Source organism: Natator depressus, chromosome 5, assembly GCF_965152275.1.
Source record: "Natator depressus isolate rNatDep1 chromosome 5, rNatDep2.hap1, whole genome shotgun sequence".
Lineage (NCBI taxonomy): Eukaryota > Metazoa > Chordata > Testudines > Cheloniidae > Natator > Natator depressus.
The window spans coordinates 67,607,754-68,146,729 of NC_134238.1; the positions used below are offsets into that span (position 1 = coordinate 67,607,754).

The following is a 538,976-nucleotide window of genomic DNA, read 5'->3' on the forward strand; positions in this document are numbered from 1 at the left end:
GAATTGGCATTCCACAGCATGAGCCTGCCCCATTGCAACCAGGATGGCCAAATTGCCGGGGCCCGTGCTTTGAGAGAAGTCTGTGTCCACGTTCTCATCACTCTCGTCACTGTGCTGCCATCGCCTCCTCGTCTGCTTTTGCAGGTTCTGGTTCTGCATATACTGCATGATAATGCGTGAGGTGTTTACAATGCTCATAACTGCCACGGTGATCTGAGCAGGCTCCATACTTGCTGTGGTATGGCGTCTGCAGGAGAGCAGAGTTGCAGGGGAAGCGGTGGTTGGATGACCGGTTTTGCAGACCTACTGCACCGTCTGCTGCCAGGACACAATAGCTGAGCGGGCTGCACGCTTGCCATGGTATGGTGAGACAATAGCAGCTGAGCAGAGCTGCAGCAGAAGTGGCCCTGCGAGATCACCAGGAGAGCAGGAGAGCAGAGTGGCAGCAGAAGCGGTGGATGACGACGGTCATACAGAGGACCTGCAAGGTGGATTCATAGCATCAGGAGAGCAGGAGAGCAGAGTGGCAGCGGAAGCGGTCGTTCGATGACAATGGTTTGCAGTCCTACTGCACCGTCTGCTGAAAGCAGTATGACGCCCGCACGGAAAAAAGGCGCAAAATGATTGTCTGCCGTTGCTTTCACGGAGGGAGGGGCAACTGACGACGTACCCAAAACCACCCGCAACAATATTTTTGCCCCATCAGGCATTGGGAGCTTAACCCAGAATTCCAGTGGGCAACGGAGCCTGCGGGAACTGTGGGATAGCTTACCCACAGTGCAACGTTCCGAAAGTCGATGCTAGCCGTGGTACTCTGGATGCACTCCGCCGACTTAATGCGCTTAGTGGGGACACACACAATCGACTGTATAAAATTGCTTTCTAAAAAATTGACTTCTATAAATTCGACCTAATTTCATAGTGTAGTATAGGGTCCTAAAACTGCCAATCAAAGAAAAAGTACTTCTTCTGACACCACTCACATCTTGAAAAATAGCTGGTAAAAACCTGGAGTATAACAACACTGGTCAGGAGAGCACTTTTCTAAAGAACAGTAGATGTAAAACTAAATCCAAAAAAATAAATAAAGTGCAACTATCAGCCAGAAATATAGCTAGAGGTCAAAGAAAACCAGCAGGAATTTAGTGCAGACATCAGGGTTATAAGAAACGAATTAGGAGGTAAAAAATTTCCAATGAAGTACAGAAATCAAGCAAGGGAAGAAAAAGTTCCAGACAGGGGTCCAAAACAATAGGGGATACAATAAGCATGAAGTGACAGATGCTTGGCAGAATAAACCAACTGAGATAGCTTTGTGGTATGCTGTTAGAATGAGAAGGCACTCACCATCAGTCTACACAGATGAACTGACGCATAATGTAACAGGATGTTCAGACATCAGTGAAGCTGGTGCTGTCTATATCATTCTCTGATCTTTCTTAGTTTTGCTAGGAATTTCTTTGTTGGTCTTAAAGGCATTTCTGTTGAATCAAAATAAAATATCCTGTCACTACTCTACAGCAATATCCACTCTGGATAGGCGGCCCAAATTAAGAAATCCAAGGAGTGAACAGACCCAGCCTAATAGAAATAAAACATGTTACTCTTCAAGTGCCTCAGCATAGTCTTCAGACAGAAATGAGGTTCTGGGGTGCACTCTTTAGAATGAGACATAAACCAATCCCCTTGTAAATGTCAAATCCATTGTCCGGCTATACTGGAAAGTGGACAGGAAAAACTGGAAAAAGAAAAGGAGTACTTGTGGCACCTTAGAGACTAACAAATTTATTAGAGCATAAGCTTTCGTGAGCTACAGCTCAAAATCTAGATGCGTTTAATTAGACCACAACTTTTATATTACTGTCTGGGAATACCCAGCAGATAAAAGTGTACAGTGCAGGTAACTCTATGATCATTTCAATATCTACCTGGAGGGCTTCCATCAGGCCCTCCTGTGGCGGTTCAATGACAAGACAGAACACAGCTTTTAGCAAGCAAGCAGGCTGGTCTCTGCTAACGGGCTTCTGCCTGTCAGCTTTCCACCTTCCCCTTTATTCTCTCTCTCTCCCCCCGCGCATTACATTCTCCAACAGATAAAAGGAATACACTGGCTTTGTTTAACATTCTTATTTACCAATTTCTATCTACCGCATTCCTTGCTCTCGGGCCTTGAGCCCAGTCCTGGGAGGCTTCCCATGGTTCATATCATCTTGGCGAGATTCCAAGGTTGATGCCCTTGAAAGGAGCTGTGTGTGCACTACTCCTACACAACACTCCGGGTGTGCCCTGAATGTTGCCAAGCGCATAAACCTTTATGAATCCTACACCCTCCTGCTTTTTTTTCATCCTGGTCCCCAGCCAACCCCCTGCTGGGATCTTACCGTCTCCCCAATCCTTGAATGAGGGTTAGGTAGGTTATAAAGGAGGAGGGGTGGCTCCCTGCCGTGCCAGTCATAGGAACCCTGAATCCCACCCTGTTTCCGCTACTTTAACAAACACCTCCTTCAAATCCTTTACCAAACCATTTGTCTGATCACTGTATCCCTTCCCTGGAGTACCTACACTGAACATCTGTCACAAGGAGGTGCCAGCAATTAGCTAGGCGGCCACTCCCCTGCATACCCAGCCAGGTTCCCAGGCGTCTCCTAATGTTCCCTTTAATATCAGCCAAAAAAGTGTCAGCCACCATGTCTGAGAGGTGAACCCCATCTTCCCTGAATAATTCTCGTGTCCCATATGCTATATCAGGATACAAACTTACTGAGCCCCATATGACCCCCATGAATTTGGCCACCTCCCTATTCACATACCTCTTAGCCTGTCAACCCAAGGGGACCTTCACAGTTCCCCACCACACCCTGTGTTGCAGCATGTCCAACCATACAATTTTTACTCCTGGAAAAAGTTCCAAGAGCTCCCCCAGGTCCCTCTTCACTCTAAGCATTGAGGCTACTCCTTTACACACTCCCAAATCATTTCCCCCAAGGTGCACCACAATTATATGTGGTTCCCACTTATGAGCCCCCACAACATACAGAAGGGGCATCATCTGATCACATAACATGCCCCTCCTTCCATGCCAGCTCAGGATTGCTTAATCAGTGAGCCCCAGCTGCGAACCCTCAGACAACATGGAAGCCCACCTGTGCACCCAGTACAATAATGTGCCCACAGATCCATACCACTGCCTGCCTGGCCCATCTTCCCACATCTGGAATGAAAACACAACGGAAAATGAACATTGATTCCCCACCTGGGGTCTCACATAGGTTCCTTATGATTCCGAATGCCAACACCCAATTGCCTGAATTGGCCTAGCCCCCAAACCCAGCTGTGTCACTGCTGTTGCTGCCCTAATCCTGAATGAGTGGGAACCAAATTCATAGCCTGGGAGCCCCAGACTCACCAGTCCCCATCTCAACACTGTAATGAACTGGTATGTTGTGAGGCAATTCCTGTCACCATGCACAAAAAGGAGATCATCACTCTTCGGTCTTATCGCCATGTATGCCCTCAAAGCCTCCACAGGGCAGCCCCCAGGGTTGCTTCCCTCCCAAAGGACTACTGATTCACCCCAGCCTCCTTGATCCTTCTTTGACTTCTGCAAGTTCCTTTGACTTCCACTTGCCCCTCCCAGTGTATATCCTCTGGTTCCAAAGCCCTTCCAGAAGAATCTGAGTGAAAGATGTCTTCTCCTGCCTAGCTTGCATATATCTACTCTCCCCCCTCTTAGCAGTCACCTGGGGGGAATGAGTCAGTGTCCTCATGCTGATCCGCTCGGCAGCCGCAACAACATCCATGCCTCTGCCCTGAGAGAGGTATACCCCTGTCCCCCAGACATACAGACAATGCCCTCCCCCCACCCCGCCTAAGATACAGCACGGTCATTCTGTTTGAGAAGTGGCTGCACACAGGTGTGGGTGAAGTATTTCCTAAGCATAGACCTCAATCCTGCAATCATAACACAAGCAGCACTTCCAAAGTCTGATCACAATTTCTGTTGAGACATTTAGTGCCTCTCTGGTAGCAAGGAGCAGACTTACATTTGCCTTAACCAGCTATCTGAAGTGCTACGCCACCTCTTCTCTGCACCCACCGCCCCGATACTCCTGCAACCGAGGGCAATGTAGCCAGGAAAAGGGGACGAGAGTGTTGCCGCAGACCAGCAATCACTAACTGCTGCAATAGCCCTGCAGGGGTCACTACAAGTGGCTGAAGTTAGAGTGGCTATAAGGGACTCTAAAAATGCTTTAGGACTAGACCAGAACTTGGAAGCCTGAGGATCAATGAGCAGTAAGAGTGATCTTTGCAGCTGCCCCTCAAAAGTTGCACTTGGTTGCATGTGGCTGGCTCCAAAGATCTAGACCCTGTTATTTTCAGCATGAACCTGGACTGTAAGATCAGGTCCACAGTTTGTAAGGCACTTTTGGATTCTTGGGGCTGGACAGTACTATACAAATACAATAAATTTTATTATTAGACACTGCATTCTCAAAAACTTTCCAGAAGTCATTCAATGCTTTATGCCACCTTAATCAGAGATTTATGCCAAAATTCACAGGAGCTTGTAAAGCATGGTAAAAGATTAAACACACAGTGGGAATGTGAGACTCTGAAGTACTAAAGTAAGAAGATGATTCTGAGCTAAATTTCATCTTCTGTCTCTTTTTTCAGGAAAACTGTAGGACTGTTTTATGTGAAAAATAAAAGAATGATTACTAATTAAATCAGCATAAGAAATTAAGGAAGTGAACAGTCAGGTTTTGATAGAAACCTGGAGCTGGTGACCATTTGACACTTTTATAGCCTTTCTGACAATTAAATCTGTACTCACACTGAAATTCCTAGGCTGCAGTTAGGCTACACACGTATGCTTCTGATTATTTTTAGTCATGATCATAAGATATGACATTTCAGTGATAGCAGCCCACAGATCTCTTTCAGGGGCTGCAAAGTATTAAGAAAAAAGCAACCAAAAACCCTGAAAGGCTTGGGGAGGGGCGGGAGAATCAGAGGTCTTTGGGAAGACATTAAAAGAGTTCTGCAACTGAGACTGTACTTTGCAACTTTATCACTGGTGAGCTTCAACATCTATTATATAATTAAAATAATTTAAGCCAAGTAAATGATAAGACTCAAGATAAAAGCAATGAAGGATTTGTTTCCAGGTCTGATGATAACTATGTCCCTTATAAACCATCAAGTGAATTTTAGATTTATGGATGATGTGACTCTGCAGCTTGTACTAAAATTATACTGGATTCCCTATAGTGCCATCCTGTGACAGCTGGCCACATGCTAATATGAGACTGAGCTACTAATTATGCATACAGCCTATGAAGATGAATGTGGGAAACAATTTTGAGAGAGCTGTATTGTTTTTAAAAAACTGAACAATGAGAAAATGGAAAAAACACAATTATTATAAGCTAAATTTCAAGAAGTTCTGCCCAAGGGCTGCCCAAGGTCCCCCTCTGATGATCAGTTGACAAGAGCAAATAGGACAAATACCCAGTTTTGTCAAAAAAGTTGTGACGGCTGGGACAGGGCCTAAAAAAAGGGACAGTCCCGACCAAAGCAGGACGTATGGTCACCCTACTCTGAAAGGCACTGTGGAGACTGAGGCATCAAACTGCCACATTTGGTGCCCAAGCACAATATTTAGATCCTCAAGATGCCTGGTTTGTTGCTGCCTAACCCTCGAGGTGCCTAAACTTTTTAGACATCTAACGTTCCAATGGTAAAGTCCCCCAGGTGGCTAAATTTTTGCTCATGGCCATGCCCAGAGCCATGTCAATCCTGACACAACTAAGCATCTCTGTGCCTCAACTCATACTGTGTGAGTCACAAACGAGGCATCCCTACCTCTACAGCAGACGTGTTCAGAGACTGCCTTAGAGCACAGCTATCACTTCCCTCCGTCCCTACTATAAAACACAGCCAAAGAAGAAGATGGCGGTGCTGTTCTTTTCTTCACATATCCATTAGTCCAGGGCTGCGGCAAAGGCAAGTTCAAAATCCTCACTCTGTCTGACTCAGAATAATTCAAAACTGGGTTTTCTACATTTCACATGAGTGCCATAACTACTGGGCTATAGAGATAATCTTTTTCCTTTTTCTTTTTTTTTTTTTGGTACTAAAAGTATATTAAACCAAGCTGATCATCTTTAAAAGGAGAGATTGAGAGCTACCCTCCCCAGAATACCTAATAGCCCAGTGGTTAGGACTGTCACAGGGGTTTTGTGGGACCTGAATTCAAGTTTCTGTTCCACTTCAACCAGAATGGAGAGTTGAAGCCACTTCTCCCATATCCTGGATTAGTGCTCTGACTTCTGGATAGAGGACAGCAGCTCCCCTCAGCTTTTCTTGAAAAATTACTGACCTGGTCTTTAGGTGCCTAACTCTGGGAAAGGGTTCAAGGCTGTGAATCCTTAGTGGAGCGAGACACCTCCCTCTGGCCTGGAGTTAGGTGCCTAACTCCCTCTGAGTGATGAGACTTAGTCCCCATCTCTTTCCTCAGCATTTTCTATTGATTAGCTTAAGCAGCTCACCACTCAGAATGCTGGCATCTGTGAATCCCTGTTCTAGATGCTTAACTCTCTCCAGGCATTCTATAGGGAGCCTGCGTGCCTCAGAGCTGGGAATTCGACTTTGTGGCATGGCCCCTAAAAGTTAGGTTGACCATTGCAGCACCTAAGTCACCCTGTGATGTACTGGATAATATTGGTTTTGTTTATGTGAGACTCGGGATCTGTGCCTGCAGTGACCTCGCATAAGCTATCTACTAAGTTGTTTTAAAATGGAGATGTTTAGCAGCTCTTGTCTTCTACACTGTGGCTAATTGTTGCAGTCAATAATAAGGGCTGTAAATTGTATGGGAGTTTAGACAACATTAGGAGAGGCGAGAGTTGAACTGTTGAATTGTAACTAATGACTGCAACTGGCACCTCCATAGCATGTATTTTTCTACCTTTCTATACAGATTAGAATTATTAGTTCTTTAAAAAAAAATGATGATCCCCACAACAATCTCACCTCTCTGTACTTCTTCGGAAGTTCCCTACCCTGTGAAACCTGTCCCATGTACATTGGGCACCACAGGACCCTCAAAATTATTCCTCTTTCCCTGCTCCTGTCCAGGGGCCAGGGAAGGGTCCCTGAAAGTGACAGCTACAGGAGAGCAGAAAGTCCATTGATCAGTTATGGAGCACATATGCTGATGTCATTACAGTCTGGAGCTGTGAAGAATACACTGTGGTCTACCTATTACCTACATTGGCCCTCCCCAACAGTCAGTCTCTTCCCAAAGCCCACATAGCAGCTTGGAGTTTGGAACTGCTGATATCATGAGGCTTTTGAGGATATAACTATGTCATACCCTGGGGCCAGATGCCCCAAAGTCCTGACTCTCTGGGAGTGGACTGAGTTGGCTACTTCTTCCTGGTTTGTGGAGATTAAGGGAGCTTGGTATCTCCTTCCCACTCTTCTCTGGTGCTGATGGTAGCAGCTGGTGGATTCTGGGGTCAATCTCTCTGGAAAATTTTGCCTAGGGGCTCCAGTTCACATGTTGCTTCCTGAAGGAAAGTGGGATGACAGTGTTGCTAGGTATATAGTATATATTCCACACCCATCCTCACCAGTTCACATTTAGCCAGCATGGCCTGGAGAAGCAATTCTTCAAAGTAATTTATGCCTGGGGATAGGAATCAACAGTAGGTGTTAGGAATCAGGAACGTGTGTCTGCAGCATAGCTTCTGATAGGGAAAAGCTTATCAGGTTGTTCTGAGGAAATCTCCAGGCACCTTTAACAGAAAATGTGTAGTTTTAAATAGCACAGCATAGACTGGAAAACACTCAGAAAGCAGCACCAGTCAGATCATGATGTTGTCATGGCAACACATATTGAAATTCAAAATACTAACTACAAAAGGAGGGAGAGGGGAGGGAGGATAAAACATTCGTAGAAAAATATAGCAAGCAATCATGTAACTCTATATGCAGTGAGTGTAAAAGAATTTAAAATTTTACACTTTGGGGATCAACAGGTTTGCAATGTAAATCGTTAAAATGTTATTCATCAACTAATACTGTCATCGAGGTTCCCATTATCTTGAATCCTGGTTACTGCAACATCCTTTTCTCTGGACATAACAAATGCCCTGCTAATATTTATTCAGAATGCTGCTTCAAAGATCATTTTCCTACCCATTGCCTTGACAATGTCACCCTTCTTTTTCAATCCTCGCATGGGCTCCCTCTTCTCTATCGTATCAAACATAAGCCACTTGTCTTCACTTTCAAGGCCCTTTATGACCTATCTCTGCCCTACCTATCATTTCTCATTCAGTATTTAAAAGTTGATTCCCACCTCGAATCTGCCCTTGATTCCAGCCTCTACTGCCCACTTGTTTAATTTTCAAACAAGCACCTTTGTACTTCCTCCCATGCTGCCCTTCATGTTTGGGAGAGGCTCCCAATAAACATCCGCAGAGCTACCATGCTATCCTCCTTCAAAACCCTCCTTAAAATTCTACTCTGCTGTGAGACCTACCAAAAAACTTGGAAACAGTTAGACAGCTACTGTGTTGAGACCACTGCCTGTCATTCTGTTGCCTTATTGTTTCCCATCTGTCTGCATCCATCAGTTGTCCCTTGTCTTATACTTAGCTTGTAAGGTCTTTGAGGAAGGATCTGTCTTTTTGTTAAACACCTATCACAGTGGGGTCCTGATCAATGACTGGGATTTCTATGCCCTATGATGATAAAAACAAAGAATAAAATAAAAAAATAAAAATAAAATAAACAAACTTGCATTTGTATAGCATCTTCCATCCGAGGATCTGAAAGGCATTTGTGAATGCCCTCGGCCCAGATCCTAGAAAGGTATTTAGGCACTTACTCCCATAGATACCAGAGGATCCAGGCATTACTCCTTGTAATGTTCATCGTGGAAAGTACTGTTGTCCCTTTCGACCTGAGTGGCTAGTCAAAGTTTGGGCCCTGTGGGTGCTCCAGCTGGGTATTGATGGAATCAGGCATTTCTTGGATGCAGCTTTCTTTATTCACAAAGAATGTACAAAGTCTTGTGTCTCTGAACGCAGAAGGAAACAGCTTCTTATGCTCACAGCACCAAGAATGCTATTTTCAGCCTCCATCCCGACCCAAATGTCATCCGCACCAGCTTTCTTCTAGGGGAAGCAATCAACCCTGGTGTAATTTAGGCTGCTCATTTAAGCACTTGCTCTCTTGTCTGTTCTCAATTTCTTTTTGTTCTGCTTTCCCACTCACTTACATCTGCCTAAAATGATCCCCAGCTCCTGGATGTGTTCACACACTTCCTTTTTCTTAGGAGGAGCTTATGCTTACCATTATGTTAATTGAAGGGTGAGTTCACACCTATCAGTGTCAATACCATAAAAAAGTTTCACCCAGCTTATAACAGTATTGTTATCCCAGTTTTACATATGATAAAACTGAAGTACACAGAAAATGGCCTACTCAAGGTCAGACTGATAGGAAGTCTGTGGCAGAGTGGGGAAGAGAACTCCTGACTCCCAGTTCTGTTTCTTACCCACAAGTTCATCATTCCACTACATGTTAACATATGTTTATTATTCACTATGTAAAAGAAATTGAAGAGCACAAGTCCCTTACAGAGCAATAACAGTCCTCCATTCCTGGTGTCAGGGTTCCCTCCCCACTCTGAACTCTAGGGTACAGACATGGGGACCTGCATGAAAGACCCACTAAGATTATTTCTACCAGCTTAGGTTAAAACTTCCCCAAGGCACAAATTCTTTGCCCTTGGAAGGTACGCTGCCACCACCAAGTGATTTAACAAAGAATCAGGGAAAGGACCACTTGGAGTTCCTATTCCCCCAAAATATCCCCCCTAAACCCTTATACCCCCTTTCCTAGGGAGGCTTGAGAATAATATCCTAACCAATTGGTTACAAAGTGATCACAGACCCAAACCCCTGGGTCTTAGGACAATAGAGAAATCAGTCAGGTTCTTAAAAGAAGGATTTTATTTAAAAAAAAAAAGATAAAAATCACTTCTATAAAATCAGGATGAAAAATAACTTTACAGGGTAACAACAGATTCAAAAACACAGAGGATTGCCCTCTGGGCCAAACTCTGAAGTTACAAAAAGAAAACCAGGAATACACCTTCCTTTCAGCACAGAGAAAATCACAAGCCAAAACAAAAATAAGCTTACGCATTCCCTTGCTAGTACTTACTAATTCTAATGGAGTTGGATTGCTTGCTTCCTTGATCTGTGTCTGGCAAGCACACAGAACAGACAGACCAAAACCTTCCCCCCCCCCGCCCCCAGATTTGAAAGTATCTTGTCCCCTTATTGGTCCTTTTGGTCAGGTGCCAACCAGGTTACCTGAGCTTCTTAACCCTTTACAGGTAAAAGGATTTTGTGCCTCTGGCCAGGAGGGATTTTACAGTACTGTATACAGGAAGGTTGTTACCCTTCCCTTTATATTTATGACACCTGGTATAAAAGTTCAAGTGCTTTTTTCACTAGTTTGTGGTTTTTTTAACTCCTTTGCCATATTTCTCCTATCTTGTAGTAGTAGCAAATCGAAGAAGGGGTGGACGGAAGAGAGTGAAACCGTGGATGTGCACCACTGGCAATTGCAAATCTTTCCAAGAATATACAGTACATTATTGATACATACTTTCATGCATGGCTCAGCAAAGACCTGTAGCAAATCTAAGTGAACTAGAAGAGTTTATATCACTTGACTGGCTGAGTAGTCCAAGGAATGCAATTTCTGCTCAAAAGTCTGAGAGCTGACTACTTCAGGATATTTATTAATGAGCTTATTATTTTTTATCCCTCACAGAAATCTGCCTCTGCAATTTCTTACTCTTAATGTCCCTCTCTAATAACTTTCCCATATTATTGCTCTGTGCATAATAGCATTTTTAGTATATCCAAGAGATTTATTTTTTATTTTTTGGAATTTACAATTACTTGAATTTTGTTTTAGCTGCTTAGAGGAGCAATAATGAGGTACTCTCCCTCTTACATTTATACTCCCCTTCTAGGCATGTAATTTCATTTAAAATTTGATATTGTTCTCTGTGCTGTTCTTTCTAATAATGGAACACAAAGTAGTGATCTGTCCCCTAAGTACAACTTTAAGGTTTCTCAGCACAAGGATTAGCACTGTGCAGCACACACTCCAAATTTCATTTGGGAATTTAAGACTATCTATAAGAAAGCAGAAGAAACTAGACAAAGGTGGAGAAGAAGGATTCAAAATTAAGAGAAAGCATTGAAATATAGGTCTGGTAGTGAACTTGAAGGGATAGCAGACAGAAGAGCAAAAAGGAAAGAATTCTGGATAGCTGGAGCTTAATCGAACAGGACTAGAAAAGCTGTTATGAAAGGAGAAAATCACATGGGATTTCCAGGGCCATAGGGACAGTCAAATAGAGTGTGAAAGAAAGGTTGGAACGTATTTGATGGGTAAGAAACTGGCAAAGGATATAGCAGATGATGTTATAGAGGTTGGTTGTCTTGAGACAAAGTGATTTCTGTTTTTACCTCCTCTTATTGCATAAACATTAGCAAGGCTTGAAATAGAGCATGCTGTAGCGGCAGTCTCAAATTAACTAATTAAACATCTTTAATGGAAAAAATGTTTGGCTTTTAAGATTAAACTGTTTCAACTTCTCCCACAAAACTGGAGGGAGAAATACTACCCTAACCTTGAAACAGCTTCTAAATAATCAAGGTCAGCTAGATTATCTAAACCATGGACTTGATCCTACAAAGCCTACCTTACTCATATTTGTCCTTCCTATTCATTTGAGCAATTTCTCTTGGGTAAGGACTATTTATGCAAGCAAGCTTCCACAGTAAGGTCTAACCTGGTCTACACTTGCAGTTAAGCCATGACCTGCAATGTGTCAGTTGCTTCTTAAGACAATTTAACCCTTTGTTTATTCAGCATTTTTGCAATTAAATTAAGACTTCTCAAATTCAATGTAGCTGAAAAAAAGTCCAACCTAAAAAAATGGCATCTTAACAAACATCTCCTCTTACAATTAGAAAAATAGCTATTGGTTATTTTCTTTCCATTGCATACATATTTGGTTTTATGCAAGCTAGTTACTAATTTTAAGTCACAGTCTTGCAATAAACTCTACATGGAGAACTGTACAGGATTCATTGCAGTATCAGGCCCTAATTACTATTTTTGAAATTAAAAAAGAATTGTTGGCACTACAAATTATTTTCATCTAAAAGAGAGGGTATCTGAAATCCAAGATAAGGGTCTAGGCTCAGATTTTCAAAGTTTAGGCATTGCTTCACTCAGTGCTGCAAGGCCTAAGTGACTTAGACAGCTAGGTCCTATTTTCAAAAGTGAATTAGGCACATAGGATGCCAACTTCCATTGACTTTCAATGAGACTTAGGCCCTGGGTATTTCTAGATTGCAATGTAAACCAAGAGTCTATGGGACTCAAGCCTGCAGCCTCAGTGTTTGTAAGCCCAGATGTGGGCATCCACACTGAATATTTATCTGAGGTTTAGAATTTCTTAACACAGGTCTCACACCTGTGCTCAGGCATCTACACTGCATGATGCAAACCCAAGTAAACCCAAGTCACTGTAGCCCTTTGTTCATGAGGCACTATGGGAAAACTTGACTGTCTTCCTCAGCACCTAACAGGAAGTTGTTGCAGCCTGCCACAACATCCAGCTGAGCCATCTTTTGGGTCTGTATGCTGCCAGCAACATGGAAGAGTCACCATTTGAAGAATTTGTCCTGTGTGGACTTTCACTCCTGTTTCAGGAAACAGGCAGCGCACCCATGAGATACTGGTGGACATTTTGGAAGCCTTTTCTGACCTATCGAAGGTACCTGTCATATATGGAGAACAAACAGACATGGCGGACTTGAACTGGCTGCTGCTGCTGCTTACGACTCTCAATGTAACCACTGATGACCTCCACATAGACTGGTACTTCTGGAGCAAGGCCACAGGCACAGACTGGTGGAATCACATAGTCATGCAGACCTGGAATAACCAGCAGTGGGTCAAGAACTTTAGCATAAAGAAACCTACAGTTCTCAAGGGGTAGGGAAATCAACTGTTGCTATAACAATCTTAACAAAGCTGTAACTACTCCTATCCGAGCATCAGCCTTGCTTCCTGTTGCAACCTGCACACTTTTCCTGCGTGTCCTTTTAAACTATTCCTCCACTGAGAGCATGCCCTGCACCTGCTGAGGGGTGGGGTTTCCCTAGACCAGTTTTGCTCTATTGCTTGCCTTGGTTCAGCATAAGGTCGGTAGACCCCCATCTCAATGCCCTGTTAAAATGAGAACACTGTAGCTGAAATTCAGAATTGTGGAAATGTTGGTCTCTACCCAGTATTAAAGTCTGAGTGTAGGCTTCCATTTCTATTCCCATCTAACTTCTGATGGCTATTGTGATGGTTCTCAGGATACCCAGAACTGTGAGTCACCTTGTTACTCCCTGCCTTCAGTGAGAGGGGAGTCTTTCTTGTGGTAGTTGGGTGTCAGCTTATGACAGACTGCTAGGACCTAGCACTCTGATCACTAAGATATTAGTTAGCTGTTTCCTCCCTGGAGTGGGTTCAGTTGTGGGGAAAGGTTTTCATTCACTTTATTAGGCAGCAGACTGAAAAGCTAATGAGAGTAATCAATCTGTCAGCTTGGAACTGCTAAAAACAGGAAGAAAGTGCAAGGAGGAAGGCTGGCAGGGGTCGGTGATACAGGATCTCAGAATTGCAAGAACTTGTCCTCTTCCTTCTTATACCTCTGAAGGAATTCTGCGCCACTGCATAAGTGCAGAAACCAGGTTCCCCTCCCAAATTTTTTCCACCCATAAAATAATAGATTCTGCCGGGGCGGTACTACAATTATACCTTTTGCCCACCAGGGGCTGCTGTGGTGCCAGAAGATAGAGAGCAGCTGGCTCACTGCCATGGAAAGGGAGTGGGGAGAGGCTGCCTTCCTCAAGTATCAGAGGGGTAGCTGTGTTAGTCTGTATCCACAAAAACAACAAGGAGTCCGGTGGCACCTTAAAGACTAACGGATTTATTTTGGTATAAGCTTTCATGGGTAAAAAACCACTTCTTCAGATGCATGGAGTGAAAATTACAGATACAAACATAAATATACTGGCATATGAAGAGAAGGGAGTTACCTTACAAATGGAGAAAAAGTGATGACAAGGCCAATTCAGTCGGGGTGGATGTGGTCCACTCCCAATAATTGATAAGGAGGTGTTAATACCAAGAGAGGGAAAATTTCTTTTGTAGTGAGCCAGCCACACCTACTTCCTATTCAAGCCCAAATTGACGGTGTTAAGTTTGCAAATGAATTGTAGCTCTGCAGTTTCTCTTTGAAGTCTGTTTTTGAAGGTTTTTTTTGTTGAAGGATGACTATTTTTAAATCTATTGAGTGTCCAGGGAGATTGAAGTATTCTCCTACTGGCTTTTGTATGTTACCATTCCTGATGTTTGATTTGTGTTCATTTATTCTTTTACATAGAGACTGTCTGGTTTGGCCAATGTACATGGCGGAGGGGCACTGCTGGCACATGATGGCATATATCACATTAGTAGATGTACGGGTGAATGAACCTCTGATGGTGTGGCTGATGTGGTTTGGTCCTATGATGGTATCGCTAGAGTAGATATGGGGACAGAGTAGGCAATGGTGTTTGTTACAGGGATTGGTTCCTGGGTTAGTGTTTCTGTGGTATGGTGTGTAGTTGCTGGTGAGTATTTGCTTCAGGTTGGGAGCCTGTCTGTAAGCGAGGACTGGCCTCCTTCCCAAGGTCTGTGAGAGTGAGGGATCAGTCTCCAGGATAGGTTGTAGATCACTGATGATATGCTGAAGAGGTTTTAGCTGGGGGCTGTACGTGATGGTCAGTGGTGTTCTGTTATTTTCTTTGTTGGGCCTGTCCTGTAGTTGGTGACTTCTGGGTACCCATCTCGCTCTGTCTATCTGTTTCCTCATTTCCCAGGTGAGTACTGTAGTTTTAAGAATGCTTGATAGAGGTCTTGTACATGTTTGTCTCTGTTTGAGGGACTGGAGCAAATGCGGTTGTATCTTAGATCTTGGCTGCAGACAATGGATCGTGTGATGTATCCTGGATGGAAGCTGGAGGCATGTAGATAAGTATAGCTGTCAGTAGGTTTCCGGTATGGGGTGGTGTTTATGTGACCATCACTAATTTTCACTTTAATGTCCAGGAAGTGGATCTCTTGTGTGGACTGGTCCAGGCTGAGGTTGATGGTGGGGTGGAAATTGTTGAAATCCAGGTGGAATTCTTCAAGGGCCTCCTTCTCGTGTGTCCATATGATGAAGATGTCATTAATGTAGTGCAAGTAGAGGAGGGGTGTTAGGGGACGAGAGCTGAGGAAGTGTTGTTCTAAGTCAGCCATAAAAATGTTGGCAAACTGGGGGGCCATGCTGGGTACCCATAGCAGTGTTGCTGACTTGAAGGTATAAGTTGTCCCCAGATCTGAAATGGTTGTGGGTGAGGACAAATTTACAAAGCTCAGCCACCAGGTGTGCCATGGCCTCATCAGGGATACTGTTCCTGACAGCTTGTAGTCCATCCTCGTGTGGGATATTGGTGTAAAGAGCTTCTACATTCATGGTGGATAGGATGGTGCTTTCAGGAAGATCACCAATGCATTGTTGTTTCCTCAGGAAGTTGGTGGTGTCCCGAAGATAGTTAGGAGTGCTGGTAGCGTAGCATCTGAGGAGAGAGTCCAAATAGCCTGATGATCCTGCTGTAAGAGTGCCAATGCCTGAGATGATGGGGCATCCAGGATTTCCAGGTTTATGGCTCTTGGATAGCAGATAGAATACCCCTAGTCAGGGCTCTAGGGGTGTGTCTATGGAGATTTGTTCCCGTGCTTTAGCAGAGAGTTTCTTGAGCAGATGTTGTAGTTTCTTTTGGTACTCCTCAGTGGGATTGGAGGATAGTGGCCTGTAGAATGTGGTGTTGGAGAGTTGCCTGGCAGCCTCCTCTTCATAATCCGACCTGTTCATGATGACTACAGCACCTCCTTTGTCAGCCCCTTTGATTATAATGTCAGAGTTGTTTTTGAGGCTGTGGATGGTGTTGCGTTCTGTACAGCTGAGGATATGGTGCAAGTGATGCTGTTTGTTCACAATTTCAGCCTGTGCACATCTGCGGAAGCCCTCTATGTAGAAGTCCAGTCTGTCATTTTGACTGTCAGGAGGAGTCCAGGCAGAATTCTTCTTCTTGTAATGTTGGTAGGAGGGTTCCTGTAGGTCAGTGCTCGGTTCAGTGGTGTGGAAAATATTCCTTGAGTAGGAGACGGCGAAAGTAGGCTTCCAGATCACCGCAGAACTGTATCACGTGTGTGGGGTGGGCTGGGGCAGAAAGAGAGTCTCCGAGATAGGACAGTGTCTTCTGCTGGCTAAGTGTGTGGTTGGATAGATTAACAATATTGTTGGATGAGTTAAGGGTACCACTCTTGTAGCCCCTGTGACATTAGGAGTTTAGATAGTTTAATGTCCTTTTTCCTCTGTAGAGAAGTCAAGTGTGCATTGTAAATGGCTTGTCTTGTTTTTGTAAAGTCCAGCCATGTGGAATTTTGTGTGGAAGGTTGGTTTTGTATGAGTCTCCAGTTTTGAGAGCTCATTCTCTTAGAGCACCCTGCCCTTGGGACCAGGTGAGAAGGTATGGGATATAGGGCTGGCAGACAGTGTGGGGCACACAGGGCTTCTGGGAGGTCACAAACTAGGGTTTCAGAATGGTTAGTTTGGGGAACAGACTGGGGCAGGTGCACAGGAGCTAGTGGGATGACAGGGGCTGAATGGGAGTGTGGGTGCAGGGCCACATGGGGACAAATGGGAGGGTAAGTGGGAGTACAGGGTCACGTGTGGATGGAGGGATGGAGTGCAGGGCCACATGGTGACAGGGGAGTGCAGGGACACATGGGAATAGAGGCAGATGTGCCTGACTGAATGGGAGATGCTAGGGGTCAGTCAGGCCTGGGGGAGACTCCCCAATTCCCTAACAATCCATCCCCCCAACCTGTTCGATATTTCTCCCATCCACACCCAACAACCCTCCAGGTAGACTCCCAGGCTCCTTCCCAGCAATTACTTCTCTCTCCCTGAGCTCCTCTGTTACCCCTGACTACTCCAAGCCTTTGCACTGCTTTTAAGGGGTGCGGGAAATATGTTTGTGTATTGTAGTTTCAATGAATTATTACTCAAAGTTCTATATTAATATGCCTAGTAAGGAATCTATTTGTCAAAAAACACTTCCTGAATCTTTTTTGTTGTCTGTATTGTTACAGACATACTAGTTGACAGAAATTTTAAAATAAATTACCAAAATAATTGAAACTGGCATGATTATATTGTGTTATTCTGACAAATAAAATATGCAAATTTTTAAAATATTGTGCACAGAATTTTTAACTTTTTGGTGCAGAATTCCCTCCAGGAGTACTTCTGGGAGAATGGACCAAAGGGGAAGTTTACTTCTAATTTGTATGTTGCTGCACAAGGCTGTACTGGTGAACCGGTAGAGGAGACCCAATCAATAACACACTGGTGCTTATAAACTTGGAACTGTCCAGCCTGTTTGCAGTGGTCCAAAAGGACAGAGAAGGGCACCTGTGACAAAACTCCTGGCACCAACAGCCTTTCAGCCACTCACGCTCTCTTCTCTGGGCTATGCCAGCCCTAACTTCACCCTTGAATTGTTCCCTGTGGTATCAAGCCCCTGAAACTGACTATTCATAGAAATTCCAGATCCTCTACATCCAAAGGTGGAGTGTACCCCAGTTTTACCTGAAACTACCTGTAAACCACACAGCACTTATGATAAAACAGAAGTAGGTTTATTTAAGAAAGAATAAAGATTTAAATAGAAAGAAGAAAGAGTGCTGGAAGCAAATGTTTACAATACAAAATAAAATAATCAAATGTGAACCTGTGGCTATACTTAAGCAGTAGTTACCTATTGTATCTAATACAGATTTTCCTCACCACCCCACCTGCCCCAAGTTCAGTATTTTCTCAATAACAAGGATCCCAAATTTTCATGAAAGTACCCTTGCTCCTCAAGTGGTTTCCTCAGTGAATGAATAGTGCCTTTTCCTACACTTTGTTATACTGAAAACAGTATTTTGTTTCCATTCACAGCCAGGGCAAAACTCAGTCTATTGTAATGTTCCTTTTTTACCTCTAAGAGGTTTTGATTGTTTGGTGATGCCTCTGATGATTTTCCACTAAGGCCTTGGCTACAGTTGTGAGTTACAGCGCAATAAAGGAGCCCTGGGCGCACTAGCTCACTGCCTGTCCACACTGGTAAGGCACGTAGGGCGCTCTGACTCCATGGCTACAGCACTGCTGGTACTCCACCTTGGCGAGTGGAATAACGTTTGCTGTGCCCCCGCTGGAGCGCTGCGGCACCAGTGTGGACGCCCTGGTCCTATAGTGCACTCTGATTGGCCTCCAGAAGTGTCCCACAATGCCTGTGCTAGCCACTATGGTCATCACTTTGAACTCTACCGCCCTGCCCTCAGGTGACCAACCATCAGACCCGCCCTTTAAATTCTCTGGGAATTTTGAAAAATCTCTTCCTGTTTGCTCAGCCAGGCGTGGAGTGCTTTCAGCGAATCTTTCCAGGTGACCATGCCTCCACGCACCAGGCAAGTCCCAGTATGGAGCAATGGCGAGTTGCTGGACCTCATCAGTGTTTGGGGGGAGGAAGCTGTCCAGTCCCAGCTGTGCTCCAGCCATAGGAATTACGATACCTTCAGGCAGATATCAAGGGACATGATGGAAAGGGGCCATGACTGGGATGCAGTGCAGTGCAGGATTAAAGTGAAGGAGCTGCAGAATGCCTACCACAAAGCCCGCGAGGCAAACCGCTGCTCTGGTGCTGCCCCCGCAACCTGCCGTTTCTACAAAGAGCTGGATGCGATACTTGGGGGCAACCCCACCTCCACTCCGGGGACCACCATGGACACTTCAGAGCCCAGTGCAACAAGGCAGGAGGAGGAGGAGCAAAGCGGGAGCGAGGGTGCTGAGGCGGAGGAAGACACCCCGGAATCCCTAGATGCATACAGCCAGGAGGAAGGTAGCCAGTTGCGGGGGCCGGTGCTTGGGGAAGGACAAACACGAAAGGAGATTCCTGGTAAGCGGCTTTTATTTTGGGAAGGAAGTTATTCGGTGCGGACTTTTGGGGCGAGGAGGGTTAGGGCTGCATGCATGCCTGGATGCGGAATAGGGCGTTGATGTGCTCTCTCACATTGCAGTAATCGGCCTCAGCGATCTCTTCAAAGGTCTCATCCAGAACTTGGGCAATGCGCTTGTGCAGGTTTCTCGGGAGAGCCACTGTGGTCCTTGTCCCAGTCAGGCTAACTTGTCCATGCCACTCTGCTATGGGGGGTGGGGGGACCATTGCTGCACACAGGCAAGCTGCATATGGGCCAGGGCGGAAGCCGCATTGTAGTAGAAGACCCTCCCTTGCTTCCCAGGTCACCCTCAGCAGCGAGATATCTTCCAGGATGAACTCCTGTGGAAAATGTGGGGACAGTGTTCAGTATAGGGGCCCCCTGCCGCTGTTGGCTCTCCCCAAGGCACAGAAACCCAGAGGACAGTACAGCTGTGAAACAATCAGTCACGCTTGACCCTGTGCTTACTCACCATTTTGGGGCTCCCGTGGGTTATGTGCGCTCACTTTGGGACGGGCAAATTATGCTATTGTGTAGACTGTGCTTGCCCTTAAGTATGGGGGAATCATTGCTCTGTCTGGTGTGAACAATGCTGCCTCTGTTAAGTGTTGAATTTTGCCTTTACAGATGCAAGCTTGAAATCTCAGCCGTCCATGTTATCACCGGCTGAAAGACTCCAAAGAATCAGAAAGAGGCCACGTAGAAGCAAGGAAGACATGTTGCATGAAGTAATGCAGCATTCAAGTAATGAAAATCAAAAAGTGCAGGAGTGGCAGGAGAGTGAAAGGAGGGTCCGCCAGCAGAATGCGGATCGCCGGCACCAAAGCACGGAGCAGCTGCTAAGCATCATGGAGTGCCAAGCAGACTTGATACAGGCGCTGGTAGCAATGGAGGCCGAGCACTACCACGCACCCCCCCCCCCCCCGCAGCCCTTGTCCCAAAACTCTTTCCCTTGTGCCCCCATGTCACCTCCAAACCACTTTCCCCAACATCCGGCTTCTTACCACCACCAGCTGCCTCCAACACCTGTAGCTTCACCACCCAGCCCTGAAAACTACGATCCTTACTCACTGCATTCAACCCCCATCACCATGCAGTATAGCCATCCTGAAGTGCAGCACTCAGTGCATAGTACTCCACATAGGACATATGCAAATCTGTGATGGTACCGTTCTCCACCCCCTTGCCCTTTCTGTTTCCCAAGCAATTGTGTCTCTTTTCAATAAATGAATTTTCTTTTCAATTTTTTGGCTTTGAAAACATTCTTTATTATTGCACAAAGTAAAAGATACCTTAGCCCAGGAAAGAAACAGGCACTGCAAGTCAGCGTAGCAAACACAGATTCCTACTAACATTGGAACCACTGCACTTCACTCCCGTGCAGGGCACCAGACATTACTGGTGGCTTTCAGCCTCAAATTGCACCAAGGCATCCCTAATCCTTGCAGCCCCGTGCTGGGCCCCTCTAATAGCCCTGCTCTCTGGCTGTTCAAATTCAGCCTCCAGGTGTTGAACTTCCAAGTTCCATGCCTGAGTGAATCTTTCACCCTTCTCTTCACAAATGTTATGGAGGGCACAGCATGCGGATATAACTGTGGGGATCCTGTCATCGGCCAGGTCCAGCTTCCCATACAGAGAGCACCAGTGGCCCTTTAAATGGCCAAAAGCAAATTCCACAGTCATTCTGCCCCGGTTCAGCCTGTTGTTGAACCGCTCCTTGTTGCTGTCAAGGCTCCCTGTGTAGGGTTTCATGAGCCATGGCATTAAAGGGTAAGCAGGGTCTCCAAGGATCACAATGGGCATTTCGACTTCCCCTATGGTGATCTTTATAGATGTCAGTGACACACATTTTTTTTCATATTCAGCATACGGTGATTTTCATATTTTGGTGACTTTTTGGGGGGCGGGGGAGAAGTTTGATGAATTTTTATTCTTATGGACTTGACTCATAGAGTGTAGGAAGACAACAGGCCAGTTTCATTATCTTGGAAAATGATCTCCTCCTTGTTTGCTACAGATCTTTGAGTCTGGCCATTGTACTAGTACAGTGTGTATACTGCTTTCTCTGGTACACTTTTGCAATAAAATCATTATAATGCACTAGTTCAGTTAAAAATAGTTAGGAAGATCCTGTTCTACACTTTGGAGTGTAAGATACTTGCAGCTGAACTCAATAACTTGTCAGGTCCAGCTGCTAGATATAAAAGGAGATGGAAGTAAGCAAGATGTGGGAGAGCCAGCAATGGGTGAATGTTGTGCCCATTGGTGGACTCCAGAAAGGGAGAGGTTGTTTTTATACATTTACATATTAAAAAAAAATTGGTAGCAGGAAGGATGTTTATCTGAACTTGTGTATGCCTTTTTAAAAGGAAAGCCTTTTTTTGTTGAACTATTATATCTCACACAGGGGAGAACTTAAAGCTTCTTTGGGTGGTTTGTTTTGGCTTCTCACACCATGTTGCTGTGAGATGTCTTTTATAGGTCGCAACATAAACAGAATTTACATTCTCCACTGGTATATAGCCACTTTGACAATCAGCATTCTACCAGAGGTTCCTTTTTTTTTTTCAGGATAGAATGTGAAAAATAATGTATCAGTTGAAACTATAAATGGAATAGAGATAACCAGAATGTTATTTTGGCAGGGTACTTGGAAGAACATCCTATCTCTTGTGAAAAGTGCTTAATATTGTTAATCATCACAGGTGGTCAGGAGTTCAGTTTAATGCTTCATCATATAATTTTAGTAGTGTGGAAATTCTATCCTAAACAGTAGAGAGTAAGTGGTAGAATCCACTTTCCTTCTAAATACCCATAATAGTACTACTAGCACTCTTTGCACTAATGATGTATTATATAGACAGCATGATTGTATTGTTATATTGCCAATAGTCACATTCACTAGAATCTAATGATGTGTACATGACTTCAGCTAGGTTAGCATAACAATTAATTTGTAGTAAGCTAACTGAACCTGGTGAAAAGTATAGTATGTCAGATTTACCCATTTTATAGTAATAACATGAAAAAGTCAGAAAAAATGGTTTTCTGTAAGGCATCTACTGCTCTTTAATTAGCATAATACAACATACATGGAATTAAACAGTTTATTAGTCTGCCTTTTAAGTGCAATATGGAAATGGAAAGTGCAGCTTCAGGGCAGAAAATTTTTGTCAGTAACTCTAAGTGCAGTAAATGAGTGTGCAGTAAGATCTACTTATTAAAGAATCCGTTCTCAGTCCTTCTGGGGAATTTACAGCAATGTATTACATTCATTATCTGCCTACTTTTGTAGGTGAAGCTGCAGTGTATTTCAGAGTCCAGGTGAGAGAAGGACATTATAGTGAGAGAAGGGAAGCTCGGAGAAGTTAGCCTAAGATGAACTTGAAGAAAAGATGAATGTGCAAGCCTCTCCTTCACCATCTTTGCACACCCCTGCACTTCCCTCCAAGAGAGTGTAGAGTAACTGTGGCCTGTCACTCTGACTCTCCCATCACGAATGAGAGTTCTAGTCATCTCAGCTGTGAGTAGGACACAAGAACCATTTCCTGTAAAAGTAAAAATCAAGACTTTTCCTCTTATAAACCTGTAGTGTCGACCCAGCATAGCAGTATAATTATGTTACTCAGGGGTGTGAAAAATCCATACCCCTGAGGGTATGTCTTCACTACCATCGGATTGGCAGGCAGTGATCGATCCAGTGGGGATTGATTTATCACGTCTAGTCTAGACGCGATAAATCCACCCCCGAGCGCTCTCCCGTCGACTCCTGTACTCCAGCGCTGCGAGAGGTGCAGGCAGAGTCAACAGGGGAGTGGCAGCAGTCGACTCACCGCGGTGGAGACACCATGTTAAGTTGTTCTAAGTACATCGACTTCAGCTATGTTATTCACATAGCTGAAGTCGCATAACTTAGATCGAGCCCCCTCCCCCCGGTGTAGACCAGGGCTGAGTCACATAGTTATACCAGCCTAACCCCCAGTGTAGCCAGTGCTATGTTGGTGAGAGAGCTTCTCCCTTTGACATCGTTACCGCCTCTTGAGGCAGTGGACTAACCACCAATGGCAGAAACTCTTCTGTCAGCATAGGAGCATCTTCACTTAAGTGGCAGTGGTGCAGCTGCTCCAGTGCAACATTTTAAGTGTAGACCTACCCTTACTTTTGGTTACAGTATGCAGTGGAGACTATCTTCTGTGCATGAGATATCCTGGCATTCCTTGCGCAGCATGCTTTGTTCTGTGGCTTACTCTCACAACTCTATCTCCAGTCTATTTCTCTTTGTCCCAAGCTGTTGGGTGTTTTTCTTTAAATGCAGGCTCCCTGAGGTAAAGGATTCACATCCCAGTTCACCTGAGTGGCAGTGAAAGTTTTTAACGCTTTACATTATTCCTGAATGCACAGGAAAGGAACAACCCTGACAAGGCAAATAAACCGAACTCCCCATTCAGTTACCTCCAAAATATTGATTTTTGGGCAGGCCTGAGTCACATCTTGAAAGGCCTGGAGCTAGGGTGACCAGATATCCTGATTTTTTGGGAACAGTCCTGATATCTGGGGCTTTGCTTTATATGGGCACTTATTACTCTCCACCCCCTCTCCAGTTTTCACACTTGGTATCTGGTCACCCTACCTCGGGCAGCTACTGACTGCATTACCTAGCTCCTGCTGGGGAACTAGGCAGGTGAGTCCTAGTTTCAGGCCACCCAGCAGAAGCAGGAGGAGGAGGACCCCCACCTCTGCGGGATTAGAACCCGGATGACTGTCCCCCACCAACCCCTAGACCAACGCCGTCGCCAACCTTCAGAACGCACCGCATACAACGGCCGGCGCAGACAGAGGCCACGCCCTCCTCACGTCTTCCAGTGTTCCGCCCACTAGACTCCTCTGCCAATCGCCTTGCTTCCTGTGGAGCAGGGGCGGGAACGGCAGGTCATTCCTTTCTACGGAATTGGTTGCTGGACCAAGAGTGTCACAAGGGGGCGGGGTTCATGTGGATTGGCTGTCGAGTGGCGAGAGGTCCGCGCTGATTCGTTGGCGGCGCTCACGGGACGCTGGCGGGGCTGTGACGTCGCGCTGTGGTAGAGGGGCTCGGCTTGTCAGGTAGGAAGGTGCCGCGCGCGGCGCGGTTCGGCGGCCCCGAATCCCGGCAGCGGGGCTTGGGTGGGACAGCGAGGTGGGAAGGGGACCGGAGGGGTGGCCTCTGTTCCCGCCTGGGCCTCGTCTGCGGGGCTGTTGCGGGACAGGATGGGGGGCGGCTAGGCCCAGCTCGCTGAGTTACCTGCAGCCGGGCAGGGGCGGCGGCAGCCGGGTCCCCTGGCCCGTGGGGCGCCTGCGAGCACCCGGTGCCGCTTGTCAGCCCGTGTCCAGCGAGCGACGCCCGACCCGGCTTCTCCCGAAGCGAGGGTCGGTGTGTGCCCCGCCCTTTCCAGCCTCGTCAGTGTCGCCCCCACTCCTGGCCTGAGCGGCGGCGGGAGAACGCGGGGTGCGGGCGTCGCTGCGCGCTGGCCGGGGGTCTGCGCACGAGGGTGAGGCGTTGCTGGGTGTCAGCCCGTGGGGGGTGCTTGTGTATTTGTTTCAGCCTTCCTCCTCTGCCAAGGTGCTTCACTCCACAGCTGCTCCTTCGCCCCCTTTAGTGCACGGCCCCCTTCCCCTCCCCTTTCTGCTTAGCGAAACGCGCCCCCCCAGTTGTGGAGCTCATGTGCCATTAATTGTACCCTTGCTTTGTTCGCGCTGCTGGTGTGCTACAACCCTAGTTGTTCAGACTGTAGGCTCTTGGGAGCAGGGACTGGGTACTGCTGCTTGTGCAGTGCCCAGCACAATGGGACTCCATTCTAGATTGGATCTTGGGCACTATTTTAATAAACAGTAGTAATAGGCCTAGGGTTCTGAGTGGGGACGGGGATAGGGTGCGGGGATGAGCCTGAGAAAGTTCTTTGCAAAGGAAAAGGGAAAAGTTGAAGCCTGCTGATTTTTGACCCCAGGCTCCTAACTGTTACAATCAAAATAGAGAACAAATCTAGCTGCTCCTAACACTAAAAATTCTGGACCTTGATGAATTCCTGTGGATGAACACTGCAAAAACCCACGTGCAGCTTACTCTTGATAATTGTCTTCAAACCCAAATTTTCATCACAAACCTGCATGAAGTGTTTTAGATGTTGTCAGTCTGAGGTTATGTTAAAATAAAATAAATGGCACTGTAGTGAAAGCAAAGGCAGAGAAATTATGTCCATGTAAAATAGATTCAAACAATAGCTACTGACAAAGTTGGGCAGATGCATTTTGTTTAGATTAGAATGAAATTTGTTTCAAACTAAAAAACAGTGAATATTTTCAAACAGAATATTCGTGGAACCTTATTAAGAAACAAAGATGTGTTCTCCAGAAGATTAGATTTATTATTGGCATAGCACAGTCAAGGTACATGGTGCTTTTAAATAATAAGTGAAAGGTCCCTGCCTTGAGCAGTTTAGAATTAAAGCATGTGATAAACAAGGAGAGAGGTATGGGGAGGCTGAGTTGCAATAGTGAATGATCACGGAGTAAACATATAGTAACACATGCATCTGGTAAATTCCTCCTTTTTGTTCTCTGTGTAATCAACTTGAATATATTGTCTACAATGAATTTATGGGTGGAGGTTATTGCTGGAAGGCTAACATGAAAGAAGTGACCTTTGAGGAGATCTTTGGACTAGAAGAGCAAGTTTGTGTGGTTGTATAGGGTCAGCAACAGTACTTTCAGAGGTCATCTCTTAAACATTAGATTAATTTAAAAAAACCCCCAATACCTTTGCTTGATCTAAATTAAATATGTATATAGTATATACAAAATAGCAAATTAAGGATTATTAGATTACAAGATTTTAGGTAATTTATGTACAAAATTATTTTCTGTTTCTTGTATTAGAAGTCACTGTTTCAAAAACTCTGATCTCATAGATTCAATCCTACGTCTCTTTTATTTGTATTATGATAGTGCCTGGAGATTGCAGTCAGGATTGAGGATCCTATTATGAAAAGATGCTGGACAAGTTTGGGTACTCAAGGTTCCTGTCATGAAGAATTTACAGCCTAATAAAACAGGAAGTAAAAAGTGGGTGTAACAATTAGTTGAAGAGAAGGGGGAGGCAGGATGTGCGTTAAATACGGGAAGGAGGATTTAGGTCCGTGGTTCTCAAGCTCTCCCATATGAAGACCCTATGTTAGAATAAGAAATTCTCTTTCCCACAAATTTCAGGACCCATGATCCCATTTAGAAAAGGGAGGTAGTTGTAACTCCCTAAAACAAGGACGGGGAAGGAAGGAAATGTAGGTGGAAGGCAATGACAGCCCCTGTGTTGAGGAATGCTATGATTTACTTGTTCCAATGCAAATTCTGTCCTTGATTTGCTTATATATAGCTTCTCCTGCTGGAGTATCACATGTTAATTTGAATATTGGACATTGGTTCAGTGCTGTGAGTGTACAACTCTTTCCCTCAAGCCTCGACTCTGATCGTTTTGTTTCTCATCTATTTATGGTGATATATACGGCAAGGTCCAAGCTTAAAGTGGTGTGATCTTTTACTCTATACTGCTGACTTAATGTTAATGTCATAGAATAAATTAATTTTAATGAGAGATTAGAAAGAAGAAAAGTGATAAAAAAGTGAGCATTCTGTGAGAGATGTAGAAAGTACAGTGTAGGTAAGGGTGGAATTTTTAGAAGCTCAGACTTTATGCAAAAGGAAAGAGAGAGCTAACTTACTAAACTGGACCAGAAGTGGATAATATAGCGCCCACTGAATTCATACAAACTTTGAAATGTATGCCTGTACTTTTCACGGACTTCTTTAATTTAGCATATTATTTTGTAGCATGAGGAGGAACGGTGTCTTGCTAGTGGGAGGTAGGTTGACACAGGATTCTTGCCTTGGGCAAGTATAGATTGATCCTGTTTTCCCCCTGTGCTGAATCTCATGTTACTCTCCACATTGCCGTTTCCTCTTGCTGTCAGTCGCTCACCTCGTGTTTGAACTGGGAACCAACAGGGTGAAGTAAGGTATGTTTCCCAGTCATGCTGGGGGCACGGAAAAACTGGCGTAAAGCCCAGACAGAGCTACTTCATGCAGGGAGGTAGCCTAGTTGCATGAGGTCATCTGTTTACAGGGAGGAGTCTGTTAGCGTGTGGGAAGTGGGCTTAGAGAAGGGAAAGGGGTTCCTTTTATTGACAGGTAGGTGGGAGAAGGAGAGAGTTTATGTAATGTACTTCCCTCTGGAGAAAATATTTGTTGTTCTTCCTACTAAATATTAAATTTTACTTTAAAGCCTCTGTTTTTATTACTGAACACTAAACACTAACTTAATTATAAACTGTTCTGATGTACTTATTTAGGAGTTGTATACAAACTACATTGTACTCACAGTTTTCTTAAAAATGGAGGAGAGAATTAAGACACATAAAACAAAGTGTTCACCGTCTCAAATCACAATAGAAAGCTCTCTGTTCTACAAAAATGTGCATATGGAATACATTTTTAAACAGCGAGAGGACTTAAAATAATTTATATTTAAATTAACATAGTATAGTTTTTATACTAGATTTTTATTATTACAGTTGCTCTTGCAAATGATTTTGTTTTTAAAGACTAAATATTCATGAAAATTAAAAAATTTTGTTTTTAAATTTGGTTCGGAGATTTCTTTGAGGTGAATATTAATATCCATGCAACATTAGCCTCAAAGTATAAACTTGTTAGTAAAGGCTTACAAAAATTAACTATAACACTTTATTTTGGCTCAAGATAAATTCCTTTTTTAAACATATTTCCATACTGGAGCTACAGCACACAATTTATAGAAAGGATTTTGAACAAGAGAGCTTTTAGGACCATCATCACTATTCTAATTTGCTGTCAGCATAACACTTAAGCTTAAAAGAATGAAGTGGAAAAACTAGGCTCTTTGATATCTTGTGTTGTCCTCTCCTGCAGGGCATTTCCTTTCTATCAGACCAAATATAAGAAGGCAGAGCAGCTGGTTTGGTTTAAGAGTTTTGTGCCAGTTTAGAAACTCTCATTCAGATGGGCTGCCTGCCTGTAGTCAACCACTCGACTTGGAGGCAAGAGGGAGCTTTCAACCCCTTTGTGTTTTTCTCATTCTCTGTGTGTGCTGTTTTGCTGCTTGTTCTGTCTCCATTTCTAAATTAGTTCCTAAGGATTGCTCTAGATCAGTGGTTCTCAAACTTGTACTCCTGACCCCTTTCACATAGCAAGCCTCTGAGTGCGACCCCCTTATAAATTAAAAACACTTTAACACCATTATAAATGCTGGAGGCAAAATGGGGTTTGGGGTGGAGGCTGACAGCTTGTGACCCCCCCGTGTAATAACCTTGCAACCCCCTGAGAGGTCCCGACCCTCAGTTTGAGAACGCTTGCTCTAGATTGCACCATTTGCCAATAGCCAAAGAGCGGTTATAGTCGATTTTGAACACCAGGGCACAAGAAAATCCTGGCCATGCCCCTTAGGCAAGCTCTAGGGATGGTTGTGGTAGTAGGACCTACTATGCTATGAGTGGATTTCCTGTCCCTGGGATGAGCCACCTGTGGTCACTTGCAGTGGCTTCATTGCTGCTTCGTGCTCGCGATGCTCCCCTAATGCAATGTGAAATCAGCTCCAGTTACTGGAGTACTGATTACAAACTAAAAGATTTTTCTTATACTTAGGTCTTCAGTTTGTTACATAGTGTAATAAATTTTCCTTTGACAATTCTACTGCTGAGTAAATAATTTTAATAATCTATAAGCAGTTAGAAATGTATCTATATCTTGAAGTCCAAAAATATTATATAAAACATTGGTTTTTTACAACTGTCCTGCCTCTGATTAATTCTAAGGGAGACTTCATACAAGCAAGATGCATAACTATGTGATTTTTCAATATATATTCAAGAAAAACATTTAAAAAGTTGCTTAAAGTCTGACATAGAGGAAGAAAAGGAGTACTTGTGGCACCTTAGAGACTAACCAATTTATTTGAGCATAAGCTTTCGTGAGCTACAGCTCACTTCATCGGATGCATCCGATGAAGTGAGCTGTAGCTCACGAAAGCTTATGCTCAAATAAATTGGTTAGTCTCTAAGGTGCCACAAGTACTCCTTTTCTTTTTGCGAATACAGACTAACACGGCTGTTACTCTGAAACCTGACATAGAGGAGTGAAAGTAGAAATATTTTCAGAGATAAACATTCGCCTCCCCCTGCTTAATTTGATTATGATTAGAAATGGAATTGAATATGGTATTTGTTAATCAACAGATCTGATACTCCTATGTGCTGTCATATTTAATACATTTTAATTCAGTTGGATTTTTCTGGATTGCACATCGTTGGAATTATTAATTATTTTGTCATTGCAGGACCAAATTCTGTTCTTGGATGTTTATAGAGATATTGGGCTCTGTAATCTTTATTTCTATGATGCCTGATCTAGAAAGATCCCAGTTTATAGCTGACTATTTGTGGAACTGACAGTTATGAGAAAAAAAGTTTTTAAAAAAAGCTCTTGATGAATTAGTGAATCTTGAAGTTAGAGACTAGATCTGGAATCCCACTGCCATTTCTACTGAAGCACTTTTCAGAAGTGAATTGCATTTTGAAAATCTTCCCATATTTGGAAGTTTTACCATTGACTTCACTGGCTAATGGAAGCCGAGTTAGGCCAGTGCAGAGTGCTCATTTAAATTATTGCACCCTTTCTTTCTTGTCTTTGGAAGTTTTCTTTTAAAGGTATGAAAATAGGATATTTCTATGGTGCGGGATAATAATTCTTACATGGCATAAAAAACTAATTCTAAAAATATTTTCCTATATGGTCCTTGCAGTAATGAGTATTTTGCATGTTGGTCTAATCTAGTGATACTCAAGACCTCAGTGCTTCAGGAGCCAGATTAGCAATCAGCATTACCTAAAGGAGTCATAGTAGTGTGAATTCATTGTTTCATTTACTCTTTTTCTTTATATATAGTTATTCTCACAGCAAAATGACTGACCAAGTATTCTACAATTGGCTGATAACATAGGAAAAGCATCCTGATTAGTTAATATTTTAGATTGGTTAATTAAATCGCACAATGTTTGACTATTATGTGCTGCAAAGAACTGCGGGAGATGCATTAAAGAGCTGCTTGCGGCTCTTGAGCCTCAGTCTTAAGTATTACTGGTCTAATCTCACTGTCATATATGAATGTTGTTCAGTATATATCAAACCACTTAATGTTCAGCATTATTTTAATATCTAAATTGCTTACCTACACTCTTAAAATCATATGCCCCCTCTGTTCGCTGGCTCTCCCTTCCCTGCACTCTCTTCACCTACTCCAAATTCCTGCTTGCTTTGTGCAAGTTAACTTTTCCTGTTTGTCTTGGGCAAGTAGACTTTCTCAAGCCTAGGTGGTAGGATTTCCTTTTCCTGATGTCACAATTACTTTTCAGGATAGAGTGAAATTCAGATTATATTCTCTCCTGTGCCTTTCTGGCTTGAATGTATTGTGAGGGCAAGCTGGTTTAGGCTGTTTATCATCTTGATTTATAAACAATACTTCATTGGATAATCCAGAACAAGTGTGATTTATTTACAGACCATGACAAAGAAGCAAAGCATGTATATGCAGTTTCATACAAGATAAACCTACATTAAAAGAATGGTAAGGTTTCACTGTGAAGCACTCTTCAGAAAATGAAAGCTGTCTGTAGCTTTGACTCTGCCCCCTTTTTCTTGAGTATTATGTGTTTTACTTTATATCCACATACTTTGTTTTATAACCATAGGACAATCTGTTTCAGTCAGATTGTTTGACAGGGAATGAGGCAAGCCTGCATAGTGAATTGATCTGTGGCCTCACTTAATGCAGTTGTATGCTCAGTGAAGCTGGTAGCTGTAACAGCCTCTCTTCAATCATTGTAAAAACCATATGGTGTATATAATGAATGTAATAGGTCTCTTGGAATAGGATGAATGGTGTTATGGATCACCCCAAAGAAGCTCAGTGTTCTGTTTTTGCCTAATCTGCAGACTTAGTTTCTCTGTGCCTTAGCTTTATATAAGTGAAATGGGGATAATGCAAATTCCCACTCTCAGCAGGATATCAGAAAAATTCAGGTGAGGTTACAATTACAGAAATCTCTAATGAAAGAGTTAAAACAAGCAACCCCCCCAAACTCTATTTGATCCAGTGTTGGAATGGTAAATGATGTATATGGCGGTTCACAGAGCATGGAGAAAAATACTGAACAGCAGTCTTGTTCACTGCGCATTATTAAACTTCTGTACTGATGAGGCAGGGGTCCTATAGAAAAAAGTCTTAAGTTATCATACCATATATCTTGATTGTACATAAGGAGATATATGTAAGGTTGCACTGTCAACCTTAAGTTTCTAACATCATGACATTTGAATGGCTTGCTGTAAAATCTCAACTTTTAAAATGTTTTGTAATTTTCTATATTTTTAAAATGGAAAAATGGTGAAACATAGAATTTCCACCATGTTCAATTATAGTTGCTCGACAGTGGGAGAAAGCTATATATGATCCAGTAAAAGTGTAATTAGTGAGGTTGTAACTCACTCCTGAGAATGAACCTACTATATATATTTCATCTGAAAGATAAAAAACAAATAGTTAAATCAAGCAGTAATAAGTTACTAGGACCAAATGATATTCACCCAAGAATTTTGAAGGAATTCATATATGAAGTTGCAGAACTACTAACTGGTATGTAATCCATCACTTTCATCAGCCTCTGTACCAGATGACTGGAGGATAGCTAATGTAATGCTGACTTTTTAAAAAGGCTGCAGAGGCAATTCTGGCAGATATGATAGAGGTGTATAAAATCTTGAATGGTGTGGAGAAAGTGAATAAGGAAGTGTTGTTTACCCCTTCACATAACACAAGAACCAAGGGATCAGCCGCTATTGGAAGACAGGATACTGGGTGAGATAGTCTGACCCAATATGGCCATTCTTATGTTTTTAACTTAAAACTAATGATAAAAATGACATTTTTCTATGCTTCAGCATACGTGTCTAGGCTTGTACCGTTGCTAACCTGGACATTCAAACAGTTATTCAAACTAAGTATTCTGCAGGATGCTTCTTACCTCACTTACATTTTGTATTTGCTGTATGCTATGCAGGTCTCCACTTCCTTTTCCAGGACTCCTTTGTCACACTGAAGGCAGAATCCAACCATTCTAATTTCTAACTGCTTTCTAATAGTTGAACCTGTCACTAACCAGCTTATGCAAATAAAGGTGCATCAGACCTATTTTTCACTGTATGCCAGGAAATTCTTCATAGTTGCCATGGGAATGTCTTAGGGTTATGGTGATCAGCTTTACATTACACAGGAGGTCATCATAGATGGCCATAATATTCCTTTCTGGCCTTGAAATTTTTAATCTAATCACGAAAAACTTAATTTTTTGTGGGGTAATTTTTGTGTTCACAAAACTGGGGGACTACTGTACTGGCTTGATCCGTATAGAATTGTACCTCAGTTTCTTCATGTACCATCTTTGCTAATCCTTTCTGGGGTGAAAAGAAATGCTAGTGCCAAATTTTGTGGTTATTTTCTTTGTGGAGGGGCAGGAGGGGGAGGAGAATATATCATGATGTATAGCAGAGGGATTCTACCTTGCATTATTTAATATACCAAAAAGCTATGTAAAAAGAACATAAAGGTTGGCCTTAATTTGGCTCCATGTGCTTATGCATAATGATAGTATGTGATCCTGTAATTAAATACTATTTTTTGCTTAGGGCCTCTGCTTCAGTCTATACATAGGATGGACGGTGCTTGCTTAGTGAGTAGAAATTCAATATTTTGTTCTCATTATTAAAAAGTGGTATATGCCTTTTTTCCTACAAACTGTTCAAACCCTTGTCTGGATACAGAACAGTTAATTTTCTTATGGGCTTTTCCATGATTTTCATTGCTATACTATCTGATTGCTTAAAAACATTTATTTTAACAACACACCAGTGAAGAGAGGGTAGTATCCACATTTTACTGATGGGGAACTGAGGCAAGGATACATTAAGATAAAAATATGCACCATTTTTGGATTTCCATTTTGAGATGCCCAAGACTAGAATTCTCAGAATACTTAGCATTATATAGCACTTCATATGTGAGTGTTCAGCTCATTTGCAAATCAGACGCCAGAGGGAACACACAACTAGTGACCACCTGTGAAAAGTTCGGTGTAAATGACTTACCCAACATCATATAGGAATTCTATTGCAGAGGCGTAGAATCAACTTCTCCAGGGTAACATTCAACTGTCTCATTCACTACACACCCTGTAACTTCTGAAACAAATGAGCAGGGCCCTACCAAATTCATAGCCACGAAAAACACATCACGGACTGTGAAATTTGGTCTTTTGTGTGTTTTTACCCTATACTATACAGATTTCACCAAGATGACCAACATTTCTCAAATTGGGGGTCCTGACCCAGACAGGAGTTGCAGGGAGTTGTGGGTTATTTTAGGGGGGTTGCGGTATTGCCACTCTTTCTCTCTGGCTGAGCGGCTGGAGAGCGGTGGCTGTTGGCCGGGTGGCCAGCTCTGAAGGCAGTGCCCCACCAGCAGCAGTGCAGAAGTAATGGTGACGATACCATACCATGCCACCCTTACTCCTGCACTGCTGCTGATGGTGGCTCTGCCTTCAGAACTGGGCTCCTGGCCAGCAGCCACTGCTCTCCAGCTGCCCAGCTCTGGAGGCAGCGCTGCTACCATCAGCAGCGCAGAAGTAAGGGTAGTAGTACTGCAACACCCCCTACAATTTGTGACCTACCTCCCCCATCCCCCCAACTCCTTTCTGGGTCAGGACCCTTACAATTACAACACTGTGAAATTTCAGATTTAAATAGCTGAAATCATGAAATTTACAATTTTAAAAATTCTGTGACCGTGAAATTGACCAAAATGGACCATGAATTTAGTAGGGCCCATATACAGAGTCAGAAATGACTAGTCAAATTAAAAGGACAGTTATTTTTAAAAAAAATTCTCTCAACTTTGACAATGAAAGCAAATATAAATAAAAAGTAAATTGGATTTAATAATGCTAAACTTGTTTAAGTAATTTTTTCATTAATGAGACACTGGCAGTATTTTAAGATTGAATAAAAATGTTTCCATTAGAGCAACCTCTACATAAAGTCTCCCTTGTCCTGCGTCTTGTGGAGGGTGAAATATTAAAGTCTGATTAGGAACACTGACCATTGCATATGGGAAGGGTCTTTCCTCGAGAAGGATGTGAAGCCACGAAAAGGAAAGTAACCAGGTATCATTGGTGTCCAGCCTATGTAACCCGTACAAGCAAATGCAAATTTAAAGACCCCAGGAGATACCTCTCCTTTGAAGATAAGCAGGAATTCTTACTCTGTTCTTCACTTGATCTAGAAAAGGATTCCAAGACAAGGGCAAAAGATTAAACAACTGATCTTTAATATTTAAATTCAGGAGATTAAGGATTCCGCATTAATTTTTTGTAAGGGTGATGCTAAGATGGGTTCACTGATTAAAGATATTGTTAGTGGCATTCTTCCTCAGAAGTCCTAATGAACAGGAAAGTAGAAAGGTCCCTGAAGAGGGACTTTATAGCATCAGGGGATGATGCAGGTTCCCAGTTCAGTGGGTGCACTCTGCCACTGCCTATTCCTACATGTACTGCCCAATGGCACCAACCACTTGCAGCAGCACCCTTTGCCTCATTACTGCAACCATAATCCCAGGCTGGTGGGAAGGGGAGGATGCTTGAGAGAGAATTTACGCTGCAGCAGTGGCTTCTGTCCCACGAGGCTGAGCCTGGCTCCCTGTTCGTGTATTGTGGCCTGGCACATAGGATCACAGTGCCACTCAGATTACGAAGTTTTAAAGTTTATTAGTAAATTGTATTTTATTAGTAAATTGAATTAAATCCAAGGCAAATGGAATAATATCATATCTAGTGTACAGGGTAGGCAACACCCAAGGTAGGTAGGTTAAACCTTTGTAGTTCTAGTCTTAGTAAATTGGAGATGATAGTTCAAGCATTCTGTGTCTGTCTTTCTATTATGGGCTCTGCCTTTTCCCCAAAGTCCCTTTGCCTGAAGTTCTAACTGTCAGTGAGACTATATTCTAATCCTCTCGTCTAAGGGTCTGTCATTTATACTCTCAGTTCTTTTGAAGTCTATGTATGAACACTAGTACCTAGTAACTGCTAATCTGGCATAGATAATACAACTGACTTTGAAGCCAATATACCTTCCTCACTATATGTCCCAATTTTATTTAGTAATAAAGATGATTCGGGTTTCATGAGCAAAGGTTTTTTCATCTCCTTTTATTTAAGAGACATATATCAAAGTAATTCCAGGAATTTTTTAAATGCCACTTGATTATGATGACATCTAGATGGTATAGTGTAGGCCTGTTTTCATAATGAAGAATAAATAGGCAGGGGATGGGGTGTGTCAGAGAGGGTCCATGTCTGTGAAATTGCTGCCTTCTGCACAGGGATGGGGTGTGAGGAGTCAGAGAGGGCCCAGTCTGGTAGCTCCAGGGTATTTCTACCTGGTATTAAACTGTAATTTTGCGTTAGTTGATGAACACTTAAAGCGGCTATGGAATCATAGAATATCAGGGTTGGAAGGGACCTCAGGAGGTCATCTAGTCCAACCCCCTGCTCAAAGCAGGACCGATCCCCAATTAAATCATCCCAGCCAGGGCTTTGTCAAGCTTGACCTTAAAAACTTCTAAGGAAGGAGATTCTACCGCCTCCCTAGGTAACACATTCCAGTGTTTCACAACCCTCCTAGTGAAAAAGTTTTTCCTAATATCCAACCTAAATCTCCCCCACTGCAACTTGAGACCATTACTCCTTGTTCTTTCATCTACCACTGAGAACAGTCTAGAGCCATCCTCTTTGGAACCCCCTTTCAGGTAGTTGAAAGCAGCTATCAAATCCCCCCTCATTCTTCTCTTCCGTAGACTAAACATCCCCAGTTCCCTCAACCTCTCCTCATAAGTCATGTGTTCCAGTCCCCTAATCATTTTTGTTGTCCTCTGTTGGACTCTTTCCAATTTTTCCACATCCTTCTTGTAGTGTGGGGCCCAAAACTGGACACAGTACTCCAGATGAGGCCTCACCAATGTCGAATAGAGGGGAACAATCACGTCCCTCGATCTGCTGGCAATGCCCCTACTTATACATCCGAAAATGCCATTGGCCTTCTTGGCAACAAGGGCACACTGTTGACTCATATCCAGCTTCTCTTCCACTGTAAACCCTAAGTTCTTTTCTGCAGAACTGCTGCCGAGCCATTCGGTCCCTAGTCTGTAGCAGTGCATTGGATTCTTCCGTCCTAAGTGCAGGACTCTGCGCTTGTCCTTGTTGAACCTCATCAGATTTCTTTTGGCCCAATCCTCCAATTTGTCTAGGTCCCTCTGTATCCTATCCCTCCCCTCCAGCTTATCTACCTCTCCTCCCAGTTTAGTGTCATCTGCAAACTTGCTGAGGGTGCAATCCACGCCATCCTCCAGATCATTAATGAAGATATTGAACAAAACCGGCCCGAGGACCGACCCTTGGGGCACTCCACTTGATACCGGCTGGCAATTAGACATGGAGCCATTGATCACGACCTGTTGAGCCCGACAATCTAGCCAGCTTTCTGTCCACCTTATAGTGCATTCATCCAGCCCATACTTCTTTAACTTGCTGGCAAGAATACTGTGGGAGACCGTGTCAAAAGCTTTGCTAAAGTCAAGTAACAACACGTCCTCTGCTTTCCCTTCATCCACAGAGCCAGTTATCTCGTCATAGAAGGCAATTAGATTAGTCAGGTATGAGTTGCCTTTGGTGAATCCATGCTGACTGTTCCTGATCACTTTCCTCTCCTCTAAGTGGTTCAGAATTGATTCCTTGAGGACCTGCTCCATGATTTTTCCAGGGACTGAGGTGAGGCTGACTGGCCTGTAGTTCCCAGGATCCTTCTCCTTCCCTTTTTTAAAGATGGGCACTACATTAGCTTTTTCCAGTCATCTGGAACCTCCCCCGATCGCCATGAGTTTTCAAAAATAATGGCCAATGGCTCTGCAATCACATCTGCCAACTCCCTTAGCACTCTCGGATGCAGCGCATCCGGCCCCATGGACTTGTGCTCGTCCAGCTAGTCCCGAACCACTTCTTTCTTCACAGAGGACTAGTCACCTCCTCCCCATGCTGTGCTGCCCAGTGTAGCAGTCTGGGAGCTGACCTTATTCGTGAAGACAGAGGCAAAAAAAGCATTGAGTACATTAGCTTTTTCCACATCCTCTGTCACTAGGTTCCCTCGCTCATTCAGTAAGGGGCCCACATTTTCCTTGACTTTCTTCTTGTTGCTAACATACCTGAAGAAACCCTTCTTGTTACTCTTAACATCTCTGGCTAGCTGCAACTCCAGGTGTGATTTGGCCTTCCTGATTTCACTCCTGCATGCCCAAGCAATATATTTATACTCATCCCTGGTCATTTGTCCAATCTTCCACTTCTTGTAAGCTTCTTTTTTGTATTTAAGATCAGCAAGGATTTCACTGTTAAGGCAAGCTGGTCGCCTGCCATATTTACTATTCTTTCTACACATCGGGATGGTTTGTCCCTGTAACTTCAGTAAGGATTCTTTAAAATACAGCCAGCACTCCTGAACTCCTTCCCCCCTCATGTTATTCTCCCAGGGGATCCTGCCCATCAGTTGCCTGAGAGAGTCAAAGTCTGCTTTTCTGAAGTCCAGGGTCTGTATTCCGCTGCTCTCCTTCCTTCCCTGTGTCAGGATCCTGAACTCGACCATCTCATGGTCACTGCCTCCCAGGTTCCCATCTACTTTTGCTTCCCCTACTAATTCTTCCCGGTTTGTGAGCAGCAGGTCAAGAAGAGCTCTGCCCCTAGTTGGTTCCTCCAGCACTTGCACCAGGAAATTGTCCCCTACACTTTCCAAAAACTTCCTGGATTGTCTGTGCACTGCTGTTTTGCTCTCCCAGCAGATATCAGGGTGATTGAAGTCTCCCATAAGAACCAGAGCCTGCAATCTAGTAACTTCCGTGAGTTGCCGGAAGAAAGCCTCGTCCACCTCATCCCCTGATCCGGTGGTCTATAGCAGACTCCCACCATGACATCACCCTTGTTGCTCACGCTTCTAAACTTAATCCAGAGACTCTCAGGTTTTTCTGCAGTTTCATACTTGAGCTCTGAGCAGTCATACTGCTCTCTTACATACAATGCAACTCCCCCGCCTTTTCTGTCCTGCCTGTCCTTCCTGAACAGTTTATATCCATCCATGACAGTACTCCAGTCATGTGAGTTATCCCGCCAAGTCTCTGTTATTCCAATCACATCATAATTCCTTGACTGTGCCAGGACTTCCAGTTCTCCCTGCTTGTTTCCCAGGCTTCTTGCATTTGTGTATAGGCACTTGAGATAATTTGCTGTTTGTCCTGCTGTCTTAGTATGAGGCAGGAGCCCTCCCCTTTCGAGTTCTCCTGCTCGTGCTTCCTCCCAGTATCCCACTTCCCCACTTACGTCAGGGCTTTGGTCTCCTTCCCCCAGTGAACCTAGTTTAAAGGCCTCCTCACTAGGTTAGCCAGCCTGCTTGCGAAGATGCTCTTCCCTCTCTTCGTTAGGTGGAGCCTGTCTCTGCTTAGCACTCCTCCTTCTTGGAACACCATCCCATCGTCAAAGAATCCAAAGCCTTCTCTCCAGCACCAGCTTCATAGCCATTCGTTGACTTCTACGATTCAACAGTCTCTACCCAGGCCTTTTCCTTCCACGGGGAGGATGGACGAAAACACCACTTGCGCCTCAAACGCCTTTATCCTTCTTCTCAGAGCCACATATTTGACAGTTTGACTGTATTCAAACAAGCAATCAAGCACATGGTGAAACTGTCAATCTGTCCCCACAGCAGACACTCAGATACTCACCAACACAGCCTCCCTAATGCAGCCCTTAGCTCTCAGAGAGATCCCTGGCAAACTCCCTCTGTTAGCCTCTCTGTTGTTTGCTGCTCAGCTGGTTCGCACCTGACTGGCTTTCTATAACAGTCAGGGCCACTCAAGGCTCACCTGTAACAAAGCACTCCCAATTCACACTTTTCAAACAACCAATCAAGCACACGGACAAACTGTCCCCACAACAGACACTCAGATACTCACCCACACAGAATCTCTAATGCAGCCCTAATGCATGGTCAAGCACACGGTCAAACATACAGCTATGTTAAGGCCCCTTCTTACATCTTGTGCACCAATCACCTCCTAGCATTACAAGCACTGAAATCCTGAGCATAGCAACAAATATTAGTGGCTTTCAGCTTCAAATTGCTGCCTCAAAGCATCCCCGATCCTTATGGCCCCACGCTGAGCCCCGCTAATAGCCCTGGTCTCCGGCTGTTCAGACTCAGCCTCCAGGCGCTGAGCGTCTGTGGTCCAGCCATGAGTGAACCTTTCACCCTTCCCTTCACAAATATTATGGAGCACACAGCAGCTATAAGCGTAGGAATATTGTCATCGGCCATGTCTAGCTTCCCATACAGGCATCGCCAGCGGACTTTTAAACATCTGAATGCACACTCCACAGTCATTCTGCACTTGCTCAGCCTATTGTTGAACCGCTCCTTGCTGCTGTCAAGTTGCCCTGTGTTTGGCTTCATGAGCCACGGCATTAAGGGGTAGGCAGGGTCTCCCATGATCACAGTGGGCATTTCGACTTCCCCCATGGTGATCTTCTGGTCTGGGAAGAAAGTCCCTGCTTGCAGCTTCTTGAACAGGCGAGTGTTCCTGAAAGATCCGTGCATCATGCACCTTTCTGGACCAGCCTGTGTTAATGTCTGTGAAACGCCCACGGTGATCCACAAGCACCTGGAGAACCATTGAGAAATACTCCTTGTAATTAATGTACTCTGTGGCTAGGTGGTCTGGTGCCAGAATTGGAATGTGTGCGCCATTTGTCGCCCCTCCGCAATTAGGGAAGCCCATTTGTGCAAAGTCATCCACAATCTCATGCATGTTGCTCAGAGTCATGGTGTTTCGGAGCAGGATGTGATTAATGGTCCTGCACACTTGCTTCAACACGACTCCAACGGTCGACTTTCCCACTCCGAACTCGTTAGCAACTGATCAGGAGCAGTCTGGAGTAGCCAGCTTCCACAGTGCAATCGCCACGCCCTTCTCCAGCGCTTCTTCACAGCTCTCATTCTTGTGTCCTTGTGCCGCAGGGCTGGTGCAAGCTCATCACATGGTCCCATGAATGTGGCTTTTCTCATGCGCAAGTTCTGCAGCCACTGCTCGTCATTCCAGACGTGCGTCATGATGTGATCCCACCACTCAGTGATTGTTTCCCAAGCCCAAAAGTGGCATTCCACTGTGGCCTGCACCTCTGTGAATGCCACAAGAAATCTCCTGTTGTAGCTACTACGCGTGGTGAGATCAGTGTCGCACTCCTCTTGCCTTTGTTGTTTAAGGAATAACTCCACTGCCACTCGTGATGCGCTGGTCAGTGCAAACAGCATTCTTGTCAACAGCTTGGGATCCATTCCTGCAGCCAGAAAGAGGCAGGGCAGGGCGCGTAGTAAACGAACAGTTGAAAGATGGTGCCAAATGTGGATGGAAGCACAGGGGTTGCTGGGATGCGAAACAATGCATCACAGGCATTGGGACAGGACCTAGGATGCCTTGCAATGCCTTCCGCCTTCCCACAAGTCTTTGGAGCAGAAGAGAAAAAGGTGCTCTGTGGGATAGCAACCCATAGTGCACCGTTCCGAATAGCACTGCAACTGTGAACATGCTATTGCGCAAGCAGCTGTCAGTGTGAACACACAACAGTGGTTTTCCTTCGGCATTCTCTGAGTGGCGCTGTAACTGCCTGCGCTGTAACTTTGCCAGTGTAGATGTGCCCTGAGTGCAACACCCACCGCTTATAAATTAAAAACACCTTTTTATATATTTAACAGCATTATAAATGCTGGAGGCAAAGTGGGGTTTGGGGTGGAGGCTGACAGCTCGTGACCCCCCCATGCAATAATCTCGCGACCCCCAGCTTGAGAACCCCTGTTTTAAAGTGCACGGACAAGTTGCCAGAAGAGGGGAAACAAGTTTCGGACTGTGGTGGCTGTGGGAAAGGTGGTGGTCAGGACCTAATTTTAGGCCACATTAGGTGTTGTGGATTATGCTGCCAGAGCGGTGACTTTCTTCCCTAAGCCTCGTGCTCACAAGGATGAAGAGAGACTCCATATATTAGATGTTAGGAAGGTGTTAACATTTTACTTGGACAGGACTAAACTATTTAGACCCTCTTTGCAGTTTGTTCTTAGCAATTGCAGACAAAATTAAGGGCCTTTCCAGTTTCTTTTCAAAGAATCTTATTGTGGATTTCCTCCTGTATACATTTGTGTTATGGCATGCCTAATATAACTACACTGAATAGGATGCTAGCATGGTCAATCAGATTGCAGGTAGCCTCTACAGCCTTTCTAGCCCATGTGACTATTCTGGACATTTGTGGAACCACAATTTGATCTTCAGTACATATGCCATCTCCCAACAGTCTAGAGATGATGCCAGTTTTGGACATCTAGTCCTTCAATCGTTATTCAGATAGACTCCGATCAAACTGCTTGTGAGACCCCTGCAGTGGAATGGACATGTGCTACACGCACATGTCCATTCCATGACCCTCCTTCCCTTCTATATTGGAGTCTATCCAGTAAGAAGGAACTGAGTAGAGGAGGGGCGGCTCTGCTCTTTATACCATTGTACAGCAGCATGAGGCAGCAGCACTGTGGGGCCCTGATCTTTGGTGCTTCTGTAATGCAAATATTGGATGACGGTAATTAATGGCTAAACTAGAACTAGCAATGGGAAATGCACTCAGGCTGGGATTGCCAAGGAGACTTGGGAGCTGGGTGCATAAGAACCTTAGGCTCCTTTGAAAATCCTAGTCAAGATTTATCTTTGTTTTGGTATAATTGTGATATTATGCAACACTTAAAGTATGTAATATATATTTGACACACGCCATTTGAATATGTCTGTCCCATGCAGTTTGTAAACACACTCAAAATTATACAAATCTATATACATAATTTTTTGTCAATTACTGTGGTGTGTGTATGCTAAATAAATGGTCTGTCTTTAGTAGAGTGGCAAATTCTAAGACCCTATGTAGGAATGCAGGGCTCTTCTGCTGAATGCTAAAATTCTGTTCAGGGTAATTTCTGGAGATTCATGTTGGTGAATTGGCTTATCAGGAAATGAAGGAGGTGGAATGCTCTCTCTTAGCAGAGGGCATTAGGAGAGAGGAGGTTATGGAGGGAAACTCCAATCTTGAGAAGGAAATTTAGCCTTAAGTGTTTGTGTTACAGTGTATGAGTTACTGTAAAGCCAAAGTAGCACGGAAGTGTGTATATATACATCCTGTGTATATTGTTGAGGATGGGGTAAGGAGTTGCTCTTTGCACACTTCTATTGTAAATTAATGAAGGTAAATGCCCCCCAAAAATGTAAATAAGCTTCTCTACTTCCAGTAAATTCAGACAGTCTAGCTATTTTAACCATTCTGTGATATATATATATATATATATAAAAAAAAAAGCAAAACTGTTTTCTTCACTTGGAGTTCTGTATAGAAACCGGTGGCAGAATATGGCTCCTGGTCATTACAGAAATCTTTGCTCCTTCTGTTTCCTCCAAGCCCTTTATCAGTTGAAGACATGAAACAATCTGAAAATGTAAAGGATCTGGTTGAAGTTTAAATTATTGTAAAGGACTAAAAGAGTGCAGTAAAATAGATGAAAAAATAAATGTCTGTTTTTACACAGAGTTCCTTGGGAATTTAAAGAACATTTAAAAAAAAAAAAGAGAGGAGAGGTGGAAAAAAGGAACAGTCAGAAGATTTGAACACTGGACCAGAGGATTAAGGATATCTCTGTAGAACATCAACACTTAAAAAGGTATGTGAACTTTTACCTTCTGCTAGTAAGCCTGAGCTGAAAGTCAGCTGGTCACTTTACCCTTAGTCATCGTAAAATTTGTCATCTCATAATTTTCCACCATTCCAGTTTATGGTTGTCAAGGTTCCTTCCCCACTCTGAACTCTAGGGTACAGATGTGGGGATCTGCATGAAAACCACCTAAGCTTACTTTTACCAGCTTAGGTTAAAAATTCCCCAAGGTACAAACTATTTATTTTACCCTTTGCCCTTGGACTTCCACTACCAGCACCAAACATATATCTGGGTTTATTTATTAGGAAAGCGTTGTTGGGAAATGTCTTTCCCTCCAAAATCCTCCCAACCCTTGCACCCCGCTTGCACAGTTGACCACAGACTCAAACCCTTGGATCTTAAGAACAATGAAAAAGCATTCAGTTTCTGAAAAGAAGGATTTTAATAGAAGAAAAAGTAAAAAAAGAATCACCTCTGTAAAGTCAAGATGGTAAGTACCTTACAGGGTAATTAGATTCAAACCATAGAGAATCCCTCTAGGCAAAACCTTAAGTTACAAAAAGACACACAGACAGGAATATCCATTCTATTCAGCACAGCTTAATTTCTCAGCCATTTAAAGAAATCATAATCTAACACATATCTAGCTAGTTTACTTACTAAATTCTAAGACTCCATTCCTATTCCGTCCCCGGCAAAAGCATCACACAGACAGACTCTTTGTTTTTCCCTCCCCCCAGCTTTTGGAAGTATCTTGTCTCCTCATTGGTCGTTTTGGTCAGGTGCCAGCGAGGTTATCCTAGCTTCTTAACCCTTTACAGGTAAGAGGATTTTTCCTCTGGCCAGGAGGGATTTTAAAGGTGTTTACCCTTCCCTTTATGTTTATGACAATGGTACAATGTAGTACTTTTCTAAAAAGAAACATATGGGATTCTTTTTTGTCCATCTCCCAAGTGGAAGGAATTTCTTGTTTTATTTTGTTTTTAGAATGTTTGTATTACAGTGGCTCCTAGAGGGCCTAGGGTGACCAGGTGTTCGGTTTTTGACTGGAACACCTGGTCGAAAAGGGACCCTGCTGGCTCTGCTCAGCACTACTGAGTGGGCCATTGAAAGTCCGGTTGGTGGTGCTGCGGTACTAAGGCAGGCTAGTCCCTACCTGTCCTGGCTGGTACACCGCTGCGCTCCGGAAACGGCCAGCAGGTCTGGCTCCAAGGCGGGCGGGGCACGGGGCTCTGCATTCTGTCCCTGTCCTGAGCACTGGCTCCATACTCCCGGCCAATGGGAACTGGGTGGGGCGGTGCCTGCGGGCAAGAGCGGAGTGTGGAGCCTCCTGGCCTCATTGCTTAGGAGCTGGACCTGCTGGTTGCGTCTGGGGTGCGTGCAGCCAGGACAGGCAGGGAGCCTACCTTAACCTTGCTGTGCTGCTGACTGGGAACCTGAGGTAAGCCTACCACAACCCTCCCCCCCCCACCTGGAACCCCCTCCTACACTCCAAACCCCTCATTCCTGATCCCACCCCAGAGCCCGTACACCTTCCTGCACCCCAACCCTCTGCCTCAACCTGCAGCCCCCTCCCGCACTCTTCATCCCTCAGCCCCACCCCCCCAGCCTGGACCGCCTCCTACACTCCAAACTCCTCATTCCCAGAGCCAGCACCCAAAACCCTCCCACGCTCCTACCCCCACCCAGTGAAAGTGAGTGAGGGTGGGAGACAGTGAGCCACTAAGGGAGGGGGAATGTAGTGAGCGGGGGGTCTGAGTCTCAGGGAAGGGGCGGGGCTAGGGTGTTTTGGTTTTGTGCGACTAGAAAGTTGGCAACCCTTAGAGGGCCCTGAACAGGATCGTGGTCCCTTTGTGATAGGCGCTGCCCAAATATATAATGTGAAATGGTCCCTGCCCAGAGGAGCTTACTCTTTTAAGATTACAAGTGACATAGGAAAGCTAAGGAAGAAAGGGCACAGTCAAAAATTAAGCAAATGTTTGTTATTTACAGTTGGAATTTTTTTCTTTATAATGCAGATAATGCTTTGAATAGGTGGTTATTGTGGAAAAGCAGAGTCAGAGGAGTGTATCCTACATTCCAGCAGTTTCATGATCATTCTAAAGTGTTGTGGGAGTGAAGTTCATAGTTGTGGGCCAGATAGTGAGAAAAGTCTGTCTCCCTCCCTTACTAGTTTCATGTTTTCGATCATCAGTTACATTGTTTTAGTGGAAAAACAACAAGGAGTCCGGTGGCACCTTAAAGACTAACAGATTTATTTTGGTATAAGCTTTTGTGGGTAAAAAACCCACTTCTTCAAATGTGTGGAGTGAAAATTACAGATACAGGCATAAATATATATTGGCACATGAAGATACGGGAGTTACCTTACAAGTGGAGAACCAGTGTTGAAGGCCAATTGATTCCGGGTGGATGTGGTCCACTCCAGTAATTGATTAGGAGGTGTCAATACCAAGAGAGGGAAAATTTCTTTTGTAGTGAGCCAGCCACACCTACTTCCTATTCAAGCCCAAATTGATGGTGTTAAGTTTGCAAATGAATTGTAGCTCTGCAGTTTCTCTTTGAAGCCTGTTTTTGAAGTTTTTTTTGTTTAAGAATGGCTATTTTTAAATCTGTTGAGTGTCCAGGGAGATTGAAATATTCTCCTACTGGCTTTTGTATGTTACCATTCCTGATGTTTGATTTGTGTTGATTTACCCTTTTACGTAGAGACTGTCTGGTTTGGCCAATGTACATGGCAGAGGGGCATTGCTGGCTCATGATGGCATATATCACATTAGTAGATGTATGGGTGAATGAGCCTCTGATGGTGTGGTTGGGTCCTGTGATGGTGTCGCTAGAGTAGATATGGGGACAGAAAAGGTAACAAGGTTTGTTACAGGGATTGGTTCCTGGGTTAGTGTTTCTGTTGTGTGGTGTGTAGTTGCTGGTGAGTATTTGCTTCAGGTTGGAGGACTGTCTGTTAGCAAGGATTGGCTTGCTTCCCAAGGCCTGTGAGAGTGGGAAATTGTTTTCCAGGATAGGTTGTAGATCGTTGATGATGCGCTGAAGAGGTTTTAGCTGGGGGCTGTACGTGATGGCCAGTGGTGTTCTGTTATTTTCTTTGTTGGGCCTGTTCTGTAGTTGGTGACTTCTGGGTACCCGTCTTGCTCTGTCAATCTGTTTCCTCATTTCCCAGGTGGGTATTGTGGTTTTAAGAATGCTTGATAGAGATCTTGTAGGTGTTTGTCTCTGTCTGAGGGATTGGAGCAAATGTGGTTGTATCTTAGGGCTTGGCTGTAGACAATGGATCGTGTGATGTGTCCTGGATGGAAGCTGGAGGCATGTAGGTAAGTATAGTGGTCAGTAGATTTTGCCTCAAGTAAATTGTATAGCTCCTGTGGATGGTTGTGAGGATCAGTACCAAAGCCTTGAACTTGAAGCCTAAAGTGCTATCATTTGTATGTGGTGTTGCTGTAAATACTGGGATGTTGTCATGGACATCTCAATGGACAGCTGCAGTCATAAAGCTAACAAGCTATTTTAGTATGCATAAGGAATGGATTGGAGAATAATTATACAAATCAATGATGTGGCCCCATCTTGAATATTTCATGCAATACTGGTTGTCTGATCTCAGAAAGGATATTTTAGAACTGGAGTGGGTTCAGAAAAGAGCTATGAGTATGATCAAGGGCATGGAAAAACTCTTGTATGAAAAGAGCTTGAAAAAATCAGGATTGTGTATTTTAGAAAGGAGATGAATAAGAAGGGACTTGATAAAAGTATATAAATAATGAATAGCATAGAGAAGGTAGATTGGGCTTTTCTGTTCTTTTTCCCTCTCCCACCCCAAACCTAAGAACAAGGGGACTGTAATTGGGTCAGCCATCCTGGTTGGGTATGTCCATGGTCTTTAAGCCAGTCCAGCCCTGGTATGGGGCCGCATTCCCAGGGCTTCCTCCCTGGAAACGCTATCTTCCTGTGGTCCTCCCCGGGCTCAGTTCCTGCAGACAGCCAGGAGCTCCCATAATGCTCCACGCCAGCAGACTGTCCTTGGCTCCTTCCTAGCAGCCAGCCATGAACCCAGGGTGGATAAAAATCAATGATTTAAAAAAAAAAAATCGGATTTTTTTATTTAAATTGGATTTTTTTAATAAAATGCTTTTTGAGGAAAAAACCCATCTAAAGATAGTTTTAATTAAGCTACATTATAGCTCAAAGATATCTCATCGTGGAATAGGGAATATAAATTCTAATTTTATAGTATGAGACAATATATTCATGTAATGTTTAAGAAAAGTTTTGTAAATGAGTTCCAATAGTTCATGGATTAGGGACCTAATCTTATGGAATTCCAGGGGCTTCTGTATAGATTATTTAGGTTAATCTTTCTGTCTACCCAATGGGACTCAGTGCTCAATCTAGAAGATACCATCAGAGATGCTTAGTTTTGCTGTTCTCAAGCTGTGGGTTTGTGTCTCCAGAGACAACATGCTTGTTAACAGCAAATAAATACATAAATAGTATATAGAGGTGAGAAATAAGAAACTCTGTTGTCCCTCTGCAAATTTGTGTACACAGAGTCAATCTCTTACCTCTCTCTAAAAGTGCAACGTTTCAAAAAGTTCAATGAATACAAGATTGTTTGGGCCAGAATAGATCTGGGCAAGGAGAAGAAGTCTGGAGAAAAATGTGAGAGGGAGGGACAGGCAGTAGAAACAAAAGTGAAACTGTTTGAGCAGCATATTCCAGAAGTCTTGAGGTCTTTCTGAGTGTGTACCCTTCATTGATTTGAGATCTACCATACTATTCTCTCACTAGAAGGGAAAACCTATAATGGCAGCAGGCCGTAGATGAGATCCAGTTTGGGTCTCCTCTATCTCTGAGTTGTGAAGAATATGTATTAAGGTTATAACAACCAACAAGAATGCACTTTTATGTAGAAATCCATGATTAAATTGAGTCTTCCTGACTTGTGATTTAAATCTCATGATTTAAATCAATTTGATTTAAATCAAATCCACCCTGCATGAGCCTCTCACTCCCCCGGTCCCTGCCAGCAGACTTATCTGTCCGTGGCCCTCCTGCTCTTCCAGGCAGCCAGGCCTGCAGTCCTTTCTTCTCCAGCTCCAGGCTGCAACTAACTGCTGCTCTGTTCTGCAGCTCCTTTTTATAGGGTTCTCCTGGCCCCTGATCGACCGTTCCAGCAGCCCCTCTGGTTGCTTCCTCACAACCGCCTCTCCACTGCTCCTTTCCTGGGATGGGTGTGGCAGAACCCTGAGGCCTCCAGCAGGAGGGCCTTGAATATCACAGCGATATTCAGTGCAATTAAAAGGTGGGAAGTTCAAAACTGAGAATAGGATATACTTTTCACCCAATGTGGGATTAAAGTGTGGAACTCATTGCCATGGTAAATAATTGGGGCTAAGAATTTATCAAAATTCATGAATGGATCTGATATCTAGATAGATATAGGGAATATTCAGAGTTGTTATAACAATGATGACAAACTTTGGAAGGGATATTAAACCTCTTGCTTTAGGTCTGAAGACCATGTCTATTAGAGGATTAGGATGAGACCTATGAGGATGGGCTCAGATTATCCCATATCTTCTTACTGTGGGTTTCTTTCACCTTTCTCTAAAGCATCTGGCATTGGCCACTGTCAGAGACAGAATATCATATTAGATAGCTATTGATATACTGGATCTGAACCAGGGCCCATGTTTCTGTCTTTCACACCACGATTATGGTTCTCTGTGTCTGGAAACTTCTAAATCAGATTTGGGCACTACCAGAATATGTATAACAACCATAAAATGGGTGTGCATCCATTAGAGCTTTCTTAAGGCTGGTGGTCTCATCTCTGGGTACAGTACATAGCAATATTTAGGCTTTGAGGTCCTGAATCATGACCAAATTTGAATGTGACTGGATGGGGTGGAATTTCCAAGTTAGACATTAATGGAAGAGAATATTCCTGTGTCCATTTGTCTTTATTGTCCATTCTTAATCGGATTGTATGTAGCGTAATGCCATCTTTGCCATTTCTCTTTTTTCTCCCAAGGTCAGACAGTTTTTTGTCATCACTTTTTGAGGCAAAGTCTTTTATGATTTCTGATAACCTGAGGACAAATTTTTGTTGAATTTTTTCATATTCTACAATTTGGAATAGAGAGTACCTTCCGGTCTCAATCTTCCCTCTGTTACATTGGCCATAGAGTCATTCCTTTCTGGATTTACACTGTGCTTTGTGCCTCTCAATTTCTACCTCTAGTTTATTGTCGCTGGTTCTGCATTTGGTGGGAATATGCGTTTAGTTTTGCAACGTTTCACTGTTGTGTGCTACTCTGCTACCATGATAATTCTCCTCGAGCTTGTTGCTGTGTTTTTTTTTTTTTTTAATTTGTTCTTCCCAATAACTTGTATATTAGTGTTTTAGGTGCTGGTCTAGCACTTGAGCATTTTTTGCTTTTGGGTAGCATTCTTTGCTCCAGTGGTCAGGAGGTTAGAGTTGTTGAGCCCTGGGACCAGAGATCTATATGAGTGGATCAGGCTTTCATTTTGATCTAATTTTTGATTCTCTAGTGCTTTGGAGTAGAGTAGAGTTTTCTGCCCTGGTTGATATGAAACCAGAAATTGAATATTCTTTTCTTTGTTTGTTAGGAGGGGAACTCTGCTCTGCCTTTATTGCAGTGTTGCTGCTGGGGTTCCTGTGCACGTAAGTGTGTGCGTTGGGAGTCAGTTAAGGTTGGATCTCAGACTTCACTCCCATAAAGTAGAATGGATTGGTTTGAACTGTCATGGTTGTGTGACGGTATTGGTTCCTTTTTGGTGTTAAAGGCCCACCACAATGCTTTTTCTTGAAATGCTTTTATGAAAGCCAGTGTCATGTTATTTTATGCGTTTATTACGAGCCTCAGGTATTTGTTCAGTCTTCATTTTACTCTGTTTTGGTTGTTTTGGGTCTCTTTCTGAAATCAAGGTTTGTCTTTACAAGGTTGATCAATAGGGCACATATATTTTAGAAAGTTTCCATAGGCGACAGTATGACCAGATCATCAGCATACTTTAGGTATTCTTACATATTATCTCAAAGCATTGTTCTATAATTTATTTATTTTTACAAATGTAATGTTAACTACTGATATCCTTATTTTGTTTTTGTTTGTTTATTTTGAAGGAAATAGTTATTTTGCTTATTCTCTGTTTCACAAACTCTGGTATTCCGTATGTTTCTCAAGTCATTGATGTTAGTGAGTTTTTATTAAACAAAGTTCAGGGGCATTGAATGAAGCATTAGAAATGAGGTAATCATTTGTGGCACCCTGAGCAGGGGAATACCAAACGTGAAGAAAAAATTTTTTTGTATATAACTACCCCTAGTATTGTCTCCTTGAACGCTGTGTTACTGTAATGCTCTTTATTTGGGGCTACGCCTTACCACCATCCAGGAACTTCAGCTTTTGCAGAATGTGGCGATTCATTTGTTTCACAGCTCTTCTCACATCATACTACTGCTCCATGATCTGTACTTGCTCCAGTTTGTTTTCCTGTGCAATAAAATGTATGGGTTTTAACCTGTAAAGTCCTACATGGTTTAGGACATGGGTATCCTCATTGACTGACTGCATCTGGGCCCTTGCAATACTTCAGCAGTTAATAGTAAGCACTTCAGCTGATCCTAACAGCCCCTTAATTTAATTGGGAGGGGTCTGGAGGCAGGGCTGTCTGAATTAAGAATCTTCCACTTTGGAACCTGTTTTCCCTGTTAGGCTTTCAGAATGGAATTTGATGACTTCTGAAAAAGTAATTGATATTTCTTCATCTTTTTCTGGAATGGAAGGCTCAGGATGATCTAAAACAGAGACCAGAGTCCAAAATATATATATGTGTGTGTGTATGTATGTATATGTATATGTATATTTTAATTCATATGCTTGTGCCCAGACCTCTGCATGATGGGGGCAGGGGTTGTATTTTTGAACAATTCAAACTAGTAATGCTTTAGCAAGGAGACTTCTGTCCTACTCCACCCTACTCTGATCAGGCTTTTGGCCTACTCATTTGCAAACTTTTAGGTCTCCATTAGGAGGCTCAGCAGAAGCCGGCTGACCTACCATGACAGCAAGAACTTTTTTGGAAAAAGGCAGAGTTCTGCTAGAAAAAAATACAAAGAAGAATGTAGAACAGCTTTCAGCCTGAACTTCAACATCCAGCCTCATCTTTTGTGATTGTGGTAGAGAAAAGATACTCCAGCTAAGAGCCTAGCCTGCATAAGTAGATATAGGTTTAAAGGGTACTCAGAATAAAAAATGGAGCTATCAGTCTTCCTAATAACTAGATGGCTAAAGGTTTTCATTCCCTTCCATACATGTTAATAAAACTCCTGGGTTTTTAAAAGGTTAGAGGATTCATACTTCTCAACCTTTCTGTGTAAAAATATGAAAATGAAGATGATTATGAATAGGCTTGGAAGGATTAAATTTTTATCATTAAATGTCAAAAAACATTAATTTCACCATACATGCACAAACTAATTAAAAACTGCTTCCATTAATAATCAAAATTTATAGATCGGCAAAGTAGAAGTCCTCCTTAATAAATTATTAGATTTAAGGATATTTTTGATGTGATGTTGAGAATTTGTGTTTTTAACCGTTATAAAGCTTTAACTTTTTGAATCTGTGGTAAATATCATTAAATAATTGTTTGACCCCTCCAATACTTTACTAAAACTGTGAAAATTTGCCAGTAAGTTTAGAAATGTGCTTAAAAATAAAAATTGAATTCTGCCAAGCCTAATTATGAATATTATTTTAAAGACTCTACCATTAGATGGACATGTCATTAGTGTTGCTGCCTGTGGCATAGTCCCTCACCATCAACAATATTCTTAGCTAAAATTTGCCAGATAGACCTGGTGACTTATGTCCTTAACTTCTCCAACCTGGAGGGCTCATACCTGACATGACAGCTTCATAGAAGAAATGAATATAAATTTTAAAAATGGTTTGTTGTGCCTTTTGGTGATGACTGACAGGAATGTCAAATTTCAAATCCCCATAGCTTCCATTTAAGTCTTTCACACTGAGAACATGGAAATTGTCAGTCTGTTACCCTGTTGCAGGTGTCTGTCTTTATATGTGATATAAGGGTAATATGGTTAGTAATTATAGGCCATGGAGGTACCAATGTTTGTAGTTAATGGTTTTCTGACATGTTGCATTTTAAGTCCCTGTTTTCAGTTGCTCATAATTTTTTCCAGACTTAAATGATTTGGGCTGAAATTTCCCATGCTGTGTGTCTCCCTGAGGCTGATGATTTGTGTGTGTGTGGAAACTTTTGGCTAAAACAGTTCAGCTGTTACTGAGAATGAAGTTATGGAGAAATACGTTGTTTTGCCTACGTTAAAACAATTGTTAGAACTGTTTCACTGTGAAACACTAGCTTCTCTATGCTTTGACATAAAATTTGGCTGGGAGGTTGCTCTGATCTCAGGAAAGTGCCTTTTGCTGTCCCTGTGATAATTTGCCCAGATTTGGCCGAGTTATAAGCCTTTGACAAATGTTAGTCCACATGTGCTCAGCAGAGTTTTGCTAGGGTTTTGGTGACTAAATTCTCTGAGGATTTCGTCTATACTGAGCATGATCAATTTCTCCCTCCCCAATAGTTCCTGTGTGCTGACAGAATTGCACATGTGCAATGACTACGCCTGCTTCAGCCCAGGGTTGTAGAGGCTGAGCTGGACTTGTCTTGAAATTGCACCTCCTGACTTCTGGACCACCCTGGTGCTGAGCATATGAAGGAAGAGCAGGGAGACTTGTGCTCATGGAGGAGAAGGAGGAAGCTGCTTGATTAGAATGTAGAGAAGTGAACAACTGGGGAAGAGATGCAAGACAGGATGGGGCGATGGGCAAGAGTTCAGGGGGGAAGGAATAGAAGTTGGGGGGGCAGGGGCAAGAGTAGAGGGAGCAGGAAGATAGGAGCAGGGGGGTGGAAGAAGGGCAGGATCCAGGGAAATGGAGAGGATAGGAGCCAGGGGTTGGGGGACTTGATAGGAGTATGTGGGTGAGTGGGAGATGACAAGGCCAGGAACTGGCCAAGATTGTAATGGGGGGGCGGGGGAAATGGGGAGGCTTGAGGGGGTAGCAGGAGGGGTGGTAAGGAAAAGAGCAGGCGAGAAGGATTGGAGGAGAGGGAGGATAGAAGCAGGTGGGAGATGGGACAGAGCCGAGGAGGTTAGCAGCAGCAGAGAGAGATGTGCAAGAACTGGAGAGAGGCTCAAAACCTCTGAAAACCCAATGGCAAAGTGTGTGTCCCATCCCTCTCTCTAGTGGCAGGTCTACATAAAGGAGAACAACCTTCTACTGTTACCTGTTACTCAGCTCAAGCAGCAGAGGACTATTCTATTGTTCTAAAGAGCCCAATGCTGCTGATGACTCAAGTCGGGGTCAGTGTGATTCCTCACAATGAAATTTTTGCTTTTTGAGTTTGCTTTTTAAAAAGCTTGGGAAATAAAATCCTTAAAAGCTATGGTAAAAGTATTATGCTAAGGTTGCAAAGTCAAGCAGTCCACCTTAACGCTGGCAGTTCTTAACTTTTATTTGTGTTGTGAATGAGGCCCGGAATTGCAGGAAGGATATTGTTCAAGTACTTGCACGTGTCCATTCCAGTGTAGGTGTGTGCATGCCCCGAGCACTGTTGCTGAAATTTTTTCCCTTAGTGGTATCTGTCAGGTCGGTTCAGGCAGGCAGCGTACTGGGCAATTCGTGATACTGTCCGCTGCAGAGGCATTTGTGGCTGCTAGAAACCTGCTCACACTGCCTCAGAGATCCAGGACTCGATAGCGCTGGTTTCAATGAGCATCAGAGAACCCTCCCCCAGGTTTTGCGTGACGTGATCACACTCTAGGGGAAAACCCCCTTTGATAGCCTGGCCTTGGGTTTTTCCTCGGCACCAGTCACCAGCACTGAGAGGGTTGGCACTGCCATGGTCTCCTTGCTGCAGCTCGTTTTCCTCATTGGAGTCCTACTCTCCACGCTGTTGTGACCGCACAAGCTATTTCCCTCCCTATTCTGCTGGGACATCTGGTGCTATGGTGCTGCTGAGCACTCTGTCTATGGGACCATGGGGACCAGCAACCATGCAATGGCCTTTCTGGAACCCATGGGGGTTTCCCCTGGGCCAGGGCACCATCTCGAGGCGTTCATACTTGATGGACTCTGAAAGTAGAGTGCCTCCGGTACTGTGCTGTGAGATGCCAGACCCAGACTCCGGTGCGGAGCCTAGTGCCGAACCTCAAGGGCAGGTTTCACAGGTCTCAGTGGAGATAGAATGAAGGGGCAGAGGCCTCGCAACCGGCTTTAGCTTTCTCCTCCTCCTCCTCTTCTCCAGATGAGGCACTGGTGGCTACCAGTGTATCACCATCCTAAAATGACCACAAGGCTCACCAGGACTTATTAAAGTGTATGGCCTCGAACTTGGGTATCCAAGGCTAGGTGGTCAAAGAGGTGACTCACGGCCTATTAGTCACCTTGTCAGCGGCGGGTCCCTCAAGAGTGGCTCTCTCTCTTAACAAGGTGATCGTGGACCCAGTTAAGGTGCTCTTGCGGACGTTTGGTTCCCTCCTGCCTACAGCTAAACGGACGGAGCGAAAATATTTCATGCCAGCTAAATGGTATGAATTTCTGTTCTCACACCCTCTTTCACGCAGTCTTCTAAGGGTGGCAACCACCAGTGAGAAGGACTGTGAGCGTCAAGCAGGGCTCACACGCAAGGCGAAGGACCCCAAGAAGCGGGACTTGTTGGGTGGAAAGCCTACTTGACGGGTGGGCTGGAGCTCTGAATAGTGAATCAACGAGATCTAAAGAGATTAAAATTCTGCATGGTCTTCTTGGTTTCCATCATTCCTTTGCCAGATCCGGGGGATTGGTGTGCTGCACTCGACCTAAAAGAAGCATACTTCCACATATAGATTTTCCAAAGCACAGAAGGTTACTAAGAGTTGTCGTGAACCAGACTCATTACCAATTGGAAGTTCTGCCATTCGGGCTGTCAACCGCCCCATAGGTCTTCACCAAATGTCTGGCAGTAGTAGCAGCCTTCCTCAGGAGAAAGGTAGTTCACATTTTCCCATATCTCGACGACTGGTTAATCAAGGGCCGGTCCAGAACTCATGTGGAATCCGACATCCATTTCATCCAGTCGACCTTCCAGGTGTTGGGCCTATTAATAAACAACCAGAAGTCTACCCATAGCCCTGTACAAAGGATATAGTTCATAGGGGTGGTTTTGGATTCCCGTACAGGCAAAGACCCTTCTTCTGGAGGATCGTTTTCGCTCAATCTCGAGTCTGATAAGCTCCCTTCAGGCACATCTGACCATGACAGTCCGAATATGCATGAGCCTTCTGGGTCACATGGCATTATGCACATATGTGGTGCAACTGCGAGAGTACGTCTCAGATCTTCCCAGGCCTGGTTGGCTGCTGTATATTCACCCTCGCAACATCATCTGGACATGATACTTATGTTCCCCTCAACTCACTGACTTGGTGGTTGAATCAAGGCATAATCTGCGTGGGTGACCTGTTGTCTCAAGACGAGCTCTCAATCCATATCAATATCTGAGAACTCAGGGCAGTCTGCTTGGCCTGCTAAGGCATTTTTAATCCACATTACAGACAAGGCAGTCTCAGTTCTCATGGACAATATAATCGCCATTTACTACATCAACAGGCAGGGAGAAGCACATTCTTCCCCCTGTGCCAGGAGGCAGTCTGACTGTGGGAGTTCTGCATTACACACTTCATCTACCTAGAGGCATCTTATGTGCCAGGTACACAGAACCAACTTGTGGATTGCCTCAGCAGATCCTTTTCCACTCACCACAAATGGTCCCTTTGACTGGACATGGCAAGGGACATCATCTTCCAGAAGTGGGGGACTCCCCTTATAGACCAGTTTGCTACCCAGAACAACAGGAAATGCCATCAGTTTTGCTCTCTGCAGGGCCACAGACTGGGGTCTCTTATGGATTCCTTACCTGTTGGCCTGGATAACTCACCTCTATTATTGCCTTTCCCCAATTCTATTAATTCACAAGGTTCTGTCAAAGATCAAGCAGGAAGATCATCCTTATAACCCTGGCTTCGCCCAGACAGCACTGGTTCACCACCCTCTGAAGCTTTCCAGTGGAGCCCCCAATCCGTCTCCCCCTGCACCCTGATCTGATCACCCAGGACCATGGTCAGCTGCTCCACCCAAACTTCAGTTCTCTTCATTTGTCGGGCTGGAAGCTTCATGGCTGAATCCTGAAGAGCAAGCTTGCTCGGAGCAGGTTCGTAGAATCCTATTAGGCAGTAGAAAAGCCTACACCAAGGCAATTTACCTGGTAGAGGGAAATGATTCTCTACCTGGTCTTCCCAACTCGGAGTACCACCTACACAGTCCTCATTGCAATTTATTTTGTAGAACCCTCTGCTTTTGAAACAACAAGGTCTGGCCCTTTTCTTCAGTTAAGGTCCACCTGGTGGCCATTTCAACCATCTGCCCTAAGGTTGACAATAGATTGGTCTTTTCGTATGAAATGGTAATTGGTTTTCTCAAAGGCCTGGAGAGGATGTTCCCTCAGATAAAGGAACCGAACCCTCCTTGGGACCTAAACCTCATCCTGGCAAAGCTGACAGGCCCACCCTTCAAGCTGCTAGCAACATGCTTTGGCCAGGAGGGTTTCGGAGATCCAAGTCCCAGGGTGGATTTGATTTAAATCAAATTGATTTAAATCACTAGTCAGGAAGACTCGATTTAATCATGGATTTCTACATAAAAGTACATTCTTGTTGGTGGTTATAACCTTAATAGAACCTTTAATATTCTTCACAACTCAGAGATAGATGTAGATTTCATTTTTAGAAGGTACACACTATACATTTTTAAAGTGATCTATTTTGAAAACTTTTCAGATTAGTTTTACAGCTGTATCAGAAAATGAATGATTGTTTGGTTATTTCATTTACCAAAGGTAGTTGAAGCAGATATGTATGAAGTCATTGGGAGGTGAACTATCTCCAATTCAACAGATTAATCATTAATATTTGGAGGATTTTCTTGCCATGCTGTATTAGGAGGAGAACATCACCAGACAGACATTTTAAATTGTTTTATTTAACTAAAACAACAACGTTATGTATTCTGGATTTTTTTCTTAAACAGCAAACATATAATATTGTAACAAAACAAGCATATGATTTTTTTAATTTAAACCTTCAAGTTTTTTAAAATAAGGTTTGTTTTTGTTAAAATTGTTTTTAATTAAAATAGTTAAATAAAATATTAAAAAAACAAAAACAAAATCCCACAAAAATTAAATTGACTATGTCAGCCAGGTCAATATGAGAAATTTAAAATATTGGCTGCTGCAGCTAACTCAGTCATCTTCACCTTCATTTTCCTGTTTGTTCATAATCTGGAAAGAAAAACAAACTTTCCTATTTTTTCAGGTCCCAAACGATTTCTCAATTTGGAATGAATCAGTCCAAAGGAAGAAAATATTCTTTCTGCACTGGCAGAAGAAGCTACGGCTGATAAAAGTGAGATGATCACTTCAACAGTCTCTGAATCCAAGTGCTTAAGTGACTTCCATCAGTTCACTTGTGTGAATTTCTTTAAAACATCATCAACAAACGAATATTTCTTCAATCATTCACCCTTAGCTCTGAAGTTTATTGTAGTTGGCATTATGGAGGGATGATTGCTGGATGTCCATGTCATAGCCACCTCCTCTTCTTCAGCATTTAAGGTTTCACCCTGGTACCAGGTATTGAGAATATTTGCAAGAAAATGAGTTGGAGATAGTGCTTGTCCCATTGGTTTTTTTTAATGCTTGTAATTTAACTCTGTCATTGCATATTTCTCTTTTTAAGATCTCACTCAGTTCCTTTCAAATTTCAACAGCGTCAACAATAAAACACCTATTTTCCCCCTGCATTTTGTTCAAGGCTTCAGGGTAGTCAGCATGTGGTCAACTTTTCTCTTTAAGCCCAATGTTGAGAACTTTGGCTGTGACAGTGCCATCTGATTTTTCACGATTTTGTTCACAAACTGTTCTCAGATTAGGCCAGTTCTTGATATGTGCTCAAAACAGTCCACTACTGAGTTCCATCGCATGTCTTGTGGGAGAGTTAGCTTGGTTCCTTCCAATTTTTTTCAGAGCAGCTGCTGCAAAGTGTTTGTTATGGAAATATTTTGCAATTTCAACAACATTAACCTTTGTTTCTGGATCACTGAAGTCTTTGGCTAGGAGGTGCATCAAATGAACACTGCAACTGTATGTTGTGAGCTTGGGACTCTCAACTCTCTCCTAAATTTCTTCTCATCTTGGATACATTTGCAGCATTGTCTGTGACCAAGCTGCGTACTAGGGGTTTGAATTTTTTTTCCACAGTTTGTTATAGCTTTTACTGCTGCTACTTATAAGTGTTCTCTTGTGTGTGCATTTCCTGATGTATCAATTCCTTCTGTAAGGAAGATACTTCCTTCTTCTGTTGTCACACAAGCACATACAAAAGGATTATGTGGACATTGCTCCACCTATCAAGACTCAGGTTAACAATTTCACCCTCTAGACCTTTTGCACACTGCTCAATTTCTCTTTCATATACTTTATCCAACCATTTGCTTGCAACATCTGCTCTTTTGGGTGGACTGTATCCTGATCTTAATGACTGAACCATGTTAATGAAGTGTAAGTTCTCAATCATACGGAAAGGAGAGTTTGTTGCATAAACAAACCGGACAATTTTTTCATCAATTACCTCTTTTTGTAATTTGCTGGTTGTTATCACAAACTTATCTATGCTTGTTTCTGGATGATGGAGACTTTTTTTTTTCTTTTTGCTACAGGTGATATACTGTGGCTGCGTGCCATACATGATGTGACTGAAACACTATCATTGGCAGATAACTCTGAAACGATAGAAAATTATGGTGATCTTGAAGGTGAATAGTCTTCAGAAACCTGTACGTTGAGGATGGATTCTCCTAAACAAAATAAGTCAATGCAGTTATTTAATTTTTATTAGCATACTGCTCATTATTACTTATTGCATTCACTGACACTCAGTACTACTTCAAAGGTGAAATTGTAAAAGGAAGATCTGCCTATTACAGCTATTTATTTTTTTGTCACAACTGCATCTAAAATGATAGTACTATAGAGTAAAAACTATATGTTTTTCTCAAATATGAGAATTCAAGAATAGTCCAGTAGGAAGACCAGCAGTCCTTAAGAAAGAAGTATGAAATAAAAAAATTTACCAACCTGAAGATCCTGCATGTTCAGACTTGTTCCTTTCATCATCTTCAACGCAGCTTCCTCCTGAGAAGAAACACTTCTCTTGATGTTATTTCATTCAGGAAACCAGGCCTTGCATTTCTTAGTTGCACTGTTTGCATTTTGCACGCATGCCTGTCTTACCCACAGGTAGAGGAACTTCTTTAAAATATTCCAAAATTGGGAATCTCTTAGGCCTGCTGCCATTATAGGTTTTCCCTTCTAGTGAGAGAATCGTTTGGTATATCTCAAATCAATGAAGGGTACACTCAGAAAGACCTCAAGATTTCTGGAATAGGCTGCTAAAAAAGTTTCACTTTTGTTTCTACTGCCTGTCCCTCCCTTCTCACATTTATCTCCAGACTTCTTCTCCTTGTCCAGATCTATTCCAGCACAATCAATCTTCTATTCATTGAACTTTTTGAAACTTTGCACTTAGAGAGAGAGGTAGGGGATTGACTCTGTGTACACAAATTTGCAGAGGGACAATACGGTTGAGGTCTGTTATTTCTCATCTCTATATATTATATTATATTATATTTATATTTATATTATTTAAAAACATTTTTGCTGTTAACAAACATGTTATCTGTGGAGCCACAAATCCACAGCTTGAGAACTGCAAAACTAAGCATCTCTGATGGTATCTTCTAGATTGAGCACTGAGTCCCATTGGGTAGATAGAAAGATTAAGCTAAATAATCTATACAGAAGCCCCTGGAACTCCATAAGATTGGGTCCCTAATCCATGAACTGCTGGAACTCATTTCCAAAACTTTTATTAAATGTTACATGAATATTGTCTCATATTATAGAATTAAAATGTATAATCCCCATTCAACAGTGAGATATCTTTGAGCTATAATGTATCTTAATTAAAACTACCTTTAGATAGGTTTTTTCCTCAAAAAGCATTTTATCAAAAAATCCAATTTAAATAAAGAAAAAATCCATTTTTTAAAAAAATCATTGATTTTTATCCACCTTGACTAATTCTTTATTCTGTGCATAGTTCAATGGGGTGCAGTAAATAATGAATGGGGCAACACATAAATTGATTAGGATAAAAGAAATATTGAGTTCTTACCCATCCGGTGAGCACCATCCCTTCTGAATGAGCAAGGAATCCTGTGGGGAAAAAATAGTATGTGATCATATAATCAAATCAGTGGTGTCAGAACATTGGTGGTTCGGGGGGTGCAGGGAGCTGTGGCCCTCCAACTTTTTGCCGTGGCGAATCTAGCCCTCTTCCCATCTTCCCCCTGAGGAAGCTGGTGGAGCCAGGCCAGGGATCCTGGGCAGTTGTGGAAGCTGTGTGGACGCTCCACCTGCCGGCAGTGCTGGGGGGGGCCCAAGAGCAGCCCCTGGCCTGTGTCCCTGTCCAGGGCAGGTGGAGGATCTGTGCTGTGGCTCTCCATAGCTTCCCACATGCCTCTTACCATGGCCAGGCTGCAGCTCCAAAGCCCCGCCCCCCTGGCCGGAGTAAGAGCTGCACGGACAACAGTGGGGAGCCTGGGTCCCTCCCACCTGCTTGGGTGGGGGGTGGGCTCCCTGGCCTTGCTCTGGCTTGGCTGGGGGCATAGCCTCTGGAGGAAGAAGGGGTGTGGGGGCAGGCCTTGGGGGGAGGAGGAGGGGAATTGGGGGAAGGTGTGGGGTAGGGGCATGGCCTTACAGGGAAGAGGAGGGGCCTCAGGGGGAAGGGGTGAGGCAGGACCCTGTTGGGAAGAGGAGGGGTGGGGCCTTATGGGGCCAGGCCCTGGACCCCCCACTTTTGGGAAGGCTCTGCTGCCACTGAATCTAAGACTGTATCATAATGCATATTCACAAAGGGGCTGAATTAAGGTTGCACTGGTGGCATTTCTGAACTTTTGAGCACTTGATTTTGAAACCTTATTAGTCTTTACATTGTGTTTGGGGGTTTATAGATGGATGTTAGCCTTCTGGAAACTGATTCCCAAAGTGTTAACACCTGACAATTGACTAATTATTAGGAATTTTGTGGATTATCAGGAGCACTGTACTGTGAAGAAAGGAGGCTCTGTGGTTACTAGGAGTCAGGCAGGATAATCTGGGATTTTTGTCTTGTAATATGTCTGTTTCCATTGATCTTTGTCTCAACTATTTAATCAAACCAGTCTATTTAGTTTGGGAATTTAATATATCTTGTGTACTTGTATGGACCTCTTGCCATATTATCGAAGAACTTCACAATTTTTAATATATTTATCTTCACAAACATTCGTGTGAGATAGGGAAGAACTGTTACGGTAGTACTTTATGCAGATGGAGAAGACTGCATAAGAGAGACTGAGCAGTTTGCTCAAATTCATACAGGAAGTCTGTGGTGGAATAGCGAATTGAATCTGGATCTCCCAAGTCCTAGGTTAGTGCTTTAACCCCAGGACCGCCTTTCCCCTCTGCTAGCTGTTTTCTAAGTGGTTACTGTGCAAGACAGAGCTGAGTCTTGCTGTTGAAAATTGTGGTTGACTGACTATATTAGTTCAGAGATGAGTGGTTAAATTAAAATAGTTGCTTCTTGCTTTAAATTTCAATATGTGTCATAATTTTGTGATCATTACATTTTATAGGTTCCTCTTTCAATATATTTTTCATTAATTTTCTGTCTGCAGATGTGGTGACTAGAAGAACCTCTATTGTTGCCCATAGCGCATATAAGTGCCTTATAAAGATGGGGTTTGGAAGTGACCTGAAGTATTCTCATGATGCTTTGTTAAAATTGCAAGATTGGGAGTTACGACTACTGGAAACTGTGAAGAAATTTATGGCCATGCGAGTAAAAAGTGACAAAGAATATGCATCCACGTTACAGAATCTTTGTAATCAAGTTGATAAAGAGAGTACTTCCCAAATGGATTATATTAGCAATGTATCCAAGGTAAGAGAACATTATTTAGAAATTGAAATTGGGGAGTCATTGTTTTAATTATATAGAAAAGGTAGTTGGCTGTTAACTCCTTTTTTCTTAGTTATAAAGTAAACTTAAAAGATGAACTTGAAAAGTGTGTCATTGTCCTGTGGTATTTTTGTCCCTTCGTGGGTGGATTGCTTAAGCCACTCTGAGCCTTGTGTTACATCTACTTTTTTCTCCCACCTTTCCAATTTTCCTTCTGGGTTAGACCAGCTATAATTCTACGTGAACCATGTGCCCACTGGACTCCACTAATGCAGCTTCTTGAGAGTTAGTTTTAGTAAAGAGTTTGAAGTGAGGTGCGGCAGTTCCTGGGCGGAGTGTGTATCATGCAAACTCTCCTTTTGGACTGAAAAAGGTGGACCAAGCTAGAATCCCTAATTTTGAGCTCTGGTATTGTAGTCCCTGGGCTGACCCACCTATTCTTATGTTTAGGGGTTTTGTGATTATAGTGTGTTGTAGTAAGATTTTTTTTTTTTAAAGAGTTAAACAGAAACTATTGTTTTTACAATGTACAGGTTGTGATAAAATAGAAAAAAGCCAGGAAATTCAGAGCTAAGGCTGACATTCTGACCATTATTCACACCATGGTGTGTAGTTGTAAAAACAAAGCATTAATTAAGACCAAAGTTTCTCAGACTTCTTCTCATAATTGTAATATTGTTAAATACAGTATTTTGTATACAGTTTAAAATGAAAATAAAACTTTTATGAAAGGTTAAAAACCATACATTATGTACTGAATAGATACAAAACAGGTACAGCAGCGGCAGTGGCAAAGCAAGCGTCCCCATTTCACCTGTTAGTAAGCCTTAGGCCTGACTTACGACTGCTTTGGTAGTGAGAGGTCTATTCTCTGTCTTAATGGCTTCTTCAGTTCTTGGCCTCGCTGCTGAAAATGCTGGACTGGAGCAACTCACTTATTTCACAGTGGGCACCAAATCACTTTTAATCTGAATTGGACTGGAACAAGTGACCAGGAGGCTTCTTATCCTTTATCTATCCTTGAATCACACATGATAGAAAAAGAGTGGGTAAACCTCCCCTCTTTCGAGGCACTAATGGAAACAACTGACACCCCCCCCCCCCCCAAAAAAAAAAAAAAATTCATGACACCTTAACTTATGAGTAAGGCTATGTTTTAGTCACTGGTGTTTTTAATAAAAGTCATGGACCAGGTCAGAGGCAGTAAACAAAAATTTTCCATGACTTTTACTATATATCCATGAGTAAAACTTGGCGGAGGGGGAGGCGGCTCGGGAGGGCGGCCCAGGGGGCCCTGCAGGTGCTGTGGGGGATGGCCCAGGGCTGCTGCGGGTGCTGGGGAGTGGGGAGACATGGCCTGGGGGGGGGCACTGCAGGTGCTGGGGTGAGGAGGTTGGTGGGATTGGGGCAGGCTCCCTACCAGACTCTTGGAAAGCGGCAACCCCAGCTCCTAGCTCCACATGCCTCTGCTATGCCCCGAGCCCCGAGTTTGTGCTTCCACTTCTCTGCTGTTGGAAAAATTAATGGTGTTTACACAGTGGCTTCAATGTAAATAGGAAGCTAGAAATTATAGCAAATTGATAAGGGAAGCAAAAAGGGAAGGAGAAAAATCTGTGGCCATCAGAGTTAAGGACAGAAAGAAGGCGTTTTTCCGAGTACGTTAGGAACAAAAGAAATTATAAAAATGATATTGGTCCATTACTAGATGGAAATGATAGACTTGTCAATAATACAGAAAAGGCAGAAGTGTACAGTAAATATTTCTGCTCTGTTTGGCAAAAAGCCGGACTGCTATCATATGATACTGCTACATATGAAATACTTTCCATTCCAACAGAAACTGAGGGGGTTGATGCAGCTGCTACAATTAGACATCCTTGGGCAGAGAGCCAAGATTATAGAGGGGTGTGGTTACACAACTCCCTGTCCATTGAACAGCAGCTACAAAAGCAAGACTTTTTTTTTTTTAAATCAGCATGTCTGGATAACTTGCATCTGAGAGTTTTAAAGAGCTGGCCAAGAAGCTCTCAGGACTGGTTAATATTAATATTAAGTCTAGGGAAGTTCCAGAAAACTGGAACAAATCAAATGTTATGCCATATTTTAAAAGGGTGAATGGGACAACCTGGGTAGTTATAGGCCTGTTAGCTTGACACTGATCCTGGGCAAAATAATGGAATGGTTCATATAGGATTTGATCAATAAAGAATTAAGGGAGAGTAACATAGGTAAAGCCAATCAACACATGTTTGTGGAAAATGGATCCTATCAAATTAGCTTGATAGCCTATTTTGTTGAGATTACAAGTTTGGGTGATAAAGGAAGTGTTAATGTAATAAGTTTTTGTAAGATATTTGACTTGGGACTGCATGGGACATTTTGATTAAGAAACTAGAACAATGCAAATTCAACATGGCACACATTAAATGTATAAAAACTGGCTAATTCATATGTCTCAATGTAAGTGTTAATGGGATTCACCACTGAGCAGGTGTTTCTAGTGGGATTCCACAGGGATTGGTTGTTGGCCCTATACTAAAGATTTTTATCAATGACCTGGAAGAAAATATAAAACTGTTACTGATAAAGTTGCAGAGGATATAAACATTGAGGAAGTGGTGAATAATGAAGAGGTCAGGTCACTGATTCATAGTGATCTGGATTGCTTAATAAACTGGGTGCAGGCAAATAATATGCAATTTAGTATGAAAGTCAATACATCTAGGAACAAAAAATGTAGGCCATATTTGGAAGAGGGGAGATTTTGTCTTGGGAAGCAGTGACTCTGATGAGGGGGTTAAGGTGGATTATCAGCTGAACATGAACTACCTGTGTAACAGTGAGGCCAAAGGGCTAATGTGATCTTTGGTTGTATAAACAGGAGAATCCTGAGTAGGAGTAAGGAAATTATATTATCTGTGTATTAGGCACTGGTGTGACTGCTACAGGAATGCTGTGTCCAATTCTGATGCCCACAGTTCAAGGATAAGTTGATAAGTTGGAGGGGGTTCAGAGAAGAGTCAGGAGAACGATTAAAGAATTAGAAAACATGTAATCATCTTTGAGTGCTTGCTCCTGTCGATTCCATGTTAGATCTGTGCACACCCCTGTGCACGGCTGCTGGAGATTTTTCCCTTAGTGGTATCCATAGGGCTGGCTCTGGTGCCCTCTGGAGTTGTGTGCTAATGTGCTGGTATATGGAGTGCTGCTGGCCCTGAGCCCTCTGTTCTTTCTTACCACCTGTGATGGTCACTTTCTACGGATACCACTAGGGGAAAAATGTCCAGCAGCCGTGCATGTGGACGTGCCCAGACCTAACATGGAATGGACGTGAGCAGCGCATCTTGAACAACATTTATGAAAGGTAGGTAACAGTTTGGTTTATATAGTTGAAAACTCAAGGAGCTCTGTCTGTTTAGTTTAACAAAGAAAGAGTTAAGGTGTGGCTTGATTATAGTCTATAACTATTTACTTGGGGAACAGAAGTTTGATACTAGAGGGCTCTTCAATCTAGCAGACAAAGGTATAACAAGATTCAGTGGTTGGAAGGTGAAGTTAGACAAGTTTAGATTAGAAATAAGGCACAAATTTTTAATAGTGAGGTTAATTACCGAGGGTTGTGGTGGATTTCCCATCACAGGAAGTTTTTAAATGAATATTGGAGTTGGTTCAGGCAAGTCCTATGGCCTGTGTTATACAGGACATCAGATAAAACGATTAAAATGTTCACTTCTGGCGATATAGTCTATAAACAATATGATTTCCCTCCCGAAAGAATTCTCTTTTCATTATAGTGTCCCCATCCTTTTTTCCATTCAGCCACTTCGTCAGTGTATTTTGAACATTTCTTTTACTTCAGTTATTGTAAACGTCAGTTACTATTTATTACAATATTTGTCATTTCTGTTTCTTATTTGCTCTAATTTTGTCTAAGAGAATGATTTTCAGTTTAAACACCATGGGAGTCTGATATTTTTATCTTGTTTTTTACACAGTATACTTCACACTAGAACTCAATATTTCCCACCAAATAAGTGTATTTTTTTTATACCATAGAATCCCAAATATTATGGTATAAAATACTGTGCATGTTTAGTACTGGAGTGATTGCTATACCTAAAATGCTGGCATTTCTGAGGGGGTGAAATGCAGTTGCTATTCTGTGCTAGCAATGCCATACAACAGTTTTTTAGACAACAAAGTTGAGAATAGCATATTCTTTTCTCTCTTGGATAAGAAAAAATAACTTTTCTTATATGATTGTAAGTAGTCAGTTACTTAATTTTATTTTTCAGCTTTTAGATCCCATTGTTTAAGTACAATGTAATAGGACTATTTCAGGACCTTGATGAGCGAATTCCAGAGAACACTTAAGTACTGTAAGAAATGCTATGGATAATTTAATAGGTTTGGGGTCTTCCATTTAGGTTTCTGTTAAACTCAGTCTAGTCTGGTGTTAAGGGGGCATGCACAGATGGAAGTGCCTTTTTTCAGATGAGATGTAAAAAGGAGAACACAGTCAATTGTGGTAATGAAAAAAACATGGTACAAACATTGGTACAAAAAAACCCCACATTTTATTAGACCAAGGCATTGATCTGAGTGTCCTGGCCGTATTCTGACACTGATAACTATATATTGTATCCATCTAAATTCTGTAATTTCAACTGGAACATGGTAATTCATAGCAGTGCTGAAGTACAAAAATTCTACTATCGTGAAGTTGAATGCCCAGTGAACCCCATTCTATTCTCTTTAGCAGAACTGGACGAGGTTCCATGGGCTATCAAATACTTTTATTCAAGTTAAATGCTAGTTTGAGGCTCATGTCAACAGCTTATGTACATTAGTGTAGCTCCAGTGAAGTTAATGGAGCAATGTCAGTTTTCTCCAGCTGAGGTTCTGGCCCTGCGTGTAACATCATTTACTCTACTAAAAATTACCACGGCTATGGCCAAGAGAATTAGTAATGTAATTGAGATGGATTTAAATAAAAGGAAAAATCTGCCAGGACAGTGGACACACATACAGGAAAGGGAAGAAGAAAGGACATTGGGAGCATGTCTGTCAAAGTAAAGGAATTTGGGTGATCACTCAAGTGAGGGTTAATGGTTTTCATGACAGACCCAGACTTTGGCGTGATGCTGAAATGTGACTATGATACATCATTAATACATCTCTAACTCCCTTTCGTGGGTGGGTAAAAGACATGGTTACTATATTTAAAGTGTGCATTCAGGCAAATGTTCAAAAACATTCTTTCTAAAACCCCTTTAAATGATGATGTATTTTTCCAACAGTTTCTTTGGATCGTGCAATAGCAGATAAGTTCTTTTCTCCCTTTTCCTTCTTCCAGTCTTGGCTGCTTATGGTACAGCAGACAGAGCAACTTAGCAGGATAATGAAGACACATGCAGAAGATCTTAACTCTGGGCCACTACATAGACTTACAATGATGATCAAAGACAAGCAACAAGTAAAGAAGAGTTACATAGGTGTTCATCAGCAAATTGAGGCAGAGATGTTCAAGGTACCTTATTAAACATGATTTTTTAAAAAATTTACTAAATTACTAAAGCTTTCTAAAGTAGTATATAGAATTATTTCATATAAATATTCACATGAATACTGCAGATGCCACCATTCCTCTTTATCTTGCAGTACAAATAAATACAAATTTATTATAATTGGATTGCATTTTCCTCTTGTTTAACCCAGTTCCTCCATGTTTTCTGCAAGTTATTAGCTGAAAAGACAGAGGTGGGAAACTGTCCTGCAAGTGAGTTCGGTTAGGCTAACCGCTCTGGAAATTTTCTCCTTCCAGTAGAGCGTGACTGTGTGAATCCCTTCTCCTGTCTCCTCTAGGCATTCCTGGGGTCAGGGCTTGAAAAATCCACTAATCTAAGGCAAGTAAAAGCTTTTCTTGATGAGTGCTGTAAGTTTCTGAGGAATCTAAGCTTGTGTTTAAAAAAAATTCTCCCTTTCAGCAGCCATAGTGGGTTTTGAGGTGGACTTCAAATGTATCTGATACCTAGGATCCTGAGGCTGATATGAATAATGGAGCCCCTAAACAAGTATGGCAACAAGTTTTCAATGAGCAATAATCATCCCTTGGATTAACTTCATTGGATACAATATTACTACTGAAATTTAAGGGGACAGCTTCCTATTAGGAATCCCAGCAACCTCTGCTTTCCCAGAAGCTGGTGGGAGATTGACATGTGACATGGGTGTTGTCGTCATTATTCTGGGGTTAATAGGCTGAAAAGTCAAACTATTGGGTGCCTGTTAAAACTTCCAAGTCCTATGTGTGGGCCTATGAATGGATGTGCTTTTGGGTGTATCACATATTCTGGGGTGGTGGGAAAGATTGATGGAATAAGTTGGGAAGAAAAAGTACAAAATATGGAGCAAGAGAGAATGAGTGAGTGAAGGGACAAGGGGAAGGGAAAAAAGGAGAGACAAAATCTAGGATGGGTAGAAAACAATTTAGAGAAAGGGAAAAAATGGAGGAGGTGGTAGTGGAAGAACACTGTAGATAACTCTGTACTATACCATGTTCTGCTAGAGGACAGAAAAAAAGATAACATTTATATGATAATATTGTGATGGGTTGCCCCCCTTCAAGATGCCACCTGGACCTGATGTGCTGAGATACAACTGAACCCGCCTGTTCTGTCATTATGGGCCCCCTTTAGCCTGTCTTGCTGAGCCAGGCTCCTAGGCCTCCTCTAGCACACACACAGGCAAGGCCAACCCACTGCGGGAAGACTCAGCTTAAGGGACTTGCCCCAGCACTCAGGTGCCCACCTCACTTGGAGTGCAGACCCAAAGGTCTAGTGAAATCCATTCCCTCCCTCAATGAGGAAGATATGCACAACTTCTTGCCCCGCACACCCCCGTTAGAGGTTACAGAAACTGGGTTTAATAATAAAACAAATGTTATTAACTATAAAAGGCAGATTTTAAGTTGTTAAAGGGGTAGCAAACAGAACAAAGCAGATTACTGAGCAAATAAAACAAAACACGCAAACTAAGCTTGATTCACTAAAGAAACAGGTTACAAAATGTAATTTCTCACCCCAAATGTTGAATTTAGGCAGGATTCAGAGTTTCTGTAGCTCAGAGTTCCAGTTATTTTTCTTACAGACTGGACCCCTGTCTCAGTCTGGACTTACCCCTGCCTTTCCCTTCAGGTTGGTTTTTTTGTCCTTTTCAAGTACTTTCAGCAGTCTTTCTTCTTGGGTAGGCAATGAAGGAGAGTCTGGAATGCCTTCCCTCCCAGCCTTAAATAGAATTTACATGAGGTGGGAAGCGTTTTGTTTCCCAAACTTGACCTCCCCCTCCTGTGAGTGGAAAATTACTAGAAGTCCAAGATAATGTTTAGTACCATATGGCAGGACCACCTGACCGAGTAGTGTCACAGCTAGTGACACTAGTCCCTGGAGGACTCTCAGGAAGGAGAGAGATTAGTATCTTCACAGTTTTGTTGTTTCTTCCGAATGGGCCATCAGGGCTGTGATGGCCAGTTGTCTGGTGGGTGTCTTCCAAGTACGCACAGCTATAATAGTTAAATAATCAATATTCCTAACTTTAGATAAGGAAGTGATACATACATACAAATCGGATAATTGCGTTCAGTAAATCATAACGTTTCCAAAGAGATCTTACATGAGCCATCTTGCATAAAGTATATCTCAGTTATGTCCTATTCATATCATATTTTCATAAAATATGGAGTGTAACATCACCCTTATATTTGACAAGAAAAATTCTGCTGATCAGCCAACCCTAGTAACATACATACATGTATTTTTAATTTTTTTTGACAGTAAATTACAATTAACTACAGTGCATGATGAGCCTTACGAGGCCTACTTTTTAGCTGAAGCAGATCATGGTTTTGGAGCAAGGTCACACAGGTATTTTTTACCCTGGCCAGTAGACTGTTGTCTTCTAGGTGTTGAGTTTTTCAAGCCCTTCCTGAGGTCCTCTAGACAAGTATATGGATTGATTTCTGATGAGATACTGTGTATTCTTATAGTCCTACCTGCTGTTGTCTGTCCAGTGGTTTTGTGCCTTTGGAGCACTTACTGAATGGCTCATTGAGCTACTTACTTGTCCACATAAGACCTCTTCCGTAGTACACAGAAGAATTTCTGCCTTGTTAGATAGAATAACAAAATACCCATAGCCCCCTAGGACACTATCCAATATTTAACAAGATTATCAGCTGTGCTGATTGGAGTCCATAGGACACACTGGATAACATCTTGCCCTAGAGGAGTAATTAAAGCAAAATAAAAACGTGGTCATTTCGTATTCCAGAGAATCCTTGTCTGAGGTATTCCTTGATACATCCCTAAGGACTTACTTGAAAACAAAAATCATGCTTTCTTCACATGTCGGTGGTGAAGACTCTACCTTGAGGTTTATTTCAATCCCACTGCAAATTTCAGATATTCTTCTTTCTGTACAAATTGGAGAAAAAGAGGGGTGTATGATGTTACTAAGACAAAAATATCAGATACGCATCACAGCCCTGGATGCTAGTAGGTACCCACTTTAGGGATTGTTTACACCAGTGGTTCTCAAAGCCAGTCCACCACTTGTTCAGGGAAACCCCCTGGCGCACCGGACCGGTTTGTTTACCTGCCGCGTCCGCAGGTTCGGCTGATCGCGGCTCCCACTGGCCGCAGTTCGCTGCTCCAGGCCCATGGGGGCTGCGGGAAGCGGCGTGGGCCAAGGGATGTGCTGACCGCCCTTCCCACGGCCTCCATTGGCCTGGAGCCGTGATCGGCCGAACCTGTGGACGTGGCAGGTAAACAAACGGGTCTGGCGTGCCGGGGCTTTTCCCGAAAAAGTGGCGGACCGGCTTTGAGAACCACTGGTCTATACAATACCGTAATCCACACCAGCAGGAGTGTTAATTCTGATGCACACGAGCAGGTTGTGCAGTAACTGGCATTGATTAATATACTATTGTTTGAAATATGACTACATTGACGTGTACTAGGGAATGTTTGTGTGCACCAGCAGGGTCCACACAAGACACTTGGTGTGCGACACTCTGGTCTGCATTAGAACGTACACCCCTCTGGTGTGGACTAAGGCACCATGTAGATAAACCAAAGATAATTTTGACTACTTCAGTCCTCTTAGATTTATCTAGATAGGGAGTTTCTGGCTTTGTTTTCATCACTGACAGAAGAGCATATTGAGACAGGTGAGTCAGATCCATTTCACAGTTAAATATAAAGATTTCTCCTAACTAATCTCATTTCCCTGTGTTTGTTCTCCACTCTTCTGTAAAAGGACCAGTTTGTAATTGTGCTCAGCACCTAATCATGGGATGAGTAACATCAGTACCCGAGGCATTTAAGAGTCCAATTCCATTTATTTACTTTGGTTTCACTGATTTACCATCCTTTCAGAACTTCAAAATGAAGTCTGTTTGATTCATTCTTCTAGCCAGTACCGCGGGATATTTATCTGCAGAAACCAATTGCTTCATAGCTCCAACTATATTTCAGTTTCTTCCTTGGAAACCTTTAGGTCTAGTCCAGGGGCGGACAAACTTTTTGGACTGAGGGCCACATCGGGTTTCGGAAATTGTACGGAGGGCTGGTTAGGGGAGGCTGTGCCCCCGCCCCCTATCTGCCCCTGCTTTCTTCTCGCCCCCTGATGCCCCGCCCCCCAGGACTCCTGCCCCATCCAACCCCCCCGTCCCCTGACCACCCCCGGAACCCCTGCCCCTGACTGCCCCCACTGCCCCATTAAACCCCCCTCCTTCCTGACTGCCCCCCCCCGGACCCCTGTCCCCATTCAACCCCCCTCATTTCCCACCCTCTCACTGCCGCGACCCCATCCACACCCCCACCCCCTGACCTCCACACCGAACTCTCCTGCCCTCTATCCAACCCCCCCTGCTCCCTGCCCTCTTAATGCGCAGCACAGAGCACCGGTGGTTGGCAGTGCTATAGCTGCGCTGCCTGGAGCATTGCACCGGTGTAGTGTAGTAAATTGCTCTCCGTAACTGCCAACAGTAGCACATTCCTATGCGGAGCAGTTTAATACACTACACTGGCAGCATGGTGTGCTGAGGCTGTGGGGGAGGGGGAACAGCGGGGGAAGGGCCGGGAGCTAGCCTCCCAGGCCAGGAGCTCAGGGGCCGGGCAGGAGGGTCCTGCGGGCTGGATGTGGCCCGTGGGCCGTACTTTGCCCATCTTTGGTCTAGTCTGTCAAAAAGTCCTTTCCTGTCCAATGTCTATTGGACTATTTTAACAACACATGGAAATCTGACTGTTTAGGTGTGTGCATGCATGCATGCATACTTGTGGGAGCAGGATAACATAAGAAATGGTCCTGCTCTGACTTAAACTGCCTCATAACTGGTCTAGACTAGAGCTAAGAATTGAAAGAAGTGCCTTGGTTGCTTTTTGTGGAGTTCTGACAGGTAACCAATTGCTAGTTTTGTAAAACAATTCAGTAGCTGAGGCTTATGTGACCTAGCAAAAGAGAATCATGAACCCCACTTGTCCCAGTCTTCACATTCCTCATACTGGAGAAAAAATGTATTGGCCTAAGAGCAGTCCATTTTGCAGAAAAGCTAAGTGTTCTCTCAGGTTGACTGAGCACAAGTGATCTCTCCTAGTCCATGAATGTTTGAGGTCACTCTGTCAAAGAATCTCTTTTCCCTCTCTTGTCAAGGACAGCTCTTCAGGATTTGCTTTTGATACCAGAGCCCACTGGGTTGTCAGATGTCTTCTCAGTCCCATGCTCCAGTGGTCTTTTGTACTTGCTGCTCACTTCCTTTCCTCCACAATGTGCTAAAGATTAGAACTGTAAAAGGCAATGCTATTCTTGTAGCTCCTTTGCCAAAAATGTCCTGGTTCACGGAGCTGGTCCAGTTGTCTATGGAAAGAATGGTTCTCTGACCCACATTCTCAATCTCTTTGTAGGAACCAGTTGCTCCTCTAGACCTCATAGTTGTTGGCCTGACTCACAAGAGATTAACTCTTCTATCCAAAGGCACCTTTAGTGGCTTTTGAGAGATTTTTAAAATCCAGAAGCTCTTTTGTCACTTTTCTGTTTTAGGCTTTGGAAGAAATTCTTTTCGTGTAACAAGGAATCAGATAAGCGTAAACAGTAGCTAATTAAAATCCTGATTTTTTTTTTCTAGCAAGATTTTATTGGGATCTTTGGGCATTATCACAGTAATAATAAGTTAGATGTCCTGATGTGCTCCACCACACATTTGTGATGACAGCAGGTCCCCCTTACATACCAGACTTTTTTTTCTTTTAATGATAGCATATGACAATATATTCAAGAGCATCTCTGAAATAATGAAAAAAGCATGCATCCTTGATATCTTAGAAATTAAATCCTGTAATTATTTTTTCCTAATGTTAAGAAGCCTTTAACTCCTAAAGGTAAGTGTTTTAATAACTTTCCTATTTCTGCTTTATTCATAGGTTACAAAGTCAGAACTGGAGAAATTAAAATCTAATTACAGACAATTAATAAAAGAAGTTAACTCTGCCAAAGAGAAGTATAAAGAAGCTGTGGCTAAAGGTATTTTACTACTGACTAATAAATAGTGGTCATTTTAGCTCTTTTTATTATTGCCTTTAATAATTACTATTGCCTGAAAATAGTTATAATAAAACAAAGTGACATTTCTGTTTCAAGCAGGTCAGTTGATGAAATATCACAAAGCTGAAATAAGACAGATTAATTGTAATAATATATATTTACACATTTCTTGATAGTACAGTTTTCTAAAGAATTCATGGGGTATGTGATGGCCCTTTCTTTTAAACTTTCATCAGGTTTATTCAGATCATAAAATAGATAAAACAGGTTGGCTGTAGTGGTGCTGTAGTAGCAAATGCCATTGATAATGTGGAGTTCCAACTGTGATCTCACTACATCTTATTATGCTCTAAATACTGGTGATAGCAACTGTAGCAGGGAAAACTCAGACTCTGAGGGACTTAACTTGGCTCTTGACATTTAAATAGAAGAGAAACTGATCATAAACTATTCTATTTAAGTATGTATTTGTAGTTTTAGACTGGGATTTTCAAAGGTGTCTGAGGGAGCTAAGTATCCAAACTACTTTGAAATTGAATAGGAAGGTGAATGCCTACATTCCTCAGAGTCCTTTGGAAGTCCCTATCTTAAAGCCTGTGTGTACATTTAATTGTTTGAGATCTTAAATATTTTTCTCTGTATGTTTCTAAACATTTTTAACCTTTGAAATAAATCAGATTCAATTAATACTGGAGTGTGAATATAACATGCTCTAACCCAACCTTTTACTTTTTCTTCATATTCAGTATTTATTTTACGTTAGCACCTATAATCTTAATCAAGGATCAGAGCCCCATTGTGCTCGGCACTGCACTGATAACTAACAAAGAAAACAGTTCCTGCCTCAGGAAACTTACTCAGGAAAATTCTGTATTTCAGACAATAAACAACAGGTGGATGCAACAGATAATTGAGGTAGGAGTGAGTTGGGAGGCTTAGGTAACAATTACACATAGTTGGGCTTCTCTGTACTTAATGATCTTCAGATTTATTTTAAAAAAATAAATAAAATATCTGTCATTACTTTTCAGAGTAACAGCCGTGTTAGTGTGTATTCGCAAAAACAAAAGGAGTACTTGTGGCACCTTAGAGACTAACCAATTTATTTGAGCATAAGCTTTCGTGAGCCACAGCTCACTTCATCGGATGCATACTGTGGAAAGTGTAGAAGATCTTTTTATACACACAGAAAGCATGAAAAAATACTTCCTCCCACCCCACTCTCCTGCTGGTAATAGCTTATCTAAAGTGATCACTCTCCTTACAATGTGTATGATAATCAAGTTGGGCCATTTCCAGCACAAATCCAGGTTTTCTCACCCCCCCCGCCCCCCCCACACAAACCCACTCTCCTGCTGGTAATAGCTTATCTAAAGTGACCACTCTGCTTACAATGTGATGATGATCAAGGTGGGCCATTTCCAGCACAAATCCAGGGTTTAACAAGAACATCTGGGGGCAGGGGGGAGGGGTAGGAAAAAACAAGGGGAAATAGGTTACCTTGCATAATGACTTAGCCACTCCCAGTATCTATTCAAGCCTAAGTAAATTGTATCCAATTTGCAAATGAATTTCAATTCAACAGTCTCTCGCTGGAGTCTGGATTTGAAGTTTTTTTGTTGTAATATCACAACTTTCATGTCTGTAATCGCGTGACCAGAGAGATTGAAGTGTTCTCCAACTGGTTTATGAATGTTATAATTCTGGACATCTGATTTGTGTCCATTTATTCTTTTACGTAGAGACTGTCCAGTTTGACCAATGTACATGGCAGAGGGGCATTGCTGGCACATGATGGCATATATCACATTGGTGGATGTGCAGGTGAACGAGCCTCTGATAGTGTGGCTGGTGTTATTAGGCCCTGTGATGGTGTCCCCTGAATAGATATGTGGGCACAGTTGGCAACGGGCTTTGTTGCAAGGATAGGTTCCTGGGTTAGTGGTTCTGTTGTGTGTGGTATGTGGTTGCTGGTGGGTGTTCGCTTCAGGTTGGGGAGCTGTCTGTAGGCAAGGACTGGCCTGTCTCCCATGATTTGTGAGAGTGTTGGGTCATCCTTCAGGATAGGTTGTAGATCCTTAATAATGCGTTGGAGGAGTTTTAGTTGGGGGCTGAAGGTGACAGCTAGTGGCGTTCTGTTATTTTCTTTGTTAGGCCTGTCCTGTAGTAGATGACTTCTGGGAACTCTTCTGGCTCTATCAATCTGTTTCTTTACTTCCGCAGGTGGGTACTGTAGTTGTAAGAATGCTTGATAGAGATCTTGTAGGTGTTTGTCTCTGTCTGAGGGGTTGGAGCAAATGCGGTTGTTTCGCAGAGCTTGGCTGTAGACGATGGATTGTGTGGTGTGGTCAGGGTGAAAGCTGGAGGCATGTAGGTAGGAATTGTTGGTTTCCGGTATAGGGTGGTGTCAGTTGGTTTCCAGTATAGGGTGGTGTTTATGTGACCATCGTTTATTAGCACTGTAGTGTTGAGGAAGTGGATCTCTTGTGTGGACTGGACCAGGCTGAGGTTGAGGGTGGGATGGAAATTGTTGAAATCATGGTGGAATTCCTGAAGGGCTTCTTTTCCATGGGTCCAGATGATGAAGATGTCATCAATATAGCGCAAGTAGAGTAGGGGCGTTAGGGGACGAGAGCTGAGGAAGCGTTGTTCTAACGCATTATTAAGGATCTACAACCTATCCTGAAGGATGACGCAACACCATCACAGGGCCTAATAACATCAGCCACACTATCAGAGGCTCGTTCACCTGCACATCCACCAATGTGATATATGCCATCATGTGCCAGCAATGCCCCTCTGCCATGTACATTGGTCAAACTGGACAGTCTCTACGTAAAAGAATAAATGGACACAAATCAGATGTCCAGAATTATAACATTCATAAACCAGTCGGAGAACACTTCAATCTCTCTGGTCACGCGATTACAGACATGAAAGTTGTGATATTACAACAAAAAAACTTCAAATCCAGACTCCAGCGAGAAACTGTTGAATTGGAATTCATTTGCAAATTGGATATGATTAACTTAGGTTACCTTGCATAATGACTTAGCCACTCCCAGTCTCTATTCAAGCCTCTTTCCCCTTGTTTTTTCCTAACCCTCCCCTCCCCCCCAGACGTTCTTGTTAAACCCTGGATTTGTGCTGGAAATGGCCCACCTTGATTATCATACACATTGTAAGGAGAGTGATCACTTTAGATAAGCTATTACCAGCAGGAGAGTGGGGTGGGAGGAGGCATTTTTTCATGCTTTGTGTGTAAATAAAAAGATCTTCTGTGGAAGGTGTAGTATGCATCCGATGAAGTGAGCTGTAGCTCACGAAAGCTTATGCTCAAATAAATTGGTTAGTCTCTAAGGCGCCACAAGTACTCCTTTTGTTTTTGTCATTACTTTATCATTCCATCTGGTTTCCAAAGTTATATACAAGTTTCTGTGATAGTTCCTAAGAAAGTACAGGCATTACTGGCTATTTAGGAAATGGAAAAGGTTTTGTAATATCAGTATGCTCTAGCTTTTATTCCTTTCTCTTCTGCTCACTGGGGATCTGATTCTGCATTTCTTGTGAATCCAAAATTCCCATTCAAGTCCATTAGAATTTTGGGGTCAGAAGTAATTAGGATTGAGGCTCTTGTGTTACTGATCTTCTGAGTATTTGAAATTAGCATTTCCCACAACCTCTGAGTGCTACAAACGAAAATAAAATTATTTTTGTTTGGACTGATTTACCTGTCCTACCACTGTTTGCCTCACCCCCAGCTTCATTTTGTATGTTCCTGTAGCACATTTTTATTCAATTAATACAATCTTCGCACACCAGTTTAATGTGTGACAGCATTTCTAAACTTTGGGTTATGACCCTGAATAGGGGTCATAAGGTTCTCTATAAGTGATACAGCATGCAATTTATCAAGGTTTTTAAAAAGGAAATTTTCTAATGTTACAACAAAATTAGTACCCAATTAAAATAGATGTAATTCTTGTGCCCTGGTAGACAAACATGCTCTAATTGTGTAGTGTCTAGTGAGAAAGCGGGGGGAGAACTCCATCAAGGGGATAATTTACCCAGACTAAGGCTTTGTGTACACTAGGACTTCTGTCAGTCAGAGGTGTGAAAAAACACCGCCCGACCGATAAAAGTTTCACCAACAGAAGCACTGGTGTGGACAGTGCGATGTTGACAGGAGACGCTCGCCTGTTGACATAGCTGCCACTGCTCATGAGGGGTGGTTTATTATGCCGGCGGGAGAGCTCCCTCCAGCTGGCATAGAGCGACTACATGGGAGACTTACAGCAGCGCAACTGCAGAGGTATAGCTGTACCGATGTAAGATCTGTACTATGTAGTGTAGACACAGCCTAAGAATTTAAATATGTAAACCCCAGAATGGCTCTACTGAGTTGCAGCACTCTAGTTTCTGTCACCCTTAACATAAAGAAAGCCATGTCTTCGTTTCTTCATGTTTATTTTGTAAGTAGCAGAAAGTACCAATCACCTCATAACGAGAGTAACCCATATTAAAAACAATTACTCACGATGTGTGTGTGTGAGAGAGACTGACTGACCAAAGAAGAACTTGGGCTGCCATGCAGAAGCTTGGCACCATGAATGTAGCCAATTTAGGAAGGTGTAGATTTGCTGAACTTGGCCCAATGTTGTGAAATTTTGTGTTCTAAATAAATATTAGCCCAGGAGTGTGAAATAGAATGAGGGGGAATAATTTGCAATCATTATTTCATTATTCCAAGTACTAGTGGAAGTACCCTTCCTAAAACTAGGCATTATAAGACTACTGAAATTACCATGAAGCCAAAGTCTGAGGTCAAACATGAGATGCTCTAAGAATCCATGGAAAACTAACTCTGAAATCAGATAAAGCACAATTCATTTCATAATAGATTGTGTATTCTCAATAGATAAACACTCTTCTCTCCAAATTGTGTATTTCCCTAATCAGTCAAATGTGCATGATTGGAATATTGGTATAGAAGCATACAGCTTGCTCAGGAAGGACAGGCATGGGAAAAAAGGGAGGAGGTGTTGACTTGTATATTAAAAATGTATACACTTGGACTGAGGTTAAGATAAAAATAAGAGACAGACTTGTTGAAAGTCTCTGGGTAAGGATAAAAGGGGTAAAAAACCAAGGGTGATGTCATGGTAGGGGTCTATTATAGACCACCAAAGCAGGAAGAAGAGGTGGATGAGGCTTTTTTTAAACAACTAACAAAATCATCCAAATCACAGGACTTGGTGGTGATGGGGGACTTCAACTGTCCAGACAAGTGTTGGGAAAATAACACAGCGGGGCACAGATTATCCAACAAGTTCTTGGAATGTATTTGAGACAACTTTTTATTTCAGAAGGTGGAGAAAGCTACTAGGGGAGAGGCTGTTCTAGATTTGATTTTGACAAATAGGGAAGAACTGGTTGAAAATTTGAAAGTGGAAGGCAACTTGGGTGAAAGTGACCATGAAATGGTCGAGTTCATGATTCTAAGGAATGCTAGGAGGGAGAACAGCATAATAAAGACAGTGGATTTCAAGAAGTCAGACTTTAGCAAATGCAGGGATTTGGTAGGTAAAATCCCATGGGAAGCAAGTCTAAGGGGAAAAACAATTGAAGACAGTTGGCAGTTTTTCAAAGAGACATTAAGGGCACAATATCAAACTATCGCACTGTGTAGGAAAGATAGGAAGTATGGTAAGTGACCACCTTGGCTTAACCAGGAGATCTTCAGTGATCTAAAACTCGGAAAAAAAAAAAAAAGTACTACAAAAAGTGGAAACTTGTTCAAATGACAAAGGATGAATATAAACAAACACAAGTATGTAGGGACAAAATTAGAAAAGCCAAGGCACAAAACAAGATCAGACTAGCTAGGGACATAAAAGCAGTGGTGAGCTGGAGCCAGTTCGCACCGGTTTGCTGGAGCCGGTTGTTAAATTTAGAAGCCCTTTTAGAATCACGGGACAACTGGTTCTAAAAGGGCTTCTAAATTTAACAACCGGCCAAAAGTGGTGCCTTAGGTGCTGACTCCATGGGTGCTCCGGGGCTGGAGCACCCAGGGGGAAAATTTGGTGGGTGCAGAGCACCCACCGGCAGCGTCCCGGCCCGCACCGAGCCCCAGCTCACCTCCGCTCTGCCTCCGCCTCCTCCCCTGAACACGCCACCCTGCTCTGCTTCATCCACCCTCCCACCCCCCCCTCGGTTTCCTGTGAATCAGCTGTTTGTGCGGGAAGCCTGGGAGGGCTGAGAAGCAGGAGGCGGCTTTGGACTAAGGCCCAGGGAGGTGGAGCGGAGGTGAGCTGGGGCGGGGGGGCACGAGGAGGGCCGCCTGCGCCGCAGTAGGTAACCCGGGGGGCCATGCAGGGGAACCACTCCCTGCCCCAGCTCACCTCCACCTCCCTGGGGCTGAGTGCGAAGCCGCCGCTTGCTTCTCAGGCTTCCCGTGTGAACAGCTGATTCGCGGGAAGCCGGAGGGCGGAGAAGCAGAGCGGGGTGGCGCATTCAGGGGAGCCAGGTGGAGCAGAGGTGAGGTGAGGTGAGCTGGGGCCGGGCGGGGAGCTGCCAGTGGGGGCTCTGCACCCACCAAATTTTCCCCGTGGGTGCTCCAGCCCTGGAGCACGCACGGAGTTGGTGCCTAAGGCGCCACTTTTGATGTGATCAGTGGGGGGAGCGGCTGCTCTCCCCCACAGCTATGCTACCCTGCCCCTAGGAGCCAGAGGGACTTGCCGGATGCTTCCTGGGAGCTGCCCCAGGTAAGCACCGCCGGGACTCCCCACCTCGTCCCCCGGCAGGTGCCTCTGGCTCTTGGGGTGGGGTGGGCACGAGACCCTCCTGCCCCATTCTGGGGGCAGTTAGGGGACAGGGGTGGATGGGGAAGGAGTCTTGGGGGGGGGTGTCAAGGAAACAAAGGGGGTTGGATGGGGCAGGAGTCCCCAGGGGCGGGGGGTGGTCCATGACCCCCTCGGGGGATGAGGAGAGAACCGGTTGTTAAGATTTTGGCAGCTCATCACTGCATAAAAGGAAAGAAAAAAACATTCTACGAGTACATCAGAAGCAAGAGGAAGACCAAGGACAGAGTAGGCCTGTTACTCAATGAGGGGGGAAAGACAATAACAGAAAATGTGGAAACGGCAGAGGTGCTTAATGACTTGTTTGTTTCAGTTTTCACCAAGAAGGTTGATGGCGACTGGACATCTAACATAGTGAATGCCAGTGAAAATGAGATAGGATCAGAGTTTAAAATTGGGAAAGAACAAGTCAAAAATTACTTAGACAAGTTAGATGTCTTCAAATCACCAAGGCCCTGATGAAATGCATCCTAGAATGCTCAAGGAGCTGACTGAGGAGATACCTTAGCCATTAGCAATTATCCTTGAAAAGTCATGGAAGATGGGAGACATTTCAAAAGACTGGAAAAGGGGAAATATAGTGCCCATCTATAAAAAGGGAAATAAGGACAGACCAGTCAGCTTAACTTCTGTACCCGGAAAGATAATGGAGCAAATAATCAAGCAATCAATTTTGCAAACACGTAGAAGATAATAAGATGATAAATAACAGTCAGCATGGAATTGTCAAGAATAAATCGTGTCAAACCAAACTAATAGCTTTCTTTGACAGGGTAGCAAGCCTCATAGATAAGGGGGAAACGATAGATGTGGTATATCTTGACTTTAGTAATGCTTTTGATACTGTTTCACATAACCTTCTCGTAAAAAGGAAATACAACCTAGTGGAGCTACTACAAGGTAGGTGAATAATTGGCTGGAAAATCATTCCCAGAGAGTTATCAGTGGTTCACAGTCATGCTGGAAGGGCATAACGAATGGAGTCGCACAGGGATCAGTTCTGGGTCCAGTTCTGTTCAATATCTTCATCAATAATTTGGCTAATGGCATAGAGAATACACTTATAAAGTTATATACCAAGCTGGGAGGGTTTGCAAGTGTTTTGGAGGACAGGATTAAAATTCAACTGGATCTGGACAAACTGGAGAAATGTCCTGAAGTAAACAGGATGAAATTCAATAAGGACAAATGCAAAGTACTCCACTTAGGAAGGAACAATCAGTTGCACACATACAAAATGGGAAATGACTGCCTAGGTAGGAGTACTATGGAAAGGGACCTGGGGGTCATAGTGGATCACAAGCTAAATGAGTCAACCGTGTAACGCTGTTGCAAAAAAAGCTAAACATCATTCTGGGACGTATTAGCAGAAGCATTGTAAGCAAGACACAAGAAGTAATTTTTCTGCTCTACTCTGCACTGATTAGGTCTCAGCTGGAGTATTTTGTCCAGTTCTGGGTGCCACTTTTCAGGAGAAATGTGGACAAATTGGAGAAAGTCCAGAGAAGAGCAACAAAAATGATTAAAGGTCTAGAAAACATGACCTACGAGGGAAGATTGAAAAAATGGGGTTTGTTTAGTCTGGAAAAGAGAAGACTGAGAGGGGACATAAGTTTTCAAGTACATAAAAGGTTGTTACAAGGAAGAGGGAGATAAATTGTTCTTCTTAACTTCTGAGGATAGGACAAGAAGCAATGGGCTTAAATTGCAGCAAGGGTGGTTTAGACTGGACATTAGGAAAAACGTCCTAACTGTCAGAGTGGTTAAGCACTGGAATAAGTTGCTTAGGGCGGTTGTAGAATCTCCATCATTGGGGATTTTTAAGATCAGGTTGGACAAACACCTGTCAGAGATGGTCTAGATAATACTTAGTCCTGCCTTGAGTGCAGGGGACTGGACTAGATGACCTCTTGACGTCCCTTCCAATTCTATGATTCTAGGCCTCAGCCCATTGTTTGTGTCAGTGGCTCTTCTGAACTTTTTATGGTCCGGGACATGCCTATGATTATATAGAGAAGTTTCCATTTGCTAGAAATTAAAATCTGTTGGCACACTTGTATATCACATTATTTACTTAATACCAAGAAAGCTGCAAGCATCTCAACATTTCTACAATGGATGTTTGAGTGTTCTTAATTCTTGAGATATTCAGAATTCTAAAAACCTAGACAGTCTGCATTTGATTCATATTTGCTTGTAGAAAGTTATTGGGCATGAATCTTTTTGCATAGTTATTAATGGCTCCATTTAATTTTTTTCATTTACTTCCATAATATCACTTAATAAAAACTTGTGTTTAAAAAAAAAAGCATTATGGGGAGGACTTATGTCCAGAAAGATTGCTGGGTTCAGCAAAGTGGGTACAGTATGTTTTTCTTTTAGAAATGTTGAAGAAATACTCTAGTACTTCCTATAGAAAAACTAAAGCTGATACTGGAATTTAATAAACAAAAGAAGGTGGTTTCTTCTTTCTCTTTATTTTATAAGTGCTGCAACCCCCTTTTAAAAACTTGGGTGGAGGGGGCCAGGAGAACAAGGAGTGAAAATGCACAAGTCCTGCTGCCCTGCACACAGACAGCAACAGGATAGTAAAAAAATGAGGAGAAGGGGAATGTTTGGCACATAACTGTCCCTCAGTTGTTTTCAACCCCTCCATATTATTTCCTGTTTATCTTCAAAATATTTTGCAGTTGTATTAATTATTAAGCATGTTTTCATGTTTCAGGTATCATTAACTATGCAATATGTATAAACAGATACAGATTATATAAATATTTTTTGAAGTACTATTATAATGTATCTTTTAAAATGCACAACTGAGTTATAATAGTTCAGTTTTTTTATATTGGGGCTTAATAAGCTAGTATTAAGTGTACAAGTTCTAACTTTATATTTTTGCTTTGCTTGAAGATTAAAGTCTTCAGGTTTGAAACACCTAGAATAGCTGGGATAAGGAGTTAGAATTTAAACTCAGTCCCTCATTTTTCTAATATAGATAAATTGAGTTCTGTTGCATTTACTGTGTGCAGTTCTGTTAGATGATTTTAAAAAACTGATGCTTGCAATATGGGAATGTTAAAGATCCCACAACACACTTCTTTAGGGGGGAGGTTTTTGTCTTAGGATCCTTAGTGAAAGTTTCACTTCCTCACACTGTGTAATGTTGGCAGGCATGGAATCTATGGTTTACAAATATGTTTGATGTTGTTGACTATATTGATGCAATGCACCTGGGCTTCTCTTTAGGAGCGACATTCTGATTAAAGTATTAGCATAGTAAAATATCAATATACTATTGTGACCGGGTGCTGGGATGGAATGCCACACTTAAGGCAGACTGCAAGAAACAGGGCAGACAATCCCCCCAAACTGGTGGTTTATTCTGTAATTAGAGTCACCAAGCTAATAACAAAAGAGCTTCTGTAGTACCACACTGGTTAACAAGAAGCCAGACACAGTCCCCTTTAAGCATTCCAGCCATGGCTCCTATTCAGGCAAACGGGTGTAATACAGTGAGGGGTTATTGAAAACCTAATTCACCCATATGTGAGGTTCGTATTAATCCCTAAAGATCAGACACTTAACTTCAGATCAATATGTTCTCAGATCTTACCTTAATACCATGCTGTCAGCCAATCCTTAATAAACTGAAGATTTATTAATTAAATAAAAGTTACTGAATGGTTAAAAGATTATATACATTACAGATGCTTGTAAGGTCCTTATATCAGATTTGTAGCAGTGATGAACGAGTCTGCTGGCTTGCAAAAGTCTCTCTGGAATCATCCTCAAAGGTTAGAATTCAAATGCAGCATGGATGTAAAGTCTGTTACCTGAAAAATGCGTGAAAAGACTATTCCAAAAAACTGCTTGGAAGATCTCAGTTCCAGGGCTTAAACTTTTCCTGTTTCAAGTTAAGAAGACTAGAGATGAAAGGATCAGTCCTGAGGTTTCTCTTTAGAGCTGAAGCAGGGTTTTCAAGTGCTCTGAGCACAGCAGGTGACTCTTCTTTGTTGAGCACACGACCCACATCTTTGATGCATCCGATGAAGTGAGCTATAGCTCATGAAAGCTGATGCTCTGATAAATTTGTTAGTCTCTAAGGTGCCACAAGTACTCCTTTTCTTTTTACGGATACAGACTAACACGGCTGCTACTCTGAAACCACATCTTTGAAGTTAACATTAAATTTCCTATGCATACACAGGTAATCTAGTTACTCATTTGCATAAGGTAATTAGCCGGTCCTTCATTATAACAGAGACAGATAAACTGAAGACAGTATATTAATTTCCTGCAGTGTCTCACATCTTTGATCCAAAGGTTAACTGAACAAAGTTGTCTGTGAAGGCAATTAAGGCATGGAAAGGATTTAGCATCCAAAAGCTAATTTGGTTACACTGGTAAACTTCTAATAGGATTCAGAGTAACAACCGTGTTAGTCTGTATTCGTAAAAAGAAAAAAGAAAAGGAGTACTTGTGGCACCTTAGAGACTAACCAGTTTATTTGAGCATGAGCTTTTGTGAGCTACAGCTCACTTCATCGGATGCATAGCATATTGTGGAAACTGCAGAAGACATTATATACACACACAGAGACCATGAAACAAAACTTCCTCCCACCCCACTGTCTTGGGGGGGGGGGGAAGGGTGAGAAAACCTGGATTTGTGCTGGAAATGGTCCTCCTTGATGATCACTTTAGATAAGCTGTTACGAGCAGGACAGTGGGGTGGGAGGAAGTTTTGTTTCATGGTCTCTGTGTGTATATAATGTCTTCTGCAGTTTCCACAATATGCTATGCATCCGATGAAGTGAGCTGTAGCTCACGAAAGCTCATGCTCAAATAAACTGGTTAGTCTCTAAGGTGCCACAAGTACTCCTTTTCTTTTTTCTTTTTTCTAATAGGATATATATGTAAACACAGGCAGATATATTTAGCCTTTACCCTAGATTTCTGTTACTACAAATGAATGGGTTAATGATTGCTGGTCTAGTACATCTTTGAAATTCACATACAAGTGAATTGTCTTGTTAAAATCGTAATGCCTCTTGTTAAGTTGTTATGGGTCATATGCAGTTTGGCTGGTCTGCCCGTGTCACAACCATATAAAAACTAATTGATGCATCTCAAAATGTAATATTTAATGGGGAATCATCATCAATTTGGTGTGTTTCCATCTGTGTCCTGCAGGAATTGGTTCTTGTCCCAACACTAGTTAATATTTTCTTCAGTTACCTTGAAAATAGTATAAAATCATTGATTATAACGTTTACAGATTTCTTGATAAAAATTGGTGGAGTGGTAAATAGTGCAACAAAAGGTCACTTAGAGAGAGCATCTGGATTGCCTGGTAAACTGTTCACAAACACATATCAGTTTAGATAAAGCCAAATAAAACGTATTTCTAGGAATTAAGATGGTAAGCCATACATATAAGATGGGGAATTGCATTCTGGAAAGCTGTGGCCTAAGGAGTTTGAAGTGATGGTGAATAACCAGATGACCACGAGCGCCCCATGCAGCGCTGTTGCGAGAAGGGTTAATGCAGTCCTTGAATATATAAAAAAGGGCATGTTGAATAAGAATAGGGAGGGATATGATCTCTGTATTGCACACAAAATAGCTGTTAAAAAAACATTATTAAGGTTGCAAAGTTGAGACCTCAAGTTTGGAAATGCCAGAATTAAAGTTACCCGCAAAACCTTAGGTAAGCCCCCTTGTGCTGTTTACATTATGACACAGTCTTTATTTCTATTCTTCTTGTTCTTCTTATTTATTTGTGTGAGTAGAGTGACTGGGAGTTATAGTCATGGATCAGGACCCGATCATACAAGGGACTGATATTTTTCCGCAGACCCCTGCCTCATTCAGGATATAGGGTTGACTGTGCTCACTTAAAGAGCAGCTGTTCTATATTTTGTTTTGTCTCCACTGTTCAATGTGTGGCATACAATATTTACTGCATGCTATTCAAAATGTGCTCTGAAGGCAGAATTATTAATTTCCTTATGACCTTTTCTGTGGCGCTTATCTCTACACTATCTGGGTGCTCCAGAAACAATCAATTTTCCTAACATTCCTGTGAGGTTTCGGGGTGTGTGTGTGTGTATAATCACCATTTGATAGATAGGGAACTGAGGCATAGAGACATTAAGTAAAAAGTTTCCACTAATTCTGGATGCCAGTTTTGAGATACCTAGGACCTTAGAAGTCTGAGAGACAGCAGTCTCTTTTATGACATAACCCCGATCTATATCCAGTGTTGGTCCATCCTGTGTATTAAATGAGGCAGGGGTCCTACGAAAAAATAGTTTATGTAATTAGAGACTGTTATAATAATGCGTGCACACAAGGGGGCTGAATTAAAGTTGCCTGTACATCAGGGGTGGGCAAACTACGGTCCAGGAGCCGCATCAGGCCCCTCAGATGTTTTAATCCAGCCCTCGATCTCCTGCTGGGGAGCATGTGGTCTGGGGCTTGCTCCACTCCAGCCAGGGAGCGGGGTCAGGGGCTTGCCCTGCTCCGTGCATGGCGTGGCTCCACGCCGCTCCCGGAAGCAGTGGCATGTCCCTCTTCTGGCTCCTACATGTAGGGGCAGCCAGGGAACTCTGCACACTGCCTCTGCCCCAAGAGCCACCCCCACAGCTTCCATTGGCCGGGAACTGCGGCCAATGGGAGCTGCAGGGGCGGCACCTGCAGACGGGGCAGTGTGCGGAGCCGCCTTGCCGCACCTCCGCATAGGAGCTGGAGGGTGGCCATGCCGCTGCTTCCAGGAGATGCTTGAGGTAAGTGCTGCCTGGAGCCTGCACCCCGATCCCCTCCTGTGCCCCAACCCACTGCCCCAGACCTGATCACCCTCCTGCACGCAAAACCCTTCATCCCCAGCCCAACCCCAGAGCACGCACTCCCAACTGGAGCCCTCACACCCCCTCCTTGCATCCTAATCCTCTGCTCGGAGCCCCATCCCGCACCCTGAACTCCTCATTTCTGGCCGCATGCCAGAGCCCACACCCCCCAGCCGGAGCCCTCACCCCCTCCCATACTCCAATTTTGTGAGCGTTCATGGCCTGCCATACAATTTCCATACCCAGATGTGGCCCTTGGACCAAAAAATTTGCCCACCCCGCTGTATATTCTAGTATTTCTGGGATTTTTTAGCTACTTGACTTTGCAACTTTACAAATGTTCTTTTTACATAGGGGACTGTGTGGGTGTGTAAAATTTCCTGAGTTTAAAAAAAGCAAACACTAAAAACAAGTGTTTAATAACATCATTTAATAACATATTGTCATGATTATGGCCCTCCCAATTTCACAGTCCATTTTGGTCAATTTCACCATCATAGGAATTTAAAAATAATAAATTTCATGATTTCAGGTATTTAAATATGAAATTCCATGGTTTTGTAATTGTAGGGGTCCTGACCCAAAAAGGAGTTGGGATTGGGGTGGGGGGGTCACAAGGCTATTGTAGGGGGGGAGTTCTGGTACTGCGACCCTTACTTCTGTGCTGCTGCTGGTGGTGATGCTGTCTTCGGAGCTGGGCAGCTGGAGAGTGGCGGCTGCTGGCCAGGAGCCCAGCTCTGAGGGCAGAGCCGCTGCCGGCAGCACCATAGAAGTAAGAATGGCATGGTATGGTCTTGCCACCCTTACTTCTGTGCTACTCCTGCAGAGCTGGGCCCTCAGTATGCAGCAGCCGCTCTCTGGCTGCCCAATTCTGAAGGCAGCAGAGCAGAAGGTAAGACAGATTTTTGTTACCAATCTGTCTGAGGCGTCAGGTGATCAGGCTGAGGCCACAGGATCATTACGGGAGGAGATGAAGGAGCACACCAAGGGTCTAAGTTTTAAAGCTTTATTAATAAAATAAAATAACAGCGGTGAGTGCTGGGAACGCTCCCTCGTCATTCAGAGAAAGGAAGAACGTGTTAGTGCCCCAGCCCTAACCCACTTTCATACTCACATGCATGACCTGAGGCTGGCCAAGCCTGGGTGTAATGTCAGAAGAAGAGGGAGAAGGGTGCACAAGAGTTCTGTCTTGTGCACAAGCTGTCCAGGGTCTGCTGTTGATCTCCAACTTGCTTCGGCTCTCAGGAGGGTTTTAATTTTAGTACCCCTTAATAAAAGGGTTTCTGGATTCTTTTGGGGGCGTTTCATGCAGGGACCTCTGTTCCCTGTGCTCTTTGTACTGGTCCAAACCGGCTTTCTGTGGCCTCCTCGGCTTTCCCAAAACACACTGGCTCCAGGGATGCGAGACTTTGTTTCCCCCCTTGCAGGCCTTTGCCATCTCACTAGTTTTTGCAATCTCTGCAGTCCTGCTCAGCTTAGTTCTCCTTTCTCATGGCTGACTGGGGTTGGGTAAGATATGAACGCAGCCGCAGACTTCTTGTCGAGCGCTTTGACCTTGGATTGGGGCCAGTATCTTATCTTTAGACTGAGCTAGCCGAAGCGTCAAGTTACCCCGTTTTCTGCTCTCTTCCTCCCCCTTCGGCCTCTCGCAACCTGCAAAGGAATCTTCCACTCCACACTCACACCTTTAACCCTTCCCAAAATGCCTTGCGATGCTTGCAACAGCATTAGCAACATACAATGCTGATCTGCCTCCCCAGGAGACACCCTGAGGGAGGGGGCCATTGGGTTTTGACAGTAGTATTGCCACCCTTCCTTCTGCACTGCTGCTGGCGGGGCGCTGCCTTCAAAGCTGGGTGCTTGGCCAACAGTCCTGGCTCTCCTGCTGGCCAGTTCGGAAGGCAGTACAAAAGTAAGGGGTGGCAATACTGCAATCCCCCTAAAATAAGCTTGTGACACCCCCTGCCCCTGCAACTCCCTTTTGGGTCAGGACCCCCAATTTGAGAAATGCTGGTCTCCCCCTTGAAATCTGTATAGTATAGGGTAAAAGTACACAAAAGATCAAATTTCATGAAGGGTAACCAGATTTCAGGGTCTGATGTGTTTTTCATGGCTGTGAATTTGGTAGGGCCTTCATCATGATTCACAGCAGGGTTGGATCCTTTAGATACACTGCGTAGATCTCTGGCCCTTGCTCTAAGGGAGTAACTGGTAGCAGAGGGGGTTGTCACCCTCCATGTGGACCATCAGTAGATGGGGCCGAGACAGACACTTCACCAGGTGCTTTCAGAGATATTTGCTGACAGCAGACAAACGGTGAGATTCAAGGCTCTGAAAGATATTGTGCTGTAGTGGGCATAGACTCTTAGGTCCTTTCCCCGCCCCAAGCTTGACTTCTTATATCCCATTCCTTTTTCCCCTTTACCCTGTCCCAGTCCTGTCTGTTCCCACCCGTGCCTCGTTGTTTCAGTCTCATCTTCTTTCTTCACTCAGTTCCACTCTCCAGTTATCAGGCTTCTCATACCAGTTTAAGTCTCCTTGACCAACTAGTCCCAACTTCTTCCCTCTGCCTCCCATCTCCTTCTTCCACAATGCCAGCCTGCCCTTTCCCAGCCCTGGGGCTTCACCTGTTGTCCGCCCTGAATTTGAATCTGACAGCTTCCTCTTCTACACTCCCTGGGTGCCAGCATGGAGGTCATTGAGGGCACAGTTCCAGTGCCTGGCCTGGCCCCAGCTGGGAGCAGCCATTATAGGGAAAGTCTGGCTTCACCCTTGGAACTGGAGCATACTCCGTTCTGTTGGAATGGTGCATGTGCAGTCTGGTCTTCGCTATGAGCTGTGAGAGGCGTGAGCATGCTCAGTGAGGATGGAATCTTTGGAAATCTTAGTAGCTAACATTTAAGACGTCTCTACTGAGCATGTGCCAGCTGCAGCTTGTTAAAAAGGTTTATAACTTAGCTAAATTTAGGCAGAATTTCATAGCAACAGCAAAAGATACAACCTTGATAAAAAGTCCTCCTCCTGCCAAATTTTAAGTTCCTCCCTCAAAGCATAGGGGTGCTAGGGCTGTTCAAAGTAAAGGTCTCAATTTTTTTTAAAATGGGCAAAACAACATATATTTACCTAGCTTTATTCTTTAAAACAGCTGAACTGTTTTGGCTGAAATTTTAAAAAAGCAGCCTTGGTTAGGCACCTGACATGGAAAATTTCAGTCCAAATAGTTAGTTTGGTAAACTTATAAGAACTGAAATAGGATCTTATAATTGGAAGGGTCAGGTATCTAGTACTAGGTGGTGCTATCAGCCCTGAATCTAATACTAGACTGGTAAGATGACTTGTGGAATATGGTGTCCAATTCTGATGTCCCCTCTTCAAAAAGGGTGTTGATAAAGTGGAGAGAAGTAGGAGAAGAGTTGCAGGAATAACTTGAGGGCTGGAAAATGTCTTACATGTAGAGACCCAAGAAGCTCAGTCTGTTTTGTTTATCACAGGGAAAATTAAGTGGTGATTTGATCACTGTCTAGAATTACCTGTATGAGGAGGGTCAACAGCTGATAGAGGGATTTCTAATCTAGAAGGCAAAGGCATTATAAAATCAGTGAAGTTATAGCTTAACAAAGTTAAACCAGAAATAAGGTGCAACTTCTTAAGAGTAAAAGGTAATGAACTATAGCAAGTTGTTGATTCTCCCTCAGTTAAACAATTGAAATCAAGACCGGATGTCTTGCTAAAAGAGATGCTTTAGTTTCGACTAAATCTTATTGGGTTCCATGCAAGAATTACTTGGTGAAAGGCTTATGTTATGTAGGAGTGCAACCTAGATGATCATATTGGTCCATTCTGGCTTTAAAATGTATCACTTGAGAGTAAGGGTCAACACTGGTCTATTCCTTTGCCGGATTGGGGCCATAGTTTATGATGATTCCTGGGATATTTTGGATGAAATGTAAAGTATATGATGCTATTAGACTGTCTTCTAGAATTGAAAACCAACAACTGTGTCAGCAGGAAAGAGGTGTTAGACAAAAATCCCCCAAAATTGTTTTGCTATGATTTACTGAGGAAAACTGTGTAAACTTTCCCTGCCACTCTGCAGCAGCAGTCGGTCAACTAATACTTTTCCTAGAACTGTACACTAGCCTGCTGTGCTGACATTGTTGCTGCTGAGTAGCAGAGTAAATAAAATGAGACATGTTGGCTTATGCTGTTTTATAGAAACACATCAAAATTAGGGCTGTCAAGCGATTAAAAAAATCGTGATTAATCATGAGATTAAACAATAATAGGATACCATATATTTAAATGTTTTCTACGTTTTCAAATATATTGATTGCAATTACAACACATAATACAAAGTATACAGTACTCACTTTATATTTTTGATTACAAGTATTTTCACTGTAATAAAACAAAAGAAATAGCATTTTTCAATTCACCTAATACAAGTACTGTAATGCAATCAATTTATCATGAAAGTTGAACTTACAAATATAGAATTACGTACAAAAAAACTGCATTAAAAATAAAACAATGTAAAATTTTAGTCTGCAAGTCCACTCAGTCCTATTTCTTGTTCAGCCAATCGCTCAGACAAACAAGTTTGTTTACATTTAAAGGAGATGATGCTGCCTGCTTCTTGTTTATAAAGTCACCTGAAAGTGAGAGCAGGCATTCTCATGGCACTGTTGTAGCCGGCATCACAAGATATTTCCATGCCAGATACACTAAAGATTCATATGTCCTTTTATGTTTCACCACTGTGCCAAGGGACATGTCCATGCTGATGATGGGTTCTGCTCGATAACAATCCAAAGCAGTACAGACTGACGTATGTTCATTTTCATTATCTGAGTCAGATGCCACCAGCAGAAGGTTGATTTTCTTTTGTCGTGGTTCGAGTTCTGTAGTTTCCTCATTGGAGTGTTGCTCTTTAAAGACTTCTGAAAGCATGTTCCTCACCTTGTCCCTCTCAGATTTTGAATGGCATTTCGGATTCTTAAACCTTGGGTCGAGTGCTGTAGCTATCTTTAGAAATCTCACATTGGTACTTGCTTTGCGTTTTGTTAAATCTTCAGTGCAAGTGTTCTTAAAAGGAACAACATGTGCTGGGTCATCATCCAAGGCTGCTATGAACATGAAATATGTGGCAGAATGCAGGTAAAACAGAGCATGGGGCATACAATTCTCCCCCAAGGAGTTCAGTCACAAATTTAATTAACACATTTTTTTTTTGACGAGCTTCATCGGCATGGAAGAATGTCCCGTGGAATGGTGGCCGAAGCATAAAGGGGCATACGAATGTTTAGCATATCTGGTACTTAAAAACCTTGTAATGCCGGCTACAAAAGTGCCATGCAAATGCCTGTTATCACTATCTGGTGACATTGTATATAGGAAGAGGGCAGTGTTATCTCCTGTAAATGTACACAAACTTGTTTGTCTTAGCTGTTGGCTGAGCAAGAAGTAGGACTGAGTGGAATTGTAGTCTCTCAAGTTTTACATTGTTTTGTTTTTGAGTGCAGTTATGTAACAAAAAAAAATCTACATTTTAAGTTGCACTTTCACGACAAAGCGATTGCACTACAATACTTGTATGATGTGAATTGAAAAATAGTATTTCTTTTATCATTTTTACAGTGCAAATATTTGTAATAAAAATATACACTTTGGTTTCAGTTACAACACAGAATAGAATATATATGAAAATGTAGAAAAACATCCAAAATATTTAATAAATTTCAGTTGGTATTCTATTGTTTAACAGTGCGATTAAAACTGCGATTAATCGCGATTTTTTAAAATTCACGATTAATTTTTTTGAGTTAATCGTGTGAGTTAACTGTGATTAATCGACAGCCCTAATCAAAATTAAATGTTTGTCAAGAAGCGGATAAATTTGGCAGGAAAAATGGGTTTATTTTCAAAGCTTCTATATTAGAGAAAAAAAATTTGAAAGAGTTGTTGACATTAAGAATGTTACCTTTGAATTTGAATTTTTTTTTATTGCATGGGTAACTTGATCTGCTTCCACTGAATTTTGCCATTTCCTCAAATTTTACTGTTGCTGTTGCATTGAAATTCAATTGAGCTTAATAATATGCTTTCAGTGGTTTCTGACGGTTTTGTCTTTCCTCTTATTACGATATACTACTTTTAAAAAGCAGCCAAATAGGTGTGTGGTGAATATTAAAGGACAGAAATAATATATTTACACCTCCAAGCATCTTTTTCAGATTTAGATTTTTTTCAATCTATACGTTTAAACTATACGTTTAAAGTTAGTCTGCAAAACATGCTTCGAAACATTATCTTGTTTTAATGCAGGTTTTTATGTTATCTAGCAGTTAAAATATGAAATATTTGTTTTTATTTGAGTTAGCTGTAACTTTTTTTTTTTTTTTTTGAAAGAGCATGTTTTGTGGTAGACTCTTGTATTGGTAATTTCTGCATAAAGTCAATGTTTGACTACCTAAGAACATATTTTTGTGACTGAACGGAAACCAGAAAAAACCTGTACTGTATAGGCAGAAAATGCATTCATTCTGAAATCTGTATCTTACTCTGTTGGTTCAAATCTGTGGAGTCATTGGAACATAAAGATTGTTGTAGGAGATGTCTCCAGACCAGTTGCTGTGCTCTGGTAATGACCATTATATGATGACTCAGAGGAAAGTGAAAATATCCATAATGCACCTAGTGAATTGTGTAATGCTTTACAGATTGGAAAAGTCCTTTCCTAGACCCTGAGGTTGATGAAATCTAATACTTCAGGACATAAACTTAGTACCTAGATGTCTTAAATTTTGTGGCTCCATATCATAGCGACCACAGAAACATAAGGTATGTCTTTGTTAAGAAGGAAACTATCGCAGAAAAATTAATTAAATTAAATGATTGTCCTGGTTGTCCTTGGAAGGGCTTAGTGTGTCCACGTAGCAGTGTTACTCTCAATCGTTGGTTTGGTGCATCCACATGCAGCACCTCTTATAACCATGGTTCTGGGACTCCTGAAGGACTCATAACATAATTCCCTGAACTGGTGCTGGAAGCCAGGTCTTTTAGGTTGGTTTTAAACATGAGGCCCTGCATTATGGGATGGAATTAGGAGGACTGGGTAAATGGGCATAGCTTCTCTGTCTTTGGCTTCGCATCCATATTGTGAAGATGGTGCTGTAGACTTCACTAGGTTAGCTGCAGCTCAGCTGAACAGCTCATCCCAAGCACTGTAACCAGTGGATACTACCAGTGCTTATTGTATTACAGTTCTTCAGTATGGACCCAAGTTATTGTACAGGCATTACAAACTCAAGGTGTTTCAGCCTTTGGTTTGTTGCCTTTTTGACTTAAGTAGAGAGAGACCTAGAAATCACAGGCAATTAGATATGGAAAAGGTTATCTACGCCCCCATATCAATTCATTTTTGAAGTGCATTTTCTAACCTGTTTTAAAAAAAAAAAATCCCAGTAATCTGGCTTCCACCATACCCCTTGAAAATGTACACTTTATTAGCTTTCAAGATATTAGCCAGTTGTTCAGATCCAGCCCCAAAGTGTCCTAATGACCAGCTGTGGCATGGAAATCCAGTGGCAGAAGGAAATGCCTCAAATATATAACCCTTTAATCATAAAAAGAAAAGGAGTACTTGTAGCACCTTAGAGACTAACAAATTTATTTGAGCATAAGCTTTCGTGAGCTACTGCTCACTTCATCGGATGCCTTCAGTGGAAAATACAGTGGGGAGATTTATATACACAGAGAACATGAAACAATGGGTGTTACCATACACACTGTAACCAGAGTGATCACTTAAGGTGATTTATTACCAGCAGGAGAGTGGGGTGGGGGGGGAACCTTTTGTAGTGATAATCAAGGTGGGCCATTTCCAGCAGTTGACAAGAACGTCTGAGGAACAGTGGGGGGTGGTGGAGAGAAATAAACACGGGGAAATAGTTTTACTTTGTGTAATGACCCATCTACTCCCAGTCTCTATTCAAGCCTAAGTTAATTGTATCCAGTTTGCAGATTAATTCCAATTCAGCAGTCTCTCATTGGAGTCTGTTTTTGTAGTTTTTTTTGTTGAAGAATTGCAACTTTTAGATTGACACAGCCAGGAGAGTACCCAGAAGTCACCTACTACAGGACAGGCCCAACAACGAAAATAACAGAACGCCACTAGCCCTCACCTTCAGCCCCCAACTAAAACCTCTCCAACGCATCGTCAAGGATCTACAACCTATCCTGAGGGACGACCCATCACTCTCACAGATCTTGGGAGACAGGCCAGTCCTTGCTTACAGACAGACCCCAACCTGAAGCAAATACTCACCAGCAACCACACAACAGAACCACTAACCCAGGAACCTATCCTTGCAACAAAGCCCGTTGCCAGCTGTGTCCACATATCTATTCAAGGGACACCATCATAGGGCCTAATCACATCAGCCACACTGTCAGAGGCTCATTCACCTGCACATCTACCAATGTGATATATGCCATCATGTGCCAGCAATGCCCCTCTGCCATGTACATTGGCCAAACTGGACAGTGTCTACGTAAAAGAATAAATGGACACAAATCAGACATCAAGAATTATAACATTCAAAAACCAGTTGGAGAACACTTCAATCTCTCTGGTCACTTGATTACAGACCTAAAGGTTGCAATATTACAACAAAAAGACTTCAAAAACAGACTCCAACGAGAGACTGCTGAATTGGAATTAATTTGCAACCTGGATACAATTAACTTAGGCTTGAATAGAGACGGGGAGTGGATGGGTCATTACACAAAGTAAAACTATTTCCCCATGTTTATTTCCACCCACCCCACTGTTCTTCAGATGTTCTTGTCAACTGCTGGAAATGGCCCACCTTGATTATCACTACAAAAGGTTTTGTCCCCCCCCCGCTCTCCTGCTGGTAATAGCTCTCCTTAAGTGATCACTCTGGTTACAGTGTGTATGGTAACACCCATTGTTTCATGTTCTCTATGTATATAAATCTCCCCACTGTATTTTCCATTGAATGCATCCGATGAAGTGAGCTATAGGTCACAAAAGCTTGTGCTCAAATAAATTTGTTAGTCTCTAAGGTGCCGCAAGTACTCCTTTTCTTTTTGCGAATACAGACTAACACAGCTGCTACTCTGAAACCTTTAATCATATAATCCGTTGTTCTTGGGATGAAGCAACCAAAATTAGACCTATTACACTAGATAATAAAGTACCATTGTTTTATATAAAGATTTCTTACATACATTACATATATAAATAGTTTCAATATTGTTTCTCTGCCTTTTTAATGTACCAGGGCATTGCTTATTTTAACTGCTGATACACACTGGGAAGACAGTCAGATCCTGTAAGTTCCGAACCTCGGAAATTTGAGGCATTTCAGTTACTTTTGTCTTATTATCACTATTGTCTGTTGCAGTCATGAAGATATAGTAAATATTCTTACATAGAACTTGAGGAAAACTTTTTATCATGTTTGTTTGGCAGGAACAGTGTAAAAAAAAAATTCTGTGGGGAACGATTAAATATGCATTTAATGGTTGGCTTGTTTTCTGATTTCTTGTGTGAGAGATTTATAGGTAAGGAGGGAATAAACTCACTCCCTCTTTATACTTTACTTGCTGTTTTTTTTTTTTTTGTTGGCCTTGTGAAAGTGATGTCAATTAAACTGCGGTGCTCTTGCATTTTTTTATTTTATATCTAACTGCAGAATCTTGATGATGGAGGCTGATCAGTAACTTCCACAGAGTTCACCCCTTGTCACCAACTTTTATAAGGTTTACTGTTCTAGTTCAGTTAAGATTGTTTGGATGTGAATTGCTTTGTATATCAGTAAAAAGTATTTTTTTTTAAAGTCTCTTGAGTTCTGTCCTTGTGGAAGCCCAGTGAAGCTGAACTCAACTTGGGAACCAAATGTGTTTAAAACACAGTGCCTCCTTGGGTCATGTACTAGCATTTTCTCAGGAGAAAATATGAATTGTCAAAGAGATAAATTATATAGTATCACTTAGATGTGCATAACACTTTACAAAAGACTTAGTTTAAACAGATTCCTATGCCAAGGAGCTTCTAGGTTAAATTGAATGGCTGTAGTACAATTACAAAATGAGGCACAGGGTTGACTATGACTTTGTTCTCAACCAATGGTGGAAAGCTAGGTGAAATAAGTGAATTATGAAGAGAAATTTGAAAATGGAGATAAAGGATTTTAGGCACTTGGGAATCAGGAGATTTCTCTCAAAGGTGGGAAGCAGTGTGGAAAAACATAGCATATGAGAAGGAACAATCTTTTCTCAAGAGACTACTGTTAGTTATAGAGGACCCTCTTCAGGTTTTGGGATTCATGTTCCCTTGAATAAGTCTAACTTAACATGCTTAGGATAATATTAAACAAAACAGCCTAAAATTAGGTTTCTTGTACCATATTTAGGCTCTTAATTAGCTGTCCTGGTTTTCAAAAGCATTTAGTCATCAAATCTCTTTGATGTCAGAAGGAACTTTTGCTTCCCACCAGTACTTTTAAAAAGACCTCTTAGAAATGAAACAGCCATTTTTTATCGGATTTTAATCATGACTCCACATTGGAAATGCAAATGAAAGAGCAGCAGAATGCCCAATAATGTGGGCAACTCCAAGAAGTCTTTTTGAAATTATATCCCTTCAACTACTACTGCGCTTTAATGCATATTTTTTAAAAAATCATATTTTTCTTCCCAAATATTTTTGACACAAACTTTTGATTTTATTTGAAACTAACGAGAGAAAGCCATACACTTTTGCACTAAGGTTAAAAGAACACCAAATGAGAAATTGCATTTTTTCCTGACTTTTTGTATTTGAAATAGTTTAAGATTACCCCTTAAGATCAATATCTGCTTTTCAAAGAACTCTTGTCAGTCCATGCCAACAATGTGATTACAATATACTCTTTGGTCTTGTGTATTAAACAGTGTGAGTCTCTTCACTGGTATAGCATTAATACCTTGTTGTTAGCTTATTTTGTTGAGGTCACCCTAATATTTTTTCAGATTACCCGTATCATGACACTTAAATCATCAGTTGCTGGCTCCCATTACCAAACCTAATACGGAGAAGCATTGCATAATATTTTCAGTTTATTCTAGAAATTATTTCTTTTAGCTGCTGCTGCCAATAATTTATTTTTGGGACCCAAGATATCTTAATAATTTTGAGTTAGAGTGTAGTGACTCTATGGAATATGCAAGGGCTAAAAAAAAAATGTAATACATGATACGTATACAGTTATTCACACAGAAATAAAGTAGTGTTTTGTAAACGTTAGGCTATAAAAAGAACGAATTGCCAGGATATTAGAGAGACAAAGGGCTTGTCTACACTGGCAAGTTTTGTTGATGAAACTAATGTTGACAAGGAAAAATCAACAACAGGAAAGTTGCCAAAGTTTGTCTACATTTGCTCCCTCTGTTGACAGGTCATGTCCACATTCAGGGCACCTTTGTTGACAGTGAGAGCAATGCACTGTGACCATCTGTTGCTAGGTGTTGTGGGAATGCGGAAATGGAGTGCGGCGCATCCTGGGATGTGCAAAATGTACCATCATGCACCGCTTTGTCTCACCCCTTCAAAGGTTTCTGGCTTCCTTTTGCGCCATTTTTCCAACTGTCAGTCTTTTGTAGTGCACGCCAGCATCTGCAGCGAGAGAAGATGGATCCTGCACTTCTCTCCTATGCGCTGTTAGCTGTCATGAGAACATCGCGCATGGCAGCACAGTTACTCACAGAGTTAATCGCAAAGTTAGCAGAGGATGAATTGTAGGCACCTGTGTGATATTGATGGCAGCAGCTTATCAGTGCTTTGTGCATTCACAGAGCAGCTGCATAAGGCAGACCGTCACTTCTGGGCTAGGGGAACAAGCACTGATTGGTGGGATTGCATTGTCATGCAGGTGTGGGATGATGACCAATGGGTACAAAACTTTAGGATGTGTAAAGCAACCTTCATGGAGCTATGTGCTAAGCTATCTTCCGAACTGCGGTGCAAGGACACCAGATTGAGAGCTGCCCTTTCTGTAGAGAAGCGAGTTGCAATCACTGTGTGGAAACTGGTGAATCTAGACTGCTACCGGTCAGTTGCAAATCAGTTTGCAGTAGGGAAGTCCACTGTTGCGGCAGGGCAGTAAATCGCATTCTGCTGCATAGGACCATGTCTCTGGGAAATGTGCATGAAATAGTGGATGACTTTGCAGAGATGGATTTCCCTAACTGTGGTGGGGCGATTGATGGCACACACATTCCAATTTTAGCGCCAGACCATCTTGCCTCTGAATCCATCAATAGGAAGGGATACTTCTCCACAGTGTTGCAGATGCTTGTGGATTACTGAGGACGTTTCACGGACATCCGTGCAGGCTGGTCTGTAAAGGTGCATGACGCACGTATCTTCAGGAATTGTGGCCTGTACAGAAAGTTGCAGGCGGGGACTTTCTTTCCAGACCACAAGTTCACAGTGGGGGATGTGGAAATGCCCATAGTAATCCTGGGAGACCCAGCTTACCCCTTACAGCCCTGGCTCATGAAACTTTACACAGGGCACCTGGACAGCAGCAAGGAGCGTTTTAACAACAGGCTGAGCAGGTGTTGCATGGTGGTCGAGTGTACCTTTGGCCGTTTGAAAGCTCACTGGAGGTGTCTCAGTGGCTAGACCTTACCGAGAATAATATTCCCGTGGTCATAGCTGTGTGCTGCACTTTGCATAATCTGTGTGAATCTAAGGATGAAACGTTTGCTCAGGTGTAGAGCACTGAGGCAGAGCACTTGGTTGCACAGTTTGAACAGCCAGATGCTAGGGCTGTCAGAGGAGCCCAGAGGGCTGCTATTAACATCAGAGAGGCTTTGAGGAACTATTTTGACAATGGGGGCAGTAACACATCTGCTTTGGAGTTGCTTCCCTGGTGCATCCATGTACAGTTTTGGGGCCCAATGCTTTAGAAGCCTGTTGCCAGAATGAATTGATTGCTATATGCTTTTGTAGAACACAGAATAAAAACGCTGTACCATTAATACCGTAGCCTTTATTTGTTGTTAAAAATGGTAAAACCTCACAACTGTGTGTAGCTCCAAGCTGTGAGAGGGGGTGGAGTGATGGGGAAACTCAGGAGTGCTGTGAAGTGAAAAGGAATGTGTGGGCATGGAGGGGGGTGGGGTTGGCAAAGAATTGTGCATCTGCATGTGCTGCAGTGGAGGTCGACCACGGATCTGCTCAGTCTGCAGCGGTATCAAAGACTTGAGCATCTCTATCTGATCCTCCATAACTTTTATCATCTGCTCTGTCGCTTGCCTAGCAAAGCAGCATTTTCTTTTCTGTCCTGCCTTTTGGCTTCCCAGCACTCTTTGCGTTTCCTGGTCTGTCTTTCATTGCGCTGCAGCACCTCCCAGAACATGTCGTCTTTGCTGCGCCTAAGGTTTTTTGTTATCTGCCAAAGCCAGTCTGCGTGGGGGTGTGGCGTGTTCTTAAAGGTCTGTACTGAACAGAAGAGGGATTGTTACATTCCAGTGAATGATTGAAACGTTTTAGTAAAAAAGGCATTTTGGTAGTAGAAATCACTTTCTTTCTCAGACTCTAGGGAGGCGCACAGCTTCACGAGCACCCTAATCATTGTGAGTGTCAGGAATGGGGGGAAGACAGTTGTGCTTACGGACAAAAGGTCACGGCTTGCAGGGCAGTTGTGCAGGGAAGTCATTCTAAAATTATCCCACACTTTTTCACAGGCGGCCAACCTGCTGGCTGACATTTCGCTGCTGCGGGTGACCAGAGAAACCAGGGCACAGATGCTGAATGCTTGCAGCTTTCACCCTGGTCTATATACAGCTCAACTATGTGCCGCTTAGATCCCAGCTCCAGTGATTGCTAAATGGCATGGTACGGTTTCCTACAATGGGGGAACTAACAAGGTTGCAATCCCTTGGAACCTGCGGCAGAGGATTAACAATTACCTCTTTAAAACTTTCCAGAGTCTTTCTCTGGAGGATTCCCTGCAGGTCTCGATATCTATTGACACCCTGCTTGGCCATGCAGATTAGCTACACAGGACAATGTCCAGCTCACAGAAAACACTACCTGCCTCCCATGTTTCAATTTCCTACACAAGCCACAGCAACTTACCCTGCGTCACATCTGCTTTCTGCTCCCTGTTGAGCACTTCTGGAGTGGAGAAAAGTTCCTGGCTGTCTGCCCCACTGGGTGACACTGCTGTGAGAACCACATCCTCTTGTAGCTCGACTTGTTCATCCAGAATTTCAGCCTGCGGGTTACCCCCTCTTTCTGCTGCCTGCGAAGTATCCACGGGGCTATTGGCGATGGAGGTGGGGTCACCACCGAGGATAGCATTCAGCTACTTATAGAAGCGGCAGGTCTTAGGTGCAGCATTGGAGCGATGGTTCACCTCCCACACCTTATGGTACGCCTGCCTCAGCTCCTTTATCTTCACTCTGCACTGCTGCGTGTCCCGATCATAGCCCTTTTCACACAAGCCTCGAGAAATTTGCCCATACGTGTCCCAATTCCTGCGGGTCACTCGTAGCTGCGACTGAACAGACTCCTTTCCCGATATACTGATCAGATCCAACAACTCAGTGGTGGTCCAAGTGGGAGCGCGTTTCGTGCGACAGCCAGCCATGCTCATCTGGGAAGCCAGCAAGCAGGAAATGAGATTTAAAATTCCTTGGGCTTGCAAGGGGGAGGAGCGGGTTGGCTGCAGGGCAGCGGAGTTCAAACTGCTGACCAGAGCAGCAGCATGGGAATTGTGGGTTACTTTCTGCAGGCCAGTAAAATTGGAAAAAAAACCCTGTGGTGTCTACACTGCATGTTTGTCGACAATAAAGGGAGGGGAAAAGACAAAAGTCTCTCACGGGGTGGAAGTTTTTTGTTGCCAAAACTAGGCATTTTTTTGAAAAAGTCACATTTCAGTGTGTACGTTACCACCGCTTTGTCGCCAAAAACTGGCTTTTGGCGAAAAAACTAGCCAGTGCAGACAAGCCCGAAGTGTGTGAAGTAATCTTTTATTGGAACAACTTCAGTTGGTGAGCGAGACTAGCTTTCGTGTTTACCTAGAGCTCTTCTTCAGGTTTGGGAAACATATTCAATGTTACAGCTAAATCCAGTGTGGAGCAGATAGTTTAGCATGAGTTGTTAACACATTTCAAGGGACCATTCAAGGTGAAGAGGCCCATTAACACCCTTCCAGTCATAGGGAGGAAAGGAAGGGGTGGGGGAGGCAGCTGGTAGGGGTTGTTAGTGGGTTAGAGATTGTTGTAATAAGCCATAAATTTAGTGTGTCTCTCTCTCTCTCCAATTTATGATTTTTAGTGTCCAGCAAAGTTATGAATTGAAGCTCCCAGGCTTGTCTTTTGAAAGTGTTGTGCAGGTTTCCTTTGGAGATGAGGACTGATAGATCAAATATGGATTGATCACAATGCAGGCTTGGGATGACAATCAGTGGCTGCAGAACTCTCAGATCCAGAAGGTCACTTTCTTGCATCTGTGCACTGAGCATCGTCCAGTCTCTCAGCTCAGGCACAGGAGCTGACTTTCCAAAGTGCTGGGGGGTTCTTGATCACCGGCTCTGCCCCAGGCTCCACCCCACTCACTCCTTCCCCCAAGGCCTCACCCTGCCTCTTCCTGCCCCTGCTCCACCCTTGCCCCATCTCTTCCTGCCCAGTTCTGCCTCCTCCCTCGAGTGTACCACGTCCTAGCTCCTCCGATCTCCACTCCCAGTCTCCTGCATGCCGCTGCACGATTGTGGTGGGCAGGAGGTGCGGGGAGGGAGGAGGAGGTGCTGATTCGTGGGGCCCGCTGGGAGGCGCTAGGGGAGCTCATAGGGGGGCTGCTGGTGGGTGCTCAGTACCTACTGTTTTTTCCCTGTGGCTGCTCCAGCCCCAGAGCACCTACGGAGTCAGTGCCTATGAGTTCAGGGACAGTAATGTGAGAGCTGCATTGACAGTGGAGAAGCAAGTGGCAATAACACTGTGGAAACTTGCAATGCCAAATTGCTACTAGTCATTAGGAAATCTATTTGGAGTTGGAAAATCCACTGTAAGTGCTGTTGTCATACAAGTGTATGGGAGTCATTAATCGTCTCCTGCATCTCTTGCAACATGCAGGACGTATTAGATGGATTTGCAGCAATGGGATTTCTGAACTGTGATGGATTGATAGACTGCACATATATCCCTATTTTGGCACCAAACCACCTTGCCACAGAGTACAGCAACAGAAAGGGCTACTTTTCTATCGTGATGCAAGCATTGGTGCATCATTGACATGAGTGTGGGCTGGTCAGGGAAGATGCATGACTCTCGCATCTTTAAGAATACAGGACTTTTCAGAAAGCTACCAGCAGGGACTTTGTCAACTGTTGGATTACCGTTGGGAATGTTGAAATGCCAGTAGTGATCCTGGAGGGCCCAGCCTGCTGTTGCTACCTTAGTGCATGAAGCCATACACTGGCCACTTCGACAGCACTCAAGAGAGATTCAGCTACTGGCTCAGAAGATGTAGAATGCCAGTTGAATGTGCTTCAGGTCGATTGGAGGGATGCTGGGGTTGTTTACTCACAAGATTTGACCTCAGTGAGAAAAATATTCTAGTGGTTATAACTGTCTGCTGTGTCCTGCATAATATTTGGGAAGCAAAGGGAGAAAAGTGTCTGTTGGGGTGATGGTGGAGCAGCTGTCTGCTGAGTTTGAACAGCCAGTCATGAGGGCAATTAAAACCGCTCAACGCGGAGATATACAATGCATGGAGTCTTGGACATACTGCTTTAACAGTGAGCCATGGTAATGTGTTTTTTGTTGTAAAGTGCTCTACCTGGCCCTGCTGTTCTTTGGGGCCTGGTAGGAGTTATGTGGTGCTTGATGTACATGTCTGAATATAAAACTGTCAGTGCACCTATTTAATTTTGTTTGAGAGTGGTCCTATGAGTTGTGTGACACTGTGCATTAATAGGTAATTGGTTGCTTTCAGAACTGCTAAGCACTTGGCAGAATATGTTGTGAATTAATAAAGATGAATTATGTTCCAAATTATAGCATTTTATTTTGTAAAAATATTCAGTGCCAAAATAATTGTGCAATTTTACAACAAATACATTAATACAACTGATGAAGGGGAAAGTACATTGATATCCATTTCAGCTACACATACACTGACCTTTGAAAGCCATAGTTGATATATGTGAAGCTATGATTGTCTTTAATATCCCCTGGGGTGCAGTAGTAGGGTAATGCCGTGGCCCGATGCCATAGGGAATGTTAAGGGTGTGTGTGGAGAAGTCCGGATATGGAGTTCTCAGTGGGCTGCAGAGGGAGCCTGGTGAACCTGTAGACCCACAAGAGTCTGCAGTGTCTGCATTTGCTGCCTGAGAAACCCCATTATGTCCTGGTGCATCTCCCTCTCTGTCCTGGGCCTTTCTCCTCTCCAGTCTTTCCTTCTCTAGGCTGTCTGCAATGTTTAAATAGTTTTGATTTAAATCTATCCATCCTCTCAAGAGTATATTGCAGAGTAGTTGGATTGGAGATTTTGTGTAAGTGCCGCATTAATGGTAAAGTTTTATCTGTTCATTGTTGCATGATACTGCATACACATGATATACATTTTGTTAAAGAGAAAAAGTTTCTGTAACTGAAAGCTTAATTGGACCTGAACTTTGTAACAACAAAGTTTGTTGAAAATAGAAGTGACGGTTTCATAACATTTTAATTAGCTGCGGAAATGGTATAAGTGACAGAACTTGTCTGTTCTTCTAAAGGTTTTCTGTAGCATCCATCACCATATTATGTAAGTACTTGTCACTTTTTGATTTGTATATTTAACTTTATGTAACAAATATCACACTGCAGAGTGTAGGACTGAATTCCTTGCCCCATTGATGTCAATGGGAGTTTTGTCAACGACTTACATGAATTCAGGATTTTGCCATATGAACCAAATAGTTCAAATCTGGAGAAGTGCTGTACATGTGAATTCTTTTCTTGGCAGTGGTAGGTGCAGGTACTTAGCACCTCTCCAAATTTGAGCTTTAACTTCTTCAGCTTTCGATGAAGTATAAAAAGTTATAGGAAACAAAAGAGAAACAGGAGAATCTGAGTCACTTTCTTGCATATTAACCTACACTTGCTGATATGGTATGTCTGCAAATACAGAACTAGAACAAAATTTTTCACAGTTTATTTTCTGAGACTCAGGTTCTCTGAACTGTTTGCTTTTTGACTTAACGTAAAACTCAAGTGTACGTTTTGAAAGTGAGCTGAATATGTTAATGGTTGTAAAGAAATTTAATTCAGTTTCTCTGCTGTTTTATTCAGAGTAAATATTAGGCTCTAGAAGGCATAGGACCGCAGAATGTATAGGTGTAAGGACTGGAATGATGCTGAGACCATTTGCCATCTTTAATGTTTGAAATAATATACTTTTTAAAAATAGTGGACTACCATGTTGTACAGTATGCGGTTTATGCCATATGTAATAAACACTTGAAAAGTTCATAATGAAAACTGAAATAATTGACTTCCTAGAATAGTTTAACAAGCACTCCAGATTCTCATGCAAATGTCAAACTTGCATAATTGAATTTTGCCAGCTTTATTATAATGTTTATAGCACAACATATTGTATATGCAGTTTATTACTATAAACATTAAACAGATTTGTCAACAAGTGATGGCAATAGAACTATAATTAGATCTGTTTATGAAATTAATTATACAGATAAAGAGAACTTGGATGTTTTCCTCACTGCTAATTGACAAGTTGATCAACTGTGCATGTTGCTTCATTGAATTCTATTGGTAAAAGAAATTCAATCTAGATATAGTGTTTTAGTTAAGTTATTCATATTAATAGTGAGTCCAAAAGCTGTTAGTTAAAAGTTGAGGGCGCATACTAATAGTGTGATTTATTCTGAAATGAGTTGTGATGTGTCATAGAGGCATAATTTATGGAAAACAATTACCTATCTGAGTTAGAGATGAAAGGAATAAATTTGTCCTTTGTAGTAGTGTTTGAGGGTGTTTTAGTACTAAAGGTCTCTGCAGCAATGTGGTTGTGATGATTAACACAAATATGTTCCACTGTGTGCATTTGGTCGTCATGGTGCATTGGGTGGATAGCTGCGCATATATATAATATATATAATTTGCATATAGCAAAATATTGGTAGTGTGGCAGTTCTGTATATGGAAACTATCAAAAGAATGTTAGGTATTTTGATTTCTATGTTGTTTTGCGAAGGTGTTCTCCTTTTCCAAGAGATGTACAATGAATATAACAGTTACAAAAATTAAAAACAAATGCCTTCTGGTTTTATGTTGCCAGCGGAATACAGTCATTCTCTGGTTGAAGCATAAGAGTATGTCTATGCTATGGAGGCTTTACTGGCATAGGTAGGCTGCCATAGCTATGCTGGCATAATCCCATAGCGCAGATGCAGCCTATATTGACCCAAGATATTTTTCCATTGGTTTTGGAACACTGCCTCCCTGTGTAATGATACCTATGTTGACAGATTTCAGAGTAACAGCCGTACACTTTCCACAGTATGCGTCCGATGAAGTGAGCTGTAGCTCACAAAAGCTTATGCTCAAATAAATTGGTTAGTCTCTAAGGTGCCACAAGTACTCCTTTTCTTTTTATGTTGACAGAAGCATTCTTTCATCGATAAACCTGCCTCTACACTGGGGGTTAGTTCAAAATAGATAAGAAGCTCAGGGCTGTGGGATTTTTAGTACCCCGACTGACATAGTTATGCCGACCTAATGTAAGTGCCAAGGTGCTGCTGCTACTTCCGACAGACACAGCATCTAATGATTGTGACCCTGAGAAAAGTGCTACAGAGGTATTCAGTTAAGAATGTGGACTCTGCAGAGTAGGAGTTCTATGCAAAGTGTAACTCGAACAATTTAATTTTTGGAGAGTTTAGCAATTCATTTGATCCTGATGTAGAAGGTGAAGTAGTTAGCAAAGGTGTCTAAGATAAAGAGTTGACTAGTGAGGGTGTAGAGATGTACATGATTTCTGTTTGGTACACAGAATGCAAAGGGTTCATCTCGATCACTTTATAGCCTGAGAACTCTGTTCCTTCTACATGGAAAAAATAGGTAAGTAATTGAAAAATTGGTTTTATTACCTGAAAACAAATGATCTTTTAAAACAATTGTGCACAATTGCTGTCTTTGCGAAGCTGGAAAATGTGTTTCCACAGTCTGAATTTTTCTGCTTGGAGGCAAAGGGTTTTATTGATAGCTTTAGCACAAGCTTTGTTTACCTGTAAGATAGCGATTTAAAAAAAATGCATTATAATGGTCATGACCATTGAACTTTAAGTGGCAAAATAATTTTCAGAAACTGTTTAAAAATATTACAACCTCAAACTGCTAGAAATGCAAATGTTGTTTTGTGGGTTTTTTTTAAGTACTTTGAATTATGCAACCATAGTAGTTGACTCTTAGAGAGAGATTAATTATCATTTACTTAAGTATTGATAGTATGCGTGCCTCTGTACAAGACACTACTATTATAAAGAGAGTGTCACAAATATCAAAACACTTGCTGCCTTGGAGAGGTTATATTCTAAAGCTCTGATCTTGTAATAAACACTGTATGGGTGAAGCTCTCTGCTTTCATGGAGCTTATTGCAGCATCTTGGCCTGAAAGAAAGACACACAAGACGAAACACTGGAGATGCACAGGAAAGTGCCCACTATAGTTAGTTTAAAGGGTCTTTAGGGGAGATTTGAATAAAGAATTCAGATCTGTAAACCAGAGTCTTTGGTTAGATCATTTTCAGTTGGATTTTTCTAGTGTGGAGGAAAGTTAATCTCCAGCTTCAAAAGAAGATAATGTGGAGGAAAAGTGATTTGGGAGACTTTGTAGGTATTGAATATTGTGGTAGGAAGTGGTGAAGCAGATTGAACATTGTGTGCATAGATTTGTCGTGTTCGTATATTTTTGTTGTATGCCATCAAATTATTGTAATTTTTCCCACATATTAGAAGGCAGCAGCTGCTAAGTTTTCATATACTCTTGTTAGGCTATACCTTTGAAAAGCAATCAGCCAAATCTTGCAGTTCTTAATCAAGACTTATTCACACAAAAGCCCACTAAAGTCATTTTGAGTTTTTGCCATATTTGATCATCAGTAAGAAGAGCAGAATTTGGCCCAATGCAAGAGTTAAAAGAATTCTCAGGGTTAGTCTTTTTTTAACTATCTGCCTAAAGTTTTAGTGGTGCAAAAAGGGGTGAATTTGTCATTGATCTAAAATGCAATTGTGAATACTTAATTTCTGGTATTATTAACAAGCAGTGATCTTACAGTGTGCTGTACATGTGTTAGTATGAATTTTCCCTTTTTCTTTTCCTTCAGGAAAGGAGACTGAAAAAGCCAAAGATCGTTATGATAAAGCCACTATGAAACTTCACATGCTGCATAATCAGTATGTGTTGGCACTGAAGGGAGCACAGTTACATCAGCACCAGTACTATGACACTACGCTTCCTCTGTTACTTGATTCATTACAGAAGATGCAAGAAGAAATGGTTAAAGCACTGTGAGATAATCTTTTCCTTTTTGCTTTTGCTTTGTAATATGATGTCAATTTTTTTTAATATCCCATTTAATTTTTATTTTAGTCCTGTTAGAAAATAATAAACCAATGTTATTTATTACCAAATGGAATGGCCAAAAAAGTCGTTATTTGTTCTGGTGGCAGTTTTCTATAGAAAGTCCATTCAAATAAATGGGACTTCATGTTTTTCAGGCTTAAGGGACTATGTGGACATGTCAAAGACAGGGCATTTCCCCCTATAAACTTTTAAAATTATTAGTTGGTTTGAGTAAATTCTCAATCTTCATTTTTAAAACTTTGAAATGAATCATTTAATTTAAACTCATATTTGCTAATCCTGCAGATGACCCTAATTTTGTTTTGTGATTTCTCCCTTTTCATCTTAGTCACAGACAGCAGTGTCAATTGCTGAGCACAGTGATTTGATGTCTATGTACTGTTTCTATCTACTTCATCGCTGCCCAGATTTCTCTCGATCTCATCTGGGATCACATGAAGTAGGAGTGGTTCTTTAATGCAGTCAGTTTACATCTGCTCAAATGAGCAGTAGAAAGGCAAAATATACCCCAGATGTTAGGCCTCACTCATTTCAACTTATGTGAGACAGTCTTGCTCAACCTCCATGGACTCTGAGCAATGAGAAAGTGACATGTCTGGTTCCCTAGGGACTTCCGCTCCAGTTTTCAGAAAGAGGCTTGACCTGCAGGACGCCAGATTCTGATGAGAATCTTTTCTCTAGCCCTTATGCCTCCTGGTATGCCCCTAGGTTCCTGGGATGCAATAGACTTGGTCTGGACGCACTGGTTAGTGTAACAAGTAGTATATAAATTCCTTTAAATGTAAAATTCCCCCCAAAACCTTTTCCGATTGACTTCTTTGATCCTGGCCTGGAAGCCATTCTCACTAGTGCTTATAGTATGTTTGTTTTGTTTGGCAAAAACAAAAAACCAACTAACAGCTGGTGGGGTGAGTCACAAGGACAAGTTTGAGGAATTTGGTGTTGGGGTTAGCGAGGAGAGCAGCTAATAGAATAGCAAAAGAAGGAAGAAGCCACCTGAAAAAAGTACCTATTCTCAAGGACCATGGAGAGGACACTGTGGGATCCTTTAATTCTTGACAAGTTCTGAGCTTAAACTGCTTGCACGAAACAACTTGCTCCTTGATCATCATCTTTCCTATTCCTTGCTAATGTCTGACTAGAAAGAGAGGAATAGGTGAGGGCACATTGCTGCTTCCTTAACTTGGTACAATAGAATTCTGTGATCTCTGTAGGAAAGGAGGCAGGAAAAATCCAATTCTTGTCAGTGGTACCAGCCTGGGGTCATTTGGGGTATGTCTACACTGCAGTTAGATACCAGTGGCTGGCCCATGCCAGCTGACTTGGGCTCTTGGGATGTGAGTTAAGGGGCTGTTTAACTGTGGTGTACACACAGGCTCAGACTGGAGCCCAGGCTCTAGGACTCTGCAAAGTAGGAGGGTCCCAGGGCTCAGGCTGCAGGCCAGGCTCAGAAGTCTACATTGCAGTTAAACAGCCCTGCAGCCTGAGGCCTGTGAGCCTGAGTCAGCTGACATGGGCCAGCTGCCGGTGTCTAATTGCAGTGGGGGCATACCCGCTCCTTTCTCTCCCTGAGTCTTGTGGGAAGGTTAGCCATCTGACCCAAATTAGCTAGCTACTTTTTGAGTTGTACTTCTCCATCAGCTGCTGGGAGTTTCTTCCACCTGGCTGCTCAGGATTGATCTACAGAGACCATGGAGAAATCGTTTTCTTAGTTATCCTAGTGTCTCAGATGCCTTCTGTTGTGACTCTCTCTGTCATCAGTTTTTGCACTCAATCAGGTAATGGAGGCAAGTGCTGAGAGACAACACATACCATGTACATTTCAAGTTTTAAAAAAATCCCTGATTGGGGTTCTTACTTTAGAGACCTGATAATTGAAAAGTTCAGTAGTGGGTAAAATATGTACTTACCCCAATTGAGATAGTATTGGGAAAAGTTAATCTAAAAATGACACTGCAGGGTTTCATGTTGATTCTATCAGTAACTCCATATCAAATGTGGGATTTTCAGAAGCACTGAGTATTGGCCTACCTCTGCTCCCATTGAGAATAAGACCAACATTGAGTGCTTTTGAAAATCCCTCCCAAAGTGTGCATAATTTACGTGTACACAAGTTGGATTTTCTAATTGCCAGCCCTGCAGACACAATCTCTATAGAGTTTTTGAGAATCAGGCCGAGTTCTTAACTTAATCATCACCAGTAATAGTGTGTTTGGGCCACTTTAGGCCCTTAGTTACACCAGTGCGTAGTCCCAGTCTCATCAGTGGAGGTCCATAGCTGTAAATGATTGTAATTTAATATTGTTGTTTGCAGGGTTGTTTTAGTTGGGTTGGTCCCATGATATTAGAGAGACAAGATCATTTATTGGTCAACTTCATTTGGTGGAAGAGAAGCTTTCAAGACCTGAAGAAGAGTTCTGTGTAAGCTTGAAAGCTTTGTGTCTCTCCCCAACAGAAGTTGGACCGATAAAAGATATTACCTCACCCACTTCATCTCTGCAATTTTAATAAATAGTTCTGTTGATGCACAAGTTGGAATAGAATCCAACATTTTCTCTCATCTGCAGGACCAACAAGAGTATAAAGCAGTAAAAATGTAGTTTTGTCACTAAGTGGACCTGGATATCTGAATACACACAGGATCAGCTCTCTTAAGTAAAAAGGTGCCATTTATAAATAATCACCTTATTAGTAGAATACTCATTGTAAAGTGGTTGTTCACTGGAACACTGCTACTATTGGATAATATTGAATCTAAGATAGAACCAAAGCTGATGTTTCAGGGAATTTCAGGCTAGGATCTGGGTGGTTTTAGTGTGGGGGAGATGGGACACCTTCATGAGGTGTGGTTGAATAATCCTGGTTTTATGGACTGGTAGCCCTGTAGTGAATTGGTAAGATGTAGTATAGCTCCAACTTGATAACAGAACGGAAGAAAATGCCTAGAACTGAAGGGAAGAAAATTTGTATCACAGAAACTAGTATAGAAAATAGGCAATTAACCCATTCTACAAATATTTTTTTAAGACGTATAAATATTTGCTTTCCTGAATGCCCACTTCTTTTTACATTAATTTCAAATCATGTACCTTGTATTTTAAAATTTTTTCGAATATGTTCCAATGTTAGATTGAGCTTTAATTTTTTTTCTTGCCTCCACTGTTTACTCAAATAGCGAGGAAATCCAAGCAAGCAACATTTTTGGGGTTCATTAAGCATCTACTTGAAAAATGATTACAAGGAAAATAGATTAATGTTCCTTCTACTCTAATGTGCACTCTACTCTGGTTGGTCAATAGTGATCAATATTAAAAATTTTTTTTGTCTTCTTTCAGAACTCAGTGAGATAGCTGAAGTTAATATTGAAAGTGTAAAAAGGTAAAATAGAAAATGGCTAAGGAATGCCAAAAATTAAATATTCCTGCTGTTGGGTTTTTTGGTTTGGTACATATAAGAACAGCCATATTGGGTCAGACCAAAGGTCCATCTAGCCCAGTATCCAATCTTCCGACAGTGGCCAATGCCAGGTGCCCCATGGGAATGAACAGAACAGATAATCATCAAGTGATCCATTCCCTGTCACTCATTCTCAGCTTCTGGCTATTGATGGACCTATCTTCCATGAACTTATCTAGTTCTTTTTTGAACCCTGTTATTGTCTTGGCCTTCACAACATCCTCTGGCAAAGAGTTCCACAGCTTGACTGTGCGCTGTGTGGAGAAATACTTCCTTTTGTTTGTTTTAAACCTGCTGCCTATTAATTTCATTTGGTGACCCCCTAGTTCATGTGTTATGAGAAGAAGTAAATAACACTTCCTTATTTACTGTTGTATATATGTTGAAATGTGACATGAGCATACGTGTGCTTCTTCTGGTGGGCTAGTAATAAAATAAAAAGTACAAGAACCCTGCGTTGAGTATTCAGAGAGCAGATTATTTGATTAGTTAAAATGATAGAGAGCAAAAGGTCCCATGGGTCACATGCACACTGGCCTGTAATATGGAGACTAACTGTACACTAATTTGTTATCTTAGATTAAAGTAGCTCATTCTTTATTAAACTAATGAGTCAGTGTTGCAGCTCTACATTTTGATGTTAAAATTATCAGTGGAGGGTTCAGATGAAGTACTGCTTCAATTGTTCCTTGGTAGTGATATATGGTGTCAGGAGTAACTAATGGTGCTGCCTGTGTTAGTGGTTCCTTAAATTGTCTGTTACCTGTTTGGAGGCACGGCGGTGGTGGTAGGGAATATGCACCCAGAGCCCTCCCTCTCACAGAATCCCTTTGATGGAGGGACCATAATTTGGTTCTTTATTTTTTCCAATAATGTACAATCTGATTCCTCTCTCTCACATTGGTCAAACTGGACAGTCTCTACATGGAAGAATAAATGGACACAAATCAGATGTCAAGAATTAGAACATTCAAAAACCAGTCGGAGAACACTTCAGTCTCTCTGGTCGCTTGATTACAGACCTAAAAGTGGCAATTCTTCAACAAAAAAACTTCAAAAACAGACTCTGAGAGACTGCTGAATTGGAATTAATTTGCAAACTGGACGCCATTACATTAGGCTTGAATAAAGAAGGGGAGTGGATCTGTCATTACAGAAAGTAAAATTATTTCCTAATGTTTATCCCCCCCCCCCCCCCCCCCCCCCCCGTTCCTCATAACTGCTTGTCAACTGCTGGAAATAGCCCACCCTGATTATCACTACAAAAAGTTTTCTTTTTTTTTCCCCTCTCCTGCTGGTAATAGCTCACCTTACCTGATCACTCTTGTTAAAGTGTGTATGGTAATACCCATTGTTTCATGTTCTCTGTGTATATAAAATCTCCTCACTGTATTTTCCACTGCATGCATCCGATGAAGTGAGCTGTAGCTCACGAAAGCTTATGCTCAGATAAATTTGTTAGTCTCTAAGGTGGCACAAGTACTCCTTTTCTCTCTCTCTTTAGCCAGCTGGAACAGCCATTTGTAGGAACAACTAATTGCAAGGCATTCAACTCTGTTCGTTATCATAGTTTAATTTTACATCTGTTACTACAGAGATGTAACTTAAAAATGTAGTAGCAGAACAGAATAAGAATATTAAGAATATACAGAGTTTTGAAATATTAGTGAAATTGTTGTATGAAGAATGAAAACTAGGAACAAGAACAAAAAAGTTTACCCCTTTTTGTTGAGTTCAGGGTTAAAATTCTTAAAACTAAGTGCTTTAGTGTATTAAAGACTGCCAAGTATTATGAAGATTTACACTAAAGGTCTAGAAAAAATAAGAAATTATCTGAATTTGTTTGTTCTTTTAGTTTGTAAATTAAGATTTTCTGAAATATATATTCATGAAAACATGTTGAACATTAGGTATGCTTTTGGAATTATTTTGGAGGACTTCTATGGCCTGTGTTACACAGGGGGTTAGACTAGATGATCATAATGGTCCCTTCGGGCCTTTGAATCTATGAATTATTGTATTTTTTCCCACAGAAAAGGAATCCTTGATGAATACAGTCAGATCACCAGTCTTGTAACAGAAGAGATAGTGAATGTCCATAAAGAGATCCAGACTTCTGTTGAACAGATAGACCCTAACTCAGAGTACAATAGCTTCATAGAAGCTCACAGGTATAAGCTTTCCATTCTAGTCCTTTTATTCATTTTTACCTTGCAAGAAGAAATCATAATCTGTGTTAGGCCTTAATACTGAAAAATGGTATATGCTTAGTTTGTTTTCAGTTGGGTTCCTTTAAATTGTTACTTGACTGTAATGCTTCATCCTTATTTGTAAGATTGTCTGACCTGTGTATCTCCATCTATGTAAACTGTCCAAGGACTTCGTTAAATAATAAACAAGTCTTAAACTCAGCAATAAGTTTTTTAAAAAAGAAAATACTAAACTCTGATAATTACTGATAAAGATATGTAGGCAGATACAATTGTGGGAGCTAGAAATTCTGAGTCACAGCATTAGCTATGTGCTATGTAATTTCAAGCAAAGTTTGTTTTAAGAATAGGTTTTATTTGTTCTTTTTGGATCTGATCTTGCACATTTGTCACTCGGATAAGTAGTCCCAGTGAGTTCTTGGAATTATATGCATGCATTTTTATTTTATCTGAGTTACTAATATATAGATTAATATTCATATTATTAGTTAGTCCTAAACTTGCAACTGGATCAGTTATTATGTATCCATACACCCATATGGTGGTCCATTAAAAGCCTTAGTTATGTAATGACCTTAATCCAAGGAAATGTCTTCCATTTTGTGTTTTGTTGTGTTTTTTAAAACTGCACTCTTATTTTGAAGGAAAGCTATCATGTTGCCTATCTTCAATCTGCTTTTGTTTTCAGTATGATTAAAATATGCTTTTTATTGACATCATTTTGGAAAGGAACAAATAGCTTCTGAGCTACACTTAGTGTCTGTGTGTGTGTATACTGTGTAATATAAATCTTAAATTATTTTGTATACTTAACAGGTCACCAGAGAATGTAGAACAAGAAATAGTGTTTGATACATCTTTACTGGAAGAAAACGAAAATCTTCAAGCTAATGAGATAATGTGGAATAACTTAACAGCAGAAAGCTTGCAAGGAATGTAAGTATGTCTCAAAAAATGTGGCATCCTTTTTGACTGTATAATAAGATTCCAGAAATGACACTGTGTCACTATGAAGCCTAGAATGTCTGTGTCATTGTGAAGTGATGGAAACAGCTACAAGCATGGCTGAGAGTTTTTTGTTCAAAATATCACCAGATTGCATCATCACTGGGTTTTGCAGTCTGTTACTGTCCAGTTTTTAACTTAACTATTTTGACTTTATGAATTACACCTATGCGGTATACAGCTACAGTAAGGCATGTATCTATACTATCCCAAGAGTCCTAAACCATTGTAATATCAGAGGTAACTCAACCAATTACTCTGCAGCTAATTTGCATACAACAATTTCATCGGTTGTATGAGGGAGAATGGATTATTTGGCTCAGATGCCACACTGGAGCAGCTCATATAATTCTCCCAGCACAATAACACCTACGCACACCACCATTATTTCTACACATTAACCCCAAACACACATAGCCCATCACTGCAGCACACAAACTCATTTGCCACCCTCCCAAATTAACACGAATTTTCCAGGATATTTCCTCCAGACACAAATCAACACAAGCAGCACACACAATAACCCATAACATCACTGTGAAGCCTAAAATGTCCGTTAAGTTACTGTGAAGCGATGGAGACAGCTACAAGCATGACTTGAGAGCTCTTTTTATTTGGATTATAATCAGGTTAAATCTTCATCTAGAAGATACTAAAGTGATAAGTAATAGCATGGATTTGTCAAGAACAAATCATGTCAAACTAACCTAGCAGCTTTCTTTGACAGAGTAACAAGCCTTGTGGATAAGGGGGAAGCGGCAGATGTGGCATAGCTTGACTTTAGTAAGGCTTTTGATACTGTTTTATGTGACCTCCATAAACAAACTAGGAAATGCAACCTAGATGGAGCTACTGTAAGGTGGATGCACACTGGTTGGAAAACCGTTGCAGGAGAGTATTCATCAATGGTTCACAGTCAAGCTGGAAGGGCATATCAAGTGCGGTCCTGCAGGAATCAGTCCTGGGTCCAGTTCTGTTCAATATCTTCATCGATGATATAGATAATGGTATAGAGTGTGTATGCTTGTAAAGTTTGTGGATGATACCAAGCTGGAGGCGTTGAAAGTGCTTTGGAGGATAGAATTAAATTTCAAAATGATCTGGACAGAGTGGAGAAATGGTCTCAAGTAAATCGGATGAAATTCAATAAGGACAAATGCAAACTACTCCACTTAGGAAAGAACAATCAGTTGCACACATGCAAAATGGGAAATGAGTACCTAGGAAGAAGTCCTGCAAAAAGGGATCTGGGCTCAGAGTGAATCACAAGCTAAATATGAGTCAACAGTGTAACACTGTTGCAAAAAAAGCAATCATCATTCTTCGATGTATTAGAAGGAGTGTTATAAGGAGTGCTCCGCAGGTGGAGCACCCTGCTCTGGGACATCTTTGTGGTCAGAGAGAACTGCGAACTTCCCTTTTATTGTTCCAGGGGGGTTGTGTGGGCAGAATCCTGTGGCAGTGGCCTTCTCCTCCACTGGACTGGCAATTTCTGCTATGCCTTACCACCCATTCCCCTGCTCCCACAAGTTCTGCTCAAGGTTTGCTGGTAATGAGTAGCAGTCAGACTGATAGCCCCATTTGGCCTCGTCAGTATTGGTTCACAGACCTCCTCCGCCTCTCTGCTCATCTCCCGCTCTGCCTCCGTGCACACCCGGATCTCCTTTCACAGATGTATGGATGACTCCGGCACCCCAACTCGTGCCCGTTCTGCCTCACGGGTTGGTGTTTGGGTGGATCTCATGAGTACACAGGTCATGCTCCACCCCAGTGCCTGTCCTCGTGCACAGCAGGAGGCTGTCCTCCAGGGCCTGCTATCAAGTGAAATGGAAACGGTTCACCATCTGGGCTCACTGCCACCATTACCCGCTAGACTTCATATCCATCTCTCTCCTCCTTGACTACCTTCTCCAACTCAAGCTGTTGGGCCTTGCCCACAGTTCCATTTGGATTCACCTGAAGGCGCACAGTACCTTCCTTCCTCCCTCCGGTAGACAGTTCCACTGTGTTCAGTTATCCAACTGCTGTTTGTTTCCTCAAAGGTCTACTCAATGCCTTTTCACCACTGTGCAAGCCATCCCCTTCCTGGGACCTTAATGTCACTCTGCCCTGATCAAGCCTCATGATGTGCTGTCTTTCCTACCTCTCAATGAAGGTGATCTTCTTAGTCACCATCACGTCGGTGTGACATGTTAGCGAGTTGGCAGCCATGATGGCCGATCTCTCCTCCCCCTTGGTCAACACACACCCCAGCTTCCATAAGGACAAGGTCTCCTTATGCCTGGACCCCAAATTCATCCCTAAGATGGTGTTCACATTCCGCATCAACTAGTACATCCACCTTCTATCTTCTATCCCAAATCCCATGCCTCCAGCAGAGGTAAAAACATTGAACACTCTTGACGTCGGCCGTGCAGTGGCCTTCTACATCCACTCATGCCTTCTGCATTTTACCCAGGGTCTTCATTGCTGTTGCAAAGGACAAGCCCTCTCCTTGCAGCTTATCTCCAAATGGATCTCCGAATGCTATACTCTCCCAGATACATCAACCTCCTGGAGTCACAGCTCACTCCATGCAGGCACAAGCCTTTACAAAGGCCTACCTTGCATACGTGCCATGGCAGGATGTTGCCAAGCAGCCATGTTGAGCTCCGTCCACACTTTTACCTCTTGCTACTCCATTGCCCCAGCAGTAGCAGGGGATGCGGCCATTGGCTGTGCCATGCTGCACACTATCACTTCCTGTGAGGCTTTGCACCCACCTCCATGTTGATGATTGCTCACTACTCACCAACATTTGGAATCCATATTGGGACCATCACTCAAAGAAGAAAAGGAGGTTACTTACCTGTAATTAGAGGTTCTTTGAGATGTGTGGTCCCTGTTTAGATTCCAGTACCGGCTCTCCATCCCCTCTACTATGGACTATGCTGCTTAGTGGCAAGGGAACTAGAGTAGTGTCAACCCACATGGCCTCTTAAACCTTAGCTGTGGATGTGAGGGCGACGCACGTGTTGGTCAACAGACATTGTTGTGCAACTTGTTTAGCTCTGGATCATGGCATTCATGTGCACTCACATTTGGAATCCAAATGGGGACCATATATCTCTAAGAACCTCCAGTTACAGGTAAGTAACTTCCTCTTTATCAGTATCTTTCCTAATGGAAATAGGCTTTCATAAAATTAGAGCTGTATTTGGAATAGAGGCAGACAGATTTTCACACACAAAAATTCTGGGAAACAGTTAAAATAATGAAGCCAACTGAACCATCCCAGTGTAAGAGCCTCTTTTGACATCTGCCAAAAAAAAAAAAAAAAAGCAAGTTGATTCACTTGTTAATACTTCCCGGAGAGTCAACTGTTCTACCACTCTTATCTATGTTCTAACTCATAAATTTTATTGGTAAAGACATTATCCTTTAAATATCAAGATTAAGTTATCCTAGCATCACCACGTGGCACTCCACTACTTGCATGCTGGTAGAGAATATAGTTTTCTATTTTATAGCAGATTGCTGGACTGATTCCAGTTATTTATGGACGAACTTCAGACTTAGACCCTTAAGAGTTAGTGCCCAGTTCTGCAACTCTTGCTTACATGAATAGGATGTCGTCATTTAATTAGATTACTATCTGTTGGGTTCTTTGAAATATTCTTTTTATTCCATGACAGGATATATTCCTTTGACTTCAGTTAATGGACAGTATGACTAAAAACATTATCTATCTTGTGAAAGCTTAGAGATATTTGTACTTGGTAGGATCAATATACAAAAAGTGGAAACCATCTGTGGGTTGTAGTCTAGTGAGAATCTGGAAAAGTGTAGGCACAGGAAGATGTGTCAAAAAGGTTTGACGCATCACATTTTTCAGAACAGTGAGAGACCTGAAAGGAATAGATTGTACTATTGGGTTGGTACAGGCCAAAGCCTGGAGAGGTTATGGAAGAGCCTGGGAAGAAGCTTAGAGCTGTTGTAATAAGGTATAATCACACAGAATGAGGTGAACCTCTGGAGAATTTAGGATGACCTTTATGCAGGGTTTTGAAGATTTAAACCCTGATTTTGACCTCATATTCCACAAGGAGCCAATGAAGAGAGCAGTGGGGTGATGTGCTCTTGGCACCCTGTGTTACTGAGCAACTGGATACTTGTTTTATTGGTGGCGGGGGTAGGGGGTGAGTGGAGTCATACCTAGGTACAGAGAACTACAGCAATCAAGCCAGCAGGTCATTACTTCATGGATCATTGTTGAAGTCTGGATGTGATATGAGGAGTGAAGTGTTCTTTCTAGTCATAGCTAGAAAAGATTATTTTTCACAGCTCTATCTATTTGGGTGTCTAGAAGCAGTGAGAAGTCCAGATTAAGATTGATTCTGAGGACTGTCTTGACAATCTGCAGGTGATGCTGTGGAGGCAATGAGCTTTTAAAGTGCTTCATTTTCCCTCAGAAGCATCACTTTCCAGTTGAAAAGTCTCGTTTTAGCTTTTCAACTGGATACTGATTTCAGCCAAGCCATGGGATAACTGAGAAATGGTGCTATTTGCATCTGATGTGATGGTGATGTAGAGCGGGCGTCTTCCATTTGTTGCTGACAATTCAGTTTGTATTGTTTCAGTCTCATCAAGTGGTTACATATACAGTGTTGAACAAGGAGGAGAGGACGGCTCTATATGGGACTCCATGGGTTGAGAGTTCTGGAGGAGGAGCCCATGTGACTCTCCAGTTTGAGAGAAATGACTTGGAATGATCCTGCTACATTTCCAAGGCATTCCAGGATTCCATGGTCAGCAATATCAAATGCTGCAGAGAAGTGTAACTGTATAAATATGAATGTCTGGCCTTTGCCCTGGCTCAAGATTATCTCGTGCCATCTTTGTTCAGTGACATGGCCTGAAGCCTGACTGAGAAATGTTGACGATATTGGCGGTATCTTTAGCCAAAGCTAAATACATCTGAAATGCCATAGCCAAAACCTTTCTTGCTCGCTGCTGTGACCAGTCACTTTCCTATTTAAGGACCTCTACTGCCTCCCCATAGTCCCGTGCATTAAGTTCAAACTTCTTGTCCTTGGCTAAAAGGCCTTCAACACTCAGCACCTGCCTGCATCTCTGACCGCTGGTCTCTTTTCTTGTTTAAGCCACCCACGCCGTCTGCTCCATCATCAGTGTCAGCCTGGACACCCACTTTGTCTGCTTTCACAGATACTTTCTTCCATGCTGCTGTACTTAGAAAAGTACTAAAATCTATTTGGTAAGCCACCACCATTGCCCTTGGACGTCTCCATAGGAATACTCTCAATGAATTCATTGTGGGCTTGGATGTGCCTCAGCCTACACACCTCCTCCTGTAGCTCTCATCTGCTTCCTGAGGGATTCCACCAGCAGACACCTTTCACACTGGATGGTCCCCCCAGCCTGGGTTTCTGAGAGGGGAAATGCAGGCCACAGTCTCTGCAGATCCACACCAAGTTCCACACCAAATGTGGAAAAATGCAGACCACAGTCTGCAAATCCACACGAAGAGGCATCCATGGTCGGGTTATAAACTTTTTGGGTTGGGGATTCTTACCTAGTTGACTGTTCAGCAAGAATTCAAGCACGCTTATGAACATAGCGCAATTAAATTAGGGTAATCTACTCTTCTTCTGATGCGTGTGTGTGTGATTGTTGCTGATGGCAATGGGAAATATGCACATCTATATTGAGGGAATAGACTGCTTAAGTGAAAATCAGTGCTTTTTGCAATGTACATTTACAATTTGTTATGCATGAGTCCATGATAAAAGCAGAGTTGGTTGTGTTCTTATATTTGTCCTAATTGTTGTGAATTTAACAATTAAACAAAATGTTTAAGAAATAGAAGACAGCAAATATAGAATAGCATGTGATGTGATGTAATTCTTTTAAATCTCACTTTTGTTTGCCACCTTTCCCCAAAAAAGTATCTGTGGGCTAGATTGTGACATTTAGCCTCAAGTCTCCAGTATGAGCTCGTATGAAGCTGCACTGTCCCAGGGAAGCTGTGGGGAGTTCTTCTTTTTCTTGGTGTACAGATGAAGAGTGTGTTCTCTATCATCCTGAAGGATGGTACAGCATACTCCCATAGCCTGATTGTGGAAAGGATCAAAGCTATGCCACTACTTTTCTTCTTGTCGCCTTTGGTGGTACATGAAGGGAGTATTTTCTTTGCTCTTCAGATACATTTTTCTCCAGAGGCCAGGGATTGCAAGAGTCTTTTATTCTTGCACAGGCTGTCCAAGGGAAAGGTTCTTTGTGTCCCTCATCCCCTGTGCACCCGCACTGTGCTGACGGCAGTGTGTCCCTTTATCAGGAAACGTACTATAAGTTGATTATCTATCGTAAGATTTGTGTCTGTAATGAATTATTTCTGTAATTATTCCCAACATAGTGATGATTTGTAGTAATTCAGACTGCCAGATTCTGAAAGAGGGTATATGGAAAAAAAAAAATCAGTCGCCAGCTGCTATAGCTCTGGGTGAGCTCCTCCTGTTGGAGAAGGTTATGGATATTATTGTTTATGCAGGATACCACCAAATATTAATTTAGCTATAATTCTTTTATTAAATTCAAAGGTCAAATGGTATTTATACAGTTGCTTCAAATGTGCCTTAGATGCGTAAGCAGTCATCACGTCCTCATAAAATACAGTTATAAACAATGATCAGGTGCTTATCAAAGGACTAGGCCCAGGAGTGCTCAGACCCACGATGGTTGTCTCCAGCTTGCACAGACAGAACCCTTTACGAGCTCACTTTTTTTTATAGACTTTAACAAACAAGTGATGTCAGAGCCAATTGTTCACTTGAGCTAAGAACCAGTTTTGAGCAGTTTGGAAATGACCCCTTTCCTGGCTTTGAGTAGACAAGATTTTATGATTTGGCCCCTTTCTTCAAGTTGACACTGGTATGTTAAATGTCACGATAAGTGTATTACATCACAAAATAATTTTTCTTTGTCAGAATCAGTTTTGATAATTCAGGGCTTCTCTTCTCTTACCAGCTATAATTTTGAGCTTATCACTTTTACAACTTTTCTTGCTCGTTACATTTTTTATTTAAGCCTTCCCTTGACTGCTAAAATCCCTTTATTTGATTTAAACCGAATACATATTTTCCTACATTATGTTATTGGGTTAAGTTTAGTTAAACCGTTATCTCCATTATAAAATACATTGTTTGGAAAATTGGATCAGTTTTATGTTTAAAAATAGCGTAAAGCTAAGTAAATAATCCAATAAAGAATCATAGTATACACATAGTGGTCTCTGTCAGCATTTACCAGTGGTTCTCCTCTAAGTACAAAGAGAAACTTTGGTATTTGCTGATAAGTGTTGATGGTTTAATGGAAGCTACTGCATTAACATATGCAAACAAAATAGAAAACTGTGATGAAATGTTATATTTAGAAGATAGTGGGATGAATTAAAAGAGCAAATAATATATGACTGGTAGAGAATGGCTGTTAAGCTAGTAAAAGGGTGAGTGGGAATATGAATCAGTACCCATATGAGTGAAACAAATCTTCCAATAGCTATTTTGTACAAATATGTATTCATATTTATTAATATTTGAGACTGCTAAATCAGTGATCAAGAAAAATTCCCAAGTAGCTCTTCCAGATAGATCATTAAGATAATTTGTAAGCCCAGCATATGGAAGGTTTCATAATTGTTTGATATGTCCAGGTTCAATGTAAAGATGAATAATTTGGAAATGTATTATTATGAAAGCTAGTTATGATTAAATTGACTGATGAGTTAGTAATAGTCTTTTTCTGAACTACTTTTGTCCAGAAGACAGATGTGGGTCCATGGTGAAATATCCTGTGACAAAAATTGTAACCAGGGTGATAGTCTGAGATACCAGCTCTAGCCAGTCCTAAATGGTGTCCAAACTTCAGATGGTTATTTAGAACAAAAAGGAAGATTAAAACAACTAACTTATCTTCTCTTGCTCAAAGATAAGTCCAAACTTTCTCACAGAGTTCAGAAGTATTGGGAAGAGCTACATCAATTTCCTATTCCAACTTGGTGCTCTAATTTTAAGTCAGAATTTTTTAAATTAGAGAGACAAGGTGGGTGAAGTAATATGGTTTATTGGACCAACTTCTGTTGGTGAGAGAGACAAGCTATGAAGCCACACGGAACTTCAAGTCCTGAAGAAGAGCTCTATGGCTCAAAAGTTTTTCTCTCTTACCAACAGACGGTCTAGTAGAAGATATCATCTCACCCATCTTGTCTTTCTAATATCCTGGGACTGACATAGCTACCACTACACTGTATACGCTTTTTTTTTTAAATTGTAGGGCACATTAAAATGTTAATGCTGTCTGAAAGTAATTATATGCTTTAGAGACGAATGATGATATTAATTTGGATTTAAATTTCTATATGTTAATAGTCGATAGTTAAATACAGTGCCTAATCTGTATAAAATGAGTTAGGTCAATGAATTTTTGAAAGTTGTGAAAGAAATATTTACAGTCACATGTAGGGTCAGCAAATAAACATTCTTAATCAAGGTTTTAAAGTGAAAGGATTTGTAATTAATATTAAATTTGAGATTAATATATAATGAGGAATTTGTACAGGTAATTATGTGTATGTTAATTGAAGTGTTGCAAGCTTAAATCTGGGATTGAAAAATAGACAATGAGTTTACATAGGAGATGAATCATTAATATATATCACAGGATCAAATGCAGATTAATCTTATTTTAGTGTGTATGGAATACAATTCCCTGATAGCTAAAGCCTGCTTGATTTGACTCATTTGACTCTTCTTCCAATTGAAAAAGTGTGGGCAGTAGTAGACCATTAGGAGAAAAGCTCCAGAACAGTAAATCCAATCCTTTTTGTTAACTGTGTTATGTCACTGTTGTCTGGAATATCTATATTAATGAATTAATAACTGGATGAATGCTGGGAAGGAATTGATTCTTTTATTATATTACTGTGTATGTTCTTGGCCTAGCAAGTGCTTCAAGTTTTTAAAAAAATTAAAATGCGTAAGAAGCATTTTAAGTGCTACTACATCAAAGAATGAAGCCTTTATCTGCTGAGTAAGTAGTGATCAATTACACACAAGTGGGAGGCTCATTCGGACAGTCACCACACAGACGTCTCCAATACCAGACAAATACACATCTTCAGCTTCCCTTTGTTTAGAATAACTATTTATAACTTTTGTTGTTTTTTCTTATGAATATGCATTAGTTTCTGTTTCATATCAGTTCTCCACCCTTGTTGGTACAAGTTTTGTGCTAACTCAAACCAATTTTTTCTAGCTTTATGGATGCTTTATCTTTTTGTTTTCCTCACAAATGTGATTACTCCTCATTTTCTTACACATGGGTGGTTCTACTTAAGTTTTAAGCTGTTAAAAATTATCCAAACAGACTCTTAAAAATCACAGCAGACTTTTATCAGGCCTAAAATGTGCCTTCGCTCCCAACAGTGCGCACCCACATCTAGAGTGTACCCATATAATAAGGTACATTCACAAAATAAGCAATTTAATAAACATATTACCAAGAAAGGGAAAGTCAAACTAGAAACTATTTTAAGGATTACTGCTTCTATTTTCAGCTTTTTTTTAGATATACAAAGCAACACATACACATGTGCACAAACAGTTTGTATTGTATGTATGTAGTAAATGCATATTTTTGATTTGTACAACTGATTTGTATTCTAGGTTGAAAACAGTAGTAGAAGAATTGATTCAGACACAGCAGACGCTTTTGAACAAAGAGGAGCTTTTGTTGGAACTAGAAAAGAAAATAGAAGAATCTTCTAAGACCTGTGAAAAAAAATCAGAGTAAGTGTGGCAAAGATATTGGAAGGTGAAAATTTTAAAGAAAAAAGTTGTTTGTATTGTAATATGCAGTTCTTCTTTGAGTGATTTGCACATGTCTGTTCCACTTCAAGTTTGTGCGTTCCCAGTGCCCCAGAGCTGGGGATTTTTTCCCGTAGTGGTATTCGTCAGGGTGGCGCATTTGCTTTCAGCACACTCATCCTGTGGATTGATGATATAAAGGGTGGAGCTGTCATGACCCTGCCTCTCTCCCCCCATTCCTTCTTATTAGCTGTGATCTGTAGTTGGAGCATGTCAACTTGTTTATCCAAGTTTCCCCACACTATCATTGGTTTTCAGTCTATTTGTATATGGTTTAGTAGTATATGTGTTTGGGGGGCAGGGGAAGGCATTCTTGTTGTTTAGTGGCACTCATTTTTGTACTTAGTCTAGGTTTTCTTCATTTTTTTTTCTTGGTTTTCCAACAGAGACACTCTTAGTGCAAATGTTTATGCTCAGTAGTGGGGGATGCCTTTTACCTCAGGCTTTAAGTCTTGTGCCAGTTGCAAGAATCTCTTCTGGTGAGTGACCCTTGCTCCAAATGTCTGGGTGAGGTCCACATTCAAGACCGTGGCCAGATCTATAGAGATTTAAAGTGTTGTATAAAGAACAGGGACGTGAGATTCCACATTCTTATGGAGGCTGTCTTGCATCAGAGCCTTTGTGCTTAGTGCGATGCTGAGTGCTTCCATTTCAACAAGGAGTCTCTCTCCAGACATTGCTGTTTCCACCCCAGAGAAGACTGTTGGAAGGAAAGCACCTATATTTTTCTCTGGTACTGAGGAGAAAGCACAAGAGATCTGGTGAGCACTGTTCCTCTAAGATGGATAGATGCAGTCCTGAGAGGAGATTAAGATCCCTGGCGTTATCTACCAGCAGAACAGTGGATAATGTGGATAGGTGACTGTGCCCAGTACCAGCCTCTGCCTCACCCTTGTCAGAATTATTCAATCTGGCAGTGGCTTCCGGGCTGTTGAGGCTGACTTTTACTGCCCTCAGTGCAGGAACAAAATAGATCAAGAAGGTCTTGCGGTGCTAACAAATCCTGAGGCTTATGCAACAGAAAGAGACTTGGTCTGTCTCAAGATGCTGGATTTTCCATTTAGGTAGGAGGTAAATCTACTGTTACAGGTCCTTCTCCAGGCTCTGGCATGCTCATTACCAGCAGAAGAGTCCCAAGTTACTTCAAGGCAGGGGCAGCAGATCACAGTACCATTGATGGTCAAGTTCTTGAAACGCCTAACTCTTTCTCATACTGTCCAATCCAGGAGTAAACCTAATATGTTGTCCCTGGTACTGGCATCATCCAGCAGATGTTCTCAGTCTCAGGCACCAAGAGGCGTGGCACCAGATCCTCCAGATTCTCTTTAAGTCTAAGGTTAGCTTTTGTGCACCATTTTCCTGGGATGGAAGGGCCATTGCTGTCATCAGGAGAATTCCCATCCAAGCACCTGTCTGATTTTTGGAAGTTGTTCCAGAGACTGAGACATAGGGAGCGGTTATGGCTGGTGTCCTGTGCCACACTGCTAGCTCTGGGGCATACCTGCTACTTCATGGTCCTCCCCAGTTCCTTGTCCTGTAGTCACCTAGCAGATAGTAAGCTAGATCCCCTGAAGCTATTCAGGCTTCTGTCTCTGATACTGATATTGGTAGTGAGTAAGAAACACAGGCTCATCTATAAACTCTGGTACCGGTAGCCTCGCCATTACAGGAAGTTCAAACTTAAACCTTTTGAATTAATCCTCCTTGTCACTGGATAAGATTATGGTATCTGGGGATTCCTCTTCTTTCTTTGACAGCTTCACAGGATATCATGAAATGTAAGAGAGACGCTAGATCTTTTGATATTCAAGATGAGGTAGTTCAGGAATGCTCCCACAGACTGGTTGACATACTCAGTTCTGTGGGGCCTTTCAGAATTCCACCCATTAATGAGGCCATTCTGTATCTTACAAAGTCCTTCTGGCAGACACTGGCTTCTCTGCCCCAAACGCACACGAGAACCAAGTGTATGTCTGTACTGTAATTAGACATGGATGACTGGCCTGTGCCGCTCGGGCTTGCAAGGCTGTTTAGTTGTACTATTGACTTCCAGGCTCAGGCTGCAGCCTGAGCTTTAGGACCCTCCCACCTTGAAGTTTCCTAGAGCCTAGGCTCCAGCCCGAACCTAAATGTCTACACCACAATTAAACAGCCCCTTAGCCTGAGCTCTGTGAACCTGAGTCAGATAGCACAGCCCAGCCATGGGTTTTTAACTGCAGTGTCATGTCCCTTCTCAATGATATGAGCATTTTTACAGGCACCTCCCCCAGGTTCCTTAGTGGTATCAGAGTTGAGTTTCTACTGCCCCAAAGGGCCAAAAAGAAAAGAAGCTAGTCCTTCTTGGTAGAAAGGCTTATTCAATATCTGGTCTTCAATATCATATCTCCATTCACCGATCCTTATTGGCTAGATACGATTTCTCACACTGGAACAGCATGCTGAAGTTCTCGGACAAGTTGCCAGAGGAGACTAGGTGTGACTTTCAGGTCATGGTAGAGGAATCTAGTGGCTCGAAATTCACTGCAGGCAACCTTGGATGGCAGCTATAGAGTCATGGTGTCTGTCCTAGGCACAGATGTTCCTGGCTGCAGTCATCTCGTCTCTCATCAGAAGTTCACCAAACAAGCCAGGACCTTCCCTTTGAATGTCATACCCCCTTCTCTCAAAAGACTGATGTGGTGGTGTTACATAGTTTCAAGGGTTCCTGGGCCATACTGAAAGCTGTGGGTATTTACACACCTCTTCCTAAAAGAGAGTAATTCTGACCTCAGTCTCTGCATAAGTATCCCTATCAGTTCAGAAAACTGGGGCAAGACACTCAGGAGAAGACCATCAGCTGCTCGTCCTAAAGCAGATTTCTCAAGTCAGGGTGTGGCCTCTGGGCAGACTATTTGACAGCTTTGTTGAAGACACGGGTACTTGCTCACCATGTTATAGTTTCTCCCATCCCTATTTTTTTCAATAGGTTATCCCACTTCCTACAAACTTGAGCCCTCATTGCCACTGCTCAATGGGTTCTAAGCCCCATAGAACTGGAATACATCCTGCAGTTTATTTCTGTTCTTCCTTCCCACTTCCCTCCCTTGTCCTTCTTCAGGGACCATTTTCTCTTCAAGATGTACAGTCTCTTTTACCAGTGGGAGCCATAGAGGAGGTAGCCTCCTCTCCCTTGAGGGAAGGGTTCTATTCTCTCCATTTTCTGATTCCAAAGGGAAAAGGAGGTCTCAGGCCCATTTTGGACTTGTGAGATTTAAATAAATACATAGTTAAAAAAAATATTTTGTGGTCACCCTGGCTGCCATTATTCTCTCTCTAGCCCCCACTGGTACACTTTCCTTGACTTGAGTAATACAAATTTTCACATGACTATCCATCAGAGTCACAGAAAGTTCCGAAGATCTGTGTTCCACAATACTCGGGTGTTTGTTGTTTTTTTCCCTCCAGTTCAGAGAACAGCATTTATAGTGGTGATCCTCGACTCTACATTGGCCAGAATATTCTTGCCACAAGCCAGGTTCTAGATAATACTATATATTTGTGTGTCGCTTAAAAGCCCCTCTGCCCACAATAGTAAGAAGCTGTTTAAGACTTTTGGGGCAGATGGCTTCCTGCATGTACATGAACCAGCATGCCAGACTTCACCTCAGAATGTTGCAGGGCTGGACGAAGTCAGTTTATTCCTCATCTCATCATCTGTTGGACATGCTGATTCGCATACCTACAGAAGTCGTAACCTCACTAGATTGGTGGAAGGATCCTACCATCATGTGTATGGGAGTTCCCCTTTCCTCTCCTTTGTCCACAACTATAGTTATGGATGCTTCATATCTTGGTTGAGAGGCTCACTTAGGGAGCCTGCATACCCAAGGTCTGTGGATGGATGAAGATCTCACCCTACACATAAATGTACAAGAGTTTGCAGGCAATTTGCTTGGAGTGTCAGGTGTTCATCCTTCATATCAAGGAGGCTACCTTACAAATCCTCACAGACGATATTGCGGCGATGTTCTGCGTGAACAGACAGGGAGATGCCAGATCTGATCATCTCTGTCAAGAAGTGATACATCTGTAGGACTTTTGTATCAGCAGTGCAGTATATCTCATAGTCTCCCAACTTCCTGGTGTTCAGAATAGCTTGGCAGATTTTCTAAGCTGAACATTCAGGAAAGACCACAAATGGTCTTTCAAACCAGAGGTTGAGAGATTCATCCTTCAGTCTTAGAGGGTCCCAGAGATATACCTGTTCATTATTTGATTGAACAGAAAATGCAACTTGTTTTGTTGTAGGGCGTGGCACGGTCTGGGCTCCTTAACGAATTCTTTCCTTCTCTCATGGAAAGCAAAGGTGCTATATGTCTATTCTTCTATTCCTGTGCCCCACAAAGTGTTATGCAAGCTCAAGCAGGACTGAACTCTCATGATCCTCATAAAGCCAGCCTAGCGTTGTCAGTATTGGTTCTTCAGTCTGTTAAATTTCTATCAAGTTGAATATCACAACCTCAGGAACCTGACCTATCACAGAACCACAGTTGGAAGATGCATCCCAACCCATGCACCCTTCGTCATAAGGTGTGGACGCTCAATGGTTAACATCTCAAGAGGCTGAGTGTTCTGTGGATGTGCAAAACATTCTTATAAACAGCAGGAAGTTGTCCACTAAATATGCTTACCTGATGAAGTGGAAGAGTTCGTCCAACTGGTCTCAGTAGAAGTTTATTTTTCTGGTCCTGTCTTCTATCCAGCATATCCTGGATTATTTGCTTCACTGGAAACATCAAGACCTCTCTGTAAATTCTGTCAGCGTTTACCTGGCAGCTATCTCCATATTCCACCCACCAATCTGTGGTAGATACATGTTTTTTAATCCTAAAACCATTAAATTATTTCAGGTGTGGACAGGCTGTACCCTTATATAGGAGATCCCATTCCCCCATGGGACTTGAATTTGGTACTGTCGATGGGACAGGATCCCCAGGGCGCAGCCTGGGACTGCTCTGCCCCCTTAACTCTCCAGCCTGGGCTGTCTCTCACAATACTTTGCTCGTGACAAGCAGCAAACTGCTCCAGGTGCTGTGATCACTCAGCACAACTATATGTGGAGCCCCACACCCAGCTGGTTTGCATGAATGCTTTCAGAGCCACTCATGAATCACACAGAGAAAGGCACCAGCCAAATCCCTCCAGCTCCCAGCCTTGTACCTCAGGAATATACCGTCTTGCTCTGTTCAGGATGAGCAGTGCATATTTATTAATTGGTTCATCACTTCATCAATGGAAAGTGGATATACACCAGCCTTTGCAAACCTGAACAGATTTACCACACACTTCAGGCAGACTCACTGGTAAAGATAAACAGTTAAACAAATCTGTTGACTACAAAAGATAGATTTTAAGTATTTATAAGTGATTAGCAAAATAAAATAAAATATAAGCACGCAGTCTAAAGTCTCAACCCTATTAGACTGGGCAACATCTAGATTAAGCAGTTTTTCTCACCCCACTGGATATTGCAGTTCATAGTACACAGGTTTCACCCTTGGGCCAGTCTCCTGTTGGAGTCTTCAGTCTTTTTCTGAGTGTGTCTGTTGCTTGCAGCACAGGTGGGGACAGGAGAAAAGGCTAAGCATGGAACCTCTGAGTTCTGTTTTATACCCTCAGCCCCACGTGCTTGGAGAACACAAGTCCAGGCATGTCCCCAGGCAAGGTTGAGTAATTTCCCTGGTGTGGCCTTATGCAGGTGAGTCATTGAATTGTAGTTTCCTTGCTGAACAGTGGCTGTTGATGGGTTGTTTGACACCTGCCCGGGCATTGGTTATTTTCCTTGGCATTGTCTCTGGGGAGCTAGTATCTGGGAGCTTCCCAAACCCACAGCATATTTTAGTGACGCCATACAACACAATTCTCATAACTTCATATGCATTCATGATATACATATTTTGATAAAACAGTGACTTTCAGTAGATCATAATCTTTCCCCCTGATACCTCACGTGGCCTGTTTTTATATGCAATATCTCAATTATATATAAATGGGGAATATGGAGGTTACAGAATGCTCCCACAAAGTATAGAGTGTCACAATCTACACTCATGGGTCCATGTTTGAAGGTGATGGCCACCACTTCCTTGTTACATCTGTCTGTAAAGATAGCCTTTTTGGTGGCCATTACGTCTGTGACGTGGGTGACCCAGTTATATGCTCTGGCTGTTGATCCTCTATGCGTTATAAAAAAAATCACAGTTTTTGTGTGTGTTGCTGAATGGAGTCATCAGCTTACATTACAGTGGTTACAGGATGGCAGTGGATGAGAAGCTGGATATGAGTCAGCAGTGTGCCCTTGTTGCCAAGAAGGGTAACAGCATATTAGGCTGCATTAGTAGGAACATTGCCAGCAGATCGAAGTGATTATTCCCCTCTATTTGGCACTGGTGAGGCCACATCTGGAGTATTGCATCCAGGTTTGTGCCCCCCACTACAGAAAGGATGTGGACAAATTGGAGAGAGTCCAGCGGAGGGCAACGAAAATGATCAGGGGACTGGAGCATATGACTTATGAGGAGAGGCTGAGGGAATTGGGCTTGTTTAGTCTGCAGAAGAGAAGAGTGAGGTTGGATTTGATAGCAGCCTTCAACTACCTGAAGGGGGGTTCCAAGGAGGATGGAGCTTGACTGTTCTCAGTGGTGGCAGATGACAGAACAAGGAGCAATGGTCTCAAGTTGCAGTGGGGAAGGTCTAGGTTGGATATTAGGAAACAGTATTTCACTAGGAGGGTGGTGAAGCACTGGAATGGGTTAACTTAGGGAGGTGATGGAATCTCCATCCCTAGCGGTTTTTAAGGCCTTGATTGACAAAGCCCTGACTGGGATGATTTAGTTGGTGTTGGTCCTGCTTTGAGGAGGGGATTGGACTAGATGACCTCCTGAGGTTTCTTCCAACCCTAATCTTCTATGATTCTATGATCAACCTTTTTCCAGCTCTGATTATCGAGCTTCTAGCCTCTATCTTGAAACTGAAGTTATAAGAACTGATAAATAGAATTGGGGTTGCACTTAGTTCCTCTTACCCCCCACCCCATTGTTTCCACCCTCAGTCAAGATTTAGTTGACCCCATGACAGGTGGATACTATTACTTTCCAATAACAGTGAACTGGTGCATAATAGCTTAAATAATATTATCTTAATGAATAAAACAATGAACACATAAGTTAGTATGAGCTCTGAGAGGGCTGAAGGCAGTCATCTTCTTAATGCATTAAATACTATTGAAAAAATACCAAAAGCTTTAGAAGTTTGCCTTTTCCGTTATTTTTCACTATGCTAATTAGATAATTTCCAGTTAGCTAAATTCCACACAATTAGCTAATGAGATTCTTGCACTTCTAGTGAACCTGGGTGAATCCTTCTTACTATTTTTTATTTTAATCACAGGCTCTTAACAGAATGTCTGAAGAGTTAAAATAGTGTTATTTTATCTACACGGCTTTAAATTCAGTGTTTTCACCTCTTTTCTTATAATATGTGTTTTTTTTATTATTTATTAATTACATACTAAATACTGTAGAAACATAGATTAAAATCTCTATCCAAGGATCTTAAAATCTTAAATACAAAACCAAAACAACCCTCCCTCAGGATTTTCCATCTCCCATGTGCATTCGTCTGTGTGTCACCCGAGCCCAGCTCACACAAAATGAAGGCGTTTCAGAAAAAGGGATAATAAAATCTTTGGTACTTGCCTAAATTTAGAATGCACATTCTAGGATTTCCCTAATTGAGTATGCCTTTTTTTCCTCTGTATGCTGCTCAAGACTAGAAATACTGTACTTGATTTGGTGAATTTTAAAGGATGAAAAAAGAACAGGCATTTCCTCAATTCCATTTTACTAATGGAAAAGTTTAAAGAAAACTGTTTTTACTAACTGTGTAGTTCCTTTGAGAAAGAAGGGGAGGCGACAACATATAAGCTTGCTGCACTTTGTTTTTATTCTCCTCCTGGTTTTGAAAGCTTTCTGATATTTGACTTGTTCGTGCATTGAAGGACTTAGAACAGTTAACATAAGTGAGATCTCTTCCTGTTTTTCAAAGAAGCGGTAACTTGGGTATCCTCCAGTTGAGATAAGTGGGTGGGAAAGGTAGAAAAGGGAAACCAAATTACCAATTACAAAAATGTTTTCCCCAATATTGTTTTGATAAGAAAAACTCATTTTAAAATAATCAGTCTTTAATTTGTGCTTCTCCTTTTTCTCTTCAGCATTGTGCTCTTGTTGAGCCAGAAGCAAGCACTGGAGGAACTCAAGCAAACAGTTCAGCAATTAAGATGCACTGAGGCAAAATTGTCAGCCCAGAAAGAACTTCTAGAACAAAAAGTTCAGGAGAATGATGGGAAAGAGCCACCTCCAGTAGTAAATTATGAAGAAGATGACAGATCAGTCACTTCTATGGTAAGTCCCGTACTTATACTGAACCATGCAGCCACTCATGCTGTTGAATTGCTCATCTTTGGGGTCAGAGGCCTGACTGCTTAGCAAAGAACATCGTATAGTTGCAGGCAGCCAACTGAGAGGGAGTCATAGTACCATCTAGAGGGACCAGCCAACTCTATTGATTGGCTGGGTCTTTCTCCATCTGTGAACTTTTCAGGGGATGGTGAAAACTACCTTTGCCTCATATTCAGAGAATGTATTCAGGGGAGAGGGTGGACTGTCTTTCCACTTAACAGCAGGTAGGGGACTGTAAATGCAATTGCTTGTCCTATTCAATTACTGCCCATAAAATCATTCTGGAGCAGAGATGTAGCAAAGTGTATCACTGTTTTAGGGAGTTCCCATTAGTCAGTAATGAAGAACTGCAAATATCTGTAAACCTATAATGTGATTTTTTGAGAATAATTTAATAAATCGTTGTAAGTTGTCTTTTGTTGGGCTACTTGTGGCACCTTAGAGGCTAACCAATTTATTTGAGCATGAGCTTTCGTGAGCTACAGTTCACTTCATCGGATGCATACTGTGGAAAGTGTAGAAGATCTTTTTATATACACTCAAAGCATGAAAAAATACTTCCTCCCACCCCACTCTCCTGCTGGTAATAGCTTATCTAAAGTGAGTATTTGCTTCAGGTTGGGGGGCTGTCTGTAGGCAAGGACTGGCCTGTCTCCCAAGATTTGTGAGAGTGTTGGGTCATCCTTCAGGATAGGTTGTAGATCCTTAATAATGCGTTGGAGAGGTTTTAGTTGGGGGTGAAGGTGACGGCTAGTACCCACCTGCGGAAGTGAAGAAATAGATTGATAGAGCCAGAAGAGTTCCCAGAAGTCTCCTACTACAGGACAGGCCTAACAAGGAAAATAACAGAATGCCACTAGCCGTCACCTTCAGCCCCCAACTAAAACCCCAGCAACCACATACCACGCAACAGAACCACTAACCCAGGAACCTATCCTTGCAACAAAGCCCGGTGCCAACTGTGCCCACATATCTATTCAGGGGACACCATCACAGGGCCTAGTAACATCAGCCACACTATCAGAGGCTCGTTCACCTGCACATCCACCAATGTGATATATGCCATCATGTGCCAGCAATGCCCCTCTGCCATGTACATTGGTCAAACTGGACAGTCTCTACGTAAAAGAATAAATGGACACAAATCAGATGTCGAGAATTATAACATTCATAAACCAGTTGGAGAACACTTCAATCTCTCTGGTCACGCAATTACAGACATGAAAGTTGTGATATTGCAACAAAAAAACTTCAAATCCAGACTCCAGCGAGAAACTGTTGAATTGGAATTCATTTGCAAATTGGATACAATTTACTTAGGCTTGAATAGAGACTGGGAGTGGCTAAGTCATTATGCAAGGTAACCTATTTCCCCTTGTTTTTTCCTAACCCCCCCACCCCCCCCTGACGTTCTTGTTAAACCCTGGATTTGTGCTGGAAATGGCCCACCTTGATTATCATACACATTGTAAGGAGAGTGATCACTTTAGATAAGCTATTACCAGCAGGAGAGTGGGGTGGGAGGAGGTATTTTTTCATGCTTTGAGTGTATATAAAAAGATCTTCTACACTTTCCACAGTATGCATCCGATGAAGTGAGCTGTAGCTCACGAAAGCTTATGCTCAAATAAATTGGTTAGTCTCTAAGGTGCCACAAGTACTCCTTTTCTTTTTGCGAATACAGACTAACACGGCTGTTACTCTGAAACCTGTCATTTTGTTGGGCTGTTGGTCAAAATAATAGACTGCTCCAGTAGTGTATTCTTGAGCATTGCTTGCTTCATATGCTGGAAGAGGGTAATTACAGCAGTTAGACAAGCAGGAGTACTTACAGACCTCTATGCTGAAGAGATTCTGTTTATGTTGGGGAGGCAAGTAATGTTAGCCTTTCCTTGTCAGCTACCTGTAAAGGCAGGAAGATGTGGTAAGCTAACTAACTGCTTCAATAATGTGGGAGGAGAGAGATTTGCATGCCAAACCATGTAAGAAAATGGCAACAAGCCAGGATGTTTCTAGATTTCTTTGGCACGAAAGGGTGTGCGCATGTGAGAAAATACGGTTAAATGTTCTAGCTTCATTATGAAACTAGTGAGTTGGCTTGGATTTTGGAGTTTGTAGAAACCCTACCCTCAGTGACCTTTGGACAAACTTTATCATTTGGTTTATGTTCATGAAACCCAAGAGGATTTTAGGCAGATGTACATAAAACTGTCTGCTCCAAATCTTAATGTTAAAATTAAAAACTCTCATCAAAAATGATTGGTTTTAGGTAAGATGTTCATTAAATTACAACTTAGTTCTCAGTTTTTAGACTTCCCCACCCTTTATATTATAGTTTATTGTGTTGGCAAAGCTGAAATTTCCTATTTTGTCTCAGGCTAATCAACAAAAATATTAGAAATCATAACTACATGAATTTTTTTTAAAGTCAGTGTCCTGTGTTCCTTCTATATGGTGCAGGTCTGCTTTTGTGCTGCCACTTTCAAAATACTCTCTGTATCTGTATCTGTCATGACTGAGTGCTGAGATCTGACATGTGGGTCAGCACTCTGATCAACATAACCTCAATTAGTGTCCCCCAACCCCCGATAATGGCTGATTGAGTCATTAGCTAATCAGAAGGAGAGTGTGGGGAGTAAGAAACTAATTAGCCCTCAGCTCACCATCCTGATAAAAAAGCCTTAAGGAAATGTTTCAGAGAGAGAAGAGGACAGGGCTAGCTGAGCCTGGAATGAAGGAGCTCCCTAGAGAGAGGGAGACTGCCTTTCCTCCTAGGGCCCTAGTCAATGCAGGCTGAAAGAAGTAGAGGTTAAAACTATGGTGTTGCACTGTACTACTGTTAGTGGACAGGTTTTAGAATAAAATACAGCCTGCATGCAAGATGAAAGTGGGTCTGAGCAGTTTCTGGGGCATCAGAGGTGAGGGACACAGTGTGACTCTGTCTCACACTCTAATTTTGTACATGCTTATATGAGCGCGCACACTGCGCTTCACTTTTCTTCTTGGCTGCACACGCACCATTATAGCAATTTGAATATTAGCCACAAGCAGACAAGATACTTAAAAATTGGGTTATGGCTTCGGACCTCATAGAAAGTCTGAAATAAACCATCCAACTTTTTTTAAATGATCAGATGACGTACGTGTGTGTGTGTGTGTTTATATATCTGGAACCACTTGGACTGTTAGCAGGAACTTGGCATAATTGGAAGGTTTAGGGCTAGTCTACACTAGAAGTGCTATGGTAGCTCAGTGTTGTAGCACATCCGGTGGAGATGCTCTAGGCCAACTGGAGAGAGCTCTCCCGTCGCCATAATAACTCCATCTCCATGAGAGGTGGTAGTTATGTCAGCGGGAGAAGCTCTACCACTGACATAGTGCTGTCTTCACCGGTGCTTAGGTGTAATTTCTGTCGCTCAGAGGTATGGATTATTCACACCTCTGAGCAATGTAAATTATATGAAAGTAAGTGGTAGTGTAGACAAGTCCTTAGTTTCTAGGCTTTCTAATGATCCCACACAGAAGCCCCACTTCACCCACTAAATGACTGCAGATATGAAGAAATAGAAATTACACTAGCTAATGTTTTTGAACAGAATTAATTTCAGTAAAATATCCAAAATAAAATGCTATTGTAAACACTATTAAGTTTGTGTTATATGTGGGCTTTGGAAGAACTAACTTCAGAAGTCAAGGTTGGAAGAGATTTTCTTAATGTTCTAACCAGGCAGTGATACTAAAGTATTTATAAAAACTGGTGCTGTGTAGCCAGTCCGAGGCTTCAGAAGACTTTTTTTCTGTATTTTGAACTATTTTTTCCCTCATCCCCTTCTCTCCCTCCTAGCCTGTGCAAATCTCTGTGTCTTTTTCTAGCCACGCAACGTGGATTCTCATCCAAATACTTGATTACATTTTTTGTAATGAACATTCTTCTTTGAGTGCTTACTCATGTCGGTTCCATTCTAGGTGTGTGCATGCCCATGTGCACAGTTGTCATAGGTTTTTGCCTTTGTGGTATCCGTAGGATCGGCTCTGGCACCCTCTGGAGTGCCGTGGTCATGTGTTGGCATATCAGGCACCACCGCCCTACACCCTCTCAGTTCCTTCTTACCACCTGTTATGGTTGGTCGGTGCGCCTTCCCCTTGCCTAGCAAGTGGATAGCGGTTCTTCCTGTACTTCGTTTCTCAGTGCCCTGTAAATAGTTTGTTTACAGTTACTTAATAAGTAGTTGTTAAGTAGTGTAGTTAGGGAGTTAGTCCCAGCGGGGACTTTGTACATGAGCGCTGCCAGTACATGAGCGTGTCTTAAAAATAGCTAAAGCCTTCTGCCAAATTCCGTCCTCCATCCCTCCCACCTCCAGAAAGGCCGAAAAGAAGTATTTTGTCCTGGCCAAGGGGTTTGAATACTTATATACCCATCCGCCCCCAGGTTCGCTGGTTGTCTGCGGCCAACGAGAAGGACAGGCAGAGGCAAACCAGTTCTACCCCAAAGAATAAAGAAGTCAGAAGACTGAACCTTTTGGGGAGGAAGATTTATTCAACGGCCAGCCTTGAATACAGGGTGGCAAACCACCAGGTGGTAGCGGGGAGATATAACTTTAATCTGCGTGACTCCCTCAGGAAACTTAAAGATTCTCTGCTCCCGGATTTGTCCCGAGAGTTTGTAGCTCTAGTAGAGGAGGGCACGACAGCAGCCAGATGTTCCTTCCAGGTGGCCTGGGAAGCAGTTGACTCGGCGGCCAAGGTGGTCGCATTGACCATGATTGAGGCGCAATTCATGACTTCAAACGTGGGCCTGTCCTAGGAGATGCAGTCCTCCATTCAGGACCTCCCATCTGATGGGAATGAACTCTTTGTAGAACAGACGAATGCGAGGCTGTATGGGCTTAAAGCCCCACTGGCCACCCTCTGTTTGCTGGGCATGCATATTCCACAGTTGGCGAGGAAACAATTCAGGTTTCCCCCACCTCCCAGGCCTTGGCCATCTTAGCAGGGCTCCGCTAGGAGAAGGGACAGAAACACAAGTTTCAGTCGTCGCTGTCCGTCCACCTCCTGCTCACTAGCTCAGCCTGGCCCTGCAGAACACCTGGGGGGCCAGAAGTGCTTGTTTTGATGGTGCACTCAAGAGCAACACCCCAATTAATATGGATCCACCTTACCCCTTTCTTGACTGTTTACGTCTCTTCCATCCGGCCTGGTTGCAAGTCACATCAGACTGCTGGATTTAGGAATAATAAATCTGGGCTACACCCTGCAATTCTTGGCTATGCCCTCCCTCCCATTCCTGTTCCCCGTCCCTCTTCAGGGACCCTTCTCATGAGCAACTCCTCATTCAGGAGGTCGAAAACCTTCTGCAGCTGGGGATGGTGGAGGAGGTCCCTTGGGAAATGAGGTGGAAAAGGGTTCTATTCCTGCTACTTTCTAATCCTGAAAGCAAAAGGGGGCCTAAGACCCATTCTGGACCTGCAGCAACTCAACAAATACACCGGACCCTCGCTAGAATGGGGGATTTGGGATCCATGCCAAGTACCGCGGTATAGCAGGGACCGCATTAAAATGAAATTACTGTATATGTAAATGTCACATCCATAAAGTATAGAAAACCTTAGAAAATAAACTCCTACTTGAAGGAAACAATAAACGAGAAAAAAGTGTTGCTTTATTAGAGATTTAAAGTAGACGTTACAATAAGCTAGTCTAGTTTTTCTTAAAAAAGTCGGTGAGTTGCTTTTGCTTCTTGCTGCTGTGCTGCTTCCGCTTAGCAAACTGCAAAAGACTGCGTAGCTGCATAATTTTTATAGGCTCAACGTCTTGCGTCTCAAACCATCTCAAAGTAGTCTCTAAGCTGGCTATGGTCTCAGATGACGTCCACTTCATCTTCCTCCTCTTCTTCCACGGCGAAGACCAATTCTTCAGCTTCTGGAACGTTGTTTGGTTCTACTGCCTGAAATATTTGGTCATCTGTTAAACTTTCAGCAATGGGACAATATTCTTCTGCTTCATTGTTGCCTCTTACCCAGGACTGGATATTTTGTGGCAGAACAGTAACACGGAGCCTGGACAGTTGCTGGCACAGCTCCTCCATCTACTCCATGTCTGTTCTTCCAACTTCCTCCTCTGTAAATCCCTCGAAGTTGAATTCCTCGTCAGACTGTGATCTGCTTTCTTCATTTTCTTCTAGGAGCGGGTGGCCAAACGACTCTCTGTCCCACCATCCAACAGCGGTTTATCATTTCAGCGCGTAATAAATTCCAGGAATCGCCACCAATGTAAAAAGTTTTTTTTTTATAGTCAGCTTCTTCAGAAAATCGGTGACAGACAACTCGCTTTCTGTCATTTGTCCATTTGTTCCATCGATAGTGCTGCTTAAAAATGGCGATAACACTTTGATCAAGCGGCTGGATTTTGCAAGTTGTGTTTTTAGGTTAGTATTCAACCCATATTTTACCATCACGGGTTCTGAGTCTTTCGGCCGGAGGATGCGCTGGACATTTGTCTAGCAAAAGAACAGCCTTTTCTTCTAAGCGTTTTGCCCGCAAATGCTGTCGCACAGAAGGGACAAATGTGGTGAAGAACCGTTGTTCAAAAATCTCCCGTCATCCAGCAATTTTTGGAGTTCTTGTATGAAAACGGCAGGCAATTCACATTTAAAGCACCGAGGCATGTGAGACTTCCCAGTGCACAATGGTTTTAATTTATGCTTGCCTGTTGCATTCACACAAAACAATAAAGTAAAGTGATCTTTTGCCTGTTTATATCCTCCTTTCTTACGTTCATCTGTTCTGACAGTCAGGGTTTTACCGGGCAACATTTTATTATAATTTCCTGTTTCGTCTGCATTGTAAACCTGTTCCTCTGAGTAACCCTCTGCCTGTAAAATTTCCCTCAGCTTTCGCAGGGTACAATTGCACGTCATGGTTGTCAGCAGAGCGTTTTTCTCCCGAAACTGCAATCTGAGAGATTCCGTGTCTTTTCTGAAATTGCCATAGCCAACCTGAACTCGCCTTAAAATATCTGAATTCGCCATTAAGTTCCTGGTCGAATTTTTCTGCTTGCATGGCTATAAGCGGACCACAGATTGGAATGCCTTTCTGCTGTTCTTGCACAAACTACATGTACACCACAGAATTAAGATCTGCATCATTTGCTAAACAGGCTCGTTTTCTTTGAAGGCCATGCTTTTCATCCAGGTTATGAATGTAAGTTCCGAGCTTGTCAGCATTCTTTAGCCATCCACGAAAGGTGGACTCATTAATGCCAATATCGTGGCTAATCTTTGCCTGGGTTTCGCCATTTCTAAGTCATTCAGTAGTGTCCATTTTCTCCTGGACCGAGTAAGCTTTCCTTTTGCCCGACATTTTTGACATCTTTCTAAAGATCAATACTATACCTATAAATTTTTATTACATTACATTTGCATGGTGTTCTAGGCCTACAGCAATTGTCTTAGGGCTTGTCTACACTACTAGATCGGGGTCGATCTAAGATACGCAACTTCAGCTACGTGAACAGCTGATATTTTCCTGTGGACTGTGCTTTCGCTCCTCATGCTGATGGAGTACTAGAGTTGACAGGAGAGCGCTAAGCGATTGTTTTATTGCATCTATACTAAAAAAAAAAAAAAATTGTACTGTACAATACTTAAATTTGGGATCCACGGCCGCGACCACGTTATATCCGAATTAGCGTTATATAGACGTGCGTTCTAGCGAGGGTCCGGTGTATCTCAAGAAGTTGAAGTTACTCATGGTCTCCCTGGATCTGGGAGACTGGTATGCTGCTCTCAAACTCAAGGATGCTTATTTTCATATTTCTATCTTTCACAGACACAGACGGTTCCTCAGTTTTGTGGTGGGCTAGCACCACTTGCAATTTATGGTGCTACCCTTTGGTCTCTCGTTGGCCCCGCGGGTATTCACAAAATGCATGGCCTTGGGAGCTGCTTATCTGAGACATTGAGGGGTCCAGGTCTATCCTTATCTCAATGATTGGCTCATCAAGGGCAGATCGTGGGATCTAGTGCAGAGGAATCTCGATTTGGTGCACTCCACCTGTCTCAACCTGGGCCTCTTTTAGTAAACAAAAAGAAATCAACCCTTATACCAGTGCAATAAATAGAATTCCTAGGGGCTGTCCTCTACTACAGGTTGTCCTGTACTGAGCCTTCCTTTTGAAGACCTATTTTCAAGCCATGTCAGACTCTTACAGGGCCACCCGCTCATTACCGCCTGCACCTGCCTGAGGTTATTAGGTCACATGGCAGCTTGCACTTATGTGGTCCGTCGTGCCTGGCTTCATTTCCAGCCTCTGCAAGCGTGGCTGGCATCGCTCTACATCCCCACGAGGCATGATCTTGACCTGGTAGTCAGAGTACCAGACTCCATCTGGTCGTCACTTTAATGGTGGTTGAACCCCAGTTCACTGTTGGAGGGAGTTCCCTTTGTGGCCCTGTCCCCATCGCTTACCCTGGTTTCTGATGCCTCGGACCTGGGCTAGGAAGCCCATCTGGGTGACTTCAGCACACAAGGCTGCTGGGTCATGGGACGATCGCTCCCTCCACGTAAATGTCAGGGAGCTCAAAGCTGTTCGCATGGTCTGCCTGGCTTTCCAGTCCCACCTGGAGGGCAGGGTGGTACAAGTCCAGGTGGACAACACTCTCGCAGTGTTTTATCTGAACAAGCAAGGCGGGGCCAGGTTGTCAGCCCTTTGCCAGAAAGCTCTCTGGTTCTGGGTCTTCTGTGTGCAGCATGCCATTCATCTTGTGGCCACACACCTTCCACGGACCAGGAATGTACTAGCAGATCGCCTCAGCAGTACCTTCTCATCTTGCCACGAATGGTCATCTTGCCAAGGTGGTCAGAGTGATCCTCCAAAGGTGGGGAATTACCCAAGTGGACTCATTCGTGACCCGTTAGAAAAGGAAATGACACCTGTTCTGTTCAATTCGGGGGCTTGACAGAGGCTCCCTGTCAGACGCCTTCTTAGTCCCGTTGGGGCTCTGATGTATGCCTTCCCACCAGTGCCATTAATCCACAGCATCCTCATAAAGATCAAACAGGATAGGGCAAAGGTAATCCTGATAGCCCTGGTTTGGCCTCGCCAACATTTGTGGACCTCTTGGTGGTGGCCGCACTGCAGCTGCCTCTCTGGATGGATCTGCTGTCCCAGAACCACGGCGGTCTCCTGCACCTGGCAGCGCTGCACCTTACCGCTTGGCTGCTGCTTGGTTAAATGCAGATGAGGAGGAGTGCTTGGCCTGTGTCCAACAGGTCCTGTTGGACAGTAGGAAGCCCCTCTATTAGGGCCACCTACCTGGCCAAATGGAGACAGTTCACATGCTGGGTCTTGGACCAGGGTATTAGGCCTGAACAGGCCTCACTGCAGTCAATCCTGGACTACCTTCTGCATCTCCGGCTCCAGGGCTTGTCCCTTTTTATCAGTTAAGGTCCACTTGGGTGCTATATCAGTCTTTCACCCTGCATTCCAGGGTAGGTCGGTCTTCGCTCATGACATGACAGTCCCTCCTTGGGACCTGAATCTAGTGCTGGCACGGCTCATGGTGGCCCCCTTCAAGCCATGGGCTTCCTGTTACCTGCTTCTGCTCTCCTGGAAGGTGTCCTTCCTGGTGGCGATAAAATCTGCCCGTAGGGTCTCTGAGATTAGGGCACTTACCTCGGAGCCACCTTATACAGAGTTTTTCAAGGACAAGGTCCAGGTATGACTGCACCCAGCCTTCCTGCCCAAGGTTGTTTCACATGAGCCAGGACATATACTTGCCTGTCTTCTTCGCAAACTCTCATCAGTCTGAGGAGGAGCTTAGATTGCGCTCTCTGGATGTCAGGAGAGTGCTAGCCTTTTACATTGGAAGGACCAAGTCATTCAGTAAGTCAGCATAGCTATTCGTCCCGTTGGCGGACAGAATAAAAGATCAACTGGTGTCCATCCAGAGGATTTTATCATGGATTGCCGCCCTATATCTGGTTTTTCTATGAGCAGGTGTGTCAAGGTTCCTTCCCCACTCTGAACTCTCGGGTACAGATGTGGGGACCTGCATGAAAAACCTCCTAAGCTTATCTTTACCAGCTTAGGTCAAAACTTCCCCAAGGTACAAAATATTCCACCCTTTGTCCTTGGATTGGCTGCTACCACCACCAAACAAATACTGGTTACTGGGGAAGAGCTGTTTGGAAACATCTTTCCCCCCAGAATACTTCCCAAAACCTTGCACCCCACTTCCTGGACAAGGTTTGGTAAAAAGCCTCACCAATTTGCATAGGTGACCACAGACCCAAACCCTTGGATCTGAGAACAATGAAAAAGCATTGTTTTCTTACAAGAAGACTTTTAATAGAAATAGAAGTAAATAGAAGTAAAGAAATCACCTCTGTAAAATCAGGATGGTAGATACCTTACAGGGTAATTAGATTCAAAACATAGAGAACCCCTCTAGGCAAAACCTTAAGTTACAAAAAAGATACACAGACAGAAATAGTTATTCTATTCAGCACAATTCTTTTCTCAGCCGTTTAAAGAAATCATAATCTAACACATACCTAGCTAGATTGCTTACTAAAAGTTCTAAGACTCCATTCCTGGTCTATCCCCGGCAGAAACAGCATATAGACAGACAGAGACCCTTTGTTTCTCTCCCTCCTCCCAGCTTTTGATAGTATCTTGTCTCCTCATTGGTCATTTTGGTCAGGTGCCAGCGAGGTTACCTTTAGCTTCTTAACCCTTCACAGGTGAGAGGAGCTTTTCCTCTGGCCAGGAGGGATTTTAAAGGGGTTTACCCTTCCCTTTATATTTATGACAAGGTGAAATTGTCTTCACCTGCGATTGTAACTGCCCACTCCTCGGCAGCCTTCCTGGCCCACGTTCCAATTCAAGATGTCTGTAGAGCCGCTACCTGGTCATCTGTTCACATGTTCATGTCTCAGCAAGCATGAGATGACATTGGCTTCGGTAGAGTAGTGCTGCACGCCGCCCAACTGTGAACTCCGAGCCCACCTCCGTGGATGCTGCTTGTGAGACACCTAGAGTGGAATCGACGTGAGCAAGCACTCGAAGAAGAAAAATGGTTACCTACCTTTCATAACTGTTGTTCTTTGAGATGTTGCTCATGTCCATTCCATTACCCACCCTCCTACCCCTCTGTCGGAGTTGCTGGCAAGAAGGAAGTGAGAGGGCCTAGGGCTGGCGGTGGCTGATATACCACTGCGTGAGCGCAGCACTCCAGAGGGTGTCACAGCCGACCCTACAGAGGCTGCTAAGTCAAAAATCTCTGACAACTGTGCATATGGGCGCGCGCACACCTAGAATGGAACATGGACATGTTCTTGAAGAACAGTTATGAAGGGTAGGTAACTGGGTTTTTTTCCGTTTGTAATCAATTAAATAGATTATTTGAATAATAAGCTACATTCTACTGAGTAACCTTCAGTAATCAGCCTTGGTTTCTTTAGCTGAGATGGTGAAGTATGGTAAAAGGCATAGATCTGAAATTAGCATAAAAATATTGAAATCACTACAGCATATCACATCATTGAAGAACAAGTTTAAAATAATTGACTTTAATCTCAGCTCTTTCTCTTTGAAACATCTATTCACAAACACCCATTCCTTTGCAATGTGTTTGCTAAACTTTTACATGCTCTTTACATTTCAAATAAACTCTTTACATTCTACCAGAGAATCCACAGTGTAATTTACATGTGCATAAGTAAAATAAGATAACTTGTCTCCCAATAAAGAAAAAATCCCACTCCACCAAATATTGGAAAATCATATAGAGTTAAGAATGATGATTATATTTGATTGGTATGGGTATGTTATCAGTGTCCCATCTGTAATAAGTTCTCCACTTAACCAGTTTCTTGTGTGCCTCTCTTTCCCCAAATGTATGCAGCTGCAAAACAGAACAATAAGGCCATATCGTTATGCATAATGTTTGTTTGCCAAGGGTATTGGCACTTATATTTGCTTTTATGGATTGGGTTTTGCACACGTAGGAAGATGGATGTGAATTTTTTTTAATATTGAGCTTCAAAATTTCTTTCAGTCTTCCAAGTATGGCAGCAGCACAGGAAAATGACATACGACATAACGAGTTGTTTTCTTTATTCTGAGTACCAACTCCCCTCCCTTCTTCCTCTCCATTCCCCCTTTATAGCCTGCCAGTTGTTGTCTCTTCCTTCTATTACTATTATTTATTATTTACACAGCACCAAAGATGTAAGTGATGTTTTACAAATGAACAGATGTGTGTCTGTCCTAAGAGGCTTACATGTAAATTAGATACAACATAACAAAGAAATGAGGGAGGGGAGAATGGGAAGGACCAAAATACCAACAGTGTTCCGAAAGGAGTATCTCTTGATCTTTCAAATGGTCTTGTTAGTTCTTTCATATAATGTAACACAGGTAAATTAGAGGATGAAGTCTATTAAGGAATCAGTGGAAGTGAGTGATGGAAGACTGGACTGGAGAGTGACACCACTGTCCCCTCCCTCCAGTTTCCAAAGCTTAGTTACCAATCGGAATGGCGGGGAAGTTGTTAAAATGTCCTCATATATGCTTTGAATGTCTGGGAGTAAATACTCCATGCATGTGTGTTGATTGTATGGTACAGAATGTTGACTATCTCTGAATGTTTTTGAATCAAAAGTAAAGAAATGTTCCTTTTTGTCTTTTTGCTGAAACAAGAACACAGTGACAGTTAATGGTAACCTTTTGTTATGACTCCATTTTGATGACTTCCTATTCAAAAACAAGAATTAGAGTTTAAAGTTTTGCATACATCACTTCTGTGTAATAAAAATACAAATTAATTTTTCTTCAAAGATATCCCACAGTTCCCGCAGTCTCCATTTGAATTCTGGGTAGAAATCCCAGTGCCTGATGGGGCTAAAACATTGTCGCGGGTGGTTCTGGGTACATATCATCAGGTCCCGTTCCTTCCCTCCCTCCCTCCGTGAAAGCAAGGGCAGACAATTGTTTTGTGCCTTTTTTCTTGAGTTACCTGTGCAGACACCATATCATGGCAAGCATGGAGCCCCCTCAGCTAACCATCACCGTATGTCTCCTGGGTGCTGGCAGACGTGGTGTTGCATTGCTACACGGCAGCAGTTTATTGCCTTTTGGCAGCAGACAGTGCAGTATGACTGGTAGCCATCGGCGACGTAGTCCTGGGTGCTCTTTTAACCGGGCACCTGGGCAAACATGGGAGTGACTCAGCCAGGTCATTTCCCTTGTTTTGTCTCATGGCGATTGAGTCCTACCGGCAGTGCACTGTCTTTTAATCTGCAGCTAGCAGAAGATGATGGCCATACTGCACCGTCTTCTGCTGAGCACCCAGGAGATGACGATGGCTTGCGGTCGTACTGCACAGTCTGCTGCCAGCAAGATGTATAAAGATAGATGAAGTGGCTCAAAACAAGAAATAGACCAGATTTGTTTTGTATTCATTTTCTCCTCCCTCCCTCCCTCTGTGAAATCAATAGCCTGCTAAACCCAGTTTTGAGTTCTATCCTTGAGGGGGCCATTCAGTTTCTCGCAAAGCCACCCCCTTTGTTGATTTTAAGCCAACCCTGTAAGCCATATCGTCAATCGCCCCTCCCTCCGTCAGGGCAAAGGCAGACAATCGTTCCACACCTTTTTTCTGTGCAGACGCCATACCACATCGAGCAAGGAGCCCGCTCAGATCACTTTGGCAATTAGGAGCACATTAAACACCACACGCATTATCCAGCAGTATATGCAGCACCAGAACGTGGCAAAGCGAAACCAGGCGAGTAGGCGACGTCAGCGAGGTGACGAGAGTGATGAGGACATGGACACAGACTTCTCTCAAAGCACGAGCCCTGGCAATGTGGGCATCATGGTGCTAATGGGACAGGCTCATGCAGTGGAACACCGATTCTGGGCCCAGGAAACAAGCACAGACTGGTGGGACCGCATAGTGTTGCAGGTCTGGGATGATTCCCAGTGGCTGCGACACTTACGCTTGCATAAGGGCACTTACATGGAACTTTGTGATGCTTTCCCCTGCTCTGAGGAGCAAGAATACCAAGATGAGAGCAGCCCTCACAGTTGAGAAGCGAGTGGCAATAGCCCTGTGGAAGCTTGCAACGCCAGACAGCTACCGGTCAATTGGGAATCAATTTGGAGTGGACAAATCTACTGTGGGGGTTGCTGTGATGCAAGTAGCCAATGCAATCAAAGATCTGCTGATATCAAGGGTAGTGACTCTGGGAAATGTGCAGGTCATAGTGGATGGCTTTGCTGCAGTGGGATTCCCTAACTGTGGTGGGACCATAGACGGAACCCATATCCCTATCTTGGCACCAGAGCACCAAGCCGGTGAGTACATAAACTGCAAGGGGTACTTTTCAATAGTGCTGTAAGCACTGGTGGATCACAAGGGACGTTTCACCAACATCAACGTGGGATGGCCGGGAAAGGTACATGACACTCGCATCTTCAGGAACTCTGGTCTGTTTCAAAAGCTGCAGGAAGGGACTTTATTCCCAGACCAGAAAATAACTGTTGGGGATGTTGAAATGCCTATAGTTATCCTTGGGGACCCAGCCTACCCCTTAATGCCATGGCTCATGAAGCCGTACACAGGCAGCCTGGACAGTAGTCAGGAGCTGTTCAACTACAGGCTGAGCAAGTGCAGAATGGTGGTAGAATGTGCATTTGGATGTTTAAAAGTGCGCTGCCGCAGTTTACTGACTCGGTTAGACCTCAGCGAAACCAATATTCCCATTGTTATTACTGCTTGCTGTGCGCTCCACAATATCTGTGAGAGTAAGGGGGAGACGTTTATGGCGGGGTGGGAGGTTGAGGCAAATCGCCTGGCTGCTGGTTACGCGCAGCCAGACACCAGGGCAGTTAGAAGAGCACAGGAGGGTACGGTGCGCATCAGAGAAGCTTTGAAAACCAGTTTCACGACTGGCCAGGCTATGGTGTGAAAGTTCTGTTTGTTTCTCCTTGATGAAACCTCCCGCCCCTTGGTTCACTCTACTTCTCTGTAAGCTAACCACCCTCCTCTCCTCCCTTCGATCACCGCTTGCAGAGGCAATAAAGTCATTGTTGCTTCACATTCATGCATTCTTTATTAATTCATCACACAAATAGGGGGATAACTACCAAGGTAGTCCAGGAGGGGTGGTGGAGGAGAGAAGCACCAGGAGGGGTAGTGGAGGAGGGAAGGACAAGGCCACACAGCACTTTAAAAGTTTAAAACTTTAAAACTTATTGAATGCCAGCCTTTTGTTGCTTGGGCAATCCTCTGGGGTGGAGAGGCCCCCCCCACTGCGTTCTTGGGCGTCTGGGTGAGGAGGCTATGGAACTTGGGGAGGAGGGCGGTTGGTTACACAGGGGCTGTAGCGGCGGTCTATGCTCCTGCTGCCTTTCCTGCAGCTCATCCATACGCTGGAGCATATTAGTTTGATCCTTCAGCAGCCTCAGCATTGAATCCTGCTTCCTCTCATCATGCTGCTGTCACCTTTCAGCTTCAGCGCTCTCTTCAGCCCGCCACTTACTTTCTTCAGCCCGCCACCTCTCCTCCCGGTCATTTTGTGCTTTCCTGCACTCTGACATTGTCTGCCTCCACGCATTCGTCTGTGCTCTGTCAGTGTGGGAGGACAGCACGAGCTCAGGGAACATTTCATCATGAGTGCATTTTTTTCGCCTTCTAATCTTTGGTAGCCTCTGGGAAGGAGAAGATCCTGTGATCCTTGAAACACATGCAGCTGGTGGAGAAAAAAAAGGGACAGTGGTATTTAAAAAGACGCATTTTATAGAACAATGGGTACACTCTTTCACGGTAAACCTTGCTGTTAACATTACATACATAGCACATATGCTTTCGTTCCAAGGTTGCATTTTGCCTCCCCCCACCGCGTGGCTAGCCCCTCAACCCTCCCTCCTCCCCGTGGCTAACAGCGGGGAACATTTCTGTTCAGCCACAGGCAAACAGCCCAGCAGGAATGGGCACCTCTGAATGTCCCCTTAAGAAAGGCACTCTATTTCAACCAGGTGACCATGAATGATATCCCTCTCCTGAGGATAACACAGAGAGATAAAAAACGGATGTTGTTTGAACGCTAGCAAACATACACTGCAATGCTTTGTTCTACAGTGATTCCCGAGTTCGTGCTACTGGCCTGGAGTGGTAAAGTGTCCTACCATGGTGGATGGAATAAGGCTGCCCTCCCCAGAAACCTTTTGCAAAGGCTTTGGGAGTGTATCCAGGAGAGCTGCGAATGCCAGGGCAAATTAATCATTAAACATGCTTGCTTTTAAACCATGTATAGTATTTTAAAAGGTACGCTCACCAGAGGTCCCTTCTCCGCCTGGCGGGTCCGGGAGGCAGCCTTGGGTAGGTTCGGGGGGTACTGGCTCCAGGTCCGGGTGAGAAACAGTTCCTGGCTGTCGTGAAAACCGGTTTCTCCACTTGCTTGCTGTGAGCTATCTACAATCTCATCATCATCATCTTCCTCGTCCCCAAAACCTGCTTCCATGTTGCCTCCATCTCCATTGAAGGAGTCAAACAACACAGCTGGGGTAGTGGTGGCTGAACCCCCTAAAATGGCATGTAGCTCATCACAGAAGCGGCATGTTTTGGGCTCTGACCCAGAGCGGCCATTCGCCTCTCTGGTTTTCTGGTCGGCTTGCCTCAGCTCCTTCAGTTTCACGCGGCACTGCTTCGGGTCCCTGTTATGGCCTGTGTCCTTCATGCCCTGGGAGATTTTGACAAATGTTTTGGCATTTCGAAAACTGGAACGTAGTTCTGATAGCACGGATTCCTCTCCCCATACAGCGCTCAGATTCTGTACCTCCCGTTCGGTCCATGCTGGAGCTCTTTTGCAATTTTGGGACTCCATCATGGTCACCTCTGTTGATGAGCTCTGCATGGTCACCTCTGCTGATGAGCTCTGCATGGTCACCTGCAGCTTGCCACGCTGGCCAAACAGGAAATTGAAATTAAAAAGTTTGCGGGCCTTTTCTTTTCTACCTGGCCAGTGCATCTGAGTTGAGAGTGCTGTCCAGAGCGGTCACAATGGAGCACTCTGGGATAGCTCCCGGAGGCCAATACCGTCTAATTGCGTACACAGTACCCCAAATTCGAGCCGGCAAGGCCGATTTCGGCACTAATCCCCTTGTCGGGGGTATAGTAAGGAAATCGATTTAAGAGCCCTTTAAGTTGGAAAAAAAGGGCTTCATCGTGTGGACGGGTGCAGGGTTAAATCGATTTAACGCTGCTAAATTCGATCTCAACTCCTAGTGTAGACCAGGGCTCAGCCACAGAGACCATGAAAATAGGCTTTAAGTTGGAAACTAAAATGGAATTCATGCTCCTTCCCTCAAGCTGTGGGGCGGGAATAGGGGTTCAATAAACTTTTTTCATAGCTGCAATTCTGTTTTCAACTCTGGAGTCGCAACTGCTGCCTGATGTACCCCAAACATGTTCTTTTTGAGTGCAGATCAAATAGCTAGGCCTCGATCTGTTTTCCAAGGTGCTGTCTGTCTTGGAGTCAGCAAAGAGCTCCTTTTCCTTAGCGCTCAGAGGGAGTGGAAGGTATTGTGCAGCCTTCTTCCCTCCTCCTCATGGATCTGCAAAGCTTAGATGGTATAAAAGGCATTGGGTGAGACCTCATCACAGGAGGGAAATTTACCGGCTCTGATTAGAAAGTTTGAAGAACTTGTAATACGAAAAATTTTAAGTGGAGTTTAATTTTTATTTTTATATCGTATTTGGTGGCTCTCTGGTTTAAAGATGCAATTTTTTCATAAACTGCCAACACTGTTAAAAATCAATTCAGTATTAGCAAAACTGCCAAAATGGACATTGGTAAAAACATTTCAGTCTGTTCTGATCTAATGTAATCCAAACCACTTCAGATATCCTGTGCATTGAGACTATAATGCTTAGTCAATCTAAAGGAGGAGGAAAGAGATTAGACAAAGTATTTATTTAGATAAATGGACAGTCTGTCATAATAATTAATAGGATTTCTATGATAAAACTTCTTAAATTATGCAGATGATGAGTAATCAGTAATGGACTTTTATCTCTTAGCTGTAGCTCTGCCAGTCATCTTTAAATTACTTGACATATCTATTGTGTTAATCATTCAGGAAGATCATTATTTCTTCACTTATAGACCCATTTACGTCTGTTGTCTTCATCTTAGAACAGGTCAGCCCAAATGTTTTCAATTTAGCTATTTATTCAACTTGAAAAATTCATTATAAGGACTTGTTTTACTAGTTGCCTTCTTAAGGACATCATTTTTAATCACCTTGCATTGTAAGTGTGTGTCTTTGCATATAGATAGTAAACTTTAATACGTTTACCCACATGCTTTTTTGTCCTTGCTCTTTGAACTTCAGCACAACATGATACACAAACAACTTTATTTCTTACTAAAATTGCATGATTGGTTTTATCTGAAGTACCTGCTTGGAAGCTCGCTATATAACACAATCCTTAATCAAAGGAATAGGTCAAAAGCTTTTAGTTTTGTGGTTTCTGCCATCATCATGTTAAAGGTGGGGGGAAAAAGAGTTCTGTAAGACATTGTTAAAAGGTGCCTGGTATTTTGTGTAGTGTGGTCTGAGAGACTTTTCAAGGAATGGATTATGTTAGCTATACATGTTCCTGTAGGTTTATAAAATTTGCCCATATTCCTTTCTTGTGCCTTTACTGACTGTCAGAAGGTCTCTGAATATTTCTTTGTTTCATCATATCAAATATTCCCACTTTCTGATGTTGTGAGCTGTTTTGGCTTATTACTTATAAAGTATTTGTTGTCTGTTAGTCTCCAATGCAAGTGTTTTATGGGAAAAGGAAATTGCTAGATAACTTTTTCACGTTCACACATGGTTGCATGGCTAAATGAAATTTGAGTAGTCTTACTTAAATCCATTTTTGCCCTCCTCTGAGTGTAATGGGATTACAGAATTTTAGCTTTACATGTAGAAAAGTAATTATATTTTATAGTTTTAGAAATTAGTTCCCAGGATGTAAATTTAAAATGAAATAATGAAGCAATGTTTTGAATTTGAAGCATTTTCCAGCATTACAATTTCGAACCTCTGTTCTTAGAACAACTGTACAATTGTGCAATAGTGTATTCTTTTACAATCAGAAGACTCATAGTGGGCTTCCATTAAAGTGCAGTAACATCAAAATCACAGGAAAATAATAATTTAGAAAATAGAAATAAGTGAAATACTATTTTTTTTTAAAATTGCCTAATACCATAATATATTTGTCAAAATTCAATGGATGGTATATAGATAGTTATGTGATCTTTTAAAAAAATAAAATGTAAAAGGAAATTGTAGTAATCAATAGGCAGATCTGAGCTTTAAGTGTATAGGTTACCAGTTTATTAAAAAGCAGCCATTCATTGCTCATATTATGTCATAATATAAACAAAGCTTTATATATGTTGTGATAGGCTTTGTTTAATGTTAGGAACTAGGGATCTCTGCAAACACTGCTAGGCCTAACAACAGGAGCAGCCTTGAAGCCAGCCCATGCAATATCAGGACCAAAGACAAACCATTTTTCAGCACAGACTACTTTTTGCTCTAATTGGTTTTAAAATAAATTACCTAAGGAGAATCTGGAAGCTAAACTCGACAGTACACAATTTTCCTTTTATTTAAGGAATAATGAAATCTCCATTTAGATTTCAACTTAATAGAAACAGTCATGTAAAATATTTTTTAGTTCTTTGAATATTAATATGAAAAAATATATTAAGTGCAACAAGATTTTAAAAGCATTTTTTAAATTGTGTTGTTTTAAGAATGTAACCTTTTAAAAACAAAACAGAACACATCAGGGCAATATGCTGTGGTAAGATGACTGCGCTTCTTTAGGTCCACTTCAGAACATACTCAGATTGTTTGGTTATCTGAGCATGGCCACGTGGCTGTAGGAGTTTTATCTTGCATACTGCAGGATTACACTGGAGGTACTGATAAACTGAATATTGGTGTAGAAAATCTTTTAGTTTCACCTTCCGGCAAGTTTTTCAAATATAAGTGCCAGAAAAATAATACTCATCATCACCATATGCTTTTAGAACAAAGATTGCTAATCATAAAGTACGGATATGTATGGAAAAGACAGAATATTTTCATTTTGTATCATCCAAACTCACCTGAGTCATTCTTTGCTGTGTATATACAGAGTGAAAATCACCTATAGTAAAGAGGACTAGCATGAGGTCCTTCTCTACCATGTAAGCCCTGCATAAGAACTGTGCAACCGGACTAGATCCAGGGAGATGTTACTCTGTAAATGTTACATAAGGGATCTGTGATGCCGCCTGCATATATCAGGATCTTAAGGTGCTGATAAGAGTAAACCAGGGGAAGGGTTGCAAGGTCTGTGGTTTTATGGATCTAAAGATTCCAGGACCACATACAAATGCCACAGAGGGGCTGACATTGGAATAGCAGCTGTGGTATGAAAGCCAGAGGAAAAGCTACATAACTGCCATTTTACTAGCTCCTGGTTCTGTGCATAGATTTAACTCCTACATTTCATCCAGAATAGGGTTCCATTACTTGAGTTGTACCACAGTGGTATAACAGAGAATAAATGTTCAAATGAGATCCCTTACACTTGACAATTTGTCACCTTTGTTATTATAGTAGAAATTACTGAAGAAACTTAGTACCAGTTGTTGACATATTTACAAAACAACTTTAAAAGTATCAATCTTTGGCGAAGACTGACTGCTTTCACAATTCGTTTTAATATTTGACATTCCCTTTTAACATATTCAGAATTAAATTTGCATAAACAGGTTGAGTAAGAAACGAGACTAACTGCAAAAACAGTTCGTCAGGTAAATCAAATATTTATGGCTAGTGGTTCATCATGGTAAATTTATGCAAAAAATGGTACACAGTGGTCGTGGGTGGAATCCTACATTGAGGTTGGGAAAATACAGATAGTCACGTTTTAATTAAAATATACTTTAGTTTGATTTTTGAAAGCATAAAATGTTTGTGATAATTTTAAAAACAATTTACAAACATTTAAAATATTCTTCTGGCTGCTGACATTTTAGCTCTGGAATCCCATCCCAGGTCCCTGGCATCCATTACCCTATTGTCTGCATAATAGTGTGACTTACAGACATTGATGAGCTGCCAAAATCTTAACGGGTTCCCTCTTCACCCCACGAGGGGGTCGTTGCCCACCCCCGCACCCCAGGACCCCTACCCCACCACCCCCCTCCCCTGTCCCCTGACTGCCCCCAGAACCGGGCAGGAGGGTCTCATGGGCCACCGTAGTGGGTGCCCACCCCACCCCTAAGAGCCAGAGGTACCTGCGGGGGGGTGAGGTGGGGAGTCCCAGAGGTGCTTACCTGGGGCAGCTCCCAGGAAGCATCCGGCAGGTCCCTCTGGCTCCTAGGGGCGGGGGAGCGTAGCTGGGGGGGGAGTGGCCACTCCCCCACTGATCACATCAAAAGTGGTGCCTTAGGCGCCGACTCCCTGGGTGCTCCGGGGCCGGAGCACCCACGGGGAAAATTTGGTGGGTGCAGAGCCCCCACCGGCAGCTCCCCGCCCACACCCGGCCCAGCCCCAGCTCACCTCACCTTCGCTCTGCCTCCTCCCCTGAACGCACCACCCCGCTCTGCTTCTCCGCCCCCTCCCCTGGCTTCCCGCGAATCAGCTGTTCAGCGGGAAGCCGGGGAGGGCTGAGAAGCAGGCGGTGGCTTCCTGCTCAGGCTGAGGGTGGCGGAGATGAGCTGGGGTGGGGAGCGGTTCCCCTGCGTGCCCCCCCCCCCATGTTACCTGCTGTGGCACGGGCGGCCCTCCTCGCCCGCCCCGCCCCAGCTCACCTCCGCCTCCCTGGGCCTGAGCGGGAAGCCGCGGCCTGCTTCTCAGCCTGCCCCAGCTTCCTGTGCGAACAGCTGCTTCGCGGGAAGCCTGGGGGGGGCGGAGAAGCAGAACAGGGCGGCGCGTTCAGGGGAGGAGGCGGAGGCGAGCTGGGGTGGGGCGGGGAGCTGCCGGTGGGTGCTCTGCACCCACCAAATTTTCCCCATGGGTGATCCAGGGCTCCTAAGGCGCCACTTTTGGCCGGTTAAATTTAGAAGCCCTTTTAGAACCGGTTGTCCCTTGCGAAACAACTGGTTCTAAGAGGGCTTCTAAATTTAACAACTGGTTCTAGTGAACCGGTGCGAACTGGCTCCAGCTCACCACTGCTTACAGCTTTCACTTGAGTCAGTGTTCTTAGCTTCCCATGCAGTCCAGGTTTTAACTTGGCAGATTCTAGTTCAATTGATTGAACTATCATATTGCCCTAGCCACAATCAAAAATTCCCAAAGTCAGGTATATGTCTTTTAAAATGCACTGAAATAATGAGATCAGTGACTCCTTCGATAAATATGACTCCTTAAGTATGTATTTTTCTTTAATACATGCCATTACAGGAGAGGATCACCAGTGTTTTAAGTGCCTCTTTTTCCAGTATTGCTTCATGCTGTAGAATTTTCACGTTCAAAGAGATACACAGGGAAACTGTCAGCTTCTGGGATGTTCCATTACAGCAGTAACAACAATTCTGAGGGTGGAGAGTAAAATAACTATTTCTTGTTGCTTGTTGAGAAAAATGAAAGTATTTTGGTGCTTTGTAATATATTATCCAAGGGTTCCCTTGTTTCTCTGTCTCTGGGATTAAATAACCACTAACTTTGTTGGTTCATGGTATCTGTTTATCGACCTAACAGTGCATGAGAGCACTTACCAGAGAGAGGCAGGGGAGCCCTTATAAATACATAATATAAATGACTGTGTTCCTGTAACATTTCTTTCCAGTAATTCAGGGTTCTAGAGTAAACTTTCCTGCCAGAGGGGGAACAGAAAGAAACTGTGGATCAGGTTGGTGTGGCTTTGGTGCCTTCTCTATCTTGTTTTCATCTCAGCAGTGGAAGCAGAGTTATAGAAACTGCATATGTTAATTTGCAGATTTGGGAATTATAACTACTGTTCTGTTGGCGGCTTTCCCAGACAGATAAAGTTCATCTAATTGGTTTGGGACTACTTTTCCAGTTTACCAGCAGAGGTGTATGTTTTTGGTTCACTGTCAAAACCACCATGGAGCAAAAGTGCTCCAAATGTCAGTTACTTCCACCAAGCATGGAGAATGAACTCTGCACTTCTTGTAATAAGAGCGAGTATGCTCTGGCCTCCGTCTCTACTTCTTCTAAATCCTCCTTGCCTACTGGACATACATCAGAGGAAAGAAGGTCCTCAAATGAAAAGGTAAGAGAGAGAAGCCCAATAATACCCTGCCCCAGCTGGATGTCAAGCCACTGGGCTAGAATTCACAAATTATAATAAATCATATCAGTCTTTTTGTGCCTCTTCCAGTGAGGAAAATGCCTGGCAGTTTCTGAAATACCTACAGGATTCTTCCAATAGAACCAAGGTCAAAGGCTTTAAACTTCCTAAAGCCAGCATACTTTTTTAGAAAAATCCCTATAGTGTTCCAGTCCTGCTCAAGGAAAGGGGAAATGAGCAATAAGGAGGATTTAAATGACAAGGTACTGAGACCAGGGAATATTATTAGAAATAAAAAGAGTAGTTATTTGCCTGAAACTGGAGAAAGTACAAGCTCTTTCAAGTGCTGAGAGGTGACCAGATGAGAGTAGGTTTCAGAGCTCTTGAAAGTATTTCTAGTGCAGTAATAGTGTATAAGTAGTGAGTGAATCTAAAGACACTTGAAGAGCTTTTCAAGTTCCCAAAGGAAAAAGCCATTGTTTATCTAGTGAATGCTGCTGTCTTAGGAATTGGCTGCAAAACAATCATTCCAGTAAAAAGGTCCTTGAGAACCATTTGAACAGAAAACATATGTTGCCTTCAAACAAATATTTAAGTGTTTGGTCAGGGGAAGAAAAAGTCGTGATACTTTCTAAACAATCATCACTTGCTATGCTGAACTCTTACAATTTTTGTCACAGTAATAGGCTTCAGGTCAAATGAATTTCTTGCAACCATCAGGGTAAAAGTCCTTCATAATGGTGGCAGTCTCATGTCTATGGTTTTTGAAGCAGCCTGTTTAAAAATCAACCCTGTTTAAAAGTAATAAAATGAGTTTACAGCCTATGATTTTGCCATAGATCCTTCGTATGACACAGGAAGAGGTCAAGAAGGATGTTGTATGTCAGATTTTAAAACTTTTGGAAGCGCATGTAAATAAATTTCTTCAATTAATCAAAACTCTCATTTCTGGCCTAGTCTGGTGGCCTAGGCAGTGTTTTCTGCCTTGTTCTGCCATTCAGGAGACCTGAGTTTGATTTCTCTTAGACCCCATCCCTCCAGTGAGTGAGAAATGGGGAATGGCAATCTAACCCACATCTCCCATATTTCAAAGCACTGCACTAGTTTATCAAGCCATTTTAAATATTTTTACCCATTACAGTCTCATTGGTTGGATTTATTATTTCTTTTCATTGTAAATATACGTGAAGCAGTATTTTTCCTCAGGATTTTAGGAAAAAGTGGAAATAAAATGTCAGTGGATCAAAGATAGAATACTATTTCATTCAGAGATCTAGGGGAAGAATCTTCCTTGAGATTTAAAAAAATGTTCTTCCCCTTTGTTCCAAAGCATTTTAAAATAGTTAATAGAAAAAACAAGTTGCTTTATTGTTAAAATAATGGGTGATCAAAATACACATTTTGTTTAGTCTCATTTAAATATTGTTACATAATTTTGTAGCTGAAAGTGTTCCACCGACTATAGGTCCTGTCCTTTCTGATCTTCTTCCATCTTACTTATTTCTTCTTTTTTTGTATTTTCTTTCATTTTTTGGCCACCCTTTCTTTAAAAAAGTGCTCACCTATCCTGCTTGCCTCCTTTAAAATACCAGTTCTCCCAGGAGAATCAAAGATGTAATAATTTTTTATGCTAAAGGAATGATTGAAACAACAAGTAGTACAGAGAGAGAAGAGAGAGAGTTTGAAGTTTTGTTCTGATCAGTCCCGGTCTTTGCAGAGTAGCAGGTAACAGGCATTGGGACACCCCTCTATCATTTCCTATTTCCATAAAAATCTCTGGCATTCACCAGGTGCAAGAACCTGCCGCCCTTGGAGGCGGCATCCTCAAATTTCATCACAAATGATCCATCTCTGTTTATGACCATTACATACATCACTGAAGCTGTACACGTCTTGTTTGATCAAATCCTTCTTGATGCTCTACCAAGACTTTTCTATAGAATCCCCTTTCAATGAAAAGCTCATTCTTCAATTATTTGCCTGCGTGGATCCCACACTTGGTGCACATGCACCCCTTATACATAAGATCAGATTCAGACATTTTGAGCTTCCTGTCAAATGTCTTTCTCAACCCTTGTCACCAGGACTGATGTATGCCTTCCTGCCAATCCCCATGATACCAAGGTCCTGAGAAAGCTGATGCAAAATGTAGAATTGATGATTATGATAGACCCAGGATGGTCTGCACAGTTCTTGTAATTAGATATGGTGACCATCTCACCACAGCCCTGTATCGCCTTACCTGCTTTGTCTGACATAGTCTCACAGAAAAAAGGTCATCTCCTGCTCCTTTTCCTATCATCATTACATCAGACAGTCTGGGTACTAACTGGCTAACATCCACTGAAGGAAACTGTTGAACTGAAGTTCAGAACATTCTGTTCTAAAGCAGGAAAGACTGACTTATAAACCTAAGTGAAAAGTATTCTATTTTGGCATTTCAGCACCAGCTGTCTACTTGGACAACATCCCTTTCAGTGCTATTGGACTACTTACTAACCCAGGAATGATAGACCAGTCGTCTTAACTTTGATACCTGGAAAGATGATGGAACAAATAATGAGTCTGTAAACACTTAGAAGAAAACAAGATAATAAGTAATTGTCAACATGGATTTGTCTAGGACAAATGATGTCAAACCAACCTTATATCCTTCTTTGACAGGGTAAAAAACCTTGTGGATGGCGGGAGGCAGTAGATATGACTTATCTTAACTTTTGTAGGGCTTTGGATACTGTCTCACATGACGTTCTCATAAACTGGAGAAATATAGCCTAGATGAACCTACTATGAGAGAGGTGTGCAGCTAGTTGGAAAAGTGTACTCAGAGACTAAGTTCCCTGTAAGCCGCGTGGCAGCACGGCCATGCAGCAGCCTATTTAGTGCTGTGGAAGCACTTAGGGAAGCCGCCTGGGGACCTGCCGGGGGAGGGGCATCCTTACCCTGGCCTCAATTCACCCTGTGCCCTGGACCCAGCCGGGGGTGGATCGGGCCCAGGCTGGCCCCAGGTACGGCTGGCGCGGTGCTGCGCGGCCTGACTGCGGAGCAGCCCAGACCCAGCCATAGACAGGGCACTGGACCAGACCCGGGGCGGCCCAGGTGGCCTTCCTGTGCCCTAGACCTGCTGGGGCTGGGGGAGGGGCGGCTATTCTGCAGCCCCAGCCCCAGTGCTCCTGCGGCAGGGACAGGTGCCTCTTCCCCTTCCCTCCCCAGCCGAGGTGCTGCTGCCGGGAGAGAGTGCTCTGGGGAGTCCTCTCTCCCCCACTGTAGCCCCAGAGCACCTGCCTGCACCCCAAACCCCTCATCCCTGGCCCCACCCCAGAGTCTGCACCCCCAGCCAGAGCCTGCACCCAACCCTCTGCCCCAACCCTGAGCCCTTCCTCCCTGGCCCCACCCCAGAACCTGCACCCCCAGCCAGAGCCCTCACCCTCTGCCCCAGCCCCGAGAGCCCCTCATCCCCAGCCCCACCCCAGAGCCCGCACCACCAGCTGGAGCCCTCACATCCCTGCACCCCTGCCCCAGCCCTGAGCCCCCTCCCACAAGAATTCCTCGGCCCCACCCCCACCACATAAATTTTGTTGTGTACCAATATGAAGTTGATGTGTCATACATCACCTTCATATTGGTGCACCTAACAAAATTTATTCTGCACGTGGGTGGGGAAAATTAGAGGGAACACTGCTCAGAGTGTAATTATGAATGGTTCACAGTCAAGCTCGAAGGGCACATCCGGTGAGGTCCCACAGGGATCTACCTTGGGCCTTGTACAGGGTTTCTTTTTCAGTTGTATACATCACACTATAATTATACCTGTATGTAGCAGTGAAATATGGACAGATAGCTAAGGATATGTAAGAAGAGTACAAAGTATCAGTGATGAGAAGGGTTGGGATACGCGGCAGCTTATAGATCTGGGAGTATGCAAAAAGAAAAGTTTGGGAATCTCTGCACTAGAGCTCAGGCAGCCTCATCTGCCGGTTTGAAGAATGTCCCTGTTTCTGAAATTTGTAAGACAGCTATGTGAAGTTTGGTCCATACTTATACAACCTTTAGTGGAGGTTTCTAGATCAAATGCCTGTTTTGGTAGGACTATCCTACAGCCCCTGTTTAATTAGGACTCCTAGTACCCACTGCTGAGCAAACATCTAGCTGTTTGTCAGTCACTGGGATTGGGACCCATGTGGAAAAATACTCAAAGGAGGAAGAACAATTACTTACCTTACTGTAAACTGTTCTTCTTTGAGAAGATTGTCCACATGGATCCCATTTTCTGCTCTCCTTCTACATTACTGTGAAGGCCTACTCCTCTGGGATTCTGTATTGGTTACAGAACTGAGGGAAAGTTGAACCTAAGTTGTCTTTTATGCCCTCCAGTTGGGGGTGGGGGGGCAGCTTAAGTCTTGTAGGCGCAGGTTCAGCTCCTACAGATGCTGTTGGGTAAAAGAATCCAATTTCACTTGCATAGGGTGCATGTGCACCCAGAGTGGGATCCATGTGTACAAAACATCTAGAAGATTAGGTTAAGTAACCATTTTTATCTGAAGTCCTAACAAATATAGAGTTAGAAACCATCTGTGTAACACCAGCAAAATAAAGAGATACATGTTTGTATTCCATCATCTTTCTACTTCCCAAAAAAACAGGAAAATTCAAACAGTCTTGGTTCTGAAGAAAATGAAATCTCTCCCTAGAAAAGTCTCTTTATTGGATAAAAATATTTGCTGTATCCCTGGTGATCCAGCCCAAGGAATTAATCTTCATGGGTTTAAACAAATCACACCAGCATACTGATTAAAAAAAAAATTCCAGAGATTCATCAACGTTATTCAACACCTTATCAGCATTTTGAGTATTCACAGAATATACTGGTGGTGGTATGAGTGAGATTATTATTGGATGGAGTCTACATACAGCCATATTTGAGTGACCTCACTTAAACTGTATCTAGCGTGAAGCCCAGTTTCTCGGTACTGTTTCCACTGAAAGATAGCAATATTAGTAACTCTTCTTTCACTAGCATCTCATCCAGCATTCCAAACTACAGCCTTTTTCCCCCTCAAAATGAAGGCTACTTTCAATAGGTTTTTGTCTTGTTACTACAAGCAGGGTAGAAGACCACCTTTAAAGCCTGCTGTCAAGTCTGAGTGTGAGTCAGAAAGACCATTCTAGAAAAGGTTTCAGAAGTGACCAGACAAAGCCTTGGAAGGAACATACATTTTATTTGAGAAGCAGTCATTGGGACAATCTAAGAAAAATAACAAAATATGTCACTAGTATGATACATGGTGACCTGAAGTTTCTGAAAATGACAGGTACTCTATTCCGAAGAGAAAAATCCAGAGTATCAGACCCTAGAAATAAAATTTTATTCTTTAAGCTCTTATAAAAGTGGTGTTTAGAACAGTTTCTTTCTTTCTTTCAACTAATGATCAAAAGTCTTTTCTTTTTTGCTTTATTTTCAAAGTGGTGTTTGAGCATTTATCTGTTGGTTTTTTTAAGTGAATAACTTTCCAATTCATAGGGACTGGATTATTCTGTTTATTAGATACAAGTTCATTCTGAAAATGAATACAAAATTTTGTTGGAAGCAAGACATTGTTTTGCCTTTATTTTTCCAAAGCCCTGAATCCCAGAAGGCAAGGGATTTTCACTGTGTGGTTGCCAGAAGGTAGATTTGTATAATTTAGAAAGACTGTTCGGTAGGGAGCAGCCAAGAAAAAATTGGCTGCCTCAAAATCTAGCATTGCCAGATAGCAACTTTTAATAAAGGACTTTGCAAAAATAAAGATATTTTTCCAGGAAATATGATGGTTCACTTAGTGGGAGTATAGGCCCATGATGTTACCATCAAGGACAAAGTGTGGATCAAAGAGCTATGCGATTCGGAGCTCAGTCCACACACTTAGCAGGCAACTACCAGCTACACTTAAACCTCTTAGCCAAGATTTAATTCAGAGGAAGTGTACTGCATCCAGTAGTCAAGTGGTGCCAACTCTACTAATCAGTCAAGAATGATTGTGAATGTTTTTCAGTACCCTGAAATTTGTGTTAAAAAAAAAAAAAATCTAAACATGGAGTAGTCCACAATAATATGAAACAAAGTGGTGAAAAAAGTCATGAATTTTTGCCAAAAAGGTCATCAGTTTCACCCACTATATTTGTCTATTTTGTATTTTCTGTTCTTCCTGTACACCTGTAAAGATACCTTATTTGTAGGGACCAATAATGAGCAGAAACTTGTTAGTTGATACTCTAGTAAATGTTAGCAAAGCAAATAAAATTGTAAGTCAGTGCTCAAGTAGTTGCCGTGTAGGTTAGTTAAGAGCCACAGGGAGAAAAATTGAATGAGCTTGGTGCTGTTGAGGTGTGATTATTGTTGCACAGGTTGTCGGCATTGGCATCAAATGAGAGAAACCTTTGGGACTACTGTACGGATCAGGTTGTTACAGTTAGGAGGAGAAATTGGTGTGTGTCAGATATTTTCTTTGAAGTAATTTTGTTTATGTACAATGAATGTCCAAAGTTTAGTTCCCTGAACACAGGACGAATCAAACAATGGAGACAGTATCCTTGCTCACAGATTCAAGCCCCTTTTAGCCAGCAACCCAACCGTAAGCCCCTCTCTCTGGGCTTCTCCCAGGGCTATACATTGTGCTTCCAGGCTGTGTCTGCTTGGCTTTCTCTTTCCCCCCTTTTCCCCCACCTCTTCTCTGCTGTGTTTTCTATCTACTTCTGTCTCTCCCGCGTGCACATAGACGGAACCAGTTCCACCAATCAAAGCTGCAGCCCTTGCATTTGAAGCCAGTTGGACCACATATTTCAGCTTCTACCCAAGTTTTTCCATGAACTAGTGTTTTGTGTGCTGCTGCTATTGTTTCAGCCATTGCTATACATTTAATCTGAATGAAAGGTGGCTGTTACACCCTACCTATAAAAAAAGATTTAACCCAACCCACAGCAATATTGTTATTCCTTAGGTCAAATATGAAGTAAAATAGACAGTTTTAGCAGAAGTTCTATGCTCCCTTCAGTTATGAAGGTAATATTAAATTTAGTTCAAAAGCACACTAAACCCTTGCCCTTCTCTTATAAATAGTATTTACCAGCAATAGCAAATTGTGCTAAAGTGAACAAGGAAGCTTCCACAATAGTGAGATGGAATTGCCGTGCTTTAGTAGTGTGGCAAATGGCCAAGGCTTTTGTGGTGCGTCCTGTGCTTTTCGTTGGTGTGGTGGGTTAGTGTCTCATCCTTGCCCCTATTTTTGGGCCCTGCTAGTGCCCTGAAGGGGAAGAGCAGGGGAGCGGGAAAGGGTCCGTGATCCACCCTGTACTTCGGTCTCAGCCCCTTCAGCTTCACAGACTTCTTACTTTCTTTCCCCTTGGGCAGGGTTTCTCTCTCTGTCTTCTGTACTGGAGGAGTCCCTCTGTTCTGCTTGGGCAGGGTATCCCTTCCCCGATACTCTGATTCTCTGGTCAACACCACTACGCCTCCAAACTCCTTCCTCTCTCTTGTCTGACTGAAGCAGGAGTTTTTATTAAGTTTCAGATGGGGCCTTAATTGGCTCCAGGTGCTCTTATTAACCTGTAGTAACCTCTCAGTCCACAGGGAATAAGGCTCTGATCATCCTGGGGCTTATACCTCCCATCGATCACTCTCCTGCTGCCCTCTGGCCCTACTGTATCACAGTATAGCACTTAGGTTCAATACTGTCATCAGTGGCACTATGAAAGAATCCTATTATTGCTGCATAATGCCATTTTATTCAGTATATTTTATCGTGTTAGATATATCACAAACTTGGTAGCTTCCCAATCTCAGGAAATCCATGTGAAGCCAATCACTCTGTGGCAGAGTGCTACCCAGAGCACAACCCCTCATGGCATGGCTTTGCCGGCATCTTACCATCAGTTTCCTCCTGGATCTTCCAATAATATATTCACAGTCCAAATACTTAAAGCACCTCTGGCTTCTTTCCAGACTCTATAGTCCAGGGCAGGATCTAGAGTTTACTCTCCCCATAGAACGTCTCCTTGTCCATAGCTAGCTTCCTTTCTTTCATCTAGTGACTGCAAAGCTCCCCCCTGCAGCCCGCTTGTGCTCTCAACTTCCTGGCTTTATACAAGCCCAGCCTGCCCCTGCCCCTGCCCAGCAGTTCTTTATCTTCCGTTAGACTTTATCTTTCGCTGGCTCTCCTCCAATTGCTGCCTATAAGATTAATTGGTCATTTTTAACCTGTTCATGCCTTGTGAGGGAAGGACACCTCATCACATTTCCTGCTTGCAGCTTACCCTTTGTTTAAGGGGTGTGGTACTACATGTAATCTTACAGTTTGAGCCAAGTGGAAAAGCTATAATGTGCACAGTTTAAAAAGGATATAGAAAAACTGGAGAGGGTGCAGAAGAGAACCACAAAAATGATTAGAGGAGAAAATACCTTACAACATGAGCTTTAAAGAGCTCAATATGTTGTGCTTATCAAAAAGAAGATTGAGAGGCGACTTGTTTAGTGCATAAGCATCTCCATGAGGCGATATACTAGATATTAAAGGGCTCTCTAGTCTAGCAGAGAAAGGTATACCAAGAACAAATAGTTGGAAGCTGAAGCCAGACAAATTCAGATTAGAAATAAGGTGCAGTTTTTCAATAAGGTATTTAACCATTTCAAAAAACTCTCAAGGGAACTGGTGGATTCTCTGTCTCTTGATGTCTACTGGATGCCTTCTGGCTAGGTATATCTTCCTGAAAACACGAGTTATGCTTTAGTTAAACAGATGTTATTCAGCTCCTGAGAGGGATAGCAAGTACCATCTAGTCTGCCCTGCACGGATGGTCCCATCTGGTCTTAAACGATGAATCTACAGAAAAATAGAAGTAAAGTCATGCTAACAGTCTCCATACTAACTCCCTTCAAGATTATACCTTTGCTGTTTAAAATGTGGTAAAATACATCACTAAGGCTTGGTCTACATTGCAGTGCTAGGTTGCCATAAGGCAGCTTATGTCGATCTATGTCAGCGTCTACATTACAAACTTGCTCCGATGAATGTAAGTGCCCTACTACACCCATGAGAGGCGTAGGGCTTATGTTGGTGTAGTTAGGGTGACTCAGTGTCTGTGTAGACACTGTGTACATTGTCTGTTGGCTGTTTTGTCAATCTAATGGTTCTAGCAAGAAAGCCAGCTCCCGGCTCCCCAGCTGGGCTACTACTGGGTTTCTGCTCCAAGCCAGGCTGACACCCAGGCTCCCAGCTTGGGCTGTCGCCTGGGCTCCCTGCTCCCCACTGGGAGCCCTGTTTCTCATCCCCAGGGTCCTGGTTCCCTGACGGGAGCATGGCAGCCGACTGGACTCCAGGCTTGGATCTCCCTGCCGAAGATGAGAAGCCCTGAGCAGCTGCCTCCCCCCACTCCTGGCTGAGCGCAGGGAGGCAAGAAGCCTGGAGGATAGCTGGGCTCCCGACAGGGAGCTGTGCGGAGCTCCTGGTAAGGATGCGCACCACCGACAGAAGGAGGGTAATGTGGACATCAGCCGTTGCAGTAATTACTGCAGTGGCTATAAATTGACCTAACGTAGGTCGACTTCAGATTGCAGTGTAGACATGTCCTAAGAGTGATATTACAGTTATCATGACAAGAACCAGCCACAGCATTATGAGGTGCACCTTTTTCTGCAGTAGTGCAGTCTCTCTTGCTGACTTGTGTATGACACTGCAGCCTTTAGACAACTTGCATGATACACCTGTATATTTAAAAAAAAAAAAAGATAATTAGAACACTTTCTCAATCTGACATGATTTATACTGTGTTGTTTCCCAGGTGACTACTAGCTTATTCTCTATTTGTTGGCACTCTTTTCCCATCCGTAAGTACCAACCAAGGAGGTGCACAATGCAGCACACAGGTGTATATGCGCAGTTATTGAGAGCACAGTTGTGAATTATGAAGCTGCAGTTTCTTTGCTTTCCTAGTAGGTACTGGAAGGACCATTCTGATGTCACCAGGCAAAAGTTGTGGATTGGTTGTGTGTAAAACTATGCCTCATAATGGGGCCATGGATGACCAGCTCACCAGAGAGGGTGAAGGTCTCTTCTTCATGCTTCAGCTCTCCTCTGGTGGAGCCACATGGTTTTACTGGTGTTTAGATATCAAGGACTAGCCCTCTTGAGGGTAGAAAAAGACTTGGCTCCTGTGATGCTTGTAAACTCCACAGAAAGGAGGTTTGGTTAATGTAGGACTACAAGCTGCATACAGTGGGATTTGTGGCATTGTGTGTCCTTACTTTCATACATTCTGGTTTCCAATCTTGGAACTCAATCTGTCCTGTAAGTTTGCCTTTTATGCCACCCTTAGTATTCCCCAATCTTCTCTGCTTTGGTGTCTGCATGTCTTTTATCCTGGGGGGACACTGTCTGCTTCGCTTGATTCCTTCTTAGAGTGAGCCTTCTGTCTCTGCCTATTTTTGATGTCTGTTCATGCCCTTTTTTATTGTCATCAGTTGGGTCCTTGTGCGAGTGCCACTGAAACTCCTTCAGCTTGTAGCTCCTCTGATCAGCAGTCTGTATGAGTTACTTACCGTACTGCTTACTTTTAAGGAGAACAATATGATGGAGGGGACTTTTGCTTATCTGAGTACTTACGCAATCTGCCAGGACTTGTTGATTCCCTCAGGATAAAATGGTGAACAGTCTCTAACTTCCCTGCTTAGTGATTTATTTACATACTGCCAAGATCACTTTACCTGATGGAGCTATGTTAGTTTTAAGCAGTGTTTGTACATCTTAAATGTTTCTATTGCTAATCCCATGTCTAATGCTGATGCTGCCAAATTTATACAAATAAAAATTGGAGGGCAGCTTGTTTTGCAGTTTTTAGTATTTGTACTTTTAGATGATTTACCAGTACCATTATGTGGTAGCATTGTGACCCAAGTCAGCCTGTCTTTCCCACATTCATTTGTTTTATACAAAGTTTTTCTCTAGCACTATCCCAGATGAACCAGAAATAATAATTTGGGTATAATAAATATAGCAGGATGGAAGGGTTTGTCTCTTGACCCACCCAGGTATAGCCAGTGTTGAAATTCTGCAGGGAGATGCTGACAGATTCATTTTGACTCACTGTGCAAGTACAGCTTGTTAACTTTACCTTGGATAGAGGGGAGATGAGTTTTCTCTCTGGCCAGAGGGAACTTGGGTCTAGCAAAGGTGAAACTCTACATAACTCCATGAACAGATACATGTGGAGAGAAATCTTAGGCTGACACTTTTTATTTGACTTATATGTAAAGCCAAGCCCAATATGGGATGCAAGTAGAACTAAATTTAGGTATGTAGATTCTGTTCAAAGCAAGGTGGAAACCACCTATGTGCAGTATGCCTACATACATGATCATTTTTTTACTGCATGTTAATTGCATATGTTTGGAAAGATTTGCTATTTAGACAAGTATTTAATTTGCAATAGTATATAATTATTGAATTTCTGTTCCCCAAATATTTGCTCTAAAATACTTTTTTAAAATCTAATCATACAGATTCAGGAATAGTGGAATTTTTGTTAACTGTCGATTTAAGTAATTACAGACAGGCATCCCACACAGGTTCCTCGTTTAAGTCTGGCTCAGATCTCTTGTTAAGGGAATTGCATGTTGCAGCTTTCATGAAATTACCATATCTTACATTAATGCACACATTGATTTTGCTAATAAACTGACAGACTTGTTAAAACCAGATGGAAGTGTAAAATTCTAACTTGTACTGTCTGTTTAAAATCCATTTGGCTATTTCCATTTATCTACTTAGATTGTATATCTCTGTCTCAGTTTCTGAAAGTGCCACTTTATCCTTTAATATGGTTAATGTGAAAGCTACACTGTTTAAGACCATATTTTCTTCCCTGTCTTATTAAAGCTGATCAAGGTTAATTCCATCAGTCTTCTGTTTTACTGTGATAAAGAATTTGCAGTATCTTTCAACGTGCATTTTGAAGCGGGGTACAGTTACCAGTTATCCATATAGAATAATTTTAAATAACCTTGTTGCTTTTGAAAGTTGAGGTGCTAAAATCTCAGGTCACACAGTCGTATTCTAAGTAGCTTGGAGGCATAGAGATTGCAAAAGTATCAAAATGATTTATTTTTAAAAAAAGTTTTAGAGCATACTTGTTTCACTGCTTATATGACAAAAATTTCACTACTGGTATTCTACTGTATATTGAATGTGTTGGTGGTTTAATGATACCTGTAAATAGTTTTCTAAAAAAAAATTAACTGAATCATGTTATTTTACGACACTTATGTCTTAAAAGGCACTTATATCACACGTTATTAAAAAACCCCATGCATTTGTAAAACCTCATTATCGCATTATTTGTGAGCCCCTGAAAAACTGTTGCAATGGTACAGTTATTATTACAAATCAGTATTCATATAATAATGAATATATCAGTTCCACAGCAGTCACTAGCCCATATAAGGACCATGCATGGTTGCAGTCTTTATACTCAGGAGTACAGGGAGTACATCCTTACTCCTCCACAGATGCATGGTGCCCAAAAGAGGTGGAGGGGGTACCTACCCTGCTTTCCACACCAACCTGCAGAGGGAACAGGCTGCATTCTATTAATGAACGGCAGCAGATACACTCGCCTTACGTGTTATAGAGTACAGAGACACATGCCTTCCTGAGGCAGAATCGCTTCTAGTGCTATCCCTAGAGCACTGCTCCTTATTCTGCGCTGTGCTTTAAAGCAGTGTTTCCCAAACTTGGGACGCCGCTTGTTCAGGGAAAGCCCCTGGCGGGCCGGGCCAGTTTGTTTACCTCTTGCGTCCGCAGGTTCGGCCTATCGCGGTTTCCACTGGCCACAGTTCGCTGCTCCAGGCCAATGGGGCTGTGGAAAGCAGCTGCTGGTACGTCCCTCGGCCCATGTCGAGGCATCTAACCCCCCTGAATAACTGAGAGGAACAAGAGGATGGAGTGGAGGAGGAAGTCATCACCAGACAAGATGTGGATGGCCTCTCCACCATCATTGGCAGATGACTTTAAGCTTTTTCAGGAGAGGCCCAGCTGATGGCAAGGCACTGCAGATACCACTACAGGAGTTGACGGAGTCACACCACAAACTAGTGGACATTTTACATTCTTCTATCTCATCCAGAGTAGCCCTCCCTTTTAACAAGGCCCTCTTGGACCCTGCCAAACTCATATGGCAGACTCCTGCATCGGTCCACCAACATGCAAACAGGCCAACAGGAATTATTGTATGCCAGCAAAAGAGACAGAATTTCTCTTTTCCCATCCACCTCCCAATTCTATCATTGTGGACACGGTGAACTCAAGAGGCTGCCAACAACATCTCAAATCCACCCCCTATGACTGGGGCTGGAAGTGCTTAGATCTTTTTGGGACCAAAACATATTCATCAGCTACTCTTCAGTTTCCTATTGCGAACTGTCATGCCTTAATGGTAAAATAAGATTGCTTAAACTACTCAAAACTCTATTCCTTTATTGAGCAATTCCCAGATTTGCACAAGGAACAATTTAAAACCATCATTAATGAAGGCCAACTGGTGGCAAAGACATCACTCCAGTCCGTACTCGATGCAGCTGGCATGGCAGCATATTCCATCTCTACTGCCGTAGTGATGAGAGGAGCACCTTGGCTGCACTTAGCTGGTTTTCCCAAAGAGGTGTAAACTACTGTGGAGGACCGTCTTTTTGAAGGCACAACACTGTTCATGGAGAAAACAGACACTTTCTTCCACGCTTTCAAACACTCCAGGGCTCGTCTTCAATCGCTCGGAATCTACATGCCTGGGCAGAAGAGAAAATATAGTCTTCAGCATTCATTCATACCCCATTCGTCACAGTATTCATCTCAAAGATTGTATGAGCCCCAGAGAAAGCAGTCCAGGTTCCCCAAACAAACCACCGGGCTCTCAACATACGTTGGCTCTCAACAACCATTCACCTCAAAATGACAGTTTTGATAGGTTGGTTGAGATGCCTGCAGACCACTCTCCTCAATGCTGTCTGATGCTGGAAAACCTCTCTCATCCCTATGGAGGCTATCTCACCCATTCCGCAACACTTGGGAATGAGTAACCTCCGACCCCTCCCCCTCGCCCCGTGCCCTTCTCGTCCCTCTTCAGGTACCCTTCTCACGAGAGCTTTCTATGACAAGAGGTAGACCATCTCCTCAGCATAGGAGCCATAGAGCCAGTGTCCATACATCTAAGAAGCAAAGCCTTTTACTCTCGCTACTATCTGATGCCCAAGAAAAAGGGACATTGGAGACCCATGCTAGACCTCGGAGTGCTCAACAAATTTGTCAAGGGTCAGAAGTTCGGTATGGTCACATTGGCGATGATTATCCCAGCGTTAGAAAGGGAGACTGGTTCTTATGCCCTCAACCTTCAAGATGCTTACTTCCACTTTTTGCTCATACTGAGTCACCAATGATACCTCAGATTCACACTAAGCCAAGACCACTATCAGTGCAGAGTACTCCCTCTAAGGTCCTGTTGGTGATGGTGGCCCACTTACAGTCCCAGGACATTATGATTTACCTTTACCTGGACGATTGCCTCCTCAGGGCATGTTTCTTTGCCGAAGCCCAGCGAGTTACCCAGACAACTTTGGATCTACTCAAGAATCTGGGCTTGCAAATCAATGCACAAATATTGCCATTAATACCAGTACAGAGACTAGAATATATAGGAGCAGACCTGAACTCTGTCTAAGCGAGAGTGCTCCTCCCACATCACATATTCCTCAGTCTCCATTCTTATGGAGACAGTGCAGTCCAGCCCCCAAATATCAGCCAGACATTGCCTTCAGCTTCTGGGGCACCAGCTGTGACACATCTGCGATACCTCATGTCAGACTTCACATGAGATGCCTCCAATCATGGTTCAGTTTGATTTACAGACCGAACAAAGCCAAACTGCTATTGATGCCCACCAAAATCAAACAATCCTTGAATTGGTGGAAAGACCCAGCAAACATCTGGATGGAAATCCCTATTGCTCAACCTCTCCCATCACTGCTCCTTACCACTGACACATCCCTTAGAGGATGTGGCACATATCTCAATGATCTCACAGTACAGGGCAAATAGTTTCCATCCAAGACATATCTTCAGATCAATCTACTTGAACTCAGAGCAGTCAGGAACATGTGTGCTCACTTCCTGGCGATGATCAGAGGTACACACAAAAGGTCATGACAAACAGTATAGCCTGCATGTATTACATAAACCATCAAGGTGGTGTCAGGTTGCCCTCCCTTTGTATGGAAGCGCTAAAGCTATGAAACAGGTGCATTTCCCACAATGTTACAATTTCAGTGGACAGTCTCAGCTGCAGATTCTCACACGACCACAAATGGGGGAGAGACTCAGTGGTACGCTGCAACGTATTCCAGTGATGGGGGACACCCATAATAGACTTGTTCACTATTTACCAGAACAAGAAATGTCCACGGTAGTGCTCCAGAGCGGGCATCAGCCAGCATCCCTTGGGAGAGACTCCTCCTCCTCTCATGGAATAAGAGCTTTCTTTATGCCTTTTCCCCCATTCCCTCTGTTGCTGAAAGTCCTGTTGAAAGTAAAAAAAGAAAAAGCGAACATGATACTGATCGCTCTCACCTGGCCCACACAGATGTGGTAGCCTTATCTGTCACAACTGGCGCTACGTCCCCTGATGACTCCTTCCAATCACTCCTTACCTCCTCTCGCAGAACGAGAGATACACTTTCCATCTCAACCTGTGGATACAACAGCTCAAAGCCTGGCTCCTTCATAGTTCCAGCACACAGAAACATCATGCTCTGAAGAGGTACAGGAAGTGTTATTACACAGTAGGAAAGTGATTACCCCGTCGTACTTACTTACACAAGTGGAACAAGTTCTGGATCTTGGTGCCAATCCAAAAGGGTCACCCCAGATACAGCCACTCTACCCATAGTCCTAGACTATCTATTGAATCTCAACAAATCAGGACTCATTGGGAATCCTTAAGAAAGGGTTAGATGATAACACAGAAAATATCATGTTGCCTCTATATAAATCCATGGTATGCCCACATTTTGAATACTCTGTGGAGATGATGTCACCCCATCTCAAAAAAGATCTATTGGAATTGGAAAAGATTCGGAAAAGGGCAACAAAAATGATTAGGGGTATGGAATGGCTTCCATATGAGGAGAGATTAATAAGACTGAGACTTTTCAGCTTGGAAAAGAGACGACTAAGTGGGGGTATAGATAGAGGTCTATAAAATTACGGCTGGTGTGGAGAAAGTAAATAAGGAAGTGTTGTTTACTCCTTCTAACACAAGTGTGCTCACTTCCTGGCGATGATCAGGGTACACACAAAAGGTCGTGACGGACCTAGGGGTCACCAAATGAAATTAATAGGCAGCAGGTTTAAAACCAACAAAAGGAAGAATTTCATCACACAATGCACAGTCAAGCTGTGGAACTCTTTGCCAGAAGATGTTGTAAAGGCCAAGACTATAACAGCGTTCAAAAAAGAACTAGAAAGTTCATGGAGGATAGGTCCATGAATGGCTATTAGCTAGGCTGGGCAGGGATGGTATCTCTAGCCTCTGTTTGCCAGAAACTGGGAATGGGCAATGGAATGGCTCCCTTGATTATCTGTTCTGTTCATTCCCTCTGGGTCACCTGGCATCGGTCACTGTCGGAAGACAGGATACTGGACTAGATGGACCTTTGGTCTGACCCAGTATGGCCATTCTTATGGGACACTCTATTAGCTTGTTAAAAGCACACTTAACAGCAATAATGACCTTCCACCAGCAGGTAGCAGGGTACTTTTCCCAACAAACTATAAAGAGGTTCCTTAAAGGCATAGCAAACCTCTTTTCCCAATCCAAGCTTCCTACCCCACAGTAAGACCTCAGTCTAGTGTTTAAAAGGACTGACTAGACAGCCCTTTGAACCCATGGCCACTTGTTCTTTAATTCACCTTTCCATGAAGACAGCATTCCTGAAATTCACCGTTACCTCCGCAAGAAGGACAGGGGAGATAGCAGCCCTGATGGCACATTCCCTGTTAACAGTATTCTTCCCTGACAAAGTCACGCTTAAATGACATCCAAAGTTCACTTCACGGTGACTTCTGCATTTCACGTGAACCAACTCAATCACCTTCCAACCTTTTATCCTAAGCCTCACCAGGATAATAGGGAAGCCATCCTTCATATGCTTGATGTAAGGAGAGCCGTGGCCTTTTATTTGGACAGAACAAGAGTTTTTAGAATATCTCCGAGACACTTCCTCTTCATCACAGACAGGTCCAAAGGCACAGCAATTTCAGCTCAAAGACTCTCTAAATGGGTCTTGAACAGTTTCAAACTCTGTTACCAGATTCACAATTTAGCACCTCCATCTGCAGTCCACACACATTCTACGGGATTAGTTTCCTCATCCTTCGCCTTCTCCAAGAGTATGCCTATATTAGAAAACTGCAAAGCAGCTACCTGGGCATTGGCACATACCTTTGCAGAACACTATGCCATCCTCGGGGACTCTGCTGCAGATGCTAGATTCAGCGCCACGGTACCATCATCCATAATAGACTCAACTCCGAAGCCCCAGCCTCTAGTGAGGGATACTGCTCAGGAGTCACCTACAGTAGAGCCCCATAGGGATGCTACTAGAAGAAGTTACTCACCTTGAGCAATAACGATGGTTCTTCAAGATGTGTGTCCCTATGGGTGCTCCATGGCTCACCCTTCCTCCTTCTACTTCCAAGTTCTCATCATAACTCTGCAGTAGAGAAGGAACTTAGGAGGGTTTGCTTACACAGCGTTGGTTAGCCTTGTGGCAGAGCACGAGAAGGGGGCTAATGCATGCGTGGGACAAACGGACGCTGCTACCAAAATTCTTAGATCAGCAGCGCAGGGATGCAAACACATTTACAGTGGCACACCCATGGAGGAACACGTCTCAAAGAACCATCGTTACTGCACAAGGTAACTACTTCTTCCAGAGTATAAAGATATATAGTAGAATGCATAGACTTGCACTATAACCATTTATAGCGGTTAAGATCAGTTGGGAGTCACTTGCTGATCGAGGTTGGGGATTTAACTCATGAATTCCTTAGCTTTTGAATTCATTATACTTGCTGGTCTGCCAGGACTTGAGTGTAGCAAACTTCAGAGCTTGGCGCAAGACATCTTAGTTTGGTTTAGTTTTTGTCTTTTTTTTTTTTTTCCTTCTGACAAAATGACATCATAGTTGCTGATATTTTTGGAAATTGTACTGTGCTTCTGTAATGTTGCACACTATGGTCAGTTTTATATAATTTATGATTTTGCATTTTATTACTAGAAGGTTCTACAGACACTGTTAATAATAATAAATTAAACAGTCTGAGAGTAGCATAAACAGTACAGTCTGGATACAGTAAAGCATTTGAGGAGTTTAGGGGTCAACTTTTATTTTTATTTGATTTTTAAGAAGTTAAATGAGGCTAGATTCTTCAGCTTTCACTGACATTCCATAGTACATACTCACACAAACAGTCCTACTGAATTTAATAGGATGACTCAAGTATGTGTTCATTAATATAGGGGTTGTAGAAATATTCGCTCCTAGTTAGGTGCCCACCTCACGATCTGAGGTAAGACTGCTGTGCTGTGATTAGGAAATCAAGTGCAGTGTGTCAAAGGGGTGGTAAATGGAAGCCATGTTCTACTGTAGATTCATTTTGATTATCTATTGTTCTAAAGAGATGGAGCCAAATAAAAAGGAGCATTCTCAGAATATCACTAAGATGATATGGTATTTATGTATGGCAAGTAACCCATTTCTTACTATACATTACCAGGAATTTCATTACTAGTTTTGTACACTTTGGCAAAGGAAAAATTACAAAGTCAACATATATATATCTATCTCATCTAAAAAATATTCCCCCAAAATGAAGGCTTCAGTACTTAAAATGACAACTGTGCCAGTGGGTTTGATTGTAACTGTGGGACCTTACATGCGTGTTGTTGCATCTCTCTACTGTCCCAGTCTGGTCTGTTCTTGTAAAAAAAATTTACAATAAGTCTGTTGTAACTTGTACACTGCTGGTTATACTTCCACTTTCAGTACTGGAGAGGAATATATAAATAAGAGATTTTCACTGAAATTAGAAATGTTTTCATAATTCTTTTATAATTCATTTTAGTTTTGTAAAATCTTCTTTTTAAACAACCTCCCCGCTAAAATAAAAATAATGCAAAGAAACCTTCTGGTCTTAGGTATTTAACAGAAGAACATACGAATGGCCCTACTGGGTCAGACCAAAGGTCCATCTAGCCCAGTATCCTGTCTTCCGACAGTGGCCAGTGCCAGGTGCCTCAGAGGGAATGAACAGAACAGGTAATCAAGTGATCCATCCCCTGTTGCTCATTCCCAGCTTCTGGCAAACAGAGACTAGGGACACCATTCCTGCCCATCCTGGCTAATAGCCATTGATGGACCTATCCTCCATTCATTAATCTAGTTCTTTTTTGAACCCTGTTATGGTCTTGGCCTTTACAACATCCTCTGGCAAAGAGTTCCACAGGTTGAGTGTGCATTGTGTGAAGAAATACTTCCTTTTATTTGTTTTAAACCTGCTGGCTATTAATTTCATTTGGTGACCTCTAGTTCTTGTGTTATGACAAATAGTAAACAACATTTCCTTATCTAATTTCTCTACACCAGTCATGATTTTATAGACCTCAGTCCTATCTCCCCGAGCTGTCTCTTTTCCAAGCTGAAAAGTTTCAGTCTTATTAATCTCTCCTCATATGGAAGCCATTCCATACCCCTAATCATTTTTGTTTCCCTTTTCTGAACCTTTTCCGATTCCAATATATCTTTTTTGAGATGGGGTGACAACATCTGCACAGAGTATTCAAGATGTGGGCGTACCATAGATTTATATAGAGGCAACGTGATATTTTCTGTGTTATTATCTATCCATTTCTTAATGATTCCCAATATTCTGTTTGCTTTTTTGACTGCCGCTGCACATGGAGTGGATATTTTTTCAGAGAACTATCCACAATGACTCCAAGATCTCTTTCTTGAGTGGTAACAACTAATTTAGACCCCATCATTTTATATGTATAGTTGGGATTATGCTTTCCAATGTGCATTACTTTGCATTTATCAACATTAAATTTCATCTGCCATTTTCTTGCCCAGTCACCCAGTTTTGAGAGATCTTTTTGTAGCTCTTCACAGTCTGCCTGAGACTTAACTATCTTTAGTAATTTTGTATCATCTGCCAATTTTGCCACCTCGCTGTTTACCCCCTTTTCTAGATCATTTATGAATATGTTGAATAGGACTGGTCTCAGAACAGACCCTTGGGGACACCACTATTCACCTCTATCCATTCTGGAAACTGACCATTATACCTGCCCTTGGTTTCCTGTCTTTTAGCCAGTTACCAATCCATGAGAGCATCTTCCCTTTTATCTCGTGGCAGCTTACTTTGGTTAAGAGCCTTTGGTGAGGGACCTCGTCAAAGGCTTTCTGAAAATCTAAGTACACTGTATCCACTGGATCCCCTTGGTCCACATGCTTGTTGACCCCCTCAAAGAAATCTAGTAGATTGGTGAGGCATGATTTACCTTTACTAAAACCATGTTGACTCTTTCTTAACAAATTATGTTAATCTATATATCTGACAATATTGTTCTTTATTATAGTTTCAACCAGTTTGCCCAATACTGAAGTCAGGCTTGCAGGCCTGTAATTACCAGGATCACCTCTGGAGCCCTATTTAAAAATTGGCGTCACATTAGCTATCCTCCAGTCATCTGGTACAGAAGCTGATTTAAATGATAGGTTACAGACTACAGTTAATAGTTCTGCAATTTCACATTTGAGTTCCTTCAGAACTCTTGGGTGAATACCATCGGGTCCTGTTGACTTATTACTGTTTAATTTATCAATTTGTTCCAAAACCTCCTGTAGTGATACCTCAATCTGGGACAGTTTCTCAGAACTGTCACCTAAAAAGAATGGCTCAGGTTTGGGAATCTCCCTCACATCCTCAGCTGTGAAGACAGATGCAAAGAATTCATTTAGTTTCTCCGCAATGGCCTTATCGTCCTTGAGTGCTCCTTTTGCACCGCGATCATCCAGTGGCCCCACTGGTTGTTGAGCCTCTATTATGATGTCTTTAAAAAGTTTCCACGCAGCTTGCAGAGATTTCACTTTTGGCAATTAACCTTTAATTTCTGTTTAACTAACCTTCTCATTTTTGTGTAATTCCCCTTTCTGAAATTAAATGCTACAGCGATCTTTTAGGTATTCTGGGACCACATCGTTGAGTGATTTGAATATAAGGCGTGAGACCTTAAATTTGATGTAGTGCTGTGTGGGAAGTCAGAGTAGTGAGAACATAAGAACAACCTCTTGCATTTTCTTTTTGAATTCATCCGTTTCGCTTGCTTTCTCCACTACTTTAAATTCAAGTAGCAGGGTAGATGTTCCGGCTCAGGCTGGAACCATGCTTTAAGACCCACCCCCCTAGATGGGTTTCACAGCCCAGGCTCCAGCCCAAGTGGAAACATTTACACTGCTATTTTTAGCTTCATAGTGCTAGCCTGAGTCAGTTTACTTTGGCTCTGAGACTCTGCGACACTCTGTATCTCACAGGAGTGCACTGGAACCCCCAGATTCACTACTGTGATATGATTATAATATGTTTGTGTGAGACAACCCAGGCTAGAGAGTTAAAGAAGCACAGTGAGTTCCAGGCTGTATCCGGGGATCCCATCAAAGACTCGCTACTGCAGGGTTGGGGTTTTTAAAGGTTTTTTTCTGGTTTGTCTTTTGCAATATAGACCGACCTTAAGTATATATATTTTCAGTATTCTATTTAAATGATTAAAAAAAATTTTTTTAAATTAAATAAGATTTTTTATGTGTTTAGTTCTTTCTTTCCAATTTTTAGTTTTAAGTTGCTAAACTGGATGCTTTATAACTTGTCTCTTTATTTTCTTAATTGCTAATAGAATTTGTTTTTTACATAGAGATTGATCTAAAAAGAAATTCCATACTTAAAATGTTCACCTGGGCTGAAAAAGACAAGTCTGGGGCCTCATTAGTGTCTTTACTGTGATGACATTACAAACTCAAGATAAAAGTGGTATGCAAACAGCTTGTGTTATATTTGTAACCAAAACCACCTTTCAACATATTAAGCTTTGACACACTGACAGCTTGAAATGCTTTCAGCGATAGAGATGTCATCAGAGTTGGCAGTCTGAAGTCAGCGGGACTTGTTCTACTAAGTTATTTAGGTGTTTTTGAATATCCCACTCTTAGATGCCAAAATAAGGGCTTATTTAGGCACCTAAGAGTGGGATATTCAAAAACACCTAAATATTTTGTGTTTTGCCTATAGTAGTTTCATAAAATTCAGGTAAATTCAGTGGCATTTAAGAAAATATCATTAATAATTTAAAGTGTATCATTGTAAATTTTAATCTGAATTTGCAGTAGCACAAATTTCAAATTAGTTTTACAAAGCCTCAACCTGATTTAAATCAGTTCTTTAGATTGCATTGATTTAAATTGCTTCTACCCTCATTGGAAACACCCCTTTGCGTGCGTGTGTGTGTCTGGAGGCAGGAGGGACGATGGGAGCAAGTGACATTGAGTTGACTATGCCAGGTTTATGTCAAGCAGGGATTTCTTAGTGAATTCCAAGGTGAATCCCCAGTACCCCACTTAAGGCAGCTTTCTGGCTGCTTTATGCTTCCTGAGTACTGTAAAGCAGCAGAAGGAGGCCAAGGATGTTGGCCAGGGTGTCTTCGTTTAGTTAAGAGGTGATAGCTCACAAATACCCTCTCCCTTTGAGAAGTTTTCCAATAAAATCAGAGAAGATCAGACTTGACATTATCTAGTCTCAGGTAATGCTCATTTAATTTAAAAAAAACCTACCCTTGAATTTTTTATATATATTATATATAATAAGAAACAAAACAAGGCAAAACACAATTTAAAAAAAATCTTTGGCAGATCACCTTTAAAAGTTGCTATTACCGCCTTAAATCTAAAAAGATCAAACAAATTTAGGGGGGTTGGTCTCAAATTTTTGATAATTTCAAAGTCAAAGGTGACATTTGGCTGACAATGCTCTTAATTTGAAAAAATTTCCTTTGATAGTCTAACTAAAATGTTGTAATTTTCTATACAATTGTTATGGTGATGGGCACTAGAAAAAAAGTCACTGAAGGGTTAAACTCTGAAATCTTTCTCATTTTTGTTTTATTCAGACAGAACTTTTGCTAAAGTGTGTGGGAGTTTGCCTGAATATAACAACTGCAAAAGATCTTCAGGATTTAGCTCCAGATAAATGACATTATAATCCCTTGTTTGATGAAGGAGGTAGCTTTTTTTTCCTAGCACCCCCACTCCACAGGCCAAAGAGTTACAGGAGAGCTACTTCATAGCCACAACTACAGCTTTGGCTCTGCTAGCACGTTATCACTTGTGCACACCTAGATGTTCGCGTGGGAAGCCGGGGCGGGCTGAGAAGTAGGCAGCGGTTTCACACTCAGGCCCAGGGAGGCGGAGGTGAGCTGGGGCGGGGGGGCGCGAGGAGGGCCGCCCGCGCCGCAGCAGGTAACCTGGGGTGGGGGGCACACAGGGGAACTGCTCCCCACCCCAGATCACCTCCGCCACCCTTGGTCTGAGTGGGAAGCCACCGCCTCCTTCTCAGCCCTCCCTGGCTTCCCACCGAACAGCTGATTCGCGGGAGGCGGGGGTGGGGGACACGGAGAAGCAGAGCAGGGCAGTGCGTTCAGGGGCGGAGCGGAGGTGAGGTGAGCTGGGGCCGGGTGCGGGCGGGGTGCTGCCGGTGAGTGCTCTGCACCCACCAAATTTTCCCTGTGGGTGCTCCAGCGCCTAAGGCACCACTTTTGACATGATCAATGGGGGGGCGGCCATTCCCCCTGCTCCCCCCCTAGCTACACTACCCAGCCCCTAAGAGCCAGAGGGACCTGCTGGATGCTTCCTGGGAACTGCCCCAGGTTAGCACCGCTGGGACTCCCCACCTCAGTCCTCGACAGGTCCCTCTGGCTCTTAGGGTGGGGTGGACACCCACTACAGTGGCCCACGAGACCCTCCTGCCCGGTTGTGGGGGCAGACAGGGGAGGGGGGTTGATGGGGCAGGAGTCCGGGGGGGGGGGTGTGGTGTCAAGGAACGCGGCAGGTTGGATGGGGCAGGAGTGTCGGGGGGCGGGGGTGGGCAACGACCCTCTCGTAGGGTGAGGAGGGAACCTGTTAAGATTTTGACAGCTCATCACTGACCATACCTCTAGCCTATGGGGTGTGTTTATCTTGGTATTTTTGTTAAGAATGACAGTTTATTGATTACTGAGGGGTTACGTTCTTGGCCTATGCTGGTATGGAAGACTGTATTTCTTTGAAGCTTTGTTTTTAGTTTTCATTTTATTTTCTCCTACTTTCATTTCTCCAAGCTGTTGCCTGGGAATACAAAAGAATTCATCAATCAAATGCAATTTTTTTCTTTCAAATTTTGTCATCATATCTCACTATCAAACAGAGCAAACAGAGCTGGATGTTGATGATCTTCCCAGTTCTTCCCAGTTCAAACAAATAGTTAGTGCTCGAATAGCTGTTGGCTTCATGTATGGGGTAAAACTCGTGCATATGGTGTTGGTTCAAAATGAAGCTGTGAACAAGAAACCATTTTTAAAAAAGGAAGCACAAAAAGAAGTCAATCAAATCCTCCAGATCCCCTTCTTCCTCCAGCTTTATCACTAGGAAGGAGAGCCTACAGAATCTGACCACATAGAGCAATCAGAAAAATAACAATTTTTTTCTATCCTGGACCAGTTTGAGAAAGTGTGCGGGAGAGTCACAGCCATGACTGAGAACCAGTGTGAAAAAGAAGAAGATAAAAAACAAAACAAAGAAAACACATAAAGGCTCTATACTCACAACAGCAAAATACAGAAAAGGGTACAATAAAATGCAGAAGCATATCTTTGTACATCTCACTAGCCCAGAGAGCCACAAACTGCTAGAAGAATGTGCAGGATCCTCCGGGGAAGAGAGACCATAACTTTTATGTTCTCTTCTCAGGCCTTTTCCTTGCTTTTCCTCTCCTCTTTGTGTCTTCAGGCAGGAGAGAGGCATAAGGAAAGTAAAAGTGAGAGAGCTGAGGCGAAACTTCCATGCTTTTGAGATGAGGAAGCAAAGAAAACTGGAGGGAGGAGTCTGGCTGAGGTTTATACAATCGGAAACCGTGTCAGAACTCCATGTTTTCTATGGAGGCACCATAACACTGTCAGTTCCTTAATCCACCTTTGTGGAAGATTGTCCCTGGGGCAGAAAGCTCCAGTAGCATAAACTTGCAGGAGTTGAGAGCAGTGAGGCTAATGCTACTTTAATTAGAAATTTATCTCTAAAACAAGCACCTCTTAGGTTAGTTGGAAAACCACAATATCTTACATTACGAGGAGGGAAAAAGTCTTATCGAAATAAAGGTATGGAGTTCCTATTCTGCACAGACCTTCCTCTAGCAAACTTTAATCCAATGTACATTATTAAGAATTTCTGCAGTTCTGAAAGTAGGTTTCAGGCGGATGGAAAAGTCACAGCACAGCCTCAAAACCTTGTTTCCAGTTTAGACTATATCAGAAATCTGAAGAAGTCAACATATTGACTTATATTGAAAGGAATGGATGGAAAGTTTGGCTGGAAAGGCAGGCAACAGGCTCGCTGGTGATGCTAGTGTGTGCAGGTGGCTTGCACGCTGCCAGACAGGAGACACGCACTGTGGTGTGGAAGGGACTCCTGTCTGGGAGTGTGCGAGCTGCTTTCACACACTAGCCTCACCAGGGACAGCCACCGGTGAGCCTTGTGCCTGCCCAGTGGACAAGGCTGGGGGTCGCACAGTCACTCCGGAGGAGCTGCCTGGGCTGGGCGCTGGCTCCTGTGAGCAGTGGCCCGACATGCTGCTGCTTTCACCACCGCTGTTCCTGGTAGAGCCCTGCAGCTCCGGAATATCTGTTAAATTTTGTATCCGTGCAGAGGTCTACTGATCTAGTCTGATTTACTATATAACAGAGGCCATAGAACTTGCCCAAAATAATTCCTAGAGCAAAAACATCCGATCGTGATCTAAAAATGGTCTGTGATGGAGAGTGAATCCTGACCCTTGGTGAATTGTTCCAATGGTTGATTATCTTCACCGTTAAAGATATACACCTTATTAGCAGTCTAAACTTGTATAGCTTCAAGTTCCAGTCATTGGATCATGTTATAATTTTTCCTGCTTGATTGAATAGTCCATTATTAAATATTTGTTGCACATGTAGATACATGCAAACTGTAATCAAGTCATCCCTTAATCTTCTCTTTGTTAAACTCAGTAGATTGATCTCTTTGAATCCATCACTATAAAGCATGTTTTCTTATCCTTTATTCATTCTTGTAGCTCTTCTCTGAACCCTCTCCAGTTTATCAAATGTGAACAAATTATCTGTTTTAAGTTTACATTTTGATATCTGTCTTTTCTAATAGGAGTTTCATACTCTGAAATGCATTGTTTCTTTGTGTTTGTTATGTAGGTTCTATGGTGATGTCAGGTTCTGAAGTCCAGATGGCATAGTCACTGACTGCTGTGCATTAGGCAGAGATCCTCTGCTCCCATTTTGACTTTTACGTGTCATCATCTGTTTGCACTGAATCTGGTGTATTTAATACCCCTATGGAAATAAGATCAGCCTCATTCGGGTCCCCTGGCAAAAAGAGTTTAGAACAAAGAGAAAGCCATTAGTGAAAGATAGAACCTTACTTGTAGCTTAATGTTGCCAGGGCTTTTCTAGTTGTTGTCTTTAGAAAATCTGCTGTAAGTGTAGAATTAAGGCTTTATTTGAATTTATTTGTGGGAAACTTATCAGAATGTACACATTGTTCTCTGCAGTTTTTTCCCCTCTGTGATATGAGAAGCAGTCATTTAGCTACTGCTAATCCCCATGACTCGTTTATCAGAAGAAGACCCTTTATCGTGTCATTACCTAAGGTGCTTGAAATGAGCTGATCATTCCGAGCCCTGGTAAGCATGGAAGCAAAATTAGGTACTGTGTCCATGGTAATGCAGTGAGCATTTTTTTAAAGAAGCCATTTAATCCATTGGTATAGAATTGACCTGCCAGGGACTCAGGGCAGCCTGTTGTATTATCAGATTGTAACTTAAAATGACGTGCAGTATTGTGTATACTTGAGACTGGTAAAAGGAATGAAATGTTTTATTTGTGAGTAACTGGGAACATGGTGAACAACTGTTAGTTACATTGTTTTATAAGTTCCCCATCTGCCTCATGATTATTCTCATGATTATTTAACTTTCACCTCTTCTTTTTGGTGATATTCTGCTTTTATGCAGCTATAATGCAAACTGTGGACACGTCGCAGAATGTTGTTAAAAGAATAACTGTTTATTTTAACTAGCAAATAGAATAGGCATTGCTTACTGGCTGAATTACAGTAGTACCTTAGTTTCCATGGTGGGTATACACTGTAGATAATATTTACATATTGGTAAGGATAAAACTCTGTCATGGAGGTCATGGATTTGGTGACTTTCCAGGACCTCCATGACTGTGTCTGGGACAGGGCTGGAGCAGCTCAGCCCCAGGGCTACTGGAGCAGCTGCCCCCGGAATAGCTGACTGTCGGCCAGTCCCAGGGCTGACTGAACAGTGGCCAGGCGGGTGGCCACGGGAACAGCTGACAGGCAGTCAGCCCTGGGGCCACCGGGGGGCAGCGACCGGAACAGCTTTCTTGGTGGTGAGTCCTGGGGCAGCTGGAACAGAACTGGCAGCAGTTCCTAACCTGCCAGAGTACCAGCTGGGGTTGGGTCATCCCCCTGTGCCTGGAGCAGCTGTGGTCAGCCTTTTCTGCACAAGCAGTGGTGGTGCTGGAGCTGCTTCAAACCCCAGCAACACTATTTGTTTGGCCTCCTCCTCCCCAGGGTATTTTTAGTAAAAGTCATAGATAGGTCATGGGCGTCCGTGAATTTTTGTTGATTGACTGCAACCTGTTCCTGACTTTTACTAAAAATACCCATGACAGAATCTTAGCCTTACTTATCGGTTTTACATTTTGTTGACCATTTAGAAAACTCTTTCAGCAAAAGCTGAAGTTGCATAACTGTTTGTGTTTGTTCAGTTATTTCAATTTTTAACTTCTACAGTTCCAAATCTCTGAGACAATTTCAAAAAACCCTAATAGACCTGTTACTTCAAGATCCAATACATTGGTATAATACAATTTAATTAAAATTCCTCCAAAGAATCCTCACCAGAGTCCCACGTATTCTTCTACCAGCCCAACCTATCATCCCTGTTTAAGGGGTCAGGGAGAAAAGATGGACCATGACAAATTTGGGGGTATTACTGACATCGTGTGGGGATGCTAAGCAGTGCTGAAATTAGGGTTGCCTCACACTTTTGTTTATAAGCCTCTTTTATTAGTTGGTTGTAACTTTGCCAAATTTTAATGGTTTGGGCTGAAATTTTCCATGTTTGCTTTCTGTCTTAAATTAAATTATTTGAGAAGAATTCAGCAATAGCCAAATGATTCATATTGCTTAGATGGAAGAGCAAACTGCCTCCGGGATAGAAACTTGGTTCAGTGACTTGGCTGACCTAGCAGCTAAAGAGAAGGGTAATGTTTAAGGGAAGAGGAACTTCAGACAAATTTGAAAAGATTTGATCTAAGTTTGTGGAAACCTTTGATTAATTCCTGACTGACAGAAACTGAGGTGTGGCTCTATTTCCTTTCTCTTTCTTTTTTCCACTCTTTCCCTTGCCTTTACTTTTTTGTTGTTTTGTCCTTTTGGTTCTCCCTGTTTTTGGGGAAGAACCAAAAAATTCAATATAATAAGAAAGAAAAGATTAATCAGACCAGCTTAGTTATTTCCCAGAGTGTAGATAAGGAAAAATCTTTGAAGCACTGTAGTGCCTCTGCTCTGTGGTGCAAGAATTTGAAATTTGACAATAGTTCTGGGAATCGAGAAGCGCTTTTGCGGGCCTCTTGAAAGTCCACTCAGATTTAGCCAGGTTTTAAACATCTAAACTTTTCTATTAGCATGTAATCTGTTAAAACTTTTTATTGGCTTGGTGAATAGTCCATCTGCACTGAGTATTCTCCTTGGCCCAACAGAGATTGAGCTCCAAACAGAACAAGTGCAGTTGCCATTCTGGCTTATGGAAGGAGCCAAGGACGGACCATGAATTCTAGTCCCAGCTCTTGCACTGACGAGAATTCAGATTTTTGTGCACTTTAAATTATTGCTTATTGAGCAAGGCCTAAACTTCGGAGGCAATCAGTATCACTCCATCCATTTAACAGACAGGGTAACTGAAAGTCTGCACAAGAATCCGAAGCCAGTCCTCTAACATGTCAGACATAAGTGGCATCCACAACTGCGCAGCCCTTCATAATAAATGTGCAAAATCTGTGTACTTGGTTGCTCTTTCTGTAACTACTAGACCCCTATCAACACCAGAATCAGTAACAGAACGCAAGGGTCCTGACTCCTAATTATAGTTGCTGAGTGGCTAGGGCTAAGTTGTACAGGGGGCTCAGACCTCTACCCCCCATCAAATTTATCTACCTGCTAGCTCAGCAGTTGCTGAGCTGCCCCCATTCCTTGGTGCGCACACTTGCCTTTGCATGCAAAGCCAAAGCCTTGGCATGTGCCACATGCTGTGGTGAGCTCTTTGAGCCTCTTCCTAGTGGCAAGAGGCCAGAGTGGGATGCTGGGCCCAGGGAAGCACCAAGGGACAGAATGGAGCCACCACTGCCTGGGCTCACTCTCCAACCCTCAGACCCAGCACTGTGGGGCAGGATGGAGCCAGAGTGAGTGTGGGGCTGGGCAGGTTCACCCTCCAACCTCACTGGCCCAGACCCAGAGGACAGGAGCAGAGCCGCTGCTGCTTGAAATGAGTGCAGAGCTGGGCAGACTTATTCTTCAAATCCTGGACAGGAGCTGCCACTGCTCGGGGTCTGTGTGGGGACAGGCAGGCTCAGTCTGCAACCTCTGTGAGACAGGAGCCATTGCTATCCGGGGTTAATGTGGGACTGTCTTGCTCTCCAAACCCTCCCTCCCTCGGATCTCCCCTCCACGCTGGGCCGGGATAGAGCCGGACCCAGCCCCTCCAAACGATATTTTTACCTTCCGCCTATGATCTTGATGTTTCACTGTTGTCGAGCAAATAGTTGTGTATGCTGCCAGTAAAGTGTGCATCACATCCCTCTCTAGTGATTGGTTGATAGAGACAATAATAGCCTACTTCTGCTCATAGGTGTAGTTTCACTTCTATATTTGGGGAGGTCATGGAACTTACTATTATTAATAAGTAGTATAGGCCTAACTTCTGGATTTACTGATTGTTAGTGATACTTAAATTACAGTGTAGTTAATGAGTGAGTTAGGGGTGGAGATGGCGCTCCCTCCCCGAGCCTCGCTGTGTCGGGCTGGCCCAAGCCACCTGGCACCTGTTCTTCTGCACCCCCCTCGGTGGGCACACCCCACAGTTTGAAAATATCTGATAAACAGTTTTGGGGGGTACAATGCCCTTCTATGCCCCCCTCCCCAAATCTCCATCCATGCTTCTGCTATCATTTACTCCTTTAGCTCAAGTGATGGAGCTCTGTGTTGAGATTTAAAGTTCCTAGATTCAGACTCTGATGAGGTGCTGATTAGTATGGTTCTATATGATGGAATTTCTTTTTTTTCAGTTTTCTTTTAAAAGACTTGGGTTTTTTGTATGATGTTTCCTACCTTAAAAAAATATTAAAATTGAAAAGTCAAGCACTCAGAAGTTAGGAAATGCCAGCTTAAAACAGTCCATGTTACCTTAATTGGGTCCCCTTCTGCATATGCATTATCATAAGGTCTTTAGTTACATTACAGCATATTACTTGTTCTACAGCAGGGGGTACACAGAGGTCTTCCAGGGTGTGCAACAACTCATTTAGATATTTGCTTTGTTTTACAACGGGCTACATAAAAAAACTAAAATTTCATACAGACAATGACTTGTTTATACTGCTCTATATATTATGAAATGTAAGTACAATATTTATATTCCAGTTGATTTATTTTATAATTATATGGTAAAAATGAGAGTCAGCAATTTTTCAGCAATAGTGTGCTGTGACACTTGTGTTTTTATGTCTGATTTTGTAAGCAAGTAATTTTTAAGTGAGGTGAAACTTGAGGTACGCAAGACAAATAAGACTCCTGAAAGGGGTACAGTAGTCTGGAAAGGTTGAGAGCCACTTTTCTACAGGACTCATACTTCATTCAGTGTACTGGATGGACACACTCCACCCATTTCCCACATCCCTCTCCCGCATTTGTCTCACTTTTTCTTCCCATTTTTGGTGTATATTCCACACCTTTGTTCTGTGTGCATCTCAGGCTGCACTCAGTGGTATACAGAGCAGGAAAGGTTAATAAAGGAAGGACAGTGGAGGTAAAAATTGAGTGAGATACATACAAAAAAGCTACTTGCAGAGTTTGGTGTTCTACTCTTTTTTTTAAAAAATTGTCCCATTAAAAATTACGTACTCTAGGGCAGCTAAAGAAATAGGTGAGACCTGACTGTACTATTACAGAATTTCAGATCTGTTACATGGTTGACAGTAATTTTATTTTTAAATAATTACTCAAAACTTCTGTATTTAATATTATAAAATGTGGGCTAGATCCTCAGCTGACGTAAATTGGCATAACTCTGAAGTTTGTGTAGCTATGCTAGTTTATATCTGTTTATATTTAACCAAAACAGAAAAAGTACATCAGATTATATATACTCAGAAATTGGTGTTGTATAGTTTATTTTTGTTGCTGATATTCTTTTTTTCCCCCCCAACCTAGGATAAGAAGGATAAGGTGTCCAGGTTTGATACTATTCGTCACTCCATAGCTGGAATGATACGATCTCCAAAATCCATGCTGGGCTCTTCATCAGTAAGTAGTATTGACAATGGGGTGTTACATTGTCCCGCTTTTTGCAACCCAGATAGGATTTTTTTTTAACACTACAACACACTTCAACCTACATGGAAAATATTATATTAAAATAGCATTAAAAATCCTAAATTCTGACTGGTCAGTAGACATGATAATCCCATGAAATAACAGTATGAGTCAGAACTACTTTTATTTAGTGCACTCTTACAAAAGATGTATCAAATGTCTCTTCCATTGCTCCGGGGTCATTGTCACACCGGAAAAAGTTCATTTTTGTAAAGCATTAATTTATTGACTGATTGACGGTCTGGTGCATTGTGGTATTCCCTGGTGAACCTGGTGGTATTGTGCATTCCTTATATGCCGCCTCAATGCATTTGCACCCCTTACTAAAAACAGTTATTAGGGATATTGATACATGAAGGAGCTCTTTGACTTATGTATTGATTTTTGAGGCACTCTTTGGGACATCTGGTGTTCTAGTGCCTGATCCAAAGTCCATTTAAGTCAATGGGTGTCTTTGCATTTATTTAAATAGGCTTTGGAGCAGGCCCCTAAGCAACAAAGGAAGTTTTTTGAGGCGTGGATGCATTAAGACAGTTTAAAAAATAAAAATAAGAGGACGGAAAGAAAAACAAGTTGTGTGATGCTTGCTGATCTATTTTGAAGCATACGCTAAAAAACTTAGAGAAAATGCTGAATTGCATACATTTCACTTACATGTCTAACTTTATTTTAAAAACATTTCCCTTCCAAAACTTAGCTGAGCGAAGAGCAAGTTATTGCTCCAAAAACTCAAATAAGGTCCAAATAAAGCTCACTAGAACTTAGAAAAAAATTCATCTTCGGGGTGAGGTCCGTCACCTGAAGTTTCAGCCCAAAAGGAAACTTCTTACGAAACAGGGGTGTGGTATGAATGGGCCTTCTCAATAGTCAGTATTGTATCGTTACCAAGCAACCATGAAAGGTGTAGTTAAGCTAAAAATAATTGAAATAGATGTGGGGGAGAGGTGACAAAATGTCTATATGTATTTGAAGAGTATAAATTGTAATAAAGAGGAGGAATTATTTAGGGTGGTCCAAACAAGGCTATAAATAGCAGTAATGGGATGAAATTAAGAAAGGGAATTTTTAGGTTCAATAGTGGAAAAAACTTCTTGAAAGTGAGGGCTAGTCTACGCTAGAAGCACTATAGCAGCACAGCTGCGCTGCTGTAGTGCATCTGGTGAAGATGCTTTGTGCTGGCGGGACACAGCTTTTCTGCCACCATAGCATTGTCCACACCGGGGCTTAGGTCAATGTAAATTACGTCGCTCACGGGGGTGGCTTATTCATACCCTGGGTGACATAAATTATACCAACATAATCTGTCATGTAGACAAGCCTTTAGATATATTAGCTTGTGGGATAATTTCCCCAGGAAAATGGTGGAAGTTGCATTGCTTGACACATCTAAAGCTGTACTGGATCAGCACTACACTTAAAGGGAACAGATCTTTACCAGAAAGAGATGAAGCATCTACATTATATGATTAATCATGTTATTAAGATATAAAGCTGTTGTAATTGGCATAACAATACAATATATTTCATATGTTCATAATTACAGTAAGATACTCTGGAGCATGTGTATTGCCCTCCAGCCTTTGTATAGTTATGCCACTGCCTTTGCCTCGTTCGTATCAGTATTATTCAATACAACTTTATTTTTTTATGGCATGTTCCATAAAAAGTGTATCCCAAACCATTTTAGAGAATGAAATAATAAATAAAAAGGGCGAAAGAGAAACTAAGATTGTAAATGCATTTTTGAAGTGAAATTGAGAGTGAAACCGGTCTCCATTGAAGTTAATGGCAAAACTTCTATTGGTTTCAGTGGAGTCAGGATTTTACCAAGAGCCTATGGACTTGATTCTGATCTTTATCACTGTAAATCAGGAGTAACGACGCTTATGTCAGTTGAATTATGTTGGTGTAAGTGAGATCAGAATCAGGCCCATTGAAGCAGGGAGGTACAGGAAGTCAGTTCCAAATGGCTGGAGCTGCAGAGAAGGCTCTTGTTCCAATTAGTGACAATATTGTGTGAATGGACAGAGAAGAGGATGATGCTTGGTGAGTGAGTGAGTAGGGAGAGGAGTAGAGAAGGGCAGATCTATGAAGAAACTTTTTTAACAGCATTCCAGAGAAGGACAGTATCCTAGTGTAGGTTCTGTGTCTCATTACACAAGTGACCTACTAAATTAGAACATATCATCCTTTCAGCTGCGCTCTTTAAGTATTTTTGTCATGTGTTGTGGTGAGTTAAAGATTTGTTGCAACCTTTTAGTAATGGTTACCATATACATGCATGGGTACAATTTCCTTTTTGATTTTGTAGCTAACTGCCACAATAACTAGTTATTGGCCATTAATCTTTTTCTTGCTGCCCTGTATGTGGCACTGCTTCTTGATGTGAAGATTAACTGTTAGAACATTGGCATTTCAAACTCCATGTGCATTTTTCCCAGTATTCCAGGTATATTACGAATCAGTCAAGTATATTAAGGTGTATAATATGCCAGATGTGTTATACAACAATATAACATAATTTTTTTAAACTAAAAGCCGTACAAATATTTTTAAATCATAGCATGTAGAAGTAAAATTGGAAGAACAATGGTGTTGATTTCATTATAGAACACATCATTTTAACTGCTTGCTTTCCGAGTATATACTTTCATTGTTTTGACAAGCTATAAGCAAAAATAAATAAATAGACATACCTTGGTTTAAATGCAGTATTATCATAACAGTAAATGTCCACAGTTAGTGAGAGGGAAATATAGTTACTGTCATGCATAACCAAAGAAAACCTTTTATTTTTTTTTAGTGCCCTCCGGAGAAAGTAGCAGAGAAACCTTGTACTTCCTCAAACACCCAGGAGTTTAGTAAAGCTCAGGTTAATTATCATGCATTTGTTAGTATTTAGCTATCTTACCGTTTTCAAGGTCTTTATCCATGGGATTTGCCTAATCTCTGATAGGAGGGGATACAGGTGATTAAAAAGTCAGTGTCTTATTTACTACTCTACTCTGAAGCCTTAAGGGATGCTTGGCTGAGCTTTTATCTCAGAACATTTGGGAACTGCTAGTAGTGCTGCTACCAACAGAGAAAAGAAATGATACCGTTCAGAATGAGACGCTGAGTGATGGTATTGCAAAGAGGCCAGAAAGCTGCTCTAAGTAGGCAACTGAGGATTCTTTCAGTATGGGGTAATTCTTGGCTTGTGTAGAGAAGGTGTATAAGCCCTTTGCAACTCTTTCCTATTTCTCCTGGCACAGCAGTATAGCAAGTATTTTGGGCCTTGGTCAGATTGTTCTGTATTCCAGAAAACTCAGTCAGTGTAATAGCCTCTTGGAGTTAGGATATGTCTACACTGCAGTTGGGAGATGTAATTCCTAGCATAGGTAGACAGACTCATGCTAGCATTGCTCAAATTAGTGCATTAAAATATCAGCGAGGATGTTGCACGCCAACTTGAACAGAGCTAGCATGTGTCGGTCTATCCACACTGGGAATCACACCTCCTGGATGCAGTGTAGACATACTCTTTCAATCCTAATGTACCTTAGAGAGCTTGAAGACTTCTCCAAACTGTGGTGAAGATACGAATGCTGGAATAGCCCCAGAATAGAGGAGCCACAAACAACTTACTGGATGCAGCTGAGGTTTCAACTGTAGATCTGCTGCCAGAATCTAATGTAGAGATTCTCATAGTTTTTCGTTGCACGGGCTGCTGTCTGCTGGATAGCTCCCCTGCCATTTACTGTCATACAGATCACTTCCCCTACCCATTTGTAAGCACATAACTGTGACAACAGCAATAGTTCCTTCAGTATTAGAAAAGCATTTAATGTATTTTTCTTAGTTGTTTTTAAAGGAATTTAGCAGCTGGAAGAAAGGAGGGTCACCATTGTGTGACCAGACAACTCTCTTATGTAACCAAAGCCAGAATTTTGCAGCTTTTCTCATGTAGTGCTCTAGTACCTTTGGGAGATGGATAAGAAAAGGACAAGGGAAGGATAGAGATGGAGTATAGGGGCAGAGTGTAGAGAGCGTGAAAGGAAAACAGAGAGAAAAGCTCAAAGCCCAATGAGGTAGGAAGAGTAAGACAGAGAAGAGATAGAGACTCAAGAAAACCCCAAAATCCCAACAGAGTTAATGGCTTTTGTCAGACTAAAACCAAGTCAGGTATCCATAAGTGTAAAGAGCAGTAATATAAAGTTTAATGATCTGAGGTAGGAAAACAAAAATTAGTAGATAAACGCTTGCTTCTCACATTTTGATGCCATGTGTCACTGGTAGGACACTGTCCTATTTGGACCAGTATGTGAATGAACTGTACCTTGAAATAGGCTCTGCTGCTCCTCAGATTCAATGCACTCTTTTTTTCCCCTGAGAAATTTTGTACTTTTTGCAGATATCTGACAGTTGTGATGATAGTAATGGTGTTTCCTGGTTCCTTACTTTTTTTTTTTTTTTTTTTTTTTTTTTTTAAATGAACTTGGTAATAACGTTTATACAATGGGTGGTTGTCCTTACCAAATTCAGCCATTTCGGGTTATAAAATATTTTTAAATTTTGTTTCCATCACTGTTATCTTTTTGTGGTTTATATACTTTTGCTTTAATATGTAGTGTTTTGTAAAATGCTGTAGCTTCCTTGCATTTATGGTTCCCTTGCCCTGAAGTAGCTATTGGTTTCATATACCGTATTGCCCTGCAAAAGAACTAGCAAATTACATTTGAATGTGTCTAATGGCAGTGTAAGAATTACGCTGTTTCGGTTATGGAAAGTGCTAGAGGGAAAATTCTAAAAGGATCAACCTAAATTTATTTCTGTGTTTCTACTAATCCAAGAGTATGCCCTTCCTTTTCTCTGGGGGAGAATTAAAATATCTTCCTGATTAAAAAAATATATATATATATATAAAAATTCTCATTGCTTAAAGACTACAGAATAAAGCAATACAACAAGTTTCAGCTAATTATATGTCAGAAAATAGAACAAATATTCATTATTAAGTAATAGAGTATCATTGAGGTATTTGTGTGGGTGGCGGGTTGCTGTGTTTATAAGAGCACACATTTATCAACCATCTTAATGTGGTGTTACACTGAAAGTCTGGGGGTAAGGTTTTGTTTTGTTTCAGAGACAACTTGTTGCTCAGTCTCTTCACAGATAATGGGGTTGGGAAATCTTCATTTTAAAAAAATGCCGAGTCAGAAACCTTTTGCTCTACATTTCAATAAGAGCAGCTGCTTGAGAGCCAATTAATGAGAGCTGTTAAAGTAAAACTTATTTCAACTTCATATTAAGTTCAGATGAAAGTGGAAGGGAGGGGAGGATCCACAAGGGAGGAAGGGGAGATTGGTTGACATATAAGGGGAGAGTGAAGGGGAATCTGAGGGAACCCCCCCAAAGGCCCAAGATAAGGTATGGTGAACCACAGAAATCCCTGAAGGGAAGAAAGGAGAGAGCGAGAGAAAGAGAGAATAATAAATAGAAATAAATATTTCAAATACCATTTAATTTTATGGTGATTGTTAATTTGGTTAGTAAAAGAAACTTAAAAATAAAACCTTCCCATTTAAATATTTGAATTCCTCCATTAGATAGAGAGAGGGAGAGAAAAACTATATATGTCAGTGTCAGATAGAGACATCTTCATCCCTAAAAATAAAATAAAATCTGAGTCCTAGAATATAAGTATCTTGCAGTCTCTAATTTGTATTATCAAGCAATTGAATGTTTCTTGAAGTCTTACTTTACAGTAAACATTGTTTAAGAAAAACATATGGGAATTGTAAAACAGTGAAAAGGAAATTACCTTATTTAAAAGGGCAATATTTTGTGTTTAAACTGTTCATATTAAATCCTGCAAAATTTTCTTCTAACTCTAAAGTGGTAGTAGAAATTTAGTGTTGTAGTGATTAGAGTGATAAATTCATTTGCAATGAATGTCAAAATGATAATACATCTTTCTTAGATACTCTTTCTTGGCTGTAACCATATTCCCCTAAATAGCAATTTTGAAGTGCATATGATCATATATCCTGTTTATTTAAAACATAGTACTTTAATTAATTTATACAATAAAATTATTAAGAGTGGGGGGGTTTGTTCATGCAGAAGTTATATAATTTATATAACATAAAAAGCACCATCATTTATTGATTTAGATTTCATTTAGTTTCTGTGAAGAAATACTTAATTGATAATTCATGCTTCAGCTAAAATGACCACAGAATGAATACTAAAACATTATGTGAAATTTGAGAGAAACACCCGACAAAGCCTTCAAACCCGACAAACACCCGACAAAAATTTAAACAGTTTTTCCAAATGTTATCTAAGTACAATGCAAGTTCTTAGAAAGAAAAAGAAAAGAAAAAAAAACGCTTAACCTGTTCCCATTTTCTTTCCCCTAAATCTTCTCTATGTCAAAAAAGTACTCTTAGGCTATTTTATGCTGGGGACTGGTAATGATACAGTCATGGACATTGATTCAGACATGATGCAAGTTGGAAGTGAGAAACTGTTACCATCTGAAGACTTGCTTGTTTGTGTTCTATAAACTAAGCTGTGTGGCTTAGTCTGTTTGTTTCCTTCTTAGTGAACTAGTGTCCACATTACAGAGTCCATCACAAATGGCACCTTTTATTGCACATTTCAGCAGGAAGGCCATGAAGTGATTATGTATCGAAACCTCTCGATCTAATACCACTCGAAGTTCTCTCCAGAGTAGCACTGAAGTAATGTGCATAAGATTTTGCTGCCGTGACAGTATTCTGCAGCTTTTCTGTGAACATTCAGTGCTGTCTCACTCTTTTGGGCAGTCAATCCCAGCATCTTTCACAAAAGCTGAACTAATTTAACCTTTTATACGAATTTTTTTCTTAGTAATTTGAAAAGTTTATTTTATATGTAGGTAATTTCAAAGGAGAATAACTTTGGTGTTATTGAATTTTAATAATGATGGAGAAATTTGATCTTGGGTTTTAACTGGTTTTGAATGGAAATATTAAAAATAAGGACGAAAATATGATATCCTGGGAGATATTTCTGTATTTTTCTTTGTTTGCTAATGGGTCCTTTACAAAAGAATTGGGTGACGAATTCACTCTCTATTCACTAAAGGCTAGATTGTGTCACCCTTACTCATGTGGTAAGTGTTACAACCTGGCTACCTTCCCCTCTCTACAATCTCCAGTCTCTTGTGAATGGACCTAATTGCTGGGTCCCACATCCTTCTAAACTATTTGGGTAGAATCTAGCAATTGTTTCTAGCTCTGGGTCTATAGGATATATTTCCAGAGCTCAGACCTTCTGGGGTTCTGTATCTGCAGCCGCCCTAGATCCCAAGATTAGTTTCTGAGCCTTTCAAGCCTTCCCAGTCGCTTACACACACTTCCCTAGAACTCCACCTAGGTTGTGGGCATTCTGGATTTCTAGTTTAACCCTTTTTGGGACATGTCAGGAAGGCAAGGGAACACGTGCGTAGCAAAGAACTTTATTTCTTAGCTGCAGAAATTTTACTTTAAAATTGCACATCTTTGAAAACAACAAAAATTCCTAAGAATGCACCCTTCCCATGTCTGATCGTGCCCCTTCTGTGAGTTTGTTGTTTGTCAGCATTTCAGGCTGATAGAGTCCCTCCTGCCCACCCTCTGTCTCCAGCAAGATCTCTTTACATGTGGGGATAGTTGGCATCCTGCACAGAGCAGTACCCCCTCTTAAGTGGAGGTGCTCGCTCCTTGCCATATGCTCCACTGGGTTGATCTAGGCCCCTTCCCCAGTCCTGCATGTCCTGCCTGTAGCCCTGTGTGTAGAAAAATCATTGTTCCATGCTCATGGGCCAGTAGTTGAGACTTTCAGACTTGATAGGTCTAGATGGCTCTCCATGATGGTCTTTCAACAAGGTGTCAGACACCTTTCCTGGGCAGGGCTTTCCTTGGCAAGTTTAGACATATGTTCCACACACAAAACAAAATGGAGTTCCTAATTTAAAACGAACAGTCCACCTTGTAATAGCAAGCACTTGCATGATTTAATTGGGACTGCTCGTGTAAGTGCTCACCAACATGGAGTTGCACAGTTTTGCCCTAACAAATAGGTCTGACCTGATTATTGAAAACTAGACTTTATTGTAAAACCAACAACAACCTATTCTAGCACATACTAAATAAATAAATACATAAATTACAAAGATAAATTTTTAAAAAGCTCAAGTCATACTCCAGTTGCAACCTATAAAAAATAATTCTTGTGTGTCTTACCTCAGAATTCCTGATTAAATTCACAAGTACAATGGGGCGAGGCCTCAGTGTTCAATTGCAATACAAATACTAAATAACTACCGGCTCTTCACCTGGCTGATGACGATGCTATCAAATGGCTGGTCACGCTGCACATATGCTGAGAGACTGCTGGAAAAACTTGGTTCCTAATGCTGCTACTTGGTTACAGGCTTTTGTGGGGGGTAATTCAAAATCTGTGAACCTAGAGCTCAGTCAATGCAAGTGCTTTTGAAAATTCCACCCATAATGTCTCATAAATTCCTAACCCCTTTCTCATTGAGTAAGGAAATATTTCATTTCAAAGCTTAACACCATATCAAGAAAGTTTGAGAGTGAGAAAGATAATTCAGCCAAGAAAGAGGTTTTTTTAAAAGTAAAAATGAAATTGTCTTGATAGTACTATTGATATTCCTTTTGTCTGTATTTTCAGAAATCTGTACTGAGCTTTCATATATACATATGCCTCTATTTTTAAAAAAGCATAGTTAAAAAAAGTGTTCAGTTACTTTGATTCTGAGAATAGATGTATCACTTCAATTGTCTAATGGAAATAGACAATTGAAGAGAAGCGTGAAAGTGTTTGTCAGAGTCTATCATGGATTTCATGAAAAGACAAAACATAGAAAATGGGTTACAGTATGCTAACTTCTTTTCCTTTATATTTTTTTAAAGTTCTTTGATGTAATATCAACCAGCGAGAAACCATTGGCAGAGCAAGATTGGTATCATGGTGCAATTCCAAGAATAGAAGCCCAGGAGCTGTTAAAGCAGCAAGGAGACTTCTTGGTGCGAGAGAGCCACGGGAAACCTGGTGAATATGTCCTTTCTGTGTTTTCAGATGGACAACGGAGACACTTTATCATACAATATGCTGATGTACGTCTCTGATGTAGTACTGAATGTTTATTTCATGTCAGGCAGCTTGTATTTAACTGAAGAATTATTTTAGATAAGTAGTTCAGAATAAAAGGCATTCATTACTATGGATAAAACTATGAGAATTACTGTGAAGTAGGTTTTTAGTCTTCTCATATAGAAAGGCCAGTATGAAATCTGTTAAAAAAAAAAAATGGTAATCTCTGATTTCCCGTGTTGAGTTAAATGCTGAAATTTTAAAAAACAATGTTAGTCAAATATTTTTAAGAATAAAACAAAGATATGAGGTTATTCCATGGTTTTTATTCTTTGTTAGAAAGCAGAAAATTACTTCTATAAATGTTTAAATTTCTGAAGTTACTAATTATTTAAATGTATTATATATGTACAATTTATCTTTTTTTATTCCCCCACTCCTTTTTTTATAGTTGGTGCTTGATAGTGCTATGATAGCTCAGGTTCCAAATCAATTTCAATGTAACCCCCTCTTTTCACATGGTCATAATTTTCTGAAACATTCACTCTTGGGGCTGAAATTTTCCATAGTTGATCTCTGCTCTAAGACGAATTTTTTGTACAGTTTATGGAAATTGTCTTAGCTATTTTTGAGTTTGAAAAGGGAAAAATAAACAAAAACAGGCTAACAAACCATAAGAGAAGGTTAAATAAACTCCAGGATCACAGTAGCCTCCCCGTGGATGGGAAAGTTTACATAGCAAAAGATTTTACCAGCAGGAGAGTGAGTTTGTGGGGGGGGGGGGGGGGGCGCGGAGGGTGAGAAAACCTGGATTTGTGCTGGAAATGGCCCAACTTGATTATCATACACATTGTAAGGAGAGTGATCACTTTAGATAAGCTATTACCAGCAGGAGAGTGGGATGGGAGGAGGTATTGTTTCATGGTCTCTGTGTATATAATGTCTTCTGCAGTTTCCACAGTATGCATCCGATGAAGTGAGCTGTAGCTCACGAAAGCTTATGCTCAAATAAATTGGTTAGTCTCTAAGGTGCCGCAAGTACTCCTTTTCTTTTTGCAAATACAGACTAACACGGCTGTTACTCTGAAACATAGCAAAAGATTTGTTCGGTCTCCTATGTGCTGCTGTGAATTGAGATCCGTGCTGCCTAGGAGCTGCACACACCCTACATAGACACAGGAATCCTGTTCTCTTTAGCTGAGCAGAACCACAAAAGTTCTGTAGGAGGGAGCTGTTGGGGAGGAAAGGACAAGATTTCTTCCATTTTTCTTATATCAATATTATTTATTGAAAAAATGGCGAATTTGAGCAGTTTGTCATAAAAATCAGTTTAGCTAATGCATTTCTTTTCTTTCTTTTGAATTTTTTTTTTACCTGTTGCACTCCCCAATTTGTTAAGTTATGTCTATTTTAATGGGCTCAATAATTTCATTAGACCCATCTAAAGGTAGGAGAGATTGTGGAAGATCACTTACTAGGAAGGTGTCGTTTTGGTTATTGTTAATATATCTATACAAGGAGTTTTCCAGTAGGAGGAAATCTGGTCACAAACGTTAATTCTACTTTACCATAATTTGATATAGCCAGTGATATTCTGGAGTGTGTTTTCAAGTCCTAAATAAGAAAATAAATGCTTTAAAACTGAGCATACCTCTATATAAAGAAGGTGTGCTCAATCCCAAAGGTGCTGAGCACCCTGGCCCTGACCCATCAGTATTAAGCATGTGCTAAACCCTTTGCTCTAGGGTTGCTTTATAGTTTCTTGAGATCTCAGATGATACTCCACTAGGACTTAAAAGTGATGTAATTTAGGGATTGTCTACACTCAAAACACTGCAGTAAAGACACTATCTCCTATTGACCTAATTTACCTCCCTGAGAGGTCGTAGCTAGGTTGACAGGAGACTTCTCTCTTTGACCTAGCACTGTCTACACCGGGGGTTAGGTCGGATTAACTGTGTTGCTCAGGGATTAGGGTTGATAACCCTCCAGGATTGCTCTGAAGTCTCCAGGAATTAAAGATTAATCTTTAATTAAAAATTATATAATTGATGAAAGCTCCAGGAATATGTCCAACCAAAATTGGCAACGGTATCAGGGATGTGGATTTTTTGCACACATGAGCAGCGTAGTTATACTGACCTAATTTAACAGTGTAGACTAGGCCTTAAAGAATCTGTGGGTATGTCTACACTACCCGCTGGATCGGCGGGCAGCGATCGATCCAGCAGGGGTCGATTTATCATGTCTAGTTTAGACACAATAAATCAACCCCCGAGCACTCTCCCGTCGACTCCTGTACTCACCACCACGAGAGGCTCAGGCAGAGTCGACTGGGGAGCAGCAGCAGTCGACTCACCGTAGTGAAGACACCACGGTGAGTAGGTCTAAGTACGTTGACTTCAGCTACGTTATTCATGTAGCTGAAGATGCGTAACTTAGATCTATCTCTGCCCCCCCTTAGTGTAGACCAGGGCTGAGCAGGACTCTGGAACCAGTAGACTGAGAGAGAGAAATATGAATTTGTATTCTTGTGTGCACATGCAGTTTATAAGTTACGTGTAATAAATATTGCTCTGATCATAGTAAATAGTTTGAAATTAGCATTTATCCACCAGTCAAAAATCATCTGACCCCTTATACATAAATAATAATACACCTAGATCTTGTAGTGTTTTTCACCAGTAGATCTTAAAGCACTTTACAAAGAAGGTAAGTAAATAGAGCTTTCCCAAGAAGTACAGAAAAGAAACTTACTTGATTTTGCACCAAAGGGGAGGAACTAGGTGCAGATAGTTAGCACTAGGGAGGGCTGCACAACATGCACTATAGGATTCAAGCTTTCCCCTAGAGTTCAATGATAGTTTGAAATATATTAAGCTGCATAACACACACTTTCAAATGTGCACCTTACAGCAATGAGAGTGTGGGCTGGTCAGCTGTTGAAACAATCAAGGAATGTAGAAAGTTAATGTAGCAGGCAATTTTTGGGCAAATAAGATATTTTGTATTGAGTGACTATTCCTCAGCGTTCATTGCACAGTGCCAAACTTTCCATGTTCCAGGACTTCTGTTTTTGTCTTTTCTTATAGCATGTTACGTTCATAAGCCTGGAATAAGATGATACCACCTGAGATTAATTTGGGCCTTTGGGAATAGGACAGAAATCTTGTTTTGTTTTGTTCTGAAATCCCAGTTGTAGCTTCCGCTAAACTATTAACTGACCCTATATAAACAGAGACTGTGGCAACAATGACTCAGAAACCTTCATATGATCCACAGAAAGTCAGTGGACCTCATCTAATTCTTCATTTTGGGATAATGCTGTAATAAGAGGTCAGCCATATACTTGCACTAAATAATTTTCATATTTCCTCGCAGATCTTTCCAGTTTAACACTATTTTGCTTTAGAAATAATTCATACAGCAAAGTGAAAGTTAATACAATGACAATCACTTATATGTACTCTGAAAAGTATTTGAAAATAAATATTTTTAACTGGTATTTTTGAGCCTTCTTGCAGTAACCGCAAATATTATAGCTGCAATATGAAACCTTTACATAAGACGCTATAAGCCAGATGCTATCTTGCATTAAAATAAGTTCTATATCAAAATAACTTATTTTTAGTATTCATAATACAGTTATTTCAGCTAGATGGCTAGTAGTTTATCATGATTTCTGTTATACTCTGGGGTGAAACCTTGGCCCCTTTGACTTCAGCAGGGTTAGGATTTCATCCCAGGGCTACAACCAAGTGGTGTTTGAGATGCTAAATTTAGTTAAAATCTTTTAGTTTTAAATGTTTCACAGCCAGTCTCTGTGGGCTTGGGGAAAGTCATGAGACGTTTTCTCAAACTGTAATCTCTAAATTTAGACCAAGGATGAGTTGACCTTTTTCTCATGTCAGTAAATTTGTATCTACTAGTGTTGGCCTTTATGTGGAACATACAGTAAATTGTAACCAGTGAATTTATTGTACGAATTTAGGTAAATGTCACGTTATAGAATATGATAGATTGGAAAAAAAAATGTCGTCTTTTAACCAAAAGTTAAAACAATTACTCTCATAATTTTGTTCTGTACTGGAGTTAAGCTGATCATTGTTGTAAAGATGGAGATTTGGTTTCAAGACTTTCACTCCCAAGGCTGTGACCAAAAATTGGCTTGTTTATGGATTGGGTTGACTCTGTTTCAGGATCTCCTGGTTTTTGTTTCATTGACAATTTTGGCTTAGTGTTGGTCTCAGAAGAAGCTATCCACACTCTTCTATTGGAAGAAAGAGTGCTACTAAGTCCTCCATCTAATAAGGCGTGGGTATTAGAGAATAGAAAAGTATAATGGCTACTGGGAAAATCCAGAGAAGTTTTTATTGACTGAGTTTTGCATCAGAGCTGGACTTGGTAAAAGATAGTTACATAACAAAACCATCCAAAAATATGCTGTTGAAAGTCTTGCAATGATATATAGCAGGGTAGTTATATTTTAGCTGCCAACTCCACCAGATTCCTTTACAAAGAATTATTTAACCGTTGCATGCACGCACATAAAATTTCCTGGCTTTTACCAGTTTTATAGATGTAGAGAATACTGCACAGCATCTCTCACTTTCATGTTCTCTCCCCACTACTCCAAACTTCAATACTTAATACCACACAAATATAGAGATACATTGCCTGAAGAAATTTCAGCAACTTACAAAACAGTGGAAGCAACACAAATGAGAAAAATATTTTCCCTTGCATCAATATCACAATCCTGTCATTTTCACTTTTTCGGTGTCACTTTTTCTAGGACTCGTGTATTGTTCCAGTGCCAGTTTTCTTGATGTTTCCTGTCAAAAGGGCATGTGATCACTTGTTACATATATATTCATATGTCTGGTTTCACAAATAGGATACAAATGAGCATGGCACAAACTGTTTTTTTTATTTTGCTTCTCTTTGGTAACATGCATTTAAAATGATAGATTAAAAAAAAATAAGCACAAGACATTTTCAAAACTACATGGATTTTCCTAGTTTTGTGTGCACAATCCCCAGAGATCTAAGTTATTTCCTATTTATTTATTCTTGGATAAGACTATCTCCTTGCATTTTCACTCCAGTTTCACCTGCCATCCCTTACTGGAATAGTTGTTTCTGTGTGGTATTGTTTCTCAGTGGAAGGGCCTGGGGTATGTCTCTTCAGGGACAGCTGTCAGATTTGATTCTTAGACTCCCCAGTTGCGACTACACATGAATAAAAGCATGAGGCTGAAACCTCCATCCCATTGTGTAACCAACATCAGGATTGTCTCATAATATTGACAAGCCTGGTCTCCGTTGATGTGAATTTTCCTCTGAATCCAAGCCTCTAGAATAGTAGTGCAGTGTACAGCTGTTGTGACAGTGGTCCAGCTGTTTAAATAGCCTGTTTGATTTGACCAATGTTTTGAAATTTTGAACTGGTCAGATGCAGCGGTTGACTAATCAGTTTTGTCAGGTAGTCTGTGAAAAACAAATAAGAATTGCTCATTTGTTTTTAACTAAAACTGAACTTTTAAGAAATGAGTGTACATTTTTTATAAATTTAAATATTTCCTGAAGAAAACAACGTTGAATATAGGGTCCAAAATATACATATTTTTTAAAGTATGGAAAACAGAGAATGTATTGCAGTTAATTACAGAGGCCATTTATCCTCCTCAGTGGATATTATGCTCTTAGAATAACCTGTTAATATAGGAGCACCTCTTTTGGCTAATGGGTGCCAACTTCTTATAAAAATTAATATTTTATGCCGAAAACTTTCAGACTTTGGTGTCTGAGTTTAAATTCTTAAATCCATTTAAGCAATTAAGTTATTGTAAGCACTTTGGGGCAGGGCCAGTTTTTGTTACATATTTTTACAGTGCAGTTTTTGTTACATGTTTTCACAGTGGTCCATGAATGGGTCTCCTAGGAGCTACTGCAATACAAATAATAATAAATAATAATAAAAAAACAGTTCTAATGCTCAAAAGTGCTGATGACTAAATTTCTGATAAAGAAATTGATGGATCTGGGAATATACCTCCTAGTTGTAATGAATGTTGCCTGTTCCATGATATTTGCATAAAGGAAGTTCAAGTTCCTTTCCATTAAGTCTTGGTGAAAAATTCCTTCCTGAGTCCAAATTTGGTCATCAGTTTAACCCTGTGAATATGAATAAGAATTACTATTATTAAGCATCTAAATCCATTGCTGTCATTCAATGTTAATCAATTTTCAAATTATTCTCAATTATTTGTATTACTGTAGCGCTTAGGAGCCCTAGTAATGGACCAGGACCCCAATGTGGCAGGCACTGTACCAACAGAATTAAAAATGGTTCCTGCCCCAAAGAGCTTACAACCTCTGTATAAAATAGGAGAAAACACACAGTTACAAATAGAAAGATTGGCAGGAGTAACAAAGAAACAATGCAACAATATTGGTCAGCATACGAGGCAGTGATTTCTGCATACCAGCAGCCTAACTGTTGTCAGTTTATCCGTAAGCATCACAGGAAATGAGTTTTCAGGAGGGATTTGAAGGAAAATAGTGGCTGTTTAGCACTTACCAAGTGTGAGGGTGGCATAGGAAAAAGCATGAAGGTGCTTGCTTGAAAATTTAGAAATGGGCAACAGAGGTGGACATCATGGGATGACCAGCATCAACATTTTGACAGTGAATGAGAGATGATACGTAGGGGGCGGGTACACCATGAAGGGCCTTGAAAATAAAGACAAGCAGCTTATGTTTGATGAGCGGCAGGGAGCAGTGCACAGATACAAAGAGAATGTTCATATGTTCAAACTGGCCTGTTATCTTTCCTTGCCTAAAAAATGATAATACCTTGGCAGGCAGTCATTGTAGTTCCCAAAAAGTCATTTTCCATAAGAGCCCTAGTATACTGAGTGCACTTGCAAAATATTATAAATTAAAAACAATTCTTTAGCAGTATTATTTAATTTTCTTTGCCCTGAACCTGAATCTCAATTTAGATCACTTTTACTATTCCAGTCCTTGGCTTTACTTGTACTAAATGTTTGTGGCCACATTGTTTATGGCAATGTTTGTGCTGTAGAAGGTGCTGAGTACGGAATAAACGAAGATAAACATGCATTTATATGGGCACAAATAGCCTAACCCATATACTAGTCACTGAAATCCTGTACAGAATTCAGGACTGTAAGAGGCTGAACTGAGCAGTACAGGTTTTTTCCCAAAGAATTTTCTAAATCTTTTGTCACTGCCCTTCCAGCCACTAGTGTACCTGTGTCACTTGCATTCTTTCTCCGCACCTACAGATACAATGCTTCCTGATGTTCTGTGATAGGAAGTACAGCTTGTGAAAGAGTTTACACAGTTCCTGCATGATGGCAAGAGAGTTACAGTAGCCACAGCAGGAACTTTTTTAATATTTAAGATGAAAAAGAGAGAGAGACAGATAAGAAAAAAAGAGAGGGATGGAAGTGCAGGGAGGCAAAAATGCCTTTCATCTCACTCAGCATTTCTGAAGTATGGAGATGCCTGGGTTTTTATCCTAAGTACTATTGAAGATTGCTGGTCACACATTATTTATTTATTTATTTATTTAAGACCCACCAAAATTTTTATTCTGTGTGTGCCAGTGAATCATTCGTCACTTTTATCACACGTTGCCTGGGACTACATTACATGGTGAATTAAGATTTGGCCCCTGTTCCTCAAGCTTCGTTTCTGCGCCACAGAGCTGAAATTTACCCTGTGTTTACTAGATTTTCAAAGATATTTTTTGCAGTACATCCTTATTTTACATGTTTAGGTGTGGTCTTAAAATAAATGGTTTTTGTTCTTTAAGTTGGTAATATTTTATTGCATATCCTTTTCATATTTAGTATGTCTCAAAGTCACTGTTACTGTGCCATCTGTTGAATCACAAGGACTTCCTTCTTTCTAGTTTTAATTTAAGAGTTGAGATCTGTTTATTTTATTATGATACACTAATTGAATGAATAGATATTTTTTCTAGTTATTGTGACCCACATCATGGTCCCATTGAAGTCGCTGGAAGTTTTTGGATTGACTTGGGTGAGACCAAGATTTAATCCTATGAAATTAAACTTTTCTGTTTCCAGTTATTCGTGGCTAATTGTTGCTAATTGCATCTTTTGCATTTCCTCATTGGAGCTGTTCTGAAACTGAATTTTTTTCCCCCCTTACAGAATCAGTACCGATTTGAAGGAACTGGGTTTCCAACTATTCCTCAGCTTATAGACCATCATTACACAACAAAACAAGTAATTACTAAGAAATCAGGTGTAGTTCTGCTGAATCCTGTTGTTAAGGTATGCATATATCCTATGTATTTTGTTAAGTAGAAGATTTTGCTGCATTTCATTTAACCTTTTAAACCATGATTTTTGCAATTACGAATGAAATGTTAAGCAGTTTGTAGGTTAATCAGAACTATCTCATTCAGTTAGTGCTTCAAGATAGCAGACTCCTCTGTTCCTCTTAAGTGATTACTCCAGCTTCCGAAACACTTAACTAATAACTCATTATTGCTCATTACTCTGCAGCTTCCTGAGCTGTTTACAGTCTTTTTGTTTGAGCACTGAAGATTGATCCCAATTAACACACTCTCCTCACTCTCAAGGGTCTGCATCACAAGTACCCACATACCATCCTTCTGGAAGGATGTCATTCTGAGTCTGACAAAGCTTTCTTATACTTCATTCTTCTCTTTCCTCTTTTTTTTTTTTTTTTGACCTTCCAGGTAGAATCTGTTCCTGGCTCAGTAACCCATAGACCAGGGATTGGCAACCTTTGGCATGCGGCCCGCCAGGGTAAGCCCCCTGGCTGGCCGGGCCGGTTTGTTTACCTGCTGCGTCCTCAGGTTCGGCCGATAGGGCTCCCGCTGGCTGCGGTTCACTGCTCCAGGCCAATGGGTGCTGCGGGAAGCGGCGGCCAACACATCCCTTGGCCCACGCTGCTTCCCACAGCCCCCATTGGCCTGGAGCAGTGAACCATGGTCAGTGGGAGCCGTGATTGGCAGAACCTGCAGACGCTGCGGGTAAACAAACTGGCCCGGCCCGCCAGGCGGCTTACCCCCGGGCTGCGTGTCAAAGGTTGCTGATCCCTGCCATAGACCATGACATTGGTTTCCTTCTCCATGAAGCTGTGTTGCATATAAAAGTGTTCGGAAGGAAAAGAGCATTCTTTTAAACAATAGTATCTTTACAAAGTTTGGGAGAACTGTTGGAAGAAGAACAGGCTGACCCAGAGGCAGATTTGAGTAGATGGGCTTCTTTATTTCGGTACTTGTTCCCCTGGACCCAATTGTCCAGTAAGCACTGGATTAGTTACATCATACTCTTTTTATCTACATTAGTATGTAAATTTCTACATTTATTACAACATCCCCAAAACCCTTATGGAGTAATATGAACGTCCATACATCTGGCGTCATGAACAGGATCCCAGGGGAGAATCGTGCCTGATCACCACGTCTCACCATGGATTCGATGAGTAAGTTGAATGGGCCCTTTACTGCAACCCCGGTTAAGGAGTTTATTAATAAATTGGTAGGGAAATGGGGGGTCCTTATGCGGCCAGTCAGGATTGGCTAGCCATCCAGGGGTGGGTGGAAGCTGCCCTAGCGTCCAAATGCTCCCAGATTAAGAAAAAGGTTGTTTGGTTGCCGGCTGTGTGTGAGGGTCTGTCAGGTTTATGGGAGGAGGATAAGGATCTTAAAAGCAAAGTGGAAACTCTACAGCAGATTGCTGAAGAGCAGCGCATGGTAAATCATCACAGTGTGCTAGCAGTCAGAATGGCTGAGAGTTGCATGGATGATCTTAATCATCTTAAGTCTGAGAAACTGGCCCTGAAGGGACAAGTAGATGCCTTAAAGTAGAATTCTTTTCCCCCGGCCCCTATTTACCCCACCCTCCACCGTTTCTGCCCCTCCTGCACCCTCCGCCCCTCCTGCCTATGAAGATCCCAATTCCTCAATAAAATCCATCTACCCTGTCATGACACGAACTATGGTCAGGATGGCAAAGGAGGACCAGGCTGCAAAAGACGAGGTGACAGAACTCCTGCGCCGGTCCGGTATTCAAGTACCACCCCAGGCTCTAAATGCGGGGGACGGTGGCCCCACTGTCCGGCAAGAGGTTACCATCACCTCCATGTCGGAAGGAGACAGGGAGAGCCTATACCGAGAATTGGGCCCCCCGCCCCGAGAATGGAATGCTTTCCTGCAATGGCTAGAGCGAATAGAAAGCCAGCTGTACCAGTATTCTGGTAGTGATTTGGTTTTAGCCTGGGAGATGCTGTTGGGCCCCTTGGCAGCGGCTGTGGGCCTCCAGGGTAAGGATTGTTGAACGATTGTCCTGGACACAGCCCGGATTCTTTTCGGGGTGTATTCCCTAACAGCGGGCTTGGTTAAGTTAAACCCTATACCGGGGAACACCTGCACGCTGCCATCTCCCGCATCTAGGTCTGGGTTCAGGTATTTGGGGACCTTGAAGACAAATGGTTATTACCCCCTGGGGCTGGTCGGGGAGCAGCCCTTCTCGATGCTTGGCTGCAGTGCCTGAGCCCCCGACTCCACAATTGGCTGGAGTTGCAGGCAAGACCCTTCCAGGCAGCCATCCTGCCTGCATTAGTGGAAAGGGCCTCTCCATACGCACGGCAGAATATGGCCTGAGAAACCCTTACATCTCAAAATGGACCCACGGGTAAGGATACCTCTGCCCAGATCCGGCGCTTGGAGGAGGGCCTTGATGCCCTCCTCAGGGAGCGTGGGCCAAAGCCCCAAAGGTCCCAGCCCGGTCGCCCAACTTCCTCAGGCTCTAAGCCCAGCCCTGTAGCAAGGAAAGGAGACTGGCCCTGCTCCGTTTGCCACGCCAATAATTTTGCCCAGAGGGAGACATGCTTTAAATGCAGGCATGCATGGGCCCCGCGGTGGTGGCCATTGACTAGGGGAGCCCTCAGGCCAGTCCGCAGAGCTGGTCTCTCTCTGTGGACCAGTTCAGCTGCCCGGTAATCCGGGGGCAGCTGAATGGTGGGCCTGAAGGGACCTACCTTTTTGATTCTGGATCAAGCTTAAATCTGGCACACGGTCCTGCCCGGGAACGGGGCCAGCAAATATTGTCTGGAGACGCCACGGGAGGCCAAAATTGGGGAATTGAACAGGACGGGATACTCTGGCTGTCCGAGGCAGAGCCTTTTGATTCCGCTCCCTGGGGGGTTGGCCCCAATGTCCATCTCAATATCATAGGGGTACCCAGTTTAAAGCATGTGGTCATTGATCTGTGTAACCACCAACTGTGGTCCATTCCTAATGGGAATGGTCAGGTGATCCCCCTCGGGTTGGTAAGCAGTGTAGCAAAAGGGCCAAAACCGGGAATCATTCACTTGGGTTGGGAGGACCTGCCGGGATGGGAAATGGACAGTCTGGATGCTGGGCAGCTCTAAACTTTAGTGAGTATAGACGGGGGAGCTCCTCCAGCAGTTAAGCAGTACCCCATTCCTCAAGCGGCTATTCAGGATCTCTCCATTACAATGGGGATCCTAGAGCAGCGGGGGCTTATTGAACCCGCCATCTCCTGCGCTAATGCCCCCGTATGGCCTGTACGTAAACCAGATGAGTCCTGGAGGCTAACCATTGATTACTGGGAACTAAACCGAGTCACTCCGCTCCTCACACCACTAGTGGCATGCCTGCCCGAAATGATTGCCCGAATTCAATCAGGGGATCAGTGGTTTTCTGTGCTAGATGTGTCCAATGGATTCTGGTCCATTCCTCTGGCCCAGGACAGCCGCGGAAGACTGCCTTCACTTGGCAGGGGTCTCAATTCCAATGGCGGGTTCTGCCCCAAGAGTACAGTAATGCCCCCACCCTGTTTCACCAGGAGCTCAAGTGGATTCTGGATGCATTGGGGCCCATAAGCCAGTGATGTATTCAGTATGTGGATGACATTCTCATCCGGGGATGGGAAAGGAGGAGGTGGCTGCAGCTATCTGAGAAGTAGTTAGGGGTCTTGGGGAAGCAGTACTGAAGCTGAATGGAAGAAAAGTTCAGCTGGTCCTACCCTCAGTAACCTTCCTAGGGGCAACCATTGAATCGGGTAGGCGGTCTGTTGATTCGAGTCGGGCAGCCATAATAGCCCAGCTGCACAGGCAAGTTTGGGGTCATGGCCCCTTTCTCCCTTCCCTGCAAACTGCTGATGCAAGGAGTTCATGACTGCAATTGTAGCAAAGAGGTGTATCTTCAAAGTAAAACTTATCGGTAGAATATGCTAATGAGGTAAATAGTAATCGGGCGGGGATAATTATATTCAATAGAGGGTTATTAATATTCATTGTATGGGCGTCCATATTACTCCATAAGGGTTTTGGGGGTGTTGTAATAAATGTAGAAATTTACGTACCAATGTAGATAAAAAGAGTATGATGTAACTAATCCAGTGCTTACTGGACAATTGGGTCCAGGGGAACAAGTACTGTAATAAGGAAGCCCATCTACTCAAATCTGCCTCTGGGTCAGCCTGTTCTTCCAACAGAACTGTTTTAATGGTAATTATTCCTGTTTATAACTTGAAGACACTGATGCACATTGAAAACCAGATCTAAGTATTTCTTCCTTTCTCCAGTCTTAAATGCAACATTATTTCAATCAAAATTTGAAATTGAACTTCACCTTATAGTCAAGAAACCATTGTTGAATAGAAGGAAACAAGAAAACTCATAAAGCACTATACATACAAGAAAAGGTCTACATAGTCATAGAATCATAGACGTGTAGACTGGAGGAGACCTCAAGATATCATCTGGTCCAGTCTCCTGCACTCACGGCAGGACTATATAATAACTAGACCATTCCTGACAGGTGTTTGTCTAACTTGTTCTTAAAAACCTTCCATGATGGAGATTCTTCAACCTCCCTAGCGAATTTATTCCAGTGCCTAACTATCCTGACAGTCAGGAAAAATTTCCTGAATGTCTAACCTAAACCTTCCTTGTTTCAGTTTAAGTTCCTTGCTTATTGTCGTGTCCTCGGAGGTTAACGAGAACAATTTTTCACCCTCCTCCTTGTAACAACCTTTTATGTACTTGAAAACTGTTATGTCCCCTTTCAGTCTTTTCCAGACTAACTAAACCCAGTTTTTTTCAATCTTTCCTCATAGGTCATGTTTTCTAAACCTTTAATCATTTTTGTTGCTCCCCTCTGGACTTTCTCCAATTGGTCTACCTCTTGCCTGGAATGTGGCACCCAGAAGAGGGGACAAATACTCCAGCTGAGACCTTATCAGCTAAGCACAATCTGAGAGAGCTAACAATCTCCATATTTCCTTCAGTAGCTAGTCTTTCATATCCACACATCAACCAGCCCTGTATAATTAAGAACTAAATCTTTCCATTTCAACTCTTAACGTAGTTCTGAAGTAGCCAATTGTGCTTAGTCAGAAAAATAATCCGTTTCAGAAATTTGGAAAGCACCTTTGTCATTTTACAAAACGTATAGAAATCATAACAATGTATAATTCAGGATCACTTTCCTAAACCATAATCTCAGATCTTTTGCCATACCAGTTGTAAGAAAGTAAAGCATTTTTCTGTTTTTGCTCGCAACAAGAATTTATTTTTTATATTTGCCTGTGTGCGCTGAAAAAATTTGAAGGGATGGATTAAATTTTGTGTTGGGAGCCTTTCTTTCTGTCACAACTTGCAGTCTTAAATGCATATTGCTACTCATTCCTGTTCTAGATGAATACACTCTTGATTTCTCTTATGAAGATTCAGTGGTTTAGGCATTTGTGAATTTATATGGCAGACTTAGGTCAAGTCATAATTAAAAGACAGGTCTTCTAGAGAAATTGAGGATTTTTGGTGAGGATTTTTATCAAGCCTTCCCCAGGAAGGGGGGTGTAGGGCTTGGGGGGATTTTGGGGGGAAAGACATTTCCAAGTGGGCTCTTTCCCTGTTATATTTGTTAGATGCTTGGTGGTGGCAGCAATAAAGTCCAGGGCCAAAGTTAAAATAGTTTGTACCTTGGGGAAGTTTTAACCTAAGCTGGTAAAAATAAGCTTCGGGGGTTTTTCATGCAGGTCCTCACATCTGTACCCTAGAGTTCAGAGTGGGGAAGGAACCTTAGAGAAAGTTATAGTTCAAGACAAAGACACATGTATGATTATAATTTTACCTTCTTTTATAACTGCTCAGTAGAATGGATCAAAATTATTGAAAACATATTAACGCTTGACCTCAGTTGCACTGTCTAGTTTAGATGTGAAGTCATGTGTCTGTTCTATTTAACTCCTAAGTAATTTCAACATTTATTGAAGTTGCTATGTAAATGGCGGTTCGTTCTGTTCTTGCTGACGTACTTGTTTACCCTGTTTCAGAGAGTGCTTTAAATTTAGAAATTAATGTTTTAGAAGCGACTGGTGCAAGTAGGAAGAAAACAATACAAAATGTTCTAGGGAACTGTTCATAGTGTTTGCAGAATTGAAGACTATTGTAATGTACATAAAATCTAAATATTACATGACAAAGCTTATTATTTCATTTTAGAAGTTTAAGTAAATGTGTTCAGACTGACCTGCTTGGTTTAAAGGGATATTGTTAAGACTGAAGAGCCCAAAATTATATCTTTTTTTCTTCAATCTGTTTGCGAGATCATTGTTGTAATTCTTTATCTATTTGTTTCAGATATTTAATGCTCTGTATAGTTTCTGTATTTTCTGGTTTTGTATTGTACTCATCATTGTAGTATCTACGCACTTTTGAATTGGAAAAGAGCTATGACAGCTGTTCCACTTTGTGAGCAATCCTACAATAAAAAGCTCTACTGTTGTTTGTGAGTACACACTGAAGAATAATTAAAATTCTTCTTTGAGATTATAAAGGTTTGTGCAGTCCCCAGTCATCTCAGTTCCTCCTTTTGTGTGGCTAGCTGTGGGCATAGGCAACTTCCTTCTGTTCCTGGAGTCTTGGTTTGTTTTCTTGTAGTAGTAGTATATTTTAGTAGTATTAGTAAATGTTCTAGTTCTTACTAGTAATTGCATATTGTTTAAAAAGTTGTTGTCTAGTTTCTGTGCTGTTGTACAGTTGCATTCCCAAATCAGCTCCTGCATGTTCTCGGTTCATCATATCTGGTCTGAATCCCACAGACCAGTGTGCAGTGAAACAATTTAAGCAGTATATCTCATACCCCTTAGCCTTCCTGGAGATGGATGCACTTACACATTGTCTGGTGTGCCTTGGTGACGGCCATTATTCAGTCGTTTTTCCTTGTGTTTAATTTATTATGCCTCAGACACCAAAAGACAAGCACGCTTGACTGCAGTCTCTCCTAATATCAGAATGACTGAAAGCTAGGCCCTTAGATCTGTCCTCAAGTCAAGGGCCTACTCCTGTGAAGGGATAAAGTTGGCTGTTTTCAAACTCTGAGCTTCCTAACATGAGAGAGCAGAAACTTTTGGTGCAGGGTCTGTTACCATCATTCAGTGCAAAGTCAGTGGAACACTCTGTCCTGTATTTCCAGTGTCAAAAAAGATGACTTTGTTGCTTGCATCTGTTGCTACCAAGGCAATTTTGGTGGCAGGGATTTTCATGGTGCTAGTTTCTGTCTCAGAGACCTACTGACCTATTCTTGGAGGACTTGGTTTTTGATTACTCGGTGGTCACAAAGGCAGTCCCAGGTCCCTTGTACCTATCAGGTCTCTTGTGATGAAAATGTGACTTCCTTTGTTCTGATTTGCTTCCATCTAGTACATGGTGTCAGTTCCTCTTTGGTTCTTAAACTGTCCATCTTCCTTTGCTGTTGGATAGCATTCATAATTACTTATCCAAGGTAGATAGGCATGAGGCACAGGATGATATCAACCAGTCTTTTGCTACTGTTAAGGAAAGTACAGTATCTTCTGCTGATGTCCTTAATATCTGCATTGGTGTAGCTTCTTGATGATTGTAGATGGTTTCAGAAGTTGCTAGTTCAAATAGTGGAGTTTTTAGAACTGAAGAGTGCCATTGTCAAGGTTCCTCCCCCACTCTGAACTCTAGGGTACAGATGTGGGGACCTGCATGAAAACCTCCTAAAACCTCCTAAGCTTACTTTTACCAGCTTAGGTTAAAACTTCCCCAAGGTACAAATTAAATTTATCCTTTGTCCTTGGAATATCCACTGCCACCACCAAACTCTAACTGGGTTTACTGGGAAACGTAGTTTGGACACGTCTTTCCCCCCAAAATCCTCCCAACCCTTGCACCCCACTTCCTGGGAAAGGTTTGGTAAAAATCCTCACCAATTTGCATAGGTGACCACAGACTCAAACCGTTGGATCTGAGTACAATGAAAAAGCATTCAGTTTTCTTACAAGAAGACTTTTAATAGAAATAGAAGTAAATAGAAGTAAAGAAATCGCTTCTGTAAAATCAGGATGGTAGATACCTTACAGGGTAATTAGATTCAAAACATAGAGAATCCCTCTAGGCAAAACCTTAAGTTACAAAAAAGACACACAGACAGAAATAGTCATTCTATTCAGCACAGTTCTTTTCTCAGCCATTTAAAGAAATCAATAATCTAACACATACCTAGCTAGATTACTTACTAAAAGTTCTAAGGCTTCATTCCTGGTCTATCCCCGGCAAAGACAAAATATAGACAGACACACATACCCTTTGTTTCTCTCCCTCCTCCCAGCTTTTGAAAGTATCTTGTCTCCTCATTGGTCATTTTGGTCAGGTGCCAGCGAGGTTACCTTTAGCTTCTTAACCCTTTACAGGTGAGAGGATTTTTCCTCTGGCCAGGAGGGATTTTAAAGGGGTTTACCCTTCCCTTTATATTTATGACAGCCATAGTTCAGGAAAGACTTATTGTCTCTTTCTGTTTTGGAGACCCAGGAGAAGGGGAAGATAACCTTATTCATCAGTGGAGCTTGTTGCATTCAAAGAAAGATGTGGCTAATCTAAGCATCAGTATCTGCTGGCACCAAGAAGGCAGAGGATGGTAGCTTCAGCAAAGATTTCATTATTTCTTCAGATACCTGACTCCTGGTTTTTCCAATAATTAATGAGGTTCAAGAGAAGTCTTGAAGGGTTTTGGTATTGATCGCTTTACTCCATCCAGCAATATCAGACTGGCTAACTAAATATATCCTTGTTTCTTCATTGATAAGAGCCACTACCTATGCAAATTCTTGCCTTCTGGCCTTTTTGTAGCACTCAGATTATTCCCCAGATGTTTACTAGTCGTGATTGCAGATCACGCGCACACATACACTGTATGTAATATCTGTGTGTGTGTTATAAAAAACTAATTGAAGAAAGGGAAAGTTGGTAATAATGAATGTAAATCAGAAGTTAGGAATTGTGGAATGTTGATAAGGGAAGCAAGTTACACCAGAGACATCTATGGCTGATAGAGTTAAAAGCAATAAGAAGGAGTTCTAAAAATATATTAAGAACACAAAGAATCTTGACAATGGTATTGGTCCATTAGTAGAGGAACATGGTAGAATTATCAGTAATAATGCCGAAAAGGCAGGGGTGTTCAGTAAATATTTCTCTACTGGTATTTGGGGAAAAACAGATTATATAATCTCATCATATGGTGTTGACGACACTCTTTCCATTCACTGATATCTCTGGAGGATGTTTAAAAAGAAACTACAAAAGTTAGACATTTTTAAATCAGCAGGTTTGGATAACTTGCATCTAAGAGTTTTAGAAGAGCTGGATGAGGAGCTTGGAGGACTGTTAATGTAAATTTTCAATAATTCTTGTAACACTTGGGAAATTCTAGGAGACTGAAAGAAAGCTAATGTTGTGCCAGTTTTTAAAAAGGGACCTCAGGATGTGCCAGGCAAGATAACGGAGCAGCTGATAAGAGATCTGATTAATGAAGAATTAAAGTAGGGTAGCGTAATTAATGCAAATCAACATGGGTTTATGGAAAATAGATCCTGTCAAACGAATTTGATATCTTATTTTAAATGAAATTATAAATTTGGGTGATAAACATTATAATATTGACATAGTATACTTCTGTAAGGTGTTTGACTTGGTACCGCTGGACATTTTGATTAAAAAATCTAGAAAGATATAAAATTAACATGGCACACATTAAATGTATTAACAACTGGCTGCCTGATAGGTTTCGAAATATAATTGTAAATAAGGAATTGTTATCAAGTGGGTGTGTTTCCAGTGGGGTCCTGCAAGGATTGGTTTTTGGCTATTTTACATTTTTATCATTGACCTGGAAGAAAACAGTCATTACTCATAAAGTTTGCAGATGACACACAAATTGGGGAAGTGGTAAATAATGAAGAGGACAGGTCACTGATTCAGCACAATCTAGATTGTGTAGTAAATTGGGTACAAGCCAACAATATGTGTTTTCATGTGGCTAAGTGTAAATGTATACATCGAGGAACAAACTCTGTAGGCTGTATTAGAGGATGGAGGACTCTGTCATGGAAAGCAATGACTCTGAAAATGATTTAGGGGTCATAGTGAATAATCAGTTGAACATTAGCTCCCAATGGGACATTGTGGCCAAAAGAGCTAATGTGATCCTGGGATGCGTAAACAGTAATCTCAATTGTGAGGAGAGGTTATTTTACTGTTGCGTTTGGCACTGGTGCTACTGGAATACCGTGTCCAGTTCTGATGCCACAGTTGAAGAAGGATGTTACTATCTATCAGCAAATTACACTCCAAACATAGATGACATTAGAGCACTTCTGAATACTCATACAAAAGTTAGCAGTTCTCTCATAATTCCATAATCGAGGGGACATGAAGTACTGTTTACCAATAGTAGTCCAATAACGGGCCCTTTTCTGAGATTTAGCAATTAATTGTCAATGGAACTTTTTACGAAACCAAACTGTATATAAAATTTTTAGAGCTGCAAGTCATCAGACGGGCTATAAAAGTTTATTCTGTTTTTAATGGTGGGTTGTGTCCTGGCAGACAATACAACTTTAATGCTTTAAACAATAAGAAAATATTAAAATATTTTTAAAATTTTGAAGACAGTCTGAAGTGACTAGGAACTTTGCAGTTTTTTCATAGACATTTCTTAAACATCTTTCAGTTTACAAAAAATGCAGTATTATACCAGCTGATGTTGATATCAGTTCACAGAGGGTTTATAATCTTGCCACAACACACCCTTTTCTGACACAGCTGCGTAGCCACTGCTGGAAAAAGATGATTGTCAAGTCACCTGGTGTTACTGAGGAGCTTGAGTACCAATCTGAGGGCAGACTGTTAAGAACTAGGACACAAACCCCAAATTGGCTATGAGTTCTAGACTTCAATTTCACCAACCAATTACCAAGTATAAACTCCTTAGGCACTATAACAGCCTTAATATGAAGTCACAGACGGCCCCCTGTGATATTCTGATCAGTCTCGCCACCCAGGTGGACCTACCTTAGCGATGGATGATCCTTCCATCCAAGAATCACAGCAATATTCAGGTTACTCCCAGTCCCAAAGGACCAGTCACTTGTTCCAGGTCAGTTGCACCTTAGATCTCACACCAAAGACAGTGTTCATAGCCTATCCTGTAATAAACTATATACAAATTTATTAAATAGGAAAAAGAAATGAGAGAGTTAGTTACAAGGTTAAAGCAGGTAAACATAGATACATAAATGAGTTCCAATCTTAAGTTTAAAAGAGTAATCAAAGCTTCTGTAATAAGCAAGCTCTCTGTCCTTAGGGCTAAGCAGCTGGGAATCTCTTGCTTATGCAAGAGAGTCCAAGCAGCATAGAAATCCAGTTCCTTCTTTTTAGAGGTTTTTTAATCCCCTCCTTCCATGTGCTCTGACCTGCAAGCTCAGCTGATGCGAAGAATCCACTTGCATGACTCCTCTCCATGGGGTGAGCGGGTAGAGGGGGTATTGTTCTCTTTAACATCCCACAATAGTCTATCTAGTGTAAAAGGGCCTTCCCTGTTGGGCAGGACATAACGCTTTTGGTTGCAGGTGGACACTTCACAGTAGTTAGTCTCTCTCTTGTGTGGTGACTTTTATAGTTACAGAAGCTTACAATGCCATTACCCTCTGATCCCACTGAGGGTTACCAAAAGAAACTACAGCATTTGCTCAAGAAACTCCCTGAAAAAGCACAAGAACAAATCTGCACACACACACCCCTGGAACCCCGACCTGGGGTATTCTATCTGCTACCCAAGATCCATAAACCTGGAAATCCTGGATGCCCCATCATCTCAGGCATTGGTACCCTGACAGCAGGATTGTCTGGCTATGTAGACTCCTTCCTCAGGCCCCACGCTACCAGCACTCCCAGCTATCTTCGAGACACCCCTGACTTCCTGAGGAAACTACAATCCATCGGTGATCTTCCTGAAAACACCATCCTGGCCACAATGGATGTAGAAGCCCTCTACACCAACATTCCACACAAAGATGGACTACAAGCCATCAGGAACAGTATCCCTGATAATGTCACGGCAAACCTGGTGGCTGAACTTTGTGACTTTGTCCTTACCCATAACTATTTCACATTTGGGGACAATGTACACCTTCAAATCAGTGGCACTGCTATGGGTACCCGCATGGCCCCACAGTATGCCAACATTTTTATGGCTGACTTAGAACAACGCTGCCTCAGCTCTCGTCTCCTAACGCCCCTACTCTACTTGCGCTATATTGATGACATCTTCATCATCTGGACCCATGGAAAAGAAGCCCCTGAGGAATTCCACCATGATTTCAACAATTTCCATCCCACCCTCAACCTCAGCCTGGTCCAGTCCACACAAGAGATCCACTTCCTGGACACTATGGTGCTAATAAACAATGGTCACAAAAACACCACCCTATATCGGAAACCTACTGACCACTATTCCTACCTACATGCCTCCAGCTTTCACCCTGACCACGCCACACAATCCATTGTCTACAGCCAAGCTCTACGATACAACCGCATTTGTTCCAACCCCTCAGACAGAGACAAACACCTACAAGATCTCTATCAAGCATTCTTACAACTACAATACCTACCTGCTGAAGTGAAGAAACAGATTGTCAGAACCAGAAGAGTTCCCAGAAGTCACCTACTACAGGACAGGCCCAACAAAGAAAATAACAGAACGCCACTAGCCATCACCTTCAGCCCCCAACTAAAACCTCTCCAACGCATCATCAAGGATCTACAACCTATCCTGAAGGATGACCCATCACTCTCACAAATCTTGGGAGACAGGCCAGTCCTTGCCTACAGACAGCCCCCCAACCTGAAGCAAATACTCACCAGCAACCACACTCGACACCACAGAACCACTAACCCAGGAACCTATCCTTGCAACAAAGCCCGTTGCCAACTGTATCCACATATCTATTCAGGGGACACCATCACAGGGCCTAATCACATCAGCCACACTATCAGAGGCTCGTTCACCTGCACATCTACCAATGTGATATATGCCATCATGTGCCAGCAATGCCCCTCTGCCATGTACATTGGCCAAACTGGACAGTCTCTACGTAAAAGAATAAATGGACACAAATCAGACGTCAAGAATTATGACATTCATAAACCAGTCGGAGAACACTTCAATCTCTCTGGTCACTCAATCTCTGACCTAAAAGTCGCAATATTACAACAAAAGGACTTCGAAAACAGAGTCCAACGAGAGACTGCTGAATTGGAATTAATTTGCAAACTGGATACAATTAACTCAGGCTTGAATAGAGACTGGGAGTGGATGAGTCATTACACAAAGTAAAACTATTTCCCCATGTTTATTCCGCCCACCCCACCGCCACCGCCGCCGTTCCTCAGACATTCTTGTTAACTGCTGGAAATGGCCCACCTTGATTATCACTACAAAAGGTTTTCTCCCCCCCCCCCCCCCGCCCCGGTTCTCCTGCTGGTAGTAGCGCATCTTAAGTGATCACTCTCCTTACAGTGTGTATGATAACACCCATTTTTTCATGTTCTGTGTGTATATAAATCTCCTCACTGTATTTTCCACTGAATGCATCCGATGAAGTGAGCTGTAGCTCACGAAAGCTTACGCTCAGATAAATTGGTTAGTCTCTAAGGTGCCACAAGTACTCCTTTTCTTTTTGCGAATACAGACTAACACGGCTGCTACTCTAATACCAATGTTGAAATTTTACCTTAAAGTGAGATTAATGCATGTAGCAACTTACAAGAAGTCAATCAAGTCTAAACACATTCTTGTAATTCTAATACCTGTTCTAACAATACTAACACAAGTGAGCCAGACTGATTTCAGTTGAGTATTTGTCAGTATTCATTTGAGGCATGGGGACTTTGGCATGAGCTGGTACCTGGTCTGCCAGTGTCACAATGATAAATAGCTCCTCTGGTGCACTGTTGATGTAGAAGGCATATGCTATATATATTGTGGTTCATTGATGTGTATGATTGCAAGAATTTAGAAAGTGGTTTCTTAGCCACCAAGAGTTACAAAAACTTTGTGAAACTAGGCAACCTTTAATACATTTTTTAAAGTACTTCCAGTTCAGCATGTCCAGACAGGAAGACAATACTGTAGTAAATGTTGAACAAAACTGTTAATGAGTATACAGAGTATTTTAATACGTTAAAATAATAATTGCAGATATATTGGCTCTACATAACTTCCCCACCCTCCCCTCCGATTCTAATCAAAACTTAGTTGCAGGATCAAAATCAATTATGAAAAAAAGAATTGTAAAGCTTCAGAATTAGTAATTAGAATAGTAGTCACTTTTCTTTGTGTGCTCTCCTTTTTCCTTTAATAATTTTGGAGCTATGACCCGGGTTTCATACCATTACGGGATAGTGAAGAAGCTTCAAGCATGCTTATTTTAGGAAACAGCACGAGTACTCGGACACGAACTATTGGATGGTGTACTCTGCATTGTGCAACCTCTGCAAAGTACATTTGATCATTTCCTTAAAATTCATTTGACATCTTGACAGGATTCCTCTCCAGTCTTTCCCTTAGAGCAGTGAAGCAATCTTAGACATTTATGTAATCTTTAATCTTATTATGTAAATTGCTGTCCATGTAATAACCCATTTAGAAAGTGAAAGTTGAATACCAGAGAAAGCATAACAAAAGAAAATCATGCTATAATATTTTGTTCTTACTATTTTTTTTCACAAGTGTTTATCCTCCTTTGCCATATTAGCTAACTTAGTGTTCACCTTCTGTTACATTGTCCTTGGAGGGAGCAATTTTATTTGTGCCACAAAAGACCTGCCCCACATCCAGTTTTATGTAGACTAACTACATGCTCGGAATTATAATGACATAGAAATAATAGAATATAAATTAGAAAGACCAAAGGTATTAAAAAGATATCTGTGAGTGATTTTTTTGAAATGGAAAAGCTCCTCATTTATATTTATTTCTGATGTTTTGAGAAAACTGCACTTTATGTTCTTCAATTTATTATTGGTGCAGCAACTGGAGTATGTAAAAGGCCTCAGAGTAACCTCAGAGAATACATATCCAAGGGCTTAAATAATGAAAAGGCCTTTTTAACCACACAGTGTATTTTAACTTTCTAAAATCTTTGATCTCATATTCATGAGTTTTTGAAGTTTGCTGAGAGAGATTTATGTAGACTAATAATAATAGATCTGTGTGAAGATGTGGATGTTCTCCAGGTGTGGTGTGTAGAGAATAATACCACCAAGGAAATCAGAAATAAAAAATAAGCTATTTGCTCCCTAGAAAACAGAGTTTGAGTTCAGTGGTCACGACTGCAGTTAACTATACTTTTTTTTGTAAACTGAATTAAATTATGTATTTGCTATTGATGGTTACTACTGAAAAATTTTATAAAGGTAATATTGATGGTAATATATTAGCCTGTTTGGTATTGACTGACAAAACTTCACAGTGGCATTGAAAACTTTCTGAGCTTGTGGAAATTGCCATAGAAATGTAAAGAATACTGATGCTAAAATACTTTTGGATGTCAAAGAAAACTTTAGAAACAGCATGCGGCCATCTTGCAGTAACAATCAGGATGTTAATGAATAAGGCTCTGATCCTGCAATTGGTGTTGGGGTTCAATATGGGGTCAGTGGTCCACCATCTTGCAAGGAGCCAATTGCAAGATAGAAGCCTAAGTTAGTAATAAATATGAATAAACTAATACAAGAATATTAGTGATTTAAGCATGTGAAAATAAAATAAGATTAAGTAATAAGACAATGAAGATAAAAGTAAAAGAAAATGAGAAGTTGAGAGATGTGAATCAGATTTGCCTTGTGACATTGTCTCTATAGGGCCCACTTGTTGGAGATGTGTGCCTAGTCTTGCAGCCTCTGAGTGTTTTTTGAACAGTTGTTGATGGGGGCCAAGTGCATACCTTTGAGTTCAGCATTCTAAGACTGAGGGCATAAGTAGCCAGCCTACTCAAAGCGTTTTTCGGTTCTTCTCTTTCTGCCTGGTAGTTGTGTCACAGAAACAGTTCTCTACCTTATTGTGTTCTAACAGCAGAATTAACGTTTTGTAAATAGTTATTACTTTACATAGCAGATAACATACACTTAACGTTTAGTACATTTTTGTTAGTTTCCACTGGGTATTTTTGAAAATTGAAAAGGGACGGAAATGAAAACAATAAGAAATGGATGGTTAGCAGAGTTAAGGATAGTAAGAAGTTTTTAAAAGTATATTTGGAACAAAAAAGAAACAAACAAGGGTATTGGTACAGTGGTAGAATTATCAATACTAATGCAGAAAAGTCTTCAGTAAATATTTCTGTTCTGTATTTGGGGGGAAAAAACCAGATGATGTGGTCATATCCTATGATGATGATACTTTTTCCATTCCACTAGGACCTCAGAAGGAGGTTAAACAGCAGCTAGTAAAGTTGGATTTGGACATGCTGATTTTAAAATGTCTAAGAGTTTTAAAAGAGCTAGCTGAGGAGGTTACAGGACCCTTAATGTTGATTTTTCAATAATTGTTGGTATACTGAGGAAGTTTCAGAAGACAGGAAGAAAGCTAATCTTCCAATATGTTAAAAGGCTAAACAGGATGACTGGAGCCATAGGTATGTTAGCCTGATATTCAGATACCAGGCAAGATAATGGAGTGCCTGAGAGGGGACTTGATTAATAAAGAATTATAGGAGGTTAATATAATTAATGCTAGTCAACATGGGTTTATGGGAAATAGATCTGATCAAACAAACATGATATCTTTTTCGATGAGATTAAAAGTTTGGTTAATAAAGGCAAATAAATGTTGACGTAATATATTTTGACTTATTTTAGGTATTTGACTTGGTACCTCGAGTAGGAGTAGAGAGATTATTTTATCTCATTGTTTGGCACATGTGCTACTGGAATTCTGTGTGCATTTATGGTGTCCACAAGTCAAGAAGGACGGTGATAAATTTGAGAGGGTTCAGAGAAGAGCCACAAGAATAATGAGAGGATTAGAAAACATGCCTTATAGTGAAAACTCCAGGAGCTCATTCAGTTTAGCTTAACAAAGAGAAGGTGAAGAGGTGACTTGATTTCAGTTTCTAAGTACCTACATGGAGAAAAAATATTTGATAATGGGCTCTTCAATCTAGCAGACAAAAGTATAGAAAGATCCAGTGGACGGAAGTTGAATCTAGACAAATTCAGACTGGAACTAAGATAGTCTTTTCTTTTTAAAAATCATTCAGGGAAGTTAACCATTGGAACAATTGACCGAGGGTCATGGTGGATACTCCATTACTGGCAATTTTAAAATTGAGATTAGATTTCTAAAAAATATGCTCTACAATTATTTTGGGGAAGTTGTATGACCTGTTATGTAGGAGGTCAGATTAGATGAGCACAATTATTCTTTCTGACCTGGGAATTTATGAATCTCTTTTCTCTGCTTTTAGTTTACCTGGGTCTTGGCAGATCCTTTTTAAAAACAAATAAATAAAAACCCATTGATGTGTACAAGATGTCCTTTTCCCACACAAAATTCTCTGATTCTCTCAAAACATAATAAATACCTGTTATGTGAATGCATATGGATTTTAAAATTTACCTCTTATCTCCTTTAAGGGAATTATTTGCCCACTGGAGAGTGGGGAATTTTAATACCTAAGATATTATTTTAATGGAAAGGACGAACATATATTATCTACTCATGAGCTTAATAAAAGTCTCTTAAGTCGGTCTTTTGCCATCTAATTTGTTGTTCCATGCAGTGTCGTTTGCCAGTAGAGCAGGGTTTTATCTGCCATAAATGTGACTGTATGGTTTTTGTAAAAATCTGATACCAGTATAGGATGGGCATATTATCAACATGTTCACCAGTTTAATCCTGGACTCTGAATATAAATCCGTGACTATTGGTCTTTGATGCCTTAGTTTATTACCAGACCCTGACTACCTTGGTGGTGGGGGGAAGAGGATGTTTGACTCCCAAATTATCTTTAAGGGCCCCCCTCATTGTCAGAAAGGCCAAAATATGTACACAATTCATCCTTTATAAAAATTACAAATCACAGCAAAATAGTGACACAGTAGCCAAATGTTACTTTCTTAAAAACTCTTAAAATCCACAATTTTCCAGGGGTTTGACTAACCCCTGTATTCCTGGAAGGTGTTTTTTTGCAATAGCCATATCCAGGAGCCCTAAACTATCCACATTTCCCCCACTTCCACAATAATGGGATCCTATAACCAGCCCTGTTTATTATATTAGTAGTAGAGATGGATCTGAGCTACAGTGTTTACTTTTGTATCCTAACTTTCTCATAATTCAGGGTTGTTCAGATCCAGGGGTTCAGTTCAGCCTTATAACATTGATCAACTCCAGTGATTTCTGCAGGTTATGAGAGAAGTGCCCTGAAGATAATGGCAGCCTGTAGCTTTAATTCTTTGTGTTTTTATGTGGGAATGAGAAACTGCAGGTGCCCTTTGTCCGTGCCCAGTTTATTTTTGTGAAATTGATTCAGACGTTGATGGCGGCTGCCTTTTTTAAAAATCTGAGGAGACTTCTCTGAGCCTTTGGAAATGGTTTGTAATATCAGAGAACACTTAAAATGTTACAATATCTTAACAATAAGCAGCAAGAAATGTATTATATCCAGTTATTTTTTGGCAAGTTATGGTTGTAACTCTTGGTGTGACCTTTTCATTAGAAACCTGTTGTCCTCTCTTCACATATACCTTTCCATATCAGATTTATGATAAAAATGGTTAAGAGAAGATATCATTCTTAGAGGATTTCAGAGTCTGCTTCCGTCCAAGTGTGGAACAAGAAGCATATTTTAACACATATTAGATGTGTTTTGACTGAGCTCTTTTTCAAAGGCAATCTGAGAGGAGGGAAAGTGAGCAAAGTATGCTCAGCTTTTTGCAAGGGAACGACATACCACCAAGCAACCTTAACTCTGAGTTATAGTTTTTTGCCATTGAGCTTCCTAGGTTGTTGTTTTTTTGTTTGTTTGTTTGTTTTTTAACAGGAACAGATTTGTTGTTGTTAAGGGTCATTTATGCAGTTGTACATATAAAATTGCGCAGTTAACCTACTGAGCCAGCTTCCCCCCCGCCCCCCTGCACATCAGCTGCATCCCACCAGCCATACTTTGGTATTCCTCAGCCATGCCTCTGACACCTGGCCCTTCCCCACTACTGTACCCTGGTCTCCTCCTCCAAACTGGCTCCTCCCTACTACAGTAGCCAGGCTTCCCCACCACAAGCATATTTCCCTGAAGTCTTCATTCCCTGGTATACAAATGTTTTAGTGCTATTACTTCCCCCCTCCTATAATCCAACTCGCATGCAATGCCTGGAGCTAAGGACAACTATTGCTTGGCCTACGCTACATACTTACTTCGGTATAACTACATCACTCAGGTGTGAAAAATCCGCACCCCCGAGTGACGTAGTTAGACCAACTATAACCTCTCATGTAGACAGTGCCATGTCAGTGGGAGAGCTTCTCCCGCCGACATAGCTATCACATCTTGCAGAGGTGGAGTTAAGCTGACGGAAGAGCTCTCTTCTGTCAACTTAGAGCATGTTCACGAGGCGCACAGCAGTGGCACAGCTGCATCAATGCAGCTGCAATGATGTAAATTTGTAGTGTAGACCTTCCCTATGTTACAGTGGAATAATGTTCCTGGTCATGTTTCACAATGAGTGAAGTGGAGTTTTGGCAGGGTTGGCAAAAGAAATTAGACAGGTTTCTGTTCAAAATACTGACAGTTGTACGTTTGAAAAAAAAAAAAAAGAGGCTCTCATCCTTATCTAATAGATGTATCCTATCGCTGAGAAACTCTGAGGTGTCAGAGCTTGTATCCTGTGCCATAGAGTACATATTTTTTTCAGTCAGCCACAAGCCCTCCAATTAATAATATTCCAGCACTTATTGGTAGCCTTAATGCAATATTGGGGCCCACTGGCAGAGCTGTGGGGTACCAGAGGGGCTGGCTCGCAGTGGCAGAAAGGAGGGTGTAGGAAGGTTGGAGTTCAGGATGGTTGGGATGAACTGGCAGAGCTCAGGGTGCAGGAGACTTGGGGTGCACTGGCAGAGCTTGGGCTGCTATGGCTCCCTCATCTGATCACCAACCTCTCCCGTCTTCCCTACGATCCGTCCCATCTATCTCACATCCAGGAAAGCATCCCTAATTAAAACAACACTTAACATGTGCATAAATTCCATTGAAGTCAAAGGAAGTTAAGCATGTGCTAAACGTTAAGGGCATGCTTTGGTGCTTTCTGGAGTTGGGGCTTTGAGGGCTTATTCCAGAAGCCTGGAAGAATCATCATGTCATAAACCAGGTTGATGATGATGATAATTTAGTGTGACATGTATAATAGTACAGTAATTGTATGCACAACTTGAGCTTTTTTTACATGCAAATTGACATTTAGCACCATTTGCATACATATATTTGCATGGACTTTGAATTTCAGAAGTATTTATGAAAATTGTTTAATTGTCAGACTTTTAGAACTACCCTGGAACTTAGTGATTTTTTTGGTCTAGACTGTTTGGTGACCATATTTAGATATTTAAGAGGTAAGGCCAGTACTGGTATTGTGTATGGATATGTGTTGTTTCCCGTTTTGCATATAAACGTTCCCTTTCAGAACTTCTTTGTTCTAGAAATTAAAGTATTGAGTTTATTTTTAAGCATTGATTGCTGAATACCAGGTAAATATGTTACTATTGCCCTTTTGAGCCACCTGTAGTTAGTTATTCTATAAAGGAGGTTGTTTATAAAGTTGATTAACAGTATATTTGTTAAATATAACAGCAAATAAGTTGTTAAATTTTTAGGTTTACAGATAAATTCTGTATTTATAGCTCAGACTGAAATTGATGAGTTGATGATGTTTTTGAAATAATATTTTCTCATTCATTAATCATAGGAATAAGTTATAACAGCAGACAAAACTCTCAGCATAGTATCATTACATTTTGGGAAGGGTCTTTACCTTTGACAATAGAATGAAAGGCAGGAATTAGAGTTACAAATATATATACACAGAGGCAGCAAAGAAAATGAACCTCTGATTATTATGTTATGACTCAAGTGTTATGACTCAAATAAACACCTCGCTTAATTGAAAAGGATGCTTTGTGGCATTAAGATAATGACAAAGAAGAGGATAGCTGAGATGAATATTACCACCAAAGGAGCTTTTTACTACTTCTGAATGTCACATACAAGAATCACAAGCTTTTGGTTTTTCATTGTTCAGTGACTGAAAAATGCCAGTTTCAGGGTCTGTCCTGATACTAGTTAAAGTAGCACCCACTAGCTTGCTTATTATGTAAGATAAGTTGTTCATTTTTGCTGTAAACCCTGCTTTGGAGGTTGTAAGATTTTGAAGTTGAATCTTTTCTTCAAGGTGGCACGCTTTGGGGGTGAAGGGATGGATATCAATTTGTTTTATATTGAGAACTGAAATTTTTATTGCTCTTAAGGTTCTATTACCTAATCAGCATATGTATGTACATAGTGTACTGTTCTCATGACACTATTTGGGGTTATGTGCAGTACATGACTAAGAAAAATATCCTTTAGGCCAAATCTTACAATTACGACCTCTGTGTCAGGAACCTTTGGTAACTTTTTACTGATAGGCTGATTTTCTGTTGCCCACCCTTGAGCCCTACCAAAAAAAAAGTAAAGAGAAGAAGAAAAGATCGTTCTGAATATTAATACCTAGTTCGGGAATGGGGTCCATAGCTTTGTGCCAACTGAGTGACAGAAATTATCTAAAAAGAAAAGGAGTACTTGTGGCACCTTAGAGACGAACCAATTTATTTGAGCATAAGCTTTCGTGAGCTACAGCTCACTTCATCAGATGTATCCAATGAAATGAGCTGTAGCTCACAAAAGCTTATGCTCAAATAAATTGGTTAGTCTCTAAGGTGCCACAAGTACTTCGTTTCTTTTTGCGAATACAGACTAACGCAGCTGTTACTCTGAAACCAGGAATTATCTAGAGAAGGCAATATTTTGCTGAATGCCTTCTCACAGGTGAGTGCAGAGTGAAGGAGGTTGTCGTCTTCCAAACTACAGGCCGCTTGGAACTTCACAAGGGGCTAGCTTAAGTAGGAGCTTCTGACCAATAGCCCCAAAATGCAGCTGTTACAGAAATCTGAGTGGGAGGTATCAAACTGAACAGACTCCATCCTCATCCTCCAACCACAAGTGGTAATTTTATTGAGTTAACTCCAATAACTGCCCTAACTTCAAAATGACTCTGCTAACTAATGGAAGGCTGGTAGGTGTTTTCTTGCCTAGCGCAAGTGTCTCCTAAACTTGCACAGAGCCACTACAGTATCAATGGGAGTTTATTAAAAGTTAGGGCTGCATTATCCCACTGTATGGAAAAAGTTCTAAAGGGAACATTTGTCCCATATATAAATTACTATACATAGTTTAAAAAAAAGGGAAATAAATACTAAAATAATCCATTAAAATAATATTTTAGGTTTAATTTAAAGGCATATATTCAAGTATTTTAGATTCAAAATGCCTTAAAGTTGTAGTAGTCTCATGATAAAAAAAACTTTTGATTTCTAATTACAAACGTTTAACTGCAAAAATATAATTTTAAGTTACTGTTTTAAGGGTCCCATAAAAGTTTTGTGCTCCTAGTAATGGTTCAGGAGTAGCACTTAGCTAAAAGTACTACTATATTCATGCCAATAACAGTGATGACAGTCCATAAGGTGTTATACAAAGGTTGAAACTGCTGAAAAGTCAAGTTAATTAGAATTCCATTCTAAATAAAATTTTAAAAAATCAATCCTGGCTAAATAAGGGAAAAACCTATTAGGGCAGGAGCGAAGAGAGAGATTTATTTTTAGGTTTATTAAATTTGTGTGTGTCTTGCAAACAATGGAAAAGTAAGTATTAAAAAGAAAAGCAGAGGAGAAAATGCAAACCTTCACAGTCCTTTAAAACTAATAAAACCAAGACAAATGGAAGTGTAAGCATGCATTCCATCCTTAACTGAGCTTGTTGTGTTTCAGTCTTAAGTCAAATATATATTAGCTAATTAATAAATATATTTGTGCTTGATCATTAATTTATATGTATTGGGTAAAGATGTCCGTTTATTCAGAAACAACGTGGTTCATTGAGGAATAGTCTCAGCTTTAATTCTCAGTAGTCTGACCTTTGTTTGTAAGAAACTGAATATAATTTTAACACTACATGTTTTAAAATTGAATTTTTGAATAACTGATCTTTACTGTAGGTTAAGTCTTCCTGTTCATTTTTCAGTGGTTGAATTGGAAATTAATTACTCTGAATGTGCAGTAAAGTTTAATATTATTTTTGCATCTTTACAGTAAAGCTGTAAATTGGCAGCCATTCTAATGCCTTATGCTCTGCAGATAGGAGGAGGAGTGCCAAGCCTCTGAAATTACGATATAGCGCCAGGCATCTTTGACGTTTCCTGATGTGGATTACAATAAATTTTAAAAATATATCTGTTTTGCATTTATACTATACATTTTAATATTACCATTAAATCAAAGGGACAATATAGGTAAACTGACAAAACAAGAGAATTCAGAGTTAAGACACTTAGGGCTAGATCCACAAAGAGGACTTAGGCTCAAAGTTACAATGCCTAACTTTTGGCACCCTCCTACTTAGTGGAATCCTCAGCCCCAAGTTAGGCACCCAGGCTCCCTATAAAATGCTTAGGGGAAGATAGTACCTAAGAATGGGATTCACAAAATCCAGCATGCTGAGGACGGAGCCACCTAAACTAGCCAATAGGAAATGCTGAGGAGAGGGGTGTGGCGTAAGCCCCACACTCAAAGAATGTTTGGCTCCTAACTCTGGGCTGGAGAGAGGTGCCTATCTTCACTTGGGATTCACTGTGGTGAGCCTTCTCCTGAAATTACGTGCCTAAATCAGGCCTGATCCAGTAAGTGTGCTGAGAGGTCTCCTTAGAGCATGTATATCAGATTGGGCCCCCCACAAACCACAGCTGGAGAAGCAGGGAGTAAGAAGTGGTGGTAATAACTTTATTGAAAAATTACTGACGTATACATGATCACTGCCTGAAACCCTTACACAAAAGTGTTGCTGATTTGAAGAGTAGTCTTTGTCTGAGCAAGGACTTCAGGATTTGGCCCATAGTATGGAGAAGCAGAAATCCATTATAAGTGTGTCATAATTAAAGTTAAAGGGTATTACTGCATTGTTTGTCACACAAAGGCTTTTTGAACATTGTAAGGGATACCATGACTGAGGCAATCAAAATAATGCAGTTTATCATAATCATTTATTCGACAAACAAAATAAAAACAATCAATGAAGCACAGAATGTGTATTTATTTTAGTTACAGGTTTCAGAGTGGTAGCCATGTTAGTCTGTATCAGCAAAAACAATGAGGAGTCCTTGTGGCACTTTAGAGACTAACAGATTTATTTGGGCATGGAAGCATATGTCCAAATAAATTTGTTAGGCTCTAAGGTGCCACAAGGACTCCTCGTTGATTTTAGTTACAGTAACTTTTGTGTCACTACTGGAGAGCTTTTAAATTTCACTAAATGTAATGAGTGATAAGAACTTCCTCAAGAGGGCACACTTCTCTGGGCAAATTGAAACGGGAAGTAAATTACACCAAAAGTAACGTGGATAGTTTTACTGTATCATAGATCAGACAGTTCATAAGTGATCAATATGATGAATTTATTTTGAATCAGTAATTTCACTAAAGTGCTTTTGTTCAGTCTGTTTTCTGAAATTTGCTTCTAATTCCACAAATGTGCAAAAGCACACAAAATGTTCCTTTAAAGACTGGGTGAAGATTAACTGTTTTACCTTTGGGTCAGAGAATCTTTCTAAGTTTCACATTAGCTTTCATAAAATAAAGAGAAAATATTATGAGCTAAAATACAGTAATTAATAAACCTATTATGTAAGTATATGTAGATGTAAGAAACTTAATGTTAATAGATGTTTCCCTTACATTTAGAAATATTTCACACACTACTTATTCATTACAGAACTGGAGAATTAACCTAAATTAGTTTGTGGAGCTACTTCAGGATGTGAATTTGGCCCAGTATTTTTAAGTTTTCTTTAATATTTGGTGGTGGTTCTACCGATTTTATCAGAACAGAATATCTGACAAAGCCATTTCATGGGAAAAGAAACTATTTATGCTCTGTAATTTTGCTGTCTGGGAAAGTAACATTTTACTAAAAATAAGAAGACATTGCACACATTTAAAATAATGTTTCACAGCATGCATTCTAATAACTCATCATTTTCCTTGTTATTCCTTTGCTAACTTAGGGTACAGCATTTAAAATATTGAATACCCTTAGAAAGTCTCAAATAGCCCAATAGGATGTTCATCTTAGTTCTTGATGACATAGCACGGCCAAAGTATGGCAAATACTTAACTCTCTATCCTTCTGAGTTGCAACCTTAGACAATGAGAGACTAATGTATCGTCAGAAACATTTTCATTTTATCTAGTTTCTTTGTGAATGTGTCTGTAACCCTTGCCTTCTTGGTGTGGTGCTTTGTCTTCCTCTAGTGGCACCGAGACCATTTGGTGATTGATGAGTTTGCTACAGCCTTGGCTAAGAGTTATGTGGCTTTTAGCTCATGAAGTAGAAGCTCATGATTAAGCTTCAGAAGTCCCAAGTTCGATCTTGCCCGCCAATGACCGGAGACTTTCAACATTACATTTGCTGTGTGTTTGACTTTAACCCATCTTTACATGCAGTGCTCAAGAACTCTGGTATTTTTACACACCTAGAAGAAATCTGTTATTTAACATTTCTACACAAACTGCATATTGAGTACACCTCTACCCTGATATAACGCAGTCCTTGGGAGCCAAAAAAACTGACTGCGTTATAGGTGAAACTGCGTTATATCGAACTTGCTTTGGCCTCGAGCATTTCCGTTATTAATAGTCACTTTCCGCCACCTGACTGACCCCCCCAGAATCCCCGACCCATCTATCCTCCGCTCCCTGTCCCCTGACTGCCCAACCCCTATCCACACCCCCGCCCCCTGACAGGCCCCCCGGGACTCCCACGCCCTATCCGACCCCCCCGTCCCCTGACTGCCCTGCCCCCAGAACCTCCGAACCATCCAGCCCCCCCAACCGCCCCCCCGAGATCCTTTGCCCCTTATCCAACCCCTTGGCCCCGGCCCGGCACCCTTAACACGCCGCTTAGAGCAGTGTGTCGGAGCCAGACATGCTGACGCACTGATCCGCTGGAGCGCACAGCCCTGCCCCACCCCAAAGTGCCACTTTACTGCGTTATATCCAAATCCGTGTTATATCAGGTCGTGTTATATTGGGGTAGAGGTGTATTTAATTTACAAGGAATTGGTAAAGGCGGAGAGTTTGCCAACTTAAAGTATTTCACTATTAAATGTACTTAAATCCCCGCAAGAGGGGAAAAAATCTAAAAGGCTATGCCAGAACAGAAGGCACATAAAGGTCTTGAATTTTCATTTCAGATTCCCACATGGAGAAGTTAAAATAAGGTCCATGCAAAAAATTATTTAAAACAACATCTGATTTGATGGCTGCTCAGTGTAATATTACTGGAGAAAATTCTACATTTTTGCCTATGCTGTCAGAATGATTTTTCTCTCATATTTATCCTTAAAATTTCTCATAACACGATCTTTTTTGAATTGAGCAAATGGCTCCATGTTTTTTCTTTTAGACTTTAATAGTCTTTTTGGAGTTAATTTTTCTTGTGAATTATAGGAATTAGAGTTGTTAGCCCATCTGAGCTTGCTGGTCAGGCTGTTGTCTCTCAGCATGCATTGCTTGCAATTGCCTCAATATTGTATTACATGTTTAATAGTGCCATTCGTGCAAAAGGGTGCTGGAGCCATTCATAGCCTACATATGCACATCATTGAAATCCAGCCTCCTCTGGAGTGCGATAGTGAGCTGGCATATGGTATACTGCCAAATAGTGGGCACATGGAAAATGTTTGCCCCAGATCTTGGGGCAACTCCATCTTTTATAAGAAGTTCCATGGGCTTTTTAATGTGTGAAAAGCTGGTAGGACCTTAATCTGAAAGGTTAGCTCTTTTGTGCCACCCAAATAGTATTTTTGGCTTTATTTATGTAAGAAGGTCACAAAATGTGTCATTTCAATTTTATGCAGTTAGAGTGTTTTGAAATTAGGAGATAATCTTGGAAAGATTGCAGGCTGGGTAAAGGAGTGTGCACAAGGTGAATATAAATAAGTATGTGGAGTTTGTCAACAGAATGAATTACATCCAACAAAAAACATCTTGATAATTTGAGGCTGAAGCTAGGGTAACATAATTTTTGGCTGCATAATTTAATCGTGCATACTACTAGAAGAATCTTTTGGGTATTTTAAAAAAAAATCCCTACGCAGTCCCTCAATACTTCATTGAGTAGTCAAACCCAGTAATACACGAACACTCATTTAATGTACAAAATTTAAATATACATGTTAAAGAAAAAATCTAAGCATACTTCAGTGATATAAGTAAAAATGTTATTTCTTGTCAAATAACCTGATCGAACTTTTACTCTTCTCTGATTTTTAAGGAATAGTAGACACTTAAATGTAAAATCATACCTATTAATCCTATTTTCCCTATGTCATCCTCTTCATGTAGCTTCTCCTTGCTTTGCACTTGCATGAGAACAGGAGCCTTTCAGGTGGGAAAACTAATGAAGAACAAATAGTCTAGTACAAAAGGACAATGGGGTATTGAAGGCTTTGCTTACACAAACACGCACTCTCACTCACTCTGCTGTTGACTCAGTCCTCACCCCTTCCTTCCTATACTAAAAATAAGAATCTCACATTTCATTCTGGCTGTTCTCTGACCAAGAACCCTGAAAAGAAACCCCTTCTAGAGTTTCTGCTAACAGGCTCACCATAAGCAAACACCCATTGCTAGCTAGCATCACTAGTAGCATGATATGGAATTCCTCCTTCGCTCTTATCGCTGTACTTCAGCAAGAATATGGGCTGGTCAGGCAGCATGTCTGACCTGCTGAGGCTTCTCATTGCTTTAGGAATGAAGTAAGAAAATACAAGGTTTTGTAAGATATTGCTAAAATTAAATTTGATGAAATTCATATAATCCAAGAAAAGTTCAGGAAAACAGGTGACCTCTTTGTGGCTGGGGATGGAAAGAGTGCAGTAAACCTGTACAGTTGGTCTGTGGTCATTACTATAGTTAATATATTGTAGTAGCAGTTATAAGCCTCTGTGTATCCCTGCAGTAGGGTTTGCGGCCAGTGTACCATATGAGTTTGATTCAGAAAAAAGGTTGAGGTTCACAGCCCATGTTACAGAATAATAATTGGAAAGAAATAGCCTGACTGTCTCTAGCAAAATACATAACCTGCACTCTGGTTCCCATATGTATTACTGGGTTTACTAAGATATTCTGTATTGGCTTGATGTTGATGATAATGCAGAACTGTTTCTACAACCGTTTCTACTGCTCATGAATCTTTATTTTGTAAGCACTTTTAAGATGAAGTCAGACTTTTTTTTAAAACTGTTCTCGTAAAGCACATTCATTTTCATGAAAAATCTTTTCCACTAGCTACCTTTATTTCTGTACTTCATCAGAAGGACCTCAGACACAGTTTGATTCATGAAAATCATATGCACGTTATAGATATACCACTGTAGGTGGCTTCAAAAAGTAGTTTCCCTAACAAGATCATTTCTCATTTCCACAGCAGCAGACTGAATCAAAAGGTACACATTTTTTATTCACCTTCATTTCTTTCTCTGCTTCAGCAAATTTTGACAAATGATATTTGAATGCCCACTTTTGATGAAAAATGGTGTGCAGTGATTATTTTGATATTTATTAAAAAAAATCACCTGTTATTGTCCCCAGTACTGAAAATGGAAAAATTATGGAAAAATTTCTCTTTGCTTGCAGTAGTTTACACTATTGCTACTTTCCATTTTGTGTGTGGTGGGAGAAGTGTATCTCTCAAAAGTATTTCTCTGAAGTAATTTTTGCATTATTATATGAAGAAAAAAAACTAGGCATAATATATTAAACATAATTATAAAATTGTCATGTATTTAAACATACCCATGATGATGTGGAGAGACATCACCTGACACCCAGTTCAGAGGGGGTTAACTCCAGCTTCACTTTCCTCTTCTATTGCACAGGTGCTCTAAGGGAAGGGCAGTAAGAAGGGTTGCTGAAGAAAGACGGGTAAATGCCTGTGGATTAGGTTAGATTAATAAATTCTTGTGTACCTCGTGACACATGAGGTAACTCAGTATTTCCACTGGCCATCTCTCTAGTGCCACATTTCTTATTCCATTAGAGTCTGTTTCCATGGCAGAGACATCTTTCTCAGTGCTTTTTCATATGTCATTTGTTGTCGTCCTCATTTCTGTCTTCCACCACATGGTCTCAAGGCAAGGGGTTGTCTAGGAACATTTTTTTTGATGTTCATACATGTGCAAATCACTTCATCTGTCGTTCTTGCTTCCTTGTCTCTACGGTCTGTTGGCAACACACATCAGCACTAGTTACTTTATCCCTCCAGTGGACACTGGATATACTACACAAGCATCTCAGATGGAACACTTTGTTTCCTGTTATGGTCTTCTAGCATTTGCCAGGTTTCAGCAGTATATAACAATGTGGGTATCACAATGGCATTGTTTAACTTTATCTTTGTTCTTGTGTGTGAATCTCCTTATTTTTCCCAATATTTACCTGTCTCAAAAAAGCTCCATTTTATTTCCCAGTTCTTTTTCTCATCTCCTTATGCCTGCGGGAAGACACACCCAGGTCCTGAGGACCCAATTCTGGGTTGGGTAATTTTCCTGTTATGTTTGTTTTTGCCTAGGGTAATTTGGTTTGCATTTTGCTGATTCTTTGTGCTTGTCCACTGAAAAGTCCTACTGACTTCTGTTTTACTTCTGCTGAATCAACTCACAAGCTTACAATCTGATATGTGGACACTATTAACAAGGCTGTCTAGAGCTAGATGTGAGGTGGTCCCAACCTGCACAGTGTGGATCTGAATCAAAGCTCTTCTTTGAGTGCTTGCTCACGTCCATCCCACATTTGGTACGCACACGCCTCAGGCACAGTTGCCAGAGGTTTTTACCTCAGTGGTATCCGTTGGGCTGGCTCTAGTGCCCCTTGATGTCACATACTCATGCACAGGTATAAGGGGCCCAGCCTGCCCTGCACCCTCTCTGTTCCTTCTTACCGCACATAACAGTTGCTGGAACAACTTCTTTTGTTTCAGCAAGGCGTTCAATAGGCGGTTCTGTTATTTCCTCTTTTCTTTCTCAAGTTCAGTTATTTCAGTTTATTCTCTAGTATTAGTTTATATAGTAGTAGTGTATACAGTTAAACACTCCCCACATTTAGCTTAAAGGGGCGTTCTCCACCCCCGGGGCTAGGCATGCCCCAGTCTCCGGGATTCAAACCCTGTACCTCTTGCAGCAAGCCTGTGCCAGTGAGCAACCCACACTCCAGCTCTCTGAAGTGTCTGGGGAAGCTCACATGTGAGGGAGTTGCCAGATCTGCCTGAGATCAAGCCTTATGCCAAAAAAGGATGGGGAGGATAGACTAATGGCCATACTTATGGAAGCTTCACTCAGATGGGCATCTGAGCCAAGCCGGTTGGACTTGGCACTGAGTATCTTGGCTTCTGTGTGGGGTGCTCCTCCAGCAGCACGGGTTTGTCAGCACCATTCCCTTTCACTGGTACCAAGAAAGAAACACAAGAAATACTGGTCTGAGAGGGGAAGTTCCCCCAAACTGAGGAAGGACCAGGGGAGTGCAGGGGAGCGTGACCTGAGTCAGGCTACTCCTTCACCCCTGTTCCGCAAGTGGCACTGTCAGTCCCACCCTGCATGCAGGTGCTGGTGAGTCGGGTGCAGGACCAGCCACTGACACCAGGAGGACATGGTGGTGCCAGTGGCCAGGGAAGTACAGCGGGGCAACTTTTGGCACCAGCAAGGTCATTGAGTAGACAGGAGCATTGTTACCCTGAGCTCCTATCTAGCACTGGGTTCTCTGGTACTAACCAGAGGGGAAACTGACTCTGCTAATGGTGTTGAAAACTTCTCCACTCTGGCACTGATTCCTCAACCTTCGGCACCAGCCAGCAGACGTGAGGAGTACTGCACCCCATGGTCTCCCCAAGTTTTTAAAGTTGGAGGTGGAGTCTGGCACCCAGTCAAGAGGCCATTACCAGTACCTGACATACATTCTACTGGATCTTGGTGCGGAGTTCCCCTCCGCTCCCCCCAGGCACCTGACCCAGAGGACAGTGGCCTATGCAGGTCCAGTGGCCATTTTGGAATCTGTGGACCTTTTCCCTGGTACCAGGATTCCCTTCCAGCCATTTGTACTCAGTGGTATCCAAGAGAAGGGCTCCTCCGCCACACCATCCGGCACCCAACCCAGACTCTGGTACTGAGTCCAGTACCAACAGTCAGGACTTAGGCCCGTGCAATGTGGTCGGTGCAGAGGAAGAGGATGACGGTCCCCTGCCAGTGCAGGCGTCCTCCTCCTTCCCAGACAAAGCTGTGTCAGGATCAAGTGGCTCAGCCCCACAGGACTACTTTAGAGGTCGCCAGGAGCTATTGAAAAGGGTGGATTCTAACCTGGGGCTAGCCATGGAGGTGCTTAAAAAGTCTTTACACAGTCTAATCAACATCTTGGCCACAGCAGCCCCATCAAAGGTGGCCCTATTCCTCAACAAGGCCATTATAGGTCTAGTCGGGTCCTTTTGGTAGACCCCCATCCTCTCTGACCTCTGCCTCAAAAAGAGCAGAGAAGTACTATGTTCCTGCCAAGGTGTATGAACACCTATATTCCCACCTCCCTCCCAGGTCCCCGTTGGTCACAGCAGCTAATGAAAGAGGCAGGCAAGGGGGCTGCAAGGTGTGGTGACTCCCCCCCACCCCCAAGCCAAAGGACTCGAAGAAGATGGATCTGTTTGGTAGACAGATTTATTCTGCTGGTGGGTTGCAGCTCTGCATCTCCATCCAGCAGGTCGTGCTTGGGAGGTATGACTATAATGTCTTGGATTCCATGGCAAAATGTTAGGATTAATTGCCCCAGAAGTCCAGGCAAGAGTTCTCTGCTCTGATGGAGAAAGGGAAGACCATAGCCAGGGCCTCCCTCTAGGTGGCCCTAGATGCAGTGGACATGGTGGCCAGAACAACGACATCATCATTGGTCGTGAGAAGGTGCACCTGGCTCCAATCCTTGGGGCTGCCACTGAAGGTTCAGCAACCCATCCAACATCTTCCATTCAAGGGAACCTCCCTCTTTGAGCAGATGTATATAGAACTCCATGGCCTGAAAGATTCCTAGGGCTACCCTCAGATACCTGGGCCTCTACTCCTCAGCTCCTTTGAGGAAGCATTTCAGACCTCAGCGACTACTCCGCTTCTCGACTCCACCACCTCACCAAGACCTGTTTAAAATATGGAACGGGTTATAAGCGCAGGCAGCTGCCCCCTTACACTTCAGCCTTGCTCCTGGGCTTGCACAGATATCCAGGAGGCCCCAAGCAGAACTTTTGGAGGGGTGCCTGAAGACATTATATCAGTTCACATACCAGATCCTGCCCCCCCTTTTGTTTTTAGACCATCTCTCCTACTTCAACTCGGCATGATCCCTCGTCACCTAGGACTTTTGGGTGCTAAGTACGGTGTAGGAAGGTTACACCCTTCATTTTTCTTCGTCCACTCCTTTGCACCTTCCATCCCTGTCCCTCTTCAGGGACCCTTCTTACAAGCAACTTCTAGTCCTGGAGGTGCAAGCCTTCCTGAAGTTAGAAGCTGTGGAGGAGGTGCCTCAGAATTTGAGAGGGAAGGGATTTTACTACCGCTGTTTCCTAATCCCAAAGGCCACAGGGAGTCTTTGTCATATCCTAGACATGCATCACCTCAACAGTTATCTCAAGAATATGAGGTTCCACATGGTTTCCCTGGCTTCTGTTATTCCCTCCCTTGATCCTAGGGACTGGTAGACCGCCCTCGACTTGAAAGACATCTATTTTCACATCTCTATCTTCCAAGGCCACAGAAGATTCCTCAGATGCATTGTAAACAAGATCCACTACCAGTTCACGGTTCTCCCTTTTGGCCTGTTGGCAGCCCCTTGGATTTTCGCAAAATGGATGGCAGTGGTGGTGGCCTTTCTCAGAAGGCAAGGCATTCAAATCTACCCTTACCTCAATGACTGGCTGATCAAGGGCTACTCCGAGGCCCTCGGCCTATTGGTCTAACCTGGTCCAGTCTACCTTCTGTGCCCTGGGCCTACTGATAAATGAGCAAAAGTCAATGCTTGTCCCTGTCCAGAGGATAAAGTTTATTGGTGCAGTGCTTGATTCTACCAAGGCCAGAGCCTTCTGCCAGAGGTTTGCTTCCAGACAACATCAGCTCTGATATCCAAGGTCAAGACCCACCCCATCACGACAGTCCATTTTTGCCTCAAACTTTTAGGTCACAGTTCCCACCTCAGTCCTTGCCTCCCTTGACTGGTGGAGGGATCCCCAATCAGTGGGTACAGGTGTTCCCTTTGTTGTCCCCCAACCATCAGAATCCCTAAATTTGGATATGTCCGATCTAGGCTGGGGGGGCTCACTTTGAGCACCTCAGGACTCAAGACCTGTGGTCCCAAGAAGAGCTCTCATTGCACATAAACATCAGAGAGCTCAGAGCAGTCTGCTTAGCGTGCCAGGTGTTGCTACCTGAGATCATGGGCAAAGTTGTACAAGTGCTCATGGACAACATGACAGCCATGGTTTACACCAATAGACAGGGAGGACCGTGCTTGTCAAGAGGCCATTCGCCTGTGGGACTTGTTCATGAAACACTCCATCCACCTCGAAGCTTCCCACCTTCTGGGAACCCAGAACACTCTGTCAGATCACCTCAATTCCTTTTCTCATCACGAGTGGGTCCTTCATCCCCAAAGAACCAGATCCATCTTCCAGAGTTGGCGGTTTTGCCATGTAGACCTGTTCGCAACCAAGCAGAACAGGAAATGTCAGCAGTTGTGCTTGCTGCGTGGTCACAACCCAGGCTCTCTGATTTCTTCCCCTCCCCGGACAAAGCTCCTGTTCTGTGCCTTTCCCCCCATTCCTCTGGTACATGAAGTCCTCCCGAAAGTCATAGAATCATAGAATATCAGGGTTGGAAGGGACCCCAGAAGGTCATCTAGTCCAACTCCCTGCTCGAAGCAGGACCAATTCCCAGTTAAATCATCCCAGCCAGGGCTTTGTCAAGCCTGACCTTAAAAACCTCTAAGGAAGGAGATTCTACCACCTCCCGAGGTAACGCATTCCAGTGTTTCACCACCCTCTTAGTGAAAAAGTTTTTCCTAATATCCAATCTAAACCTCCCCCATTGCAACTTGAGACCATTACTCCTCGTTCTGTCATCTGCTACCATTGAGAACAGTCTAGAGCCATCCTCTTTGGAACCCCCTTTCAGGTAGTTGAAAGCAGCTATCAAATCCCCCCTCATTCTTCTCTTCCGCAGACTAAACAATCCCAGCTCCCTCAGCCTCTCTTCATAAGTCATGTGCTTTAGACCCCTAATCATTTTTGTTGCCCTTCGCTGGACTCTCTCCAATTTATCCACATCCTTCTTGTAGTGTGGGGCCCAAAACTGGACACAGTACTCCAGATGAGGCCTCACCAGTGTCGAATAGAGGGGAACGATCACATCCCTCGATCTGCTCGCTATGCCCCTACTTATACATCCCAAAATGCCATTGGCCTTCTTGGCAACAAGGGCACACTGTTGACTCATATCCAGCTTCTTGTCCACTGTCACCCCTAGGTCCTTTTCCGCAGAACTGCTGCCTAGCCATTCGGTCCCTAGTCTGTAGCGGTGCATTGGATTCTTCCATCCTAAGTGCAGGACCCTGCACTTATCCTTATTGAACCTCATCAGATTTCTTTTGGCCCAATCCTCCAATTTGTCTAGGTCCTTCTGTATCCTATCCCTCCCCTCCAGCGTATCTACCACTCCTCCCAGTTTAGTATCATCTGCAAATTTGCTGAGAGTGCAATCCACACCATCCTCCAGATCATTTATGAAGATATTGAACAAAACCGGCCCCAGGACCGACCCCTGGGGCACTCCACTTGACACCGGCTGCCAACTAGACATGGAGCCATTGATCACTACCCGTTGAGCCCGACAATCTAGCCAGCTTTCTACCCACCTTATAGTGCATTCATCTAGCCCATACTTCCTTAACTTGCTGACAAGAATACTGTGGGAGACCGTGTCAAAAGCTTTGCTAAAGTCAAGAAACAATACATCCACTGCTTTCCCTTCATCCACAGAACCAGTAATCTCATCATAAAAGGCGATTAGATTAGTCAGGCATGACCTTCCCTTGGTGAATCCATGCTGACTGTTCCTGATCACTTTCCTCTCATGTAAGTGCTTCAGGATTGATTCTTTGAGGACCTGCTCCATGATTTTTCCAGGGACTGAGGTGAGGCTGACTGGCCTGTAGTTCCCAGGATCCTCCTTCTTCCCTTTTTTAAAGATTGGCACTACATTAGCCTTTTTCCAGTCATCCGGGACTTCCCCCGTTCGCCACGAGTTTTCAAAGATAATGGCCAAGGGCTCTGCAATCACAGCCGCCAATTCCTTCAGCACTCTCGGATGTAACTCAAATGAGACAAAGCAAATGTTATTCTTATAGCCCCAGCTTGGTCGCGCCAACACTGGTTCGGCACACTACTGGATATGTCAGTGATGCTGCTGCCACTCCCAGACCTGAACTCGCAAGATCACGGCAGTTTGCTCGAACCTCAAGGTCCTCCACCTGACTGCATGGAAGCCCAATAGTTGAATCTGGTGGAGCTGGTCTGTTCAGAACAAGTCCGCCAGGTTACAGATAAATTGTAATGGATCTGTAATGGTTTACAGATTGTTGTAATAAGCCACACGTTCGGTATCTGTGATCCATCCATGATTTTTAGTGTGTAGCATAGTAATGAATTTAAGCTCCCAGGGTTGTCTTTTCAAAATGTTGTGCTGCAAATTCCCCATAGACCAGGACACAGCAACTCAAAGCAGCACTAGATTCTGCTGGAACAACAAATGCAAAATCTGAAAACATATCTCCACTGTTACTGTGATCAATACCCCCCACAACACACCTTTCAAGATCCATGGATCCTACACATGGTTATCACAGCATGTGCTATGTACCTCATCAGGTGCACTAAATGCCCCAGTAACAAACCAGACAATCACTACACTATTGAATGAATTCACAGAGGAAAATAAGGCAAAAACACCCTATCATCTGTGGGTGAATCCTTTTTGCAAAGCAGTCGCTCCATATCTGACCTGTCAGTCCCCATTCTCAAAGTAAACCTGCACAAAACTTTCAAAAGATGAGCTTAAATTCATTACTATGTTACATACTAAAAATCATGAACTGAACAGAGACACTGAGTTTGTGGCTTATTACAACAATAAGCTGTAACCATTAGCCTCCTCTTTTTGTCCTAGAACTGCAGAGGTGTTAAGGGCTCACTCTACCTTGAATGGTCCCTTACAATATATGCTAACTACTTATGCTAAACAACCCTGTGCAGATAACATGAGCACCGTTATGCTTTGTTAATAAAAGCAAATACGTATAAGGAATTCTCTACCTCAGACTTGAACTTTAGTATTTGGTAAAGAGTTGAAAGTAAAAATAATCAAATGTCAGACTCCTAGATAAGAGATTGTATGTCTGAACCTCGTCATACATATGCAATTCCAGCAACTGCAATCTCTAACTCTCCAGAATGGATTGATTCATAATTCCCTGTAGCTCAATCAAGAAAGAACATAGACTGTGATGTTCCAGTTCCCAAGAGTTTCCTCTGTTCCCTTTTCAGTCTGTCTATGTCTAAAATCTTCCCAGTTCTGAATCCCACAACTTTTCTCAGGAAATAAAAAGATAGCAGGCGCAGCTGGTTATTTGCTGAATAATCCTCTTTCTCAGTTCATGGTGAATTTTTCACCCTCAAATTACACAGAAAATTCTACTTCAGTTATGCTTAAACTTTCAAACAGAGCGATCTAAGGAACTAAAACGAAATGTTTTGTAGGTCAGCATAATATAAAATTATTTTCTGATTTTAATTACTGTAAAGCCATTTCAGAATGTACATCTTCACCAAGACGAAGTAGAATTCTGTACAGCCATCTAGGATGAGATGCAGAAATTTTTCACAAGGCTGAAACAATAAATTTTGTTTCAAATGTTTCATTAGTTTAAACTAGAATATATACTTAAAGCGAAATAAGATAGAGCAGAAATCTGTTTATGTGGAAATCCTATATTTTACATGTATTGGAAACTAGTAAAGTTCCCAAAACCACCAGCTTTCAGTTTTACTTTGTGTTAGTAAAACATGGAGTAGAAAATGCTGAATAGCAGTACCCTACAGAGAAGGGCTGAATTACTTGACAAGGTGTCAGCCAAATGAGTTTGATAAAGCAGAAGAGGAAAACTGAACATTTGTGTGACTCAGTTTAGGCTCCCTTCATATACTACTTGAAGTGTAATGTCTTGGTGGCTGTGGTTGCCTGTGGAGATAAAGAATGTGTAGCATATGATTGAACTGCTGGGTTATTTAAGTAGGCTTGTTGAAAATCATCCTTGTGCTTGCTTTAGATCTGTGGTTTGAATATATGGGAATGATATATCAATTGATGAACAGCAGTTAAGTCCCAGGGTCAGTTCCTCTACCTGACTTTGTGCCCTTTGTATGCATGTAATCCAAAAAGTAAAAATATAAATCTGAATGGATACGAAGTAAAGAAGCTTAGAGAAGGATTTATTGCAAGGTTGCTAAGCAAAGGGTCACCTTAGCCCACTTTTCTTTTTCTGGGGAATGGTATTGGACATAATGATCTCAGAGTTGTGACCTTCTCACCAGTTTTGATTACGGTATGATTAGATACGAGAACATAGTGAATTTATTCTGTTTGATTTAGGAGCAATCCTGATGAAATGAGACTTTTTATTACTCTCGTAGAATGAAGGGCATTATATTATCTATCCATCATTAAGTTAAGGCTTTTTTCATAACTATGCTGTTATTCACCTTTAATTTGTTACCTTTGTATGTGGAGTACACTTAAATTATATATTGATTAGAGATACTTATTTTATATTCTGTTCATAACCAAAAATGTGCGTGCACACGCACACACAAAATTATGCAGCTCATGATCAGATACAAGAAAAGACAAATGACGTTTCGATTCCAGATTTATTTTATGCTAATGTACATCCTTTCCTTGGTGTATATAATTAATATATTTAATTGTTGGCAGGTGTGCAGGAATATTGTTTGAATAAAGATCTGACTGATCACATGCTCCATTCAAATTGCAGTGAGTTGAATATTAGTGAGGGTATATTCTTTCAGTGGAAGCATAAGTGGACTCTCCTGTGCCATTGTTCACCTTGAAATACTAATCACTTTGTAGTATGCTGTGTCAAGGTGATGATTTGTACCAAACCGCTTCAGGGTGAACTTTTGTTTTCCTTTGAGCGGCTATGCATGTTCCCACTGATGGGTATTGCATTGCCTAGTTGTGCCTAACTGTAGAACCTTCTCCAAGCAGTGTCCGTTACAGCATTTGTGTGTCCCCTCCTTTCCCTTTCCTCAGCGTCTCCTGCTGGATGTTCTGAGGGTGAGGCTGTATAAGGTTCCGTAGAGCGCTCTACCACCTCAATTCCTTCCAACCGCATGCCAAAGATGGAAGTGAACCACTCTGGTCTGTTCGGATATATTCCTAGTATCTTGTTAATTGTTTAGTTTAGTGATAAGTATAGGAAGTTATGGTAGTAGCTCAATTCCAGGTTATGGTGGAACTGAAGAAAAATAAGAAGCCAGGATTCAAGAGACGTGCTGCGTACCCAGCTGTCTTGCTAGCGGCCAAAGACAACATTAGGTGCCTAAAGTGCTCGGGAGAAGGCCACTCTTCCTCTGGGCATTCCATCTGCCAGACTTTCATGCCCAGAGCTCGCAAGGCAAGGCAAAATATGCTACAGATGCGTCTTCTTAAGGAGGCCCTAGAACAGGGGTCGGCAAAGGTGGCAAGCGAGCTGATTGACAGTGGCACTCAGCTGCCGGCCTGGGATTCCGTCCACAGGCCTCGCTCAGCCCGCTGCCGGCCTGGATGGATGGAACCTTGGGCCGGCAGCGGGCTGAGCAGGACCAGCAACCGGGACCCTGGCTGAGCAGGGGCCGGTGGCCGGAACCTCAGCCCGGCAGCGGAGTGCCACTGTAAATCTGGCTGCCAGTCTGGGGTTCCGTCCGCTGGCCCCTGCCAGCCAGGGTCCTGGCCGCTGGCTCCGCTCAGCCCGCTGCCAGTCTGGGGTTCTGGCTGCCAGCCTCTGTAAATGTAAAATGTATTAGTGGCACGCAAAACCTTAAATTACAGTGAATAAATGAAGACTTGGCACACCACTTCTGAAAGTTTGCTGACTCCTGCCCTAGAGGCTAAACTCTCCAGATCCATGCATTTGTCAGATCCAAGGTGTAAGAAGCCAATTTGGGCTCCTGTACTGACTTCAGCAAGTCAAGGCTGCTTAAAGATTCCAGAAAATTGGAACCCTTATCGGGTCTTGCTCTGGATCCTGCTGCTCAAAGCAGTTAGATCTTTGAAGGTACTGCTGATGGATTAGGGCCTATTACGGAAACAAGAGCCATGTTGTCTGCTTTGGCTGTGTCAGTTCCAAACAAGAATAAGGCAAGGGGAAAATGGCCACTGTTACCAGTGCCAGATCCCAAATGTCAGATTTGTCATATCTGTCTGATTCTGACAGAGTCTCTACAGCTCCAAAACCAAGACTTGTTCGGGTGCTACCTTCGATAATCCGGGGGTAGATTTTGAGTATTTCACTGGGTCCTCAGCTGTCCAAGTCTTTGGCTCTGGCCTGGACCCCTTCTGGAGGTTCATCTTTGGATTTGAAGAGGGCTCTTACTTTGGTGGCTGATGTGCACCATTCGGGTTCTAAGCATTTCTTGGGTCTGAGTGAGGAAACAGAGGGTCTTGTGCAATGCTTTGCTGGTTCCAAGGTCTGCATCACCTTCACCTGAAAACAGAGAAGAGCAGAGGAGATTATTAGCCTTTCTCCTGATCTGTCTATACCTTCTCCTCCCAAGAGTTGTACAGAGTTTCCACAAAGAGCTTTCTCTGCGTTTGTTTCTTTCTACCCTCTAGGTTTGTTGCTGTTTCTGGTGCAGTCCATCACCAAGGCCAGATCCGTATCTAGAGGAGGACAGAGGAAGGATAGAGAGACCGGTTTCCACCCGTGCCTCCTTTTAGTGGTCCTCTGAGTTTGTTCCTGAATCCCAGGAACTGGAGAGACTGGTCTTACTGGGAGCCTCCACAGGAATTTTTCAGTTGCCCTCCTTATGAGCGGAAAGGTGATGTTTCATTTTTAAAGGATCTGGTGGTGGAGAAATCCTTGGATCTAGTTCCACCAGATATATTTGCATCTCAGGCAGTAGTACCTGATACTTGGTCTGAAGATGATGATGAGGAGATAGCTCTTCTTTTTGTACAAGAGCATGATGACACAGACTACAATCCTAATATGTCATCAGATTAGCATGTGGGCATGACTTCTGCCTCTTTCGCCTTGTGAGGATGCTCTGTAGTTTTGTGACCTGATGGATCACATGGCATCCATATTGAATTGATCTTCCATAGGAGTAGTGGAAACCTTCCATCTGGTGTTTGCTATCCTTGGGGTGATCGCTAAGAATCAGAAGTTGTTACCAATTCTCGATGGTTTCCTGCAGCCTGCTAAGACTCTTTGGTCCACTCCTGCATATTTCCAAGAAGGCAGACAAATTATATCAAATATCTCAAAGGGGTTTTCATATTTTCTCACACAGCCTGTACCTAATTTGCTGGTGGTGGCTGCTGCCAGTAGCAGGTTGAGGTCTGGGCAGGCAATTCCACTTTTGCTGATAGAGAAGGAAACAAGATTGATTCCCTAGAGAGAAGGGTGTTCTTTTCAACCTCTCTTCATATCAGGGTGGCAAATTATCAATCAGTTCTGGCCTGCTATCTGTTCCACTTGTGGAAAAAGATGGCATTGTTTATGTAGTATTCGCCAGATGACAAAAGGCGATTGACAAATGCAATCCTAATGGAGAGTCACAATGTGGCCAACTGCTCTCAGACTCTTTTGCCAGTGTTGGCTCCTGCCGTTTTTCTGAGAAGACATGGTTGGCTTTGCTCTTCTTCTCTGTATCTGTATACTAGACTGAAGGTGGAAGATATCTCATTTGGGGGGGATGGTCTTTTAAATGAAAAGACTGATGAGATAGATGGCTGGCTCTAGGGCTTCCTTTTTCTAGGAAGAGACCTTATACTTCTTTCTGTTATCAGATATATTATCTGCAGTCTTCCTTGGCTTATTTTTCATCAAATCAAAGATGTCAACAGCAGCATCAGCAGGCTACACCTTTTCAGAGCTGATACAAGAAGAGATCTGTAAAATTGTGGCCTGAAGCTAATCAAGCTGAACCCTCCATCATATTTGTCCAACATTAAGCCTTAGATTTGATGTGAAGATCAAGAGTTGAGAAGCAATCGGTGAGGATCCTTTCTTTCCTTTTTTTTTTTTTCTTCAAGAAAGGCTAGCCTGTTTCATCAGCAAGCGGGGGTTTATTTCCCTGGACCAATGGGTCCTAGAAATTATAGAGAAGGGCGTTGCCATTCAGTTTGTGCAACTACCCCCTTTCAATTCCCCCTACCCTTTCCTTTTCAGGGAACCTTCTCACAAGGCAATTCTACTTTCAGAAGTGTAGAAATTTCTTCTGATAGGGGCTATTGAGGAGGTTTCAGGACACCTGCGGGGTGACATCTTAAGATGTCAGACTCGGAAAGTAATTTTCTTTCTAGGTTTCATGGCAGCTACTTCTTATGTGAATCTATTTGAATGTCTCAGAATGAGGCCAGTGTAATACTGGATAGCTCATGTCTATAGGTCAAATCTGGACAATCTTCAAATATGAGCATGCCTTGAGACATTCGGAACTTACTGACATGGTGGTCAGTAAAAGAAAATGTTCTCAGGAGTATCTAGTACCCTCACCAATGGTAAAGGGGGATTGAAACTTCAGATGCATGAAACAATGTTGGTGGGAAGGGCACATCTGAGTCATCTTACGGTTTGAGGTCACTGGGCTTCTCAAGGGAGAGTCTTGCACATCAATTTGCTGGTGTTAAGTCATTCATCTGGCCTTCAAGTCATTTCTCCTCAAACACAGGATGGTTGTTCAAGTAGTAATGGACCATACATGTGCTATGTATTACGTCAACAAAGAGGGGTGTTTATGCCACTCAGTTATGTGCAGAAGTGATCAGATTATTAGACTAGTGCATTCTCCATGATATGCACCCTGTGGCCCTACGTGTAGCAGGAGAGAGCAATGTGATCGCAGATAGTCTCTACAGGGACACTTCTCAAATGCACAAATGGTCCCTGAAGGATCAGTCGATTGAGAGCCTCTTTTCCAGCTGGTGTCAACCAGATGTGGACTTGTTCACTACAAAGCTCATCAGAAAGCGTCTTATCTTCTGTTCAAGAGCACGACATCAGTCCATCTCAGATGCTTTCATTCTGCACTGGGGAAGGGGACTTCTGTATGTTTGTTTCCCCCCACCCTTCCCATTGACCCAGAAAGTGACAAGGAAGATGTGTCAGGACAGGGCAAAGATAATTTTGATTGGCCATGTCAGCAGTGGTTTATGGATCTGCTCCTGCTGTCCAGCAGGGTCTTTATACATATTCCTTTGTCTCTGGATCTTGTGCCTAAGTAATAGGGCAGGATTCTTTATCCGAATCTGCAGTCCCTTCACCTGACAGCTTGGGTGATTGGACTCTGACTCTGTCTATTCTTGAATAATCATGTTCTTCATGGTGCAGAATGTACTGCTTAATACTAGAATGCTGTCTCCTAAGAAGTGTTGTTATTGGAAATGGTCCAGGTCTGTGGCTTGGATGCGGGGAAAATCTGATTCTCCTGTCTCTGCTTCCATAATTTGTAGTTTGGATTATTTAATGCACTTAAAAACTGAGGGGTTCTCTAACTCATCTTTGAAAGTTTATTTGACAGCTATCGTGGCTTATCGTGTTTTGGTTGATGGTAGATCGAGTTTGTGAGGAGGTTATGTTATATGTATCCCCCTTTGAGAAATCCTGTTTTTTCTAGGGATCTTAATTTGATTTTATGTATGTGATGGGATGGATCACAGAAACCCCCTTGGGAATGCCACCTGATGTGCCTACACTACCTCCGAGCCTGTTTTCCCTGCCAGCTTGGGACTTCAGAACCTTGCCTTGTTTGAGCCAGACACGCTTGCCTGCTGCAAACACAGATCCAAGTCTGAACCACGTCCCCCACAGGCTGCAGGCTTAACTGAAAACAGCTTAAGAAGTGTTCCTGTCTCCAGCACTCAGATACCCAACTCCCAATGGGGTCCCAACCCCAAATAAATCCGTTTTACCCTGTATAAAGCTTATACAGGGCAAACCCATACATTGTTCTCCCTCTATAACACTGATAGAGAGATATGCACAGCTGTTTTCCACCCCAGGTATTATACATACTCTGGGTTAATTAATAAGTAAAAAAGTGATTTTATTAAATACAAAAAGTAGGATTTAAGTGGTTCCAAGTAATAACAGACAGAAGAAAATGAATTGCCAAGCAAAATAAAATAAAACACAAAAGTCTATGCCTAATACAGTAGGAAACTAAATACAGGTAAATCTGACCCCCAGAGATGTTCCAATAAGCTGCTTTGACAGACTAGCCTCCTCCTAGTCTGGGTCCAGCAATCACTTTCACCCATGTAGTTACTGTCCTTTGTTCCAGTTTCTTTCAGGCATCTCCTTGGGGTGGAAAGGCTATCTCTTGAGCCAGCTGAAGACGAATATGGAGAGGTTTTCCCAGGGGCATATATAGTCTCTCTTTTGTTGGTGGAAACCCCTCTCTCCCCCTGTGTAGAATCCAGCTACAAAATGGAGTTTTGGAGTCACATGGGCAAGTCACATGTCCACGCATGACTCTGTTTTCTACAGGATGTTCCCAGGAAAGCTCAGATGTGGATTGGCATCTGTCAAGATCCGTTGTTAGCCAAGTACTCCCAATTACTTGAATAACCCCTTCACACTACGTTGACCAAATCTGCCTTAGGTGCTTTCTACAGCAAACACTTTAAACACAAGCATAGAGCCAACGATCATAACTTCAGACATAAAAATGATACATGCATACGAACAGGATGAATACATGCAGAAGAACGTAACCTTTGCAAACATATGTTACATGGCATATCTAGCATAAAACATATTCCAGTTATGTCCTATTTACACTCATAAGCATATTTCTATAAAGCATTATGGGGTGCAGTGTCACAATGTACACTTGTGAAACCACCCTTTGAAACCTTGGTTGAGTGTTCTTTGTATTTTTAATCTCTTAAAACAGCCTTCATTATTGCCATTATGTCAGCCAGAAGGGTGAGTGAATTACTTCCCATTTACGTCTTTTCATAAAGACAGGGTCTGTGGGTTTGCAGTGGAAGGAAATTAGGTGGTAGAGGGCTCTCCGCCCCTTTATATAGTCTCACCCTCAGAACATTTGGAAGTGCTGAGGGAAGTGGTAGGAGGGGGCACATGAATACTGTAATGGACACTTCTTGGAAAAAGGAAAGGAGTACTTGTGGCACCTTAGAGACTAACAAATTTATTTGAGCATAAGCTTTCGTGAGCTACAGCTCACTTCATCGGATGCATGCAGTGAAAAATACAGTGGGCAGATTTTATATACACAGAGAACATGAAACAATGGGTGTTACCATACACACTGTAACAAGAGTGATCAGGTAAGGTGAGCTATTACCAGCAGGAGAGAAGAAAAACCTTTTGTAGTGATAATCAAGGTGGGCCATTTCCAGCAGTTGACAAGAATGTGTGAGGAACTGTGTGGGGGGGGGGGGTGAGGGGTCGGATGGGGTGTGGAGGGGGAATAAACATGGGAAAATAGATTGACAGAGCCAGAAGAGTACCCAGAAGTTACCTACTACAGGACAGGCCCAACAAAGAAAATAACAGAACGCCACTAGCCATCACCTTCAGCCCCCAACTAAAACCTCTCCAGCGCATCATCAAGGATCTACAACCTATCCTGAAGGACAACCCATCACTCTCACAGATCTTGGGAGACAGGCCAGTCCTTGCTTACAGACAGCCCCCCAACCTGAAGCAAATACTCACCAGCAACCACACAACAAAAACAATAACCCAGGAACCTATCCTTGCAACAAAGCCCGTTGCCAACTGTGTCCACATATCTATTCAGCGGACACCACCATAGGGCCTAATCACATCAGCCACGCAATCAGGGGCTCGTTCACCTGCACATCTACTAATGTGATATATGTCATCATGTGCCAGCAATGCCCCTCTGCCATGTACATTGGTCAAACCGGACAGTCTCTACATAAAAGAATAAATGGACCCAAATCAGACGTCAAGAATTATAACATTCAAAAACTGGTAGGAGAACACTTCAGTCTCTCTGGCCACTCAGTAAAAGATTTAAGGGTGGCAATTTTGCAACAGAAAAGCTTCAAAAACAGACTCCAACGAGAAACTGCTGAGCTTGAATTAATATGCAAACTAGATACCATTAACTTGGGTTTGAGTAGAGACTGGGAGTGGCTCGGTCATTACACATATTGAATCTATTTCCTTAAGTTACGTATCCTCACACCTTCTTGTCAACCATCTAAATGGGCTCTCCTGTTTATCACTACAAAAGTTTTTTTCTCCTGCTGATAATAGCTCATCTTAACTAATTAGCCTCACACAGTTTGTATGGTAACTTCCAACTTATCTGTATGTATATATCTATCTTACTATATGTTCCATTCTATGCATCTGATGAAGTGGGCTGTAGCCCACGAAAGCTTATGCTCCAATAAATTTGTTAGTCTCTAAGGTGCCACAAGTACTCCAGCTTCATTTTCAAAATTCAGCATTTAAATAGTTGCTTTTAGTACATTACATTGAAAAACTAAACTTCAAGTTTTGTCCTGCCAGTGTTACAGTAAATATGTCTCTTCCTGTTAGTTGCTGACACACCATCTGTTGCTAGAACTTCCAGTTTGCCGTAAGTAGCGAGGCAAGTATAAATTTTTGATGGTGGCCCTGAGAATTTGGAATGATGAACTCCCAGTGGAAGTCCGTTTTAATAATTAGTGATCATTCTTCAAAAAAGCACTGAGTACAGTTTGTTTAGTGGGTGCTATGGTGTCTTCCCCAGAGCAGTTAATTATTCCTAGTGAGTTTTGGGCATCCAGGCAAAAATTTCTTCCTCAGCCACTGACCTTGACCAATGGTATATTGTAAAGTGATCACCTGCAGTTTAAGTGACTCAGTAATTTACTCTGGCCCAATCCTGTCATCAGCCAAACACTCTTCACCCCATTAGTTTCAGTCGGGAGAGCAAGACACGCAGCATAGCCCTTGAAGGACCAGGCTGTATGCCTCTTGAGACAAAAGGGAAGTTCTTTTCCCACATTCTTAGTGGACAGTTCTTCACCTTGGGTGCAGTAATAATTAGGCAAAACAGAGTGAGGTAAAGATGAAGGCCAAGATTTAAAAAAAAAAAATGGGTGTTTAAACTTAAAGCTCCTAAGTAAATACTTATGTTTTGAAGATCAGGCAACTTATGTTACAAAATATGGATTTAGGAGCCTAAATTTGGGTATTTATTTTTGAAAATCTTGGCTTGAGCTTTTGCACTGTGATTTATGAACACACATGGGTGCATTCAGCATCTTATAAAATCAGTGTACTTCAACAGTATGTACAAGGATAGTGATATATTTTAGAAAGTATGCAGTGACAAAGCCAGAAGCAGACTTGTCATCTTTAACACACTGTGTTTTGTCTATGTATTATAGAAATGTCCATTCAAGTATGTGTGTATTGTGGAGTAATACCAAATGACTAAGTTAAATGAGTCACTCCAAATTTCCTTGGGATCAGAGTCATAATACCAGAATGTGCTAGAATCCTAATGTATACGTAATAACAAAAATAAGGTGCTACATCTGAGGTGCGCTATAATCCCTGGATGGCTACTCTGAGGTGGGGAGAGGGTGAGTGGAGTAGCTGCAGTTGCTGGTGGGAAGAGGAGAAAAAGAGCAGTTTTGAGGAGGTCCCTGCCAGGACCAGAGAGAATAGCTGTTATATCCTCTTAAGCCCCACCTGCCTTCTTTTAGTTCTCTGGAGCATCCAGTCGCAGGCACAACATGTGTGAGGAGATTATATCGCCACTTTTCTGCTTAGTTTCCTCATTCGTGTTCCTGTGGAAGCATGCAGGGGGAACAGAGCCTTCAGCTAGCTCAGGGATGGGCAAACTTTTTGGCCCGAGGGCCACATCGGGATGCGAAACTGTGTGGAGGGCTGGGTAGGGAAGGGTGTGCCTCCCCAAAGAGTCTGGCCTCTGCCCCCTCACTGCCCCTCTCAGAACCTCTGACCCATCCAAACCCTGCCCCCCCCCCGCTCCTTGTCCCCTGACCGCCCCCTCCAGGGACCCCACACCCCAAACCGTACCCCCCTGCTCCCTGTCCCCTGACTGCCCCCCCAGACCCCTATCCACACTCCTGCCCCTCATCCAACTGCCCCCCCGGGACCTCCTGCCCCTTATCCAACTCCCTGCCCCCTTACCATGCAGATCAGAGCAGAAGGAGCTCTCAGCCCAGCTGGAACCAGCCGCGCTGCCGGCGTGGCTGTGGGGGAGGGGAGACAGTGGGGGAGGGGCCGGGGGCTAGCCTCCCCGGCCAGGAGCTTAAGGGCCAGGCAGGACAGTCCCATGGGCTGTAGTTTGCCCACCTCTGAGCTAGCTACTCCCTCCAGCATGGATCCATTTAAGTGCTGGTAGGTTGAAAAAGAGAGAGAAGAAAAAAAATGTGATGACAAGAGAGAGAAAAAAACGGTAAATAGTGGAAACCTCCAGCAGGGCACCTGGTCTTGTGGTACATGGGTGGGGGCCCTTACTACCCAGTCCATTTTAACGTGTAATGGGAAGGAATGGTCGAAGAAAAAAAAGTTGTTTACTTAAATGAAAGGAAGATGGAGAGTAAAAGCCAGCAGCACTATAGTAAATTAACTATGAAAAACAGGGCAGACAAAGTGGATTTTCAGGAAATATTTGAAGGAGGAAAGGCAAAACCCTTGTGGTACAAAAAGAGAGATATTGTTCCAAGAATAGGTTGCAAGCTGTACCATACCTTCACCATATATTATGTAATATTAATATATGAACTTCCCTGATCTCCCATGCCCTTTTCAACACTAAAGAAAAGAAAAAATCTGCCTTGCTTAGTACATCACTTTTATTTCTCTGCTCACCTCCATGTTTCACATCCCGATGGGAAAAAACAGTGTTGAGAGAGAATTCCATGACCTCTGGACTAGAATTTTCAAGAGTTCAGGAATAGCCACTTATACTGTAATAGCTCAGGATTTCATTTCTGTTTATAGTCAAGCACTTTTAAATAAACAAAGGACTGTGTAATATAAAGATTGATAGGGAATGACCCTCTCCCAGCCCCTAAAATAGGTTTGAATTAATAAATTCCTTTTTGACTAACTTTTGAATCTTGGTTAAAAAAAAAATCCCTTTATCCTAGCACTGAGTGCTTGGATATATAGAGGAAAATTAAAATGGAGATGACAAGAATAGCTGTCAGCCAGGGGGAATCTACTCAGGACTTTAGGTCATTTTGTTTGTCTGTGGCTCACTGAGTCATGTTGCCATATATCTGTGACAGTGGAGAAGGAGCGATCTAGGACAATTCAAAATGCCCGAACTAGCATGATGTCTGGCTACTACCAGAGGGGTAATTTTCTCTTTGAATAAGAAGTTGTCAGGGTCAATTTGGGGGCTGGATTAGTGTCCTGTTGTTATAGTGTACTATAATTATGTAGTAGTTTAAAAACAAAAAACCTGTAAAACAGTTATGACTTACCAGGTGAGAAGGAATGAAATTGATTCCAAAGATAAATCTCTCCGAAGCCTTGTATTTGTGAATATGTAATTAGTTATTTTTGAAGCTCTTTGTACTTAAAAGGTAGCCCTTTGAAATGAGGAAAAGAAATTACTGTACCACCAAGCACAGCAGACCTGCTTTAAAGAATCAGAACAGTTAACATTTTCTGTGGAAGGAAAAACTAGACAAACACAGTTTATGTACCCAAAGGGAATGAAATGTGTATCTGCTGATAAAAACAAATCCTTCATAAATAGACATAATCTTATTCAAGACGACTTGGATTAATTTATAGACCATTTAAACAAGTGTTCAATTACTGACTGCTTGTGAAACCAATTCTAACAAAGCAAGACAATCTGCATATACTTATCAATAAAGAAATTTTTTCTAAAGCAGCCATGAGAACTTCACTGACAAAGCTGATCAAATTCTGAATAGTCCTTTGTCTCTGAAAAATCTGCTAGTACTGAGATTTTGAATGGAACATATGTGTTAAACTCGTATATAATAAAGCAGGCTGACTGAAAGCTTGCATTAAAAGGAAAAATACAGGTAGTGATTAATGCACTAATATTAATAGTGGTAATACATCGTCTGACAGATCATTTGATTGCAGCGTATAGTGCCATTTTGTTTAATTATTCCTCTGAATGATTGTACATCAGATTTCTTCTTCATAGACAAGCCTTTGAAATGTTGTCGTCTTGTCAATATTTTCAAAGTGTCATTCATTGAAGGATTAAATCTTGGGAAAGTAATAGGTAAAAATCTCTTAACTTCGGTTTTAGTTTTTGTTGTTTTGGGTTTTTTTTTTTGCCTCTTGCAATATTTTATTTTTAATTCAGAAGCTCATTAAGTTAAATACTTTAAAATTTTCTTTTCCAAGAAGCCATCGTATTTTCCTTTTTGCCTTAGATTTACTGGGTGAGTAAAGCAAGGCCTTACTCTGAACTCGATGTTCTAGACTTCAGTGGACAGAAGGCTATTTATTTTGGTGAAAATAAAAAAAACAGAAAGGGACATAAGGGGGACACATGTAGCCACTTCCATCTGGTTAACAGACCCAGCAGCTTCAGCTAGATCTGTAATTGTCTGTAGATGGAGCAGTCAGTCCACAGCATCCATTAACCCCTTCCAGCACAATAACAATTCCCTCTCAGCTCTGTCCATTCTCCTGATAGTGTTTAAAATGTTGACACCCTGAATGACTTATCTCCCAGACAGAAAGAAAGGAAATAATAATGGTGGAGGGGAATGGGAGGGAACAGAAAGCCCCTGGCATTGGTGGGAGGGGAATTGGGAGACCCTGGTGTTCTGGGAGGGGGAAATGAGGGGCACACACAGACCCTGACATGGGAGTAGAGAATGGAGGACAATGATATGGGGGGCATGGGGAACACATACATCCCCTGGCACGTAGTAGAGAGAGGTATGGGGAGGGGGTACCTAGAGCTCCTGTCATGTTGAGCTATGGGGTTATGAGGGGGACAGAGAGAGCTCCTGGCATGATGGGAGAATGGGAGACAATGTTAGGGGGATGAAGACATGGGATGGTGGAGGAAAAGGGGAGAATGGGGGGGCATTCAGAGGTGGATGGGAGGATGGCAGATGGGGAGCTTGTGGGGGTGAATGGAGTAACTGAAGAAGTCCCTAGTGTGTGCAATGCACGCAGCCTATAGAAGCAACCAAGTGTGTGGCCCTGTAGTATTACATATAACAAAATAATTCTAGAAACCAGTTTTTTCTTTTTCCTACAATTTCTTTAGAGCTAGTTTCCTGGGGACTAAATCATGGCCATCCTTATGTGACAAAACAGTGGGGAAAGAGGGAATAAGCAACCCCTCTAATTACATAGTGAAGCATATTCCTCTCTCTTCCCTTCTCCCCTACCCCAACCCCACCCCCCCACCAAAGGGAATTGCAACTCTTCTGCTCAGGAGAGCTCAGGACCTGCTAGTGAGTTGCTTCCCACAGGAGCAGCCTGCCAAAAGGAGCACAAAATAAATGGAACCAAGACTCCACCCTGCCCTTTATGTGTTTGACGACAGAGCTCACTGGCTACATGGGGTTGTGGGGCATATGCTGCATTGTGTCTCTGGGTCACATTCTGACGTTTATGTGGCTATGGTATTCCCACTGAAGAGAGAGAAAATATTTGATGATAAAATAATTTCATGTATAAAAATCGGCAGCTGTCTTTACCTGAAATGGTCTGGAAGGTCATGGGTCAGATCTAGTTCTGAGACTCATCTGAAAACGTGGCTTGAGCCTGTGCGTATTGGATAGAGACCATTAACATTACACAATAACAAGAAGTGGGATATGTTGCTATTCTCTAGCGTTGATTGAGGTATTTCTGAGCACCTATGCATGAAAAATGTAATTATTAATACAAAATGCCAGAACAAAATATGAATTCCAAGGGAAAACTTCTGAGGTTTTGGCCCAATAAGCCTATAGTGTGTTAGTTAAAAACAAATTTTGAGCGTCGTATCTGTGATGAAACTGCTGACTTATGTAGAAGTTAATGGAATTCATAATATATAGGAATATTTTAGAAAGGCTTTTTCTTCAAAGAATGGAAAAAATCACATGGCTTGTGTATTAGTATGGTGGTTACACAGAGATAAAAAAAATCTCCAAAATGTAATTGAAATAACAAAGTAAATGAGTATCTTCAGCGTATCAGTAGGGTTCTGTAATTGGTCTGCATGAAATACATTTGAGTAGGGCAGTGTATTTAAACTGTGGGAGATGAAGTTTATAATATTGCGACAAAGTCAGGCCGGACAGCTGCAAGAGGGTTCTGGAAGGCCAATATGTCAGCCCTAGCATATTAAAGACCCTTTTTCCTGCAAGTTGAGAAGGGGTTACCTGAGGTCAATTAGGGATACCTGAATCCAATTAAGGGATGCCTGAAACCTTTTAAAACCCCTCTTCTGGTGAGAGAAAAGTGGGGGAGCGAGAGAGACAAGCTGCTGCCAAGCTAGTGACAGCAGGGAAATAAGCTTCTCCAGGGTGAGAAGCTGTGCTCCTTCCCATAAGGGAAACAGCCAAACCTAAATGTCTGCTAGGGAAAGGACTAACACCCCGGGACAAACAACAGGACAACACCTTGCCTCTGCGAGGCAGCAGGGAAAGGTATCCCCCTTTCTTCTTGTGTTTGTGTGACTGTTTCCTTTTTGATGGAGGATCACCCCTGAGACCTACCCTGAAAAAACAACCGAAGGAGCACAGAAGGGGGAAGGCAAACACTGCCCAGAGTGAGACTGATTTACCCCAGGCCCGCCACCGCCAGAGGGGAAGTGCTAAGTCTGGCAAGACGAAGGAGGTGCCTTGCCGCAATATCTTGTAAAGATCATTGTTTCATAAGCGTCGACTTTTATCATTTAGAATTTAAGATTAAAGCTCTGTAGTATTTTGACTAATGCTTGAGTGCCAGTCAAATGCACAAATTTTAGCCAGATTATTTTATTGCATAGTAAGACAATCATGGATAGCTATTCTGTAGATTTGAATAAATACAAAACAAACACTAGCTTCTAATCCTGTAATCAGAGGCACAAGTCCTATAGGGGAAACTAGGTTTTTATATTACCAACAGAACACTTTTTGAGAACATTTTCTTTTGTAGGTGCTGAGATTGGTCCATAAGATAGTTAAGATATTTATGTTTTAGAGAAATGCATGTTCATGAAAGCAAAAGACTGATATTACTGGCTACAGCCATTGACAGTATGAGCACAGTGCAATTGTGTGCGTGCCATGGCTCTGTCAATGTAATTAATATAAATTTTCAGACAAATCATCATTTGTCCTAAAATTCTTGAAATGTTCAGGATTCACAAACATTTTCATGATTTTCAGCAGCTGCCCAGATATTTGCAAACAATGACTAATGACCTCATGAATAATTGTGAACTCTGCTATTATTTATGGCAAAAATATTTATTGATGTATTTGATCAGCTCTGATACTTGGACATTTTATTCTGTTTAATAGTCCTAGTTATTTTATTTTATTTTTAACTTCAAACAAAAATAAATACTGTAAATATGCATTTGGGCCCAGTCCTGTGAAGAACTGAATGTCTCCTGCCAGGTGTCTTGATGCCACAGCTCCCCGTTATTTCTTTAGGAGTTGTGGGCACTTATCACCTCTCTGAGTGGATCCCTTGATAAAGACATATATAAAAAAAGCCTTCAAAAATGACATTAAAGGAACATTATTTAGGTTGCACAGTCAAATAACTGAAAGTTAGGAAATGCCAGATATAAGGGTCTCTGTGCAACTTTAATTCTGCCTCACTGTGCATTCATCCTGCACTCTGAATAAGGCAGGGGCTCTCTGGGAAAAAATAGGATGTGATAATGTAATTAAAGACTGTATCTTAATGCATAAGTGTAAGCGGGCAGAATTAAAGTTGCACAGGCATTTCCTTTACTGTGTAACCTAAATTACACTCTTTCAAATGCATATTTTGTAATTTCCATTTTTTAAAGAAAAAGATAAAATCAAATTCTGTTACTTACAACTGCAATAACTCTCTCCCCTCATCATGCATCACCAGCAACATAGACCTCTACCACTTGAACTACAGACTAGTTACATTAACTGGCAGCAGGAGAAGGCTTTTATCCCAATGCAGTGGGTAATAGATTGGTGGGTCCAGAGTGTGGCTGAGGGAAGCCTGGCCCAGCCCTCTTCCCCTCCATGGGAGTTGGGGAAACTCCAATCCTATGTATTGCCCCAAAATGGGGGATGGGCCATTGAGGCTATTTGCTAGGGGCAGGGATGGCTGAGGGAATGTTATGTTCAGTTATTATTTGGTCATGTTAGCAAAATCTTCCTGAAGAATGCAAGTGAGAAAGGAGAAATGGCAATTTTTATGTATGAACTAAACCTGAATAGACTATCCTGGAGCAAAGCAACGGAACTTCTTTTGCCCCAGGTCTTTCCCCATGCTGAATTTCAAAAAAATAGTGTAAGTGTTATAGCTTTGTAAAAGAGGGTTGCAAAAATCCTGTATAATGGAAAGTGTTAGTCTGCCTAAATACATGAGTCACAACCAGCTCTCCCTGTAAAACTGGATTCTGGGAGAAATCACCTGCCTTCATATGTGATTTAAGCATTCTAATAGCCCACACTGAGTTTTCTGAGTGCAATTTTCTCTAAAATTTTATTTTTGAGATAACAGATATATCTGTCTGCATTTTTACTATAGCATAATCTCTACTCGGTCTTTTATTTCAACTAAAGAATTCATCCATTACCCTTATGTGGAAGCATAGTCAGCATATTGAGTGGAGTATTTCCTGTTTGCTGTAACTGAAAAATATATTTACTTGCTGTATCTGTTATATATATTCATATTTTTATAAACTTTTTAAATAGAGACTAGTTTTTGAGGCCAATGACATATTGCTTGAAGGGTGGTGAAATTATCAAGACTGAAATGATGTCCGAGGCTAAAATGTTCTTTTACAATCAGATAAAATTATATCACCTTTCAGATAAAGTTAATATATTTTTTCTAGCCATTTGTTTATTTAATAAGTGATGTAAATCTTTCTTCGGGTGCATTTTTTTTAAACAGGACATGTAAGCAGTGTAGGCTGCTTTGTTTTTTTGAAAGCCCACCATGTCTTTCAATGTATACTGATGTTTCCTGATTTTGTTTCTTTAAATCTTTATTTTTTTTTCCTAAGAAACTCTTCATGATATAAAGGGTCACATGATGCAATTTTAGCCAAGAAGAACCTAATCAAGCATACTATAGGAACTGGAATAAATGTTTGCATTTTTTAAGCAGACCATTAAAATCAGTAAATCATTTATTTACAACTTCGCTATGAACTGTTAGGCATTTAATGATTTATAAGAGAGTGTGTTGTGTGACAGACTCTTCCTATAATATCATTTGTTTTTCATTAGCTTCTCAACATTTATACACAATTGTCTTTGTAGTATACTGTATGTGATTGCTGCAGCAACAAATTATTTGGTGTATTCTAGCAATTGCTGACATGAACATCTTAGAGTGGGAGGGAAGGGATAGACGTGTGTTTTTGTAAAACTTCGATATCACGTCTCATTATTTGCCAAAGTAGTTGTATATGTAAGTCAAAAAAATTTTGTTTTGTTATTTTAGTATGGGAAGTTCCAAATTTAGCACAATAACGTCTTTCAGTTTAAGACTTAATTTATTTCCTTTTCATAAAGGATGGCTGCATGAAATGAACTTCAGTAGTACACAGTTTTGAAGTTGTGATAGCACAAAAGATCTTCAAAGCAAAAATAAAGTTTGCACAAACATTTCCCCTTGAATGTCTTTATCAGATGGATCATACCTAGATTACTTTTTTCTTTACCTGTCAAATTATCTAATGCCAAAATTTAAGAGCAGCAGCAATATTATCACGTCTGCAGGGTCTGTTTATCAGTTTGAAACAGGCAGAGATTTGTACCAAAGGTTTTTTCCATCTGTCCAAGCACAGAAAATTAATAAATGAGTGGGATACTTTTTAATTTGAGCTGCACTGTCTCCTATACAATCTTCTTGCTTAGGACAACCAGTTCTTCTGGGCTCCAAGGCTTCTGTTGTAACCACTGGACCACACAGAGCCTCTGGAGTAAAACTAGATGGTTGAAGGAAGTGGCAGTGAGATACAAAATATTTCTCTTCCCTGTAGGAAGACAGTAGTCACCAAGAATGCACTTGTATCCTGTAATTAACACTAATAAAGCACAATTAGCGCTGGTTCTTTCTGCACACAGGACCTCTCCTCCTATCTGTCCCCTCTGCCAAAGGTGTAGAAGTTTGCTGCTTTGATGTTCCCAGTTAGCTTGAGGAGCTAAAGTACACAAATTTGTTCACGAATTTAAGTGTGCTTTATGGTAATCAATCAGGGGCTAAACAAGGGGGGGGAAAACATGATGTACTCTTCAAAGCTCTACCCACAACCTTCAGCTAGTCTTTTTCAACACAGCACATCATGTACATGGGAAACGAGCAGAGAATGGTTAAACAGGACAAGTTGTTGTTTTTTCTTTAAATCCTTCTAGCAGTGTGTGTCTTGCTGAGATTAGCAGATTTGCAGTGCAAGATAAATTTTGACCTACAATTTTAGGCATAAATGCATTACATAACATCTATGGATTTTTGCCTTATAAAGTAATGCAGTAGTTCTCAAGTTGTGATCCATGTATGTACTGTGGTCCACAGATGAAACATTTTAAGAACCAAACACAAGGATACTGGAGGGGAGCTAGTCCGCAAGGACATCTCTACCTTTTAAGAAGTGGTTGCACAATAAAATGATGGGAACAAAGGGGGGAATTTTGGACCAGTCAGCCTAACTTGGATATCTGGAAAATACTGGAACAAATTATTAAGCAATCAGTTTGTCAGCACCTAGAGGGTAAGAGTTATTAAGAAGAGCCAGCATGGATTTGTCAAGAACAAATTATGCCAAACCAACCTAATTTCCTTCTTTAACAGGGTTACTGGCCAAGTGGATAGTGGGGAAGCTGTAGACGTGATATATCTTGATTTTTAGTAAGTCTTTTGATACAGTCCCCCATGACATTCTCAGGACAGGATTGGAATTTAAAATGACCGTGGCAAATTGAAGAATTGATCTGAAATCAACAAGATGAAATTCAGTAAAGACAAGTGCAAAGCATTACTCTTGGGAAGAAAAAAATCAAATGCCCATTTACAAAATGGAGAATAACTGGCTAAGCAGTAGTATTGAAAATGATCTAGGGGCTATTGTAGATCACAAATTGAGAGTCATCAATTTGATGCAGTTGCGAAAAAGCTAATATTCTGGGGTATATTAACAGGAGTGCCATATGTAAGGCTGTGTCTACGTTTACGGCAACATGTAGGGTTCACGTAACAACATGTGGCAGTGAAAGGCAGGCTGCATCCATGCTGGAGTGTGTAGCTATACGCGGCAGTGAAAGGCTTTGGCACAAGGCACACAGCAGGGAAAGGCTTTGGCTGTTCCTTTTCCTGCTGCCTCCTCCTCGTCAGAGCCTTTTCCCCACTGCCTCTTTCCTGCCAGAGCCTTTTTTTGCTGCCAGAGCATTTCTCAGCAGTAGGGACAGGCTCCGGCAGTGAAATATTAAACTGCTTAAAATATCAGTATAGATGTGGGTGGCACTTTTGGGGTATATAGAGAGCTGTGTAGGGTATATAATCTACAGTTCTGACATGTCTGTACATTGCTTGCCTAAGCAGTGCCTCATCATACATACTGCTATGCATACCTATGCTAGCTGGGCATGCAGTGTCTGTACTCTACTCGCTATTGGAAGTGTAGATGTACCCTAAGACACAGGAGGTAATTGTCCCATTCTATTGAGGTCTCAGCTGGAGTATTGTGTCCCGGTTTTGGGTACCATGTTTCAAGGAAGATGTGGACAGGGGAGAGCACCAAAAATGATAAAAGGTTTAGAAACCCTGACCTATGAGGAAAGGTTTTAAAAAAAAAAAAAAAAAAGTGGGCATGTTTAGTCTTGAGAAAAGAAGACTAACGGGGGACCTTATAAGTCTTCAAATACATTGAGGGCTGTTACAGAGAGGTCAGTAATCAGTTGTTCTGCATGTCCATTGAAGGTAGGACAAGAAGTAATGTGCTTAATCTGCAGTCAGAGAAGTTTAGGTTCAATACTAGGAAAACCTTTCTAACTTTAAGGGTAGTTAAGATATGAAATAGACTTCTAAGGGAGGTTGTGAAATTCCCATCATTGTAGGTTTTTAAGCACAGGTTAGACAAACACCGGTCAGGGATGGTCAAGGTATACTTGGTCCTGCCTTCGTGGAGGGTGGGGAGACTAGACTGATCTCCCAAGGTCCCTTCTAGCCCGACCTTTCTCTGATTCTCTGATGGGGGTCCCCAAATGATGTCCCAATCACTGATCAATACAGAAGAGATTTTACTATCTGATTAGAACAAATCTGATAATTCCTTAGGAATCAGATCGGTCCAAAAGAATCTAAAACTGAATATTTTTCACATACTCCATCACCTTAAAACAAACAAACAAACCTCAGCTGCAAAATTAAAAGAGAGAAATGAAAACAGACAGAATATGTTCAGGATGATCTTAAATGTTGTCAAGCACATGAAGCAAACCGACAAAAGCAAAGCACTCTGTTAGGTACAAGAAAATAGTAAAACAGTCTGTGTTGTAACATACAGATGAAAGTGTTAAAATGTCTTCTCTTTTCTTAGTTTGTGTCTCAGCCATAAAAATTATTTTAATATCTTTTTGCCTTTAACAGACTGCAAAATAGTGGTTGTATTTGCTCTGCTACAGGCTCCTACCTTCGCGGCCCCCCCCCCCCCCCCGCACTTATGGAAGCAAAGGGGACAGTACAGTCAAAAGAAAGGGTGGGAAAGTCTGCAGCAGATTGAGAAATAATATTTTTAACTATACCCCTCAATCCATTTGATAAAAGAAAAGCTTCCTATTTTTCTCTCTGTCCAGATGAGAAAATGTAGAGGTTCAGATTTAAAAATATATCTAATTTAAGAAAAGTGAAAAAAAGTATTCACTTTGAAATGCTAAATAAGTTTATTAAATTGATTGTAAATTGTAATACAACCAGTATACATTTTTTGAATTTAGCAAAATCAGATCAGGTTTTGTATTTTGGCTGGGAGTAAACTTGTTTTAAAAAAAAAAAAAAAAAACTTCTTAGAAAGCAGAACTTGTTCTCAATTAATCCATGACCAACTAAAGGTGAATTTACAATTCATTGAAGCTCTTAATTTTAGGTTAACCTTGGTGGCACAAAGGAGCCTTTAAATCAACACTAAATATCAGAAAAAAGAGAATCTGAAAGAATTTAAATCAATTCAGTTTAATTCTGGTCAGTTATTGATGTTGCTGTCACCTCTAGATTAGACTGTTCTACATGGATTACACAGTATGACCATTATAAAACTGAAGTTAATGCTCAGTGCAGCCACTTGATTATTAAGGAGTGCAATACAAAAAATTAGCACATTATACCACTAATCTGTAGTCTGCACTGGTTGTCAATATTTTTGCAACCCTGAAGATTTTGAGATTTGCTTACCTGAAAGACCACCTTACTTTCTCTGTTGCAGCTATGATTAGTGCTGCTGCTCAAACTTGACCTCTCTATTTGAGGGAGGAAATAGGTAAGGGGGTCCTTGACTTTGGAATTTGCTTTCAGTTGGTGCATTAAGGCTAGATTTGCTATTTTACCAGGCATGCTACAAAACCCACCTTTTACTCTGAGATTCAGGGAGAAAATGGATTGATGGGATGGCAACAGACTGGTTTAGATTTGGGTTTGTTTCATTAGTAATGGACAGATCCGTGGTGTAAATGTGATGACGATAAATTTTCATATAAGATATTGTTGTTGATGGTATTTGCATGGTGGCTAGAGTATCATATGCTGGAAGAATCTAAAGAAATAAACAGAAATAAATAATTCCTCTACGTGACCATGCCTATTAGTATTAAAATACAGCTCTGGAAATGTTTCAACAAAACATGTTTGTACCAATCCAAATGTGTCCCAGTGCGGTCAGCAGCTTTTGCAGCCATTTAATGCATATGCTGTTTTGTAATAGAATGTTTGCATGACTGGTCTTCAGTACTGTACTGACACTATAATTGATGATTGGTTTTTTTATTATACTACGGGATATTACTTGAGAAATATGTGAAACTGCACACAGTAGGTTTAATAAATGCTAACACATGGCCAGTTCATCTGTAGAAAAACTGGTTCTTTTTACAACGTACTGGAAGGGAAACCATTTTGTTGGATCAAGTCAGAATTAGATTTATTGGGGGGTTTTTTTGTATTGCGAAAGGAAGTCTCCTTATCTCCTTACTTTGACTAAAGTCATTTTTAAAATCAGCAATAGTAGATATCAGATCCTGAGTTTTATGAAAATAGTGCCTGTTGTGCTCTATTTACATGTATAGTATCATGCTGAAGGCTTAATTTTCTGATAGAAATTTGCTATAATGTAGATTTTAATATTCTATTGTGCAGCAACATTTCTTAAATCTGTTTTATAGCCTCTTGAGGTTATAATGTCTTGGCATGCTGTTGATTGAATGGTCTGAATGAAATATTCCTTTAGGTCTATTTCTACTAGCTCAAATACGTCTTATGGGAAATATACTATTGCGTGGACTAAGCAACTGGTTTTTTCCTTGCTGTAGGATAAGAAATGGGTTCTCAATCATGAAGATGTCACACTGGGAGAATTACTGGGCAAAGTAAGTAATCAACAGAACTAAATGAAAAAAAAAAATCCTTAGCCTATGAGTTCCAAGTATATATTGACTGTGAAGTCTATAGTTTCTTATTTTTTGAGTTCTTATTTTTCTAGTAAACAAAATTTCTTTAGTAATTCATATAGTTTAATGCATTGCAAATAGCACTGAATTTCAGCATACATAAAAGTATACCACGTTTACAAGTAAATGTTCTCTGTCTTTTGTTGATTGGTATAAGTGTTTTAAGAGCAGCTTGCATATTTCATATAGTTACATATACATACTGATTTTAACAATCTAATTTTATGTGTTGTAAAAATACAAGCAATGAGGAATGTTTCTGCAAAGTAGTAAAGGTGCTTACATAAATTAGTGAGCTGATAAAAATAAGATGGTTTATGTGGACTGAACTGACTTTGTATGACCTGCTCAGTGTTAGGCAAGTAAAATAGTCATGTAGGTAACATCACAACAATCGCTGCATTAGTCAAAATAATACTTAGCACTTACATAGCAGTTTACATCGTCAAAGTCTTTTACAAACATAAACTTTTAGAACACTTCTATAAATTTGGTAAGTAACTAGCCCTATGGCCCACTTTACATTTGGTGAAACTGATGCCAAACCCCATGGTGAGTTAGTACAAGTACTGAAATTAATGTTCAAGAATTCCTAGCTCTCAAACTCGTGTTTAATCCACTATACTAGGCTGCCTCTAATGCTCTAGACTATGCCACAAAACCTGAAAAATGCTTTAAATCAAAAGAAACATATAAAGACAGTCGGCTTAGCATAAAATGTGTATGTTTCTTATACTGTAAGAATTGATGAACCGTTCAAACAACAGGAGGGGAAAATTCTGTCAAAGCATTCTGCTGCACAGGATAAAATCTCTTTGACAGATTAAGGAAACAAAAACACAAACTGCCACTAGATAAACAGAGAATTATGTCCACTAAAAATGCCACACAATTATAATGCCAGTTCTACTGAAGAAAATGGAAAAGCAGCATGCTGGAAAAGAGACACATTTCTGGCATCAATCAAGGCCTTCTCACAAAAATAAACATTAATTACCCCTAGGTGAGCAAGACAGACACAATGAGTCATTGAATAAAAGTAATACATTTCAATATTAAGTAAAAGAAGTTATTTGCATGGTAAAATAAGTTATGATTATATCAAGATATGGTTGACAGAAAAATTTACAGAACATCCTATAACTGAAGAATTACTTCTTGTGAAAGAAAATTGCCTCAATTGTGCATGTATGTTGCTGTTATGTAAAAACTGATTCAGGAGTAATGACAAGCAGAAAAGGCAGAAACGTTCAATAAGTATTTCATTTCTATATTTGGAAAGGAGTAGGATGATGTACTCATATCACATGAAGATGGTGAACTACTTTCCAGTCAATTACTAATTAAGAAGGATGTGAAACAGTACCTAGTAGGGATAAATCAGCAGGCCCAGTTAACTTACACCCAAGAATTGTAAAAGAGTTGGCATAAAATGTCCTTGATCCCCTGATGTTGTTTTTTAATAAATCTTGGAATACTGAGGAAATTCCAGAAGAATGGAAAAAGACTAATTCATGCCAATATTCAAAAAGGTCAAGCTGAATGACACAGCTAATTATAGGCCAGTTAGCCTACCATCAGTCCTAGGCAAAATAACATGAAAGCTGATACAGGATTCAATCAATAAAGAATTAAAGGGCTGGATTATACTTAATGCTAATTAACATGGTTTTATGGAAGAATAGGTCTTGTCAAACAAACGTGATTTTTTTAATATGATTTCATGTTTGATTGATAAAGCTTACGCAGATGTAATGTACTTAGACTTTTATAAGGCATTTGACTCAGTACCACATGACATTCTCATTTAAAAATGAGTACTAGACAATATCAATACATCATATGTTAAATGCATTAAGAATTGGCTAACTAGCAGATCTCAAAAAATCAGCTGTCGGTGGGAAATTGTTGAATGCAAGTGTTTCTAATGGGGTTCTGCAGGTATCTGGTCTGGGCCCAGTGTTTAACATTTTTATCAAGTAATTATAAAATCATTGCTGATAAAATTTGCAGATGACACAAAGATTAGAGAAATGGTAAATAATGAGGACTGGGCAGTAATACAAAGCGATTTGGATCGCTTGATAAGATGGGCCCATTCAAACAAAATGTATTTTAATACAGTTAACTGTGAGGTCATGCATCTAGGAACAAAATTCAGGCCACTCCTACGGAACGGGGGGCTGTATCCTGTAAAGTAGTGACTTTAAAAAGGATTTAGGGATCATAGCACACAAATGCTGGAACATGAACTTCCAGAGTGATGCTGTGGCAAAAAAGGCTAATGCAATCCTTGGATGTATAAACAGGGGAGTAGTAAGTAGGAGTAGGGAGGTGACTTCCCCCCATATTCAGCATTAGTGAGACCACTACTGAAATATTGCCTCCTTTTCTGATGTCCACATTTTTAAAAGGATGTTCAACATATGGAGGTCCTGAAAAAAGCCACAAAAATTATGTGTGCAGGAAACAATGTCTACACCAATGCTTAGTTTGGGGGGAAGCTAGGGTGTAACTCTATTTTGCACTAGCCTGCTGCGCGCTTTGAAATAGGAATGGATGTAGAAGCCCCCTACACCAACATTCCACACAAAGATGGACTACAAGCCGTCAAGAACACTATCCCCGATCATGTCATGGCTAACCTGGTGGCTGAACTTTGTGACTTTGTCCTCATCCATAACTATTTTACATTTGGGGACAATGTATACCTTCAAATCAGCGGCACTGCTATGGGTACCCGAATGGCCCCACAGTATGCCAACATTTTTATGGCTGACTTAGAACAACGCTTCCTCAGCTCTCGTCCCCTAACGCCCCTACTCTACTTGCGCTATATTGATGACATCTTCATCATCTGGACCCATGGAAAAGAAGCCCTTGAGGAATTCCACCATGATTTCAACAATTTCCATCCCACCATCAACCTAAGCCTGGTCCAGTCCACACACGAGATCCACTTCCTGGACACTACAGTGCTAATAAGTGATGGTCACATAAACACCACCCTATACCAGAAACCTACTGACCGCTATTCCTAGCTACATGCCTCCAGCTTTCACCCTGACCACACCACACGATCCATTGTCTACAGCCAAGCTCTGCGATACAACCGCATTTGCTCCAACCCCTCAGGCAGAGACAAACACCTACAAGATCTCTATCAAGCATTCTTACAACTACAATACCCACCTGCGGAAGTGAAGAAACAGATTGATAGAGCCAGAAGAGTTCCCAGAAGTCACCTACTACAGGACAGGCCTAACAAAGAAAATAACAGAACGCCACTAGCCGTCACCTTCAGCCCCCAACTAAAACCCCTCCAACGCATTATTAAGGATCTACAACCTATCCTGAAGGATGACCCAACACTCTCACAAATCTTGGGAGACAGGCCAGTCCTTGCCTACAGACAGCCCCCCAACCTGACGCAAATACTCACCAGCAACCACATACCACACAACAGAACCACTAATCCAGGAACCTATCCTTGCAACAAAGCCCGTTGCCAACTGTGCCCACATATCTATTCAGGAGACACCATCACAGGGCCTAATAACATCAGCCACACTATCAGAGGCTCGTTCACCTGCACATCCACCAATGTGATATATGCCATCATGTGCCAGCAATGCCCCTCTGCCATGTACATTGGTCAAACTGGACAGTCTCTACGTAAAAGAATAAATGGACACAAATCAGATGTCAAGAATGATAACATTCATAAACCAGTCGGAGAACACTTCAATCTCTCTGGTCACGCGATTACAGACATGAAAGTTGCGATATTACAACAAAAAAACTTCAAATCCAGACTCCAGCGAGAGACTGCTGAATTGGAATTCATTTGCAAATTGGATACAATTAACTTAGGCTTGAATAGAGACTGGGAGTGGCTAAGTCATTATGCAAGGTAACCTATTTCCCCTTGTTTTTTCCTACCCCCCCCTGCCCCCCTCAGACGTTCTTGTTAAACCCTGGATTTGTGCTGGAAATGGCCCACCTTGATTATCATACACATTGTAAGGAGAGTGATCACTTTAGATAAGCTATTACCAGCAGGAGAGTGGGGTGGGGGGAGGTATTTTTTCATGCTTTGTGTGTATAAAAAGATCTTCTACACTTTCCACAGTATGCATCCGATGAAGTGAGCTGTAGCTCACGAAAGCTTATGCTCAAATAAATTGGTTAGTGTCTAAGGTGCCACAAGTACTCCTTTTCTTTTTGCGAATACAGACTAACACGGCTGTTACTCTGAAACGAGTAGATTAAAGCATACTAGGGAAATTTTACTGCATGGCAGCAGAGTCCACATGGACACTTGACGCTCAACAGGTTAGTGTAGGATAGATGTACACCCCAGCTTGCCACGAACTAAGTGTTCGTGTGGACAAGCCCTTAAAGAACTCAATCTGTTTAGTTTATCAAAATGAAGTTCAAGAAGTGATTTGAGTATGGTTATAAGTCGCTTCATGGGGAGAAAATACTGGGTAATAAGGGCTCAAATTTTTAATAGTGAGGGTGATTAGACATTGAAACAAACTACCATGGAAAGTGGTGGATTCTCCTTCTCTTGAAGTCTTCAGATCAGGACTGGAGGCCTTCCTGGAAGGTATGTTTTCGTCAAACACAAATTATTGGGCTCAATACAGAAATATCTGGATGAGATTCCATGGTATGTGTTATACATAGGTCCCTATCAAATGCACGGCCATGAAAAACGCCATGGACCATGAAATCTGGTCTTTTGTGTGCTTTTACCCTATACTATACAGCTTTCATGGGGGAGACCAGCATTTCTCAAATTAGGGGTCCTGACCCAAATGAGAGTTGCAGGGTGGGGGGTTTGCAAGGTTATTTTAGGGGGCTCACAGTATTGCCACCCTTACTTCTGCACTGCCTTCAGAGCTGGGTGGCCAGAGAACGGTGGCAGTTGGCTGGGTGCCCAGCTCTGAAGGCAGCAAACCAGCAGTAGCGCAGAAGTAAGGGTGGCAATACCATACCATAGCATGCCACCCTTACTTCTGTGCTGCTGCCTTCAGAGCTGGGCGGCCAAACAGTGGTGACTGCTTACTGAGGGCCCAGCTCTGCAGGCAGCAGTGCAGAAGTAAGAGTGGCAATCCCATACCATGCCATACTTACTTCTGAGCTGCTGCTAGCGGCGGCTCTGCCTTCAGAGCTGAGCTTCAAGCCAGCAACCAAGGCTCTCCAGCTGCCCAGCTCTGAAGGAAGCGCTGCTGCAAGCCGCAGTGCAGAAGTAAGGGTAGCAGTACCGCAACAACCCCCACAATAACCTCGTGACACACCCCGACAACACCTTTTTGGGTTAGGACACCTACAGTTACAATACCATGAAATTTCAGATGTAAATAGCTGAACTTTTAAAATCCTATGACCGTGAAATTGACCAAAATGGACCATGAATTTGGTAGGCCCCTACTTATATAGGAGGTCAGAGTAAAAGATTTAATAGTCCCTTTTGCCTTAAAATCTATGAATCTGAAAATATATCTTGCCTTGGCAAGGCACTTTAAAAATGTGCTGTGATTACTCCAAATTAAAAGAGGGAGGAAGATGCTGATTGCTACACTATTCAGACTTTTCTGTTTCCAGCTGCATGGAGCAGTACTAGCAGTACCTCAGAAGACACCAGCCAAGTCATATAGATAACTCACATTCCATCCCACCACCTCTAGCTGTATTAAAATTTCTAAATAGTGGTCACCAGGTTGAAGAACAGATTGAGAATAAATGGGTGAGCAGTGTCTGCCCCAGAATGAATGGAGATTGCTTATATTAACTTACCTGCGGTCTCCCTTCACAAGGAATAAAATAAAATTAACCAGGATAGAGTACAATGAACTATCATTATGCTCCATTTTCTTTTTCAAAACATAGGAGCATCTGCAGCCCTTGCTGAGTGAGAGTAATACTGTGGTTCAAAGATGTCCTATCTGAAGTTTGGATTTCCAAGTATAAGCTACTTACTAATGGCTGAGAGGAGAAAAGAATCCCTGTTTAAAGAACTAGAAAGTTCAACCATATAATAAACACAGCTTTATAAAACTGTGAAATTACAAAGTGTATTGTCAAGTAGTTTAGGTTTGAAATATATCTACATTACCTTGACCCGTGTATATTTAATTTTGTTAATAGTCATCTTTGCAGTGCCAGGTAATTAAAAAAAAAATTGCTGCAGTTTGTGTTTGTTCCATAAAAGCAATGCTGTGTGTAGCCTACGTTCTGTGAGAGCCACTATCTATGCAAGAAGGGTTACAAAGAATCAATTTTTCTTAATCTCCTAGAAGAAAAATATATGTTGAATAGCCACAGCTCTGTTTCTAGTTTTGCCTCTTTATTTAAATTAGCAATCCTGATGGGAGCTGTGAATACAAACTTGAAGGGAAATTAAAAATGAATTTCAAACTTCAGAGGGAACGTTATGAATAATAATAAAAAAAAAGTACTTAACTTAAAATATCTAAATAAATGACTTAAGAGCATTTTCTGTCAAAAATTTCCTAAAACACCATCATTTAAGCAAAGAAGGAGCTGCAAAGTGATTTTAGTAATGTTTTATGGTTAAAAGCACCCGGTTTCTGTGAATGCTCCACAGTTTTCCCAGCATGGGCACCCCTTGGAACTTCTCATTGCTATTATTAATGGCATAAGAGAATTTTAGAATACTTAATAAGCCATAGTCTACCCTCATTTTGCATGTAGAACCACCACTGATACAATTGGGATTTCTGCACAAAGATCTAGGGTAGAAGACAGTCCAAAAGGAAGACTTCTGACTGTAGAAAACTATAATATATATTTTTAATTGAGCTAGTTCTCTGACATGAGGTTTTCATAATGTTCCATACCATTTTGCAAGCCTTTTTTTTTTTTTAAGAGTTTGCTCCCAGCCCATCAGCTTCTCTTGCTTCCTCCTGCAGTGAAGTTGCTATGAAAAATTGTTGTTTCTTGAATCTGTTCTCTTCTCCCAAATTTTCTCCAGTGTGAAAGACTTTCTTTAAATGTTTTTATGGACCAGCTTAATAGTCTTATGGTGATGAGATCAATATTTACTATCTCATTCCCTGGGCTGACACTACTAGGAAGCACTGTACAAGTAGCAGGCTTGGCTCATAGAGAACTTTGTGTCTCTGCATGCTTTTTTTTTTTTTTTTCCCGGCAGTAATGTAGTGGTGGTACTAACCGACTTGAAAGGGATTTCCAGCTAGCACTTTCTTGCCCAAAGAAGATCACCATGACATTGGGCTTGTCTAAACTAGGGTTATAGGTGTACTTTATGTAGGGAACTCTGGTTCACCTCAGCTAACATGTTCAAATACAATTAGGGTTTTAAAAAGATTGAAAATGTTTTCACCCACAAGTTTTAGAAATATACCTTTTATCTTAGTTTAGACAAATTAACAGAGGCTTGAGATAGTAGAGGAAGTAATAATTCTACAGTTCAGTTTTATGAAGTGAATATTATATAAGTACAGACTTAAATATTTTTAAAAAATTGTTTTATATCTTGGTGTTTTTCATGTAAGATGATTTTTCAAAGTTGTGTTTATAAGTAGGGATTTAGAATAGAAGTACCTTGTAACTATAACAGCATTGCTATCATCCACCTGAGTTTTATCTCTTTCTCCTTACCGTTTGTATCTCTCCCCCCCCCCCTTTTTTTTGCGTTTCACATTAGTATGTGTGCTAATGTACAGCTATGTGTGGTGATTATTTTAAAAAAAACCTTATTTACTCAGAAAAACAAGGAAACCACTTCCTGCAAATTCTGGCTATGCTTACTGAAGTCACAAAACTCCAAACAGAGGCACACATAAGGAAAGAGATCTGTGTAGAGATAAACCAGGGATAGCTTTAAGATTTAGCCATATCTGTTCTTACGGGGGGGGGGGGAGAAAAAAAGAAAACCAACAAGCACAGACAAAGGAAATATGCCCTTCAGTTTTGTGCTCCTGTGCATGGTCTGCTCCTTTGCATGAGTATAATCTTTCCTAGTTTCTTAAGCCTAAGTAGTGAAAAGGCAGAAACTGAGATCACCCTTGGGCCTGCGATAGTTTCTTTTGATTTGCTGCGCCTTCAGTCTTGAACTAATTAGTTCCCATATCTCAATCATAGTTATTGTTTAGATAATCAGCAACTTTATGGTAAGCTTAAATTACTTTTTAGTTGTCTTCATTCTACTCTCCTGCCTAATTATTCCATATTATCCTGCTGTAAAGGCCAATTTAAAAAATATGTCTTTCACTGAAAAGCTCTTGCTTGGCATCTCAGAAATCTGAATATAGAACAAGTTACTTTTTAAATCCACTTATTGGCAAAATGTGGGGCCTCAAACCTCACCTTTGTGTAGAGCGTAAAAATTTGAAAATGGGAGAGGAAAACCTTCCTGTATATGGAGAGCCTTTGGCCTCCCTGCCCAATTTATATGTAGATAGTAATAGGTTTCAGAGTGGTAGCCGTGTTAGTCTGTATCAGCAAAAACAGCGAGGAGTTCTTGTGGCTCCTTAGAGACTAACAAATTTATTTGGGCATAAGCTTTCATGGGCTAAAACCCACTTCATCAGATGCATGGAGTGAAAAATACGGTAAGAAGAATATACATTCTAGCACATGAAAAGATGGGAGTTGCCTTACCAAGTGGGGGGCCAGTGCTAACGAGCCAATTCAATTAATTCACTTCCACCTTAATTGAATTGGCCTGTTAGCACTGGCCCCCCACTTGGTAAGGCAACTCCCATCTTTTCATGTGCTAGAATATATATTCTGCTTACTGTATTTTTCACTCCATGCATCTGATGAAGTGGGTTTTAGCCCACGAAAGCTTATACCCAAATAAATTTGTTAGTCTCTTAGGAGCCACAAGGACTCCTCGTTGTGCACAGTAATGTAACAATAGTTGATTATACTGTAATCAGTACAGTTGCCTATGTCATGCCCCATCAAAGATCATATCAGATAACAAAAATTCTGCATCTCAAAATAGGGAATAAACAATTCTCCATTTTCTTATCTGGAGATGTGGAGTTAATATCGAAGAGAAGGAAGAAAGTAATATTTTCAGTGTGTAACCCAGATTTTAGAAGTTAATGAAGTTCCACTGACTAAAAAAAGGATTTGAAGACAAACTTATTTTGTTTGTTCAGAAAATATTTTAAAGTTACAGTAGAATATCTTGTCAGATTCTGTATGTTAGATATGATCAAATATAAAAATGGATTATGAACTGAATGATGTTAGAGTAAGAGCAAGAAAATAAAACAATTTTCCTTTGAAGTTAGTGTGATTTTATAAGAGCATCTTTAAAACATAGATCCTAATGAAAATTCTTTAACATAAGGTATCTGTTTCTTATTTTTCTGAAGACTTAAAGATCATGTGTTTACTCAGCACAATGAATATATGTATTTGCAATTTCAGGGTAATTTTGGTGAAGTATATAAGGGAACATTAAAGGATAAAACTCCTGTTGCTGTAAAAACTTGTAAAGAAGATCTTCCTCAGGAACTGAAAATAAAATTTTTATCAGAGGCCAGGTGAGTTCTCTACATGTAATTAGATATATGCTTACCTTGAATTTTTTTTAATTGAAATTTTAATTTTGAAAATTAAAGATTTCGGGTATCTTTAGTGACCCGTCCAGCAATCATAAATAAGCCCTGAAACTAACATTGCCACCCAGTTAAGAGTTTTTTTTCCCAAAGTTCTGACCTTATCATAGACTCAAGCAAGATTTTAGAGTAGTAGTGGTAGTCATAAAATATGTAGATGTTGACCTCATTAACTAATCTTTTTTGGGAAGGAACAGGCCTTCTGGAAGAACTGGGCTGTGCCAGACAGGCAAATGATATTCCTGATAATGGGGAAAAATGAGGTTGAAATAGCAATTATATTATAAAACATTGGTGAAAAGCCTGCTAAGCCCAAGTGTGTGAGCTGATACATGAGAACACAAGTACATGGCCTTTAAATTCTCAGGGTAAGGGAGTGTACCACAATATTGTAAAATGTTTTAAGTTATCTTGCTGTCCTCACTCTAGAGTTTAACATAGTTTCATTGTTAGATAAATAACTGAGTTTTACGGAGATAGAAAGGTAGAAAACATTAGCTATATACAAATGACTTACTGGATATCTGAACTATATAATTCCTTGAAAATGGCTTTAATTTCATGCTAATAGCCTGGCTGGCTACCAAGGAATTGCTTCACTTGCTAAGCAGCCTCCAACTCAAGAAATAATTTTATATTGAAATTAAAATGAAATACATTATTCCTTACTGAGATGGCATTCAAGCATACTAAAGCTTTCCATTTTCTTTTACAAGAGGTGGTTCAAGTTAATTAGTAGGCAGCAAACTTTCAGAAGCTATGATGTCTCTCTAGAATTCTCACCAGCCCTCCTTTTCATTTATAAATCATGGCATATTCTTCTGTCTGTAAATATTCTCATCATAGCCTTACTTGAGCAGATGCAAGTTTTATTGTTTTAGCTTCCTAAATTGGAATCGTTATCCTTAATTTTTTGTTTTCAGTTTAAATTATTTTTACTGTATTTAATGCTCAGGAAAATGAGTTGGTGTTTGAGCTGTGCAAACAGATGCTTTGCAAGGTTTTTGACTGAACTCTCCCAGCACTGCCCAGTTCTGATCTTTTAGTTAAATTCTGGGCCTCATGAGGTATGACTGCCTTGTCATGTCAAATTATATAGTTGTTTTATGATGTGTACAAATGGTGGGATAACTATGAGAATACTTAAGTAGATCTTGACTTGTAAACTAGTTAATGTATTCACTAGTTTTTAATTTTCTCATCAGAGTGGTATGATTGTAATTCCACAGAGTGGTACGTTTGATGCATTGAAAGCAACTTGTTTTTATTTTGGATAATATAACAAGGAAAATTTTGCTTTAAAATAATGTTAGAGGTTTAAGATACTTTCTGCTGATATTTATTTTAATTAACTTGCATAATGAAATATACTAACGTAATCAAACCTTTTTGCACCCTATGCAGAATACTCAAGCAATATGACCATCCCAATATTGTCAAGCTAATAGGAGTTTGCACTCAAAGGCAGCCTATTTATATAGTTATGGAACTTATTCCAGGTAAATTTCTTTTTTGCGTTTTTATAACATATAGCCCTTAGTTTCTTATGTCTTAATTGCCTTTATTAGCGTTATCGTGATCTATCCCAACAGTTCTACATTTATAAACTTTTTAGAGAGCTTGGTTTATGCTAGCCATGATGCTGTGCAGGTCTGCTGTGAGTTTCTCTATAACCAACCCAAACATCACAAGCTGTTAGAAAATACCACTACACATTTGTTTAGTGCAGGAATAGTCTTAATTTTCCTCACTGCAGTGTAGAACAAAATACCCATTTTTTCCATGTGTTGCCTATGTTATTGATGTCTTTGCTATTGATGAGTTAACTGAGTTTAAATTTAGACATTCAACTTCTGTAACATCTTTGGTACAGATGAGTAATGATCTATAATATGCCCTATCCACTGAAGTTTCTTTTGTGTTTTATGTATATCTCTTCCATTAAAAAGTATGAAAATAGGTTATTTAGGAAAATCGTATTCTTTCTTTTTCTGATAGCATTGTACCACTTTTGGACTGCTGTGTTTGTATTTTGCCAGCTGATGGAGACAGTTTCCAACTGTTAGGATAACAGCAGCTGCTAGGCACTTTATTCCCACTTTGAATCTGTCTGTAGCAAGAAAAGCTGTGTTCTTGGTAACCACTGGTGTTCCTTACTATGCAGCACAGTTAATACAGGTGATGAGTTTAAAAAAAAAATGACTTCAAAATTGTATTCTGGGATGTAACAAGAACCATTCCATTCACAAAGAAATAGCCTATATTTTCATTGAAGGTTTGGGTATAGTTTATTGTTTATAATACTTGAGTATTAACAGAAGCACAGATGCAACAGTGAAATCTTAGTCCCATTATGATTTACTGTCTCAATGAGATTTTGTTGTATATGTGACTGACTTTTATTGTTTATGAAAATGGGAGATTAATAGCATTGTCTTGAGCCAGGCTTATTCTGGCCATGCTTTGTGAAGGCTTCCACAGACATCTCTGCCAATGTTCTTATATCCTGGCCTGAGACACTTTTGCCATTTTGGTCCAGGATTCACAGGGCCCAGGACAAGATGAAAAAGCAGGCCTCTGGTAGAGTGGTATGTGGGGAAATCAGTGAATGAGATTTTAAATCTTTCACCTGTCACCATTTCTACCTTCACACCCACCTAAAAGTTGTTTTTTTCCCCCCTCCTGGCTTCAGATCTGCAAGAAACTTCCTAACTCTGGTCCTGGTGTGCTTTGTTGTGCTCTGGGTATTCTTGCTACCTTCCATGCTTGCATAATTGTAGTGATGCGATGACTCACCAGTGCTGGTCGTCCTGGGAAATAGCTCTTTCCAACTCCAGAGCGCCCTCTACTGGCCGGTGTCTTGTCTCCCTCAGACCCCGTGTCCCTCCCAGACCCCAGTGCCACTTTACCTCAGGGTTCTGCCCCCAGCAGTACCCCTTACTCTGCGTTTTCCCTCCCAGGGGAACCCCCAACCCTCTATCCCCACCTTGCCTCAGTGGTTACTGCCAGTCATCATCTAGCCCCCGCTCACTGGGGCAGACTGCAGTCTGCCATGGCTGCTCATCGTTGGCAAGGAGGTTGGATAAACTGCCTCTGCCTATTCCCAGGCTGCACCTCTGTAGCCCCAGTACCTTTGTAGGCCCCCACCAAGGCCTGCAGCCTGGGGTTTACCAGGCTGGAGCTCCCCAGCTCCCTTTGTCCTTTTCCCCAGCACTGCTCTGCTTCATGTACCTTGCCCCCAGGCAGCTAGCCCTTCCCGCCCCCAGGCGAAAGTGAGAATCTTACAGCTCCTGGCCCTCAGCCCTCTTACAGGGCCAGCTGTGGCCCGATTGGGGCATGGCCCCAGTTGTGGCTGCTTCCCCCTATCAGTCTAGCTTTTCCCAGCTGCAGCCCTCTCCAGGGCTGCTTTTACTATTGGCTCCCCCAGGCAGCCCTCTCCCAGGGCTGTTTTAACCCCTTCAGGGCCGGAGCGGGGTGACCACCCCGCTACAATGCCTCAGTAGCCTTTGTAGTATTTACAATCCTTCACACCTCGTACCAAGTCTTCTCGAGAGTTAAAAATGGCCAGCACACCAGGAACAGGACCAACCCAACTAGAGAAGTTAGGAATTCTGGTGCTGGTGAATGGGGCAGACGGAGAAAGGGCTGGGTACTAGCTTTATATTAGAGGAGTGATGGCTGTGTGCAGAATATTACCACTACTGGTTTTCACCTCCCTGATGGCAAATTTGGATGCGACTACCTAAAATAAGTTTCACTTGTGATCAGACCTAGAACTTGAACTTGGATCTTCATAGGTGAAATACTAGTGCTTTCACTCTCTGCATCACCTGGCCCAGTTTTCTCAGTGTGTGTTTGTTTATCTCTCTTTATATTTTCTCTCTACAAATAAAATAACAAATGCAGATAGTGGTCACTTTGGATAGGCTATTACCAGCAGGAGAGTGAGCTTGTGTATGTGGTTTTTGGAGGGGGGTGAGGGGGTGAGAGAACCTGAATTTGTGCAGGAAATGGCCCACCTTGATTATCATACACATTGTGAAGAGAATGGTCACTTTGGATGGGCTATTACCAGCAGGAGAGTGAGTTTGTGTGTGTGTGGGGGGGCGCGGGCGGAGGGTGAGAAAACCTGGATTTGTGCTGGAAATGGCCCAACTTGATGATCACTTTAGATAAGCTATTACCAGCAGGAGAGTGGGGTGGGAGGAGGTATTGTTTCATGCTTTGTGTGTAAATAAAAAGATCTTCTACACTTTCCACAGTATGCATCCGATGAAGTGAGCTGTAGCTCACGAAAGCTTATGCTCAAATAAATTGGTTAGTCTCTAAGGTGCCACAAGTACTCCTTTTCTTTTTAGGATGGACGTGTGTCTGGTTTTCGACCGGAAAGTCTGGTCAGAAAGGGGACTTGACAGTATCCGGTTACTGCAGGTGGGGGAGTCAGGGAGGTGCCTGGTCATTACCTATGCCAGCCCCTACTCAGTTGGGGCCACCTCCTACCTGTGTTGGGCAGCAGCAGATCCCAGCTCTGAAGGCAAGTCCCTTCTGGGCAGAGGGAAGAGGAGGGGAAAAGCAGAGAATGACAGAACGATGGAGGGGGGAAGAGGAGCAAATAGAGCGCGGGGCCTTGGTGGGTGGGGAGAGGCAGGAGCAGGGCCTTGGGAAGGGGTGGGTCAGGGGTCGGACCTTGTGGGAAGAGGCAGGCAGGAGCAGTCCCCGGCACTCCTGCTGGAGTGTCTGTTTTTTAAATATTACAAAGTTGGCAATCCTAGTGAGTACACTTGAGGATCTTTAAACTAAATAATCCTGCAACTCAATTTAAAAAAATTAGTTCAAAACAGAAAATTTAATTGTATAAAATTGTATCACACTGTGAAAAGCAGAACTGTAGAAGACTCTGGTTTATAGGGCTACATTGTAGTCTCTCCAGGGAATGTAACAGAAACATTTGGCTACATACTGTGGTGGGATTTCACCCATTACGTTTGCTCATTTTTTTGCATATAGTTTGCCCTTTGCTATAGAATGTTCTGATTCCTTATTTGTGAAGTATATTTTTGTTCCCTTGTATACCTCCTATGTGTGGGATATGTGCTGTTTATTCTCTTTTGAGATTGCTGTGATTTGGGTTTCAGTGCTAGTCTCTAAGGTGCCACAAGTACTCCTTTTTTTAGTGCTTTATTTGTGGCTCTTTCTAGTTGCAATTGCAGAGTCAGATCATTTTCATGACTGTCCTGTATTTTGGAAACTGGAAAAGGAAAGATATCTCAGGATAAAGTAGCTAATGTGAGGACTCAAAAGAAGGGTGGCAGACTCACAGTTAAACAAGCATACAATCACTGTTGGCCACAGGAAACAACCCAGATGTTGCTATACACATAGCCAAAGAATATAACATATTTGAACACAAACATCTTTAAGTGAAAACCTTTCTTACAGAGCATAAGAAATGACACTCCTCCCACAGAAATGAACACCGTGATAGGAAAATTCAAAAAAGCCTATAGAGCAATGATATATTCCACAGAATAAATAAATAAAAGAACACACTTCAGAAATACAGCCAGGAGAGAGTGAGTGAGTGAAGGTCACAAAAAGAGCCATGCATGGTAATGAGAGCAAACCGTCACCTAATTTCAACATTTTCTTCTGCCAGTTAATGCAACCAGTCATCTCAAGCCAGCAGTCTTCAACCCACAGCATAAACCTATAATAGCTTATTAAACTGACTTTATTAATTTATTCCTGGCTATTGCATTACATAGAAGTGAAGGTCTCTGAACTAAAAGCCAAATTTAGGGTTTTTTTCCACAAAATATATCATTTCTGTTTGCTTAGGGACCCACGATTGAAAAACAAACAATTATGTAATTGCGCTCTCTTGCGCTCTCTCTCTATCTCGGACCCCTCTCTGTTAGCTAGGTTGGACAAATCTCCTGCTCTGTGGCTTGAAAGTCTCACAGGTGCAGGTTCCTCTCCTTTTTCTCCCAGTGGTAGAACAGATGACTTCTGAGAGGGGAATACACCGCTGTAGTCTCCCCTTTAACCAGTTCCTTATCCACCTTTCAATTTTCATACTGATCCCCATCTTTTCCAATTTAGCTAATAATTCTCCATGTGGAACCGTATCAAATGCCTTACTGAAATCGAGGTAAATTAGATCTACTGTGTTCCCTTTGTCTAAAAAATCTGTTATCTTCTAAAAGAAGGAGATCAGGTTGGTTTGACACAATCTACCTTTTGTAAAGCCATGTTGTATTTTGTCCCAATTACCATTAACCTCAAAGTCCTTAACTACTTTCTCCTTCAAATTTTTTTCCAAGATCTTGCATACTACAGATGTCAAACTAACAGGCCTGTAGTTACCCGGATCGCTTTTTTTTAACCTTTCTTAAAAATAGGAACTCCAGTCATACGGTACAACCCCTGAGTTTACATATTGATTAAAAGTTCTTGCTAACGGGCTTGCAAGTTCATGTGCCAGTTCCTTTAATATTCTTGGATGAAGATTATCCAGGCCCCCCGATTTAGTCCCATTAAGCTGTTTGAGTTTGGCTTCTACCTCGGACGTGGTAATATCTACCTCCATATCCTCATTCCCATTTGTCATCCCACCATTATCCCTAAGCTCCCCATTAGCCTCGTTAAAGACTGAGACAAAGTATTTGTTTAGATATTGGGCCATGCCTAGATTATCCTTTAACCTCCACTCCATCCTCAGTGTTAAGCGGTCCCACTTCTTCCTTTTGTTTTCTTCTTATTTATATGGCTATAGAACCTTTTACTATTGTTTTTAATTCCCTTTGCAAGGTCCAACTCTACATGGCTTTTGGCCTTTCTCACTTTATCCCTACATGTTCTGACCTCAATAAGGTAGCTTTCCTTGCTAATCCCTCCCATCTTCCACTCCTTGTAGGCTTTCTGCTTTTTCTTAATCACCTCTCCGAGATGCTTGCTCATCCAGCTTGGTCTACAACTCCTGCCTATGAATTTTTTCCCCTTTCTTGGGATGCAGGCTTCCGATAGTTTCTGCAACTTTGACGTGAAATAATTCCAGGCCTCCTCCACCTTTAGATTCACAAGTTTTTCAATCCAATCCACTTCTCTAACTAATTTCCTTAATTTTTTTAAGTTAGCCTTTTTGAAATCAAAAACCCTATTCACAGATCTATTTTTGTTTTATCCTTCCATTTAGTTTGAACTGAATTAGCTCATGGTCGCTCGAACCAAGGTTGTCCCCTACAATCATTTCTTCTATGAGGTCCTCACTGCTCACCAAAACCAAATCTAAAATGGCATCCTCTCTTGTTGGTTCAGCAACTACTTGGTGAAGGAATCCATCAGATATCGTATCCAGGAAAATCTGAGCCCTATTATTATTACTAGCACTTGTCCTCCAGTCTATATCTGGATGGTCACACAATTCCCATTAGTATTTACTTGTTTAAAAACATTAAAGAGGTCTCTATCCATATCCACATCGGATCCTGGTGGTCTATAGCACACCCCAAGCACTATCCCAGGGCAGGCTCTAGTAGCTTTCTTCCCCAATGTGATTTTTGCACAGACAGACTCTGTCTTATCCATTCCATCACTTCTTATTTCTTTACAGTCTACCTCATCATTGATATACAATGCTACTCCACCACCTTTGCCTTTATTTCTGTCTTTCTTAAACAGCACATACCCTTCAATACCCATAGTCTAGTTATGACTACTATTCCACCATGTTTCTGTTATCCCTATAATATCTGGTTTCACTTCCTGCACCAGTAGCTCTAGTTCCTCCATTTTATTACCTAGGCTCTTCGCATTAGTGTACAAACATCTTAATTTTTGCCATTTGGCTTCACTCACATTCTTTACTCAATTGGGCACAGACATTCTATCGCCAGTATTACTTATTAGATTGGTATGTACACTACCCTTATGTCCATTCTCCTACCCACGGCAATATCCTTTCTTACTTCGTTTTCTTCCCTTTCAAAGAGAATAACTGGCGTGGAGATTACCTGGACATCTCCCCCAAATTCCTAGTTTAAAGCTCTCTTGATCACTTGTGCCAGCCTCCATCCTAGAAGTCTATTTCCCTCCTTACTCAGGTGAAGTCCATCCTGAGAGAACAGTCCCCTGTCCATGAATGGTTCCCAGTGGCCATACATCCCAAAGCCCTCCTTATAGCACCACTGCCTGAACCATCTGTTGAGCATCATAATCTTGTCATGCCTTTGTTGCCCTTCTCTAGGAACAGGCAGAATCCCACTGAAGATCACCTGAGCCTCGATTTCTTTTAGCATCTTCCTCAGCCTGGCATAGTCTCCCTTGATATGTTCCAGCGAGAATCTAGCCGTATCATTTGTTCCCACATGCAAGATAATCAATGGATTCTTTCCCGCTCCTGTTAGGATCCTCTTCAGCCTCAGGTCCACATCCCGTATCTTATTATTTATGTTTCTAATTCTGTTCCTCCCATTGCAAGGGTAGGCGGTAAATATTCCTTCCCATATTCACCAAACTACCCTGGCTTATTGGGAATAAAGGGGGTGGCACAGCTGCTCCTGTCCAGTCTTCCCCCACTCTCTCCCTTTGGGGGGCAGATGGTGTGTTCCTCCCCAAAACTGCCGTGTTTTACTATTATCATTTCCAGGGACAGGAGCCATGGTTCCCTGGTTTCTGAAGATTACTGCTCTTTGAAATAGCTGCTGTTCCTTCTGCTCCTCCCTTCTCCCGAGAAGATGATGGGGGATTTCTATCTGAAAACAGACAGAGAAGTGAGAGAGGGAATAGGGGGGTGGTTAAAATATTGAGAATAAGATTAAATTTGGCTACTTGTTCACCCTGTAAATTTTTATGATCAAAGCATTTGTGAGCATAACGGAGTTTAAGTAGTTCTGTTCTCTGAAAACAGTGAGAGAGAGAAATAAAAAAGATATGTATATAGAGGATTCTTACACCATGAAAAGCAGATTTGACATGAGGAATCAAAACATCTAGAAGATATAAAGTGCTACAAAGACCAGAAAAAAATGTTAACAAGAAAAACATTTGAAAATAACATTCTATGTAAAATATCCTCTGCCCATCTGCAGTTTTTATACTTTTAATTTTGTAGTTGTTTGAAAGCTTGGCAATTGCAAGAGAAACATCTTTTAACTTTTTTTATTTTACGTTTACAAATTGATTTAGATAGCTGTTGGATAACTCACTGCAAGATCTTCATCTAGTTACAGTAGCATCTGTCTTTTGTATTTACCTAGATGATTAAAGCATTATTTTCTAGAATCCAAATTGTAGTTTAATTTAGAAATGGGATCATTTTACTCTAACATGTCAAGGTTTTAAAAATAACTACACCCTTTCATTATGTTTTTAAAAGCAACAATACACCCCTATGTTTGCAAACACAGCTTTCTGTCTTAATTTAAAAAGGCTAATATTATAGTCACTTTCTAAGAAGGGTTGTGTTCTGTTGCTTTCCAGTCAAACCAGACATCTTCCATAATGAAGAAGCAGCAGTAATTAGGTCTTTGAATAAAAAAGAGGGATTTTTGCCAACTGGTTCATATTTCATATATTAGCCATGCCACAGATAACATGTATAAATGTCTCAATAAAATAACATTGGTATCATTACTAAAAAGGACTCTCCAGAGTATCTTTTAGAAAGCATACTTTTCTGGCTGTATGTAACATACTTAGTAATTTATTTATATTTTATTCCAAAATAATTTAGATTTGCTATTATTACCCATTAATAAACCAGTTTTACTTCTAAATCAAGATCAACGCTATATCCTTCAGATTTATTGAAGAGGCTATCTAGTTATTTGTAAAAAAGATCTGAATGTACAGTCTATTCAACAATTTAAAATGAGAATAAAATATCTAGGAAGTTTTTAAAAACTCAGCAGTTTGAAACACATTGCTAAGATAACCATTCAAGTCCTTTTTCTATAATCTGTTGACCATATGCATTTTTTGTTGGAGATAAGTGACTAGGGTTTTATGGAAAATGGAAATACTCTTATTTGAGGTACTTGTTCGTGCTAATTGACTGCTGTGAAAGAGAGATTTAGTGAAGGAGAAGGTTTAAAATGTTTTGTGACTGCATAATGCCTAATTTGCCAACAGCCTTGAAAATATTATTAAAAAGATTTAATTTTATCCTGTCCTGCTCAGATAATATGAACTCACTGAAATCATAAATGTGGAGTAGAACTGGACAAATGGTACAAGGAAATAATTTGGTGGAGAAATGCCCCACAAATTCTTGCAAGGACTTGGCTTTATGGGCCTAAATCAACATTTCCTGACTCTTGTGTAATAATAATTACTGCAGAGAAGGTTTTTTGCATGTGATTTCTTTAAGAAGATAAGATGCCGAGTTGAGAATAAAAATACAAAACAATTTGAAAAAGGATTGTGTTTCAGGATTTCTCAAACTCTCTTGCATTTTGAACCATTGGTTAAAATGAAGATCTTCTCATTGACTATTTTCCTTTCCTACCTACTAGTCCCAACTCCCTATTTCTCCTATAATACCATAGGTTTTGGTTACTTGTAAATATATAAACAATATAAGAACAGCCATCTTGGGTCAGACAAATGGTCCATCTAGCCCAATATCCTATCTTCCGTTAGTGGTCAATGCCAGATGCTTCAGAGGAAATGAACAGAACAGGGCAATTATCAAGTGATCCCATCCCCCTCTCGTCCACACTCAGCTTCTGGCTGTCAGAGGCTAGGGACACCTGGAGCATGGGGTTGCATCCCTGACCATCTTGGCTAATAACTATTGATGGACCTATCCTCAATGAACTTACCTAGTTCTTTTTTGAACCCAGTTGTAGTTTTGGCCTTCACAACATCCCCTGGCAATGAGTTCCACCAATTGACTGTGAAGAAGTACTTGGTATTGTTTGTTTTAAACTGGCTGCCTCTTAATTTCATTGGGCAATCCCTGATTCCTGTTATGCGAAGGAGTGAATAACATTTCTTAATAACTTCCTCCACACTATTCATAATTTTATAGACATCTATCATATTCCTCCCTTAGTTGTCTCTTTTCCAAGCTGAAAAGTCCCAATCTTTTTAATCTGTCCTCATATGGAAGCTGTTCCATACCTTTAATAATTTTTTTGCCCTTCTTGGTACCTTTTCCAATTCTAATAAATCTTTATCGAGGTGGGGCAACCAGAACTGCACACAGGATTCAAGGTGTGGGCATACCATGGATTTATATAGTAGCATTACAATATTTTCTGTCTTCTTATCTAATCCTTTCCTAATAGTTCCTAACATTCTGTTATGTTTTTTTTAACTGCTGCTGCACATTGATCGGATGTTTTCAGAGAACTATCCACAATGAGTCCAAGATCTTTGTTGAGTGGAAACAGCTAATTGAGATCCCATCATTTTGTATGTATAGTTGGGATTATATTTTCCAATGTGCATTACTTTGCATTTGTCAGCATTGAATTTTATCTGCCATTTTGTTGCCCAGTCACGCAGTTGCTTGAGATCCCTTTGTAACACTTCACAGTGTGCTTTGGACTAAACAATTTTGTGTAATTTGGTATTGTCTTCAAATTTTGCCACCTCTCTGTTTACCCCATTTTCCAGATCATTTATGAATATGTTGAACAACACTGGTCCCAGTACATATCCCTGGGGGACACCAATATTTACCGTTCTCCATTGTGAAAACTGCCCATTTATTTATACTCTTTGTTTTCTGTCTTTTAACCAGTTACGGGTGCATGAGAGGATCTACCCATAACTGCTTACTTTTCATAAGAGCCTTTGGTGAGGGACCTTGTGAAAGGCTTTTTGAAAGTCAAGGTACACTCTAACCACTGGATCAGCCTGGAACACATTTGGTGACTCCCTCAAAGAATTCTAATAGATTGTTTAGGCTTACCCAGGCTGTAATTGCCAGGATTGCCTCTGGAGCGTTTTTAAAAAACTGGTGTCACATTAGCTATCCTCCAGTCATCTGGTACAGAAGCTGATTTAAGTGATAGGGTGCATAGCACTGTTAGTAGTTTTGCGGTATCATATTTGAGTTCCTTCTGAACTCTTGGGTGAATACCATCTGGTCCTGGTGACTTTTTACTGTTTAATTTATCAGTTTGTTCCAAAATCTCTTCTATTGGCACTTCAGTTTGGGACAGTTTATCACATTTTTCACCTAAAAAGAATGGCTCAAGAATCTTCCTCACTTCCTCTGAGGTGAAGAAGATGCAAGAATGCATCTGATGCAAAGAACTCATTTAGCTTCTCTGCAATGGCCTTATCTTCCTTGAGTGCTCCTTTAGCACCTCAGTCATGCAGTGGCCCCACTGATTGAATGTTGGCAGGCTTCCTGCTTCTGATGTACTTTAAAAAAAATTGCTGTTAGTTTTTGTAAAGCTCCATGACTACACTGCAAATTCAAAGCCCTGCATAGCAAGAAAGGGATGGAAGGAAAAAGAAAAAAAAATTATAAAAGGAGAAAGGTGAGGACGAGGAAGGGAAAGGAAAGGAACAATAACATGACATTAGTTTGAGTATAAAATCTGGTACTTTGTATGTTGTTTCTTCTCTCTCTCTTCTTTTTGTTTCAAATGAATGGAAATAAAAGCTTTGTAAACTTTTAATTAGAAATCTTTTGGGGTGAAATGTATTTTCAAGCATACCTTTTCTCTTTAAGGGTATAGATCTACATTGTAGTGACTAGCTTTAACCTGACCGTGCAGGGGACTCAGGACAAATTGTGACACTTAGCTCTGTCTACACAACAAACTTATGTTAGTATAACTACATGGCTCAGGGATGTGAAAAATAAACACCCCCGAGCCATGCAGTTATACCGACTGAACACCCAATTTAGACAGTGCTATGTTGACAGGAGAGCTTCTCCCATTGACATAGCTACCACTTCTCAGGGAGGTGGAGTATCTAAGCCAACAGGAGAGGCTCTTCAGTTGGCATAGGTAGCGTCTTCACTAAGCGCTACAATGTTTCCGCTGCAGCATTGTGAGTGTAGACTATCCCTGAGTCTCATTGCCTTCTGATGCTTTTTCTGGGACAATGCAGCTGTAATGCCACTCCTTACTCAGGGATAAGTGAAAAAAGCACAGTCTAGCCTTTCTTTTCTGTTGTTGTTAAATGTACTAGTTTCGTGTAACTCTTTTTATGAATTTCAAACTAATTCATTGACCCGGTTGGTTTTTGCTGTTAATGTATAGTTTTTTAACCACTATATTCATGCCAATGTACTTTTTCATTACTGTATTATATCAAAGCTTATATTTCTGATTTCATCCATCAAAATATTTCTGAACCAACATTTGGGAGCAATGGATATTTTAAAGTGATACTTCATAAGGCAGCAGGCTGTTGTGTGATTGCTGTGTTTCATTTGGTGCCTAATATCCAAAAACAAATGAGGATGGAATAGTTTAAGATTTACCACTTACCAAGACAATGAAAGCATATTAATTGTTTGAAAGTAGAGTTGCTTCCATTAATTTGTACATTACAAAAGTTTATTACCTGTTGGCATATTGCACAGACACTGTACTGGCATTTTTCTTATTGTCTTTTGGATAGACCATTACATTCCAATAATCCTTATTCTTCTCTAGAGGCTGAAGTAAAAGGCTTAACTAACAAAGCATTAATCCTGGAAAGGGTTATTAGACATAAAGCAGAATTTATTACAACCATTACAGAATCATTCCTGTATCTTCCATAGTTTAAAAAGAGATGAAATAAGAATTTCCTCCTCTCATGAGCAAATGAGTACTTATATGAATCCTAAACAAAGCAATCTTCATCTTTGTATGGCTGATGTAAATGTAGAGCAACAACTAATCATGTTATATTTAGATGATTAAGCCACATAATTGCAACAGGATTAGCTGCGTGTATTGGTGTGATGCCTCCTTCATATTTGTGAAACGGGCATTGAGTTGTTATATGTTCTATGGTCTGTTCTGGGCGACCATAGTCACACACAGGAGAGTCTTTAATTCTCCATTTGTGCAGCAAGTATCCACATCTGCTATGGTTTGTGCAGATACGGTTTAGGGTTGCCCATAAGCTTCATGGGAGATCGAAGCCAGGGATCTTCTGCGTCGGGTCTTTCATGATGTTTCATGTCTTGTGAACTCCCTTTGGCTTTCCAAGCTTCATCAGGGTTGAAGTTGCATTGTTGAAGGCTGAATGTGTGGGCTGTGAGCCACTACAGGGTTTGCATTCCTAGGCCATTGGTGTATTTTTCACGTATGTTTAACCAGTCTAGTGGTACACCAGCTTCAAGTGATGCACATAATCTAACTTATGGCTAATAGAATAGGACAAAAGATTTGGGGCACTAATAATTGTTTATTTTGAAACACAGATGACTTCTTTTTGTATCACTGTACAATGAGAAGTTTCTCGTCATAGAGAATTACTTTTGTGTGTCTTTTCCATAGCTAAAACTGTTCCTGGTCTTGCTTTCATGTTAATTGGTGTAGGGTACAGCCAATAACCCTCTGCCAGAGAATCCTTGGATTTTGCCAAAGACTTTTGTCATAGGCACTCAGGTACTATGGTAATGGGGGCTATAAAAGTAACCTAGAAAGGTTGGTGATGGAAATGGACACATTAAAACAGGTAGTGGAGAGAGTTGACAAAAACCACCCTTCAGTTTTTACTATAAAGGTGTTTTTCATTTGGAAACTAGCATTTTTACCTTAGCAGTGAAAGTTGGTGAAAGTTCCCTTGGCCTTTGTTTCAGAGCAGGTGCTTAAAGTTTCATCTTAGATGTAGGGGAAAAGTTAATATTCAGTGAATCAGTTTGTGATGGTGGTCTTCCTTCTTCTGAAAAACAAAAGGAGATACAAATTAAGGCCAAAACTTTCAAAATGAGACTTCTAAATGTAGGCCCCTAAATGTTTCCGAATTTCCAAAGGTGCTGAGTAATTGCAGCTCTTTATGACTTCTGTGGCATGTGTGAATACTCAGCATCTATGGAAATCAGGATGCTTTTATTTAGGTACTTAAGTATAGATTTAGGACCTTACTTTAGACACCTAGGGTTGAAAAGCTCTTGTGTAAGTGACCAACTATATCCTATATTGCCCTGTCCTATTAACATCAGGATGAAAATAGGACCCAAAAAGTTTTAAGAAAATCAATAATGTATTATGTTAAAATGAGAGAAACAGAACAGAGAGGTTTAGAAGAAGATATGAGTCCATGGATAAAATATTGGGAGTAATGTAGACCTAGCACTGCTTTTGCATGTCACAATAAAGGCTCAATCTTGTGTGGCCAAAGCCATGCCCTACAGTTATTCAGTATCAAAGAAAGAAGTGAACTTTTCTTACTTTGTGTTTTCTTAAACTGTGTTTAACTGTTTTTAATCTTCAATTATTTTGTTTAAATTCCTGAGAAATTTAGATTGTTCTTCTTAACCTCTGAGGATAGGACCAGAAGGAATGGACTTAAATTTCAACTAGGGAGGTTTAGGTTGGACATTAGGGAAAAACCTCCTGTCAGGGTGGTTAAGCACTGGAATAAATTGTCTAAGGAGGTTGTGGAATCTCCATCATTGGAGATTTTTAAGAGCAGGTTAGACAAACACCTGTCGAGGATGGTCTAGATAATACTTAGTCCTGCCATGAGTGCAGGGGACTGAACTAGATGACCTCTCAAGGTCTCTTCCAGTCCTATAATTCTATGATTCTCTCTCTCTCAATGAGCAGTAAGAACAGAGATTTCAGCACTTCTACAAAACAACTCACAAAACATATTTAAATAAGCTGTGTTATTTTAGAAGTTTTTCTCAGAAAAATATAAGTGACTGCAATTTCCCTAGAAATCCAAACAAAGTGTACTGCACTAGAGGACAAACCATAATACAACTGGCAATAGTGCTGAACGAAATATTTATATATTTAAAATACTTCATCTGGTCTTCCAGTTATGTTAGCTCATTAAATTTAAAGTAGTTTCTCTTCATGGGTACTTATACCATGAAAGAATAAATAACTTCTTTTTTTACTACAAACTGAGAGGCTGTTAAATGCTTTGTTTCTTTATTCTGTTTGGTAGGGTTGAGAAGATTTTCTTATTTCACACTTGGTAGAAGGCACAATTTTTTTTTAAGGTGTGTATTTGTTCCCTTTGGGAAGGAAGATCATTCCTTCCATTATATGATTTTCGTAGCATCAGTTCTATGTCTTTATCAAGTAGTCACAAGTAAATGTATTCACAGTTTTCATACAGCAAACTTCAGAAATTTTTGAATGATTTATTAGAAAAAGAGTACATGAATGGAGTGGTGATATCTAGCAAATATATAAAATTGGACAAGAAATATGGAAAGTGCCAAAGAATTCTCCAAGTAAGTGTATCATTCATTTCAAAGGAAAGGGGGGGCATAATCATCTCCTCCCTAAGAAAACCTCAAGAAAGAAAATGTCTGTATGGAACCCTCTGGAAGCTTTCCCAAAAATCGTTTCTAGGGGGAAGAGAGGGAAGGCAGATGTTCCCCCTGCAAGAACCAGATGTTCACTGTGCTGAAAATTATAAACAAGTATGTCTCCATTCCCAGGCTAATGCTGCTTTCATGAAGTTTGGCTAACTTTTGCTTTAGTTCAGCATATGATCATGCTTTAGTCCCTAATGTCCAACCTAAACCTCCCTTGTTGCAATTTAAGCCCATTCCTTCTTGTCCTATCCTCAGAGGTTAAGAACAACAATTTTTCTCCCTCCCCCTTGTAACAACCTTTTATGAACTTGAAAACTGTTATCATGTCCGCTCTCAGTCTTCTCTTTTCCAGACTAAACAAACCCAATTTTTTTCAATTTTCCCTCATAGGTCATATTTTCTAGACCTTTAACCATTTTTGTCCCTTTTCTCTGGACTTTCTCCAATTTGTCCAAATCTTTCCTGAAATGTGGTGCCCACAACTGGACACACTACTCCAGTTGAGGCCTAATCAGCGCAGAGTAGAGCGGAAAAATTACTTTTCATGTCTTGCTTACAACACTCCTGCTAATACATCCCAGAATGATGATTACTTTTTTTGCAACAGCGTTACATTGTTGACTCATAATTAGCTTGTGGTCCACTATGAGTCCCAGATCTCCTTCCGCAGTACTCCTTCCTAGGCAGTCATTTCCCATTTTGTATGTGTGCAACTGATGGTTCCTTCCTAAGCGGAGTAATTTACATTTGTCCGTATTGAATTTCATCCTGTTTACTTTAGACCATTTCTCCAGTTTATTCAGATCATTTTGAATTATAATTCTATCCTCCAAAGCACTTAATCATAGAATCACAGAATATCAGGGTTGGAAGGGACCCCAGAAGGTCATCTAGTCCAACCCCCTGCTCGAAGCAGGACCAATTCCCAGTTAAATCATCCCAGCCAGGGCTTTGTCAACTACCTTTCAGGTAGTTGAAAGCAGCTATCAAATCCCCCCTCATTCTTCTCTTCTGCAGACTAAACAATCCCAGCTCCCTCAGCCTCTCCTCATAAGTCATGTGCTCTAGACCCCTAATCATTTTTGTTGCCCTTCGCTGGACTCTCTCCAATTTATCCATATCCTTCTTGTAGTGTGGGGCCCAAAACTGGACACAGTACTCCAGATGAGGCCTCACCAGTGTCGAATAGAGGGGAACGATCACGTCCCTCGATCCACTTGTAACCCGTCCCGGCTTGGTATGGTCCGCAAACTTTATAAGTGTACTCTGTATGCGATTATCTAAATCATTGATGAAGATATTGAACCAAACCAAACCCAGAACTGATCCCTGTGGAATCCCACTCATTATGCCCTTCCAGCATGACTGTAAACCACTCTTAACTACTCTCTGGGAATGGTTTTCCAACCAGTTATGCACCCACCTTATAGTAGTTCCATCTAGGTTGCATTTCCCTAGTTTGCTTATGAGAAGGTCATGTGAGACAGTATCAAAGTCAAGATATACCACATCTACCGCTTCCTCCCTATCCACAAGGCTTGTTACCCTGTCAAAGAAAGCTATCTTGTTGGTTTGACACGATTTGTTCTTGACAAATCCATGAGGTAATATCTTTTATTGGACCAACTTTTGTTGGTGGAAGGGACAAGCTTTTGAGCTTCACAGAGTTCTTCCTTCGTCCTGAGGAAAGTAACAAGAGCGTGTGAGCTAAATACATGGTGGGGGAGCTATTTAAGCATAAGAGTCCTCGTTCTCAAAGGAAATCTGCACAATACCTTCAAAAGATGAGCCTGGGAACTTTAATTCATAACTCTGCTGGACACTAAAAACCATGTACTTAACACAGACACTGGTTTTTTTTGGCTCATTAAAACAATTTGCAACACACCCGCCTGCCTGCTAACCCCTATTGCCCACTTCATTTTAAGTGGTTTCTTACAGCATGTCTGCAGCCCTTTTGTTAACAATCTGTCCCACCCTGTATTTAGTTCAGATGCTTGGGTTACTTTCTCCAGACCTGAGGAAGAGCTCTGTGAAGATTGAAAGCTTGTCCCTTCCATCAACAGAAGTTGGTCTAATAAAACGTATAACATCACCTACTGTGTGTCTCATATCTTGGGACCAACATAGCTACAGCACTACCGACAACAATGGAAGAGATCAGATTTTACCCCTCACTGTTCATTTTTTTTTAAAAAAGACCAACTACAGATATAAAGAGACTATAAGGGTTTATTTTAAAAATTAGGAATCTAAGGCACATCAGAATTTTTAAAGGCTGTTTTCTGGGGCTAGGCTAAAAATTCAAGACTTCTGTTTCTTTAAGCAGTAGCTATTGGATTCTCCATTTCTAGCTCCACCTCTTTGGTGATATGCCTTCTTTTAAAAGTCCTAATGATCGGTAATTCTGGAACAGCTGTAAGGAAAATCAGAAACTGAGCAGAACACAGTTTTTCAGTTAGTATAGGTTTGTCAAATTTCCACACTGTTCAAAACTTCAAGACCAGAAGCCTCCCAATCTGTCAAAACTTGTCATCATTATCAAATCTCTGGTATTCACATAAGATGGCCTTAAATTATTTTCTCAAATAAGTAACCCTGTACAGTATACTCCCGATTATCTGAATAGCATGGGGGACATGGATTTTATTTGGATTGTCAGGAGTTCAAATAATTGAGAAGGCAGGAGCCATTTAGCAGCAGGGTATGCTCCCCCAAGTTGGGGTTTCCCCCTCTTTCTCCTCTCAGTCCTGGCTAGGGACTGTAGCTACACCAGGACTGCAGTGTTCCTTCTTTCACCTGCAGTGGGCAGGTGTTACCAGCCCTGTGGCAGTGCAAGAAACCTTCTGCAGCTCTGCTGCCATGGCTCCACTCGTTTCAATGACAGCTGGGCTGCAGAGGGATCCCTGCACTGCCAGGAGCCATTCAGCAGCAGGGTGGCCTCCCCAGCAGCGGCTGCTCTTCCTCCTTGCAGTCCTGGCCAGGGGTCTCTGCTCTATTGTCCAAAGCGTCACAGTATCCGTATCCTTTCCTTATCTCCCAGAGTAAGATACATGAGGTACATGCTGCAAAGGACATGTATATCATGCTGGGCGACAAGGAAAGAACTTGGAGAATAGGGTTTCAGATTAATTGGCGTATACTGTATATCAAAATATTTACAGTAAGTTTTTTTGACCTGATAGACTGAGCAGTGTCTGATAAGCAGTTAGCTATCCTTCAGTATCAAGAAAATCTTGACTGATTCTTTTTCTGACATTTTCAAATCCAGAAATGCCATGGGGCCAAAGAAGATGATACAATAATTTTTTTATACAGCACCATTCATTCAGGATATCACATAGTATTTTACAAAGTCAGCTGTATCCTAAAGAGAAAAATAAATTCATGTGAGTTGTAAACAGGAAAAGTAAACTCATAGGGTGAGATTTCCTGACAGATAGCCCAAGTCAAAGAGAAACCCCCAGTTGTGTTGAGAAGAAGCCTAGCGGAGCTAAGTGGATGATTGAGTGAGGAGGCTATATAGTTAGAGATGTGCTGGGGAGTGAGGCCATGAAAAATGTGGGCAAGCATATGACATTTTGAATTAGGATTTCAGTGGGACTGTGCCCATGCTGAATGCTGTTTTGAGTTTAAGAAAAAGGTGTTTAGGGCTCCAGCAAACTTCTGTTAAACATTATGGGTATGTCTGACAGCAGACTCAGGCTCATGGGGCTTGGGCTGCAGGGTTGTAAAATTTTGATGTAGACCTTTGGGCTCGGACTGGAGCTGGGGATCTGGAATCTCCCCCTCCCCCCTTGCGGGGGCTGAGTGTATATGCCACAGTTTTAAAGTCCCATTTTACAGCCCGATAACCTGAACCCCGCAAGCCCCAGTCAGTTGACACAGGCCAGCTGTAGGTGTTCAGTTGCAGTGTAGGCGGACCCGTATTGTTCACAATATGTTTAACAAAAAGGTATATGAAAAATACTTGTAATATTGCTTTCTGTATAAGAACATAAGAATGGCCATACTGGGTCCGATCAAAGGTCCATTCAGCCCAGTGGACAATGCCAGGTGCCCCAGAGGGAGTGAATCTAACAGGTAATGATCAAGTGATCTCTCTCCTGCCATACATCTCAACCCTCTGACAAACAGAGGCTAGGGACACCATTCCTTACCCATCCTGGCTAATAGCCATTAATGGACTTAACCTCCATGAATTTATCCAGTTCTCTTTTAAACCCTGTTCTAGTCCTAGCCTTCACAACCTCCTCAGGCAAGGAGTTCCACAGGTTGACTGTGCGCTGTGTGAAGAAGAAGAACTTCCTTTTATTTGTTTTAAACCTGCTGCCCTTTAACTTCATTTGGTGGCCCCTAGTTCTTATATTATGGGAACAAGTAAATAACTTTTCCTTATTCACTTTCTCCACACCACTCTTGATTTTATATACCTCTATCATATCCCCCCTTAGTCTCCTCTTTTCCAAGCTGAAAAGTCCTAACTTCTTTAATCTCTCCTCATATGGGACCCATTCCAAACCCCTAATCATTTTAGTTGCCCTTTTCTAATACTAGTGTATCATTTTTGAGATGGGGGGCCACATCTGTACGCAGTATTCAAGATGTGGATGTACCATGGATTTATATAAGGGCAATAAGATTTTCTCGGTCTTATTCTCTATCCCTTTTTTAATGATTCCTAACATCCTGTTTGCTTTTTTGACTGCCGCTGCACATTGCGTGGACGTCTTCAGAGAATTATCCACGATGACTCCAAAATCTTTCTCCTGATTAGTTGTAGCTAAATTAGCCCCCATCATATTGTATGTATAGTTGGGGTTATTTTTTCCAATGTGCATTACTTTATCCACCTTAAATTTCATTTGCCATTTTGTTGCCCAATCACTTAGTTTTGTGAGATCTTTTTGAAGTTCTTCACAGTCTGCTTTGGTCTTAACTATCTTGAGCAGTTTAGTATCGTCTGCAAACTTTGCCACCTCACTGTTTACCCCTTTCTCCAGATCATTTATGAATAAGTTGAATAGGATTGGTATTAGGACTGACCCTTGGAGAACATCACTAGTTACCCATCTGCATTCTGAAAATTTACCATTTATTCCTACCCTTTGTTCCCTGTCTTTTAACCAGTTCTCAGTCCATGAAAGGATCTTCCCTCTTATCCCATGACAACTTATATCTAAACAGTAGATATAAATAAAAATGTCTGTGTGATATGTCATATTGATTCAGTGATAGAGCTGAATTTTCAAACATGTGCTATGCTCACCTTTCCAAAGAACACAGCTGCATTGCTTGCTGAATATATAATTGAAAATAGAAGAAGATATTGCAAGGGATAGGTACAATTATTTTATAGCTTGTCTTGTATTTACTTTCACCAGATATGGAAAGATGTGCTGACTGTCTTCACTTGCCAGCCTGGAAGGAGCATTGCTTTAGATTGGCACATTTACCCTTACACTTAAGTTCATAATGGCACATTCTTTAGATGCTCTCTTTCAGATGCTGCAGCATTCAGATCTGCCACAGATCACATGTTTCTTCTGCATTCATTGGTCTTGGTTCACTGGCATACACTAGGCTGGTGACAATGTTATATCAAACATAGGACTATTCTTAAGCATGGCGGCAGGTTAGAGTGGTTAGGTGAGTGGTACATATTGTGTAATACTGCATGTCACTAGTATCGTGCCATATGATCTGTGAAAAGGGTGGATTTCACAGACGTGATGTAAATGTGAGGTATGGGTAGGTCTCAGTGTATAATACAATTATACTGCTATATAAATAGCCATATAACTTAATTCGTTGCTAAGAAGCCATATAGGTCCACAGCAGTGTTTATTTTATTCCCATTTTCCACCTTTACTTGTCCATTCACTGTTCTGTTTTCTTTGTGTTTCTTTTCTGCCATCGGTTTCCTGTGCGTCATCCCAAGCTGTTGCCTTTAAAAGTACAGAGGGGAAGGCAATGGTAGGGAGTTCCTTTTGAGATTCGGAACAGCAAACAACAGGAACAGGAACGAGTGCAACCTGCTCAATCTGGTCTTCCTTCACAAATAGTTGGCAAAAATGGCGAAGGTAGCTTCCATTTAAAATGCCTGAGAAGTGCAGGAGTGGAGCTCACCTCCTGCAAGGCTTGTAAGACATGTAGCACAGGAAGAGGACTGCCATCTGGGGTTCCTAGACTCATTAGGAGTGAAGTCCTGTAACAGACCTTGAGCCTTATTTTCCTAGGTTTTAAGCATTTTGGTCTGGAACTGTTTGTTCATACGTGTTGGTAGAGCATCTAGCACAATCAGGCCCCATCCTATTGTTTTCTGTTTTATATACTAAAAGTGCTGTACAGAGAAACTGCAGTATAGTGTAAACATAAGAATTGGAGAAATAACATGTAAAAAGAAAAATTACTTTTAAAAAGACTCACTAGTATAACTATTCTTCAGGAGAGAATACCCCTAAGTAGGCGCTCTGTTGATAAAGGCCCAGAGTATGTCTAGATGCTGCACAAGTTACCAATAATAATAAATCAAATTTAGCATTGGTAGTTGGTGCCCAGAATAACTAGTGGGACTACAGTTAGCAGTTTTTCATAGGAGAATCATACTTTCTAAGTGACAAACTGGGACATGGGGGTCAGCGAGGGTTACAGGGAAGTATTATGTTGTGGGATAAGGGAGGTTGGTGCAGAAGTGGGAAGAAAAGGGGGCATGTCCCATTTCCCACCCCCTTCTTTTAGAATGAAGAACTGGGACATTTTACAGTAGAAAGCGGGGAGGGGAACAACAGTATCTCACTGACACCTCTTGCCTTTTCTAGTCTCAACCTTTGCCCCTCCAGTCTTAGCTCTACTCCACACACACAGACCATCAATTTATCCAAACTCTCATGACTAATTGACTTCATTGTCAAGTTTCTGGTGGGAACTGGTACCAGTATTAGGCTGTCGTTGTTCATGTGCACCAGTCACTAGAGGGGGGAATAAGGCACTTTGCCAATGGGTAGCTAACAGCAGAGGAACGTAGAGACTCAAGACTTCTGGATTCTATTACAGTTTCTGTAGGGGAATGTGCTTTAACGGTTATAGACCATTCTGCTTCTGTCCGTGTGTATCAGGAACTGTGGGCTTGAGTTCCCTCAGCTGGTGCCTGGGACTAGCTGGCTCAGTCTTCAGCCTGGTTAATGAGCCCTGCTGGGCTGTGGCAGAATCTCCTGACTGGCTGGCTTGCCCAGTTGGCTGCAAGGCTCCGACAGGTCTGCATTTATGCTTAGCAGCAGCGGCAGATCACTGGCTGCTCAAAGCTTATGCCAGCATCTGTGATCTCCGGCCTTGCTCCAGTCCTGTTCTGGCTTTGTTCCTGTCCTGCTCCAGTCTGTTCCAGTTCTGTTCCCTTGGCCAGCTTCTGAATCCGGCTCTGACCCTTGGCTCTGACTCCCAGTTCCTGTTCATGGCTCTAAACTAGGTGGAGCTCTGGCTTTAATCACTATTTCAGAGGGCCCATATGCTGGTCCCTGACACTCTGCTGCTATCCAAACCTCCCCCCATCCCCTTCTCCTTACATCTATCACTTCCCATCCCAGCTCCTCCCTCCTCCTATACTCCCTTTCTGCGATCCAACCACCTCCCAACCCAGGTCCTGCTTCCTTCCCTGTCTGCTCCTATACAGTCCGCTACAAGCGGGGCGCACATCCCCAGCTCTTGCTTCCCTTCTCCTCTGCTCCTGTCCAACCTTCATCACACCTTTGGCTCCTTTCCTTCTTCCCCCTCTGTTCTTGTGCAACATTTCAATTCCTGTCTCTCACATGCTCTGCTTCTGTTCAACCTCCAGCGCTCACCCCTTCTGCAAGCTACCCCTCTCTGCTTCTAACCCACTCCCCACCCATTGCTTCTGTTCACATAAAGCTCTCCCTTTTCAGCTCCTTCCAGCTCCTGCCCATCCTCCTCTTCTGCTCCTCCACAATCACTGGTGCCTGCCACATCACTCTTTATTCCTTACCTTTCTGCAGTCCACTGTGGCTGTGCCCTCCTCCTCCTCTGTGCTGCCTAGATGCCAGCAGTGGAGACACAGAGAGAACTGGAGCGAGTGTTTCCCTTCTCTTAGTCCTGGTATCACAGAGGCCCGCAGCAGCAGTCGTGAACAGCAATTGCATGGAAAGTCCTGTTCAGCCCCTATAGCTAAAGCATGCTTAGTGTAGATGGAATTTTCGTATAGTTAAGCTGCCAAATTCTAAATTGACTACTGAGCATATGTCAGGTGAGATTTTTCCGATGCATGTAAATTGGGCAGATTTAGGCAGTTTTTCACAAGGACAGCAAAAGGACATAATTACCAGAGTGACTTCCCCTGCTAGATGTCATGTTCCTGCTCCAAAGAATGAAGGTGCTAGAGGTTCCTATAAAATTTTTTAAATATTTCTTTTAATATGGGCAAAACAATGTATTTTTCCTTGTTCTAAATGCTATTTAGTATTTTTATCAGCAGTTTAGACAATGATATAAAATCTTTGCTGATAAAGTTTCAGATGACACAAAGATTGGTGGGGTAGTAAATAATGAGGAGGGAAGATTATTGTTACAGAAGAATCTGAATCATTTTGTTAAATGTTCACAGTCAAACAGAATGTGCTTTAATACAGCCAAATACAAAGTAATGCATCTGGGAACCAAGAATGCAGGTTATACTTGCAGGATGGGAGACGAACTCAGAGCAGGATTTATGGATCATTATCTAATTGACTAAGCATGAGTTCTCAGTGCATTGCTGTGGCAAAAAGGGCTAATGCAATCCTTAGATGTATAAAAAGGGAAATATCAGGGAGAGATAGAAGTGATCTTACCTCTGTACACAGCATTGGTTAAACCACTGTTAGAATACTGGGTTCAGTTCTGGTATCCACGCTACAATAAAGAGGTGGAAATACTAAAAAAGTTTCAAAGGAAGCTATAAAAATGACCCAGGGCCTGGAAAACAAGTCTTATGATGTGAAGCTTACAGAACTTATCAAAGACAAGGTTGAGAGGTGACCTGATCATTGTGTGTAGGTACTTACACATTAAAAAAATATCTGAGAGTGGGGGGATTTTCAATTTTGCTGATTGGATATTGTTGAAGTTGAAGTTTGACAAATTCAAACTTGAAGTAAGATGCAGTTTCCTAGTTATGAGCATAATTAAACATTGGAACAGTTTACTGGGAGAGGTGGTGAACTCACTATTGCTTTGAGTCCTCAACACAAATTAGATATCTTTGTAGATCTTTAAAGTTTTAAAAGCTTGGTCAGCTTCTGAGAGAAATTCCATAGTCTTGTGTATGCACGGGGTCAGACTGGATGGTTGTGGTGGCTTCTTCTGGTCTTGGAATCTGAGAGTCTAGGGGTATGTCTACACATCAGTGTAAGCCTAGGGTTAGGGGACTGAAGGCAGTGAACCTGTTTCAGGGAACCTAAGTGGGCTTGAGCTTCTACGCTGCATTTAAACCCTAGGTTAAGGATTTTCTGACTCGTGCGTGAACTTAGGGCTCTGGTATCCACACTGCAGTGCACAGACCCAGGTCAAAGTAACCCTGTCCCCAAGTGCATAGCACAGAGATTAGCATTCCCCCCTGGGGATCCCTTGAGCACACTGCACTGCAAGCCTTGGGGATGCACTTCTCTTTGCTGCTGGCATCAGCCAGGCTGGAGTTGTGTGTGTTTTTCCTCTGAAACCTACATTTTATGTCAAACTTCAAACCAGACAATAAATAAAAAAACAACCAAACACCTTCATTGAACATCCCCATTTTAAAAATTATGAATTGCAAAGTTTCATTCTAAAAATTTGACAGCCCTGGAGACTGATGTCCTAATTGTCCTGCCAACGTGATTCAGCCTAGAGGTGGAGAGCCCAATTCTCTGATTAGATGGTAGTTTAGTATAAAGCCTTCTCAAACTACAGTCATTTTACTGAGACAACTACCAGTGGAACTAATTATGTAGTTTATGTACTCATGTGCTCTTGGGCACCCGAGTCCCATCAGTAGCACCATCACAGTTAGGAAACAGGGTAGGCAGTGGAGTTTTTCCCACAGTGCATCACATTTGTAGTGTCAACACTTCGGGGGCACTCTGGGATAGGTTTACTTTGACATTTGTCTGTGCACTGCAGTGTTGATGCCAGAGTCCTAGGTTCAAGCCTGGGTCAAATAATCCTTAACCTAGGGTAAGAATGCAATGTAGACGCTCAAGCCCCGGGTTCCCTGACATGGGTCAGCTGACTTGAGTCCCACTGACCCTAGGCTTACGTTGGTGTGTAGACAACCAGTAGGATACATCTGGAGACTTCAGTCATCTGAGTCAAGCTGGGGCCGTGTGCACACAGGAAAGCAACAAGGCTCAGACCCTAGATCCTAGCTTAACACATACTTGGATCCTCCAGCCCTGCAGGGACCTGGGATCCTATGTTTGAGCCCTAGGTTAATGCAGTTGGTGTGTGGATGTAAGGGGGATTAGTCAAGCCCAGTCTTACCCTGCTGTGTAGATGTACCGTATGAGTCCCGTTATTTACATCTTCCTCCATTGGACATGAGGAGAATGGGATTTCACTCTCATGTCCTCAACATGTTCATAACGCAACTCTGTGTTAAGACAACTACCATAATCAAATCTCATGCTTCAGGGCTTCCGTCAGTTGCCTACAGGAAAATTATTTTCCCCCTGGTGCACAATTCCCCCGAAGCACAGATATATTCACAGTAGGTCAGGGGCACCTTCCTCTGAAGCACAAGAGAGATTGGCCACTGCTGAAAAATGGGACACCGAACAAGGTGGACCAGCGCTCTGCGGTGATACAGAGAATCCTCTTTCTAGATACCTGGCTGGTGTGTCTTGCTCACATACTCAGGTTCCTACTGCACATCAGGTTTGGAGTTTGGTAGGAATTTCCCCCCAGGGCAGATTAGCAGGAACTCTGAAGGTTTCCCACCTTGTTTTATAGCATGGGGCATGGATCACCTGTTAGGGTCATCTGGACATATCTCACCTAATCAGTTCCTTGTAATTCCAGGGGCATCAGGCAGGGATGGCAACTCATTCTCTCCTATATTCTGCCTGTGGCACACAGTTTAGTCTTCTGAGGACCGAAATGCTTTAATCTAACTAAAGTCATTGTGCTTAAGATAGGGGTATCTGGATGAAATGTAATGGCCCTTGATATACAGAAAGCCAGATTGGATGATCTCATGATCCCTTCTGGCATTAAATGTTATGAAATTATGAATTAATTGAAAGTATTAATTTAAAGCACATTTGTTGAAGTGCATTAAACCCCTGTGTGGATGCTTCCATTCAAAAGTAAAGTGGTTTTAATTTGCTTTAGCTAAGGCTACTTTACTTTTAGCGGGATCATCCACACGGGTTTAATGCGTTTTAACAAATGCACTTTAAATTCACACCTTCAATTAATTCAGCTTAACTATCCTCAGTGTCCCTGTGTAGATATGCCCTCAGAAGGCTCACAAGGACTGGGAATCCAAACTTTGTTAGTTTTTCATGGAACAGACAGAGCACCTCAAATTGACTTCACATCAGAGTTAGCCCCGACCCTTCTTCCTTGCTTAATGCCAAGTCAGAGTCCAGATCATAAAATGTATCCAATCCAAAAGGACAAAAAGAGCCCACTACTTAGTGATTTAATACCATATGTCACCTCTTCTGATCCAGAAGAGAAGGAAAAGGTCACAGTTTCTTTAGTCCTGAAGACAAGACTGATTCCAAATGTCTGAGAGAGTATGGAAGGGAGACACAATTAGTACTGAGAGGCTCCTGTGTGTCTGTCGAATGTGGATCTGTTCAGACAAAGATCAAAGAAAAGGTTACCTGTAGCTGGAGTGTTTTGAGATGATTTCCTGCACAAATCCACACTACCCATCCGGCACTTCCGCTTCTTCATAGTCTGTGTCTTGGACTTGGAGGTACTGGAAAAATTGAGGGGTGAGACAGGTTCATCACCTCTCATAAAACCTTGAGTCAGAATATTCACTACCACTGATTGGGCAGGCAGACAGACTCCACATCAGCTCCTCCGAGCCTGGCTCTGCAGGCAGCAGGTGAGCCCCAGGGATGGGAGAGCGGAGGATAGAGGGGGGGCAGAGTCGGGGCCTCAGAAGAAGAGCTGGGACAGGGGGTGGGGTTTTGGGGAAGGGGCGGGGCTGGGGTGTTCGGTTTTCAGGGATTACAAAGTTGGCAACCCTACATACTATCTGTTTTTGTTTTGTAGAATTGACTTACAACCATTTCTAAACAAGAATGGTATTTCTGACTTTTAACAAGTGTTCACCATTTAAAGAGCCATGTTCATCATCATTTAGACAAAATGAGTGAAAGGTTGATAAGATGAAGTTGTATTTGGATAATCTCCTGCTTTCTTATCCTAAATCGCTTGCAGTGTATCAGCCTTAAAACACTCTAGTTCTTCGAGTGATGGCTCATGTATATTCCACAATAGGTGTGCTCGCCACGTGCATTGGTGCCGGAAGTTTTTCCCCTAGCAGTATCCATAGGGGGAGTGCCTCAGCGACCCTTGGAGTGGCGCCTCCATGGCGTGGTATAAGGGGAGCTGCGTGCTCCCACCACCCTCAGTTCCTTCTTGCCCCAGTGAAGGTGCATCAGAACTACTCTGCTCCAGCTTTGCTGTAGCTCGTCCCCAGAACTTTTTGTTCGTCCAGTGTTAGTACCTGTAGTTAGTTAGCTGTTCAGTTAGTTAGAGTGCCCGGGCTGGGACATGCCCCACACCCCGGGTTTTAAGTCGCGACACTGGTAGGCGATCTATGCCAAGGAGTGACCCGCACGCAGACTGTTCACACTGTTTGGGAGAAACCCATATCAGTGATCGTTGCAAGATTTGCAAGTCGTTTAAACTTGAACTGAGAGATTAGGCTCTGGGCTATTCTGATGGAGTCGGCGCTGACCCCGACTCTGGTGCACCGCTCCGAGTTCGCACCGGGCACCACGGCATCAGTATGTGGCAACCGTCTGGCGTCTTCGACCAGTGGGCACCGATCCCCGTCTACGGGGCACAAGAAGGCAAAGAAAACGCCTTCTTCACAGTGGCACCGAGGGAATCCAGGGGCAGAGACTAGACCCGTGTTGGGCAGTCCTCGATCCCCTCCGGCCTCTAGACCTCTGACTCACGTAGAGCGGAGTAGCCCGGCTGCTTCGGAAACGCTGGAGGCCCTGCAGGCAGCCCGGGATGTCAAGTCCATGCCAGTACCAGGAGTGCCGCTGATGTCGGCACCAGGCTCCAGGTGCAAGCCACTGCTGGGTTCTCCGCAGTCACTCCCAGCTCAGCACCGGTCTCAGTCCAGAGAACATTCCCGATGCCGTTCGCCACCCAGCGACAGTTCAGGGCATAGTCCACGTAGATCGCCCTCAACTCCCACCAGACTGTCTGGTTGGGTGCCGTCTGACCGACACTCTCGGCACTGCTCCGCGTCACGGAGTGAGTACCGATGGAACCAAGGCAGACGTTGCCAGAGGTCCTCGTCTCATAGGGATTGCCACGGCCAGTCATGGCATGGACGTCAACGCCGTTCCCGCTCGGAATCCTGCTCCAAGGCTCCGCCAAGGCATCGCCTCCACAGCCCAGTCGATCGCTGGCACCTTGCAGTCGTGGGTCCGCCCGTCGGAGCCAATCACGTAGCAGCAGCTACAGACGGTACCGGTCCTCCGCATCAAGTTTGCGGTCCCATGGGCGATGTAGCTCCCAGCACCGCCATTCCTCCCAGTCCCGAGACAGCGGCAGGTTATTCGTCAGCCCGGTCTCCACTTGTAGTCACCCTTCCATGGGACAGGCCAGCCAGGCCGAACAACCAGGGCTTGTCGGTGACGCAGCCAGTGCAGTGGCCCCAGGCCCCATGGCCTGCCCAATGGTACCAGTGGGCACTGTGGCCCTGACTCAGCCCCCGGTGGGGGCCCGGCCGGTAGCCAGAGCCTCAGAGGCACCGTCGGCCTCCCTCCCCAGACCGCCGAGGAGGGGGTCGGTGGGAAATACGTCCTCTGCACCGTGCCCTGAGTCTGACCAAGTGGTGCATCCTCCAGTGCCGGCGGACACCCAGAGCACCGTGCCGGCCTCCTCGCCCTCCCTGGATGAGGCAATAATGGCCCACCCCCCTCCGTCCCGCAGGAGGACTTTAGGGCCCATCAAAAACTTTTTAAAAGGGAGGCATCAAGCTTCCACCTCCAGGTAGAGGAGTTGGAGGAACTCTTGGACTCCCTGTTCAACATGCTGTCCTCTTTGGCACCGGGTAGGGTAGCTTTGCCCTTCCATGAAGGGGTGGCAAACACAGGTCACTGGCCCCCATCTCTAAGAAGGCGGAATGCAAGTACTTTGTACCTGCCAAGGGGCACGAGTACCTCTACACCCACCCGGCGGTTAAGTCATCAACCACGGGGAGCAGCAGGGCCAACCAGCCCCTACCTGAAAAATAAAGGTTCGTGGAGGCTGAACTCTTTTGGGAGAAGGCTTTATTCTCCCTTGAGTTTTCAGTTACGGGTGGCAAACGACCAGGCGCTACTGGGCAGGTATGAATTCAATTTGTGGGGTTCCCTGCCCAAGTTTGAGGATTCCCTCCAGGAGCGCGATAAGAAAGAGTTCAGGACTGGTGGAGGAGGGTACAGCGGCTGCCAGAGCATCCCTGCAAGCGGCTTCGGATGCAGCTGACACGGCAGCATAGTCCATGGCCTCGGCAGTGTCCATTAGAAGGGCGTCGTGGCTCCTGCTGTCCGGGCTCTCCAGTGGAGCGCAGGCTGCCATGCAGGATCTCCCGTTTGACGGCAAAGCTCTGTTTGTGGAGCAAACTGACACAAAGCTGCATGGCGTGAAGGACCCCCGCATGACCCTGCAGACTCTGGGTCTCTATGTCCCGGCTCTGGCCAAATCTAAGTTTAGGCTTCAGCAGGCTCCCGCTCAGGCCACCCAGCCAAAGTAGGAAGTCGCTTATAACAAGTCGAGGATCTATAAAAGGCGCCCTCAGAGGCAGTTGTGGCCTGCCCTGCAACCTGGGTCCTCCAAGGGCGGGAAAAAGGCGGTTTTGACGGGACGCTCAGGGGCACCCTGGCAGTTCTCTCCAGGGATTCCACCCCCCCCCCCCATGAAGCTCCCTTCTACAATTGGTTGTATACTTTCCTCCCAGAGTGGTCACGGCTGAAAGGCCAAAGGAGGACTCAGGCCCATCCTGGACCTGTGGGATCTAAACCAGTTCATGGTGAGGCTCAAGTTCTGCATGGTCTCACTGGCCTCCATCATCCTCTCCCTGGACCCTGGGGACTGGTACGCTGCCCTCGATCTGCGGGACGCATACTTCCACATTCACATTTCTGAGGGGCACAGACAATTCCTCCGTTTCCTGGTGGGCAGAATCACTATCCGTTAACAGCCCGCCTGTTTGGCCTATCCACTGCCCCCAGGGTATTTCCAAAATGTATATCGGTGGTAGCGGCCTACCTCAGGCGCCAGGGGGTCCAGATCTTTCCGTATCTGGATGACTGGATGGTCAGGGGCAGCTCCTGGTCGCAGGTGAGGGATCACGTGACGCTTCTACTGTCCACGTACCCTGCCCTGGACCTGTTGGTAAAGGACACCAAGCCCACGTTAATCCCGGTCCAATGCATAAAGTTTATTGGGGCGGTCCTGGACAACTCATCGACCACTGCCTACCTCCCACCGGACAGGTTCGAGACCCTACAAGGGCTCATTGACACAGTCACAAGGTTCTTGGTGACTACTGCCAGAGTGTGCCTCCAGCTCTTCTGTCACATGTCGGCGTCCACGTACGTGGTCTGCCATGCCAGACTCCGAATGGAGCCCCTCCAGCTCTGGCTGGCCTCGGAGTTCTCCCAAGCCAGGGACAGGACGGACAAGGTCCTCACCGTGCCTGACTCGGTGATCGCCACACTGCAGTGGTGGTCCACCCCAAGCAACATGCTCCAAAGGGTCCCATTCTGGGACAGGACCCCGTTGCTGGAGCTGGTGTCCGATGCATCAGACCTGGGTTGGGGGGCCCATGTGGGGAACATTCAGACTGAAGGTCTGTGGTCAGTACAGGATCTGTCCCTACACATAAACGTCAAGGAACTCATGGACAACATGGCCTCGATGTTCTATATCAACAGGCAAGGCTGTTGCTGTCCCCGGTTCTGCTCCAGGGGGGAACTGGGACGGGGCGCTATCGCCGATGCCTTCCACCTGTCCGGTCAGGCCAGTTTTCTCTATCCCTTCCCCCCGGTTCCCACTGATCAGCAGGGTCCTGGAAAAAATAAAGACGGACAAGGCACGGGTCCTCCTGATTGCCCTAGCGTGCCCAGGCTACATTGGTACGGGATCCTCACGGGCCTGGCGGTTGCTCTCCCAGGACCGGGGCTGCCTCCTCTACCCAACCTAGCAGCTCTTTACCTCATGGCATGGCTGCTCAGTAGTTAGCTAGAGGGAAAAGCACATGCTCAGAAAGGGTCCAGCGCATCCTCATGAAAAGCAGATGGCACTCCACGCCGCACCTACTTGCAAAGTGGTCCCGGTTCTCCAGATGGGCAGCTGAATGGGGTGTCTCCACTGTGGCCGCCCTGATCCCTCTTATCCTGGACTACCTTCTCCACCTTAGAGCCCAGGGCCTGGCGCCCTCGTCAGTCAAGGGGCACCTGGCGGCCATATCAGCCTTCCATCCGCTGGTGCAGGGGCACATGGTATTCCCCCATGCTATGACTGGCCGGTTCCCCTGGACCATTTTTCCTGGATGCTAGGCCCCGGTCCCGCAGTGGGACCTGAACCTGGTGTTGTCCCGTCTCAAGGGGCCCCTGTTTGAGCGACTAGCCATGTGTTCCTGGTCTCACCTCTCGTGGAAGGTGGCCTTCTTGGTCGCTATCATGTTGGCCAGGCGGGTCTCAGAGCTCAGGGCCCTGACCTCCGAGCCCCCGTGCACAGTTTTTCATAAGGACAAAGTTTGGCTCTGCCCACACCCTGCATTCCTCCCTAATAGGTGGTCTCCACCTATCACATGGGTCAGGACATTTTCCTGCCGGTCCTCTGCCCCAAGCCTCATGTGTCCAGTGAGAAACGCCACCTCCACACACTCGACGTGCGAAGGGCTTTGGCTTTCTACCTCGAGCGGACTAAGCCATTCAGGAAGTCCCCGCAATTGTTTGTCGCCCCAGCTGAGCACATGAGGAGTCGGTCAATCTCCACTCAGCGTCTCTCCAACTGGATCACTTCTTGCATCCGCACCTGTTATGATCTGGTGGGTGTTCCCCCGCCACCGATTGTGAAGGCGCACTCAACTCGGGCGCAGGCCTCGTCGGCTGCCTTCCTGGACCACGTCCCCATCCAGGATATTTGTAGGGCTGCCACGTGGTCTTCGGTTCACACGTTCACCTCGCACTACGCGATAGTCTCCCAAATCAGGGATGACGCCGGATTCGGCAGGGTTGTCCTCCGTCCTGAGAACTTGTGAACTCCTACCCACCTCCAACAGATGTAGCTTGGAATCACCTATTGTAGAATACACATGCGCACTCACTCGAAGAAAAGACAGTTACCTTTCCCGTAACTGGTATTCTTCGAGATGTGTTGCTCATGTCTGTTCCACATCCCGCCTTCCTTCCCCTCTGTCGGAGTTGTCTGGCAAGAAGGAACTGAGGGTGGGGGGAGTGCGCAGCTCCCCTTACACCGCGCCATGAAGGCGCCACTCCAGGGATTGCTGGGGCGCTCCCTCTACGGGTACTGCTAGGGGAAAAGCTTCCGGCACCAGTGCATGTGGCGAGCACTCACACCTATTGTGGAATAGACATGAGCAACACATCTTGAAGAATGCCAGTTATGGAAAAGGTAACTGTCTTTTACAATCATTTATTCTTTGCTGTCCTTAACAAGGTAAAATAATCTCAGTAAACTGGATGTTTCAGTAGCGATACTGTTTATTTTAATAGGAATATGTATATGAGAAACCTGAGCTATTTTTTTCCAGTTAACACTGTTGCTTTTTATTTTCTTATATTTATGCACACATAATCTCACTGGATAGTGTATTGCATTACAGCCTGCTATAAAACTAGCCAATAAATCAATACTAGAGAAATGAAAGAGCATACAACTTCGATGAAAGCAATCTCTTGAGCACCTCTAAAATTATGCCTTTGGATATTGGACAGATAGATACTTTTAAATATCTTAGAAATTTCATTTTCCTAGCATTATAATAAACACATTTTAAGCACCTTAAACATGCATTTAAATAATTCACAGTTAAAATATGTATTTATTCTTCTGATAACAAATACAGGACTGATGGTAGGCAAAAAAGGTAATATGATTAGGGTTCCATTAGGCAATCAAAAGACTTGGGGCCACTAAAACCTCTAAAATTGTTAGGCTTTCCATGAAAATTAACGAGTAATTTTTTAGTATTTGACAGTCTTTAGAAATTGTTTAAAGAATATTGGACCAGGGAATGCCTCAAACTCTGGTACCTATTTCAAAGACAATGACTGAAGTATACTAGTGCTAGCTTTTACAAGTTTTTTTACTTTTTCTAAGAAATATAGTTTATATATTTAACATCTCCCACACATGGTATGTTTCCCTTCATATTTTCCTAATGTCGGGGTACCAGTTTTGTTGGTTTTTGAGTAATTCCAAGGATGCTTAGAACATATGGATAGGAGCCCCCTTTTTAGGTCCCATTAAAGTTAAGTACCTGCTTAAATGCTTTGCTGAATGAAGGCCTTAACAATGTTTATTAATCCAAATAAATATTCTCCTCTATTTTGGCACTTGTTATCTAAGGAGACTGGACAATTTTGCAGACTTAAAGCTGGGGGTGTTTTACCTTCAGAACTTTGTAAATGTACGCAAAATGCTGCTGGAACTAAATAAATCTGCAGAGCAGTGGCAGACAAGACCATCTTCTACCATTTGACAGAAGAAAGACAGAATCCCTTGTTTCATACATCAATAATAGCTTCTTTGCGGTAGACTAAATAGCTGAATTTCTTTCAGCATGTCCCAGATATGAGTATAATATTGCATTTAGTAAAACTGAACAGCTTTACCATATTTAACTGTTGCTTTCTACTTTTTCAGTTTCTTTCCATAGTTGTTGTTGTCATTTTGGAAAACCACAACTTCCTTCCACTTGCATCAATAGATCAAACATGTAGTTTCATAGCCACACAGTATTATTTCCATCTTTTCAAGTAAGTCATCCCCCAGAAGTGCTGACATATGGTGCTGTGAGTACTCCATTACCACCTCCATATGTATATGAGAGAGAGAGCACATGTATCCCAGTGAAATATATAAAAGGCTATTTTTGGATTATGCCAAGTACAGCAGGTTGACATAATGGAGCGCCATGCTAGTTGTACCGCAAGTTGGCATCTATTTGTTCATATTGTGCAGCCCAGTCTAGGCCTATTCATTGACACTAAGGTCAGAAGGGACCATTATGTTCAACTAGTCCGACCTCCTGCACAATGCAGGCCACAGAATCTCATCCACCTACTCCTGCGAAAAATCTCTCACCTATGTCTGAGCTATTGAAGTCCTCAAATCGTGGTTTAAAGACTTCAAGGAGCAGAGAATCCTCCAGCAAGAAACCCATGCCCCATGCTACAGAGGAAATGTTTATGTTTATGTTTATGTTTGTTTCTGTAAATGTAAACCAAGCAGTTGATTTCTGCTTGATGATAACACTATAATGGTCCAATTATTTCTGTAGTGCTTATAGCTGTTGGAGGAGAACTCATTTTTCTAGTTGTGTTGTGTCCCATTAACTGAAATTACATCTAGCCATGTAGAATGCAAACCATGGAATTCCATGTATGAAAGATGGCATTATTTTCTTATCAAGTTATTTAGTTTTATTTCAGTTGTTCCATAGAGTACTTTCATATTCCGTCTAAATAGACTATTTAATTTTTACCAACAACTGTTATCTTGTAGATGATATTTTCAAATAAGTCCTAAATAAAGTTGTTAATATATTGATATTAAAACTTGTTTTAAGAGGTAAGTAACAAAATCACACAGCTAGAGTTCTAAACTGAAAAGACTGCAATGAAATCCTCTTAGCTCAGCTTTGATTATATTCACATGGACCGTTTCTTGTGAAGATGGATAGCTAGAACATTTGCCACAGTGAATTGTAAAAATCTGAATTTACTAGTAGAATAATCCTCTGTCTGTTAAAGGATAGACAGTTAAGCTTGTATTCATGTCACAGTGATGAAAATAGTCAGGATTTAATATGAAATGACATGCAGTATTTTGTACAGAATGCTTTAGGGATGTAAATGCCTTTGTTTTATTTTCTATGCAGCAGATATATGCAATCAGAGTTGAGCAGAATAAGTAACAAACATTTTCTATAGTCCTGATTCCAAAATTTTATCTTAGGGGGAAAAACTCCTGAAATTTGTTTTTCCTGTTATGACTTTTCGGTATTAATATAGCTTTCATAAAATTTTGTTTTAATAATAGCCATAACATGTGCTGTATACTTTTTAAAGGAATACTGCTTCCTTTTTGTTCAAACAACTTAAAGTTTTTATAGTTCATAAGTAATTCATGCCAAGCACTGAAAATATGTTAGTCTTTCTAAGCCTCCAATTGAGGATGTTACTCTTGCTGAACAGTAGCAAAATGTGTGAAAGTTGCAGCATGAGAGACTAATGTAAGAGACTGTAAACAAGTATCCATCCTTTTTAACGATGAACTAATGAAAATGGTGATTTTCATCTGACTGCTTAAATTTACGAGGAAAAACATGTTTTTTTTTAAATCATTCAATCTCAGTTTAATACCAACCACCTATTGTTATTGTAAAGGTGTTGAAAGAGATATAAAGCCAATATATTGTACATTCAGAACCAACATTTACAGAGTGCCAAAAACATTCAGTTCATATAGGAAACTGTGTATCATTATATTTTTTCTAGTGACGATGTAAGCAAAAGTTAAAACAAGGATTATTGAATTGTATAATTTCAGCCATGTGGTACTTAGCTCATGTGCAGATTTCCAGGGATTTGTGGACTGGCATATGTCCTGTGGAAGGTTGACACATTTTCTTCTTGAAGAATATGAAAATTCTTTTAATCTGATAGTTAGATGAGGAACAAGAAATGTTAACAAAATTCCACTAAAATGATTATCTTTGTTATGCTAGAAGAGTAATTGTAAACCAGAAAAAGGAAATGAAGTAAACACTACTGAAAATTCCTTGTTCATATTAAAATGGATCACGCTCCACCTTTAACTGAGCAAAACATTAAAACCCTCAGAATTAAATCACATGGCTTTAATCAGTATTGCAAGTACTTCCTTTCCAACTCAGATGGATTCTTCCCAACCTGCACTGGGATGGTACCATCAGTATTGCTATTGGTCAGCGCTGGAGTAGGCAGAGTGTTTTGTTTAAAAAAAAAAAAAAAAGAATCTTCCACTTTGAGTCGATCATTTATTCTTTCCTTTTAAATTACTGACATTTCTATCTTGTTTAACATCAAATAAGAATACTAATATTCTTAATTTGTCCTATTTGATTTAAAATAAGAATACTGAGATAAGACGATACAGATCTACTCAGGATAGAAGAAAATCTGATTGACCTTTTCCCATGAGAAGATTTCCCACATTAGGGCTTACTCGTAGTGTCAGTGATATCACCAGGCCTTTGAATGCCAGGATATCTCTTTGCAAGCAGGAACTGTGTAGCATTAACAGAACAGAAACTTTGAAAAACTGAAACTGAAGACAAAAACAGCTTAATCATCACAAAAATGCGCATGAATTGTACTCTAAGACAAGATGGTGGGGCTGCCTCTATGGGCTCTTGCTGAGTGTTCCTGTTTTGATATTTAGTTCTTCTTCAAGTGCTTGTTCATGTCGATTCCATTCTAGGTGTGCGTGTGCCCACGTGCACTGTTGTTGGAGATTTTTGCCTTAGCGGTATCCATAGGGTTCTCTGTGTCACCCCCTTGAGTGCCACGCTCATGCATCGGTATATCAGGCACTGCTGGCCCTATGCCCTCTCATTTCCTTCTTACTGCCCATGGTGGTTAGTCGGAGCGCCTTTCTTTGCATAGCAAGGACTAGCGGTTTAATCTTTTCTGACTTTGAGCCTTAGGCCTTGTAAATAGTTTGTTTATAGTAGTTAGTGTTAAGTAGTTGTTAAGTGTAGTTAGAAGTTAGAGTCCCATCGAAGACTTTGCCCCAGGCGGGGTATGCCCCGGTCTCTGGGGTTTCAGCCCTGCATGGACTGTAACAGGCCTATGCCTGTCAGTGACCCCCACAGCAGCTATCTCAAGTGCTTGGGGGAATCACATGTGAAGGACAAGTGTCGTATCTAAAAACTTTTGACCCAGGACCCAGAAAGAGCATGCCGGAACCACATGGATGTGCCTCCCCAGTTGGGGCCCTTAGGATCCACCACCGACTCCTGGGAGTGGTAGGGAACAAAGGCTTGTGGCAGGATCAACACCTTCCCAGGCTCTCCCGGCACCTATAGAGCAGAGGCCTCTATCAGCACCACTGGCACTGCGTGTGCCACAGAAAGCAGCAAAGGCTCCCTACGACGGCAAACCAGCCACCAAGACCTCCCAGAGGGCAGTTGAGTGCAACTGATCTCCTGAGCCAAGGCAGCAGTCTCCGAGTCCACGCCGCAGATCTCCGACTTCTCAGCCCAGATCCTCAGGGGCACGCCCTAGATCACCAGCACCGTGTTCACGGTCTCTGCCCTCTTGACATGGGTCACCTAGGGGTAGGTGCTGGTCTCTGTATTACCGGCACCATTCACCCTCCTGCCAATTGTCGTCTCAGTCACCCACTCCATGGGCATGATCTCCGTCGTGGTACCGGTGGTCCTGGCCCTGACACCAGTCCTCCTATTCGAAGTGCCAGTCTCCAGCGGTGACAGTCAGCTGACAAATGCAGGCATCGATGACTCCACCATGGTCACCAGAAGGGGATTTCTCCAGCACGGAAGAGCAATTTAGCCCCTCACCCAGGCATCCCCAGTGCAATTGGACACCGGAGGCTGCATCGACTTCTATGATACCACCTTGGCAGCACAGCCAGTGGCCAGCATAGTGGCCCTATTGGAGTGCGTAGGGTGTGCCTATGATGCTGATGCCCCCTTCGCATCACTCGTCAGCCACCGCCTCGGAGCAACAGTTGGCGGCACTGGTCTCAGTGCGGGAAATGCATTCGGAGGCCAGGGTAGAGGAATCGGTGCCCACGGGGGTGATACCCTGGGGCCTCCTCTGTACAGTCATCATCCTCATCCCCAGAAAAGGTGGTGGTGTGACTCTCGAAGGCTAGCCTGCCAGATGATTTTAAAGAGCACCTGGCCCTGCTTCGACAGGTGGCCAAGAACTTGGGCCTAGAGGTGGAGGAGATGGCTGAGCAGGCGGACATCTTGTTCAGTGTGCTCTTGGCCTCTACCCCTGCCCTTGTTGCACTGCCAGAGCATGGTGGGGTCCTGAAATTTGCCACGGTCCTCTGGCAAGCCCCGTTGGTCATCCCTTCCATGTCCAAAAGGGTTGAAAAGAAGTACTTTGTCCCAGCCAAATGGGTTGGGTACATATATACCCACCCACCTCCTGACTCGCTGGTCGTCTCTGCGGCCAATGAAAAGGACAAGCAGGGGCACACCAGTTCAGCCCCCAAAAATAAAGAGGCCAAAAGATTCGACCTTTTCTGGAGGAAAATTTATTCTACAGTCAGTCTGCAATTCCAGGTGGCGAATCACCAGGCTCTCTTGGGCAGGTACAATTTCAGCTTATGGGACTCTCTCCATAAGTTCAAGGAGTCCCTCCCCAAGATTTGGCTGAGGAATTCGGCACCATGGTGGAGGAGGGTACCGCAGCAGCAAGGTGCTCCCTTCAAATAGCATGGGGCACGGCTGACTCGGTTGCTTGGGTGGTCACGTTGGTGGTGGTCATGAGGCATGGTTCCTGGCTTCAGACCACTGGCCTGTCCCAAGTAATGCAGACCTCAATCCAGGACCTCCAGTTTGATGGGAATGGACTCTTTGCAGAGCAGATGGATGGGATTCTGCGTGGTTTGAAGGCCACTTAAGCCACCTTTCACTAGCTCGGTATGAATAGGCTGCAGTTTGCAAGGAAGCAGGTCCGCCCCACCACCACCACCACTACCAAGGCCTTGGCAGCCTCAATAGGGGTCTGCAAAGGGATAGAGACATGAGCTTTAGTCATCGCCGCCCTTTCTTGTCCCACTCACCCACGCAGCCCGGTCTGGCAAAGCATCCAGGAGGCCAGAAGTGCTCGTTTGAGGGTGTGCTCGAGAGAGATGCCCCAGTCATCTCCCCTGATCCACCTGGTTCTTTCCTTAACCGTCTCCATTCCTACCATTCAACCTGGTTCCTACCATTCAGTTCGGACCACTTGGTGCTAGAGATAGTATTTTGAGGCTATACCCTGCAATTCTTGGCTGCCCCTTCCTCGCACCTCCCCTCTTTCCCATCCCTCTTCAGGGACCCTTTTCATGAGCAACTCCTTGTTCAGGAGATTGAGAACCTACTGCAGCTGGGGGCATTGGAGGAGTTCCCTCAGGACATGGAGGGAAAGGGGACCTACTACCACTAGTTCCTAATCCCGAAAGCAAAAAGGAGCCTAAGGCCTATTCTAGACCTGCAACACCTCAAGTCATTCATGAAGTTGAAGTTTCGCATGGTCTCCTTGGCCTCTGTCATCCTCTCTCTGGATCCGGGAGACTGGTATGCCACCCTTGACCTAGAGGACGTTTATTTCCATATTTCAAGATCACAGATGTTTTCTCCGTTTCATACTGGGCAGGTGCCATTTTCAGTTCACGGCGCTGCCCTTTGGCCTCTCATCGGCCCCAAGCGTCTTCACAAAATGTATGGAGACATCGAGGGGTCCAGGTCTTCCTGTATCTTGACAATTGGCTCATGAAGGGCAGATCTCTGGAACAAATGCGCCTTGATCTGGTGTGCTTCACCTGCCGTGACCTGGGCCTGTTGATAAATGACAAAAAATTCAACCTGAAGGCCTGTGCAACAAGTAAAGTCGGAGTGGTTCTTAACTGCACGTGGGCCAGACCCTTCCTCCCAGACGCGTGCTTGCAGGCCATGTTGGACCTGATCTCCCATGTGAAAAACCACCCACTCACCACGGCTCGCATCTGCCTCTGGTTGTTGGGCCACATGGTTGCATGTACGTACGTCATCAGTCATGCCCAGCTCCATCTCAGGCTTCTGCAAGCGTGGCTGGCATGCGTTTACATTCCCAACAGACATGACCTAGACTGGGTAGTCAGGGTGCCGGATCGCATCCGGTTCTCTCTGGATTGGTGGTTGGACCCTAGGTCGGTACTGGAGGACGTTGCCTTCATGGCCCTGTCCCCGTCTCTGACCCTGGTCTCCGATGCTTCGGACCTCGGCTGGGGAGCACACCTGGGTGAGCTCAGCACGCAGGGCTTCTGGTTGCGGGGCAATCTGGCCCTCCATTTGATTGTCAGGGAGCTCAGAGTGGTTCGCCTGGACCGCCAGACTTTCTTGACGCACCTGAAGGGCAAGGTGGTGCAGGTCCTGATGGACAATACTGCCGCGATATATTACATCAACAGGTAGGGCGGAGTCAGGTTGTTGGTCCTTTGCCAAGAAGCTCTCCGCCTTTGGGACTTTTATGTGCGCCATGCCATTCATCTGGTAGCCGCGCACCTGCCCGGGACCAGGAACGTATTAGTAGATCACTTCAGCAGGACCTTCTCATCTCACCACGAGTGGTCACTCCATCCACAGTCAGTCAGTGCAATCTTCCAGAGATGGGGGACTCCCCAGGTGGACCTGTTCACGTCCAGGCAAAACAAGAAGTGCCACATGTTCTGTTCGATCTGGGGGATGGACAGGGGCTCCTTGTTAGCTGCGTTTCTCCTCCCATGGTCAGGGGATCTGATGTATGCCTTCCCGCCAGTGCTGTTGATTCATACAGTTCTCATGAAGGTCAAAAGGACAGGGCAAAGGTTATTCAATAGGTAAGTAGAAAAGATTTACGTGCTGGGCCTCGGAATGGTGCATCCGGGCCGAGCAGGCCTCGCTACAGGAGATCCTGGATTATCTTCTGCACCTCAAACTCCAGGGATACGTCTGACAATTTTGTCCCTGTCATTGATCAGGGTCCACATGGTCGCTATTTCGGCTTTCCACCCTCCGTTCCGAAGCAAGTCAGTCTTCACTCACGACATGATGGCCCATTTTTGGAAGGTCTGGATCATCTCTACCTGCAAATCCGGGATCCCGTCCCTCCCTGGGACTGAATCTTGTGCTGTTGAGGCTCATGGGGCCTTCCTTCGAGCCTCTGGCTTCTTGCTCTTTTCTGCTCCTCTCTTGGAAGGTTTCGTTCCTGGTTACAATAACGTTGTCCCACAGGGTGTCTGAGATCAGGGCACTTACTTCAGAACTGCCCTATTTGGCATTCTATAAGGATAAAGTCCAGCTGTGACCACATCTGGTGTTTCTGTCCAAGGTAGTTTCCCAGTTTCATACTTGCCAGGACATATACTTACCTGTCTTCTTTCCAAAGCCTCATACATCAGATGAGGAATGCAGGCTACATGCCCTGGATGTCAGGAGGGTGCTGACCTCCTATATAGATAGCACAAAGCTGTTCCGTAAGTTGATGTAGTTGTTCATGGCGGTGGCAGACAGAATGAAATATCACCCAGTGTCTGCTCAAAGGATTTTGTCCTGGATCACTGCCTGCATCCACTACTGCTATGAGCTGGCAAAAGTGCCTCTGCCAGCAATCGTGATGACACACTCTACTAGGGCACAAGCATCATCAGTGGCCTTACTGGCACGGGTACCAGTCTAAGAGATCTGTAGGGCCGCTAGCTGGTCATCTGTCCACATGGTCTCGTCTCATTATGCACTTACCAACAAGCTCAAGACAACACTGCAATCTGCACGACCACGAACTCCGAGCCCACCTAGAATGGAATCGACATGAGCAAGCACTCAAAGAAGAAAAAACAGTTACATACCTTTTCATAACTGTTGTTCTTTGAGATGTGTTGCTCATGTCCATTGCATTCCCCACCCTCCTGCCCCTCTAATTGACTTGCAGGAGGGCAAGAAGGAACTGAGAGGGTGTAGGGCCGGCAGCACCTGATATACTGACACAAGAGCACGGCACTCAAGGGGGCACCACAGCTGACCCTAAGGATACCGCTAAGGCAAAAATCTCCGATGACCGCGCACATGGGTGCGCGCACACCTAAAATGGAATGGACATGAGCAACACATCTCGAAGAACAACAGTTACGAAAAGGTAGGTAACTACTTTTTTTAAATGTTGGGTTTAAATGGTGTTTGTAGTTGTCCCAGCTATAGTGCTGGTTGAGTCACTTTCTTAATTCTAATCCAGTGAGAATGGTTGAGTTCTTCTTCGAGTGATGTCCCAGTGGGTGCTCCACTCCAGGAGCTAGTGCATCACTGCGCCTTTTCTCAGCGAGTTTTAATAGCAGTGCCCATACAGGTTGCACATATGCAGTGCCTGCCTCATGGCACCGTTGGCGCTTCATCTAGCCTACCCGTACAACCCGGATCCCTCAGTTCCTTCTCAACTGTCCCCGGCCTGAGATGGAGCTCCCAGCAGTCCCATTAAAAGCATTAATTTTGCTGCTGTGAGATAGTTAAGATAGCTTAGCCCTGGTCTACAGTATGAGTTTAGGTTATATTTAGCAGTGTTAGATCGATTTAACCCTGCACCCATCCACACGACAAAGCCATTTTTGTCGTCTTAAAAATCTTTTTCTGTACTCCTCCCCAACGAGGGGACTAGCGCTGAAATCGACATCGCCGGGTCGAATTTGGGGTTGTATGGATGCGATTCAACAGTATCGGCCTCTGGGAGCTATCCCAGAGTGCTCCATTGTGACAACTCTAGACAGCACTTTCAACTCCGATGCACTAGCCAGGTACACAGAAAAAGCACCGGGAACTTTTGAATTTCATTTCTTCTTTGGCCAGTGTGGTGAGGTCATCAGCAGAGGTGATCATACAGAGCTCATCAGCACAGGTGACCATGCAGTCCCAGAATCGCAAAAGAGCTCCAGCATGGACCAAACAGGAGGTACCAGATCTGATTGTTGTATGGGGAGATGAATCCATGCTATCAGAGCTCCATTCCAAAAGACGAAATGCCAAAATATTTGAAAAAATCTCCAAGGGCATGAAGGACAGAGGCTATAACAGGGACCCGCAGCAGTGCCGCATGAAACTTAAGGAGCTCAGGCAAGCCTACCAAAAATCCAAAGAGGCAAATGGCTGCTCCGGGTCAGACCCCCAGACATGCTGCTTCTATGATGAGCTGCATGCAATTCTAGGTGGTGCCCGTACCACTACCCCATCCTGTACGTGGACTCCTGCAAGGGGGGAGTCTCACGCAACAGGGATGAGGGTTTTGGGGACGAGCAAGATGAGGAGGAGGAGGAGGATGAAACCATTCTCCCCGACGGCCAGGAACTGTTTATCACCCTGGAGCCAGTACCTTCCCAACCCTCCCAAGGCGGGCTCCCGGAACTTGAAGGCAGAGAAGGCACCTCTGGTGAGTGTACCTTTGTAAATATAATACATGGTTTAAAAGCAAGTGTGTTTAATGATTAATTTGCCTTGAAGACCTGGAATGCATTCATGGCCAGTACAGCTACTGGAAAAGTCTGTTAAGTGTCTGGGGATGGAGCGGAAATCCTCCAGGGACATTATTAAGGGGACATTCCGAAGTGGCCATTCCTGCTGGGCTGTTTGCCTGTGGCTGAAAAGAAATCATCCCCGCTTTTAACCATGCGGTGGGGTCGTGGGAGGGCGGGGGCGTTCACGCTGAGCTGTTCACATGTGGCTGGCAGGGATCTTCCCTGATACTAGTCACACAGCGGGAGGAGGGGTGAAGCGATCATCCCAGAGAATTGTGGGGGGTTGAGTTGTGTGAAACCATTCCCACATGTTATAAAGGTTGAAGAACCCGAAAGACTGTGGCTTACCATGGCTTCCTGCAAGCCGAATTCTGTTGCCCGGCCCTGCGTGTGTGATCTCTCACACCAAACCGGCAGGCCCTCAGTATAAGAGGCAAAATGTGACCTTGTACCGAAAGCACATGTGCTATGTAATGTTAACAGCTTGGTTCACTGCGAAAGAGTCTACCCGTTCTCTAAAATGTCTTTTTAAATACTACTCTCCCTTTTTTTTCCTCCCGCAGCTGCAAATGTTTCAACGTTCCCCATATCATCTCCGTCCCAGAGGCTAGCGCAGATAAGAAGGTGAAAAAAATGCACTCGTGATAAAATGTTCTCTGAGCTCATGCAGTCCTCCCACACTGAAAGACCTCAGCAGAATGCATAGAGGCAAACAATGGCAGAGTCCAAAGCAGAAAATGAACACAAGGACAGGAGGCACGAGCAAGATGTGAGGTTGCGGGAGCAAGAGGAGAGGTGGTGGCAGCATGATGAGAGGAGGCAGGATGCAATGCTGAGGTTACTGGGGGATCAAACTGATATGTTCCGGCATCTGGTGGAGCTGCAGGCAGCAGGAGTGCAGACCGCCGCTGCAGCCCCTGTGTAACCACCCACCCTCCTCCCCAAGTTCCATAGCTTCCTCACCCAGATGCCCAAGAATGCGGGGGGGGGGGAAATCCGGGCACCCAACCACTCCACCCCAGAGGACTGCCCAAGCAACAGAAGGCAGCAATAAGTTTTGAAGTGCAGTGTGGCCTTGTCCTTCCCTCTTCCCCTCATCCACCACCCCACCCGGTGCTTCCCTCCTCCCCCACCCATCCTGGGCTACCTTGGCAGTTATCCCCCTATTTGTGTGATGAATTAATAAAGAATGCATGATTCTGAAACAACAATGACTTTATTGCCTCTGCAAGCGGTGATTGAAGGGGGGAGGGCGATTGGCTTACAGAGAAGTAGAGTGAACCAAGGGGGCGGATTTTCAGCAAGGAGAAACAAGCAGAACTGTCACACCGTAGCCTGGCCAGTCATGAAACTGTTTTTCAAAGCTTCTCTGATGTGCAGCGCACCTTGCTGTGCTCTTCTAATCGCCCTGGTGTCTGGCTACGCATAATCAGCGGCCAGGCAATTTGCCTCAACCTCCCACCCCGCCATAAACGTCTCCCCCTTATTCTCACAGATATTGTGGAGCAGACAGCAAGCAGCAATAAGAATGGGAATATTGGTTTCACTGAGGTCTAACCGAGTCAGTAAACTACCCCAGCGTGCTTTTAAATATCCAAAAGCACGTTCTACCACCATTCTGCACTTGCTCAGCCTATAGTTGAACAGCTCCTTACTACTGTCCAGGGTGCCTGTGTATGGCTTCCATGAGCCATGGCATTAAGGTGTTGAGCTTCAGGGCAGGGGAAAACAAGTCACAAAGTTCCATGAAAGTGCCTTTATGCATGTGAAAGTTTTGCAGCCACTGGGAATCATTCGAGACCCGCAACACTGTGCAGTCCCACCAGTCTGTGCTTGTTTCCCGGGCCCAGAATTGGCATTCCATGGCATGAGCCTGCCCCATTGCCACCAGGATGTCCAAATTGCCAGGGCCCGTACTTTGAGAGAAGTCTGTGTCCATGTCCTCGTCACCGCACTGCCGTCGCCTCCTCGCCTGCTTTTGCAGGTTCTGGTTCTGCACATACTGCAGGATAATGCGCGAAGTGTTTACAATGCTCATAACTGCCGTGGTTATCTGAGTGGGCTCCATGCTTGCCAAGGTATGGCGTCTGCAGGAGAGCAGAGTTGCAGCAAAAGCGGTGGAGGACAGCGATTAGCATCGTGCACATTTCCCGAGGAAGAACACATGTACCTGGGAGCCCATGACAGACAACATAGAGAAATTTGCTATTGAGACATTAGCAGCAGAGCAGAGTTGCAATGGAAGCGGTGGATGATGACGGTTAGCAGTACTACTGCACCATCTGCTGAAAGCAGTATGGCATCCGCACGGAAAAAAGGCGCAAAACGATTGTCTGCCGTTGCTTTCACGGAGGGAGGGGCGACTGACGACATGTACCCAAAACCACCGCAACAATGTTTTTGCCCCATTAGGCATTGGGAGCTTAACCCAGAATTCCAATGGGCGGCGGAGACTGCGGGAACTGTGGGATAGCTATCCACAGTGCACCGCTCCATAATGCGATGCTAGCCACAGTAGTGAGGATGCACTCCGGCGAGTTAATGCGCTTAGTGTGGACATACGGAATTGACTGTATAAAATTGATTTCTAAAAATTGACTTCTATAATATCGACCAAATTTTGTAGTGTAGACATACCCTTAGATACTAACATACTTTTCCAAAATAATAAATAAATAAATACATTATTTCCTCTCTTTTAGTACACTCAGGATTAGATATAAACCTAAAAAGAATGCCTGGTTCACCAGGATTTAAACGATTCACAATGTACAGAGAAGCAGTGCTGGTGTCAGATGGACACAATTTTTCCATTGCCTAGGGGAAGCACACGTTCCTCAGAAATGTGCCCATTGTAACCAACTGAAAGCCAAGGCACACAGAGATAGAGACCTGAGACTGAAACTTATTTTGATGGAAAAATCGTTAAAACCAACATCCAACCAAGGGCAGGAAACCTCTTCCTGGCACAGATCGCCAGTCTCTTCTCCACCAAGATGCCCAAAGTCCCAAAAATCTGCGAGGAAACATGTCCTCTTCGCCTCATAGAGAGCAGACTACCAGAAAATGGTCTCTGATCAAATGGCTCTCATCGGTGCTGATCACAATGCAGCTCAGTACTTACGACACTCCAAGAACCTCCAGCACTGCCCATGCGTTGGCTGCTGCCAGAATGTGGTGTTCCAGTGCGGAGTTGAGTTGCTCTAAACCTCCCTCCTCCACCACAGCACCATAGACAGTGCTGGAGGAGACAGCACGGACAGCTGCTCCGCCAACTGTGCCGCTGCCTAATATTGCTAGTGCAATGACGCTAACACAGACTGCACCAGCATTGGCTCTGCGTGCTGCACCCTCGATACAATCAGCACCGCACTCTTCGGAACTGAAGTTCATGGCACCACACCGCTTTCTGCGCCAGAAGGACCCGTTGGTCTCAACTCCAGAGTCCCCACCTTTGGGCACCAATGGCTCACTGATGCCAGCGGTACCGAAGCAACCATTATCTCTGATAGCCCCCACTCTTAAGTGGTGAGGACGGCGAGGTTGAAGGGGTGTTCTCCCCTCACCATTTCTCTCCGATCAGAACACCTGTGGCAATTTGACCACTACAATCAAGGGCTACATGTGCGCACGACATGACACTATGTCATGGACCTCCAGGGGTGAGACCACCCATGCCCTTCCCTGGGCACTGGCCATATTGGGATCCATGCGGATCTTACAGAAGACACTAAGCAGACTCCCCAGCCCTTGTAGGTAAGACTCTAGATACCCATTTCCACCCTCAAAGACTGTAACTACTGAGACAGGAGAAGAACCCATGGCAGAACAGGAAGAGGGCATTGCTCTTGGTAACTCGCCAAACAACATTAATTCATTCTCCTCACTAGATAAGGCAGTAATGCCCCCACCCTAAACCACCGCTGATAACTTCAACCACTTCCGGGACTTATTCAGAAGGGTGACTGATAAGCTCAAAATTCCTCTGAAAAAAGTATTAGAAACTCAACATGAATTACTGGACATCTTAGAGACATCTTCCTCACCCAAGATAGCATTGCCAATTAATAGGGTGATAATGGAACCCGCTAAAACGGTATGGCAAACTCCAGCCCCACCATATCTCGTACCTGCAAAAGAGCAGACAAAAAATACTACTTTCCCTTTAAAGGGACCCCTCTCACAAACATCTGCTTCGACAAGAGGTAGATCACTTCCTCTGACTAGGGGCAGTGGAAGCAGGTCCCATTCAACATAGGGGGAGGTGTTTCTATTTTTTAAAACAGAATAAAAAGGGGGGTGGCAACCAATCTTGTATCTCAGACAACTGAAAAAGTTCATGAGAAAACAAAGGTTCAAAATGGTCACATTAACAACAATAATACCAACACTGGAACAGGGGGACTGGTTTTCAGCCCTTGACCTGCAGGACACTTATTTTCATATTACAATACATCCTGCCCACAGGTGGTTCCTGAGATTTACCTAAGGCAAAGACCACTATGAATACAAGGTTCTACCTCTTGGCCTATCAATGCACCTCGAGTTTTTTCAAAAATTCTCATGGTAGTAGTGGCGCACCTGAGAAAACAAGAGATAATATTCTCTTACCTGGACAACTGTCTTCTGAAGTCACACACTCGATTAGACACCTTCCAGGCTACCCAACTGACAATAGACTTCTTTCAGAGTCTGGGTCTACAAATAACAAAAAACAGTCAACAGTAGAACCAGTTCAACAACTAGAATTCATCAGGGCCTACCTTGACTCAGTGATAGCAAAAGCATCACAACCACAAAACAGATTCGACACAATAAATGCTCTCATATCACAGTAAGGAACAGCCCACAGATTATAGCCCGCCCATGTCTCCAACTTCTGGGCCACATGGCAGCATGCACATTTGTGGTGAAACATGCACGTTTACATATGCGCTGCCTGCAGGGATGGCTAGGAACTGTCTACATACCAAACATGGATTAAACAGACAATTAACGATTCCACCCAAAGTCAAGAAATCCCTAACATGGTGGACTCAACCACACAACATGTGCTTGGGGATCCCATTCATACAGGATCCTCCATCACTGATTATCACAATGGATGCCTCCCTCATAGGGTGGGGAGCACACATGCAACACCGCACAGTTCAGGGGCTACAGTCCTAGTCAAGACAAGACTACACATAAATCTGCTAGAACTCCGTGCTGTCCGCAATGCCTGCCTCCACTTTGTACTGTTCATAAGGAATCAGAACATAAGGGTAATGACCGACAACATTGCTTACATCTTCTACATAAACAGGCCAGGGGAGGCCCCGATCACACTCACTGTGCACTGAGGCTCTGAGACTCTGGAACTGGTGCATCCAATACAATATTCACATCTCTGCCTCTCACCTATCTGATATCAGAAAACCTTGCCAGATGAGCTCAGGCAATTTCCGTACGATCGTGAGTGGGGGATGAACGATGAGCACATATTCCAAAAATAGAGTCACCCGGAGATAGACCTATTCGCGACGGCCCAGAACAGCAAATGCCCAAGATTCTTCTCGAGAGCAGGTCTGGGAACACAATCAATGGGGGATGCATTTCTAACCAGATAGGACACATCTCTCCTGTACGCATTCCCACCCATGCCATTACTATACAGAGTAATACAGAAAATAAGGACCGACAAAACAAGGGTCATCCTAATAACCCCCACATGGCCAAGAAAAGTGTGGTATCCATCCATAACACACATTTCAGCATGTGCTCCAATCACTCTCCCACCTCGGATGGACCTGTTAACACAATGCGAGGCTCAGGTTCATCATCCGAAGATAGAGATGCTACATCTGAAAGCATGGCTCCTCTATGATTCTTTAATGATGAACTAGGTTGCTCAGAACAGGTCAAACAAGTGCTGCTCCACAGTAGAAAATATACTACGTGTGAGACCGACCTACAAAAATGAAAGAGATTTACCGAATGTTGCACCACTAAGCAAATCACTGTGGTATCGGCACCCCATGCCACTTATATTAGATTACATTCTTGAATTAAAACATTCCGTCCTGTGTCTCAGTTCAACAAAAGTATGGCTTGTGGCTGTTGATGGCTTTCACCAACAAATTAACGACACCACAGTATTTGCTCACCCAATCACTAAAAGATTTCTCAAGGGCATTCAAACCATCTTTCCAGAAGTAAGACTTCCCACACAACCATGGGACCTAAACTTGGTCTTAATGGGTCTCACCTGAAAACTGTTTGAACCCCTGGCGACCTGTTCCCTACTACACCTATCCATGAAGGTTGCATTTCTAAAAGCAACCACATCAGCTTGACACGTGGGAGAAGTAGGGGCTCTCATGGCAGACTCCCCATACACAATCTTTTTTAAAGATGAAGTTACATAAAGGACCCATCCTAAATTCCTCCCCAAGATACCCTCGTCCTTCCATATTAATCAACCAATACATCTTCCACCATTGTTTCCCAAACCACATGAGAACGCACTTGAAGCTACAATGCACACCCTAGACGTTAGACGAGCATTAGCATTCTATTTGGAGAGAGCCAAACCATTTAGAGCTTCACCGAAACTATTCATATCCATCACAGAATGGTCCAAAGGTGCTGCCATATCTACACAGAGGCTCTCCAAATGGGATCTGGATGTATTCACCTATGCTAAAGGGCATACAATCTCCAGTAGGCATCAGAACACACTCTACCAGATCAATATCATCGTCAGTAGCAGTTCTAAACCATGTCCCCCTCATAGACATATGTAAAGCTTCCACCTCGGCCTCTGAACACACCTTTGCTAAACATTATGCAGTCACATAAGCCCGTTGCCAACTGTGCCCACATATCTATTCAGGGGACACCATCACAGGGCCTAATAACATCAGCCACACTATCAAAGGCTCGTTCACCTGCACATCCACCAATGTGATATATGCCATCATGTGTCAGCAATGCCCCTCTGCCATGTACATTGGTCAAACTGGACAGTCTCTACGTAAAAGAATAAATGGACAGAAATCAGATGTCAAGAATTATAACATTCATAAACCAGTCGGAGAACACTTCAATCTCTCTGGTCACTTGATTTCTGATCTCAAAGTGACTATCCTTCAACAAAAAAACTTCGAAAACAGACTCCAAGGAGAGACTGCTGAATTGGAATTAATTTGCAAATTGGATACAATTAACTTAGGCTTGAATAGAGACTGGGAATGGTTGAGTCATTATAAAAAGTAATCTATTTCTCCTTGTTTATATCCCCCCCCCCCCCTGTTTCTCAGACGTTCTTGTTAAACCCTGGATTTGTGCTGGAAATGGCCCACCTTGATTATCATACACATTGTAAGGAGAGTGATCACTTTAGATAAGCTATTACCAGCAGGAGAGTAGGGTTGGGGGGGGGGAACCTTTTGTAGTGATAAACACCCATTTTTTCTTGGTTTGTGTGTATAAAAACATCTTCAGTATGCATCCAATGAAGTGAGCTGTAGCTCATGAAAGCTTATGCTCAAATAAATTGGTTAGTCTCTAAGGTGCCACAAGTACTCCTTTTCTTTTTGCGAATACAGACTAACACGGCTGTTACTCTGAAACCTGACATAAGGCCTAGAGGCAGATACACGGCTGGGCCGAGATTTGTTATCTTCGCTCAAAACCTACTGACTCTGAAATCCCTCCCACTCTACAGTCACCTGGAGTGGAGCACCTACAGGGACATCATTTGAAGAAGAGAAGGTTACTCACCTTGTGCAGTACCTGGCGTTCTTTGAAATGTGTGTCCCTTTGAGTGCTCCATTACCCACCCTACTCCCCTCTACTTCGGAGTTCAAATGGTAGATTCTGCGGTAGAGAAGGAACTGAGGGGTACATGTTGCGCACATACTAGATGAAGCGCCAACGGCGCGTCAAAGCAGGCACCACACATGCGTGACCCGGATGGGCACTGCTACTAAAATTCTCCAAGCAAAGGCACAGGGATGCCCCAACACCTGGAGTGGAGTACCCACAGGGGGGCACATCTCGAAGAACCTCACTTACTGCACAAAGTGAGTAACCTTCTCTTCAGCATATTGTGTTTCAGAGCACCTTGCTGGGGTTGAAAGACCGACTTTAGAAATTTGCTTTTACTTGGTGCCAGAGAAACTGTTCATAAAGAGGTCTTGTTGACTGTGCAGAATACATTCAATTTTGGAATCTGATTTTTTTAAAATATCTCCAAGTTTCTTCCTTGTAAATACCTCCAAAAATTCTAGTTGCTAATGCAATGATGACCTTGACAATGCTGATTAAAATATTTAATAGCTGTAAAGTAAACAGTATTTTGAGGTAGTTTCCTAAAAAAAGATTCTAAGGAATCTAAAGTTGTGGCTTATTAATGGGGAAATTCTGCAGAACACTGTAGCTTATATTTTTAGACATGTCATCTGCCAATGTGGAAAGAGAAGTGTTCTGGCCTTGATTTATAATTCCCAAGTGTGTGTACAGTTTTGGCTAGCTTTTCTTTTTCTTCAGATGAATATCTTATTATTATTATTTACTTTTGACATCTAATTATCTTTAGTAGCTTGTTACAGGAGGTAGCAGAGTTTTGTTCCATATCAATTGTGGAGAACAATAACTCACTTGTATGGGTAATTTTTGTATTCGTTTTGATCTATACAGATCTTTTCATGTATTATTCGCCCCCTCCCCTTTTTTTTTAATCTTTCAACTCTTGTTCACATTTATATTTGAGCTTGTTCATAATTAGAAACATATTTGACGCTCACTTATGTCTCTCCCACTGCTAATTTTGACTGTTCAGTTTTGAAATCTTTGTGATTTGTGCAGGTCCCCCCCCATCCCCCCGCCTTGTTCTTTTCATCCTTTCTGCTGCAGTGAAGTTTAGTCCCTGCTGTTTATTAGACCCAGCAGGATTGGGGGTTAAAATAGCAGATACTGCGTTGTCCACTTCAGATAGATGATGTTTCTTAACAAGGCTCTTAGAGCAATCATATACAAGGAGTTCCCATTAAAAGCTAATCTGAGCTAGAAAATTTATTTTGAGCAGTATAAGAGAAGACTCTGATTGTGGCACACTCCATATTTTATCCTGAGTTAATTTTTCATGGAAGGAATATGCCAATTGCTTTGTTGGAGTTCCCAGAAGAGATTTTGAATCCTTGTGATATGCAGTGCTAACTCAATTATTGAATTCTTGCTTTCTTGAGCTTCATCCTATTTTAGTAATACAAATAACACATATGATTATTGTTTCCTATTGAATAGTTTCCTCTTTAGACTCTTGTACTTTGGTCACCTTCTCCGACCTGCATAGACGTTTCTCTTCTATGTCTGTTCTTTTGTCATTTTCTCCTATATATATTTAATTCTTGGCCTGCATGGGTCATTTGTTGGTGCATACTGGACTTTTGTTGTTTGTTTTTACCAAAACTGTGAACTAAACTGCTTTGGTTGTTTTCTTGTTCCTTTTCAAGTAGTGGACATTTTTTCAAACATGGATAAGTGCCCAACTACACCCACAATGATTTTGTTGATTATAATCCAATTTCTAATTTAGTTTTCTCAAAGGGGCTGGAGAAAAAAGTTGCACTGCCAAAATATAGTAGCATTTTATTATTACTTTTATCTTTGTACAGTATCCAAAAGTGTTCACGACGCTTTACAGAATAAAAGCCACAGTACCTACCAGAAGGGTTTGCAATCTAATTTTAGAGATGCCTCATTAGAGAGACAACCAAAAGGGGGGACAATAAGGGAAAGGGAGGATGAAGATTACAATAATGAGGTAATTATTAGCATTGAAATGTCAACTGTGACCAGAGTCTGCAACTATCATCTTCTCACTTTATATTTTTCTCACATTTCACACTTACTATACTACTTTTAAATCTTTGTGCAGCTAGCTTCTATAAGCAATTTCAGTTAGAGTTTCATCAGTTTGTTCGGAAAGTTCCACTGGAGTGGTTTATATCCTGTTTTTCTAAACATATTTAATTTAATTAATATGTTCTATTGAATCAATTTTTGGATAGTATTGAGATTCTCTAAGTGCTCCAATTTAGCTTGTTTAATATTTACATTTTGGCTGACTCAGTTTTTAGGTTTATTGTATCTTAGTGCAGTTAAGTGAAATATTTGGATCTTTTCAGAGACTGAACATCAGCTGATGGCTTTCACCTGTGAATTTATAAATGTCAACGAATTCCCCCCAGATTAAACACTGATCGAACTGAAATTCCCAAAATGATTGCTACATGTTATACCATCTATAATTTTGCATCTTGATGGGTCCCCCATATGTGTGTGTTTCTTCAGACTCTTGAATTGTGGGGTAACCATGTTGGAACACAATAAAAACGTCATTAAATATTATTTTCATCATTTTAGGACTGTTACTGGAGTATGCCCGTTTCTCTCCAAAGTTTATTTGGCAACATTAATTCCTTTTTCAAGAACAGCAAAGCTCAAACTTGTGCCATGGTTTTCTGGACTTTTTTAAACTGACCAGATGTTTTCAGCTTATTGAGATTTCAGCAGTTAGGGCCTTCCCTGGGACCAAGTCAATCCAGAACACTACTCTTGTCATAGAGACCATATGCAGGCTTCCTGTAGTGTCCTTGGTTGATTTTAAACTCATGGCAATTACTTTAGGGGGCTTTGTGTGGACAGACCCTTTATATTTTGGACTTGCTAACCTCCTCCTATGTGCCTTCATCTTCAGTGTGGTGCCTCAAGCAGAAGCTTCTTTCTTTCCCATATTCAATTCCAGTTAATTCATTTGTGGCCAGGGCTTTGTCGTCTTGTACTTCCTTCAATAAATAGTTGGGAATTCTGAATCTCTCTATTATTCTAAATCTTCTAGACTGAAGACATCTTTTCATTCTGGTATTTGTTTAATATTTTTAGAGTTATTTGGTATTTTTGTCTCCATTATAAAGTGCCTTGAGTCACTATGTGTGAACAGTGCTATAAATATTTTTACTCTATTGTATCAGTAATTTAAAGAAACTCATGGTGTCCATAAATACTATCATTAAATTATTCAAAAAAATTAAAATATTTCCTTACACCGATAATTAGTGTTCCATATGTAAACAAAATGTTTTATTGTTAAATACAAACATAGTAGTTCTTATTCTTACTACTTTTTCTTGAAGATGATTTACAAGCCTATGCTATGACTAGAAAGATGCTATTACAGTATCGGAAGGAGGAAAGGCCACCTTTACTGATGGAATGGTTATCAGACTGCTCTCTGTCAGCACCTGCTTTCCATCAACCAGAAAATAGTAGATGAAATATAGATAAACCTGGCATCCATTTAATTCTCTTCATTTTAAAATGTCTAATAATATTTGATCTCTAGCTCTAGGTCATTAGGATTTAGTTTTGTTAGGATTTTAGTTTAGTTTTTAGTTAGGATTGAGACAGCAGCTCTTTTTTATTTATAGAATTATAAAGAAAGTTATTTGTTGTATACTTTTTCTGTGAATTTGTTACATCCTGCTTTATTTGACAGGTCCTGATTTCAAGACAAAGAATGACAAAAGTTAGACCTTGTCTACACTACAGGTTACTTCGGTATAATTTACATTGCTCAGGGGTGTGAATAATCAACGCCCCGAGCAATGTAAGTTACACTGACCTAAGCGCTGGTGTAGACAGTGCTACGTCGGCGGTATAGCTTCTCCCATGGACATAGCTATCACCTGTCATGGAGGCAGGAGTTATGAAGCTGATGGGAGAATTCTTTCGCATCAGCTTAGAGTGTGTCTACCGCAAGTGCTACTGCGACGCACTCACACCACTGTACGTTCTGTGGTGTAGACAGAGCCTTATAGATGGAAAAGACCTACTTGGCCATACATGTACTAGTGCATTATCCAGTTTAACTTTAAGTGTGCCCAAATGATGGGGCTTCTTCCACTTTACTTGGGAGATTATTTTATAATCTAATAGAATTCACTGGCAGGATGTTTTTTGCAAATATTCAGCACACATTTTTCATTCTTAGTTTCATCCCATATTTCCTATTTGTAGTGCACCCTCTTGAATGATTCTTGTGTTTTGACTCCTATTCCATAGAGTTGATCATACCCTTAGTCTTCAGTCAGTACTTAGCCAAGCTTTAGCTATTCTCGTTTTTTTCATCTTTCATTAGAACTTAAAATGCAGTATCCAGAACTTTGCAAAGATAGATCCTTAGAATATGTCTACACTGCAATAAAACACCCATGGCTGGCCCAGATCAGCTGACTTGTGCTTCCAGGGGTCAGGCTGCAGGGCTGCTGAGACTTGGGCTGGATCCCTGGCTCTGGATCCCTTCTTTCTTGCAGGGTTCCTGAGCCTGGATGTCTACACTGCACTTTTATAGCCTGGCAGTCCAACTTCTGCAAGCCTAGGCCCCTGCCATGGTAGGCCATAGGTGTTTTATTGCAGTGTGCACCTACACTTAGGGGCCATGGGTCAGATGAGCATAGTTTAGCAAAACTCCATTGCTGCTCTAAACTAGTGGTTCTCAACCTTTTTTCATTTGATGACACCGGAAAAATTAAGAATGCTGGTGTGGAGCCCTTTGGAAATTTCAAATGGAGGTCCAGACCCCTTTAGAAATCTATTGTGTGTGTGTGTGTGTGTGTGTGTGTATGTATATATATATAGTTGAAATCTGTTCAGACAGTTTTCATTCCAAGTCTTGTACACAATCCATGGACTGCTCCAGGGGTCTGCAGACCACAGGTGGAGAACCACTGGTCCAAACTGCACCATACCAACCCTTGGTCAGCCCTGGAATGGAGAACCACAATCTGCTGTGGTTCTCCCCTTCTCCCCCAGTTGTGCCCAGCCAGTACTGCATGCACTTGAGCATTGAGCTTGTAACCTTTATGCAGATATAATGCATGTAGTTATATATCCTGTAAAACAGAACTGATTTTACATCAGCATTTTATTCCAGCATATGACGACTAGTGCTGTTGATTAATTGCAGATAACTCTCACGATTAACTCAAAAAAATTAATCACAATTAATTGCCGTTTTAATCGCACTGTTAAACAATAAAATACCAATTGAAATGTATTAAATATTTTTGGATGTTTTTCTACATTTTCAAATATATTGATTTCAATTACAACACACAATACAAAGTATACAGTGCTGACTTTATATTATTATTTTTTATTACAAATGTTTGCACTGTAAAAATGATAAAAGAAATAGTAGTTTTCAATTCACCTCATACAAGTACTGTAGTGTAATCTCTATATCAACTTACAAATTTAGATTTTTTTTTGTTACATAACTGCACTCAGAAACAAAACAATGTGAAACTTTAGAGCCTACAAGTCCACTCAGTCCTACTTCTTGTTCAGCCAATCACTAAGACAAACAAGTTTGTTTACATTTACCGGAGATAATGCTGCCAACTTCTTATTTGCAATGTCACTTGAAAGTGAGAACAGGCGTTCGCATGGCACTTTTGTAGCTGGCATTGCAAGGTATTGACGTGCCAGATATGCTAAACATTCATGTGCCCCTTCATGCTTCAGCCACAGTTCCAAAGAATGTGCTTCCATGCTGATGACGCTTGTTAAAAAAATGTGTTGATTAAATTTATGACTCAACTCCTTGGGGGACAATTGTATGTCTCCTGCTCTGTTTTACCCGCATTCTGCCATATATTTCATGTTATAGAAGTCTCAGATGATGGTCCAATACATGTTGTTCGTTTTAAGAATACTTACACTACAGATTTGACAAAACGCAAAGAAGGTACCTATGTGAGATTTCTAAAGATAGCTACAGCACTCAAACCCAGGTTTAAGAATCTGAAGTGCCTTCCAAAATCTGAGAGGGATGAGGTGTGGAGCATGGTTTCAGAAGTCCTAAAACAGCAACGCTCCAATGCAGAAACTACAGAACCTGACCACGAAAAAGAAAATCAACTCTCTGCTGGTGGCATCTGACTCAGATGATGAAAATGAACATGCGTCAGTCCGCACTGCTTTGGATCATTATTGAGCAGAACCCTTTATCAGCATGGACAAATGTCCTCTGGAGTGGTGGTTGAAGCATGAAGAGACACATGAATCTTTAGTGCATCTGGCACGTAAATATCTTGCGTCACCGGCTACAACAGTGCCATGTGAATGCCTGTACTTACTTTCAGGTGATGTAAACAAGAAGTGGGCAGCATTAACTCCTGCAAATGTAAATAAACTTGTTTGTCTTAGCAGTTGGCTGAACAAGTAGGACTGAGTGGACTTGTAGGTTCTAAAGTTTTACATTGTTTTGTTTTTGAGTGCAGTTATGTAATTAAAAAAAATGTACATTTGTAAATTGCACTTTCATGATAGAGAGATTGCACTACAGTAATTGTATCAGGTAAATTGAAAACTACTATTTTGTTTTTTACAGTGCAAGTATTTGTAATAAAAAATAAATATAAAGTGAGCATGGCACAGTTTGCATTCTGTGTTGTAAATGATATCAATATATTTGAAAATGTAGAAAACATCCAAAAATATTTAAATAAATGGTATTCTATTGTTGTTTAGGAGCGTGATTAATTATGCAATTAATTTTTTATTTGTGCAATTAATCATGATTAATTTTTTAATCAATTGACAGCCCTAATGATGACATATATACATATGTACACACCTAAGTGAAATGTGTGTATCTGTATATCTATTATGTACATTCCTTTAAAAAGCCCTCATTTTTTTCCTGAGAACTGTTAAATAATAAAGGATACATAAAAGATGATAAAATATTATTCACCTTCTCTTGTCACATTTGCCTGACACAAAAAAGTTAATCAGAAATCATATTAAAGGAAAGCATATTTGTTTCCAAAATATTTGCGGTGCCCCATGGATAATCAAAGGGGGTAAAGCAGCAGAGTTTTAGCTGTAGGTTAAGCTTCCTGGAAGCTTTCATTAAGGAACCAACTCAGTAAGCCATCACCTCTAGAGTTTTTGTATCAAAAGGAGCACAAATTCTTGGTAAAGTGGGTAAAAAAGTGCAGGAGTTGACAATTAAGATGCTAATTCCTTTAACAAACACTCCAGCTTAATATTTGAGAGCCATAGAGCTAGAAGGAGAAAATGTCTGCTGTTAATAAAACCCCTCTCTAACAACCCCTCAGTTTATCTCTTATAATGTGAAATATAAATAGATATTTCCTTCTAAGAAAATCCCTGCTGAAACTTTTAACATATGGTAATGCCTCTTTTCAGTGCCAAGAAAGTATATGAAAACTGTCATGGGGCATTAGTTGAGAGAGGATCACCAGATTCAGTTCAGTACACAGTAAAATGGAATGAAGGCTAGAGAAATGGCTCTCTATATAATAACATGTAAACCTTTAGACTTGAAAAAGCTATACTATGACTTCTGGCACTGCCTGCTGCAATGAGGCATATTTTATACTTGAATTCAAGTTTCTAACCATCAGCATGTAGCAGTGCATGGCTTCCCGTAATCTTTCTCCCTTGTTTACTTTTGCCCTAATCACAATCGCAGAGACATTACTTAACTGTTATAAATCTGCAAATATAGACTCGTCATCTATTGCAATATCCAGTTTTAAATAGACCATTGCGGCTGAAAGATGTGATTAAAGCGACTTTTTATCACAACCTATTATCCATAGATTCTTTACTCCATAAGTCATAGTTATGCAAATATATATTGAATATACATAGAGAAATATGATGTACAGTGTGGTAAAAATATGGACTTGATTAATTTTTTTCATTCTTTGTACAGCTTTCACCTGGAAGCACTTAGAGCAATATTCAGGGCAGCTTAAGGAGGCCACATACTGATGGGAATGTATTCTTTCCATTTTCTTTTTTATCTTAGCCTCAAACAAATTGGTTGACAAGCATGGCTGATAGTATAATACTTTTTGTTCAGTCAAGCGTCACTAATAAGAGAGAAATGTGAGCATCATTGCTGTCATCTCATTGTCCATCTGTTTATTTCTCTAGGAGGCGATTTCCTCTCCTTTTTAAGAAAGAAGAAGGATGAGCTAAAAACCAAACAGTTAGTGAAATTTTCATTAGATGCTGCTGCTGGTATGGCGTATCTCGAATCTAAAAACTGTATACACAGGTAAGGAAGATATTTATTTTCCATACTACAGTTTTGGCCACTTTAATGGCTAGATAATAGAGTAAACGTGTAGTGCTTAATATAAACTGGATGGATCTTTAAACTGTAAAACGGGCTACATTTTTTTAAAAGATCTGATTCTGTGTCTGTGTTTTGAATTCAATTATTAGTAACTCTGGTTCCAAGCTATTCTGTTGTACAACCATTAAGACAGGAAAGACAAGTTAAACATGCAATGAATGTCTCACTGAGAGAGAATTTGAGTCAGGAAGAACATGGTTGATATGGCAGGAAAGGATTATGGCACAATTAAAGAAACTAATTAACCAGCTAGAGTCATGTCTGAAGCTAAGAGAAACATGCATGGCCAGAAGAAACATGTTAATATGCTGACATTTCCCATTTTAGGGAAACTCATTGATATATAAAATCATGGAGATGGGCTAACAGCAGAAGTTGTATACAGCAGAAGTTCTGTGCATCAGAACAGTATTAATTGTTCACTCATGCCAACTTTCCAAACAGTCCCTAATACACTTTCTAGTAACATATTTGCCATTTTTCCCAACTCAGTCCCACTGTGGAGCTTTCTGTATTTCAATGGAATTTAGAGAGTTTACCCCCATATTTGTGTTCCCAAATATCCCAATGTGTAGCTTTTTAATATGGCATATATGAATCACTATGAGGGTGGAAGATGACAGGAACATAATGGTAATTCCTTTATGGAGAAAAGATTTTGTTTACAATGTTGATATGGCTCAAACTACAGTTTAAAAAAAAAGTTTTTAACTAAGATTTGGGCTGCTTGACCTATTTTAATGGTCTAATTTCATACCTAGTACAACTCCACTGAAGTCAGATTTTTAGAGACCTGAATGATATTTCCCTTACTTACTTCAGGTATGAATTTGTCCCACTATCAGATAGGTCAAGTTAAATGTTTATCTTATTCTGGATTAGAGGAATGTTTTATAAATTCTAAAAAATGTAGTTAGAAAAAAATCCACCATATACTTCACAAAATTCTGTAAGCGTTATTAATGTTGACATTATTAATGTAGATGTCCCCATATTTTGTGCTTTACTTTATATCCACTTGAGGAATTACTATTAGCTATCAAACTCTGTGCCCAAAATTGTACTAACATTATCAATGATGCACAGATGAATTAACAAAACACTAATGATAGCTTGTGCTACATAAGAAACAGAGAAACAAAAAAAAAAGTCTAAATGTAAAGTATCCAACACTGCAAATCTTAGGGAGGTATTACAAACAATATGGGAAAACAACAGGATTCAAAACCCAGCATTCTAACGCATTAGAATGCATCCAAGTGTGGTATTTTCATTTCAGAAAATATAACCAAAATTTAAATCAAAGCAAAATCATAAAAATGAAGTGCTTTTAAATGTCCTTATAAATTTGTATCCTTTAATTTTGTTCCTGGGCCTACTCACTGTTAGCTGAAAAGTGCCTGCTCAGATCTTCAAGATTTCCAGAAAATAAAAAAGGGGAAAAATAAATAACTAAATGGTATTTTGTAGCTTTGTAAGCAACTTGTGTTCTCTAATGCTGGTTATTGAAAAAAGAGCAAAGCAATTTTTCATTACATAAAAACATGACAGCTGCAAAATGCAAACAAATAATTGCAGAAAGAAATGGTTTACTTTTGGAGACGTGCCCCGTCGTTTTCTTCAAACTCTGGTGAAAGATTTCCTGGATCGTTCAGCTTAATTGGAACCATTGCTGTTTGCTGTACATCCGGGGGTTGCCTTTTGTTATCTGTGAAGGGGAGACTGGGCTTTTTCAGATGCAATCATATACCATTGTATTTTGAGGGATACAATTTCATTTACAGTGAATTTTTAAAACCTGTATACTCATTCAATTGTTCTTATATTACTTGCTTAGTATTTCTTCTTACTTGGTGCCACTCTACATGTTATCTCCCAAATCAGACTAATTTTGTGGCCAGGTGGTCTTAGGGTTGATCTTCTAGTGGTTTTAATTAGATGATTTGCAGTAGCATTTGTTTAATTTTTGTAATTGTTAATTATCTTTTTCTTGAACCCGTATTTTTGGGAAGCTTTTTGAAAAGTATATATATGGGTACAGAATGGCTCACGGTCTACATTGTATAGAGAGAGAGGGCGATATGAGGGATATAAAGTTTTGATTGTCACGAGTTTGGGATGCCTGTATTAATCAACAGTGGCAAAGCAGAGCTATGAGTTATGCAGGTCTTCTCAAACAAGGGTGATAAAAACTTTGTGATACATTGCATCATCTCACATTTTGTTAATGCCAGAGATTAGTGAAATTTTGTTCGCTTTGTACTATTTTTAGTTTCCCTTTGCTTTTGTCACATTAGTTACTATGGAAACAATGATTTATTAGTGTGGGTGGAGCTTTGCGGCATCCATATGTTTAAAATAGTCAATTTAGACAGTAGTTAGAAATGGTTTGTGAAATACAGAAATCTGTGCTGGATCACACACAGTATGTGGTATCTATGCATGGGGAGGGTGGATGTGTGAATTTCCTATTTCATAATTGGTCATTCTTTAACTTCAGAATTCCCACATTATTTGATTGACAAAAACAGAATGGTTTATTAAAAGGACATAGTGTCTATATTCTTTTCCTGTAAACACACGGTGAAGAAAATAACTACAGTTTTATAATTTAATCAAGCAATTAAATTAGCTATTCAACACTACTGGTATGAAATATGGAGGACAGTAAACTTTATATCAAAAAGCTATATATTTCAGCTTTCATAATATTTGAGTAGTACTTTATTATACTATGTTCTGAGCTCTTAGCAAAATATCTGACTAGATGGTGGCACATAATGTGAATGTATTAGGGTCTGTGAGTTGATGGTGCTGAATTTGGCAGGTAATCAGAGGATGAAAAATTGTGGATCAGGGCCTCAAATATATATATATTTAGTGGTTTCAGTGTACATTTTTAGGTATTATATAGCTGCTTTTTTTCTCCGTGTTAGCATAGCTCAGGAACTAGTATGGCCTGAAAGACAGATTATCAGATTTGTATATATGTTTACTAAAGACTAAATTTGTGTCATTTAGTCACAATCTGAAGCAAGGGGGATGGTGAAGAACCCAAACTGTTCCAGTGGGGGGCTCTGGAGAGATTCAACTTCATTGAGCCACTGTATCTCCCTGTACTCCTTAGTTGAACTGTGGTGGCAGTGGAGTAATTTACAGCATCTTTTTGTGAGGCACATCATAACCTGAATGCATGTATGTGCATACACACCTATGCCATGCAGCCTGCCAGCTTTGTTAGCTGGTGTGTATGTGTGGCAGAGCCATGGCTCCATCTACTCCCCTCCTGGTTAAAGCCCCTGTGATTCCAGTCCTTGTGTTTCTCCGAACACCAAGGATGCATGCGTGCCCTTATGTGGGCTGTACAAAGAATACGGGAGATCTTGTACCTTCCTACTGTCCTGCGTTACCGGATAAGACAAGGACATAGTTTCGTGTTAGGTAAGTTGATTGCTGAGAAATGTTTTATTGTAATGGCGAAACTAAATTAATTGTATGATCAGGCATTGGCCTTATGAAAAATAACAAGAATTTGAGAAAATACATGGGATTGAAAATTGATCTTCTAGGTTAAAAAAAAAGGGGGGGGGGAACTAGCTATAGATAAAAATGGATCTGACAGCAGAATATCTTCTATTTTGTTTAAAATATACTGCAGAAAGGCTTTATTATTACTGCTTTCGTCAAAAAATAAAAATAACATATAATTCGGAACAGTTTCTATTCTGTGGATTGCAACAAAAAAGGAAAATATTCTGCTCCCATAGCCTGCTTATTCTGCTCCCATACCCTGCTCTTTCTGCGGTGCTATTTTTCTCTGTGTATTATGCTAAAGATCTTCTCAAGGCCCTAGCATATTTTTTCAGTTACTGTATTTATTTTGCTATTCTTTTGAGACTGTGTGTTTGAGTTTTTATTATGAAATTGAAGATTGCTCAGCATCTGAGTCTACACTACCATTAACATACTACGTTGGAGTAATTATACCAGTGGTGGGCAACCCGCAGGCCGCATGCAGCCCATCAGGGTAATCTGATTGCGGACCGCAAGATATTTTGCTGATGTTGACCATCTGGAGGCACTGCCCCCTGCAGCTCCCAGTGGCCGCGGTTTGCGGTCAACATGAGCAAAACGTCTCGCAGCCCACAATCAGATTACTCTGATAGGCTGCAGGTTGCCCACCACTGAACTATACTGTCTGTTCCCGGAATTTAGCCGGTTAGGAGCTTATATTTAAAAGTTATTTATCTTGTTGTATGAAACTCACTGATTGATTCATATGTTTGCACGGTCATTTAACAGTTTGGTTAGTGCAATAGCAGCCCAGCCATTGTTTTACGTTTTCCTGTTGTGCTCCTGTGTTTCGTAGTGAGTGTGTGTGTGTGTAGATTAAGTAGGCTAGGATTAGAATGCTTAATGCATATGAGTGATAGTTTAATTCATGTGCTGAGCTCATCTAAATTCCAAAGATTTGAAGTTTTCTGATCTTGAACCAGAAGACAGACCAGAAGTCAGTGGGCTGAAATAAAACATTTTTTGCATGAAGAGGTGGTTTGTTTTTTTTACAGCAGTTGCACAAATACAGCAGTACACAGTTGTTATATCTCTGTTTAATTAACTTGAGCGTGAAAAGTTGTTTCTTGCTTTTCATTTTTTATTTCATGCTATTGTTTAGATTTTACCATTTTATCTGTTAATTAAAAATACAAGATTAGCATAGAGATGTGGATCATCTCAGTTGGCTGGATAAGCATTTATGACTGACTTTTCTCTTCCAATATTTGATTGCATTTATTGAATACATTTAGCTGTAATTTTATTTTTAGCTTCCAAACCAATCTTGTTTGAATACCTGGTTCAGAGACGATGCCTACAGTATATATATTTTTTGTGTACTTTTCCTTCCTCCACCCCCCATTTTTTCCTAATTGAGAGTAACAGAAATCATGATTAGGAGAACTTAGATAAATTTAATTTCATATTAAGACTGATTTAAACTAATATCTTTTGGATTTCTTTCATCTTTTTCATTAATAGCATAGTATGATCATTTGTCATTGGGACACTCTGAACTTGAAAATCACATTTTCATCTGAAATTTTGTGCCAACAATAGTTACAATACCTAAGATTACAACACCAAATTTTTTCTTTTTTCAATTTGTCTATTTTGTTCATGTGGCAGCACTTAGTGCAGAATCAGTTTCGGTGTTTTTCCTGATAAGTAAGTTGGCTTCACCATTGCTGGAAGACCTTTACAAATAGCAACAGAGGAGAAGAAACTATTTTTTAAAAAAAATTCAGGAAGTGCTATATGTAGAGTGGTTTATCAGAAGCTGGCATTTTAAAAATCAGTCCATTTTAAAAAGATTGATGCCCGTTTCTTTTCAAAATCATTAACTATAAACCATGAACTATACATCTGCAATATATATAGGCTTGACAGAATTAGATTTATATTTTTTTATAATTTCAACAGATGTCAATATTTATTTATAAGTTTTTTTTCCCCCTATGTATGTTTGTTTAAATTTTCACAGTTGTGGGAAATTATCGGAAGGGTCAGGCAATGGGGTGGAGTCAGACAATTATTTAATGAGATTCAGTGAGGTGCTGAGATTCAAAAACTTAAAGCTTTATTAAGTTACAACTGTATTGTCAACTTCACATGTCAAAATATGCAAAGTAAATATATTGAAAACAATCTTACATTCTCAAGCAACATTTTTCTTACTTTGCCTATCTGTAAATTTGGATTATCATCAGTGCAAATATTTTTTTCATTGGTTTATGTATGTAAAGTGAAATCGACATTTGCCAATAAGAAACTAATCTTTTTGGGCCCTACACTACAAGAAGGATGTGGAAAAATTGGAAAGTGTCCAGCGGAGAGCAACAAAAATGATTAGGGGACTGGAACACATGACTTATGAGGAGAGGTTGAGGGAACTGGGATTATTTAGTGTGCGGAAGAGAAAAATGAGGGGGGATTTGATAGCTGCTTTCAACTACCTGGAAGGGGGTTCCAAAGAGGATGGAGCTCAGCTGTTCTCAGTGGTAGCAGATGACAGAACAAGGAGTAATGGTCTCAAGTTGCAGTGGGGTAGGTTTAGGTTGGATATTAGGAAAAACTTTTTCACTGGAATGGGTTACCTAGGGAGGTGGTGGAATCTCCTTGCTTAGAGGTTTTTAAGGCCCAGCTTGACAAAGCCTTGGCTGGGATGATTTAGTTGGGGATTGGTCCTGCTTTGAGCAGGGGGTTGGACTAGATGACCTCCTGAGGTCCCTTCCAACCCTGATATCCTATGATTCTATGATTCTAAATATGTAGCTTACACTTAGTGCCAAATTCAAGCCACCTCTTTTCCATATACGTGCAGTATGAGAGAAAAGGTATGGCCAAGAACAAATGAAGTAATGTTCCTTATTCCAGCCTCCCCGAAAACAATCAAGTAAATATTCTGGAAGTCTTCCATAAACAGACCTAGAGCACATGCCTTCAAGGGTTAGGTCAAAATGCTTCCTGTTCTAGCTATTCTGAGTGTTAATCAGATTACTCCTGCTTCAGAATGGGGGGCTCTCCTTAACTTCATCCAAGTCCAAATACAGTACATTTTAATTCTATTTTTGCAGCTTGTACAATCACCAAAGTTTGACAGTGACTGAGTTAGGCCCATAGGATGAAATCCTGTTCCAACAGAAGTCAGTAGCAAAACTCCTGTTGATTTCAAAGTGGCCAGAATTTTGCCTAGAGCAGGGGTGAGCAAACGTTTTGGCCCGAGGGCCACATCTGGGTATGGAAATTGTATGGCGGGCCATGAATGCTCACAAAATTGGGGGTTGAGGCAAGGGCTCTGGCTGGGGGTGCAGGCTCTGGGGTGGGGCCAGAAATGGGGAGTTCAGGGTGTGGGAGGAGGCTCCGGACTGGGGAAGGGGGTTGGGGTACGGGGTGGGGGGTGAGGGCTCCGGCTGCGGGTGTGGGCTCTGGAGTGGGGCTGGCGATGAGGGGTTAGGGGTGCAGGAGGGTGCTCCGGGCTGGGACTGAGGGGTTCAGAGGGCGGGAGGGGGATCAGGGCTGGAGCAGCCAGGTGGAGCGCAGGAGGGAGTCAGGGGTGCAGGCTCTGGGTGGCGCTTACCTCAAGGAGCTCCCCAAAGCAGCAGCATGTCGCTCCTCCAGCTCCTACACGGAGGCACGACCAGGCCGCTCTGCACACTGCCTTGTCCACAGGCGCCACCCCGCAGCTCCCATTGGACACAGTTCCTGGCCAATGGGAGCTGCGGGGGCAGCACTTGGGGCAGGAGCAGTGTGCAGAGCCCCCTGGCTGTCCCTACTTGTGGGAGCCAGAGTGGGGATATGCCGCTGCTTCCAGGAGTTGGGTGGAATGGGGCAAGCCCCTGACCCTACTCCCTGGCGGGAGCTCGAGGGCCAGATTAAAATGTCTGGAGAACCGGATGCGGCCACCAAGCCGTAGTTTGCCCACCCCTGCCCTAGAGTCTTTAAAATTACATAACTGAAATAAATATGCACCACATACATTTGTTTTGCATAAATTACATAGAAAAATGCAGATTATCCCTTTACTGTGTAATGTACATGACATAGGCAGCTATCAAGAAAGTGTACATCAGTAGCCTTGTCTAACAAATAGACAAGTTGAACAAGAATAAGGGAAAGGTAGTTGAAATGACAAGCTGGCTTACGACCAAAATACATTTGCAAAACAATCAGAGGCACTAGTTACAGTAGCCCCTGAAAGGTGGAACTTGCTGAACAAATATCTGAATGACACTAATGGATTTTGAATATTTTGACATACCTAAAATGTTTTACAACTTCTTTTTACTTGTGGTATCTATGGAAAGAAAATTGTTCTCTTCTTAGAATACATTTGACATGTAGTATGCTCTACATACAGTGCACTTTACCATATTGGGTCAGAGAAGGTCATACATGACTGTATAATTTAATATTTTAATATAGTTTATGTGTGGTGTACATTTTTTTAAAGTTTGTAAAGGTTCATTCATTAATATTTCTGTCAACTGGATAGACCCACTAAATTTTGTTTTGCAATCAAGAATTCTTCATGAAGTGTTACTCTATCATAATTCTACTAAGAGTAACCTTGGAACAATGTTATTACCTTATGTCTGAAAGCTTTGGATTGTTTAATGAGTCAAATGTTCTGACTGAAAAACACTCTGAAGTGACTTATAATTAAGGTGTCATATCTATGTAGACTATTTGGTTGAAAATATCTGGGTGTTTACCTTTAAACCAGTCTTCATTTGGATAAAATTAAATGATGAGGTTTGATCAGCTATGGTCACTAAGCTATTTGCTGTTCTTCATTACAGCACAGTAGATGTTTGCCCCAATGTTCTGTTAATTTTAAAAAAAAAAATTCCATTTTCATATGTTAAAAGAAATCTAATAAAGGAAATATAACCAGACAATTTTTTCTTCCTCTTTATTAGAGTATCTGTAAATTCTGTTCAGTTGATTTTGCTTGTTTCTTACATACATTCTTCATGTTTAGTTTTTGTTTTATATGCTGCTCTCTGTTTTTTAGCATTCTTGACTATAAGGATTACAAAAATTCTGAAGAAAATCTCAGGAGGCTTTATTTCCATTTTAAAATAAAAGAAAGCCTTATGCCCTCTGTCATTTGGAATGAATATCAATCTTAAGGTCTCAATTGTATTTTTACTATTTCAACTAGAGATGTATTAAGTGCATTAAGTTTTATATGTCTTTAGAAAAGTGTGTTTGTACTTTATTGTACAATCATTGCTGTTGCTAACCATCTTCTTACAATTGGTTTAAAATTGTTCAGGTAAAATTAAATGAGTTTGCATAATACCATTTTTGTGGCCTCCTGCTTCATGAATAGAGAACACTTTTAATTATTTACTACTGACACAAATAGTTTTGTAGTGTTGGTGATTAATAATGCTGTTTGATCATGCATGAGCAAACAAGATTTTTTCCTTTAGAGAGTTGGTGTCAGCAACAGAACTGAAACAGTGCAGAAAAGGAATCAATTGTCATACATTTGAATTTTGTTTTCCTTTTAGATGAAGTGTCTGCTCTAAAATAAAGGAGTATGTTTCAAAATATCATCAGCTCTGTTACAGAAATAGTAAAATCTTATCACTAAAAGCTTGATGAGAGAACTGCTATTTTGTATTGGACTGTTCTTCAATTGGTTAGTATTTCTTTGTTAAAAAAAAAATCCTTCAAGCATTGTCATGTTCTTAAGATTGCCTCTTTAAGTACAGTGTTGAACCTGATTTCCACATTGCAGTACAATGTGGAAATGACCAGATCTTGCAAGAGTGTAGTGGAGAAGATGGCTGAAGGAACCCGTTTTCCCTCACCTGTGTGCATTGGGCAGGCAGGATCTTTCTGCGTACCCTCCCAAAGTGAAAAGAGGTAGAGCAGTTATTAGTCCCGCCAATCACACTCAGCAGTCCAGGAATCGTTGGTGCTGAGAGGGAATATATGTGGCTCCTTTGTAAATGGTGTAGCAGTTGCTTTTATTGTTATGCTACCGCAGTGCACCTGGAGGTATTCAGCCTGCTTGTGTTTTCCAAAGGCAGAATGTCTCCAGACACAGCTTGCTGATGCAGTGCCTTTCCGAATATGTCCCTAATGTGGCAGTGGCTAGAAAAGCCGCATTCTGGCACTCAGAGTGTATTTCAAGAAGAACTAGACTATGTAGGTGTGGCACCACCTCACAGTGCTCCAAGGTATTATTTAATTGTTAGTTTTCAGTCTGTCACTTGTGTTTTGCAGGGTGGTATTACCAAGCAAAAAAATGACTAACAGTGGTGCGGTTTTCAGAGTGCTGTCATGTTCTCAGGGTCACAGACAGGTGAATGCTATCTTGTTTCATTCCATTTGTCATGTAACTGTGGTTATTTGTTACATTGACATTGGAGTATGGCAAACCATGCTTCAAGCTTTATAAAAATTGCTGTACCTATCTAGAAAAGATAAATATTTAACATGTGGTTAAAAATAACTTTGGTGGTAAACTTTTGTTTTTTAGAGAACTGCTCAATAAGCCAAACATTTCATTTAGTGTCTCCCCCCATCCCCTTTCTCCTTGCTATGTCTTTTATCTATGTAAGTAATATGTGATGGAGTTTTTCTTCTGTTTATACAGTTCCAGTGTATTTAGTTCCTCCTCATTTAAGATACTGAGCTGGGTAGTTCTTGATCATTTAATGAATATTTAATCCCTTGGTGTAAAAGTTTCCCCCTCCCTTAATTCTTTCTTGAATATACGGACTTCATTTCTTATATAAATTGCATGAACAGACAAAACTGCTATTATCTTATCTGCCATTTGAGGCATTTATAAACCCTTTGGCAGCACAAAACCATAAAGCAGATCTGTGGCTGAATAAAACATGGTTGGTACATAAATATCTTACGAACATTTTCCCTGCTTCATACATTATGTAGTGACATGAATCTTTGAAATGCATCATGATCTCTGAAATACATGCACTGCTTATAAAATTAAAAGAAAGTGCTATTTTTACTAAATGTTTCCAGATTCTAGTACTAAGCTACATTGTTATAATTAAGTTTTGGGTGAATTTAGTTTAAGTGAACAGAGATTCATAATCACAGACTGAAGCCACTGCTTATGCATTGTGTGAGTTTTCCCATATAATTCAATTTGTGAATTTCTGTCTTGACCATTGCAGTTTTTTAACAATAAATTACATTATGTAGCACTTTTTGTCTTGAAGGAACCCATAGCACTTTACAAACGATGAAATTTATATAAAATACAGGAAATCACTTCACTTTTACTGAAATGTAGGTCTTTCTGTAATGGAACATGTAGTTATTGTGCATCAACAACAAAATGCAACAATTTTAGATTGGGCCATAAAGAACAACTCCTCCATTTGAAATGGGGGAACTTTAACCTTTCCTAAGCATAGTAAGTAGTCACTTCTTGTTATATAGTCAAACAGCCAATGAGGGCAAAATCTGTTTAACCAAACTCAGTTTTATTTTCAACTCTAAGCGATATGGTCTTCAGAAATTAAAGCAAAGTTTGCAAAGTAATCCATGCTTACTTGATGAGTTTTTATTTCATTTTCTCTCTCTCCCATCTATTTATCCTTTGCTTACCAATGTAGCATCTGAGCACCTTCCATAATTATATAAATCTAAAACTGTAGTCTAAACAAAGGTTCTCAAACATAGTGTTTGTTATTCAGTAGTTCACCTTTCACTGTTGCTATTGAGCCATTACTCCAGCAAGACGATGCTGTGGTGCTTGAGGTACCATATTTCAGAAGATATGTAAAACTGATGTCTGGGCCATTTGTGATTATTAAATGACATGTAGCACTTCCTGTACGAGAGTGTTAACCCAAGTTCTTAAAACATTTCTGGAATTTTCTGCTTAATTGAATTTTTTTTGAAGTTCAATAGCAGTTGAATATGGTATTCTTCACTTTGTGTCCTAAATGCTTGGTATGGGGTTGGGAGGAAATTTTCCCTGGAGAGCAGATATCCCATAATTTCCTTCTGCAGGGTTTCTTCCTCTAAAGCATCTGGAACTAACCAGTGTCTGAGATGGTATATTGGATCAGATGAACCATTGATCTGATCCAGTATGGCACTTCCCAAGTTCCTGTTCCTTTGGATGAAAGATGCTTTATAAATGTGAGAGCATTTTCATTTTCTGCTATTCTTTTTATTATGTCTGTTTCTATTTCTTTACAGTATTTGAAAAATTTCCTGTGTATTCTTATAAAACAACTCTGTTTATCAGAAAAATTTAGTTTGTCACCAGTTAAGCTGGTGTGATGCTTCCCAGGGGTACCCAGGGTTGTGAGGCACCTCGCTACCACCTGCCCTTAGCATGAGGAAGCCTTGTCTGTACCTGCTGTAGGTCAGTTCCCCAACACAAGCACTGCCTTTCCAGGCCTCTGCAAGCTTCGCTCTCTCTTTATGGGTTAACTCCAACCGCAAACTTCTCCAAATATTTCCTTGGAGTGCCCAGCCCCTGATCCACTGGGCCCTCACAGAATTCCTAGATTCTCTATTTCCAAAGGAAGAGTACAACACAGTTTATCAGTTACACCGTAGAGTATAAAGCTCTGAATCATGATGACCAAAGTTCAAGGGCAGTATTCAGTTCCGTAAGACAGAATTTCTGGGGGTTTTGTTTAAAAAAAACAACTAAGAAATTACATGTTTGTGTACATTGAAAGAACTAGAAAGGTAAGAAATGCCAGAATTAAATTTGTCTGTGTCTGCCTCTGCTGCACAGGTCCTATATGATGCTGGGCAAGATGCTTAAAACAGTTTTCACAGTTGGCCACTAGTGGTGTGTTTTTTATTTTCTGGATGCCCAACGTTAGATGTCCGGGGCAAGATTTGCAGAAATGCTGACCACGCTCATCTGCAACTGACATCAACTGGAGCTGTGCTTTGACTATATAAAGAGCTATAAGAATGGAATGTACTCTGAAAAATCAAGCTGGGCACCCAAAATTAGTGGACACATTTGGCAATTTTGGCCTTATTATCTCTGTGCCTTAGTTCACCACTTGTAAAATGGGACAGTAATACCACCTAAACTCTCAGATATTGTGAAGGTAAATTGTTTAATGTTTGTGAAGCACTCAGTTATATACTGAGACCCCATGAGGAAATTAATACTTCTTTATTCAGTGCGGGGGTTGAATGGTGTGTGTTAAATAGGGACAGGAGGCACATACTGAGAATAGAGGATAAAAAGAAATATTGAAAAACTACCCATTCTCTGAATGAGGCAGGAGTCCTGTGGAAAACTGGTATCTGATCATGTAGTTAAAGATTGAATCATAATCGATATGCCCAAAGGGGCTGAATTAAGGTTGTGTGAATGGAATGTTAATTCTAGCATTTTCTAACTTTTGAGAGATTGACTCTGCAACATTAATGTTCCTTTATCGTATTTTTTGAATGTCTTTACAAATATAATGCTAAAAGTGTGTTAGACACTTTATGAACAAGTAGGAAGACAAGATCGCTTCACCATTAAATTTACAATATTGGAGAAAATTTCAATTCGCTTTTACTTCTGGAAGTAGTCTATGGACTAAGGTTGGGACTCATGGTAGATGCGATTTTATAAGCTTAATGCATGCTGGAATGTTACAAATGAAAAAAGGGAGAACAAATCTTGATTTTTATAGTCCATGAAGTCAGGGAATTAACAAAATCCCTTTTAACTATTCCCCCACAACCAGATACACACACCCCTCAAAAAAGGGGGTGGGGGTTTTTTTTGTTTGTTTTTCTTTTTTTGCTGAGGAAGCAAAATTAAAGCATGGAAGATATTGGAATTACTTTAAATTGAAGTTGCAGAAACTATTTGGCGCCTGCATCTCAAGCAAGGGGAAAATCGTAGGGAAGGGTTGCAGACAAAACTGACTCAAACAAGTTATTAAGGGAAAGCAGAAAGCCTACAAAGCATGAAAGAAAGGATGGATCAGGAATGCAAGCTACTTCTTCAAGGTCAAAAAGTGTACGGAAAAAATGAGAATTGCCAAAAGCCAAGCTGACCTGGACCTTTCAGAGGAAGTTAAAATCAATAGTAAAAGGTTCTTTACCTATATAAATAAAAATAAAGCAAAGAAAGAAGTGGGACCACTATGCACGGAGGATGATGTGGAGATTGCATGTAATCTCAGTATGGCCCAACACCTAAATGAATACTTTGCCTCAGTTTTTAATAAGTATAATGAGGAAGTTGGGGGCAGCAGCAGAATGGCTAATGGTAACGAGAATATTGAAGTAGAAATAATCACATCTGAGGTGGAAGCCAAACTCAAGCAGCTTAAGAAGGCCAAATCACGGGGGCAGGCTAATATCCATCCAAAACTATGGAAGAAACTGGCACATAAAATTTCAAGCCCAATAGCAAGGATTTTTAATGAATCCATAAACTTATGGACCTATGACTGGAGAATTGCAAATGCAGTACTTATATTTAAGAAAGGGAAAAGGAAAGTGATCTGGGAAACTACAGGCCCATTAATTTGACATCAGTTGTATGCAAGGACTTAGAACAAATTTTTGAAAGAAGGAATAATTAAAGACATAGGAGTGTTTGACCACTTAAACATATGACTTGGCATTGGTTAGGAAGATGATTTTGCTAGAACAGTATGGGGATGCATTTCCCAGGAAATTTCTGTGTGCCCATCTCAAGAAACGTATTCTGATGCAGAAGATAACTTTTTGATCTGCAGAAAAACAAGAAAAGCTTAGTAGATATAAAATATGTGAACAGTTGAACTGACTAAATATTTATTTCAGTTCACTTACTAAATTATGTTGAAGTTTTGCCTTGTATGAAGAGAACAGTTTTGCTTTATGTAAAGACAACTGTCAAGGTTCCTCCCCCACTCTGAACTCTAGGGTACAGATGTGGGGACCTGCATGAAAAACCTCCTAAGCTTATCTTTACCAGCTTAGGTCAAAACTTCCCCAAGGTACAAAATATTCCACCCTTTTGTCCTTGGATTGGCCGCTACCACCACCAAACAAATACTGGTTACTGGGGAAAAGCTGTTTGGACACGTCTTTCCCCCCAAAATACTTCCCAAAACCTTGCACCCCACTTCCTGGACAAGGTTTGGTAAAAAGCCTCACCAATTTGCATAGGTGACCACAGACCCAAACCCTTGGATCTGAGAACAATGAAAAAGTATTCAGTTTTCTTACAAAAAGACTTTTAATAGAAATAGAAGTAAATAGAAATAATAAAAAAAAAAATCCCCCCTGTAAAATCAGGATGGTAAATACCTTACAGGGTAATTAGATTCAAAACATAGAGAACCCCTCTAGGCAAAAACCTTAAGTTACAAAAAAGATACACAGACAGAAATAGTTATTCTATTCAGCACAATTCTTTTCTCAGCCATTTAAAGAAATCATAATCTAACACGTACCTAGCTAGATTACTAACTAAAAGTTCTAAGGCTTCATTCCTGGTCTATCCCCGCAAAGACAAAATATAGACAGACCCACATACCCTTTGTTTCTCTCCCTCCTACCAGCTTTTGAAAGTATCTTGTCTCCTCATTGGTCATTTTGGTCAGGTGCCAGCGAGGTTACCTTTAGCTTCTTAACCCTTTACAGGTGAGAGGAGATTTCCTCTGGCCAGGAGGGATTTTAAAGGGGTTTACCCTTCCCTTTATATTTATGACAACAACAAATGGGCATTACACGTTCTACACGCATGCTGATGTCCTTGTTTGTCGGCTGCCACTATATTTCAAGATAATTGTTATTGATATAGTATGACTACTTACACATAGAAAAAAAACTGCATTGCATTTTACCTTTTGGATGATACTTTCTGTGAGTGAAGACACGCACAGAGTTTGGGTAAAGACAAATGACGCACCTGAGCATAATATTATTTTCCATTTCTCTTCCTTGTTAAAATATATTCCTCTGTTAAAGAAGCAGACTAAATTAAAATGAATAATAAGAAGTACATCGATATATGATCATGTTTTTGAAAAGGTCGTAGTGCAGAAGGTGGATGGAATCCCTAGGTTTGTGATAAAAGATTTACTTGCTTTGCAACATGATAAATGTCAGGGCTCATAGAAGAGAGTCTAATGTGAGACAGTTTGTCCAGGCTTTCTGATTTCAAACTGATCTTTTCTATAAACTTTATCTTCAATTTAAGACACGTAACTTGGCACTGTCTTGATTTCTTCCCAAAGAAAGTACATTAATCCCATACAATCTAACTGAAGCAACTCCAAATCTTTTCCTTTCAGGATAAAATTGTAATAAAGGTGGAAAGCACATTGTGACCAACACCATCTCCTGCTTGGTTCTTCTTTCTCATTATGTTCACTCAATACAGCCTAATGGCAATACAACACAACTCTAGAAACAAATCATGTCTCCAGGTCCCTTGACTGAAACGGAGTAGAGTGGTCTGGCCCCTTTAGTGCAGGGGCAGACAAACTACTGCCTGCGGGCCAGGTCCGGCCCATCAGGGCTTTCAATACAGCCCGCGGGATTGCCAGCCCCATGGCACAGCGGGGCTAAGGCAGGCTTCTGGCCCTGCGCTGCTCCTGGAAGCGGCCAGCACCACGTCCCTGCGGCCCCTGGGGGAGAAGGGGCAGAGGGCTCTGTGTGCTGCTCTTACCTGCCGGAACTGCCCTCCGCAGCTCCCATTGGCTGGGAATGGGGAACTGCAGCCAATGGGAGCTTCAGGGGTGGTACCTGCAGATGCGGGCAGCATGTGGTGGAGCCGCCTGTTCCACCCCACCCCCAGGAGCCACTGCCAGACATACTGGCCACTTCTGGGAGCAGCGCAGGACCAGCACAGGCAGGGAGCCTGCCTTAGCCCTGCTGCGCACTGCTGCCACCCTGAGCCCCTCCTGCACCCCGCACCCCAAACCCCTGCCCTGAGTCCCCTCCTGCACTCCGCACCTCCTCCTGCACCCCTGCCCCAGCCCTACATACAATTGTATGGCCCTTCATACAATTTTCCCAGCCAGATGTGGCCCTTGGGCCAAAAAGTTTGCCCACCCCTGCTTTAGTGTGTCACCTTTGAGAATTTAGTTTTCCGTTCTCCTTGTGTACATCTGTGTGAAATTTCCCGTACAACAATAATCTTAACAAAGACTTATTTAAAACAGAGGAGTTGAATGAAAAAAAAAGAAATTGTTTGCCTAACATATTTAAATTTAATCCTCTCATAAGGTAAAGAAGATAAGGCATTTTCAGTAAAAAAAAGAAAAGTAAAAAGCTTACATCTCTTGAAATCAGTCCTCCCTCACTGATCTTTCTGGTTAATTTGTTGTCATTGCTTGCTGTATAGATAGCATCTCCCTCTCTCCTATCACTAGGACCCATTTTTCAAGTTTCTCGTGTAGATCAGCTTGTATGTCCAGACATACCCATTCTGGCCATCTATGCATCTTTCAGTTGTGAGTGTCCATTAATATATCAGGGTGAGATTTCATTAACATTTACACAAAGGAGTTTTCATTTAGGAGTATCATTGGATAGGAAGGCCACTTGACCATTGACTCCTAATTACCTCTTGGGGTTTTCCCTCAGACTTCCTGTCATCAGCAGCATGTCAAAAGTCTGATATTTTTTATTTTTAAACTAAGTATGGTGATTCAGCGTTCTTTTCTATAGGAGCTAATTCTGCCCCTCTGGCTGAATGCAGCTGTTCTCCAACTGTGTTGAACAGACAGAGCTTGGATGTGACCATTTTTTAAAATTTCTTTTATCAATTTGTCACTATAAAAAGAAATTCTTGACAGATGTTGGATCTGATCTCTCGTTTCAAATAAATAGATCATGAAAACACGTTTGTGTAACTGTGTGCTCTATTTTTACAGGGGCTGTTTAGTAATATGTGCAGTACTCTACCAGTTACAATAATCAGAAAACGATAAATTTATTACCTGCTTACTAACCCACTTTTCTTAACTTGAGCCCAATTGCTAATATATTAATCATTCAAGTTGATTATATTTCTGCTTATTAGTACAAAAGATCTGATAATAGTAGAAAATGAATTCCTGGACTTGTCTTCTAAAGCACATTGAAAACAACTGAAAAATACATGATTGTCCACTAAACACCAACATTTACTTTTTCTTTCTTTGAAGGAAATGTAACCCCTTCTTTTTCTGGAACAGTGCTTCCCCAGTCTCCCAGAATAATCTGAATCCCTTGTAGTGTTACTCCCACAACCCATGAAGGACATTCAGAAAGTTTGAGTGGTTCACGCGTATGTGTGCCACCCTCAGGGCAAACACCTCAAACTGGTTATATGTTCCATAAATAGATTTCACCAACCCAGTATCAAACATGAACTCCTGAAGCACTATAACAGTCTTACCCCGGCACCACAGACAGTCCCATGGGGCATTCCAGTCTATCTTGCCACCCAGACAAGCTGGATTATTGATAGTTGGTTGCTTTACACCAAAGATCACAAAAGGTTCAGGTTGCTTCCCAGTCCCAAGAGACCAGTTACTTACCCCACCTCAATACGTACCGCCAGTCTCACACCAAAGACAAAGCTTGTAGCACATCCTATAGTAAACTAAGTAAGGATTTATTAACTAGGAAAAAGAAATGAGAGCGGTTGACAGGTTAAAGAAGGCAAACGTATACTCAAATGTTACAATCTATAGTTCAAAAAAGTTGTAGTAATGTGTCAGCACTGAATGTCTTTTAGGGCTAACCCATGTTGACCCTGGGGATCTCTGCTTCTGTTTCGTAGCTCCAGCCCTCTCAGCCCTCTCCAAAGAGCAAAAAAACATGAAAAATTTTCTTGTCAGCTACCTTTATTTCCTTTTCCCACAACTCAAGCTGATGGGATGAGCCCTTTTGCACATAGCCTCTTCATGGTTGTGAAAGGGCAATTAACAAAGTCTTTGTATTGTGGTGTCTCTCAGTGGCCCATTTAGTTTTGTTAGCCTTCTTGATGAGCAAGAGACAATCCCTCTTGGCAGGTTCACAGTTCCAGAGCCATCATTTTTTACAGTTGTAAAGCAAAAACTTAATTATTACTTTATAGCATGTGCTAAAGCTTCTATGTGAGATTAATGCATGCAGCAACTTACAAGCATTTCCTCAAATCTAAACACTAAACCCATTAATGTAATTTCAGTACTCATCTTAACCATACTAACACATAGTTGAAACAGACTGGTTTCCAGCAATGGATTTGTCAGTGCTTGGCAGAGGCCTAAAGACTTGGCAAGAGCTGGTACCTGGTTTGCCAGCGTCACAGCCATGTACATTGAAAATAACTGAGAAATATATGGTTGTCAACTAAACACACAAATTTATTTTTTTTTCTTCAACAGAAATTAAACTACCTCTTTTCCTGGGGCAGTGTTTCTCCAATCTCCCAAAACAATATGAATTCCTTTTAGTGTTACCCCCACAACATAGGAGGGCATTCAGAAAGTTTCTAGCATGAGAAAGGAAAACATATAATTTGCATTCAATTATTTATTTTTCAATATATCCCCTTAGACATCAATGGACTTGATCCCGTGCAGGTGTAGCTTACAATCACATCATTATCATATTTGAACCACTTCTCATTAAGGTCTTCCTTCAACTTGGGGAACAGGTAGAAGTCTAAGGGAGCAGAATCTGATGAATAGGATGGATGAGGAAGTAGTTGAAAGCCATATATTTGTGGCTGTGATCATTACAACCTATGATGTGTTGGGTAGTGCATTGTCCCAGAGAAGCAAACCGTTTCCCGGGAATGCCAAGTTGCACGGTCTTTTGATCAGGGCTCAGCATTCTGGCTACCCAACACCTACATCTACCTACATCTGCCTGTCCTACAGCATCCCCATCAGTACTGCCCCACAGCCTCACCTCTGCTCCTGCATCTGTAGGGGTTCTTCACTTCTCTCTCCCAGGCCTGGGTGGGGGGCAGCTGCAGTGGAATCCCCTTCTTCCCCTTCTCAAGCCTGGGGAGGAAGCCCCAGGGGTTCTTAACCCACCTCCCTCTTCCCGGGCCTTTTGCAGGGATGGAAATGGAGGAAGGAGGTGCAGAGAGCAGGTCGACCCAAAGGGGAAGGAGGGTGTGGAGCTGCCCTGAGCTGCTGGACTCTTTCTGCTCCCTCCTCCTCTCCACCCCTCCTGAGAAAATGGTGTTGCCTGTTCCCTCTTTCCATCCCCTAGCCAAAAAGTCCTTTTGACTCCTAAGGGGTGGGAGGAGAGCTGTGCCTGCTTCCTGCCCGCATGGCAGGCCTGATTGTCTGCTATTCTTTGGGATGTGGGCACACAGGGAAGCCAACTAGTCAAAGGGGGGCGTTCCTCATGCAGGGCTGGAGCTTCTTGCATTATCATGAGACTGGCTGCAACCCTAGCCACAATGTCATCACTTGCAAACAAATTCAAGGAGTAGGTAACACTGAGATCCTGTCTGTGTAGAAGACCACAGCTGAGTCTGTGAATTAGCAAGTCATTTACATTGTCATTTAGTCAAATGTCAGAGGGTGAAGTTGGCCTTTCTATCGAAGGAGAGCGAAGAATTGTTTCCCTATTATTGACTGGTATCCAGACTTCCCCCACTAGCCTCTGTTGGTTCTTCCATACGATCAATCTTTTTACTCTTTTTAACAGAACCTTTATCTGTCATCAGTGAATCTGAATATCATTATTAATACTATTTGTTATTGTTGTTAATATTCCTTCCCTTCCTCACTCTGTCATCTATCCTTCCCCTAGAAACTTTGTCCATTTTTTTGCTTGTGACCTCCAGTTTTCTTTCTAAACATCAGTTTAGTTGTATTTTTTCCTTTTAACCTCCTCCTACTGTACCTTATTAGTTCATGAGTTTTTCTGCTCTTCTTATTTATGTATTTAAAATATTTATTATTTTTCATTTGCTAATGAGTAAACCTTAGTTTGAGTTACTTTAAAGATGAATGGACAAATCACTTGACAATATGCTGTAGGGAATAATCTTACTTTGGCAGAGAAATGGTCTATATTGAATGGGTATTTCAGTACATTATTTTTATCTTCTTGTGTAATTTATGGTCCTGTGCATTTCAGTTAAATGTTGGTTTAAAAGGGAAACCTGAACCTAATTATCCTGCATGCCACGGAATTTCCATTATAGTCATTTTGAAGTTTTGGAATAATTTAGAATCTTGATATCTTTGTTATTCAATATCTCTGAAAAAATAACTGTCTAGGAGGAAAGAAAGCCACCTCTCCAAGTTAAAATAAAGGTCCCGTGCAGTGCAGAGATGTTCTTATGGTTACAAAGAAGTGCAAAACTAAGCCAGACAAGGTTGCCTGCCTGTTTATTGGAAACAAAGAAAACAACTGAAGAACTTGTGCAGTTCAGCAATTTGCAGCTCTGTGCATTCCTTTGTCCCTGACTTGCTGAATGTTACTGTAGAGAATCATAGAAAACGAAGCAGGTAAAAGTCTTTCAGATTCACTATATGAAAATGCAGGATCTTTCCGTACAATACATATATAATAATAATGCAGTGCTCAATTATTTTTAAATTTCTCAAACAGTAGGACTTCCAACACTTTATGTGGGAGATTATTCTACAGCGTAATGGATCTCGCTATCAGGAAGATTTTAATTTTATTTAATTCTTTCTACTGATAACCTCCAGAAAATCATTCCTGTCCTCCTTTGGTGTTGATATCTTTCAGATATTTGTATATTGCTGTCAGACCCTGACTTAGCTGTCCCTTAGCCAAAATATACGTGTTTATCTTATTTTAAATATTTCCTCCTGTCAGCCCCTGCAGACCCTTATTTATTTCTTTTGCTCAGCTTTTACTTTGTCTGCATTTTTCTAGCACCAATATGACTGGAACCAAGTATAATGTTCCAGATATGGTTACGCCAGATCTCATAATAAGCCGTTTCACCTCCCTGTTGTATTACACGATGTTTCTGCATATGCAACCCATATTGCTCTGGCATTTTTGTTATTGTATCATGTTATGGCAGGTGTCATCAAGTGATGCTGTTACATAGTCTTCCAGATTATTTGCTTACATGACAAGACAAAGTTTCAACTTGGGAAGACATGCTGTGTGGTGTTGGTTTTGGTTATGCAAAGTTCTATGTAGAGGCAGCTTCTGGAGAGAGCTGTAATGAGTTTCAGGAAAACATTCTTTTTGCCTTGGTCTCTGACTGGAGTTAGTTCATGAGGCAGAGTTGCTTTCTGGGAACTGGACATTGGTGTTGATTGGTGATTACTGAAAGAAGGAATTGCTACCTTGAAGCTTTGATGACCAGGCTCTGCTCCAGGATTGGTGGACCATAGAATTGAAGAAATGTAGGGCTGGATGGGACCTCAAGAGTTCAAGTCCAGTCCCCTGCACTGAGGCAAGACCAAGTAAACCTAGACCATCCTTGACACGTGTTTTTCTAACCTGTCCTTAACCTCCAATCATGATGATTCCACACCCTCCCTTGGCAGCCAATCCTAGAATTTAGCTACCCTTAGAGTTAGAGAGTTTTTCCTAATACCTAAGATAAAGCTCAAGTGCTGCAGATTAAGCTCATTACTTCTTTCCTATTCTCAGTGGATATGGAGAACAATTAATCACTGTCCTCCTTATAACAGCTCTTAACAGTCAGGTTCCCCCTCAGTCGTCTTTTATCAGTGCTAAACATGCCTTTTTTTTTAAAATCTTTCCTCATAGGTCAGGTTTTCTAAACCTTTTATCATTTTTTTGTTTTCCTCTGGAATCTCTCCAATTTATATCTTTCCTCAAGTTTGGCACCCAGAATTGGACATACTACCCCTGCTGATGCCTCACCAGTGCAGAGTAGAGAGAGACAATTTTCTCCTGTGTCTTAGATATGAAGCTCCTGTTAATACGTCCCAGAATGATGGTAGTTGTTTTTGCAACTTTATCACATTGTTGACTCATATTCAATTTGAGATCCACCCTGTAAAGGATTGTGGCTTGTTTTATAGCCCCCTCTTCCAACTGGACACAGGATTGCTCTTGCTAAGCCAGCTGCCTCCCTGGGGGAATTCTGCAATTTCCATCCAGATAAGTTGTTATGGTTTCTTTTCTTTTATTTCAAGTCTTCTCAACAAAACAAGATCAAAACCTCCCCAGTCTCTCACTCACCCCTATAAGATTCCTAACCCAAAAGTTTGACCCTTGCCTCAGACTCTTTGTGATAATAGGACTTCCCACAGTTGCTCTTCTGTCCATTTTGTTTCTAGGAGCAGTTCTTACCAGCTTAGGTTAAAAGCTGCCACCACCAAAGTGTCTAACAATAACAACAGGGGAAGTGCTCACTTGGAAACATCTCTCCCCTCCCCTCCCACCAAAATATCCCCCCGAGCCCTACACCCTCTTTCCTGGGGAAGGCTTGATAAAAATCCTCACCAATTTGCATAGGTGAACACAGACCCAAACCCTTGGATCTTAAGAACAATGAAAAAGCAATCAGGTTCTTAAAAGAAGGATTTTAATTAAAGAAAAAGTAAAAGAATCACTTCTGTAAAATCAGGATGGTAAATACCTTACAGGGTAATCAGATTCAAAACATAGAGAATCCCTCGAGGCAAAACCTTAAGTTACAAAAAGACGCAAAGACAGGAATATACATCCCATTCAGCACAACTTATTTTATCAGCCATTTAAACAAAACAGAATCTAATGCATTTCTAACTAGATTGCTTACTAACTCTTTACAGGTTTCAGAGTAGCAGCCGTGTTAGTCTGTATTCGCAAAAAGAAAAGGAGTACTTGTGGCACCTTAGAGACTGACCAGTTTATTTGAGCATAAGCTTTCGTGAGCTACAGCTCACTTCATTGGATGCAGGAGTTCTGATCTGCATTCCTGCTCTGGTCCCGGCAAAAGCATCACACAGAGAGAGAGAACCTTTGTTTCTCTTCCGCCTCCGCGCCCCCCCCCCCGCTTTGAAAGTATCTTGTCTCCTCATTGGTCATTTTGGTCAGGGGCTAGCGAGGTTATCTTAGCTTCTTAACCCTTTTCAGGTGAAAGGGTTTTTCTTCTGGCCAGGAGGGATTTAAAGGTGTTTACCCTTCCCTTTATATTTATGACAGTCTCTCTCCCTTCCACTGACTGTCAATATTTCTGTTTAGTTTCATCCAGATCAAATAATTTGAATTTTTCAAAGTTGATTCTCATTTAGTTATTTTTTGACCTAGTATCTCTAGCCCTCATAGTATTTCGCTGTCTTCATTACTTTTGAGCACCCTCTGAATGCTATTTACTTCCTCTCCCAGATAATTAATGAAGTTGTTAAATAATGCCAAACCTAAGAGCAAGCTCTGCAATATTCCATTAGATACCTTCAGTCCCACAGGAGTCTAGGGATTAGGGGGGTTATTATTTATAGATGACCTTTTCAGCCTGTCCTGAAGGGTCTTTATTCATGTTCTCAACTGCATTAACTTCTTTAACAGCCATATACAAATAGCTAAGAATTTTATTATGGGCAGTACTACTTGCCCTGCCTATAATACATTAAGGTTGCCCAACACTTCTCATTATAAGATCCTATTTCAGTAGCTTTTAACTTTGCCAAACATTAACCATTTGGGATAGAAATTTACATGCAGGGCCTCTATCTCAGGCTGAATTTTTTTGAAAATGTTCAGCCAAAACAGTTCAGCCATATCCCAGAATAAGGTTAAGAAAAAATACGTTGTTTTGCCCATGTTAAATTCTGGTGACCATTTTCTGAACAGCTCTAGCACCCCCATGCTTTGGAGCAGGCACTTGAAATTTGACAGGAAGCTTTGTTTCAGAGAATGCCATTCCTGTAAAAATCTGCCCAAATTTAGCCAAGTTAAAAGCCTTTGAAAAATCAGTTTGCACATGCTTAGTTGAGACTCCTTCAGTTTTAGCAGGTAAAATCTCAGAAGATTCCATGTTCCCTGAGCATACTTCATACACTGACAGCTCCTTATGTTGACCAGATTGTTCATGTGCTGTCCCACCAGAGTGACTGAGCATGCCCAAGGCTACAGGGGTAAAGCCTTGCTTTCTCTGTAATGGCTGCTCCCAGCTGCTCTAGTGTGGGGCATAGAATATCAGGGTTGGAAGGGACCTCAGGAGGTCATCTAGTCCAACCCCCTGCTCAAAGCAGGACCAATCCCCAACTAAATCATCCCAGCCAAGGCTTTGTCAAGCTGGACCTTAAAAACCTCTAAGGAAGGAGATTCCACCACCTCCCTAGGTAACCCATTACAGTGCTTCACCACTCTCCTAGTGAAAAAGCTTTTCCTAATATCCAACCTAAACCTCCCCCACTGCAATTTGAGACCATTACTCCTCGTTCTGTCATCTGCTACCACTGAGAACAGCCTAGATGCATCCTCTTTGGAATCCCCTTTCAGGTAGTTGAAAGCAGCTATCAAATCCCCCCTCATTCTTCTCTTCCACAAACTAAATAATCCCAGTTCCCTCAGCCTCTCCTCATAAGTCATGTGCTCCAGTCCCCTAATCATTTTTGTTACCCTCCGCTGGACTCTTTCCAATTTTTCCACATCCTTCTTGTAGTGTGGGGCCCAAAACTGGACACAGTACTCCAGATGAGGCCTCACCAGTGTCGAATAGAGGGGGAACGATCACATCCCTCGATCTGCTGGCAACGCTCCTATTTATACAACCCAAAATGCCGTTAGCCTTCTTGGCAACAAGGGCACACTGTTGACTCATATCTAGCTTCTCGTCCCCTGTAACCCCTAGGTCCTTTTCTGCAGAACTGCTGCCTACCCGCTCGGGCCCTAGTCTATAGCAGTGCATTGGATTCTTCCATCCTAAGTGCAGGACTCTGCACTTGTCCTTGTTGAACCTCATAAGATTTCTTTTGGCCCAATCCTCTAATTTGTCTAGGTCCCTCTGTATCCTATCCGTACCCTCCAGAGTATCTACCACTCCTCCCTGTTTAGTGTCATGTGCAAACTTGCTGAGTGTGCAATTCATGCCATCCTCCAGACCATTAATGAAGATATTGAACAAAACCGGCCCCAGGACCGACCCTTTGGGCACTCTGCTTGATACCAGCTGCCAGCTAGACATGGAGCCATTGATCACTACCCGTTGAGCCTGATGATCTAGCCATCTTTCTATCCATCTTATAGTCCATTCATCCAGCCCATACTTCTTTAACTTGCTGGCAAGAATACTGTGGGAGACCGTATCAAAAGCTTTGCTAAAGGCAAGGAATAACACGTCCATTGCTTTCCCCTCATTCACCGAGCCAGTTATCTTGTCATAGAAGGCAATTAGATTAGTCAGGCATGACTTGCCCTTGGTGAATCCATGCTGACTGTTCCTGATTAGTTTCCTCTCCTTGAAGTGCTTCAAAATCGATTCCTTGAGGACCTGTTCCATGATTTTTCGAGGGACTGAGGTGAGGCTGACTGGCCTGTAGTTCCCTGGATCATCCTCCTTCCCTTTTTAAAAGATGGGCACGACATTAGCCTTTTTCCAGTCGTCCGGGACCTCCCCCGATCACCATGAGTTTTCAAAGATAATGGCCAATGACTCTGCAATCACATCTGCAGCTCCTTTAGCACCCTTGGATGCAGTGCATCCAACCCCATGGACTTGTGTTCATCCAGCTTTTCTAAATAGTCCTGAACTATAGTGCCTCTCTCTCTCCTGTTCTCTGAATGATCAGCTTGCTGGCACCTGAGCAGCATGGAGAAGGAGCAATCTGATTAAAATGCAGAGGGGACAGGAAGGAAATGGATTGTGACAAGGCGACTGTGAGACTGGAACTGAAGGCAGGGGAGAGAAACTGGTACTCAGGCTAGTTAGACAATCACATTGGGTCTGGGACCTCAGAGGTGGGTAGAGAGGAAACTGGGACTAAGAACCAGGGCAGTGGAGGGCAAGAGTGGGAGAGCAAGGAGACGAAGAGCTGTGGGAGGAATGATCTGGGAGTGGTTGGGCAAGGAGGCTGGGAGCCAGTCGGAGGGGAGTATGAAACTAGTTGGGTGAAGAGACTAGGACTTGAGGCTGGTGGGGGAAACCTGGGGTGGGGGAACTCAGAGCCAGATGGCCTGTTGTCTTTGGGTGGGAGAGGGGAACTGGGGTTGACTGTACAAGGAAACTGAGACTAGGAACCATTATGGGAGGGAATGGGGTGTGTGGTTGCCAGGCGTCCAGTTTTTGACCGGAATGCCCGGAAAAGGGACCTTGGCAGCTCCGGTCAGCACCGCTGCCCGGGCCGTTAAAAGTCCAGTCAGCGGGGCTAAGGCAGGCTTCCTGCCTGCCCTGGCTCTGCGCAGCTCCCCAGAGGAGGCTGGCATGTCCATGCAGCCTCTAGGCACTGGGGCGATCAGAGAGGCTCTGTGTGCTGCCCCCAGTACTGGCTCTGCAGCTCCCGTTGGCTGGTAACTGTGGTCAACGGGGGCCTTCGGGCGTGGGTAGCATCGCGAACCTTCTACTTGCACAAAACCAAACGTCCTTGCCCCGCCCCTGCCCCGCCTTTCCTCTGAGGCCCTGCCCCTCCTTTTCTTTGAGGTGCTGTCTCGCTCACTCCATCCCCCCTCCCTCTGTCACTCTCACTCTCCACCCTCGCTCATTGGCTCATTTTCCTTGGGCTGGCTCCGGGGGTTGGAATGCGGGAGAGGGTGAAGGTGAGGGCTGTGAGTGCGGTCTCTGGGATGGGGCCAGAAATGAGGGGTTCAGAGTGTGGTGGGGGCTTTGGGCTGGGGCAGGTGGTTGGGCTGGGGGAGGGGGGGTAAGGACTCCGGCGGGGGGTGCATGCTCTGGGGTGGGGCCAGGGATGAGGGATTTGGGGTGCAAGAGGGGGCTCTGGTCTGGGGCTGAGGGGTTTAGGGTGTGGGACGGGGCTCCAGGATGGGGCAGGAGTTTGGGGTACATGAGGAGTGAGGGCTCCAGCTGGGGGTGTGGGTTCTGGGCTGGGGCCAGGGATGAGGGATTTGGGGTGCAGGAGAGGGCGTGGGAGGTGAGGGCTCCGGCAGGGGAGGTGGGGGCTCAGGTGGGGCTGTGGATGAGGGGTACAGGAAGTGCTTCGGGCTGGGATCAAGGGATTCAGAGGGTGTGAAGGGGATCAGGGCTGGGGCAAGCGGGTTGGGTATCAAGGGTGCAGGCTCTGGGCAGAGCTTACCTCAAGCAGCTCCCGGAAGCAGTGGCATGTCCCCCCTCCAGTTCCTATGCAGAGGGGCAGCCAGCCGGCTCTGTGCACCCTAACCCCCCCCGGCCCAGCCCGGAGTCCACTCCCACACCCTGAACCCCTCATTTCTGGCCCCAACCCAGAGCCCGCACCCCAGCTGGAACCCTCACTCTCACCCCCTCCCACACCCCAACCCCCTGCCCCAGTGAACGTGAATGAGGGTGGGAGAGTGCAAGCGACAGAGGGAGGGGGTGGGGATTCAGAAGGGGTGGGGCAGGGCCTCTGGGAGGGGGCAGGGCAAGGGTGTTCGGTTTTGTTCAGTTAGAAAGCTGGCAACCCGAGGGGCAGCAGGTGAGAGGAAATATTTGATAAGGGGCTGGGGTATGAAGGAGAAGTGGGATTAGCTAGGCAACATTGCAAGGACCTGGAAAAAAGGTGCAAGGAAGATGGAGATTTGATGAGGCGTCTGGTGAAGAGAGATTAGGGTTGCAAGCCAATGGGGTGGAATAGCAGAGACAGATGGGACAACAAGCCATTAGACGGGAACTCAGATTGGTTGGCAAGGGGACTAGACTGGACTGGATATGGTGGGTACAAAACACTGGGGTGCGGGGAGTGGGACTTGGACAGCAAGCCCAGAGGGAGAGTTTAGGACTGGCTGGGCGTGGAGACTGTGTCTGGGTAGGCAAGGAAAATGGAACTGAGACAAGGAGCCAGGGGTGGGAAAGGGACAGGACTTGTGACAGGAACAGTTTGGAGAGGATGGGGCAGTAAGTGTCAAGTTTGGGGGAAATGAGCAGAAGAGTCCCTGCGAACTCCCCAGCTCCAGGAGCCAAAGAGGTGCTTCCATCCTCCAGAGCTGGTGGGGGGGGAAGCAGAGCCTCCAGTGCTATGATTTTCTATCCTATGGAACTAGGGGTAGGTGGGGAGACAGAGCCCCAGTACTGTATCTTTCTGTCCCTCAGAGTTCGGGGGAGAGGCAGGTAGTCAGAGCTCCGCCTCTCCATCTCCCAGAGCTGGCAGGGATGCAGCAAAATCTGCCAGTATTTTGACAACATTGTTCTTGAAATTCTGATAGATTTGGTGAAGTGTATCACTTCACTGAATTCACATTTTCCAAACTTAAGTTTTCTTCAAAAATTTCTAGTCATCTCTAATTATGATAGTCTTTAATTTCATCATTACTTACTATTTTTTCCACAGGACTCCTGCCTCATTCAGCACACAGGATGAATCAGGGTTGTGTAGTAAAGAACACTGTCTCCTTTGTTGCAGAAGTTGCAAGGTGTGCAGTGCATGAGACAGGAGACAGCAGAAAGAGAAAGGATGATCTCATGGTTAAGACAGTTGAACCAAGGGCAACTTTAATTTTGGCATTTCCTAAATTTCAATTGCTTGATTTTGCAACCTTAAAAATGTTCTTTTAACATAGTTATTTATTAGCAATAGACTATTGCCTTGAGTTTGAGGTGTGGAGGTACATTGGGAAAGTGGTCAATCAGTTTAGATCAGTTGTTTAGATCTATGACTCCATCAGTCTCTGCAATTCAATGTACTTTGGCCTTGCTAGTATTGAATGGAAAGTCATTACCATCTGACAGCAGTTTGGTGGCTAATATAAAATTAATATCTAGTTTTAGCCTGCTGTGGTCTCAGTTTCTTGTGGACAGATGTCCACATCACAAAAGCCACCATCAGACATGTCTTTAATTAGTACCCTTGTTAGCAGTTCAGAAGGAAAACCAAGGATTGAATAGGCACTGGATAAACTAACCTCTGCTCCATCCAGTAGTGGGATGAGGAGCAGTGGAGGAAAGTATTCACCTTCTGCATCCCATGTTAATGAATTGATGGTATCGATTTCCACAGCTCTGTATATCAGCTTTCATAAACACTGTCATTATTTCTTTTAAGAGGAAAAGGAAAAAAAGAGTAGTGTGAATTTTGAGCATCTTGATATGATCAAACTGATTGTTAAAATTTTTTGTGTAAATAAATATCTTTTAATATTTTTGGCTTGCTGCAAAAGAAGAGAAATTAGGATCCAGTGGTCCCATCACTTTTTTGTTATATGTACAAAAAGCTTATAGAGCAGAAGCATGTCGTCTTGTAATTTCACATTGTTTTCATTATTGTGAAAACCACCCTTCTATATTAGAAAACACGTTCTCTGCTGTTTTTTATTCTCTACTGTGTCAAAATTTGTATGGTGAATGTATTTTATAAGATTAATCATAATGACAAATTAGAGAAAATGAGGTATGAGTTACAGAAACAGCGTTACAATGGGTACTGCACTAAAGAATTGGTTTTGCACTTCCATATGCTGCTGTGACAACTGGGTCATAGAAGAATATCTGAAACACTTATTGTGTTCCTGGACTGAACTTGAATGTTAAGTCTGTTTTTTGGTTTACTAAATCTTTAGTTAAAAATGAAAACAAACTTTTTTTCAGAGAAAAAAATCATAACAGTAATAAGTTATTGAAAATAGAGCTGTCGATTAATCGCAGTTAACTCACGTGATTAACTCAGAAAAATTAATCATGATTAAAAAAAGTAATCGTGATTAATCGCACTGTTAAACAATGAAATACCAATTGAAATTTATTAAATATTTTGGATGTTCTTCTACTTTTTCAAATATATTGATTTCAATTACAACACAGAATACAATACAAAGTGTACAGTGCTCATTTTATCTTATTTTTATTACAAATATTTGCACTATAAAAATGATAAACAAAATAAATAGTATTTTTCAGTTCACCTCATATGAGTACTGTAGTGCAATCTCTTTATCTACAAATGTAGATATTTTCTGTTACATAACTGCATTCATAAACAAAACAATGTAAAACTTCAGAGCCTACAAGTCCATTCAGTCCTACTTCTTGTTCAGCCGATTGCTAAGACTATCATAGAATCATAGAATATCAGGGTTGGAAGGGACCTCAGAAGGTCATCTAGTCCAACCCCCTGCTCAAAGCAGGACCGATCCCCAATTAAATCATCCCAGCCAGAGCTTTGTTAAGCCTGACCTTAAAAACTTCTAAGGAAGGAGATTCCACCACCTCCCTAGGTAACGCATTCCAGTGTTTCACCACCCTCCTAGTGAAAAAGTTTTTCCTAATATCCAACCTAAAACTCCCTCACTGCAAGTTGAGACCATTACTCCTTGTTCTGTCATCTGCTACCACTGAGAACAGTCTAGAGCCATCCTCTTTGGAACCACCTCTCAGGTAGTTGAAAGCAGCTATCAAATCCCCCCTCATTCTTCTCTTCCACAAACTAAATAATCCCAGTTCCCTCAGCCTCTCCTCATAAGTCATGTGTTCCAGTCCCCTAATCATTTTTGTTGCCCTCTGCTGGACTCTTTCCAATTTTTCCACATCCTCCTTGTAGTGTGGGGCCCAAAACTGGACACACTACTCCAGATGAGGCCTCACCAGTGTCGAATAGAGGGGAACGATCACGTCCCTCGATCTGCTGGCAATGCCCCTACTTATACATCCCAAAATGCCATTGGCCTTCTTGGCAACAAGGGCACACTGTTGACTCATATCCAGCTTCTCGTCCACTATAACCCCTAGGTCCTTTTCTGCAAAATTGCTGCCTAGCCATTCGGTTCCTAGTCTGTAGCGGTGCATTGGATTCTTCCATCCTAAGTGCAGGACTCTGCACTTGTCCTTGTTGAACCTCATCAGATTTCTTTTGGCCCAATCCTCCAATTTGTCTAGGTCCCTCTGTATCCTATCCCTACCCTCCAGCGTATCTACCTCTCCTCCCAGTTTAGTGTCATCTGCAAACTTGCTGAGGGTGCAATCAACACCATCCTCCAGATCATTTATGAAGATATTGAACAAAACCGGCCCCAGGACCGACCCTTTGGGCACTCCACTTGACACCGGCTGGCAATTTGACATGGAGCCATTGATCACTACCCTTTGAGTCCGACAATCTAGCCAGCTTTCTATCCACCTTATAGTCCAAACAAGTTTGTTTACATTTACAGGAGATACTGCTGCCTGATTCTTATTTACGACGTCACCTGAAAGTGAGAACAGGCATTCGCATGACACTTTTGTAGCTGGCGTTGCAAGGTATTTATGTGCCAGATATGCTCAACATTCATATGCCCCTTCATGCTACCATTCCAGAGGACATGCTTCCATGTTGATGATGCTTGTTAAAAAAATAATGCGTTAATTAAATTTGTGACTGGACTTCTTGGGAGAGAATTGTATGTCTCCTGTTCTGTTTTACCCGCATTCTGCCATATATTTCACTTTATAGCAGTTTCGGATTCTGACCCAGCACATGTTCGTTTTAAGAACACTTTCATAGCAGATTTGACAAAACGCAAAGGAAGTACCAATTTGAGATTTTTTAAAATAGCTACAGTACTCGACCCAAGGTTTAAGACTCTGAAGTGCCATCCAAAATCCGAGAGGGAATGAGGTGTGGAGCGTGCTTTCCAAAGTCTTAAAAGAGCAACGCTCAGATGTGCAAACTACAGAAGAAAATTTTCCCTCTATTGATACTCATACCTTTGTGTTAACTGCTGGGAATAGACCACATCCACTTAGATTGAATTGGCCTTGTTAGCACTACAAAAAGTCATTTCCCCTCTGTTGATATTCACCCCTTCTTGTCAACTGTTGAGAATGGGCTACATCCACCCTAACTGAATTGGCCTTGTTAGCACTGACCCCGCACTTGGTAGGGCAACTCCCATCTTTTCATGTGCTGTATATTTATACCTGCTTGCTGTATTTTCCACTCCATGCATCTGATGATGTGGGTTATATCCCACAAAAGCTTATGCCCAAATAAATTTGTTAGTCTGTAAGGTGCCACAAGGACTCCTCATTGTTTTTAAAAAGAGATGGTAAAATTTCATCCTGTTTAGTAAATGTTACCATTAAGTTTTGTCTTGTATCTAGTGAGTACACAGTGTTCAGTATATGAATGGAATGAGAGGCCATCCAGTTTGTTTAATAAATGTGTTTCCTTTATACTAATGTTTTAAAGAGTCTATTAAACTGGAGATCTGGGGAGTGTAGATGTATAATTAAATATGATCATTTTTCCTACTGTTGATCCATGTCTGAATGGCATCATTTTGTATTGTCATATAACAACCATAGTTTCTGAAGGAAAGGAGAACATCCAGTTTATTTTTGACTTCTGAGATTTCAGTACAGTACACCTTTGTTATCCAGCATGTTGGGGGAATGGAGGGTGCCCGTTAGTCAAAAATTCTGGTTAACTCAGAATTATACTTACCAATGGAATACCAATTTTCAAAGAATTAGAATACAATAAAATGAATAAAGTATAAAATAGTATACAGATACTCACCAATTCAGTAGTAGTACTGCATTGCAGAGTGGTGGTTTCTTAAAGCACTGAGGTGTATACAGGTAAAGTTTTCTACACAGTAGATTATATTATGACACTACATATGACTATGGGCAGCGCATGGCATACACTCAGATCACTAAAAATACACTTAACACTAAAACTATACTGATCATAATTTAATCTTTCTTTGATGATTCAGAAGGCACTTCCAGATTCTGCAGTGCCTCATGGTAATAATTATCAACATCAATTATCGTTGTAGATTTAGAAGGTGTAGGAGATTGGGCTGATTCTGTAGTGATCCTATGACATACCCTAGAAGCTGCTTTTTTGAATAAATCCTTGATATCAGCTTTCTTTCTTGTTTTGTGCCTCTTTTGCATAAAAGTAGAGTGCAGAATGTGCAATTGCATAGCCTCCTGGGCAATATACAAGTCCTGGTTATTAGACTGAAGATTTGTTTTGGGAGATATCAGACATGCTGGTTAATAGAGCTTTCTGTTTGATAAAGTGCCGGCTTTGATAGCACAGCTTTTACTGTACAATTTTTTTCCAGTAAATCAGTATTACTGCTTGAAATGATATGAAGAGATGATTTTTTCAAGTACAGTGCTGTAGAGTTTGTATGTGGACTTACTCTGTGGGAAAGACAATGTCCAATACAATAAATCACTGGCCACAAAAATAACAGTTCTGATGGTGCAAGTGGTGCTAAGAAGCATACAGTCTGCATGTGTGCTCTTAAATATGCTTTCCCAGGGCCCTAACCCCTCATGCTATTTGGGACTAACAGCAAAATGGAGTTAATTCTCAAGGTAATCAGCAGGGTGGCAGCAGGCAGGACATTGAGAAATCTCTCTTAGGGCTACCTTAGAGAGTAGTACAGTTTCAGAGAAACTCGTTCGGTCTCTTAGTTGTATAGATGTGATATGATACAAATGCTGATGCGTATGCAGGGAGTATGCCCGTCTGAGAAAAACAGAAGGCAAAGAGTAATGATGTGAGAAAACTATATATTATTTGTCCATTCCAGACACATTGCTCAGATGGTGTAAGTTGTTGTAGCTCCATTGATTTTAATGAAGATACTGTCCATTTCTTTTGGGGATAACATGGCTCTTTTGGTATGTACCATAGTTTGAACAGGTGAATGAGAGAGAATCTTGTGTTCAGGGGCCTTTTGATCCCTGCAGAAACATAAAGGCAATTTTTATCTTTTCTCTATCTTCTCTCTTTTAAATATAGTGATAACAGATTATTTATGTTGAAATTCTATAGCTGCTTAAATATAGATGCCTTTCTAGAAATCCAAATATGGGAGAGTTTCATCTGATAATTGCTTTTGTATACCAAAATCAATACTATTCATTTCTTCTTCTTTGTAATACAACCAAGCCTTGGTAAAATCAATCCATTAGAACAAGAATAGAATTGTGCTATTATCTGCTAATAATATTGCCATATTAAATTTAATCCTTAGTGACACATTGTATGGGTCGTCTTTTGACAGGGTGATTTTTAAACATCTCAACAGCCATTGTTATTTTTTCAGAATTTTCAGGCCCTATTCTATTAAAATAATATGTGGCTAGCCGGCAAAGTGCCACTATATAAAGTAAGATGTTAGGTGCATTTACTTTCTGTTTTATATAATGGCTATACAAAAGTGTGTTTGTGTGTGTGACATCGCTATGCAAACTAAACTTCAGTTTTAGTTGCCGGAAACCCCAGATAAAAAGATAGCAAGGCTTTGTAATTGAAGATATTTTTTTGAAAATTATATATATAATACATCTCTTGCATGGGTTCAATTCAAACCTGCCTCTTTCTGCAACTGCTGCTCCCTCCTTACAGTTGTCACTGTCCCATCTAATTGTCACTTCTTATAACTGGCTAAGACATTAATTCACAAAATGCAGTTTACAACACTTTTTCTTTATGTGGGACCATTAAGAGTATTTCTACTTAAAACAACATAATTCGAAATCATAAGCATTTTATGGAAAGATCAGATCTAAGTCTAGTAACCGGGACAAGTATACTGCCCAGGAGGCTATGCATTTTCGCATTTTGCACTCTACTTTTATGCAAAAGAGGCAGAAGACAAATAAGTAAGCTGATATTAGGGATTTATTCAAAAAAGCAGCTTCCAGGGTATGTCATAGGGTCATTACAGATTCAACCAAATCTCCTACACCTTCTACATCCACAGTAATACTTGATGTTGATAATGATGACCTTGAAGCACTGCAAGATCTGGAAGTGCCTTCTGAATCATCAAAGAAAGATTAAATTATGTTCAGTATAGTTTGTGTTAAGTGTATTTTAGTGATCTGGATGCACGCCATGTGCTGCCCATAGTGATATGTAGTGTCATAACATAATCTACTGTGTAGAAAACTTTACCTGTATACACCTCAGTGCTTTGAGAAACCAACCACTCTGCAGTGCAGTACTACTACGCTAAGATGCTGGATAACAAAGTTTTACTGTGGATGGTTTGATTTTTCTGAGGTGTGGAGCTCTTGTAAATCCCATTGTTCAACCCTGGATCAGAAGGCACACAACAGAATACTGTGTGTTCATATTAGCTTTTAAAATATATTTTATATAAATATGATCTATTATAGTTTTAGTCAAATATTTTCACAGTAAGGAGCTTATAGTCTAATTCAGACATAATGCAGCAGGGAAGACAATCAACCAAGAACAGAGTTATAGAGAGGACAAGAGGTGTTCATTTCTAAATATTTACAAATTTACAACTGTTGCACAAGGAATTCAGTTTGTTGAATAATAATAAACATTTCTTGATAATTCCTGGAAACCTGTTCATATGTGGTAGACAGTTCTTCTGTTTTCGCACTGACAGATCCAAGCAGCCTCATCAATATATTTTAAGCAGTCAACATTTTCACAATACATAGAAAAAAATCTACATATGGAATTTTGTGTGTTGTTTTTATATTATTTGGAATATTCAATGTTATGTTAATTGATTTTAAATTTTCCTTGCTATGCTAGAGTACAGATACATTTACAACAGAAGACAATATCGTAACCTGCTACTAAAAATGAAAAATATCTAGAGTAAGACTACAAAGCTTTTCGCAGTTTAAGAGCGAGAGAGAACTGCTCCTTAATTTTAAAAAATAAAGGAAATAGAAAGTGAAACTGTAAGTGATATAATTGGTGATTAATATTTTTCATACCTATTGAGGCAAGGAACAATTTACTGCTAAAATCACAGTAAAAATTATCTTTAGTTAAAATCAAGAGGACGCTAAAGGGGCTGCCAATAAATTCTTGGTGCTTTCTGCACCATGGTATTCATAGTATTTTCTTTACTTGTGGTTGGGAATCTTACTGGAGTAAATTTAACTTCTGCACATGGTAAATCTCAAAATTTTAATGGCATGTACTATCTCTGCATTAGATAAAGAAAAAAATATAGGTCTTAAATTCATATGTTTCTTTCTTTCTCGTATTATACAAGAAAGATTAAGAAAAATGCAAAACCTAGAATTATTGTGAGACATACCTCATTTATTCAACAATAGAGAAAATGCTGTGCCTTTCTTAGACTTTTTTGAAGCAGTCTCTTATTCAGCTCCTGTATTCTGAAATGTTTGGCCATTTTCTGAATGTGTTTTTCATTTAGCTCTGATGACTTTTCTTTTTTATTCCTCAGAATCTGATTTTCAGAGTTGCTGAGCACTGTTCGCTCCCATTGACTTGTGTAACAATGCTGGTTCTGGTGGGACCCAACTGAGAGCGCCAATTCAGGACAAATTGTTTAAAACATGGCAGTTACAGCCCAAGGCTAGGGTTTCTGTGCACACCAAGGCAAACCAAACCAGCCAAACAGAGATTTTGGTTTTACCCCACTGGCTAACCACAAGTCACACAAGCAATTCGCTTAGACACTCCAGTTTCCCAGTATCACCACCAGTGCCACTCGTTATGGGGACAGATGGTTATGAAAACCAATACCCCAGTAAAAGAAAAAAGGTTGTCTTGATCCCAAAGGACCAAGCCCTAGACCCAGGTCAATATACAAATCAGATCTTACTCACAAAGCACGCTGTTGTCAGTCCTTTAGAATCTAAAATCTAAAGGTTTATTCATAAAAGGAAAAAGATATAGATGAGAGCTAGAATTGGTTAAATGGAATCAATTACATACAGTAATGGCAAAGTTCTTGGTTCAGGTTTGCAGCAGTGATAGAATAAACTGCAGGTTCAAATCAAGTCTCTGGAGTACATCGACAGCTGAGATGGGTCTTCCAGTCCTTGGTTCAAAGCTTCAGTGTAGCAAAGTCCCTTCAGAGGTATGAAGCAGGATTGAAGACAAGATGGAGGAGCTGCAGTAGCTTTTTATCTTCTCTTGCCATGTGGTCTTTTTTTCTTTGTTCCAAAGACAAGCTGTCCATCACATGGCATGGAAAAACCTCAGAGTTCTGTCCATAGGCATGTCCCTGCATACCTTGCTGAGTCACAAGGCATGTCTGCCTTCTCTCAGTGGGTCAGTTGTATAGCTGATGGTCCTTAATGGGCCATCAAGCAGGCTAGGCAGAGCCCACACCAACTTGCCTGGGGTGTCACCTAGAAGCATCGCACAAGTTTGAACTACAGACAATATAGACACAATATTCATAACTTTAACTACAAAAATGATACACACACATAGACAGCATAATCATAACCAGCAAACCATAACCTTGCCTGAGACACCTTATTTGACCCCCTTTATACAAGATTTGGTGCCACTACAGGACCTTGGTTGCAACAATGTTCTATATGGTCCCAGTTCAAGTCAATAATGTCACAACTTGAAATGGAGTTTTAGGTGCTCAGTACTTTTGAACATCAGCCAAAAGTCCAATTCCAACATGTCATTTAAAAAATATCCTGACAAAGTTTGCTAGATTTTACAGCTTGGTTCCCTCGGGTAAGAGAAAATCGTTGTTGGCCATTCTTAAATTCCCCACTCTCTTCCATATAGACAGATTTTCTCTAATGCTGACAGACTTAACCAATTTACATCTGTGATCTTGCTGGTGGCTACATTATCCAGTTTCTCATCTCTTTTGGGAAAAACAATCTATTCCTTTTGTTTTTCCCCAAAGCTTTAATTCTGAGAGATCTTATATTTATCTTTTATTTCTTTCAAAGCAATTTGTGCTACATTGTAGCTTTATTAATAATAAAATAATAGTAAAGGAGAGAAAGCAGTGAGACATGAATCCTGAATCAGTTTTGGGAGATTTCATAGGAAAAGGAAACCACCATTCAAACTAAGTCCTCATACTACTGACCAAGTAGCATGCCCTCACACCAAAACTGAATGTTTAGTCAATAATACACCACACTTTTTTGACAAGATGGTCTTTTTTATAATCCAGTAAAATATAAATGAATGAAGCTGCTTTTAATATTGGATTTCTGATATTGAATCTTTAAGTCTCAACAATGGTTTAGCACCATCATAATGAAATTTCGGCTGTTGAATTGTAATGAAAGACTGAATCTTCAGACCAGTAATTAGAGCAAAATCTAAAATAGATTATTGCAAGAGATACTTTAAAACTGGTGCAGTGTGTGTAAAGGTGTATCAGGTCTGATCTGTCACTATTAAAATAAATGGCAAAACTCTCATTGATTTTAGCTGGTTTCAGAGTAACAGCCGTGTTAGTCTGTATTTGCAAAAAGAAAAGGAGTACTTGTGGCACCTTAGAGACTAACCAATTTATTTGAGCATAAGCTTTCGTGAGCTACAGCTCACTTCATCGGATGCATACTGTGGAAAGTGTAGAAGATCTTTTTATTTACACACAAAGCATGAAAAAATACCTCCTCCCACCCCACTCTCCTGCTGGTAATAGCTTATCTAGAGTGATCACTCTCCTTACAATGTGTATGATAATCAAGTTGGACCATTTCCAGCACAAATCCAGGTTTTCTCACACCCCCCCCACACACACACAAACCCACTCTCCTGCTGGTAATAGCTTATCTAAAGTGATCACTCTCCTTACAATATGTATGATAATCAAGGTGGGCCATTTCCAGCACAAATCCAGGGTTTAACAAGAACATCTGGGGGGGGGGGGGGGGCGAGGAAAAAACAAGGGGAAATAGGTTACCTTGCATAATGACTTAGCCACTCCCAATCTCTATTCAAGCCTAAGTTAATTGTATCCAATTTGCAAATGAATTCCAATTCAACAGTTTCTCGCTGGAGTCTGGATTTGAAGTTTTTTTGTTGTAATATCACAACTTTCATGTCTGTAATCACATGACCAGAGAGATTGAAGTGTTCTCCGACTGGTTTATGAATGTTATAATTCTTGACATCTGATTTGTGTCCATTTATTCTTTTACGTAGAGACTGTCCAGTTTGACCAATGTACATGGCAGAGGGGCATTGCTGGCACATGATGGCATATATCACATTGGTGGATGTGCAGGTGAACGAGCCTCTGAGCAGGATCAGGTCCTTAAGGGGAAATGTTTTCCCTTGAGAATTGATGATGCCATCCCCTACCTTCCTTCTCCTCTCCCCCCTGAACATTTGGTGGCTGTCTAGCATACTTCCTCCATAACTTGAAGACAATAACAATGGACAAGTGGATACTAGATATCATCCACTCTGGCTACAATTGCAGGGGGCTCCCTGTCACTGGTGTTGCGTGTCACTGGAACCCTGCCAGGGCCCCGCTGGCTGCCAGCTCCAGAGTCCTGAAGTCCCTGGGGCTGAAGCAGAGAATGTCATGGCAGTCTCTGTGACTTCCATGACATAAACATAGCCTTAATCGTGGGGCATGCAGCCAATGATGGACCCAACTCAGTTAATTTGTAAGGAAAGAAAGAAATTGCTCAAGCATTTTTTTTTTACTTTAATAACTGATGTGGCAAGCCCAGAGGTGCGAGGGCTATGAGCTGCCAAGCCTAGAGGTGCTGGGGCTCAGCCCTGGCACAAATTAAGCAGTGACCCAACCTTTACTGCCCCTTCAAAAGCTAAATCTCTCTCCTCTGTAAAAATCATTCAGGGTAACTCAGAAGACACTTATTCAAACTGCTCAACAAGATCGAGTGAAAAAGTAACAAAGAATACATTCAGACTGAGGAACAGCTAATTCCAGCTATTTGCTTGTCCTCTCCCTGATGAGGCAGTAGTGCCCACCACTTCTACCCAGATTGGTGATTATAAGACTTTCCAGGTACTGTTATGCCAAATGGCAGATACTTTGGAGATCTCAGCTGAAATTATACAGGAAAAATCACACAAACTATTTGACATTGCCTAGGAAGATTGACCTCGCTTATTAATGAGGGGCTATTAATTCCAGCAGTATTTATAGCTAACACCTCCAAAAAGGCAGACTAGTGATATCAGGTGTCTTCAACTGGGTTCAAATACTTCAATGCTCATCTAGTGCTAGGATGCTTGACAGTAGCTGCTATTCACGAGCAATCTAGGCAGCAAGTGCCACCAAAAGCAACAGCAAGGGACAAAGATCCTGCAAAACTGTATTTATTCAGTTGGAAGAACTACTCTTTCCCAAGTTTACAAATGCATATTGCTAATTATCAGCCCCACTTAGCAAAAATAACGACTTAAATCGGGGCAAAGTATGTCTTTTTATTGATAAATTTCTCCAGGACAGCACAAAAGAATTAAAATCCGTATCACTGAAGGTCAGCTCATAGCCCTTCTTTGCAGGCAGCGTTTGATATGTTGGACACAGCAGCAAGATATATACCACATCCACTGCCTGCCATCCATCATGGTTGCAGTTTTCAGGAATATCAACTATTACTATTGGGCACCTCCCATTTGAAGACTATGACCTCTTTTAGCATCAAGGCCAGTGAAAAGCTGCACTCCCTGAAAGACTTGCATACTACTTGTTGGTTACATGGTGCTGACCATCCATTTCAAGCTAAAGATATATTAAACACTTACCTAATGTTGTTTTTTCATATAAGTAGTTATTGTAGTTGCCACAGGGATCTTTTGGGAACATGAATGGGAGGGCTGTGGATCAACACAATAGTAAGTATGAAGGGGGAGGTGGTCCATGATGTGAACCAGTCCATGCCATTGTGACCAGGATGGAGGGATCTGGTCCAGACAGTCATGCATGGGAGAGGTTACTCCACAACCAGTATGGGAGGGAAGGGTAGTCTGTTTGACAGTGAATGGAAACGGAGATTGGTCCATATCATAGCAAAGGGGAGGGAAAATTGGTTCACATGATAGTGAATGGGAGAGGATGTGTTAATGAGGTAACCTAGCTATTAAGATGTTTGGTAGGTATACAGATTTCAACTGCCCTTGCATGAGATGTAGGTGATGTTTGGCATGCTGTGTGATATCTGAGTAGAAGGCCATGTGACAGAGAAGAAGTCTGAGACAGACTCTTACAGATGTTTGAGAATGAGCCTGCAGCTTGCTGATGAGGTCTATTATGGTAATGAATCTATCTAGTGGCAGATAAGCTCTTGCTGTTGTGGAATCTAGCATTGCCACTGTCAACACTATTCTTTAGATAGGTAGGAGTGTAGACTTTCCTTTCCTAACTCTGAAACCCAGGGTCTTCACCCAACACACAGTCAACCTGGGGAACACATTGCCAGGGGATGTTGTGAAGGCCAAAAGTATAACTGGGTTAAAAAAAATTAGATAAATTCATGGAAGATGGCTAATAATCACTGATGGACCTAAGATGGTCAGGGATGCAACACCATGCTGTGGGTATCTCTAAACCACTGACTGCTAGAAGCTGAGACTCGACAATAGGAGGTGGATCACTTGATAATTACCCTATTCTGTTCATTCCCTCTGAAGCATTGGGCACTGGTCATTGTCAGAAGATAGCATACTGGGCTAGATGGACCACTGGTCTGACCCAGTATGGCCATTCTTATGTTCTTATCATGTAAAGGGAGTCATTTTTCTGTTGTGGAGCTCTTCCTCAAATGAGGCAATTGTCATGGAATGAGAATTCTTGGATCCCTTGCTTTCTCAGGTGAGCTACTATGATTGCGAAGCACTTGGTTAATACTTTTAGGGTTGTCAAAAAACTCTGTACTGACAGTGGGAACTTCCCACTTGGAAATTCTGGTATTTTCTGTGTGCCAGGTGAACTGATATATGAAAACGTGCTGGAAATCAAGAGCCACAATCCAGTTTTGGGAAATCTAGGGATAGGATTATAAAGGCTAGGGTTAACATCCTCAGTAAGAAGCAGTGGATGAAGATGCTGACAAGTTTCAAATCCAGAATTGGACACCAGCCCCCCTACTTCTTTGGGACTAGAAAATGTGAGCAAACCCCCTTCCTTCTGAACTCTAGAGGCACTTCTTCTATTTCTATAAAATTTAGAAGTAAGCCCACATCTATTAATGGTTTGTTGTGAAAGGGGACCCTGAAGAGGGACAGGTAAACAGGTAGGGCTAGGAAGAGCTCTGAAATTATGACCAACAAACAAGTGCTCTGAAACATGGACCACAGTTTGGAAAACTCCCAAGTTTGATAGTGAACGACTTAAATTAAATTCACAGTTGTGAAATAATACTGCTATGGGTGCAAATATTTTAGTTTATTTTGGTTGTTTACTCTTCTTTAACTTGCATCTGTTTGATTAATCTCTCAGTGTGTAAGCATGACCCCCCACCTCCTTCCATTCTGCAATGCGACTGGACTTTGACTGGACTTTGGCTTGACTCTTGCATCATATTGCTTGCTTTTATAACGAAATCATTCTTTACCACCATGAGCACCATGAGAAACAGGCAGGCAGAGGGAGCTCTTAGAAATATATTTTAAAGTTCTAAAAACAATTTTTTATAAAAATCTAATCAAAATGCATAAAACACAATTTAAGAATTTTTAAATGTAATGTTTGTGTTTCATCAGGAAACAGACATTTTACATTGAAGTGTTTCAGCCTCTTTCTTCAGAGTCTTTTATAGCAGATAGCGGAATGAGTCTGCTGCTTGGCTCTGAAATAGACATGTCAGCTAGTAAGCCACATATTTTTGTTGCATTATTTCTAGTATATTTTTAATCTATATTTTAAAACCACCCAGATCATTTCTACTCATGCTTTGATCTTCAGTCCATCACAAAGGTTCTGTAGGCAAAGGCAGATCCACTTCAACTAGGTAATTGATTGACGCTACCGACATCACACTTAAATTAACAAAAAAAAGGAGAGAAAACATCTTTCAAATATTTCTATAGAATTTCTGGGCTAGATACACAACTTTTCAGCCTCTTTAGTCAATCAGATGCCTCTTTGATCTATTTACTTTAATAAATCAGAGTATTTCCATGTGTACGCTAATAACATATTCATGTCTTATGAAACATGAATACATTGCAAAAAAGGAACTAAAGATTATGATTTTGACACTCTACTGATAAATAGATGGACCAGAGGGGACAGATATCCATAAGGCACTGAGACTGGGATTCACAAGGAAAACTTGGGCACATAAGTCCCACATTTGGGTGCCGCTGCCTTCATAAAACCCCCACTCAGCTTCTGCCTAACTCTGTAGGCCCCTGAAGTCCCTAAGGGCCAGAAGGTACATCTACACTGTGTTTTAAAACCTGTGGGAGCGAGTCCCAGTGCCCCGGTATAACAGACTTGGGGTCATGAGGCTTGCTCTACTGCGCTAAAAACAGCAGTGTAGATGTTCGGACCTGGGCTGGAGTTCAGGCTCTGAAGTCTGAGGAGGAGGATGGGCTATAAGAGCCCGAGCTCACCCCAAGCCACAATTTCTTTGCTGCTGTTTTAGCTCTGTAGCACAAGCCCAATTCTATAGAGCTGGGCTTTGAGACTCGCCGCTGCAAATTGTAAAACACACAGTTTCTGCCATTCAGTATCCAGGGTGCCTAAATATCAATGAATGGGCACATACACAGCTGCCTTAGTCCAGACACTGCCCCACAACTCAATATGTAGTTGATGGGTAAACCTCAGCAGGGTTCAAAAAGTAGGCATTCACCTACCTATCTTGCTTTCAGGGCCTGATCCAGAGAGCATGCTCAGAGCATGCCTAAACCCACACACAACGACCAGAGGAGGTGTCTCACCCTCCCAGGGTAGGCTCTAACCACTGGGATATGGGGTATTCTCGGCCAGGTATCTCTCTCTCTCATGTCAAAGCTGTTCCACTTTTTACATATTCAGTGGAGCAGGATGACTGTGGAACCTCCCCGGGTCTCCTAACTCCCCGATGAATGCCCTACTATGTCAGTCTTACTCTCTGGCCCAATTTATATTTAAGTATTTGTACACAGTGGAATGGCTTCAGCCAGAGAGATTAGGAGAGCGTAAATGTGATATGAACAAAATGGTTGGAATTCAGAAAAGAGCAACAAAAATTAGTGAAATACCTACCTGAATTTGTATGGTATGAATACAAACAAGGGAGATTAATTGAGGTGGTCCAATGCGATACAGCAAAAAGCACTGTGATGAAAGTAAGCAAAGGAAAATTTACAAAGCTACTCAAACATAAAGGAATAAAATCTGAAAATACCAACAATGGCAAAAACCACAGTGAAACCATGTCCTAGTCTGGTGAAGATTAAAGGCCTGATGCAATGGCCATTAAAGTCAATGTACAGGATCCCACTGACTTCACTGGTCATTGGATCAGGCCCTAAGAAATCCTGAAAAGAAGAACATCAGTGTTCACGTTCAAATACCAGGAAAAGAAGACAACTGAAGTGGTATTAAAATTACAGTAGAACCTCGGAATTACGAATATCAGAATTACGAACTGACCAGTCAACCACACACCTGCTTTGAAACCAGAAGTATGCAGTCAGGCAGCAGACACACACCCCTGCCCCCCACTCCCCCCAAAAATACTGTTCAGTACCTTGTTAATCATAAACTACATACACACCAAAAAAAAAAACCAGAGAGGGGGAGTTTAAAAAAAGAAAAAAAAAAGATTTGCCAAGATAAGGAAACTTTCTGTGCATTTCATTTAAATTAAGATGGTTAAAAGCAAGCCTTTTTCTTCTGCATGGTAAAGTTTCAAAGCTGTATTAAGTAAATGTTCACTTGTAAAATTTTAAAAGAACAACCATAACATTTTGTTCAGAATTATGAACAATTCAATTCAGAGCTATGAACAACCTCCATTCCCGAGGTGTTCGTAACTCTGAGGTTCTGCTGTGCTATGAAAGTAAAAGTCACTATTGCAACAATCAGTTGGGTCAGTTTGACAAAATCCTAATACCTACATTTAAAGGAATCTGTGCAAATAGGAGGGAAAACTACAAAGTTTAGCAGAACTGTAAGTCAACTAAACTGTCAATTTACCAAAATAGTGGAGGGAGAAAGAGAGAAAAATAATCTATAACCAATAAAAAGATTAAGAAATACATAAAAAGAATTCTAAATGAACAACCTCTCCTTTCAGCTCTCAATCCCAAACATTCCCTGCTGAGGCATATTGACTGCTTGGTTACGTGTGCATACTGTGCACATAACATAAACTTGCCTTAATGAGAAAGGTGCAGCTCCTTGGTAACGTTCTCCATTTTACTGTGCTGTTTATGGTCATATTCTCTCTGTCCGATTTTATTAGTACTAAACGTCTCCTCATTGCCTGTAGCCCCCACTGTTCTAATTAGGCCAGGTCACTTTACAATTTTATCTTGTGTGTTTGCTGCCCCTCTGATTTTGGTGTCATCCACGATTCTGGTCATGATGAAATTTACCCCAAAGAAATATCTGACAAAGAAAGGCATGAAGTAGCTGTGGCATCTGGGTGTAAAGTTCTGGATTGGGAACATCACTGTTTGTATACAGACAGATGCTTCACCATTGTGACAAAATAAGCTTATCGGAGCACTTTCAGACTTTCCACACATCACAGCTGGAGAACCACTGTAATAAACCAAAGATGTCCTGGCTGTGGATATAATGCAGAAAGCACCTTGTTTAGGTTATCCAGAAACTTACTTTTGGATTATATGAAACAGCAAGTGGCATATTACACCTCAGTATTTCCATGTGCGCTTTTTGAACAAGTGTGTATATATTCAAACATAAAATTAATGAAAAAAGAATGCATGAGGATTTTAGCATTTTTTATGTTAGAAAGACAAGCTACCTATTTATACCACTTTAAACTGAGATCCAGTGCATAGCACGGTTTTAACAGTTCTGGTCTACCTTATATTATAGGAATTTTTATAGCATCTATCACTGTAATACCTGATTTTGGGATAAGAAGAAAGGAGTCTCAACCTTTCATTAAAATTCTTCATAAGTTAAACAACAGTGCACCCTATCTTACATATAATTTTGGAAAGAAACCGGTATAGAGTATTCAAACCTTCTTAGTATTGTACAGGAAATAAGTGACAAACTTAAAAGTATTAATTACAGACATGCAAACAAATGGATTGAAAAACTGTGCCTAAATTGCTGCTATTCCATTCCTTCTAAAAAGTGATAAATTGTTTGAAAACAGCTTTACTGAACAGAAAATGATGATGATTTTGGCAACTTTCCTGCTATGACATACTTTTCTAGTTGAAGCTTTTGATAAAAATAAACATTATCTGTTTTCTCAGTTTTTAAAATGTAGAAACTAACTTCTATTTTAGGAAGTTACTATGATGAAAAAACAAAATTGAGATATTTAAACTTGGGTTGGTTGGTTTGTTTTGTTCCAGGGGCCTGTGCAGAGGTTGGTGTAAGAGCTGTTATGGCAGCCCTATCCCAACAGAGGATTTCTCTGTACCACCGGGGAATTCTCAATTGGCCAGTTAGGTAGAGGCAGTGCAAAGCAGCCTTACTGAACCTAAGGGTTCAGCTTGAAAATCATTTATTTCCAGAAGGCTGTAGCCCAGGAATCAGCACAGCAAACTTTTGCTCACTTCTCTACCAACATGCCTGAAGTCTTACTTGGAGGCCTCTCTTAATTGTAAAAGGATAGTTCGGGCCCTATGGTCCATTGAGTCTTTGACCTCTCTGTGACTTACCTCTTGTATACCACCAATCAGATGTCTTATGATTTTCAGGGTCTTTACTGACCTACTTCAGAATTCGAATCTGGCTCCACATCAATTTCCAATCCCCTTGTCCCCATGTATTTAATTTCCTATCAAATGGAAATATATGTATGCAGATAGAAGACTAAATCTGATCTTTATTAGCTGCTGAGAGCATAGATGCTAGAACTGGGGGTGCTGCTGCACCTCCTGGCTTGAAGTCATTTCCATTATATACAGAGTTATACAGTTTGGTTAGGTGGCTCTCAGTACTCACACTATAAGGATTGTTCCAGCACCCCTGGCTGAGAGCTGCTGTTCACCCTCTAAATTTCCTGGCAGTTTAGTATAAGATAGCGATTTTCTTGACAACAATATTTATGTTAAATATTTTAAATAGTTTCCTGCTGTGGTCAGCAAAATGAAAAAGCTGTAGAATTTTCTCTGTTCTAAACTCCATTTTATGTGGTACGCCTTGATTATAATTTCTGTAAATTATTTATCTGCTTGTAGGCACTTTCTCTTGGAGTGTACATAGTAGTTATTTTATTTGATCACTAGTACTGGGTTTTGGTACTGTTTTTCTACTGGTGCTGACCATTTTCAGCAGTCCTCTTCATCTCTAATGAGCCTCCCTGTGTGTATTACATTGCTGTTAACGTGATAAGTGCAAGGACAAACTGTACAAAATAAGCCTTTTTTTATTCTTCCCTTTGCTGCCTTTCTTGTTTTCACAGAAATTTTTGCAGTTTTACCATAACTGACTTTTCTTTGACTCACTCCTAAACTTTGTCAATGTTTAACTTACACTTTAAATAACCTAACACTGACTTATTTTATACTCTTCCCTTGCATTGTTCAGTTGGCAAAATGAATTATTTTTATTGAATATTACAAAATGTATTCGTAGCACACCTTGATGGGAAATAAGTTTCCCAACAGTAGCCATTTTAACTGTATAGCTTAGATACATTACCTGTCATTCATATTTTCTTCTAAAATGTGTGGATTATTAGGCATGGAATTTTGGATATACACCTTCCAACTATAATGATCTGAATAGAATAGTTCTATAAATATGTTTTACTTACTCAATCTGACTTTGACTTTTCCCTCCAAAGCAGACAAAGATAAATAGTGAAAAATCATAAATGATAAGGTTGCAAGTACCTTTTGGATTATCTCATTTGTCTCCCTTTACGAGTATAATATGATCTCTGCCATAAACTCATTGTTTTCTTCTAGTTTAATCTTAGATCTTTATAGTTGATGATTTCTCTTTGTGTAATATTCTATAGTGTAGTATAGCTGACCTTACCATTGGAAACTGATAGCCCCCCCAAGACTCCCACCCCCTATCCAACCGCCCTCTGCTCCTCGTCTCCTGACTGCCCCCTCCCAGGACCCTCCAACCCCTAACTGCCCCCTGGGATCCCACCCTCCCTGTCCCCTGACTGCCCCCCTGATCCCTATCTACACCCCCGCCCCCTGACAGGCCCCCCCGGGACTCCCACCCCTCTAGCCAACCCCCCACGCCCCCTGTCCCCTGTTTGCCCCGCCCCCCATCCACACCCCCGCCCCCTGACAGGCCCCCTGGCACTCCACTCCCAACCTTCCCTGTTCCCCGTCCCCTGACTGCCCCCCCCAGAACCTGCACCCCCTGCTCCCTGACTGCCCCCCGGAACCCCCCGACCCCTTACCATGCTGTTCAGAGCAGCAGGAGCTCGCAGCCCTGCCGCAGCCAGCTGCGTTCCCCGCGCTGCCCGGTAGGAGCAGCGGTGCTGCGGGGGAGGGCCCAGGGGCTAGCCCCCCCCCCCCCCAGCCGGGAGCTCAGGGCCAGGCAGGACGGTCCCACGGGCCATAGTTTGCCCACCTCTGCTCTAAACTGTATTTATTCATTTCCCTTAATCTCTCTTTTTGGGTTGTTCTCCAGTCCTTTTATCATCTTAAATCCTGTTTTTGAATTCTAATTTGTCAATTTTTTTGTTGTGAGAAGCCAAAAACTGTGTGCACTGTACACAGAACTATGGGCAACAGTAACTGAACAGTAGCTAAATTAGATTCCTGTGTCAGAGTTGTACAATATAACACAAACCTAGGAAAATAATTGTGGCTGCTGTGATTATTGTGGCATTGGCTGCACAAGGGTGTAGAAATACAAGGGGGAGTAAGAATCCCTCTTATGCTCTTACACAGCCAGCCTGGGCAGAGGGGTGGATCCTTGGCTTCTTCCCCCATGGATAAGCAGCACAGCTCAACCAGTCTGAGGAGGCAAAGGGGAAGTGAGGACAGTAGGCAATTACTACCTCCTTTCAGCAAGGGGACAGAAGGCAGGAAATCATGCCTCAGAGATGCTCTCTCTGCGCTACTGCAGTGTATCAGTATAATCTCCCTTATGGAAGTGAAAGCAAAAATTAGCCCTCCAAAAGGTGTGTATCAAGATTTTGTATGAATAGTGTGTCAGCAGCTGCAGAGAGGAGAATGAACTGACCCTGTGAGACTGATTTATTTTGTAGTTAACATCAAAGGGCACTATACTGCAGTTAAAATGTGCTGAAAGATTACCCCCAAGTGTTACGTTAGCAGACAGGAAAGAAGGGTTAGTTCTTAAATTCTCTTATGGAAATTCATTGTATTGTAATATTGGAGGGGAGGGAGGGAACAGATTAAATTATATGCCTTATCCCAGTGCAAAAGTGCCTTTCATGCTCTGTGACAGCAATGACCTTTTAAAACTTGGCCCGTTCATTGAAGAACAACATAAATGTATTTTAATAAAATAAAAATATTCAAGATCCAAAGTTATTCTAGTGACAACCTGTCTCTTTCACTCCCCATTTTTCCCCTCCTGCTCTCCTGCCATGCCAGAGTGGTTCCCCAGATGTGGGATCAGGATGTGGAGCAGTTGTGCGGAAGGACCTTGAAGTCCCTTGTTGTGATATGGAGATTGCTTTTGTGATAGCATGTTGTTTGAGAGCACATGAGGAGAAGTTGGGGTTATACAGCTGCTAAGTTTTGTGCAGCTTGCCAGCTCCATTTGGGAGATCTCATGCAAAGTAGACAGTAGGTTAATTTGCATAATTGAAACTAATTTGCATATCACTGGTTTCAGAGTAACAGCCCTGTTAGTCTGTATTTGCAAAAAGAAAAGGAGTACTTGTGGCACCTTAGAGACTAACCAATTTATTTGAGCATAAGCTTTCGTGAGCTACAGCTCACTTCATCGGATGCATACTGTGGAAAGTACAGAAGACGTTTTTATACACACAAACCATGAAAAAATAGGTGATTATCACTACAAAAGGTTTTCTCCCCCCCCCCCACCCCACTCTCCTGCTGGTAATAGCTTATGTAAAGTGATCACTCTCCTTACAATGTGTATGATAATCAAGGTGGGCCGTTTCCAGCACAAATCCAGGTTTTCTCCCCACCACCCCCCCAAAACACACATACAAACCCACTCTCCTGTTGGTAATAGCTTATCTAAAGTGATGACTCTCCTTACAATGTGTATGATGATCAAGGTGGGCCATTTCCAGCACAAATCCAGGGTTTAACAAGAATGTCTGAGGAAGGGGTGGGGGGAAAAAACAAGGGGAAATAGGTTACCTTGCATAATGACTTAGCCACTCCTAGTCTCTATTCAAGCCTAAATTAATTGTATCCAATTTGTAAATGAATTCCAATTCAGCAGTCTCTCGCTGGAGTCTGGATTTGAAGTTTTTCTGTCCAGTTTGACCAATGTACATGGCAGAGGGGCATTGCTGGCACATGATGGCATATATCACATTGGTAGATGTGCAGGTGATTATAACATTCATAAACCAGTCGGAGAACACTTCAATCTCTCTGGTCACACGATTACAGGGATTATCAGGACCCCCCTACAATGCTGGCTTTCCCCAAGTGCCCAAGAGCCACGTGCACAGTGTACAGCAGGTTCCAGGAACAGTGATTTACCCTGCCCCTACGGCTACTTACCATCTTGAGGGTCTTGTGGCTTATGTGTGCTTGCCTGGGGTCAGCCAGTTAGTGTCAGGAATATGCATTACAAGCACTGAAATCCTGAGCATAGCAACAACTATTAGTGGCTTTCAGCTTCAAATTGCTGCCTCAAAGCATCTCTGATCCTTATAGCCCCATGCTGCGCCCCTCTAATAGCCCTGGTCTCCGGCTGTTCAAAGTCAGCCTCCAGGCACTGAGCCTCTGCAGTCCAGCCCTGAGTGAAGCTTTCACCCTTCCCTTCACAAATATTATGGCGCGTACAGCACACAACTATAAGCATAGGAATATTGTCATCGGCCATGTCCAGCTTCCCATACAGGCATCACCAGCGGGTTTTTAAATGGCCAAATGCAAACTGGGCATTTCAACTTCCCCTATGGTGATCTTCTGGTCCAGGAAGAAAGTCCCTGCTTGCAGCTTCTTTAACAGGCCAGTGTTCCGAAAGACGCGTGCATCATGCACTTTTCCAGACCAGCCTGCATTAATGTCTGTGAAATGCCCACAGTGATCCACAAGCACCTGGAGAACCATTGAGAAATACCCCTTCCGATTAATGTACTCGGTGGCTAGGTGGTCTGGTGTCAGAATTGGAATGTGCATGCCATCTGTCGCCCCTCCACAGTTAGGGAAGCCCATTTGTGCAGAGCCATCCACAATCTCACGCACGTTGCCCAGAGTCATGGTCTTTCAGACCAGGATGTGATTAATGGCCCTGCACACTTGCATCGATATGATTCCAATGGTCGACTTTCCCACTCCGAACTGGTTAGCGACCGATCGATAGCAGTCTGGAGTAGCCAGCTTCCACAGTGCAATCACCACATGCTTCTCCAGTGACAGGGCAGCTCTCATTCTCATGTCCTCGCGACGCAGGGTTGGTGCGAGCTCATCGCACAGTCCCATGAATGTGGCTTTCCTCATGCGAAAGTTCTGCAACCATTGCTCGTCATCCCAGACATGCATCACGATGTGATCCCACCACTCAGTGCTCATTTCCTGAGCCCGAAAGTGGCGTTCCACTGCGGTCAGCACCTCTGTGAATGCCACAAGCATTCTCATGTCATAACAGCGTGTGGCGAGATCAGTGTCGCACTTCTCTTGCCTTTGTAGTTTAAGGAATAACTCCACTGTCACTCGTGATGTGTTGGTAAGTGCGAACAGCATTCTTGTCAACAGCTCGGGATCCATTCCTGCAGCCAGAAAGAGGCAGGGCAGGGCACGCAGTACACAAATGGTTGAAAGATGGTGCCAATGCAGACAGAAGCACATGGATTGCTGGGATGTGAAGCAATGCATCACAGGGCATTGGGACAGGACCCAGGATGCCCCACAACCCCTTCCACCTTCCCACAAGTCTTAGCGGCAAAAGAGAAAGAGGTGCTCTGTGAGATAGCAACCCAGAGTGCACCGCTCTGAATAGCGCCGCAAGTGTGAACACGCTATTGAGCAGGCAGCTGTCAGTGTGAACACACAACAGCGTTTTTCCTTCGGCGCTCTCTGAGCATCTCTGTAACTGCCGGCGCTGTACCTTTGCCAGTGTCGACATGCCTTAAGAGACTATCATCTTTTATTTCCTGATGCTCAATTTAATCCCATTACTCCTATTTATACGTAGTCAATTCCTTTAGCTCCTTAATCATTTCTGTTTTTCTTTTGAATTCCCTTCCTTTCAGCATGACTGCTCTCCAAGTATTCCCCTCCCACTTAATATTAGTATTTTGGCTTATTTTTCCACAGACATGCTGGCTTGTGTTTTTCAGGCTGAATCTCATTTTGTTATTTCTTGCCCATATTTCTGCCTCCCTTGATTCCTTTGTGGTGGTGTTACTTTGCCCGCACTGGTGTTTGCAGCACCTCTTAATCTGGTATTGGTTGTGAATTTAATTAATGTGCTATTTGCCTCTTCCTCTGGACCATTAATAAAGTTGCTAAATGAAAATAGGCCTAAAACAGGCACCTCCTGGACACCTCCCCCCAGTTCAGTACTTTGGCATTTATCACTGCCTTCTTTATGAGCCGTAAACCTCTTTTCAAACCCAGTACCCAGAGCCAAGTTTTTTTTTAATTAATTTTTCTAGAAGGATTTTGAGGCGTTGTGTTAAATGCTTTACTAAAGTTTAGACATTTTACTATATCACCTTTCCCTGTAGTAAAAAATATTATCATGTTTATCTGTAGGATAACTAGATGTGCTTGGTTCCTGGGAATGTCATTTGTGTGGAAGTATCTCAGTGCCATTGCCATCTAAACCTGGGATTTGTCCCAGTTTCATAGTAGTAGTTTGGTTCCCATCCTTACATCGTACTAAGTTTAGGGAACAGTTTCCTGCACCCCTAATTAACTGTGTTTCCAGAGGTGTCAGGGGCATTCTGAATCCCAGGCAATCATGATTTAGTTATGCACCAGTGAGCACATGATTCAACAGAGAAGCAGGCAACAGGGGCAATTCATAATTCTATTATGTTTAAATTCATGGTGTTTTCAAGGGAAAGAGGTCCTTGTGATACATGGGTGTGGGGAGGTTGTGTGGGATTGCAGTAGGTAGGGAAATAGAGACTGGAATGCCAGTGATTTATAAATGAAGGGCCCAGATGGTGACAAATGTGCACCCTTATCCCTTCCTAACTGCAAGATCCTCCCACATTCACACTTTGCATGTGACCCCCGCCCTGCTTCTGAACTTTCTTGCAATCTCATCACATCAGTTATAACAATAAAAAAAATCCCAATTGATCCCCACCCTCAGATCAGTTGTCAGATCACCCATAACCTCCTAGGCCAAGGTTCCCAGCACAAATTGCCAGTATCCCCTACCCTCCCTCTTCTACCTGCTGTGACCCAAAATATGTAAAACTTTCTGTGGCTCCATTTTTTCCAGTGACAGTAGATTTTTGCTAATTCCAATTAATGACTATGAAACCCATTGTGGATTAGCAAGTAAATACATTAGCTTTGATTTTTGTTAGTTTATCTCAAAACTTATTTGTCCAATTGTTTTATAGGTGCACTGTGATGGTACAGAAAATTTTGCCAGCTTTACCAACAGTAAATAGATATGGTAATTATTACACTCTCTGCAGTATCTCTTTACAGTTCCTATACAGTACTTATCACAAGAAATACCTTGACTAGTGAGATTAGCTAACTGCAGATATTATTTAGTTTTTCAAGGAAATTGGTAAATTATTCATCACCTTCACTGCAGTTTAGCTTTCATTGGTAATATTTCATGACTTTTACCAAATAAACTACAGAACATTACTGGTATACTATGAAGTCTTAACTTGCAAGTCCTCACTCAAGCATTTTGATAATTCTTTGCTGAGAATCATAGGGTTAGAAGGGACCGCAAGGGACATGCCAAGATGCAGGATTTGTTGTGCCTAAACCATCCAAGACAGATGGCTATCCAGCCTCCTTTTGAAAACTGCTGGGGAAGAAGCTTCCACAACCTTGCAAGACAGTCTGTTCCATTGTCCTACTGTTCTTAGAGTTAGGAAGATTTTTCCTGAGATTTAATCTAAATCTCCTATGCTGTAGTTTGAACCCACTGCCTCTTGTCCTGCTTCTGTGGCAAAAGAGAGCAACTTTTCTCCATGTTTTTGTGGCAGCCTTTCAATTATCTGAAGATCCCTATCATATTCCCCCCCCTTTAATCTCCTCTTTTCCAAACTAAATATATCCAGTTCCTTCAGCCTTTGCTTGTAAGCTTGCATTCCATCCCTTTAATCATCTTTCTCGCTCACTTCTGAATCCTTTCCAATTTGTCTACATCCTTTTTATACATTGATGACCAAAATTGGACACACTAGTCCAGCTGAGGCTGAACCAGTGCCAAGTTAGAGCGGTACTATCACCTCCTATGACTTGCATGCTATGCCTCTGTTAATGCAACCTAAAATTGCTTTTCCTTTTTTAGCAATAGCATCACATTGCTGACTCAGGTTAAGACTGTGATCCACCAGAACTCCCAGATCCTTCTCAGCAGTGCTGCTGCCAAGCCATCTCCCCCCACCCCCACACCATTCTGTATTTGTGCATTTGGTTTTTCTTCTCTAAATATAGCACCTTACAGTTGTCTTTCTTGAATTTCATTTTGTTGTCTAGCCCAGTCCTCCAGTTTATCAAGATCCCACTGAATTTTAGCTCTATCCTCCAAAGTATTGGCAAACTCCCCCTTTTTTTGTGTCCTCTGCAGACTTGATCAGTACGCTCTCTATACCTACATCCAGTTCATTAATATATTAAACAACATTGGACCCAGAATAGATCCCTGTGGAACCCCACTTGATACCTCCCTCCAATCTGATATAATTCCATTAATTGTTACTCCTTGTTTGCGATTGTTTAACCATGTATGTGTCCATTTAATGGTAGTTCTGATGAGCTTGCATTTCTCCAGCTTACATATCAGAATGTCATGTGGGAATGTGTCAGAAGCCTTGGTGAACTCCAGGTATATTATGTCCACCGCATTCCCTCTATCCACCAAGTCAGTTACCCTGTCAAAGAAGGAAATCAAGCTGGTTTGACTTGATTTGTTCTTGGGAAATCCACGCTGGCTGCTAGAGATTACCCCTTCATCCTCCAGGTATTTGCAAATTGAATGTTTTTTGATCTATAGTTTCCCATCTCCTCCTTTTCCCCCTTTTTAAAGATGGGCACTACGTTAGCTGTTCTGCAGTCTTCTGGGACCCCTCCTGTCATTCATGAGTTTGTGAATATTATTGCTGGGGACTCCTCAAGATTTCTACAGCTAATTTTTTCAGTACCCTTGGGTGAACAGTATCCAGCCCTACTGATTTGAATTCACTCGAATTGGTCAGAAGATCTGTGACATGTTTTTTTACTTATCCCAATCTGCATCCCTTCCCTGTTATTATCTATGGTAACTTCGCTAGTTGTCCAGTCACATGTTATTTTTTGTGAGAAGACTGAAGCAAAGTGGGCATTGAGCAGCTCTGCCTTCCTATCATCTTCCGTTTCCAGCTCACCTTCCCTATTGAGCAGTGGACCCAAACCGTCATTGATCTTTCTTTTTCGTCTGAAATATTTGAACACTCTTTCCTGTTGTGTCTAACATTTCTTGCTAGCTGTAACTCATTCTTTGCCTTGACTTTCCTGTTTTTGTCCCTACACTCTCGCGCCATTCCAATGTATACTTCCCTGGTGGACATGCATATAGCTGCAAACAGAGGAGAAGCAAACAGAGTGTGCTCGCCTAGGGGGAGAAGCCACACAAGGTTTTGCCTTTCCAGCTACTGCAAGCAGTAAATACATCATCTGAAGAGGCTCTTAATACATTACAAAGTAGGAAATATGGATATTGAGGGATCAGCTGTCGTGACCTGCATGGACTGTGTTTGTACGAAGTGCAAGCTGGTCTCTGTACTGGAAGAAAAGGCTAAGGACTAGAAACCCAAGTAAATGACCCTGTGTTGCATCAGAGAAAATGAAGGCTTCCTAGATAGAAGTCTGGATTTGGTACTGCGGGCACAGAGTGCCAAAGAATCGGAGAAGGCAGTGCAGGGGGGGGACTGAAGAACAAGTAAGAAAGTTGGCAGCATGTGTCCTCCAGAAGAAGGAGGAGAACCACTATACCCCCAATGCAGATAGAGATAAGCAACTGTTTTCAGGCTCTCTGCGCAGGTACTGCTACTGAAAATGCCTTGGAAGAGTCATCTTAGGGAAGGGATCAGGGGATGCCATTGACCAGAAGACATGGGGTGAATTGTCCTAGGGATGGGGGTTACACGACGCCACTCCCAAGAGGGAGGAGAAGGGTGGTGGTGGTCGGGGACTCCCTCCTAAGGGGGACAGAATCATCCATCTGCCATCTGGACTGGGAATCCAGAGCTGGAGCTCTGGAAGCCTGGAGCTACAATTCAGGATGTGACTGAGAGTCTGCCAAGAAGTAAGGAGAGATTATCAGATTTTGTTTATAAATTATCAGTATACTGATTAATGAGGCATGAATTAGCAAAGTTCTACTGTAGCCCCTTACCTAGTTTTCATTGACTGCAATGTTGACCTCACCTATGTTACCTCCCTGTCATCCATAACCCTTTACCTTATTTTTCTCATTAATAAGTGACAAAAGCAAATTACTAATTCAGTCATTTTAGAATCATTGTTCATTTTGTCTTTGTTTGTCTTACTTTCTCTCTAGCATTTTATTCTCCTAAGATATTTGTAAAAGTTCTTCTTAGTCTACATAATCCCTCTGGCTAGCCATTAGTTCATTCTGCTTCTTTACTGCCCTTATCTTTTTGCTGCAAGCTTTAACTGACGTGAATTATTTCTCTATTTTCAGTACAAGTACTTTTTTCCCTCTCTCATCATTAAACAGTCCTTCATAAGGCCACACTGGTTACATATTTTTTCACTGCATTTGTAGTCTGTTGCACCTTAAATATAGTGACTTTTCAGGATTTTGCAATCTGCTACACTCAAAAGATTTAAAAGCTTCCTCTTTTTGTACCATACCCACCCTACATAGACTGTCTTGAAATCTAGCACTCATTCACTGATGATTCTGATGAATCCATGGTCATTAGCCTCAACTCTCCCTGTTACCCTCTTTCTTAATCAGTACCCCTTTAGTGGTAGGAATGGGGGTAGATTTAGAATGATTTCCCTTCTTTTTAAAGTCTTCTCTTCTTGGATCAGAAAACTGTCCTTTATCATATGCAACTCAGAAAACTCTTTGACGCTCCCATGAGTACAGATGCACTCTTGTGGCTTCAAAATCTTCAGTACATGGTCCAGGATTATTTTAAATGTCTACCCTTCCAACTCTTCCTAATTTTCTGTCCTTCCTATCCCTCAGCATGAATATTCTAGTTGTGTGCCACCTTCCACTATGAGGGCTTGTCTACACTACCTGCCAGATGAGCGGGCAGCAATTGATCCAGCGGGGGTCGATTTAACGCGATAAATCAACCTCTGAGCGCTCTCCCGTCGACTCCGGTACTCCTCCAGAATGAGGAGCACAAGCGGAGTGGACGGGAGAGCATCAGCTGTTGACTTATCGCAGTAAAGACACTGCTGTAAGTAGATCTAAGTACGTCAACTTCAGCTCGGCTATTCACGTAGCTGAAGTTGCGTATCTTAGATCAACCCCATGCGGTAGTGTAGACAAGCCCTCAGTTTCAGTTATGCCATTATATTAAACTATCCAGTATGCAATGACTTTTTTTTATCATCTTGCTTTTGTTTAAAATGCTCCTTGCTTTGTACACTACACCATAGCTATACTATCCCTTGCATGCATTCATAAACCCTTCAGACTAGTAATACCTCTTTTTTAGTCACCTTTGTAGAACATCTCCATTGTCTTTCTTTCTGTTCATACTGGAAGTGCTTCATACACTAGATGTTTTTAACTAAGCAAAAACTCTACTTCTAAAATGATGTGTGGATATCAATTTGTCATTGTTATAACCTATCTTGAGTCCTCAAGATTTTTTTTTGTTTGTTTTATTTGTTTGACTCTGGTCTAAAAATTGAGACATGCTCCATTATAAGACTGACAGATTGTCCCTTCCTATATAATGAAGATAGAGATTCCCTTCCTATGTAGTTTAAAGACCACTTAGGAAGGCCTGTCAACTTATAACCAAGGGGGATGGTACCCAGTCACATGGAGACTCAGCTAAATTAGGTTTGTGTTACATTGCAGTGTTCTGTGAATCCAATATTCTAGCATAATTCTTTTCACTCAGTTTGGCCAAAGTATCTATGTGAAGATCACCTCCAAAGATATCATTTGTGAAGAATTAGTGTTCATAATCTTCCATGGTTAAACAGGATGCGTGTTATCTGTGTGTAATTTGTTTCTGTGGAATACAGTGTAACTATAACATCATACCTCTTTATTGTGTGTGCTTTTTTTTTTAAATTACATTTCATTTTTATCATCTCTACACTTCTGGGTTCTAGCTGGGACTGAAAGCAGGTGTGGAAGCTGTTTTGCACTCTTTCTTGCCTATCCAGAAGCATGACATACTGAATCTTCCAAGAAACCCTGCTATAAGAAAATTTTAATTATAATTTCCCACACAGAGACTCTGAGAGCATCCACTCTTTTGGGTGGTTATTCAAACTGTTTGCTTTTATCTCATAGCCACTAGACTGAGAGCAAGAGTTTTAGTACTGTTAACAAAAGGATTAGACATTCATAAGAATAATCAGAACATCCACAATTAGAATTTTTTCAAAAATTCTTTATAGGTGTATTTAAACTCTCATGTGTCAGGGCAGTGACCAACCTCTAAGTGGCCAGGGTTAGGAAGAAACATTCCCTGTAGGCAAGTTATTCCATAATTGTCCAGGGGTTTCTTGGGCCTTCCTTTGATGTAGCTGGTGCAGGTTACAGGACTAGATGAACCATTGTTGTGATCTGATCTGATCGTTCCTGCTTGAGGTTTGCTTGTCACTGTTGTATACATTTCATCCTCAAGGACTGTGCAAATTCCATCCTCTTTCCAGCAGAGAGGAGATGGACTGGAATCCTTCTGGAGCCCATCAGCACTGTTCCAGGAGGCATCAGAGAATTAGCTAGTGAGGGAACAAAGCATTCCCTTCTTTTTCTTCTTGTCCCTGTCCCAGGGGATGAGCTTTGTGCCTCTCTCCACAACATTCTTAGCTCCTGTTGTAAAGCTGATCTAAAAGCAATTCTAGCCACAATAAATTATACTAACTTGCAGGAGGAATGGTGAAAACTTTAAAAATGGCTGAGTTTCAGGTAAGAACTGCATTGCTCAACAGTATGATTCTGTTCCCTGCTTTAAATATATACTTTTATTTTCGTGGGGGTGGAAATGACAGAAAAAGCAACTTGCATTATGATAGTTATGAATACTTGGCCTCCTTTTAAGTTGTTTCCAGTATCTTCCATCTGTTCCTAGTGTGTTTCCTCACTCTAGATTCTACTTTGAACGGTTGTTAAACTCCTATTTTATTGACTCATACTAGTACAAAACCAGGAATACGACAGTGCTCTAACTCAGTATAACAAACCCACTTTTAAAACAAAACAAAAATTACTAACCGGCAGAAAGTCTGAGTGTTAAAAATGCCTTTTCCCTTATTAATGTTTTCTTTTAAATTCAGTGTCCAAGCTTTGGTTTCATTGATTTTATGTCTGAGTGAATGTTTTTGTCATCATGGAGGTGGACTACCTGTTCAGATGTTATTAGTTCTGTGAACAACGTTAAACTGGTATTTAATGATTCTGTATAGAAATCAATGATGCTGTGACAGACACTTCAGTATGCTGCAGAACAGAATAAACAAAGGACACAGAACCCTAATTAAAAGTTAAGTCATCGGCATTACCGCTGAAAGTAAAATGAAAAGTATAGGCTTGCAATTGTGAAAGCTCAAGGACAGTGGCTGTGGTAGCTAGTTAATATTCCATGAAGCTATCCTAACAGCGTAACCAAGTAATGCTATCAAGTATTGCTGTCTTTTGGAGGAGATATAAAACTGAGGTCTTAACCACTCATGATCACCAAAATTCCCATCTCACTTTTCTTGAGAGTAAGAGTATTAACTGCAGTGTCCTGGCCAGATTCCATGTTGAGTAATTACATTTCAATCACTTAATTCCCCATGTAATTTCAGTTGGATATGATACACTTCTTCGGGTCATGTCCTTAAGTGTTCCATTGTGCTGCTTTGAGCTTGCTAAACAGATGCCTAGAGGTGGCTGCACTTCAATGTTGGATGAAGTGTTTTATTGATAGAGAGACATGTCATCCTCTTTGCTGCTAGGCACAGAGAGAATAAAATTCACACAAATTCCAGCCCAATCTGGCTGGTAAGTGCAGAAGTGGAGAGGAAGAGCTGAACATGCATCACTGCCCTCTAGCTGTAGGTGGAAAACAGCTGCTCCATGGCAAAAGTATGGAATTAACTTGGGGATGCCGGTGGGTGTTAATGCTGATAGTTTTCTCAATAGCCATTATTCGGCATCTTCTGTTGTCCTCAGAGTTGAAGGGTAGTATGTAGGAACATGAGGGGAGACATTGTCAGTATAGTTCCTGAGTGAGTCATACTGACATGTTTTGGAAGAGGCACACAGGAGATGCCCCTCCTTGCAGATGCCCTGAACTCTGTGGGGTTTCACTGCAACTCATGCAACATCTACATCTGCTGTCGTCTTCTCAAGATTCACTCCTTTCCCAAACTGATAATGAGCCAGGAAGTTCACACGATGGAATAACATAATTTTCCATCCCTTTCTGCAGAATAGGATAATTTAGCCCACATTGTGTATATTTGTTTGTATCCTTAGGGATAAAAAGATCTGTACAGATATAAATTAGCTCTTTGTGGTCTGAAAATTAGAACATTAATGAAAAAACTGTTAATGCACTGGAAGGATGAAGGTTGGTTAGTTCATTCACAATCACAGTTTAACATGAGATGATTTTTCATGGATATAATATGTAGATTGTGTGGTTTATATGAAATAGTGAGAGAGCTAAATGAATGAAAGGCATAAGGACATGGGGAGTTTAGTAGTGAACTTATCAAATAAACAAAAACTTTTCAACTCACATGACTGCAGAAAGGAAAAACCAGCCACATAGATAAAATTGCATCTTAATATCATACCATAGAAAATAAAGTCTTATCAAACACACTGCTGAATTATTGAAATTGGACAAAGATAAGGCGAGCTTTCCTGTCTACAGAAAGGAAATATGTCAAGACAGAAATGAAATTGAATTGCAGTCCTTTGTTTCAAGATATAAATGAATTATAGGGAAAAAGACCTGTATTCATAACTTAGTCTTATATTTTGTTTCAGCACAGTGAAAGCAATCATAAGAGCACAGGAAATTTATTATGAAGTCAACAGGGATATCGCTGTGTGTATATATAAACAAAGAAAACCACATTATAGATTGAAATGGGAGTGATGAAAATTTCATCAAAAGAACATGAAAATAACTGTTTAGATACACACAAAGCAACCACCACATCTTTGCCATTTTTACAAATATTGGAGAGTAGAATGATTTACATACAGCTGCTACTGCTAGGGATGGTCCTAGTTGACATGAAAATCCTGCTGTTGCAAGGGGCTTTGTGTAGGGGAGCAAGTCCTGTGCACTGCAACTTTCTTGCTGTGCTGATTCTGACGTACTTGCAGCATCACAGTTTGCTTCTCTAGCATTATTATCCTTGTGACTGCCTGTCCTCTCAGCCCTACTCTAACTGGCCCTGCTACTCCTGTGCCTCTCAGCACAGCTCTGACAGAGATATAGTCTTCACTAGGGGAAAAAAACGAGCTAAATCATGCCAACTAACATGAGGTAAAATCCTGGTAAAAATAAGGTGATGTGTAATTTTAACATGCTTGTAGGTCAAAGTAAAGAATAGAAGCAGAGCCTAGTCCTGCTAATCAGTCCCAGATTAACCAATGTGGACTTGGTGCACTTGCACTGGCTCCCATCTCAGGGGGCCCTTGATCACTGAGGGGAAAAAAATTGGAATGGTGCTACGACACAATCACCAAGTCACAGAGCCAATCATGGGGGAGGAAGGGGCAATTTCTATAGTGCACAGGACCCCAGCATTCTTTAATCCAACACTGCTGCTAGCACAGGTTAAAGTTTACAAGTGCCTTGTCCTCATTGTGATTTTACCTTGTCAATTTCCTTGTGCTAACACGTAGTAAGAACCCACCTTCTTCCTAGTGAGGCTCTTAGGAGCAACTCCCCACTGCCCATCTTTTACAACAAGAGTAGAATCATCCCTTACCTTCTTGTACGTAGTATTGCCAACCTCAGGTGTTGAGTCAGGCACTCCAAAAATTGAGATTGTCTTAAAAACTGTGAAACTTTTAAGAACTAATAATAAATACGGGGGCATCTTATTTTACATTGTTCCAGTGCTTGTCCCAGTGTGTAGTGCACTTCAGGTTCTGCATGCAACCAGGACTAGAGAATTCTTCCTAGCAGTGTCCATTCAGTGCATGCATGTACCTTGACTCTACTCATGCTCCACACTAAAGGGGGCTGCCATACTGCTGCTGTTTCAGTTCCTTCTCACTGCTACCTTGGATCCCATCTTATGGTCTTCTGATCAAGAAGTCCACTACACACAGGGAAAGCACATCTCAAAAATTACTACAAGGTGAGTAATCGTTCCTTTTGTAGTATGAAAGTTACACTCAGGTCATGCTCAGGCTTTTCTCCACAAACATCTAGGCTAGAAACTATTTTTAAAATGCAAACTGAGATTTTCACGTAAACATTTGACTTCAGGAGCTGGGGGTCTATGTAAAATACCAAATAGCACGAGAGTTGCAACAAAATTATGAACTTGGCAAACACTATACTGATAGAGCTCCTACTTCCACCTAGCACTTCCGGGACACAACTTTTGCCTCTTGGAAATCAGTTGGGGTTATTCATATTCTGTGAGGAGGATCTGGGGAGGGAAGAAAGAGAGTTGGGCTCTGGAGCACAAAAGGGATATGAGAGTTATATGGGGAGCCTCTAAAGTCCTAAGATCAGCACCATGGCTGCACATACAATTGAGTAATGTATCCATTCTCCATCACAAGATCTTTGTAAATATAGGTATATTCTACTGTAATTATGTTTGCTCATTAGCAGCTGAGCATTCTTCAGACTATAAAAATTAACATAATCCTGAGTCTTATTACAGCAGTAAATGAATAGAAAGTATTGTGCACTGCTGATATAAACCTGTATGCACTTTTTATTTCTTAATTTAGGTCCAAATCTATGTGTCTATAAAAGCATGGGCTATAATAAACTATTATAGAGAAAGTGTTTTATACCTCTTTTTATACAGTAGTTAAGTGAACTTTTTTATTTCATTTATATTGTACTTGTACAATTTAACAGTTAGCATTTGCACAAAGACTTATGAGGGGAGGCTGAGGGAACTGGGCTTATTTAGTCTGCAGAAAAGAAGAGTGAGTGGGGATTTGACAGTAGCCTTCAACTAACTGAAGGGGGGTTCCAAAGAGGATGGAGCTAGGCTGTTTTCAGTGGTGGCAGATGACAGAACAAGGAGCAATGGTCTCAAGTTGCAGTGGGGGAGGTCTAGGTTGGGTATTAGGAAAAACTATTTCATTAGGAGGGTGGTGAAGCACTGTAATGGGTTACCTTGGGAGGTGGTGGGATTTCCATCCTTAGAGGTTTTTAAGGCCCAGCTTGACAAACCCCTGCCTGAGATGATTTAGTTGGGATTGGTCCTGCTTTGAGGAGGGGGTTGGACTAGATGACCTCTTCAGGTCTCTTCCAACCCTAATCTTCCATGATTCTATGAAAGGGTGGCACTAGAATATGAGACACTTGCATATCATAAACATATAGTCCCAAATTGTGAGAGGCTCTTGCTTGGTCACACACAGATGCAGTGGACTGCAAGTAGCCTCTGATGTGGCTGTGCAAGAGTCTCTCACAGTACAGTCCCTTCGCTCTGGGAAGCCCATGCTCCTCCCCGGGAACAACTTGCTAAAAATGTAGGTGCAGGGCTTCAGGTGCCCTCCCTGCCTCCATTCTGCATCAGCCCACACAACAGGTAGAGCATCAACTGAAGCAATCTGCTCCATACCAAAGGGGCAGACAGATCACCTTTTGCACTATGTGCACAGAGCAGCCCTGGAGAGATTGTATAATGTCTCTGCAGTTCTTTCTGGGGGAATATAGTTTTACATTGCCTCCTACTCAAGATGCATGGCATAAATAGCACAATTTATCTTATATGCAGTAAGGCATTTATAGAGGAAGAGAGAATCAGGAACAAAATGATAGTCAAAAGTAAGTTTTGTAGGAGGGATGAAGCAGGGGAAAAGACTACAAATGTACATGTACATACAGGATTGGAATTTTAAATTTGGTGTACACAATTGCACACATACATTTATTCACCATTTGTGATGTTAAACATGATGTTATATTTATTTTTATTATTTGGGTCATTTGATAAGTACTTAAAATCCTCTTCCCAATATATAGTAAATGCAGTATGTACTACACAGAGCAGTGAAGCTGTTTAATTCTATTCTTTTTTTTTTGTTCATTTTTACATGTATAGTATTTTTTTTAAGGAAAACAGTTTGATTGTTCCCAGTCCAGATGATTGACAGGAATACTGTAACATGATAGATAAACCTAAAAGGTATAATTAAACATTATAACCCAAGGAAAATGACTTTTTAGTAGATAAGGTGCTTAACTTTCATTTTTTTAAAAAAAATTCATAGGTCTTACTGTACTTTAATACAATACTTGTTCTCTTAAATTCTGTACTGTTTTAAGGCAAAACAACTTTTCTCAATTCCATTCTGCTGAGAACTAGATAGGGAGGTTTTTTAAACCAAAGTATTGAAAAATAGTAGGAGAAAACACTAGTTTTAGTATTGCTGTTATTTGGTACACTGAGTGTCTACTGTACCATGGGCTTGTGTTGTGTCTTCAGATTTCTGTTTAGAATTACAATATAGTTTTTAAAAATGGAGTCTCATTTTGTTATTTACTAATTCAAGTTTCTAGTTAGATTTGACTATTGTGTAAATTAAAGTAATTTAAAAATTTAGGCTTCATAAGTTTTGTGTATTTTTCCACTTTGTTCTTTTTGATCTATGTATTATTTATTTATAAGGTTTGCCTTTTTACCAATATTTTCTTAAAACTTTTTGTGTACAAGGATAGATTCACTGAGATGCTGTATATCACAGGATAGCCCTTGACTGGAATGCTGAATGCTACCCAAACACAATATACATTTTATCCTACTAATGGACACTATAGATTTCATAAAAGTATAAAATTGCCAGCTTAATCACAATGAAGCAGAGTAGTTTTTTGGGGTGCATTTATGATGAGGCTATTTTTTATGTTGTTTGGGTGGGTACTGAAAATAACAAATTTTGATTTTTAGAATCAGTTTTACACAACTAATTTAGTACTTTGCTCTTATGACACTCCTCTCATCTGATAATCTCAAAGCACTTTATAAACAATAATTAGACCTTAATACTGCCCTGTGAGGTAGGTGATATTCTGCTCATTTTACAGTTGGGGAAAAATGAAGACACAGAGAACTTACGTGACTTCCTGGCATGGCCATATGGACCATCAGTGGCAGAGTCAAGATACAAGTTCTGAGAGTCAATTAACTTAGATTTTTTCTATAGTGTCTAAGCACTGTACCACATGAGGGTACTACCAAAATACTCATGTATTTTAGTAACCCAGCCCACTTTTACCTGAGAAAATGAGGATTAGCGCTAGTTATTCAAAGAAATTACTCTAAAAGAACTGCTTGGAGTTGCATGCAATGTTGTCTCATTGGTATTCATTTTATGGGTAACTACCGTAGTATGAAGGTGAAAACGAACCATGAAGCGCAATGGAAGGAGGTGAAAGGAGAAGACTGGGAAAGAAAGGTTTCTGAACTGTGCTGTAGACTCTCTAATATTCATATTTCCAATCTATTCTAAGTAAACAGCTAACACATGATGTGTTTTGTAGACGGATAAACAGCAGGAGATATCTGGTACAGGAGTGCTTTGATTTATCAAGTTAGCAATCCTTTGGAAGTTGCCAGCAGTTGTTGCACAGAGGAAGTGTATGTAACCCATTAGCACTAATCCTCCCATGCAACAGTTTCACTGGTTGAAGAGGGTGGTTTTTAGTATTTCAAAGTTTAGACAAAACTGGCGGCAGATTATCAATTGTGAAAACCATTCCTAGAGAGTAGTTATCAGTGGTTCACAGTCAAGCTGGAAGGGCATATCAACTGGGGCCCTGCAGGGATCAATTCTGGGTCCAATTCTGTTCAATAGTTGCATAAAATGATTTTGATAATGGCATAGAGAATATGCTCAAAATTTGCAGACGAAAGCTGGGAGGGTTGCAAATGCTTTGGAGGATAGGATTAAAATTCAAAATGGTCTGGACAAACTGGAGAAATGGTCTGAAGTAAATAGGATGAAATTCAATAAGGACAAATGCAAAGTACTCCACTTAGGAAGGAACAATCAGTTGCACACATACAAAATGGGAAATGACTGCCTAGGAAGGAGAATTCCAGAAAAGGATCTGGGGATCGTAGAGGATCACAAACTAAATATGAGTCAACAGTTCTGGGCGCCAGATTTCAGGAGAGATGCGGACAAATTGGAGAACGTCCAGAGAAGGGCAACAAAAATTATTAAAGGTCTAGAAAACATTGGCCTATGAGAGATGATCGGAAAAATTGGGCTTGTTTTAGTCTGGAGAAGAGAAGACTGAGACATAACAGTTTTCAAACACACAAAAAGTTGTTACAAGGAGGAAGGAGAAAAGTTGTGTCCTCGGATGTTAAGGACAACAATAAGAAGTGATGGGCTTAAATGGCAGCAAATAGCAGTTTAGGTTGGACATTAGGAAAAACTTCCTAACTGTTAAGGTAGTTAAGCACTGGAATAACCTGCTAGGGAGGCAGGTCAGACGAACACCTGTCAGGAATGGTCTAGATCAGTGCTACTCAAAGTGGTGGTCCGCGGACCGATGCCGGTCTGTGTGCACATTGGAAAAAAAAATTGATGGTCCCCCACGTCAGATAGCTTGAGAAGCACTGGTCTAGATAATACTTAGTCCCACCATGAGTGCAGGGGACTGGACTAGATGTCCTCTTGAGGTCCTTTCCAGTCCTCTGATTCTGTGCATACAAGTGGAGAAAGTAAATCTTGACTTATTCCCTGACCTGAATTCAGTGTAACATAATGCACTGTAAGTTTGAAAATCTGTTCCTGCAAGTACCGAGCACCAAAATTCAGGATATAACACTGAAAATTCTACATGATCACATCAGGTCTTTCTTATCTCTAGTATGTGGCAGCTGTTGACTACATCATGCTTTTGTGTCACAATTTCTGCTATGATAAATCGTTCATTCATAAGCCTTCATTTACAACAGTACTTCGGAAATAATGGCATTATTCTTCACTCCTCAACTAAGTCAAATCTTTTATAAGTTAGACTTTGCTGTGGCATCCAAAATGCCTGGCTTCTGACGGCAGGATTACAGTTCTACTGCAAAAGCAATCTAACTCAGATCTAGCTACACATCTTCTGAACATTATCAACAATGCACTGTAAACTGTTACAGCTTCGGTGATTTTTTACAAGAGATTTGTTCTCCATAGAACATGGCACTTGTTTTTCAGTAAACAGGTATTCATCTATGTGCAGATATTCATATCTCTTACCATACAATATATATGCAAATACTAAAGAGGTATACATATTGTGTATATTCTCTGTTTAAATTACAATTGCTGTGTCTGCAAATGAAGTGAAGGTTTATTTTATCAGTGCTTGTATTAGTGTATACTACAAGCCATGTGTTCATTAATTTCCATTTACTTCTATTATCAGGCCACTTAGATGAGTTATAAGTTAGATGGGTCTTACCAGCAAATGTCTTGTAAGGAACAGTAATTATGTTCCCAGAATGCATTATAAATTACAAATTAGAAGACTTAAGTTTCCCATTTTGTAGTTGCTAGGCTCAAGCTTGATATCTTTATTTAACAGCCCACGAGTTCTCAGGAGTGGAAATGGGCCAAGCTCATTTGGAAAGTTCACCCCTAAACACTATCTGCCTATCACTTACAATGGTGGGCATTTAAGTACTCACATACCACTAGTATTACTTGGACTGATGACTCTGGGTGATTAGAATGGGAATGAGGAAGAGATAGATGGGACTAATAAACTTCCTTTCCCCTGGGATTTTCTATGACTAGGTGCCAGACAATGTTTTGTCCAGGGTATTGGAAGGAAAGATAATAGAAACAAACACACTTTTATAACATGTTAAAAGCTTTTGAATCACTTCTTTAAAAGTATTTGTTTCTGAAAAGTATTTTAGTGGGGGTTTTTTTTAGTTTGGATGGAAGGAAGACGTCTGTGTTTGGGGCAAAATGCTGTCTCCCAAAGATTTCAGCTAGCTCTGTGCATGGATGAATATCTGAATGTATGAGTGAAAATGTAAAATAAATCATAAATACCCAGTGCTATCCACAGAAAAGCACAGGGGGTTAATTCATATAGAGCTTTACAGATGCCTTGCTAAATGTTTTGTAGCAGCTCACCATACTTTTAAGATGAAGACGTATATACTTATGATTAGTTGAACAGATTTAGTATTCTGTGTGTTTTCTCTTCATTTCCCCCCCGAAATGGTCTGGCTTCTTCTTTTTCCTAGTGGCTGATCTGAATATTGCAGCAAATACCCTAGTGAATCCCAGAAATGATTTTACAGAAGACTCAGTATTCTTTCACTACGGATTGGGCAGAGTTTTTTTTTTTCTTTTCATACTGTATTTACTACTTGGCTCCAGTGATTTCATGAAGTCAATATTTATCTTTGACATAGAAAAGAAATAAATAATGTTTACTTTGCTGTTGTAAAAGCTATTTAGGTTGGGCACAGATTATACTGAGCCACTATAGAGTAGCTGCATTGGTGGGAAAGAAATCATATATTCCTGACTTGTTGGTACTAGGGTCATGGAACTCCCCAGTTCAGGTATTAGATACACATAACGATACAATCTCTCTCACACACACACGCACACCTTCCACGATCAAGGAGTTAACATAAGGAAAAAAGAACCCTCATTATTTTAACTACGGCTCTAAAATTCATTCCAACTACAAATACAGTATTGATGACATAACACTATTATACCATGAGTGTGCTGGAGCCGTTGTGGGGCTCTCAGAAGTCCCTTGTTAAAATTCTATCACCAAATTGAAGAGAAGTTGGGGGAAGATTTCTTTCCTTTGGAAGTTCACCCTCTCTTTGGATTAATCCCTGCCACAGAGGACTTGGAGCTCACAAAAACACTTCTAAGAGATTTTGGAATGAAACAAGTGGCAGTCAACCTATTAAAACCTACCCGTGAAGAACAACCTACTATTAGTACACGCTGCCTCACGGAGGAAATCAATCATGCTATTAAAGAACACTAATGGCCACTAAGCAGTTTCTTCCTCTTTCCTGGTAATAGTAAATAGTAAACAGCCAAAAACTGTTATAACAAACAATATGCAGTAAGCGTTCAGTGTGGAAACAGGTAGGATTATGCTACCTCTTATGCACATTTAATTTGAATAAAACAATCTCTGACCCAGCTTTAGAGAATTAGATGGATAGGATGTAGACAGTGTGCTGGAAGACTTGCTACCATATAGATCTCAATACATCCAGGATTAATTCTGATTCTCTCTTGTGCCACTCCTCAGTCTTTCTGCTCCTTGAGTCTGCCTGCACCAGCCTCCAACATGGTTTTAGAACCCACTTCCAGAGACAGGAGAAAACAAGGGAAAGGAATGAAGAGAAGAGAGAGCATATGAGACCCCTGTGCAGAGTAGGAAAGAAGATTTGTGTTCCTCAGTCCAAGCAGTGGAACAGCCTCCAGAAGAACTGAAAGAGAAGAGAGAGCAGCTAAGTGCTCTGAAATAGGCCAAGTAAATACCATTTCAAAGGGACAGGCAAAGAGAAAAGTAAATTGCTAAACAAGGGACCTCTGATGTGAAATGGGGCTACAGGTCCAAAACAGTAGCTGTAGCAAAGAGGTCTATATCGCACAGTAGTAGAAAGGAAGAAAATAATCTCCACAGGAACAGTGAAAGATTTTTTTTAAATGCTCTAAAATCATGGAAACAGTATTTCAAAGGCAATGGAACTAATATTTCCCAGAATTCCTACTTTTGTGGGGTGTCAGCTTTAAGTTTACTGATAAATTAGTTTTATGTGGCATCAAGACTTGTCAATAAGAGTGATAAATACCCAGTAAATATCATCTCCAATATGGGAGATGAGGCAGATGACATGCTGATGGCATCAGGCCTAATTCCAGATTAGAAGAATGTCTGTGAAATAGTGAAGAAACTGTTTGGTATATATTTCACTGAAAAAACCTGAACAGCCCCCCACAGAGCAAGAAAGGAAAACATGAGGATGTAAATTTCAATTTCATGAGGCTCAACAAAAAAGCTACTCCCATCTGATTGTTCTCCCTCTCCCACAGAGACACACAAATAAGAAAACCTGGCAGCTCTCAACAAAAAACTCTGAGGACAGGAAACAAAGGGAAAATGACGTGGAAAATTTAGCGAGACTACCCAGCATTCATGGAAAATGTGCCCAGCTTAAGGAGCTAAATGCCAGAAACATCAGAAAAAAGGACTTTATGCAGAGCCTCAAAGTAGATGGAGGTGATAATCAGTGAAAAAAGAACCAGAAAAACCGAGAAAGATGTCCACAACAGACCTGGTTACAGAGCTACCAATGTTTGGTGGTGGTAATGCTGAGAATGAAGTTGTTTCCCCTACCACTACATCCTACTGAGGAGCATCTTATTGAAGATCTAGTAGTGGATTCAGCAGAAAATTTAAGGTATCTGAAAGCTTGAAATGGCCTTGTGCTTGTGGCAAATTAAAGAAAAATTAGCTTCTTGGCTGGATGTGAATTGGTGCTGCACCAGCAAAAATTTTGGTCCCACTCTCAATTTGAAGAAATCAAGATCAGTGGAGACACTGCAGGCCTCCATTGTTTACATAGTCCAAGGGTGTTACAAGAGCTTTTGAACTCCAAATCTTATAATGGATTTGATGATGTAGAAGAGAATACTTTGCAAAGCAACAGCTTCATACATTTGTCTATTGAAGAACCTTATTAATTTAGACATGCTTAGCTAAACTACAGTAGTCATATGCAACCTCTTCAAAATGACACACTAACTTTAATTTTCATGAAAATGGACTCCTAGATTTTCAGCAGAGATTATACCTTTCTTTTTATTTTTGAGTAATTTAAAAGAACCAGCTATTACATAGAAAACATACAAATTATGTGCCCTGATTGTAAGTATAAAATAGTAGTAATTTTTGTAAGTAGGATCTATTTCAGATATTTAGGGATAGGAAGACCAAACATCAGACAAAAACATAAGTATTAGCTCAACATATAGCCTTTTCTTCAATTCAAACCCAAAATATTTTTAAAGTTCAGGAATGATTCAAATAAAGAGATTCCTATGTTGTCAATCAGCATTTCAGACTTCCTTCCAGAGACTGCCACATTGATTTGTTTCACTCCCTGCTTTCACCTCATGAGGAATCCTGGCCCTGCTGAAGACAAAAGCAATATTCCTATGCCTTTAATGAGGCTGGGATTTCACCCCTCCACTCTTGAGGCTCTTTGGGACACTTCTTATGGAATTGGCTGTAGGAACTAGAATCTCTTGATTTTTTTGCTTTGCAATTCTCCCGCCCATACCAGTCACAATACACTCTTATACAACTTGAGATTCCTCAGTCACTGTGTATTTCATACTTTATAAACAAAGCTGCATATTTGCTGAGATAGGGTCTGATTCTGATAATGTACCAGTTTTAAAACTAGTGTAACTTCATTGACTTCAGGGGAGTTTCTCCTAATTTACACCAGTGAGAGATTAATAGGATCAGGCCCAGGGATGCATGAATGTTTCAAACCTTCTACTGGTTGTCCAGCTTCATAGGAATAACATAACGATAGATTTAAAAGCAAATTATAATTTAGAGTATTAATTATCTTCAAAGAAACGGTTGATTATTATGTATAGCAACCTGTTTGTTATCCTATGATCTGTCTAAGATGAAAACAAATCTCATAAATTGTTGGTAAAGACAGCTTTATAAGGAATTATTGTCGATGCCCCGGTTTGTAGTTTTCTATATTAAAGATCTGTTTTCAAATAAATTTTAGTATTTTTCTCTTTAAAAAAAATATTGGCTGAAGGCTGTGCTCATAGAATTTACAATACAAGGCCTGAAATTATGCTGCTCAGATTTTTGAACGGAAAAGAACCTTTGTTTCTGTGGGGAGGGCTTTTACTTGACCTTTCTTCCATTGGCAGTGATCAGGTAGTATAGATCAGCTTTAATTTTTTTTTAATTGAACCCATAGTGTTGACCCAGCTGTGGTAGAAATAGTTTTCCAGCCTCTCTAGTTCTTTTTATGGTTGTAGGAAAAAGCTTTCCAGCTTCGTCTTTGAACTGTGTTACATTCTGCATCAAATTTGGTCTGTTGGCATGTAGTGTAGTGCAGACATGCCTGATGGGCAGTATAGGCACGGTATATTATTGCCTTGTATATGTTTATTTTGTCATTTAAATTAAAATATTTGTGTGCCAGGAGCCTTGCATGCATCACTGGTGGATAGATTCAGTTGTAATAGAAAATATGTGGAATATTGTTGACCGTGTGTTGATTCACATCTCAGTATAAATACGTTATGAACATAAAAACAATGTTTTTAATTTTTAAAGGGATGTTTTCTGTATCTCAATCTAACTCAGGGACCTTGCTGCAAGGAACTGCCTGGTAGGTGAAAATAATGTTCTGAAAATCAGTGACTTTGGAATGTCTCGTCAAGAGGATGATGGGGTATATTCATCTTCAGGCTTAAAGCAGATTCCTATCAAATGGACTGCTCCAGAGGCACTCAACTATGGTAAGGAGATATTATCTTTAACTTTTTATTGTAGAAAACGTACTATGTAAGATAAGAAGGTATAGAGGAAATACACTGTGGTCTGTACACAAATATATGGTCTTCCTTATGGTCTGTTTAGACTAACAAACATGTAAAACCTTTCAATTTAAATAAATTAACAATTCAGCCCTATTAAGGTAATGTCTTTTACCTCATAATGTAAGATTCCCCTTTCCTCACAAAAAAAACAAGAACATCCAAGGAGAAAAAGTCAAAGTACTTAAATGCTGCTGATTTAACAATTAAAATGCTTGCATAATACTGCTCTGGAGCTAGAACATTACAGTAGACTACCTAGTCATTCATCCAGATGATAATCATTAGCAAAATGAGTAGGCAAGTTCCTCAAAATTATGGTGATGATTGATTTAGCCTTTTATTATGAAAACTAGAGATACTTTTAACACCTGAGAAAACATTACATAAATCCTTGTAGAAGAGGACAGGATGGTAATTGATTATATATATTTTAAAACTTGTAGTTCTTGTAACCTGCAATTTTATGCATCATTCTGCTGTTGTCAGTGAAAATAAATAAAACAGCCCTATTTGTGGGTGGCGGGAAATGGCCCATAACATGATGGGTTATAGCTTGAGAACAAAAATAGAAAAAGCCAGATTGAAGGGAGGGGGAGAGTTAAAGTGAAATTAGAAAGTAAGCTCTAATTAGGAAAAAGGTAGTTAAAAAGCAGCATGTGAGCTGCGGCATTGATGAATGTTGTAGTATATGAGCTAGATCTACAAAGGAATTTAGGTGCATAACTGCTGCTTTAATCACCTAACTACACAATTTAGATCCTCAAAGTCCGCGCTCACCTGCTGCCTAACCCTGTAGGTGCCTAAGTTTCTGTCCATAAAGTCCCGTAGGCGCCTAAGAATCTGCCCGTGAGCATGCGTACCTATGTCCTGGTGGGACCCTCAAACTAGGCTTTCCTCTTCATCTACTGCATATCTGGCTCCCATTTCTGATGTGTGGGCACCCCACTTGGAACGTGGAACTTTTTCACTAATAATGTCATGCTCGTGTCCTTTATATCCTCATGTTCCCTTCCTGAGGTCATAAAGAGCACAGCAATCCCAACTGCCATTCAGTTCCTTCAGATTCCCATAGGAAAAACAGAAGAACATTTAGTGTCCCTGTCAAGGTTCCTTCCCCACTCTGAACTCTAGGGTACAGATGTGGGGACCTGCATGAAAAAACCCCTAAGCTTATTTTTACCAGCTTAGGTTAAAACTTCCCCAAGGTACAAACTATTTTACCTTTTGCCCTTGGACTTCATTGCTGCCACCACCAAGCGTCTAACAAATATATAGCCAGGAAAGAGCCCACTTGGAAACGTCTCCCCCCCCCCCCCCCAAAATCCTCCCAAACCCTACACGCTCTTTCCTGGGGAAGGCTTGATAAAAATCCTCACCAATCTGCATAGGTGAACACAGACCCAAACCCTTGGATCTTAAGAACAATGAAAAAGCAATCAGGTTCTTAAAAGAAGAATTTTAATTGAAGAAAAAAGTAAAAGAATCACCTCTGTAAAATCAGGATGGTAAATACCTTACAGGGTAATCAGATTCAAAACATAGAGAATCCCTCTAGGCAAAACCTTAAGTTACAAAAAGACACAAAAACAGGAATATATATTCCATTCAGCACAACTTATTTTATCGGCCATTTAAGCAAAACAAAAGGAGTACTTGTGGCACCTTGGAGACTAACCAATTTATGTGAGCATAAGCTTTCATGAGCTACAGCTCACTTCATCGGATGCATAAAGTGGAAAATGCAGTGAGGATGTTTTTATACACACAGACCATGAAAAAATGGGTGTTTAGCACTACAAAAGGTTTTCTCTCTCCCCACCCCACTCTCCTGCTGGTAATAGCTTATCTAAAGTGATCACTCTCCTTACAATGTGTATGATAATCAAGATGGGCCATTTCCAGCACAAATCCAGGGTTTAACAAGAACATCTGAGGAACAGTGGGGGGGGGGTGGAAGGAATAAACAAGGGGAAATAGGTTACTTTTTATAATGACTCAACCACTCCCAGTCTCTATTCAAGCCTAAGTTAATTGTATCCAATTTGCAAATTAAACAAAACAGAATCTAACTCATATCTAGCTAGATTACTTACTAAGTTCTAAGACTCCATTCCTTTTCTGTTCCTGGCAAAAGCCTCACACAGAGACAGAGAGAACCTTTGTTTCTCCCCCCCTCCAGCTTTGAAAGTATCTTGTCTCCTCATTGGTCATTTTGGTCAGGTGCCAGCGCGGTTATCCTATCTTTTTAACCCTTTACAGGTGAAAGGGTTTTTCCTCTGGCCAGGAGGGATTTTAAAGGTGTTTACCCTTCCCTTTATATTTATGACTGTCCCTTTTGTAGTTTCTTGTTAGTCAGTGTTACCTCCAGTAAAACACATATGTATGAAGAGAGTTTCAGTTTAACTTTATTTTTCTGTTTGTAGTTTGTATATTGAGATTTTAGTTAGGATATGGCAGAATTGAGATCCCCAGACTTCAAATTATAACCCTGTTGTGGAGGGTGAGGGAACGGGCTGTTCCTCTAATGGACATACATAATTAGTGAGACAAGATGGGTGAGATAATATCTTCTATCTTCTGTTGGTGAGAAACAAGCTTTTGTAAGAACGGCCATACTGTGTCAGACAAAGGTCCATCTAGTCAAGTATCCTGTCTTCCAACAGTGGTCAATGCCAGGTGCTTCAGAGGGAATGAATAGAACAGGTAATCATCAAGTGATCCATCCCCTGTCATCCATTCCTAGCTTCTGGCAAACAGGCTAGGGACACCATCCCTCCTCATCCTGTCTAATAGCCATTGATGGATCTATCCTCCATGAATTTATGGAGTTCCTTTTTGAACCCTGTTATAGTGTTCGCCTTCACAACATCCTCTGGCAAAGAGTTCCACAGGTTGACTGTGTGTTGGGTGAAGAAATATTTCCTTCTGTTTGTTTTAAAGCTGCTGCCTATTAATTTCATTTGGTGATCCCTAGTTCTTGTGTTATCAGAAGGAATAAATAACACTTATTTACTTTCTCCATACCAATTATAAACCTCTTTCCTATCCCCCCGAGTCGTCTCTTTTCCAGGCTGAAAAGTCCCGGTCTTATTGATCTCTCCTCATATGAAAGCTCTTTCATTCCCCTAATCATTTTTGTTGCCCTTTTCTGAACCTTTTCCAATTCCACTGTATCTTTTTTGAGATGGGGCGACCACATCCAGACACAATATTCAAAATGTGAACGTACCATGGATTTATATAGGGGCAATAGGATATTTTCTGTCATGTTATCGATCAGTAAAACCAGGAATAGAAGAGCTCTGTGTAGCTGGAAAGTTTGTCTCTCTCTCTCCAACAGAATTTGGTCCAATAAAAGATATTACCTCCTCTCTTTAATATCCTGGGACTGACAGGGCTACAATTACACTTTATGCGTAATTAGTATCTTTATTGCCTGGATGAAGAGCATATTGTTGCTCAGTGTACAATCTGTAACTCTTTTAAGAAGCGCACATAGAAAGAGAAAAAGTCCAGGTTAAAGCTCTTTCTCATGGAAAAGCCATGAGAACACTCTTGGAGTCTGAGAAAAAAAATGCTCAAGAAAGTTCTTCAATGCTCCAGTCACCAGGGATGTGACTTTGATCTCAAGAGATAAGGAGGCTCTAAAGAGGCTTCGCTTGTGCTTTCAGAGCAGTCAGATATCCCTCCTGTCCGAAAAGTGAGAGACTCTAATCCATTATTTGGCACCATGCTCTATTTCCATTGCTTGATGGGAGAAAGTCTCCTTTAAAGGACTTGATGAAGTGGGTACCAGAGAAGCCAGTGCTGGAGCTCACATTGACAGAGGACACTGGCAGCAGAGGGTGTGTGGATCAAGGTCTTAAGACTGTGGTTCAGGACTTTCCGGCACTATCCCTCTTGGTACCGGTGTATCAGTTGTGATCTGCCCCAGCACCATCTTTGATGAGAGCATCTCTCTTGTTTCCAGCAGTTTCAGTTTCTTTGGAGCCTTCAAAGCAGCTAAATGAGACAAGCTACCTCCACTCCTATGTCTTCTGAAGGGGATTCCACAGCATCAAATGATTCATTTATGTTTTCCATGGATATCAGAATAACTCCGGAGCCTGGGTCACCACTGTTACAGGCATTTCTAGTTCTTCACTGTCTAAATCTCATCCTCACAAAGAATGAAGCATGCTTGTGTTGAAGGTTTCTCTTTATCAACATAACAGGATTGAGAATAGAAGCGCTTTTCAAATTTTTAAATCTCCTGTTGTTGTCCCATCGGTAGAAGGATTCCATCTTCTGACTCCAGCAGGAACCCTCCTTCTAAAAGAGCCAGTCTGCAGACAAAGAGACAATACAAAGGAAACCTCATAAATTTAAAGATTTAAATCCTAATTACTTTCCATTGTATCCCCTGAATTGGGTGATGTATCCTACCCATATGATCCCCAACATTGCCTCATGGTCACAATATCTGCAGCATTCAAGGCAAGTTACCCCCACAGTACATGGGATATACACATAAATCACCTAATTCAGGTTCTCAGGCGTGTTGCATCATTCTCCTGTTCAGATTATGGAAACAGAGGATCAGCAGAATTCTAGTGATGAAGAGATTCCTGGACCTCCACATTGTTGCTGTTCTTCACTTTTGGAGATTATTTCATCCACTGTGCCTGCAGCAATTGATGATTTCAAAAGTCTTTCAGGAATTATTGAAGCACATGGCAGAAACATTGGCAGTCCCTTTAGAAATGGTATAGGAAAAGGCATAGAAATTATTTGATATTTTACAGTCTCAAGTTAGAGTTGCTCTTACTATAAATAAAGGAGTTTTAGAAATGGCAGAAGATCTTTCGGCTACCCCTGCCTCAGCTTCAGCAACTTTAAAAGTTGCTGATTGTAGATATCAAGTACTGTCCAAAGGCTCTGTGTATTTGTATACTTACCCATCTTCATCTTCACTGGTTATTACTGTTGCAAATGAAAAATTGAAACAATTGGGAAAGTCAACTACCAAAGAAAGACGAGACACTTTCAGAAGGAAACGTATTCTTCAGTTTGACTTCAAGTTAGGGTAGCTAATTGTCAAGTTAAGATAACTAAATATGATTATCTACAATGGGAGAGAGTGTCTGACTTTAAGGACAAACTACCTACAGAAATTAGAAATGAGTTCAGATCAATTTGCGAAGAACGTCAGCTGAGTTCTAAAATTTCTTTTCAAGCTGCTCTGGACGCAGCTGATAGTGGCGTCAGTTCAATAGCTACAGCTATTATTATGAGACATATGTCATGATTGTCTGCATCGGGTTTACCTACCGAGGTACAGACAACTATTGAAAAGATTTGCCATTTGATGGACTGGGCTTGTTTAATATTGAAATGGTAAATCCCTACGCTCATTAAAAGACTCGGGACCCACTCTGAAATCTCTAGGTTTTTACATACCTACATTTAAGAAGAAACAATTTAGTTGTCATCCTTCTTCCTCAAGATTTAGGAATACTATATTTTCCTTATATTTTTAGCAGCAGAGATTTTCTAACCAATCCAAGTAGAGATTGAGATATCAGAAGAGATCAGTTCCATTATCATCTCAGTAACCTCACAATAAGAACAGAGACATCATATTTGATCTTGGACTAATCTACAAGGGTCTATACCCCTTCCTCCCTCCCTCTGGTTCCCACCTGTGCTTTTTTGACGAGGCATGGATGGCAGTCACCATAGATCAATGGGTCATTCAAGTTGTCATTCAGTTTCAATCTCTGTCTCCCACCCATACCCCTTCGCAGTCCCTTTTCAGGAACCAGTCTCATGAGAATGCTATACATCAAGAAATAGATGACCTAATCAATCTAGTAGCAATATAACTGGTACCTCAAGAATTTGTGGGGCTTCTATGTCATTCCAAAACTAAAAAAGAAGTTGGCATCTGATTCTACCTCTCAAGAATCTAAACAAATACATTTGGTGCATCAGGTTTTTGTATGCTACACACACTTCAATTATTCCCACTCTAGATCCCATGGATTTGTTCATTACCCTTGACTTGCAGGACACTTATTTTCACATGTCAATGCTCCCTGCACGGAAGAAGCATCTTTAATTTGTAGCTTTAGGAAACCATTGTCAATTCCAAGTACTATCCTTTGGAATTTCTTTGGCTTCGCAGGTGTTCAAGTGCCTGTCTGTAGTAGCAGCTCATCTGCACAGACAAGGATTGCATGTTTACCCTTATCTAGACTATTGGCTTGTACGAAGAAAATCATGGGACTATATGAGCAAGGAAGGTGCTTCTGCTGTTTTCATCCCTAGGTTTGAGAATCAAATTGAAAAAATCAAATCTGATTCCATCCCAGTTGATATAATTTATTGGGGATTAACTAGATACAGTAGCAGCAAGTGCATTCCTTCCATCAGACAGATTTCAGACAAGACGGCAACTGATTCTCCACCTTCACAATTGCCCTCAGAAAACAGTAAAGATGTGTCTCAGACTGCTAGGCCATAGGGCATCATGTACTTTTGTGACTTCATTTGCCAGTCTATGATTCAGACTCTTCCAAGCTTAGATCAAGTCAATCTACAAACTGAAAATTTATGACATGTCACAGAGGGTGACTATTCCAAATCAAAATTGAAACTCTTGGAAAAAATGGACTACCGTTTGCTGCTCCAATGCAGCTCACAACTCTAATATCAGGTGCATCCAAGAGCAGTTATGGAGCACATATAGATCAGGGTCAGACTCAGCCTGTAGTCTTATACGATTCCAAGTTACACGTGTGCTAGAACTGAGATTGGTACAACTAGCTTGGAAGGCATTTCTACCACTGATCAAAGCTTCTTCCTTCCAAATTCTTATGGACAACTACACAACTCTTGAATAACATGTCTGTAAACCAGTTTTATGTTTAATATTTTAAGTGAAAAATTAAACTATTAAATCTTACAACTGAGCTTTATGTAAACATTTCTCCTGTTACGTTTTTTGATAAAGAAAATGTATTGGAAGCTCTGATTCTTTGGCTATACTACAGTCCCCATAAGTGAAATTCACTCCTTTGAGAGGGGCTTTTGCATCACTATTAAATGCTGCATAAACCCACACAATAGGATTTAAATAAGTCTTGTGGGCCTTATAAAGGGGTGAATTTTACATTGTGAGAATAAAAGCTTTCCCTCTGGAAAATCTGTAATATTTGCTGCTAGAGTGAATCCACCACTAGTCAGTATCTATTCTAATGTTTAGCTTGCAGTATTGTTTGTGCTTTATTTGTTCATTCAGATCTGGAAAGTTTGGTCTTTCTATTATTTCAATAAGTGTTTACAGTTAAGTAGATAATAAAATATAAAATCATTGCTACACTAGCTGAAAAAAAGCTGGCAGCCTGGGGAATAGGAACATAACCTTCAACTGACTAACAAGAAATAGTTTTTTAAAAATGAAGTGACCGTGGTTAGGCACAGTAAAAATTACTGCAATGACTCTTTTTTCTGGTAAAACATTGCTAGGGAAAATCAGGGATTGGGTGAGGAAATGATTGACAAATCTTTGTTTCATTGAATTTACAAGATATGAATGAAATATGGCCTGAGGTGCTAAGCAACAACAGGTTTTGCTGGATGCTGTTGCAGTTGTGAACTTAACACCTCTGAATACCAGTCCATCAGTGGATAGGGCAATGACTTGGCTTTTAGCAACATTAACTTTTGGCAAAAACTCTAGCAATGTTATTCATTTTCATCTATCAAAGTGCCTGCTGCACAGCCCAACTCAGCACAATTCCACCACATCCCTGAGCTGTAGAGGTGCTTCTGCAGGCCTGGGGGAAGGGAGAGGCATTCCTTGTTGCAAGAGTATGTGAGGAAGTTTCCTCACTTCCTGATTGGGTTTTTTCCCCACATTGTTCAAATGTACGTTTACAAAGGTGTGGCTTATCATTTGCCATTCATATGAAAATTCCTGTACGATACTTGTGCTCGTACTAAAAACTATGACACACGTGTTCTTAAAAAGTAAAATGTGTATATTTGTTTGTGATCTTCCACTATAATTTCTTCAGTTCTTCGAATGCTAATAAATAATCGTGTATATATAAACAGCATGCCCTTTCTCAGCCCAGCTATTATCATACTGAGATAGGTAATTGACTCTGCATAACTTGTGCTTTCTTAAGAAACTAATTACTTTTAACTTGTATCCACTGAATGACTTTAATGAAAAGTGTTAAATTACTGGATGCCAAACTCTGAAGAGAGTTGATATACAGACAAGAAAACTAATCTTACCACCAGCAGCACGGTGAATGTCCATAATTGCTATCTACTAAGCAGGCAAGCTAATTTAACACAGCTGGAAATGAAATTTAGTTTAAGTGCAAACTGAACTTTCTGACGTGAGATGGCCCCAACTGTCATTATCATTTACATGTACTTCATTTAGGCTGGGAAAAAAGAAAGGGAAAAAAAACATATCCTAGGTTTAAAATGATTAGCTGAATATTTAGCACTCAAACATCAGCAGCGTGACACTGGCAAAATGGCAGTGTTGGAAATGGGGCAGAAGATACATGAAGGAGAAATGTTTTATTTTAAAGCTCAGAGATAACTGATGCAAAGATGTGTTAAATGGATTTTCTCATTCCTGTAGGCCTCTGTAGTAATGTTCTTAATACTAAAAGGGCAGGTCTGCTTTTGAAAGGACAGAAGCAAATGTACTGTTTAAGATGATATTTTCAGAGCCCCTACGTTTCACTTCACTTCACTGAACTGGCTTCTTAGGTACATCAGCACAGAAGCTGGGAGGCGTGATTCCCAGCTTGGGTAGACAATACTAGCTCTGCTTGAGCTACCACGCTAAAAAAAGAAGTGTGGCTACAGCAGCTTGGGCTAGCTGCCCAAGTGCATACTTAGGACAGTGTTGTACTCAGGCACTGTCTATATTACTAAAGCCACACTGCTATTTTTAGCATGCTAACTTGAGCAGCGCTAGCACGTATGTGTCTACCTGAGCTGGGAATCACACCTCCAACTACTATGTAGACATACCCTTAGAAAGGAGGTTCAAACCTGGAGAATAGAGTTATACCCTATGTCCGCTGTGGTGAGATACTGTCTTTAAGGGCAAAATTCACAAGGGGACTATACGTATTGCAACATCGAGTGTTGCGGAACCCTGCTGCCCAGTGGAATTCACAGCCCTGAGGTAGGTGCCAGGCTCCCCCTGCATTGTAGAGAGAGAGTTAGGTGCCTAAGAAAGATTTTCAGAAGTCAGCAAGCTGAATGGGGAGCCACCTAAGCTAGTCAGGAATGAAATGCAGGGAGGCATAGGGCCCAGATCCTCAAAGGTGTACAGAGGTGCCTAACTCCCCTTTGATCTGGGCCTTAGGCGCCAGACTGACAGGCTGGAGCGAGGCACGTGTCTCACTGGTGAACCCTCTCCTGGAGTTTAGGCCTGAAGCCAAGTCAGCCCTTTCTCACAAAGAAAGTAAGCCCTGCCTCCCTGTATCCTATAACACAGGGGTTATGGCACTCATCTGGGAAGAGGGAGACTTGATTTCAAATCCCTGCTCCAAAATCAGGCAGAGCAGGAATTTGAATTTGAGTCTCCCAGGTGAGTGGCCAAGTGTGCAGGGCCTACAGTGTTAGGTGGCAGCTGAGCAGGAGTTTGGTGAATGTCGGTCACGCCTACAGGGACTGAGGCGCCTAACTCTTAAGAGCTCTTGCCTTCTCCACATAGCCTCATCACTCTTATCCACAGTGCCTGCCTTTCATCAGATTAAGATGGGCTGTAGAAACAGACATCATTTAATTTTGAAATTTTGTGTTCAAAAGCAGAGTTGGAGTTTTATTAGTAAAAACTATAGCCTGAAATTTTCAGACTGACTAGTGATTTGGGCTGCTTCAGTTTTTAGATGGCCAGCTTCAAATATTTTAAAGGAGTCTGACTTTCAGATGGCCGGTGCTCAGCACTGCTAAAACCCAGACCCCTTTCATGGTAGCTCAAGATGAGTACCCAAAAGCACTTTGGAAAATTTTGGCCTTTTCTTTTATTAACATGTTATGGGGAAAACAGGGTCTCTAAAGTTTTCATAGTTTAATGGATAAAGTCCTTTAGATTCTTATTTCTAGGGTTGATGAGAGAAATTGTTTTGTATTCTCTGAACAATATATCACCCATTGTCCCCCCAAAAAAAAAACCACCCCAAAAACGTGAGGATGGGGTATATGGAGAAGGGTTTTTTTTTGTTTGTTTATATTAAAAAGCTACCAGTAAACCCTATAAAAGCACTATTCCATGAGCTGTGCTGATATAATTCAATGCTGCTGGCTCACAAAGGCACTTTGACATGATAGTGTGCTTTGCAATATCAAATTTCAGAGTAGCAGAAGTTGTTAACAACAACCATGTCAATTTTAGCTCTTTTCAGAACACTAATTGCCATGGCAAGTTGGGGGATTGAAAACGAACAGCTGGTTAGGAAAATACAGTACCTTGTAAGAGGAATTGCAAACAAGGAAGAATTTAAAAAGTTCACTGTCCCTCACCTTTTAAATGTATTTTCTTTCAAAGTTTGCTGGACAGGAGAATGGAGAAGACGACCTTAGTTCAGCTGGAAAACAAAATAGCAGAAATCCAGCTCATGTAAATCTTCTCAGTCTCTTGGCCCTGGGTAAATTTGCATCTTTACTAGCATAACAAGTCTGCCCATTGAATCACAAAATTTTAAATATTTGCCTTGATCTAAGATAATTGATTGTTAGTTAATCACTTGAAAAATGAGATCATCGGTATGTTAAGAGTATCCATTAAGAGTTAGTGTTCAGTTATAATGCTTTAATTTCACTTTGGCAACGGTACCAGGAATGTGCTGTCATTATTTAAATAACATTCTTACCATTGGTTCAGGGTAGCATACAGTACATCTCAGAAATATTCTTTTAATTTATATTATCCACTTTCTCTCCTTCTTCAGGGAGATACACTTCTGAAAGTGATGTATGGAGCTTTGGGATCCTTCTTTGGGAGACCTTCAGTCTAGGTGTATGTCCATACCCTGGAATGACCAACCAACAAGCACGGGAACAAGTGGAGAAAGGTTAATTCTTGTTATTTATAGGGTACAGCCATGTGCAAGATATACTTCATAGATCTGTAGGAAGACCAGGTCCATGCGCTTAACAAAATAGTGTGCAAATGGGAAGTAACAGTATGATAAAGCAACTTCAGCAAATGTCATGTTAGTTCCACAAGTTTGTTGTCTGATCTTCTTTAAATCACTTGCTAAGAGTTCCCTGTGAAGATGATTAGGGTTTATAGGCCTCCTGGAAGAAGAGTGGGGTCTTGAAGAATGAGAGAATAGAGGCATAATGGATTGAATCAGCGAAAGGTTGAGGTACCGTGTCGGGCTTTATGGAAGAAGGCATGAAGGTTAGAGTGGGAGGTGAACATAAAGGGGGTGGTTAGTTGCTTGATTTGGGCAGCACAAAGGTTAAACCAGAAGATGCTCTTGTCAAGTAAATTGCTCCTACTCTCCGTGCTAACATCCCAAGCTGCTGGAAATACCGAAAACACTATTTGTCTGCAGTTTCTTTTGTTAAAGCTTTTGCCTTTGGAGCAAAGTTTAAGAACAAAAATAGTGAACAGCTCCATTTGAATTGGTTTAACTAGTGAACCCCAGCTTTTCTTTCACAAAGTATTCAAAAGTAGATAATGCTGATTAAGATATTTGGTATCTGAGTGCATTCCTTGTTCATCTTCCATAGTGATGTCTCCATCACACTGTCCTTCCCCCAATCTGTGCCCACAACCTATATAGACAGCCATAGGAGTCATATACATAACATGGATTTTATGTTGTTTTAAATTTGTAAAATGTATTATTTTATCTAGTGTGTGTTAACAAGGCCAGAACCAGGGTTGCTCTTTTGTGTCTAGTGCATGAGCAGTTGTTGACTTGCTTTGCTGACTGCACGCCAAGAAGCCAGAGACTTCATTTATTTGGTCACAATATGGAAGCAGGGAGGAAAGAAAAGAAATTTGCCAAGTGGAAGAGCAGAAAAGCGGGCAGACAATGGAATTGAGGAGGAGACATGGACAAGGGATTAGAGTAAGGAGGGACAAAAGAGACCGTGAAAAGGGGGCTTATTTCTTTAATATAAAAAGAAGAGGCAAGGGAAATCAAAATGGAAAAAATGGGAGATGGAAGGAATAAAGAAACAAGGGGAAAAGGGGCAGCAGAGAAATTCACACACAACCTTAAGGTAAGTGTGTTTTAATTTGTTAGTATTCCTGTATTTATTTATTTGATTATTATTTTTTTGGATTTTCATGACATAAAGGTTGGACTTGACAGGAAGAAGAGGGGCCAGTCATTTTCCTAGGATGGGGAGAGTGAATTTTTAGGCAGATTGCAGCCCTAAGAGGCAGGAGGAGCATACTGACAATTTACCTTTCCCAATCTGAGCAGTGTTTAGTTTGCTAGTCAAGCACCTTAGCATAAATGTGAAAATCATCTAATTTATACCTAGGAGATGCGTAAATCTGACCTTTTAAAATTTTGGATGTAGTAACCTCAGGGAACTTTGCTCATTCATTTTTAATTATAAGTCCTTATTTTTTATTTTTTAAACATTTGTTCAATTTATTTTACTTTTGCATACTAAACTTTTTCCCTTTTTATCTTTGCATGTCAGGATATCGAATGTCAGCACCTCAAAAGTGCCCAGAGGAAATATATAAAATAATGCAGAGGTGCTGGGACTACAAACCAGAAAACAGACCAAAATTCAGCGAGATTCAGAAAGAACTATCTTCCGTCAAAAAGAAAGTGACATAGTGATAAAGTAGTGCCAAACTCAACCTACAGGACTCTGTTTTTCAACAAAGTAATATTTTTCCCTCAAACACTGTGCGTTTATACCACATTATCTGCAATATTCTTCTAGGGTTACTTTTTAAAAATTAACTCTTTTTTATATGTGTGTGTCTACGCGCACACCATCTTGGAAAATGTCTAAGCATACATTAAAAAGAAACGATTCTGCCAAATGTTATATATCTAGTCACGTTAACACTGTCATTTAGGATACATGTAAATAGAACATCACACACTATAGATTTAAGGGACTGTGACTCCTATCTATTTTACAGTGATAAACTGCTCGTGACATTTCCCAAAGGTTTTCTACTTTATGCTGCATTCTTAATTTGCTATCCCAGTTGCAGATATCAAACACCAGTGGCACTAAAAATGGTGGCTATGCCATGTTTCTGAAGACCTTAAATCTGAGGACCACAATTTTTGAATAGTATTTCAATTAGGAACTTTATATTTTTTAAATCATTTCTGCAACTGATATTTTAAATGATATATTGCTTTAAGAAAGAACATCAGTTAAGATTCTGGATGTGCATGTATTCTTTTTAAACAAAGAAATCCATAATTTTTTTGTAGAATAATATTCACATCATTTACAAACACGTCCTTAGATTTCTTACAGTTGCTTCCATCATAGTAAATATGTTCAACTTTGGACATTACTTGCTGCTTTTTTCCTGTGAAAAATTTAGTAGTTTATCAGGAATCTTTATGCACAAATCTCCTTTGATGGGCTAGGTTTTTTCTAAAAGGCCAACGTCCAGTCTTGTGTGATACCTGTCTGTCGGGAAATACTCCAAATCATCTGCCTTTCAAAGTACAAGTAGAAGAAGAAAACTGTTGGTTTTGAATGCACACTTGTAGAAAAGCAGCCAGCAGGAAGCACGTTTGAGAACGAGAGTAGCATGTAATGAAGGTAACTGGTAGCACTGATTTTAGATGAGTAAAAGAAAGTGAACTGCCAAATTGGCTTTTGGAGGTTCTCTGATACCTTTCTGAATATTTTTTTTTCACATTTCAAATAATTGATATGCCTTTTCTGCATGCAGTTGGAGTCACCAAAAGGACATGTTTAAAACCACGTTCTATGCGTATTGTCCAAAGAAAAAGGCTACGTCTCCATTGGAGAAAGAAATGCTACCTGTTTCAAATCTCTGAAAGGCTGAACAAGGCATAGAGTAGAAATATTAATCTACAGAACTGTCTTTAGTTGCATCCAGATTTGTTCTCAGTTTCAGAAGTAGGTTTGCATACTCACACTGTCAAGGAGGAAAAGATTGGTATAAAAATAGTATTCTTATAAGAAGAATAAAAGCTAATCAGTCCGGAGGTGGGGACGCAAATAGTTTGTGGCTTGGACCTATCTCTACAAAAGGCCTTGATAAGGATTCCCAACTACCATAGAGACCTGTGACTTTAGAAACAAAGTTATGATCTGAGAGACCTATGGTTTTGATGTAGGCCTATTTCTAATCATTATCAAGGTGTGTTAACAAGGAATTAACTGCCAGAGGAATGAAAGAAAAAACTTTCATTTGTGGTTGCATTATATTTTATTTCTATTGTGGTGACTTTTCTATTGTCCAGAATGCAATTTCTGCTTTTTAAAGTATATTTATGGTAGTATTGAAAGGGATATGTGTGACTAAAGTATTTGTAGGCTATGAGTGTTTCGACCAGTATCTATAACATTAAATTTAGCATCCAAACGAACAGTGAAGCGGCGTGCTAGAGTACACTTTTTTCATTGTAGGTGGACTTGTTAGCAATCTGGGTTTGTTCTGGGGCAAAGGAAACAAACACACTGGGAAAATGGAGTAGAAACTGAAAATAAAAGGAAAAATTAGTGTCATCCCTTTATCATTATTATTTCTTTATGTAAATACTGCGTACATTTAATTATCACTATGCTCACACTTGGTCCAAAGATACTGTCTCAAAACCAGTAAGAAACGTCGTTTAGTCAGTTAACATTGATACTAAATGTTACATAAACAGCGTGCCTTTATGAGCTGGCGTGCTTGTGTGAATAAAAGTGCATGAAAATGCCAGAAATATGCAACGATAACTCTGGGAAGAATCCAGGTCCCAAATCAATAAATCACCCAGGTCCTCATCTATGCACTCGCTAATGTCTAAAAGTAAGGACAAGAATGTATTCACTTTTATTTAGATTAACACACTTTTTTTTAAGGGAATGAAAGACTATACTATTCCAAAGGATGCATATATCCTACCTTTCAACAAGAAAATAGAACAGTTCTTTTTGTCTTAATTTGATAAACAGGACACACAATTCTGATTCTTATGTACAGAGGTAAAAGGACATCAACTGTATTCATTTTTCACTTATCTGAGCAGTTAACATTTTGCAATTCATATCATACTTCTGTTTAAATTGAAAAGGCTTTTCAAAGCATGGAACACCTGCAGCACCTAAAGTATGTTGTGTTCTTTGTCCTAAAGCAGACAGGAATTCAATTCATGATTAATAACCCTTTGGGAGACTGTCAGGATGAGTTCATTGGTATAGAATACATTTAATATAGGCATATGTGTTTTTCACAAAAACTTATGCCACAAACACAACTGAACTAATGCGAGACAAGACAACAGTTTGCATAATTTATTTGTCCCATCTGTCACATGGAATTATGTACTTTAGGAAGTTAAGTCAATATCAGATACATGTCTATAAATACTTTTCTTAACTTTGCAAGCTTATGGCAGGGGAGACTACAAAAATGTACAAAAAAAAAAGCCTGTAATTTAATGAATGGAAAAGCAGGTATAGCATTCAAGAACCAAAGCTGCAGCGCTCTCTGTAGTCTTGATGTGTTTTAAATGAACAGAGGATTAAAATCTTAGCATTGTTAATGAATTAAGCAGATATTGGCTATTTAATGTTTTTCTACAGTGTTTTGTACATTTTGTTTAAGATACAGCAAAATGAAGTGTTCTCTTTTGGAAATTCAGTATATTTAATAGGCTTTGACATCTGCACTTTTCCATTTTATGGGGTTCTAATAGGCTTTGGAAACGTTCAGCTGATTATATATCCAGGAAATACTCCTGTCTTAAAATTCATGTAACAATAGTACCCTAAAAATCAAAACCTCTAAGTATATTATAGGAGATGGAGAGTGATTTCTCTAGTTGTTACCAATTATTTTCCTCCTTTTCAAGGCATTATAAAGAAATTAAAAGTGCTACTGTCATTTATAATTTTGAGATTATTTTAAAGCCCAATGAAAGCCAATAATGAGTTTACAGTTTCAGTTGTAAACAACTGAAACTGAGCATTTAAAACTAACCTCAGTGTTTAGTTTTGAAATCATCATCCTGGTTATTAAGATTCCCAAATGTATGGAGTTCATGGCTTTATAGAAAGTGCAATATTGAGAAACAACATGTTTGAAAACAAGACAGAGACCTGTGTCCTCAGCAGCTGTGTAATCTTTTTCTTCAGTCTGCATTTCACAAAATTATTTGATTTTTAATCTCAAATGAAAAAGTAAACAACAGCTTTTAGCAACTGCAATCATTTTGCATTTTTGTTTCAGATCTTGATGTGCATTTTGTATCTGTCACAAAATCTGCATCTATTTTGTAGTGTTGCTTTTGATGGCTTACCACCACTTTATATGCTGTCTGTGTCAGGAAGTACAGTGCCATTTACAAATTTCCTGAGCAATTTAAGGAAACATGAGGTTTCCTCACTGTTTTCCCCTTGGTTTTTCACCTACCCATGTTTGTTTATGCTGAACTTTGACTTATTCAAATGCTGCAGGTACACATCAGTGGAAAGTCATACACATTATTTATGGCATTTTTACTACTACTGTAAATCAAAAATATGAGCAAGCAGGTGTTTTCCCCCCCTCAGAGTTAGAGAAAAGAGCCTCAGCCACAACATTTCTAGCTGGATCTAAAGCTTGGAGTTGTTCAGATCTGAAGTTTAGGCTGGTCTCTGCTTTCTCTTTCTCCTCATTCATGTGATGCTTTACTCTTGTCTATACTGGCCTTTTTTTCTTAGCGGTTTCCTACCAATGCAGTTCCACCAGTGGTAGCAATTGTGGGAGTACAAATGTAGGCTGGCTGCCAGCATTCTTACCATCGTAACTTCTGGCCTAGCGCTGGACAACACCGAGGTCTACGCTAGCAGTACCTTGGAAATATTTCAGGAGAAAGGCACGTGTAAATAAGAGATCATGTAAATTAGCTCTGTGGTTTTAAGAGATCTTAATTTGACATTATAGCTGGTGCTTGTTAGAATGGCTGGATGTCACAGACAGTAATGGCATACAACGTAAAGGAACAAGAAGAGAGAGAGAGAGAGAGAGATGAATTAAAGAGGAAGGATCCTCTTTCCATAAGAATAACCTTATTCATTAGCACTGGAAAATGCATTTGTTTGTTAGTGTCATTACCTGTTTAGGTAAGCATGAAAGTTTGCTATTGAAAGAGGTCACCTTTTCCAGTTACTTACTTTCCTAAAGTACTTGAGTTGTTTTATTAGACTTGGTTAACACCATTTTATGATTATCAGTATGCACTGTGGTGGGGTACAGAGAACTCAGGCTGTAGTGGCAATCCTTGGAAACATTCTGACTGACTGAGCCAGAATTGCTCTGGGGGCGTACAGGGTGCAGATTGTGTCCACCCCACCCCGACTGGCAGGACACCTTCCCTCTTCATATTCAGACAGTCCTGACACACACTACTGCAGGAGGGGAAGACACTTACATGCTTGCCTGGTTAAGGTCCTTGTACTAAATTCAAGGTCCTTGGAAACAGAATAACCCTGTAGAAAGAAAGTACAAGAAAGGTTTCAAGAAAAATGTCCCAAACATAGTTTCTATTAAAGGAAAGGATGTTCTCGCAGAATGTTTATATCCTAAGATCTCTTTTTCTATTGTCCTCATATAAACCTTAACCCAAGTGAGGCTGGGATGGACAGTGTTGTCTTTCAGACCCAGTCACTTCTTTGTGTCAGGGCAGGAAGATTAGAGATTTGTCTCCTATAGAAAGACATTACTGACTGGCTGCTGGTTGCCTAATAAGGATACGATGACATCATTTCTCAATGTTTTGCTTCACTTAAACTATAGGGATGAAAAATACAGGTTAAAACATGTTTGCTGATAAGAAAATTGCCCAGGTTTCCCAAGGAGAGGACAAATAATCATTTAATTAAGGACTATTTACAACTCAGAGGACACATCATAAGGCTTTTGAGCCAGTAGTTAGAATATCCCAGTATAATGTCTATTTCTGACACTCGAGGCACTGAAACAGCTAAAAAGGAAAGCCGATTAAAATCGCAAGTCCCTCTTCCTGTTAAGTTTGCTGAAATCCTTTCTTCTACCACTCACTTGCCAATATCTTTCCTTTCTGAAGCTGATGGGGTGTAGTGCTTGCTAGCTGAACTTTCACTGTAGCAATTTAGTGCAGTCCTAAAGCAAACAATTTGTCAGCTTTGATGAGAAAGCAGGACAGTACTTCAGGTAAAACCATACCACATGCTCAGACATGAAAACCAAAAGCAGATTTAAATGCCAGCTTCAATTCATTGTGTTTATCACCCAAGCACCATGTGGAGCATTTCATGATTGGCCTTGCAATGTGTTAAAAAGTGACTTGTTGCCAAACACCTTATTTATCCTTCACATAGTACAGCATTTTCTGGAAAATAAAGGTGCTGATTTTTGTCTTCAGATTTTGTCAGTGTTACTTTCATGATGTGTGGTCTGTCCCTTCCCTGATCTGAACTTGTTTCCCTTTGGGGCTGTCGGTTCCTGTTTTTTGAAAACCTAAAATATAACCTGACTGGGCTGAGGCCCAGCATCGTACTTTGCTCTCTCACATTCTTACCTTCTGATTTAGAAAGTCAGCAAAACTGCAGAGAGTACAGCTCCCTAGTCTCAGATAAAGTAGTAGTATTCTCCCTCCCTCATGCCGGTGGTATGTCTGGGCAGGGTATCTTACGAACAGTTAAGTATGACAATAGCTCTGCTGTATGCAACCAGCAACATTTCCTTTAGAAGGAAAAAGATGGAGGGGAGAATAGGGGGAAAAAAATGGACAGAGGGTAAGAGGAATTGCACAAGAAAAGTAGAATAGGTACTAACAACAATGACTAAAGTGCTGCTGTTGTGTGGGAAAGAGGCTGAGGGCAGGTCTTCAGTGAAGACACTATTATGCCAATAGGAGAGCTGCTCCTCTCAGCATAGTTAATCCAGGTGGTACCTATGTCGATGGGAGAATTCCTCCTCTCAACATAGCGCTCTCTGCACCGGGGGTTAGGTCAGCATAACTGCATTGCTCACAGGTGTGTATTTTTCGCACCCCTGAGCAACATAGTTATACCTCTGTATGTGTAATGTAGACCTGGCCTGAGAATGGTAAGAAAACAACAACAAAAGAAGTGGGCATAATAATTTTCCAGTACATGTTATCTGAAAATCTCTCTTCACTTATGGTAGCAAAACGTTCAGCAAGCGTTTAGGGGGCGTGGAAGGGAAGCTGAGTTTTCAGATGATCAGTGTGCTTTTCCAGAAAGTTTATGTTCTTTACATTTTCATTAAAAAGAGAACAATTCTCTTCAAATTCTACTAATTTCTGCTCCCCTTAATCTCTCTCAGCAATCACTGGATCCTGAGCTAGATCCCATTGAACTACTTTGCTAAACTTCATCAATTATTAATTATTATGTAAGATGTGTTTCTCCTTTGATGTGACAAATGTGATTCCTGGCTAGTAGATGATTGAGACTATAGGATACAATCCTTAGGTACTACAGCATTGCAGTTGGGGAGGAAGGGGAAGTTAGAGATTTCACCTTTAATTTAGGTCTTACTCAAGGTAGCATACTTTTTAAATCCTCCGTGTGGGTTTGACCCCAGAAAAGCAAATTTGTTGGTTTGACCTTGAACAAGGGAAATAATTGCTTAAAACGAAAAACATGATTTCCCCAGTAATCTGAAAACCTACATTAAAAATGGTTATTAAGAAGAGGAAATTGCATGTATAGGTAAAGAAAGCAATTCTCTTACTAACATTCTGAAATCCCTCCTTCCATGGAACTCCCACTGAAGTATAGTGTAGTTCTGTGCCGAGAGAGTTCAGGATTGGGGCCTCAGTTTTGATTTCTTACTACTGGCCATGTTTGAAGACTTCTTCTTTCACATGCATCATCACTTCACTAAGGCGGAACCTTTTGAACTTTCTAACAGGAGAGCACTTACCTTAAAAGGTTTTAAAAGAGTTCCTAAGGACTAATTCACAATGGCTAAAGCCAGGCATAAAGGGCATGCAGCTGCTTTGATGCTTCCCCTCGTCACGATCAGTGTACTTCACTCTTGACTTGCAGATCTCTTACTATCACTGTACTTTCTCTCCTGATCAGAGATTACCAGTCACATTCAATTATGCAGTGGTTTAATAATATGGACAAAAAATTCGACTAGGCTGAAACCACAAACGTAAAAAGTGAAAAAACTGCACTAGATCATCTTTATTCTTATGTTCATTTGTTTTTCAAAAAACGAATGCCGCAGTGTATCTTTAGGAACAATCACCTTACAAACAAATGTTTGTTTTAGATCACAAACCTTAGGGGACAGTTTTACATGCAACTGTGAACTCAAGAGACTACCGCTCATTCTGAAAACGCCTGCAGGCTAGCATGGAGGACAATGAAGTCGCATGACTTCACAAAGCATGAACTGCCACTAGAAAATGGTACCTAGAAGAATAATCCTAAATTACCACCATAGCTGTGTTTACAGTCCTGCTATAATTTTAGAACTGGTTGTAAACATGCAGAGCACTCCACTTCATCAAACTTGGACTCTGTGTAGTAAGAGTAGACATAAAAGCACACACAAGCACCAAAAACCATCAACAATCCAAGCTAAGGTGATTTGTGAAAAGAAAAACAGCATGTCAAACAAGAGAGAGAAAGGTCAGTCCTGGAGTATTAGTTTACGGAGGGAGCATTCTCCATGTCACAACTAAAATTTAACTTATTGAACAGCCAGTACGGACGTATCAGATCAGTCTTGCTAAAATGTACCAAGAAATAAAGAAGAAGAAAAAAATCATTCTGCTGAATACCGGTAAAAAGATGTATTCAATTAAATAAAGCAGAAGAACAAAACTAGAGATTACCATCGACAAAAAAAATGAATGTAACCACAATTATGGGATATGTAGAGTAAAATACACCTCTAATTATTGTGTTTGGATTTTCAGAAAGATCAGTCTCTGCGGACAAATTCTGCTCTCATGCTAGGAGCAGTCAATTCAATTGACTTTAACAGAGTTGCCCTGCTATCTATGAAGCCAGCCAAATTTCACTCCAAGACTTTTTTTTTTTTTTTTTTGAGAGAGAGAGAGAGGACAGTGTGGCCCTTAGTATTTTCTTCTTCAGGCCTTCTCGGACATCTAAATGAGATGCCTCCATATCCCTCACATACTTCCATTTCACATTATGCTGCGAGTTGCTCTTCAGAGACAAAGTTCCAGCTTCATCTCTGGTTTCATTTGGCCCAACATCTACTACTTCCAGAGTCCCAAAAATACTACTGTAGGTATGAGAGCCCAAAGTAACTGTAAGGTAAAGGTGACTGCCTAGTCCACATTCGAATTACTGTTTCATCCAACTAAAGACTTCTTCAAGAAAGCTGACTTAAATTCCTCTCTCATATTACAGTATGTGAAATTCTGCTGTTGACATTTTCTTTGCAACACACAGCATTCTATTCCTTATCTTACACATCAACAATGTGTAATTAACACTGTCCACCCGCAGAGAGAATTACCCTATTTCAGTTGCAGTCAACAGACCAGTTCAAACTGAATAAAGAGAGTATTGTGATGCCACAGTTTCCACTGAACCTCAATAAGGAAACGTGTTCTCCTTTTAGCCCATTTTAGAACGCCAAACATATTCTGCATTCCTAAATCATCATCATTCTTATTGTCATCCATTTTATTTTTAGAGGCCTGGTTTCCTTGCTTACACCACATAACCTTTAGCTCTGCAGATACTGTACTGCTCAAGGTCAGACTTGCAGACTAAAAACTCACGGCTTTTTAGTCCACTAAATATATAGTTTTTTGCAGGACATTTAATATGTGATTAAATGACTGATTTTTAGGTGACCAGTTGAATAAAGCTTTATAGATTTTCCTCAGCAGGTGGATCAAACACCAGTAGTGTCATAATCAATAACAGCTGAGTTGGTAAAAAAATATTTAAGTATATCAGTGTCTCTTGCACACAGTTTCCCCCTAACAGGTACATGCCCTTTTTTTTTAGTCACTAATGTTATTTATTTTAATGGTGCTCCACAAAAGGGTTAAAATTGTGCCCCAGCTCCTCTCTGGAGTACTAGGGAAGGGGTGTGTAGAACTGTAGCAGCCAAATAGAGCTGCTCTTTGGCATTCTGCCTTATACAGTCAGATGCAGCCGGGATGCCTCAGAGCACTCTGCTGGGAGCACTCTCTATAGCATTGCCTACATGCATTAGTAAAATGTGCAGTGTGTGCTCCCCCCCAGCACCCGCTGCCAATTGCTAACTGATGCACAAGTAGTAGAAACCTGGCCATGCCCCCTTATGCCTTACCCAGGCCAGCTTGCAGCTGTGGACAACCCCAGTGCCCAGGGAGTGCTGGTGACAGCCTTTTGTTTGGATGCTATACAGGTGCACAAGGGAGAAGGTGTAGATGAGGCTTCCTGCATATCCACTGTGCAAGAGATTGAACTAATCCCTCCATAGGAGTGCCAACCAGATGAAATGCATCCAATTAAAACTTCCATTGTTCTGTCAGCATAATAATTGTTAATGAACATATTTCCTACAGGGAGTTTCCCCATCTGATTATTAGATGTTAGCTCCCTAAAAGCTTAAGAAAACAGAAAAATCTAATAAGAGAGGACTCAGGGTCTAGGCTTGGGCATTGTGTTACCACAAAGGACATGATCCAAAAAATAACAGTCCAAAGAGCTAATCTGACCTAATTATTCTATAAACATCCTGCAAAAGGACTGAAAACCAAAACATACATTTTGTATCATTTAGTTGCCATCCCTATAGCAATTGCACAGTCGTGTGTAATCCAGGGGTTTCCAGAAAGGATACTTGAGCTGACAGTTGTAGGGGCCCTGTTTTTCCAATTGTACGTGTGTTTATTTTTCTTTTGTATAACTGCATGGTGAAACTGGGGGGTAGAAAGAGTCAGACATACCATCGCAGACTTTTGACACCTGTAGCCTTGAGTAGCAAGGCACTGATGTAGTTTACAATTTTTAAATGTATTTAGATTTTTTTTTCCATTTTGTGCCAATGAATGCACCAGCAAATTTAATATCCGGTAAAACATCTTTTATGCTCATTGTTGTTTAAAAATAATATATTTGTGAAACGGATTGATAACACGTAACACTGGAAATGGGCGCTTCTTCCCAAAAGTACATGTGTAAAAAAAAAAAAAAAAGAGCAGGGCGGGGGGGGCTTATGTAGGTTTATCTGGTTTTTAAGCATGTCTCAAAATGATAGCTGTGTAATACAGTTTAGTTGTCTCTCCTTTATAAATTTAAACACAGATCTGCAATTTTAACTCTTATTTATTTGCCAATTTTTATATAGATAGAAGTTACACTTTTGAACTTAAGCTAACATTTTTTCCTAGTCTGTTACAAAATAGGCGTTCAATGATCTTGTAAACTGCAGACTGTTTTGGTTTGTTTTAATAGCTTCTTGACTCTTCTGATGGACCAATTACCACTGAGTCTGCAGTCCCCCTTTCTACTGTATTCTTCCAATAAATGTAAAATATTTGTATCAGGTTGTGTTTTGACTTCATTTAAATATCAATGTTTATATGTCTTCCCTTCCTGTTATAAATAAATATATTGTACACTGAAAACAAAGGGCTATCTCCATAGTAACCTCTGTCCTAGAGATGATACAAATACAATGCATAATATATATCCACTTTGTGGTAATTCAGTTTATATGAGTTCTGGGTGCAGTCTCTGGGACTGCTGCTTATAGAGCCAATCCCTGCTGCCTTGCCTTAGACGTTACCTGCTAGAGTTCAGTTGTCATATTTTTGCATGTGGCAGCCATTTGCCAATATTTATTATTATGAGTTCCTCATTCATTATAATACTGCCAAAAATGAGCACAAGGATAAAAACCATGGCAGAAATCAAAATGACTTTGAAACTAGAACAATTAACTCTGGTAACTTGAGCATGTTTTCTTTTTTCAATTGATAGTAGGGAACAGCCTCACCTTTTGTCTATGTCTGTTTACCCTCCATTCTGCAAATCAATAATCTTTCTAAAAAAGGTTTTCTTGTCATTTGCACAGAGTATTTGGCACAGACACCTCTGTGATGTGATTTAATCTGGTTACTTTTACCTTACACCAGTTTAACTCTACCAATGGCATCATGTTTCACAAGAGTGTGCAGCATAGAGGGTGTTTACATGAGCTTTACTGTTCGTCACAATAAATATTTTATATGAAATATCTATTGCTTTTTATCCCAAAATAGATTTCTGTGTATCATCTCTGGACCAGAGGACAACAAGCCACCACTTCGCTGCACAAGTGTGGGCCGCACACGTCGTAGTCACAGACACCAAAGCAGTCCTCTATTTTCAGAAGAAATATGGTCTCTTTAATGCCCACTCAAAGCAGAGAGTTTCTCTTTTTAAAGGATTTGTCAAAAAGATTGACATGCATGTGCATGCACACACACAATAAAATGCATGGAACTCAATATATTTACCTTGAAAGAATGAAGGCTCAAATCCTCCCCACCTGCATTTGAAGCTATACTTCCAAAAAGTCTCCAGTTAAGGTGAAGGCTCATCTGATTGCGCTCAGCAAAAATAATCCTAAAGGCAAACAAAGACATCTCTGAACTGTATTCAGTTTTAGGACATTTCCAGTGACCTAGTGTATTATTTGCCTTATTTTTTAATTACTTATTTGGAGATGCTTACGAACACCTTAAGACTTCACCTTTGTCACACCCCGCTAGCACGTGTGTGCTAATTTACAATAATTTACTAATTTAAATTAATTCATGGTTCAAATCTATGAGCAATAAGGTGTTTATTAATTTATGAAATTCTCTCCATTACATATTCCTGTCAGTAGATTTGCAAACCTCCTTAAATACCTGTTACAGTTGAAGCTTTATTTGCTTTCTTATGTCATATACCTTATTCACTATCTATGAAGCCCACTGTCAGTTTAGCTAATTATGTAAAATCCCAAGGGATTTTTCCAGAACAAAAATTGGTAAGATTGAGAAGGAAAATATTAGGGCTGGGCGAACTAGTTAGTTAAAATAAGAGCTAAATAGTAACCAAACACAAACTAAGGTGTTGTAAAAGCTTGGATAGGTTTATTTAAGGCCTCCCAGCCACTGGCCTTCAGTAGGTCCTCTTTGAAGGCAGGCATGAGACATTCTTCTACTCCCTCAGGTAGTGGATTTCCTCTTCAGAGGTGGCTTGGTAACCTACTTCCCCATCTCTAGTCTTGAGATGGCTGACCAGCCCACCTTTCCTCCCCCATTCATTGTAGCATGACCTAGTCATCCCTCCACTGAGCCCACTGATTTCATTTGCTCTAAAATCAACACCGATCTTCTTACAATACGAGATCTTTCTCTTTATATAGTATCTTCCTGCTGAAGGTGGAGAGATTATTTACCTGTACGGTAAGTGGAGTTCTTTGAGATGTTTTCTCCCTATGGGCCTTCCATCATAGGGTGTGCGTGTGCCTTGCACTTTTGATCAGAGAGTTTAAGTCAGCAGTGCCCGCAGGTACATGCTTGCGCATTACAGATCCTCATGCTCCAGTGCAAGGGTATATAGGAAGGGCAGATCTGCAGCCACTCCAGTTCCTTTTTACAACAAAGCCCCGTTACTGTACAGGTAAGTGATCTCACCTTCTACTTTGAGGTATTGTCCCTATGGGTGCTCCACTGCTGGAAACTTCCAAATAGTATCTCAAGATGGAGGCGGGTGCTAAGGAGGTGGATCTGACATCAGGAATAATAACATTCAAAAGCCAGTAGCAGAACACTTCAACCTCCATGGTCACTCAACAACAGACCTAAAAGCAGCAATTCTTCAACAACAAAAAACTTCAAAAACAGACTCCAACGTGAAACTGCAGATCTGGAATTAATTTGCAAAGTGGACACCATCAAATTAGGCCTGAATAAAGACTGGGAGTGGTTGGGTCATTACAAAACCTAAACCTAATTTTCCCCATACTAAGTTCCCCCTACGGTTACTCACACCTTCTTGTCAATTGTTTGAAATGGGCCACTCTCGTTACCATTACAAAAGTGATTTGTCCTACTGTTAATTGAATTGTCTCATTAAACTGACCTCCCACTTGGTAAGGCAACTCCCATCCTTTCATGTGCTGTGTATTTATATCTGCTACTGTATTTTCCACTCCATATATCTGATGAAGTGGGTTCTAGACCACGAAAGCTTATGCCCAAATAATTTTTGTAGTCTCTAAGGTGCCACAAGGACTCCTTGTTGTTTTTGCTGATTCAGACTAACATGGCTACTACTGAGTTCTGAAGACTGTGTCAGCAAAGGCCATATCTGCCCCGAAAGCATGTAGAAAGCAATAGTTCCTGGAGAACGTGAATGGAGGATCAGGTTGCTGCCCTGCAGATGTCCAAGATGGGTATGTCTCTAAGAAGAGCTATTGAGGAGGATTGGGCCCCAGTGAAATGGCCAGTCAATCACTCTAGGACAGTGTTTCTCAACCTTTTTGATACCAGGGATCAGCTAGCTACCTTCCTAAACTGTCAGGGAGATCTCAGGGGCCAGTGCCAGTCCATGGATCGGTCATTGAGAAACACTATTCTAAAAGACCAAGTTATTGAGTTTTCATTTATGGTTCAATTGAAAATGCCTGCTCAGATTATCTGCTATGTTATTCTGCAGGCCCAGAAAAGTAGACCACTGAGATTTCTATGCAGTAGGATATTCACAGTCTTAGTGATTCTGTGCATAAATATTGGGACCTTGCTACACCTTGATAGTTGATACAGTACACTGTTGCTCTGTTGTCCAGTGTATTGTCTGGGCAGCCCTTGATGTTTCAAAGGAAATATTCGCCCATGTAGTGATCTGCCCTGAGTTAGAGAATGTTGATGAGTTAGAGATGCTTCTCAAGGAGGAACAGTGGTGGTAACCCTTGAGGTGGGGTGGACATGACAACAGAACTTCCACACAGACTTTGAGAAGATCCTTCTACATGTTAATGGAGTTGAGAACACTGGGAGCAATGGTCACTCATTTGGAAAAAGACGGTTGAGGAGGTAAATAGCCCTGAGACAGGTCCAAAGGCATCAAAGGTGTAGTCTTCGGTGAGGCATTACACACATGCATGCCAGCATGTGGCCTAAGAGCTGCAGGAAAGCCCTTGCTGTGGATTATGGGCTCAGTTATAGTGTGGCGATGAGACTAGCTATAATGGTGAAACTGTCTGCTGATAGGTAGGTAGGCTCTAGTATTTGAGGAGTCCAGAGTGGCCCTGATGATGTCTGTGCACTTTACTGGTTTTAGGGCAGACTTCTCCACGTTTAGTCAAAGGTCCTGGGAGTGAAATACAATTAGGTCTTTGTTGGCTGCTCAGTGGACCTTGAAGAGGGAGTGACCCTTGAGGAGCCAATCATACAGATAGGGAATGATGGTTATTTCCCACTGATGCAAGTGAGCTGTGATGACAGAGGGGACCTTTGTAAAGACCCTCGAGGGTGGTTCACAACCCTCAACAAATCTGTCAAAATGGCAGTTTGGAAGAAGGTGCAGAGTAGGAGGTCACTGTTGAGGAGTGTGCTTCTTTGTGAAGTGTGGACCTCTTTCGGTCTCACATAGGGATAAAGGCTCCAGCTCTCAAGGGTCCAGCAGTCCCAGGGAGGAATCTCTCTCAGTATCCCTTAGCATAGGAAATTCTGGTTCCTCCGGAACCAGGTCGTCTTTGTGAGTGAGGAACCTGGACAGTACGGGAAAGCTTGGGTACTGTTCAGCAGGGAGTAAGAGGAGCCCAAAAACACAAGCCTGTGCGAAAACTAAATTAAAAAGTGAATAAAATAAGATAGGCTAATAAATAAAATACTTAAGGAAGGAAGACGCTGAGAAGCTAGCAGTGGACAACAGAATGCTCCATCTCAAGCTGAGGGCAGTTGACAAGGAACTGGAATGGTGGCAGGTGCAGGTCTGCACCCCTCCCCTAATATACCCTTATACCAGAGCATGAGGATGTATAGTATCCAGGCACGGGCCCACAGCCACTACTAATTACAATTCCCATTCGAGAGTGCACAGGCCCACATACATCCTGCAGTGGAGCACACATAGGGACAGTAAGTTGAACTCCTCCAAAATGCTCTACAAACATTAATGAACTAAGCCTCACAACACCTCCATGGAGGCAGGTGATCTGATGCTCCCATTTTATAAATGAGAACACAGAGTCACAGGGAGATTTAGACCCCGTGCATCAGAAGCAGTCGCTGACTCTTTGGGACGCTCAATTTTTCATTGCCCAAGTTGAGATAGTTTGAGCCTGATTTTCATATTAGGGCACCTAGAATGAACATTTGGTTCTAAATTGACTAAATTTGCATTACTTTTAAGTTTTTTCAATTGGGGAGAAAAAAGGGGGGGAGAAAGAGTAAAAAAAAATGGAGACAAAGAAATAGGGAGGTTTATACACTTTCAAAATGAAGATTTTGGAAATTTTCATATTTTGTCAATTTTTTTATTTCCAAGTTTTACGAAAAAAATTAAATTGACAAAAATTATTCTTCGACAGAAGAGTTTCGTTTTGTTTGTAAAAACCTGCTGTTTTTTTTTTTTAAGACAGATTCAGCTGGCTCTAGTAAAGGACCACTCGTTATGGTAGCAAGGCTATGTCAAATAAGCGTGCATGAGAGCACGCTCTGGACACAGATCGGCTCTGAACAAGTCTTATCTCCTTTGGTAGCGAATTCATCAGTCAGTTTTCTCTCAGGCTCTCACAAGCTTTGTCAGCTGCATTTTTCCAAAGGGACACAGCTATCTCTGAGGCAGGGTCAAACATGAGAGAAGTAGCCTCTTATATAGATGTGTCCAGACTTATTGAGGGCTTTGACCATTAAGCTTAGGACAGTGACTTTGGCTCTCACTTCACTTCCAGTGCAGTGTTGCATGCTAAACTCTGGGAAAATCATCCTGACAGTTTATCCAATTAAAACAGTCTCTAATTATCAGTAACAGAATTTTAAAAGCAGCTGCTGCAACCAGCCCTGTTCTGCTCAGCTGCTCGCTGATGGCAGGCCTCAGGAGAATGAAGACATGTTTGTTCTTTGAAAACTTGCTACCGCCAACTGATGCATAGCACAGGGTCAGTAGCAGTGGCCTCTCTTTTGAAGCTCTGCTCCTGCTAATTAGCAAGGAGGCTATGGAAGAAAAGAGATGGGATGGGAGAAGAAACTGAACAGTGAGTGGGGACTTAAGGGAAATTAAAAGTCTCATGCCTTATACATACTATACTGTTATTTGATACAACACCCATATTACAGAAATTGGTAAATTTAAATCCTCTCTCAGGAGTCACCAAAGCCTTGATAAAATTAAGGATAACTTGCAACAATACCATTCTTCAATCCACCCCTATCGCCCTTTCCCAGCTTCTGGCAAAGAGGCTAGGAACACCAACAGGGACAGAAGGCCATAAAGATATTTCAGATTGAAAGGAATTTAATAAATTCAGCTTGTAAAAGTGGTGTTCAAATGTGAAGTTTTAGTAAAACCAAGTTTGGATAAGGTGTAATCAGAGGCTTTATGACAAGGCTGTCTGGCTGTGTGTTCATTAGAAATGCTTTGCCATCAAATTGCAACTCTCATTCCAGCTATTTTGTAAATGTGTAAGAAATGTGCAAATGCAACAGGCCTGGCCTAAGTTGGGAGCTGTATATTTCCTGTCCCAGATGAAGTACCGCACGTAGGTCCAGAGATTGTTTAGTTCTTCAGAATGAATGCGGACACCACGGAAACTGCACCCTGCCATGTGAGCTCCAGTATGAAACTGTAGAAAAATCTGAGTTTCTCTGGATTAAGTTTAGAACTGTGAGCAACAAGGGTGATGTTGTGGTGGGAGTCTGCTATAGACCACCAGACCAGGGGCATGAGGCTTTCTTCAGGCAACTAACAGAAGTTATTAGATCACAGGCCCTGGTTCTCATGGGGGACTTCAGGTCACCCCGATATCTGCTGGGAGAGCAATACAGCAATGCACAGACAATCCAGGAAATTTTTGGAAAGGGTAGGGGACAATTTCCTGGTGCAAGTGCTGGAGGAACCAACTAGGGGCAGAGCTCTTCTTAACCTGCTGCTCACAAACTGGGAAGAATTAGTAGGGGAAGTAAAAGTGGATGGGAACTTGGGAGGCAGTGACCATGAGACGGTCGAGTTCAGGATCCTGACACAAGGAAGAAAGGAGAGCAGCAGAATATGGACCCTGGACTTCAGAAAATCAGACTTTGACTCCCTCAGGGAACTGATGGGCAGGATCCCCTGGGAGAATAGCATGAGGGGAAAAGGAATCCGTGAGAGCTTGCTGTATTTTAAAGAATCCTTATTGAGGTTACAGGGACAAACCATCCTGATGTGTAGAAAGAATAGTAAATATGGCAGGCGACCAGCTTGGCTTAACAGTGAAATCCTTGCTGATCTTAAACACAAAAAAGAGAAGCCTACAAGAAGTGGAAGATTGGACAACTGACCAGGGAGGAATATAAAAATATTGCTCAGGCATTCAGGAGTGAAACCAGGAAGGCCAAATCACACCTGGAGTTGCAGCTAGCAAGAGATGTTAAGAGTAACAAGAAGGGATTCTTCAGGTATGTTAGCAACAAGGTGGTGGTCAAGGAAAGTGTGGGCCACTTACTGAATGGGGCAGTCAATCTAGTGACAGAGGATGCGGAAAAAGCTAATGTACTCTGTCTTCACGAACAAGGTCAACTCCCAGACTACTGCGTGGGCAGCACAGCATGGGGAGGAGGTGACCAGCCCTCTGTGGAGAAAGAAGTGGTTCAGGACTACTTAGAAAAGCTGGACAAGCACAAGTCCATGGGGCCGGATGCGCTGCATCCAAGAGTGCTAAAGGAGTTGGCGGATGTGATTGCAGAGCCATTGGCCATTATCTTTGAAAACTCATGGCTATCAGGAGAGGTCCCAGATGGCTGGAAAAAGGCTAATGTAGTGCCCATCTTTAAAAAAGGGAAGGAGGAGGATGCAGGGAACTACAGGCCAGTCAGCCTCACCTCAGTCCCTGGAAAAATCATGGAGCAGGTCCTCAAGGAATCAATTCTGAAGCACTAAGAAGGAGAGGAAAGTGATCGGAAACAGTCAGCATGGATTCACCAAGGGCAAGTCATGCCTGACTAACCTAATCACCTTCTGTGACAAGATAACTGGCTCTATGGATGAGGGGAAAGCAGTGGATGTATTATTCCTTGACTTTAGCAAAGCTTTTGGTACGGTCTCCCACAGTATTCTTGCCAGCAAGTTCAAGTCATATGGGCTGGATGAATGGACTATAAGGTGGATAGAAAGTTGGCTAGATCGTCAGGCTCAACGGGTAGTGATCAATAGGTCCATGTCTAGTTGGCAGCCGGTATCAAGCGGAGTGCCCCAAGGGTCGGTCCTGGGGCCGGTTTTGTTCAATATCTTTATTAATGATCTGGAGGATGGCATGGATTGCACCCTCAGCAAGTTTGCACATGACACTAAACTGGAAGGAGTGGTAGATACTCTGGAGGGTAGGGATAGGATACAGAGGGACCTAGACAAATTAGAGGATTGGGCCAAAAGAAATCTGATGAGGTTCAACAAGGACAAGTGCAGAATCCTGCACTTAGGACGGAAGAATCCCATGCACCGCTATAGACTAGGGCCCGAGTGGCTAGGCAGCAGTTCTGCAGAAAAGGACCTAGGGGTTACAGTGGACGAGAAGCTGGATATGAGTCAAAAGGGTGTGCCCTTGTTGCCAAGAAGGCCAACGGCATTTTGGGCTGTATAAGTAGGGGCATTGCCAGCAGATCGAGGGACGTGATCATTCCCCTCTATTCAGCATTGATGAGGCCTCATCTGGAGTACTGTGTCCAGTTTTGGGCCCCACACTACAACGAGGATGTGGAAAAATTGGAACGAGTCCAGCGGAGGACAACAAAAATGATTAGGGGGCTGGAGCACATGACTTATGAGGAGAGGCTGAGGGAACTGGGATTGTTTAGTCTGCGGAAGAGAAGAATGAGGGGGGGGGATGTGATAGCTGCTTTCAGCTACCTGAAAAGGGGTTCCAAAGAGGATGGATCTAGTCTGTTCTCAGTGGTAGCAGATGACAGAACAATGAGTAATGGTCTCAAGTTGCAGTGGGGGAGGTTTAGGTTGGATGTTAGGAAAAACTTTTTCACTAGGAGGATGGTGAAGCACTGGAATGGGTTACCTAGGGAGGTGGTGGAATCTCCTTCCTTAGAGGTTTTCAAGGTCAGGTTTGACAAAGCCTTGGCTGGGATGATTTAGTTGGGGATTGGTCCTGCTTTGAGGAGGGGGTTGGACAAGATGACCTCCTGAGGTCCCTTTCAACCCTGATATTCTATGATTCTATGTCTTCATGTATATTATTTTGCTACTAGCTTCTCCACCCACTAATCCCTAAAAGCCTGTTGCTCTAGAAGTGCTACTGTTTAATGCTATCCTCTAAAATGCAACTGAAATAAAGAGGCAACACAATGCTGTGGTAGGAAAGTTATCACAAGCTTGCGGCTAGTTTTTCTAGCAACTGCAGGTTAATAGCCTGTCCTGTCCTAATACTCTGCAACCACATTTCTATCCGCCCCAAAAATGGGAGAGGTGTGTAATATTAACCAAATGTTGGCCTAAAATCTCAAGAGACTAGCCTAACACTGACTGTGCATTAATGCTGGGGACAATATTCTAGTGCAGATAGTTTTGGGCTCAGGGTCCATTTGTCTTTTGCCAGTTGCCTTGGGTCTAGTTCCTACTGTTTTAAGGAATTTCTGAGACGGTGTGATTGGAGAGATGAAAAGGTGAAAGACTTGCATGTTTCCTTCAGGTAACACATTTAAGGGGGATTGCATGAGGGAGAAAGCACAGAGAAGGGCAAGAAGGCTAATCCTTCAGCTAAAAATTAGGAAGTACAAGCAGCAGCTAAGAAAGCCCATCCTATTGTAGCACCTACAAAAAAGAGCAAACAAAGGAGCCACAGAGTTAGAAGAGCAAATATTTGGCCCCCTTATTTTAACTGGCCTGGGACACAGGAGATATGGGATCAATTCTGAGCAGAGTGTTACCAGCTCTCACAATTTTGGAGTTTTTCCTTACAGCCCCATCTGCTGGAATCAAGAGATTGCATAAGAAGCTCAGCTTTCACTGAAACAAGTAAGTTTCTACCCCCTCATTGTGGCAAAAAAAAAAGATTTAAAATGTGAAGTAAGTGCACCCCAGAGGCTTAAAACCCAAAAGGCAAATAAAAAAGATTCAGAATATATTATTAAAGACAACAGATTCATGATGTCTGGGAGTCTGACTCATCATTAGTGAGCATGTAGGGATGGTAATACTGGGCACTGGCAGCGTGATCATTTTTTTTTTTTTTTTAAATGAAAGCTGAGATTCTGATGTAAGTTTTTTATACCTCATGGCTGGTGGCTGTGGTTAAAAGCTTGAGAACATGGCCCAGTGTAACTGATGCAATAATGTCTCCCTGAGTCTGCAGACAGCTTGAAACAATACCTCTTGGAGGCATGAACTGCTTCATTATCAGTGGGGTGTTACTCTCAAGCCTCCACTGTTCTGGGGGCTCCACTGTGACCCTCCTAGCAAAGGATTCTGTGTAGGGCAGGAGGAGAAGTGTATATGGGGCCCAGAACTCCTTCCAAACGCAGAGGCAGAGTACTAGGGGACCCCTTCTTCTTCCATCCCTGCCTCTCTGGGGGAGGAGAGGGTACCCCTGTCTCTGTTGCTCCCAAAGGGAGGAGGCCTCGAGCTATTGCTCCTGCCTCTCATCACTTTATCAAGCCTAGTTGTAGATGTCTTCAATGTCCATAAGGAAATAGAGACTACTCGCATGCTCAAGTTCTCATCCCTTCTTTTCCCCCCTCCCAGTTTCCTTGCCCTCCCACACAAAGAACTGCACAACCCATGTACAGACATTTTATTAGCTCCCTATCTCCCCACTTCTGATCACTTTGGCTCCCTGCCTGTTCCCTCATTCTTATGTATACACTTTCCATTAGTTCAAGAACCAAATAGAGGGAGGCTGGTTGTGTTGGAATCACTTGCCTGGATTAGGGGAGTCTTCTGGCAGGGGAGATGGGATAGGTTTGCTGGTTTGGGACTCTTGAATGGAGCATGTTTCATCTCTGCAGAATTTCTCCCTAATCTGGATTAACTCTCCTAATGGTTTTATCTGCAAAATCTTAATAACTGGTTAGTTTTCTAATGGTTAAATGTGGGTGCACTGATCATCAAATAAGGGCAATAGTATTAATTTACAACCAACTACCAGACATGGTCATAAACCATAAAGCCTCATATTATACTGAGTTGTTTAATGCAACATTTTAGGAAAGATTTGGAGGAAATCCAGAGGGGAGCAACAAAAATTATTAAAGGTCTAGAAAACATGAGCTGTGAGGAAAGACTGAAAAAAAATGGATTTGTTTAGTCTGGAAAAGAGAAGACTGAGGGAGGCTCTAACAGTGTTCAAGTATATCAAAGGTTGTTCCAAGGAAGAGGATGAAAAATTGTTCTCCTTAAACTCCGAGGTTAGGACAAGAAGCAATGGGCAATTGCAGCAAGTGAAGTTTAGGTTGGACATTAGGAAAAACTTCCCAACCATCAGGGGAGTTAAGTACTGGACCAAATTGCCTAGGGAGGTTGTGGAATCTCTGTTGTTGGAGGTTTTTAAGAGCAGGTTAGACAAACACCTGTCAGGAATAGTCTATTACTTGAGTGCAGGGGACTGGACTAGATGAGCTATTGAGATCCCTTCCAGTCCTACACATCTATGATTCAGACACTTAAAAATCCCACCATTTGGTGCATAAATAAGACTTTGGGAGCCTGAAGTTAGGCTCCTGTTTTTGAGAAGTTTGGCCAGTGCCAATAATTAGCTAACTTGATAACCTCACAATATATATTAGTCAAATAGGCATTTCCCCATTTTATCTTCACAACATGTTAGGAAAAAGCTACAGTACAGGTAGAATTTTTTTTTAAATGTCCCTTATGATACTAAGAACAAGTGTTCAGTAAAATGAACAGCACTGGAGCGTAAGTACTGAACATCCTACTGTCACTGCAACATGAGGAGACTGCTTTTGGCTGCACATTTGGAGTGTTGTCTGAAGTGATTCTCAAAGCCAAATCTGGGTACAACTTTAGTTAAAAGACCAGCAAAGATCAGAGAACAAGGAGCTACCAGCCTGACCTTCATGGCTTTGGGGCATTGCCTATGCCAATATTTACATGTGTAAAATAGTAATGCTGACCAGCATCATTAATACTGAAGATTTGTTTCTGGATATGACTATCACTTACTGTTAAATCCATATTACTGATCATCAGTCATGTTATGAAAGCAATGCTTTCCTTTCCTAAAGTCTCATTGGCAGGAATTAGACAAAGTCAAAACATAATAAAAGTCAGGTTTGTTGTGTCTTGATGTGAACAAGGTAACGTGCTATTTCCTCTACTGAATTCAAGGTTCTGTTGCATTCAAAAACTACATTTAAAATAAATCATGCATCACCTTGAGCTAATCCTGACACTTCTCTGGGTGACAAATTATGATACTAGTTCAGAAAAGATTTGTTTCTTCTATTAAGTGTTTTCCTTGTAATAACTTGACAGTGAAAAAGTGCAGAATAAGCCAGCAGCCTTGACATTACAGATTACCAGTTGAATGGATTAAATGTCCTGAATTTCTCTAACACTACTGTAGTAATAATATTAACAAAATATAGAGTAATAGGAGGAGTGCTGCAAACCTTAAATTCTCTCTATATTTCTACACAACATATTTTCAAGAAGGAAAAAGAATACAATGTATACTATCTTGTTTATCATGTTATGTTATACCCAATAAAAGCTATTTGGAGAAATAGGTATTTTTATAATATTTTTTTAAAGATACGTTAAGAGAAATTGGTTTATCCAATAAATCCCTACATAGTGGGTGCCCAGGATGAATGACAGGGAACATTTTAGCTCTGACTGTATCTTGTTGCCCATTTAGATGGTTAATGCTTTTTCAGGGGTTTTGTTTTGTACAGTAGTTAGCTCCTTATTAAATCCAACGTACCTCACAAAAGAATATATGCTTCTCCCCCCCCGCTTTAGAAAAATGGTACCAAATAGTCTGTAATGAAATTAAGGGGGTGGAGGAAGAAGATTGAACAGCTAATTGAAAAGCAAATAAAAGTGTAAACTTCATGGAAAGTTATTAACAAATGTTTCCTTACTATGATATAATTGATGAAAACTTTGGGAAGCGCATCAGTAAATGCAAGGAAACATACATGGGGTGTGCTCTCTTTCAAAAAAACACTTGCTCAGAGGTGCAATGGAAATAATCTCACAGCTTTACTGAGTTATCACAAAAAGCCACTGATTTGATACAGTCTCAGTTCTGGGGGTGAGTAGTTGAGGTGGAAATGGGCGAGTCTGCCTTTGTGCTTGTTATGGAGGAAGCTCCGCATCCTTTCTGTCGCTGGGCCATGGCTTTGTACAGGCATGATGTCTACTTTGGTGTAAGAGAGAGTGTTTGTGCTGCCTTACTACAATCTATTCAGCTGGGCTCCTGCCCTGGTTTTACTTCAGCCAACTCTCCCTCATACTCCGCAGGCACAGTCCTTGAACACTGATAAAAATTATCAGTGATCATGCTTGAAAAGGAAAACTATGGGGAAATAATGATATTAGAAGTAGTTGGCCTGCTTTGAAGAGGCTGTCAGTCAGTTTCCTTTTCTAACATGGTTATGATGGCTGAGATAGAAGAGATGCTTTTGATAGTCTCGAACAATCAATTTGAACTGTAATTTGTACAAGCTAAGGTGTTTCATTTCCACTTTTACTTTAAAAGAAAATAGATTTGGTAAGCTTTCTGGAGAGAAAATAAGTTCCATTGAACTTATGTCTATGTGCCTGTCCTTTGGATCCAGTCAGATTCATTCTTCATAAAGCTATTTAGATGAGACTCCTAGGACAACAAATGCATCCTGACAAGCATTCCATTTAAGATGGAAACCAATTACCAGGCTTCCTGAACTGGCATTACTGCATACAGAACGCTATTGAATTCATTGCCTCATTGTTCCAACACTTATAAGAATGGCACTAAGCAGAAGTTTGATGGTAAGGAATCTCATGAAATACAGGCTACCCTTACACTCTCCTTTTTCTGAATTAAAAGATGGACAACCTTGAAAGTGATATCATGACATGTTTTCCAAGTCAGACGCCAGAGCTGACATCATTCAGCACATGCAGTATTTATATATGTCATTCAACCATGCACAGATTACAAGGTCCATTGTCAGGGATCCTCTAATTACAAGATTAGTTACTTCTTGCTATCTGCAGGTGGTGTGAAAATGGTGAAGGGAAAAGAGATTTTTCAGGTAACTGGACTTCTGCAGTTTACATCTATTCAAAACAAATAAACGATATCTGTGCCCTAGAGCAGGCGTGGGCAAACTTTTTGGCCCGAGGGCCGCATCTGGGTGGGGAAATTGCATGCAGGGCCATGAATGTAGGGCTGGGGCAGGGGTTTGGGGGTGCAGGGTGTGGGAGGGGGTGTGGTGTGCAGGAAGGGGCTCAGGGCAAGGGGTTGGGGCAGCGGACGGGTACGGAGTGTACGAGGGGGCTCAGGAAAGGGGGATGGGGTGCAGGAGGGGTGTGGGGTGCAGGAGGGAGCTGGGATGCAGGCATGGGGCTCAGGGCAGGGAGTTGGGGTGCAGGAGGGGTTCAGGGTACAGGCTCCAGCCAAGCACTGCTTACCTGGAGTGGCAGCGGTGCGCACCAGGGCAGGCAGGGAGCCTGCCTTGGCCCCGCACTGCTCCCGGAAGCGGCTGGCACCACATCCCTGCAGCCCCTGGGGGAGGAGGGGCAGAGGGCTGAGCACGCAGTTCCCCATTCCCAGCCAATGGGAGCTTCGGGGGAGGTACCCACAGGCAAGAGCAGCATGCAGAGCCCTCAGCCTCCCCTCCCCCAGGGGACACAGTGACGTGGTGCCGGCCACTACCCAGCAGGGGGCCTGCAGCGCCACGGAGGTGGCAATCCTGTGGGACAGATCCAAAGCCCTGAGGGGCCAGATCTGGCCTGTAGGCCATAGTTTGCCCACCCCTGCCCTAGAGCATGATGTTAACCTCTAATAGCCTATAGAAGCTTTTATACTAGTTCATTAAGGCCAGATTAAAACCCATGTCCCAAACTGTTGTAGAAAAGCCAAAATGTGCATATATGCCCAGCCATACCATGCTAGGGAGGGGATATGGTGGGCAACACTAACACGACAGTGATTAAACCCTAGCTACTACCATTACTAACTAACTAGTCTATTGTGAACAATACACAAGGGACTGCTGCACAGAAGAGGCTTTAAAATAATAAGGCAAAAACGAAACATAAGTATTTGATATAGTACTCAATATAAGCACTCTCAAATTACGTTATTTCTTCAACACACACAACTTCCAGAGCACTTTCCAATTGGTATAAAAACCATGAGGGAAGCCACAATCTAATGGTTGCCAGTTCATAAATTCATTTTAAAAACTATTATTTCCATACTACAGTAAAATAAGAGCTAGTCAAGGTCTCTACAAGCCTGATCTAAAGCCTGTTGAATTCAATGATTTACTCATTGACATACATGGGCTTTAAATTAGGCCCATGGATAGGGGATTATATCCATTGCTGGACTCCACCCTTTGGTTCACGATCTGAAATGCACTATTGTTTGACTATGGTCCGCTGCTTAGCTTAGAGCTGAGTGCAAGCCCTGAAAACTGAGAGGTTTATGGTGGCAGCAAAAAATTTTAAGAAGCGTAAGAGTAACTACCATCTTTACAATAAAGATGCCCTACTCTGCCATCAATATTAAGACTTTTTGGAGTGTTCTTGCAACTTTCCTTCCATTAGTAAAGAGTAAAACTGAATATTGGTTAAGTTGAACAAAAGGAACTTTATTTGCCTGGTGTACTGGTCTGTCCATGGAGCTGCATTTCTTCCAGCCCAACTACTCATATTCATAGGCGACTAGTAACTGCTGTTAGTAAGGGGGCACAATTTAAAGATTATGGTGGTATGCAGCAGGGTTCAAGGCAGGTACTCATGAGACAAAGTAGTTTTGGTTTCTGGCGCTACTTTTGATGTTATGTTTTACGATACTATGTAATAAAGATGGAGACTGTTCTAAAAGAGAGCTACACATGAAGAAAACTGGGATTGTATGCTTTGTACTTGCATTAGGAATCTTAAGAAAGTTGTCCGAACATATGGCTAGCATTAAGGCCAATTTGTACGTTGCTGGCGCTCACAGAAATTCTTAAGCATTCTGTCATTTGCTTCCTTGGCGTGCTTACTGCTACCTTAGAATAAAGTGCCAGAATGAGTCTTGGGGTTATATTTATTCACCCCGACACAGCTGCATACAGCTTTATAATTACAACCAAACCAAGTGAGGTTTTGATAAAAATAATGGATTATTTTTCTAAAAACACTGGAGTGAAGTCCTGTCCCTTGTTCACATTCCCAAGCACTAAGATAACAAATGATTTATATTAGCACACTAGATCCATATTAATTTCATAGGCAGTGATGTGTCAAGGAATTTTCCTGATTCTAGTGGCAAAGATGCAAGCAGACCATTAAACAGCATGGAATGCAAGCGTTGCCATTGGCATGAAAGCTCTGAACAACAGAAGTAGCTTAGCCCTCCAAGGAGTTTACATTTCCCAGAAAAATTCCTGCAGCTGCTCAGAGATACGGTCGTTTTACCTGCACTTTGTGGTTTAGAGAAATTCAATGGAAGATGGCTGCCAAGAGACATGCACTGTTGCGCAGAGTGCAAGCAGGCAGTGAAGTACACAGCTAGGCAGAGTTTGTCCGGGGAGAGTGCCCAGCAAATTGGGCAATAGAATTGGGACTCAGAAGCAAGTTAGCAAGGTCTTGCTCAGCTCAGACAGTACACAAAAATGTGTCATTGATTTTCCATCTAGCTGGCTTTGAACCCTACTAAAGTGAATGAGAATTTTATGGCCTTGAGCTGCTATAACCCCATCAAACCAATGAGGCAGCTGATACACCTTTACTTCTGTATTACTTATTTTAAAAGTCCAGCCATGGGCTAAAAATGTAAGAGACCGATTTCCTGTAACAACAGCTATACAATTGGGGATACCAGGCCAAGATGCTTATTTCAGTGATCCATTACTCTGGTCTCCTCAGAGATTTGGGCTTAATTCTCCACTCTGCCCAAGTGGAAAGATCCCTTAATGACCTTAAGCCAGCTGAGAACTGGGTATATCAGAGCCTACCTCTGCCTCCTCCCCTTTCCTCACATGCTCTGTTTCCTCCTTGCCTCTGAGAAGCCTTTGCTTTCCCTTATGACACGCAGTGGGTTCCAGCACAGTAGATGGCAGGTGCAGAAGGCAGCAGAACCATCACTGCCACTGGGGAGATTCCTTTGGCTGTTTCACGTTCACTCTGTGCTGTATAAGCAGAGAGCTGTGCCTTCGGTCTGTAATACCAGGGATGGATAACGGTGTGATCATCATAGACCAGGTTCACCTCCTCTATCTCACGGACTGGCTACTTTCTGTTTGGCTTTGGGAGCAGAGCAGATCTATTACATCTCTCCACCGGACACCAGGTTCTCCTTAGCAGCCCAGCTTTTGGACACCTATTATGTTGCTCAGTCACTTCAGTTATACAGTTGACCTGCTTGCTTTATGGCTTACGCCTTAAATTTTTCTTTCCATTTTAGTTTTTTTACACTAAAGTGCATGGAACAAACAATAACTAAACTGTATATTTGCTGAGGATTTCTGGAACAATGTACGCAATAAGATATTTTTGCAGCAGTACAGAAAAAGAATTAAATCTACTAGGCCAATTTTACCCTTGGTGTAATTTCACTGGAGTCAGTGGAATTACAACTGATTAATTATACCCCTAGCTTTCAAAGTGCAACAATATGCCATACCTTTCAGTACCTCACTGTACACAATACAGTAGAGCATACCTTCCAATACCCCACGGTACACAATATGCCATACCTTCCAACCCACCCCTGTGTACAATACAGCATACCTTCTAATACCCCACTCTGTTTACAGTATTTTCGGAATTTGTAACTTATAAACTCCTATTAGGTATCCACGTATTGTAACAGAAATAATATTGTTGTATCTATCCATGTAACACTCAGCCACTGCAGGCATGGGTGCAGTAAGGTGACACTCAGGATCACTACACACCTGTTGTGTACTTTGCACCTGGTGGGAAAGAGCAGCTAACGCTTTGTCCTTATCCTTTCTTGGCAAACTCTTTGCAGTGAAAACATTGCCATCAATGCTACTTTCTGTATTTCCAATGTGAGCTGAAAGTGGCTCTCTTGTTACATAGCAAGACCACCAAAATGCTATTCTGGGAATAGGGCGCATACGCTGTAGACCTACAGAAACCAGTGTGCTAATGCAAACAAACCACCTGACCTGTCCAAACTTCTTCAATCAAAAGACTTTACCTATGAAATGCGGCGCTGCCTGGGAATGTGCTGCTAAAGGCACAGCAGGAAAGGAGGCCATCGACTAAACACGCTGTACAGCTCTGCCAGCATTAGATACAAATCACACTCCCAGCAAGAACAGGAGAGGGGTTTTCGGTTCTTACTGGCACCTAGAGTCAGCAGCTGCCTTTGTCTCAGGGCTAGGAGAGAGGGTGAATAATGAAAACCAGAAGACACATTGCTGGACAACACATCCACAGCCCTGCTTACTATACACTAGAGCAGTGGTTTTCAAACTTAGGTCACGGCGGCTCTGGTCAGCACTGCCAACCAGGCCGTTAAAAGTCCCGTTGGCGTGCTGCCTGGCTAAGGCAGGCTAGTCCCTACCTGTTCCGACACTGCACCGTGCCCCGGAAGCGGCCAGCAGCAGGTCCGGCTCCTAGACGGTAGGGACCACAGGGCTCCGCACGCTGCCCCCACCCCGAGCACTGGCTCTGCACTGGGGGAGGGCCATGCCTGCAGGCAAGAGGGGGGAACCAGACCTGCTGCTGGCCGCTTCGAGGGCGCAGCGCAGTGCGCGCTCCCAGGACAGGCAGGAAGTCTGCCTCGGCACCCCAGCTGCGCCACTGACCGGGAGCCACCAGAGATAACCCCACACTCCAATCCCCTGCCCCAGCCCTGAGCCCCCCTCAAACCCAGAGCCCCCTCCTGCACCCCAAACCCCTCATCCCCAGCCTCCAGCCCAGAGCCCTGACCCCCTCCATCACCCCAACCCCCAGCCTGAGCTCTGAGCCCCCCACCCAAATCTGGAGCCCCCTCCTGCATCCCAAACCCATCATCCCCGGCCCCACTCCAGAGCCTGCCCCCCAGCCCAGAGCCCTGACCCTCTCCCGCACCCTGAACCCCTCATTCCTGGCCCCACCCCGCAGCCCTCACCCCACCCCTCTGCCCCAGCCCTGAGCCCCTCCCACACCCCAAACCTCTCATCCCCAGCTCCGCTGGGTCACGGGCATCAACAATTTTCTTCAACTGGGTCGCCAGAAAAAAGTTTGAAAACCACTGCAATAGAACAATTTCCCCCTTTAAAGCCTATACTTGAGGGAAAAATGGAATGTGGGGATATGACATTGACCCACCCTGTCTAGACTAGGAAATAAGTTGTATCAAAAAACGTGATAGTTTCAAGCATGTTAGAAAACACATTTTTAAACACTGCCTATTTTCCCAGTTTAGACCTGCCCATTCAGAAGAGGAGCAAGGAAATAAGGAAGGGGCACTGGGCATGTTAGAAAGTCCAAGTTCAAACCATCAGTGGCTTCACTGAACTATTGTGGCATCTCTGTGATGGGGTATTCACGTGTGCCAAAAATTCTAACAAGGGGCGTGAACCACAAGAAGCAGCTTTGTGTAACAGACTCTTGGTTGTTTCACAGATGATTCCACCTTACCATTACTCTATTACTGGGTGGTCATAGGTGTACTGATGGAATCACTCCACTCCAAATACCACGGCCAGAAGCTTTTTATCTATCTAGGCATACATACCCCTGTTCAGTCACTGCTCCTGCAAAAGAACTACACCCAATAATTTATCTGATGCAGTAGTTGGTTCTCACAGTAAGAGGCGCTCTAAATAATAAATGGCATGTGTTATACATGAAGAGGAGGACTGGTCATTCCTCTTAGAAACTATTTAAAATTAATCATACAACTTTCCCCATTAAAAACAAAGCCTGATGACCACCCAATACACTCAGCTACATGTGGCACCAAGTCTTTGGGGCATTGCTTTAGGGCAATAAAGAACACAGGTCTGTATGTAACGGCCACAGTTAGACAATGGTCAGATGACAAATTATTCTGAGTCAGGTAATGGACTGAAGTCTGGCTGAATCCCATGCAGCCTGGGTTAGTTACCATTCTTCATCCATGAGGCTGAAATTTTGTCCTGTTCTGCCTTACCCTCAGCAGTCCTGAATCATAAAGACCACTAAGTTCAAAATAAAATGAATCCATCTGGTCTGGCTGAGAGTATCCACGCACCAATGCCACTTTTATTTCTTTAGTGATCTCTGTGATCCAGGACAAAACTCTATTTGGCCCCAGAGCATTTTGTTGAATCTCCAGTGTCCTTTTACTCAGGAATATAATTCCTTAGGTTTCTGTGTGGAAATCATTTGTGATTTATCTTCTCATTGAGAAGAACGCAACAATTACATATCCTCGGGGGAAACCTGTTCTGCTACAATCTTTTGAGTCTAGAAAGGATACCACAATGCTCTAAATAGGCATGTATAGGTCATGCTCATGTGTCTTATTCTTGATTCCTAAGGGCTTGTCTACACTACAAAATTAGGTCGACTTAATTTAGATTGACCTTCAGCCACCGCAGTAATTCAATCAGCTGTTGGTGTCCATACTACCTTCCTTCTGCCGGTGGAACGTATCCTCAGTAGGAGCGCTTGCACAGACTGAAGTGGAGCACGGACAGCTGAGTTTGGGGCAATGAGCAATGCAGGGCTCACACAGCTGGAGCCCCCTCATCCACCCTGGGGTGACAGCCCCAGCTGGGAGCCCCATACAGGCTCAATTTCACAGCACAGAGCCTATTAGCAATTCAATTGGCATTCTTCTCAATTTCATACTGCTACTGTCTCTGCTCAGAGCAGCTGCACTCTGACAACTCTGCGAGTTCTGTGGGGAGCTGGGAGCCCGGGCACCTGTCAGCCGTGCTCGGAGCAGGGAGCCCGGGCAGCAGCCCAGCTGGGAGCAGGGAGCAGTAAGGCTCCCAGAGGAGCCACTGGGGGCCAGGAGGCAGCCAGGCTGCAGCTGGGAACCCCTACCCACGGTGTGGTAACAGCCCAAGTTGTGAGCCAGGCACAGGGTTCACAGCCATCAACTTACAAGCCTTTCTAGTCAAATTTCATGGCTCCTGCAGGGAGCCGTGAAATTGACAAGAATTTTAGCCAACAGCCCATGTAAGTAACCCAGGGTCTACATGTTTCAGAGTAGCAGCCATGTTAGTCTATATCCACAAAAGAAAAGGAGGACTTGTGGTACCTTAGAGACTAACAAATTTATTTGAGCATAAGCTTTCGTGAGATCAAACCTATCCCTCTAGAATCCCTTGACAAGGGGGCAGGGCTAACTCAGGGAGAACAGGAGTTTAAAAAGCTAGCTCCTAAGCGACCAGAGGAGCAGCAAACAGGAGAGTTTTGTAAGGGAGTGCAAGAGACAGATACGCCTAACAAACACTGCCCTTTCCCCTGACCCCACCAAAAAACCGCTGCAAGAGTATAAATAATGAAGGTAGAAGTCTAACAGCAGAGTGGGGGCTATCCAGCTTATTGCATTGAATGCAGAATGTAAAATTGCCAGCCCCATGGGCAGGTGGCGTATGTATGCATACAGGGCAAGCGGCTCATGGCCCTCAGAGACATTGTACAGGCTCGTGAGACCAGAGTGGCTGAACTGGAGGAGTTATGGGAGACACAGAAGTACACAGAGGAGACTTTCAGGGACACAATAGAGAGGTCCCACCCAGTCTGACAGCCTCTGTGCAGTTGAGGATGAAAGTCTCGGGAAAGGGGAACATCAAGCTGGAGTGGAAGGAAACAATCCCATAGTTGGGACACTCCATTCAGAAGATGTCTTGATATCCTCTTGCACTGAGGACACAACTCCTGGAGAGGGAATCCTGTTACTAGGAAGAGCCAGGTAATAGTAATGAGGGATTTGATTATTAGAAATATAAACACAGCAGAATCCCATTTATCCGATCTAATTTGGACCGGGGCCAGACTGGATAATCAAAAATCCAGATAAAGCGATAAACAGATAAATGGGAAAGTGCAACACTGCACTGCCATCTAGTGGCCACAGGAGAGATCACCCCCTTCTGGACCTGTGCATGCTGGTTGTCCAGTTAACACAGGCAGTCGGATAATAGGTGGTCAGATAAATGAAGTTCTATGCAGTTGGGTTTGTGATGACCAGGAGAACTGCATGGTCAATTGCCTAGTGGGTGTGAAGGTTGCAGATTTCATGAGACATCTAGACAGACTTATGTGCAGTGCTGGAGAAGCCAGTGGGCGTGGTACATGTAGGTAACGATGACATAGGGAAAGGTCAGAGAGAAGTCCTGGAGGACAAATTTAGGCTGCTAAGAAAGATATTAAATTCCAGAATCTCCACAGTAGCATTCTCGGATATGCTTCCAGTTCCATGCACCATTCCAGAAAGACAGGCAGAACAGCAGGATCTCAATGCATGGATAAGACTATTGTGTGGGGAGGACAGTTTTAGTTTATTAGGAGCAAGGGGGATCTTTTTGGAAAGGAAGAGCCTATATACACAGGATGGGCTCCATCTAAACCCAAATGGAACCAGACTACTGGCATTTAAAATTAAAATGGTTGTAGAGGAGTTTTTAAACTACAGGTTGTGGGAAAGCCAAAGTGTGCAGGAGTATGTGGTTTGCGTGGAACATTCCTTAGGGATGAATTTATTAAAGGGGGAACTCTACCCTAGTAAAGAGGATAGGAAAGAAGTTGGTATAGTGTAGGTAGAAACTAGCGAGGAACAGTCAAACATAAATACAACACAGGAAGGCAATCAACTGAATACAGACAAAATGTACAAGTGTTTATATACAAAATGTTAGAAGTCTAAACACTAAATATTGGTGAACTAGAGCCCCTGGCATTAAATGAGGATGTTGATACAATAGGCATCACAGAAACTTGGTGTAATGAGGATAATCAATGGGACACAGTAATTGCAGGGTACAAAATACATAGGAATGAAAAAGTAGGTTGCATAGTCGGCGTATGTGTGAAAGCAAGCATAGAGTCAAATAAAGTAAAGATCTTATCAAACAGTATCATAGAATCTCTGTCGATAGAAAGTCTATGCATGAATAATACGAGGATAGCAGTAGGAATATACTAGTGACCACCTGACCGGGATGGTGATGATGATTGTGAAATGCTCAGTGAGATCAGAGAGGCTACAAAAGCAGAAAAACAATAATGGAGGATTTCACCTATCCTCACACCGACTGGTACACGTCACCTCAGAAAGGGATGCAGCAATGAAATGTCTATACACCATAAATGACTTTTTCTTGGAGCATCTTGTCCATGGGGAGAGGCAATTGTTGATTTAGCCCTATGTGGAGCACAGGATGTGGTCCAAGAGGGAAATAAAGCTGAACCACTCAACAACAGCAACCATAGTGTAATTACATTTAACTTCCTGGTAGGGAAAAAAAAAAATACCAGAGAAACCCACATTAGTAGCATTTAACTTCAAAAAGGGGAAGTACTCAAAAATGAGGAAGGTAGTTAAATGGAAATTAAAAAGGAACAATCAAAGGATTAAATGCATACTAACTGCATGAAGACTATTTAAAAAGGCCACAACAGCAGTTCAAATTAAACCAAAAACTGTAAGAGGACCCAACAATGTCATCATGGCTAAACAGCGGAGTACAAGAGGTCATTAGAGGCAAAATGGCATCCTTTCAAAATTGAAAGTCAAATCCTAGTGAGAAAAATAGAAAGGATCATGAACTCTAGCAAGTCAAGTGTAAAAGTATAATTAGACAGGTCAAGAAAGAATGTGAAGAGCAACTAGCTAAGGACACAACAATTAACAACAAAAATTCTTTTAAGTACATCAGAAGCAGGAAGCCAGCCAAATAGTCAGTGGGGTCACTGGACAATCCAGATACTGAAGGAAGACAAGGCCATTGTGGAAAAGCTATGCGTTCTCAAACTTCATTGCAGCATGACCCTCTTCTAACAAAAATTACTACATGACCCCAGAATGGGGGACCAAAGTCTGAGCCTCCCCGAGCCCCACCGCCCCAGGCGGAGGGGGGAGGGAGAGGAAGCCAAAGCCCAAGGGCTTCAGCCCAGGCTGGGGAGCCTGTAACTTGAGCTCCACTGCCCAGCACTGAAGCCTTCAGGCTTCGACTTCAGCCCCAGACCCCGGCAAGTCTAAGCCAGCCCTGGCAACCCCATTAAAACGGGGTTGTGACCCACTTTAGGGTCCTGACCCACAGTTTGAGAACCACTGAGCTAAATGAATACTTTGTATCGGTCATCACTGCAGAGGATCTGGGGGAGATACCAACGCCATTCTTTTTAGGTGAGAAATCTGAGGAACTGTCCCAAACTGAGGTATCAATAGAGGTGGTTTTGGAACAAACTGATAAATTAAACAGTAATAAGTCACCAGGACCAGATGGGTATTCACCCAAGAGTGCGGAAGAAGCTCAAATATGAAATTGCAGAACTATCTGTGGTATGTAATCTATTGCTTAAATCAGCCTCTGAACCGGAGGACAGGAGGGTAGCTAATGTGACACTGCTTTTTAAAAGGGGCTCCAGAGGCTATCCTGGCAATTACAGGCTGGTAAAACTAACTTCAGTACCAGGCAAACTGGCTGAAACTATAGTAAAGAACAAAATTATAATAGACCTAGCTAAACACAATATGTTGGGGAAGAGTCGATATGGTTTTTGTAAAGGGAAATCATGCCACACTAATCTCCACGAGCTTGTTGAGAAGGCTGATCCAGTCGACACAGTGTGCTTGGACTTTCAGAAAGCCTTTGACAAGGTCACCACCAAAGGCTCTTATCCCAGGACTGCTTAGTTTGCTTGGTGGGTAGGTTTTCTCATGGATCAGTAACTGGCTAAAAGATATGAAACAAAAGGTAGGAATAAATCATCAGTTTTCATAATTGAGAGAAGTAAAGAGTGGGGTCCTCCAAAGATTGGCACAGGGACCTCTGCTAATTAACATTCAAAAAGGGGTAAACAGTAAGGTGGCAAAATTTGCCGATGATACAAAATTACTCAAGATACTTAAATCCAAAGCTGACTGCAGAGAGTTACAAAGAGATCTGGAAAAACTGGGTGACTGGGCAACAAAATGGCAGATGAAATTCAATGTTGATAAATGCAAAGTAAGGCACATTGAACACATAATCCCAACTATACATACAAAATGAGGGGGGGGTCTAGATTAGCTGTTACTACTTAAGAAAGATCTTGGAGTCATGGTGGATAGTCCTCTGAAAACACGTGCATGGACAAACAAAAAAGCTAAGAGAATATTAAGAATTATTAGGAAAGGAATTAATAATAAAACAGAAAATATAATGTAGAACTGATCAATAAAATTGTTTTTAATTGTTCACTTATATTAATATAACTTCAAAAGCAAAGTTTTATGAATGAAACAACATTCATTCATAAAACCGATTACCCCAATAACTGGCTAATTGAGTTTCACTTTCAATCCAATTGCTGCTTAAATCGCTGAAAGTTACATTGTTTCAACATTGTAACTTCTGTTCCCTGTTTGCCATTCCTTACGCTTGTCTGTATTGTAACTCAAACTCCATTTTAACTTGTCCCAAACTCCATTTTAAAATGCTCACTCCATCTTGTAAAAGCTTGCTGCAACCTTCATTTTTGCAAAACCCTGCTGTAATCTTATTAGTTTAGTTTAGATGTGTGAATGAGGTATGTATGGATGATGGAATCAACCTCCAGCCCCAGCCTGTCCTGATGAAATAAAGTGTAAACACCCAACAGCTGAAGATGCAGACAACAGCCCTGACAAAGTAAGAGGAGTCCACCCTCAAAAGAAAAGAACAAAAGTACAATTGAGGAAACATCAAAGCCAGGTGCTAGGCTGAAAGTCATGTCTGCAATTGACGGGTGATCAATCACACCGAACCCAGAGGCAGCTTGACACAGCAAGACCTATAGACTCTGGATTCAAACTAAAGGATACAAAAAGGATGGGTGAGATGGAAGACTTTGAGGGGGTAACATTCTGCTGCCAACATGGAAGGGCATCGGTGCATGCCCAACAGAGACCCAGCTCTTCCTTGTGCCCGGCTTTCCCGGCCAGTTAGCCGCCACAAGCTACGAACCCAAGCCACGAACTCAAGCTACATTCGGGACTGGTAACTATACAACAGCTGCAGAACCTGTGTGTGTGTATGAACAAACGTGTGAATGAATGTGAAACTGAATGAAATGTTATAGCTATAACTGCCTGCCTGCTATGGTTCTTTTTGTATTCACAATAAATGTGACATTTTGTCTTATCCCCTTTAATAAGATCCTGCTGGTTTTTATTTTATTGGTATAACAATAATGCCACTATATAAATCCATAGTACGCCCACATCTTGAATAATGCCTGCCGTTCAGTTGCCTCTTCTCGAAAAAGATACATTAGAATTGGAAATGGTGCAGAGAAGGGCACCATAAATGATTTGGGGTATGGAACAGCTTCCATACAAGGAGAGATTTAAAAAAACGGAGATTGCTTACTTTAGAAAAGAGATGACTAAGGGGGGATATGATAGAGGTCTATAAAAAAAATGGTATTGAGAAAGTGAATAGGGAAGTGTTGTTTACTAGAACTAGGGGTCACCCAATGAAATTAATAGCCAATTTAAGCCAAACAAAATGAAGTACTGTTTCACATAATACACAGTCAACCCGGGGAACTAATTGCCAGCAGATGTTATGAAGGCCAAAACTACAACTGGATTAAAAAAAAAAAAAAAGAAAGAAAGAGAAGTTACTGGAGGATAGGTCCATAAATGGCTATTAGCCAAGATGGACAGGGATGCAACCCCATGCTCCAGGTGTCCTTAAACCTCCAACTGCCAGAAGCTGGGACTAGATAACAGGGGATGAATCATTCAATAAACTGCCCTGGCTGTTCATTCCCTCTCAACCATCTGGCACTGGCCACTATCAGAAACAGGATACTGGGCTAGACAGACCTTTGGTCTGACCCAGTATGGCCGTTTTTATGCTCTGCTTGTGGCTGCTAGAAAAAGAAGTGGGATCTGGGAAAAGGAGAAAAATGTAGATATGAAAGATAACCCTAACATTTTTCCTGCATATATAGATTCAAACATATATGACATTTCCTTTGACAAATATTCAGGAACGACCCTAATTATCAAATTTCCCCCATCTCCTTCATAAAGCCTCCAAATGTTTCTCAGTTTCTACGGGTCGCTGTTCAGATTCAATGACATTCATGTTTGGATATCTTCTGGCTGGGAAAATATTTACAAAATAGACGTAAAAGACGAAAGACAATAGACAGGGGAATTAAAGCAGCATCATTGCCAGAGTTGACAGAGAGAAGAACTAAGCTGTCTCTTTGTACTTGAGATGTCTGTTCCTTTCATGAGATAGTTGAAGCAGCAGTCACAGAGGCTGTGCTGAATGGGGGGTGGGGTATGTATGTTCAGCAGCAGTGACTGGAAATAGCTGGCTAATGAGCAGAAGTGCAACTGAAGGAGTGTACAGTAACATCATTAGACTTCGGGCTCTGAGCCTGCCGTGCTGTGCAGTGGGCATCAGATTCTACATGTGCTGAACTCCCAAGTCCCAAACCTAGTGATGTCACTGTGGGCCTGCTTTTAAAAGAGGAAAATGAAATAAGCATAGATACGGCTGCATAAAATCCAACTCACAGCCTAGAATCTCTCTCTGAACATCCAGTGCTTGCCACCCGAGCTATGGGAGACCTGGATTCACATCCTAACTCTGCCTGATTTGTATTCAGGAATTTGAACGAGTATCCCACCTCTAAAGGAGTGCCCTAACTCCTGGGCTATAGGGTAGTTAGGGTGAGTCTCTCTCAATTTCTCCTGTTGAAGCTGTTACACTTTAATTGAGCCAGAGAACTATAACAAGAATGACTCTATAGCTTGGTGGTTAGGGCAGCCACTTGGAAGAGTGGAAACCTGCTTTCAAGTCCCTGCCCCACATCAGGAAGAGGGGGGATTTGAACTTGCATCTCCCATATCGAGCATGAGTGCTCTAACCACTGGGCTATTGAGTAAAAGACTGACCTAGCTGTGTATTGTGTGGGGCCTGATGCACTAAGTTTGTGAATGTTGCCAGGACATAGCTGGGAGTTAGGCGCTAGGGGTAGGGATGGAGGCAGTGCACATGCACACTAGCAGAAATGTAGGTTCCACATCCTGGAAAGCAATTAATGGGAAGAGAAATTTGTCCTTTTGGGACATGTGCTACTGTAATACAAACAACAATATGGCTTTTACCAGTGCAAACTCTGCAGGGCTCTAGGACCTGCCTACAGTGGCATGCACTGGGGGGTTGGCAAAAAATAGGGGCCGGGGGGAGGGGGAAGAGAGTCACCAATTAGGTCCATATGGTAGTGAAATCTGACCTTTACCAATCACACCCAGAAGAGAATAGCAATTCTCGGTGGCTCTTGAAGGAACACAACAAGAGCACATACAATCCGACAGCTGAGGTGGCCATGCCAGTACTTCGATTATACATCCCCTCGCAGAGAATCCACTGGCATAGGAATAAGGAGGCCAGGCTGGAGTTTGGCTATGTTCCATCTTTGACTTTGGGTATTTGCTATAGCATTTAGACATTGAACTACCTGATTGCACCTGGAAATCCGAGTGTTACATGTCTATGCATTATAATTTGCAGCAACACTACTTATTTCCACAAAAATGGAGGCTAGGTTGAGGCCACTCCTGTGTTACCCTACACCCAGAATTTCTGCAGTGGCATAGTAATTGAAATGTTTTGGCACAAGTTTTTTTTACTGTTGTTTTCCAATATATTTGTTTTGTTTAGATTGCTATATCTCCTACTTAGACTGCAACCTTTTCATCTTGCTTGTCTTCTCTTCCCTAGTTACTTACAATTTATTAATATCTAGGTTTCACAAAAGAATTTCTCAAACAACTGCAAAAGTTTCCTTTTAAAACTTAGCGAGTTCTCTCAACTCCTACAAACGGTGATCATTCTTAAATTAGATTCTTGTCCGCAGCCAGTTTAAAAAAAAAATAAATCTGTTTTGCTGCTAAGACCTTCTCAACTTCCTTAATCTCCTCCCCTCTCCCCCAAATGAACACCCCCCCCCCCAGTCTCACTGGGAATAAGCTTGATCTTATGTATTCCACTGATCCTCTGGAGAAATGTTGCATAACCTAGGTCTGAAGAGAGCATTAGATTATTTACGTGGCAGTGACATTCAATATGAAGCAAGCAAACTGTTGTTTGTATCCTTCCTTTTTGAAAGAGAAGACCAATTTGTATTTCTGTAAACACATTTGAAAAAGTCTTATTATTTTGTTGTTGTTGCTCAGAACAGACAGAATGCAGCATAGATAGTCAAATGGAAAAACAACAAGAGGTTGATGCGATATGCCCTTCAAATTAAATCATGTAACAGTGACTTGGAAAAGGAAACAGCAGCACTGCCATGGGGAGAAGATCTCAGACTCAGCAGGGATGAGGGACAGGGAAGGTATGAGTTCTCAAAGAGTGGATACAATTATTCACTGGCTGAGGACTGGGTGAGTGCCCTATTCCACCCTACTGACCAACAGGGGCTTCTGCTGCAGATAGGGCCATTCTTCCATTCCTCACTGTGCATGAAAAGCTCAACTGTCATCAATAATCCTCACTAAGTTATGTGGGCAATCAACAGTGAGAAGCTCTGGGACTGGTCCTCCTCCAGTTCCTGCACAACTGCCTTCTATTTAAATTAAAGGAATATCAGAGTATACCTTCTACACTGGACAGCAGTCAATGTTATCAATGTATTTATGCCAGTCTTTTCCATACTCTACCTTTAGAATCACAGAATAGAATACATAAATTAGTGCATAAATACAACTAATCAGAGCCATAAAATACAATTACAAAAAGGATCCTAAACTTTCAAATGTGAGAGATTTTACTTTACATATTTTATGTGAAAAAACAAGCCAGTACATATGAATGATAACTTGTTTGCCTGACCCCATCCTCACCTGCCTGCTGTGGCCCCCCGGCTCCCTCCACTTTGCAGAGCAAAACAGGTGTCAACATTTGAAAATGTGGACAGTTTTAAGATGACCTTGGGCTCTACAAAGAGATGGATCAGCTCAATTATCCAAATAGCTCAGAAATGAATACACTTTGCTGGAATTTGGCAAATAGTATGTTCCAAAAAAATCTAGCCATGAGACCAAGCTCTCTGAGAACATGCATATTCACTTTCAAGGCCCTTCATGGCCACTCTCTCATTTGGTGCTGAGCAGATGATTTTCACCTCTGATCAGCCCATGATTCCAGTCTCTATTGGCCACAGGTAAAATTTTCCACAAGCACCTTTATGCTTTTTTCCTATGCTGTCCCACACACTTGGTAAGTGCTCCTCGTATACATCCATAAAGCTATTTCAATAGCCTCCTTCAAATCCCTCCTCATTACTATTGCCAGGATGCATGTTTTATGCACAGTTACAGAGTGTTGCAATAATGATTGGCACAGCTGGCCTTGGTTCTTCACAGAAAACCATAAAGGGAGAATGCTTTTGTCAATATTATGTCTTCTCACCTGTTCAAAAGTATGCCTGCATCTGTGATCAGCTCTTTCCTTCCTTAATTTCCCCATGAATCAGTGGAAATGCTGACTGACTGTAAAAAGTACTTCATTTCCTGACCTGGCTGATAGCTTTTTTGGGGTTCCTTTTAAAAAGAAAGAAGTCTCCAATCTATGTTGTTATGTCAATTTCCAGCTGAAAACAATACAATTGGAATCTGTAGCAGTTTCTTCCTTAATTGTTTCTCTACTTTAATATAAATGTAAATTATTTGCTCAACAACAAAAAGGGGGGGCTGACTGTCAAATTAAATCAGTGTGTATTAATTATGCATTAGTGAAGATTATTCCACAATCCTTGCAATCAGTCTTCAAATAGAGGGCAAGTGCAAAAGAATGTAATATTTCTTGATAATAATAATAAAAAAAAGCACAGTTCTTGTTAGAATTACAATCAAGAGAGATAAACTTGACAAATTGCATTCTAAACTGTGCTGCCGGGGGGTTGGGGAGTTACAAACAGCTGGTGTCCATGTGCAATGAGGCACATCTCTTCTCTGGGAATGCTGGAGGGTATTTAAGCTGTCTTTTTCACTTCATGGCTATTTTTCCCCCTTTCATAGCTTTTCTAGGATTTTCAATGCAGACTGATGGAAGGGATTATTGATTAAATATTAGATAACATTTCCAAGACTTTTCATTTCAGCTATTAGCTGCTAAGCTGGTGACTGCTAAGATTAAAAAGGGCAGCAATTAAGTTTGATGGAGGGGGGTCATCACTATACATGGCACCCCCTGAGGCTGAACTCTTAAAAACCTTCAGAAGAAGAGATGAAATAGAAAACAGTGGGCTACAAGCAATGCTCAGGACACCAACATAGAAGCAATTATACACACAAACTTAACCAAGAGTTATTTTGCCCATTTCCCCTTACTGAACATATCTTCAGTCATACCACCCCAGCCTGTGATCTTGACAGATCTCAAAAACTAACAGGATTGATCCTCAGTACTTGAAAAGCAGCTCTCTACAGTAAAAACTATGCAGCTATGGGTGCTGATGGCTCATTAGAAAAGTCTTCTTGAAAGCTAAATCAAATCTATAGCTTAGTGTTCATGTGCTGTGCAAGGTGCCACCTTTTAGATGAGATGTGAACCTGAGTCCCTGAAAATAATAATTTTCACTTATAGGATGCCTTTTATGGGAGGATCTTAAAGCATGTTACACAGGTGGGTGAGTATTTACATGAGAAAACTGAGGCCCAGAGTGGTTAACTGACTGCCTATAGTCATATAGCAAGTCTGGCGAAGTGGGGGAAATAACCCCTCTCTCCTGACTCTAATTCCCCTGTTTTAAACATCCTGCAAAAGTGGGATTAGTCCTGGAGCCCTAACCAAATTTTATTCTGTTACATACAGCCTGCCTACACACATCCTTCCAACTTCCTGCTTCAGTTGATCATGATATTCTGCACTTCTTATCCTGAATACATACATATGATCAACTCTTCTAATCTACTCTTCCTCTCCCAAGATAGAACTGCCAGCGCCTGTTTCTCACACAAAACCCACTCAGACATATATCTTCTTTTTCTAAGATTCCTGCTTTAGTCTTTGCTAGAGTGCTTGGGTTCTGGAACAGCTTATTTCTGTCTGGGAGCGTAACAAGGCTGGCAGCCTTTTATGCCTCATAGCTTTTGGGGGTCCCAAAGCAGGCAGCCTGTCTTTGTTTTCCCTCTTGGATTATAAAACTAAAATTTCACCCAGGCTTTTTGTGGTCAAACATACCCCTCTTTAGGGCCTGGTTTATTGATACAAAATAAACTCAAAATAAAACTTATAATCCCAGAACAAAGTCCACCCAAAACACAGGCTGCCCTTCCTCCTTCCAGGCCTTCCTACCTGGGCCCTTTCCTGCTTTTGCAGACCACTCCCAGGCCTTACCTGGCTGAAGTCTCAGTCCTAAGTTCCAGGACACTGCTACAACCTGCTCACTCCTAGCAGTCTCTGATCCCCCCTCCTCCCACCTCTGTAGCGTCCTACTGCCATGACACAGATGTGGCTCCTTAGTAATCAGGGCTGGCTGGCTCCAGCCCTTTAGGCAAGCCACCCTGTTACAGGGTGAAATCCCACCCTGCTCCATATATGGTTTAAAAAATAAAAGATGGAGCAAATTGCCAAAAAGAAGAATAAAACAAAGATCATTTGGACTGGAAGGTGTTAAAGAAGCACCATAAGATCTTAACTAGACTCAGACAATTGGATTGTGCTCCAGCAATACTTCAGGGAGGGGAAAAGAGAATGTGTGATGGAAAAGAAGGAGGTCAAAATGCACAACTGTGGATACTCTTTACCTGCAGACTACCAAGTACTGCCCTCACCCAAGCTAGACAGTGAGCACTACTCTTACTGATGGTACATGATTGAACTTCAAGGGAAGCGTGGCGTGTTGCTCTAACAGTTCCTAACATGAGAGCCAGGTAGCACACTCAGATAGCACAAAGGGACTACATGCCTCCCCTAAATCCTTTGCTGGGCATAGCCCCAGCCTGAAGAAGTCTCCAGAGGGTATGGAGCTGGCATAAGCTGGCTCCTAGCTCGCTCCCTTGCAGGCCCTGCAGCACCCCAGGGGGGGAGGGGAAGTAGCCTGAGTGCAGTGCACTCCAGCTGTCCCTATTTGGCAGAAGGTCCCTAGTTGGTGCAAACATAAAGCAGGTCCAGACTGCCCTAACCTGGGCTAAGTCTAGGGTTGCCAGTTGTCTGTTTTTTTACCAGAAAGTCTGGTCAAAAAGGGGACCCAACAGTGTCCGGTCAGTATTACTGACTGGATACCAAAAGTTCAGTTACCCGAGTAACTCTCTGCAATCCGTTTCTGTTCTGCTGCCACGAGGGCATGAAGAGCAGCTGCTGCTAGGCCTGGAGGAGCACTCACGAACTGCCCGGCTCCAGTAGAGAGAGAGATACCCAGGAGGAGGGATCCTGCGGTGTGTGAGGAGCGGGGCCAGTGGTCGGACTCACTGCCCGGGACCCGTTTTCAGCCTCCTTTGTGCCCCGCCCTTGTCTTGCCCCAGTCACCCCACCCCAACCCCCAGACTGCGGCTCTCCCTTCAACCGTCCTGCCCCAGTCACCCCAGCATGCAACTCTCCCCCCCCATCCCATCCAGTCACCCCATCCCAACCCCTGTGCTGCCCCAGTCACCTCACCCCCGCACTGCAGCTCTCCCTCACCCCACTCACACCCCCAGACTGTGGCTCTCCCTCCCAGTCACCTCCCTCCACCCCCAGAGTGTGGCTCTCCCTCCCTCACTGTCCTGCCCCAGTCACCCCCTCACTCCCAGAGTGCAACTTTCCCTCCTCCTATCCTGCCCCAGTCACCCCATCAGCTGGCTGGGCTGCAGGGAGGGATGTGGAAAGAGCAGCGAGCAATGGGGGAGGGGGTTGGGGAGGAAGAGGCAGACCAGTGGGTGGGGAAGCTTCTGGCACTCAGTGTACAGTTTTCACCAATTAGAAAGTTGGCCACCCTAGCTAAATCAGAGAGTTAGTAAGCCACTACCAGCTCCCCACAACCCTTCCCTCCTCATTCATTTTGCACTCCCCCACACCCACAACTAATAAAATTCTAGGGGCAGATTCTCTGTTGTGTCTAGCTTCTGTCACATGGAGTAGAATGGGGCTGCTGGGGAGCATCACTAATATTACACCCTAAAAGCCATTTTCAATAGATGCCCTAAGTCATGGAGAACTTTAAATTCAACATATAGGATTTTGTCATTCATCTGCATTGTCTCTCATGTATCAGTGAAGTAGTAAACTGCATCATAAGCTACCCGATTCTTATGAATTTAATGACGATCAGAGCATAAACTTCAACACCCATTTCACTTGGCTTCAACTTTCTATTCAGGTTTGTAAATTAATCTTTAATCATTCTCAATATGATCCTATTGAATTGATGGTAAAATATGGAGGCTACCTCCATTTTCACAGATATTAAAGAAGAGTACAGCCTAGCAGCTGTAGTGGCGGCTACGTTTGAAAGACACTGAGTTAAAAAGTTTGTTTTTAATACTTGTTTTTAAATATATGGACTTTTCTGCAACAGTGCAATTAAAATTGAATTTTTTTTGCTTTTTGGAAGGTGGTAAAAACTGAGTTATATAAGTATCCCATCTCAAACATTTCACAAAAGCAACCTTGGGGGGAGGGGAGCAGGGAAAGCATTTAGTGACACGAAAACAGTCACATTAGAAAAGAGCAAATCAATTAAAGGGCCATGTTAAATTGGTGCATCTGACCTAAAAGCTCCGCCATACAGTGATATGAAACCTACAAGAGCACTTGGGCAGAGAAGTCAGCCTGGCTGTCTTGTATAACTTTATTACTTCAACGGGCAGCCCTTTGAAATTTGGATGAACTGTTGTTTTGTTTTCTAAAACCATGCAAATGTTTTAGGTCACATACTGGCTACAGCAAGAAGGGCTAAGGATATCCGAAAAACATTTGCCCTTCAGACGAAGGAGAATGAGGCACTATTATACGCTAAGGGGTAATAATGTTTAGTGTTAAATACAAACTTCGGAACTTGAATCAACACCATTTAATGCAGAAAAAAAAACAGCAAGTCTCTTTTCTACCAATGCATTTCTCTCTTTATCAATGCCTTCCTTTTTCCCTGCTCATGCTTCTCAATATAAAATGCTCATGCATCAGGGCTAACTAATCCTCCACAGCCTTGCACACTAATCTAGTCATTTACATCTGTGCCAAGTGGATGTGTAACCCTGCAGTTTTGACTGGGTAGAACTGTATACAGATTTTGCACAGATGCAAGTGATTACACAGAGTGCAAGGCAGTGCAGAATCAGGTCCATTTTCCACCTCCTACCTACTTACAAATTGTGCCAAAGTGCAGTAACTCAGCATCCTCAAAATGCTGCTCTTATACACCCCAGGAGTTTGTCCCTGCTACCACAGCTTTTCAAAAGCTCTGAAGCATGTCCCAGAACCTCCTGAGTGGAGAGACATCGCAGGGTTCTCACTAGATTCCACACTTCAGAGGTTTCATTTGTACAGGTACTTTTGATCTCTGATGCATTGCAGGATTCTATTTGCTAGCAACAGCTGCATCTCCTTTGAACCATCATGGATACCAGTGGAGCTCTTAGGGCAATCAAAGCTCTAAAGATACTGGCTGACACAGCTTAGGGGATGAGAGAGGTTCCCAATGGAGCTTGCATATAGGGTATGTCTAGACTGCAATGAAACACCTGCAGCACTGAATCCCAGAGACTGGGTCAGCTGACTCAGGTCTGGGAGGCTTGGACTATGGGGCAAAAAATAGCAGTGTAGACATTTGGGCTCAGGCTGGACCCCTCATGGGGTGTCAGAGCCTAGACATTTATGCTACAATTTTATATTCTTGCACCCCGAACGCTGTGAGCCTGAGTCAGCTGACAGCCAGTTGCAACCATGCTGTAAGGGTCTTTTATTGCAATGTAGACATACCCACAGTGAAGGAGGTGCATTATAGCTGCCAAAAACAAGAGGCAAAGAGGAGGGAGGGCCCACCTTGTTTCTTGGGTTGGGAAATATTTATAAAGTTTCTTGAAGCAGATTGGGTGGCACTGTTGGTGACACTGGTCACCCAATTATTAGTCTGTCCATTTTTGGCACGAGCAACTTTTGGCCAACTAAAAAGGGCAAAAGTATTAAACTGCTTTAGGCACATGATGCTTCCCTTTAATGGATAAACACATGGCAAGTAGCTGTCACCCCTTCTACATATATTATACCTTTGTACACATTTGGTACAGTGTCAGGTTCTCAGGAATTCCAGACATAAAGTAGCACAGTTCCAGAAATGTTTGGCTACAGTCATTAATTCTGCATTTACTTCATCATCACAGAATCAAACTATTCAAGTCATCAGTCCAAACTCCTGCCAGGCCAGGTTTGTCCTCCAGGATAACCCTCTGTAATTCAGTGGAACAGAGGTAGATTAGTAGCTTTATCATTTGTAAAGGGTGTTGGTATTCACCTTCCAATGACTTCCCAAGTTATGTAGCAATAATTTTCTCCTCCTGCTCTGGCAGGCCTCATTCCTGAGATACAGACTGTTCAGCCCCAGTGATTCCACCACCTAGCTTCAGCAGCTCAATCTGGGGAGGGAGAAAGAAAAGGATTCCCAACCCACTATAGGCAGCGAGGAAAGCGCCATCTAATAAGCAACCAATGATCCATTCCTACTAATTTTTTCACAGATTCAGAGATGATAAAGCAAGAAAAGATCACTGTGATCATCTGGTCAGACCTCTTATATAAATACAGACCACAGGACTTCCCTAAATTAATTCCTGTTTGAACTAGAGTAAATATATAAGAAAAAGATTGAGTCTTAGATTTAAACATTTCCAGTGATGGAGAATTCACCACAACATTTGTGAACTGTTTTAATGGCTAATTATCCTCACTGTTAAATTTGTGCGCCTTATTTTGAGTTTGAATTTGTCTAGCTTCAACTTCCAATCACTGGAACTTGTTACACCTTTGTTTGCTAGATTGAAAAGCTCTCAATTACCAATTTTTGTTACCCATTTAGGTTTTTATAGACTGATCAAGTCATCCCTTAATAATCTCTTTGTTAAGCTAAGTATATTGAGCTCCTGGAGTCTCACTACAAGGCATGTTTTTCAGGCCTTTAATCATTCTGATGGTCCTTTTCTGACACCTCTACAATTTATCAACATCTTTTTGCATTGTAGACACCAGAATGGGAGACTCTATTCCGGTAGTGATTGCACCAGTGCCAAATTCACAGGCAACATAACCTCCTACTGTTTATGCTTCCAAAGATCACATTAGCCCTTTTGGACACAGTGTCTCACCAGGAGCTCATATTCAGCTGATTTGAGAGATTTTAGAGAAGCGTCAAGAAAGGGTAAGAAATAGGTGAGAAAGGAAGATGGAAGATAATGAAGAGATAAAAGGAGAGATGAGGGGGGAAGAGATATTGAAAGCACAAAGGAAAAAGGAGAGAATGCAATTCAGGTAAAGGACACGAAAAGGAAGAGGGAAAAAAAAGACTAAAAGAGGAAGACAAATGAAAAGTGGAATGAAGAATGAAAAGATGGAAAAGAATAAAGAGTTATAGTGAGTCCCATTTGTTCTTCGATAAGTGCCAAAAATGTTATACCTAAATATATACAAATATAAAATTTCATGCAAAATATTAGTATTAATCAACATTAAGAAATCAGGTTTCAGAGTAGCAGCCGTGTTAGTCTGTATTCGCAAAAAGAAAAGGAGTACTTGTGGCACCTTAGAGACTAACCAATGAAGTGAGCTGTAGTTCATGAAAGCTTATGCTCAAATAAATTTGTTAGTCTCTAAGGTGCCACTAGTACTCCTTTTCTTATTAAGAAATCAAGCTTTCAAAAGTTAGGAAACTCCACAAGATAAGATGGAAAACTTTGAAGATCCCAGCTGTTCTGAATTCCCAGAGCAATAAGACACAAATGATTGGGCACATTCTTCTCCAACCCCCACATATATGGTTTTGACTGAAATGTAAAAAAAGAATCACCTTACTGCACAAGTATAAGAAAACTGAGCATCCATGAAGAAATTCAGTTCAGTAGCTTTTGCAACATGAACAGCCCAGGGGGAAGAAAGTTGGTTTAGGGGATGTTGACTTATGGACCCACAATCTTGGAATTGTGTACAATCTTGTACATTGCCACTAAAAACAAAACAACTGCTGAAGGGATATTGCTACAGCTTCAAGAAAACAAAACAAAGCAGTAACCTCTGAGCAAAGAACAAGCACAGAACATGAATCTAACCTAACAGGAATTTGTCTGAGAAAAGTATGAGCAACCAAAAGAGACAGGTGATAATGAAAGCTAGAATTCAACCTTAAAGAAATGGCATCAAACTAAAATCTAGTCAGTTTCAAAACATGAAGTAGAAGACAGTTTCAGGTACGACACCTGCTCTTTATCCCTCTGCTCATTGTGATTTTTCATTTTCCTCTTTTTAAAAAATGGTATCAGTCTCTCCCCTCTTGGTGTCAAATGGCTAGGCAGCTGGTTTCTTGCAACCGATTTCTTTACTTGACCAGATATTCTCATTGTTTCCCTTGTGCTCCCCATTGTTTGTTTTATCCATCGGTGTCTACAGTTTAACACTTAAAATGTACACTCTTTGCAGCAGGCACTTATTTGTTTTGTCTGTACCGTGCCTAGTTCAATGGAGTCCTTGTTATAGCTATATTAATATAAATTAATAATAATCCACACAAACAGGGGAGAAGAAAAACTGACTATATGCAAACCCATCAAATGAACAAAGCAAATAAAGTGACAAAAAGATACACTTGTCTCTAATCTTTTGGTTACAGTCATCTTGGGTGTCACTTGTACTGAGGTAAAACACTTCCAGAGAGAACTGTGGTGGTTAAGTTGCAGTCATTTTAACTATCATTTTGACTGCCTGCAAATGCTAGAATAGTAAGCAGGGATGAAGTGGGCAGGGATTTCTCCTGGCTTTAATGGAATTAAGCCTTCTCTGAGTTTATGCTAAACCATCCCTTACTTTTATCCCTAGTTCATGACAATTATGAGCGCAAGTTTAGCCCTGGGAATGCATCAGGTTTTGCATGTACTCTTCTTCCCAAAAGTGTCCCTCCCTAGGGGAGGAGATGATGCCACTGACCCCCAACCTCTTTAAAGACTTCCCTTCCTCTTTCCTCCACCCCTCTACCTGCGATTACTCAATTTGCAAATTGCTCAACAGATACTTGCCAGTCCATTCCTGCTGCCTATGCTTCTCCATGCTTCCTTCCCTAGCCACGTGCACTCCCTGCTCATCCCTGCTTCTGAAATTAGTAGGAGATCCTCTCCTCTTTCTAAGCTGATTGCTACCTGAAAACTAGGCTGCCCCCTCACTAGCCACCAATGCAGTGTTCCAGTGATGAGCAGAAACAACATCCATCCTTCCCCCAAAATCATGGGATGACTCATCAGGGAGTAAACTGCTGAACATTGCAAAGAGGCAGTGTAGCAGCTTGCCATGGAATCTGATTAGGGATAGTATATGGGCTATGAGAAACACATACGCCGTGAATGAGTAATGACTAATGGTTCTTTCTGGTCTTCAAAAATTAGAAAAGCTATCCTTCTCTGGTTATGCCCAAAATAGGATCAAACTAAGAAGCAAAGACAATAAGAAAATGCCTTACATCACGTGAGATGCTTTGTCTAAGGACCCACAGATCAGCCAAAGTGCCTCTCCCCAAGAATAGAAACTAAAAGGGCCAAGTGACAGTACTGTCAATCACCTAGGCAAGAATATCTCAATTTGCATATGGATAACACCTCTCTCTCTCCTCCAACATAGCTAAAAAGTTACCCAGTAAGGGTGTCACCTTGCTTTCTTATGCAGTGACCCACTGCACATTCTGAACGGATGCAGAGATGGGTGCAGAAGATGCAAGTTAAGCAAATTAGAAATGTGGTAGTAAGATCAAAGGTCAAACTGGACAAACTACCATTGCTCCAAGAAATCCAAGCCACAAGTTTTCACCCCAAAGTATAAACTATAGACTGCTGTCTTTATAAATCGAATATACCATAAATAAGCCAACTCTCACCCCAAATTATAATCTGCACATTTGTTTGCCTTGAATCTACATCCTTCTATACATGGATAATGTCTCTTGTAAGTCCTAAAGGATGTGAAATTCTTATGTATAAATCAAAGTATGGAGCATGTCCTCCAAATTTAGAAGGTTTTAAGTATTTTGTTGGTTTTCATTGTAATAACTGGCACTTTAGAAATAATAGGAATTGTCTGGTACAAGGAAGAAGAAATATTAAAAGATATATACCAAGGTATAACTTTGGGGTATTAAGAGAAATTGCTTAAAAGAGGGGATCCCAACTGATTGTAGGGGCTAACAATGAAATATAGTTCTTTAAATGAATCAAAATGTAAAAAAGCCTCCAACACAAGAAAAGGATTACAAAAATTTGGTATACACAGTCATCATCTATTGGATACTACTGGAAGCAGCAGAGAGACTAAGAGCTGAAATCCGAACACCCACTTGGTAGGTGTACAACAGCAATCAGACAAACAACAATCAATTTCTCCAACAAGCCCTGAAACTAGGGCATATAAAACTGAGATCACCACGTGCTCAAGAGAGTGCATTGAGCCCATCACCAGAACCTGCAGAATCATAAGTATAACTGACATCCAGACCAGCTGTGTGGAAAGGCCACTCCCTGACCTCATGGTTAGGAGGATAAGAGGAAATGGTGAGATTTCATTGCATAGATTGTATTTCCCCTTCTTTTCTTTAACATAAATAAACTACAGGTTATCTTTCTGAGTCTACACTGACTAATGAGACCTCAAGGAACCCCATATTTTAGCGTCTAACTCCTTTATATATCTAAGCAAATTGGCCTAAGACAGCTTGAAAACAACCACCAACAGCTTTTGGACCAGTCTAGTCAAAGTAGTAATCACACTCTTCAAAGAGCCTTAAAGACCAGTGCACCCTCGGAATTGTGATAAACGTGCTAGGTACCAGAGAATTGATAATCATAAGTAAATGTAATAAGAAATCTTGGTCATTTGCATTGTTCCTTGATAGAACTGTTGAGACTCTAGTCTGTGATAACTGTGTGCAAGACTTTACGGTGTGTGGAGTATACACAATTGGTTGTGTCTGCATCTGACTGCTGAATTGTTGATTATATATATTAATAAATTGTTAATTGGTTAAGAATAAGTAAGAGTTCTGATCTGAGAAATACTATTCAAGTTAAAAGTTGACCTGAAAAGAACCCAGCATTAAGCTAACACTCCCAGGACTCAATAAAAAGGGGGTTATCCTATTGCATTCTGCCAGGGCATGCCTACACATACAGCACTGCAGCTGTGCTGAAGCAGCGCATCTGGTGAAGATGCTCTAATGCCAACGGGAGAGAGCTCTCCCATTGGCAAAATAAAACCACCTCTCTGAGTGGCAGAAGCTATGTGGGCAGGAGAAGCTCTCCCACCAACATAATGCTGTCCGCACTGGTGCTTATGTTGGTGTACATATGACACTCAGGGCAGATGGTTTATTCACACCCCTGCGCGACATAAGTTATGTCAACATATGAAAACATTTCAGCTTTAAAATCCAACTGGCACCTTGCAAAATTCATAAATTTCATGCTTACAATAGTGGTCCCAAGAAGAGAAGCAGAAGCCTCTGAACGTGCTGCCCAACCATCCATTAAAAGCTGGTTCTCAAAGTATTTCTCTGCTGATTGTCACCAGCACCTGCTTAGCAGGAACAGCCACACAAATCTGGAGTCAACTTTCATTTTACCTTTGTGGCTCATCTGTGAAGACATGAGCCAATATGGGCCGATCTTATGGCAGTAGTTAAGCGGTACATAAAAAGCTAACTGCCTAAAAGAGAAAGTGAGGTGGGGAGAGAAAGGAAAGCACTGCCTCCTGTTAGCACAGCTAAAGAAGCAATTCTTGCCTTAGGGACTGGATGTAGCAAAGAGCCAATGCTGGAAAAGTTAGGGAGAGAGGGAGCTCAGAATGTGAACACCATTTCCTAAGTATTTTTTAGATCAGAGTTTAATACTACTAGAATTTTGATGGTCCAAGTACATTTTGAATTAAAAGCATACCCATTTCTTTGCAAGGCTTTACACTAGCAATTTTCCTCAAAATCTCCCACAGTTACAATTCCAACAGTGTTAGTGCTACTCCAGTCAGAGAACAGGCATTTAACACAGTGTCACCTAAGCCTGCTCAGACCACTACACCTCAAAATGGGGTGCATGCTCTTGTAAAAAGGAGCAGTATGCGCTTCTCACTTCACGTGGCCTGCATACCAAAACAGGCATGCTAGCCAGCTAGGAACCTAGACATGTCCTCATGTCACAGCCACACAGCCGTGTAACTCTTGCCCCTCCTATGTCACTACCCACATGCAAAGGCGATGTGTGTGTGGCAGGGGATGTCGGGGGGGGGGATGTAGGAGGTCACCCCACCCCCCCCGAGATGTGTTGCCTGGCTTGTTACAATAACACTGCAAAGCCAGATGCCTTCGCTCTGCCCCTCCACTGTCGGCAGGCACAGGTCATCTCTGCCCACATGCAAACACCATTGTTACTATAGGACATACATAAATGTCCATTTGTCTGAGGGCAGGACTGATTAACCTAGTACTGAACATGGATGTTCTTTACTGTTACCAGCATAAGCTAGTACAGGAGCCAAATAAATTACTGCCATGTTCTAAGGATATTTATTGGAATCATTCCTGCACGTTTTCCTCTCTCATAAAGTACTGCTAGTTTCTCTGCTGATGGATGTCCTCAGTTCTTGTTTGCTATCGATCCAAGGTTGTAGAAGAATAGTAAAACAGCCTTCTCTGGTGCATTTACATCACACAATGACATGTGTCTTAAATGGCAAATTAAGGTTTCTGATACTATCATCCCCTACAGTTTGCCATGTCATTTCAGAAACTTCTTCTCCAAGTATCTCAATTGTTCATTGTCTTGCTTCTTTTTTTAAATTGACTTTGTCAGCTTCTCCTAAGACGAAGACAATTTTATCATTAATCAGAAACAACAATCTGTTGAAATAAAATAGCATCTAGCTTGCTGGCTACATGGAAGAATTTCTGTTGTAAGAATGCCCTCAATCATTCCAAGGTAATCTGAAACAACTAACAGCATCTAGCTTAACTTCAAATCACAGTATCAGTGAATAATCACAGACCTACAATGACAGGTTTCAGAGTAACAGGCGTGTTAGTTTGTATTCACAAAAAGAAAAGGAGTACTTGTGGCACCTTAGAGACTAACCAATTTATTTGAGCATGAGCTTTCGTGAGGTACAGCTCACTTCATCGGATGCATTCAGTACTGTACTGTAGTGAATGCATCCGATGAAGTGAGCTGTAGCTCACAAAAGCTCATGCTCAAATAAATTGGTTAGTCTCTAAGGTGCCACAAGTACTCCTTTTCTTTTTGAGACCTACAATGCTGATTGGAACTCACTGGGGAAGCAAAAAATTCCTTGAGTAATTTAGGTTAACTACTAGGAAACAGACTTCTGAATGTTTATTCCAAAAACTAACCCACTCCTTAAAGATAGCTGTGAGAAATGCAACAAGCATCTTTTTCCCTGAGACAAGATTAGCACATCTCCAGCTTGCACTTCAGAAAGTCAGTGCTCTTTGTGCTCTGGGGGGACTTGTGCCTTTGATCCAAAGAGGTCCCAGTTTGAGACTTGGCTGCTGTAACATACTACACATATTGCGAATTCAGCTTGTATATCGTATCCTTTTTCCTGATGCTTCCCAGGAGTGGCACTGGGGGGGGGGAGCGCTGGTGCGGGCTATAGCTACCCCAAAATTTGCCTTAGCCCTCTCATAGCCATCCCTCCATGGTTGGTGGGTAGCTAAGGCAGGCACCCCACCCTCTAGCACTCTGGGGCTAGGGGAGGGGGGCAACGCCACCTTTCCGGTGTGCAGGGGATGGGGAGTGCACCACCCTCCCAACCACACAGCGCTCCGGGAGGGGCCATGCCACTCTCCCACCTGACACTCCAGGGCTGGGGGAGAGGGGCCACACCGCCCACCCGGTGCACTACAGGGTGTGGGGGGGCAGCCCAGAGCTGGGGGGGGGCGGCTTCAGCGGGAGGAGCGGGGCCAGGCCAGGGGCTGGCCTCCTGAGCCCATGATTCACCCGCCGCCATGCATCCCTCCCAAAGCTGGGCATCCGACCAGCAAATGCTGCTCTCTAGCCACCCAGCTCCTGCTGCAGCAGTCTGCCCTTCTTTGGGAAGCTAACCCATGGGTGGCTTGGCGCTGGGGGAAACTCGCCCGATGCTAGAGGTGACTGTGCCCGAGTCTCTGCAGAGGGATCTCCGCTGAGCTAGGGTGGGGGGGACTGCCTGTGCTGGTGCCTCTAGCTCAGAAGTGGGCGCTGCAGCTGCACTGAACAAGCGTTCAGCCTCCTGCAAGCTCGGCTTAGAGAGACAGTGTATTGACACACTCACTCAGGCATGCACAGAGACTCCACACACACACACACTCTCCCCCAACACCGTCTCCCTCATACACTCCCCCCAAAACACACACACACACACACACACTTCTAGTATTAGGGGTGTTGTTGCTGTTACTTACCGGTACTTCCTATTGAAATGAGCAATGCACACATTTTCTGTAATTTTATTCTTTCAAAGTTTGTTAAGGATTACAGTACTGTTATGTTTTTTGACTAGTCTGTGCTTTTCATAATTTGATCTCTCTCTTATGCTTAAATTGAATTATTTGAGTAGTAGTTCTAAAATGCCTAACCTATCCTGGTTGGAGTAATTATCACTATTACTTTTATTACCATATTGTGCTTTGTCATTCATTATTTAAAGTGGCACAATCAAATAATTGTATCCTTCTGTGACATTATCTAATTAAAACATGACCATGCAAATCATTGTTGATACCACTGTTATATAATTGCAACAAATCTTATACAAAGTGTGACACATGGCCAGAAAGGGTTAAGCCGCTTGCAGGCTAACTGACCCAAATTCAGTCCTTAGAGACATTTTGGTAGATAATGTTTGTGTTTACACATATATATTGTTAGAGGCTAACAATGTAATCAAACAGTCCCCATTACCGTTGTATTCTGTTAATTCAGAGATCAAAAGGACATCTTAACATTTAAATAAACTGTAAACATAGTAATATCACTGTATTCCTCTCTTTGAGATGTATAGCAAAACCACCTGAGAATTGTGGAAAACAGGCAATTGCCTTATGTTAATCTGTGTAGCTAATTACTGGCAATGCTTAGGAAATAAGTCTACTTCAAAGTCTCCATGATTGCCTATTGTTCGCCTAAGGACTCCGACCTGTCAAGAGAAGGCCTGGAACTGTATAAAGACCCTTGGGTCCTGATCCTTTTTATCTCAGATCTGCTTGACGCTTCATGCAGAGGAAGGTTAAGCCATAAGGCTGAGATCTCCATAGTCCTGTCTGGATCACCCTGAATATGGACATTGGACTATAACCTATTCACTAATTCTGAAAACTCTTTGCAATTACAAAACTCACCATCTCTACTATGAATCTGATCTCAGAACTGTACTCATGTCTGTATGTATATTGATCTTTTAACCAATATGCTCTCTTATTAACCAAACTAAAATTTATTTAAAAAGAAAAGAATTGGCTGTAACCATGTATTTGGGTAAGATCTGGAATATTCCTTAACCTGGGAGGTAATGTGTCCGATCCTTTGGGATTGGTAGAACTTTCTTATATGATGATTAAGATTTTCAGTAATCCTCATCATATGTGACTTGGGTGTCTGGGTGGAGGCCTGGCACTGGGTTGCTTTAAGGAACTGTGTTGTTGGCTTCTGGGTAACCAGTGAGGTATTACAGAAGCTGTTTTGTGCTGGCTTGGTAAATCTAAGTATTGGAATGTCCACCAGCTTTGGGAATGGTCTGCCCCATTCTTTGCAGTTCACCCTAATTGAGTGACCTCCTCAGCGTGGCTACCCTGGGATTCCGGTCACACCTTCCATAATGTTAATTTAGCTTGTACTCACCTTAGCAGTGCCCGTTTAAAAAAAAAATTAGCTAAACACAATTTTAGACACTGTGCACATGAAGGTTGCTTATTTTCAAATTGTATTTTTAATTATATCTGTAAAATAACTTAAAATTTGCACAAAAATAAATGCGGTTCCAAGTCCGATACTAGTAATGGAGTCAAATGCTGGTGAGTCACATACATGATTGTGACTGGAAAACATAAATGCCAAAATAATTAGAAAAATTAATTCCCGTTCCTAATAAGAGAAAAAAAATTGTTAAAATTAAGTAAATACATTTTTAGTGGATTTGAAAACAATTGACTAAAATAGAGTAGATAATGGCAGTAACAGTGTGTGTCTGTTAGAGAAAGTACAGTAAACAGATTTTATTTATCTCTACTAAGGATAGTGTACACAGTATCAAATTTGTGTTTCTGATACCTGTGTTAAGGCTCCAAAACTGATACCTCAAGGCTTGGGATTGGGAATATTTTGATGTATTGTTTCTTGATTGTTCTAAATTTACATATAAACTTAAAATATGGCTTTAATTGGTGTTTGTATACTTTTTTCTTTCTTTATATAGGAATTAGATACAGTGCTCCGGTCAGCTAATTTCTAAGTTACTATCTGCAAAAAGACTAGTTTTCTCAGGTGTGTAAGTTGCCCCCCTCCCCAATATCTAAAATGGCGCAGTGTGAGTTGTTGTATTATGACTCCGAGTCTCCAAATCTTAAAAATATCCTACTTTGCCATGTGCAAATGGCTAATTTTAAAATATAATACAGTACATTTTCCGATTTAAAGTAGCTAGCTATTGGTATTATTTAACCAGTAATTATTTTCCAGAAATGTTCTGTTTGTTATTTGTTTGTTTATTTATTGACTTAGGTTTTTTTCCTATTGATTTTCTGTGAATACAATGTTGGACCAGTGACCTGTCCTAGATGAAGTTTAAAACAGGTCTGTTTTCCTCAAAAAAAGAATATATACAAACACATTTAAGTGCATATTGTTAAAAAGATAAATAAGTATGCATGCCCACAAGATGTATAGCGGAGTCCCCCCTCCGATTTTCTATCTAGCCCACCTCAGTCTCCCCACTCTCTTCCCTGCACCGAGACGAGGCTGAAGCCACCCCGATGCTTCATCTGTTGTCTATTTAGGCCCAGATTCTGCTGTCTTTACTCAGGCCAAGTCATACCTTTCTTCTCAAGTAGTCCCATCCTTGCTAGTGGGACTTATGGAAGAATAGAAAATTATTTAACGTAGAGAGGACAGAAACAGACTTTAGACGGTACTGTTCAGGACAGGGACTGTCCAACAGCTAGCACAGAAGTGTCCAGCTTCCGATTAGGTCCTCCTGATTAGGTCCCCAGCCTGCACTAGAATACAAACTACTACTACAGATTCCTTTAGAATTCCAGTTTTAATAAGAAAAGGAGTGCTTGTTTAATAAGGCAAGTCTTACTTCCTGTGTCAATGTCTCCAATTCTTTTGCCTACAAATACCTTCTTCAGGTAAGTATTACCCTTCCCACAAAGTAAGAATAGACTTTTGCCCACTTCCTGAGATTTCTACAAGCTCTTGTCCAATATCTAATTTTCCCCAGAGTTATAATGTTCCTGGGATTCTCTCCAGTAGAATAAATTTTAATTCCCTTAGTTTTGCCCTTTCAGTGCAAGGACAGGGTTAGGCCTTACCAGGTCAGTCCAAGACAAAAAACAGACCTCCATTTATATGCAGTTTCCCCTTCACACGTGCATGCGCACGCACACACACCACCCTCTTCCTATCTCATTTCAAAGCTATTTATGTCAACTTACATAACTGGGGTGAAATTTAGAATTTAAAACCAGCAATTAGTTTATTGATGCTGAGAGGTTTTGTTAATCAAGCCATACTAATCTTTGCAATCAATATATGTAGCTAGCTTCTCTCTCTAACAAAGGTGTAGCCAATTAACCACCCTTTAATCACAGACTTGGTTTCCTGAGACATGTTGACACTTTTCATTGATCAAAGTTCACCTCAATTATACCTTTGGGAAACTACAAAGTTTTGTAGATCACATTTTTTCCTTCATTTGATCAAAATGTCTAACAGCAAAAAATGCCAGATGTAGTTTTATTTCTTGAGATACCCACCGGAGTCACCCATAGCAAGATGTGTCACCATGGACTGGTGTATGAATGGAAAGAGCTGTGCTGGGGCCGATAGGTTGCATACAAGTTTCAAACATAAAACATGTTAAATCAGTTCAAACTTTTTTATTTTTAGTACTTCCACGTTAAAAGTCCTCAGGTATTATGCTGTTAGGATTACAGGTTCCTTCCACACCAACTACAGCTGACAAGAACGAAGAATGTTAAAAAGGACAGAGAGAGAGAGAGAAAGATTTGTAAGAGAAATATAAATCATACCAATTTTCCTCATAACCTTTTTGGTGTAATGTACTTCCATCAAGTGAAATACTGGCCGTGCTTTCAGAGGCTGTATCTAGTGTAGCAGAGCTCCGACCTTGTCCACGTGCTTCCAGGCGGTTTATGCTAGCTTCAGAGGCTCACTGCAACCCTCCACGTAGCCTCTCTCTCTCGGGCCAGGGACACAGTCTACTGAGCCCTTTTCATCATAAGCCAGCAAGTAAGTTGGTGAGAGAACTCCCACAGTCTCTGTTGCTCTTATGGCCTCATACCAACACAGTTTAGCCTCCTGCCCTGAGAGGGGCCTGTTTTCCCCTCCCAGGAGGTGTTTCTATAGTGGTGGGTTGGGGGAACCTAGGCTTGCCCTCTACTCTGGGTTCTGGACCAGGGACCCTAAGGGTAGTAGCTGTTGGCAGCCAACCTTTCACTGCCAGAGTTGCTACTTTTCCCTGGGCCACTTCCCCACAGCTCTCCTGCTTCTCCCTTCTTCACCCTTAACTTAAGGGTCCCTTACCAATGACTTGAGAGTGTCTTCATTAACCAGCCCTTCAGCTGCACTTCCTCTCCTCTGCCTGACTTGAGTGAGTCCTTTTATAGTATTAGAAGGGCCTTAATTAGAGTTAAGTGGTCACATTAGCTTAATGGCCTCACCTGACTCTTTGCAGGTTAATTGGAGTCAGGTGTTCTCATTAGCCTGGAACAGCCCCTGCTCTGGTCAGTCATGGAACAGAAAACTTAATCCAGTGGCCAGTATATCTGCCTTCTGCGCCAGAGTTTGGTCCTGGCAGAAGTTACCAGAGTCGGAGACCTCCTGGACTACGACCAGGGAGACTGGCTGGATCCCCTGACGCTCGCTCAGCACATGGGGCTCTCCAGACCTCGTACTCCCCTGCGCGTACTTCAGGAGGTGAGGGCCGCTTTGCCGCCCGCTGCTCGGGTTTACCTCGACCGGGTCCTACGAGAGGGCGCGCCCCGCCCACCCTCCACCCCAGGCCCTCCGGACCTTTTCCTCGGGCCCCTGCCCTGTGGCCCGACCGACCCCCCCCGCCCCTTCACCGTGAGCCGGCTATGTGAGCTGCAGCTGGTCCGGTTCCAGACTGCGCCAAGGAAACATCTCTACACGCTCATGTTTCACACCCTTCACGTCCTCACCCTCGTGTCCTGCCCTGACACAAAGTGGTGGGACCTCCTGCCACCTCTAGAGGGTGAGGAGCCCCGGTGGGCCAGCCTATATTCCACCTTAGTCCCGAGGCCCCCCGGGGATATTAGTTGGCGGCTCCTTCATGGGGCCGTGAGCACGGGCGTGTACTTGGCGCGGTTCATCCCAATCCCGGACACCTGCCCCTTTTGCAGCATGAGGGAAACCCTGGCGCACGTCTACCTGGAGTGTGCCAGGCTGCAGCCCCTATTCCGGCTCCTCACGAATATCTTGTTAAGATTTTGGTTGCACTTTTCCCCTCACCTCCTTATCTATGCACTCCCTGTCCGCAGCCCCACTAAGTCGCGGGACCTCCTGGTCAGCCTCCTCCTGGCCCTGGCTAAAGTGGCCATCTATAAAACCAGGGTGAGGAGGTTGGCCGATGGAGTCTCCTGTGACTGTGGGGCCTATTTCCGATCCTCTGTCCGTTCACACCTCCGGGCAGAGTTCCTCTGGGTGGCGTCCACTGACTCCCTTGACGCCTTTGAGGAGCGGTGGGCGCTGTCCGGGGTTCTCTGCTCGGTGTCCCCGTCAGGTTCCCTTCGTTTGACCCTTTGACCGCACTCCTGTCCCTGTTGTTCATTAGTTGTCCCTCGTAATTATTTGGTTTTCCAGGTCCTGTGGACCCCCCCCCTCCTTGGGCTGGGGGGGGGGATCCTTTAGCAGTGGGCGGGCTTTGCCCGCCCACTTCCTGGATCCCAATAAGGCTACTCTGCTGTACCCAACTGGCCTGGGTCTATCACACTAGTAAGTGACAGTAGAGCAAAACATTTGAGTCATTTTTGCTTTCTGGGCTCTTCTGAAAATAAGATGAAATGGCATGGGAAAGTTAGAATGGGAATAGCTTTGATTTCAGAAAAAGAAAAGGGTTTAATTTAGGAATAAATACAACCTAAAGGGCATGCTATAGGTATGGTGAAGTTCAGACTAATTTGGATGAACTTCTTTCTTCTCCCCACACTTGCAGCTGCATCAATTTGATTCAGGTTTTCATGTATTTACTTTGTCCTATCAGTTAAAATGGGTGATAGTGTGGTGGTGGCACAGCGCTGGGAGAGATCTCTCCCACCGCCAGGACGGGAATAGCTCCCAGCACTGGTAGACAAAGGTGTCTTCCCTGAGATTTCTGCAACAGGCAGTTAACTGCCTGTGTGATGTCTGTTACCAACACGGATCAGAGAAACAGGATGCATGTACTTTTTGTAAATAAACAAGTTACACCATGAAAATATCCAATTCCTTGTCAACAATTACTGCTCCAAATAGAAAACAACTGCAAAAGCCAGAGTTCGCTGCCCCTCAGCAAAGGGACAACATTATTATGAATACTGAATACTGTATGTTCCATAGCCTAGGACCCATCATCACAGGATGAAAAGGGAGAATTCCTAATACACCTCTACCCCCATATAACGCAGTCCTCGGGAGCCAAAAAAAAAATCTTACCACGTTATAGCTGAAACCGCGTTATATCGAACTTGCTATGGAGGGCCAGGTAGGGAAGGCTGTGCCTCCCCAAACAGCCTGGCCCCGCCCCCATCTGACCCCCACCTACTTCCCGCCCCGACAGACCCCTCAGAACCCCCAATCCATCCAACCCCCCCGCTACCTATGCCCTGACCACCCCCCGAGACCCTCTGCCCCTTATCCAACCCCCCAGCCCGGCCCCCTTAACACGCCACTCAGAGCAGCGTGTAGGAGCCAGACATGCTGCCGCCATATGTGCCAACTCTGTGGGGGCTCTGGGGCTAGAGCACCCACGGAGAAAAATTGGTGGGTGCAGAGCACCCACCAGGAACTCCCCGCCCTGTCCCAGCTCACCTCCGCTCCGCCTCCCCCCCAGAGTGTGCCGCCGCTCCACTTCTCCCCCCTCCCTCTCTCCCACAAATCAGCTGTTTGGCGCAGCAAGCCTGTGAGGAAGGGAAGGAGCGGGGAGAAGCAGAGCGGTGGCGCACTCGCGGGAAAGAGGCGAAGGTGGAGCGGAGGTAAGCTGGGGCAGGGAGCGGTTCCTCTGTGCCCCCTCCCTCCTCCTGGTTACTTGCTGCGGCCCTCCCCCTGCCCCCCCGCCCCGCCCCGCCCCAGCTCACCTCCCCTCCTCCCCTGAGTGCGCCGCCGCTCCGCTTCTCCCCCCTCCCTCCCAGGCTTGCACAAGCCTGGGAGGGAGGGGGGAGGAGGGGAAATGTTTTACCGTGTTCTATCCAATCGCGTTATTTCGGGGTAGAGATGTAGTTATCTGCTCAGGCACTACTTTCCTGTCATGAGGCTCAAGGAGGAGGTCTTGAATGTAGACCACAAACTTTACTGGGCTGCTAGAATGAAAACGAGGAACAGGAGCATAAAAGGGGAAGCACATATTCAGGCTATGTCTCTACTTGCAGAGTTTTTGCGCTGTCAGTTTCAACAGTGATAGCGAACCGGTGAAAGAAAAGCGCTGGTTTGTGTACTCACTTACTCCGATACCTGTGGAAGTGTTTACATTTGCAGCACTTCCATCCCCGATGAGAGCAGCACTTTAGGGCAGTTATCCCACAGTGCAGCTCTCTCCATTTTGACAATAGGTCTTGTGGGGGGGGGGGAGGGTGATCGTGGGGCATCCTGGGTCCCTGCACAGCCCCCTCTCCCCAAACACTGATCAGCTCTAGTAGCTCAGCATTGCTCCAAGCAGGAGATCATTTGCTTTGTGGAGCAGCCAATGTCACCTGGCCAGATGATAAGTGAGCACTTGCCAAGAAAACAAGAAGGGGAGTTTCAAAAGTTCCCGGGGCTTTACAGGGGGAGGGGTGAATGTCTGTTTACCTGGCGTCAGAGTAGCAGACCTGCTAGCCAGAGTGGTCACCTAGGCACTGTGGAATATCCTCCGGAGGCTAAAAGCTCTATAAACAGGAAGAACGGGTCTTCACTTGCACATCGCTGAAAATGCATCACCAGTAAGAGCTGTACACCTCTCATGGAGGTGGTTTTATTTTTGTGGTGAAACTTCTTTCACCACAAAAAGTCATTGGCAAGTGTAGACACGCCCATGTTTTTTGCGCAAAAAAAAGGGACTTTTTCTGCTTCAAATGACAAGTGTAGACATGCCCTTAGAATGAAGAGATGATGAGTCCTGAATAAAAGCTAAGAAAGGAAACTAGGAAAAATCATTGTTCAAGTTACTACACCTATAGAAACATTTTAAAAAAATCATTTGTCTTAACACTTCTGTATTAATATATTTAATCAATTTCCTGCAGAGTGCAAGATCTTTTTAATTAAAATGGAAGTGGACCACCACTTAATCTTACATAGCAATAACTCTGTCCTTGGGGATTAGATGAACAAGTTAAAGGCTTTCTATATTTTTTTTTTCTTTTTCTGTAATTAGAAGTTACCTACTGTCTGTCAATTTTAACTTCAAGCTTGAAAGAGAAGAAAAGGAAAATTAATTTATGTGCAACCACCAGTTATGAAATTGTCAGAAAAATCAAATTTTATCAAGTGTGATTTGGGTTTCTTATTTTAAATAAGTAATGCATTTAATTATATGCATATTAGCAACAACAAAAATCACTTGTACTACACCTTAGCTTAAAGGAAAAACCAATAAAAAATTCCAGCAATTCAATATTGGGGTGTTGGGGCTGCAGTGTTAAGGGATGGTTTTCATTTGCACATACTTCTTAACATTTATTGGTGGTGCCTTTTTGAAGAATTTGCATTTGATATATTATGGTTATTTCATAATGCTTTCTTAAAAAACATTGTCAGTGCCTTTGAGATCCTCAGCCCTGCTCCCACCACTTTATGCTGCATACAAAGGATCAGAACAGTATGAAGGAGCCCTAAAAGCTCTGGTTCCAGATGGGTGAGAACTCCCCTGGTGTAGGCACTGTGGAAGACATCCCTATGGCTATCTTCCAAGGACTACCTTGCAAGCCCTGGCACGAGGGCCATGCTGAGAGTGGGAGGGGTACGTCAAGGCACAGCTGCAGCAAACAGTGCTCCAGAGATTCTGGACTGTGCGGCACCAGGAGGCTGCTGTAACAAAGAGTCTCTCTACATGTGAGCTTGGAGGTTTGATTCCCAGCTTGTGTAGACATGGCTCGAGCACAGCTAGCACTTAAAAATAGCAGTGTGTTCACAGCGGCAAAGGTGGCAGTTTGGGCTAGCCTCTCTGCGTGCAATCCCACTTGACCCCCCTGGGTACATACTTGAGCAGCTTGCCTGAGTGGTGCCTCAGGGCTGTCCAAGTCACAACTGGGGCTGCTCCACCCACCAGCAGCTCAAGATTGAGAGAGTGCAAGAGGTGGCTTCAAGTTGCCAGAGCCACCCCAATGCCGTAAACTGAGAGTTCTGTACTGCACTTACATTTACACTGCACCTGGGAGTGTGCTTCCTGGCTCGAGCAGACAGGCCCATGCTAGCTCTGCTTGTGCTAGTGTGATAAAAATAGAAGTGTAGCCAAGGGTAGCACAGGCGGTAGATTGGACTAGCTGCTCAAGTATGTACCTAGAGAGTCCAGGTGGGGCTGTACTGAGGTGGCTAGCCCAAGCTGCCGCCATGACACCCCTTGCTAGATTGCTACTTTTAGCATGCTAGCTTGAGAAAATCTAGTACGTGTCTGCCTGCCTGCTCCCAGCTGCAGACTCAAACAATTAAGTTGAGTGCCAAGGCAAAGCTTCCTGTACCAGGGAAAGAGAGAGAGAGAGAGAGATACTACTTATGTAACTAGATCACCAGCGGAAGACACTCCAACCTGGAAAAAGTAGCTGTTAGGTGAGGAGAAAAGCTACTCTGCTCAGTACTCAAAAGAGTGGAATTACATGGATGCATATGTACAAGAGCAGGAGAAATAGGCCCTCCCCCTGACTGAACTTTGGAGGAAGCCAGAGAGCAGAGGATAGAACTAGAGAAGTCTAAGCATGCTTTGGAGGAGCAACTGCAATGGGAACAGTGCTCCATGGCAGTAGTTGGCAGGAAAAAGAAGTGAAATATCGGACCATCTCTGCCAATAAGAGCCATATGGTGAAGCTAGCAGCCAGCCTGGCAGAACTACAGGCTCAGGTGAAGAATTAAATACAGGAGCCTGTCATAAATATAAAGGGAAGGGTAAACCCCTTTAAAATCCCTCCTGGCCAGAGGAAAAATCCTCTCACCTGTAAAGGGTTAAGAAGCTAAAGGTAACCTCGCTGGCACCTGACCAAAATGACCAATGAGGAGACAAGATACTTTCAAAAGCTGGGAGGAGGGAGAGAAACAAAGGGTCTCCGTCTGTCTATATGCTGCTTTTGCCAGGGATAGAACAGGAATGGAGTCTTAGAACTTTTAGTAAGTAATCTAGCTAGGTATGTGTTAGATTATTGATTTCTTTAAATGGCTGAGAAAAGAATTGTGCTGAATAGAATGACTATTTCTGTCTGTGTGTCTTTTTTGTAACTTAAGGTTTTGCCTAGAGGGATTCTCTATGTTTTGAATCTAATTACCCTGTAAGGTACCTACCATCCTGATTTTACAGGGGTGATTCCTTTACTCCTATTTACTTCTATTTCTATTAAAAGTCTTCTTGTAAGAAAACTGAATGCTTTTTCATTGTTCTCAGATCCAAGGGTTTGGGTCTGTGGTCACCTATGCAAATTGGTGAGGATTTTTACCAAACCTTTCCCAGGAAGTGGGGTGCAAGGGTTGGGAGGATTTTGGGGGGAAAGACGTGTCCAAACTACGTTTCCCAGTAAACCCAGTTAGAGTTTGGTGGTGGCAGTGGTTATTCCAAGGACAAAAGATAAAATTAATTTGTACCTTGGGGAAGTTTTAACCTAAGCTGGTAAAAGTAAGCTTAGGAGGTTTTCATGCAGGTCCCCACATCTGTACCCTAGAGTTCAGAGTGGGGGAGGAACCTTGACAGAGCCAAAGGACACCTTATCCTCATGAGAAAGGATGACACATGCCATGGAAAAAGGCCAAGTTGACTCTAAATCTGAGAGTGTCACCCAGAAAGTAGTAAGTGGAAAAGGCAACAAATAGATACTTGTATTTGACTTGATATATGCAACTTGGTAGACTTTGATGTTTGTGAGGACTGAAAAGGGAGGCAATTTAAGACTCTCTTTGGTGAAAGATATGCTCATACAAGTAGGATTGTGTCTCAGAGCAAGCCATACAGCAACTCCCTCCTTGGTAAAACCCCAGTTTTGGCTACCAAAGCAGTAGTAGCCAGAGGATCGCACGTTTCTCAATGTAAAACATGTACATTATGTTGGTAGATAGAAGAAAGGAACAGTAATGGCTATGAGAATCATACCGATACGGACACATTTGCTAGATTTCCTTGTTGAAGCTAAACAGGAAGCATCATTCTAGCTGGGAGATGTAGCTAGGGGCAGTGACTGACAAGCTTACCATGGAGATGGCATTTCTTGGGGGCGAGGGAAAGAAAGGAGGGAGGAAAAGCCTGTCAAAGGCCAGAGACCAGGCACAGTCAAGTTGAGATGTTAGCAGCCTCCTCATCCCTCAAACCTGAAAATGTTTTAAAATCTTCATTTTTTTTATCTACATTTTTACAAATCTTAGGATACTGCTGTACTAAACATATTTACTGTCTCTCTCTTCTTGGTATGCAGGACTGTAAACTCTGGTCTTTTTCGAAGAAGAGATGCAGATGCCTATGTCTCACATGCTTGTGAGGGAAAAAATTCAATTTGAAAGTTAAAACACAATTTAATTATCCAAAACTGCATAATAGCTGCTGTTCTTTACATACTGTTTGATTTATTATTTTTTCTAATTAGATTTAGACTGGACTTGGGAATCCAGAAGTGAACAGAGGATTAGAGGCATTCCTGCATGCCCTACCACCCCCTTAGTATCTGTATGTCACTGGCGGGACAGCAAACTATGCAAGGTGGTGTTGAGAGAACAAATTTATAATGCCATCTGCATGGCTAGAGGTTGACAGTTTACACAACCAGGATCTCTTTGTCCTTTTCATAGTGTATGTATTTCAATAAGTGCAATATTTAGTTATTCAACCTACACAGTTTAAATAGTTGCATTAAAATTGGCATGAGGAAGATACATAAGAAATATAATCATTTTGTAGGAGTACCATTTCTGACAGCAACATTTGTATTTAATTTCAATAGAATAAACATTTGAGATCTGCAATTTAAAACACAGAATGTGTCATGTCATTTTTGTTAAGTATTGTACTTGCTGTTTTTCATAATAATTCTTCAATAAGATCGTTGTATACCTAATAGGCCTTGATCCAGCAAAGTGCTTATATACTTTGCTGGATTGGGTCCTTAATGGCTACTACACCTTAATTATACTATATAGGCTACAATCTGCCCTCACACCATGTAGCAAGTATTAGTCCTATTCAGCAATACCAGATCAATACATCAAAAATTAGGAACACAATATAAAAGTAGACAGTCTTTCCTTTCCTTCCACCTTGTAACATAAGCAAATTTCAATAGTATTAAAAAAAAAAATTCAGGAAAAAAAAATACCTTGCCTTTGTGGATTAATTCATTCTCTTCCACATCCTCCAGGCAGGGTATTTTGGTGGTTGAATCAGTGTATCAAAGGTCTTCTTTCTCAATACCCATTTTTCCCACACACTATTTTCACCAATATCCTTAATGGAGTTACCATACCCGTAAGCTTCCCTTTCCATATATATTATTTTTATATTTATTTATTTATTGCTCTTATGTGGCAACATTACTAATAGCACTTTCACTAGGAGTGTTTTCATTACCCTGGGCCTCCATTGTCCTGATCCCAGGTAGTGTCCTGGCCAAAATGGGCCAGAGAGAGGGGGACCTAGATGACATTGCCATCCCTACTAGCTCCAGCTGAATCCAAACCATTGCCTAGGTGGATAGCTGTTACCATCTAAGAGACAGTCAAACCAGGGGGCTTTTCCTTCTAAGATTGGACTTTAAACTGCAGCAAAGGCAGCTCCATCCCATCCCAAAGAATAACTATTCTTTGGAGAAAAGAGAATAACTATTCTTTGGAGAAAAGAAGTTAACATCTTTGATACCATCTAAGAGACTGTCAAACGCCTTATATATATATTAATTTATTTATTTCTCCTTCTAAAAACTGGTCTACGTCTAAATGGACAGGGAACACACAATGTTAAAATGAAAGCCACATTTAGGGCTTTACTTTCCCAATGCTGTGTTTTTCCTCTCTTTTCTGTACCTCAAATAAAAGATTAAAAGGATGTTTAATGATGTGTTTGTCTTGGTGCTAAGCATGGGCTTGAGTTCTGTAGTTTCCGCATCGGAGTGTTGCTCTGTATACCAAGCCCCAGATCTTGTTTAACACTGTTGAATACTGAACAATGATTGGGTCACGTTAACACCTATAGCACATTTATTGCACCCAAACTAATGCGTCAGCACCCAGTGGAGGGAGGAGGCTGCAAGGGGCAGAATACAGTGCTTAGTGTGGTAGGGGAAGTGTCCAATTATCTATAAGGAGTAAGAGGTCTCTGAATCTGTGTATACATTTTTTTTTTAGTTTAAAAATCAGGAAACTAACCAACAAGCAATGAGAGTTTAAAAACAAACAAAAAACACCCACCATAATTTTTTTGGTTTGTCAAAGGATTTTTGAGTCTGCAAGATAGGCAACACTGCATAGTGTGTATGCTCTAACTAATCTCTCTAAACCTCTAAATTGAGACCCTCTAATTGTTTATGCAGGGCTGGATTAAAGTAATTTGTGATCCTAGGCACACCATGTTTTGAGTGCTCCCAACAGTCGTGCCCCTATTTTGGGTGCAAAAGGCCACTTATATAAGATTAGTCTTCTGGGAAACATACCATTGGACTTCCTTCCTTAAGGAAACTATGACCTTGGCATTTATCCGTTTACAGATGTGTTCTGCTCTGCCCAAGGGTGGAAAAGGCACCCCATCCCCAACCCCAGAGAACTCTGTGTGTTAGTAACCATGCTGCCTCCGTCTCCTCTCCTCCACAGCTCTGCACCACCCCCTATTCAGGTATTTTTAGATAAATGCCACAATCCAACTTTTTATAGGGAGCACTTGGCTTGGAGACCGTTCCCACACATTACAAACTCTACAACTTGTACTCTGTATCTGCAGAATAATTGACACTGAGTGCATGCACCCAGCAAGACAAAAAAAAAATACTACATACAGCATACACAGTAAGTATAACAACAATTTATACTAAATTCTTACATGCACTAAACTCCCAAAACCAAAAGCAGAGGCCTTATTTTTGTCCTTATTAAACATACTAAATTTCAGCTTCAAATTACTTTAAAAAAAAAAAAAAAAAAAAAACAAACACCACACATAAATCAGCTTTATTTCCCCTTTAAGTACCATTACTTAAATAGTTCAACACACAGAAAAGATTACTATTAGGGCCGTCAAGCCATCACAAAAATTAATCACGATTAGTCGTGTGATTAAAAAAGTTAATATGATTAATTGCACTGTTAAACAATAGAATACCATTTACACAAACATATTTGGATGTTTTCTACAATTTCAAATATATTGATTTCAGTTACAACACAGAATACAAAGCGTACAGTGCTCACTTTATATTTATTTTTGTTTACGAGTATTTGCACTGTAAAAAAACAAGAAATCATATTTTTCAATTCACCAAATACAAGTACTGTGGTGCAATCTCTTTATCACGAAAGTTGAACAAATATAGAATTATTCATCAAAAAAACCTACATTAAAAATAAAACAATGTAAAATTTTAGAGCCTGCAAGTCCACTCAGTCCTACATCTTGTTTAGCCAATCGCTCAGACAAACAAGGTTGTTTACATTTGCAGGAGATAATGCTGCCCGCTTCTTGTTTACAATGTCACCTAAAAGTGAGAACAGGCATTCGCATGGCACTGTTGTAGATATTTACATGCCAGAGCGCTAAAGATTCATACGTCCCTTCATGCTTCAACAGCCATTCCAGGGGACATGCATCCATGTTGATACCAGGTTCTGCTCGATAACAATCCAAAGCAATGCAGACCGATGCATGTTCATTTTCATTATCTGAGTCAGATGCCACCAGCAGGTGCTGGGTCATCATCCAAGACTACTATAACATTAAATTATGGCAGAATGCGGATAAAAGAGAGCAGGAGACATACAATTCACCACCATGGAGTGCAGTCACAAATTTAATGAACGCATTTATTTTTAACAAGCGTCATCAGCATGGAAGCATGTCCTCTGGAATGGTGGCCGAAGCATGAAGGGGCATATGAATGTTTAGCATATCTGGCACAGTAAATACCTTGCAATGCCAGCTACAAAAGTGCCATCCCCCAGCACAGGGGCACATCAAGGAGGAAATGGGGCTGTGGCCAGAGTGCAAGGTGTTTTGGCTATAGCTGGGTAACATGCTACCCAGCTAAGCAAAGTTTAAAACAGCCTCTAGGCTCCAGAACCCTCCCCCATGCAACCACTGTTCCCCACTGAACAAATCTTGGCTCCTAGCTGCCTCTTCTTGTGAGGAGGCCTGGGCAGGTGCTTCTTCACTACAGTGCGATTGGGATCATCAATACAATAGGGTCACTTGCATCTCCATGTCCCAGGGGTCACATGGCAGGTCTGCTCCTCTTCCTGTACCACACTTCTTCCCCCACCCACATCAGGCTTCTCCTTTCCATCTGCAGAATCCTCCTTCTCTCCATTGGTCTTCTCGGTAAGGCATGGAGAGCTTGTATTTAGCAACTGAATTTGCATTTAACATCACAGAACACAGTACCAGAGCCTGTCTGCACTTCTCTGTAATTCGGAGGCTCACCTTCCAAGATAGAGGATGACCTTTGGCCTCTGTAGCCACACCTGGTACCTTTACACAACAGTTACAGCTGCTCCACACACCATCCTTTCCTCTCTTCCGGGACACCACCTTTTCTGTCCCATTCCACAGGTGCCTCCAGTAGAGTTCTCCATTTCTCCCCCAGTATTCTCTCTTCTTCCCTGAATAGGGCTAATTTTGCTCCCCCTGCTTAGAGAAAGTGAGTCTATTTCCCTTCTCTCCCTAATGCCGACCTATGAGGGTATACCTACACTGCAGCTGGAATGTGTAATTTCCAGTTCAAGGAAACATATCTGCACTAGTTCTGATTGAGCTAACGTGCTAAAAACAGAAGTGTAGACCCAGCAGCACTAGAACCTAGCTGCCCCTTGTACATATGCAGAGTCTTGGACAGACCATACTCAGGGCGACTAGCCTTTTCCACTGCTTGCACTGTTCTGGCTACACTTCTATTTATAGCACGCTAACTTGGTCAGAGCTAGCACAGGTATGTCTCCTTGAGCTGGAAATTATACCCTCCAGTTCCTGTGCTAATGTACCCTGAGGCACAAGGGGAGTAAAGCAGCTAGTAAGAGGAGCAGGAACGGAAGCAGCTTTTGGCAGTTCAACTATATTTGGAGCAGTGGACCCTAACAACAATAACCAAAATATTTAATTTCACTCCCAGCTGCCCAAGACAGAGAGAGGAGCCATGATACACCACAGACAACCAGGGCACGAAGAAAACTGAGATTGTTGGCAAATGCATCTAGCTGCTTCCTTTGTTCTTTCTAGCAGGAAGTGTAGCTGTTTTAGTCACAGTTTTTGTGATGCATCTATTGATTGAAATGTAGCTACATTTTGGATTGTGCTACTTGGTTAGTCATTTAAATGCAGAAACCCAGTAGCATGCAGTAATTTACTAACAACTGACATATTAAGAACAGCCATACTGAATCAGACCAATGGTCCAAATAACCCAGTAGCCTGACTCTGACAGTGGCCAGTCCCAGCTTCTGGCAACTGGAGGTTTAGTGATACCTGAAGCATGGAGTTGCATCCCTGACCATCTTAGCTAATAGCCATTGATGGATCTATCCTCCATGAATTTATCTAATCCTCTTTTGAACCCATTTGTACTTTTGAGCCTTTACAGCATTCCTTAACAATGAGTTCCACAGGGTGACACTGCATTGTGTGAAGAATCACTTCCTTTTATTAGTTTTAAACCTGCTAACTATTAAATGGAGTGATAGTTATTTTCTTGGTGACAGTTGTATAGCAAGGTTATGTGGACGAAGAACCACCTAATCAGTTAGCTTCCAAGACCAGGGGTGAGAGACATTGTGTTTTTAACATGACTGCCTTGATTTTTAAGGTCATTCCCCAAGAGATAGACAGTCCTAGGGAAACCATGGCTTTGTCAAGTTTCAATAGGCTCCTTGGACATAGTGCATGCTGGACCCCCATTGCAATGCATAAGATTCCCTCCTTCCTCCTGTACGCCACATCTCAGCTAACCAATTGGGAGCAGTCAAGACATGCATTCTCACAAGCATCTTGTAGTTTCATCTTCTGTTCAGTCCAGCCCTGCTGCTCTTCTTTGGACCAGACATGCCCTGACTACCCTGGGGGGAAAACATTCAAGCAGGAGGAGAGAAAGCATACTGGGGAAGGGCAGGGACTGACAGGCTGCAAACAGAGAAAGAGACTGTTGAGTAAAGAAAAAGCTGAGAAAAAGGACACAACAAAAGCACAGAAAACTTAGAACGACAGACTACACAGGTAGAAAGAAGGGAGCTACATATCAGGTCAGATGTGGAAAACTTCTGCAGAAATAGAGTAGAAAATATAACGCAGGGCTGACACCGCGAACACAACCCAGCTTCCTTCCTCCTTGACTTTCACTATGAATGCTGCCAGTCATGATTCCAAAACTAAGGGTCAGTTCCATTTTGCACTTCAAACAGGGATTCAACCTCTGTGTTACGTGTGAAAATATAGTCTCTTCCCCAAACTCACAGCACTCACTGAGTGCAGAATGAAATTTCTAAGAATTTACAAGTAAGTCCATCACTGAAATCTGCCTCATTGTTCAATTCTAATGGGGGGGGGGGGGAAGAGACAGACAGAGGGTGGAAATGCAGAGAGGAAGGTGAAAAGCAAAAACAAACAAAAAACAAACACAAACACACACCTATCCCTATCTTCATGGCCAACACACACTCACTCTATAACCCTTTCCTCACTTCTTCTCAGAGACAAGTATGCTAGTCCTTCAGTTTAGAAATAGTTTTCCTACTCATGTCTGACTAGTGCTCTGTAAGATGATGAAAACCAAGGGACCTATAAAAGTAGTTAAAACAAATTGTAGTATTTCTTTTCTGTAAAAGAAAAATGTGTATAGTTTTCCTTTATTTTACTTATATACAGTGAAAGCACTTTACGGGTTTCACTGCAATGAAGTTTTCTTTTTGCTGCTGGAGCTATTCAGAGAAGAGTGTAATCTCTTCTTGACCTGCAAGGAAACTTATCTGTTAAGTGTATAAATACATGGTGCTTTACAAAGCTAGACACAATGAGCCAAATTGAACCTGGTAAACCTACTGAATTCAATGCAGTTACCACATGGGTGAATGTGGCCCAATGTCTCAAGAGTATTCATTTAAAATGTAAGAGTAGTTTATTACTTTGAGGTCCTGTTATTTTTTAAACCAACACAATAGCAAAGACAAAGAAACCCAACAGAAAATAAAATGGATTCAGTTACTCAGCCAATAAAAACCAATGTACATGGCTGTTTGTTCTATTTGGAAAAATTATTTCATTTTAAACAATATTGCACTTGGACATATAATCAGCAACACTGAGCTCAGGTATAATGAACAGAACATTATAGTTACTAAGAAATAACAGAAGTGAGAAATGTAATTGTAATCTCTGAACAAATACACATTTCATTCATATATATATAGAGAGAGAGAGAGAGAGAGAGAGAGTTAGGTGATACGTACACATAATCACAGTGTGAGACGCACAATTTTCAAAGACATATACCAGTGTGTGGGATGCACTTATACCCCATCATCATTTTAAATTCCACAAAGTGCTTCCAAATTGCCTCATATCAGGATGAAATTGTATTGCAGCTTATATGAGCTTTTTTTAATCGTCTTGACATTTCCCTGCTAGCAACCACTGGCACAGCTTTCTACTATTTCCCAGGATGTTGGGAGTAGGGTTACTGTACATCATCTGTCCAGAAAAGAAAATTAAACTCAATAGTCAGGTTAGAAGTTATCTACCGAGTACCACAAAGGAAATTTCCATCAACATGGAGCACCCAGAAACTATGCCCTGATCTACACTACAGGGTCAGGTCAAATTTAGCTGCATTAGGTCAATTCTATAAGCAAGCAACCCCGTTCCGTCGACCTAAATAGGTCTTAAAATCGATTTCTGTACTCCTCCATGGCGAGGGAAGTAGCACTAAAATCAACCTTGCTGGGTTGAATTTGGGGTAGTGCGGATGCAAATAGACATTCATAGAATCATAGAATATCAGAGTTGGAAGGGACCTCTGGAGGTCATCTAGTCCAACCCCCTGCCCAGAGCAGGACCAATCCCCAACTAAATCATCCCAGCCAGGGCTTTGTCAAGCCTGACCTTAAAAACTTCTAAGGAAGGGGATTCCACCACCTCCCTAGGTAACGCATTCCAGTGTTTCACCACCGCCCTAGTGAAAAAGTTTTTCCTAATATCCAACCTAAATCTCCCCCACTGCAACTTGAGACCATTACTCCTTGTCCTGTCATCTGCTATCATTGAGAATAGTCTAGATCCATCCTCTTTGGATCCACCTTTCAGGTAGTTGAAAGCAGTTATCAAATCCCCCCTCATTCTTCTCTTCCGTAGACTAAACAATCCCAGTTCCCTCAGCCTCTCCTCATAAGTCATGTGTTCCAGACTCCTAATCATTTTTGTTGCCCTTCGCTGGACTCTCTCCAATTTTTCCACATCCTTCTTGTAGTGTGGGGCCCAAAACTGGACACAGTACTCCAGATGAGGCCTCACCAATGTCAAATAGAGGGGAACGATCACATCCCTCGATCCGCTGGCGATGCCCCTACTTATACATCTCAAAATGCCATTGGCCTTCTTGGCAACAAGGGCACACTGTTGACTCACTGTTGACGTTATTGGCCTCTGGGAGCTATCCCAGAGTGCTCCAATGTGACCGCTCTGGGCAGCATTTTGAACTCTGATGCACTAGCCAGGTACACAGGAAAACCCCGGGGAACTTTTGAATTTCATTTCCTGTTTGGTCAGTGTGGTGAGCTCAGCAGCACAGATGACCATGCAGTCCCCCCAGAATCGCAAACGAGCTCCATCATGGAGCAAATGGGAGACAATTGGATCTGATTGCTGTAGGGGGAGAAGAATCTGTGCAGGCAGAACTCTGATCAAAAAGAAGAAATGCCACTATATATGCCAAAATCACACAGGGCATAATGGACAGAGGCTACAACAGGGACACACAGTAGTGCCGCGTGAAAGTCAAGGAGCTCAGGCAAGCCTACCAAAAGACAAAGGAGGCAAACGGTCGCTATGGGTCAGAGCCCCATACATGCTGCTTCTATGATCGGCTGGATGGCATTCTAGGGAGGGTCCATCACTGTCCATGGACACCTGCAAGGGGGGAGTCTCACACAACATGGAGGAGGATTTTGTGGATGAGGAAGAGGAGGAGGAGGAGAATGCACAGCAGGCAAGTGGTGAATCTGTTCTCCCTGGCAGCCAGGACCTTTTCATCACCCAAGAGCCCAAGGCGGGATCCCCGACCCTGAAGCCGGAGAAGGCACCTCTGGTGAGGGCACGTTTGTAACTACAGTACAGGGTTTAAAAGCAATAATGTTTAATGTTTGATTTGCCCTGAAGACTTGGGATGCATTTGCGGCCAGTACAGCTACTGGAAAAGTTTGTCAATGTGTCTGAGGATGGAGCGGGAATCCTCCAGGGACATCTCCTGGAGGTACTCTGAAAGCCTTTGCAGAAGGTTTCTGGGGAGGGTTTCCTTATTTCGTCCTCCACGGTAGGACACTTTACCACGCCAAGCCAGCAGCAAGTAGTCTGGAATCATTGCAGCACAAAGCGTGGCAGCAAATGGTCCTGGGTTTTGGTTGCATTGAAGCAACATTCGGTCTTTATCTTTCTGTGTTAGCCTCAGGAGAGTGATATCATTCATGGTCACCTGGTTGAAATAGGGGAATTTTTGTAAGGGAAAAGTAAAAGGACCCCGTTCATGCTGGGCTGTTTGTGCTTGGCTAAAAGGGATCATCCCAAATAGCCACGTGGCGGGGCGGGGGGGGGGGGGGAAAGGTGTGTGCTGCATATCCACCTGAAAACTGAAGCCCCTCCTTTTAAATGGCAAACCCAACCAGCATTGCTTGCTATGGGATAGGAGGACACTGCAGTTTGAAAAAAAACATTCCCACATGTTCTGAAGGTGTTAGAAGCCAAACCCGCATACCCTTTGGCTTACCATGGCTGCATGGAAACCAAATTCTGTTGCCCAGCCGTGTGTGATGTGTCACCATACTGGCAGGCGCTCAATATAAAAGGAAAAATACGACCTTGTACCTAAAGCACATGTGCTGTCTGCTGTGACTTGCTTGATTCACTGTGAAAGAGTCTCCCTTTTGTTCTCAGAAATGTATCATCTTAAATTTTAATCTCCCTTTTTATTCCCCTGCAGGTGCAAATGTTTCTATGCTCCCCCTATCATCTCCGTCCCTGAGGTTATTGCAGATTAGAAGACGGGAAAAAAACCACACTCGCGATTACATGTTTTCCCGAGCTCATGCAGTTCTCCTGCACTGATAGGGCACAGCTGAATGCATGGAGGCAAGAGGCCAGGAAAGCATTAAGTGAGCGCGATGAGAAGAGGCAGGATGCAACGCTGAGGCTAATGGGGGAGCAAATGGATCATAAAATCATAGAATCATAGAATATCAGGGTTGGAAGGGACCTCAGGAGGTCATCTAGTCCAACCCCCTGCTCAAAGCAGGACCAATCCCAAATTAAATCATCCCAGCCAGGGCTTTGTCAAGCCTGACCTTAAAAACTTCTAAGGAAGGAGATTCTACCACCTCCCTAGGTAACACATTCCAGTGTTTCACCACCCTCCTAGTGAAAAAGTTTTTCCTAATATCCAACCTAAACCTCCCCCACTGCAACTTGAGACCATTACTCCTTGTCCTGTCATCTTCTACCACTGAGAATAGTCTAGAACCATCCTCTTTGGAACCACCTCTCAGGTAGTTGAAAGCAGCTATCAAATCCCCCCTCATTCTTCTCTTCTGCAGACTAAACAATCCCAGTTCCCTCAGCTTCTCCTCATAAGTCATGTGTTCCAGACCCCTAATCATTTTTGTTGCCCTTCGCTGGACTCTCTCCAATTTATCCACATCCTTCTTGTAGTGTGGAGCCCAAAACTGGACACAGTACTCCAGATGAGGCCTCACCAATGTCGAATAGAGGGGAACGATCACGTCCCTCGATCTGCTCGCTATGCCCCTACTTATACATCCCAAAATGCCATTGGCCTTCTTGGCAACAAGGGCACACTCTGACTCATATCCAGTTTCTCGTCCACTGTAACTCCTAGGTCCTTTTCCGCAGAACTGCTGCCTAGCCATTTGGTCCCTAGTCTGTAGCGGTGCATTGGATTCTTCCGTCCTAAGTGCAGGACCCTGCACTTATCCTTATTGAACCTCATCAGGTTTCTTTTGGCCCAATCCTCCAATTTGTCTAGGTCCCTCTGTATCCTATCTCTGCCCTCCAACGTATCTACCACTCCTCCCAGTTTAGTATCATCTGCAAATTTGCTGAGAGTGCAATCCACACCATCCTCCAGATCATTTATGAAGATATTGAACAAAACCGGCCCCAGGACCGACCCCTGGGGCACTCCACTTGACACCGGCTGCCAACTAGACATGGAGCCATTGATCACTACCCGTTGAGCCCGACAATCTAGCCAACTTTCTACCCACCTTATAGTACATTCATCCAGCCCATACTTCTTTAACTTGCTGACAAGAATACTGTGGGAGACCGTGTCAAAAGCTTTGCTAAAGTCAAGAAACAATACATCCACTGCTTTCCCTTCATCCACAGAATCAGTAATCTCATCATAGAAGGTGATTAGATTAGTCAGGCATGACCTTCCCTTGGTGAATCCATGCTGACTGTTCCTGATCACTTTACTCTCGTGTAAGTGCTTCAGGATTGATTCCTTGAGGACCTGCTCCATGATTTTTCCGGGGACTGAGGTGAGGCTGACTGGCCTGTAGTTCCCAGGATCCTCCTCCTTCCCTTTTTTAAAGATTGGCACTACATTAGCCTTTTTCCAGTCATCTGGGACTTCCCCCGTTCGCCACGAGTTTTCAAAGATAATGGCCAATGGCTCTGCAATCACATCGGCCAATTCCTTTAGCACTCTCGGATGCAACTCGTCCGGCCCCATGGACTTGTGCACGTCCAGCTTTTCTAAATAGTCCCTAACCACCTCTTTCTCCACAGAGGGCTGGCCATCTACTCCCCATGTTGCGATGCCCAGCGCAGCAGTCTGGGAGCTGACCTTGTTTGTGAAGACAGAGGCAAAAAAAGCATTGAGTACATTAGCTTTTTCCACATCCTCTGTCACTAGGTTGCCTCCCTCATTCAGTAAGGGGCCCACACTTTCCTTGGCTTTCTTCTTGTTGCCAACATACCTGAAGAAACCCTTCTTGTTACTCTTGACATCTCTTGCTAGCTGCAGCTCCAGGTGTGATTTCGCCCTCCTGATTTCATTCCTACATGCCCGAGCAATATTTTTATACTCTTCCCTGGATATGCTCAGGCGTCTGGTGGAGCTGCAGGAAAGCCAACTAGAGCACAGACCGCCACTGCATCCACTTTACAACCACCTGCCCTCCTCCCCAAGTTCCATATCCTCCTCACCCAGATGCCCAAGAATGCGATGGGGGAGGCTCCGGACACCCAGCCACTCCACTCCAGAGGATGGCCCAAGCAACAGAAGGCTGTCATTCAAACAAACAGTTTTGATTTATAGTGTGGCTACAATAAGAGATGTGCCCTTGTCCTTCCCTATCCCACCCTACCCCATCAGGGCTACCTTATGAGTTCTCCCCCTTTTTTCTTTTTTTCTTTTTTTTAAATTACCAAAGAAAGAATGCATGGTTTCAAAACAATAGTGACTTTATTTTCTTTGCCAGCTGTGATCAAAGGAGTGGGGGGGAGGGTGGTTGGCTTACAGGGAATTAAAATCAACAAAGGGGGTGGGTTTGCATCAAGGAAAAACACACACAACTGTCACACTGTAGCCTGGCCAGTCATGAAACTGGTTTTCAAAGCCTCTCTGATGCACAGTGTGCCTATCTGTGCTCTTCTAATTGCCCTGGTGTCTGGCTCTTCAAAACTGGCACTCAGGCAATTTTCCTCAACCTCCCACCCCGCCATAAATGTCTCCCCCTTACTCTCACAGATATTATGGAGCTCACAGCAAGCAGTAATAACACTGGAAATATTGGTTGTGCTGAGGTCTAACCTAGTCAGCAAACAGCGCCAGCAAGCTTTTAAACGTCCAGGCACATTCTACCACCATTCTGCACTTGCTCAGCCTATAGTTGAACTGCTCCTTACTACTGTCCAGGCTGCCTGTATGGCTTCATGAGCCATGGGAGCAAGGGGTAGGCTGGGTCTCCAAGGAGAACTATTGGCATTTCAACATTCCTAACAGTAATTTTCTGGTCTGGGAAGTAAGTCCATTCTTGCAGCTGCTCAAACAGCCCGGAGTTCCTAAAGATGTGAGCGTCATACACCTTTCCCGGCCATCCCACATTGATGTCAGTGAAAGGTCCTTTGTGATCCACCAGTGCTTGCAGCACCATTGAGAAGTACCCCTTGCAGTTTATGTACTGGTTGGCAAGGTGGTCTGGTGCCAAGATAGGGATATGCGTTCCATCTATCGCCCCACTACAGTTAGGGAACCCCATTGCAGCAAAGCCATCCACTATGACCTGCACTTTTCCCAGAGTCACTACCCTCGATAGCTGAACGTCAGTGATTGCATTGGCTACTTGGATCACAGCAGTCCCCACAGTAGATTTGACCACTCCAAATTGATTCCCGACTGACCAGTAGCAGTCAGGCATTGCAAGCTTCCACAGGGCTATCGCCACTTGCTTCTCAACTGTCAGGGCAGCTCTCATCTTGGTATTCCTTTGCTTCAGGGTGGGGGAAAGCAACTCAGAGTTCCAGGAAAGTGACCTTACGCATGCGAAAGTTTCGCAGCCACTGGGAATCATCCCATACCTGCAACACTCTGCGGTCCCACCAGTCTGTGCTTGTTTGCCGGGCCCAGAATCAGCATTCCACTGTATCAACCAGCCCCACTGCCGCCATGATGTCACAATTGCCACATCCGTGCTTTCAGGAAAGTCTGTGTCCATATCCTCCTCACAGTCTTCCTCGTGCTACCGTCTCTTAGCCAGGTACTGCACATACTGCAGTATAATGCGCAAGGTGTTTACAATGCTCGCAACAGCAGTGGTGAGCTGAGTGGGCTCCATGCTTACCGTGCTATGACGTCTGCACGGGTAACCCAGGAAAAAAGGGGCAAAATGATTGTCTGCAGTTGCTTTCACGGAGGGAAGGGAGACTGATGATGTACCTAAAACCACCCGCAACCATGTTTTTGCCCCATCAGGCATTGGGAGCTTAACCCAGAATACCAACAGGCAGCGGAGACTGCGAGAACTGTGGGATAGCTTCCCACAATGCACCACTCCATGAGTCGATGCTGTCACAGTAGTGAGGATGCACTCCGCCGACATAATGCGCTTAGTGGGGTCATACACAATCGACTATAAAATTGATTTATAGAAGTCAATTTTTTTGAAAATAGACCTAATTTCGTAGTGTAGACCTGTCCTCTTGTGAAGCCACACTAAGGGGAAGACCAAACATCCTACATCTCCTCCAGATCTTGACTTTTCTTTTTGGCAGGGAAGATGGACAAACTGGCTTGAATAAAGTAAGAACGGAAGTAAAAACGCCAATCAAACTGAAATCTTTCTGATATTTAAAAAAGGCTTTGCTACTTTTTTGGTGCTTTTATTTTAATTTTTGTACAACTCTTCCAGAAATGGAAGTGAAAGTATATTGTAAGAAAAGCTTCTCTACTCCCAGGTTTGTGCCTTCTTTCATGCTACCTGCTATGCACGGGACCATCTCTCAGACTCAAGAGCACCAGAGCCTGCCTGTTCCTCATTCAAAACAACTCCTAAATTCTGATTTCTTCCTGAGTGAAAATAAAAAAAAATTGCAAAATGTTATACTGACCTGAGGGAAATGGAATAATCAAGTAACTCCCCCCTCTGGAGCTCTCTGTGCATCTTCTCTTTGTTTCCTACACCATAACACAGGGAGTGTCTTAGTAATTTTGTCTTGTACAGCACCAAGCACATTATTGATGTTTAATAAATAACCCAGAATAAAAGGTGTTGTGATTGCTTTTCCTGTCTGGAAAAGCCCAAGAATTACTGGAAATCTCATATGAAAAAGACTTGTTATCAATATTTCCAGGCCTCTACCAGAACAAAGAAAAGTTTCTTAGCCAGCTCTTCTGAGGTTGCCACTCTCCAGATGACAGGCTACATAGTTCCAGGATGCCACACAAGAGGTATTTACAGTCATTCTTATCTCAGTAGTGGGCCTTCAAACAGGATCAGCACAAAACATCACATTTCAGACAAATACTTTAAGCAGACACATCTTAGCAAACCCAGAGTTTACAATCATTCTCAGAGCCATTTTCTTTAAATTATTTTGGGTGACACTGGACTTGCTTCTGCATTTCCTCATTTTTTTGGAATTGGAAGCTGACTGTCTACAGGATCAGCCTTAGACACAAGCAAAGCATAAGGCCACTCAGAGCCCTGTTCTGCTGGGGGCTTTTGCAGTTCAACATCAGATCTGGAAATCTGGGCCAGGCTTTTTTTCCTCCCTCTGGTTACGCCGTGGTAGGAGGGAGATGGATTCCAGCCCTGGGGACCAGAATGGTAGGCTCCATCCTTTGCAGGGCCCCATGGTTGCTTGGTAACTTGCAAATAATAAGGTTGATTTGCTTCTGCATATATCTGGTGCTCATCACTTTAAATTAAGCAATAGCAGGGAATAAAAATAACTGAGAAATTCAACTGAAAAGTCCAATTACCAAGTGAATTTGTCTTGATAACATCAAAATTAGTACCAGAAATCTGATTAGGGTCCAACAGAAATTCCTGGTTTTAAACCAGTCAGAAAATAAAAATGCTTGAGAACACAGAAAGACTAGCAGGATCATCCAAATGTGTTTTTTCAGAGCGGCTCTGCTTTTCTAAACCAGGATTAGAGGTGCCATTGAGTAGCGTTCTCTGTTAGGGAACTAATTTATACCTCTGTAAATGTTTGCCTTTGAGGTGATGCTTTTTTTTTTCTTTGCTTTTTTTTTAAATTAAATTAAGGGTCGAACAGATGCAATTGATCTTTCTGAAAAGAAAAACTTCCAGAGATGATGAAAATCAATTGAAATAATGTTAACTTGGAAATGGCTTTCAGAAACAGTTTCGAGTAGTTTGTCATAATATTAGTCACAGATCTCAAAAGATATTAAGAATATGTTACACAAGGAGCCTTTTCCTCAGCTATTTAACTTTAGCTCAGCGGTCGGCAACCTATGGCATGCGTGCCAAAGACGGCACACAAGCCAAATTTTAATGGCACGCTGCTGTCTGCCAGACCCCTGCCCGGCCCACTCTTTTCTGCCCACCGCTCTCTCCTTGCAGGGCAGGCAAGCTTCCCCCTCCCCCCACCTCTTCCCCCAGCATGCTGGGTTCCTGCCCCTCCTTCTCTCCCTCCCTGCGGCCGATCAGCTGACGGCCCTTGCTATGGAGTGGGAGAGGGAAAAGCAGAACCGCAGCGAGCTCTCTGCTCCGGGGACCTTGGGGAGGGGGGTGGAATCAGGGCATATCCTCCCCAGCCCCCTGCCATGAGCCACTCAGGGCAGGGAGCACCCCCACAACCCCAACCCACACCCCCAACCCTGACCCCCCCACACACACACCCCAGCCCCGTGCCCTGACCCCCGCACCCCCCCCACAACCCCAGCCCCGTGCTCTGACCCCCGCACCTCCCCACAACCCCAGCCCTGACTCTGGCACCCCCCACACATACCCAGCCCCCTGCCCTGAGCACCAAACGGGAGCTCCTGCACACACACACACACACACACACCACATTCCCACCTGCACCTCTCACACCAAATGGGAGCTGCCCAGACCTCCCAAACCTCCTGCCCCAACCCTGAGCCCCCTCCCTTATTCTAGCTCCAGGCCAGACCCTGCACCCCAACCTGCTCCTTCACCCCCAGCCCTGGTCTCAGCGCACTCCCACCCTCATCTCAGTGCAGAGAGAGGAAGAGAATGGCTAGAACCAGGGAGAAGGTAGGTACCTACTCTATGTGGACAGGGCCGGGACCCCAGACCAGCAGTGGGCTGAGCGGAGCTGGCAGCCGGGACCCTGGCTGTCAGGAGCTCGTGGACAGACCCCCAGACCAGCAGCGGACTGAGCGGCAGCAGGCTGAGCCGCTCAGCCCACTGCTGGTCTGGGGTCCCAGGCGCTGGCCCCATTCAGCCCACTGCCAGTCTGGGGTTCTGGCTGCCGGCCCCTTGCCAGCTGGGGTCCCGGCAGCAGGCCCCGCTCAGCCTGCTGCCGGCCTAGGTGAACGGAACCCCAGGCCAGCAATGGGCTGAGCAGGCCGACGGTGTAAGATCAGCATTTTAATTTAAATTTTAAATTAAGCTTCTTAAACATTTTGAAAACCTTGTTTACATACGACAAGTTTAGTTATATAATATATAGACTTATAGAGCGAGACCTTCTAAAAAACGTTAAAATGTATTATTGGCAAGCGAAACCTTAAATTAAAGTGAATAAATGAAGACTCGGTGCACCACTTCTAAAAGGTTGCCAACCCCTGCTTTTGCTGAAGATGACCTGTCATTTCATTTAGATGTATCCAATGGCTCAATGCTTCAATATTCTACTTTTTATAATATTTTAAGTCCTGTGAGTGCTTTTAGGAAATGACATTGGAGCTTCCATGTTAGACTCCTGAAAATCAGGACAGGAAATTTTATATTATACATGGAAAGGAATTTTTGTATACATTGATTCTGCACTGAGAGATCCAACCTACACCTCCTGACTTGGTGTGTATAGCTGTGGGTCAAGGATTGTCTTCATTACCCAAACCTAAGGAGGAGGTGGTGTCAGAATAAAATTGCAACCACAGCAAAAAGCTGTCCTGAGAGTCTCTGAATCAGCATAATGCTGTTTCTGCACAAGGCTCTGCCCCTTCCCTAGACAACAGTGTCCAGGCTACAGATTTAAAACTTGCACTAGCCAGCTGCAAGCTTCCCAGTGGAGCAGAGATTGTAGGCACCTTGCTATACATTCCTCCAGGCAGTCTTTCTAGTGCTGGGGATCCTGTTTCTGTTGGCATATCCCAGAATTAAATCTGTCTACACATCTTCAGAACACTGTACAAGAGTCTAATTATTAATCATCTCAACACTCCTGTGAGCTATTATTTATCTAGGGTCAACATTCTGCTAGGTGTTCAAGTCCACAAACATTATTATCCCAAATGTATAGATACAGAAACAGACAGAAAGGTTAAGGTGCTATGCCCAAGCAAACAGCAGATCACTGGCAAAGATGATACTTTTCCAGGCACAAGGGTACAAACTACCAAACCAGTGGTGAGCCACCAGTGTTTTAAACAAAAGGAATCCTACAGAATTTCCCCCTCTTAGCATATGAAAAATCCCATAAAGAAGGGGAGTGGTGTTGCACAGAAGGGGAGTGAGGGACTGGGTAATCTTGGGTATCCTCTGGAGATGTTTGGAAAATGCTATTGATGCAAACACAAATATTGTTCTTCAGAAATATTTAAAGAGCCTCAGAGATCTCTTCGGTAGGGACGAGTAAACTGTACATAGGAAGTGTTAATCTTTGTTAGAGGCAAAGAAACCATCCAACCTGTGAGGATGTGCATATGGTTTCTTTAAATCTGCAGCAAAGATTCAGGCAAGCAGTTCCGTGTTAAAAGAAAGTAACTCTCATTCTTTACCATTGTCACGTGACAAAAACTTCCATTGTTGAAATTCTGCCATCAGAAGGAGGGGAAGATCCCAAGAATCTCCTCCACCACATCACTTTTGTCAACCAGATATTAGGATTTACATGATATGGTGCTGTTCGTGACATGTCCTAGGACAATATTTACAAATTTGAGTGCCTGAAATCTACAAGTGACTGCACTGAAGGCACATGAAGTGGGTGCTCAGCCCCTCGGAAAAAAATCAGACAGCTAACTTAGAAACCCAATTATAGATTTAAGTGCCTAATTTTAGTTAGAACATTTTGTCCTAAGCTTATTAAAAAGCAGTTGAGGGTCTTCTCTTGCCTGTTAAACTGATGTTGCTGAGCACGGTTATACTCTTGCTACACTCTAAAGTGATTACTCATAATACTTACTCCTTCATATCCATAGATTTCAAAGAATTTTACAAAGTGGTTAAGTATCATTAACTTCATGTTAAAGATGGTAAAATGAAACACAGAGATTAAGTGACTTGGCCCAAGGTTACACAGTGAATAGGGTTGGGGGGTTTTTTTTGTTTTTGTTTTTTTTAAAGATGTGGGCACATAACATAGAAGTACTGACTACCAGTACTGTACAATATCAAATAAAACACACTGACTTGATCTAAAAGTGCCTACGATGGATGAAGCGATTCCTGCATATAATTTGTTTTATCAAAAAAGCACTTTTAGAATCTTTCAAGAGTGAAAAGTGTCACGGTATACAAATATCAGATCTTACTTACTGAGGAAAGTTATTTTTCCCCTATTTCAAATCAGAACCAGGACTGATTGTAACAAAATTAGGGGTTAACACAGATGTTAGTATCACTTTGTAAAAGATCTTTCATCTACACTTTTCTCAGTAGTAAATGGAAACTATTTCAGAATTTATAATGAAAATAATTTTGAGACAAAGGGTGACCTGGGCTTCAAACATGTAGGGAAAACTACTTGTTTAGTTACAAAGCTGAACAGTGCCTCTTTATCCTATGCATTTCCATAATGCACTTGTGGAAAGTCATTCAGAAACTATTAACTGTGTCCCTGTGTTGGGGGGTCTTTCACAGTGAGTACCTTCACACTTTCTGTGTAAGATGCCTAAGGATTTTAGAATTACTATAAGAAATTCAGTCTATGACTACAGACCTCTCAAGGCTACTGTGTGCGATTTGCCTATAGATAGAGGAATTCTGGAGTACAGTTTTGTATGTGTCATATGTAAGTGTGATCACTCCACATGAGCTCTTTTGAAAACATGATCATAAGTGTCACACTGGGAGCTGAGCATTTTTGAAAACGTGGCTCCGATTTAGGTGTCTAATGCAGCGGAGTACCTGAAAATCAGGTCTTAGCTCTTTTGAAAATATAGCCTCCAGGAGTTCATTTGCAAAGCAGTTTCTAGTCTACCAAGGCTTGGTCTACAGTAGTTACTTATGGTGGTATAGCTACATTGTTCAGGGGTGTGGAAAATCCACACCTCCTGAGCAACGTAGTTATAACCAACCTAAGCCCTGGTGTAGGCAGCACTATGTCGATGGGAGGGCTTCTCACGTTGACATAGCTACTGCCTCTCGGGGGCGGTAGAGTACCTACACTGACAGAAGAAGCTCCCACCAAGTGGTTTTCTCATTTCCCCTGGGACCAGCCCTCAACTCCCCATAGGAGACTCTGTCTCACCTCCTATCCTTCTGTACCACTCTTGTTCCCCAGCCTGCAGCTCCCTCTGTTCATGCCCATTTGTAATGTTGGGGAGTTCTAAGCTTGTGGAATTGATTTTAATAGCCAAGTAAATCTGCTCCCCTCACACCCACTAGGTCAGTCAAAGGCTCCAGTACTCACAAAGCCTGAAACACAGTTGGAGTTTATAGGTCTAACCATTTTAAAGTTGGTTGTGAGCCAAAACAAATTTCAGATCAAATAAAAATACGAGATCACTGCAGAAATTGACCCCTTGTAACTCCCAAATGTTTTGACTAATTTGTCGTAAAGTTTGCAGAAGGATTGCTATCCCAGCATAAGATCACCTGTGACATTTCAGGAAGGAAGGTTTAGTATTGGCAAAGTTAAGGATGGGTGGGTAAAAACTGGGTTTATAACAGAAGGTTAACTTCAACCTTAATGAAAAGACTAGTGTCTTTCTGTGATGCTAAAGTATTCTGCCCACCATCTCTGCCAGGAAGGGAGGCAGGTAACTGCAGTATAACAAATAACATAAAGGGAATATTTTGTAGGGACTCTGCATTTAAAAAAAAGACATCATAACAGACTTTTGAATCAGACTTAGTAGTTAAATGAGATGAACACAACCAATTATAGTACACGAAGCCTCCTACTCTTGATTGCCTCTCCACAGAGGCAGTGGCAAGGAGTATATTTTTTCAACTCTGACTATCCTGAAAATTACATCCTTTCCTCTAAGATGAAGACCTTCTCTTAGAGTGATCTATGCTTTTGTCCCCTCCCTCAGACTACAGCAAGCATAGCAACAAAGGTGAGTGAGAACATATCATGCCTCAACTTTACATACTCCATTGACTCCACATTCATTTCCAAACAGGGGTCTCTGAGACTCTGGTGTGTCTACACTGCAACACAATACCCGCAGTTGGCCCATGTCAGCTGCCTCACACTCACGGGACTTTGGCTGTGGAGCTATAAAATTGCAGTGTGAACATTCGTGAACCCCAGGGGTCCAAGAGCTCAGGCTCAAGCCTGATCCCAAATGTCTACAGTGCAATTTTGTAGTCCTGCAGCCTATGTCCCGTGAGCCCAAGCCAGCTGACATGGGCCAGCAATGGGTGCTTTATTGAATTGTAGACATATCCTCTGAAAGCTAAACTCCACGGTGATAAGTCAGATAGAGACGATAAGCACTGAACAGAACTTTCCCAGCAGTCTGACCCAGACCATAGAACTCCTTGCCAGAAAAGATCTCAATTGGAACAATGAAGCCCGACTGTATTCAAATCAAAATAGAAGGCACACCATCAGATAAATCCTTTCCCCTTTAAGGGGGAAGGATTTATCCCCCTTAATTTAAAAGAGTCCTTGAACACAAAAAACACACACACATTGGCACTTGGAGGAACAAAAAGGGGGGGGGGGGGAAAAACCACCTATCTGGAGTCTTATGCTTCTTCATAACTTGTTTGTGTTGCTTAGATACCACAGTGATAAGTACCCCAAAGAAAGATGGAAAAGTGGCCAGGTTCATGGTGGCATAGGAAAAGCTAAAAAGAGATCTGCAACTTTCTGTGCCTTCCATGAACATAAATGATTCAAGACCCTGCAGCCATTTGTGATGAAACTAGAAGCCACAAAGTTGAGGATCAAGCATACATAAATCAGGTTTCAAAAACAAACAAACCTAACTAATAAAACCATCTCTATATTTTTATCAACTATTAAAAATGTGCATATAGAAATTACATGCAAATTCAAGGATCAAGGCTTATGTATATCTTGAACCATACACATTTAAATATGCACCTAGAAGATCAATGTATTCAAGGGTTTTAGTACAGCTGTCAAATAAAATATTGAATATTAAAAATGGTATCCTTGTTTTTACTTTAAAAATATATTACATACATCACTACGAAAAATAATATGCAATTTTGGAAGATGTTTTCTTTCTTAAGACGTGCACTCAGTGAATAAAGCCTCCAGATTACAAATATTCAGGGCTAGTTTATATATAATGCTCTCGATATACTTTCATTTGTAATAGTGTGTGTGTTGATTACATAAGCACGTAATATTTTGTGTATGACACACATACATTATATATATATACACACACACACACACAATATTACAAATGAAAGTACATTAAGAACATTTGTTCTACCAAAGTTGACAACAGAACATTTTTAAGTGAATGTGCCATCTGTTTCCACTGCCTTCTCATCTTAATATTGACATTTCCACTGTTCTCTCATATATACCTACATGCATGGATGCACATTGTATATTAATAACAGACAGTGCAAGCAGATGCTATAACTTCAATTGCACATATAAAATGTAACAGATTGTATTTAATTATTCTAAGATTATATTGTCTGAATAACCACCATAGTATTACACTGATTTTTAAGTAGACAAATCTAAACAATAAGCCATCTCTTTTATGTTACCTAAGGTGACAGATCATAACTTAGGAGACTTTTTCAAAGATGACAACATAATGAACAAACAACAAAACAACTCTTTCAGCCTTCCATTAACAATAGTTTTTCTAAAATATACAGAAGAGCATGAATGTTTTGCATTAAGTCACAAAACTGGTTTTAACAGTGTTGGCTTGATTCCCTTTTTGAACACCAAGGTACAAACTCTGCCTCTTCCTGCCTGGGCAAAATAAGTACTTCTGCTCTACAGGAGGGCAAATCTAGAGAGCACACATGTAACACAAAGCCTCTAGGCACCAAGGAACTCATCTGTGTATCCCCACGTGTACCAGATTGCACTAGGCATTTGAAGACATGGCAGTTGAAGGACCAAATGGATGTACTGTTGTCCAGACGCAATGACCATTTCCCCCACATAAGGGCTCAGGGGACCAATGTCATAGGGACTACTGCAGCCCTAATGTTATAGTAGTAACTACGAGCATCTGCTTTGCTACACTGTAGCCTGAGGAGCATTTTTCTCCTCCTGAGATATACCCTCATGCACAGCCTCACTCTTCAGTGTGGGAACCAGAGAAAACATTTGGGCCATAGCAGCTAATTCTACTGTCCTGACTCAGAACTTCCACTGAGACAGGAATTTTTAAAAATGTAAAAGCAAGTCCAGTCACTTGTCAAAATCTATAAAGCTACTATCATGCACTCCCCTTCAAATCCCTCCTTAACCCTGTGCCATGATGGCTAACATTGCAATCTGATAATGGTTAGGCAGGTGGCAAGCAAAGACTAAATATTTATGCAAAACATGCTTTTTTACCATCATCTCATTCTCTCATCCCTCTCTCCCACGCTACTGTATGTTTCTTCCACCTACTGCATTTTCTCATAATCTTAGATTGTGTGCACCTTAGGCTAGCAACCATTTCTTTTTCATATTTTTTTTTCTTTTAATTTGTTCATGCACAATGTGGCCCTAATTCTTGACAAGGACCTCTAGGAATTACTGTAATACAACTAATAATTTAAAAAATAATAATATAGGATGACTAACAATTAAGGAAAACAGACTGCAAATGCCTTGGGGTTAATGGCAAATACTAAATGCTTCTATTAATTCAACTAAGAGCTATGGTTCTAGATTAAATGACATTGATGCGAAGAAAGCAAAGCAAGAGTACTTTTCAAATATTATTTATGGATTTTAGTACATTGGTTTCAATGGGAATTTTGCCTGAGTAAGGGCTGCAAGACTGCCCCATTTGAGTTATTTTTCAGTTACTGGCTAATTGCCGGCCAGTTCTTTCCTATTTTTTTAAAACTCATTCCTCTGAGACAGTACATTTTCTAAACAGACTCTTCATTACCTGAATATCTGTATAAACCAACAATTTTGTAATGCTTTCTCGAACAGAAGTTTACATGCATTAAAAGTACCCACTTTTACATAATCCTTTGAAACACAAAACTATCTTCCAGTGATTTCATTAAATGAACAGAATTATTTATGAATGAAAATCTACAATATTTCTCCCCCCGAAAAGCAATGCTGATTCTGAAAAAAAAAACCTGACAACCTAATCTCCATGACTGTTGGCACAAAGCTTCATGGACAGTGATCTGCACATATCCTTGCCTCCCACAGAAACTGTCAATTTATAGACATTCTAAACCAGAACTCCTAACTGGAGACTTGCAGCTACATTGCAGTATCCACATTTTGACAGCGGAAAAAAAAAATCTTTAATCTCTTTCCACTCCCTATACCTTAGGGCAAATCATTATCCAAGTGTGATAATGTCCAAGTGATGGCTACCTATTCAGTACAAATTTTAACATACAACCTACAGTGAATTAAGCAACACCTTTTCAAGCACCATTTTAGTAATTTAACAGCATAATTTTGTTAGCTTTGTTTCTAGAAACATAAACCATCAAATTAACAAACATCACTGTGTTGTATTTACCATTATTCCTCAGGCTCTTCATTTAGTCTTTGTTCTTCTTAATTATGTAACCACAGTATAGTAATAATACATTTTGCAGTGTAAAGCCATAAATGTTTCCACCAAAAAATAAGTTCCTTTTCACCAGAAATTCTGTTTAAATTTTCAACTGCCAGGGAATAATTAATTACTTTGCAAAATTTAAGGTGGACCAACCTAGCCATCATGCTAGGCAACTTCCAAATGGATTTGAATTTTGTTCTTGGAAAAGCCTAACTTTTTTTCTCATTTTATATCTGAGAAATGGCTAGGTCTAGGAACTTTCCCTTTTAGCCTAGTCAGTGCAATAGTTGTGGTTTTGAGACTTGTAACAGAAATCTATATGGGAAATTGATATTAGCTACAAAAGAGCAGAATTAATATTGCACCTGGAACCTTAACTAGCATTTCCATGCTTTCTGGTACCTACATTTTGTTGTTGCTGCAATTTTTAAAAATACACCCTTCCAATTTCTTGACTTTTCAGACATTAGTATTTTAAGTTACTGGAAAGTTATAAACATGGTACAAAACATGGAGAGCATTTAAACATTTGCCCCAGATCCCTTCTACTAACTGGGGGGAGGGCGAGAGGCTGTATGCACATTCTGGGGAATTTAAGGCTACTTTCAAACAGGAAACAATTAGCAGGAGCTTAAAACATAACAGCCCCACATTAAAATCTCTATGTGATGCTGTAAAAATACCTGACCCTCAAAAGGCTTAGGGTTCAATGAAGCAGCTTGATATCTGGATACTTAATTTAACCATCAGGTCTCACAACCCAAAGCAGCCTTCCACAGACTCTCCACAATCTGTACCTGTCTTCCTGGGAGACGAGGGATGCAAAGGCCTGTCACCCACATCCAGTGTGTTCAGACAGAGGACAGCAGGTCCTTCAGGGTAGGATTGCATGGATGATATCAGTCCTTCAACAACTCCAGGAGGCAATCTCCCTCTTCCTCTCAGTCCCCCTTGTTCTCTCTTCCTCCCTCAGTGTGTGTTGTGCATTGCGGGTGGGAGAATAAAGCCTTCCTCAATGTCTCACTCACCCTGTAATTCCACGTGGTGATAATTTAAAGGTGCTGCAGTTGTGCTTAAAGAGCAGGGGGCAGTTGCCAGCTTCTCCCACTTCCCTCTCATTCTGCAACCCCCAATGGCCAGGGAAGTAGTGAGGAGTAGCAGAGAGAGGGTAGATGTTACCACAGAGCCTCCTGCCTTCTCCACAACAGTGCATTCTAGTGGTGGGAATCCAGCACCACTTTAACAAAAAAGCTTTAGCAGTGGATGTCACAGTTGTTGGGACAACAGCAAGTACCAGAGTTAGTACCAGAGACAGGTCTGTAATATTTTGGCGCATTCCAACCTTCAGAGGCCCTTTGGGTGCTGTTCTAGGCTCACTGATAAGTCTGTTAGATAAAATCTCAGTTTGCATCAGAGTCTGTGGCTATATTTGTATATTTATGTTCTGACCCATGTTGGTGTTGAATCCTGACTTTGTTTTGGGCAAACCTTCTACGACAACATGTATTTTTGAACTCTGCTGCAACGAAAATAAAAATATTGTCACACAGTGTTTGACATAGACCCTATCAATACATTATTCCAAGACTACTGAAAAGGGTTTCCATTTTTATTCAAAGTCCAAAGGCTTACTGCTAGCTGATTAGCATTGTCCAGTGAGTTTTGTGTGTTCGTTCAGGAGAGAAAATGGACTAGTGAGATCAATGTCACATGATCTACTGGGACTTTAAACATCCAAAAGCTAGAGTGTGTGTATAGAAGCAAGAAAGAAAGAGGCATAATAGGTATTAAAATTGATGAGATTTGGCAATTCCTCACTACAAGCTATAGAGGAAGGACAGGTGAGATCAGAAAGTAGAAGATTATACTAAGATAACAGTAAAGATAAGGATAATCACATTGAATGCTTCAGTATTCTTGATAATTGCTAGCAGAATCCTCCCACTCTCTACCTTCAGTCATAACATTGTTCAAATGGCTAAGAGCATTATGTGCTATTTCATTTTGAGAGGACAATGGCCAGATTGTACAGGAAACTGATGGAGGTAGGATATTGGTAATTCCATTGTATTTTCTATTTCTTATTTAGTGTACACTATCCTACAATACCAGTATAAATGAGCTTTCCTAGCAGTTCTTCAAACGAAATGGGCTTTTATGTACTGGAGTGGACCTTTTGTGCATCACAATTCTTTATACTATTGAATTTTGACAACCTTAAGTACTCTGCACAAAAACAGTGCAAAATTCACTAGCAAAAACTTCATCTGAAATACCACTACTATAAGGCATTTAAAACTGAAATATTTAAAACAGAATGGTTAATTTTTTCCAAATTGTGTACTCAGGCAACAAAACTGGTATATGTATAAAAAATATATCATTTGTGTAGATAAAATTAGATGACATTCTATACTCATAAATTAGTTCCTAACTGTAGTGGTGCCTCAGTCATCCCTCACCCTCTGGATCGGAGAGAGGCCATACCACCTCACTACATCACTGGGAGTGTGGCCTACTGTCAGGGGAATTAGCAGAGTAGGTGTTAGTGTCCTGGCCCTTTGCAACATGGTGGAACCCTCAATAGACAATAGGCCCTAGTCCCTGAGGCAGGGCTAGGTTAACTAGTAGTCCATCAGCTCTATCCCTAAGGCAGGATCAGGGCCGGCTCTAGGCACCAGCAAAACAAGCAGGTGCTTGGGGCCGCCCATTTCTAGGGGCAGCATTCTGGCACCGGCCATGCCGCCCCTAGACATGTGCCCCCGCCGCTCCAGCTCGCCTCCGCTTCACCTCCGCCTGCTCCCCTGAGCGCACTGCTGCCACTCCTCTTCTCCCCCCTCCCTCCCAGGCTCACCGTGCGCAAAACAGCTGTTTCACACAGCAAGCCTGGGAGGGAGGGAAGGAGGGAGGGAGGAGAAGCCGAGCGGCGGCACACTTGGGGGAGGCGCGGTGGTGGAGGTGAGCTGGGGCGGGGAACGGTTCCTCTACCCCCCCGTTACTTCCTGCGCTCCCCCCCACCCTCACTCACCTCCGCTCCGCCTGCTCCCCTGAACGCGCTGCCTCTCCCTCGCCTGAGAGGGAGGGGGGAGAAGCAGAGCAGCGGCTTGTTCAGGGGAGCAGGCAGAGCGGAGGTGAGCTAGGGCAGGGGGTTGCAGGGGGGGGGGAGCCGCAGGAAGCAATGGGGGGGAATGCGGCACGCCCGGGGAAAGAGGCGGGGCCGGGGATTGGGGAAGGGGTGGAGCCGGGGGGGCACGAAAAAAAAACAGGTGCGGCCAAAAATGTTTTCACTTGGGGCAGCAAAAATCTTAGAGCCGGCCCTGGGTAATATAGAGCTAATGAGCAGTCTGTAGACCAGTGGTTCTCAAACTTTTGTACTGCTGACCCCTTTCACATAGCAAGTCTCTAAGTGTGACCCCCCCCTTATAAATTAAAAACACTTTTAAATATATTTAACACCATTATAAATGCTGATGGTGAAGCATTTTGGGGTGGAGGCTGGCAGCTCACGACCCCACATGTAATAAGCTTGTGACCCCCTGAAGGGTCCCAACCCCCAGTTTGAGAATGCCTGCTGTAGACTCAGGCCTATGATTGAGCTGCGCAACAAAGCACTCTATGAGCTCTAACTCTCAGGCAGAGGAGAGCTTATGAGCACATCTGTCTCCTTCCCTGGCTTCACTCCAACTGAGCTAGGGGCTCCACCTTTTCTACTTCCTGCCCCACCTCTCAACTTCCAGTGGGAGGGCCGAGCCGAGCCTGACTCCACCCACCCGGGGAGAGAGAGTGGTTTCTCCCCCTCTGGCTTGAAGAGAGGTCACATCACCTCACTACACTAACAAAAGAGAGAGAGATTTTCTTCAACAAACTTCATATTGAAACTTTATTTCAAAGTCAACATAATGCAGTATTTTAAAAGACCAATCATATGTAAAATGAAGGGGTGGACAACAAAAGATTTGTGTTTGAATGTATTAATATATAATATTCAAAAAGTAAACTATGTAGAAATAAATTATTGAAATTTTATCTTTATTATAAGTGACTTATGGTGCACACACTCACCACCACAATGCCTCATTGTGTCAGGGCACAATGATACAGGAGCCTTTGTCTCCAGCACCCCCTACAGGCATCTGCCTCTGTGTGCAATTCAGTTCTCTATCCGAGAAGGTGCCTAGTTCAAATCCCTTCATCAAATGCAAACTAAGGTCCAATGTGTCTCATCAAATCAGCATTCCTCTCCTCCAATTTCCTTTCTCAGCTACTCCAGTACTCAATACTGGCTCCTCAGACTGAGTCTTCCTGAGGTGTCTGTTCTCCTGCAGACACTGGCAAAGGCCTCTTCACAGGAGCCCCTCTGTTCCTTATAGTTCCTCTTCTCAGTCTGAACTCTCTCCCTTTTTATGAGGCCCAAGTGTCCATTAAGTTATCACCTCATGCCTCTTACTTAGTCCTGCTCCTCTGGCTGAGAAGCAACTAATTAATTACAATTCAGTTGCAACAGATGTAACTAATGGATCATAATCCTTTCTAACCAGTGATGGAGTTTCATGCTCCCACCACAGTGACAAGTTAGTGATTTGTTTTCATTATAACTAGACTCTCAATCTGAAACGTACTTGTAACTTTTGGAAAATATGACAAAGTATTCTGAGTTTAGGTTAACACTGGTAGACAAACACTTGTCTCCTTCCCTCAAGGTATGTCCGCACTGTACACTACTGGCAGTGGCATGTATGGCATGTGTAGTTATATTCCCCAGTGAAAAGCAGGCTGCGTCCACACTGCCACAGGACAATGGAAGGCTCTGGCAGGTGGGAGGCAGTGGGGAAAGGCTTCATCAGCAGAGTTACTGGAGTCTATCTGTGCTGCCTCCCCCTGCCAGAGCCTTTTCCCATTGCTGGAGGCTTTTCCTGCAGCAGGGAAAGACTGTAGCAGATCCCTGCAGTAGGGAAAGGCCTTTATAGCAGGGAGATGCCAGGGCTTTTCCTCCACTGCCAGAACCTTTCCTTTCAGTGGGAAAAGGCTCTGGCAGCAGGGAGGCAGCAGGAAGTCACTACTATGCTAAAAATAGCAATGTACACGGTGGTGGTGGTGAGGAGGGCACTGCTTGGGCACTGTGACACGCTGTACCTCGGGGGAACACCCCACACCCCCATGTTCATCTTTATAAAATGATTGTGTGGTATCCAATGCAAAGTGTGTCATATTGGGTGTCTTCGGAAGGCTCATAATGCACTGAGTATGGTTGTTATAGTGATGTTATCATAATTGTTACAGGTTATAATTTCATGTATATAGTTATGAGGCTGAAAATGTATCCTCATGGCTTAAAGCAAGCCCATGCAAAAACTCTCCAAGAACAGAGAGGCAGTTCACACCTCATCAGGGCATGGATGGGACAACCCCAGCCCAGCCTCACAAGAACAATGGACACTGGTTTTGCCAAGCAACAAAAGAAGCTGTTAGGCCCTCGGGAGTCACCCCCTTCCTTTGGGCAGTTTGGGACTGCGATGAGGTAATGCTCACCTGACTCGGGGGGTGGGGGGAAGGAGGGACAACAAGAGAGGGGAAGCAAAGCCAGGAAAGAAGAAAGGACATGATAAAAGGGAAACAATTTTACCATGCTCTCTCTCTTCCGCCTACATCTACAGACACCACCACACCACCAAGCGACTGAACCACTGATCAAAGGGGAGAGCCTGGCTGAAGAGCCAGCCTGTGGTGAGAGGCATCTAAGTTTATAAGGACATTGAAAGTGTTAAGATCAGTTTAGAATGCGTTTTGCTTTTATTTCATTTGACCAAATCTGACTTGTTATGCTTTGACTTATACTCACTTAAATCTACCTTTATAGTTAATATATCTGTTTATTTATTCTACCTGAAGCAGTGCATTTGGTTTGCAGTGTGTCAGAAACTCCCCTTGGGAGAACAAGCCTGGTACATATCAATTCCTTTGTTAAACTGATGAATTTATATAAGCTTGCAGTGTCCAGTGAGCATAATTGGGCACTGCAAGATGGAGGTTCCTAGGGTTGTTTCTGGGACCGGAGATACTAGCCAGTGTCATTCACTTGCAAGTAGCTAGGAGCAGCTTACATGCCAGAGGTTGTGTGTGAACAGCCCAGGAGTGGGGGTTCTCACAGCAGTGCAGTGTAAGGCTGGCTCCCAGAGTCAAGGATTACAGAGGCCTAGCAGATCACCGGTCTAGACATCACCAATGCAGAACGTCACTGGCACGTAAAGAACTCTTTAGGGTACATACTCTGAGGTTCTGGTGTATCTTTACTCGCCAAATCAGTGCATCACCATCCACACTGCTCTTTATATCTGTGCTAGGGCGACAGGTGGCATATATACTCTACACGCCACTGTAAGAAGTATACAGTCTAGAGATACCCTTAAGTTGTACAGATAAAAACGGAAATGCTTGCAAGCCCATAAGCCTCTTTGCAATTAATTTTATTTTAAGATTTAAAACTCAACTTTCACAATGTTATCCAGCAAGCAATGCCATTATAAGTCATTTATTGATATTCCACAAAATTAGTCATTAAGTCTAAGAAAAAAACAAAAGGCTTACTAATTTAAAGATAAAGGCTATGCATCTTTTTTACTCTACCAGTGCTCTATTTCAATACCAAGACCACTGGGATGGAAGAGGTTCTGCATAGCTCACTGCAATGGCCTTTTGCATTTGGGATTGTGAATAAATACTAATTTGATTCATTAAAAGAGTGATAGGAATTTTGGAGCATTAGATCCTTACCAAAGCTCGGTTCCTATGTGGATACAAAATGTACATGAACAAATCAGTTTTGTTAAGGACTATCTAATGTTAGCTTAAATTTGCATTAGGTCACTTCTCACTGAAAATAATACTTTTAACAAAATTAGCCCTTCTTTTTACCTGCTGTAATATCAGCTTGCTATTTTTCAATAAACTTCTTGAACCTCAAAAGCACTTTCTTCCCAATCACATAAACCCTCCTAAGATTTATAACATCTTCAAGGCTTTAAAACAAAAATTAGGAATTGTACTGTATTGCAGTGCATAAATGAAAATCTTGCTTAAAGGGCAGGTTATTTGTGGAGTCACAAATATTATTCAGACATTTAAATCTGGGCAGGTGCTATTATCACGTTAGAGTATTCAGAAGGCTTTCTGGTGAGTGTTGAAAATCTGTAAAGACTGAGCTCTGCCAACCTAGTAGTCATCAGAGCCTACTGGGCTCCACTGTCTGCTTCTGGAAATATTGTCCAGTGTCCCATTGATGAGTTAGGTTGTTCCACTCCTTATTTTGGCACCTTCTATCAGTTTGGGTAGGTCTAGACTAGAGTAAAAATGTTTGTCATATGCATTAGTTAGAATGGTCTAATGAAAATCACAGTGTAGATAAGCCAAGTAGTACTTAGCATGTGTTAAACTGAGCTGAAGCTTAGGTTCTCCTTTAGCTAGAGAACTGCCACACAAATCTAGTTACACAAGCTCTTTTCTAGGGTTCAACTCACCCAGCTAAACACTACTAAATTTGCTGTGTTTAGACTCCAGTTTTAGAACATGTTGGATAAAAAAAGCTTCTTAATCCTATTCTAGACAAACTCTCATGGAAGGGGAAGACTGGCACTAAATCTAGACAGTCTGATCCTTACACTTACCATAGTAGGTGACAGCTTAAAAATACAGAGGGTGAGTAGCATTCACTGGGCAAGAAAAGCAAATAGCAACCCAAAACAAAGGACAAAGAAACTATAATTATTTAGAAACCTGATTACTGTTAATTGACTTTTCTGATAATAAACGTTTGCCAGCTGTCAAGATGAAACATCTGCAAGCTGCCTTTGAATACTAAGGTCTGGAGTTACTTCTACATAAATAGAAATGTCTTCACCCACTGGTATATGGGTGGGAAAGTAGTAACTTTCTGCACCTTCATGCAAAATGACAGTTTCTCATGAATATGCATAATGACTATACAGATAATATTATGCCTTTTATATTTCATCTCCTAACACCTCAAATCCTGTAATTCACCAATATTTTTAATATTCATTGGTGCTTCATTCTTTTGCCTAGACATGCCAATTGATCCAACATTGAAATGTAAACAGTAATAAATGTTTTCCTATTCTCTTACACAACAAAGGAAAAAACAACACACTAGCAGCCTATTATTTCAATGCTGGTTTTGCCATATAAATTTGAGTATATACATTTGTCTGTAGGTAAATATTATCGAATGTTCATTTGCTATTTGAATTATTCCTCTGCTCAGGCAATGACTGTTTTAGAAGTTTGGCCACTCACCATTATCCCAAGTTACTCAATTCAGTAAGAAATTCATTGTTTAAGTTCTGATCTTTTTGTAAGGAATTTCGCAAATTTTCTATACTTGCTGTTATGGTTGAGCCTTTTCCTGTCTCTCACACAGCTGAGATTGACACAATTAGCTTTTAATTGTGTGTCATGAATTAAAATCAATTTAAGGGCCAAATTTTAAAATAGTGATTTAGGTTAGCACAGAAAGTAGAGAAATTGCCCACATAAAATCCAGTTCCCTATCAGCACATGGTTTACACACAAGTGGGTTTCCTAGGTGGCGAGTTGGAATATGCATATTTTATGTATGTACAAATGGGACTCTCATTTGTACAAATGGAGGCAAGTGATTGCGGGGGAAGACAGAAGGGAAGACTAGAAATCAAAAAACAGAGAAAAGGGAAAGACAAGAGGAACCAGAAAATTCCGGGAAGAAAACAAAAGTGAAAGTAAAGAGGCAAACAGTTCATCTTTCTAGAAACACTGCCCCAGGTAATAACAGATAGGACATGTTACATGCAGTATGGCAGAATTACACATTGGGAAGATGCAAGAGTGGGAAAATAATCTGACCTAAGGTATGAAAAACAAACATCAAAGTGAAAATAGAGAGAGAAATAGAGACAGAGTGTTGACATTTCTTTTGGCATCAAAATGTTGAGAGAGATCTATTTTTCCAAAAGATTTATAGAAGGGGAGTCTCTGAGCCCCCTCAATTTAGGATCTTACCTTTAGTAAATGCACCTTCTTTTGATGTCTCTTATTCCATGTTCCCTTTCCCACATTTAACTCCCCCCCCCACAAAAAAAAGTCCAACTATCTCATTGTAAGCTTTGTAAAACCTGCGTAATGACTAAACTGAACACATGTTGGGTTAAATCTGACCCTCAGTAGTTCTGATTATTATTTTCGTACTTTCCAGAGAAATGAATTAACTTCAAGTATTGCAAGTAGTTCCACTGAAGTAAGCTTTACTCACAGGAGTAAAGTTATGCTTCTCTGCAAGTGTGTGCAAGTGTGAGCCTAAATTTTGACAAAACACAAAACATGTGATGACAAAGTGAAACCTGAGACAAAGAGTCAGAAATAACAAGTTCATGTGGTGGCTTTGGTTAATCATACACATCTCAATGACTTTGCGTTTTAAAAAATAATTTGGTTTATAAATTTACATTGTTACTACTGATTATAAAAGTAGATTTACAAAACAGAGTAGGGCTTTGCACTCTGTACAGAACTCACCTCTTTAACCATCGTTCACTGAAATGGCTCCTCTCATTCCCATCCATTTGTACTCCTCTGCTGCAGAGCCTCTCTCAAAGCTTTCAAGCTAAGGACTGGTGCATTTTTAACTAGTTATTTAAAACCCAGAGGAGAGTCTCCCCAGGTTAACATTACATTACTTCATTTGAATGACTAGGTCCCATTTTTATGATTTAATCAGCAAACATTCCCAACTCCCTTTCCTGAGCTAATTTTGTGCTTCAAGTTTGTAAAATAACAAAACAGAAGAAGTAGTCTGTGTAGCTCGAAAGCTTGTCTCTTTCACCTGCAGAAGGTGGTTCAGTACAAATATTACCTCATCCACTTTGTCTCGCTAAAACAGGTACAATCAGAAATACATGAATGGCTCTAGCCCACCTGTAATGCAGTCCACCGTGGTGATCTGAAGGGGCAACCTACTTCCAATACGTCTGACAGTGGCATCTTCCTAAACTAGCAAATGTAATCAAAATGTCCATTTTAGACAGAATTTGTTTTATAAGGAATTGACTGGCATAAGTAAATATATTTATTTCAAATCTATGCAAATATTGTTGCAGCTAGTATCTTTATACTATAATTTTCAAGAAGCATTAGAAAAAACACACCCTAACTTCAGATTTTTGTAACGAGAATTCTGCTCATTATGCAGTGAAGCTTAACTCCACTTTTACAGAATCATCTTACACATTAACAGGTCACAGTAGAATACTGTTATTCAATTTACAAGACAAAAATACTCCTTCATTGTACTTTTTAAAAAACTCATCTGGTTTTCCTATTCCAGGCTATCAAGCAACCACTAGTGCCTAGCTGTTCTTAATCAGTGTTAGAGAGAGAATGTAGGTGAGGTAATATCGTTTATTGGACCAACTTCTACTGGGTGAGAGAGAGAAGCTTTTGAGCTTACACAGAGCTCTTGTTAAGCTCTGGGAAACTTAATGTTGCAGATAAATACAGGATGGAACACCAGATTGTTTAGCACAGGGATAGGCAACCTATGGCATGCATGCCAAAGGCGGCAAGTGAGGTGATTTTCAGTGGCACTCACACTGCCCGGGTCCTGGCCACCGGTCCGGGCGGCTCTGCATTTTAATTTCATTTTAAATGAAGCTTCTTAAACATTTTAAAAACCTTATTTACTTTACATACAACAATAGTTTAGTTATATATTATAGACTTATAGAAAGAGACCTTCTAAAAACGTTAAAATGTATTACTGGCCCGTGAAACCTTAAATTAGAGTGAATAAATGAAGACCCGGCACACCACTTCTGAAAGGTTGCCAACCCCTAGTTTAGCATAAGTAGTTAACAGGGACTATTCAAGGTATTGTTAAAATACTAAACATTTCATCTTTTGTTTTCTTTAATAAAAGAACCTGGTGCAAAGTACCCAACCTTAAACTTTCAAAAAATTACCTTGCTCCTACAATAAAGTGTAATTGACTTTCTTTGAAGCCTTTGGGAAAACTTCTGTCTGAATAGGTGAAATATGGTTCTGTTTAACAGCTGAAAACTGTGCCCGCCAATTCTATTTTTACCTTTGTTTAAAGGCTGTTTAAGAAACATTGGGCCTGATTCTCATTTACATAAAGGTCCCTTTATACTGCTGTGGCAGCATAAATTACTTTTACATCCACTTTAATGCAGTTTTATGTTGCCACACCTGTGCAGGACTTTAGTGTAAATGAGAATCTAGCCCCTTCTGTTTTAGCCTTTAATGTATGAGACACCATTAAACCAATGCTTCTTAAACAGTAATGATACCAAGGACCTCTACCTCAAAAAAATACCTACTGAAATGTTTAAAGCTAATAGTTTAAAAAAAATCACTTAATTTCCAATATGGAGTTTCAGCATGAAAACAAAATTTGCAAATACAGATTATTTCTTTTTCTGTGTTTTTATTGTACTAGAAAAAGAAAGGAATACAGATACCATCTGGTGAAATTCCTCAGTCTCCAACCATGGTATTTAAAATGAATATCAATTATCAGGAAGTAAAACAAGGGAGAAATAAAAACCTGCTGAACAAGAAAGGAACTGGCAGGGTGTATTCAAACAACGCTGATAGATAATGCACATCATTGCGTTTGATATAAACACACAACCAACGATTGTACTGGGATTGAATATCCCACCATACTATACCAAACAGTGCTTAAGGAAGTGGAAAGAGGGCTCCCAAATAATTTCAGATGGATGAGACTTTTGATGGAGGCTCACTATCAGTACAGTACAAGGAAATGACACCATGTCCTGGACTGGATAAAGCCAAAAATTATAAGTGGGGTTCAAAATTTTTATTATACAATTATTTCCACATAAAAAACAATAAAATAAAAAAAAAACAAGCTGAGGTGGGCCAGGTGAATCCACTAGAAAATGAATAATTTTGTTTTTGTGGAGGAAGATGGTAGTTCTTCCTATGGCCCATCAATAAAATAATGTGTCATGGAGCAAGTACATAAGACAAGTCAAATTCTGGATCTGTATTTAGTTGCCCAAAGCACTGGTAAAAAGTGACATACTGGTCAGGATTTTCAGAAGTGCCTAAAGGAGAGAGAGGTGTGCAATTCTCATTGAAAGTCAGTAAGAGTTGAGCTTTTTTGAAAATCCCCATCATTCACTATAAAAGAAGAGGTGCATCCAAATGATCACAACTCCTCCAAAAATAATTCACATATTTCTATTAGAAAATAATATTAAAAAAAATTAGGGCAGCCCCCAGAACGTCCGTTATTGCAAAAATGGACACGATGAGAGAACTTTTACGGTTCTTTCCAGAAAGTCCAATAGGCACAAATATTCCACTCTCTTATCAGTGTCTAGTATGTTGCCATCTGATTTGTTAAATACGGTTTGTTTTTTAAACTAATGAACATAATCTGAAATAGTTTTTGTGAGACAGTTGTCTCTGTATTGAATAGTTAACAGGCAACCTTTCCCCCAACACAAAGGAAGTAATAATATTGCTGCAAGACTAAAGAATATCTTATAATCAGACAAGGACAGATGACAGAAAGAGAAAATTTCTTGTTTCTTTAAGTTAGAAATTCTGAGTGCAGGCATGCACTTTGGATCATACATTATGACTCTGATCCTCCAAACACTTATACGTATTCTTAACTTTAAAATTAAGCACTTTAAACGTAAGCATTTGCATGTTAGAAGGATCATGGCCTATAATATAGTAGTGAAAAAGGAAGTCTTTGCATGCAGTATAAAGTACATTGCAAATTCCAATTACAGATGCTGCACTCATAAAGGTGTATATAGCAGACAAGACAATCAATAAAGCAGCATCCCTGAAAGGAAGAGGCTTCGAGATGTCAAAAAAAAAAAAAAAAAAAAAAAAGTCATTTAGTGAGCAAGCATGCCTGGTTACTTTGGTACATTTGCATATTACACCCTCCCACATCAGTCTGCTCACAGCCTTTTCCTTCAATAGCAACAGTCCCCGTCATAGCTACAAAACCTCTGATTGTTTACATTTTGCTCTAGTTAATTTGATTTTGGAGCTGGTTCCTCTTATGATTTGGTGGGGGGCAGGGTATAAGAGAGGCGCTGGAAGTGTATTTAAATAGTTTAATTTACTTACTTTTTACTGTTGTGAATTTTACGTTTTGTAAAAAGCAAACAAATCTTGGAATGGGTACTTCTATTATCTGTTTTAAATAAATCAAAGTAAAATGAAATGTAAAAAGTAATAATTTTAAATCCATCAAAATGTGACCTCTAAAAATGTGGGTATGGTTCAGAAGAAGAACAAGGTCAAAATGGGGACCAATTTTTGTTTCAATTAGTTTGGATGGGATTTTCAAAAGCATTTAAGTGAGGGATGAACTCAAGTCACATTGACTTTCAGTGTGAACTAGGGGCTTTTGAACATTTCACTCATTGCTCCTAATCTCTGATATAGTTTCATACTTATTAAGGCCAGAGGGAGATCGTTATGATCTTGATAACAGAGGCCACAGAACCCCACCCACTAATTTCTGTATTCTTCTGGTTGAGTTACAGTGTATTTTTTTAGAAAGACATCCACAGTCTTGATTTCAAGGAGGTGCACCTTGTGGAGATCCTCAATACTCTGCATAATCTCATTAAAACTGAATCCACAAGAAAGGAGTCATACAGGTAGCTCCAAGGTGCAGGAACAACCATGCAATCAAAGAGAAAGCTCTTCATTTTGGCCTTTTTGGTTTCTTCCTTCTCTTTTAGCTAAGATAGGAGGTAGTATAAATAATATGTAATTCATCCCATTACAGAATAGTATTTTCTTCTTGTAGAGGGATGGACTCAGTCAAGTCTTTTCAATCTTTGATGACTGTGATCCTACCTGTTATGAAACTATCCATAGGTTCTAGAACTGTTTTCAGTGGTTGATTTTCTATCAAGCAAACCGTAATTCCTTTATTTTTTTATTTACAAAATGCTGAAAGCATCTGCCCATTTATATTTCCATATATTCAGTTAATAAACAAGCCAATTATTTGTGCATTCTGTCTCTTCAAAAAGGTTAGAATAAAATCTTGTTAAACTGGATTATTATTATCCTGAGTGTGGCAAACAGAAATAAATATACTCTTCAGATAAGAAGTCTATTTTGGAACTTTCCCGTATCAACTATCCATTAGTATATGATAATATATAAAAAAGTTCACACATGTAAACATACCAGGCCCAATAGTTTCCTTAAGGCAAAGAAATAACACAACAACCAACCAAACATTTTCAGGCAATTGAAATTACACATTGTAGTAATTCCCAAACAAACATGGAAAGAAGAATTAAGGTTGAAAGTGTGTTTCAATAGAGCCGGATGATACCAACCCAAACAGAGTTAATAGTTCCGGTTGCATCCTTTAACAGTTCATTTCATTTCCCCTCTTTCTTAAAAAGCTTCATCATTCACTTTTCTTACTTCAAACACCCTTTACAGGGTCCACCCATATTTAACGTGCCCCCCATCTTTTGTTCTACAAAAAGAAATACATGCACAACAGCTTTTTAAAACCGGTGACAGCACTGTCCACTAAGATAAAATACTGAATTCTAGGCTACCTTAATTACACAGTACCTTGCTAGTTTTGTGAGAGTTTTTGTAAAAATTAGGTTGCTGTATATCCCCACTGCAGGCCCAAGGTAACATGGCAACTCTTGATGCAAACTGAATGGAACAGGTGTTGACGGATGCAAGAAAATATCTTCAGAGAACAATTACAGATCCAGTAAGTGAGTAATATAACCACTCTGTATAAAAGTAGTGCTGCATACAGACTCCTGGAAGCTAAAGAGCTCTGTTTACAAGATGTAAGTATCCACCTTATGCAACTCAAACATGCAACAAATTAAAGACAGAAGATAAAATATTTAGAATGGGTTTACTGCGCAGAATTGGACCCTTTGTTCTGTAATACCAAGAGAAGACTAGAAATAAGGTGTTATACACTGAACTTCCATGCTAAGTGCTTTTATAAGAATGCAGACAAGAAAAATATTTGAATTATATACAACTAGTTACTTCCTGTACAGTCTTGAGTGAACAAAGTCAGACTCTGAGCAGTGCATGCATCAGTTTCCTGATCAACTATTTCAAGCCTAGAATGAACGTGTAGTTAGAATTCTGCACCAACAACACTTGTGCATAGACTTTGTATTGTGAGAGGGAACTGTGCATCAATACCATACACCAAGGAGCCAAGTCCAGTAAATTTAGATGGGGTATGAAATTTTAGGGCAAGTGTTGAACCCACAGAAGCATAACATGGTAAGAAGGTGATGCTACCAATGAAGAATGGAAGCTCCTGACGCATCAAGCACCAAAGGACACATAAAGGAAATGATGAAGTGAGTGACCCAGAGTGGGCCACAATGGTCAACAGTGAACTGGGGCGACTGAAAAACTCTCGTGGTCTCTGTCAAGGTTCCTTCCCCACTCTGAACTCTAGGGTACAGATGTGGGGACCTGCATGAAAACCTTCTAAGCTTACTTTTACCAGCTTAGGTTAAAACTTCCCCAAGGTACAAACTATTTTACCTTTTGCCCTTGGACTTTATCACTGCCACCACCAAACGTCTAACAGGTATATAATTGGGAAAGAGCCTGTTTGGAAACGTCTTTCCCCCCAAAATCCTCTCAACCCTTATACCCCCTTTCCTGGGGAAGGTTTGATAAAAATCCTCACCAATTTGCATAGGCGAACACAGACCCAAACCCTTGGATCTTAAGAACAATGAAAAAGCATTCAGATTCTTAAAAGAAGAATTTTAATAGAAGTAAAAAGAATCACCTCTGTAAAATCAGGATGGTAAATACCTTACAGGGTAATCAGATTCAAAACATAGAGAATCCCTCGAGGCAAAACCTTAAGTTACAAAAAGACAAAAACAGGAATCTACATTCCATTCAGCACAGCTTATTTTCTCAGCCATTTAAAGAAATCAGAATCTAACGCAAATCTAGCTAGATTACTTACTAAGTTCTAAGACTCCATTCCTGTTCTGTCCCCGGCAAAAGCACCACACAGACTGAGAGAGAGGCTTTGTCTCTCCCTCCCCCCAGCTTTTCAAAGTATCTTGTCTCCTCATTGGTCATTTTGGTCAGGTGCCAGCGAGGTTATCCTAGCTTCTTAACCCTTTACAGGTGAAAGGGTTTTTCCTCTGGCCAGGAGGGATTTTAAAGGTGTTTACCCTTCCCTTTATATTTATGACAGTCTCAAAGGGGTACCACCAGCTGAAAGAGAATGGCAGGTCCACAACGAAAACCAAAGACAACCAATACCACAGAGAAGCCACTTGAGGCTGGATAGAAAACAATCAAAGAGATCAAGAAACTGAAGAAATAAGCCTACATGACTGCAGATCAAACAGGGAACTCCTTAGCCGAGCACAGTCAGAATAGAACTGGATGAGAGTCTTCGAGAGGGCACAGAGATATTGACAGTTGGTCTCAGAATGAGGTTGACTCACCAGCCCCTCAAAGGGCTAACGAAGTTTGATAGGTAGAGAAGCTCCATCCTGTATCGCACTAGGGAGCTGGACCCAAAAGTAGAAATATGATCTCTTTGCACAAAACTATTCCCAATGTAGTAGGAAAAGAGCCTGAAACACAAGCCCTTGTATTAGAGGCCTGGTCTGAGGCAGAACCTACTCTCAGAATCTGGCAAGAAAAGGGCTAATATTACAAAAATACACATTCCTAAGAAGTGCTAGTACTCACACAAACACATCCTGATATCAAGTGGTACCAGAACATCCCAATATCAAGGATGGTGAAAAAACGTTCCCCAGGGATAACAGGAACACGCTGACCCCTCCCAAAAGATAAGGTCAGGATAACAGTACGTAATAGAAACCAACGTGTATAATGTGATGGGTAATAACTAGCCATGTCAGGGGGCAGTAACTATGTCAGATGGACAGTACTAACTTGTTTGTATAGGGGTATAAAAGATGTATTTCAGAGAGAGTATCTTTGTCTGGCCTAGGGAAGAACGGAAAGTCCCGCCATTCACTGAGCTGGTCCATTGTTACGGGCATACATGTATTAGTGGTCCAGTAGAGTCTGCGGGATACTAGTACCGTACTTCGTCGACAATAAACCTGGCTGGGTGCCTTCGTCCCTTAATGGATCTTGTGGTCATTGGGCAGTTCACTCAAGGTCTGCCATGCAAGCTGTCTGCGCAGGGCTGGGGCAGCACACAGGGGGAACACACACAAGCAGCTAAACATCTATCAACATCTAACCACACCATGTAAACTCATGTTGTTAGAGTCTGCCTCCATGTAGAAAATATTTTAAAAAACCTTCAATGACAGTGAACCTTCAATGACAGCAATGCCATGCAATAGCTTGAAGTGTAATACAATATAAAGTTTTTAGTAGTGCTACACTAAAATTCCTGTTAAAACAATTTTTGATGTAAATAGTTTATTTAGCTTGGAAGGAGACTGGCCTGGACAGAAATATATGTACAATAACTGATTTAACCTATTAAGTACATATGAGAATTAATAAAAAGGATCAAAAAGTTGCCATGAATATGGCATGAAATCATTTAAGAGAAAAACTGAGTTTCCTCTGGGGGGCATCAAATAGGGTAAAACAAAATAACAAACAACCCGTTGGTCTGGGTAACAATCGTTATCATATAGTTTTCTCAGAGCTTGATAAACTGAGATATGAACCTAACTATCCCTCATATGTATTAGACAGAAACAGTTATCCAAATCAATGGTTTTCATTATTTTGTTTTACTACCTGAAACTTCAGTTTTGAATTTTGGTAGCTTGATGTTTAGGTAGATTGGCTGGGCTTGGACAACCTGTTTTGGCAATTATGAGATATTAATATTGCAGGATTGTGTGTGCGTGCTAAAATTTCTAAAAATTAAATTAAAAATTAAAAATTCTAAAGAGCACAATGCCACTTTCTCAATGGCTGCCATTTCAACTGTGATACCTGGAATGTAATTTCTTCAGGATAAAAATACCCCAAGTGATTTATTTACAACATACATATTTCTCAAAAGGCTGTCTTGGCACATATAACGAACCTGTGTAGTAAACAGAAATCTCAATCTAAAAGCATCTTTCAGGAGTTTAAGCAAGGGCAAAATTAAATTTCTTTTTTAAAAGAAGGACACATTAAACAAATTTGTGGTCTCACTGCAGTTCCCAGCAGAGAGGAGTCTGAATAGACATGAAAACTGGATTGAACTACCCTCTTGCCCCGTGAGGAGGTTTCTTTCATTTAATAATGGCTATGCCAGAAAGCTTCCACTACTCCAGCCAGATCTACTTTGTTCACAAATAGAGAACTTACTTTCTTAGGCTGTCTTTTCCAACCAAAGTATCTTTCTTTCAACGTATATGGGGGAGGAGTGGGAAGGGGAGGAAGGAGGAGAAAGGGAGGAGGGGGAACCAAAGTGAGTAATACTAGATTTTTCACTAACAAAAATCTGCATTCTAATTTTGGAACTAGAGGTGTTTTATTACAATATTAAGTGCACTCAGTTTATATCATATATTTAACTGCTTTTGGAGAATGAATATTGTATTATTAACAAAAACATTCAAAATGGGGTAGTTTGTTGTGGTGCTGCATTTTTGTGGTCTTTTTTTAAGGAGACTCTGCAATATATTGCTGTACACACAGAAGACCAAGAATAAGTACTTTTAAATAAATGAGCGTAACTTGTCACGTTAATCTGTCTACATAGGTAAAGAAGTAAGAGCTTGAAAGTTTTGTTTTATGTGACAGGGAAGAATAGAAGTATTTCGTCTGGTGTTTGATCAGAGTTCCTTTATAAGATGATGAGTGGACTATTCTCTGGGAACAAAGTTATAGCCTATAAAAGTCTCTTTGAACTGATTATGGACAGAATACAGTGCTTTTCAGAGCACTTACACCCATACAGGAGCTATTTTGGCCAGATATATTTTTATATACAAAGCGGAAACTTGCACGTCCATAGGGTACTGCTTCCATAATGACCAAAACAGTAGCTATAACATTTGGAGAACAGTTCATCATTCCTCTTTTTTGTGTCAGATATAATTCAACTGGTAATCTTTTATTATGATCTAGTATTTATTGATTCAACCACTAGTTAGAGAGAGATTTTGTGCGTTATCCCTCAATTAAGGACCAGGATTTTGAAAGGTATACAAGGAAGACCTACAAATACAGATTTTAAAAAGTAATCTTTTAAACAACTTTTGTGTACCAGCTCTTTAGAGATAGAAGGGAGCCAAGGCTGAGGCCAGCAACAGATGGCAAGAACAACAAAAACAAAAACCCTAACAGCTCTTGACACTGCTGGTTGAGTTTAGAATTGAAAACTTTAAACAATTGGCAAGCAGTTTCTAAATCTTAACACAGAAGCTGTGAGAATTCTCTTTGAAACAACTGTTCTTTAGGAGAAGGAAATAAAGGGCATCTTACAATGCACAGCCAGTAAACAACAGAGCCAAGTAATACATATAGGCCTGTCAAGAAATCTATAGTATTATCAATTGCACATGTGCACTAGTACATAGAACAATGACATTAACAAAGAGCAAACTCAGCCCCACATAACTATATCCACCTTTTTGCATGTTTTTCTTATGAAGGGGACAGGTATCTGTTTTAAATTCTGCACTTCCCCTCCCGTCTCTCCTCCCAAATCTTCAAATACCCCAAAATTCATGTAGACCTTGAAAGAACCTTAAAGATCACACATCTGCCTTGCTGTCTCATTTTACCATGGCACCGTCTGGATCTGTGTTGCCAATGTCCAACTTGCCAGTGACTCCAAAGTAGCAGATTATAGTAGGGATTCTATGAGGGTTAATGCTTCTTGGATAAGTATTGAATCTAGGTCTGATTTCTAATAGGAAAGCTGGTGGATCTGCAAAAAAGTACAATGGTTGTCACCTGCCCCTCCCCCCAAATCTCTGCTGAAGCCCACTTCAGTGGAATTTAGATGTAGGGACTTTCCACAAGAAGAAAAATCATACTGTGGAACTGTGCTAACCACCTTTTCTGGATCTCTCCACCAGGATCCAACTGCTTTGGCTTCACTGTATTCCAAGGCAGAGGAATGATAGTTCTGTAGGTAAGCCACAGAGCTAGGACTCAGGACATCTAGATTCAACTCCTTATTCTGCTGCATATTTCATGTATGACCTTTGGACAAGTCACCTTATTTCACTGTTCTCCTGAAAAATGAGAATAATACTTTGCCTCAGAGTGGTGTTGTGAAAATACGTTAATTTTTACTGTATTGGAGGCCATAATCAGGAATATTTCTGAGTAGCTGAAGAACGAGACCAGAATTTGTATGAAAAAGCGGTTATTTTCCAAGAGTAACTCTTCTCCAAGGACCCAGCCCAGTTCCATTAAAGTAAATGGAAAAAACTGCCAGTGATTTTAGTGGGAGCTGAACTGGATGCCAGATATATTGCTCCCATGGAATCACGTTGTAAGAAACATGTATCTAACCCATACCCATGGAAGTTTTTGAGAGTTGGTTGTTAGAGGGAATGTACAATTCCTTGAGCCCAACATTCCTGCCATGTCTGCTTTGCTTTCTATGTATGCAAAAAGAAGAACATGAAGGGTTACTGAGGAAATATAGTACAGTCTGAGATGTTTCTTACAGTCCTTTCAGTTTCTTGGTTTACTTTTGCTTTAGAATATAAAATCTAGTGCAACTAATTGCAGCCAGCAGAAATACTGGAAGTCTAACTGTATCTTTATACTACCAGTAATGACTCTGTCATAATTATCTCACTGAACAGCTTATTCCATTGCCATATTCCATCCTTTGCCTTTGTGGTTACTACAGTATATTGGGTTTTTCTCAATTCAGTCTTAAGAGTCCTCACTCCAGTTTTCAGACAAAGATTCCCAGACACAAGAAACTATTTTGAACATGTTTGCACAAAGTGAGCAAACATCACCCCAGCCCCCTAAAACTCACGACTGAAATATTTAGCATGGGATTTGCAAAAGAGATTAAAGGAATTAGGCATCTGACTCCCATTGACTTAACTCTTTCGACTCCTTTGAAAATCCCAGCATTAAGTTTCATACCCCACCTATTTATTTATTTATTTAAAAGCCAGATCATATGCTCAAGACTAGTGCAAATAATTCTAAAATCTCCACATTGTGGTATCCATAACAGATAAGCAATAGTTCACATATATGGAAAAAAGAGTATTATGGAAAAAGTCATAAGATAAAAAAAGTGTACTATTATGCAGTTTATTTCCAGTGAAACCAAATTTTACTACGGCTGTGATCACAGAACGTCTTCACATTTGATGCAAATATGAGAGATCAATTACAAAGTCACTTGGTGCAACTATCTTTGACAAAAACAAAAAAACAAAAAACACATTGTTGAGTTATATTATGTAAAACAGGTTATAAGCATAACTTTAATAAGATCCAACTGCACTGCAGTTGCAAGAACTTGAACACATAAAG

General features: G+C 41.9%; 1 protein-coding gene across 5 annotated transcripts; it reads left to right on the plus strand.

Moving 5' to 3' along the window:
- The first annotated feature begins 24,240 nt into the window (after positions 1 to 24,240).
- On the plus strand, positions 24,241 to 436,453 carry FER (FER tyrosine kinase). 5 transcript variants are annotated; one of them, XM_074952926.1, is made up of 21 exons: positions 24,241 to 24,336; positions 43,117 to 43,248; positions 43,983 to 44,063; positions 62,190 to 62,455; positions 67,830 to 68,003; positions 73,951 to 74,050; positions 109,189 to 109,372; positions 114,938 to 115,075; positions 115,931 to 116,050; positions 125,839 to 125,961; positions 134,291 to 134,480; positions 189,803 to 189,895; positions 198,910 to 199,113; positions 207,301 to 207,423; positions 267,941 to 267,997; positions 277,517 to 277,632; positions 279,112 to 279,206; positions 338,894 to 339,017; positions 412,570 to 412,724; positions 423,779 to 423,901; positions 425,499 to 436,386. In XM_074952926.1, the coding sequence occupies exons 4-21, from the start codon at positions 62,249 to 62,251 to the stop codon at positions 425,639 to 425,641; spliced, it is 2,469 nt and encodes an 822-aa protein (XP_074809027.1). In that variant the 5' UTR covers positions 24,241 to 24,336; positions 43,117 to 43,248; positions 43,983 to 44,063; positions 62,190 to 62,248; the 3' UTR covers positions 425,642 to 436,386. The 5 variants fall into 5 exon arrangements, with proteins under 5 accessions (XP_074809027.1, XP_074809026.1, XP_074809030.1 ...); XM_074952925.1 differs by lacking the exon at positions 43,983 to 44,063 and having other exon boundaries at positions 425,499 to 436,385; XM_074952927.1 differs by lacking the exons at positions 24,241 to 24,336; positions 43,117 to 43,248; positions 43,983 to 44,063 and adding an exon at positions 59,171 to 59,225.
- Positions 436,454 to 538,976: the final 102,523 nt, after the last annotated feature.

Bases quoted from the DNA above. Each gene is read 5' to 3' on its own strand.
- FER (XM_074952926.1), top strand. From the start codon at position 62,249: ATGGGGTTTGGAAGTGACCTGAAGTATTCTCATGATGCTTTGTTAAAA. The intron at 62,456-67,829 runs GTAAGAGAACAT...TCCTTCTTCCAG, and splicing joins ATATTAGCAATGTATCCAAG to TCTTGGCTGCTTATGGTACA. The intron at 68,004-73,950 runs GTACCTTATTAA...CTTTATTCATAG, and splicing joins TTGAGGCAGAGATGTTCAAG to GTTACAAAGTCAGAACTGGA.